This window comes from Lissotriton helveticus, chromosome 3_1, assembly GCF_964261635.1.
Source record: "Lissotriton helveticus chromosome 3_1, aLisHel1.1, whole genome shotgun sequence".
NCBI lineage: Eukaryota > Metazoa > Chordata > Amphibia > Caudata > Salamandridae > Lissotriton > Lissotriton helveticus.
In genome coordinates this window covers 2,072,826,304-2,073,403,019 of record NC_136061.1, presented here as the reverse complement: position 1 = coordinate 2,073,403,019, position 576,716 = coordinate 2,072,826,304, and the positions used below count along the sequence as shown (strand labels likewise).

General features: G+C 43.5%; 1 protein-coding gene across 2 annotated transcripts; it reads right to left on the bottom strand.

The window, feature by feature from the left end:
- Positions 1 to 137,219: 137,219 nt before the first annotated feature.
- Positions 137,220 to 539,017, bottom strand: RHCG (Rh family C glycoprotein). 2 transcript variants are annotated; one of them, XM_078683199.1, is made up of 11 exons: positions 538,709 to 539,017; positions 353,063 to 353,249; positions 326,383 to 326,533; positions 311,580 to 311,727; positions 256,665 to 256,831; positions 221,438 to 221,575; positions 211,699 to 211,838; positions 210,592 to 210,716; positions 185,509 to 185,582; positions 148,379 to 148,460; positions 137,220 to 140,375 (listed from the first exon to the last, which is right to left on the bottom strand). In XM_078683199.1, the coding sequence occupies exons 1-10, from the start codon at positions 538,878 to 538,880 to the stop codon at positions 148,386 to 148,388; spliced, it is 1,377 nt and encodes a 458-aa protein (XP_078539325.1). In that variant the 5' UTR covers positions 538,881 to 539,017; the 3' UTR covers positions 137,220 to 140,375; positions 148,379 to 148,385. The 2 variants fall into 2 exon arrangements, with proteins under 2 accessions (XP_078539325.1, XP_078539324.1); XM_078683198.1 differs by lacking the exon at positions 538,709 to 539,017 and adding an exon at positions 452,812 to 453,131 and having other exon boundaries at positions 140,241 to 140,375.
- Positions 539,018 to 576,716: the final 37,699 nt, after the last annotated feature.

The window sequence follows — 576,716 nt, the reverse complement described above, 5'->3', positions numbered from 1 at the left end:
TTAAATTCATTGGTTTCATCTGATTGTCCCACATGATACGTTTATGGGAATACTATACTCATATAGCAGCATCCATACCAGTTGTTTGGTAACCTATTATAGTCAATTTTCACACAGATATAGTAAATTACAGGGAATACAGGATCAAGACCTCCAAAATACCAACTCCATCCTCCCACACTCTGAAAAGTGTGGCCACATTCACTAGTACTAACTAATTTATTGTTTAGTTCAGCTTTGGGTCGCAATATACACAGCTTCCCTTTCTGTTGCCATTCTAGAGCCTTTGCAGCTTGTGTATCAACCCTTTTGAGCTCAGTTTCCTTGTGTGCCCAAGGTGGAATATTTGAATGGTTTTCATCCCTTTTCTTTATTTCTCCTTGTCTATCTTAATCTTCAACTGAATTAATAAAGTATGTTTCCACATTATGCAAAAGGCAGGTTAAATTATGTAGATGTGCATAAGCAGTATCTGAACTTTGAGTTGGTTGGAAAAATTCACCCATCATTTCCGCTGTTTGTGTGTCAGGTACAATATTCATTTTTTTCCTAACAGGCACTTCTGAGAAAGCTAAATCATAGTTAGAATAATAATACTGAAATTGTCCTTTGCAATAAAACAAGCTAGGGCCAGATGTAGGTAATTCTATTTTACCGATTCATTAATACCGAATTTTACTGATTCGGTATTTATGAATCGGTAAAATAGAAGTACTGAGATGTAGGTAAATTTCTTTTTAAATTTACAGAACCGGTAAGAATCGATATTTACCGAATCGGTAAATACCGATTGGGTAATGCCCATTGATTCCTATGGGCCTTGAAGCCCATAGGAATCAATGGGCAATACCGAATCGGTATTTACCGATTCGGTAAATACCGATTTTTGCAAGGGTGAAGGGTGCAGGGGGTGCACCCTCTAGCACCCTAAATACAGGTATGTGTGCCATGTGGCACACAGACATGCCCTAAGGGCATGTCTGTCTGTCACATGGCATAGGTGTGCATGCACACATGTGCATGCACACCTGGATTCGGTATGTTACCACCCAATTGAATTGGGTGGTAAAATACCGATTCTGTATGCCCTTTGGGACTCAGAAGAGTCCCACCTACATTTAGATTTACCGAATCGGTAAAATTACCGATTCGGTATTTTACAGATTCGGTAAATTTACCGATTCGGTAAATTTACCGAATCTGTAAAATAAATGCCCCTACATGCCGATTCTTAAATACCGGTTGGTAACGGCCGAAATCGGCCGTTACCGACCGGTATTTAGGCTCCTACATCTGGCCCTTGGTTATTACATTACAAGAAATTCCACAGGTAATAGGCAGATGATGGAGGGTCACCCCTTTGGACACAGTAACTGCATGCACACTAAGCCTGGGTGGAGTTGGCGTAGCAGCACTATGCGGAACTCCATGAAGCGGCAAAAAATTCCACCACACTACGCGGACTTTGGCAAGTGGGTGGGGTTGCTTGTCCCGCCCGTTCACATGACATTTCCACCATTAGCAATGCGAATTCCGTGGCTGGATGAAAATATCGTACAAACTGCACCATGCGGTTGTGCATTGGCGCGGCCATCTGGTTTATTTCTCTGTTATGTTGCTGGGGCCTACATTTTGATCCTTGTTTCAACCTTTCAATCCTTGATTTCCAAACTTTTTTTCTGCTCATTTTTATTTATTCATTTTTTCCTATGTCTTCCTAGGTGTGTATTTTGCATTTTTTTTTTACTTTTTTGTGTTTTTAGTGAGTTTTGTACTTTATTTTTTCTCTCTACTTCCTTCCTATTTTTTTTTACTTCCTTCCTTTTTTTTAATACTTTCAAAATTGTATTTTCCGACCACCCCAGCATCATGACAGAGAAGCGTGCCCCAAAAAAGGGCGGCAACCAGGAGCAGCCTTCCTTGTGAAAGGCAGCGTCCGGAAGGGGTGCAGCCCAGGCATTGTTTTTGGAGTTGACAGCACTTGTTTTTTGTGTGCAGCACCACCTCCCAGCCACCCTGGCAGCAGGCAGCAGGCTTGTGTCCAGGCATGGGCTCTGGGAGCACCAGCAGTGCTGAGCGAGGGTGTGCCAGGCAGTGTATCACTGCTCCTGTGTCCAGCACACCTACAATCAACTGATGCACCAGTGGTCCGACATCCTAGACCGAGAGAAGGACCTCCTGGACCTGCTATTAGTTGAGGGTGCGGGGTGGGTGAGTAGCTAATTATTCAAATTATTATTACTTGTGTGTTCTATGTTATTGCTAATATTGTTTTGCCAAATAGCAAGCACGCTGTTCACATGCAGGTAAGTTACATTTGAAAATCTTATATTATGTGATTGTTATTCTAGACTGGTGCTCGGAGTTAAGTGATCATAATTGTTTGCCACTTTGGGCTCACTTAGGCTGATTATGTTAGAAGTTAAGTAATGCAGACTGGAGAAAGACTCCTTTCCTTTGCTCTGTCACTAAGGTAGTGGTAGTTATTATTAGTAATTTAGTGGCACGCATCCTTTCACTTTAGTTCTTTCTTAGAACCTTTTTTGTTGCTCGTATAGTGACAAGCAACCAACCAATTAATCCGTTTATGCATTTAAGGACAAAATGCAGACTTAGTGAATTGGCCTGTCAAAGGGGGTTGAGAATGATTACTAATGAGATTGGAACATAGAAGCAAATAATTTGTTACAATATACTAGTAATTCCAAAGTCTTAGGAAGAGGCGGGGTGGTAGGTTTAGGAAATGTGGAACAAAGATATGATGGTCCACTGAGATACTAATCTACTGCTAGTCAATCTGATTTAGGAAAATTTTTTGATGTTATTGCAATTGCCATATCCTATCAAAAAATATTTTTGGAGAGATTATTAAACATTTTATTTACCACCAATCATTTTTTGTCTCTTTAATTATGTCTTCCATCAGCATCCAGGGGCGAGCAGAGGTTGTCCGAGGCGGGTGTGGAAACTGTAGGTGCCTCTCAACAACGCCTGATGGCTCTACTTTCACCAGTAAGTCCCCCTATTAATATTGATAGATATTTCCCTAACATTTACCACTCCTTATTTTGAACTATTTATTTCAACCCTTTTCCTAATTTTCTCAAATCCTGTTCACTCTACCTCCTTCTAAATTCTTGTTATCCTGCATTATTCTAATTACCGATTTTATATTTCTAGTGTCTGTATTTTACCTCAAACTGTCTCTGTCTGAACTCTGACTGTACCAGTCTGTCTGTTGCTTCCTTTCTTCTGGTTTTTCAGTCAGCTTTCTATTACCCCTAATATATTTAGCAGACTCCTACTGGTGGTACTGTAAGACTCAGAGAACCCATTGGTCATGGTCATTTACTACTATTAGTACTAAACTCTGCCATGCAGAATGCATGCCCAAGTAAGGTTTTCTGTACATTTGTTGAGATGAGAAGGCTTTCTTTTACTTTCTCATGTCATGCTCAATCAGTAAAATGAGTGAGTGGTAATGGTCATGGTGAACACCCCAACGTTGTGTCTTCTTATCTAGGCCTAATACTATTAGCAGCAGTTGATGGTGAACTGATTAACGTGCACCATGGCTGGAAGGAAGTATGAGGAGGAGGATGGCCCCATTGCATTTGTCAACCAAGACCTTATGTCCATCCAGTTGACCACTCTTATTTCTTTTCCAAAATTCAGATTCATCAATAGCTCTAGCCACTCTAATCCCTTACAGGTAGTCTTCTTGAGAGGCTTTTCAAAAATTTCTACCAACAAAATGCCCAACTGGATATTTTTGATATAACATACAGTCTGTATCCAAATTCTAGTGATGTGTGTGGTTTATGTATCTTCCTTTTTGCTACAAAAATAAACAAGTAGGTGAGGGGTGTATCTGGCATCTAAAAAAATGTTTAATATTTTTTCTAGCTGCACTGACCACCAGTGCCGAGGCCACCGGGGATGGCTGCGCAAGCCAGGAAGCAGATGCAGTAGCTGCAGGGAGTGAGCCAGCAGTAGTGGCGGCTGGCGGTAGGTCATATTGTTTGCTTATTGACAATTAATGATATACTCGCTGCAGGGGTGTATACTGTACTGTTGAGACTTGTAAAAACACCCCTCTTTGCTTAGCATATACAGTGGGAGTTGAGTAACTAGTGACCTCTTTTATCTTCACCTCAGCAGAGAAAGTTACATAAAGAGTCAGACATTGATGAGTTGATTGAAAAGGGAAAGAAGGATGGAAAGAGGAAGGACAGGTGAAATGATATATGACTGAAGAGAAGGATGCGTGGGTGAAAGGATGTAAATGTAAATGTACAGGAATTTATATAGCGCAAATCACCAAGCGGTCTCTAAGCGCTTGCTTAGGGAACCCGTCCTGGTATTCCCCTGTGAGATAACCCCGGCAGGGTATCCGCAAGGTGAAAGCCAGGCATCCCGCCGCGAGGGGCCGTTGTGGAGATTAAGCAAGCTATTGCCCAGAGTCGCAGAGTGTGAACCCGTGAATCGAGTAGGCACCGGAGCGAGAATTGTCGAGTCCATGGACATTTTAGGACTCAAGACCCCGCCGAGCCGGGAATTGAACCCTGGTCCCAGGCTGACCTCTGCTTCCAGGTCTGCCTCCTCTAACCAGTGAGCCACACTTCTCCACATACATGCATACATTATAGGCGGCTGATAGGATGCATGGGTGCGTGAAGGATGGATGCAAGGTGAAAGGATGCCTGCATGGGTGGGTGAAAACGTATGAGTGAAAGAAATCCTCCATGGGGTGTGGTGGCCCAAAGTAAGGATGCATGGGTGATTAAATAACAGATGTATGTTGGTGAAAGTTTTGTTGAGAATGAGAGCTATGTTTGAATGGATGGATAAATTGGATACATGGATGAATGGATGGAATTAATAGGTGAAGACTGGAAGGAGAGAATGTAAACTTAAACCGTGACTGAGTAGCAAAGCCAATGGTGAAGAATAAAAAATACTAGAAGAACAATGCAATGAAGAAGGGAAAAATCCCTGGGAAGGAGAGTAAACAAGGAATGCTTTTTTAACCAAGGTTTTTCTTTCAAATAGTTGAGGTGGTATTTCAGCCTACTCCCTTGAGTTAAAAGAAGTTTTCAAGCTCAATATATATTATGTATCTCTTCTAGAATAGTACCCACCCATCATCTTCAATCCCCTCCCTATGAGTCCCTACCCATGGCATTTTGTGACAGACATGGGTTACCTATCGGCTGCATTGTTACATCGGTGGCATTGCATTATTTGTTGTGCAATGTATGTCTGCCTCAGTTAATGTGTAGGTTCCTTCACAAATCTCATGGCAATGCGAAAAATAAATAGTTGTGTTTCATTAACTCCTGGTGGCCACTCATTCACTTCAGAGTCCATAAGTTACTCCAGTCCTTTATTAACATCCTTGTTCTGTCCCAGCCATCCATAAAATGTGATTTTTTTTTTTGCACGCGCCACTTTCCGAGTGATATATTTCATTATTGCTTCCATAACTTACTACGCAAGTTCAAATTTTTCCCTTTCAACAATTGCTGTACAAAGTGACTCACTAGTAGCTACTAGCAAAAGCTTAGGCACTTGATGATGGTGATAATGATCATTGAAACGTCTACCTATCCGGCCTATTATCTCAAATCTACCTACAGTCGACTAAGTTAATAAATATTTTCCTTACTGCCATGCAAATCTATTTTGGTGTAATGTCAAATGTCAGGCCACTGAAAAAAAGTGGGAATAAAGAGTAGGTGACTTTGCATTTTGTGGATGGGAAAGTCTGTAATGAACTTGCCAAATACAATATCATGTTCCTTAATCCTTTTCTTTTTTCTGTAGTGCATTGCTTTTCCCATGGGCACACAGAAGATGTCTGTCCGTATAATTGTCTTCTTTATAAGTAGTTAGTAGTACCTCATGTGACATATCTCATTCATAGTAACTATTCATCTGCCTTGCTGTGGTCAGGGTGAAATTGAGGCATTAACCAGAGCATGGGCATGATAGGAAAAGAGCTAATTGTCTAATACAGCTACCCCACCTGCAGACAATAGCAAAGTAGATCAACACAAGTATTTCTGTAATGGGCACAAGCTGAGCTGGCACGCCAATATTAATTTTGCTCAACAAGAAAGAGAAGAATACTTGTATACTCCATAGTGCTTAGTCAGTGGTGGCTGGTGACATTTTAAAGTGGTGAGGCGTAAACTGGTAATCATACTGCACCGTTGCGAGCGTGCGTATCGAGCGATCCCGAACCCCCTAAGGGGTGGAAATAGTGGAAAATGGTGCATTTTCAAGCAAATTTGAGAAAGCAGGAAGGTTAATAAAGCAATTGTGAAAGTGCAGGTATTACATTATTAAATAGCTGTCATATAACATAGGTAGCTGCTTATTCAGTATAACCACAGAGCTTCATAACAGACTTCAAGATACAATGCTGAGAACCTCACAGATTGTTTTTATTTAAACTGCAAACAACAAAACAAACAACTTTTTTGATTTAGACTGCAAACAACAAAAGAACCAACTAAACAGGTCACAAACTATCACCATTCAACATATTTACTTTTTGTATCTAAATTCTGCACCGTATGCCAGAAAAACCAGGACAGCATTCCTTATCCCACTAAATAGGAATGTACAGAGCATGAATTTATTCTCCAGTCATCAAACCCCCGAACCCTCCCCCGCATCCCCCCCATTGCTCCATGCAGCATTTTGTTTCCCAGTTGCACTCGGTGATAACATGATGACCCCTTCTGCTAGTGTAATGTCCGCGCTCCTGATTTTTAGCTAAATGTGAGAAGCTCGGTGTCACCTTCTACTGTTTCATTCACTCAAGTTTCACACATTACCCACATGTTCTTCCTCTGTGCCCACCAGGCGTGCAACGGCCATTGTGATCAACGCCCCCTCCCCCTGTGTGTGTCAGCCCGGGCTGAGACATCTTCCCGGGCAGAGAGTTTTTGAGCTGCCACTGCCAGCCGCACCCTAACACTACACAGGTCTTTAAAAGACCATTTATGTGTTAACGAGGCCTCTGCCTATGGTCGAAGAATTCGCCCCCCCCGAAATTTTTATCAGCCATGAGTCTCAGCAGTAGGCCCACTGAACTACCTTACCAATGATCGAAGGCAGCAAGCGATTGAAAGGTTTGAGGCAAAGGTTCTTAAACAGTGCAAATACCTGGCCTCGGACCTTCCTTTCCTGCTTATTGACATGCTCTCTCTGACTAGAGCAGGCTAGGGGTTGATCCAAGTCTTAGTGTTTGGTGCTCTCTCTGGCCAGAGCTGCCTAGGGGTTGATCTGAGTATTAATGCCCCAGTACTCTCTCTGACTAGAGCAAGCTGCAGAAGAAACCCCAAAATTGTTTGTAGAAGCAAAATGCCTCAATGTACTCTTCTACAGTTTCCTCTGGGCTTTACCTCCTCTTGAAGAAATTTAAACTTTAAGGTTCTTCAAAAAAGTTCCTTTCAAGTCTGCCAATGCTTTTGGCATACTTGTCCCAATCACCGCATAATCCCCATGGAGCATTCACAATGGGAATGTTGTCAAAGATGTGTTGTCTTTCTTGACCGAGGTGGCAGAAAAGTAATGCTGCCTTGTGTTTGGTTTCAAAATCTTCACCATCTATGCCCAGAAACATTTCAACAGGTACATATCCATGACTTCCACTTGACGTGGTTTTCTAGGATGCTGTGAAAATGGCGAGATTTAAACTAAGTGATGAGTGAAAGCCATCTTGAAGCATAAGCAGCAGAAGCAAAAGATGAAGCAGCTGAAAATGCCGGCAGATAAAAGGCTGTCAAGATACACTAGTGCTTATGGAAATCCAATGAAATTATATTTAAAGTAAACAATACAGCCCAATCCAAAATGGCTGACAAGGAAACAGATTGAGGATATTCTGTGTAATGAAACTTAACACAATCAAGATGGCTGACAGCGAAATAGTGTGAAGATAGTTTACCAAATGGAACTTAGTCCAAATCCAAGATGCCAGATAGTGAAGTGGCATGTAGATAATCCAACAGTAGCATGGGCACAGCCAAAATAGTCGAAAAGTACCCCAAACCGTGATTGACAAGCCCAAATGGTATCACCAAAGGGGAATGGAAGGCACCAGATCAGTACACAGCTGTGTGCATGTGACTAGGAAAATCACTAGGTTGAAAACTTGCCTGGAAACGTGCCACAAACGAAGTACACACCAATGTACCCTCTAATTTAATTTCTCCATGTGCAGTCATGTGCAGTAAGAAACCCTCTATGTGCACACTTCCCATTGCCCTCTGCAAAACACCTCCTGGGTAAGCTAGCTGTAGGGTTGAGAGAAAGCTAGAAGTGGTCCTTTGTTATCCTTCATGCAAAACGGTACATTTATAAAGTACTTATAGCAAAATGTTTGCCAAAACAGATTTTATTGTACACAAATAACATGACATATCATAAAAGAAGCAATCTTCCTTCTAAATGGCAAACTGTTTTTCAGCTTCCTACCAAATAAACACGTACCCACATAGCTCTCTTACCAAAAAGATCAAATTCCAAATATGGCTTGCTCCAAGTTACAGAAATGCAATAAATGCTGAAAATAAAAACAAACACAGCAAAAATACCAAAGCATATTTTATATTTCCCACACAGTAAACTGAATTCTATGCTGCTTTGCTCTGGGGCTCATAATGGTGATGGATTAAAGGAGTTAGCAGCATGCCATCGTGAAGTGGCTAGAAATTAACTCAGCCAATAAGGAGGTTGTGGACCTAGGCTGACCACTTTAGATTAATGGCAATGTTTGCCACAGGCAGCAATCTAAGGACACACAGTTGGCAATGCAGTTCTAGGCATATCTCTTTTACAATAACATGACATAACAGAAGGAAGGATTGCCTTGTGGAAGAAGGATTGGGGGAAATGGGCGCTTAAATCTCAAGTCTCTCTGACAGGGGTTGATCCGATTATTAATGCCCGTGCTCTCCCTGGTCAGGGATGCAGTCTTGTGGTGATGGCTGAAAGGGATACAGTCATTGGGGGCGATAGTGAGCATGGATGCAGTCAGTGGGGCGTGGGAGGGGGGAGAGGGAGCGATGCAGGTATTAGGGTGATGGTGAAGTGATGCAGTCACTGAAGTTTATATGGGCAGGGGTGCAGTCACTATGGTGAGGGGGCCATAGGGATGCTGTCAATGGAGATGATGGGGGTGGTGTGGGGGAGCTGTCACTGGCTGTAGGACCTAGAGCTGTGGGCTTGGGCTGAGACGGGGGTGCTCTTGGAATGAACTGGGACTTGCAAGGCGATGGGGGCAGGGTCAAAGGGCACACTGCAGAGTGCAGAGCATAATTTTGATAGCCTATACTGGTAGCGCATTCGCGCGCGACACAAGAAGAAAGGCAAGGGTGTGAATTTAAGGATACCAAGGTGTGCGGAGAGCAGCTGCGAGCCCTGTACTGGGAGCGAGGATAACCAGTATTAAAGTTCGGTAGCCCCCCGGAAATATATTGAAGCTCTGAAAACGATCAGGTGCTCAATGTTAAGAAGCGCTACTTAGCCCATTCAAAGGAGCAATTAAAGCTCTTTGAAAAAAAAACGTCAAGTTTCCTGCTTTTTTAAAGTTCAAGCAGCAACATTGACGAACGGTACGGTAGAGGATAGGATTAGGAAGCAAGCCTGGCACTGGTTAGGGAGGGGTGGCAAAGGTCAGAGGAGGCCGCCGCCTCGCATAGTAAAAAACCTACGGTGGAGGACGCGGTGTCGCGGTGGTGGTGGTGACGGGGACCGTCCATAGGCCGTGGCACACACACAACAACAACGAGTCTGTGTCACACGACGACGAGTCACTTTAGGACTCTCTCAGACAGACTCTCTAACTCTAGTGACTACTTTTACTTTCACTTAGCCTAGTTGTTGTTGGGCACTGGCAGACAGTGGTGCGCCACGCGCGGTAATGGCCAATCACACCGACATGGCTGGATATAGCCATATGTGATTGACCATGCAGTGCGGCCCTCAGCACAGCAGCCAACACCCACGTGCGGCACCATCCTGCTGCAGCAGCCAATCCTGGTGCAGCGTTAACAGCGCCACTGCGCCAGGATTGGCTACGAGCAGGATGCTATCTGCCCATGATGAGACCAGGGCCCCGGGTCCTTGCCTGTGTCTCTGAGTGGCTAGCGGAGGGGGGGACCACTGTACGCATGCGCGGGACAGTCAAAATATTGAGGACTCCTGAATTTCACATGCGCAGTGTGTACAGTTACTGAGGTACACACTGTGCATGTGAAATCCAGGAGTCCTCAGTATTTTGACTGGCCCGCAGTTACTCCGCTGACACGCTGTTCTGCTAACACTCTCTGTCGCAGTCCCAACCCACACGGCCACTTCCTATGCGCTGCCCGATTCAGTCGGGCTTGTCCCGGGGACGATAGCGCGATGATTTATTTCACAAAATCCTCAGAGTTTAAATCATGCATGCATGTTGCGCGGTCGTCCATGGCTAGTGGGGCAACGCCCCAACGCCCCCCATGGACGCACCGCCACTGTGCTTAGTGCCCGAAACTCTAATCACATCAAAATTGAATGGCCAGAGGAATCGAGGATTCCAGCAAATGTTATGTATTGCTAGTGCTACTGTCCCTCTATATAATTTTATGCATTTTGCTAAGAGTATTGGTCACAATTTGCCATTTTTCTTTCTTGATATAGCTACTCCTGCCAATCCATTACAACAGCCCAAAAGGCAGGAGGTTGAAGCCAGGACCTGGCAAGGAAGCTGGAGACCATCAGGGCCGAATACCAGCGGTCGGTGGCTGAGGAGGAGGCGGCAGCAGCCTCAAATGCCCCGGGCCCCCACCAGGCCCCAGTGCCTCCGGTAGTCCGGAGCTGTAGTCACAAGGCAGCTGCCCGCCGCCATTTCACCACTGCTGCTCCCCTCATAGAGCCTTTCACCACTGCATGCTTGAGAGAATGGTGTGCCTGGAAGCCAGGATAGATGAGCGTTTTGACTAATTGGAGAGGAAGCTCCTACTCCATGCCTGCCGCTAGGCCTCTCTTGCCCTTTTTTAATCTTTTGTTTGGTGGGTGAAACTTGTTGGGGAGAGGGTGGGAATGTGGTAGTTGGGGCATTTTAGGGGTTTTCCTATTTATTTCTTTGTTATGGACAATTACATTTTTGGACTTTATTTGTTTGGACTAAGCTTACTTTGTAGATTGGTTAGGGTTAGAGAGAGGGGTGGGCAAGGGGTCCACCTCCTGACATCCCCAACTTTGAATATAAACACAGAGTGTTAGGGCGATTAAGCAAGGGAAGGATATGAAGGGAACAGCGGTAAAAAGGAACCTGCAAAACAAAGGACAACCCCATGGATAAACGAACAAAGGAAATCTACTCTCCTATGGTATCGCTAGTCACTCCTATAGAGAAGTGTGGCTCAAATGGTTAGAGCGGCAGACCCTGATGCAGAGATCTGGCCCGGGACCAGGGTTCAATACCCGCCTCGCTGGGTCTTGGGCTCAATTTCCTCGGACCTGATAATTCTCGCCTCTGTGCCTATTCTAATCATGGGTCCCACTCTGCGACTCTGGGCAATAGCTTGCTTAATCTCCACAATGGCCCCAAAAGCGCTGGGATGCCTGGTTTCACCCTGGGGGTGCCCAGGAGTGGACACTCACAGGGAAAACCAGGAAGGGTTCCTAAGTGGTATACGGACAGCGCCGGGACACTACCTCAGGGAAGTAGCTGTGTGCTCTATAAATACCGGTACATTTACATTTACATATACCTTGATCATCTGACAGAAATCCCTTTAATCGCCATGCAACTGGGAATCTCTCTCTCGACATGAATAGATATCTACAAGGCATAATGCAACATATTAATTCACGTCGAAAGGCAACATCTCACTAGATAAATTACTGCAGGCAGACCACATATATACTGGTTTCTATAATACCATAGAAAAATATGAATTCGTCCAATAGAAAGCAAAGGAACAAAAATGCTGGGAATTACACAGTGTCTTAATCCACAGAGCAGAAAATAGTTTTTTGATTTTCCTCAATAGTTCTATACCAAGATCCAAGAACTAAACAATCCAAAGAAAAACTGTTGTCTTCTTTTGTTTCTTCCACATAAAAGACCAATCCAGTACCTGCTATTCCCCAAAATAGTTTAGTGTATGATGTCCTGACTTGATGAGCCAAAAACCCAAACGAAGGAAAAGGAAAAACACAAGAAAGCAGAACCTCGTGCAACAATAGAAACGGTAAGGAGGGGTTAACCAATCACCACTGCATTCCGCTCTAAAATGTCATTTAACTCCACATCTGCAGAGTTTATCAATACGAAGATGCCCCAAAGAGAAATGGCATGACAGAGGGAAATCCTTCGCCGCTGCACACCCACCAAAGTCACTGGCCGGAAACAAGTATTTGTGTAAAGAACTGGGTTCCCGATTCTTACTCGCACGGGATGTTTTCTTTAACCCCTTCGGTGCTGATGACAGCTCCCGGCCGTCATGCATCACGGTGGGAGTGTGCTGATGACGGCCGGGAGCTGTCATGACCACGCCTGCAATCGGAATGTCCCGCACAGGCGCGGAATTCCGGCCGCGGCCAGGGGTTAAAGGCAAATTCACATTTGAAGTTCAGGAAAACGCGCTTCACTCAGAGCGGACAAAGAAACAGAGCAGAGCAGCAATCAGCAGCCGCTAGCATCTCGCAGCTGCGAGAGAAACGCCAGAACCAGACACAGAAATTACGCACACCTGCGTGCGTGTGACAGTCCATATATAAATGCCACTCCTCCTTCACTGACCTCATGGGAGATGAAGTCCTATCTCAGCGAAAAGGTAGGTGCTACCCGTCTGAGTTCCTGACAAGCACAGAGCGATACGAGCAAATTCAAAGGAAGAGCGCGCTTGAGAATTCAAAGCATAACCTGTACATCGATTTCCTGCACTTTGTATCCTCCATATGCTTAAGTAAGGAAGCAGCTTGGATACATAGCTCACAGCAAGATCAGAGGGTGCTGGTTTCATTCTCAGGTTGCCCTGCTCTCAGTGTAGGAAGCTTTAGGGCGTTTTTGGGATATATACAAATAGTCATTGACAAAAGTGGCTGAAATGCATTTGTCAGTATTCTCGTGTTTGGAACGATTTAAATAATAAAAAAGTTATCGATAATTTTGGCCAGAGTGCGCAGCAATCTGTGAACTCTGTTGTATATATGTATAGAGGCACGCAACAGCCATTGGAATCAAAGGGCTTCAGTCCCCCCGTCGTGTGTGGCAGCCCGGGCTCAGATGGCTCCCGGGCACACACACAAACGCACCCGAGCACTTCACAGGTCTTTAAATGATCATGTGCATGTTAATGTAATGTAATGTATGTATACTTGTAAAGCGCACTGTTACCTCGTTACGTGGCGTCCTGGCGCTGTATACCGCTGGGGAACCCGTCCTGGCTTTCCCTGTGAGAGGGCACCCCAAGGTGAAGCCAGGCATCCCTGGCGTTGCTGGGGCCGTTGTGGAGATTAAGCAAGCTATTGCCCAGAGTTGCAGAGTGGGACCCATGGTTAGCGTAGGCACCTAAGCGAGAATTATCGAGTCTGCGGACATTGACCCAAGACCCTGCCGCATCGGAAATAGAACCCCGGTCCCAGGCCGACCTCTGCTTCAGGGTCTGCCGCTTCTAACCAGTGAGCCACAGTTCTCCACAGGGCTTTGATGATGTGTCACCCCTTCCAAGATCCCCTGCAGCTTCACTCTGCCTATTGCTTAAAGTTTCAGCCGCCCCCGACATTTTTTCTTACCCCCCCCCCGAAATGTGGCTCTAGTTGCACCTCTGATATATATATATATGTATATATATATATGCAAAAAAGAAGGAGAGAACTCTGGGTAGTTCTCAGTTTAGATGGAAAGCAGCTCCTGTTAGAGCACTCTCAACACCAGCGACACTCTAGATCTTCTCACCTCAAATGTCTGTTTTTCTATCAAAGTTTTCAAGCATAGGATTAGCACAGTGCTATCCACGCCGAGATAGAAAATGACAACGTCTTTTGCCATTTATACAGCAAAGTCTTTAAGCATAGGGCTAGTACAGTGCTGTCCTTGCCGAGCTGTAAAATAATTATTTTAAAATATTGTGCCTGGAGTGAAAAATGGCTTTTGTTATTTTACAGCTCGGCAAGGACAGCACTGTACTAGTCCTATGCTTAAAGACTTTGCTGTATAAATGGCAAAAGACTTTGTCATTTTCTATCTCAGCGTGGATAGCACTGTGCTAATCCTATGCTTAAAAACTCTGATAGAAAAACAGACATTTGAGGTGAGCAGATCTAGAGTGTCGCTGGTGTTGAGAGTGCTCTAACAGGATGCTTTCCACCTAAACTGAGAACTACCTGCAATTGTACCTTGCAATTGTATAAATAAATGAAACTGAAGAAGGACACTTGTAAAACACTGCCGTGATCAGGAACTACTGTTCGAAACGCGTAGGAGTTTTTCTCACGATCTGAAAATAAACCAAACTAAAAAAAATTACCAAGTGGTGTGCCGCGCCAATTTTTGTATTGAATAAACAAGAGACACTGTCCTGGTCTCCACGTGGGCACCGACTGTTTGTGCCCCCCCTGCTGCGGGACAACTCGAGTGAAAATATATATATATATTTTTTTTTATGCTATGGTGCTCGTCAGTTCACCCGCTCCCAACACAGAGGGCGCGAAAGCCACGAGGATGAAACTCTCGTCATCACACAATACACAGTTCAAAGATGCTGTGCACTCTGGCCATAATTCAAGTTAATTTATTTAAACACAATCAACTGACAAACGCATTTCAGCCTCCTGGCCTTCGTCAATGTCAGTTATTCCCTGCATAAACACTCTATTTAACCATCACTATTCTCATTGGTTTACGGCAGGAACTAAAATATGAACATAAAAAAGGGACTTGTAAATTCAATAATTTGTTTTAAAAGGGTGTTGGCCATTTTAACATTCTACAATTCTGCTCTTTGGGGGCTCCGTTCCTTACTTTCTTACATAATCCAAAATTGGATATGTATACCAGTTAATCAAAATCAAGACAGATTCATCAGCATATAATCTTAATGAGACAAAAGTAGGTCTGACAAGATTTTCATTAATACCATTTACCAATAATTAAATGAATCAATGTAAGCCCTCGCAATCACTGCAAAATTCATTAATATTTAACTCATATTTGTGTGGGCTTTCCCTACCCTCGTCTCATTTTTTAATATATATAAAATGAAAACTCAATCATGCTCTGCATGAGCCTCCGCCGCCCATCATGGACTACCCTCTTGCATTCAATCAATGGCCCCTGAATCTACTCTTACTATCTGACTGTTTTCCCAGGGTGGTTCACTCTACATTCTGATCTCATACTATTTTTTTATCCAATTGATAGCGGACCACAGTTCCTCTTCCTTGTTTAACACCCATGGTGTCCTAGTGCGAAGATCAACTATGAGTTTGGCCTTCAGTTGGCTAAGGAGTTTAACTCTATCTTCTCCTCTCTCCACCGCTGGGATTTGATCAATGCAGTAGTACGTTAATCTGTCACTCCTGGTCTCATGCAGTCTTGAAAAGTGCCTTGCCACGGGATACGTTTTATACTTATTGGTAATTGCCCTTTTATGTTCAAGAACACGCTTTTTTGCCAGATGTATTGTACTCCCGATGTACTGTAACCTACAAGGGCAGGTTAAACAGTATACCATGAAGTTGGAGTTACAGTTCAACAGTTTGTCAATAAGCCTCCTCTCCTTCCTCCCCGGCCCTGTGTAATCTTTCACTTTGCTGCAGTTTTTACGCACCTTGCAACTTGTGCAGGGGAAAAACCCTGCAATCAGGGGCTTTACACACGGTTTATCCTGGAAATGACTTTGCACTTGGCAATCCTTTCTAGGAGGCGCTCTTTCTGAAGGTAATATCCGGTCTTTTTGGAATCAATTTCCCAATAACACCATCCGTTTGGAGGATATGACAGTTTTTCGGAATTAGGTTTCTGCAGAGAAGGTCATGATCAACCTTACTTTTGATTGATCGCCCTCTGTTTCTTTGCTTCTTTGCCTACATGTTAGTAGCTCCTGTGTGTTTTTGCTGCTGACCTTTTCCACCGTTATCTGCAATACCTTGCTCGTATAGCCCCGGTTAGCAAATCTCTTCAGGGACTCTTTCGCGGCTTCCTGGTAGTCATCTGGGCGGGAACAATTACGTTTGTGTCTCAGCAACTCCCCATACGGTATGCTGTTATTTACATTCCAGGTATGCTGGCTCTAAGAATGTATAACTGTGTTCCCTGCCGTGGGTTTACGATAGAGCTTCGTGCACAATTTATTGTCTGCAACGAAGACTAGAAGATCTAAAAAAGCAACCTCCCTCTCACTGATGTTGCTTGTGAAGTTAAGGATCCAAACATATTCAGATCATCCCATAATTATAAAACGACAGACCTTTCCATATGCACATTTAACAGTCAATTAAAAAAGAAATTTATAACTTACATCTTTAAAAATATTCATTGTGAACTATCATGGAGCAGCAGGAAGGTAAGAGCCTCAGTAATACTGGGCCCGCCATACCTGCCTGTCATGCTCACCTAGTGTAGATTACACTCCACAGACATTCTTAGGCACATATCAATTGTCAAAAGGGACTGCAAAAATAGATAAGCTGGACGACATTGATGAAAATCTTGATGCTTTAGGTAAATTAATATATAATGCCTCCTCCATTGGTTGTAAATTTTGTACAAAAGAACAACATGCATTGTTGTCTGTGCGAAATATTATCATATGGACACTTGGATAAAGTGGAGGACCAATCGTTTACATCTGGAAACATAACCATGTGGTGAAAAATGTCCATCCTAAAACGTGTTAAAACATATCTATGCTTTTGGTGTGGGACCTGGATAAGGTATAATTGAGTAAATAACTAGTTAGAATTAGCTGGTTTCTTTGAACAGAGTCATTCAATAGTTCTTCCGACTACCTGTTATTGTCCAGATGTACTAAACAGTCAGTTTTTAGGTCTCTCCTGTTTAGTTTTGCTAAGCTTTCAGGATTATTAAAATATTCTGGGTGCCCTAAATCATTGCAAAAACTCTCTACAAATTTTAGCCAGGTAATTTGTGCGTATTGAGTAGAGTTTAGGCAGTCCCTAATGACAAGTTGATTAAAACCAGTATACTCAGATGTCCACAATTTATGCCACAAGAGTATGAGCTCGGTTAAATCTGTAACAAAAGGTAGTCCCAGCTCTGCATGGTAGACAAACGTTGATGTAGATTTAGGAGTAGAAGGCAGGTATCTTAAAAATTAATTTTCCACTACGCCCATTCAATTTTCGCCTACTCTGACTGAGCTCCTTTGCCCTTGCTGCTGCCAGCCGAGGACCTTGATTAGAGGGTCCCTTTCTGCTGCTGCACCCTCGCCGCCTTGTAACCTCTTCTCCTCCTTAAACACGGACCGCGCACTGCCAGACCACAACACCCAGAGGGCAGCGCGGTCTCGCGAGAGAAGAGGAGGAGTCACCAGGGACATAAGAAGTGACGGGGGCTCCCGCGGTACGGACCCATCTGTGCCCGTCCGTGGCCGATTGAGGCAGGGCTGGGCTCACCCTCTTGGCTCTGTCCCCGAGAACATTGTGATCTGGCCAAGAACAGTCAGTAAGATTTCACTATTTTATGCTTTATCGCCCAGCCCTATCAGGAACTGTACATCCTTGGCACTGAGTTTGAATTGGGACTGAGTGTTTTTGCATTTTATTAGCATTACATCTCTTTGTGGATCTGACTGGTAGATCAAGGGCGCGGTAGGACATTAGGACAGTCTTACATTCGGACAGTTTGTTTCAATAATGGGTAAAAGAAAAATGCCAAGCCCCAAGCCCAGTCTAGGGAAAAAACTCCAGCTGATTCACAACAATCTCTACTGAGCTTTCTCACTGGGGCTATGGGGGCTTTAAATAAGCAGATTTCATCTACAGAAGAATCCTTTGAGGCAGGTACCTCAAAGTCAACTACCGAATTAGATCAATTAGATGATGGAGTCTCATCAAGACAACTCACAACTCCAAAAAGTGTTATTAATGGTTGCATTCAGCATATTTCAGAGGAGATTTCAAAAGGCGACTCTGATTCTTTAAAGCAACCACCTCCAAAAAAACATAAGAATCCCCCCCCTCTAGTGGAGAGTCCAAGTACTAATAAAATCATAGGCACCGGGGGGAAAAACCTAGAAGTCACCGTCCCTACAACAAGGAAACAGAGTAATCAAGGAAAGAAAAGGATAGGGTCATGAAAAGGTCTCTGTCGGGGTAAAGAAGAGACCAGCAGTAAATCTGATAGTAATGACATCAAGAATTTAACAACTTTAGTGGAAAGATTAGATCTCTATCTCAGAGTCAATCTGAACCAAATGAGGGCCAGATTGACTCTTATTGAAGATCTCGTCTCTGCTAATAAGAACCAGGGCTGCGATTCTATACCTGTAGTAAACGAGCAAGGGGTGGGGAATCAGGGTAACAACACTAATTTTAGGCATTCAAGAATCCCGTGAAGGGGGACCCTTAAAGCCAAGGACAAAGACCCCTCTGTGGTGCCTGTGTCTACTCCAAGAGTCACTGTACATTACCTAAAAGGGTTCATTCTCCTCAAATTAAGATGAATAATACATCAAATACTCTAATCTTTGGCAACAAGAATAGGGACAGGGACAGGGAGAGGGATAAGGGCCCGACAAGGTCACTAGATGCCACAGGTTAGTCTTCCCTTCCATATACTATCCAGACTTGCCACCATTTAGCGTCCACCTCCATAGGCCCAACCCAGGATAATCCGGGCACAGACCCATTCCTCGGCCTTCCACCAGATACAACACCATACGTAATCGTCCTGGCAAATGCTCCAAAAAATGGCTCCTCAGAGGTTGAATCCTGGGAATTGCTCAGAAATAAGTCACTTCATTGGTTGGACAGGAGGACTGGTCTAATGGACCAATTCTTTAAAGAGTTTAAGATGTTAAGAAGGGTCTAGTGGGTGGGAAACTCTGGGAAATCGTTACCGGGAGATTGTATTGTTCTTACATTTAGATCTCCTATGCTGGTCAAGAAAATTCTATGGGGGAGTGGAAACAACTTTTTAATAGCGGGCTAGATTAACGTATTGCCGCTTTGTTTTTTCTACCCTCGATGTAGCAGGTATCCGACCAGCAACATCGCATCAATGCAACCCCATCTTTATGAAATTCCAACTTTTAAAAGATTTAACCTGCAATCGGGCTAGAAAGGAATTGATTGATTGACTGGCCAACTCCAACCCTAGTCATTTAGGATCAAGGCTAGTTTCATTCAATCTAGGCAAACATCAAAATTAATGCTCATCCACCTCCAACCGGTCCCTGTGTGTAGACAACCCCACTAGCAAACCCAACACACATAATTTGATCAGCCCGTACAAGAGAATACACCTTTGGGCTTATTAGGGGAAGATTAGCTAAATGGAGAAGTGTCTGAAACTATGATTTCATATGAAGGGCCCGCCAACCGAAGCTCTGTGTGTTCTAAATCCACTAGGAACCTAGACTCAAAATGGTCTTTTGGAACATAGCAGGTTTGCATTCCAAAGTGGTCAATGACATCTGGCTTAGTTTTGTAGGAAATTTTAATGCGCTTTGCCTTCAAGATATATGGGCCACATCACCCACATTGAGGGCTATAAAACTTATTTCATGCCAGCAATTCCTTCTATCTCTGGGAGAGCTAAAGAGGGCCTGATAGTATTTTCTAATCTTTTAGAGTTTAAAGAAATTACCACATTCAAACTGGAACCAAATAATAATTCTTGAAATGAACAAATGTGACATCTATGTATTGGTGAATTTTTATAATAATTTACATCAGACTGAGCTAACAGTAACCCTAAAGGAAATTTCGTTTGCTTTACAGCAAATAAAAAATAAATACACTAAAAATGGCTTAATAATATGGAGCGGGCGATTTTAACCTTACTCTATGTAAGCACAATAGTAATTTAAATTGTAGTCTCCAGGATGAGAATAAAAATACCCTAACTCATTTCCCCCATACAACAAGTGGGGATTACTTAAATGAAATAATATTCGTCCAGGAGTTGGGTTTGGCTAATGAATTAGTGGTCCCTCCAGTTCCACTCACCTATACTTTTAATGGTAGGGGAGCATTCTGAATTTTAAAACTCATCAAAATGCCACCAGTGACCATTATCGAAATAGTATTAAACTATCTTTACCGCACAAGTCAGATAAGCAAAGCTTGGAGAGATTATACGGGCAAAGAACGTTAATTTTAGATAGTTTAAATGGGTACTCTCTCAAGTGGGATAAAGTAGATCCCTCTGTGATTACAATAGAGGTAGTGAATAATTCATTAACATCTATTAAAAAGTGCCTAGATCCCGCCACTTCCTATAAAGAGATCTTGGATTGTTTTTTGGCTATAACAAGAGTAGTAAAAGCAGCCCTGTATAGGAAACTAAAGGATAGAAAGGGAAAAACTAAAGGTTGGTTTAACAAAACTTGCACAAAAGCATATTCAAATTTAAAAGCAGCCCTCCATAAAACAGAACGAGATAAGCAAGAAGTTGCCCATTTTAGAAGGGAGTATAATCAGGCTATAAAAGCTAGAAAAGCTGAACTAAAAAATTATTTATGGGTTTAACTACATAAAAGCTGTATTATGAGGGATAACACTACCTTTTGGAAAACCATTAAGTCTCCCTTTCTTATGGAAGCTAGGGATAATTCTAAAATAGATATAGCCATTGATGAAGCAGCATGGGTTAAACATTTTGCACGGATATTTGGTTTGTCGTCACAGGCTTATGTCATTGAAAGCGATAAGGAATTTCTAGGAAATCCGTTTTCCCTATAGCACTTGAAATCATCCATTTGGAAGTGGAGCGTGCTCTGCTAGCTAGTAAAGGGGGAAAGGCACCCGGTCCCGATGGGGTCTCAGTTGACCTATTTAAATACAATCTGGAACTGTGGACCCCAATACTGACCAGAGTCCTCGAAGCCTCTTGTGCTGTGGGGCTCGTAGAATCATGGTCTGATTAAATTTTGGTCCCAATTTTTAAAAAGGGGGATCGCCAGAGCCCATCTTGCTTTCGGCCAATATCCCTGCTAGATTCCTTAGGTAAAGTAGCGGGCTGTATTATTCTCGAGCGCCTTCACAAATGGGCAGAAGTTAACAAGAAACTTTCAGACCTCCAATTTGGGTTCAGGGAAGGACTGGGCAGCACGGAGCAAACTCTTAATTTGACCCTCCATATGGGTATATATGTCAACGCAAAGGATGGGAACCCGTACATGGTTTATGTCCTCGTTTTTTGTGCCTTTCTGCCCTCTGTTCCACTTGTTTTCTGTGCCCTTCTGCCCTCTGTTCCACTCGTTTTTTGTGCCTTTCTGCCCTCTGTGCCACTCGTTTTTCCCTCGTTTTTTGTGCCTTTCTGCCCTCTGTTCCACTCGTTTTTCCCTTGTTTTTTGTGCCCTTCTGTCCTCTGTCCCACTCGTTTTTTGTGCCTTTCTGCCCTCTGTTGCACTTGTTTTTTGTGCATTTCTGCCCTCTGTGCCACTCCTTTTTTGTGCTCTTCTGCCCTCTGTTCCACTAGTTTTTTATGCCATTCTGCCCTCTGTTCCACTCGTTTTTTGTGCATTTTAGCCCTTTGTTCCACTCGATTTTTGTGCCTTTCTGCCCTCTGTTCCATGTCCTTTTCCCCTCATTTTTTGTGCCCTTCTGCCCTCTGTTCCACTCGTTTTTTGTGCCTTTCTGCCCTCTGTTCTACTTTGTTTTCCGTTCGTTTTTTGTGCCCTTCTGCCCTCTGTTCCACTCGTTTTTTGTGCCTTTCTGCCATCTGTTTCACTCATTTTTTGTGCCTTTCTGCCCTCTTTGCCACTCGTTTTTTGTGCCTTTCTGGCCTCAGTTCTACTTCGTTTTACCCTCGTTTTTTGTGCCCTTCTGCCCTCTATTCCACTCATTTTTGTGCCTTTCTGCCCTCTGTTCCACTTGTTTTTTGTGCCTTTTAGCCCTCTAATCCACTCGTTTTTTGTGCCTTTCTGTCCTCTGATGCACTTCCTTTTCCCCTCATTTTTTGTGCCCTTCTGCCCTCAGTTCCACTCGTTTTTTGTGCCTTTCTGCCCTCTGTTCCACTTGTTTTTTGTGCCCTTCTGCCATCTGTTCCACTTCCTTTTTTCCCTCGTTTTTTGTACTCTTCTGCCCTCTGTTCCACTAGTTTTTTATGCCTTTCTGCCCTCTGTTCTACTCGTTTTTTGTGCCTTTTAGCCCTCTGTTCCACTCGTTTTTTGTGCCTTTCTGCCCTCTGTTCCACTTTGTTTTTCCCTCATTTTTTGTGCCCTTCTGCCCTCTGTTCCACTCGTTTTTTGTGCCTTTCTGCCCCCTGTTTCACTCATTTTTTGTGCCTTTCTGCCCTCTGTGCCACTCATTTTATGTGCCCTTCTGCCCTCTGTTCCACTCACTTTTTGTACGCTTCTGCCTTTTGTTCCAGTTGTTTTTGGCATCTTTTTGCCCTCTGTTCCACTCTTTTTTGTGCCTTTCTGCCCTCTGTTCCACTTCGTTTCCCCCTCGTTTTTGTGCCCTTCTGCCCTCTGTTCCACTTGTTTTTTGTGCATTTCTGCCCTCTGTTCCACTCGTCTGTTCCACTCGTTTTTTGTGCCCTTCTGCCCTCAGTCCACTCGTTTTTTGTGCCCTTCTGCCCTCTGTTCCACTCATTTTTTATGCCTTTCTGCCCTCTGTTCCACTCGTTTTTCGTGCCTTTCTGCCCTCTGTTCCACTCGTTTTTTGTGCCTTTCTGCCCTCTGTTCCACTCGTTTTTGTGCCCTTCTGCCCTCTGTTCCACTCGTTTTTTGTGCCCTTCTGCCTTCTGTTCCACTAATTTTTTGTGTCTCATAGCCCTGTGTTCCACTCGTTTTTTGTGCCTTTCTGCCCTCTGTTCCACTTCGTTTTCCCCTCATTTTTTGTGTCCTTCTGCCCTCTGTTCCACTCGTTTTTTTGTTCCTTTCTGCCCTCTGTTCCACTTGTTTTTTGTGCCCATCTGCCCTGGGAGAACTCACGGCGTCATTTGGAATGGAGAGGGGGTAAGGCAAGGCTGTGTCCTGGTGCCCTTTCTGTTCACACTCCATACAAATGGTTTGGAGTGTGCGATGTTGGAAGTGTGCCAGGACCAATGTTCCCTCAAATTTTTTTTCTCTGTGTGCGGCAGTGGAGGGTCTCTGTGCGCTGCAACCATGGCTATGTGCACCAGGAACCAAACCGCGCGTGTCTGCGGCACCAAATGGCACTCAAAACGTTTACTTTAAAAAGAGAAAAGATGGTGCATTTTCACACATACAGCGCCGCAATAAGGGTCTTAAGGGCCTCTATGCCATTCGTTTTTTGTGCCCGTCTGCCATCTGTGCCACTCGTTTTTTGTGCCCCTTTTACCCTCTGTTCCACTCGTTTTTCCCTCGTTTTTTGTGCCTTTCTGCCCTCTGTTCCACTTGTTTTCTGTGCCCTTCTGCCCTCTGTTCCACTCATTTTTTGTGCCTTTCTGCCCTCTGTGCCACTCGTTTTTCCCTCGTTTTTTGTGCCTTTCTTCCCTCTGTTCCACTCGTTTTTCCCTCGTTTTTTGTGCCCTTCTGTCCTCTGTTCCACTCGTTTTTTGTGCCTTTCTGCCCTCTTTTCCACTTGTTTTTTGTGCATTTCTGCCCTCTGTGCCACTCTTTTTTTGTGCTCTTCTGCCCTCTGTTCCACTAGTTTTTTATGCCATTCTGCCCTCTGTTCCACTCGTTTTTTGTGCCTTTTAGCCCTCTGTTCCACTCCTTTTTTGTGCCTTTCTGCCTTTCTGCCCTCTGTTCCACTTCGTTTTCCCCTAATTTTTTGTGCCCTTCTGCCCTCTGTTCCACTCGTTTTTTTGTGCCTTTCTGCCCTCTGTTCTACTTTGTTTTACCCTCGTTTTTTGTGCCCTTCTGCCCTCTGTTCCACTCGTTTTTTGTGCCTTTCTGCCCTCTGTTCCACTTGTTTTGTGTGCCTTTTAGCCCTCTGTTCCACTCGTTTTTTGTGCCTTTCTGCCCTCTGTTCTACTTCGTTTTCCCCTCGTTTTTTGTGCCCTTCTGCCCTCTGTTCCACTCGTTTTTTGTGCCTTTCTTCCCCCTGTTCCACTCATTTTTTGTGCCTTTCTGCCCTCTGTGTCACTTGTTTTTTGTGCCCTTCTGCCCTCTGTTCCACTCACTCTTTGTGCCCTTCTGCCCTTTGTTCCAGTTGTTTTTTGCGTCTTTTAGCCCTCTGTTCCACTCTTTTTTGTGCCTTTCTGCCCTCTATTCCACTTGGTTTCCCCCTCGTTTTTTGTGCCCTTCTGCCCTCTGTTCCCCTAGTTTTTTGTGCATTTCTGCCCTCTGTTCCACTCGTCTGTTCCACTCGTTTTTTGTGCCCTTCTGCCCTCGGTCCACTTGTTTTTTGTGCCCTTCTGCCCTCTGTTCCACTCGTTTTTTGTGCCTTTTAGCCCTCTGTTCCACACGTTTTTTGTGCCTTTCTGCCCTCTGTTCCACTAGTTTTTGTGCCTTTCTGCCATCTGTTCCACCTATTTTTTGTGCATTTCTGCCCTCTGTTCACCTCGTTTTTTGTTCCTTTCTGTCCTGTGTTCCACTCGTTTTTTTGTGCCTTTCTGCCCTCTGTTCCACTCATTTTTTGTGCCTTTCTGCCCTCTGTTCCACTCGTTTTTCGTGCCTTTGTGCCCTCTGTTCCACAAATTTTTTGTGCCTTTTAGCCCTGTGTTCCACTCGTTTTTTGTGCCCTTCTGCCCTCGGTTCCACTTGTTTTTTGTTCCTTTCTGCCCTCTGTTCCACTCGTTTTTCGTGCCTTTCTGCCCTCTGTTCCACAAATTTTTTGTGCCTTTTAGCCCTGTGTTCCACTCGTTTTTTGTGCCCTTCTGCCCTCGGTTCCACTTGTTTTTTGTTCCTTTCTGCCCTCTGTTCCACTTGTTTTTTGTACCCATATGCCCTCTGTTCCACTTGTTTTTTGTGCCCTTCTGCCATCTGTTCCACTCTTTTCTTGTGCCTTTCTGCCCTTTGTTCCATTAATTTTTTGTTCCTTTCTGCCCTCTGTTCCACTTGTTTTTTGTTCCTTTCTGCCCTCTGTGCCACTCGTTTTTTTCCTTGTTTTTGTGCCCCTTTTGCCTTCTGTTCCGCTTGTTTCCCCAGCCGCTGTGCCCCCTGTGGCCCCGCCCCCCTGTCTGCCCACTGTGGCCTTTTGTTTAAGTATTGCTGTTAATCAGAGCCCCTTCACGGGCTCCGATTAACAACAATACTTAAACAAAAGGCACAGTCTGCCCCGTGCTTTACTAACAAAAGCGTACAGACAGTTTCCAAACACAGCGTGTGCTAAAGTACGCGCTGTTTTTGGAAACTGACTACATTTTTATTAGTAAAGCGCGTGGCAGACTGTGGCCTTTTGTTTAAGTATTGGTGTTAATCGTAGCCTGTGAAGGGGCTTCGAATACCAGCAATACTTAAACAAAAGGCCAAAGTCTGCCCCGCGCTCCCACATAGCCACAAGCCCCACCAGCCCCCCGCCTCCTTACCTGCACTCCTTACAACCGCTCTGCCGCCACCGCAAGTAAAAGTGCCTCATGTTCGCGCTGCTCGCTTCTTTAAAGCGGCGGCGGCTCGACTCTCTCTCACGACGTCCTGTGTGCGCGCTCCATGCGAGGCTTTGCGTGCTGATGTCAGGGGAGGTGCGCGCGTGCACCCTAGAGGGAACAGTGGCCAGGACTCACCCCTTATTAAAAAATGCCCAATACCCGCCCTACTCTATGCTGATGATGCTGTGATTCTAGCCCAAACCCCCCTAGAACTCCAGCGTGCTCTGAAGAGGTACCATAACTTCATGGCAAATCTAGATCTTATAATTAACATTCTGCCCCCTGTTCCACTTGTTTTTTGTGCCTTCTGCCCTCTGTTCCACTCGTTTTTTGTGCCCTTCTGACCTTTGTTCCACTCGTTTTCCCCTCGTTTTTTGTGCCCTTCTGCCCTCTGTTCCACTCATTTTTTGTGCCTTTCTGCCCTATGTTCCATTCGTTTTTTGTGCCTTTCTGCACTCTGTATTTACAACAAGGGGTGGTGAGGGACAGAGTCTCTGAATTAAGCAGAATACTCTCACCCAGTCAAAAGATCAGGGCTAGATCCAACACCGTTTTTTAGCTCATTGCACCACCCTTGCTCATTGCACCATCAGGATTCAAGCAAGCCGGGCCGAAGACGGCTGAAATGCCAGAAACCGGTCCCCGGAAGCTTGTTTCCTTCCCAGTGTAAGAATTGGCTTTTGTAGTCTGGTCTGCCCTGTTCCCATGATGCACTGGGCCAGGGACAGACTAATTTGCATACAGCCAGGTTCTGAAACTGGGATGGTGCAATGAGCTAAAAAACGGTGTTGGATCTAGCCCTGATCTCTTGACTGGGTGAGAGTACTCTGCTTAATTCAGAGACTCTGTCCATCACCACCCCTTGTTGTAAATAATTTTGTCCACCCTAAGCGTGGAAGGGTATACTCAGATGTGAGTCCCTTGCTCATTGCACCATCAGGATTCAAGCAAGCCGGGCCGAAGACGGCTGAAATGCCAGAAACCGGTCCCCGGAAGCTTGTTTCCTTCCCAGTGTAAGAATTGGCTTTTGTAGTCTGGTCTGACCTGTTCCCATGATGCACTGGGCCAGGGACAGACTAATTTGCATACAGCCAGGTTCTAAAACTGGGATGGTGCAATGAGCTAAAAAACGGTGTTGGATCTAGCCCTGATCCCTTGACTGGGTGAGAGTACTCTGCTTAATTCAGAGACTCTGTCCATCACCACCCCTTGTTGTAAATAATTTTGTCCACCCTAAGCGTGGAAGGGTATACTCAGATGTGAGTCCCTTGCTCATTGCACCATCAGGATTCAAGCAAGCTGGGCCGAAGACGGCTGAAATGCCAGAAACCGGTCCCCGGAAGCTTGTTTCCTTCCCAGTGTAAGAATTGGCTTTTGTAGTCTGGTCTGCCCTGTTCCCATGATGCACTGGGCCAGGGACAGACTAATTTGCATACAGCCAGGTTCTGAAACTGGGATGGTGCAATGAGCTAAAAAACGGTGTTGGATCTAGCCCTGATCTCTTGACTGGGTGAGAGTACTCTGCTTAATTCAGAGACTCTGTCCATCACCACCCCTTGTTGTAAATAATTTTGTCCACCCTAAGCGTGGAAGGGTATACTCAGATGTGAGTCCCTTGCTCATTGCACCATCAGGATTCAAGCAAGCCGGGCCGAAGACGGCTGAAATGCCAGAAACCGGTCCCCGGAAGCTTGTTTCCTTCCCAGTGTAAGAATTGGCTTTTGTAGTCTGGTCTGCCCTGTTCCCATGATGCACTGGGCCAGGGACAGACTAATTTGCATACAGCCAGGTTCTGAAACTGGGATGGTGCAATGAGCTAAAAAACGGTGTTGGATCTAGCCCTGATCTCTTGACTGGGTGAGAGTACTCTGCTTAATTCAGAGACTCTGTCCATCACCACCCCTTGTTGTAAATAATTTTGTCCACCCTAAGCGTGGAAGGGTATACTCAGATGTGAGTCCCTTGCTCATTGCACCATCAGGATTCAAGCAAGCCGGGCCGAAGACGGCTGAAATGCCAGAAACCTGTCCCCGGAAGCTTGTTTCCTTCCCAGTGTAAGAATTGGCTTTTGTAGTCTGGTCTGCCCTGTTCCCATGATGCACTGGGCCAGGGACAGACTAATTTGCATACAGCCAGGTTCTGAAACTGGGATGGTGCAATGAGCTAAAAAACGGTGTTGGATCTAGCCCTGATCTCTTGACTGGGTGAGAGTACTCTGCTTAATTCAGAGACTCTGTCCATCACCACCCCTTGTTGTAAATAATTTTGTCCACCCTAAGCGTGGAAGGGTATACTCAGATGTGAGTCCCTTGCTCATTGCACCATCAGGATTCAAGCAAGCCGGGCCGAAGACGGCTGAAATGCCAGAAACCGGTCCCCGGAAGCTTGTTTCCTTCCCAGTGTAAGAATTGGCTTTTGTAGTCTGGTCTGCCCTGTTCCCATGATGCACTGGGCCAGGGACAGACTAATTTGCATACAGCCAGGTTCTGAAACTGGGATGGTGCAATGAGCTAAAAAATGGTGTTGGATCTAGCCCTGATCTCTTGACTGGGTGAGAGTACTCTGCTTAATTCAGAGACTCTGTCCATCACCACCCCTTGTTGTAAATAATTTTGTCCACCCTAAGCGTGGAAGGGTATACTCAGATGTGAGTCCCTTGCTCATTGCACCATCAGGATTCAAGCAAGCCGGGCCGAAGACGGCTGAAATGCCAGAAACCGGTCCCCGGAAGCTTGTTTCCTTCCCAGTGTAAGAATTGGCTTTTGTAGTCTGGTCTGCCCTGTTCCCATGATGCACTGGGCCAGGGACAGACTAATTTGCATACAGCCAGGTTCTGAAACTGGGATGGTGCAATGAGCTAAAAAACGGTGTTGGATCTAGCCCTGATCTCTTGACTGGGTGAGAGTACTCTGCTTAATTCAGAGACTCTGTCCATCACCACCCCTTGTTGTAAATAATTTCTGCACTCTGTGCCACTCGTTTTTTGTGCCCTTCTGCCCTCGGTTCCACTCACTTTTTGTGCCCTTCTACTCTCTATTCCACTCGTTTTTTGTTCCTTTTAGCCCTCTGTTCCCCTCATTTTTTGTGCCCTTCTGCCCTCTGTTCCACTTGTTTTTTGTGCCCTTCTGCCCTCTGTTCCACTAATTTTTTGTGCCTTTCCGCCCTCTGTTCCACTCGTTTTTGTTCCTTTCTGTCCTCTGTTTCACATCTCTGTTCCAATCGTTCTTTGTGCCCTTGTGCCCTCTGTTCCACTCGTTTTTTGTGCCCTTCTGCCCTCTGTTCCACTCGTTTTTTGTGCATTTTAGCCCTCTGTTCCACGTGTTTTTTGTGCCTTTCTGCCCTCTGTTCCACTTCGTTTTCCCCTCGTTTTTTGTGTTCTTCTGCCCTCTGCTCCACTTGTTTTTTGTGCCCTTCTGCCCTCTGTTCCACTCATTTTTTGTTCCTTTCTGTCCTGTGTTCCACTGTTTTTTTTGTGCCTTTCTGCCCTCTGTTCCACTCTTTTTTTGTGCCCTTCTGCCCGCTGTTCCACTTGTTTTTTGTGCCTTTCAGCACTCTGTTTCACTCGTTTTCCCCTCATTTTTGGTGACCTTCTGCCCTCTGTTCCACTTGTTTTTTGTGGCTTTCTGCCCTCTGTTCCACTCGTTTTTTATGCCTTTTTGCCCTCTGTTCCAATCGTTTTTTATGCCTTTCTGCCCTCTGTGCCACTCGTTTTTGTGCCCTTCTGCCCTCTGTTCCACTCATTTTTTGTGCCTTTTAGCCCTCTGTTCCACTCTTTTTTGTGCCTTTCTGCCCTCTGTTCACTACATTTTCCCCTCATTTATTGTGCCCTTCTGCCCTCTGTTCGACTCGTTTTATGTGCCTCTCTGCCCTCTGTTCCACTCGTTTTTTGTTCCTTTCTGCCCTCTGTTCCACTCACTTTTTGTGCCCTTCTACCCTCTGTTCCACTCGTTTTTTGTTCCTTTTAGCCCTCTGTTCCCCTCATTTTTTGTGCCCTTCTGCCCTCTGTTCCACTCGTTTTTTGTGCCTTTCTGCCCTCTGTTCCACTCGTTTTTTGTGCCCTTCTGCCCTCTGTTCCACTAATTTTTTGTGCCTTTCCGCCCTCTGTTCCACTCGTTTTTGTTCCTTTCTGTCCTCTGTTTCACTCATCTGTTCCACTCGTTTTTTGTGCCCTTGTGCCCTCTGTTCCACTCGTTTTTTGTGCCCTTCTGCCCTCTGTTCCACTCGTTTTTTGTGCATTTTAGCCCTCTGTTCCACGTGTTTTTTGTGCCTTTCTGCCCTCTGTTCCACTTCATTTTCCCCTCGTTTTTTGTGTTCTTCTGCCCTCTGTTCCACTTGTTTTTTGTGCCCTTCTGCCCTCTGTTCCACTCATTTTTTGTTCCTTTCTGTCCTTTGTTCCACTGTTTTTTTTGTGCCTTTCTGCCCTCTGTTCCACTCTTTTTTTGTGCCCTTCTGCCCGCTGTTCCACTTGTTTTTTGTGCCTTTCAGCACTCTGTTTCACTCGTTTTCCCCTCATTTTTGGTGACCTTCTGCCTTCTGTTCCACTTGTTTTTTGTGGCTTTCTGCCCTCTGTTCCACTCGTTTTTTATGCCTTTTTGCCCTCTGTTCCAATCATTTTTTATGCCTTTCTGCCCTCTGTGCCACTCGTTTTTGTGCCCTTCTGCCCTCTGTTCCACTCATTTTTTGTGCCTTTTAGCCCTCTGTTCCACTCTTTTTTGTGCCTTTCTGCCCTCTGTTCACTACATTTTCCCCTCATTTATTGTGCCCTTCTGCCCTCTGTTCGACTCGTTTTATGTGCCTCTCTGCCCTCTGTTCCACTCGTTTTTTGTTCCTTTCTGCCCTCTGTTCCACTCGTTTTTTGTGCCCTTCTGCCCTCTGTTCCTCTCATTTTTTGTGCCTTTCTGCCCTCTGTTCCACTCGTTTTTTGTTCCTTTCTGCCCTCTGTTCCACTCGTTTTTTGTTCCTTTCTGCCCTCTGTGCCAATCGTTTTTTTCCTTGTTTTTGTGCCCCTTTTGCCTTCTGTTCCGCTCATTTCACCAGCCGCTGTGCCCCCGGCGGCCCCGCCCACCTGTCTGCCCTCTGTGGCCTTTTGTTTAAGTATTGCTGTTAATCAGAGCCCCTTCACGGGCTCCGATTAACAACAATACTTAAACAAAAGGCCACAGTCTGCCCCGCGCTTTACTAACAATAGCGTAGAGACAGTTTCCAAACACAGCGTGTGCTAAAGCACGCGCTGTGTTTGGAAACTGACTACACTTTTGTTAGTAAAGCGCGGGGCAGACTGTGGCCTTTTGTTTAAGTATTGTTGTTAATCGGAGCCCGTGAAGGGGCTCTGATTAACAGCAATACTTAAAAAAAGGCCACAGTCTGCCCAGCGCTCCCACATAGCCACAAGCCCCACCAGCCCCCTGCCTCCTTACCTGCACTCCTCACGACTGCTCGGCCGCCACCGCAAGGAAAAGTGCCTTATGTTCGCGCTGCTCGCTTCTTTAAAGCGACCGGCGGCGTGACTCTCTCGCGCGGCGTCCTGTGTGCGTGCTCCATGTGAGGCGGTGCTCTTTAACGTCAGGGGAGGTGCGCGTGCGCCCTAGAGGGAATGGTGGCCAGGACTCACCCCTTATTAAAAAACGCCCAATACCCGCCCTACTCTATGCTGATGACTCTGTGATTCTAGCCCGAACCCCCCTAGAACTCCAGCGTGCTTTGAAGAGGTACCAAAACTTCATGGCAAATCTAGATCTTAGAATTAACATTTAAAAAAACTTTGTAATGTCCATTGGTCCCAGACACAAGAAAACCATGGATGCCATCATTGAAGACATGAAACTTGAGAACAAAAAGATGTACCCCTATCTAGGAATTTTAATGGATAATAATTGTTCGTGGAGGCAGGCAATTGAGCCGAGAAAATTGCTTTTTATGAGGGCAACAACGGCTCTAGCCAATTTTGCACAAAGGTTAGGAAAAAGATCATCTATGGAACTGATTCAAATTTATCAGGTAAAATGTATAAGCATTGTGATTTATGGTGCAGGGGTGTGGGGTTATGGTAAGGTGGATGCCCTACAAAAAGTAGAGAATCGTTTTTGCAGATTCCTCCTTGCTGTCCCCCGAGGTTCCTCTAGCTATAGTTGCCACCTGTAACTTGGCCTGTTGTATGTTACCGACATAGTCAAGCTCCAGCCAATTCTTTTGTGGCACCGCCTTTGGCCATCCACTAAAACCACCCTAAGCCAAGACCTTATTGAGGATTACCTCTCTCTTGAAAATGGCGATAAAATTGGTTGGCTCAATTACATCAAAAATGTTCTGAATGACCCCGGGACTTGTAAGATATTATTATATTCTCACAACAATCTCAGAATTATCCAGAAAAGGCCTTAAAAAATTATACGTGATCCATCTGGAACAACTGCCATTGGCTAATGGGGCAAGCAAAACTTCAGTTCAACACATGTTAACCATTCAAACTACCTTGTCCATACAGCCATTCCTTACTTTTAATCTGAGTGGCCATGAAAGCTTTTTGCTAACACGATTTAGGCTGGACATATTCCATTGTTTATTCACCTTCCCGAAAGTAAATGACTGGTCAACAAAATGATTACCTTGCCCGTGTGATGAAGCTTCTACCCAATCAACAATTCACGTGGTCTTATTTTGCACATTTTATAAAGAACCGAGGAAGCGTTGGTTGATTCCGATATTAAAAATCATGGGCTTTCGTAGATGTCGTCCAGCCTACCTCATCTTGCAACATTTAGAGGAACCATGTGTTGCTAAAAGCATTGCGCAATTTCTGAACTTTTGCGTAAGGCATAGGCCAAACCTAGGGTAGGTGATGACCTGTATAGATCGAGTAAGAATGAAGCCATCCCCCATCTTTATGCACTCATAGGTAGCCTTAGATTGCCCATGTACAATAAGCTTGCACTTTAGCACTTTATTTCCTGGTCTGATTGCCAATGTTTTTTTAACTCTTGATCTTTTTAAAGGATGGATTTTAATTAATGGTTTTATGTAAATTGCTGAAAGTACTTTTATGTTTTTTCTAAATTCTGAAAACCGAATATAGGACTTTTTGATTTTGATTTGATTTGAATTTTCCACTAACTGGATTGGCTTGCAGTTCACATGTCCCCAGATGCCTGCCCCATAAATTGCTTTCCTGACACACCGGGCTTATAGATGATCAGTATTTCCTTAGGGGGACTTGAGCCCAATCTCAGAGTGAATTTACGTAGTGCCATGCAGGCACTTCTAAAAAGTAGCGACCTTGTTTTAACAGCTTCATTCCAGAAGCCGCCTTTGTCAAACAACACAACGAGATATGAGAAGGTGTTGGTGGATTTAATAATGGAGTCCTTAATTCTCATAGCTCATTTGTTACCAGGTTTCTTGCCACACTTCATTACAAAAGTTTTTGCCTGGTTTACATGGAGGTCAAGATCCTGCATGTATTTAACAAAGTCGTTAAGTACAAGCTGCATTGAGTTTGGGGTACGCGCCATCAGTACAACATCATCAGCATAGGGAAGGACGGGCACAGGGCGGTGTCCAGACTGGGCCAGGTACCTTGATAAAGGGCCAGGGCATTACCCACATTGTTGAAATAAAGTGAGAACAGAAAATGTGCAAGGACACAACCCTGCTTCACACCACTACTTATTCCGAACGACTTAGTACATTCGCCAGGGAGTCCATGTCTAATCCTGGCTACGGCGCCTGCATAAAGTTCCCTAAGGAAGGAAATTATCTGGGAGTCCCATCTCGCCCATTATTGTCCAAAGTTTAGAGTGATTACCACAATCAAAGGTGAATGAAAGGTCAACAAATCCCAAATACAAATTGCAACCTTTAATTTTTGTATACTTTCCTATGAGAATGGACATATACCTCAGTCACAAGTTAAGACTATGTTCAATCTTCCCCACCCAAGTATGAAACACCTATTGTAAATCGGTGAGCACACCTTTACTATCGGCCTAATCTTGTAATATGTTTAAAATTATTCTGCCAACTATTTTAACTCAGGAGTCAAGCAGCGAGATTGGTCTATAGCAGGCAGGATTGTGTCAGTCCCCTTTTTTGTAGATAGGGACTATTATAGACTCCCCCAAAGTCGGAAGTAATGCAGATGAACAACAAGCTTTTAAAACAATAGTTAAGATGGGCCCCCACACTGGTATGTTTGCTTTATACAGATCCACTGGGATGACATCAGGACCGGGTGGTTTTCCACCTTTGCTAGAAGTTATCACCTCGATTGCCTCTTCTAAGGCAAAAGGGGCAATGTTTAATGGCTGATAAGTATCCTGAATACCGTCATTAATAGTAAGTAAATCAAGGACAGGCTATGCAGCGTTTACAGCAGAAAAATGTTTGATCCAGTTGTCCTCCGCATTTGCAACCACGATGCCAGGACCAGTATCTTCACATAATGGAGAAGAATTTACTAACTTCCAAAATGTGTTGTTATCGTTTGCTCTGCTTGCTTCGCACAATGCATCCCGTGCCTTGTCTCTTAACCTTGTTTTTTGATTTTTAAGTGTTCTGTTCATCTTTACTAATTAAGAGAATACTTAAAGACCAAGAGAAAAAAATGGCTGTTGATCAAATTGAGAAAGGCTGTGGGATCAGCCAAAATGCTTCTTTGAAAGCCAGAAAAGTTTAGAAGAATGGAATCTGCTACTGGGTAAGTATGGGCGAATTTTGCAGATTTGTGGTCCGCAAAATCTCACGAAATCGCAAAAAAATCTGCGAGTTCGCTAAATAAATTGCGAACTCGCGGATTTGCACAGATTGGGTAAATGTATAGTGCTTTTTCTACACTACAGCTGCATAAAGGGCCAGAAGAGTTGTCCCCAGTGATGTACCTTTGCCACAGCGCCGATAGGTGCCGAGGTCCCTCGAGTGAGCTGTCCATCACAGTGGGGGAAAGGGCGGGAAGATGTTGCATACCCTATTGTGTGTGGTGCGGGGCCAAACGGGCAGGGCTTCTATGCGAGTTCACATGCCTCTTGTTTATAAAGGGTTAGAGGCCAATCAGAGCAGCAGATGAGGAGAAAGCAGCCTCCTGGTCACAAGAAGAACACAGGGATTGCACGCGAGAAACTCGTGGATGCAAAGCCCACCATCAAGGATTACAGCTAATTGTAGATGGTAGATCTGGGGGGGGAAAGCACATCTGCATAGCCTCGACCGTGCTCACTAGTTTTTTGGGCTGATTATAATGCGTTACTGAATTTGAGCTTCAACTCGGACACCTGCTTTATTTATATCTGTAAGTGCTTCCTGTTGAGGTTTAATTTTTGTGACAGGAGCATCGTGCCAGAATAACCTGCCTGCATATTTATGCCTGAAGATGCCACTGTGTTGTGCCATACCTCTACTCAACTGGAGTACCTTCTACTGGCTAATCAGTAAGTGCTACCTCGTTGGGTAAATAAATGTATGTGAAAAAAAAACGCCCGCGAGCGGATTTGCAGATTTTTCCGCAATTTCGTGAGATTTGCGGATTGCGAAATTGCCAAAAATCCGCTAATTCCGTGAGCGGAACGGATTTTTGGCCCTTACTTACTACTGGGTACAATTAAATACATGATTTATTACCTGTCCAGAATGCCGGTTTTCTTTCAGAAGAGAGAGAAATGTCAGTTTCATATATTCACTGAAAAAAACACAAGTTTCAGGGACGTTATAGTTAGTTGGACATTTCACTCATAGAAAACTAGATAAATTCGGGCATTATATTTAGTTGAGCTAACTATAAATCGCACCCCCGCAATGCACTGCTGATGATGGCACATATTACATCCCTCATTACATCACTCATGACATCTCGAATGACATCACTCATTACATCACTGATGACATCATCCAGAGACAGGGTGATTTTTAAAAGTTTAGGAATGTTAATTATAGATACGCAAAGGTGTATTGAAGAATGAGTAGGTGTATGAGTGTCTGAATGGATGATTTTGTGGGTGCGTGACTGTTTAAGTGAGAGATTAAATGTGTCTTATTGAATGCATGGGTGAATGACTAATCTGTGCGAATGACTGTATCAGTCTGTGAGTTGGTGTGTAAGTGGCTGCATGGGTTGTTGAGTAGCTACATGAGTGTTTATATGGGTTAATGATTGGTTGTCTGACTACCTGCATGGGTGTCTGAGTGTCTGTGTGGGTGGATGGGGTGTGACTCCCTACAGGAATGTGTGAGTGGGTGATTCAGTGGGTGTATGGGTTCATGAGTGCATCTGCAATGGGCTGTATAGGTGAGTGAGTGTGCGTATGGCTGTGTTGGTGAGTGAATGGATATCTCAGTAGTACATGTGAGAGTAACTACATATGTAAAAGGCAGTATATGTGAATGTTGGAGTATATAAGTGACTATATGTGAGAGTAAGTGATTGTGACAGTGGCTGTATGGATGAGTGTGTGCTTGTGTCAGTGATTGTATAAGAGAGTAAGAATGTGTTAGTATCTGTATGAATAAGTCAGGTGGTGTGTGTATAACTGTATTGGTGGGTAAATGGCATTGTGATTGAGTCTTTGGGTGGCTGTGAGTGTATGTATGGGTGTATGAGGGTATATATCAAAGGTTGTATTAATGAGTGACTGTATTGGTGAGTGAGTGGATGTGTGGAGACTTATTAAACAGTGAGTGGGTATGTACTAACTGGTATTGGTGTGTCTATGGTTTTGAGAATGGTACACTGTATTTTAGAGTGGGTGAAGGAAAGGTTATGTTAGGGTATGAGGAGGTGTGTCATATATTAAGTGGGTGATGTCAGTCATCAGTGACGTCATCAGTGTTGTAATTTGAGATATCATCAGTGATGTCACTGACCATGTCATGAGTGATGTAATATGTGACGTCATCAGCAGTGCATTGCGGGGGCGCGAGTTACAGTTAGCTCAACTAACTATAACGGCTGAATTTCTCTGGTTTTGTATGAGTGAAATGTCCAACTAACTATAACATCCCTGAAATCTGTGTTAATTTCTGTTAATTTCTAAGGTTTTTAAATGCTAATTTCTAACTATACCATGCCTGAAACCTATGGTTTATTTTAGTGAATTTCAAAGGTTTTTTAAATGCTAATTACTAACTATGAAATCCCTGAAACCACTGTTTTTTCAGTGAATTTATAGGGTTTTTTAAATGCTAATTTCTAAATATGCCTACATAGTTAGGACATGTGCAGAAAGATGAAGAAAGGCACAGAAAGAAGCAAGAGAAGTACAGAAATAGGCAACAGAAGTCAGGAACGAGTAAGAAAGTTGTAGAAAGATGCAAGAAAAGTGCAGAAAGAACCAACAGAGGTGCAGAAAGAGGCCTACTTTGACTGTCCATTACAACAGACACAAACAAAGTAGCCTAATCACTAATCCTTCTCCCAAGATGTCTTAAACCTAACTTTTCTCTTGAAGGTTCACTATTATTCAACTGCTCAGAATGTTAGGCCTACCTACTAAATATATAACAGGAATCCTAAGCATATCACTTTTGTAAGTCTAAGCAAGTTTGTGAAGGTATGCATGCGTTTCTCTGACATGGTACAAAAGACTAAACATAGAAATACTTGAATACCTGTGTTTCAAACAGCCTATTCTGTAAATATGTGTACAAAAAGGTGCATGTATTTCTTTCTGCTAATAATACAGGGACATGTGTATTCAATACTGTATTTGAGGGGCTCTAAAACACCTATATACATAAGACATATCTGCGTGAGCAACTGAATGACAGAGCAGAACTGAGAACATTTAACAACCTACAGAAGAAGCTACCCACTTTTTAAGTAACCATCTTCAGATGCATAACACATGTGAGAATACATATACAAGTAGACATATACCTCAGTCACAATAGTACGCAGACTTTTAAACATGACAGCTTGCACTTCCCATTTGAGTACAGAAAGGGGCAAAAGAAGTACAGAAAGAAGCAAGAGATGTGCAGAACGAAACAAAAGAAGTGTAGAAAGAAGGAACAGGGGTGCGTAAAGAGGCAAGAGGAGTTCAGAAAGAGGGATGATGGGCACACAAAGAGGGATGAGGGATGTAGAAAAAATCAAGAGAGAGGCAGAACGAAGCAAGAGAAATGCATAAAGAAGAAGCAGAGATGCAGAAAGGGGGAAGTAGGATAGAGAAAGAGGCAAGAAGGATACCGAAAGAAAAAAGAGAGGTCCACAAAGAAACAAAAGAAGTGCAGAAAGAAGAAACAGAGGTGCATAAAGAGGCAAGAGGGATGCAGACAGAGGGAAGAGGGATGTCAAGGAGGCATGAGGGGTACAGAAAGAAGCAAGAGAGTTGCAGAAAGAAACAAAAGAAGTGCAGTAAGAAGGAACAGAGGTGCAGAAAGAGGCAAGAGGGGTGCAGAAAGAGGGAAGAGGGGTGTAGAAAGAGGCACACGAGTTGTAGAAAGAAGGGACAGAGGTGTAGAAAGAGGGGTGCAGAAAGAAGCAAAAGGGGTACAGAAAGAAGCTAGAGGTAAAGAAAGAAAGAAATGAAGTGCAGAAAGAAGGAATAGAAGTGCAGAAAGAGGCAAGAGGGTGCATAAAGCGGGAAGAGGGGTGTGAAAGTGGCAAGAGGAATGCAGAACGAAGCAAGAGGAATGCAGAAAGAAACAACAGAGGTGCAGAAAGAGACAAGAGGGGTGGAAAAAGAGGGAAGATGGGTACAGAGAGAGACAAGAGAAGTGCAGAAAGAAGGAGCAGAGATGCAGAAAGTGGGAAGAGGGGTGGAGAAAGAACCAAGAGGGATGGAGAAAGAAACAACAGAAGAGCAGAAAAAAGAAACAGAGGTGTAGAAAGAGGCAGGAGGGGTGCGGAAAGAGGGAAGAGGGGTACAGAAAGAGGCAAGAGGAGTGCAGAAAGGGGGACGCAGAGTGGGCAAAGAGGCAAGAGGGATACAGAAAGAAACAAGAGAGGTGTAGACGGAAAAAAAAGAAGCACAGAAAGAAGGAACAGTGGTGCAGAAATAGGCACGGTGGGTGCAGAAAGATGGAAAAGGAGAGTGAAAAAGGCACAAGGGGTGCAGAAAGTAGAAAGAGGCATACAGAAAGAAGCAAGAGAGTTGCAGAAAGTGGTAATGGGGTGCAAAAAGAAACAAAAGAAGTGCATTAAGAAGGGACAGAGGTGTAGAAATAGGCAAGAGGGGTGCCCAAAGAGGGAGGAGGGATATGAAAGAGGCACAGGGAGTGCAGAAAGAAGCAAGAGGAGTACAGAAAGAAGCAATGGAGGTGCAGAAACAGACAAGAGAGGTGCAAAAAGAGGGAAAGGGGGTGCAGCAAGAGACAAGTGAGGTGCAGAAAGAAGCAAGAGGTGAAGAAAGAAAGTAAAGAAGTGCAGAAAGAAGGAACAGAGGTGCAGAAAGAGGCAAGAGGGTTGCCCAAAGAGGGAGGAGGGATATGAAAGAGGCACAGGGAGTGCAGAAAGAAGCAAGAGGAGTACAGAAAGAAGCAATGGAGGTGCATAAACAGACAAGAGGGGTGCAAAAAGAGGGAAAAGGGGTGCAGCAAGTGACAAGAGAGGTACAGAAAGAAGCAACAGAGATGCAGAAAGTGGGAAGAGGGTTGGAGAAAGAAGCAAGTGGGGTTCAGAAAGAAGGAACAGAGTAAGGGTGAGCGTATTTTGCGTATTGGCAATCCGCGTATTTGCGTATTTCGGAAATACGCAAAATCCGCGGATCCTAGCGTATTTTTTTTTGTGTTCGCACGGGTTTCTGCAAGTACGCGAGGGTTTTATTGTACAAAACGCTCGCGAACGTGCAGAAACCCGTGCGAACACAATGTGCCTACTCATGGGTATTGCGCTCGTGAAAGTCAAGGATGCAAAGTCTATCCAGCATCACAGCTGATTTTCCACGGTAGATTTGGTAAAGAAGGCACATTGCCCAGGCTCGACAACGCTCTCGATTGTTTCTGGGCTGATGAATGAGTCACTGCATTTGAGCTTCAACTAGTTCCAGCGACCATGTGTGTGTTACTATGCAATCGCGCCGAAGGGCGCAGGGATCTCTTGCTGTAGTATTTTACAATGGCGCCAGCAAGCTGCCAGCGCCGTTGTAAAATAGTTACAAAGTTAGCTTGCACAGGAAGCACTTAGATAAAATAAAGCAGCACCTGCTTCGTTTTATCTAGTGGTTCCTGTGCAAGCTAACTTTGTAACTATTTTACAACGGCGCTGGCAGCTTGCTGGCGCCATTGTAAAATAGTTACATGAGTGGGGGTTCAAATTTTGAACCCGTTACATCCGCGGATTTTTTTTTCGGATTTTGTGGAAAATACGCAAAATACGCGGATTGCGTATTCACTAAAAATCCGAAAAATCCGCGGACGTAACGGATTTTCCGCTTGTGCTTAGAACAGAGGTGCAGAACGAAGTAACAGGGTGAAGAAAGAGGGAATAGAAGTAGAGAAAGAGGCAAGGGGATGCAGTAAGAAGCAAGAAAGCTGCAGAAAGAAGCAATTGAAGTGCGGAAAGAAGGGACAGAGGTGTCGAAAGAGCCAAGAGGGTTGCAAAAAGAGGCAAAAGGGATGCAGAAAGAGGCAAAAGGGGTGCAGAAAGAAAGAAAAGAAGTGCAGAAAGAAGGAATAGATGTGCAGAAAGAGGCAAAAGGGGTGCAGAAACAGGGAAGATGGGTACAGCTAGAGACAAGAGACGTGCAGAAAGAAGCAACAGAGATGCAGTAAGAAACTAAAGAAGTGCAGAAAGAAGGAACAGGGGTGCAGAAAGAGGCAAGAGGGGTGCCCATAGAGGGAAGAGGGATATGAAAGAGGCATGGGGCGTACTGAAAGAAGCAAGAGGGGTACAGAAAGAAGCAACAGAGGTGCAAAAAAAGACAAGAGGGGATCAAAAATAGAGAAAAGGGGTGCAGCAAGAGACAAGAGAAGTGCAGAAAGAAGCAACAGAGATTCAGAATGTAGGAAGAGGGTTGGAGAAAGAAGCAAGAGGGGTACAGAAAGAAGAAACAGAGATGCAGAAAGAGGCAACAGGGGTGAAGAAAGAGGGAATAGGAGTGGAGAAATAGGCAAGGGGTACAGAAAGAAGCAAGAAAGCTGCAGAAAGAAACAAAAGAAGTACGGAAAGAAGGGACAGAGGTGCAGAAAGAGGCAAGAGGGGTGCAGAAACAGGGAAGATGGGTAGAGCTAGAGACCAGAGATGTGGGAAGAAGGGTGGAGAAAGAAGCAAGAGGGGTGCAGAAGCAAGAGAGGTGCAGAAAGAAACTAAAGAAGTGCAGAAAAAAGGAACAGGGGTGAAGAAAGAGTCAAGAGTGGTGCAGAAAGAGGGGCGAGGGTTACAGAAAGAAAGGACAGAGGTGCAGAAAGAAGCTAGAGAAATGCAGAAAGAAGCAACATAGATGCAGAAAGGGGAACAGGAGTGGAGAAAGTAGCAAGAGGGGCGCAGAAAGAAGCAAGAGAGGTGCAGAAAGAATCGCGTTCAGCATTTGTGGGCTGATTTTTGTCGTGGTTATGTTATGTTATGGTATGTTATGAACATTTATTACACGCTCAGCTGCTCCAGCGAAGGAGCGTCCCGGCGCCTGACAAGGTAACAACATAACACAAGCTTAAAAGAGTGGACTGATAAGGACAATAGATCTAGGGAAACAAAAAGGTCTTAACTGCCCTACGAAATGATAGCAAGTCAGCAAGGGTACGTATTTCCAAAGGGAGGGCATTCCACAAGACTGCAGCACGTACACGAAAAGAACGCCCACCGGCCCGACTACGCTTGAACCGTGGAACCACTGCCAATTCGAGGTCCGATGAGTGTAGTGAGCGGCTAGGAACGTAAGGAGACAAAAGATTCAAAAGAATCTGAGCAGAGAAGCCCTTAAGGATCTTGTGGGACATACACAGCATTTTAAATTGGATCCTCTGCTTAATCGGTAACCAATGAAGAGAGCACAGGGTGTTGGTGACAGAACAAAACCTGGGTAGACCTACGACTGCTCTGGCGGCCGCATTTTGCAGCGTTGAAGGCGAGTGGGTTCGGCCTGATTTATCCCTACCAAGAGGGAACTGGCATAGTCAAGCCGAGACATCACCGTTGCCTGTACCACGAGCTGCCTAGTCAGGGCATCAAAAAATTTAAGCACAGGTCTCAGGCTGCGCAGGATGCCGAAGCAGCAGGCAGCAGTACGTTTAGTGTGGCAGACAAAGCTAAGGGTAGGATCTAACCACACCCCTAGATTTTTTATCTCCGACACCGGAGTAGGAGTGGGGCCTAGCTCTGAGGGCCACCACATGTCGCCCCAAAGTTCCGCTTGTTTGCCGAAGACCATTATTTCCGTTTTTTTGCGTTCAACTGGAGACAGTTGGAAGTCATCCAGCTGGCAACCGCCCGTAGTCCATTCTGGAATCTTGGGGCATCAAGCCCTGAGTCCCCGCTGATTGTGACCGCCAGCTGAGTGTCGTCAGCGTATGACACCATGGTTATACCCCATTGCTTGACGACCTCAGCCAGCGGCCTCACGTAAAGATTGAACAACGTGGGGCTCAGCGAGGATCCTTGAGGGACCCCAAGGTCCAGAGGATGAGATTTGGACTGATAGGGCGGAACAGCCACGCAAAAGGATCGGTCAGCAAGAAAAGAGCGGAACCACTGAAGAGCGGAGCCGACAACATCCACTTCCTCCAGGCGCTGCAGAAGAATCCCGTGCGAGACGGTGTCAAAGGCGGCGCTCAGATCTAATAACACAAGCGCCGCCGTTTGACCCGCATCAAGCACAGCACGCAGATGCTCCACCATAAAAAGGAGGGCAGTCTCCGTGCTGTGGCCGGCTCGGAATCCATTCTGCGTGGCATCCAAGATGTTAGTACGCGTGAGATGATCTGTGAGGGCAATATTAACATGCGCCTCCGCGACTTTAGCCGGCCAAGGAAGGAGCGATATCGGGCGGTAGTTCTCGGGTTTGCTGGTGTCCAAAGATGGCTTCTTCAGAATGGGCATAACCACTGCCTGTTTCCACTTAGAAGGCACCAGACCAGATGTAAGCGAGATGTTAATCGGGGAGCAAACCGGCAAAAGGTTGGAAGATGCTGAGTCTCTAAACAACGCCGGTTTTAACGGATCTGCCGGAGACCCCGACTTAACTTGTTGGGCCAGCGTCTTAAAACTTTCCGGGGTAAGGCAGGGAAAAGAGTCTAGAACATCCTGCCTTCGAGGGCAATGAAACCCTACACCAGAAGGCATGGCCGTAGGAAAGGCGCGATAGATGGTTTGGACCTTTTCCAAAAAGAAAGCCGCCAGAGTTTCACAATGTGCATTGGAACAGATTACATTCGCCGAGGCCTTTTTAGCCACAAGGTCCTTGAGGGCTTTAAAAATGGTTTTGATGGATTCGTGCTGTTACGAAATTCGAGAGCATAAAATGCCGCCCGAGCTCTGCAGACAGCTCGATGATAAGATTTGACGGTAGCCAAATACATGGCTTTTTTGCTGATGTCATAAGTTTTCCATCACAACAATTGATATCTGGGGGTCAGAAAGAGAAAGGAAAGTTTTGACAGTAGGATCCACTATATCAGACAGTAACAGTGAGAAATAATAAAAGAGTGGTCGAGTCAAGACTCAAGGGTACCAGGAGGGAAATATTGTTCCCATCAGAAGCCACACTGTACCGCCCTTATTATCATCATATGGGATCTCCTTACCCAGGAGGCAAGACGGCCGGTAAATATTACCGTGACCGAGATGTAATATGAGGTATGAGAGCAGAACAGAGAAGTGTGGTGGTGGCTGCTGAAAAAAGCAGTGTATAGTGATGAAAAAAGTGAAAGGTACTAAAATTAGGTGAATGGGTGGTAAAAAAATTTTAATAATAACCCCCACACCCTATCTATTTATTTTTTGAAAGCAGTAGTGTATTATATACAGGTCCTGAGGAATGCATTAAGAACATCTTACAATATGCTGAAACATGTCGACCACTAAGTGCGGTTATTATTTAAAGCCTGCACCTACACCTGCCTTTTAACCTTAGGGTGTGGGGGTTATTATTAAAAAAAATTTTTACCACCCATTCACCTAATTTTAGTACCTTTCACTTTTTTCATCACTATACACTGCTTTTTTCAGCAGCCACCACCACACTTCTCTGTTCTGCTCTCATACCTCATATTACATCTCGGTCACGGTAATATTTACCGGCCGTCTTGCCTCCTGGGTAAGGAGATCCCATATGATGATAATAAGGGCGGTACAGTGTGGCTTCTGATGGGAACAATATTTCCCTCCTGGTACCCTTGAGTCTTGACTCGACCACTCTTTTATTATTTCTCACTGTTACTGTCTGATATAGTGGATCCTACTGTCAAAACTTTCCTTTCTCTTTCTGACCCCCAGATATCAATTGTTGTGATAGATTGTGTTAGGGGCGTATATCTGGTTGGTCGATAAATTTGCCCTTAGACCCTCCTCACTTGTTGTTGTTGTGTCATAAGTTTTCCGCCATTCTCTCTCAGCGCGTCTACATGAGCTTTTGAACGCACGCAAAGATCCATCATACCAAGGACTAGGGTCCCGCAGTCCACTAATGCTCGAGGTCATCGGAATAAGAGAATCAAGGGCCCTGGTGACCCATTCGCAGAAACGGTCGTTACCAGATTCCGCATTATCCACCGGGCCCAGCGGGTCCGCCGATAAAAGACAATGGAAATCATCCAGTTTTAATTTATTCCAGTGACGTCTAAGGACAGTGCGAGTCATAGATTTGAGAGGAGGCTCGGGCAATGAACACTGGATCGTCACCAAAAAGTGATCCGTCCAGGCCAGAGGAGAAGGGAAAGAGACCCTTACTCTGCTAGATTTGAAAAAAAGGGGTCCAGGATATGTCCACCTACATGAGTGGGATGCGAGACCAATTGGAAGAGTTGAAGAGCCTCAAGATCGGCCACGGTACCACTCACAGCAGGCAGAGTCAAGATGTCAAAATGGAGGTTCAAGTCCCCTAAAATAGAGAAATTAGCATATCCTGCAGCCAACGAGCTAATGGCATCAGGGAGAGCCTCCCTAAATGCCACATCGCTGCCCGGGGGACGGTATATCAGCAAACCCGAGAAGGTAAAATGGGGGGTGATGGAGATCTTAAACAAGGCGCTTTCGCAGCCAGTAATTTTTTGACCTTTCCAATCGCAGGGGTAGCAAGATTTAACAGCAAGCGCTATACCCCCTCCTCTAGAGGAGCGATTAAGCGTGTAAACCGAATACCCCGGAGGGAAGGCCAAATTAAGAATAGCCGTGTCTGTTTCCTGTAGCCAGGTTTCCGTCAGACAAAAAATATCAGGTGGATCCTTTCCAATGAGGTCAGCTATATTAAGGTGATGTTTCACCAATGACCTGACATTCAGGTTCCAGATGATAAGGTCATGCAGGGAACATTTACTACCAGGAACCGAGACAGGGACCTCACCCAAACAGCGCGGAAGGACGGGGGAATCAAGCGACCACCCGCCACAGGCACACTGGTGGGGGCCGCTCATCGGATTCACCCGAGACATATCACATGTTGGGAGACACCGACCAATGGACATAAGAGCGTCCCTTGAATAGCCGAGCATCGTATACCGTGCGAATCCACCGAACAGAGTCCTGCCCTGTCCAACACGTCCATACGCGGACGGGCGCAGACGGGCAGGACTCTGGCACGACTCAGGCTACGCGAAGGAGCGCCCGCTGCGCTAGGCAGGGAGCATTAAGTAGGCGTCCCACAATAGCTTCTGCGCACTAAAGCGCTCGCTAATGATGGCGCCTAAACAACCACCCCACTCCAAGATGGCGGCTAAAAAGTGAGCCCACCCCGAGAACCGGACCCGCTCAAGCAGCGGTGTGCTCCGATTACAGTGCAGGTGAGAGGGCAATTTTAAAACCAAGAACAGATAATAAAAAGAAAAACTAAACAGGTTGTTATTTAAAAGCAATTCGGCAGTATGAGCGCGAAGCGCTAAACAGCGGTGTGATGCCTTGTGGTTGATCAGCTTGAGTGACCCTTAAAGTTTGAATTGTAAGTGTTCGCACTATGAACTGTGTAAGATTTCTGTTTAGCTTTACTCTCTCTTTGTAAAGTGTACGTAATTCTGCTGCTTGCAATGTTTCAATTTCTGGATGCACTGCTTAAGCAGCTAGGACCAGCCATGTCACTCCTTCTCTGCTGAGTGGATCAAGTCTCACTTTTTCTGTGGTGTGGGGGAGGGCGCCTTTAAACCAATTGTATGCTCTTGGTAAGTGAACAGGACTTCTATGTCCTCGTATGGAGAGTATTCTTCAGGTGTCTCATCTGGAATGTAAGCATGAAACAACTGTGTGTGCATCTGCAGTGGGAATTTAACCCAACAATAGAATACCTCTGTCCTGAATGCCTCGTGTGCCTCAATCGCGAAGGTAACTGCCCCACCAATTGATGAGAGATCATAAGCTGCTAATTATAAAGTAAGTGCATGTCTGCAATTTTTTGAAATGTTAAGAGCATCTTCCTGTTCACCTTCCTCTGTAGTAGCACCACTCGTACCAGCGTCTCCGTTATTAGACATTATGGGAGGAAGGATTAAGTAAAAGAGATAATGTTTTGTTCTATGTAGGGAACTATAATCCTTTAATCTTGAACAAACCTACTGCCAATACATAGGATATACCTACTCAGCTGTGGCGTCTTTTTACCTTCCCACTCCAGATGTCTCTGGGTAGATATGATTAGGGCACTCTCAGAAAGCTTGACTAAACTACTCAGGTTTGACCATTAAATAAGGACCAAACCAATGTTGGCAGCGCCATGTATAGCTTCTACAAATACATAGGATCTGCGCATTTTTATTTTTTAGAGTTTTATATAGCACAAACTCGACACAAAGATATACGGTATTAGTGCGCTTTACATGAGCACCAGTTTCGTTACAGATGGACACATTTATTTTTGTTAAACGTGGGGAGATTAAGGCCTAGATGTATCAAGCCTTTTGCGATTCGTTAAGGCCACAATTCGCAGAATTTCGGCCTTAACGAATCGCAAACTGACATTTTGCATCTTTTGGGATGTATGAGAAATTAGCAAAATAAGGAATCGCAAAAAATTGCGATTCCTTATTTTGCTTAAGCATTTAAGGAATCGCAATTTTGCGATTCCTTAAATGCCATGTATGAAACATTAATTTTTGTTAAACGCGGGGAGATTAAGGCCTAGATGTATCAAGCCTTTTGCGATTCGTTAAGGCCACAATTCGCAGAATTTCGGCCTTAACGAATCGCAAACTGACATTTTGCATCTTTTGGGATGTATGAGAAATTAGAAAAATAAGGAATCGCAAAAAATTGCGATTCTTTATTTTGCTTAAGCATTTAAGGAATCGCAATTATTCGATTCCTTAAATGCCATGTATGAAACTTTTTTACATTGCGAATTCAGGTTAAGGAATCGCAAATTAACACCAATTTGAGGTTCGTGTTAATTTGCGATATCCTTTCAAAAAACAAAAAATGACAATTTTTAAGGTGGTCCATGAGACACCCCTGCACCCTTGAAATAATTCTCAAATTGCGATTCGCAAATTGCGAATTCGCAAGTTGAGAATTACTTCACAATCATTCCTATGGGCCTCCTTGCCCATAGGAATGCATGGGAAATTATTCCTTATTTGCGAATTCGCAAAATGCGAATTCGCAAATAAAGATTATTAAGGGATCGCTAAAAAAGCGATTTTTTACATACATTCCATTTTGCGAATTCTAGATAGCGATTCGCTAAAAATCGCTATTTAAGATTCGCAAAATGGAATCTTGATACATCTAGGCCTAAGTGATTTGCCCAGAATCATAGGATGTTGAGCGTCCCTCCCGAGACTCGAACCAGTTTCCTAAGCTTCGAGGTCATCCACTCTAGCCATAGTCTAGTTTATGTTGTCTTCCATTTAGACAACATAAACTAAGAGATCGGTGTCCAGACTGATTCCAGACATCCCCAAAGGATATGTTGGCCTTTAGACCAGGTAGCTCACAATGCCACCATAGACCCCCTAATCTAACCATGGAGAAAATAGTTTCTGGAAACTATCAAAAATAACAACCATTGATCCTTCAGGGATCGTGGAAACAGTGCAGTACTTTTCACTCCGTCAATCGTAGTCACTCAGAGAGATACACAGAATAAACAATGGGGACGTTTCCAATAAGCATTTTTTGAACCAGCGTCATTCTAGTATAAAACATGTTTTCTGTGACAAATATTAGACAGAAACAGATGTATAAGATTAGAAGCAACAACAGAGTAACTGAAAGGTAGAATTCTACCATGGTGCTAAAACAATGAATATATGCAGGCATATAGATACATGACGGTAATCAAGCAGACCCTACCTAAGTGCACCTAGCATGTATGTGGGTGCAAAGCCAAGAATCCCCTAGGAAAGAGCCAACCCCATTACCTGATGGGAGAGAAGAAAGTACCCCAGCTTGGTCTCGAGTTGGACACCCCACAAGGGATGTCAGACCTCTGCGTGCTGGAGCTTCTGCAGGCCGGGACCTCAGTGTCTTGTGTCAGCACGAAGCTTCTCCTCTGCCTATCTAGTCCTGGTATAGTTCCTTTATACCATAAAGATAGCCTCGGGGTGACTTAGATAATTGAAGTGTTGTGAATATGATTATGCAAATGAGCCTAGAACAATACCTGCGATTATGCAAAGTAGTTCTTTCACCCTAGGATGAAGATACCATGACTTTTATGCAAAGTGTGTTCATGCTTTTATGTATGTCATGTGCAGGGACTTTTCTAAGAATCCTCATGCATGATAAATGAGGCTAGTTTCCAATAAACTGACCGACATTTATTCAGCACACAACTGGGTACAAGGTCAGAGCTAGAACTGTTATGCAGAGCAAAGTAAGACAAATGTAGGTAAAAGGTTGTGTAGCTACCTAGGCCTATATTGGGGTACCTTGGGATGCATAATACCCCGTTGACTGTTGATTAACTACATGGGTTCATGACACAGCCCATAAACAAACACCCTTGTATACCCTCATTAAAGGGAAACATTAGAGCTTGAAATTAAGGTGTGAAGAAGCTGTGCTTGGGTTGTAAACGCCCTTTTGGTTGTTCGTACACAAGCTTCCTGATTTGTCTAGGTGTTTGCTTAAAAGCTTTAAGGCATGATTATTGCAATGCACTAGTTAGTCCCAAAGGACCATGTGATATGCATCAGCATCATACAGTGTGGATGTTTCACCACAGGAATCAATTCAAAGATACGAAAAAAACTATTCAACCTCATTTCAAGTATCACTCAACAAGCCCCGTTAAACAAAGATGGCCACACACCCCTCTCAGGATAGTGCAAAAGAATCACTCCAGCAGCCAGTGCTTAGAGGCCACTATAAGATTTATCAATCTGTAACCGGAAACGCCTATCTTCACGTTCAATCCCTATCTCCTGTTTGTCTCTATCAAGCGCTACACTTTCTGAGTCAATGTTTGCATTCTCCCCGTCCGGGCCTCTTTCTCCGCTTTCATTCACCTCTGTTTAACCTCCTTTGCAAAACCTGGCCATGCAATAAAAAATGTGAGTCCCGTGCCTATTCAATCCACAAAGATGTTCAGACAACACATACATGGTGCTACACCATGGCATTCAAAAGTCGCTCCTGCAAGCTCAGCTGTGCCAGTGGCAGACGAAGGTTGGCATAGAAGCTGAGGGATCAGTCATTTGAAGAAGGGTGGACACTGATGGATTCATATAATTATCCGACTGGTCGAAAATGTGTGGATTTGTTTAATAATCAGAGTGCTCCTATACTAACAGCCTATACCTCTATTAATGAAATTAAATGAAATACCAGAATTTGTAAAGCTCACAGATACCTCCAAAGAGGTGTCCCAGAACTGGGGGCCGTCGGGAATATTAAAGCGAGCTATTGCCTAGAGCCACATGATGCTGGGCTAACCTGCCGCCGGCACCGGGGATCGAACTGTGAACCCCATGGTCTGGAGTCAGGCACCAGCGCGGCTGCGCCACACCTCTTACTCCAGTAAGAATTTTTCCAACGATCTCAAAGAGGTGGGTGAACTGCATTCTCCTTGTCAAGATGCAAACCTATAGCTGCCAAGCATTTACAGATCTCTTTATCAAGCACTTATCTCGCTGAGCTACCGCCCCCGGGCTGACATGGACCGAGTTCGAGAGTATTGTTCTGAAGCTCATTCACACATTTGTCGATTTGCATAGTTATTATTAAGGTGCGATGATGGGTCAATCCGTTAAACACAGCCCACAGATGTCTGTATGCGACCTAGAGCTCAAAGGTTGAAATCATCGCAAGACTGACTCAGGCTTTCATTCTAATGTTAGAACAGTGAATTTGTCAACAGAACTCATGTCGTTTACCCCACCACAAAATGGAGACAAAATTATATGAAATCAATAAACATTGAGAAAGAACCTGCATTGGAGCCATACATCATGCTTAGACCCAGGTAACTTGCGGCGCTGACTATCATATTCATTACAAAAGATTTAGTACATACACATTATGTTTGCAGGAAGATTTGGCCAGAAGACATTGAGAAACGGACACCTATCAACTCTGTATATGTCTCATTAATGCTTGTATACCAACAATAAGGATCTGTTGTAGTGGCGGCTGGTAGGGAAGGAAGGTGGAGGGTGGGAGAATTGGAAAAATATTTTTTTAAACCTTTACGTCTTCCGCCGTCTCTCATCATCATTTCTCTGCTTCTGTTCCTAACTCCGAGTCTGGAAGAAGAAGAAATCACACAGGCTCCCCATAGCCAATCACAAAGCTGAAAACAAAGCAGCATTGTGATTGATCTGAGCGCTCAGACCGTGAATGGGAGCCTGGGCATGTTTTCCACCCAGGCTGTGTATTACAGACTGGTGGAGAACATGCAAAGTGCACATGACTGTTTGGTTGGCCCAAGATGGTCGGCCAAACCGTCATGTGCACTTCCTGTACACAAGCCACTCCTCCTCCCTGTGCCACCAGCCCCACCCTTCCACAACCCAACCTCTTAGCTATGAAAAATAAATGATAATAACAGAGTTATTATCATCTTATTGTATTCACTTCCCACAGCTCTGAGAGAAGTAGGGCGAAGCTCTTCCACCTTAGCAGGCGGAGCTGCCCCTAATTTGTTGATCAGAGTTAATTAGTCATTTCACTGTGCCGTCTTTCAACCAGCACATGTTCGACCATTCCCTCTCAACAAGTTTCCAACACTGAAGAGTAAATACATTTCAAAGTAGCCTAGCATTGAAGGAAGGATAAGGAATGTCTCTGTTAGCCCCATAACAGATACATATGAAACCCGTTGCAAATATTTCACATAACATCTCCCAATCACCACCATCCTTCACGTTTTTAACCCTGGCCGGAGGGTCCAGGAATAAAGTCCTAGGCACAGCGCCACTTCCGAGCTAGTTTTAACTCACATAACCCTGCACTGTCACTACCGTAGTTCCCAGCCACTGTGGAATAAATCTATTTCTCTTTGTGTTGTATTGTCTTCCCCCACCCTTTTGCTCCACCCTGTGCGTGGCTACGCCAGGGTGTATTGTAAGCAGCCCTATGATAAAACATGTCACACATTAGTGTGAGTGAGTGCAGTGTTAGCACACACAGCACGTGTCATCACGTAATATAAACGTTTTATTACTCCCTAACCCTTATACTATGTATTGACAGGGGCTTTGGGGTAGGTGAGTCCGTAGCCTCACCCCTTTCTTTTGTGTGTACTAAGCATCAGAAAAGCACACCTCTATGACCACAGTCAAATGATGTGGGCGAGAGATTTAGGAGCACCCTCAAGAAGATTGTATTGAATGCTATGCTGGAAAAGCTTGAACTCAAATCAGTTCTTCAGTCTACGCTTTGTGCATACAGGTCAACTTCTCATTCTATCACAGGTGAAAGCTCTGCTACTTTGATGTTTGGGAAGCCGAAGGAACCAAATTGTCACAACCGACTACTGAAAGATCTATTGACTTTGATAACATTTAAACTACTGATTCGTCTCACAAATGCAAAATCAAGAGATGCAGTTGTGCTTAAAGCACTGTGTTCTAAAGAGGAGACCAAGTTATCGTCAGGCAACCTTTTGATGTTGACCCACTGAGGGTTGTGACTAGTAAAGGAGACATGGTGATTGCTCACCATCCTGGAAAGTCCATTACACAAGATTCTTCGCATTTCAAGTACCTGCTTCGACCTTCTCAAACTCCAGATTTCAGGAATGAGACTTTTCCACCTGCAACTCCAGAGAGCCCTATGACTGTACCAATGTCCCTGTCACCAATGCCAGTCATGGACACTTCTTCAGTATCTCTACAGGCTCACATGGTAGATCTGGCCACTTTGCTTTGGGCACCCAAACAAGTTATTGAAGAGTTGTAATGTATATATGTATTTTTTGTACTTTTCATTTAACAAAAGGGGACATGTAGGGTCTTATGAGTTAGAGATGATGGGAAATGTTGGACTTGGCCCTTTTTGCAGGGTCATTCCTTAACATTTTGCCTTCCTCCTGTATTTTTTCTGACCTGTCGTTGGCTGTTTTATGACTCTGGGCACTTTACCACTGCTGATCATTGCTAAAATGCACATGCTCTCCCTATTGTAAATTGATGTATGGATTAGTAACTCCATGAATGGCTGGTTTGGTTTACTTGTTAGGCCCTAGTACAGTGCACTGCATGCCCCCAGGGCTTGTAAATCAAAGGATGCTGGTGGGCTTGCAGCACTGGTTGTGCCACCCACAGAAGCAGCTTGTAAAGTGTGTCTTAGGTCTGCCATTGCAGAGCCTGTGTGCAGTCTGGTACTGCCATGTTGATTGGGCAGGTGCACCCACTTGCCAGTCCCTAAACCTTCCCTTTTCTGCATATTAGTCACCCCTATGGTAGGCCCAAGGGCAGGGTGCATTGTAGGTAAAAGGTAGGACATGCCCTGATGTGTGTGGCCTGTCCTAATAGTGAATTACAGCCATTTTCATTTTTTCACTATTGCAAGACTACCTTTTCCCCATAGGCCAGAATGGGTTTGATCATAACATCTTATAATCCTAACTGACTCAGGGAACTAGGTAGAAATTTGAGTTTAGTATGCCTAAACTCAGAATGATAAAACACATCTTTTAGTGAAGTTGGTTTTAACATTCTAGGTTTGAAAATACCACTTTTAGAAAGTAGGTATTTTCTAGCCTAACTATCTAAACCTGCCCCTGCTAGGTTGGGTATTCCATGTCCGGAGTTTGAGTGACAAGGGCTGGAGGATTCCAGGAGACAGGGTGAGTCAGCACAGGGCTGAATAGCTATCTGCATAAAGAGTGAGGGGAGGGGTTGCACCTGAGAAGAGTGTCACCATCGCATCAGATGCCATCGCAATATCGGAGAAGCGTGTCGCAGCCGCAGTCGTAGCATCACTGAAGAAGGGTGCCGCCGCTGCTGCTGTCGCATCGCATTACCAAAGCGTCTCGCATCACCAGAAAAGAGTGTCGCATCACCAGAGGATCGTGGCCTGTCGCTGCTCAGAAGAATCGTTGAGTTGCCGTGCGGCCGGCGGGCGTGCACGCATCATGTCGCGTCAAGAAGAAGACACCATTTCTGTGTCATTGCACTAGATCTTCATCACATCACGGCACTGCTGGTCACATCACCACAGAAGCGCTGTAAGAAACCAACAAATCACCCTGCACGCACAGAAGAACCGACGCATCCCCTACGCAGCAGTAGGGACTCAACGCATCACCGTTCTTGCATGTAAGGAACCGACGCATCACCTTCCCTGCAACACTTTCATTGTATAGCGTTACGCATCCAAAGGAACATTGAACTTAAAGTGTCGCATTTACCATCTAAAGAGAACTAAGCTATTTCTACCATTTTTTAAATACAGTATTGTGGATTTTTGTCATTTGTGGTCTTGTGTTAAGTCGTCTATATAAAAATACAAATTTTTATACTAAGACTTGTGTGGTGTCCATCTATAGTGTTGTCACTTGATTACTGTATGTGTTCACAAATGCTTTACACAATGCTTCTGTGATAAGCCTGTCTGCTCATGCCAAGCTACCAAGGGGGCTGTGCAGGGGTTATTTAAGCAGTGTACCCTTTTACCCTGACTAGATGCAAGGGTCCCTATTTGGTCAAAGGTACCTACCTCTGCCAACTGGAGATCCCCAAATCTAACATTGGTGGTCATCGGTGAGGATTCTGGACTTGAATTTGTGACTCATATATAGTGATTGGTGAACACTACTAGTGAGGGCAGACCAAACGCAACCACATACATTTTGGTAGATTGTTTTTCCTGGGATTTTCTATTTTCGCCAAGACTGCCAAGTTTAGTCACCATGAGTAAAACAGCATCCATCGCATCGGTTGATTTTGATTTTGAAGATGAGAAAGTAGAAAGCTACAATGTGAAACAGCTAAAGCACTTCTGCAGGAGATTTAATGTTGCTATGACCGGTCTCTCCAAGAAGGATGAGTTCCAAAAGGCGCTGAGGGCCTGGGTCGAAGCAAGGAGCACCCCTGAGCTAGGGGTGGGCGGACATCTCCGTTCCGCCCACGGAATGTGCGGATATTTGCCTCTTCTGCCTTTCGCAATGAAGGAGGAGAAACGAGGAAAATCTCCGCACACTCGGGCGTAAAGGAAGTTGGCCGCCCGCCTCCCACCCTGCTCCCGCCCGCCTCCCACCCGCAATATTAAATGACTTTAAGCCTAAAATAAGATTTAAATAAGAACTTACCTTATCGCGGGGTCATCTTCCTTGTCCAGCTAGCCGTCTTCTTGGAGCTGCGCATGCGTGGGAGCCTGCGCATGCGCATTCCTCACCAGGAAGAGTGTGGGTTGAGTGACAGAGGCAGTCAGACATTATCTTTCCAATCTCCAGAGAGTGGTGTGGAGTAAGTGTGTGAGGCACTGGATGGTGAGGTGAAGGATAGTTTGGTTAAGCCTTGTAGGTGGCTGTGTGCTCCAATCATGGGAGAGTATATTGTAAGTCCCTTTTTTCCCTGTTGGAGAGTGAGTTCTATGCCCCCAGGGAGCTCACATTGGAGACAGACCTTTTGGTGGCTTCCAGAGGGTCTGGAGAGGCATTGGAGAGTGATCCTAAGAGGAGTGGTTGAGGTATCTTCTAACCTGGAGTGGGGGGGTGCAGAGTAGCCCAGCTAGGTCCAGGTGTAGTGGGAGGGGTGTAGGGACTCACGTTCTGTCTCAGTGGAGAAGGATTGAGTGTGGGGCTGCGTGTCCCAAGGTGCCTGAAACTCAGTCTCAGAGCCTGGATGGTTTGTTAAGGGAACACCAGGTGGCGAGCCTAGTATGTCCTGATGGGCCACCCATTGAGGGGGTTCCACTAGTGTCTAGTGATAAGGGAGTGTCTATAACCAGGCCTCCTTGATTGCCAGCTTACCCCACTGGTAAGCCTCCGTCTGTGCCCCTGGCCATCGTGACTATTTCTTCACAGTTCCTTGCCCTTGCACTTGTTGCACATCCCATCACTCACTGGTCTTCATGCGTTGTTCTCTTGAGACATAGGCAACCTCATATATATTTCATATATATTTCTACCACTTGCCTGTACAAAGTTCTCTTTTCACCACAGTGATACCCCTCACTTTTTATCATCACTGCCAGTCTCTGTCACACTTTCGATGACGCGCCTCCTACTGTACCGACCTCCCCTCCACAACCGCAAGCGCACTGCATGTAACAACCATGCACCACACTCTGCGGTCGTTGACACTTTGGCATGGTATGAGTTGTGTACATTGTATGCAGTTGATATATGGGATCGTCTTACTGACAGGATTTATCCTTCTTTATGTTTCCCCCTCTTTTCCTTTTGTACCCTCCCCGTTTATTTCCCATTGGTATTGTATGTTATATTGATTCCCCCACAGTGGGTTTAAGTGAAACTGTTTTCTCTTTAGGCAATTATTACTGTCCTGAGGATGAACCGATATTATGTATGGTTCGAAACGTCGTCGACCAAAAATGCACTAAATGCATAGTTGACCAAAAATTGTGCATGCATATGTGTATATTGTGGATTATCTGCTTATGACTTATGATATTCAGATGACCCGACCCTGCCTACTATTCCCCTTTTATGTTTGTGTCCCCCCAGTGTGTTAGTCGGACATCGGCTGGTGTCCCACGTCCATCACACTCTGTGACTAACTCCTTGTGTATTATTCTTATCAAGATATTAAACTGTCCGGCTGGACATTTCCAAAAAGAAATATAGTTTTACTCAGTCTATATTTATTCCCTTTACATTTTTTTTCTTGTCTAAGGGCCATTGCCTTTGATAATATATTACCAGGCCTCCATCAGTTCTGGTGTCTGGCAGGGCCACTCCTAAGTGGGGGGGAGGGGGTGCAGAAGGCCAGATTGAGGGGTGAGAGGGGGAAAAGTCATCAGTGGAAGAACCAGTGGGTCAGGGGCCAGCCAGAAGGGCTGAGTCACCAAGGAGTGACCATGGTGACACCACTTCTGTCCTGGGGGATCTTCATGCACTGCCAGATGGACAGGAGTCGGGAGATGTGCAAAAGGCAGACTGTCACACGACACATGAGTTATGTGTCACCCTCGGGGGGCACATGTACTCCCCAGGAAGTCCTGGTTTGCCAATCAAGTGTTCAACCGCAGGGGTTGGTCCCTGGGTTGGGAAGTCAGTTTCAGGTGTTCTCTGACCTGGAGGAAAGGGCAACTGTAATCAGTGTACTGACCGATGTATCTTCTACGGGTACTACTCCACTTGGGAGGGTGCAGTGCTCTGGAAGGGGGTGCAGAGGGAGGGAGTCCTCGCCTCTGACCCCGGTGCAGCCCGCGGGTTTAGACCCTAGGTTGGAGGGCCAGGTTCACTGTGTTCCCCCTGACCTGGAAGCCCAGTTGCAGTAAAGAGCCCCTGAATTGGTGGGCAAGTTGTGCAGGACACCTGCTACAGGCACACTGACAATTCTGGAAGGGGGTACCGCTCCAGGTGGGTGGGTACAGAGCCTCAAGGAGGAGGTGTGGGAGAGCCCACCCCAGTCTCTTGACCAGCCGCTGAGTACAGGCCTGGAGCTGGTGGGTCAGTGTCTGGATGGAGAGTGGACAAAGGGTGCCAAGCAGCTGGGGCTACTGCCCACCACTCTCTGACACCACAGGAGTTTGAGAGCCCTGAGAAGCATGAGGTCTGGGTCTCATCACTGACTACTGTCAGTGGCCGCTGTGGCTTGCTGTCTGTCTGTTGGGACACACCTGTGAGCAAGCTAAGGTTAGGTGCTGCACATATGGTGTCCACAGGGGAGGAGAAGGGTTCCCCATTGGTTAGCATGGTGGGTCCTGAGAGTATGGACAGAGGGATCCAAAAATATTCAGATTGGCGTAGAATTGGAATATGCCCCTGTTGTTCCAGGCAAGGGTCTATGTTCAATCGCCCAAAGCAGAGAAGCCCATCAGAGTAGTGATTGGTCGCCCCTGTGTTTTGGCTGGAAGGGGGTTGTGTTGGATTTGGCCCTATTTGCAGGGTTATCCTAGAACGTTTTGCCTTCCTCCTGTATTTTTTCTGACCGGTTGTTGGCTGTTTTATGACTCTGGGCACTTGCAACTGCTGATCAGTAAAGTGCATATGCTCTCCCTATTGTACATTGATGTAGGGATTAGTGACTCCATGATTGGCTGGTTTGGTTTACTTGTCAGACACTAGAAGAGTGCATTGCGTGTGTCCAGGGCTTGTGAATGAAATGCTGCTTGTGGGATTGCAGCACTGGTTGTGCCACCCACAGTAGCAGCCTATAAAGTGTGTCTCAGGTCTGCCATTGCGGAGCCTGTGTGCAGTCTGGTACTGCCATGTAGACTGGGCAAGTGCACCCACTTGCCAGTCCCTAAACCTTCCCTTTTCTTCATATTAGTCACCCCTATGGTAGGCCCACGGTCGGGGTGCATTGTAGTTAAAAGGTGGGACATGCCTGATGTGTCTGGCCTGTCCTAATAGTGAATAACAGCCATTTTCGTTTTTCACTATTGCAAGGCTACCTGTTTTCCATAGACCAGAATGTGCAGTTTGATTATAACATCTTATAATCCTAACTGACTCATGGAACTAGGTAGAAGTTAGAGTTTAGTATGCCTGAACTCAGAATGATAAAATACATCTTTTAGTGAAGTTGAATTTAACATTCTTGGTTTGAAAATACAACTTGTAGAAAGTAGGTATTTTCTTGCCTAACTATCAAAGCTTGCCTCTGCTAGGTTGTGTATTCCATGTCTGGAGTTTGAGTGACATGGGCTGGGGGATTCCAGGAGAAAGTGTAAGCCAGCACAGGGCTGAATAGAGCTATCTGCATAGAGAGTGAGGGGAGGGGTTGCACCTTGGTCTGAATAGGGCTGTGCCTTCCTTGCACAATGCTGGCTCCACCTCCTGTGGTACGTCTGATGTCCCTGGCCCACACTGTCAAAGGAAAGAAGGAGTCCTGTGAACAAAGTGCTCCAGGACTGACCAGAACCGGTTTGGACTAGGCACATACACTCTCTGCCTTCAGAGAACAAAGAGAACATTAGTATAAATATTGGGGCCCAGACCCCAGGACTTTAGATCGCTTTTGGGGAACAAGAAGGACCTTTGCTGAGGAGAGGAACTGAGGAGGAGAATATCCCTAAGCTAAGTGCTGTTTGGAGTATTGGCCTGCAGGGGTAGCCTGACTGCCAAAGAAAGGAGAAAGGACTTTGTGCTACTTTCATCAACTTGTAAAGGATTTATTATTTATTTATTTATTTTATAAAATTTATAAAGCGCGCAAATACCCAGACGGGTGTCTCGGCGCTAACAGAACTCTCACTGTGACGGAAAAAATAATTTATTCTGAGAACAACCATGTTTTGAGTTTTTTCCTGAAGTTGATGAGCGTGGGAGCGATTTTGATATGGAGGGGTAGAGTATTCCAGAGTTTGGCTGTCGGGATGGTAAAGCATCTATCTCCCCAGTTGGCTTTTTTTGTACGTGGAACCTTTAGCAAATGGGCTGATGAAGAACGTAAAGTTCTTGAATGTTCGAGCGGGCAGAATGCTTTTTTTAGAAATAGTGGGCCTAGGTTGTTGATGGCTTTGTAGGCGATGCATAAAGCCTTAAATTTAGTCCGGCTCCTCACTGGTAGCCAGTGCAGCTGTCGAACATACAGGGAGATGGATGCGAACTTGGGGATGGTTAATAAGGTCCTGGCCGAGGCATTTTGGACCAACTGCAGTCTGTTGAGGACCTTTTCTTGGGCATTCAGTAGAAGGGCATTACAGTAATCTGTTCTAGAGAAGACCAGGGTACTGATTAGAGTTTTGCCCGCAGAAGGAGGTAGGTACGGAATTAGTTTTTTGATCCTCTATAAGATATAAAAAGATGAGGAAACCACAGAGTTGGCATGTTGGTGGAAAGTCATTTTGTTGTCGAATATGACTCCTAGGTTACGTACCTTGGTCACCGGTTGAGGAGGCATTCCCATCTCAGGTGGCCACCATTGGGGGGACCAGATAGGTTCCAGTTTCCCGAATGTCATCACCTCTGTCTTGTCAGAGTTTAATTTAAGACAGTTTGATGACATCCAGGAACTTATTGCCCTCATTCCCTCTTGGAAGTTGGCCGCAACCGTTATACCATCATTGTATATGGATAGCACCAATTGAGTGTCATCCGCATAGGTTGTAAGGGGGATTCCATAGGATTTTATAACCCTCGCTAAGTCCGAAATGTAAATTTTAAAGAGTGTCGGACTTAGCGAGGAGCCCTGTGGTACTCCACAAGGGAGAGAGAAAGTCTGGGAGATGTAGTTGCCCATCTTCACTGTCTGAGGACGGTTAGCCAGAAATGAGGCAAGAAGTTCTTTGGCTTTGTTTTTTATTCCTAAGGCTGAGACACGGTCGATCAAGGTGACATGATCGACCGTGTCAAAGGCTGCGGAGAGGTCCAAAAGTATTAGTACTGCGGCTCCTCCCTTATCCATTGTAATCCTTATCTCATCTGCTGCATTTAATAGCGCTGTCTCCGTTCCATGACCCTGTCTGAACCCGAATTGGGTGTCATCAAGTAGATTGTTTTCGTTTATGAATTTAGATAGTTGTGTATTCATAATGTTTTTGAAAATTTTAGCAGGGAAAGGAAGACAAGCAATGGGTCTATAGCTGGCGGGAAGGAGAGGATCTAAAGTATGCTTTTTTAAAAGTGGTTTAATAATGGCCTCCTTCCAAACAGATGGATATATCCCAGTTGAGAACATTGCATTGCAGATGGTGGTCAGAGCGGGGGAGATGGCTTCAGGGATGAGATTAAGGATGGCGGGGGGGCAAGGGTCAAGTGGTGACCCCGATTTAGTGCGAGCAACAAGAAGTTTGATATGTTCCTGCGTAGTGGCTTCGAAGACAGAAAAATGTGGTGCCTTGTTGGGAGAGGGTGCGATGGGGGTGGGACAGGAGGGGGAGTGGGAAAAGGTTGAGAAAATGGCACTGACTTTGTTTTCGAAGAATGTGGCTAGCGAATCCGAGAGAGACTGTGATCCATCTGAGCGCGGAGCAGGCGGGTTGGACAGGTGAGTGACTGCCTGAAATAGTTCTCTTACAGAGTTTTTCGCCTGGTTAATTTGAGACGTATAATAGCATGTTTTTTCCAATGTAATACGTTTTTTATATTTGGAAAGAGCGTTTTTGTAGGCAGTTCTGTCGGTAGGACTGTAGTGGCGGCGCCAATGCCTTTCCAGGTTCCTGCAATGTTGTTTTTGCAGTCATAGGGATTCCGTGAACCAAGGGGCCGGGGGAAGCTTTCTACTGCGGTAGGAGGTTTTGATCGGAGCTAACTTATTACAAGCTGTGTTTAAGTTGCTCAGATAGTTGATGGACGCTAGTGTAGGATCCTGTTTGTTAGGGATAGTGCTGTTTAGCATCATCTCCGCAAGGTGGTCAGTGTTAATATTTTTCCAATCTCTGAAGCAGACAGGGGAGGAAGAAATAGTGGAAGGAGTGAGGAAATTGGTTTTTATGGAAAAGCAGACGGCTGCATGATCCGTCCAAATAAGTGGGATTACCTTAAAGACAGATATATGTGGATTGCTAGTAAATAGTCCATCTAAGGTATGTCCCGCTTGGTGTGTGGGTTGTTTGACGATTTGCAGGAGACCGGCTGCAGATAGGTCATTGATTAACAGCGAGGTTTCAGGGTCGTCAATTGTTTCGAGATGAAAGTTAAAATCTCCCAGTAAGGTGAAGTCTGGAGATCCTACTGAAGCTTCAATTAGGTTACCAACATTCGTGAGGAATTTCGACCTAGACCCGGGAGGGCGGTAGATTAACATGCCTTTGAATGATTGTTTGTCAGAAAGGCCAATGGTGAAAGAAAAAGCCTCACACTCAGAGAAGTTAGGTTCCGCGATTGTAACTTTGAAGTGGTCTTTATAAATGATGGCTATACCTCCGCCCTTTCTGCGCTCATCGGCTGTGCTTCCGGTTGGTGAGCATGATTTATGATGAGGAATAGTGACGTGGCGAGGGGACGTGGCCAGCGTGAGTGGGCATATCCGCTGGTCGAGGAATGGCGGAGTAGCTCCAGCAACACTCACCCGCTGCAGCGTGCAATCAGCTGGGCGGGGTGTTGGGCAATTAGAGGCAGTGGACGAGGGGTAAGTCCCAGTAAAATACACATTATCACACACAATATTTTAAAAGCAAGATCAAGAAGAAAACTCCCGGCTTTCCGCCTCAGGAGCGAGTTCTGTAAACACTGCGCTAGCAGTCAGCGCGCGTTTAAATGGTGTGGCGAGGGGGCGTGGCTAGCGTGAGTGGGTGTGTCCGCTGGTCGAGGAATGGCGGAGTAGCTCCAGCAACACTCACCCGCTGCAGCGTGCAATCAGCTGGGCGGGGTGTTGGGCAATGAGAGGCAGTGGACGAGGGGTAAGTCCCAGTAAAATACACGTTATCACACACAATATTTTAAAAGCAAGATCAAGAAAAAAACTCCCGGCTTTCCGCCTCAGGAGCGAGTTCTGTAAACACTGCGCTAGCAGTCAGCGCGCGTTTAAATGGTGTGGTGAGGGGGCGTGGCCAGCGTTAGTGGGCGTGTCCGCTGGTCACGGAATGGCGGAGTAGCTCCAGCAACACTCACCCGCTGCAGCGTACAATCAGCTGGGCGGGGTGTTGGGCAATGAGAGGCAGTGGACGAGGGGTAAGTCCCAGTAAAATACACGTTATCACACACAATATTTTAAAAGCAAGATCAAGAAGAAAACTCCCGGCTTTCCGCCTCAGGAGCGAGTTCTGTAAACACTGCGCTAGCAGTCAGCGCGCGTTTAAATGGTGTGGCGAGGGGGCGTGGCCAGCGTGAGTGGGCGTGTCCGCTGGTCGAGGAATGGCGGAGTAGCTCCAGCAACACTCACCCGCTGCAGCGTGCAATCAGCTGGGCGGGGTGTTGGGCAATGAGAGGCAGTGGACGAGGGGTAAGTCCCAGTAAAATACACGTTATCACACACAATATTTTAAAAGCAAGATCAAGAAGAAAACTCCCGGCTTTCCGCCTCAGGAGCGAGTTCTGGCTTGAGATAGAGCTTGACTCCTGCTGAAGTCTTAGGGACAACAGACTTCACCAACCAGCTCTCTTTTGTAGTGCCTGCTGTTCTGTTGGGCCTTCTCAGGGACTGCGTATCGCAAGGAACTGGAAGCGGGATTCACGAAGAAGAAGCATGTCATCGCCGCTGTCATCGCATCACTGAAGAAGGGTGTCGCTGCTGCCGCTTCACCTCGCAGAAGCACCTCGCATTGCTGGAGAAGAGTGTTGCCGTTGCATAAGATACATTCGCATCATTGGAGAAGCGTGTCGCAGCCGCTGTCATTGCATCCCTGTAGAAGGGTATTGCCGCTGTCGCATCGTCGAAGCGTCTCGCATCACCTGAGAAGAGTGTCACCGTCACATCAGATGCCGTCGCATCACCGGAGGAGCATGTCACAGGGCCTGCCGCAGCTCAGAAGAATTGCTGAGTCGCCGCATGGCCGTCAGGCGTGCACGCATCGTTTCGCATCAAGAAGAAGACGTCATTTTTGTTTCATTGCACCGGATCTTCATCGCATCACGGCCCTTCTGGTTGCATCGCCACAGAAGCGCAGTAAGATACCGACGCATCACCTCCCCACACGGAGAAGAACCAATGCATCCTCTACAAAGCAATAGGGACTCGACGCATCACCGTTCTTGTGTGTAAGGAACCGACGTGTCACCTTCCCTGCAACACTTTCGTTGTATAGTATTATGCATCCGAAGGTACATTGAACTTAAAGTGTCGCATTTACCATTTAAAAAGAATCAAGCTATTTCTACCATTTTTAAAATACAGTATTGTGGATTTTTGTCATTTGTGGTCCTGTGGTAAGTCTATAAAAAAATACTTATTTTTATACTACCACTTGTGTGGTGTCCATCTGTGGTGTTGTCACTGGGTTACTGTATGTGTTCACAAATGCTTTACTCACTGCCTCTAAAATAAGCCTGTCTGCTCATGCCAAGCTACCAAGTGGGTGAGCAGGGGTTATTTTAGTTTACCCCCTTACCCTGACTAGATGCAACCCTATTTGGTTAAAGATACCTACCTCTGCGAACTAGAGACTCCCAAATCTAACACTCTGCTCGAGCATCCTGACAGAAGAAACGAGAAAGGAGAGACGGAGAGAAAGAAGAGCTGGAGAGATCGCCGAGGGAGAAGAATCTGTCCATCCAGAAGGGGGAAGAATCGAGGAGAGTAGCACCATAGAGGGGTGTAACGCTGTAGTGTAGTTCCTATATTCCCAATAGGCTCTGCGCATTGGAATAATATATTCAGTAGTGCAGACGTAGGACTGAGGTTAACTAGGTCTCTACTGACTATATTAGACTTAAGGTTTGCCAGCTAGCTCAGAGGTCACTAGAAACTTTCTTGAATGTTCAAGAAGGAATTAAATTTACCTGATTAGACAAGAAGGGATTAGCTTCCGACAACCATATAACATGACAACTTTGCTCCCTCAGAATAAGAGTGTATCTCTAGAGTTGCGTGAAAACAATAGACAGCTATTTCACTCAGTCAAGTGTGCATACTTAGTTTCACCAGAGTGCAGAGAAAAGAGAGACAGGCGTTTTCAATAAAAGGTGTTATTTATTGAGCAGTCTTCTTCCTCATACAAGAGAAATGAATTGCCACAATTGCAATACTCATAGTAAAGTAAAGTGCGTACAGTAAAAGGAGGATTATAAAATAATACTGTAAAAGCATTGATATGGTTTCTTAGCCATATGATACTTTAAAATCGATAAAATATATATACATATATACATTGACCAACGTACTCAACTGGTGCTTCTAAATACGCCTACCCCGGTGTACCTGACCTAAGCCTAATACGTGGGAAGGAGTAAGTAAGTAGCAGTTTAAGTTAAGTTTGTTTTGCCAAGAATCTGACTCAAGAATTCTCTTTAGAGATTTATTCAGCTCAGTACCTGGGTAATTAGAAAGCAGGAGGTCTTGTATCTCTCTCTCAGGACTCGAAATCCCAGTAACCCGCGAAGGTATCTGGAAACACCGGAGCTGGATTTCTCGGCAGGAGAAAAGACAGCGTCTCTCTCAGTGCGTCAAAAGGGAGGGGCAGCGTCCGTGGGCTCTCGCATCAGCTGGGCTCTCGGACAAGTAGATAGCTGCTCCAAAACCACCACTGTGTGTTTGCTTAAGGCAACGTTGGTATATTTATACCTGAAAGGTGCCGGGTTTGACGTAAGGTTGGACATAAGACGTCAATAAAGATGTCACTAAGAACTGGCCGTTCTTACAGTGCTTTACAGGAGTTCTAGTATGAAATCAAAACAAGGGGGATTTCTCAGGTTGCTGGAGGTTTGGTTTGTTTAGAGAACTCATTGTCCTTTCTAGGAGGCCGGGGAAGTAGCCTTGCTTAATGTGACAGCATGTGCTACGACTGAATATGGATATGATTACTATGCCGTTGTAGGGATATTATTGATTATAAGCGAACGAGGGCATAAAATAGAAATATCGATTTAGGTTCCTAGATAAAAACACAATACCCACTCCACGATCTAATGTCCATCATTACTAAAACTAAGCAATAGTAAACATATAAAAGTGCATGTGTATTCCAACCCACCCCAAAATACATTTTTTGCATTTGAAATGGTGCATACGAAATACACGAAAATGATTATAGGTACTGTACTCTATTCAAGCAGTGTAATCATTCAGAAAAAAAGATGCATATATATATCAGCTGAATGATTTGCGAAATTTACACATGAAATGGCTCTTAATACAGAAAAGAAGGTCGAGACCATTTAATCACATATAAATACAGTCGCTGTAAATGTGCTAGAGGCTGAGGTAATATATTGTCTCTAGAGTTCCTAAAAATAGAAGCTCTGTTCTCTAAGAATAGTTCTACTTTAAGCAGAGTACATGTGCCAGAAAAAGGTAAATATTTTGGAAATTGAAAAAAAATTATTTTGCTTTCAGGGGAAGAAGAGAAAAATAGTTCCAAATATTTTCAGTAGCTTTTGTTTATCAAAGCCGAAGGCCGAATTCAGAGTTCAGGGAACGCTGTGTACTAGTTGCTTAAAAGTTATTCTTTTTGTTCAGGGGAGAACATCATTTCAGACAGACTTTCAAAAAAGTGGTTTACCGCTTCAAGTGAAAGTTCGACCAAGTTGGAAAATGCTGCAACTGTGCAGTCGTGAGAATGATTGCTATCATCGATGTCAGGATCAGCAATACTCACAGAAGGTCATACCTGGGTGATGTTGCTCTCATCTCGTACTTCACTACCCCCTAATCGCAGTGGTGAAGTCTCAACGAATGCTGTCATCAGAATGGGTAGCCGCTGGGGACAACACGATGCATGAGCCGTTACAGGACTTAGCAAAGTATCTGTATCCAATGGTACTGCTGATGGTAGTGTAAGCCAGACGTCCAACATGCATTCTTCTCCGCATAGCATACATCGAAGCACAGGTAAGATGCAATTCTGCCAGATGGGTCTGAATGAAAGAAACCAGGTCATTTCAGATCTCTTAGCCGTGCTAATCCAAGGACTTTAGTTATGCGGTCCCGATAGCGTATAGCTAGGATCGTTTCTTCCATCATTGCTGGAGTCTTGTCTGCGACTTGGCTTGCCATATCGAAGCAGAAGTATAAAAAATAAAATGCCTGCTACGAGTCCCAATACAAGTGGTAGGCCGCCAAAGACAGAATGGACAAAATTAGGAAAAATGCCCAGAACTGTTTCGAAGGGTGTTAACAGTCCCGAAAAAATTGTCTTAAATATATGTGGGATACCGCTGGTATCAGACATATTTAGGATTTGGCTTAGCATTTCTGCGAAATGCACGGGGCAATTTGTTGATAAAAGGGTATGTATCTCTGCCGTTGTCCTTGCAACTTGCAGATCATACGTTTCTTTTGATGACGTCAAGGGCACAGTTGTCTGTAAAAGAACAGACTTTATTCTGCTTAAAGTATCAATTCGAATAGAAGAGATATTCAAAAAGGGCCACATTTTTGCCTCCGTGTCTGGAGTGCTGTTTGGATACAATACTTGCATACAGCAAGTGACCATGGAACTAACGCTCACGAGATAAGCTTTTCCTGGCACCATGCCACAACATCTGTGGTCCACTATTAGAATATAGCTCCCGTTAGAAAGCTGTCTAAAGAATGGCTCTATTTGTGTTGCAGGTGTGCCATGCGGGTGACATGAAAGGTTATTTGAAGTCCCCTCACAGGCCCCATGCAAGTTAATACCTTGACACAGAAGTATACCACTTAGTGATCGTTTACAATTGTTACCACTAAGAAAAACATTCTGTTCCTTTTCCCTATAACATGTGTGTGTGTAAGGTAATTTCCATGATGACTTAATGTACCCTTTACCCAACCTTTCATACTGGCCTGCTGGTATATACTCTTGACAGTATTTAAATTGGAAAGTTGTTATCGGAATTGTTATTATTCCGTGTATTATCCATTCAATGACAGGTCTTTCTGACATTGTCAATGGTAATCTCTCAAGTTTTTCAATGCTCAGAATCGTATAGTCTGCTCCTTTTTGTGCCAAACTGATTTGTGTATCAGTAAGGTTAAAGATAGAGAATAATGACGTTGTGTTGATTAAACCCCAGGGTACGTAGCCTGAACGCAGATTTTGCAACGTCCAGCCAAGCTGTACAATAGAACACAATAGGGACTGACCGTGTTGTAACATTAATAAGCCCTGCTCTATTATATCAATAGCAGATGATACGATACTGTCCAGTGAATATATTCTGGAAGACAGAGTCATTAACCCATTGTCCACAACAGAAAGTGATTTTTCCAAATGAATACAGTCAATTTCTCGTATTTTTTCTGCTGTTTCAATTTTCATTACTTTCCAAGCTTCGTTGTACGCAGCGTATACACCGGCCGCTATGAAACATTTTTGACGCTGTTTGCGTGGTCCCATTATGAAATCACGCAAGTCAGCACCGTCTTTAAGTAAAGTCAAGTGTTGCTTAATTTCTGCCAGTGTGGATGTCTATAGCCATTCGAGGCAGAGTTTTCCTACACTGTATGTTGTAACTATCCCTGGATGTTGTCTCTGGGAGTATCTAGGGTCTGGCCTGGTCAATTTGAACCCCTGTATTTTGTTCAGGAATCTATCTTGACAGTTATTTGTGTCTGTGAGCCAGATCAACCATTTTTTCCAATCAGGATGTGTTCTGTTTTGGTTAAAAATATGGGATACGTCTATCTCAAAATCTGTAGTGCTATTACTGTCAGGTGTTGGGTTTGGAATAGACGGTTTGTTTAAATCTTTTATCTTGGCTAGGCCAAGACAGGTTGTCTGTTGAATGGTGTCATTCAAGAATATTATTTGTTCTGGGATCATGCAGGCTCTAAATAATGATTCTATACCTTGGACCTGCCAATCTTTGGTACCCCAGATGGTTTTTGTTTCAATGTTGTTTTTCCAGAAATAAAAACCAAATGTAGTCAAATTTTCATAAAATGCTTCTGAATAGATTAATTTAGTGTTTGTCAGCATTGTTTTCATTCCTGTCTTATTTAACAGTTTGAAATAAAATGTTTCTGCATCACTTGTGTTAAACCCTGAGAAGTATGGGAATTTCTCGTAAAATGTTTTAGAACTACCTTTTGGAGGAGTTGCACAATGTTCCCATTGATTATAATTAAAAACATTTCTAGGCTGAGCAGATTTATGCAAATAATGGTGTGCAAAGTTATTGTAGCAATACATTTCTTCATAGTTAGATGAACCCTGTAAATAATCATGTTCTGTAAATTTTGCTGACATTACTAAATCTGACATCATATCATTAATACTTTCAAAGTCCCAATCATCAGAGAATGTACTCGGTTTTACAAAGTCACTTAATGAAACCTTGAACTGGTGTGGATATTTCAAGAGCTCGACCGGGCCAGAGATTTCGTAATCCGTTTTGTCCCATGCTACCCCACCGGGTATTGGATTGGCTGTGACATTCACTTTTGATATTTCTCTTTTCTCGATGTGAGATGACTTTTGTGGCTTTAGGACCAAGTTGATGTTCTGACTCGCTGTGTCCATTGTACTGTATTTTCCCTCAATGAATTTTCCCAAACAAAGAACCATGATGAGCCAAAGCAGGAGGAAAAGTACACCTAACACAATCCAAAATTCAATCCATGGAGAAATCAGATAGGTTTCTTTGAGTTGATGAAAGAGTTCTGTTGCTTTGTGTTTAAAAGTTTTTGTTGTTGGCTGTTCTTCAGGCTCGCTTGGATCCTCAGAAAAGTCATCGAAATTGATGAAGTAGCCAGATGCAGTTCTGTCAATTGTTGGAATCGATTCCGGATTTTCATTTGCTTTTGGATTTTTCTTTGTTTCATTAGCATAGGCTGAGGCTACATCGTTGTAGACAGGTGTTTCTTGACGAACTGTTGCAATTTGGGTTTCAAGAGGCACAAGTTCCATGGCATCGTTGCATAGTCCTTTTTTATTCAATGCAGGTTTATCAAATGTGATTAGTCTCTCAGTTTGAACCTCTTGTATTGTAGCATGTTTTGGTGCTCTGCTACTTCTTGGGAGTCCACTGGGCCTACTACTTATTATTGGCCACATGATTGTGGTTTTACCAGGTCGATGGATACAACTCGGTTCTCCTTTTTACCAGCAAGGGGCGGTAGTACAACTGATCTTGTTCCGCTGACAGCTAAGACAGGTACTGCTTTTCTGTAAGAAGGCCCAAATTCCTTCTTCACCGCGATTTTCTCTCTGACTAGATCCCCAATCTTTGGAATCCAGACAGGCCTTGCTGGGACAGGTAGTTTATCTTCAGTGATTGTTGGCTGCTGTTTTAACTTTACGTTGCTCAGGTCTTTTCTTGTTTCATTTAAGTCCTGTAAAATAGCCAAACGATCTTTGATATCAAAGCATTTTTCTTCTACCACTGAAGTCTGACTATCTAAGTCCTGAATATGCATTCTAGTACCGAACAATAGTTCGTACGGACTGAAACCTTTTAGAGAATTTCTTGGCAGATTGTTAAGACTACGTTGGACACTTGTTAAATGTTGGACCCACCCATCGCCCGAACCTAATACCCTCGCCGTTATAGATTGCTTTATGTCTCGGTTTTTTCTTTCTACAATCCCATTTCCCTCAGGATGGAAGGGACAAGAGTACCGCAATGCAATGCCCATGCTGGTCATGGCCTCCTTATAAGCTCGAGAGCTAAAAGCAGGACCCTGGTCAGAATGTAGCATGCCAATTGCGTATGTGCCGATATAGACTCGCAAATCTTTTATAACAGTTCTGACGTCAGCCGAGCGCTGGGGCCACATCCAAATGAATCTCGTGCAGGAATCCAGTGCGACCATGATATATTTATAGTTGCCATCCTTTGTAAGGGACCACAGTGGTCCAGGTAAACACACGCTAATGGTTTATCTGAGATTAGAAGGGGCGTCTGCGCTGGTCATTTCACTGTTGATACTTTCATTCTTTGGCATATCTCGCATTCTAGAACATAGTTCCTAGTCTGTTTTCTCATACGTGGCCACCAATATCTCTGTTTTAATAACGATATTGTGGCAGAAACGCCAGCATGTGCAGAAGCCAGCCCTTCGTGTGCCGCTGTAATTAGTCCTAACCTGTGTTCCATGTTTGGAATTGCCCTATCCCCCCGAGCAAATGGAACATTATTCGCATCAGTTATGTATGAGTACTTTACTGGAAAGCCTTTCGGGAGTGATTTTATATCATCTTTTACCGTAGCGCTGACAGCTTGCATTATATCGCTGTCTATTTTTGTTTTTGACCGGGTGATAGCAGCTACGGAAGCCGTTTGCACAGCTGCCTTCGCGACCTCATCAGCCAATGAATTCCGCGCAACGTGAACGCCATCACGTTGATGACTCAGTGTATGTATCACGTGAGTCTTTTGTAGTTCTTTCTGTAAAAGAACTACTTGTTCCCAAAGCGTTTTATGCTTGATTGTGCCACCTTTTGCATCTTTGAAACCGTTTTGAACCCAGTTCTGCAAGTATTCATTATAAGACTGAACGCAGTAATATGAATCGCACACTATTAGTGTGGGGAATTCGCAATCGGTATTTTCAAGCGCCATCTTAAATGCTAGTAGTTCAACTCGCTGAGCTGTACAATCTCCTAGAGATTGGGTTTTAGTGACCAATGGTCTAAATTTTCCTTCGTGCCAACAACCATTAACAATCGCGCACGCATCATTGTAAGCTTGTTTACCCCCAACTGCGGGTTGTGCTGATCCGTCTGTATATATTATACAGCCGTAGTGTTCTAGAGGCAGGATTTCGGTCGGCAGAGGACATTCATATTCGTATTGTAGAAATTCTTGTGTTTTCAAATTAGGATCAAATTCGTATACTACGTCTGTTGCAGCAAGAGAATTAACCCATTGTATCCATCTCGGATGTAGTGCTTTAGCATTTGGAATGCTTGCTTTTGTTACCGCTTCTAGGGCTGGTATTGGTGTAACGATTATTATTCGTTTACCTTGTGCTAGGGCTCTTTCTTTTGCTACAGCAGTCTGAACTGCAGTTAGAATTTTTTCAGTTGAACTGAATTTCATTTCAGCTTTTGTGTACAAATGTGATTTGTAAGCTATTGGTACCGTTTCTCCCTCATTAGAGGTCAGGTACGTGAATCCGCATCTAGCTGGGATGACTCGGATTACAAGGTTGCGTGTGTTATCGCAAGTTTGCAATTTTGTTTTAGCTAACATGTCTGTTTGCAATGATCTCAAAATTCCTGTGTGTTTTTGAGTCCAATTGATTGGTTTAAAATCAGGTTTTATTAATTCATAGAGAGGTTTAAGCCTCTCCGCATAATTTAAAATGTAAGTTCTTCCGAAATTCAGGAAACCTAGTATTGATTGTAAGTTCTTCAGCGTTTTTGGTGCTTGGAGTACAGCACACTTCTCTAAGAAATTGTCTGCTAGGCTTTTGCCTTCACTTGATAATTCATATCCTAAAAACAGGACAGTTAGATGGGCAATTAGTGACTTTTTAAAGTTGAATTTGTAACCCTATGCTGCGAACCCAAGTATTATGGTGTTCACTCTTTTCAAGTGCGTATCCAAGTCATCATCTGTCAGATAGATGTCATCGACGTAAGATAATGCTTCATCATCATATATTTGTAGTAACTCTGTTACTTTTGCTGAGAATAATCCTGGGCTATTCTTGAATCCCTATGGGAGTCGACAGAAATTTTTCTGCGACCCCATTATTGAGAAAGTGGTCAAATACCTGCTTTCAGGTGCAATGTTTTGACAAAAGAATCCATTAGAGATGTCTAATGTTGTTTTGTATTTTTTGCGCACAATGTTATTCATTAGTGCTGCACTGTGTGAGTTTTGTACTGCAAATGTCTTGCAACATGAGTTAAGGTGTCTGTAGTCCAAAACTAGACGATATGAATCATCTGGCTTGGAGACAGGAAACAAAGGATTGTTCATTTGTGAGGTGCATGTTTCAATCCCCCCCTGGTATTCAAGTTGATATAAAATCTCCCTGACTTGCTTTTTAGCTTCTTGCTTAATTGGGTACTGCCTTTGGGCAGTTGGTTGACATTTTGACTGGATTTTGTGAGGAGGAGAGTCCTCATCCCATCCTACATGATTTTTATATAATGCAGGGGCTTGGGCTACTGCCCATTTTCTTGCATATGTATATTTTTTATGAATTGGAATATGATTTGAGAAGGCAGGCATAATCATTTCTTCGCCATGAGGGCACTCTGGTGGCCAGTCTTTCTCAGCTAAAGGATGTCATAGCCTTTGGAAAGGTTATCCCAAAATAGACCCCTTACTTTCCTAGTCTTATCTCCCTCTATACGTAATGTTATCTCGTATATTTTATGAGGTTCGCTAACCCTGGTATCTGCAGTTTCCACCTGAATGTATTCATTCGTGTCCACTGTCTCCAGATGATTCATCAGGATCCTGCGAGCTATGGTCACTTCTGCTGCGCTGTCTAGCATTGTCTGGGCCCACTCTCCGTTTTTCAGTTGTGGCCTCAGTATCCTCGGCATGTTTAACTATTTTAATGCTGGCTACCTTCTTTCTTGGAAATTGTAATTTTTTACTTTGATGAGCAGGTTCCTTGTCTTTGGACTTGACGTGCTCTTCCCTGTGTTCTGACCGTCCTCTTCTTTCCGATTTCTGCGAGGAAGTCTGAAAAGATCAAGAGGGACGTGTATCAATGTCTTGATATCTATCAGGTTTTTTCAGATTATCCCTATTTCTAAGGTTGTATCTTTTCTCAGAGGGCTCCCTCTGGGGAGACTTGTGTCCTTGGTCCGGAGATCTTTCTCTCCGCCGAGGAGACCTTCCTCTGGACTGGAATCTTTTTTCTCTGGGAGTGAATTGTTTATTTCCATCCCATCTCTTTTTTGGAGTGTTTAGATTATTTTTAATACATATCTTTTCAGGATTTTCAGTTAGTTGGGGTTTTACTGGTTTCCCACCTAAACTATCTCTTCCTAGTTCTTCATAGGATTTTTCTATGATTCTGGCAAGTTCAATTGGTTGGTCTGCTATATCTGTTTCTTTCAATTTCTGGAGGTATGTTATGTCCTCCGTCGCCAATTGAACTAATTCTCTATATGCCTTTGTTAATTCTTTTATTTTAACTAAAAGTTCTTCACTTGAAATTTTTTCAATGTCGAGATGTGGTGTGTAGCTGGCTAGAACCGGCCACGTTGCTCCTGGTCTACCTAGTGGACCAAGCCTGGTGATGTGATTATTATGTTTTAGGGCGCCTTTAAACCAGAGCAGGTGCTCTTGGTATTTTAATGGGATTTCAACCTCCTCGAAAGGAGTGTATTCATCCGGAGGTTCCTCTATTTTGTAATAGTGGAAGTCGTGTGTTACAGCGTTTGCTGCTGGAAAGTTTATCCATGAGTAGAATACCTCTGTCTGCCGATATTCATGTGCCTCAATTACGAATACGACTATTCCACCTCTCGGTGTTAGTCCATTTTCTATAAGTTTAAGAGTTATAGTCTTTCTTATGTTGACCGGAATGAGTATAGCATTCGGGTCATTGTCTTGGAGACTTGTGTCATCCGCTAGGAGTTGAGCTGCTATTCTAGCTGCCTCCCTTTCTTCTTCACTCTCCGTCATTTTTACTAACAGAAAGGTTTTTGTTGCAGATCAAGTTTCAAGGAAACAAAGATTAGGTGCACAATAATTTTGGAGCACTGTATCCTTCAACGTTGACTAAACCAAAAACTATACATAGGAATCTCTTCCTACTAAGTTCCGGCGGATTTTAACCTTTTACCCACTCCAGACGTCTTTTGGAGTATTTACGGGAAAAAGGGTCTGTGTGAAAAAGCACGACTGAGTTACTCTAACGTCTTGCGTTAGATTTATCGCTTTACCAAACGTTGGGCGCCATGTAGTGTAGTTCCTATATTCCCAATAGGCTCTGCGCATTGGAATAATATATTCAGTAGTGTAGACGTAGGACTGAGGTTAACTAGGTCTCTACTGACTATATTAGACTTAAGGTTTGCCAGCTACCTCAGAGGTCACTAGAAACTTTCTCGAATGTTCAAGAAGGAATTAACTTTCCTGATTAGACAAGAAGGGATTAGCTTCCGACAACCATATAACATGACAACTTGGCTCCCTCAGAATAAGAGTGTATCTCTATAGTCGTGTGAAAACAATAGACAGCTATTTCGCTAAGTCAAGTGTGCATACTTAGTTTCACCAGAGTGCAGAGAAAAGAGAGACGGGCGTTTTCAATAAAAGGTGTTATTTATTGAGCAGTCTTCTTCCTCATACAAGAGAAATGAATTGCCACAATTGCAATACTCATAGTAAAAAGAAAGTGCGTACAGTAAAAGGAGGATTATAAAATAATACTGTAAAAGCATTGATATGGTTTCTTAGCCATATGATACTTTAAAATAGATAAAATATTTATACATATATACATTGACTAACGTACTCAACTGGTGCTTCTAAATACGCCTACCCCGGTGTACCTGACCTAAGCCTAATACGTGGGAAGGAGTAAGTAAGTAGCCGTTTAAGTTAGGTTTGTTTTGCCAAGAATCTGACTCAAGAATTCTCTTTAAGGGTTTAGTCAGCTCCGTACCTGGGTAATTAGAAAGCAGGAGGTCTTGTATCTCTCTCTCAGGACTCGATATACCAGTAACCCGCGAAGGGAAACACCGGAGCTGGATTTCTCGGCAGGAGAAAAGACAGCGTCTCTCTCAGTGCGTCAAAAGGGAGGGGCAGCGTCCGTGGGCTCTCGCATCAGCTGGGCTCTCGAGCAAGTAGATAGCTGCTCCAAAACCACCACCGTGTGTTTGCTTAAGGCAAGTTTGGTATATTTATACCTGAAAGGTGCCGGGTTTGACGTAAGGTTGGACATAAGACGTCAATAAAGATGTCACTAAGAACTGGCCGTTCTTACAGTGCTTTACAGGAGTTCTAGGACGAAATCAAAACAAAAGCAAGGGGGATTTCCCAGGGTGCTGGAGGTTTGGTTTGTTTAGAGAACTCTTTGTGCTTTCTAGGAGGCCGGGGAAGTAGCCTTGCTTAATGTGACAGCATGTGCTATGACTGAATATGGATATGATTACTATGCCGTTGTAGGGATATTATTGATTATAACCGAACAAGGGCATAAAATAGAAATATCGATTTAGGTTCCTAGATAAAAACACAATAACTCTGGCATTGCACTTAGAAGAGGTTACCTGCCCTGTCCTGAACCTGTCCTGTACTGTTGGCTCCTGACTACTTGGGAGTCCCTTTTCCAGCTCATTGGCCAGGAGTTGGTCCTCATACCATTCTAGGTAAATATAAATCTGTGTGGTATGTCCTTGTACCGTTTTTCTTTTCCACCCATCCCAGGTACCAACATCATGAGATTTTATTAAGTCTGTATGTCTTCACTTAGATCATTATTTCTCCCTAAAGTTGGTGTTTTGACATGTATTGGTATTTGACTCACATAATTATTGCATAGATAACGTTTTTAAACTCTCTCGGGTCTGTGGTCATTCAAAGAAATAAAGGTAAATGCCATTTCTACCTATTATGCTAACAACCTGATCTACCAACCAGAGGAAATTGAGAACTAAGGTGATAAGGTATTGGTAAGAAAGGGTGTACAGGTATAATTCGCTATAAGGTAAATATAAGTCCTGGTCGCCAGCAGTGATTATCAGCTTATTGTATGCGTGTTCATGGACCCTGCTGAGTATGGTGTTTTAGAATAACCCAAGCTGGTAATCTCGCTGCATCAACTGTTCCACCTGCTCAAAAGTGTTGCCTGAGGTATTTCAGCTCCTTCCAAAGAGCTTGTCAATTGATCAATGAATGCATCCTTTCTTTATTCATGTATTCATTTCTTCTTATCCTCTTGTCTTAAAGTCAAGAAATGACTGGGCCTTGACTATGGTTAAGGTACCTGGTAACAGATCACGAGTTAATTGTGTTAATTTACAGCACCACAGAATCTAGTGTGTTGTGTGCTCTTGGGCAGTTTTCGTCATTCACCTGAGCGGAGTAAAATAAATTGTAACAATTGACAGACATACAGATTGCCAAATTCATTCTATCTATAGTACCGTGTGGAACAGGGGCACTTGCTGGAGGGGAAATACATAATGTGTGCAAGTAGACAACCAATAGATAAATACCGCTTTCTCTCGTTTTCAACACGTTTGTATTTTTGAGGGGTTGTTTCTAGTGCGAAACCTCAGTGGGACCAGCTGACTTTTGCCGAATGAGTACTTTTTAGTAAGAGGATGTAGTTCCCGGGACGGGCGGGATTTCGCAGTTGTGAGTCTTTTGAAAACATCTTCCCTCCTTCTAACTAGAAGTTGGAACATGCACATTCTGAAATGTAATAAACAGAGACTAAAGCGCATTAGTACGAGGGTGGTGGGGGGTTGTATAAAGAGCCAGAGGTACTCAGAGGGGCCGGGCAGGAGGAAGTGTGGGAAAAATAAAAGCTGGGGCCAAAGGACTCGGGCACTGTGGGATTAGGGGGTACAAATAGGACAGGAGTGCGTGAAGCAATTGACAGGAGCTCGCGGGAGGATTTTCCCATGGGGGGGAAGTCTGAAACTGCCATGTTCAAGAAGTCGCAGCGCCCAGCTCAGATAATCCCTCTGTGATCTGCGGGCAAGAGGCAGAAAGGAGGCCGGCACGTTCTCATGTAAAAGATGGCCGCTTCCCCAGAGTTTTCTGGGTTGGCCACGAGGAGGTGGGGGGGAGGGGAACCATGATCCTTAATCCCATAGCTAAAAGACAGGCAGGTGGCTTTAGATCATACTCCTTCTACTGAAAGGGCTGCCACTGAGGTACTTAAACTGAGAAGGCCTACTCAGATCACTAGATTCCCTAGTTAAAGCAAGAACTGCGCTGTGCGTGTAAGAGCGCGAGCTTGCGTGCGTCTGTGCGAGTGTGTGAATGCCCTTCAGCCCTCTCTGAACAAGCTCTGTACATTCTAATCAGATTAAGGAAGCCAATCGCTTAGAGCCCTTGAAAAGTGCATAAGGCTCCTAATCAGTACCTGGCATTGAAGTTCACAAAGGGGCTAAATAACTCGGCAGGGGTTGGGAAGAGGCCTGGTGGACAAATTGGACCCCGGGAAGGAGGGGGTAGAGAAGGGCACTCTTTTCTTTCCCCTATGTTCGTTGTAATTATGTCAATTTGCTAGCCAAATTGTTTGCTTGAGTGGACAGTGAGGCTCGTTCAGAGCGGCACAGCTCAGCCCCTATTCATGTGGTAATGTGGGAAGGAACATGGCCCCCCGACTGAGATTCAGCGGACAATCCGGGCCACAACAACAACAAAAACCCACCTACAAAGGCTGCTGAATTAGCACCGAGTACAGAGAGATGAACAGAGCAGACTTCTATCATTAAGCGCATTTCTTGGGATTTTTTTTATATAGGTGTTAGTTTTTTGTCAGAGGATAATCAGTTGGAGATAAAATGATCTTTTTATTTTGTAGACTATACAGAGCCAAACAAAGCTCTCATTCTTTTGATGCACTTTCTTTGATCCTTCTAGAACTTTCAGATTTTGCACACAAGCTAGGCATTTCGCGTAGTCCTTGCTGCCTGCAGCTGCCTCCCCTCCCCACCCAGCCCCAAGGGGGTTATGACTGCAAGAGTACACAGCTGCTGCTGTGAAAGGTCTCCTTTACCAATGGGCTGTTTGTGTGTTTTTAACGTGACCCATCTTTAAATAAAGCCCTCGTGATCTCACGCGCAGCATGGGCGCGCCCATTGCTAATGCCAGCCTCACTCTATCTGACCTGGAAGGTGGTTGCCTGCATTAATCACGGGGCCACTGGAATTATGCGGCAGGAGAGGGTCAAATTATGCGGCAGGGTTGAGTACATTTTGCATCAAGGAAAGGCCAAATATGTGGCATAAGCACATTTTGTAAAAGTATTACTTAATTATTTCGTCATTTTCTAATTTGATAATAATACTATCTGCGTATTAGTTGGACCTCATTAGTACCTGATTAACAACACCCAAATTCAGCAATAAGCAACAGAAAGGTGACCAGTCCAGCTTTGCTAAAGGGCCTTTCACTGTGCAGCACCATGTGCTACTGCAATTTTCGGAACTTTTGAACCGTTTGCGGTAGAAACAAATGTTTTTGTGTGGAACTCGGCAGATTATGCGGCCGGTGATGGATTATGTGGCAACTGCGGCAAATCTATAAATATGTGAAATCAACACTGCCACACAATCGCGTAATTCCAGTGGCCCTGATTATACAGCAGGTAATTCTGACCACGGAGACGATCTGCAATTACGCTAACAAGTATTAGTAAATCCAATAAGTCTGGCTTTAGCAAGGTGGTACAATGGTTAATTATATAGAAATAAATAGTGTAATTTGTTAGTTGAACAGACCAATGGATATAGATAGGGTTGATCAGAAGACCCTAATATATGTGTATTTATTTTATTTATGGACTTATTTTGATTGCATGAGGCTAATGAGACAGCAAAAGCTGCTTCAAGTTCATACATAAAAATGACTGAATTAGCGGATAAGCCGCAGACAGCACAGTTGGGAAACACATAGAAGTAATTGTGACTGTTTATGAGCTGTGCTGTCTAAAGTGCATGCATTAGCTGGTACATTTTTCTGAGTTAAGACATACACTGTAGACAGGGAAATGTTGGGAATAATAAATGCAGAGAGCACATTTGTGTCTAACACTCCACATTGAACACCATCATGATACTACCTTTGTGCACCAATTGTGGACTCAATAGGCGGAGTGCCTCAAGGCTCCATTCCCTGACCTCTTACTCATCAATGTCTATTGTGGGATCTAGGCTTGGTCTTTGCCTGTGGGGGTCCCCAAGATGATACTGTACTGCAAACAGAAAACTTGAAATGTTGCCATACAGTCAGCTGCACTTCTCAAGTAGTCCGATCGTCATGCTTACTTTGCATTAGCTTCATTGGCCGCCAGTGAAGTTTTGCACTCTTACATTTATCTTGAAGATGCAGCATGCTGGTGCAATTGCAAGGCACAATCCTCACTGGTCTCTCAGATGCTTGGATATGTGATGGTCAAAGGTCTGCAGAAAAAAGAAAAGTGTTTTAGAAATGATTGGGCTGCACTTACATATAGTGACTTGTGATTCTCCGACACCAAAGGCCCGGCCCATCCTGTTGGGAATGTTGTCACCATCATCAATTACTGAAGGTCTTGTATTCAACAGACCTCTTCTATCTGGGCTTGTGTCATGCATCATTGTATAACTTTTGCTCTTCTCACTAAGCCAAAAATAGAATCAAAGCCTGATTGTGGTTTGATGAAGTGTGAGCCAGCAGGTAAGAGCATTACAGAGAGCATTTTTACTGCAGCTGGATCATCTTAAACAGTAGGCACAGTACAACAGAACTGTATTGTAAATTTGGTAGCTTGTTGAAACCAGATTATAGAAATCAGGGTATGATAAGAGGAAGGATGGGAACATGTACATAACTGAAAAGTAATGGGTTGATATACACTCATTTAATGTAACACAACTACCTATATGTAGACTGGTGGGTATCCTGAGGTCCAGCCACAGCGAGATCTCGAGTTTTTGCACCAAACCATTGGATTGATCTCTCTCAGCACATTTTTTAGTTAAACTTGGCTTGTGAAATTAAGTTTGCATTGCTTGAGTCCAGGTTCCAGCTTGAAGTGTAAAGCGTGAATAGTTCCTTCACCCATTTCCAAGCCCTCTCAAGCTTTATATGTAGAGCACAGAAGCTTAGAGTTTGCCCTGTGTACAACAGGTCTTTGGAGTCCAGAGATAAATGACATACATTCTATGTATTGAGTCTTCAGCCTGATTTTGTAGGTTCTCTAGTTTTGCAAGTATGTCCATATAAGCTGTTGTACAGACAATGTTGCAATAATCAACTCCAATGCCCTAGTCAGTGCCATGCAATGAAGTACCTGAAGTAGCAGGATGCTGCAGTTGATATTATTAATTGCAGGTGTTATTTTCCGATGAAAGGAAAGGTTCTCTAGAGCTCAACTCCTAGGCTCTTTACTATAGAAGTAGGAGTTGTGTCAGATTGTATTTGATTCAATGATATGAATGAAGGGATGTTATTTGAATGGTTTCCGACTAGCAGGATTTTAGTCCTGTGTTCATGCAGACCCATGAAGTTTTCCTTCAACTAATTATGCACCTATATTCGGTATGTAGAGATGCTTTTGTGCTAGTTTTCTCCGGGTATGTTAGTGGGTGTGAATTTGAATGCCATCTGCATCAATTTGGAACAAAAGGTTGTGTTCTGATCACATCTGGGTGAGAGGTGTCTTGTAAATTTTTAACAGTAAATGTGACAAGTGATATACCGTTTGATCCCCACATTAGATTTGTCTAATTGTTGAGGTAGCTGTACTGATTTGACTTGCCTGCTTCCTTTTGATAATAATACTTTCAACCATTGGAGAGCTCTGATTGTGATTCCAGCTCATTTTTCCTGTCACTCTAGTAGTGTTTTGTATACTACTGATAAATCAAGAAAGATCAGAATTTCAGGGCATTCCCATGCCCAGGAAGAAATCAGGCCTCTTCTAGTGTTAGCAATTGCTTTCCTAATACCTTTAAAATATTTGAAGCCTGATTGCCTGTCACAAAGGATATTAATCATTTTTAAGAATTCTTGCAATGGGCACATTAATTCACTTTCTAATCTTTTGATACTGAAAGGCAGGTTGGGGATTGGGGTTCGAGATTGGTCTTTGTTTTGCTGGGTAGTCTTGCCTCACCAATTCTTCAATGTAGGAGTTATTATTGCATGTTGTAAGGCATTGCTAACCTTAACAGAACCAAGTGTTAGGGTAGAGGGGTAGAAATCTCTTTACAGTTGCAGTTGAGGAATCATCAGCTGTAGTGTTAGAACCTTTAACTTTATCTGTGGCTTTGTGCATGCAACTAAAGTTCATTGTCACAAAAGGATGTAAAAGAAGTTTGAATGGTGGGAGAATTGATGCACTTGTTAGTTGCAGTTTTTAGGCACTTAAAGATATCAGCTCATTACCGTTTCATACGTCTTTATTTCGGTAAAATTCACCATAAAAGACATCACAAAAATACAATTAATACGTTAAAAGAAGAAAACACAATACATAAATTACATAATACAAGATCACATCATAAACCATGTTTTAGATGGAAACTATTTGGTTGTAATTAACCAAAGGATTTGATTAAAAAACTCTAATTAAATGTTATCAAGGAGACGTACGTCATACAGTCATAACACATAAAAGCTAACAGATGAGGAAAACCTTTATCCAACCTGTGGGAAAGAATATCTTAATTAATTATAGTGTACTTTTCACAAGTTAAGGTCAAATCAAACAACAATTAATCGGGGTTCCAAGAATTGGGACTGTAAAACAACAGTTCATGTCAGATATAACTCGGAAGGCTAGGGCCGCTCCATACACAATGTCCTCTACCAGTTTACATATAGCACCCTGCCTTTGGACTAGGTGAGGGGATGTGCGGCGATCTGGGGTAAAAATCATGCAAATCACATACGGGGATTGGGCCATTTTCCACTTGGGGTGCATAGAGACGCAGGTATGGGATGATGCGTCTTTGCCTAAATCTAATGAGTACTAGGTCGCCAGCAATATTTTTGGGGAGGGAACCCAGCCAACCCACCCTTCTAACACTCATTATTGTGCCCTCGAGGTTCGGTGGCAAAGGTCTGTTTTTTGTCAGCCAAAATTTAACTTTATTCAGCAGGTCGTGTTGTCTCTCGGTTTTTCCCGGCGTAAGAACTGGTACTCCCGCTAGGACACACACAAAAGGAGCTGCCTCCGGTGGGAGTTGCATAGGGAGAACTTTGTTACTCTGTGGTCTACGGGCAACACGTTGCGGAAGGACGGGTTTGGGAGAGGTTTTGAGAGCTGTTGGGGCTGGTGCTTTAGGGGCTATTGTTTGTAATGGAACCCTTTTATCTTGCATGACTGGCTTAGGGTCTTTGGGAGGAGGAGATGAATGGGAACTATTTGATGTTACAGAACATTTGTTGGCTAGCAGGTTAAACTTGATAGTTTCCTCCATTTCAGTCAGCCTGTCCCCTAGTGAGTTTATTTTTTCCATTAATGGAGAAATAATAGAACTGGCCAGTTGTTCAATAAGGGATAATAAACACGGTTGTATGGGAGATGTTAAACCGACTAAATTCTCGACGGCCTCAAGAGTCGTGGCAGAGTTACTAGCTGGAACTGTGGGGCTTAAGCACAATTTTTGGTTTTTTGATTGGTTCCCGATGTTATTAACCCCATTACAATTCCTATTAGCGGATGAGAACTGGGTAAATGGAGACCTTTGGATGTTTTCAGTATTGACTTTTATGGGTAGTGGGAGGGGTTGCAAGGGGCTACCAGTTTCAGGCAATGCACAGAAGCTTACAGCAGGAAGCGGTGATTCCACTACAGTATGAGAGGTTTTACACAAGTTGTTTAACTCATCTAACCACGAGAAAGTTGTGCTATCTATATTATCCCCCTTGTCAATCATAGTGTGGTTTGGGTATAACAATATAAGTGTCAACAAATCATACGGATCATTAGTGAAGATGTCCTTGAGGTAGGGCAATGTCAAAGGATAGAAAACAAAAAATAAATCTAGTGTCTGTCGTTACCTCCTCCCAACAGAGAACCAAGAGGATGGCCCCGTCCCGTCCTCCTCGTGCCTCTGAGGGCCACAGAGGGCCCGCCCTTTGCCCGGGCTTAGCCCGGCGTGACCCGCGAGGCGAGGAACCAGGCGTGGTTATATGCGCCTCCTGGCGCGCGGTGAAGGGTCGTCCTGGGAAGAGGGATCCTGGGCGATGTAGTCCCCAGCGGGGCCGGCGGAGCCAAGCCCGGCCGGACACCCGCAGGTAGTCAGAGGTAGGATGCAGGAGGGGGGGCGGAGCAAAGCCCAGCCGCGACGGCGACAGCGAGGGAGTCACCAGCACACTTCTCTCCCCGAGCCCCACCCACAGGTCACGAGGCTCCAAACAGCGGCTCAATTATTCAAGGATTCGCGGATTTCCCCCTCTTTTTCCTCCTTTTCTCTTTCCTTTTTTTCCTCCTTACAGAGTTTTGCAGAGTTATTACGGAGTTCAAGCAGAAACACCCCTTATCACTCAGCAAAAGAGACCCTTGACCCCTGGGCTCCTTCAAAAAAAGAAAGTTTTATACAGGACTTACAATTGCCTGTGTAGACCAGAATAGAGTTGCTCCTCTGCTCCTTCCGTTTTCTCTGGGAATACTCCGATAAGCAGTGATATTCCAAACGTAATTTCCCAGTCCTTGCCTCTCAACAGACAGCTCCCTCCAGAGTATTCAAGGGGGGGGCCATCGACCGCTGACTGCCGGCTCAGGAACAGTGTGTCGTTCTCAACTTGCTCCGCTCCACTTACAGCCCACAGCCAGCCCGGCTGTTCAGCTTACAAGCTGTCCAGTGAGGCACCATTCGCGCCATTCGCGCCTGTCCACCGCACCGCAGCCAGAGTCGTTTAAACGCCGACAAAGCCTCGAAAAGCGCTCCTGCAAAGATGCCCCGTTTTCCTCCGCATAAACGCTGAGCAGTAGCCGTTACGGAGAGCAGATGCCTTCCACCATCTCAGACCTCGTGTGGGGGAGGGGCAGCAGCACGGCACTCAGGTGAGGGAATGACTCGGTGAGGTTGATTTCCCTCTCTTTGGAGAAGCCGGTCGACAACAATATAATACCTTTTTCCTAACACCTACAAGTCCTTGGAGATACTCCAGCCTGTTAGGATGGGAATACCCCTAGGTATCAGCTCATATTTTCATCATTTACCTCTTTAAGAGACACCTTAAGTTCTTACACTATTATCCAATGCAAAACGTTGTTCTTTTAAGGCATCCACCTCAGTAGCTTTATTGCATGTTTTGAACAGTTTGTTGATTATTTTGAATTATGCTGTGTTATTTCTTTGCCTTCTGTATCACTCTCTGGTACTATTTCAGTTTCTAATAGGGTTTTCAAGTTTCCAGCTCCCCTTTTTCATATTGTAGAGCTCTAAATGTCACCACTTTTTTATTTGACCTTTTTATTGGGGTTTTCACATTTTAGGATTATTACAGCTTGTTGTTGACAATTGTTACATGCACAGTAATAAAAAAAACAAATCATAGATACTGAAACATGGTTACAGGTAGTAGTTCTGGAGACTGACATTGTGACTGGATCAAGTGGTGCTATAAAGAAACTAGTTCTACCCCCTGAGGGGGACTGTCCTCCCCCCTATGTAAACTCTGGTGAAAAAATTGGGAGGGAGTGGCTAACTGTAAACTCAGGGACAAACTAGGGAGGGGTGAGGGGGTGGAGGTGTGGATGGGCAGGTGGGTGTGTGTCACATGTATCTATGTTCATAGGGTTTTGGGCAAAGGTGAGGGGTGGTCCTGACGGATCCTGAGGGAAGCTATCTATAGCAAGTGTTCATGTATGTCTTGCATAGGACGTCGAGGGCGGGGTCCTGTATGAGGCCCCGGGAGGGGATGTGCAGCAAGGCGCCTCGGGTGGGATCGGTGGCACAGGGGAGGACTGGGTGTTTACAATGGTTTGTCGGAAGCTCTGAAGGAGTGTGGCCTATTCAGTGGGGATATTACACCATTAGACATTTTCCCCACAGAGGAGAATCACTCTATCTCAAGTTCTCATGATTTTGTTACAGAGGGTTTTGATGAGAACTTCTCAATTCATGGTTATAGAGGTATGAGGGTGGTCCACCGTAGTAATCATTTGTGAAACGTGCTGGTGCATCTTTTCTTCAAAGCCACAGCTGAACTTGGTTGTCCATGTAAGGTAATTTCAGTTTAGTTTGTTTGCTATCAGGCTTTGTATAGACTGTGATCAGGAAGTGATCCATCCAGGATTTGTGTTTGACTTTGGGGTGGTTGCTGATATTTAATATTTATTTGCTTTATTTGCTTCCCTGTTTGCTTCGAACCCTAACCCGCTGCCTGAGAGTCCAAAGCTTTCAACCATTCACCTGACATACGAGACCCTCTGTCCTCCGCCTGTCTCCCGCCGCCCAGCCGCTCTCTTACAACCTAGAGCGGGGCCGCCGAGTGGAGCGTGGCGAGGGGCTGCCTACAACTCCCGGCAGCCCTTGAGGTGTCCAGCATCTAGCGTCATCCCAGCGTCATAATCCAGCGCCAGGAGGAGCTTTAAATCGACGCTAGCCCCGCCTCGCGGGACGCCGGGCTAAGCCCGGGCCAAGGGCGGGCCCGTTTTAGCCCGTTCTAGACTGTTCCAGGCTGGGCTGGGCCATTCCCCTTGGCCCTGGTACCAGGTGAACCACTCCTCGACCATCAAGTAATTCTATCATACATATGCTGCTTTAGCTAGAAGGCTTACTAATCTATTAAATAGAATCTCAGGTCTACATACTATCACTCGGGGGAGCAGAAGCAAGACGGCCATGAGCAATGCTCTGGTTACCGGCCCTAACGACCAATTTATTTCAAGAACTAACGAATTCATCAACCAGAGCATATCCTTGCTTGAGCGAAGGGTGTCACAAGACATTGCAACTGCTAGAAGGTCATCATTGGGCCCCCTAGCCTCAGCCCAATCCCCGCTAAAATCGACCTCCGATATACCATCGTTAATACAACCATTACAACTTCAGCCAAACGTTCTGGCAGAGATTCACTCAATCCCGAAATCAATCGATCTTTCTGTCTCGAATCTCACCCTTGACGCTGAAACTACAGGTGATTTGGAAAATACTCCATACCTGCAGATACTACAATCTCAAGAACCGGACACAGAGACCCAGCACATGGGGGCAAATGAGGGTGCTGTCCCCAAGCATGGTAAAGACAAGAAAACAGATAACTCAAGAGTCCCCAAAGTAGCCATACCTAATAAAGATAGACCAAATGTCCAAACATCGCAGGGCTTTCTAAACGATTCGACCATTCAATCTATCAACCTAACAGACCCATCTGCTAACTTAATTACCCCGGCCACCGTGGGGGAGACTTGCACCCTATGTAGTACAAACACCCAGCTTTTGGCAAGTTTTAGGGAAATCCTTAAGCACCATCTACAACCCCTAGAACGCAGCATAATGACTATTGAAAAACAGCTTGCAAAATTGACCCAAAAACCATCTAGCTTCCACAGCGTGGGTCAATTGACCATAGGGGTTAGCAAGGAAACCTCCCTAAGCTCTGGCATCCAAGGGGGCCAAAAAGCCAGTGAACCCAAATTGTCAAAAGCAACAACATCCCAAATCATTCAATCAAACCCCAAGAAGCCAGAAACCCCGCCCCATTAATTTCTGGAAGTGGGATCAAGGACAAGACTCCGAGTACCACTCTCACCCAGCCAGCACCCCCGCAACCCCAACCAACCCAGTTTTCCCCTGATAAGGGTCCCGCTCAGTTAGTAACCCAGAGACTAATTCCACACTTAGTACCTTGGTACCCTTTGTCAAACGCACCAGGCGACAGGAAAAAGGGGTTTAGGCTAAGACGCCGATCCATCTTCCATGAGAAGCGTCTCCTTACACTGTCATTCTCACGGGGGTCCCGGAGCTACCGGATACTGCAAAGGAACCATCTTGGTCCCTTCAAAACAAGGTCTTACAGTGGCTTAACATTAACAGACCAACCCAATCTGCATATACCAGCAGAATCTTTACTGTACGCAGAGTTCCGTGGATAGGGCCGGAACCCAAAAGCATACAGGGAGATTGTATCATAGTTAATTGTGAAGACCCAGCCACTGTGGATCATATCTGTTCATGGCCAGCCCTAGCCAAGAATGGGGGGATAGACGCTTATCGTCTTTCCCTTTTCTACCCCCGATACATAACAACCAGTATTCGATGGCCCCAAATTGGGAGCAGCCTTTAGAGAGGGTCTGGAACTATGAGGAATCTTGGCTTACCCAGAGAAATAGCAGTAGGGAGTGGGCACCCCGGCCCTGGTATCCAAGCAGAGAACAGGCTCCTATGGCGGGATGGCAAGGAATTCCAACCAGAAACAGATACGACTGCCTGGAAATGGTCGATTGACCGTTGGCCACTCCATACAGTAACAATCAGGTCCAGAGGACCCTCAGCCCACCACCGGCACCAGAGAGAGCTTTGGCGATTACCTTTGCTAATACCAACCCCTTGGTCACACTATCCACCTGTGCCCAAATCCCCTTACCTTCCCCTTCCCCTCACGCCCCTACAGGAATTATCGTGGAAGAATCTGTACTTCCTCCCGATCTGCTGTCTCCTTTGACTGAGGGTCCTAAATTTCCCTTCCCAACTGTATCTCGGACTAGCACTTTGCAAACGACCGTAATCGGTAACGCTAGCATAGCTATTCCACACGGTCAAGCATGCAACTCCACTTCATCAAAAGTGATGACATTATCTGTCATATTCTGGAACATTGCTGGTCTTCGTTCTAAGATTAACTTACAAACATGGGCGGATACAATAAACGAGAACCACATAGTATGCTTCCAGGAGACCTGATCAACTGCCCCTATTCATTTGGTGGGCTACAAAACTTTTTCCATTCCAGCAACGCAGGGCTTGTTCGGAAGACCCAAGGGTGGTCTAGCAGTTTATGTAACAGATAACCTTTTCTCTACAACAATTACCAGCCTAAAAGAATAGGTTTCCTACCAAATTCTAAGAATCTATCTTAACAACAGTTTTGTTTACCTTCTGGTCAACTTATATAACAATCTTCTACCATCAGAGTGTACGCGGATATTAAATGAAATCACCACCTTTCTAATGTCACAGCTAAATAAGTTATCGTCTCCCACTGTTTACATTATCTGGGGAGGCGACTTCAATATCCCAATATGCTCCAACTACAAAAACGGGAACTGCGGACTGTCCGATGAGACTGACAGCCCCTTGGCTCATTTTGCACACATCACCAATGGGAAATCTTTGAATGAGAGCCTTTTTACTTTAGAGTTGGATTATGCAAACCAGCTAGTCCACCCACAAGTCGACTTTTCCCCAACATTCCATGGCAGGGGTCTGTCAAGCACAATCGATTTTATTCTCTGCTCACAGAGCTTGAGGGGCCAACTGAATTTTTTTTCCACAGGATCCGACAGTAGTAGTGACCATTTCCCAAACAGAATTTTAATACAACCAAAACCTGTTTCACTACATACAAACGTTAGAAGCCTGCTAACACAAGAATCATTAAAAATGGACAAAGTGAACGGGTTCTCAGTAAAGTGGGCCAAAATAGATCCTGACGTAGTAACAGAGAAAGTTCTTAAAAAAGCCAACTCTTCTGTAAATGATTGTTTAAACCCCAGGTCATCGCCCCAAACAGTGTTGGATAGTTTCAGCAGGATTCTGGGAATAATAAAAGAGGAATTAACCGGCACAAACCTACGCAAACCATCAGCCGAGGGCTGGTTTAATCCAGGGTGTCGGAAAGCACTTTCAAACCTCAAGGCAGCCCTCCGGATAACCCCGAGGAACCTCTCTGAGATAACCAAACTAAAAAAACTTTACAAGGATGAAAGGGTAAAACGCAGCAAAGAAATCAAGGCGAACTTGTGGCTACAACTCCATGACAGCTGCCGATCAAGAGATAGTGGTCACTTCTGGCGAGTTGTAAAATCTCCCTTCCTGTCAGATTCGTCGTCAGTTCAACATCTTGATGTTGCAGTGACAGCAGAGGAATGGGTCGCCCACTTCTCGAGAATCTTTGGCGGATCCCAAACAAACCCCACAGAGGGGATCTCTACCACAGACCCCACAGTGGTCCCAAAGATCTTCCCATTAAACATCTGTTTTGAGCATGGAGAGGTGGTCAGAGCCCTAAAGGCGTCAAAATCAGGCAAGGCCCCCGGTCCAGATGGGGTGCCGGTGGACATTTTTACCCATAACATCGAGCTCTGGTCTCCACTTCTCACCCAGGTACTGGCCGCGGTAACATCATCAGGTCTTATTGACTCGTGGTCTTCATCTATTCTCCTCCCCATCTTCAAAAAGGGCGACCGGAACGATCCAGTTTGTTACAGACCCATCTCCCTCCTGGATTCCCTTGGCAAGGTAGCGGGACGCCTGCTATTGGAACGTCTTCAGGAGTGGGCAGCATTTAACAACATCATGACCGACCTCCAATATGGGTTCCAGGCGGGTCTTGGAACTGTGGAGCAGGCCCTGAATCTTGCTCTTTTGATCGGGAAGTACGTGAGCGCCAAGAGGGGTCATCTATTTGTTGTATACGTTGACCTCAGTGCAGCGTTCGACTGTGTACAGCACCCTAAACTTTGGGCCCTGCTTGGGGAAATGGGCGTTGATCCCGCTCTTGTTGTATTCCTGCGTGAACTATATTCGGACGCAACGGCAAGAGAAAGGTACGGGATCAATGGAGAACTCTCCCCCCCTTTTAAAATCACAAAAGGGGTTAGGCAGGGTTGTGTACTGGCTCCCTTCCTGTTCAACTTGTACACCAACGGTCTGGAGGCAGCCTTGCTAGAAGGGAGCCAGGACCTCCCACAAATTAAACACCGCCCCATACCAACGCTGTTATACGCGGACGATTCTGTCTTCGCTAGGATGCTGACCCAACTTCAAGTACAGCTCAACAAGTATTGCTTTTATATGGATTCTCTGGGCCTTAAGGTCAACATAAAAAAGACATTTGTAATGCACCTAGGACCAAAAATAAAGAGCCCTAAATCCATTTTTGTTGACAAGACCAAGCTTGAACGAACCAGTGTCTATCCCTACCTGGGCATCTTGGTGGATGATTCTTTGAGCTGGTGGCAGGCTGTGGCAAGCAAAAAGTTGCTTTTCCAAAGAGCTACGTCAGCCCTAGTTTCTTTTTCAAGGAAACTGGGGAAACCGGCTCCTCCAGAACTACTCACAATTTACTACGCTAAATGCCACAGCGTGGCAACGTATGGTGCAGGGGTTTGGGGCTACGGACCAATAAACCCACTACAAACAGTTGAGAATGGGTTTGTCAAATATTTGTTGGCCTTACCAACCAGTGCCCCAACCTATGCCTCGCTAGCTGAACTAGGCATGGATTTTATTACGGACACCATTCGTTGCCAACCCATGCTTCTGTGGCACCGTATATGGTCCAAAGAGGAGTGCCACTTAACGCGCTCATTAATTCTGGATTGCACCGCCCTCGATAACTGGGAAAAAATACCCTGGCTAGTATACATAAGGAATTTCTGTCGGGACATGGACCGTAGTAACTTTTTCCAGGACCCGCCCAGCATGGGTGACATCTCGAGGAAGGAACTTAAAAAGCTGTGTCTGTGCCATCTAAGAATTCTTCGATGCTCGGTAGAACTGGCGAAACCCACAAATTCTCAAATCATTGCCGTCCAGTCTCATTTGGGTATTCAACCATACCTGACCTTTCATTTGAATAACTATGAAAAGTACCTCCTTACAAGGTTTCGTTTTAATCTTTATTTCCGGCTTGTCACCTTTCCAAACGTCCAAGACTGGTCTCCCTCAATCACTCTCTGTCCTTGTGATGACCTTTCACCTCAATCAACAATACACATTTTATTCTTTTGTAAATTTTATTCTTTTCCCAGAAAGGTTTGGATTCTGCCCCTACAGAGACTAATAGGCCTTAGATCCTGTCGCCCTGCATATCTAACCCTGCAATCTCTTGAGTCAAGTTTTATAGCGAAGTTCATAGCCAACTTTTTAAACGCCTCTATTAAATATCGACGCAATTACGAGTAACTCATATTTTAGTTAATGTTTCTTAAGTTAATGTGTTTTCCTTTCTTTCTTTCTATCTCGTTAATAACATGATTGACTTGCTCCGAAAAACGCCTTTTAAAAATGTATAATTTTTAATGCCTTTGTACTTTTTATGGTTGCAATAACAAGTGGCAATCGAATAAAAGTTTATGAAACGTATGTAATAAATAGTTTGTTGATGGTAACAATTAAAACAACAATTATATACAGCATTACACAAATACACCATTTAAATTCACAAAATATAAATTAATTACATTTTGCTAGTGTAGTTTGGTCTTGTAGTACCATTGTTGTAAGGTAGTTTATTGGCAGGGCTAGGTAGGCACCTAACACCAGCAACAAGGCCACCAACACGGTGCCGGGTCCTCAATAGGGTCTCTCTAAATAAGTCCAATGTTCAACCCTTGGTAGCTGACCCCGAGCAATAAGGCTTAACTTAGGAGACAGGAAGGTACAGCATTGAAAAATAATCAATACAGGAAAAAACTAAGACACAACACACAACAAAAATCCCACACCAATGTATAAAAATAGGAAATATTGATATCTTTAAAAAGACACCAAAGCCATGAAAATCCAATGCAGGGAACCGGAGATATAATTTTTTAAAGAATAAACACTAACAGCGGTGGGGCCGCGTTGGGGTTTTTTCGAGGGACGATGCAGAGGAAAAATTAAATAAACAATTAATTTCCCCTCAGCATCGTCCTTCAAAATCCCCCCAACTCCGCCCCACCGCTGTTACCTGCACAGACCGTGGCTGTGCAGAAGGCTCAGTTTTCAAAGAAAAACCAAAGGTGGTGATGGACGGAGCGTTGACAATACAAACACTCACCCCCAGTCAACTGATCTGGGTTTAATCCATCACCGTTCTTTAGCTCACTCCGCCACCCCAGTTCAGACATGGCCATATGCAAATCAGTCTGACCATGTGCCTCATGGGAACAGTCCAGCCCGAACTGCCAAGCCATGTCTTCCCTGGACCGGAATCTAGCTTCCCAGGACCGGTTTCTGGCATTACAGCCGTCTTCAGCCGGGCTTGCTTGACTCCAGTGGCAAAGTGAGCAAGGGACACACGTCTGAGCATACCCTGCCAACTTAGGGCGAACAAAGAAAAACCAAAGGTGGTGATGGACGGAGCGTTGACAATACAAACACTCGCCCCCAGTCAACTGATATGGGTTTAATCCATCACCGTTCTTTAGCTCACTCCGCCACCCCAGTTCAGACATGGCCATATGCAAATCAGTCTGACCCTGTGCCTCATGGGAACAGTCCAGCCCGAACTGCCAAGCCATTTTTTTTTTTTTTTTTGCAGAGTTTTATATAGCACGAACTAGACCCGAACCGAATCGGGTATCAGAGCGCTTTACATAGCACCAGTTACGTTACATGAGGACACACATTCATTTTTTTTTTTTTTGTTAGGCACGGGAGATTAAGTGATTTGCCCAGAATCACAGGAGGTTTTTGGCGTCGTTACCGAGACTCGAACCCAGTTCCTCCAGGTCCGAGGTCGAGCGCCCTAGCCATTAGGCCCACTCCTCTAGCCATGTCTTCCCTGGACCGGAATCAAGCTTCCCAGGACCAGTTTCTAGCATTACAGCCGTCTTCAGCCGGGCTTGCTTGACTCCAGTGGCAAAGTGAGCAAGGGACTCACGTCTGAGCAAACCCTGCCAACTTAGGGCGAACAAAGAAAAATCAAAGGTGGTGATGGACGGAACGTTGACAATACAAACACTCACCCCCAGTCAACTGATCTGGGTTTAATCCATCACCGTTCTTTTGCTCACTCCGCCACCCCTGTTCAGACATGGCCATATGCAAATCAGTCTGACCCTGTGCCTCATGGGAACAGTCCAGCCCGAACTGCCAAGCCATGTCTTCCCTGGACCGGAATCAAGCTTCCCAGGACCGGTTTCTGGCATTACAGCCGTCTTCAGCCGGGCTTGCTTGACTCCAGTGGCAACGTGAGCAAGGGACTCACGTCTGAGCATACCCTGCCAACTTAGGGCGAACAAAGAAAAACCAAAGGTGGTGATGGACGGAGCGTTGACAATACAAACACTCACCCCCAGTCAACTGATCTGGGTTTAATCCCTAACCGTTCTTTAGCTCACTCCGCCACCCCAGTTCAGACATAGCCATATGCAAATCAGTCTGACCCTGTGCCTCATGGGAACAGTCCAGCCCGAACTGCCAAGCCATGTCTCCCCTGGACCGGAATCAAGCTTCCCAGGACCAGTTTCTGGCATTGCAGCCGTCTTCAGCCGGGCTTGCTTGACTCCAGTGGCAAAGTGAGTAAGGGACTCACGTCTGAGCATACCCTGCCAACTTAGGGCGAACAAAGAAAAACCAAAGGTGGTGATGGACGGAGCGTTGACAATACAAACACTCACCCCCAGTCAACTGATCTGGGTTTAATCCATCACCGTTCTTTAGCTCACTCCGTCACCCCAGTTCAGACATGGCCATATGCAAATCAGTCTGACCCTGTGCCTCATGGGAACAGTCCAGCCCGAACAGCCAAGCCATGTCTTCCCTGGACCGGAATCAAGCTTCCCAGGACCGGTTTCTGGCATTACAGCCGTCTTCAGCCTCAGGCTCAGTTTTCACCAGGCAAGCCCTTGAGTGCAGATCAGGATTCCAAAAGGACAATCCTCCTTCTTCGTGTCGGCTCAGGCAGCAAAAGTGAGATAGTCTGCATCTCTCACATTTTTATCCAGAGTACTCTGGTGACAAGCAGGGAAGCACCCCTGTCCAATGAGATACACAACAACACACCAAAGCATGAAACATTTCTCCAAAGTGTGGCATAGTCTTGTCCCAGAAAGCACAATTCTCTCCAAATCCACCTTGTCTAACTAAACCAAACTCCGAGTATGGCCTATTTCCATAAACTCCCCCAACTCACAGCTGTTAATTCCTTCCTTAAGCCTCCCATTTGGCAGAGAAAGTGAGTGACCCTGGCTGACAGGCTTGCTTGAAGTGTTCTTCCTTTGAAGCTGATGCTTTATGACCCAACCCCCTGCTTTGGCATTCCTGTGCCCCACAGAGCTCTCTCCATGAGATAGCCACTGCCAGGCCTGGCATTTATCAAATAATGAAGGCAGATAGTCTAATCCTCTCAGGGCTGACCAATCAGGGAAGAGTGCTAAAGTTTGGATTTTAGCTTACAGAAAAGAAAGTCTTCTAAATTATTTTCTGTACAAGTTATGATAAATTCAACAATGACAAGCTGCTAGATTTATCAATAATATTCTGTTCAGTCTTCAACCAGTTGTTTCCACACTTTCCTATCAATAGTTATGCTCCATAACATATTGCTATATTAGCCTAAGAGGCCAACCATCTTCAAGGGGAAGAATAAAATAAGCAATGTCTTCCACACCTTGATTTATAAAACCTCTTTTATAAAGCCCCGCCCCTAATTGCAGGACCCCCACCCCTGCCACACCTATGGGAGACCAAGGAGGGTAGGTGGCAGTTCCAAACATGCAAAAACAATTTTGGGTATTATTTCACAGTGTCCAAAGCACCAAAGTCGAATTTATAGTGAATATCTACACTGGGTAAAAATAAAATGAGCACCTTTCACTCACCAGTGTTTACAAAAACCCTCTTTAATAGGGACCCTGCTTATAGTTACATGACCCTCCACCCCTGGAACACATAGGGGAGACCTTGGGGATACCCACAATGTAAAAATAAGGTAGACTATCACTTTTAAGCTACCATCGAGTTTGCAGTGAATTTTACTTTGAAAAGCAGTGCTGCAAAACAGGGCTGCTTTTAAAATGACCTCAGGCTCTCAGCAGTGCACACATGCAAGTGAAACAAAGGCTGCCATCCCCTATTATATTCTAGATACTTTTAGGCAGTTTTTATCCCCTTGCCTTATTATCTACTAGGTACGTATAGGTACGCTCATTCCAATTATAAGTGTACCTAATGTACCTAGTGGAAGAGGTGTGGCGTTGCGGCTAGGGCGACTGACTCCGGAATCTGGGGATCACGGTTCAATCCCTGGCACCGGCAGCAGATTAGCCCAGCACCATGTGACTCTGGGAAATAGCTTGCTTAATCTTCCTGACGGCCCCCAGCGCCTAGAGACTCTTATGGGTGATTGTGCGCTTTACAAATGTGGATTGTTATTATTACAAATGTGGATTATTATTACCTCAATGTATGTGTTTGTGTTTAACATAGATCGGGCACTAGGCTTGACTAGCAGAGCCAAGGGCACAGTTAGAGTCAGCTACCGCCAGTTCCATTCAGCACCAACAAATGGGGATGAACATGGCAAAAAGGGCGACCTTTTAACAGCTGCTTGCTGAACCAGGACTAAAAACCAGATCTCCAGATTCCAACTGAGAGTTTGCAGTGAATTTTGCTTTGATATATTGTGCTGCAAAACAGGGCTGCTTTTAAATTGACCTCAGGCTCTCAGCAGTGCCCACATGCAAGTGCCACAAATGAAATGAAATGAAATAAAGGTTTTGTAAAGCATGTGTATTCCGAGGCGTCTTAGCCCTGGAGTTGTCATAACCTGAGCAGAGGAGGTGAGCTGAGGTTAGAAGTTGGGTGCGAACAGCCATATTTTCAGCGCCTTTCTGAACAATTGTCTGTTAGTTTGGCATCTCAAGGGCATCTCAAGGGCAGCGTGCTCCAAAGTTTAGGGGCCAGATGAAAGAAGCTTCTTCTACCCCATTTTACAGTCTTCACCCTGGGGATAACCAACAAAGAGGCAGTCGATGATCTGAGTTTGTGCTGTGGAATGTGCCATTTAATTTGATAATTGAAACACGCAGGTCCTGTCCCGTAAATGGTCTTGTGAACAATGCACAAGGACTTAAATTGAACACTCGCCTGGACCGGCAGCCAGTGCAGCTCTCAGATCCCTTTGGGCACCAAGCTAAATTTCAGTAGTTTGAGTAGTGATCATGCTGCTGTGTTTTGAAGCGATTGAAGCTTATGCATGGTCTTTTAGTTGCACCTAAATAAAGGTCATTACAGTAGTCAATTATTGATAACACTAGGGTCACAATTACTGTTTTCCTTAGGATGATGTAATACAATTGACCTGGTAATAAGGATAATTGATCATTAAGAAAGACACCTAGACTTTTTACCTTCCTTATGGGGGATGGACATGATCCTGCCATTTCTGGCCACCAAGCTGTGTTTCAGGGGGCAGTGTTTTTTCTGAATAGTAGCACCTTGGTTTTATCGGTGTTCAGCTTTAAACAGTTGTCACGCATCCATCTGATTATGCTGACCATACGGCTGTTAAATTTTATTGCCATGTCATCAGGGTTTGATGATAAAGACACCACTATTTTCGTGTTCTGCCCGTAACAAATAGCAGTGAAGCCATGTGAGCGGATGAGTTTGGCCAATGGGGCAACGTAGACATTGAACAGGGTTGAGAATACAAAGGGATCCCTGGGGCCCCCACATGGCAGGGCGTAAGAATGTGATTCATGCCCTCCCATCACAACAGTTTGTTCTCTGTTTGTTAGGAATGATCTTAGCATCTTGGAGGCTCCACCTGTGATCCCCATTTCAGAAAAGCGCAGAATGAGCCCTTGATAGTTTACTGTATCGAATGAGGCTCAGTGGTCTAGGAAGATAAGTATTGCCTTCCCTCCTCCATCTACCTGGATGCCGATCTCCTAGGTGGCTGCAAAGACTGCTGATTCTGTGCTGTGTAAAGGTCGAGCAGAGTCCATTTTGTCATTTGACGCCAGGAAGTACAACAGATCTTCATTAAGTGCTTTTTTTCCAAGATTTTAAAAGGAAATGGCAAACAGGAAATTGGCCGCTAATTTTGATGTCCGTAGGGTCTTTGGAAGCTTTTTTTCAGAATGGACCGTACTCACAATTTTTTCCAGATGTTTGGAAAAGATCCAACGTTCAAAATGTTGTTTAGAGGAGGTGCTAACTGGCCTGCTATGGTACTAGGTATCATGTGGAGAAACATAACTGGACAGGGGTCCAATGGGGAACCAGATTTAGTGGACACAATACGTTTCTCCACTCGCTCAGGAGTGAGGTGATTGAAATGATCAAGATGAGCCTCGGTAGTTACTTCACCCTTCTCTAGGACACCCATTACATCTGGACTGTCTACAGCTTGATGGCTAGAGGACTTGTCAAATACACTTTTTATTTTGCTGAAAAAAAGCCTACTAATTTATTGCAGAAGTCTGCGTTGGGGGGGGTCCTATTTTCTTTTGTCTAGTTTAGATAAGGCCGTAACTGTTTTGAAAAGCTCCTGGCTGAGTTTTTTGCCAATTAATTCTCCCAGTGAAAAAGCGTGATTTTGCTAAAATAATTGTCTCTTTGTAGTTTTCAATAGCTTTTCTATAGTGGTCTTTTTCCATTACTGAGTACTCTTTCCTCCATGTTCGTTCTTGGACCCTACAATTCTTTTAAATTCCAGTAGTTCCAGCGTATACCAGGGTACTGGCAGTTGCTTCCCACGGTTACGTTTCTGTTTATCAGGTGCGAGCTTGGCAACTGTTGTCTCAATCAGGTCATCGAAGTTGCAAGCTGCAGAGTTAGGGTCAGTATTTAGACAGGGTGTAATGAGCATAGGGCCAGGTCTAATTCCAGAGTGTTTATCTTGTGCCATGGGTGACTTGTATTAGGGTTATTGGTTTTGTGTGTTTTAGAAATAACTCCTTGGATAGTTAGCTCAAACAATACAGCTCTGTGGTCTGTCCAGGTCACAGGCAAGGCTTTACAAGAAGATATCAATGCATGGTTGGTGAAGACACCATCAAGTTGGTTGCCTATGTGAGATGGCTCGGTAACAACTTGGTTTTAATCAAAGCTCTTTAGACAGTCAATTAAGTTAATAGTGTCTCTGCATTCCATGGATTCTAAATGGAAGTTAAAGTCCCCCAACAATGTGAAGTTGGAGAACTCCATGCAGGATTCCAGAAAGGTCTGCATGGAAGAGATGAACCTGTTCCTAGGGCCAGGTGGCCGATAAATAAGAGTTCCGTTAAACGCTGTCTTATTGTTGATTTTAAAGGAAACCATAATGGCTTCTTCCTCCAGTTGCGGGAGGCCTACCAATGATGCCATAATATTATTGCGGTGGACAATAGCAATTACCCCTCCCCTTTGCCCTTCTCACTTCTAAATAGCTCATAGCCTTTTGGTATTGCCGGCTTGATATCTGGATCGGAAGAGCTGTTGGTCCAGGTCTCTGTTAGAAAAAGTATATCAGCAGATACAACAAAGGCTGCTGGCCTCCAAACTGACAGGGCCTATTATATGCTAGGTCGTTTTCATCCACTGTCCCTATTATCTACTAGGGACTGATAGGGTAGGTCATTCCAATTATAAGTGTATCTCAATGTATGTGTTTGTGTTTAACGTGAATAGGGCCCTGAGCCTGACTAGCATAGCCCAGGGCACAGTTAGAGTCATCTACCACCAGCTCCATTCAGCACCACAAAATGGGGATGAACATGCTAAAGGGTGACCTTCTAACAACCACTTGCTGAACCAGGACTGAAAAACAGGTTTCCAAATTCCAACGGAGATGCATTGGCCTTTTCACCATATAACGTCCTGAAGAAGGCTTCAGAGTTGTTTGCCGAATTAATAATGTGTGCTCTCGGGTGTTTATTAGCAGTTCCATGAAGTGTTTATAAATGCTTGTGCTTACTCCTTCTCAAGAATAAATCAATATCTTTAAAAATAAACCTTCTGGACATGTCATTAGCTTATACACTGAATAGGTCATATTGCATTGTCTTCCATTTGACAGTCATACAAATAACAGGACTAGTTTGGACATACTATTTAGCTGCCATTCCAATTGTTTTCACCACTCTGCAATCTCAGCCTCTGCACTTGCATAAATGTATATTTTAGATGAACTAACTTTTTGTGTCCTTTTCTAAAGATGAACAATACTGTGTGTCATTTGCATATATACAGGAAATACTACTGTAAACACAAAGCAAGTAGTGTACAATTAATTCATAGTCTTTATCTGAACATTTATGGTATGTGTTAAAAACTATGCTGCTCACCAAACTTCCATTGCCATAGAAGCTGCTTTACAAACTGTCCATTAGTGAATTCTATATGTAGGGAGGAGATTGGAAAATCTTAGTGCTAACGGTACTTCCCCCATGCTCAAGATACTACAAGTTGACTTTCTTTTTTTATCATTCACATTTCAGCATATTGTGCCCATAAGTACAGCTGGCATGAATACAAGTATGCTAAAACATGGGGGCCCCTACATTATCAACAAAGTAATTCTTCCAAAAGAATTACTAGACCTTACCCATATGCCATATCTGCCTCAATAATGTCTTAATCATTCAGAAAGGCAGATCCAATATTTATGCCCAAATATCTTTTTTCAGAGATGTCATGACCCAACCAAATACGAATAATCAAGGACTACAAACCATATATATAAACAAATGTTGCCTTATCAGCGCAAAAAACTGCAGCGCATAACAATGCAATGACAATGAATTGAGGAATGTACATTAATTACAGCGCATAAGACTGAAAAGTTGCAATGACAATAAATTGCTGTTCTTTATAATTTCAAACACTGCATGTCATGTATATTTTAAAACAATGTATATATTATATATATCTAAAAACTACTAGTCCCATGATGCATCCTAATAGCAGAGTGGGATAAATAGTAGATAGAGACAACAGCTCACTTACTGTGAACAAAGCCTGTGTTAGGCTGAAACGCGTTGGGTGAATTTGAAGCTGAAATAAAATCAAAGTAAAAACCAAATCTAGAGTGCTGCATCCCTTGATGTAAAATTGTCGTATTGGGCCAGCATCCTACATGCGGAAAGCTTCCATCCAAAATCGGTGATAAGACGCATTCCATTTGGAGAATTCATAAGAATGAAAAGAAACTGTTCCAAGGAAGAAGAAGCAAATATAGAAATTTCCAAATGTGCATCCAGACTAAAATCGAGAGGATATAAAATGAGAGACCTCAATAAAAACATGAAAAAGATCAAGAAAAAAACAAGATCGGAAATCTTAATGCAATCACCAAAAACAACACAAAATACCCATGAAGCACCTAGACTGATTCTGAATTACAGCAAGGAAGCGCAAAAGATCAGAGGATGTGTACAAAAATATTGGCCTTTACTACACCAGGATTCTGATCTAAAAAGAATGATAGGCAAAGAACCAAACATGACTTTAAGAAAAGTACCCTCACTAAAGGATATGTTAGTGAAAAGTCATTTTGAAACTCCGAGCGAAACATCTACTAACTAGCTAGAAGAACAAAAGATTGGCTTTAATAAATGTGAGAAGTGTAAGGCCTGCAAAATAGGAAAAAACAAGAAATCCTTCAGAGACCCAGAAGGGAGGCTAATTGAGATAAAAACAAAAATAACTTGCACCACTCAATATGTTGTGTATGTCATCCAATGTGATTGCGCTCAGATGTACGTAGGAAGTACAATTTGCACTCTCAAAAAGATAATACTAGAACATATAAGAGCCGTAAAGAACAGAGATATGGCGTATGCCACAGCAAAACATTTACTTGAATGCCAAGGAGGAGATTGGAAGAAAATGTGATTCTTCGGAATTGACAACATCAGAGAAAATGAAAGACTGGGTGATCCTAAATTAAAACTGAGACAACTTGAATCGAAGTACATAATCCGGATGAAAACCAAAATCCCGAGAGGGATGAACCTCGATGAGGAACTTTTTGTACACTTGTGATGAAGATTTTGTAACTTAATTGATGAACAAAAATGTAAGCAAAATTAGAACTCAAATCAAGATGTGAACAAATCTCTTCACACAATGAACTATAATGATGAACTCTGTGTAATGACGAGGTGGGGGGGAGATTCAGCCCGGAAAGGATGATGGCCACAAAAGAGTATATATAAGAGAAGAAATTAGGGGTACTATACCTTAAATACAATATAATATTCTACACGAAGAAATGTGATGAATAGGCAAGCTATCCGATTGCACTCATAGAAACTCACGTATTGACTGTAATTAGGTACTGTACCTTTAATGTATGTGCATATAAAATAAGCAGTGAGTGCAACCGGTGCGAAATAATGTGTAAGAAAATTCAACCTTGAATGTATATATATAACTGTCGCAAAAGGTGTCATTCTGCTTTATGTAAAAATATACTGACTACAAGTCCCAGAAGTCTAAGGGAAGTAGCATGTGATGCAAAGCCTTTTAAGCAGAAATTAAAGTAGTGCCGCCCACCGTGAGAAAAGGCGTGAGCCCGAAACGTGTCAGTGTGACAGACTGGTTTGCTGTGGAGTTTGCAATTACAGTTCCTGAGTGCGGCGTATAGTGTTTGGTTAAAAAAAAAATATATATATATATATGTATATATATATATATATATATATATATATATATATATATATATATATATATACATGCAAATATTTTTTGCATACTCCTTTTATGCATTCCCTAACATAGATACCTAGGGTGTATATATGTGTTCTGCCAGGAATCCGCTATTGGATGATCCAACCCCATTACCTGAAGTGAAAGCATGTAGGTTCCCATCTTGTTCACAGGTTGGACATCCCTCACAGAGGGATCAGCTAGCAGGTGGGCTGAGGTTTAAATGTGTAGTGACCTCATAATGACAGCAAGTGCTCCTCTGCCTAAACCCGGAAATGCTAGTTTATTTATAACAAACCAGTCCTTAGTCAGGGCGACATTGTTCTGATCTATTGATAGCTTTGTCGCCCTATGGATGAAAGCAAATAATGCCATTTGTACAATGTGTGTCGCGGTCATGCACGTGGTGTTCAAGGTGTCCTGATAATGTTCCTACTATTGGAATTTGTAAGCAATGTAGTTTCAGAGAAACTAATCCTGCATTGTCACCCATGCAAATGTGAAAGATAAGACAAGTTAGGAAATGTGTATTTGGTAAAAATGGCAGCCTTTCTCCCTGGGCCTAACTAAGACACATAACACCCACTCCTCAGACAAAAGTCAGCTAATAAGCTATGTAACAATAAGAAAGCTATGATAAATAAGTGTCACACTATATGTATATAAATGGCATTATAAAATATATATAAAAAACAATAAAAAAAGGCAAACATACAGTTTGAAACCCAGAGCACGTAAAAAAGCCATTATCAAAAATCTAATAACATAAAAGTTCATAAAAAACTAATTTAAAATCAATTTAGGATGCTAAGAACAGGCCAACGTGAAAGTTCCCACCAAACGGAATAGACAATTGTTTGTGTTCCAAGTGGTAGACGAAATATCTGTTCCAAGTAACCACAGACAATTTTCCCAGAGGTATATCTTGAAGCAGGTTTATGTAGCAAATTTGTTCCCATCCAGCCCCAACAGCAGCCACTGAGGTAGTGACCACAGCCAGTGGAATATTTGCCAAACAAGTGCCAAGACCCAATTCACTAGAAGCAGAAGCATCACAAGAGGGCATACAGAGGCTTGATACACTGGGCTTGATATACTGGGCATAATTGGGAATGTAAGTGTGACCAAAATTTTTAAAACCCAGCAAAGATTTTGGTTTTTTCAAAGTTGTAGGAGAACGCAAACATGCGCATTTCTCCAGGAAGTGAGGTGCCAGACCTCGACCTTCATTGTTGAGCTCATAGCCCAGGAACAACACTGTGTACTCTGCAATGTGTGACTCTGCAAAGTTAAATTTGTAACCGTAGTCCGCAAACAAAACAATGATGCGGTCCACATGACAGAGATGCAGCCATAATTCATCGTCCATGAGATAAATATCATCAACGTATGAGTGCGCATCAGGGTCTATGCTTTATAGCAAAGAGACAACACTTGCGGCAAACATGCCCGGGTCGTTTTTATAGCCCATGGCTAATCTTCTGAGTTGTTTTTGTTTAGCGCCAGAGGTAAAAGCTGTCCATTGACTACTAATAGAGGACAGGTTATGACTAAAAAAGCCATTAGAAATGTTGAGTGTAGTTTTAAACCTTTTTCTCACACAACTGTCGACGAGGGCAGAACTATGGGTATTTTGTACCATGCAGGTTCGACAATGAGAATTTAAGTGCTGATAATCCAAAACTAGGTGGTAAGACCCATCTGGTTTGGTAGCAGTGAAATGAGGGTTATTCATGGGTGACACACATGTCTCAATCACACCTTGATATACTAATTGTTCAAGGATTTCAGGTACGGGAGCTTTCACCTCACACTGGAGGGGAGATAAGGGTTGTGGCTGTGGCATAGACCGCAATGGTATCTCATGTGGGGGCAAAAGTTTATCCCACCCAACCTGAGTACGGTGCAAGCACCAGTGCCCATTCTTACGCAAAATTTTGTGCTTGTTCCTTGGGGACAATGTGTGAAAAACTAGGGAGGATTACCTCCTCCCTCCTTGGAGCGGCCAAAACAAAAGGTGGGGGCCAATCTGCCTCTGCTACCAAAATGTCATAAGAAGAAGACAGATTTTCCTGAAAAATTATGTCACCTTCAATTAAAAATACTATATCATATAGTCTGTCAGGGGGAGCCACACGGGTGTCAGCAGTTTCTACTGTGATAAAAGTGTCAGGTGCTGTCGCCTTCAGAATTGGACGCAGTGCTTGCCCCACTATTGTAACCTCCACTGCGCTGTCTAGAAGCATTACTGCCCATGTCAGGTTCCGAAGTTGAGTGCTCACCATCTGTGGCATACATCGCAGTTAACACAGAAACTTTCATTTTCTGAAACAAAGAGCATTGACGTGGAAAGTCGTGCTGCTTGCCATTACCATCAGTCGGACGAGGCTGCTCTAGTCCTTGCGGGGCACCTCGACATCTGCCTGTTCTCCGCCACAGGCTTTTGAGTCCGATGTTTCCTGTGAAGATCGAGGAGAATGTTGGTCAGGAACCTGAAATCTATCAGGAGACCTCATTCTCGCACGGTCACACAAATCATAAGTGCGCTCAGTGTTCTGAGAATCGGGGACGCAGGACGCGACCCTTGTTTCTGCTGTTGCTTTCCCTGTTTCTTTCTTTTTCCAATTTGTTTTGGGAAAACTGGACGGTCATCTTTATTAGATGCTGTCGTCAGAGTTTGCGGTTGTGCTGTTGATTTAGCAAAAGGCTTAACACCCAAACTATTGTGGCCAATGGTCTTATAAGCGTCCACAATAATTTTCGGTAACTCAGGGGGTTTATCGGCATTCGGGGCGAGGCGCAAAGCATTAGGCACCTGAAAGTTAACTGCTTCTCCCGTAACATTCTCAAGGATGAGTTTAGCAACTATGTCAAACACTCCAACTAGCCTCATTCCCAACTCATCTACCGCGTCCAGACCATGCTCATCCTGAACATGCTTGATCACGGAGGGCAAGACATTCATAGATGGTGTGCGAAAGCACTTCGCATATACTGCTGGGAATACTTTACCCCAATTCTCACAATCGGTCAACTCTGGTACTAAGTCTTTTTGCAAACTAATTGTCAGAATCCTGTGTTTTTCCATAGGAGTCGTATTAGGAAATACTGTTTCCAGTTGGTCAAATTTCTCAGCTAGCCAATAAGGTAAATCGTCCTTAATTTGTGGGCACTTGCCCATAACTGAATTAACCATGACAGGACTAATTGACATCCCAGCCGGTCCAACTGGTTGTGCAGCAAGTCCAGGTGCCCCCACCTGGAGGTTGCTAGAAACGTATTGTACTAGAGCCCTATGTACCACAATTAAAGAGGTATGTATCAGACGTAAATCGTCTATTGGGGCTGTTAGATAACATGGATGTGGTGGGAACCAGGCCAAAACTGGCCAAGTGGCCCCAGGTATGGACAAAGGGAATTACTGGACAGTAGTCATGGTGTGGGTGCCATTAAACCAAATACGAAGCTGCCATGCCAAAATCGGAACTTCCTGTGTCCTATATGGTACATAATTTGCAGGTGTCGCAGTTTGGGTATATATGTGGAACAAATCGTTCTTCCCATCAACTACACCAAACTTAACCAAAGAGTAGAAAATCTCAAAGGGAAACTCTGCGTTTGCACCGACCAGAAAGATCACTGACATGCCCTTGTCAGGCACTCCAAATTGCGCTAAATGTCGCTTGACCGCAGCGCGACTATGTGGAGCAATGTTAATGTCAGCCGTAAGGACGGAGAATAGGAAAATAACTCATATAAATTGTAGCACAAAAAGGGTTAGTAATTCAACATATGAACCTTTTTTTTACATCTCAAGCTTGAATGAAATTATAACACATCTATATAGGTAGGTTATGTTGTCACAACTGTTTTCCAGAAACAGGAGGGAGGGAATTGTGGACAAATATAAGCACTACTAAAGTGTCTCAAAAATAAGACCAAACATTACGTGCACCATGTTGCAGGGATTCTGCTCATGCACAAAACTATGTGCTGGAAACCAGGACCTCTGTGTATTGTGGTGTACCAAAAACCCACCTCAGTGCTCAGAACCCCAATCCGACTAGCATCAGTGTCTCATTAGTTTTCCGTGCTACAGCAAAGCTACCAATGATTAGACAACCCAGATCAAGTGACTTAGTGAACTCCCAGGAATAGTGGGAATCAAGAACACTCTTTCATTTTTATTCTCATACAAGTCCACAACGTGTGTAACCAGAGACATGTTATAGTTTAAAATGTTTATTTAACTGCGTTCTCTAAGATGCAGTATTCCATACAATACTAGTAAAAAGATGCATAAAAATAACTTAATCAGCATGGTTACAACTCCATAAAAAACAAAGGGAAAAATCATGTTATAATGATAGTGGAACCAGGATTATAGTACTGTGTACCACACTCCCCAGGCTAGTATTATAATAATAGAAGATGTCTAGGTTTCAGAAAGGGGGACCCCATACCTCTAAGATCAGATGAAGTGAATCACATCCCAGGACAAGCACAGCTCTCTGTAGATGGAAAGGTTTTCTCCAAGTGCTCTCTACATACATGCAATGCAATATTTAAAGCACCTGAGTTTCAGTTATTCGCAGCTGCATTCGTGTTTAGTCTAAGTGAGTGGGACTGATAAACATGAATTAACAGCATACATTGTTATTCGACCTTGAACCCTCTGTGCAGACTGAGTTTGCGGTGTAAGCCTGTACTTGTGAAAAACAGACCGTTCTCATGTGAAGAAAAGCAAGCAGTTTTATTTACGAGAAAGGAAGCATGAAATGTCGTGTGCAAAAAGCGGCAAGATGGTGTCTATGCATCTAGTGTACTCATGCTAACGTAGCAATGTCTGCAGGCAAAATCGTATCCTCAGTACAAAGTATCCACATCAACAGCAAAATAGACCTAAGCTGTGACTGCCCATGTTGTAATGCGGACATATCATCTATATATATATAAAAACAAATGTATGTCTGTCTGTTTGTCCTTTATGCATTACTACACCATTCATCCGATCGCCGTGAAACTTTGGGAAGTTGTTGAGTACACTCCCGCGAAGGTTTCTGGCATAACATTTTTCTAAATATCGCCCCCCCCCCAGGGCCCTCATAATCTTTCAAATACTGATGTACGCACAAGACGGAAAAACAAAAAATCGTGTATCCACAAGCACTCGAATAAAGAAATAGAATTAAAACAGAATTCATCCAATCGCCAGGAAACTTTGGGAAGTTGTTGAGTACACTCCCACGGAGGTTTCTGGCATAATTTTTTTTTAAATATCGGCCCCCCCAGGGCCCTCATAATCTTTCGAATACTGATGTACGCACCAGATGGGAAAGCAAAAAATTGTGTATCCACAAGTACTCGAATAAATAAATAGAATTAAAACGACACTTTGAAATATTTTCCATATTAAAATGAATAAGTTTCAGTAAAAATGACACAATGTAAATTGAATGTTATCATACCGAGTTTCCTTGAATTTCCTTTCTTCGGAGATCGCAGCAACGCGCGACGTGTAAGCTAGTTTTGTATAATGTCAAGTGCCGAGAACACCATGTTCCCCAAATAGTCTATTCTAGAGGATAAGGTGCTCATTCCATTTTCAACCATTGCTAAACTTTTTACTAAATTGGCCCTGTTCCTTTCACACAGTCATTCAGCAGCGTCCTGTTGAGAAACTTCCCATGTCTCATTGTATATTGCATACAAGAAACGTTTTTGACGTGTTCTTCAAGGACCTAATAAAAAGTCCCTGAGTTCCAGGTCATTAGATAACAGGGACAAGTGTTGTTTCACCTGAGACAACGTTGAGGTTTTTAGCCAATCAAGGCACAACTTCTCAACACTGTAAGTTGTTACAACCCCGAGTGTTAAGACTGCACATAACGCAGGTCAGGCCTACTGATTTTGAAACACTTGGTGTTACCTAGGAATCGTGCCTGACATTTGTTAGTCTCTAACAGCCAAACTAAGCATCCCATCCGATTGTGTGAACCATTGCGCAGTTTGGTGTCTAAAGGTTTCTTCTTGTAGTTTGTAAACTGTTGCCAGTTCTCAAAACGTGCGAATGTGGGAATATGCAGTGGGTTCAAATCTTAAACATGATGCACAGTTCTTTTTAGGAATATTATTTTTTGTGATATCAGGCATGCTTCAAACAAAGCCACAGAGCCATGACCCTGCCAGTCTTTTGTCCCCCAAATAGATTTTACATCTCTAGTGTCCCTCTGAAAGTCAAAACTCTGTTCGGAGTGCTGGGAAAGAAAAGAAGCTGAATTTATCAGCTCGGTGTCTGCTATCATATTTTTCCTTGCAGGTGATGGTGCAAGCCTATAATAATAAGAGGCTGGATCAGATGTGTTGTAACCAGAAAAATAAGCAAACTTCTGGGCAAGGGTTTTTTAACTTACCCGTGATGGTGTACGGCAATGTTCCCATTGTATGTAATTGAAAGAAGCACATGGAGCAACATATGACCACGATGTTGAAAACAAAACATTTCATCATAATTAGATGTATCATCATACAATTCATCAGATGAAAACACATTAGAATTCTCTAGATCTTTTACCATTTCATGCACTGTATCAATATTCCAATGATCAGAAAACAGTACTAAGGGTAATGACATAATTCAATGTTAATTTAAACAAATAAGAAACTTGTAAACATTCAGTGGGGCCATACACATCATCCGATACCCTATCCAAAACAGGTAAAATGTTCACCAGGGAAAGGCCTTGTTATGCTAGACCCATGAAGTAAAGAGTCTTATTTCTTACATTGTTCTATTTTTCACAATAACATTTCCGCTGCGACCTTTTCCACATATTTGCGTGCATGACAACGTTGGATTAGTTTCTCTGAAACAACTTTGTTTACACATCTAGCTTCGCGCATCATTGTCATGACACCTCGAACATCAAGGACAAGGCCTCTTTACGCACTAGGTACAAATGTTGTTCTATCTTCATCCACAGGGCGACAGAGCTCTCTACATATCCATAACACCACTAATCTATACGTACATCACTGCAAGGCTGCTTTCTATTATAAATAATTAGCATCCTGATAGATTAGCAGAGGAGGCATTTCAGCTGACAGCGTGGGTCTCAACATGCTGTAACTTCACCACGCAGTGGACTGACATCTCCATGAGGGGGTGTCCAGTTCAAGAGCAAGACAGGCTCTTACATTTTGTCTCTATCCAAGTGATGGAGTTGGATTGTCTTGGCTCCACACCTACACACACTCTAGGTACACTAAGGGGTATATTCTCAAGAATGAGTGATAACTACTGCAAGATTATGCGGTGATGCCAACCGCGGGGCAAAAAGTAGCAAACACCAGCCACAGGCCTGCTAATCCCACGCGTCTGGCAGGACAACGCATCATAAAAACCCAGTGGAAAATACACCAGAAACAAGCCAAAGCACGTGGCAACATGGATGCACCCTGGCCCAGCGTAGGGCCTACTTGAACCCCACAGCCACCACAGACCACCAGCAAGGAACAACGGAGTCGGAGAAGGCCAAGGATAAGAGGGGGAGGAAGATGGGGTGCAGACCACAGGAAAACCAGACCAGCGTCACGGAGGTGGCAGAACACTAACTGCAACTGACCCACTAGCAGAGGAATCCACCACCCCCCAAACAGTCACAATGTACACTGCCATACAGTCTGCATTCAAACTAGCACAATGCGCCAACATATATGCCATCACAAAGGCAACACGCACCTCCCCTTCATATCACAGAGGGGCACACAACACCTGCAGCAAAGCCCATAGCACAATGCATCAGTGATGCCGGAAAGGGCAACCACACCGTCGACACCGACGCCCCACAACAGCCCATGGATATCCCACGCACCCCCTCAGGACCTGGACAGCCAAGCTACTCACAGGAGTTCACTGAGCCTGCAACAGACCACACAGCAGGAAGCACACGCAGGCACACCTGCCTCACGACACTTCACCCACCCACACATGGCACCCCAATATATATGTGTCAGCACGTCAAAAGGAGGTGGCCCGACAGGGTGGGTGGCGGCCAAACACATGGAATGCGAACCGGGACACACATGTAGGGGTCTATCACCCTACAGGGCCCACCCACACCCCACTAAGGGGACCTACACTGCCATAGAGACATATGCAGATGCAGATGCACAGCACAGAACCACCCCCAGGGGCGCGCAAATAGCAGTCACACCCATGTTGGCTGTGCGTATGACAGCCCTGGCCACTCCCCTCACGAATTGAGTGAGTGACGCCAAAGCTACATGTCCAAGCCCCAACCTGCTGCCTCTGGTGACATATCTGCATCTGTGGTACACCGCACAATGTAAAGTCGTAGGACCTAGGGACCACATGCATACTACAAGACCACAGGGACACAAGCAGAGTCCATGTTGAACTGGCTACGGGCACATGCGCCCAACCCCTTTATTGGTAGGGCCACGTGTACAGTGTCGCCTGTGCTGGATGTGTGTGGGGTGAGTGTAAGCCAACCCGTACGGAATGTCTGGTGATGGCAACCACTTGGATATTGGACACCAGTGTAATGCAAACAGAAAACACATGTAATACAGAGTCAATTGATGAGCAACATGGGGTGAGCCGGATAAAGTCCAGAGGACAGCCAACATGCAAACAGAAGTGTCCGTAAGTCGCCAGTGCACTGGGCTGTGGACCCTAAAGATGAGCGCGCTCATGTGCAGAAATAGTCTTGGATTGTGTCCCTTCGATATATTCCTGATGCAGATGCAGTGGGGTGTGTCAGACCTACATCATCTTCACCATCATTGTCTCAGGGCCCCCACACTGTTTGAGGTGACATACCTGCGCAACCGCTCCACAACACAAAACACAATCAGCTACAGACAATGACCTGCAGTGCACTGAGTCACTGGCACCTGGAGTACTGAGCAGTGTAAGAGGCCGATGATGCTATCCAAGACAGGCCTGAGCAACCACAAACTCTGCCAGGACCACCACTTCAACTCTGGCAGATGGCGTTTGGAGGTGGTCCTTGCAGTGGTGGCGTGTGACTCCTGCGGTGATGTGTCACCTGAGCCGGTCTGGACTCGCATTGGTGTGTGAGCCCTGGTGGGACGCATTTGCACCCAGAGGCTGCGTACAGCGCAAGGCCACAGAGTCATGGTGTTGATGAGCCCAAGGCCTACGTCTCAGGGGCCAGCCTATGTCTCCGGAGAAGGGGTCCTGGACTTGACCAGCACAGAGTTATAGGTCTCGGATGCACCGGCACAGGCACCCAGGCCCAGAAAAGTAACTTGCGGTGCAGTCAGATGGGCCATGCGACCTGAGCGGGTAACCATCATTGTCCGAGGTGTATGTTTCAGTGTGTTTCGTGGGACAGTGGAAAGTCTGTCCTCCAGGGCAAGAAGCCGAAAGGTATGATTTTATAAGTAAGCTGCAAACGGAGGAGCGGAATGCGACAGCCCAATCACCACCACCAATATTTTATCAGCTACATGGTGGTGAAAACTGCCCCCAAGTCCATAGGCTCATACGCCACCACTGTCCGACCAGAGAATGTCCATAAATGTCAGGGACAGACTTAGTGGCACCGGGGCAGAGTGGGGATGCTGACTGCGATGATGCCGGTACACTGATATGGACTCCACCATTGCTGAATCATGACTCTGTGACCTACTGGACCACAGTGTAAGCCGTAGGCAACGGTCAGCAGTAGCCCACAGCCACGTGTCTTTGGCTCGCGATGCACAGCGCTAGTGACACCAGGGCAGTTGTCAGTAGTGTACGAACACCTCCGTAACGATGATCCTTTCCTCTCCGCCAACTTGCAAAGCAACATCCTCTTAGGCCTCTCTTTGTGTGCAATAATGTGTAATCTGCCTTTGCATACTCGTTCAGTTCCAAATCTGTGGCCTACTCGAGCACAGCCTGGGCCGAGAGCAGTGTAGGCCGGAGGCAGCACACAGCACGGGCCATTCACGGAGTGTCGCCGGCATAGGTTGGTGGCCCCACCGGCCTGCGTAGTTCAGGTTCAGAGGCACCACATGTTCGGTCACCTCCGTGACTGTGACCCGGCTTTTTTCCAGCATCTTCCTCTTACTTCTCTCCATGCGTCCACTGGTGTGGACTCAGCCATTTGTGATTCGCGACTTGGTGCTGGATGTGAGACCTACTGGTTTTGCAAGGTTGTCCTGATTCCTCGTCCACGGTTCGCCGGATGGCGTTGGACAGGGTTTGTGGCAGAATGGCTCACCGGATGGCATTGGACAGGGTTTGTGGCAGCAAGGCTCACCGGATGGCGTTGGACAGGGTTTGTGGCAGCACAGCTCGATGGATGTCGTTGGACAAGGTTTGTGGCAGAATGGGGAACATCCTTTTCGACGCGGATGTTACCCCGCAGTACTTTTAGAATGCGTCCTTTACAACGCAAGTCGTAACCACGACTTGCGCTGGAGGGCGCTAGAGGATAAAGAATAGTAAATTTACTATTCCAACACCTTCCCTAGTATCCACGGGGACTGGTGTTAGAATAGTAAATTATACTATTTACTATCCGCGCCCCCAACGCAAGTCGTGGTTACGACTTGCGTTGTAAAAGACACGTTGTAAAAGCACGTGTTGTGATGGTACGCGTCGTACCGTCATACATCCTGGCAGAATGTATTGCAAGATGCGCATATGGACCTCGGCCTCACTGATTGAAGGAAGTCTGGTGCTATGACCGCTGTCCCGGATTTGGGGTAACTGCCATTCAGGAGCCAGGACACTGTCTCACATATGGGACCCACTGGGCAGCAGCGGTCGCCGGTAGAATATGTAAACGAGAAAGGAGTAATGTGGGCCAGCGTCAGGGGGACAGCGGTGGTCTGAAAGGCTGGCCGGGTCACGGGCCTCGGGCTTGGAGCTTACACTGGCATGTTGTGAGCCCTCCATGACACACGCCGGTGTCGGATGCTGATCACTGTGGCCTGGCTGCATAGGGTCGGCCCCAACGGGGTTGTGGTCCGGCAGTCCAGGGTATGGCAGGCACACAGGATCTCAGGCAACTCCGCTAACAAGGATGGTGTCGGCTTTGTGGTGGGTTTGGAGGCGCCGCCCTGGCAGAGACGTTGGGCTTTCCAGAAGAGGACAACAGCCTGGGCTACGTGCTTTATATTCACACCCCTACACTGGCCAGGCATACGCTAGCCCATCCCACTCTGCTCACTCTTATGGCTGGGGCGTAACAGGCAACATTTCCACAAGGACCCCCACAAGCTGAGGTGACATGCTTGCGTCCGCTGCCTCTCTTGGAATTGTGTACTTTCCCAATCATGGTTCTACTGCATCCTTCACATATGCCTGGTTGCCTCCTCACCCAACATTTGTCTATTGTGTGGCTGAGGTGCCATGCAGTAGATTGGTCATGTTCACGGCTTGCCCAGGTTACCATTGTGAGTTGTTCTATTGTGTCTGGTGCGTGGGCATGTTGTTGTGCATCTTGGTTGTGGACTTGTGATGTGTACATTGGCAGAGTTGTGGATTGCATGGTTGTGGATTTGAGGTGAGTGGGGTGTTAGTTGGGAAGTTGCCAAGGGGCTGTGCATGTCTCTTTGTGCCATCCTGGGACGGCTGGTTGCTGTTGGACTGTCGGAGGGAGAAGGGATCACCCACACTGGCTGTGTATTTGGAGGCGACATTGGTGTTCGGATGTTACCTGCACATTGATGTGTGACATGTGCTTCCTGTTGCACAGATTGTGTGCTGTGTCACCAGGGGGCACAGGTGGGACATGGGTGCAGTGGGTTGCCTCCAACATATGCGTGCATCTGGCTATGGCGTATGGTCCTTGCTTGGTCTCCAGCAGTTCCTGCACATTGTGCTCTTCGTACAGGGACTAGGGTGCCAGGGTGATGGTGTTGTCCTGGACAGGCATGAGGGTCTTGGATGTGGCTGACTGTGAGACTCCGCCGTCTCTGGCGGGTGTTGTTTGGGGTGTGCCAGTGGGCAACAGGTAGTGCACAGCCAGCAGCTTGTAGTGGGGTGGGATGTTGCTTGTCCATTGTATTGGTGCCGTAGGCCTGTTAGGTGATGATGGCCAGGATGGCTGTCCCTTTCAGCCTGTAGTGGACAGTGACATTGTCAGATGTTGGGTCTGTGAGGCAGGCGCGTTTCCTGGGGGGCCGCAGTCTTTGTCAGCGCTGCCTCTGTGGTGGTCCGGGGGTATGCAGGGTGGGTGTTGTGGCCCTCTTGGGTGTCCGTGCTGCATGATGAGTGGCTCCATGACTCTGTTGCCCTTCCGATGATGCCCTGGGCAGGGCTCCCTATTATGGTGCAGGCTGCTGTCAGAATTTACACCAGCTCAGAGCATGAGTAAAATTCCTGCTGCTAACGCGCCTTATCGCATGTTTTGTATTCTTATCGCCGACCTGTCTAGTCATTGTGAATGTTGAGGTGTGGTGTTGACGTGGCTTTGTGCACAGGAACACCTACTTTGCATGTCATTAGTGATAGTTGCGGGGTCCTGTTTTTTGTGGCTGCTATCGTACAAAAAGTCGTGCTGTGGGCTGTTGGCACCTGCTTGTAAAGGGTGGGGTAAATGTATCACAACTTTGGCTGCGTTAAAGTGCAGTTAATTCAGCGATAGCTCCTTGTGAATATGCCCCTTAGTGGAGGGTTTTGCATAGTAAGAGTACACTTGATTACTGCTTTGTATAAATACCTGCATATATACACTGTTTTAGCACCATGGTATAACTGTACCTACTATTTACACTTTTGGTGCTTGTAATCACTTTAATCTGTATCTGTCTACTGATTATAGCAGCACATGTATTCTATACTAGAATAACAGTGGTTCAATAAACATCTTGTGTATTCTGTATATTTCTCTGAGAACAAGAAGCATGAGTGACTGAGCTGTTTCCACAATCCCTGTTGGGTCAGTATTGTCATGTTCAGTGGTTGCCAGAAACCATTCTCTCCCTATTAAGGTTAGGGGGGCTTATGGTGGCACTGTGAGCTACCTGGTCTCTAGGCCAACATATCCTACGGGGGTACCTGGAATAATTCTAGGCACCTCGCCCAAAGTTTATGTTGTTCAACAATCCCGCTGGTCCAATGGATTAGTGGGAACTACACAACAGTCTCTTCAGTCACGGTGTGATGACACGTGGTTTGAGAACCAAGTTCACAAGTTGTACGTCAGAGTGTTCTCAGAGATAGCATCCATTTAGAAGCAAGAAAAAGACTGTCCCTAAACCAATTGTTAGAAGTGGGATTTCTGGTTGGCAAGGGATTGTGCCTAAGCCAGGCAGAAACCAACACTCTAGTCAGGTCAAAGGAGTTACATGCTGAAGATGACCCCTGCTCAACCCCTGGGTAGGTTGGCACGAGTAGTCAGGCTTATCCCAGAGGCAATGTTTAAAGCGTTTGCGCAAAACACACACACAGCAGCGACATACTTGGCACATCACAAAAGAGACTCCACACAAGGTTATATAAAAATAGCCTTTGTATTATCATAAACACATTAGATCCTAATCACACAATATACACTGTGCCAACTGGTACTAGGTAATAGTTTACAGGGGATTATATACATGTCAGGGCCAATTCAGCCACTGTCAGAACCATTAGAAAGCGCAAGTAGTAAATATGGAACAACCAGCAACTACTGGTAAAATACTGTACTCAGCATCAACACATTATGCATCGCATCAGGCATAAACACATTATGTATCACATTAGGGCCTTACACCCTCTGAGCACATTAGGCGCTTCACAGGCCAATGGCCTTTTCTCGGGGGCCCATCTGGGACTTTCCCATCATGCCCTATGCCCACCAAAGTTAGGGCGCTAGGCTGCCACTGCAGCAGGGTGCAAGCCCAACAGGCCATCACCAAAAATTAGGGCAATGGTGTAATCCCCCCTGGTCTCTCTAGAGACCCCAAAACAATGCCCCCCTCAACGTTGCAGCTGCCCGCTGTCTGGCGGTGCAGCTGTGAAATAAGTAGGCACCAACAGAGTGCCTTGTGAGCCCCTCTCACCGGGGCTCTACTCGTAAGGAAAATCGGCACCACAGTGCCTTCTCAGACCAGGGCTTCCATGCGGCCCAAAAAGGAATGGCCCAGTGGTTGCACCTCGATCTCGAGGTGCAGCTGTGGAAATCAGCCCTGGCACTAACCGTGCCTTGAGAGTCCCCTTCACCGGGGCTCTGCCGGTGCCACTCCGAGGCACCAACAATGCCCAATTTCAGCCCCACTCACAGGGGCTGTTCACCTTTGCAATCGGCACTAACAGCGTGCCTCGGGGAGCCCCTCTCACTGGGGCTCTTCGTGGACTACTTCAGTCTCTTTGGGCAGAATTCAGGCCTCTTCTTATTTCGCTTGGTCCCCTCCACCCACACACACAAAGGTGAGGTAAGCTCCTGCTTGGACTCAGGCTCTTCTTCCACGGAGCGAAATCTCCGTTGTAGTTCAGCACCCTCCAGCGCGGAGTAGGCTCCCACCTGGATTTCCTGCTTGGCGACGTCCCACCATCGGGTGCGGGCAACAAGGCCTCCTCCTGCCTGGCTTCTGCTTTGCGTTGGGCCTGACTGCCTTCTCCCGCCGGCCCTGCCTACGATCAGGCACTTGCCTGACTTCCACCCACGTAATTGCTCGGGCAATCCACGACCGGGATTCCCTGCTGCTAGGCTCATTTCTGGGCAACACGGGGGAACGTTGAGCCCACTTCTCGGGCACCAAGAAAAAGAAGGGAAAGTGATTCAGCTCGCACTCCCCACCAATCACTCCCCTTAGGTCTGGGCAGTGCCCTCCTCGCCCAGAGTGCGCTCTCCAGGACACATAGTCCACAGTCAAATGGGGCAGAGCTGGGCACAGGCAGGCCTGCACGTAGGGACCCCCAGGAAGTAGCAGTGGGGTCTGACTGCAGTTCCTCCTCTTGCCCAAAAGTACTTTACCCCAGAACAGGTACAAGCAAGCACACCATCGTGGGGTCACAGCCCCAATATTTATTCCAGGTTGGTCTTTGTTCTGCCCTGGCACAGGGTTTGGGGATCCAGTCCCAAATAGATCTGGGGGGGTACCGGAGTACTTTCTATGCAGTGCTCACACCCTCCTTTGTTAGGATGTGCTCTGACCCCAGACACACCACAGGGGGCGGAGCCAGCCTTGAACAAGGCAGGCACAGACCTATTTAGGGTCAGGGGCTACTCTGTCCACTACTCTAAATGCAAATCCGCCTATTCAGCCTAGCGCTGACTCACCCTGCCCCTCTAGAGTCACACACCTCACCAGCCTCTGTCACTCCAGAGCCAGACATGCAATGCACATCAGGCTGGCAAAGACTCATAGCACACAGAAATGCCAACTTCTAAAAGTGGAATTTCTAAAATAGTGATTATAAATCTACACACACCATTACGCAGCATTTATTATCACTATTCCAAACATACCAAACTTGACCGCGCTGCTCCTCTCATATCAGGAATTACCACTGAAATACTTATCAGGGAATCCCCAATGCATTCCTATGAGAGGGCAGCCTCACAGCAGTGAGAAACCAAAATGGCGTTTGTGACTACCAGGACATGTCACATACTTTCGGTACATGTCCTACCTTTTACCTACAACGCACCCGGCCCAAAGGGCTAGCTAGGGCCTATCTTAGGGGTGCCTGACATGCAGTAAAAAGGGGGTCACAGATGTGACACACACTTTAGGTGCCACGTCACAGTGGCAGTAAACTGTGCACACAGGCCCTGCAATGGCAGAGGCCTGAGACAGGTTTGAAAGGCTACTTTGATGGGTGGCGCAAGCAGCGCTGCAAGCCCACCAGTAGCATTTAATTTACTGGCCCTGGATTTTTTAGATACCACATTACCAAGGACTGACAGGTAAAATAAATACACAAAATAGGTGTAGATCAATCTTACCATGTTTGCCACAGAGAGCATATGCACTTTACACCGGACAGCAGTGCTAAAGAGACCAGAGTCCTTAAACCACCAACACCAGGTCAGAATAAAGAATAGGAAGAAGGCAAAAAGTTCAGGGATGACCCTGCAAAAAAGGCCAAGTTGAAAACCAATCCAGAGGACCAGGAAAAGTAGCCCAATTGCAATCAAAAGATGTAACCATGGATAAACAAAGAATGTTGCTTTCAGCTAAAGATAGAAATCACACACTTTCAGCTTGAATGATAGAGTAAGCGGTAGCGGTGGATCAGATAGATCGGAAGAGAAATCATCAAAGTCGATGAAATTGCCAGAGGCTGTTCAATCTATTTTTGGCAACTCAGCAGGTTTTTTAGGAATGTGAAGATGACTCGATTTGTGGTACATTGACGTAAAAAGTATTCTTGTCAGGATTACCAACTGACATCAGTGTTTCTGGTTAGTTAACTGTACAGTTATGGTAGTTGTAGCAACAGGTAGAAGCATACTTCATTGTTGTTGATTGTTGTTTTTCGTTGGAGAGAGGTTGCTTCATTAGTTATTAAATCTTCCATCTGAACTTCCTGCATGGAGCTAGAGGATGCAGGTACCAACCTAGGAGCACACGTGGTTTACTGTTAAGAATCAGCCACATAGTGTGGTCTGATCAGATCAATGGAGACAAATATTTTGTCTTTGTGGCCGGCAAGTGGCAGAAGGAGTACAATTCTGGTTCCTTCAACAGCCAGGAAAGGTACAGACACTCTAAGATGGCCTGAATTCTTTCTGGTCCACAATCTTTTCCCTGATCAGATACCCAACCTTCGGGATCAAGCCAGGCCTTGCTGGTTCTTCCCTCACTTCCCCAGTGGCAGTATATTTAACTTGGACATAGCTTTCTCCATCCAGTAAGTCATACAGTTCCTGTAAAACTGCTAAATGTTCGGTGAAGTCAAATGGGGTTTCCACCACCTCTGTGCTAGGATGTTCGTGGTATGGCACCCACATCTTTACCCCAAACAGGATTTCATACAGAGTCTGACCACCCAGGGATTTTCAAGGCAGGTGGTTAAGAGACCTCTGGACTCCACATAGATGATGTACCAAACTGTGCCCTGAGCCTAGTACTCTTGTTGTTAAAGACTGCTTTAAGTCATGGTTTTTCCTCTCCACAACTGAATTTCCCCCGGATGGTAATGGAAAAAAGAAATGCAACTTCCAATGACATCTTTGTAAGCCCTAGAACTAAACACCCGACCCTGGCCGGAATATAATGTGCCTACTGCGTATGTCCAGATAAAGACTCGCTCATCCTTTATAACAGTTCGGGCGTCATCCAACAACTGTGGCCATACCCATAGGAATCCACTGCTACTAAGTACTTGTAAGCCCCATCTGATGATAAAGGGCTTATTAGTCCAGGTAAACAGGCTTGTTTAAAATCAGTAGAGGTGTCTGCAGTGGGCGTGCCACAGTGGACTCCTTCATCTGCTGGCAGATGTTGCACATAAGGACAAAGTCCTTGGTCTGTTTGTGAAGACCTGGCCACCAGTAGCATTGTTGCAATAGTGAAATTGTCGGAGCCACCCCTGCGTGTGCAGATGCCAGACCCTTGTGTGCAGCTAGTATCAAACCCATCAAACCCATCCTGTGATCAGTGTTTGGTAGTAATCTATTCCCCACTCCAAGAATGTGAGCATATCTAATTTTTTGTGAATCTAACTTGTAGGAGTACTTGAGTGGAAACCCTTTAAGCAAATGGGGGTCATTGTGACCAGCGTTGGAAGCCACCATGATGTCTTTGTCTATCCAGAGGATATTCTTGTTCGTGCTGCAAAAGGGCTTGTTTGCAGTGTAAAGTCAAACTTGTAGTCTACATCTGTTGTGGTGAGTGAGTTAGCCCATTGTATCCATTGAGAATATAATGCTTTAAGGTTTTGAACACTTGCTCTGGTGACAGCCTCTAAGGTCGTCACTGGGGTACTGACAAGGATGCGTTTTACCTGAGCCAGGGCTCGCTCTCTGACCACAGCAGTTTGCACTGCTGTCAGTATTTGTTCTGTATGTGCAAAGTAGCATAAGTGTATTAAAGTGATTTATATGTAATTGGTACTTTTACCTTCATTGAACATGATGTACATATACCCGGATGATCCTGCAATGACACAGACCACCAGGTTTGTTGTGTTTGCATATATGTGTAAGTGTTTTTAGCTACCATGTCAGCTTGTATGAAACGTAAAATACTTGTGTGTTCCTAAGTTCAATGTGTACTGGAAAAGTCTGGACAGATTAGGTCGTAGAATGGTTTTACCCATTCTGATTAATCTGGAATGTAAATTCTAACAAAATTTAGAAATCCCAATATGAATTATAAACTCTTCAAGGTAGTTGGTGGCTGAAGTAGCACACACTTCTCTAAGAAGTGTGTTGCAAGGCTTTTACTTTCACTTGACAGCTTGGTTTCTAGAAGAAGGACATTGAGATGGACAATTTTTGATTAGTTTAAATAAAATTGTTACCCCATGTGTGCAAACCCCCAAATTATGAGGTCTACTCTTCTGATGTGCTCTTTAAGGTCATCTGTCAAGCAGATGTTATTGACATAGGAGAATGTCTGGGCATCAAAATGTAAATTAGCTCCTCTGTTATTCTTGCTGAAAACCGCCCAGGGCTATTTTATACCCTTGGGGTAATCAACAGAATTCACCATGAGAACCAAACATGCTGAATGCGGTCAGATATCTGCTCCATGTGCATATTTTGGCAGAAAACTTAATTTGAGATATTGAGTGTTGTTTTGTATTTTTACCATACTACGTTGTTCATTAGTGTGGAACTATGGGCCGAATTCGGCCGTTACCGACCGGTAATTGGATTTTGAGATGTAGGGCCAGTCATTTTACAGAATCGGTAAATTTACCGATCGGTAAATTTACCGAATCTGTAAAATACCGAATCGGTATTTTTACCGATTCGGTAAATTTGATATGTAGGTGGGACTCTTCTGAGTCCCACAAGCCTTACCGAATCGGTATTTTACCATCAAATTCAATTTGATGGTAAAATACCGATTCCGATGTGCATGCACATGTGTGCATGCACACCTGTGCCATATGACAGGCAGACCTGCCCTTAGGGCATGTATGCCTGCCACATGGCACCCGAACCTGTTTTGGGGGTGCTAGAGGGTGTCAAAGTGACACCCCCTGCACCCTTGTGAAATTCGGTATTTACCGATTCGGTAAATACCGAATCGGTAATGCCCATTCATTCCTATGGGCTTCAAAGCCCATAGGAATGAATGGGCATTACCGGTCGGTATTTACCGAATCGGTAAATACCGAATATTGCCGATTCGGTAAATACACATCTGGATTTACCTACATCTCAGTACTTCGATTTTACCACTTCTTAAATACCGAATCGGTATGATTCGGTATTTAAGAGGTGGTAAAATAAAATTACCTACATCTGGCCCTATGTGCAGTTTGTACTGCAAATGTGCAAGTAGCTGTGTTTAAGTATCTGTAGTCTAATATTAGACAATATGAATGATCAGGTGTATATACGGTAAACAAGAGATTATTCATTGATGATGTGCAACTTTCTATTATACCTTGGTATTGAAGTTATTGGAGTATTTCCTTCCTTGTATTTTAGCTTCATGCTTAATTGGATATTGTATTTGAGGTTGTGGTTTTGTTCTCAGTGGTATTTCAGTGTAAGGGGAACCATCATTCCATCCCACATGGTAGCGGTATAACGCAGGTGCTAGCACTAGCGCCTACTCCTTGGCATATGAGGGTTTTACTGATTCTGGAACGCTGCCGGTGAAAGCAGAAAAAACTAGTTACCCTTTCCCTGTTTTGGCCTTCTGCTACAAAATCAGGTGGTCAATCCTTTTCAGTCAAAAGAATATCGTAACCTTGTGTCAAGTCCTTTGAAAAGAGAACACTGATGTTTCTAGTTATGTCCCCCTCCAACTAGAGTTGTATTTCGTATAGACGATGTGGTACACATACCCTGCTCACTCAGCACTACTCCCACCAGACAATCCATCAGGATCTGGCAAACTTCAGATCTGCGCTTTGACTGTCCACCTCTCTCATAGTGTTTTTTGGATGAATCCTAAATGAGATGGTACTTGACAGAAGTCTAATCTAAGTGTGGGTTCGCATGTTATATGATTTTTCAGTGGCTTCCTGTTGAGGAGAACCACCCTGTGACTTAGTCTTGTCTTTGTTTTTCTTATTCTTCCACTTGTTCTTTGTAGAAAACTTGTGTGCTTGCTTAGAGTTATCCTAAATTATCTCTAACCAGCATATCATTGGTTTCTTCAATAATTGTAGGTAATTCGTGCTCCTGCTGTGCAGGAGCCAAATCCAATGTGTGTTGGTGTATAGCCAAGGCTGCTGCTTCCCCCTTTATGTTACTCAACATAATGTCAGATACTGCTGCAAAATTGCCCATCAGTTTCATCCCACGTCCAGGGCAGGTGCTGCCCCATACGCATTCCTGATCTGTTTAAGTACTTCTAGTAAGAAAACCAGTGAAGGGGTACCATGTGTTCTGGCATGCTACAGCAAAGACTGTATCCCAAGTTGTGCATTCTTTCATGGGGGGCAATCCCAATTAGCACGAAAACTGTTAGTATGCTGTGTTTTTCCTGCGGGCCTGTATGGGGCAACACTGCCTCAAGCTGACTTGTTTTTTGTGCAGTCCAGAACAGAATCTCCTGCCGCTGATACCAATTGTGGTTGTGCAGCTTGAGCAGTCCACGCAGGGTTAAGTGTTAATGTTCACATAACAAACTGTGTAAGACATCTGTATATCGTTAGTAAGGGGCTCATTGGTTAGAGCAGGCATACCTCGATGCAGAGCTCTGGCCAGGGACCAGGGTTCGATTCCCGCCTCGGCGGGTCTCGGGCTCATTAATTCCCCTGACCGGATATTCTTGCCTCAGTGCCTATTCTGATCATGGGTACCGCGCTGCAACTCTGGGCAATAGCTTGCTTAGTCTCCACAACGGCCCCCACAACGCGAGGGATGCCTGGTCTGCACCATGGGGGTGCCCGGAGTGGACACTTCACAGGGAAAGCTAGAAAGGGTTCTCTTGCGGTATTCGTACAAGCGCCGGGAAACCCACTGCGGGTAGCAGTGCGCTATACAAGTACAAAAAACAAAAACAAAACATTATGATGGCTGGAGGACCGCCACCGCGGGGCCAGCGGTGGCAATCCTCCCGACATCGCAAAGAGATTTACCAACTGCCAAATTACGATGGCGGTGGGTATTGCGGCGGACGCAAAGTCCGTCCGCCGCTTTTCTGCCTGTGGCAATCACACTGATTGCCTGGCGGGTGGAAAATTGCCACTAATATGGTGCTGGCGCCTAGCTGGCACATTCCGCCATATAATGATGTGCCCTGGTAGAGGCCTTTCCATGGCGGCGATTCCCCCATGGAAAGGCTGGCGGGGATTGGGTTTGGGGGCCCATTGTGGGTTCCCTTTCTGTGGGGGGAGGGTGTAGGTGCACTGGGGGTACCCATGATACCCCCCTACATTTCCATGCACAAAGTGGCAGGCACTGCGTGGTGCCTGCCACCTTGTGTATGGAAATGCACATCGTGGCATTTTAACAATGTGAATTGTGCTGCAGCCAGCAGCACCGCCTGCAATGTTAAAAGGCCAGGATGCGCCCACCATACTGGCAGGTGCATCCTAATTGGGCTAGTGGGACTGCCGCATGTCTGGCGGGCAGTCCAAGCACCGCTATGATGACGGGCAGACTATGTCTTTGTATATTGTTTGCACCTGTGCTGCTGATAAATTATCAACATTAGGATGCAGTGTATGGCTGGCTAAGACTGGCCATTTTGCTCCCTGATTGCTGAGAGGACCGAGTCTAACATTTGCTGCTGTGTGTGGTAGGGCGCCACTAAATCAATTTATGTTGTCTTGGCAAGTTAGTGGTATTTTTATTTCTTCATATGATGTATAATTGTCTGGTACTTCATCCTGTAAGTGTGAAAGAACTGTCTGGTGCCATTTGCAGTCAGTAATGTAAACCAGGAATAGAAAACCTCTGTTCTAAAAGCTTCGTAGGCCTCATGAAGACAATGTCGCCGTCCGTAGCTGCAAGACTGTATTGCAATAGTTTTTAAGTAAAAAGAGGGTAACACAATGGGAATAGATCCTTTGAAGAGTTCAAGATTGAACAACCTTCAGCCAATACATAGGAGTCAATTACTCAGTTGAAAAGGATAGTCCCTACTACCACAGACGTTTCCAGTTAATTTGAAGTAGGGAGTCTCTGAGAAACCACAATAGTCTACTCAGACGGTCCATTAAATAAGAACTAATTCTACTAATTTTGCTAGTGCCATGTCATGTAGTTCCCCATTTTCCAGTAGGAACTGTGCATTTCTTGGCAACATATATGTAGGGATGGTGCCAGACCCGCATGATATGTCATCATAGAGACAAGATAGCCCACAGTGCCACCAGATGCACCTCTAAACCTAAACAGGAAGCAAATGGTTTTGACAACCACAGAACATGACAACCCTGAACCCCTCTCAGGAATTGTGGTAACAGATCTAGAACCTTTTTACTCAGTCACTCGTGCTCTCTTTCTCTCAGAGAAATATACAAAGAATACTCAGTTGGGCGTTTTCAATATTTATTGAACCAACATGATTCTTGTATAGAATATATGTGCTGCAGTAATCAATAGACAGAGGCAGAAGAAAGTGATTACCAATATAATGACAGTAAACAGAATGAAAAGTTCCACCATTTTGCTAAGACAATGTATATTATGCAGGCATATTAACCTATATATAAAAGCAGTTTGAGCAAATAATGTTGCCAATATATATATTCCCTTTTAAAAATCTGTTTTTATTATATTTATAAAACTGTAGTTTTATTAGTATATCTTGCATAAGACATAGCAAGGGAACTTTTTTACAAATGTGTACTAGAATACCATGATAATTGCAATGTGAAATTCAGAAAACGATACGTAAGTCTGTTTTCAAGCTCTATTATGCACTTTGCACGGTGTCACTTTAAAAACAGAAAAAAAAGTTGAACACGTCATGTGATCCATGTAGTCCGAAACGCGTCGTGGTGGCCATAAGCACTAAATAAACAGAAAACGGAAGCACATATTTAAGTGGAGTCCATTCCGTTTTCCTTTCAAGCATTAAAGGATGTTTTAAAAAAAAAAAATATATATATATATATATATATATATATATATATATATATATATATATATATATATACCTTGAAAAGTGCGCTCTCAGGAAAAGACCAAACTCTGTAACATTAAGAGTGGGCATTAAATAATTTAGAAGCCTCCATGAATATGGTCTGTATCCTGGTGAAATATGCTGAGATTGATGGAATAGAAATAATGAGCCAGATAGAAGCACTGAATTTGGAACTTAACGCTATGGAACAGCAAGAGGTGATTAACAAGGGTCGAGAGGAAATAAAAAAACACCTGGAAAAATATGAAGACACCATCAAAGCACGCAAAGTTTTTAAATTTGCAAGAGATAAGTCCGATTATGAAAATTTGAAAATCTTCACCTTTTCCAGGAAATTTGAATCGGTAAAGAGACAGGCGTTAACTAACAAAGTACCTCTTGTCCAAACACCACATGTCCAGCCAATCGTAACCTCAGCAACATCTGACACAGATTTAAGCTCAGTATACAGCAGCACAGTTTCAGACGAAGAGAGTAATGATCAACAACCAATTCTGAGTGGCTTTACCCCATCAGAGGAATTGGTGTTTATAATAGAGGACAGACGCAATACCCTAAGACCGAGGGGTCCGCCGCAAGTGAAAGGCGGCGTGAACGCAAAAAATTCCGGAAGCAGAGGAGGAGGCAGAGGCGGCTTCACGAAAAAGAAAAGAGGGAAAGGGAATCTACAGGTGAACTAACAACCAGCACCACTTCCAATACCACCGCTAAAAATGAAAAAGAAAAAGAAAAAAATTAAGAGAAAAATCAGGAAAATAAAAATAACAAAAACACTGTTATCAATATCACAGACTTAGATTTAAATGCTGCAGAAATCCAACTTCTGGCTTTGGGCTTATCTTTCTGCCCTAAAAATGGTTTTAAATACATCCAATCAAGAATCGACGTATTTAAATTTATTCGTAAGCTCAAACTGATGAAATATCATACTTTGAATAAAGAAAGTAATCGGGCTACAAACATCTTGCTGGACTCTCAACCTAGTAAAAACTTTGTGATATCTGATGTGGCAACACTGAAAACCGCCCACTCTCTTGCAGATCTGGAAAGTGAGAGCGTTCATAACACGCAAAGAGTGCTACAATCTATGGGTATTAATAGTGGAAGTGCCACAATGAGTCATTTTTGCCCTCGATCCACTTTCGTTCCTATGATGCTCAGGGACGCTATCGACATTTTTAGCGACCGAATGATTAAGGATCTCAAAAGTTTGAATCTTACAATTGCAAAAAGCCAGAAGCAAAGGAGCTATAAAGACAATCAGTATTCTGCTCTTATTCGTAAAATCAACAACCAAGGAAATATTGTATGAAATAAAGCTAATAAGGGCGGCAATGTTGTTCTATGGCCCCGTAATGTCTACATCAAGGAAATGGAGAGACAATTGAATGAACCATTGTGTTATAGAAAGGCCTCTTTTAATGAACTAAATAAAGTGAAGGATTTAGTCCACAAACATTTGGCCCAGTGGAAAACGGATGGGCTAATAAGCAAAAAGGAATTTGAATTCTTGAAGAAGGATTATCCCATCACTCCTACATTGTATTTACTGCCTAAAATCCACAAAGGTATTTCACGAATACCGGGGCGACCCATCATTTCTGCTCAAAATGGATTGTTAGAACCCATCTCGAAATATGTGGACTTTTTCCTTCACAACTACATGGAGGCTCTTCCAACCTATATCAGGGACACCAGTAATTTCCTGAACAAATTCAAAGAAATATGTTGGAAGCCAGAGTATTATTTCATTGTTATGATATTTGTTCTCTCTATACTTCCATCAATCACACGGATGGCCTTAGAACAATTGAGTACTTTTATCAGATAGGGATATAAGATTCTATGAACATAGTAAAATGTTGATCCAAATTATTGAACTTTGCCTTAACCACAATTTTTTTCTCTTCAATAATGAAGTTTTCCAACAGTTCCGGGATGTGGCTATGGGGGCATGCTTCTCCCCCAGCTACGCGTGTTTACACGTGGGCTGGTGGGAGAGGCATGTTCTTGGTCACCCCCATACTGTTGTTGAGAACACTGAGACAGGCATTGCTCATATGTGTCGCTTTATAGACGATGTCTTCATAACATAGCAGGGATCTAGAGCGTCTGCAGAAGATTTTGTTAGTGGGATTAACATTAATGAACTGAATCTTGAATTTACAGCAACCATTGATAATGTTAAAGTTGACTTCCTTGATGTTGAGATTTATATTGTTGATAATGAAATTAAGACTAAAATGCATAGGAAGGTCACAGCAGGGAATTCCATTTTACATGCCCACAGTAGTCACCCTTGCCACCTGATAAAAAGCATTCCGTATGGGGATCTTTTAAGAGTACAAAGAATATGCAATAACGAGGTAGATCTCAAGGTTTGTTTGGAGGAATCCTTCCAAAGGTTCTTAGCTAGGGGCTATAATAAAACTGATCTTATCGATTCTTTGAACAAAGTAGTCACCAAACAGATGAATTCTCCTGTGGTGACTACTATGAACACTGTCATACCTGAGAAGGGTAACTCCATCACGACAGAGAAAACTAAAATCAGACTCATTACGACTTTCAGTTGTCAAGAGCGAAAAATCAAACAAATCTTGAAATCCAACTGGCCCATTCTTAAGACGGACATCACTTTAGCCCCTTTGATAGACGACCATCCTGCTATCACTTTTCGTCGGGCTCCCTCTATGAGGGATGCCTATGTTAAGACCAGTCCTGATATCATCAAATCTTCAAGTTGGCTCTCTAACAGATCAGGATTTTTTAAATGCAGCTCTGGTAGAGCTTGCAAGTTTGGAGTTAACACCACGGAATATTATGAGGCCTTCTCACGAACTGCTTGCAAGATCAACAGTTTGTTCACCTGTAAGACAGATCATGCTGTATATGTTTTACAATGTACTTGCAATCTGCAGTACATTGGGAGCACTAAGCTCCAGGTGTTCAATCGTGTTTTACAGCACCTTCGGGCGATAGTTAATTCTGACTCCAATAATCCTGTGGCGCGTCACTTCAAGTTAGTTCATAACAACAATCTCAATGATTTGAAATACTGTGTAATTGACGCAGTTCCTTTCTCCAAAAGAGGCGGAGATAGAGAAAGGAAATTAAGTCAATTAGAGAGCCACTACATTGTACTTCTTAATACTAAGATCTCTAATGGTCTTAACATGGGGGAGGACTTACGCAATTTTTTATAAACTACTTTTATAAATCTTTTTAACCCTTTTAGGATATATTTTATTCTAAGGGGTTTTAATTATGATGTAGTTTTTAGGTGACAGGCTTGTGCCCTTCTTTTAGTCTTCGATGTAACTCCGTTTTGTTATTGCATATATCTGAACTCATAACTATTTTAGCCTATTGGGTCTTAGTTGTATCCTTTATTGCCCTGTTCTTAAAGCGCGTTTTTTATATTGGTTTTACTCTTTTTATGGTTTTACCAGTCTCTACACGTGCTGAGGATGACATTTTGTAACTGGTTGGGCTTTAAACTAATTTGTGAGTAATTATTGTATCTAATTCCCAAATTATGGAGCAAACCCTGTATATTATGGTTTTTCTATTCTACTCTATATCTGTGTGATTATCTTCCAGTTATTACATTTAAGAATATATACTCTGTATTATTGCACTGCATTTTTTAGGTCAATGATTTTATGTATTTATACATTGTCATTTGCACTTTATCTGATTATATGCTACTAACTATATGATTTATATAATGAATTTTCCGGTTTTCCACATTTTGCACTTCACAAGCACATTGCACTTTATTCTAATTAAGGGTGTCTGCTACTTATACCTTATAATGCTTAGGTATTTAAGCTCTCTTCATATTATCATGATTTTAACTATTGCACTATTTTGCACTTTTTATTGTAATCATTCCTATTTACTGTGATCATTTCCTTATGTGTCCCCAGAACTAGCCTCAATAGGTATTTACGTTTCTGGTATAACATTAGTTAGGTATATTCATTTGGGCACTTTCCCTATATTTGTTTTTTTTTTATTTTTCTTAATCTAGTTACAATGCCCTTTTTTAGATTCATAAATTGTGGCGTAATTATTATTTTACACTATGTAAATTGATTTTAGGAGCTAGATCATGAGTATTAAACTTGAGACTGTATTCAATTATTACTCTGTCTCTTGTATTGATTACGAATTACCTTGATTATTTCACCAGATTTCAACATTTTGTATTGAAAAAACTGAGTATTTCTTCTATGTTTATGGCATGAAAGAGTTGGGGCATAATGGGATTGTTAATAGTATTTAAACCATGGTCTCTCTGGGCATGGCATGTGATCAAGTCCGGGTTTCCCGGAAGAAACTCGGTATGCTGCTGCCCATTTTGGAATAAAGCATCTACTTTGCACTGTCAACTTTGGTGGTCTGTACCTGATTTCTGCGTGTTTCTTCGTGCCTCAGGATTGTGGAGTATATATATATATATATATATATATATATATATATTACCTACTGGCGGTCGCCAGTAGGTATATATAGTTAGGATTTTTTCTCTATGGGATTTTTGAAAATTCTATGTCTAATAACTTTGGCGTTTGTGGACGGAATTGGCTGAAATTTTCAGGAAAATGGAACATTTTGTTTCTGAGCAGCCCCCGAAAATTTGGGGGGGTTTCGTCAAGGGGGGGCCGAGAAAAAAGGGGGGTCCCAAAACGTGTTTTTAACATTGAGTTTTCCATAGGGCGGTTGGCCTCACTTTTAGCCCGAACGGCTGAATGGATTTCCACGAAACTTGGCAAAATTGTAGATATTGTTTGCCCGATGTGCCTTTGCTAGGTCTCAAGATATGTGGTCCTGTGAATTTTGAGTAAATTAGGTTTAAAAAAAGATATATATCTAGAGCCGCGCCCGGTACGCATACCGGGGAGCGCTTCAGGCGCGCCACGCGACTTGCGCACGGCAAGCTGATTGGTTCTCGGGTGTCCGTAAACATTCGAAACAGTCCGCAGCGGCCGCCATCTTGTGTCTCGGTGGGATTGAGACACAAGAGGTGGCAAGAATCAAAGGGGGGAAATGAGCAAAAGGGGGCAGGGTACACCCCCCTGACCCCCTACTTTTGATGTGGGGGCCATAAAAGGCTCCCGCGGGTGAAAAAAAAAAAAAATCGATTTTCGCGGGGGGGGGGGGAATTGGAGCGCCCGGTACGCGCACCGGGGAGCCTACGGGGGAGCGTACCATGGAGATTAAAAATGACAGACTTTTTTAAAAAAAAAAAAAAGCTTCTTTGTATAAATTGGAGGTAGTTCTGAAAAGAACTTTTTTTTTGATTTTGTTGTTTTATATATTTTTTTTGTTTTTGTTGTTTTATATTTTTTTTAGACTTTTTAAAACAGTTTTATATTTTTTTTGGATTTTTGTCAAGGGAAAAACAAAAACAGGGATTGCAAAACTGCTCAACAGGAGCAAAAAAATTTGAAAATTTAGGGACTGGAAGAGCAGCGGTGTTGCTGCTTCTTTAGGGCAATCAGTTCAACACTCTGCTCCCCATAGCAGAGCAGTTCGTCACACTCCGTGCACAAAAATTTGATGCCTGCAAACACCGGCTGAATGTTAGGGACCATTCTTCCACGGGGTGGTCCCGAAGGTGTTGCTCCACCAGTGGAGGTGCTGCCGCCATCTGTTGGTACATTCCGTGCCAGCTCTCTGACACTCTCCCTGGCAAAGTTGTTAGGGTGTCTTCTTTTCACATGCCTGATCAAATTAGCATTCCCAAAACTATATTTTTTCAGAGGATTGCCTCTGGATAAACTACTCCCACATATTTTGCAGGTTACTTTGGGAGCGTTGACTTTTTTCTGTCCTTCAGGGATGTCGTAAAATTTCCAGATGAAATGGGTTTTTTTCTTTTGCTGAGGAGGGTCCTCATCTAAAAATCCATCTGAATCACTGCTGGATGACTCTCTTGCAGCCATTGCTGGAGATCAGAAAAGTAGGAGATAGAGTAGACAGAACAGCTCTTGCTCTCTCCAAGTACAAAGCAATAGTGAGAGAAATGGGTGGGTTTCACACAATTTGGAAAATAAAAAGTTCTGAACCAATGAAAAGTGTTATTTTAAAGTCACATGGTTTGACGCGCTTACGCTACGCGCCCCGGGGCGCGCCCCGGGCGTGTATCGTAAGCGCATCGGGGCGCTTACGTTGCGCGATCGTATGCGCTTCCGGGTGCTACGCGATACGTGTCTTATGACGCAAGGCGCGGCGGCTACGCGATACGTCACGATGTTGTTTTCGTTCGCGGCAATAGCGCTTCCGGGACGCGTATTAGTACGCGCCCCGGGGCGCGCCGCAAGATTGCGCTTACCCGTGCGTTCACCTGTCCGCGCCCCGGGAGCTTACAAAAAAAAGTATTAAAAAAAAAATTATTAATAAACATATAAAATATATGTTTGGATTTAAAGAAGAATACATTTTACAGCTACAGATATTAGCTTTTAAAAAACCAATGAAATTCACTGAAAAAACCATAGGTTATAGACTATATATAGTTAGGAATTAGCATTTACAAAACCTTGAAAATTCACTGAAAAAACCATAGGTTATAGACCATATATAGTTAGGAATTAGCATTTAAAAAAACTTATTTTACTCACACAAAACCATTGAAATTCCATATATAGTTAGTTGTACTAACTATATATATCGCGCACCCGCAATCCACTGCTGATGATGTCACATATTACATCATTCATGACATGGTCAGTGACATCACTGATGACATCACTGATGACATCTCAAATGACATCACTGATGACATCACTGATGACATCTCATTTGACATTACTCATGACATCATTCATGTGATGATACGATGAACCTCTTCAGACTCTAATATAACCTTAGATACACTCAGTGTAAACAGACACTCACAGTCTTGCAAAGAATCAATCACACCTCCATTTCCTCAACTATATAGTTAAACACACCTTACTTATTGAAACATATAATAACACATATTTACTCTATACAAGTTCACAATAATCCATACAGCCACTCACACATTCACTGGCTCTTATGCACAGTTATTTATATATGTCAACTACCACATGTACTGTGTTTTACATATGTACTTACTTTGACATGTAGCACTGAGATATCCATTCACTCACCAATACACTCATGCACACAGTAAACCGCCCACATGCACTTTTGAAGCCATACATCTAGTGAATCAACTGCTCACACATCTATGCACAGAGTCATTCACCTCCCAGACACCCACACACACACTCAGTCTCCCATACAAATACTTGGCCAACTAATCAATAACCCATATAGTTAGCTAATGATCAACAATTGCATCAGATTACAAAACAACAGACACAATGGTGCACAATTTAAAATAGTTTAGTCACTAACCCATGCACTCAGTGAGACACATTTAATCCCTCACTTATACAGTCAGTCATGCACCTACTAAATACATCATCCAGACACTTATACATCCACTCATTCTTCAATATATAAGACATATTTTAACTTTACAGAAACATACAGTCACTGGATGTTATCATCAGTGATGTCATCAGTGATGTCATCAGTGATGTCATTTGAGATGTCATCAGTGATGTCATCAGTGATGTCACTGACCATGTCATGAATGATGTAATATGTGACATCATCAGCAGTGGATTGCGGGTGCGCGATATATATACTTAGTACAACTAACTATATATGGAATTTCAATGGTTTTGTGTGAGTAAAATAAGGTTTTTAAATGCTAATTCCTAACTATATATGGTCTATAACCTATGGTTTTTTCAGTGAATTTTCAAGGTTTTGTAAATGCTAATTCCTAACTATATATGGTCTATAACCTATAGTTTTTTCAGTGAATATATATATATATATATATACACCTTGAAAAGTGCGCTCTCAGGAAAAGACCAAACTCTGTAAGATTAAGCGTTCACCTCAAGTTTCGTATATGTATGTGTTCTGCCAAGAATCTTCTACTGGATGATCCAACCCCATTAGCTGAATTGAAAGAATGTAGGTCTCCAATTTGGTCACAAGTTGGACAGCCATAACAGAGGGATCAGCAAGCAGTTGGGCTGAAGTTTCTGAATATAGTCACGTGCTCCTTTGCCTAAGCCCGGAAATGCTTGTTTATTTATAACAAACAGCATCCTTGCTCTCGAGCCGAGACCTTAGTCAGGCCAACATTGTTATGATCTATTGATAGCTTCATCAACTTACGGATGAAAACAAATACTGACATTTGCACAATGTGTCTTGAGACCTTGTACCTGGTGTTCATGGAGTCGTGATATCGTTCCTACTAAGTAGAATTTGTAAGCAACGTAATTTCAGAGAAACTAATCCTGCATTATCACGCACACAAACGTGTGTCAAAAGTCATCATGTGAAAGAGAAGGTAACTTAGTAAATGTGTGTATGGTAAAAATGGCAGGGTTTCTACCTCAGCCTAACTAAGACACATGCCAATTTGTTGAATAAAAGGGGGTGGAGTTCCTGTGTATAAAAATGTTTGCAGATTGGTTCAGCATTTCTATCACATCCCAGGTTTCAAACACACGGATCACATGAACATTACCCAAAGATCAACGACTAAGCACACACAGAACCAGGCACGATAATGTACATTGTGTATTTGAGATCATTAATTATGAAAACATGAACTTTGTCCAGAAGCAAAATATGTCCTTAGCCATACTTGTCTTTGCCCTTCTGATACCTGCATTATCCTAGGGTCCTATAGCTGTTCCAGTTTGTTTTTGTAGATTCACAGTTTGTGGAACTTTGAAATCATTTATATATTGCCTTGTCCTTATACAAATACAGTGTTAGCAGTTTGGATTTTGGCAATCAATCCTGATGGCCACTCAAGAACCATGGGAATGCTGGATTTCAACACTAAAATCCTACTTTATGTTGTGTTTGTGCCATGGAATTAGCATATCACACATTAGGGCCAGTAGACTTTTGCTGAATATGGAAAACCAATTGTTGACATGCGATTTGCTCCTGAAACCACATTGCCCCAAGGGAGGAATTCCTTTAAGTTGTGCCATCATCTACTATATTATATAAAGGCACACAATAGCAACACAGAGGAATGATGAATTGAATTTCAGTCTGTATATTGAGGAAAACATCGCTGTTATAGACACTAAAGTGTTCACTGTGTTCTTCTTTTGATACCAGATATAGATATTCTTAGATAGTCCACGATCAGCATCTTGAGTTCACTGCTTAAGTTGGTACAGAATGTCACAGTATTGGATGTTTGTTTGTATCTTTATTGTAATTAATTTGTAATTGCTTTAGTGTATTATTTATGTGTATATACAATGTGTATAATGATTGTCTAATGTATGTATGGTATTTAAATATAATTAGACTTCTGTATTTTTCATGTTTTGAATATATAGTAAAAAACGAAATTTTCTTAATCTAAAGGTATAAATAAAATACAGGTTCAAACAAAAAGCAATGTGTTTGACCAAAACGTGAATTTAAAATACGTTCACAAACAAAGTAAGGTCCAGGCCCTTTCCCCTTGTGTAATACATCATCTACTATATGGCAAACCACATGACAGTTACCATATGGCATAGTTCTCCTGTTCAGTCTAATGGCATGTGTACACTCACACTGAACCCCTAATTATGTATCTTAATTCCATGTACATACACACTAATACTGTTTGCCTCTTGGATTATTGTGTTTTCTTTGATCATTCCAGACACAGGTGACTGCTAATTGATCATTGATGAATGGTAACTACGTGCATCGACAGGTATAGGACATAAACACCTATGGTTTCTGTAACCCCTTTTTCATCATCATTGAATGAACCACTGGTGTATAACAGTAGATGAAGTGCTAAGATTACGCATTTTTGATAGGGAGAGTGAATAAAATATTGAGAGTTAGAAATTGGAATTCACCTATCTTAGATGGTGCTGATGGCCCCTCCACCACCTTAATCCACATACTCTGATGAAAGAGTGGAGGAAAGACTACATGTGCATTTCTTCTTATCATCATGACTTCTTCCTTACTGGCACTGCCTTCTTGCACTTACAATCCTTGGCAACAAGGATTTCGTTTAGTGCAGACAGGATTCTAGTATTTTGTTAGTTTTGGGGTGAGGCTGATGGCCCTAACTGTATATGGGACCAGTAGTGGCTGCTAACGGATGGCGATGGTGAGGTGGGGGATTAATAAACAACAAAAACGCACTTACCCTGAAACGCCCAGCAGGCTGCCGCCCCCCCCCCCCCCCCGCGCATCCTCTTCCTTCTTTCTTTCTGCAGTCCGGCCGGCAGCAGGAAGCACCCGGCACACAGGCTCCCCTGAGCCAATCTCAACACTGCGTGGTGATTGGTCTGAGCGCCGTGGATCGGTGGTCAGACTGTAACAGGAAGCCCGTGCATATTCCTCACCAGGCTGTGTAATGCAGCCTGGTGGGGAACATGCAAAGTGGGAAAGGGTAATTTGTGAGCGCACTACAGAAGGTAATAATAAGTTGGGTTTAGTTGTAAGAAGCTCCAGGGAATCACTCTCTGAAAGGGAGTGATGATATAAATCAAAAGGGAAGCATTCCCTCACACATGGGGATATGTCTCCCGGGCTTCCTTATGGTCCTTCACCCTAAAGGTTTCACTGTTCCTTCACATATGATTAGACGTTTGTTGTGTTTTCAACAATATTTATTTCCAATAAACAATTCTTTTTGTGTTCACAAGATTCATATGTTTTGTTGTTTTCCAACAATTATTGATCCATATTTAAGCTTTCCCAATGCATTTCGGCATTCAAAATGCCTTCATCAAAAATGTTCCCACCGGTTCATGGATGCTACCACGTGTAGAAACAATAGGTCTGCAGGGGGGTGTCTTTGGATTTTTATGTAATTTGGTACCATGAAAAATGTTGGACTTTTGGGATTTGATTGAGACAAATATTTCTTGGTATTTTCGTTTACCGTGCCATTGTCTAGAGCTCTCTTCAGGATGGCCTGTAGAGTCTCCGTGAACTCCTTGGTTGGATTGTCCTGTAATCTCATGTAGGTATCTGAATCCGAGAGGTATAAAGTTGCCTGGGCATTGTAATACGTGGTATTAAGGATGACGAGGGTGCCTCCTTTATCTGCCTTGGTGCAAATGATGTCTTTATTGTTTGCAATGGTTTTAAGAATGCCAAGTTCCTTATTGGTGCAATTTTTTTCTTTCACTCTTATGTCACAATTAAGTTTTGATATGTCATTCTTTACCAAAGTCTCAAACATGTCCAAGCTTTTGTGAGACATAGGTGCCATGTATGTGCTATTGGGTCTTAATCCCTTGAGTTGATCGTCTTCCTTGCTAATGGGTTTCACTAGGACGTTGTCAAAGAAATGTCTCAATCGAAGTTTTCTCATGAGTTTGAAAAAAGAAATGTTTAGTTCCAATTTGTTGGTATGGGCTGTTGGGACGAATGACGTGCCTTTTTGTAAGGTGATTATTTGTATTCCGGTTCACGCACGAAGAGATGTTACTATAGAACTACAGCGGTAAGCGCGGTCTCGGCGTAATCTTTAAACTAATAACGGGGTCATCACCTTTTTATTATTTTTTTACTTTCTCCATAGCGGCATAGTTCACAGGTTGCTTCCCTTCACGGATAATACTCGTGTTTCAAAAAATGTAGCGATTAACACACTCGGCTTCTTTTTAACCCATGAGCACGGTTTAATTTTTGTATTAATCAAATCTAACGGTCACACCCAAACCCTCACATGGTAATCTAGTGCATGAAGCTCTGCACCAATCCACTAACCTCTTCACACGATTTTCAAGGTCTTTTTTCTAAAGTGCTGTCATATTATTATTTTCTAGAAATTTCCCCGGATGAAGGCATCTTGAATGCCGAAATGCATTGGGAAAGCTTAAATATGTATCAATAATTTGGACAAGACCATTGAGATGGATAGGGACGGCACCAGTACCGGCAGCTTAGATGAAGGTGCCCTGGAAAGATTAAGGAATTAAGTCAAGGCACCTGGAGGGCGGAATGCTAGTTTTAACTAGATCAGAGGGCTTGGTGAGCATTCACCCCCATGGGCACATGTGCAGCTATTGGCCTGGGAGGAAGAGGAGGCAACTCTCCATGGGAAACAGGCTTAGCAGGCATATGAGCAACAAGCATGAAATGCAGAAGAGGGTCCCACAATATGTGAAGGATGCCCCAGAAAAGGAGCCTACTAGGAGGCGTTGGAGATGGCTTACACAACTCGCAACAGCACCGTCTATGTGTTTTAAAGCAAGTACTGTTCAATTGTGACTTAATCACACTCTCTGCATAGACGCAAGACGATTGAGTATTAATAACACTCTCTGCATAGACACAAGATGATTATGTATTGATAACTCTCTGCCTAGTTAGATAAGAAGATTGGGAATTAATAACACTATCTGCATAGACACAAGATGATTGTGTATTGATAACTCTCTGCATAGACACGACGATTGAGTAGTAATAACACTCTCTGCATAGACACAATACGATTGTGTATTAATAAAACTCTCTACATAGACACAAGACAATTAAGCATTAATAATTCTATGCATAGACACAAGACAATTGAGTATTAATAACACGCTCTGAATAGACACAAGAAGATTGAGTATTAATAACACTTGTTGCATAGACTCAAGACGATTGAGTATTAAGACTTTCTGCATAGACACAAGACGATTGAGTATCAATAACACTCTCTGCATAGACACAATACATTTGTGTAATAACACTCTCTGCATAGACACAAGACGATTGAGTATTAATACACTCTGCGTAGACACAAGATGATTGTGTATTAATAAAACTTTCTGCATAGAGACAAGACGATTGTGTAATAATGACTTTCTGCATTGACACAAGACGATTGAGTATTAATAGCAATCTGCGTAGACACAAGAGGATTGAGTATTAATGACTCTCTTCATAGACACAAGATATTAAGAACACACTCTGCATGGACACAAGACGATTGAGAATTTTGCGTATGTTTTATAAAATAGTTTGTTTAATATATTCTTTCAACAGAAACAGACAAACAGTTTCCCTTAAAAAATAACACGTTGCATTTTACATAACAGTCTCCTCCACAGTGCACAGCATCTGCCTATAATGTGGACGCTACCATTAGCAATGGCGCTGTTTCTTACAGATGAATGAAAGTCGGATTCGGCCATGAAAGAAATCAAGCCTGTATCTGTCAGGTGTCACTCAAAATCAAACGTTCAGCTCACTGAGTAATATTACAGGCTTGTCTTGTTGAATGAGGTGACTTTAAATTACATATTTAGGGAAAGCCTACAATTATTCAAACTATTTGAAACTCATACTCCAAGACTAGAGGTAGAAGTCCACAGATAAGAAAGACGAGAGGGACTGTAGACAGGGCAGACTGTCATCTCTAAACCACCACAACAAACAGAGGAATCCCGGCTGCACCATTAACATTTATTGAAGAGTTTTCAGGCACTGATCTGACCCATGGAGGAGTAATTAGCAACCCTGTTAAACACGTGGAAGTGATTTAACCTTTTGACCTGCAGTTTTTCGAGCTTGGCAAACCATAACCACTGCTACCATAACGCAGCTATTTCCTCCCAGAGTGCATTTAAGTTAGAAGCTGCCCTGAAAAAAGGGAGCTAAATAAGAAATGGCGGGTATGACTAGAAGGTTCGACACAGGGCTTCAGGCTAGTAGCACACACCGGCTGCTGGGGCAACCCTGCTCCCTTCTGTAGTGATCATAGTGTAATAGCGTCTGAGATTTAATGTGGAGTTAGTTCGACTTCACAATCCAGCTGCCACATAATGGAAGATCACAACACAGCTGACTAGCTTGGGTGGTTTCAGATATTCACCAGGGCCTCCAGGTTGCTTACCTTGTGCATGTGTTATAGAAAGTCCCCATCATTCAGGGTGGGAAGTTTGCACCTATGTGGAAGGAATATAGCTTTCCTTGTCTTCAAGATATACGTTACTTTTTCCAGTGGCCCATCCCAGCGCATGGGGGGGGGGGGGCGAATGCATGATTTATCACTGGTTTTTCTCTTCCTGATACTTTTAAACTATTTAAAATCGCCAATAAATGACTATTCCTGGATTCTGTTTGTAATATCTATGATACAGCATATCCTTGTTCTGGTCCCTCCTTACAGGAGACCCTCATTTGGCACAGTGGGATCAAGATGATACTCAAGAGTACAGTAGGGCTTTATTATACCAGCGCCTTAGCATGGTTTTACACAGTGGTTTAATATGCACTGAAGTTAAAATTTACAGCACTGTTTCTTCTATTTAACTGTATGTTGTGCATAGTGACCCGATAGGCCAGATGCTGATAAAAAGAGCAAACAAAATATATATATATTTTTTAAACATCACACATACCCTAAATGTGGCTCCTGACATAGCATTTAGTTATTTATATTTGTTTACTTTTATAGTGCAGAGAAGTTGCCTCGCACTCACATCAAAGCCCTGCTGGTAATCCGTTTCCGTTTTGTGGACAGAATGACTTTCATTCATCGATTATTGCCACTCTTTTCAATTAGCGGATTGTATGTTTGATTATATGTGGATCAGGAAACGCGTCAATTTCATTATCTTTGCTCGATTTTGGATGAGGGGTTGGGCTAATCGGAGGAGTCAGTTTCTGGTTGATGGCTTTATAGGTTAGGACTTCCAGGTAGTTTACAATATGCTCTGAGTGGTCTGCTAGTTTGGCGACTGCTGGGATTTATTCACTGCAAATCAATCAATCAATCAGGGGTTGATAAAGCGCAACTACTCACCCGTGAGTGTCTCAAGGCGCTGGAGTCTGGGAAAAGTAAGATGAGGTTCAAATAATATGATAGTGTTTGCACATCTAATAAATAGCTTCTACACGTTTCTTTCAGGTGTCGAAGGCCTGGGATACATACAAATGAATACGCTTTAGGATTAAAAGTATCCTCTTAGCTACTGTGCCTCATTATCTGCAGCTGAGTATTAAGTGGAAAGGCAATGCACCCTAGCTGGGAAGGGGGATCATGCCTTGGATATCCTTGAGGATACAGAGGATATTAATGCCTCAGAGCGGCGGCCGGCCTACCTCATTCATACATGTGTAGAGTGGTAAGGGACATAGAGTCACCCTTGTCCAGTGTTCCACTGTGGTGTGGCTTTGATTAACATTAGAGTGCGTAATATATGAAAAAGTTTGGAGCTTTGCAATGACTGCCCCATACTGAAGCTTATTCCAGCGGCTATCTCCTTTCAGGGTATTCTTAGAGTGTGACCTGATTTTAGATTTTTCTTGTCATACTTTGGTGCACAGTTTGAGTAAATACCTACAATGAAAACTATGTAAACCTATTTTTTTCTTGGGTTTAGGCGCTACTACTGTTTGTTGCTGTTCTGAATGAACTCCCTTTTTATGTCTTTAATTCGGGTTGATAAGCGCACAGCCTCGCTTCCAAGTCTGACTTATCAGCCCTTTTGTTTTCGCACCCCAGTTACAAGTGTCAGCAATGTTAATAAGAAATACATTTATTTACAGGTGAAAGGTGAAAAAAATCAGCAATTAAAGAAAAATGGAGTTTTAAAAAAAAGCCACTGCAGCGAGATTTAGTTGAGAATTTTGTGTTGCAAAGCAGTAGTCTTTTGAACAAGTTAAGTGACTGCCGTTCCATACTGAAGACAACTAAAATACCTTCGGTAGCACAAAGGCCTTCAGACATGAATTGCAACAACAGTTTGGACCTCTCAGTTATGCTTTAATTTTACTTCCAAGTTAAATAATGCATTATGCTGTTGAGAAAGGTGTGTGTATTTTTGAAGAAAATGCTTAAGTGCTGGAATGACAGAAACATGATATGATGCTGGTTAATAATACACATTGATTCGTGGAGCAGAAGGAAAGCCATGAATGCTTAAAGTCCATTTCAACCAATATATGTTTTTTCTCTTGGACAGAGCCCTTCACGCTGGTGGAGGAAGGCCAGATGATAGAAGGAATTAGATGTTGGTTAGAAAGATCTGTTGTGCGTGCTAGCTTCAATGACATCAACGTGCGCTTAGTTTTCATTCAAAGTCAAATAAATGTGATTGTTTCTTAGCCGAGCGACTGGGCACACCTCCGTCATTCACTGCTGCCGATAGAGACCTGCAGGATACACAAGAGAATCATTGGTTTCTGTTATTAGGTTATATTTATTCTGTCGGTCCGTGGTGAAGCCCAGTGAATATGGAAGCCCTCACATTAACAGCTTAGCTCTTCATCGGCCGAGTGAGTAAATTAAAATGCATTTCATAATATAATATTTTTTTATTGCTACAATTACCTCTGGTGATTTACTCAGTTGAAAATAAGTCTTCACATGTGAAAGAAAAAGTGAGCATCGGAATATGTGACAAAACCCTCAAGTTCTTAATTTTAATAGTTTGTATTTAGGATAGAATGGAAGCGCGCTAATCTTCTGGTTTCTTTGTTACTCACAGATGTCCCACCTGTCAGTATGTGCCCTAGCCACGGCTAACTTTGGCTTCTAGAAGTAGGCGATGCCTGACAGTATAAAGTTTGATACTGGTGGATAAGTAAATGTCCATCATGTGATCCAGCCAAGTCCTGGACTCCAACAGCTGGCCAAGATCCTAGCTCTCAATCTACATCCTTCATATGTGCATGCAATAGATTCAACCTGTTTCAATTGCATCTCTGTTGCAGGAACTGCCAAAACAGAAGCTGTTTAATATGTCATGTGGTGGATCTTCCCAATAGCAATTTACACAGGTTTGGTTCAAAGGAAATTAAAAAGGACATTGCGAGGAACAAGTCTGCTGTTTGGTATTTAGAAGGGGAAATTGAAGAGAACCGCACTTGAGGTCAAACTGATAACATAAAGTAATATTTAGTAAGCATTGTTAGAAACAGTCAGTCCAGTTATGACTCAATACGCCCTAAATCCCTGGACAAAGACCTTGTCTTCTCCCTGAAGGATTACGTCCATCGGAGCGGAACAGCTTGGCTTATCATCCATGCATAAACAAGGCCATTATGGCAGGCCAGAAAACACAAATGATTTTGGACTAGCAAATATGTCCAATTCGACAAAGTCAGTTAAAGACACAATATACGTGAGCATTGTGCCATGATTAAATACATTTATCCTTGACTTTTAAATTCATTCAGCACAGCACGAAGGACATATCGAAGAAGTAATTTTGAAGCATTACTTCCTCGATGCTTTCAGAAATTTGTGCTGACTATTTGAAGGAAAGCATGCATTCTCATGAAACATGCACTGCAAAATATAAATAAATTAATCATAAAAACATAGTCATAAAATTAATCATTAATCAGAGCGGATTAACACTGATTTTGTTGAATTTTGGAAATCAAAATCCTCTCAATGAAGAACCAGTTTGGAAAGGGGGATAAGTTGAAAGTCAAAAATGTTAAGGAGAATTCCAAAATTCAAAATATGCTAACAAACCTTAAGGTGGAATGTATTAGCATTGTGGCACTGCTTTCAGAAAAATATCAAGCTTCAGGTACTACACGGCTGGGAATGTTTTAGCAGAGGGTAGAAAAACTTTTCACCTGCCTACCCCATATTTGGTCGCAGTGGCCACCCCAGTGATCGCAGGCCATTAATAAAAATGTGGTTCACAAATCTGACACTTAAAGGAACAGTTGGACATGTTGCCTGAAAAAAGAATACACTGACTCACAAATTCAATTGAAAATGCAAACTCAGTGCCACTGTTCATAAAAGTCTCTTGTAATCAAAGGAAAGAGAGAGGAACTAGGGTAGCTAGTTAGTATCCCCTAGGAGTTATGTGTAAACAAAGAGAACTAGCTACAGGTATAGTGTTTTTATACTATTGCTCTGTATGGAAAACCCATTGGTTTTGTATGAAGGCCCTCACCCACCAACCTAGTTGGTGGCATGCTTCATCATCGGGCCCCACCCGAGGCACTGAGTGCGCCTCAGGTGTGCTGCGACGCCAGACTACTGCGGAGCGGGTTTTGCAGAGTCACTTTCACTGGGTTTCCAGACCTACTGGAACACCTATGGTCCGGTCGGACCATAGGTTTTCCAGTAGGTCTTGAGAGCCAGCCAAAGTGCTCAAGAGTCCCGACCTCCGGACGAGACCAGTGGAGTTTTGTCCTTTGCAATAGGAGTACAAACTGAGAGGAAACACCTCTTACAGATACAAACGCACCTTAGGGTGTGCAACACATACAGGGCACTGACAAACATATATGCCACTGTAAACACCTACACACATATTTGGTCCTGAAGAAAGCCAGTTAATAAGAAGGCCTGGCTGAAACTAGTCGACCACACGGGATGTGGGAGACCAGAAGTCTACCCCCACACGTCCAAAGCCTTTGTTTTTAATTACTGCCTGGGGCCCACCAATAAAGTAACCTTTTGGGACCCCAAGGACAGCATTTTAAACCTCACTCAACACATCAGCACAGCACACTCACGCTTCAAAACCCGCTCCGCAGTAGTCTGGCGTTGCAGCACACCTGAGGCGCACTTGGTGCCTCGGGTGGGGCCCGATGATGAAGCATGCCACCAACTAGGTTGGTAGGTGAGGGCCTTCATACAAAACCAATGGGTTTTCCATAGAGACACATAGTATAAAAACACTATCCCTGTAGCTAGTTCTCTTTGTTTACACACACTGTTCATAAAAGCCCATACTAATTAGACAAAAAGGTTATATGTCTGCTACAACAGCTATCATAATACCTTCTAAATCAACGTTTTTGTCTACAAGCCCTTGCTATTCAACTATCAGCCTTCGTGACACGCGCTGATGTTTCTGGACAATAGTCCAGTCTCATTGGAACATTCCATGTGCCCATCAAGAATACTTCATGCAGAGCAGAACCCAATAGGTGTCTTCACTTTACGTTTCTTAGGGATTTATAATGTAATTAAAACTTGATTCTTGTAATCACTCCCATATGGCACATTGTAACACTAGGCCCTTAAATCTTTACACATAAAGATATATTTTAAAACTTCGGATTCCGCTCTACACATGATTGTGGCACATGGTTGTAACACCCCAAGCATATTGTTCTGAAGATGAAGCCACCAGCTGAGTGGTTTGTAAATGTCACCAGAATCCAGCGCTTCATTACCGGGCCATTGTGCAAGCTAGATGAGCTACTCAGAATTAAACAATCACAGGCAACCCACTTTTCATTCTCCGGTTCTCTTTTAGAATCTGCACATGAGAAAATATAGGGGCAGATTTACAAGCCCCTTGCGCCTCTTTTACGCCGCCGTTGCGTCACTTTTGTGACAGCGGTAGCGCAAAAGATGCGCCATGGTGCGGGGTATTTACAACGTGACGCATCTGAGAGATGCGTCACGTTGTGAAGCCCTGCGCCACATGAAACCTGCGTCAGGTTTCATGTGGGCGTTTCCACGAAGGGGGGGGGGGCGTTCCGTCGCAGGAACGCCCCTGGAAAGTGACTCAGTGAAATCTAAAAGATTTCACTGAGTCACTTTACTAACGCTGATGCGTCAAAACCCTGCGCCTGCTTGAAGCAGGCGTAAGGCTTGATGCACCACGTTAACAGATAGGGCAAGTTGGAAAAGTGCTGGAGTTGCGTGCATCATGCAACACAACTTCAGCACTGCGCCAACTTCACTCCCTAGATGCGATACGCATCTGTTTATTCCTGCGCCATGGTGCACCGCATTGTAAATGCGGCGCATCATGGGTGGCGCAAGGATAAACTTGCCTGCCGTATCTTTCCTGGCGCATCTCTGCTGATTTGCAGAGATGCGTCAGGCAACATAAATCTGCCCTATAGTGCATTGAAGGAGAGATGTACAATGAATAATGCTGCGATATTCAAACTTCAGCCGTATTCATGGATTTCGTGCTAATAATGTCATTTTTTATGGTTTGATATATTTTGTTTGATATAGAGGTATTTAGGCATAGCAGGTCCAATCCTAAGCATAACCTGTTGTAAGAAGAATCCGTGTTGTAAGATGTACACAAGCTCGCGGTACAGGATGACATTTACAATGATTATATGCAATTATGAAAAGCCAGAATTGCAATGATTTAAATGAACTCAGAAACTGTATAACATAATCTTGCTTGCATCTAAAGCGTACCTGCCTAATTCTGCCTGATCTCATGATCTCATTCCAAACATTTTTGTCAACATGATGAAGCTGAATGTGAATATTCAATCACATAGATGCTAAAGTTTTATGTAAAAAAGAATATAAAACAAATAAATAGTAGCTATATGTGTAGATCTGAAAATATAGGAGACAACGGCAATTTTATAGTATTTTGTGAGTGGAAACGAACTGCTTTACCATTATTTAAAATCTGTCTCCACATTCTAAATTTATTGATGTGCTTGCAATAGGTGCTGCAATGAAGACATAGCTAAAGATGTTTTAATTAAATGTATGTGATAATATTAGCACTCTTCAAAAAATGTTTGTTTCATGGGGTTTTCAAGCTCCTGTTAAATTTCCTAAAAAAAAACTTTTTCATAGTTCTGAAAAAAGTTTGAACTTTGGTAACGTGCAATGCACAATATTTTCATTATATTTTGTTGACTATGGACATAGGGCCTCAGTTACAAAAAAATGACCCAGTGCAGCGCCGCAAGTCACTTTGCTGTGCTGAGTCATTTTAAAAGCACAGGGAAGCATTGTATTAACAACCATACACCACATCTGTGTGCTTTCCTCTGTGCTGCTGCACATTTATCTTCCACGAGCCAGCGCAGGCACCCTTGTAAGGGTGCCTGCATTGAGCTGATGATTGTTTTTGTGCAGGGAAAGATACCTTGAGGGCATATTCCTCTTACTATGAGTGCTGAAGAATGCAGCTCACATAGAGGAAAAAACAAGGAGAAATAAACGTATTTCTCCTTGTTGCTCCAGTCCCACGCCTCCCCTGGGAGGCTGACGCATATCCATGTTTACAAAACTTTGTAAATCAGGGAGTGTGTCAGGATCCATGGATGCTGTATGGAAACACCCACAGCAACAACTAACGCCCATTTAACACAAAGTAATGTGTGAAAGAGGCCCATATTTACATGGGCATGAACAGTTAAACAGGGTGACTTTACGTGGCCTTGTAAATATGGGCAGGCACACTGCAACGCGAGTGTGTCAAATCAAGTGATGCACCCGCGGCGAATTGGCCTTGGAAATCATGCCCATAATGTGGGGGTCGAGTGAATAAAATGCTGACCTCGGAATCAAAGAGCATAAAGGGTACTCCTACTGCTTCGATTGGACCAAATTCTGTTATTCTGGCCAAATCTTTCCCACACAAAAGAGTGTTTTGAAGTAAGCTACATGCCAGGATAAAATGCTAGAGATAAGCAGGATATTTATGCTAACAACACAGTTAAATCTGTGCATACAATAACGTTTTGAAATCTGCTCAAAAACGTAAAATATTCTGGCAAACATCATAAAAAAGAACTTAAGTTTTGTAGTGTACATCTATTGCACAAAAGAATATCATTAAAATCATGCTAGATGAAAGTTTTCTAGGGAAGAAAACAACCCATTCAATTTCTTTCTCCATATGACGCCAAACCAAGTTCTTGTGTTCTCATTTTTTCTTTGCTGTTAAATATTTCCAAGATTACAGCTACATTTGTTCTGGGGTGGAGAATAGAAATATGGCCAAATATCTTCCATGACGTTGCTTTAAGGTCTTTTGCCTTATTAGCAAATTTGAAATGACAACAGCAAGCAGTAAAGAAGAAATAAAATGTATGTTCATGTGTAAAAACCAGAGGCCCGTTTCTTGTATGTATTTTAACTTTTTTCTTTAATGTTGTATCAAGTTTTGAAAGCCATGTAGATTTTCTGTGTAATACAAATGTTTCAGCTCTGCTACCCAGAAGGTATTGTACTGCTTTGTAGGATTGGTATAGTGCTTACTTCCCCATATAGGGCACTGAGGCACTTATCCAGACAGAGAGCATAGTACATCATATGGTTGTGTGTTTAGAAGTGTGTTGAAATTAGCCTGTGAGGAAAGTGTTTCAATATTGTGCATGATGATCACATAGGTGCGCTAATCATGTTATGGGGCATGGTGTAATGGATGAGGAAGTGTAAGAGATAGACCTGCTTTTTTTGTTTGTGGTGTCCTAGCACTTCTAATTAGCTCTGTGCCCCTTTTTTATTGTGCTGGATTTTTCTTTTGTTCTCAATCCCATTTCCTATGTTAACTGTGACAGGAGGTGGTCCACTCTGTGATCTTATGGACCTGGGCCACTCTGTGATCTTATGGACCTGTACCCCTGTACCGATGTGGAGAAAAAGTGAGGGGAAATTAGAGATCTTCCTTGATAGACTCTATTACAGTCCTCTTTTAAATAATTGCCATTTCGAGACATCAGCTAATGAGATTTGCCATGATGCACCGTGTTATACACATACTTTTGTCATATTAGGATGTTGGTGTGCAATGTATGTGACTATTGGGACCTGCAGGGTGGACTATGTTGGAGTCCTTCATTGGCCAGCAATGTGTGGCAGCTCCCTCTAGTCTTTGCAAACTTGCCTGCTTAGTACTGAGTGGTTAGTTAGGTGGGCGGGAATAGCCTGTACCTGTGTCCTCCAGTTCCCTGGAAGGTTCCACAGGTCCATTCTAGATAAGGAATCAGGTAGTGAAGTAGTATATGGTATCTTACGGTGACACAGATGATATCAGATTGGGGCTGGGAGGACCATCAGCAAGACTGTTCTCCTTTAGTGGTAAAATGTAGTTGAAATCGCAAACAAGATTATCCCCTATCGCCCAGTAACAGAAAATCTCACCCTGTGGTAGTATATGGGGCTTTGTGCCCAGGCGTGCTAATCTCCGGCAGCTCAACAGCAGTTAGCCCCTGTAGTGGCAAGTGGTTGTTTTCTCATTCTTAGCTTAGTTTTGATCAAATAAGGAGGTTTATGAAGGTAAAAGATGACATCAAGCTTTACGCCTACAATTATTGAAAGAGAATCACATACTGGCACTTCCAAAGTAACCTTTGGTTTTTTCCCTCCAACCAAAGTAACGTTTGTCTGCTCAATACTCATAGGGGCATATTATCAAGGAACTGCGTTTAAATTATCGCCGATTTAGCAGCAGAAAACTGCAGCTAAAGCGGTGATAATGGGCTTGATAATATGCCCTTGAGAATTCCAATAGAAGCCCATGTTCTGGTGTTAACATGGGCTTCTATTGGAATTCTCTACGTCATATTATCAAGTTCATTATCGCCGTTTTAGCGGCAGTTTCCTGCGGCGAAAGCGGCGGTAATTTTAACGCTGTTCCTTGATAATATGCCCCGTAGAGACATGCAGTACACCAACTAACTTGTCACTAAGGGGAATATTATCAAGGCAGGCGAGAACATTATCGCCGCTTTAGTGGCAGAAAACTGCTGCTAAAGCGGCGATAATGGGCTTGATAATATGCTCTATGGAATTCCAATTGAAGCCTCATGTTAGATGTGAAGGACATCTAACATGAGTATCAATTGGAATTCCATAGAGCATATTATCAAGCCCATTATCGCCGCTTTAGCTTCAGTTTTCTGCCGCTAAAACGGCAATACTTTTATCGCCTGTCTTGATAATATGACCCTAACTTTTCTAAGCACAATATGTGGATTCTCTTCAACTCACCTTTGCATCACCAATAAATACACCGTCTCAATGTTACACAGAGCACATCATGCTCCTGTACTGAACTGAGGGCCATATTATCAAGAAAGGGCGATACATTATCGCTGCTTTTATCGGCAGGAAATTGCCGCTAAAGCGGCAATAATGGGCTTGATAATATGCCCTTGTGAAATCCCACAGAAGCCCAGGTTATGGTGTTAACATGAGCTTCTATGGGAATTCACAAGGGCATATTATCAAGCCCATTATCGCCGCTTTAGTGGCAGTTTCCTGCCAATAAAAGCGGCGATAATGTATCACCCTTTCTTGATAATATGGCCCTCAGTGTATCTCAGGTGGTTTGTTTATAAAAGGGCAATTTCAGTGAAAGGAAAACTATAGGGGACACCGAGGATCATATATCGCCTTTATTGACTATTTAGAACCATTAATAACCATAGAATGTAAGAAACAATCGACCACTTGCCTCCTTTTTATGGTACTCCTAATTTGTTACTGTTGTGAACCGTGTACGTTTTGAGAGGGTCCTCCGGCTCTTCTTCAGGCAACTGAAAAATAGAAATAAAGAGGAGAAAGGTACATTTAATACAAAGGTTTTCCGTTTCAGGTCATGCGTTTGAAGGAAAGTGAAGAGGGAGTTGATTGGTCGAGATAAAAAAAGGACGGATTGCAGCCTGTAGACCGTCTCCTTAGTTTAAACAAAACTGAAACCTTTATTTTTAAACTCATTGCACCACTTAGTGGCCATATTTAGAATTGCAAATGTTTACGTTTTGTAAAACCATTTTTATTATAGCCAGGCCTGCGTATAACTTTTTCTAGTAGTAAAGTAACATTGCTTGCCCTGCCTGTTGTTGGATTTTACTCATTCATACCATGTTATATTAATGCAATGGTCCTCATGTAGCTATATCATTATGTTCAACAATGTTAAATGTATATGCAGCTGCAGGCCTATAAATAGTAGATTAAAAAAATAAAACGGGTTGAGATAATCGTCAATAACCTCAATAAAATAATAGGGGAGAGGATGTGATCTCACGTCCATACTGCCGACTTTGGAGCTGGGAAACCAAAACGATGAGTTCTGAGAAGGAAATGCTGGGAGAAGGTAGTGAAACTAAACATTTTCAATAGCGAAGAATAAAGATTGGGCAGAATTTAAGACGTCGCGGCTATTCTTCTGGGTTTGTTCTAATTTTTGTCCATTCTATGAACGTCGAGAGTGAACGCAGAAAAATAAAATGTCTGACACCGTTTAACAAACAAGTAAATTTCAGAGGAGCAATTAAAAATCGCGCTTTAGTTTCTTTTGCAAGGCGTTCTTCTGCCATCTAGTGGGCTAGGAAAAAACTGCTACTTGTGAAGAGAATAATGATCGTACCCTTGTTCTTCATTTGGCGCCACGAGACTCTCTTGCTCTCGTTGTAGAGCTCTCTTTTATTGCATCGAATTTATGAACTATGAAAGCTAATTTTATTACTCCTTCAAATGAAGGACATCATTTTAATACAGTTAACTGCTTGAAATGAGTGCCTCCCATTAGTTCAACGCTTTATCAAAAATCTCTTCTTGAAAACAACTTTTTATTTGTAAGTAAAATGGAATACACACCCAATTAGTGGAATAAGAAGAGCGTGGCGTGCTAATAAAGATTAGAAATGTAGGGCCTTATTTATGAAGGTCTTGTGACGTTGGTGCGTCACTTTTAAAATGGGAAAAAGTGACATACCTGTGGCGCAAGGCCTTCAATAAATGAGTCCCGTACAATTTCCCTTAAAAGATATGGTGTGACGGACACTCCCTGCAGATTTTGTAGTGGCAAAGAAACGTGATTAATGAGCCATTTAAAAGTGTCTGCATGCCCCATGGGGTACTTTAGTCAGTCATCCAATACCTATGGGCTTTCGGAACATAGCTTATGTGGCACACCGGGCAAGAAAATGTAAGGGTGTTCTTTCCTGAAATGCTTCCCACAAGCCTTTAAATCCAAATATCGTCACAAGCACTCAGCAGTTTTGGATGTGGTTTGTGGGGTCTGATGAATGTTTACAAACAACCTTACTAGTAACCCCAATGTACACTCCCAGGCTAGAAAGGAGAACCAAGCTAAAGGTCCAGCTTGGGGCAGCTAGGTTAATAATATACTGTTACTTTCAGGGATTTAAGGGTCTCACCACCATTCTTTGCAGGACTGCAACACACAGTTATGATGTAGAGATGTTTCCTTGACCCCGCTGCACAGAATGCCTAGATAGAAGATCACCGGGCTGTAACCTTCCCTACTGGTCAGCTTCTTCTCTTGGAAGAGTGCGCACATACCAGCCCCTTCCACAGAAGGTGGATTCATGCTATCAGTCCAAATGCAGGAAGCACTTGTATCAGAGTTCAGGACCCCAACTACTACAGCTCATAATCTCCAGGAAGCTGGCCTGATAACCCCACAAGGCAGATATTTCCTCTGACGGTCGAGACCAGCAATCCCAAAGATCTATCACCCAGGAGCATATTAGCAAGAACCTCGATAAAATTATCGCCGTTTTAGCAGCTGGACACTGCCGCTAAAACAGCGATTATGGGCTTGCTAATATGTTTTATAGAATTCCAATAGAAGCCCAGGTTAGATGTGCAGGACATCTGACCTGGGCTTCAATTGGAATTCTATATGCATATTAGCAAGCCCATTATCGTCATTTTAGCTGCTGTTTCCTGCTGCTAAAACTGCAATAATTTTAACGAGGTCTTGCTAATATGCCCCCCAGTTCTTTATTCTTCTCGTCAGCTCTCTATCAGGGCCTTATCTCAGGCTTTAATTCCAACCTGGCAGAGGAGTTGACTGTAAAAGACAACAGTCCTGCAAATAAAACATGTTCTCCCACACACTGCTGTGTAGAGCCTGGACAAAAGGTTTTGGGATGCAGTGGAGTTTCACCCACGCTTTCCTAGCCGTTGTGTTTGTCTTGCAAAAGCAGAAGGAAAAGTAGTGAATTTGTTTGTGTGCTCCCATGTGATGGAAAACAATTCACAAAAAAGGCGGAGACATTCTCGCTGTCCAGTGCAAATACCGGTCTGATGTGACACTGTCTGAAAGACAGGAAGTAGAAAAGAGCAGGGCAGCCATCGCACTACAAAGGGAGAAAACCCCCTCCTCCCACCCCCAGGTACAGAGGGGCTCACTTCAAAGGTCATTTACTGTGGAACGTTTCAAGACTTCCCAGTCCACAAAATACCGAAGGAGGATCACCATCAACCTCCATTATTTCATTCGTCCACTCACAGGAGTTCAAAGTAATGCACAACACTCATTTCATGCTCCTACTACCAAATTAATGCTGAACACAAATGTACTTTTCACTCATATCCAATATAGATGGAGCAAACACCGAGGCAGACCTTTTAATAAGACAGGAAGGTGAGAGGGCAGCACTGACTCTCAAATGAGGGTGTACTTTATGTGTTCATCCTGATTGCATAGGGATGCGCTACAGTTTCACGCCATAACATGGGAGGGTCTAAGTTAACATGCATAATTGTTGTGTTCACCGAGAAGGAAATCAGAAATCTGTAGAGGCATACTGTGACTGTGGCATTCCTAACAGTCTCAAGGAGAGAATGGGTGGAAGCTCTCTGGAGACATAAAAGAAACATTTCTGTCCCAGCAAAATGGATGCACTGAACTACCAAAAGTACAGATTTAAAAAAGAAATCATATTTAAACCTAAAGGTTCATTTTTTTTCCTTATCCCAAGACTGTAACAATACACTGCCATGCTTGTAATGTTTATACACCTATAACAGGGCAAAATCATAATAAATCCAGTAAAGGCCACTGTGAGACAACACAAGAGACAATACTAACAAGTGGCATATTTTTCAATCCATGAAGTCGTATGTACGTTGTATTTCTATTGCACAAACCAGGCAAAGGCAGTGGATCAATGTGCTGGGTCAAAAATGCAGTCAATTACAACAACAACAAAGCTTTATTTCGATATGAAATATCTTAAAAAGCACATCACATTTAAAAAATACATGTCCTTCAAGCAGTAAAAGAGTTTAAAACTAACAATCAATTATACAATACAATAGTTAAGAAAATATTAAACCATAAATCAGCTTTGAGTACAGTTTCTGTGCAACAAACATCATTAAAATTCATTGGCTAAAAAAGAATAAAAAATCTAGGACCACTGACAACTTTACTGAGGAATAACAATACAAAGTCATCGTAAGGCTTTTAATCTTATCAGCCAAGCCCAGCTTAAGTATTTGGCCACCCCACAGGCTAACGTAGTGTTTGCCTCCGCTTGAAGAATTCTAAGGGCAGTTGAATGGTTCCCTGTATCTAGCAGTCGACAGATAGGTCTTAACCATTTTTCCCTTGGTTTGGAATAAGCTGTACATACAAAGAACAAGTGTGGAATGGTTTCCACTATCCCAGTACAAACTGGGCAATCGGGAGAAGTTTGATTCGGAGGTTTCCACTTGTGGGTACGTTCGTGGACTAGCAGAGTTCCCATTCTGAACTGGATAAAGAGGGTCCTGTCTCTGGGTTTCTGGATAAAATCCAGGTAGGGCTCAAGGCGAGGCACTGTCTTATGCTGACAAAACTCATCAGTCAACCTGCCCTGGTTGGGATTTCTATGAGCTTGATTATCAACCCATGCCCAGTATAATCTCTTGATTGTCATTTTGGACGTCAGGCCCCTGATTCCCATGCAGGATTAAGGCCAATGGCTAAAAGAAGTCTTTTGATGTTAACTAACCAGGCGATCTTGTAAGATCCCTGAAGATTCATTCCTTCCTTTAGGTCAACGGCGTAGCTGGATAACTCTGGGGTACGCCAAAGGCGACCCCAGTATAAAAGGGGGCGTAAGCCAATCAAGTCCTTAATTGAGTGTCGGCCCAAATCGCTCAGGAGGGGTTTGCTAGGGGTTCCCCTAGGAAGTGAAACAAGCTCTCTGAAAAACTTGTTTTCTGCTGACTCGAGGGCATCTACATTATTGAAGCCCCAGAGCTCGGCTCCATATAATGCACAGCCTATTGCTTTTGCAGCACAGATCTTCAAGGCAGGGGCAATAGGTCTAAAGGGTTGAAGCTCGGTGCTCTCTCCCAATGACACCTGTAACCCGCTTATGGCTTAAAGCCATTTTTTCAATATGCGACTGCCATTTGAGATTATCTGCAATTCTGATCCCCAGATAATCAAAAACTTTAACATGCTCCAGGGGCTCCCCGTCAAGCGTAAGGGTGGATTTGGCAGCCCGGCTTGGATTAAAATAGAGGAGCTTCGTTTTGGTGGTGTTGATGACTAGGCCCCTCAAGTTGCAGAACAGACAGACCGATCAAGCAGCTTCTGTAAGCCTGCTGGAGTTTTTGATACAAGCAGCGTGTCGTCCGCAAACGTGGGGACATTAACACCTGCCAGGGTGGGGGCATCGGCGTTAATTTCAGACAGAAAGGAAACCACCCCATTTACAAACAACGTAAAGAGAGTAGGGGCCAGGACGCATCCCTGGCGGACGCCTCTGTTTACAGGGATCTTATCTGTTTTTTGAGCCTGGGAACCCCACCTGATGCGTGCATCGTTCCCTTCATGCATGCGGGCTAAGAGGCTCAGAATAGGGAGTGGAAGCCCCATATCCCGCAGGACCGACCAAAGACGCTCACGGGGAACCAGGTCAAAGGCGGACTTCAAGTCTTTGATTGCGAGATAGAGGCCGTCCTTGCCAATGGTTACAACCTTCCAGTGCAGTAGCACCAGCCGGAAAGCCTGGTCGATTGTACTCGTACATGGCCTGAACCCCGCCTGGTATTGTGATATGATGTTGTTCTCTTCCGCCCACAAAAGGATTCTCTCCAGTAGAACCCTGCCAACCACCTTCTGACCAGCGTCAATAAGACTTATTGGGCGGTAGTTGGCAGGGCTCTCCCTGGCCCCTTTCTTATAGATAGGGATCACCTCTGCCCCTTTCCAGGATCTTGGTACCGGTGAGCCCTCAAGGAGTGCATTAATCAGAAGTACAAAATAGGTGGCCCATTGATCGGGTTTGGCTCGGAACAGATCGCCTGGTATTCCATCCTGACCTGGAGCCTTAGCGGATACTATTTTGTTTATGGCCGCCACCACCTCATTTTTCCCTACAGGGCCAAAAGAGCCAGATAGGCTCAGCATAGATGCCGTTGGATGGCCACAGTGCCCATTACCCTCTACAGCCTCATCCCCTGCATACAGTATACTAAAATGATCGAACCACTCCCTATCAGTAATATGATTGGGAAATTGGTCCGAGCCACAACCATTTGATTGCCTTACCAAAGCCCAAAAGTGTTCGCTGTTTTTAGACTGGCTGGCTATTTTCAGGCTGGCCCAATGATTATCCTATGTTAAACAACAGAAGAGTGTCAGAATAAATGTAAGCACTAGAATAGAGAATGGAGGAAATCACCTAATTTCATCACACTGGAAATCATTAGGGATTATCTAGAAGCCCTCACTCACCACCCTGGGTGGTGACATGCTTCATCATCGGGCCCACCAAGAGAAGCCGAATGCCTCCCTGGTGTGCTACAAGGCCAGATTACTGCGGAGCTGGTTGTTGTGACAGTGATGTGAAAAAGTTGTGATATAAAAATGCCAAGAGGCTGTACCAGAAGAAAAAGGTATTCGGTGGTCAGCTCGGCATAGATAAAACCATATGTGTTTGCAAATCTACCAAGTATTATATTGGATGTTTCCACTTACAGTGGGGTCGACATGTTTCTGCCCGTATGTGTATGATTTACTGGGCTTTCATCAGGACCATATAGATGTGTACCTCGGCGGTGTGGGCGCGCTAAGGCCCACCCTTACCAGAGGACGTGAAAGTTAAAATTTCAGTGAAAAAATGTGCATTTTTATATCACCACTTTTTCACATCACTGTCACAACAACCAGCTCCGCAGTAATCTGGCGTTGTAGCACACCAGGGAGGCATTCGGCTTCTCCTGGTGGGCCCGATGATGATGATGAAGCATGTCACCACCCAGGGTGGTGAGTGAGGGCTTCTAGATAATCCCTAGTGATTTCCAGTGTGATGAAAGTAGGTGATTTCCTCCATTCTCTATTCTAGTGCTTACATTTATTCTGACACTCTTCTGTTGTTTAACATATATTGACCCCGGGGGACTGAGAGTGTCCCTGTGTTTCCCTCCCTCTCTAATTATTGTTACCCAATGATTATCCTCCCATTCCCTTTTTGCTTCAAATATGGCTTGCCTATACCGATGTCTTGCAAGGCGTACCTCTGAGGGGTTGCGAGTTTTAATGGCAAGCATCAGGATAGACTTTTTCCTCTTACAATTCTTATTATACCAGTGCTCAACTCGTTTCCTGCACGTGGTATACTTTTTTGGGGCCATGGTCTCCGTAAAAATAGATCCTATCAGATCAGTTGTTTCGGTGTAGATTATCTCTGCCTCAGAGGATCCCACCTCATTCGTGCAGGCTACTAAAAGTTTGGAAGTCTGTTTACTTATAATATCATCTAAGGCACTGATTTTCTGGTCATTCAGAGAGAATTTTTGCCATTTAATAAATCTTTTACAGTTGGAGGGGATTATTGCCTTAGTTAACATGTGGGGGCTGGTGCTAGTCCGATGCTCCGTATGGTACAACAGTTCCCGCATGCAAAGAGACAAAGGGTTGTGATCGCTATGGATAGATGGAATAACTGACATGTCGATCAAATGTTTCCATGACCCTTTGTCCACCAAAATATAGTCAATTCTGCTTGGGCAGGAGACCCTAATATATGTGTTAGCTCCCAAGAAATCCGAGGGGCTACGCCCATTAACAGCTGTTAAACCATGCCCAAGCGTTAATGCATTCAATTGTAAAACAATCGGTGACCATTTTTTCACAGGCGGGATCTGCAAGAGCGGTATGCCCCATCTAAGATCATCATCCTCTATTCCTGCATCATCATTTACTGCCAAGGGTTGAAAAGTACAATTAAAATCACCAGCAATCAGAAATGAAGAGTCAGAGGAGCAGGATGTAAGAATTTCTGAGAGAATGGAAATAGTTGGGGATTTTGCCCCCCTTGCAAACCTCTGACATAAATGTTAAAAAGTTCCAAGTTGACACTGTGCTTAGAGTCCTTAATAGTCAGTCTCAAAAGATCCGGGGAGACATTTGGATGTTGGCGAATTTTGCAGTTAAGTGCAGCTTTGACCCAGATTATCAGCCCACCAGAAGGACGGCCGCGCCCAGAAGAGATTGCTGGAACATGAAAGAAACACAAACCTGGCTTATACAATGGCTGCAGGCTCCAAGTTTCCTGGAATATGCACAAATCATAGTCATCAATAAAAATATTCCAGTCTGATAGGGATAAGTTTTTGTGCAGGCCCGCTATATTCCACGAGACAATTTTAAGGTTCATAGGGGAATCACTAGAAGAGGATGACCCATAGCTAGGAGACATGAGGCCTAAATCGTTATCAAGCATGACCCCCTGTCTAATTGGAGCTAAAGTTGGTAATTCCAAGACTGGGGGCTGACAAGGCCTGGGGGGACTGATACAACTAGATCTTAATGGGGCAATTGGAGTAGAGGGAGCCATTGCTTTAGCTTGAAGTCAATCCACAGACTCTAGACCACTGAACCGGTTGTGGCAAAAGGTTAGGTTCGGGGTTGATAAGGGCTCGAGCCGGCCCCCATTAATCAAACTCCTCCCATTCCGCTGAATTAGTGACCAGCCATCCCCCGTAGGTGAGATGTAGCCCGGGGGGTAAAAATAGGCCAACGGTAGGGATACTATGGAAGCACCAGAGATGAATTGTCTCCAACTACAAATGTGCCCCACTGTCCTAGGGTCTTTAAAATTAACTAGGACACAGTCCCCCCTAATGTGCTTGACCGAGTGGCCCACCCAGGAGACCCTTCGCACCATAAGTATTTTGCTAGAGATGGATCCCGGTAAGGGTCTGTATTGGTTTAGCCAGTCGATCACCTTGTTCCTTAGGGACGAGTAAGATTCTTGCTCGTCCTTTCTTAGGGCCGGGACCCCGGCTAAAACTACCATGTATGGACTTACTTCTGGTGGTAGGTCGATGTTGATCCCCCCCACACCAGCAGACCCCTTGGGAGCCCCATCCCCCTCCTTCTATTGTACTAGAGTACTTCGGCTAGGTGATACAATTGAGCCTAGTACTGGTGCCTTCACTAGGGGAGCTGTTGCAACCTGCTTTGCTGGATTCGGAGCTGACGGAGTTGTTGGGACAACTGCATTCCCTCCAGATCGCATAACCTTCGCGGGAGGTGCAGCCCTGGGAGTGGCCACCTTATCCAGGCTATCGGCAATTCCCAATGACATAGACTCGATCTTACTTAGCTTTTGTTCTGTCCTGGATAACCTGTCATCTACTGGGCGAAGAAGGAGATTAAGTAAGTCGCCTATCTTTGCCAGTAAGGAGTCCTCCGTTACCATCCCACTCTCTGGGCTCTCTATGATCTGTGATCGCTATGGATAGATGGAATAACTGACATGTCAATCAAATGTTTCCATGACCTTTTGTCCACCAAAATATAGTTAATTCTGCTTGGGCAGGAGACCCAATTATATGTGTTAGCTCTCAAGAAATCCGAGGGGCTACGCCCATTAACAGCTTTTAAACCATGCCCAAGCGTTAATGCATTCAATTGTAAAACAATCGGTGACCATTTTTTCACAGGAGGGATCTGCAAGAGCGGTATGCCCCATCTAAGATCATCATCTTCTATTCCTGCCTCATCATTTACTGCCAAGGGTTCAAAAGTACAATTAAAATCACCAGCAATCAGAAATAAAGAGTCAGAGGGGCAGGATGTAAGAATTTCTGAGAGAATGGAAATAGTTGGGGATTTTGCCCCCCCTTGCAAACCTCTGACATAAATGTTAAAAAGTTCCAAAGTGACACTGTCCTTAGAGTCCTTAATAGTCAGTCTCAAAAGATCTGGGAAGACATTTGGATGTTGGATAATTTTGCAGTTAAGTCCAGCTTTGACCCAGATTATCAGCCCACCAGAAGGAAGGCAGCGCCCAGAAGAGATAGCTGAAACATGAAAGCAACACAAACCTGGCTTATACAATGGCTCTAGGCTCCAAGTTTCCTGGAATATGCACAAATCATAGTCATCAATAAAAAGATTCCAGTCCGGTAGGGATAAGTTTTTGTGCAGGCCCGCTATATTCCACGAGACAATTTTAAGGTTCCTAGGGGAATCACTAGAAGAGGACGACCCATAGCTAGGGGACATGAGGCCTAAATCGTTATCAAGCATGACCCCCTGTTTAATTGCAGCTAAAGTTGGTAATTCCAAGACTGGGGGCTGACAAGGCCTGGGGGGACTGATACAACTAGATCTTAATGGGGCAATTGGAGTAGAGGGAGCCATTGCTTTAGCTTGAAGTCAATCCACAGACTCTAGACCACTGAACCGGTTGTGGCAAAAGGTTAGGTTTGGGGTTGATAAGGGCGCGAGCCGGCCCCCATTAATCGAACTCCTCCCATTCCGCTGAATTAGTGACCAGCCATCCCCCGTAGGTGAGATGTAGCCCGGGAGGTAAAAATAGGCCAAAGGTAGGGATACTGTGGAAGCACCAGAGATGAATTGTCTCCAACTACAAATGTGCCCCACTGTCCTAGGGTCTTTAAAATTAACTAGGACACAGTCCCCCCTAATGTGCTTGACCGAGTGGCCCACCCAGGAGACCCTTCGCACCATAAGTATTTTGCTAGAGATGGATCCCGGTAAGGGTCTGTATTGGTTTAGCCAGTCGATCACCTTGTTCCTTTGGGACGATTAAGATTCTTGCTCGTCCTTTCTTAGGGCCGGGACCCCGGCTAAAACTACCAGGTATGGACTTACTTCTGGTGGTAGGTCGATGTTGATCCCCCCCACACCAGCAGACCCCTTGGGAGCCCCATCCCCCTCCTTCGATTGTAGTAGAGTACTTTGGCTAGGTGATACAATTGAGCCTAGTACTGGTGCCTTCACTAGGGGAGCTGTTGCAACCTGCTTCGCTGGATTCCGAGCTGGCGGAGTTGTTGGGACAACTGCATTCCCCCCAGATCGCATAACCTTCGGGGGAGGTGCAGCCCTGGGAGTGGCCACCTTATCCAGACTATCGGCAATTCCCAATGACATAGACTCGATCTTACTTAGCTTTTGTTCTATCTTGGATAACCTGTCATCTACTGGGCGAAGAAGGAGATTAAGTAAGTCGCCTATCTTTGCCAGTAAGGTGTCCTCCATTACCATCCCACTCTCTGGGCTACTAGCCCCACCCACAAACTGGGATACCACACCCAGAGGAACCTCATTATATGAATGTACAATTGCCTGAGTGGACACGAACGCCTGCCACTTTTCAGCCATTAGGGTTCCCTTACGTTTGGGCTGCTTCTCTTTTTCCCCTTTTGAGGCAATGGCCAGCCCCTGCTTGTACTTAGGGATAGCCCCTTGCCGTCCATCCCGGAGTTGCCTGGTGCTATGGTCCCTAGGAGGGCTGGCTTCTCCTAAGACCTTGGGAGAAGGTAACAAAAGCAGATCAGAGGCCGTGGACTGATTCCCTATGGAGGAATTGTCCAGGTCACACTCTGCCAAACCGTTAGACAAAGATTCTGGAATCACAGATGCACCATTATTAGACAAAAGGACATGATGGTCTGGTGAGCGTACATTAGCAATATGCCCCATGGAAGATCTCCTAGCGAGTGTCAGATCCTGATAGACGCGCCTCTCCATCAGGGAAATACTCTGATCTATCGCAGTATTAACCTTAGTTATAAAGGATGTATGACGTTACAACGCAGGCTATTACAACGCCTGCCTTTACAACGCGGTTTTTACATCGCAATCCATTACAACGCATAGTGCTTTTGGGTGTTGGATAGTGAATAGTTTAATTTACTATTCCAACTCCAGTCCCCGTGGACACTAGTGAAGGTGTTGGATAGTAAATTAAACGTATTCCCTATCCTAGAGTGCCCCCCAGCGCAATGCGTTGTAATGGTTTGTGTTGTAACGACCGCGTTGTAATGGTAGTGCGTTGTAAAAGTTTAGTTGTAAAGGTTGTTTACCGTTATAAATTTGTCCATGGATCCAATTAAGGTTATGTTTTGCGCCTTGGGCTTGCCATCCTTCTGAGCCATTACGGTGATAGCGAGGAGAAGGTATAGATGTGTAACTTACAGTGGAGCCCTCGGGACTCACGATGAAAGGGGGGTGGCCCATCCCGTCCTTAAACGTTCTTGAATGGGCTTAAACAGGCCCGCCCTTGGCCCGGGCTTTGCCCGGGCTCGTCCCGCGTTCCGCGGGTGGAGCCTGTTGATGTAGGACAGGTGGGCGTGGTGATCCCGGGAAGGAGCACCAGCTGTGAGCCTCAGCACAAAGGGCTCTGCTCTGCCCCGTCAACTACCACAAACGCCGAGTTCGCACCTCTCCTCTGCAGCGAGCTGCTCCCGTGGAGCGGGGGCCGCGAGGAGTTTTGAAGCTGCAAGCAGGTGGGCGTGGTGATCCCGGGAAGAGGCACCAGCTGTGGGCCAACAGGGGATGCTGGTCCTCGCAGTCCCGGTGTCCCGCTCGATAAGGCAACTCTCCTCTCCTCTCCTGTGCACCTCAGCACAAAGGGCTCTGCTCTGCCGCGTCAACTACCAAAAACGCCGAGTTCGCACCTCTCCTCTGCAGCGAGCGGCTCCCGCGGAGCGGGGGCAGCGAGGAGTTTTGAAGCTGCAGGCAGGTGGGCGTGGTGATCCCGGGAAGAGGCACCAGCTGTGAGCCAACAGGGGATGCTGGTCCTCGCAGTCTCGGTGTCCCGCTCGACAAGGCAACTCTCCTCTCCTCTCCTGTGCACCTTAACACAAAGGGCTCTGCTCTGCCCCGTCAACTACCACAAATGCCGAGTTCGCACCTCTCCTCTGCAGGGAGCGGAAAATTCAAGTGTGTGTGTGTGGGAAGCCGCGCGGGCTCCTCTCGGGGTCTTGGAGCGCCGGGCGCTAGGACAGGCTCTCCTTCAGCTTGGAGACGATCTTTTTGTCTTTCACGCGCCTGTTCTGGAACCTGATGGTGACCTGGCGTTCGGACAGGCTGGTGGTGGCCGAGATGCGGCGCTGCTTGTCCTTGTTGATGAACTTGCTGAGCGCGTACTCGCCCTCCAGCTCCTTCAGCTGCAGCTTGGTGTAGGGCACCCGCTTCTTGCGCCCGCGCCGGTACACACAGAGGTCCGGCGGCGGCCCCAGTCGTTTAGTAATTGGTTATAGGTTTATATGGGCTGTTACTGTGATGTGATGTAGTTTTCCTTAAAGATGTGTAATAAAGCACAGGATAATCCCAGAGAAACAAGAATTTGGGGTGCGTATTTGGGGTGCGTATTTGGGGTGCGTATTAAACCAGAAGCAACAAGCGGTTTCACTTAGAAGAATAATACTCAGATTGCTTTGAGAAAGAACACATTAAATTCCTATGATAGACATGTTGCCACTTCATATGTTATGTCATATCTCATACAACATAATGTGAGGAAAAAACATTTGGATAACGGAGAGCTCAGTGCTAATGCAATCCAACACCAGAACACAGTGTAAATACAATTTTAAACAATAATTTGGTCTAGAAGCAATAAATACAAGTGGCAAATGTGTATATCAGGTAAAGAACCAAACAAAGATTGTGAATGCTGTATAACACAAAATCACTTGTGTAGTTGATACTATAGAAAATTACAAATGGCACTTGTAAAGTTGTATAGAGGTTGATGCGGCACGTACATACTTTGGGGCTTATTTGCCATTTGCATCTAGCAGATAGCTTGATTAGAGATCCCATTGCACATTGCACAAATAATATGCAAGTTAAAGAGAAATTGTTGGCATGAGATTCAAACTCAGAAGAGGCAATCCAAATTGCAAGAAGCATGGAGGATGCTGCAATGTGGTTGAAGGGAATGGATACTGTTAGTGAGAAAGTGAGGGAGGTTAGGGTGGACGTTGTGGTTGAAGTAAAAAGATGGAAAAGAAAAAACAATTTGAGAAATATGGAACAAATAGTTGAATTAACTGTAGTGGAGCTAACTTTGTAACAAGTAGCTGAGCGGGAGTGTGGCGAACAAGAGTTCAGTGAATTAGCGGAGATCTATAATTTGTTATAGGTGTGGCAGTCCTGAACATATTAGTTCAAGTACAATGTGTGGAGCCAGTAATGTTATCTGTAAAAGTTGTGATAGAAGAGGCCACCTAGCTAAAGTGTGTAGAACGAAGGGTAAACCACAAGGTGTTACGACTATAGATAACATTTGCAAAGATATACAATTAGTGGTGTTATCAGTGGATCAGGTTGTAGAACCAGTGCAAGAAACGAATATGAGTGGGCATACAAAACAGGAAAGGAAGAGAAGAATGGCGAGTACTTGCATATTAGATAAACCACACTGCGATGTTACCTTAAATGGAGTGAGGATTCAGGTCTTGCTAGATTCAAGTAGTTTGTTTACTCTCATTGAAATGAACATCTATGAAGAACAATTTAAAAGTAATGTAGAAAAGTTAATAGTGCCTGAAATGAAAGTGGTAGGATATGGTGGAAAGAGGATAGAGATCGTTAGGATGAGGTGGATGAATATTGTATCCAAGAACAGTGATATGCGAAGTAGGGTTTATATAACCAAAGAGGGTTTGGATCTTCTAGGGTGGCAGCGCCTGAAAGATTTGAATATTGTCTTGGATCAACATGATGATGAACCTGTCACATTAGAAACAATTGTTGTTCAGGAGAAAGAGGAAGGTGAGAATACTGTGCTTAAATTTCCTCAAATTTCCTGAGAAATATGGACTATTGAAGGGCTTCACCCATAGAATAACCTTGAAAGAAAAAGCTGTGCATGTGGTGCATAAAGTACGATTAGTACTATACCTGATGCGGGAGCCATTGCAAAACGAGTTCGATTAGTTGGTTGGCGCAAGGGCTCACAGAATCAATTGAGTCATCAGAGTGGTTATCTCCAGTGGTGGTGGCGGCTCCAAAGGATGGTGGGAAGATTTGTTTATGTATATATTTGAGGGAAGATGTGCAGGAGTATATGGGTGGGAAGAAAGCCACTGCCAAATATATCTGAAAGGTTAAGCATGATGAGTGGAGGAAAATAGTTTAGTGTTCTTGACATGTCGTCAGCATACCATTAAGTGAATCTACATGAAGAGTCAACACAACAGACTTCTTTTGTCACACCTCTGGGGGCCTTTAATATCATAGAATGCCATTTGGCCTAACATCCACCTCAGCTGTCTTCCATAGGATGACACAGAGTTTTTTCTATGGTATGGAGAAGGTTTTGTGCTTCCAGGACGAAATCTTGGTTGTAGGTGGAATAGAAAAGGGGCAAGATGAGGTGTTAAGGATGTGTTATTAATGATTGAAAAACGGGGAAAAATTGTAGTTGAGGAAGAAAAAGGTGGATTACTTGGTCCTTGAAATTTCAACAATGAAAAATAAGTCTAAGTAGAACATCATCAAGGCTGTGTCTGATGTGTCTTAGCCCTTAGAATAAGGAACAGTTAAAGTCTTTTTTGGGACAGGCAGAGTGCTGTTCTAAGTTGATATCCAATTTCACTGATAATGTTAAACCCATGCAGATGTTGTTAAAGAATAAGTGTGTAGTTGAATGAGGAGTGTGAAAATGCATTTCTTGAACTCTGTCTATCAGTAGGTCACCACTGCTCTGTCCTTTAAATGTGAATAACAAAACTGTGGTACCCACTGATGCCAGGAACATTGGATTGGGATTGGGAGTTATGTTATGTCAGAGGGTGGATGGACATGAAAGGATAATAGGATTCACATTCAGATGATTGTAAGGAGTGGAACAGTCTTATTCCACTATTGAGAAGGAGGCATTTGTGTGTTGTTGGAGGGACAAACCGTTTCAAGTCCCATTAATGGGGTCTACCCTTTACTGTCCCTACAGACCACAAACCTTGGCTACACACATTCTTGTATACATATTTAAATGTGGGAAAGTATTATAGGTTGGTGTAACACCAAGAATAACATAATTGGTTATTATTAGTGATGTATTTCAATTTTGTGGTAGATTCTGTCAAGTGAAAAAAAATGTTGTAGCTGACTGCTTGTCTCTAATACCATTGGATGGCAGTTTCTATGCTGAAGAAGAAAAAGAACAAGATGTTGTGGATATTTGTGTAGTGGGTGAATTTGTATTGACAGAAGATGATTGGCGACAAGCCATAGAGGAGGATGAAGCTTATGGAGAGTTGAAGCACCTTATTAGTGGTTGTTGGAATCAGGATGGTTAGGAAAGTGAAAGAATAAAACCATATAGTGTGAATGAGTTGAGCTTGTGTGGGTTCAAAGTATTTAGATTTTGTTGTCATATTGTTCCACCAGGTAAATTGAGAGCAAGGTTGTTCGACATTGGACAAGAAGGACATCTGGACAGAAGTCTATCTAAAAGAAGCATGAGATCATTTTTCTGGTGGCCGGTAATGGATAAAGCGGTGGAGGAAAAAGTGAGAAACTGCAATGTGTGTGGTAATAGTGACATTAGCAGGAAGACTAGGGAACCCCCTCTAAGCTGTGGGGAGTTGCTTCAGAAACTGTGGGAACATTTTCAATAGATTTTATTGGTCCACTGTAAAAAATTGGGAAAGGAGACCGATTCTTTGCTGTCATTGTAGACTACCACAGTAAGTGGTTTGTTGTAAAGAGTATGGAACACATAAGTACGTAATCAGTTGTTAAGTTTCTAAAAGAAGTCTTCATGGAGGAAGAGATTTCTAGAGTGATGACCTCAGATAATGGAGTGCAACTTCATTAATCATAGTGAATTTCCTGAAGCAATTGGGTATCAGGCATGAGAAAGTGGCACTGTTTAGGCCACAGGCGACTGGTTTAGTTGAGAGAGTAAAGCATATCATAATAGAAAGCATACAGCTTTCTACAGTTAATGGACTGACTTGACAGGATGAGTTGAGCAAAACGATATGGGCCCATATAATTTCTTCACATTCCATTACAGGAGTATTGCTCGCAAAGGAGGAGAACCTGCCACCAAGGATTCACATATGTGGTTACAAGATACGAAACAAGTGTGAGTTGATCGTAGGACCATTAAAAGGGTGAGAGAGAAACAGAAAATAAGTGAACAAGCGAATGCTTACAGAAAAACTGTGACGCAAACATGCTCGCAGTGCGGGTACTGGGTGGCAACAAGGAAGACAGGAATCATGACAAAATTGGAAAGCAAATATTCTCAACCCAGGAGAGTGATTGGAGAAAAGAATAATGTAGTGTGTTGGAGGATGGTAAGGAATGGAGTTTTGAAAGTGGTTGGGCCTGATGAATAAGGGGGGAAAGACATTTTCTAGAATATTTGTGTATTTTATTAAAATTATGCATATATTTTATCTTTTGACATTCTTGAATGTTACAATGTTGTGACTATTTATGCTTTGGGAATTCCGTGTGTTTGTGTTATATCTTTTTCCACATTTTGTAAGGTGGATGTCTTAGAGTGCTTCCTACTTGTGATGCAATGTGGAATGTAAGGGAGTGGGAAATCCAGTGGCTGGCAATTAGATGAGCTCTGAGCTGGCTGGAGGTCACAGTATGTATACTGAATAAAGGGGATTGAATTTACAGTTGTGTATGTGTAAATTACTATTGTATCCCCTACCAACTAACATGGAAAAAACACTTTTCATAACTTTCTTTAAAAGAGAAACCTCTCGAACTTATAGGCTCATAGCAGCTCATATCCTTGGTATTTTGCAGTAGAGTAAATGCATGAAATTAGAGTAAAATTACATGAGAACATGTGAAACTATGCTAGAAGCATAACCCTGCATTTAGAGCTATCGTCTTAACACAAAATAAAATGGTGTGACATGATACAGAACACAAATAGCAGCACTCGCTATGCTTGTTGTTCCTGTGCTCGTGTGGTAGGATTTTTGTGGCAAATTACTCATAGTTAAACGAACAGGAGTAATTGTGTAATTTTTGGTAATTCTGGGTAAAAAGAGGATCATGAAATTACTGCAATAACTCCAATTACCCTGGCATGATTACAGTTTGCACAAGCCTAATTATAAGATCTGTACTCAGATCATTGCAATCAGATCTAATCACAACATCTCTTTCCTGGTTTCTCTATTGCAACATGGTTTTGTTCCGAGTTCAGATACGACCACCCATGACAACCTTGCTTCTTTTCTAATCGATTGGGCAGAAATCACACACTACCCTTTACCCTTTTTTTAGCCTTAGATGTCATTGAAAGGATTCAACAGTGTTGGGTGCCCGTTCCTATGGGCATTTATGCAAAACTTTACCTTTCTCTCAACCTCTGTCAAGGCTCTTGCAGCATTCTATATCCATCCTACTGCGACTGAATAAGTAAATGGGTTGAATTCTAAAACATTTTCCTATAGCTTGTGTTACGTGAAAAGAATGCCCATTCTCACATTCCCTTTATGCATTATGGGGCCTTTTATGATTGTGGATTTTCCGCATCCTCTGGGACGGCGGAAGCCACCGCTGGCCCGGAGGATGCGGAGAAACCGCAGCGGACCCACCAAAGACCCACCGCCACATTAGGATGGCTGGTGGGTCCTGGTTTCCGTCCGCAGCTTTTCCGCCGCGGTTGGCTTACAACCGCGGCGGAAAAGCTCTAATATGGTGGCGGTGTCTCTCAGACACCGTCCGCCATATTAGGATAGTCTTTAAAAAATGCTTTTCCGCGGCGGGTTTCTGCCGTGGAAAAGCATGTGTAACTTCACTGCGGGGGCACGTTGCGGGCCCCCTAGGTGAAGGGGGGTAGGGGGTGCACATGGGGGGTACCTATGGTACCCCCTGCATTTGTATGCAGAAATCAGCAGGCACCGCGCGGTGCCTGCCGCTTTCTGCATACAAATGCAATGTATGCATTTTTACCATTGCGGCGGATGCAGCTTGAAGCCGCACCCGCCGCAATGGTAAAAATAGAGGATGTGACCGCCAGGGTGGCGGTCACATCCTAATTGCACAGGAGGGAACTCCGCAGGCCATGCGGAGGTTCCCTCCTACTCTATGGTGGCGGATGGACTCAGGTCCGTCCGCCATCATAATCGGCCCCCAAATTTGGAATCATTCATTCAAATATTGAGGGAAAATCTGGGTATAGGAACAATTTGATTACCTAATTATGACAACAAATTAATGATTTAGGCTTACGATATGTTATTAGCTACTCATAACTCAAGCAAACCCTAGCAACTTTCTATGTAATAGAGGCAGTAATCTGTAGCCTTTAAGGATATAATATACACTCAGCCTTGAAAAAACAGAGAGCCTCTGTGGGTGAACATCCATTACAACGCAGTCTAAACCTCGCGGTGCCATTACGATGCGTCTTTTACAACGCAAGTCGTTACCACGACTTGCGCTGGAGGGCGCTCTAGATTAAGGAATAGTAGATTTACTATTCCAACACCTTCCCTACTGTACGTAGGCTGGAGTTGGAATAGTAAATCTTACTATTCCTAAGTCCAGCACCCTACAGCGCAAGTCGTGGTAACGACTTGCGTTGTAAAAGATGCGTTGTAATGTACCAAAATCATTTTGATCGCTTTGTAACATCATACAACCCCTCTGTGCGGGTATTTCAGCACCACATTTCAAATATACCATTTGGGCTGGTAGGGATTTCTAAATCCATACATAGAGGAGCATGGTGAGAAACCCAGATAGGGTGTAAATGTACATTTGACCAATATTCAACCCTTTGACTGATCAAGAAATGATAAATTCTGCGATAATGTAGATGCAAGAGGGAGTAAAAGGAGGAATCTTGTTTGTTTTGATTGTGGTATTTCCAGGGACCAGTTAAATCCAGCTTGCCCTTTAGGCGTGTGAAGGGTAGTATCCAGGCTAAAGGACTGTATTCAATTAAAATCCTCTAACTATAGGACCACCAAATTGGTTCATTAAATGTTTGAGTATTTGGAAAATAATAGTGGGAATGTCTATGCTCACTCCAAGCACTGTGCATACATTAAATATGTTTGTTTTCGTTCGAAACATTATAGTATGTACCTTAATATTTTGGAAAAATAAAGTATCTACAAAATGTCTTTGAATCTTAGTGAAACCCTATTTGTGTTCCACATTATAAGTTTTTCGGTTTTTATCATATATACATTTGCCACCAATCATGAGCTTAATATTTTCATCAACCTCTGACAGGAACTACTTGCACACATGACACACATGGTCAGATTAGGTTGTACATCGAATTGTGTGTGTGTGTGTGTGTGTATAAATAGCCCTGAGGTGCTTGCCAATGAGAAGTGTTAGTTAGGATCATATTTCCATTGGAAATGCCTTTTTGTGTTGCTAATACCTTTAGGAGTGTGAAGGGTAGTATCCAGGCTAAAGGACTGTATTCAATTAAAATCCTAACTATAGGACCACCGAATTGGTTCATTAAATGTTCGAGTATTTGGAAAATAATAGTGGGAATGTCTATGCTCACTCCAAGCACTGTGCATACATTGAATATGTTTGTTTTCGTTCTAAACATTATAGTATGTACCTTAAGATTTTGGAAAAAGAAAGTATCTACAAAATGTCTTTAAATCTTAGTGAAACACTATTTTTGTTCCACATTACAAGTTTTTCGTTTTTTATTATATATACATTTGCCATCAATCACGAGCTTAATATTTTCATCAACCTCTGACAGGAACTACTTGCACACATGACACACATGGTCAGATTAGGTTGTACATCGAATTGTGTGTGTGTGTGTGTGTATAAATAGCCCTGAGCTGCTTGCCAATGAGAAGTTATATTTAGGATCATATTTCCATTGGAAATGCCTTTTTGTGTTGCTAATAACTTTGGCACCAATGTTGAATCTTCATGAAACTTTCCAAAGAACTGTGTTTTTGTTACCAGTTTGTTCATGGAAAGTTTCAGGGTGAGTGATCAAGCAGTGGCCGAGAAAGGGGGTGGGGAGGGTTGATCCCAAAACATGTTTTCCCAATTCATTTCTCCATCAGAACTTCAACCGCCTGGATGGATTAACACCAAATTTGGCAGAAAGTTAGAACTTGGTCCAGAAAGCTTGCTTTTTGTGTTTTGGTGTTAATCCGTTTAGAGGTTTTTGAATAATTACGGCTCAACTAATTTGTGTACATAACACTACAGGAGCTCAGCAGATCAGACAGATCTCATGCTGAGATCTCATTAGCCTGCCACCACATTAACAAGTATACCGTGACCCCCTAGGCTTAGTTGGGGTGTCACAGAGGGACCCCGCCTGGAACAAAAAAAGTTTTTTGTAGATTTTCCAGCAGTTTGTGAGTATCCATGAATCTGAAGCTATTTTGTTTTAAGTGAGGGCTCCTGTGCTACTATATGGGTGATGCAAAACATTTTTTAGGGGAGGGGGGTACATGGCTCCCTTCCCCAAGTCCCTGAGAGGCCCAGGGACCCCATTCACCAGGGCCATCATTACTTAAAAGGAGAGGCCGCTTGTGCCTCCCCCCCCACCTCCCCGGGCCTTACTACGCCCCATGGAACCCATCCCCTGGGCCAATCTTAAATTGTAGGGAAGATGGAGTGCGCGTCCCTTCTCCCTGAGCATTCTCAGGTCCTAGGAAACCCATCCCCCGGCGATTGCTCAATTACTGTGCCCCGGGGAACCCACCCCTGATACCTAATTGTTTCCTTGAAAGCAATAGCATTGACAGCAAAACACATTTGCTACCTCCTAGTGGTAGCATTTTTAAAGCTCCCACCACGTGGCAACAGACATACCTGTTCACAGGAATGCGGTTAGAAAGGCATGTCAATCAATCAATCAATCAATCATGCCATTTGTATAGCGCACTACTCACCCGGGAGGGTCTCAAGACGCTTGGGGGGAGGGGTATGCTACTGCTCGAACAGCCAGGTCTTGAGTTGTTTCCTGAAGGCGAGATGGTCCTGGGTCAGCCGAAGGTGGATGGGGAGGGAGTTCCAAGTCTTGGCAGCCAGGTAAGAGAAGGATTTTCCTCCGGCGGTGGCTCTTCGGATGCGTGGTACGGCTGCGAGGGCGAGGCTGGTGGACCGTAGCTGGCGGGTGGGCGTGTAGAAGGTCAGCCGGTCGTTGAGGTACTTGGGGCCCAGGTCGTGGAGAGACTTGTGTGCGTGGGTGAGGAGCCGGAACGTGATCCTCTTGTCGACGGGGAGCCAGTGCAGGTTCCTCAGATGGCTGGAGATGTGGCTGCGTCGGGGGATATCCAGGATGAGTCGGGCGGAGGCGTTCTGGATGCGCTGGAGTCTTTTCTGTAGCTTGGCTGTGGTTCCGGCGTAGAGGGCGTTTCCGTAGTCCAGTCGGCTGGTGACGAGTGCCTGGGTGACAGTCTTCCTGGTCTCGGTCGGGATCCAGCGGAAGATCTTGCGAAGCATACGCAGGGTGTTGAAGCACGATGAGGAGACGGCGTTGACTTGTCTGGTCATCGAGAGGGAGGGGTCCAGGATGAAGCCCAGGTTGCGTGCGTGGTCGGTTGGCTTGAGTGCGGTGCCCAGGGCTGGGGGCCACCAGGAGTCGTCCCAGGCGGAGGGCGAAGATCCCAGGATGAGGACTTCCGTCTTGTCCGAGTTCAGTTTCAGGCAGCTGTCCTTCATCCACTTGGCGACGTCTTTCATCCCTTCGTGTAGGCAGGTTCTGGCGGTGTCGGGGTCTCTGGTGAGGGAGAGGATCAGCTGGGTGTCGTCGGCGTAAGAGATGATGTTGAGGTTGTGCTGGTGTGCGATGTCTGCTTCCACTCAGCGGGAGCTTTAAAAATGCTCCCTCTGGGTGGGAGTAGACATTTGTTTGCCGGCAGAGAAACTCAGATTTTTCCCCCCGGCGCAAGCAAATAAAAACAGCTGCAGAAATTGAGTGATGGATGCATTCAGGGAGCCAGTGGGGACACGGAAACCCTTGAGCTTCCCCACTGCTCCCTATGTATTAATTGGTGGTTTCCCTAGTTGGTCACCAGAGCACTACCCAAAAGCCCCTTAGGACCTAGGAGATAGGGTTCGCCAGCCACTATAAGCACAAGGTTGGGGGGCTCCATGCCCCTCCCCATAAAATCACCAGGGAATAGGGTCACCATGGTCCCTCGTGGCTCGGGTGTCAGGGTGGGTGCTCATACCTCCTTAACAAATATCTTTTGACCTGGGAAATGGAGTCCCCCGGGCCGCTATTGCTTGAGGAGGGGGACCATATGGACCACTCTAATTAAAAAATGCCCTTGATAAAAAATATAAAGGCCCTGGGGATAGGGACCCGGGAGCTAAAAATGGCGTAGGGGAGCACATGCCCCCTCCCCTTAATAAAGAAAAGGCCCTGGAGTTTGGGGGTCCTCGTGCTCTTAGTGGCCCAGGGAGGAGGGGAGGTTGCAAGCCTCCTCCCTTAATATAAAAATAAAGGCCCCACGAGATAGGGCCCCTGAAGCACAAAGTTGCTCAGTAAGGAGGCCGTGAGCTCCTCCTTTATTAAAACAAAGGGTCCACTGGATGGGGTTCTTGGGGCTTGAAGTGTATTGGAGAGGGTGCAGCACCCAGTTAAATGCAGGGCCTGGTTGCAGGACAGTGCCTGCGGCTAACCTCATGATTCAGAAAAGGGGGTGGTGATGAACAGAGTGCCTGAATTAAGCAGACCACTCTTACCCAGTCCAAAGATCAGGGCTTGATCCATCACCGTTTTTTAGCTCACTGCACCATCCCAGCTCAGAACTTGGCTATATGCAAATTAGTCTGTTCCTGTCCCAGTGCATGATGGGAACAGGGCAAACCAAAATACCAAGCCAATTCTTATACTGGGAAGGAAACAAGCTTCCGGGGACCGGTTTCCGCCATTTCAGGCGTCGTCGGCCCGGCTTGCTTGAATCCTGATGGTGCAATGGCAAGGGACTCACATCTGAGTATACCCTTCCACGCTTATGGTGGACAAAATGATTCAGAAAAGGGGGTGGTGATGAACAGAGTGCCTGAATTAAGCAGACCACTCTTACCCAGTCCGAAGATCAGGGCTTGATCCATCACCGTTTTTTAGCTCACTGCACCATCCCAGCTCAGAACTTGGAGGAGGGGAGGTTGCAAGCCTCCTCCCTTAATATAAAAATAAAGGCCCCACGAGATAGGGCCCCTGAAGCACAAAGTTGCTCAGTAAGGAGGCCGTGAGCTCCTCCTTTATTAAAACAAAGGGTCCACTGGATGGGGTTCTTGGGGCTTGAAGTGTATTGGAGAGGGTGCAGCACCCAGTTAAATGCAGGGCCTGGTTGCAGGACAGTGCCTGCGGCTAACCTCATGATTCAGAAAAGGGGGTGGTGATGAACAGAGTGCCTGAATTAAGCAGACCACTCTTACCCAGTCCAAAGATCAGGGCTTGATCCATCACCGTTTTTTAGCTCACTGCACCATCCCAGCTCAGAACTTGGCTATATGCAAATTAGTCTGTTCCTGTCCCAGTGCATGATGGGAACAGGGCAAACCAAAATACCAAGCCAATTCTTATACTGGGAAGGAAACAAGCTTCCGGGGACCGGTTTCCGCCATTTCAGGCGTCGTCGGCCCGGCTTGCTTGAATCCTGATGGTGCAATGGCAAGGGACTCACATCTGAGTATACCCTTCCACGCTTATGGTGGACAAAATGATTCAGAAAAGGGGGTGGTGATGAACAGAGTGCCTGAATTAAGCAGACCACTCTTACCCAGTCCGAAGATCAGGGCTTGATCCATCACCGTTTTTTAGCTCACTGCACCATCCCAGCTCAGAACTTGGAGGAGGGGAGGTTGCAAGCCTCCTCCCTTAATATAAAAATAAAGGCCCCACGAGATAGGGCCCCTGAAGCACAAAGTTGCTCAGTAAGGAGGCCGTGAGCTCCTCCTTTATTAAAACAAAGGGTCCACTGGATGGGGTTCTTGGGGCTTGAAGTGTATTGGAGAGGGTGCAGCACCCAGTTAAATGCAGGGCCTGGTTGCAGGACAGTGCCTGCGGCTAACCTCATGACATTTTCTGTGCGGTTGGCTGCACACTGGGGTTAGATGCGGGCGTGACCACTGGTGGGGGGTTGGCTTTACATATGGCAATGACATATTACTTTATGTTATGAAAAACCTAGAAATTTGATGAAAAGCAAAGGTTAAAGTAGTGAATTTCTCAGTTACAATGTAACATTTTAAACATGAAAAACCACTGAAATTCAACAGTTATAATGATCTCAAGTAACTATAACTCATGCCCTAAAGTAACTTTAACTCACGAGCTCGCCGGGCACATACGACATCTTTTATATTGATCATTTATAGTAATGGTGTAACATTTGCAATAAAATTATTGATGAGATGTGCTTGGCTGGGACACAAGGTTACGGATGAACATTTCCAAGAGCCATGTTGCTGTCGACACTGGATAGCCTGTATACAGAAGGTTCCACCAGTAAAAAGCCCCAAAGTGGAAGACAAAACCCAAAGGCAAAAAACCTCCTGGACGACACTGAAGACCTAGAGTGGAAGGAGGATCAGGGCATGATGATGCAGACATAGCTAGGGATGACATGGGTTGTTCTGAAACTGAAGATTGCCAGGAGAGAACTGGAAAGGAAGTCCCAGAGGAGATTCAGCAAGAAGCAAGAGAATCCAGGACTTCTCCAGTAGCTGCAACGCAAGAACTGAACAAGCTTTCCCCATATATAGAACAAGGAATATGAAATACACAGGAAACCCTCTGGCACTGGGAATGGGCAAAAGGTTCCATTTCGGTTTAGGCCATTTTGGACTGGGCTCAATATACTACTCAGCAAGACCTAGTCAAGGAATCCTTGGAGAAGAAGAAAGAGAAACATGGAGGCACTGATAGCATCCTGCAGCAGAAACACCCAGAGAGAAGAAAGAAAGCCGGGAGAACAGCACAGATGAACTAGCCACCTGAAGGTAAGTTTCATTTTGGAGTGCGGCCGCCAGCCGGGCTCCACGCAAGCACTTCCCGCCTACCCGAAATAGCCTAGGGCTCAGGCATTGGGCTGGACCCTACCTAGCAAGAACACATAAAGGTTCTGGGGACCCCATCTCCTCAGACAGACTTTTGCATTTTGGAGAGGAGGGCTTCAGGCTCCCTCCCTGAACTGTTCACCACATCCAGGGAAGATATACCTTGTAGCACAGTGAGTGGTGCAGTGTTCCAGGGATCCGATCCTCTGGGACACTGCTGTGTTCCCTGCCCAGAATACCACAAGGCCCTCTCCTTTCAGATGTCATTGCACCGAGATGCTAGATGACCAGTATATGCGAGGCACAATTAATGATTAAGTGCTTCAATTATACAGTCAGAGAGGATATGTGAAAGAATAATGGACTGTGACATTCAAATAGGTAGTGAGACAAAATATCGAAATTAAAATATCGATATACATTAATATGGAAGTTTTAATATCGATGGTATAGAATATCGATGTGTAAAATATCGACAGACAGAATATCGTTTTTTAAGGTATGTATGGTATAGAATATCGATGTGTAAAATATCGACAGACAGAATATCGTTTTTTAAGGTATGTATGTTAATATCGAAATTTACTAATATCTAAATTTTGTTTAGTATTATGTATTTTATTATGTTGTTTATTTGTTTGTTAAATATGTTTATTAAATATATTTTGTAATTTATGTTTGAAAATTAGTAATTTTGTTTTCATTTTGCATTTTAGTATCAGAGTGGGTTGTGTGTTTATAGGGAATAGGTTGGGAAGTAATTTAATAATAATTCATTAATTATTATATATTTTTTAAATGTTTTAATTAATAATTAATTGGTGATTAATTAATATTAATTAGTTAATTAAATTAATTAGAGTTAATGTGCTAATATATTTAATTTTGTGTTATTGTTAATTAATAATTATTTGGTAATTAAATAATATTAATTAGTTAATTACATTAATTAGAGTTAATGTGCTAAAATATATACATTTTTGTTATTGTTAATCAATTAATTGGTAATTAAATAATATTAATTAGTAAATTAAATTAATTAGAGTTAATGTGCTAAAATATATACATTTTTGTTATTGTTAATTAATTAATTGGTAATTAAATAATATTAATTAGTAAATTAAATTAATTAGAGTTAATGTGCTAATATATTACATTGTTTTATTATTAATTTGTAATTAATTAATATTAATTAGTTAATTACATTAATTAGAGTTAATGTGTTTATATATTTAATTTTGTGTTATTAGTAATTAATAATTAATTGGTAATTAATAATTAATAAGTGATTAAATGATGTGATTTATTTATGTGTAGTGTGTTGTGTGTTTATAGGGGAATAGGGTGTGATATAATTAAATGTAATTAATTATAGAGATTGTATTTATTTATTGGTATTTATTGTTAATTAATTGGTAATTAATATGTGTTAATTAGTTCATTTATAATTACATCAATTTAATAATATTAATTGTTATTAATTGATTAATTGAAATTAATATTAATTGGGTATTTTTTGTATGTGTAGTGTGTTGTGTGTTAAAGGGGGAGTAGTGTGGGAAGTAATTTTTACCCACATGCTATCCAACGCTTTCCCTACTGTTGCACCCTTTGAAGTGGGAATAGTAATTTTTACCCCTACGCTATCCAACGCTTTCCCTACTGTTGCACCCTCTGGAGTGGGAATAGTCATTTTTACCCCTACGCTATCCAACGCTTTCCCTACTGTTGCACTCTTTGGAGTGGGAATAGTAATTTTTACCCCTACGCTATCCAACGCTTTCCCTACTGTTGCACTCTCTGGAGGGGGAATAGTCATTTTTACCCCTACGCTATCCAACGCTTTCCCTACTGTTGCACCCTTTGGAGTGGGAATAGTAATTGTTACCCCTATGCTAACCAACGCTTTCCCTACTGTTGCATCCTTTGGAGTGGGAATAGTAATTTTTACCCCTACGCTCTCCAACGCTTTCCCTACTATTGCACTCTCTGGAGTGGGAATAGTAATTTGTAACCCTACGCTATCCAACGCTTTCCCTACTGTTGCACCCTTTGGAGTGGGAATAGTAATTTTTACCCCTACGCTATCCAACGCTTTCCCTACTGTTGCACTCTCTGGAGTGGGAATAGTCTTTTTTACCCCTACGCTATCCAATGCTTTCCCTACTGTTGCACCCTCTGGAGTGGGAATAGTAATTTTTACCCCTACGCAATCCAACGCTTTCCCTACTGCTGCACTCTCTGGAGTGGGAATAGTCATTTTTACCCCTATGCAACCCAACGCTTTCCCTACTGTTGCACCCTCTGCAGTGGGAATAGTAATTTTTACCCCTACGCTATCCAACGCTTTCCCTACTGTTGCACCCTCTGGAGTGGGAATAGTAATTTTTACCCCTATGCTATCCAACGTTTTCCCTACTGTTGCACCCTTTGGAGTGGGAATAGTAATTTTTACCCCTACGCTATCCACGCTTTCCCTACTGTTGCACCCTCTGGAGTGGGAATAGTAATTTTTACCCCCACGCTATCCAACGCTTTCCCTACTGTTGCACCCTCAGGAGTGGGAATAGTAATTTTTACCCCTACGCTATCCAACGCTTTCACTACTGTTGCACCCTCTGGAGTAGGAATAGTAATTTAAACCCCTACGCTATCCAACGCTTTCCCTACTGTTGCACCCTCTGGAGTGGGAATAGTAATTTAAACCCCTACGCTATCCAACGCTTTCCCTACTGTTGCACCCTCTGGAGTGGGAATAGTCATTTTTACCCCTACGCTATCCAACGCTTTCCCTACTGTTGCACTCTTTGGAGTGGGAATAGTAATTTTTACCCCTACGCTATCCAACGCTTTCCCTACTGTTGCACTCTCTGGAGGGGGAATAGTAATTTTTACCCCTACGCTATCCAACGCTTTCCCTACTGTTGCACCCTTTGGAGTGGGAATAGTAATTGTTACCCCTATGCTAACCAACGCTTTCCCTACTGTTGCATCCTTTGGAGTGGGAATAGTAATTTTTACCCCTACGCTCTCCAACGCTTTCCCTACTATTGCACTCTCTGGAGTGGGAATAGTAATTTGTAACCCTACGCTATCCAACGCTTTCCCTACTGTTGCACCCTTTGGAGTGGGAATAGTAATTTTTACCCCTACGCTATCCAACGCTTTCCCTACTGTTGCACTCTCTGGAGTGGGAATAGTAATTTTTACCCCTACGCTATCCAATGCTTTCCCTACTGTTGCACCCTCTGGAGTGGGAATAGTAATTTTTACCCCTACGCAATCCAACACTTTCCCTACTGCTGCACTCTCTGGAGTGGGAATAGTCATTTTTACCCCTATGCAATCCAACGCTTTCCCTACTGTTGCACCCTCTGCAGTGGGAATAGTAATTTTTACCCCTACGCTATCCAACGCTTTCCCTACTGTTGCACCCTCTGGAGTGGGAATAGTAATTTTTACCCCTATGCTATCCAACGTTTTCCCTACTGTTGCACCCTCTGGAGTGGGAATAGTAATTTTTACCCCCACGCTATCCAACGCTTTCCCTACTGTTGCACCCTCAGGAGTGGGAATAGTAATTTTTACCCCTACGCTATCCAACGCTTTCACTACTGTTGCACCCTCTGGAGTGGGAATAGTAATTTAAACCCCTACGCTATCCAACGCTTTCCCTACTGTTGCACCCTCTGGAGTGGGAATAGTAATTTAAACCCCTACGCTATCCAACGCTTTCCCTACTGTTGCACCCTTTGGAGTGGGAATAACAAATTTTACCCCTACGCTATCCAATGCTTTCCCTACTGTTGCACCCTCTGGAGTGGGAATAGTAATTTAAACCCCTACGCTATCCAACGCTTTCCCTGCTGTTGCACCCTCTGGAGTGGGAATAGTAATTTTTACCCCTACGCTATCCAACGCTTTTCCTACTGTTGCAATATGTGGAGTAAGTATATATATTAATTTATATGTAGAGTTATTAATTTATTTTAAATTTATATGTATTAGTTATAATTTTTAAAATATGTTTTAATGTTTTTATTTAATATGTGTAAAATTATATGTATTTTTAAATCATTTTTAAATTATTAATAATACATTTAAAAAAACAATATTTTTGATTCCGATATTTTTGTACTACGATATTATATTTTCGATATTTTTGTACTTACCATTATGAAGATATAACTTCGATATTTTTGATGTCGATATTTGTGTGTCGATATTTTTGTATGTCGATTTTCTGTCTGTCGATATTATGTCATAGATTTATTCAAATAGACGTGAATCTTAGATATACCCACTGATTGATTAATCTAAAAACAACACTTACCTCTTACACATCCTATAAAGACTGCAACGCCATAGAGTCACTTGTCTACTGTCAGTCTTGAAAGGGCCTGGAAAGTTAAGGCTGAAACGCATCAACTTGCTGTTTCTTGAAGGAGCTAACAGAAGAAGACCTTACGCCTAAGTATATGAGTGGGATGGCTTGAATCATCCTTTGTCTTGTTTTTAATCCAGAACTTTCCCTTGCTACCTCAGGGTGGATTATGAAGTCTAAAAATACACATATTCATCACTTGTTGGTTACACATTTGAAGTTTGGATAGGCAAGAAATGACCGCAGAATGTGCGTATTTAGTTTGAGTCGAGGTGTATGATTATGTGTCAATATATTTGTATATATGTCTTCATTTTGGTGAATTTTGTGCCTTCAACAATGTCCTTTTCTTTTGCATTTTGTTAATAATGCAATGTTTTTTATAAATTGTGATTCATTGTCCTCCCAAATGCACATTAATAATGAGTAAATACATGCAAGTACTTGAACAAAGGTATGTGGGGTTTTATGTTTCTAAATAAGCTTTACAAATTGGGTGAGGTGCAAACAATTAGTTTTGTCTTGCACATGAAAGCTTGTGGTATAAATTGATGCTTGCTCTCCTTATTTCTTGTTGGTTTGACATTAGCCCAGGAGTAGAGAAGGTTTAAGGGTACTCCCTTCTTATTTGACAGGAGAGTGCGGGCAGGTAATATAAGCTTTAGTCCCTGCCCGCACACTAAGAAGAAAGCATCACAACTTTTACCATATACATATATTTAGAAATGTTGTGGGTGCCCCCGTCCGGCAGTGGAGCATCCTCTTTAAAAGTAACTTACAGGCTTTCACTGGCACCCAGTATGAGTGCTGGCTGGCCAGTTGGCAGGGGCTGTGAGGGCCTTGGTGCTCCACCTTTGGCCACCAACATTTGGGCATGTGGATGCACTGGGTGGGCACTGGAGCACACTATTTAAAAACAATAAAAAAGAATGATAAATAAATGAATAGCAGCACCTGCCCATTTATTATTCACCTCATCGTGCAAGGAGCTCCTTAAAAGGCTGCTGCCCTAGGCCTTTTTTTAAATTATATTTTTTCATCCAGGTCTTGTTTCGAGAAGGAGCAGGGGTACAAACTAGTCATTTTAAAAAAAATGCTTTTAGGGCGTCAGGGAGTGCAGCAGCCCCAGAGAGTCATTAATAAAAGACAGAGTTAAGTCTCCTGTGTAGAGTGGCAAGGGGTTCGGGATTTGCCAGCACAGTCCTGGTTTTTCACCAGCTGTCCTGCAAGAATTCAGCAAATTTCACTCATTTCCCGATTTTCAGTGTGGCTTGGCTGAAAACAGAAGGAAGCAGATTATTTTTTCCAAAGCAGAAGTAGTTAGCATCTTGTCTGAAAGCAATTTAATTTCCAGATTTGATCCTGGGTTTAAAACTTACAATTAATTGTATTCTATTAGTGCCTAGTTTGTCGGTTTCTTTGATGCTGAATTCTGTCATTTTCTGCCCCTTGGCTGGTGTAAGATTGTAGTACTATTTTTCTTTTTGTGAAATGTCATGGTTTTTAGTTACTAAAATGTAGTCACCCTACATCTGTGTCATTAGATTCATGACCCCAGGAGAGCTTACAATATTTGGAAGCCAACTATCCTTTCTGTTTCTGCCAGTAAGTCCCAAACAGCATATTTTCAGAGAGGTTGTCGGAGTCCACGCCATCTTTCTACACCACTGTGCAAATGTGCATCCTGGTGCACTACTGTTGTGACTTCATTGTCACCTCTCCTTTACCTTAGTTACATCTTCCCTACTGCTCAGCCAGGATGAGTGTTGGAATGCTTGGTGGTGTCATGGAATGCATGGATACCTGGTGATGTGTTGAGTGTCAGTTGGTGTGTGCAGCCTGAGCAGCAGGGAGGCTGCTCCTGAGGGGGCTATCTAGCTATCTATCTATCATCATACTTCCCTTCTTCATCATCTGTACTGGACTTAATAAACCACATTGTTGTAACCTACTACTCGGCTACATCTGGACCTCTTTTACCCACAACATTCAGGCGACGATTTGCAAACAAAAACTGCCTGTATTGGAAGATGAACTACTTTTCAATCTACTATGGAAACTTCAAACAAAGATAACTCTAACTTGAAGAAAAAAACACCCTAGTTAGTCCCACCAGTGTCCTTTACCAACTGCACAGCCTGTTTGGGGTGTTTGATCTTTCTTACAGTAGGGGATCTTGTGAGCTACAACATTGTGCTGGATTCCTGTTGTACTACTACACGCTTGAATGTGTAATTGGATTGTACACATTGATGATCTGTCTTCTTTTGGAAAAACTGGCTCTGCATTTGGCAGTCTACTTTTAAAGAAGTGTGCAGTGTATCTTTACACACACTTGGATCTCGAGTTCTGGCGGTGTACATTTCTACCGTCTATGTTTGTGAGATGCTGTTGTGGAGCCAGCAGCAGATTCCACTCTCAACTTTAACAATTCGATTTTTGCATCAGAAGCCGTTTGAGCTATATGGGTGAGTTGTTCTTTAACTTTCATCTTATTTGTGGGTCATTTGGCGTTACCTTAAGCGGCATTTGAATCGGCCGACGTCCGCGTGATATTGGCCAGAGCGTGCCAGGCCCGGACTGGCCGTTGCAAGCACCGGGCAATCCCCCGGTCGGCCGCGAGGGTGGGGGCCGGTTTTGGGCCCCAGGGGGCCGGTTTTGTTACAGGGTCGTTTTTTGCAGCATAGCTGCAAAAACAGCACTGTAACAAAATCGGCCGAAAACCGGCCCTAGCAAAGAGCGCGGTCGCACCCTCCAACCCCCCGGGGGGAGGGGGGAGCCGGCCGAGCACTTTGCCAGGGCCAGTTTCGGTTCCCAGTCCGGCCCTGGTCTGGTGTTACATAAAGCTCCTGTGATGTCTTCGCATCTCACCGTCGATATAGAGCTGACCTGTGACGCTGTTTGGTCCCGCGATGTTGGTAGAGCACACACTCGACGTGAGCCACCCAGTGCTCTCAATCCCTGCGTGCCGCCACCTTGGCTGCCTGAGTTTCCTCTTCACGCTGCTGCGAGTAAGTGCTGCAGCACCTTTTGGAAATACATTCGTCGTGGTTACTGTGTCAGAGTTACTGCATTCCTCATTTTATGTGGCTGGAGTGTGCTATTTCTCACAGTTAGTTTTAACAGAAGCTAAATAAGGACTTTGTTGGTATTTGGACACCCTATTAAGGCGAATACCGTGAGTACAGTTTAAGTGTCTACAGCGCGTGTTTGTCACCATCTACGATCCTACAGTAGACATTAGTGCACTGCAGAGGATTAAAATATTTGGCCATCAGCAATTACTCTAATTCATGTGGATGTTAGAGTCCCGTTGAGGTTTCTATCTACTATCTCTGCAATGGGTTCGGTGAGATAACACTCACCAGAGTTACAACTGTGATAACTCAGAACTATGATATTGACAACTCTTTAGTGTTTTGCTCCTATTAAATTGTCTATACTAGAGGTTTTTTTCTTTCTACAGTGCCATGCTGCTGTTTATTTCATTTGCTTTAAGTCACATGATGCACTTGCTATTCACTTGTTTATTGTTATATTTCCTACTCATTTTCAGGCTTTGTTTTCTAGTGTGCTGGTATTTATGCTTTGGAATTCAGTAAGGCTAATCTGCTTTTTGAAATTTAGTGAGGCTTTCATTGACTTCTAGCTTACTTGTATTGTACTGCGTTGGGTGCTGAATTTCGTTGAGTTGAGGGTTTTGTTCTCTGGTACTGCATGATAATGTTGTGTGCTTGGTACTGAGTTATATGGTTATTTGTCTTTATGCTGTGTGAAGGGTTGTGTACACCGAGTTGTTTTGCCTGACATGTTAAGCCTTGTCAGGTGTACAGCACACCTTTTGCATTATAGGGTTGGTTACCCTAGAGTGTACTGCGTAGTGTGTGATTTGTCTGAGACATTATGTCGTCAGGTGTACAGTGCAGTTTTTGCACTATAGGGTTGGTTGCCCTAGTGTGTACGGTGTAGCGTGTGCATTGCCTGAGATGGGAGGTCATGTCAGGTGCAAAGTATGCATGGTTGCCTGAGACGTTAGGTCTTGTCAGGTGTACAGGAGTGTATATTTGTGTTGCATGAGACATTTAGTCTTGTCAGGTTTACAGTGTAGTGTATATGTTGTAGGGTTGCTCACCTTAGAGTTTACAGTGTAGGGTGTTTTACCTGAGACATTAGATCCTGTCAGGTTTATAGGAGTGTGTATGTGTGTTGCCTGTGATGATAGTTCATGTCATAAGTATATTATAGTGTGCCGTGTGCTTGCATCTTTTCTCTTTTGAGGAAAGGGGATGGGTGAGGGTGATTTCAAGTTAATTATTTTTATGATTTGATGCATTTTCATAATTTAATGCTTTTATGACTTCAGGAATGTTCTATCAATTCTTCTAATTTTTATTGCATTTATTACTTCTTTCATGATTTAATGTGTTTTAATATTTTAATGTCTTATGACTTCAGGAAAATTTGGATTTGTGCTTTGGACAACTTTGAACCCTCAAGAGGAAGAAGTTCCCGAAGTTTGACACAACTTTCGAAAAAGCTCCATAAGTGGACCAACCAGACGTCGAGAGTCAAGCTGAATACATCTAACCACGACCTGGCCTGGATATCAGGTTCGAAGCTCAAAACTTCTAGGAGTTGACCGGGAGTTCCGGGTGAACCAAGCTGGGGAACCCACTGGAAATGTGACCTGATGAAGTGCCTTGCTCACTGTTGAGAGAAAATCCTCCAGAAAAGTTCCTTAAGTTTGACCAGAGCCTTCCTTTTAGTGTTTCCGACCAGGGCTCCATCATGGTTGGCCTCAAACTTTTACTCTGTCCCAGTAAAGTGCAACCCGATGTCCTAAGTTGACACTAGGGGGTTGATTCCGATCCGGTAAAATAATCCGGCGTACGAATCGTATCCGGAGCCGTTTCCGTACGACTCGTACAGACGCCGTACGACCGGACGATTCCGATCCCGATCGGCCGACCCGTACGCGATTCGTACGGTACACGTCGATTCGTACGGAAAAGCGCACGATCACCTACACACCGTACGGCGCGTACCCCCCATGATCGCAGGGGTACGCGGCGTACCCCTGTGGTCATGCGGGGTACGTGCCGTACACCCAGCGTACATGGGGTACGTGCCATACACCCACTGTACATGGGGTACGGTGCGTACCCCATGTACGCTGGGTGTACGGCACGTACCCCGCATGACCAGAGGGGTACGCCGCGTACCCCTGCGATCATGGGGGGTACACGCCGTACCCGGGGGGGGCGTTCCGTACCTGTTTCGGCGCGAACTCTGCGTTTACGACTGTTTTCGGCTCCCGTAGGAAAAGGGTCGTACGGCGCGTACCCGACACGAATCGTACTTGCTGGGAAGTAAAAACGTGCCGCGATGTCGCGTACAGCGGGTTCCGAGTGAGATTCGTATGGAGATTTGAGTCGTACGGAGTCCTGTACGACTCGTACGGAGTTCGGCACCTAGTACGGATCGTACTTCATCGTACGTACGGGACGTCTACGGATACGATTCGTATGGGGAAAAAACTCTCCGTACGACCATTCGGAGCGCATTTTACCGGATCGGAATCGACACCTATCTGTTTTAAAGCATTAGAAAGTGTTTATTCTTTTAAAAAAACATATCTCTAGTTCCCTATTGTTTTGGTGTCATCTTAAAGATAGAAGTATGTCCTATTTGTACAAAGGGGAGTGGGATGTTTATTGTGTGCTGTGTTTTACTTCTTTAATGTATTGGTGCTTTCAAAATGCTTTACATATCTGTCTCCTGAGTAAAGCCTACCCACTCGCAGCCAGCTACTAAGGGTTGCACGAGGGGCTAGTATATTGAGACCCTGATTGGACCTTATAGTGTGGTGGTGGCCTTATTGCTAGTGGTGGGTGCATACATATCCCTACTAATAATCCACCATCCAACACATATCAACCATATTAAAAGGTTTATTGTGAGACAGACTAATCCATACTAGCAAATTACAGTGTTCAGAAAAGCCATGGTATGGTTAGCTATAAAAAAACATGTTATAATTGTAATCATATGTATCCACTAGATTTTCCTTTCTTATTAACCTGTTTTGAAAAAGACTAAATAATATATATGTCATTGTAAGCAAACAAAGATTTTTTTTAACTTCAAAATCAAGAAGACAGAAGATATTAGTATTGATGTATTTAGTGAAGTGCTGTAGGATGTGTGTGAATTGTGGCTTGGCATTATCTTTTAGACAACATGCAACTTAATGTATTATGCAGTAGAAATATCTATTCCCAATAATAATCTAAATTTACCATAACACTCTTACTGTGATCCAGCCTCAGACATTTCACAGTATTCTGCTATTTTGCTTGGTACATTTCTCCAAAGATGTAATTAGTCATTCCTCATTAACAATTTATTTCTGTAGACATGTTTTTCGAAAGGGCAATATTTCTAGTGGTGTGAAAAAATTCAAGTAAATTGATTTTACATAAAATGTCAGCAAAATTCTGTGTAATTATGTGAAATGTAATGCGAAACTGGCAGTTGGCATTGTATTTTATTGTGAAACACATCCACATGTCCATGTTTTAGATGGCTGTTCCGCAAGATTTTTTAGTTTAAAAAAACTAACTCCCAAACCTTTAAAAACACTATACTGATGACCTTTGAAGTTTTTTCCCAGGGCACATGTGTCATTAGTATATTTTTCTGTCAGCGACCACCAACTTTTCACTGGTGTCCTGAACAGAAAAAGAAATCGGACTACCAGCTCTAAATAGGGAAGGTGGTCTGAAGTTCTTACACCAATGGCCCCTACTCTGTCAGACCATTGGTGGTAGGTTTCCAACAGAGGAGCCATCACGGGCACTGCTGTAGGAACCCTGACAGTCTGCTTGACACAAAATGTGTCCAATTTGTAGCAGAGTACTCTGTCCGTCAAACTTTAAATCAGTGCCTAATATACTTCTTATAGTTCAATGTGGATTTTCACTTTTAGTTACATCTGTCCATAGGTCATCTATGTAGCTAGTGAAAAACTTTGAGGTTTGAGGACACAAGTATCATGCAAATGAAAACAAAACAGATAAGCCATGATGAACACTGTTGCTTTTTCTGTATGTGCTTTTAGATCTTTTCCACTTTTTTTGTAGAGGGTGAATTTCCAATTGCATCTTACCTCCCAATATACAGCATCATCAAAGCAGTTTTCATCAGCAGGTTCACCCCAGATGGGCAATTTCAAAATGCAACCTTTAAAAAATAAAAAAATATTGTTTTAGGATACAAGGAACACATCTGTACTACTATGATATAAAAAAAATTAGATATAAGGAATATATCAGAAACAAGTCATGCTATTTGACTAACCAGAATGTTTTAAATACCACAATGTGCATTTGTAGAGTACAATGTTCTCCACAGGGAGATCTTTTTGACATATAGAAAAATAAGAGATGTGTATTGTTACCCAACACAATGAGACTTATTTTATCAACCTAAGAAGGAAAAAAGTCTGGGTTGATCTAAAAATGTTTTGAATCCATGACCATGGGGTCAAACACAGAGCCCTGCAATGGATGCATTTTTGCACTGAGACACCACACCAGGCTTTTAATTGTGACACATTCCAACCCCTGACCACATGTCAATTTAAATCCATAGGCTGTCCTACTATGTTACAGTCCTGATGAAGACCCGCCTTTGATGCTCACAAACAAGCGCATTTTTGTTAGGGTCGAAACGTCAACATTCTGCATATATATCCACCTGCACAGAGTCCAAAGGAACCTAAAAAATAATTTATCCTCCTGAGACTATTGCATTGCACAGTGGATACCCTGAATGTATTGTTCTATATTATTGTATGATTTGGTTTGTTTTTGTTTAACCATTTCCAGCACTCAGTCACCAGTCACGACTCTTGCACTAAATGTATCCTCAGTACATGTTTCTGTACATGTGTTGTGTTTTGGACAGCTTGTTTAAAGATTGCTTTACAATATAATCCGAAAAGATTAAATTCTAAAGACTGACCTTTCCCTTTCATTTTGGTCGGTGTTTTGTGTCCTCCATGATATATCATCCACAAAGTAATTTGTTTCCTGTTTGTATTTAATACATGTTTCAAGTGGGTCCCCAACAGAACCACTTTTTTGTTTATATGTGACGTAGTGTATGGCAAGGATGGCTCCAGCCAGGGCAAGTCTGCTTTTCTATGGGAGTGGGGTGTGCTCGGGTGTACAGGAAGCAATGCACTTGTGAAATATAGTACAGTCCGAATGACTTACCTCATCGGTATTATACAGCACAGAGTGGGTCCTGTTCAGATGGTTCATAGGGGGCTACGACTATGAGCTGCCTTGGGTCCAGACTCTTTTCACCTAACGGGGGAGTCACAAGTCATCTAGTGAGCTGCCTGGAGCTGGTAAGACATGGAAGGCAGAACTCAAAGCAGGTGCCATCTGTGGCATCTTTCTGGGGTGCTTTAAAGGGCCTCTGCAGCATTTTGTAACTGTGTGATGCAGCAGGGTCTGTATGTGGGTGGGAGGGCAGTGGGTGTCAGTGAGTAAGGTGGTGGGGGCACTGAAGCAACACCGACTCAATCCTTGTTGGTTCTGCAAAAAAAAGAAGGAGACTGCGAGCGCACCTCTCTTGTGGGGACCCAGAGAGATGGACTGGTGATGGAGGGCTGCAGCTGCAGTGCTCCACCTCTTGCCAATAACAGCCCCTACCTTCCCATCCCCTTGTCAGATCAGATGCCTGGTCCTCGAGCCCCAGACAGGGAGAAAAGACGTCTCAGCCTTGCCTCCTCCATCGTCCTCTTTTCTTCTTCCCAAGTTCCTCCTGCAGGAGCCGTTATTTTTCCCATTTTTTTCCACTAGGGTTTACATGGTCTGATTGGCCCCGGTGGAGGAGGAAGACATTATGGTTTATTTTGTTTATTTAGCATGAGCGACCAAATCGGTAGGTATAGACCAATTAAGAATATATATTTATAATTTCCACGATCCCCCCTCCCGGCAGACGGAGATGAAGAGAAATGGATTTTACTGGATTATTTATTTCCCTATGTCACTGTGGTGTCGACGACAACCAGCACTGCCCTCTGCGACCAGCATGTCAAGGCAGGGGTGGCCATTGGCCTAGCAATACTTGACCTGCTTTGGTAACTCAGGGGAATTCCACAGAGTGAAACTACGCGAGCTCTGCCCAGGCCTAAAGTAGATGTTGAAGCAAAATTGCACTCACACTAGTGCATTATGAACCACCTTAAAAGTAATAGAGCAACATTTTTATCTGTTGAAAGTTACTACATTCTGCTCTCCAGAGAAGCATCTTTAAACACTTTACCTGCAGCCAGACTTTCAATTTTATCCGTATTTTATCCCCCATACACCTTAATGTTTAATCGGATTTTGTACTGCTTTATTTGTTTTGTTGTTTCTTTAATGTGCGTTTTGGACCATTTAACATATGTCATTTATATAGTCAAATCAAGTATTGACTAAGTTTAATTCTTTGATCCGTGTTTTGCTGATTGTGTAATCTGGGGCTTATGTACTACTGTGCCAAAAGCATTTAAAACTATTTTGAGCAAGATGCCCTATTGTAAAGTCTCGCTCGCAATGAGCAAATTCAGCGCTTCACTAGGAGTTGCCCATTACACAGCTGCCAAATGTGCCCTGGCTGGTCAAACCAGTACTCAGCTGTCACAGTTCATCTTTCAGTTTCGAAATTAGAGATCCTAAATATGTTAAACCTGCACTTGTGAAAGAACAAACGCTCTGGCTTGAAACTAGAGATATTCCTTTATCAAGTAAATCCACTCCAGAAACAAAGTAAAATTAATCGTCTGTGAAACTGTGCTCTTTGTCAACTTCTGTATATGCCTTGATTGCCTTTTTTCTTTATTTACGTCACTAAAACCTAAAGTTAGAACTTAAGGCATTGGCTTATTTTATCTCTTGCATAGGAAATAGTTAAAAATACATTAACAATTGGGTGAATTAACTAATTCCAACAATTAGTGTCAAGGACATAGACAAAGGGCCTTATGTAGATCTGTGGGGCTGGGTTCCTCCCTCTCAAATCAGGCCCAAAATAATAGCAATTGACTGGAGAAGGAATGGGCATAGATACTCTTTTTGTTAGTTATTGTTCACATCAACACATGCCTGGATCAATTCTAGGGAGGAGTGGGAGGGGATTCAGAGTTTAGCAGCAAAGTAGGAAAATGTTTTGCTCAGCATTCAACTGCATGAACTGGAGGTTGAGGATATCTAGCCTGAGGGGAAGTTTTTCAGCCAATTACTACCACTGAACATAGCATCATAAACAAGGCAGGAGGTTTAGGACAACATTCAGTGATTTATCTAAGAGGCTGTGATAGCTGAGTCCCCGCCTCTGCTGACCCAGCTGTTTTCCACCAGAAAAAGTGAGTTTGAAGGATTGTTGTCAGCTTTAAAATATTTTTATAAAGAGTCTAGTGTAAGCAATTGATTTGGAAATGACCCTCATTCAAAATCATTTCACGCAGCTTCACAGTCAAAATCATTGCACGCTAATTTGGGTACATCTAAACTCCTGAAGGGATTCAGCCTTTGAGGACTGTGATCAGAATTAATTATTTGAACTTTTATGCCTTTAATCTGAGTGTCTATTTTGAATCACTGAAACAGAACAGTGGTCATAGCTTAGTCAAAATGGAACACCACTGCATTTCACTTGTGATTGGTTGCTGATGCTTTGTTAATTGAAGAGAAGCACTGAATCTGCTTAAGGCAGTCATCAAGCTGACCCACAGTGCGAGCATTATGTTTCTGGCCCAAGGACATAAGATTCAGAGCAGACATTCATCAGGACAAATTCTCAGTATTGTGGTGCACACACACATGATTTAAGCAAGCTGGAGTGAAGTTGTAATTCCAATGATAACTCAATATCAAAAGTGCAGACACATTAAATCAGGTGTGTAGGGACAACGATAGATATATCTAGGAGACAGGATTATTCATAATACCAACAGCGGTAAAAATCCAGATGGATGACATAATGTTATGCTTTTTCAGAAGCGAAACAAATACAGGTGAGTTAAAAGAAATGCAGTAGTAGGCTTTAAAATATATCTTTGGTCACATCATTTAAATTTCAAGGGCAGAGATAGGGTCACACATATCCATGCTTCAAATTGTACAACTATCTATAGGGTTGATCACTTCTAATACCAGGTTACAAAGATGATTTATTTTGGGTGGTCATTTCCACCACCTCTGAATAATCTTTTCTTATATGGTGTAGATTACAAGTGGTACTGCAGATATGACTGGCAGTAGTGCATAAACAGCTGCAGAAAATCTTACCTAATGTGGTTATCCTGCCTGACCTTTACTTGTAGGTGCTATTTTCTCCTTTTGTGATGGGTCATGTTTTACTAGAAGCAGTTATTACAAATTACCATCAGTGGCACTCCCAATAGCCCTACTGTCACTGGGTTCCACATGTTATTTACTTACCTTGATAACACAAGATGTTGCAGTGTCTATAACATCTAACAGTAAATGTTAGAAATGACTTTTCATGGACATCCAGAGTACCACAGATATGCCATACTATGCCACATAGTAGTGTATCACCTTGCTTACAACTATATTGTCTACCAAACATGTTGCACACTATCCTATACTGGAACAAATTAAGATATAACTCTGAGCTTGCATCCAACATAGTCCAAATATGCAATAAACTGACTATTACCTCACATCTCAAATCGCCAGACAAGACATGGTCTCAGATGGGCAACTTGGAGCCATTTGGAAAGTATATCATCACAGGACTAAAAGTCCTGTGATGATATACCAAAAGTAAATTACTCGTGACTGCTAAATGTAATCTGAAATCTCAAAAATGAATCAGCACCCTCCTCTGGAGCGGAGGTTTAATGCCAGAACTTCCCAGGGGTGTTGGAATTTTCGGAGAGGGGGTGCTGGCCAGTGAAATCAAAATATAGGGTGGGAGGGACTACCTCTAATTCTACAACGCAATTTATAAAGGGGTTTGTTTGTCTAATGTACTTCTGAGTAAAGAACATGTGTTTTTATTGCCTTTGGTACTACTAGAAATCTTTTGTTAAGTGAGGAATTGTATCTCCAGTGTACTTCCAATGCTGCCCACATCATTTCAATTGTTTGTACACTTTAGAAAGAAAAACAGAATATTTATGGGCCTGATTTAGATCACAGTGGACGGGTTACTCCATCACAACTGTGATGGATATCCTATCCACCGAAATATAAATCCCATTATATCCTATGGGATTTATATTTCGGCAGAAGTGATATCCGTCACAGTTGTGATGGAGCAACCTGTCCTCTGAGATCTAAATCAGGCCCTGTGTCTGAAGGATGCCGAAACAGTAGCCTTAACCTCCTCCGTTCTCCCTTTCCAGAATTCAAGTCCCCATATAGTCACTTAATAAAAGGCCCATAAAGAAAGGTAAATATAAACACAAATCTGCATGATGACAAAATAAGCAAACTGTTTGTAGGAACAAGTGCTTCACTCTTCTGTACTTGTGCCCCTAGCATGAAAGCCATACTTTAAAATACCTGATTGTTCGGTTGACCTGCTTTCAGGTCATCCGAGGGTGCCATAACACATGCCGCGCCCCTAGCGGCAATGCCCCTGGAACTGCCCGGAAGCCTCACAGGATGGAAAAGGCATATGAAAGTGCACAAACAGAATGGAATAGATCAGCAAATATAGTATAAAGTGCAGCTAGATGTCCTATCATGTTTCTCCTTTGAATCTGTGCACTTTAGTTACTTAATGGTCAGCATGAAGCGCTCATCAGACGGTTATCATCACAGTTCGCAATGCTTTAAACATTCTATGGAATGTACTGAAAATGCAATATTGCCTATTTCTCTGTGCGCATTGTTCCTTGTATTGTATGAAGAGTCTGATAGCTACAATGGAAAATTGATGATGGGCTTTTTTCAATGATACCTGATATATTTCTGCAGAACTACAGGTAGACAAGTGGTGGCTGCATCTTGAATTCACAGTATTTCTTTTTAGGTCTGACGTTAGGAAAGACCTTTTGATTTGATTACAATTCTATGTATAAAATAATTTTTTCAAAGCGATTTCAGCCAGCGTTGTTCATCAACGGGACGAAAATTGGCATTCACATTTTTCTTCCACCAACTACAGCATGGAGAAATGGGGCAGTGGGTCAGCCCACTTTAGTAAGAGGTTAGCTTCATTGCGAGTTACGGCGTTATGCCCTTACACAAGGAGCACATGAACACACAAAGTAGTTCCATCCAGTGTTAGGGACTGCTATAACAATATGTGCTTTTGAGAACTAAAATATTTTTGCTTTTAGCCAATGTTCTGTTTTTTAGACTGCGGATAGCCTGGAAGTATCTACAACAAGTCTTGCAAAAACAATGAGAAAATAAAAAATGTATTGACAACCCCAAAAGGCTGGCAACCAATGCCGACCGATTGTCTTTGCCACTGTTTGTTATTATTCAACCCAAGATGAAGTGCTATGTCAACCATTTGCCTGCAGGCTGCATTGACTCATTAAACATCAGTAAGGTGTCTGAACAGTGTTGGATGGCACTAAGCAACAGGTTTTCTTTTCAAAACTTGAAACAGCCCACCAGAGTGTGCAGTAACTGCTGTGGTGCTTTAAACGGAAAGGCTGTGGATTCTTCCCACCTTTCCAAGGGATGGTAGTAGACCTTCCTTTCATCCCTGGAATCAGCTCCTCTCACCATGAAGGGGGTGCTGAGGCAGAGTACCCACACTTGGAATATTTCAATTTTAAGGTCTTGGAACTAATCGTCATTCCTACACTAGGGGAAGTATAAAGATGTTTGGAAATATTCATAAGAGACTACGGTGTACGTCCAGACAAAGACTTGTTGCATACTGTTCTAGGATGCCATTTTGCTAAGAGCATAATGCAGGCTTCTGCAGCCCTTGTGGTGCAGTTTGTCCCCCATGACCCTCCTGAGGCCCTATTCCACCTACAATCTATGCATTTCTGTGAGTTATGGGAGTGTTGTGCTCCTCAACACATTATTCAGTGTCCTCCAACATCTTACGTTGTTCCACTATGTTCCTCTAAATCATCACGAAGGAGCAGAACCGGATCCTTAACACAAACCTTGGGTCAACACTTAGAGAGGCCGAGGTCCTTGGTCCCTCTGTCCTATAGGTTGAACATTACAAAGAGACACATGACAGTGACTGCCATGCACAGCTCTTATTCCTGAATCTTACCTAGCACACTGCAAAAGCTAAACATTTTCACAAGCAATCATGCTTTTGGTTTGACATAAGCATCCCTTCTTCAAAATAAGAGAAACGATTTAGCAAATATGGGGCAAATATTACAAGATTACAAGTCTCCGCACAGTACCAACCAACACATCATTACACCTTCTCCTCTGAACTATTGAACAGTGAACATCAAAGTTCTAATGAAGAGATTTGTGGGCATATTAGCAACAACTTGCAATAATTATCGCAAACCGCACTTAGCGCGATTTTTTTTATCGCCACCTATCACTGGATTTTATCGCAGAGATAATGCAGTATTACCAACGTTTATCTCCACGGCAATAAAAAATCCAGTGATAGCGGCGAATCCCATCTTTAACGTGAGATTTCCAGCAATAGAAATCCTATCACTAAGGAAAATCTCACAAATAAGCAGGTGGGGATTTAGCCTTAGAATCCACCTCCCATTGATTATTATGGCTATGTCAGGTTTTTATCAGGTGTAAAATCCTGGCACTAATCGCGGTTAGCGCGCTTTTTTTATCACGTCGCGGGTATTGCTAATAGGCGATAGCTGTGTTAGTGACTGCTTTCAGTTGTAACCAGTTTGGGTACGCCCACTTTGCATGTCATTAGCGATAAATATCGCTGACATGCAAAGCGGGCCCCAAACCGGTCACTATTGCCTGGAAGCTCTTGCTAATGACTGTTAGCGACAGCTTGGTAAATGGGCAATAAAAAATTGCTACTTTATCGGCAAAAAATGCTGATAAAGCGGCGATCTGGCCCTTGCTAATATGCCCCAGAGTGTTCAGCCTATCCCAGCGGTTAGGTAGTAAGAAAAAAAACATTGCTGAAAATGAGGTACAGTGGGCCAAGCACACTCTTGAACACTGGTGCAACTGCACCTGCAGAACTAACGAGAGCTATACTCCTGCTTTCTTCTGTCTCAGCACTCCCCAATACTCCTGTGTCATTTCAGGAATACCTCTCCCTCTCCTTGTTTCTGTATCACGCGTCTTTTGCCTTTTGCTTTCCCCCACTCCACTTATATCACCCATTTCCCTTTCTTTTCCTTCCCTTCCCTATTCTGCACTGATAGGTATATTCGCCATCATCCCCTTCATTTTCCTCCATCATCTCACTTGTCCCATTCACGTTGTTCCTGTACCAATTCTCTTTCCTGAGTCCTGACTCTTCCCTGTTCCTCTCATATTTCTACATTATTCTTTGTATGTCTCCACCCTTCTCACTGCCTCTGTATCGCGCTACTTTCCACCATTCACCCTCCCTTCTACCAGCTGTATCTCACCACATTTTCCTCTCGATTCTCCACCGAGGTTTCCATTCTGCACTATATCTTGCCATTCACCTCTCTTTCATTTCTCCTGCATCACTTTGTTCCCCTTCATTCCATTTCCTTCCCATCAGTCTCTCTTACTCTCGCCTATTCTTCCCTGTATCTCTGTATCCAGATGCTTTACTTCAGCCTCTCTCCTCAATTGTTCCCATTATCTCCAGAGTTGTTTTCTCTTGTTACAATTCTCCATGTATCTCTGCATCCTTTCTGGTATATATAAACTATCGGCTCTTCGCTGTACCTCTGTATCTCACTATTTTTCAACCGTTTTACTCCGCCTCCACACTCCCCTCTCCGTTCCTTTCCATCTTACTATTCTCTCCTCTTGGTTTCTTTACTGTAATTTATCTCTATTCCCATCTCTTCAATTTTGGTCCTACATCTGTTCACTGCCCTTCCAGTCTCCCCTCTATATCTTGCCCCTTTACCTTTCCACTCGCCCTTATATCACTAAACTCATGTCTGTTTTCCTTACTGCCTGTATCTCTCCACCCTTTCATTTGTTGTCTCCTGTATCCCTTGACTCTCACTTATATCTCTTTATGCTCTCCTCTAGCTCATTTTTTCCGGTATCACTCCAAACCCTTTCAATCACTCTTCACTCTCCCACTGTGTTCCTATCTATTCTGTCCTGTGCCACTCAATTATCATCTGAATCCCTAAATTTCCCCCTTATCCCCTGCATACTTCTACCCCTTCATTTTCTGTCCAAACACTCCATATTCGTATATTCTCCTCATTATATCTTTCTTCTATATCTATGTTCAATAACTGTATCTATTCTCTCTGTATTGACCCTTGTGACAGTGTGCTGATCCTCCTCCCCTCCCAACCCTTCTGAATAAACAGAGCCCCAGGGAAGCCATTGTTTTTCATTTTTAAAACATAAATAAAAGGCATTGTCATTTACAATGCCAATAACTTAAACTCTCGAAAATGCTAGACCTACTGCATTGCAAATGCTTGTTTTATATAAGGTCCATGAATTTTACGGCTAGGTGGTGGTGTCCAACATGTCAATGTATCTTCAAATATTGTCTCTCCCCCTAACTACATGTTGTGGCGATAATTGTTATCACACTTTTTCTCTTCGTAGTTATTTCGGAAATAAACATTTGCATTCTTTTCGTGCCGGAAAGGAGAGTGTTCCACACTACAAGATTACCATGCAGAGCTGCTGTTTTACGGCTGTGTGCGCCTACGGGCATGTTGCCTTCCATTTCTATTTTGTATTTTATTGGTTCTGTATCAGCTGTGTCTTGAATCATTCATGATAAACCCGCTTTAATAAACGCGCATCCATTTGCATTTTGCTCGTGTGCAGCGCCTTGGTACTAGGGGGCCGGCAGAGTCTGCCTTTGTGCAATGGCGCATCCATAAAACAGCAGCTCGGCATGGTAATCTTGTAGTGTGGAACGCTCTCCTTTCCGGCATGAAAAGAATGCAAATGTTTATTTCCGAAATACCTACGAAGGGAAAAGGCAGCAGCTTGTTATTGCATAGCGTTTTTACACAGCACTTGCGGGGTTCGCTGGCAGCTATTGTTAAAGTGAAAGCGCAATGCAAAAATAAACACAGTGCCAAAGGCGACTGAAAAAAAAAATAGTTCCTACTAAATAATGAAGGAGACCATGTAAAGCCACAAGTAAAAGGTCCTGTCCTGATGGGCTATCACAAAAGGAGACAGGGCAGTAACAATGAGGGACTAACAAGCCACATTATCAATAGGAAGCCAGCATTTACCATTGACAATGCCACCAGCCAATGAACAATAGGGGCGGAGGCTTCCACACATCTTCAACATCTAACCCTACTACAGAATACGTCGCAGAGCGAGCAGTGCATGCACTGCAACGCTAGGCTTGACCTAAAAATCTGTGTGGCGACCTGCTAAGTAATTTGCTGCTTATGCAGGGCAGAATGGGCCCCTGGTTCACCAAGGTCAGTGAATATGCCTGCGCTTGAGGACAAGGTGCTGCAAAAGAAGATTTAGTATCATTCACATATCCTGTTCTGTGCGGAAGACTGAAAATGTTCATGAAAATGGTTCTCATCTCTGCTGCTGTAATGTAATGAAATATATGATCCCCCAACAATATTCATTTCAGTGTGTTTGTTTTATATATTTAAAGTGTTCCAAGAAATGTTTGTATTCATAGTGCTTTAAAAGAATATATGAAGTTGCAATGCATGTGTTTACAACGCATGCCTTTACGACGCGGTCAGTACAATGACTTGCTGTAGGGGGTGTTCGAGTTTGGAATAGTATAATTCACTATTCCAACTCCAGTCTGTGCAACAGTAGGGAAGGTGTTGGATTGTAAATTCAACAAAGCCCCCTATCAAGTTGTTGTAATGACTTGTGTTGTAATGGTACGCGTGGTAACAATGCGGTTGTTGTACCGCGTTGTATTGGTACCGCGTTGTACCGACATTGTTGTAAATGCTGTTGCCCATTTGAAAATAGTTGCCTTTTCCATCTGAGATGCAATGTACTTATCTTAACATATAAGGAATAAAGAGAGCCATCTGTGTAGAAATACATGCATCTTTTTATCTTTATTTGATAATTTCCTTATATTTAACTAATAATAAATTGATTTTGAAGCCTGTGCATATTCATGCAAGGAGAAGCAAATATTGATAAAAAGCAGTAGGAAAAATAAAAAGAAAAATGAAATGTTCAAACAGAAACTGGTTCAAAGAGACTCACTATGCAAAAAAGCAGACATCTAACCATCAAACCCATACATTTAAACGGAATACCTTACTTTTAGTTTGAGGAAAATGACATAGAAAAAGGATGCTGGACATAGGGATTTTTCTCATTAACTGCTGTAGTCCTTTTAAAACATTTGAATAAATAACCATCAATGACTACAGCCTATTTTAGAATTTGGCCGATGGGATACTCTGTCAAAACCATAACGGCTATACTGTCCACCATATTACAAGTGCCTTGGAATATAATGCACTTGTAATACAGCAGATGAGATGTCTGTCACATTTGTATCCCATCCGTGGTACTCTAAATCAGGCGGTAAAAAAAGAATTCTGCCACTCATATTTTTAAACAGCTACTTCCATATCTGTCTGTGTTTACGCCTCAATGCTCATTTACTTTAATTTGCTTTATAGGAAAGGCTTAAAATTCACCTGCTCCTATTCCAGCTTTCTGATATTCAGAAGTGACTCACATTTGCCACATGAATAGAATGTTAGCACTATAGTTGTTTATTAGAACTCTGTGGTGAAGCTGCAGTTGAACACCGGAGATTCAACTAATAGACTGGTGCTGCTATCTGAAGTAAATGCTTTGCTCAATGTGTGACATTTTCCTCATTGAGTCCCACGCTATTCAATCTGTACGTGCAGCCGCTAGCTGCTATCGCTAAGCAGTGGGACATGGCCATGATATTGTATGCCGACGATACGCAGCTGGCGGTGGCACTCTCCAGGGACTCAGCCTACGAGGCCTCCAGGTTCAGGGAGGGGTTGGCCGCAGTGGCTGGCTGGATGACAGCTAACTGCCTCCAGCTGAATGCCAGTAAAACGGAGGTTCTGATCGTCGGTAAGAATGACGAGCTGTGGGGCGATCAGTGGTGGCCTTCAGTTTTGGGTAAGACACCCATACCGGTGACAGAGGTAAAAAAGCTTTTCTAGCCACACCAAAAAAGTGGCAGCCATGTGCTTTGGCATTTTACGTGCCTTCAGACCTATTCTGAAATTATTCGATGCACCTACCAGGCAACTCATAATTCAGGCTTGCATTGGGTCCCGGCTGGATTATGCCAGCTCCCTCCTAATAGGGGCAAACCAGGCAGAAATCACCCGGATGCAGCGCATACAGAATGCTGCAGCCAGAGCCTTGGTTGGCCTACCTAGGTTCTGCTCAGCGAAGGAAACCATACGGAAGCTTCACTGGCTCCCGATGGCCCAAAGGACAAAGTTCAAGTCATTGTGCTTATCCTTTAAAATCCTTAAACAGTCCACTCCCAAAATCCTGGAGAATTTACTGACCACTTATGTCCCTGTAACAAGGTGATGCGGAGCGCTAACGAGGAGTGGTGGACTCCCGGAAATGACCCTGTTGTGCCTCCTTCTTTGCAGACGGACCCCTGGGTGACAGGACTCGAAGAACAGGATGAGGGACCCGGCGCCTTTAAGTGGGCGTTCTCAGAGGAGGAGGAGACCACTCCCCCTACATACGTAGCAACACCCGGACTGGATAAACCCCCGGAAGCAAGATACCGAGGGTGTGACATCACCCCGGAGGAAGAACAGGCGAGGAGCGGCGTAGGAGAGCGTTTTGAACGGAGCGGAGGAGTAGGAGAGTACCAAGAACAGAGAGAAAACCCCGAAGAACATCCCGGAGGAGAAGACGAGAGATACGGAGTGCCTGGAGGCCAACGACCCCGCGAGCCGCCGTGCCACTCTCCCAGGGGAGGAGCGTGGCTGACCCAGGTACGGCAGCGTATGGCAGTGTGGGCGGGAAGGAAGAGTGTGTAAATATTGTACATAGACCCGCGTTTGTCTCCCGCGTCTTCCCCCTCCTTTTGTGTCCTTTACCCCGCGTTTAACCCCCACCTCGTGTCTGCCCTTCCACCACGTCACTGCAGGAAGTATATTGCACGTTATTTTCACGGGTGCAAACTCCCCGCCTCACCTCACCCGGTCCCACAGGTGCAACCCCTCCCTTGAGGCAATTGAACTAACGGCGTCCTTCTGTTGGCTTCCTTTGCATGGGCTCCGGAGCGGTGTGCTGCTTCCGTGATCATCCCTTCAATCCAAGCGAGGAAGACCCGAAGACCCGGGAGAAGACACCCGCGCTGCAAAGACGGATCCCAGCCAATTCGCCAGGGAGAGACTCACGTTTAGGACACGGAGAACTTTAATGCTGAATGCCAAACGTGTAATCCCAATAAAACCCTCTTTACCTGCAAGGCCTAGTGTCCTTCTCCTGCCTGGTTTGCAACCTGTCGCTTTAGTAGGTCCTGATCCACTTCCTCAAACCAGACCTGAGCAGCCTGCCCAGTCTACAGTCCCTTTACGCTCTGTTCGGTCCAAAGGTCAAGGTCTGGCAACGGTCCCACGCTTTAAAAGCTGCAGAGCCGGAGGGCGTTCCTTCCGCTACTTGGCGGCAAAACTCTGGAACTCTTTACCAGTCCACATCCGTGCTATCGACGACCTTCTTCTGTTCAGAAGGGCGCTAAAGACGCACCTTTTTCCACCCAGGATCTAATATTTGCGTCAATTTCTGCTCTGTACCTGCCACTGCTACCCTCCACTCCATCTGGTAGCTGGCTTATTGGTTGTCTTAAGCGCCGGGACGCCCCTTTGCTGGGGCAGCTGCGCGCGGTATAAATTTTATTAACATAACATAACATGGACATATAAAGATATTTGCTAATTTATAGAAAATGTCTTATTATTTTAGCTGTTGGAACACTAACCATAATTGCCCTGCAAAAATAATTGAAGTTTTATCTCAAAGATGGATAAGCAAATCGAAGCAAAGTTTCAGCATTTTTCACAGGGTGAAAAAACCTCAGCATTTACCACAATTCCTAAACCTAGTTTAACACCACCAAAATTATTAGTAGATTTTGATTAACACCTATTATCACCAGTTATATGTGCAGCTTTTTGGGACTCTCAGAATGAGGCGTTTAAGCTTTATTTCAATAGACCAGAAATTGTGGTGCCTTAGCAAAAAACATGTACACTTCTAAACTTCCATTTAAATACTGACATAAATAACACTCCATAAAACAAACAGTTTAGGAACTTTCTCCTCACATTGTAATAATCTAGTTCACAATAGCAAAATTATATAAAGGAGAGGACACGCCTAGGTAATAAGTGACTATGTGGAAGTAGGGCATCAGATTCACCTTGAGGCCTCCGACCTGAGAGCACCCTCCCACTAGGATACTATTACCTAATAAGCTTGTTACTCATGCTTAAGAAATGTCTTCAGATGTGGTATGCTCATTCACTATTTTGTTCCCAAAATATATTGACTTCAATGAGTTTTAATCATTTGCGGCATGATCATGCTCGCGATGACAAAGCATCATCACTCGCATAATCACTCATGTGCAACACACTCTACATGAGGACATAACATTTTTGTTAAGAGTTACAGCTAAAGAGTATGAATTCCAACAGTATTGCTATTATTTTGTGCCTCAACTATGGTAACTCACGTTCCGTTAGACTCCTTATTTATATGCTTTCAAGACTACAACATTCAGAATATTGCTGCCATTGTATACTTGGCCCTTGCAAATTTTCGTATATTTTAGGAAAGCTGAAGCTTTTACATTGACTCCCAATTAGCGGTTGCCTATTTAACACACTGGTCCTTTGTCACAAAACCATCACCTGGCCAGTAAGTCCACTCCCACTACTTGCAAGGTCTGCTTAATCTCTATGTTGCCTCAAAATCTTTAAAATCCCAATCTGCCAGTTTGTTAGCTGACCTTCGCCTTTTTTCTAAAGTACATCGGGGGGCACAGTTCCTCATATTGCAGTGTTAGGCCCTGGCAACAGCTGACCTTAGAGTCATCCCTGACTTAACCTGTTTTAGAAAACATCTTAAAACCCATTTATTTATATGTGGTTAATTTACTACTTTGTAGATACTTTCTTTGTTCTCTCTTTGATCTAAATTTCTGGAAATTGTTCTTCTGGCTCCAGGGTGCCTTTTTTGTAGCTGCTCATGCTTTCTGAACTATAAAAATAAAGGTAATACATTTGTGATGTAATCATGTTATTGCCCACGTGAATGCTCATGTCCTTATACTAGAATGAAAGTAGTAAGAGAAACTGAGATATGATACCAGATCTAATGTGGCCACATCTCTGTAACATTTTGAAGGTATTCTAAGAACTTAAAGATTAGGTTGCTGAATCACACATCATTGTTTAGAATATGTTGAATATCACAAATAATGCATATATTCCTACAGTAGGATGTGTATGTCCTGTCAGGAAATTGCAAGGAATGTAATACAAGGTTGATATACATATTTTGGACATGTCCAAAATGCTTATATATGAAATTTGGAGGCCATAGAAAGAATTACACTTCTCAAAGTGTAAATAGTAATAACTGGCTAGTGGTTGGTTAACCTGAGCTCTGTCTGAGAAGTAGTCTTGTGCAAGTATAACCATAGTATGGTTGGAGTCAAATCAATAACCCTGCAATGATGAAGGGATCAATGATATTTCTTCATTTGATGGCTTTGAGAAGAATCTTTATTGACTCAGACCAGAAAATAACACCAATATTTGGCGTAGTTGTATGATAACTTCAATATTTTCTGAATGCATGTTCACACTTTTTATCTTTCTTACCCGTGTGTCCTCTGTTTCTCTATTTCCATCATCTCCAATCTTTTCTCCTTTTCTTAGCTATTTAATAATCTATTAAATTACACAAAACAACTATCCTGGTGAGGTAAATCAATATAATTGTTTAATCATATCAAACAATTGCAACAATTATTTATGATATATTAGTAATTACATTTACAATTCCAAAAATACCCACAATAAATCGAGTCTACAGTACATTTAAAATTGAAAGTTTCTATTAGGTTCCTTCAGGATGCTACCGATTCAAGGGAAGCCTTTCTGTGATCAAGCTCTGAGCATTCCTTGAATTCTGGCACTAAGTCTTGTCAATAGATCCATTTAATTTCCAGAATACTATAAGAATTTGTACGGATCTCAACTGCAATACCGTTTGATAAAAGCAAAGTTTGTCTAGTTGATATTGAATTGGAGCTGGAGTTTGAACAATACCTTGAACTATGCAGCATGCATCACAAAGTAAGGTATTTCATGAAACTTCAATAATAGGTGTCATTCCTTGTAACTCCATGAGAGATGTTTATCTGACTTAGAAAGTATAAAAGACCTAGATGACACTATTAGACCCGACCTCCTTGGGTGGAAGTCCCCCAAAAGCTTTCCCTATACTCCCCCAGAATTAGATTTTGTTGGCCTTACGACTGTGGGCATGGTATCACTGCTAACTATTTCTAAAGTGCTTGTGCTCTCTCCTCTAAACATGTGAAAATTGGCTTTCACCAAATTGGCATATTTAATTTGTTTATAAGTCCCTAGCTACGTGGTACTACATGTACCCAGGCCCTGTAAATTAAATGCTACTAGTGGGCCTGTAGCACTTATTGTGCCACCTAGTTAAGTAGCTTTTCTAAACATGTCTAAACATGTCTTGGGTCTATCATTTCTTCTGTATGCAGTTTTAAAGTGGCAATAAGATTTGCCAAAATAAACATTTTGCCAAGCCTAAAACTCCCTTTGTAAAATGTATGTCACCCCTAGGGTAGGCCTTCAACAACCCACAGGGCAGGGACCATTGCATTTAAAATGTTTGACATGTACTTTTAGATTTTACATTTCCTGGGAGTAAAAAAATTACACATTTTTTGTTTCCACTACTGTGAGCCTTACCAATTCAAAGATACTACCTCAGCTCACAAAGAACCTCATACTAGCCTATTGTGCCTGCAGACAGATGGGGCAAAGACAGGGAGGTGGGGAATTTAAGACACTTCTGTAGGGGGAATATACTTCAATGTGGGTACCTGGTATAACAAAGGGCCGCTGGGACCCGCTCTTTGGTACACTCCTGGGCCTGTGGATACTACAGAAGAAGACCTTCCTTGCTTCCAGGGGAATTCTCTGCTGCTTGAGGTGTGCCCTGATGTCTGAGAAGGAAGCTTGGTCCTGCCCCCTTCATACTTGTCTGACTCCAAGGGTCAGCTGACTGACCTCCTGGTCTGAGCTACAGAGACCCAATGAGCTCCAAAGGCCTCCCTGCAACTGCCCAGCTGGCCTGCAGTGGACCTGTCTAAACCTGCAACTGGACCGGCCGGAGCCCTGCTGGCCACCTCTGCAGTGAGTTACTGATCCCCAGGAGGTGTCCCTCAGGTCCTGGACCCTTGGTGTGGCCTTGGGTGTGCTTCTCCTGAAAGAAAAGGCAAAATACTGACGTTTTTGGCTCTTCACGAACACAAATGGGTACGTTTGCACCATGGTCTTGCAGCCCCTGCCAACTGTCAATGCAAAGCTTCAGTAAATCTGACATTTTGTGCTACGGCAACATCCAACACGAGATCTGCACTTTGGGGTACAGCATCAACACCCTGCAGTGACCATCAATGCGAAGTTCTAGCAATGGCCTTTCGTGATGCTCTCCCTGCTTCTTGCGGCTTCCTCCACTGCAAATGGAACTCTTCAAGCTATCAAGCTAGACAAACAACTTTTTCAACAGGACTCCCCTTGTCCCTGTATCCATTCAGTGCTCCATCGAAGTCAGTCTGCACTTGTGGCTTTCACCTGGTCTCACACAACCAGATAACTGCAAGTGTTTGTTTTCTTGTGCTGTGTTTTCACTTTATTGCTGCATTGTGTGCTGCATAAATACTATACACATTGTCTCTAAGTTAAGCCTGGCTGCTTTTGTGCCAAGCTACCTCAGAGTTAAGCAATCGTTAATTTAGTGACTTTAGTGATTCACCCTGACAAGGACTGTGGCTGTAGCTTGGGAAAGGCTCATGCCTCCTCCCCCAACACCACAACAGTACAATTTCTCACAGGCACCATTAGGATATTGGAAGAAATTGGGTTATTAACTGCAAGGATGTAAGTCCTCAAGTTTCTCTTTACTGGAAACCAAGTATCCCATTGTAGCATTTGGCTCTCTCAGAAAAGTGAAGCCGAGCAGTCCAAGGCTTATTCAGGTGCGGCGCATGGGCTGGTAGCCCCAACTTGCTGCCACGTGACAACAATTCTTAGTACATCATTGTCCAGTCAGTTCTTTTTCTTATGGAAGGAAAAGTACATTAATTACACATACACTACCAAATAATATGCATTAATTACAAATTTATACAAGCAGGTACTATAAATACCTTTGAAGGCATCTTCTTATCACCTTACAACCATACTGGGTCCCGAAACCTATAACAATACCCTCCCACCTATACTAAATGCAATATCACTATATTGGGGAGCATCATTATTAATAAGGCAGGCCTACCGGTTTTGCAAAGGCATCAGCATATTAGTAAAAACAGCCACACATTATACTTCACCATTGTAACATCACCGAAATAAATGAGGCAAGAACCAACATTCAATACGATTTATGTTAATGTGACACTTTGCATTGTGGCTCATCAACACTGTTAGTAAGTAAAGCATTAGATACTGAACGGGTGCCATTGAGTCTTTCTACATATCTATTAAACTCAACTGAAGCTCCAGGTTGCCTTTACCACCTTTACAATGGAAATCGTTGTAAATAAATATGCCTGGTTAAGGCAAGGTATGTTCCACTTGCTTTGTGATGGCACGTGTGGTTTAGCCTGCGTTGTTATTGTCATTTCCCTTTTAGCTGCCACCACCCTTATTGCTGGGTTGACTAACTTTCCTAAGGAAAACTCAGCCCACTCAAATCAGAACACCACTCTGACAGAGAGTCACCCATGTTCATTCCCCCCATAGGAATAATACCAGAAACCCTGATCCATCTCTTGTTGTGAGAATAGGATCCATGTCCTCAACTCAGACTCCAAAGCCCCATGGGGTCAACTGAAAGTGCCACCAGGTATTGTGTAGGCCAGGTGTCACCATGTCCCTCATGGGCCCCCTCTCTGCCTCCAAGCGGTCAAGCTGGTGCCCAACTAGCGACTCCACAGTTCTATGAAATGCAACGCATCACTCTGTAGGCTCACAATATTGCCTTCCAGCTCACTCAGCTGAGGAGATGCCTCTACCCATTGAGTCAATGCCTAACGTACCAGAGCTTTCTAAGGGTCTCAGGGCAACACCCCAAGGCTGATACTCCCAAAGTGCACCAGGTAAGAGTCTACTAAGGTCGAGACCTGTGTAACCTGTCCTTCCAAAAGCTCAGAATGACAACACCTTACATAAATGTGTACCACTAACTCAGATTAATGTTCAGGGTTCCCTCCATCTGGAGTATTCACCTTTTGGCCACTGTGGGCTCACCCATCTCCTACGACACCTCCTGCATTATGGCCTCTGCCCCAAAACGGATTCATCTAAAGTGTGCCAAGCAGGAGTCTACCAGTGTAAAGTACTCTGCAGCCTGCCCTTCTTCCAGCTCAGAGCAACAATCCCTAAAAGAAGTGGTTTCCACCCACCAGATTAATTCTCAAGGTCCCCTCCATATGGAGCAGGCACCACCAGGCCAGCTGGTTAGATCACTGTGGGCTCACTTGCCTCCTGCAACTCTTCTGTCTCATGGGCCTTTGCCCCTTGTCCAGAGGGTCTGATCCAACAGGACCTACCTGAGTGGACACCAAGTGGGTAATCGCCACAGCCTCCACCTCATGAGTTGTCCACCACCCTCTCCCATATCTCGACTGGGTCAGTAACTAGCCCACCTGCAAAAATTGGAGTACTATTTACCCATCCTCCTTTCCCTTGGGCGCATCAACTACACCTCCTACCTTAGGACCCATCACTGTAGTGGGCCACCTACCAGCAAGGGCCATCCTTGGGCAGCTCCCTTCCACAACAGATAATCTATGGGGAGCTTGGGAACCATGACTTTTTCAACTGCCCCGACTGTGGAAACATTTCTCAGGACTACCCCACCATGTGTAAGGAACCCGTAGGTGTGCACTAAACGTCCTAGTTTCTTTTATGCCTAACTACATCAGTGTTTGTGAGCCTGCAGCTGTTGTACTTGGCCCTTTCGGCAGGTTCACCCCGAAACCTTTCACATTCTCCTAGCATTTGTCTGTAACCTGGTGTTGGTGATTTTAGGCCTCTGAGCACTTTAGCATTGTGGTCCAGTGTAAAAGGTGTGCACTCTCTGTGTACGTGTGGTGAGATGGACTCTCGTGAGAATAAATGCTGCGCAATGGTGTGCGCAGATTTATGGTGACTGGTGGAGAAATGCCACTTTTAGAAGTTGGCATTTCTGTGTACTGTGTGTTTGCCTGCCTTATGTGAATTGCATGTCTGGCTTGTGATTGAGAGGAGCTGAGGAGTGTGGGTGGCTCCAGGAGACAGGGGGGTCAGCCCAGTGGTGAATAGAGAGATCTGCACGCAGACGGGAGGGAGGAGTTGCACCTTGGACCTGAATAGAGCTGTGCCTTCCCTCCACAATGCCGGCTTCGCCCCCTGTGGTGCATCTGATCCCTGGGCCCCCACCTGACAAAGGAGAGAGGAGCTGAGCAAAACAAAGTGCTCCAAAGCTCCCCCAAACCAGTTCTGACTGGTATCCCCAAGCCCAGTGCTGTGACACAAAGGGAAAAGTGGTATAAATATAGGGGCTGCGACCCCATGAATATGTTCAGTCTTGGAGTGCTGTTCCTGCCAGGGCGTGTTGCCTTTTCATCTTTGGGGACCTTTTGCTGGGACTTATCCTTTTCCAAGAACCCAGAACATTTTGCTGTCCCCTGTGCCCTGAGAGCGCTGAAATCTGGCGCCTAAAGGAGAACTGGAGCTTCACAGCGTCGAGTGGCATGTCGTCCTGAGGGAATCCCCAACATAGGGATTCTCCCAATACTGCTGTGACCTAGCGGGAGCCCACCCCGCTTTATCTTTATTTAAACTGGCGGGTGCCCACCCTGCATTTTAGTGCTTTGGCTGGTACCCACCCGCCATGGCTATTTATTTTCTTGGCGGGTGCCCACTCCGCTTCAAGAAGAGATCGCCGCCGCAGCCGTCCAGGAAGTCAGGCAAGCCTGCCTGAGGCGTGGGCGGTGCTTGTCACTGAGCCGGCATGACGCGGGCTCCCATGCTGGCGGAGGAGCCCCACTGTGGGGCCAAAGTGCAGGAGAGTCCCGGGTCCCAGGAGGGGGCCCGGGTGAAGAGAGAAGGTGGCCAAGGCCGCTGACGGCAGCGCGGGGCTCCCAGGAGTGGAGGGAAGTCCTGCGCCGTGAGAGGAGTGCTGCCAGTCCGCCTGGCCAAAGAGAAGTCTCCCCTGCGAGGAAGAGCCCGGAGAGTGAGGCCGGATCTTGGGCGGGCGGCCACGATTTGTTTTCAAAGTCCTCTGTGTGGGCTTGGGAGCATTCTCGGCACACCACTGGTGCGATTAAGGACATAGTATACGGTGCCCCCTTTCCTGAGTAGACCCGTCATCGCGGGCCGCTCCAACGTTGCCCCATTTGTTTTAGAGTCCCAGAGAGGAGCCTGTGTTCTAGAGGTGGCCATTCCCATGAGCGGGCCCGCCGTCGTGGCCGCTCCAACGTTTGGGGGCATTTCTGGCCATTTTGCTACAGCTGCCCCGTTTAGCCAGAGAGCAGCTGCAACGTATTTGTGGGGCATGTTTGTTGAAGAGCCCCAGTGACGCCCAGAGGGCACAGTGGTGCCAGAACCCTTTTCTGGACTCACAGCCGCACCACACCAACGCGGACAGCTGCAATGTTTGACGTAACTATTTGTCCAGAAGGCACAGTGGTGCCAGGCCTCATTCTAATTGCTTCACAGCTGCCCAGCAAGTAGTGGGTGATGGTGGCTTGTCTCTGTTGAAGATGATATGTACATGGGGTAATCTCTGTGTGGAATTTGCCAGGCCTCTGAGAGATGGGCAGACAATTCAACAAGACACTGTGGCGGGAAGCAGACATTGATTACCTGGAAGAATTCTACACTGACTGCCGGTACATGCCTTTCCAGACATAGTAGACACATATGGCCTTGGCATAGGTCATTTCTTGATGCACCGCGCCGTGCAACACGTGATCAATGCTACATGGAGCCAGGGTGGGGCAGAACCACTGCAATCTCCAACACTGCACATGCTTCTGTCCACCGTCAGTACTCGACGTGCAATCTTGATCTTATGCACAACACAAATGGCTGACATATCTGGTATAGCTAAGAGGGCACACGCGAGATGGGATGCCGCTCTCCTGCAACCAGTGATGGACAAGAACTGATGTTGAGCACTCGAACATATGAAGGAGGTCTCCTGTAATCCTTGTATTCACTTCACGTAGTTCAATTATTTACATCATGCACACCAGATGCCACACCAAATCAAATGTATGTTCCCCATGGTGACTCCCAAGTGCCCTTGATGTAGGGCACTTGAGGCTGGATTATATCACATGGTCTGGGAGTGCACAGTGCTCCAGGGGCCTGCGGGGAGATCACGAATATCATTGACGAAATTGCTGAGCATGTCCTTATACTATCACCTGAGCCATGTCTGCTTTGATTTTGTTCTAAGGCCAAGGGGCCAAACATTTACATAGTTTTATCGACCTCATTTTTTCTCTATTCAAACAACAGAATGCAATGTAATAGAAGGCACCCTCAGTTCCTGACACTCAACACTGGCTGACCTCCTTGCTGAAATGGTCCTGTGTGGAGGCAGATACCCACAAATTGCTAAGGCCAAGAGAGGGGCGGGTCAGCGGGAGACAGATGGTGGGGCTCTTCTATCAGGAACATGAAGGCAAAAAATGATGCCAGAGTCTGTACAGCCCTGGGAAGTCATGGGTTGTCTACAGGGTGCTTGTGGATATGGTACGGCTAAACCCTCACAGCACATATGTACCGGTCGAATGCTGGGCTCTGTGGCCCCTTCCTGGCCCTCTCTCCTCCTAATGGGGGTCGATCCCTGAAATAATTAGTGAGGAAGCCCTAGGGTCCCCCTTGAACACATAATGAATACAGGCCCATGTGGCTTAGTTTGCCCTCACATCAGGATACTGTGACCACTGTTCATACACACCTGCCCTCTCCCACCAGTCCTGCCCGTTGCAGTTGTATCACATATCCGACACATTACCTGAACCATCAACTGCCCAGTGAGACACTACACTCCCCACTGATGTAGGATACACCACTTCCTTACAGACTCCAATGTTAATGTTTTCTTTTTTTCCACTGTTAAATATGTTGGTATATGCATCAGTACTATGTGAGTCACAGAATTATAATAATAGACTGTTGCTACCACTGTTACTGAAAATGTGATTTCTACTTGATTTGTTTTGTGTGGAAACAAAAAAAACATATATATAAAAAAACAATGCTCATGATTCATTAGGCAAAGTGTTATATTACAGTGAATGATAATGATTGTTGATACTATCCCCATTTAATTCAATGGTGGGTAATAACCTCTTTTCTGCTTCTTCTAATGACTAATGTGATGATGCTCTGTCCAAGTGAATAGGTCTACCATATTGATGATAACACACCTTACGATTTTGTCAAGGGATAGGTAGGGGATATTGTAATTATAAGATTCAGAGCTCGCTAGAGGTGTAACGTTTTATGAGGGTTTCACCAAAAGTATTCCATCTACCTGGTATAAATATTTATAAATGAATGAATAGTATTTAGTAGATAGTGCGTAGTAAAGCACTTTTCCCTTTTAAAAGAATAAGCACTGACTAGACAATAATGTATTGAGTGCCTTCATTGTGTACCAGCAAACTGGGGTTACTAGACCACACCACCTCCAGTGAGAAGGCCTTGAACTATTTTGCTTCTCTATACCGAGAGAGTCCAGTGCTAAAATGGGCTACTAAACTAAAGGGAAACTTGCAGATTACTGTAAAGGACTCCTATCTTTCACAACTAATAGCTCTATTTCTTACAGATTCGGAGCCATAAGTGGCAAGCTATACACAAATCTCTCAAGTGAACACTCTATATGGTAATTTCAGTGACGTAGTAAGGAGTAGTCATGGGCCCCAATTCAAGCAAAGAAAATGGGGTCCCATCTCCCTGTTTAGCGTAAACCCCTTGGGCCCCGGTTCCACTACACCTGATGCACTATTAATAGTTATGCTCCTAAATCAAATTAACACCTTACCAAATTCTTGATCAGTCCAAATTTCTTCTCCCAAGGTTTTTTTTTCTGGAATATGGTGCTAGAATATCATTGTATATATAATGTCTGGTCAAAATATTGTGTCCTAAATAATGTTTATACAAATATTGACCCATTGGAGTTCATTTTAGACATTAGATCATTGGAATGTTGGGAACTTCATTGACGACAATGAGGTGCCCCAGGGCTAATTATAGGTGGTATAAGCCTTCTGCTCCAACATACCAAAGATTGTCTTTCACATTCTCTCTTTATTATTTAGAACATTTTACCCTCAGTGGTTGGATTGTTCTAATAGCTTTATAACCCTTCGGACTCAGTCTATACTGGTTGTACTTGCCTGCGGCTATGGCATATAACTTAATCCGAAACATCAAGATTCTTTACAACGCCTTGCCTTCCTCTTGTACTGAATTGCATTGGTAAGCACGAGAGGAATAAACCCCTTTCATTAGTCAACTTCAATTAATAAGTAACTTTGTTCAGATGTCATTGTAGCTTATCCTATCCAGACATTTTTCTTATGTTCTTATTGAAGGGCATTCCTGTATGGTCAGAGCTCTGGAGAATCACTGTACACAATATGTTCACTGACCGCGCCTGGCCAGATTCCTTTACCTGACTGGTGACTTGCAATGCTTATAGTTCGTATAGCATTAAACGACAAGTTCATAGACTCGGAAACTTCAGTGCATTCTTTTTCCTAAAGTGGTAATTTTGACTTGGAAGACACTCACCTACAATTGTTCCCCCAACAAATGCGAAGGCAAGAGAAACAGCAATGCCAGCTGCTTGATAGCCACCTTGTGTGCTGGATGTTCGATTATATCCAAGCTCTTCATATCTAAACATCTTTATTAGTCTAGAAAAGTGGAAAAACAAACCAAACTTATCACAATGAACTGTTTGACATACAGCCAAAAATATGATGACATACATATTTCTGGGGTTGACTTTAAATGGCTATCTTTTGGGGTGTGAAAGGCACTGTTATCATGACTCACTGATTTGTCTGCAGCTCTTTGGCTGACTTCATAGACCCTAATTGTTTCGGAAGTTGTTTCTTTTTAAAATATCCTTTAGGAAATGCCCTCTCACACGATGCAATGGACTCCATCTCAATGCAGGTAACCCTAGAATTCTTGTGCATATGTCCACATGGCTTACAGAAGAGCACTTCAAACTTCAGGCAGCGATCAAACCATGCATTGAATAACAGAGAACAGTGTGTCTGTTCTGAGTGAGCGAGTGAGTAACATGAACCACCTATCAGCTCAAATGAGTGAGTACGTAAGCGAATGAATGAGTGAGTAATGAGCCATTGGTAACATGATGTTACCTCTCTTTACATTTGCACACTGCAGTCAGTACAAAAATGATGCAATGATTAACAGGGAACTGACTGAAAACTCATATTGAGTGAGTGAGCAGGTGACATCTCATTACACGTGTATATGAATTCCCTTTAAATTTGCTACATGTAGATACTGCAGAGTTAGTGAAATAATTGATGGAGGGTAGCCTACTCTACATAGAATGAGTGAATGATCCCAGCAATACCTGCTTTGGCCCTTGTGCTGCACATAGGTGCTAGGGTCTTCAGCTTTACACTTGCTCTCTCTGAACTAAAGTCTATCTGATCAGTATTAACTACTACAGCAGCTGACATTATAAAGAATAGTGTCAATCACTCCATTATCAAACATACGGAAATATTATAACGTTCCTACTAAATGCACTTTTCATTGCTATCAGACTAAGTGAGAGACTGGGAGAAGAGGAATGAGGAAAGGATCATGTCATTCTGTTTGAGATATTTTGTTACGAAGCGAAGGTCTTCTTACCCTTCTTGGCCACCATACACACTCTCCGTTGCTGCAGCTGCTGTCACTGCTCCCACAATTCCACCAATCAAGCCTGGCATGGCATGAAGATTGTGTATTCCACAAGTATCATGAAGTCTCAACTTTGATGACAGGAATGGCTGAAATACAACAAAGAAAGGAAGAGAGCTTGAATGATAGAGACGCATAGATTCTTAACCCCTGTGAACCCCAGCGGCAATTTCACACTGAGTGTTCCAGGGGTACCACAGGCACATGTTCACACTTTCAGCTCCTCCAGGACACTTTGTTACTACAGAGGGGCTGCAGATGCTCTCAAGTCGCCTTCTGTAATCCAGAAGGCACCGATGCTATAAGTGCACGGGAGCACTCTCAAGGGGAAGATACTTCATTTGCATGGGTAATGGTGTCATGCAAATGAGGGAACCCTGAAACGCTACCTCTTTGCATGCACCATACTATAGATGTGGTTGCAGAGGCAAAGAAGCTGTCGGGCACGCTGATATAGTCCCAGACATCCCCATGCAGGCTGGTGCAGTTTCCCCATGTGCCAACTTCCAGGAACATCTTTGTCCTCCTTTGAACGACAGGTCGCATTGTCGTCTCTAGAGGAAAGATGGTCTGGCTGCTTCAAACAGCGGGCTGCGTTTCACTAATGTGTTACTCCCCGAGGGCATAACTGCCATGGGGTTACTGCATTAATTGTGACCTGTCTATGCTTGGCACATCCAATTAAATATGTGCTGTGGCACAGACCAGGGCAATGCCCCCTCAATAAACTATAGATACAGGAGGCTTCCTAATTGTCTAGTATTTGATCAGATGTTGACATTACATTGTGTTTTTTACGGATGAACAGATTCTAGATTTAATTGTGTTCTTCAAAGAAGTATTACCACTGGCAGCAAATTTCATACTTTTTGGTCAGAAGTGTTTTTAAGTTGTGGGACTGCCGGTCGGGTAAACAACTACAACCAATAATATCTAATTCACTGCTTGTATTCTAGTAATGGAAGCTTTCCTGTATGTCAGTGCCTACATTTCTATTCTTCTTCTGTCATGCAGAGAAGAGGCATAGACATATCTCCAAATGCTCTAATTATGATTCTAGAATCTTTGGGGAAAGTGCTTGTGTGCCTTTCGGTACTTTCGGCAAACAGGGAGAAAGGAAATATCAGCATGTCAGAGCACAGCCATGAAATTACTTTGCTTGCACAGCAGAAACTAGGGAAACCAAAGGATATTAGCCTCCATAACACAAGTAGTGTTCTCTAATACAATATGTAGTTTTAGTATCCACCACAAACCTCACAGCCAGAATCCTGGCCACACCAATATCATCAAGATAACTATGGATAGGTAAGAATAGTTGTACTGCTCTCAACTTCACGTATGTTGTACCTTGACAATATTTATCTCAAAGGTAGGCAGGCATGGAGCAAAGGTCAGCAAATCTATTTTCTGTCTCTGTGATGAGTGGTATTTAGCAGAGGTGGCAGTTACCAATTCCCAGCTCTGGTTCTACAAGAAGAGAAACAGCAGCCCACACTAGAAAACAACTGAACCTGCTCCATGACTGTATTCCTGAAATCAAGTTTCTGCTGATGCGTCCCGAGAAGTAGGCAAACAGAACAAAGAAAACAGATTAATAAAATATGCTTATTGAGAGAATAACTCTTCAAGTGTGCCCTATTTGTGTTTGTGTTATTGGATATGTTCATATAAATCGTGTTTTCTTTCCATCAAAGTGTTTTTAATATAAACTGAATAGTAAGACAAGTTGTTTGAAATACAAGACCCAGAGAAACCTAACATTAATAGATAAGAAAAATAAAAGAGAGGGACAGGTTAAGGAAAACAAACTATTTTAAGTATAGGATCAAAGGTAGGAAGGGATTTCCAGGTAGAATATGAAATGGAAAATTATAAAACCAAGGAGAAAAGACGGTCACTGGAGCAGGAAGCGGCAATTGGACAGGCAGGACCCGTTGATGTAGGCAAACTAGGTAGGTGCATAGTGTGGAGGACAAAATTTGGCACAAAGTTTGAAGAAAAAATTATTTGAAAAAATTAAAAGGACAAAGCAATTGGGGTTTTTCTCAGTCACCAACTGTCAACAGCTAGTCAAGGGCTTAGCATGCAGCCATGAGTTTGCGAAAACAGACAATGAGAGACGGCGCTTAGGAATAAGAGCGTAGTAAGGCGTTAAAACAAGGCAGACTACTCGGCGGTGCAGGAAAGACACCCAGATTGCAGGTAGGTCAGATGCATTACTAGAAGACCATGTGCCACAGGAAAAGCGCCACCACAATTCATTGTTGGATGTGCTCATTCTCAGACCAAATCTATCGTCATTGACTGAACGCTTTACACAGACACTCTTACTCCACAAAGTACATCACAGAGTCCAAGCACCAGTTCATGAACGCGAGACCGGTAAAACTTAATTAATGCTTATGAGACGAATAGTACAAAGCAGTGAAGAATACATGACAAGTGTAGCACGATGCTACATCAAAAAGCAGGTAATGGATACATGGATATATTTAATTACTTTTTAGAGCAATCAATTGTAATTGTATGGGAACAGCCTCATGTAAAATCAAACAAACTGTGATACACAGTTACCATTCTTTGAGTTTAAAATAATGAACATAATAGGTATAATAAATAACGTAGTAGAGTCACACTACCACCAATTAATCCTCATTTCAACGACAGACAAAATCAAAGCACCAAATTTACCAGTGGTGCTCTGATCACCTTCTAGTATCACGAATTCTTCAAATTCCTCAATTCAGCCTTAACCAAGGGGATACAACCCAAACGTTCAAGCAAGTTCTATTCAACCCACTCTTGATAAAACGAAAGGCTGATTCTAGTCAATTGCAGACCAAAGTTGATGCTAAAAAACCCTACTGAAATATTTGACATGGAAGACACAATACAATTTTAGGATTATATGGAACAATGCGATTTATTTCACTATAGCCTATCTTGATTCACAACAATGGTAGCTGCTTTCAGGGACCACATCAGTTTAGAAGAGCATGTTTGCTCTGAGTCTTCTGAGTAAATAACAAACTTGATCATGGCATTCTTTTTAATAAACTAATGAGTTTATTCTGAGAGTCCATGCAAAAAAGACACGGAAATGTGCTGGGAACTGACATTGAGGAGTTCTGTATTTTGTTCTCCGATTTTTATGACATCTTTGCGCATTCTGCTGGTAAGAATGGGGGAATATGTCGTTTTTTAGTGTCCTAATCAGGATTATCTTTGCATAGTGAAACATAGATAGGAAGTTCAACAGGATCTAATTCTCCTCAACTGTCAAAATTAAGTAATCAAAATAGAGTATGTCAATTCCAACAATAGCAACGATTCATGTGGTGTTCCACAAAGTTCATCTGTATCAGCATTATTATTTGGCTTATTCATGTAACTATAGGCTCCACTAATTTAATGGCATCCCTTACACTTCAACACGTGCTTGTTTGACATTCTTCTTGGGAAAGAGATACCACTAAACAATCCAACATCAGAAAATGCTTCTATCATTCTATCAAACAATACAAAGGAAGGATTAGCAAAGTCTGTTGCATATGCATTGAGCCCTATAGTTGCAACAAAAAAACTTAAGTATCAGTGTTAGCAGAACACCAGTTTGCAAGAACATGGCTCCGACAACACAGCTAAAAGGGGCCTCTAAATTATAGTTAAGCAATAGATGCATCACTCAAACCAGCACAAAAGGCAAGAGTTTGCGAAGTAGTATTCCTCTAAATGTAATTTAAATGGATACATGTGTAGATTTACACCTACACCTATTGTTTCTCGTGTATGGAGAGTTCTCTGCTGGAAGTACATAACATTTCCAGCATATATTCTTACCTTTTAGATGAAATTGTGGGAGTGGCAACCGTAATCTGCTCAAAAGAGGGAAATATCAAGTGCAAAGTTCCAGGAGAAATTGCATATTAGGGAGCCATATTCAAATACAAAAACACACGTACAAAAGGGTAAAGCCATTTGAAATTCACTAAAGTTACAACCACATTTACTCAAGTTTTACTATTCCTCGACCAGGGCGAAACGGCAGCCCTCATCCTCCTGGACCTCTCGGCATCATGCAACACTGTCTCCCACTGCACCCTAGCCACCAAACTCCATGATACTGGCATCCACGGCAAGGCCCTCAACTGGACATGTTCCTTCCTCGCCGGCAGAACTCAGCGGGTAAGAATCTCTCCCAATTGTGGAGTGCCCCAGAACTTCTCCCTCAGCCCCACCCTCTTCAACGTCTACATGGCCCTCCTCACAGTCATCACCATGAACCACAGGCTCATCATGGTCTCTAACGCCAATGACACCCAGCTGATACTCACCCTTACCAACTAATCCAACATCACCAAACACAACTTCTAAGAAGAGATGAAAGCCGTCGCCACCTGGATGAAGAACAGCTACATGAAACTCAACTCAGAAAAGACAGAAGTCCTCATCCTTGGCTCCACCTCTTCTGCATGGAATGACTCCTAGTGGCCCTCTACCCTCAGAAATTTCTCCACCCCAACGGACCATGCTCAGAATCTCAGCATCATCCTAGTCTCATCACTCACAGATCAATGCCGTATCTTTGACCTGCTTCAACCCTCTCCACATGCCCCAAAAGATTTTCAAATGAATCCCATTGAATCCAGAAAAACTGCCACACACTCACTCATCATCAGCAGACTGGACTACTGCAACGCTCTTCATGCTGGAATCAATAAGAAACTCCTTCGCAAACTTCAGACTGTCCAGAATGCTGCAGCCACACTGATCCTTGACATCCCCTGTCGCAGTCACATACCCAACACCTTCATGATCTCCACTGGCTTCCAGTTGAAAGAAGAATAACCTTCAAACTCTTTACCCACACATACAAGGCTCTTCACAACACCGGACCCGTACAACTGAACAGTGGCCTCTCCTTCCATGCACCCAAAACACACCTGCGATCAGCCCAGCTCTCTTGGCCACCGTCACTTGTATCAACAAGACCAGAATGGGAGGAAGGTCCTTTACCTACCTCGCAGCCACAGCCTGGAACACCCTACCCATCCACCTCCGGCAATCTTCCACATTGCCCCAGTTCAGGAAGGACCTCAAGACCTGACTCTTCAAATGATCTCACCACACTACGGAGCCGCCCTCCCTCCCCCAGTGCTTTGAGACCCTCACAGGAGAGTAGTTATGCTTTACCAACCCTGATGGGTCACCCTGACAAGGATTGTGGCTATTGCTTTAGAAGGACTCCCACCCCCCTCAACCAACAACTCAATTTCTCACACCTCCAAAGTCAGCTTCCTACACCTGGCCCTCAACCTCTGCTTACCATTCTCAATTTGCATGCCCCAGCCCCTGCCGTCTGCCTCTCTGGTGACTTGCAGTGCCCCTGCTGGCCTGCTCATTATGTCAGAATGTGGTTCCACCCCATTTGTCCCTAGCCTGCATTCACCATCTGCGTGGCCCAGGCCCATTCTGCGAGCCCTCTGTGGACAGGTTAATGCCCTTGCTGGCCTGCCAGGCATGGTAAGCTTGCTGCCCCTGCCCTTTCGTCCCTGCCTGTCATTCTCTGTTTGCTTGCCACTTCTGTCCTACCCTCCATCATTTGTTGTGCTGCCCCTAGCCATGCAGGCATTTCCTCCATGGTCATCTTGCCGCCTATACCCACCTATTCCCTGCCTTTAGTTGTCTGAGGTCACAGATTCAACACCTCCCTTCTGCCCTGAATTGCTGAATGTGCTGCCCCAGCTTTAACCACTTGCCCTCCATTGTTAGCTTGTTGTCTCTGCCCCCTCTATATTCCCTCTATTGTTTAAATCAATACTCCTGCTTCCTAACTCCAACCCTTACTGCCCCAGCCTCCCATACTCTCTGTTATCCATGTACATGCCCCTGCTCCCCCCTCTTACCACCCACAGTCCATTGAGTTGCTACTGCCCTTCCTTCCTGCCCAGCACGGTTGTTTGTTGATTCTATTGCCTCCAGATGATGGTCAGCTTGCTGGTACTGTCCCAGCTCCCTCCACCTCCCTTCCATCATCTGAGTCCATGCCCCTATCCCCTCCTTCCTGCCCTCCATGGTCTATTGGGCTGCACCTCCCTCCTGCTGTGTATGGTCCATTGTGCTGCCATTGCAGTTCCAGACTGACTTGCGTGGTCTGTCGTGCTGCCACTTCCCCTTCTGAGTGGTAAGTTTACAGCACCTGCCCCCTTTCCCCTTGCCTTCTGTTGCCTGAGTCAAGCCTCTTCCCTTTAAATTCTGCCTTCCATGATCTCTGTGCATTTCCCTGCCCCCTCCTTCTTGCTTCAGTGTGTGCTGTACTGACACTAATTCTCTCACTTGCAGTACACAGTTTATTGTGCTGCCACTGCCTCCCATATACCCTAGGTGGTCAGATTGCTGCCCATGCTCATGACCCCACCGACCTTTCCTCCATTGTCTGTTTGCATGCCCCTCGTTTCCCCTCCTGACCTTTCTCATGCGTTGCCCTTACACTACCCCTCCAGCCTAACCTGCATGATCAGATTTCTGCTCCTGTACCCTGCATTCTGAGTCTATGCAGGGACCCTGCCACCTCCCTCCGTCCTCCATGGTCCATTGTGATGCCATTGCCCCTCCTGCCTGCCCTGCATGGCCAGCTTACTGCCCCTGTTCCCTCTCCCTGCCCTCCATTGCTCGAGTCTATAGCCCTACCCACTCCCTTCTGCTCTCTATGTTCAGGTGTGATGCCACTGCCCCTCTCTCAAGTCCTCCATTGTCTTCTGTGCTGCTACTTCCCTTGCACTTGTCCTGCATGTTCTGTTGTGCTGCCACTTCCCCTCCTGCCTGCCCTTCGTGGTCAGGTTTTTGCCCCTCTGCCTCCACCCTGCCCTCTGTTGTATTAGTCAAGTAGCTCTATCCCCTCCCTCCTGCCCGCCACGGTCTTTTGTGCTTCAACTGCCACCCCACCTGCCCTGCTTTGTCAGCTTGCTGCCCCCTTCTCCTGCCCTCAGTTGTCCATGTGCATGCCTCTACAGCCTCCCTCTTGCCCACCATGGTCTTTTGTCCTGCCACTGCCCCCCCCCCCCACCTGCCCTGCATGGTCCATTGTGCTGCTACTGATTGTCATGCCTGCCCAGCATGGTCAGTTTGCTGGCTTTATCCCAGCTCTCTCCCCTATGCCTTTCATTTTCTGAGTCCATGACCTGCTCCCTCCTTCCACAGAGTGTTTGAATGAACAAGTAGAGTGCTAACTTCCTGTATTTATTACAAAAGTGTGACACACCTGAAGTAATCTTGATGGAATCAAAACTATAAAACATAAAGCATTTCCTTTAGAACTGAACAAAGAAGGGGGTTCTTTTTATCAAAGAAATGATGGTTAGTGCTCTAGAAAGCTACAATGCGGACACATTTACTGAGTTCTCTAATAATGGCAAAGGGTTTTTATACGAGTTGCTATTTTTATGTATTTTAGCCATTCAGTCGCCTCCAATTTTAGATGCATAAGTTCATAAAACATTTTGCACGTTTGTATCATTGGGCTACATTCTGGGGATATGTGGGCTACACTCATGCCCTTTTTTCTGGGATGCCCATCTTGGGGACTTTTTTACTATCAAGCTAATTTCTTTATTTACTGCAGTATGCTCTGTAGGAAACGCTTTCTTATTTACAGCTTTGAGTCTATCAAGATGGTGTTCAGGTGTGTCACACTTTTGTCATAAATACAGAATGTTAGCTCTCTAGATGCTCAAGACAACACTGTGGTAAAGCTGCATTTGATCACCATAGAGTGGAGTGGCAGGCTACTGTTGCATTGAAAGAACGTTTAAGTCTGCATGCCAGAATGTTTTACTGAAATAAATGAGGAAGGTATTTGAGAACTTATAGAAAATGTGCCCTAATTTTGCTAATCATACATTCTATGACAAAACATTCTTCTTCATTTAGTTAATTTCCAAATAAAATTATTTAAGTTTTACAGCTTTGATTCAATCAAAATGGCTTCAGTAGTTAAACACTTTGGTCATAAATTAGAATGTTAGCTACTTGTTAATTAGAACATCATAGGAGTCTGCAGTCGAACATGGGAGAATCAGAGGTCAGGCTGGTGCTGTTGAAAGTACATGTTTTACTTAATATATCAGACTTTATTATCACAAGACAATATGCTCTCAGTTAAGCTTCACGAGCACTTTCCATAAACTCTATGGGAAAATTATGAGAGATAAAAATATTCTCTTAAACATGGTTCATCAAATCCCAATAGAGTATCAGAATTTTATACTAGGAAACAAATAACCCTAGATTATACCACAATTACTAAAATTAGTATTATGCCACTAAAAAATAATTCATATTGTGATTAAAATCTGCTATCAGCTTTTAAATGCGGTCCTTTTTGTTACCAACCCGAAGCACTCCCTCGGCGTGCCACCACAGATGCTGAGTTGTCGGTGGATTTAGGTGGATTAAGCAGACCAACAAAGGGAGCCCATTCAATTCTCCTCCACCAAGTTAGGTAACTAGTCAAGGCATGTGATCCAGCCTCGTGGTTCATTTTCTACATCCATTATTGGAAACTAGTAAGCTAGACACATTTTTCTTTCACCAAGAGATTCATACTCTTTTTTAACACAGACGAAAAGGATGTCCTGTGAAATAAGAAAATTAGAACATTGTAGGTGAACTTGTTCAAATATAGTGTATCCGAGCTCTGATGGCTCTTAGATCCCCAGATTTACAATGCCATATTGCAGATGCTGCAAAAGCCATCAGGTGCTGCTTAGGGTCAGTTTACAAGATGGGCACAAATGTAGGCATAAATTGGGCACATGTATTAAATGCAGTTATTAACCGGTGTGCAATTTGCTACCCTTTTCTAGGTGCAGACCTGGAAATGGGTGATAGCATGTAAAATGGGTACATTTTCCCCTGTATCGAGTTGCAAAAACCAACACGCTGCACTATTTATCTACCAGATTTATGTTAGGTTTTATCCTCAAGTTGGCACATTTTACATGATTTGTAATCCTGTTATAGGAGTAAATCAAAGTTTCCATCTAAAATTAGATCAGTCACCCAAACTTAATCAGAACCATAATGTCAGAACATTGTCATCTCATAGTGGTTGTCTGATAGTTCTTCCCATTAGAGCTGGAACAACTAAACATCTAAACTGATAATAGGTGACAGTTAGGATACGTTATCTTCGAAGGTGATAGGGTGGTATGAGTTGCATCAATATTACTGATGGATTGCTTTATCATATTTCCAACTTACAATGAAAAAAGTATTATGGTAACATTGGCGCAACGGTAACAGATGTACAGTCCACTGAAATATAAATCCCATTCATTATATTCCATGAGATTTATATATCGGTGGAGGGCATATCCGTCACCATGGTGACGAGTAACCCATGTGCCAAGATCTAAATAAGACCCTTAGTCTTTGTGAGTTACTGCTATCACTCACATACTAGTTTCTAACTCAAAAAATAAAAAATAATTTAGGGATAAAACTATGGTGTAGATTTAGGTAAGTTAGCCTTTGTTATCAAATCTCTTTAAGGTCTGAGATTCCGTCTTAGAAAATCCTAGGAGAAAAGCAGTCAACCAATCCAAATATAATAATTTTTTGCAAGTGTAAAATTTAAAAAGATTTCACGCCGAGTCTTGGCTTGGATGAAAATGGTTTGACTTACGGAAAAGTATGTGAACCCCAAAGTAGACACAATGCCACATATGAATCCAACGATTAAAGAGCCGTATGGCATCAACATCATTTCAGCAGCAGTTCCAACAGCAACACCACCTGCAAGAGTTGCATTCTGGATATGAACCTGAATTGAAAAAACATACATAAATGAGAGAGCATTAGTGCTTTTTCAGAAAATGTAATGTGAAGCAGGAGCTGAATATCAAACATTTGAAATGTCACTGGGTACTGGATGGTGCTTGATATCTGCCAACCTTGAAGGCTTGTACCCAAATCATGATTTTCGCCTTCTTAATGTATTTGTGCATGAGTAACTCTCAGAAGATAGCCATAGGCAGATTAATACGTTGTGCATATCAAGGTCTCTAATCCATGAGGGTACTGATTTCTACATCCACAAAGGTAAAATCTGCGTCTACGTGCAGGTGCTCCATATTCAGACTGTTTTTTCTTTCTGCATCTTTAGATGTTTAGGCTTCTATACTTGTTATGAGCTGCCTGTGATAGAGGAGTGCCGAGTCCTAGTCAGTCCTAGTGTGGAAGGATATGCTCAGATGTGAGTCCCTTGCTCACTGCACCATCAGGATTCAAGCAAGCCGGGCCGAAGACGGCTGTAATGCCAGAAACCGGTCCCCGGAAGCTTGTTTCCTTTCCAGTAAAGAATTGGCTTGGTAGTTTGGTCTGCCCTGTTCCCATGATGCACTGGGCCAGGGTCAGACTAATTTGCATGTAGCCAGGTTCTGAACTGGGATGGTGCAGTGAGCTAAAAAACGGTGACGGATCAAGCCCTGATCTTTTGACTGGGTAGGAGTGTTCTGCTTAATTCAGATACTCTGTCCATCACCACCCCCTTTTGAATCGTTTTGGCCACCACAAGTGTGGAAGGGTATGCTCAGATGTGAGTGCCTTGCTCACTGCACCATCAGGATTCAAGCAAGCCGGGCCGAAGACGGCTGTAATGCCAGAAACCGGTCCCAGGAAGCTTGTTTCCTTTCCAGTAAAGAATTGGCTTGGTAGTTTGGTCTGCCCTGTTCCCATGATGCACTGGGCCAGGGTCAGACTAATTTGCATGTAGCCAGGTTCTGAACTGGGATGGTGCAGTGAGCTAAAAAACGGTGATGGATCAAGCCCTGATCTTTAGACTGGGTAGGAGTGTTCTGCTTAATTCAGATACTCTGTCCATCACCACCCCCTTTTGAATCGTTTTGGCCACCACAAGTGTGGAAGGGTATGCTCAGATGTGAGTCCCTTGCTCACTGCACCATCAGGATTCAAGCAAGCCGGGCCGAAGACGGCTGTAATGCCAGAAACCGGTCCCCGGAAGCTTGTTTCCTTTCCAGTAAAGAATTGGCTTGGTAGTTTGGTCTGCCCTGTTCCCATGATGCACTGGGCCAGGGTCAGACTAATTTGCATGTAGCCAGGTTCTGAACTGGGATGGTGTAGTGAGCTAAAAAACGGTGATGGATCAAGCCCTGATCTTTTGACTGGGTAGGAGTGTTCTGCTTAATTTCAGAAACTCTGTCCATTACCACCCCCTTTTGAATCGTTTTGGCCACCACAAGTGTGGAAGGGTATGCTCAGATGTGAGTCCCTTGCTCACTGCACCATCAGGATTCAAGCAAGCCGGGCCGAAGACGGCTGTAATGCCAGAAACCGTTCCCCGGAAGCTTGTTTCCTTTCCAGTAAAGAATTGGCTTGGTAGTTTGGTCTGCCCTGTTCCCATGATGCACTGGGCCAGGGTCAGACTAATTTGCATGTAGCCAGGTTCTGAACTGGGATGGTGCAGTGAGCTAAAAAACAGTGATGGGTCAAGCCCTGATCTGTTGACTGGGTAGGAGTGTTCTGCTTAATTCAGATACTCTGTCCATCACCACCCCCTTTTGAATCGTTTTGGCCACCACAAGTGTGGAAGGGTATGCTCAGATGTGAGTCCCTTGCTCACTGCACCATCAGGATTCAAGCAAGCCGGGCCGAAGATGGCTGTAATGCCAGAAACCGTTCCCCGGAAGCTTGTTTCCTTTCCAGTAAAGACTTGGCTTGGTAGTTTGGTCTGCCCTGTTCCCATGATGCACTGGGCCAGGGTCAGACTAATTTGCATGTAGCCAGGTTCTGAACTGGGATGGTGCAGTGAGCTAAAAAACGGTGATGGATCAAGCCCTGATCTGTTGACTGGGTAGGAGTGTTCTGCTTAATTCAGATACTCTGTCCATCACCACCCCCTTTTGAATCGTTTTGGCCACCACAAGTGTGGAAGGGTATGCTCAGATGTGAGTCCCTTGCTCACTGCACCATCAGGATTCAAGCAAGCCGGGCCGAAGACGGCTGTAATGCCAGAAACCATTCCCCGGAAGCTTGTTTCCTTTCCAGTAAAGAATTGGCTTGGTATTTTGGTCTGCCCTGTTCTCATGATGCACTGGGCCAGGGTCAGACTAATTTGCATGTAGCCAGGTTCTGAACTGGGATGGTGCAGTGAGCTAAAAACGGTGATGGATCAAGCCCTAATCTTTTGACTGGGTAGGAGTGTTCCGCTTAATTCAGATACTCTGTCCATCACCACCCCCTTTTGAATCGTTTTGGCCACCACAAGTATGGAAGGGTATGCTCAGATGTGAGTCCCTTGCTCACTGCACCATCAGGATTCAAGCAAGCCGGGCCGAAGACGGCTGTAATGCCAGAAACCGGTCCCCGGAAGCTTGTTTCCTTTCCAGTAAAGAATTGGCTTGGTAGTTTGGTCTGCCCTGTTCCCATGATGCACTGGGCCAGGGTCAGACTATTTTGCATGTAGCCAGGTTCTGAACTGGGATGGTGCAGTGAGCTAAAAAACGGTGATGGATCAAGCCCTGATCTTTTGACTGGGTAGGAGTGTTCTGCTTAATTCAGATACTCTGTCCATCACCACCCCCTTTTTAATCGAGTCCTAGTCAGTGGCAGCTGCCGCAAAATGCCATCCAACACAATTGGAGTGGGTGTAAGTGGGACAGGAAATGAGAGAAAGAAATAATAATATTGATAAAAAAACGTACTTGTCGGTGCTTCTCTCCCACAGTTACTGGAAAGCACAGCCTCCCCACCCAATCCAGTCTCTGCTCTAATGCTTTGAGAGAAGCACCAGGATTGGTCTGAGTGGACTGGTCTGCCACTCACACAGTGCCTTGGAGCCTGCGGCTTTTCTCCAACCCGGCTGTGAACAACAACGGGTTGGAGAAATAGAAGTGCGCATGTCTGTTTGGTCAGGCTAAGATGCCGGCCAAACTTACATGCACACTTCTAAGTGCCCACCACTCCTCCCTTTCAATGCCCAGCCTCACCCTGCTCTACACAGGCAAGCCAACCAGAGCCAGTAACAGAAAAATAAAATGTTATTATGGTTTTATTATCATTTAATTTTTCTGTGACTGAGTGACCAGTGGAGCGACGCTCTTCCACCTTTAGGAGAAGCTGCCCCTGGTCCTAGAGGGGGTTGGGGTGGCAGTTAGACAAGAGGGGAGCTTGCTAGAGGTTGGTCGTTCTTGTACTTCAGATCTTCACAATAAATCTACATCTTAAATCAATTGGAGTTGGTTTTTATTGAGAAGGAGTATATCTTAAATTGATGCTTGTCCAAAATGAGGAGGAGGATGCTTCATGAAAACAAGACGGATCATCAAGGTTTGAGGGCCAGCCGCCCATCTGCTGTTAGTCGGTTGCTGCGAGCATGGTGTAAATTTAGATTCCTTGGATATGAGGTTGTAAGACAGAGACCTATAAAATATTATCTGTAATTATTGGAGATATAATAAAGGAATCATAGAACTACTTGCTATCAATGGCCCTGGACAAGCCATGCAGAAAAGCTAGGGTCTATTTGGCATGTTTAGATTGACATTTTCTGTATAGTCCTTATGATGGAAAGCACATTGTTTGTGACAACGTTCACTTAATGTCCCAAAAAGGTGCTGTGCATAAAGAGGTCACTGGATTTATCTGTGACAAAAGCTATTTTTACTAACAGCCCTGGCCCCCAATACTAAGCCTATAAGACTCCGCCATCTTATTTGCTCCCGCACATCCACCCCGAAAAAATAGTTGGGACAACTAATGCAATAAATCTCAAAGAATTATCTGTGCAGGTTAGGCTTCTAAATAAATATGACATATTTCTTATATCTCCACCACCTTCTTTCACAATTGCAAATATATTTTATTCTTCAGAAAATTCGAAATGAAAACAATTTCAACATTCATAATGCATTTTTCACAACCTACTATCAAGGTATACACCTGTAAAGAGTTAAATGATCACACAGATTCTGGACATACGAACTGTACAGGCTGAATGGGAAGTTAAATGATATAGATATGGGAAGGGGCAGTGAGGAGGAATTCATATTAATACAATTAACTGCTCTTTCTGGAAATACTACCTGCAGATCCACTGATTGTTATTAGAAAGCTGGTATATGTCCTATAGTTAGTAAATAATTTGAACTAAATGAATAACACACTAACAGTTTATAAGATATGGGCACTTCATAACATGCAGAAACACTTTAATTTATAAATTGAGCATGGGCATGACTAATTAGAAAGCCTGAACCCTAAATAAAATATCCCGTACAAATGTACCCTGCTGAGAGAGGGAACTACTTTACATATTAGTAAAAGGTGGTGTATACATAATGAATGACAAATCAACACAATATACTTCTACTTCTCAGTAAAATAGACAGTATAAGAAAGCACTAAAATCAATTTACATATATGTCCCTCTTCCTAACTTTCACCAAACCCAGACCCCTGCTTTGTACCTGCCTCCATGAACAAAAACAATGTAACTCACTACCCACATACCTGATCCAGTTTCTCCAAGGGATGGCTGCTACACCCTATCTCTCTGAATTCTCTGAGGCCTTTGCACTGTTATTCTTAGCGCCCAAAGCTTGACCACACCCCACAAACACCACAATTACATCGCACTTTCTCTTTGTGTAGAATACAGCCCTTTCCATATGGGTTCATGTTTTACCTCATTGTGCTAATTTACCTCATTAGTGCTCTCACTTTACCGTAACATCTTAATGGATTATTGGGAAATATGGAGCTTATTCTTAACGCTTAGGAGCTGCTCCAGTTCCTACATTTTTAGATGTCACCTGAGACAGTGCATGTACTTTCGCTTGCAAGACATTGTGTATACTTGCACAGTATTCAGAGCTCACCTATTGCTTACTACAAGTTGACTGTATTGTTACTCTCGTTTCCTTGCTTCACTTTCATCAGCGCATGCTGTCTTCACTTCCTCTTAGTGTGTTTGTTCTTGCAGTAGAGCATGGCACGAGAACTTCTTCCTTGCCCAGTGTATTTCCACTGTTTGCCTTTTCGGACCTACTTTTTTCCTTTTAGCTGCTGCACTCCATGATGGTGCTTAACCTGTTGCTGCTTGCCCAGTCCCTCTCACCCCTTCCTGAGATGTTGCTTGCCCCATTCCTCATGCCTCCCTCTCATGCTGTTGTTTTCCCTGTCCCCTGTGTCTCCTCATGTGTTGTTGCTTGCCCTCTCTCGCATTGTTGCTTGCCCCTACTGTCCCATCAGAAAAAAGTGCTATGATGCAGCCAGCATTGGCCTAGATCTTAGCACAAGTTTCTAACTGTCAGCCATGATGCACAGCAGCAGCGCTACTGTATAACATGACTAAAATACATTGACAAAGTCAATAACTCTTGCTTAGCCAATGCATATAATAGCTAAGTCAATGTTTGTTTCAAAAGTTGATGTAATCTATATTGCAAATACGATAAGATGATGGATTAAGTGCTGCTTTTCAGGCACTCCCTTCAGTCACTTTTAGATCTGGGTTAAATCCATCATGTTTTTTTTAGCTCACTTCTCCACCACTGTTTGGACCCAGCCATGTTCAAATCAGTCTTGACCCTACTCCAAATGGGAAAAGCCCAACCCGAACTACCAAGCCAGATCCTCCTGATTGAGCAAGGATTCGCACGTATAGCGACTTGCTTGTATCAAGAACCTCAAATAATGTTAATAAGAATAATTAACCTGTTCGTGTTACTAATATAGCATATTTTACACTACACGGGGTGTCCCAGTAAAGCTTGCATATGTGTTTACTAACCGTAATACGCTTGCCTCTAAAATGGCCGCTGCTTAGCGGGAATTTCTTCTGCGCATACGTCGGTCACACTCACGTGACGTGACGTACTTGCAGTTCTGGTGGGAAATCTTTGCGCTTGCGCACTAGCTTTGAAATGGCTGCTCTGTGTTCTCACATGTCCGATGCTTGCACCGCAGCTCTTTGCTATATTGTTCGTCTTGCACTAACCTTAATGCTATAGTTTATATAAAGTAAGGGGAGTCATATAGGGATTCCTGGTATACAGTGTGTTCATTTATTTCTGTGCTCTAAATTTTCTTCCTTTACCTTTCATGTGGCGAATCTGTTGGGCCTGGGAGGTGATTGAAACTCCATCTTTGAAGTCCCTACTGCGCATGTCATCCTAGCAGAGGGAAGAAAACCTTGTATCAGTGGAACCCAGTCAGCTGGCAGCCACAGCCAAGATGCTCCTGGGAATCGACCTGTGATCCAGCAGGACGAAGCTGAACTGTACTACATTTGAAACAATTGTATATAAATTTGTATTGAGCATTGTTAGGAGAAGAGCACATATCATGGGAACTCCAAATTCAATAGGCGGTCCCAAAAGATGTAAATTGGGGCTTGTGAAAGTCAAATCCTGGTTGGTGTGTTGACCTGTCCTACTTGTGGACCAATCGAAATTGGGAATTCTTACACTTGCAACATTTGGGGGGTGGTACACTGACCCAAAAACAGTATAACTAGCCTAGGTTTAGCTAGAGATTTTGTCCGACTTGTCCGAATAGCTGACCTGTCACTGACCCAACGCACTCAATAGCTGATCCAGAAACAGAGGTGCTGCGAAGCACTCTGTCCGACTGTCTCACAGACCCATTGGGGGGTTTTGAGAACCTTAAGTGCTGGCGGAGCACTTGGCTGGGGAATTCGATAACCCAATCGGTGTTTTGACTGATAACTGCAGAGAGGGTGTAGCGCAGGCGTTGCAGCTGAACTGCGGGTGCTGGTCTTAACTTGGTGGTCCTGTCCTGATCCTAATCTGGTTTTCCTGTCCTGGGTTTCCATTCTGAACCTGTTGGCCTACTGGCGACCATTTCTTCCTTGGGTTTCTCTTGTCCTAAACTGACCCGTGGCCAGGGTTGGTCTCCACACCGTTCTAGGTAAATATAACGTTGAGGGAACCTATTCTACATCCTTCATTCTTTTTCTTTGCTTTAATAAAGACGTTCTTGAATATTGATTTTTCCCTACTTTCCTTTTTTGCTGACAAATGATAAAGTCCTACATTATAGTTGTTACATTAGCATGTTCCATTCTTCCCTCTCCTATAAGAGAAATTGTGACGTACAGTTCATGAAATATAGATGTTCCTTTTTCTTTACCTGTTCCTTTAGTTGATTTATATTTTGGGTACATCTGAAGTATATAGCGTGTTCCATTTTTCCCTGCCCTATAGCTTCCTGATACCTTCGAATTTCGATAGACTGATTAAGATTTCTTTTGCTTACCCACCTTGAGGGGTATATAATTTGTAACATTCTAGCGTGTTCTTATCTTTCCCGCCCTCTAGAAAACATATTGAGTTTAAAATCTAAAATTTCTTACTAGCATGTTCCCTGCCTTTACTTTCCCTCTAGAGTTCTAAATGGTTGGTCTGATTTATTTCCTATATGGATATGTGCTCTTTATAATCTTAGTTATTGGCAGTCTGCTTGCTGTGAACCTAATGCTTTCTGAATCTGACAAAATCTAGATAAAGGTTTTAAAACTTCCTGAGTCTGTGGTTATTATATGAGTGCAAATAGAATAAATAGTATATGTATTTTGGTATCTGCCTTTCTTTTACAGCTAGCTCCCTGATCCATTGGGATCATAGATACCCATAACGTGGATTGGTAAGTGGGGTACATTGGTAACAAATAGGAAGGAACTGGGTTACTGGTAGTAGAGTGTAAGGTTACCCAATTAATGAATATGGTGATTTGAATTTATGGGCCCAAATGTGCATATGGTAAAATTGTTGGTCGGGTGACCAGCGCGCTCTATCAGTAATTTTCTGGTAGCAGAGGAAATGGTTAGGGACTAGTTAAAGTTAGGTAGGACTAGTTAGGATAGGTTATTTTCTGCTAATTGTGAAAATTTTGCTGCTAAAAGTATCGATCGATCAAAAAAATTGATGTTGATTATGAAATATTTTAAATTGTTTTTCTTGCTGCTATATTGATAAATACTAATACACTCGTTAGTGATTGTTACATGTTTGTCTGGAATTCCTGGGGGCAGAATAGCGGGTGGAGAGGAGAATCCACACCGTAGTGAGGTCACTTACCTGAGGAAAATTGGTGCAGGTTAGGCAGAACTGGAAGCACTAATTAGGGTTTTCTCTATAAATGTATGAATAAATGGTAGCAAAGAGTTCGCTGGCAAAACTTCTATTGTGATATAACCTAGTAAGGATCACACGGAAGGTGTAGCAGGTTCGTCTGAGCTTGACTGATAGCAAAGGGGTTCAGTAGTGAAACTTTTGGCTTAGCATATATCCCGGAGTGGGTGAGTCAAAGGAGTAGCAGGTTCACTAATGCTTGTGTGAAGAGTAGGCAGAAGGGTTCTACTCGCAGTATTTGAAAAGTAAAATAGAAGAAGTTTACTTGCAGTGAAACAAATCTTTTCTTTCTAGACACTCGAGTACAGTGGTGAATGTTTTATGGTGTAAATTAAACAAGGGCACTTGCACTTTAAAGGGTAGAAATCGAAGTGTTTCTAACCTTGTGAAGGAGGGAGTCAGTTGCGGAGCTGCACTGACGTCACTCCGCGCCGCGCTGGTATTGGTTGAAACAGCGGGCGTGTAGCTGAGACAGAATTGTAAAGGAGGGGTGAGCGCTGAAGCGAGGGAAACTTGTCTCACGAAAAGGCCGCGCAATCATTGGTCGAAATTGTTTACAACCACAGAGTTGATTGGTCATCGAAAATTGAAAGACACTTTAGCATTGGAAGAACATAGTAAACAGAAGAACGTATTCACGCATGATCTAGGGTTGTGAAGTATATGTGGTATCCAGAATTTTTACCTGATCCGAAATACTTAGGGTTTGCTAAAGAACAGATGCTAAAAGCAGACCTTATAATATGTACGGAAGTAAGAGAAAATTGACTTTCGTAGACAAAGTAAAAAATTATTTCAAGAAGGATAAACCCATCAAAACTAGAGAAGGTATAGTTATTCCACCACCTAATACTCCCGCGTCATTTATGTTATTTGACAAAGGGTATCATACCTGTGTATGGTTGGAAAATTGGGTGGAATATACTAAAGATGACGGGATTTTAGCATTTCCCTTAGATGGTACATTTAATGGTAGAATCTTGTTCAATTTGAGAACCTGAATGAATGATTTACATCCCAGACCCAGACTACCGCAATATGAGGCTTTAGACGAATGGGAGATTGAGGCTTTCGAGCGAGATAGACCTAGAATTGACAAAGGAATAAGTAAATGGTACCCAAAAATGCACGGAGAAGCAAAAGAGAAAAAAATGAAGCAATGGAGACAGAACATGATGATAGAAGGACTATACCCTGGAATAGCATTAGAAGCGCCAATGGGAGAGAAAAGGACAGAGATTTCAAAACATTTGATGACCAGTGGGGATTCAGATGATGATTATTTGGAGGAATTGTTAATGAAGAATCCACCTCCTTATAATGAAGGATCAAGACCCGCAAGTGCGAGAGACACCAGTCTAAGACCTCCTTATCAGGAGGAGCCAAGACCTTTGAGTACAGGGAATGCATTCATGAAACCTAACTATGGTGAGGGACCAAGTATGACACATCCAACTGCCCCGAATTATATTCCTACCCTAACTCCGCCAATAGTGCATGAAACAAGCATGGAAAGGGTACTGCAGGAGAGAGAACGAGAGGCTCTAGCTAAACAAAGAACAGAATTAATTCAGAAAATCGCCCAACTAAATGCCAGTCCTGAAGCTTTGACAATCCCAGTGACTATTGGACCAGTTGTTCCTTTGTACGGGGATAAGCAGAATAGCACGAAGACTCCTATGATTACCACATCTGTAGTACAGCCGAGAAAATAGCCCTTAATTGTAGATGATCAGGCAAGTGAATGTGAATCTGGGATTTCCTTGATGGATTTACCAATAAGGGAACCAGAAGGGGGTTCACGGAGGAAGAGCACTCCTTTCACTTCAGGAGATGTGCAGATTGAGTCCTCTACGGGTACTAGAAGTGACACGGTAGTGACTCCCGAAGAAATTGAGAGATGGAGTTGAGAATTAGAAAAACAAAATCCTCAGTCGAAACCATTAGATATTTATAAACTAAGAATAGAATTGGAAGAACTGGTGGCTGGAAAAGTGGGTTTGGACAGACTGAACACATTTACTGAAAAAGAATTGTTGTTTATTTGCAAAAGTATCACCCGTAATACCAGAGTGTTCCATGAGAAATTAATTGACACCACGGCTAGTATGGGAATAGATATTGATAAATCTAAAGTGTTGCAAAAACCCTACAGAGCAGAGTTCTCAGACAAAAATTTAGAAAACATGAACGTGTCAGGGAAAAAGGTACAGATCAGAGAATTGTTAAACCTGTTGCAAAAATGGGGAGAATTAGAACAATGGAAAGCCAGGTGGGTAAAGAAAAAGGAAGAAATTAGATCAAAACAAATGACTTCTGAGTATGTCTTAAAAGAAGCAGACAGGGCAGAAAAATTATATCCTATGCGAGAAGTGCCAGGTGGAGGATATGTACATGTTCCATGGTCCAGACAGGATATTGTGTCCTTAACCAATGACTTCACAAAATTACGAGAAAAACCTGTAGACTGGTAACGACAGGTAGAACGATTTGTGAAGGTTCAGAAATGTCTCTGGAAAGATTTAGATGGGTTCTTTGACATTGTAGTTCCCGTAGATTTGTGGACCGAATGTAAAATTGCTATTGATTGGCCTAGTGAGGAATTCCCGAGGGACCCAAAGACAGGGGCTCCTTCTGCAGAGGTAATGAAAAAATACAACCAGGTAATATTGCATCTAAAAGGAAAGGTGCCTGCAAAGGAAACTGATTGGACCCGAATAGATAGAACTACCCAGAATAGAGATGAAACTGTGCATTCCTATTATGAACGACTGTTACAGGTGTTCAAAATGTACAGCGGATTGGACAACATCGAGATGAAGGATATGACCCACTTCATTTATCGATTTGTGCTAGGGTTAAGGCCTGAGATTTCGCAGTGGATCAAAGATAATAAAATCTGTTTCCAGTCTAAACTTATTGATGAGGTCCTGAAGTATGCTAAATATTGCGAGGATGAATTGGCAGATAAACGGAAGGAGTTAAAAGAAAAAGTCATGTGGGCACAGGTAAAATTAGCAGAACACCAGGAATAGCAGCTAAATAAATTGACCAGTAATCAGATTCAGGGCCCCGGGGGTGGGGGAAAGCCCAGAGTAAAAATTAGCCGAGAGGAGGCCAAAAAGAAGTTCCCCTGTCATGGGTGCGGACAGATAGGGCACTGGAGAGACGAGTGTCCAGCTTTAAAAAATGGTAATGTACAAATTAATGATTTAAATCCACAGACGCAGAAAGAGACTCAACAAAAGACTCAGCAACAGGTAAAGCAAAATCAGTTGCCGCGTGCACCTAGACCAAATTATAGGAGCAAAGCACAACAGGGCGAAAACACCGAAGTGTGGGTGGAAGGGAGGATAGAAATGCAGCAACTTCACAATTTCTGTTAAATGACACGTTTCTCTGCGATGACACCTACTGAGGGTGCCTGAGGGGGGAGAACGAGGAGTGCGTGCTTGGCGCCTCCTTGCCGGTGGACCAGACAGGGCCATACATTGAAGGAAAGGTAGAGGGAAATGACGTCACCTTTCTGTTGGACACTGGTGCTACCGGTCTACTGTGAGAACAGCAGACGTTCCAAACCTACCCCTCTCGGGAGAAGCGATCCAAGTAGTGGGTGTTTCTAATCAGCTAACTAGTACCCCAGTTACTAAACCTATGGAAATTAAAATTGGGATTTTTAAAGAAATGCATAGATTTGTTGTGTGTGATTCCAGTACTGTAAACTTGTTGGGACGAGATTTGTTGTGTAAAATGAATTGTACTATCTTTGGCACACCAAATGGCGTCGAAATTCAGACCCCAGATGAAGATGGAATTTACAAATTAATGTTAGCTAGACCAGACTCTGAAATTAAAAGACTGACAATACAAGATTTACCTGAAGAACTCCATGAGACAGTGAAACCAGGAGTGTGGGATTTTACTGGAAAAGATGTAGGATTAATGGCTAATGTTGACCCAATTAAAATAGCCATAAAAGAAGATGCAGTTTACCCAAATACTAAACATTACAAGATGAGTGCAGAAGTTAAAGCAGGAGTAGCTATTGAAATAAAAAGATTGCTATAAGCAGATATCATACAAGAAGTGATGAGCAGTCCATGTAATTCGCCCATAATTGGAATTAAGAAACCTAGTGGTAAGTACAGGGTAGTACAGGACTTGCGCAAGGTTAACAAAATTGTGGTTCCTTGTTGTCCTGTCGTGCCAAACCCTGCAGTGATTCTATACCAAATTCCATGGAATGCAGGATGGTTTACCGTCATTGACCTATGTCATGCATTCTTTTCAGTTCCATTGCATCCAGGCAGCACATTTCTTTTCTCATTTGAGTTCGACAGTCATGTCTATGTCTGGATCGCGTCCCTCAGGGGTACACTGAAAGCCCCTCAATATTTAATCAGATTCTGAAAAAGTGCCTTGAAACCCTAATATTGCCTGAAAAATCTGTTCTGGTGCAATATATAGACGACCTCTTGGTGGCGTCTAAGAGCAGAAATGACTGTGTTATTGACACCATTGCCTTACTGAACCATTTAGGTGAAGGTGGACATAAAGTGTCACCCGAAAAGCTGCAGTTCTGTACCAACTCAGTGAATTATCTGGGGCACCAGATAGAGAGAGGTATCAGGAAAGTCACCTCTGAAAGAATCAGGATAATTCGGAACATGGAACTGCCAAATACCCAGAAGGAAATCAGAATGTTCCTTGGAGTTGTAGGCTACTGTAGGCAATGGATTGTGGGATTTGCAGTCCTAGTGAAACCATTGATAAAAATGACAAAGAAAGGAGCAAAAGATCCTGTAGAGTGGGATGACGAAAGCATAACAGCTTTTACAAAACTACGAGAATGTATGTGTACTGCTCTCGCATTAGGAATGCCGGACTATTCGAAAGATTTTGCACTGTACTGTGACACACGAGACAATTGTGCACTTTCGGTCCTGACCCAAATTCATGGTTTGACTCGACGTCCAGTGGCATACTTTTCTTCCACATTGGACCCAGTAGCAGCTGGATTACCTGGATGTTTGAAAGCTGTAGCTGCAACTTGCACGAGTCTTGAACAAAGTGAGTCCATTGTGATGGGGCATCCAGTAACTGTGTATGTTCCACATTCTGTCGTAATTTTGCTGACGCGAACAAAGACCCAATATCTCACCCCTAGTCGGCTGACTAAGTATGAGAGAAAAGAGAATCCTTGTAGGTGCAGGAAATGTGACCATCGAATGATGTAACATTCTGAACCCAGCTACCTTAATACCTAGCTCATTCGCAGCTGAGGTAAGGGAAGAATTTGCACTTGATTGCATTGATTTAACTGAGTTTAGTACAAAACCACGCCCAGATATAAAAGAAAGCCCTCTGATTAGTGAAGATTATGAATTATTTGTGGACGGCTCATGCATGAGACATGAGGGTGGTGGCCTTAGCGCTGCTTATGCCGTATGCACAGTGAGAGGTCCAGTGGAAGCATCCTATTTATATGGAGTCAAGCCTGCACAAATAGCCGAATTGGTTGCATTGACAAAAGCTTGTAAATTTGGGAGGAATTTGAAAATAACCATATATACTGATAGCCAGTATGGTTATGGGGTTGTGCATTACTTCGGACAACTGGAGTTCCTGACTTCTTCAGGCACCCCTATCAGAAATGGAAAATACGTGCAGGATTTACTGGAATCAATCCAGTTACCAAAAGAATTGGCTGTGGTCAAGTGTGCTGCTCACAAATCTGGCGATGACAAAGTGACAGCAGGTAATCGATATGCTGACCAGTTAGCACAACATTGTGCAAAATACCGAGTTTCAATAAATATAAAGGTTGGGGGAAACGGAAACAGCTGCTAACTTTTGATGCTAGAGGGAGTGAATACATAGGAGGAAGTGAGAAAATTACAGGAAGCAGCAGAGCCACAGGAGAAACAAAGGTGGAGAAACTTTGGGTGTCAAAGGAGAAATGCAGATGGTGTCATTGTTTATCTTGATGATATGCCTGTGTTGCCAGACTGTATGATTGCTCCTATGGCTAGGTTAATACATGGAGACACACATGTAGGCAGAGATGCGATGATTCGCATGTTCCGCCAGACTTCGTTCAATTCGAAATTCAGAAGCTTAGCAGAAGCACTCTGCCAGAGGTGTTTGATCTGTCAACAATTTAACCCTGGAAAGAAAACTATAGTATTGCCAGGGAAAATTGGAAAGGCAGAAGGCCCTTTTATTAGACTACAACTTGACTTCATTCAGTTGCCCCCTTGTAGAGGAATGAAATACCTACTTATCATTGTCTGCCTGTTTTCAAAATGGGTGGAAGCTTTCCCTTCCCGTAGAAATGACAGTATCACAGTAGCAAAATTATTACTTAGGGAACTTATCCCTCGGTACGGTTTCCCAGTCTTAATTGAATCTGACAGAAGAAGTCATTTCCAGAATGAAATAATGAAGCAAATCTGTGAAGCATTCAAAATCACGCAAAAACTGCACTGTGCATATCGCCCAGAGGCTTCTGGAGTGGTATAACAGATAAATGGCACAATCAAATCGAGATTGGGAAAGATGTGTGAATACACTCAATTGGAATGGCCAGATGCTCTGCCTCTTGTGTTGATGGGACTCAGAAATATTCCAAACCGGAACACGGGCTTGAGTCCCCACGAGATCTTGATTGGAAGAGCAATGCGGCAAGCATGGGTACCAGGATACAAAATAATAAGCATATCTGATGATTTGGTACTGGAATACTGTAAAGAGCTGGCTGACCAAGTGCGTTCTATCTCTCGCCAGGTTGGGGGAGAAGACGTCGCCAGGCCAACGACTCCAGCACATGACCTGAATCCAGGTGACTGGGTCGTAATAAAGAAGCACACTCGGAAAAGTTGCCTTGAACCAAGGTGGGGAAAACCAAGACAGGTGATCCTGGTAACCACCACAGCTGTAAAGTATGCAGGAGTACCTCGCTGGATCCATGCCAGCCATACGAGGAAAGTGACTGTACCTGACGAAACTGAGGCTGAAGGTTGTGCAGCTGAAGGATCCCAAGACATCGGTCCTGAAGTAGCTGAAGAAGAACAACCGAGCTCCAGTCAAGAAGATTGGGTCCCAATAATCGATTTGACAATCGACCCTATACGAACTAGAAGTCAGACCCATTTAGATAGACAGTGGGATAGTGAGGACGAGACAGGTGAAGAAGAAGCTACTCAGATCATCGAAATCCACGTTAAATCTGATTCTGAGGAGGACCAGATAGGGAGAGAGCAGGTAATTAACACCTGCGTCAGAGGAGGAACAGATAGAAACTAGGGCGGAAGTTCAAGCGGAAGAAAATCAAGAGCTCGAAGAGCTTGAACAGGAACAGATAGGATTAGACAATTGTGTTCGGGAAGAAGAGATCGAAACAATTCAAAGCCAGACCCAGCATACACCTGAACAAGGCCAGTTTAGGGACCAGGCAGAAGAAACAGATGAAAGACCTGGACCTAGTCAGTTAGGGAATAATACAGAGGACGAACTTGATGCTAATGTGCCACAACTGAACGAAAACAAAAGGGTGTTTGACGAAGGCCAAGACACAGTGCCAGTTAAAAGACTCAGAAAAGGTGACTCAGTACCTAGATTTGTGAAAAGGCTGAGATTGCGTCTAAAGACAGTAAACGAGGAGCCTGAACAGATAAATGAGGTCTCGAGTCAAACTGACCCAGTGGTGACAAAACCAAAGAGAAGAAGTGCTCGCATCAAGAAGCTGAATAACAAGTACGCGAGTCCTGAATGGACTTACTTTGTATTGGAGGAATTTGAGAATCTGGAAATAAGTGACGAAAGTGACGAATGTAATGAAGAATTGATTGCTCAACAGACCAGTGAAGAAGCAAACCCAACCTGAAAAGTTACTCGAGTAAGCAATTGTGCAAAGTTACAAAGAGGGGTAAATGCTTCTTTTGAGCCAATATGTCTGATTCTTCTGAGAATGGGAGACCGAGACAAGGTTGTTTTAAAACATGCTGCCAAGTATGTTTATGTAGTGTAGCAATAGTACTAATACTTTGGATAGGACTAACAATAACTATTCCTTCTATGATGAGTAAAAACCCAAGTCTTTACCCGAATAATAATCTACCTGATGACACTGTAGAATCTCACACTAGAAGTACACCACAAAGAGTAGATGCATTGGACACACCACTTAGCCTGAAACAGACACAATTAGATTTAGAAACACCAGATGAGGAAGGATTACACTTTAACCAAATAAAGAAAAAGACTCATTTAAATGTTTTCGCAAATCTGTTAGTACATTATGTAGAAACTATGGAAATAGACGACTGTTATGTCTGCATGAAGCTACCCACTTCAGTAGCTGAAGGTGTGACTTACCACCACTTGCCCTTAACCTATGGAATTTCCCGTAGTATACTAACTAGTTTATTTTATAAAAGAGGACCTTTACAGTATTATTATTCAAACTCTGACGTGACATTTTCTGAACTTCCTGTTCGAAGAAATCTGAACCCTGTACATACAGCTAGGGATGTAGCTAAATACATGAGGGAATATTTTCTAACTGTAGGAAGAAGAAATGTAGATGACGCACACAAAAATAACTTGACCTGTTCTTTACATAAAGAAGAAAAGGATTTTCTAGATATGGTAGAAAAGAGAAGAGAAGGTTTCCAAAAGAAAGCCAAAGACAAGAACCAGAAAGTTCCCAAATGGGCAGAGAGTATAGGGAGCACCTCAAATGGTGGAGCTAACGCTGCAATGTTGCTGGATTTCGAAAAGAAAGGGAATCTTTGTCTTAAAAGAGAGAAAACTAGTTATTATAACAATATTTTCATTGGTTCCAGTGAATGTGAACATAATTATAAGGTAATTGGAGGTTGGGGTTTCAAAGATGGGTCAGAGCCTGTGTTTCCTGGAATTTATTTTATATGTGGAAATAAGGCTTACTTCAAATTGCCCGACCATTGGTACGGGAGTTGATATTTTGGTATTGTCTTCCCAAAGATATACCATATGGGGAAAATCACTGGAAGCACTGAAAAAACAAATGAATTAGCGCGTACTAAAAGAGAAAGTGATGGTTAAATAGTAGGAGATAATTTTAGTGCACTGATACCTGTAGTGGGAGGGACTCTGAACACACACAGAATTTGCAAATTGTCAACAGTAGTGGATCGGTTATCTACTGACACTGCTGGAGGGTTCTTGATGGTCAATACTGAAGTGGTTGCGATCAGATCAATGGTTCTACAGAATAAACTTGCTCTTGACACCCTGTTGGCAAAGGAGGGCGCAGTCTGCAGAATGTTGAAAGCACAACATTGTTGCACTTACATACCTGACAAAAGTGTGGAAATCAAAGGGTTTGTGAGGAACATTACTAATTTGGAAAAAGAGCTTAAACCACTGGAGGTTGACAGTGCCTGGAAGAGACTTACTGATGGTTTCTCTGCTATAGGTCATTGGTTTTCTAACTTAGGTAAAAGTTTTTTGATAAAAGTACTGATGACAATTGCGGGAATAGGATTAGTAGTATTCATCATATTCATTTGTTGTAAATGTCGAAAGCACCAAAAGGAGTACACTGTGAACAAGAGAGGAGTGAAGAGAAATGTGGATGAACTTGAATTAGAGGAACTGAATAATCAGATCTATGAAAGGGTGAAAAATTCTCACCCTACTAAAAAAACTAAAGAAAAGCTGAACAGAATGTTTGAAGAGATTGAACTTGGGAAAATGTGAAAAGTTGGCATCTGGTTCCATGAATTTGTGATGATATAAAATATCATCAAAGAGGGGATTGATGGAGCAAGGATTCGCACGTATAGCAACTTGCTTGTATCAAGAACCTCAAATAATGTTAATAAGAATAATCAACCTGTTCGTGTTACTAATATTGCATATTTTATACTACACGGGGTGTCCCAGTGAAGCTTGCATATGTGTTTACTAACCGTAATACGCTTGCCTCTAAAATGGCCGCTGCTTAGCGGGAATTTCTTCTGCGCATGCGTCGGTCACACTCACGTGACGTGACGTACTTGCAGTTCTGGTGGGAAATCTTTGCGCACTAGCTTTAAAATGGCTGCTCTGTGTTCTCACATGTCCGATGCTTGCACCGCAGCTCTTTGCTATATTGTTCGTCTTGCACTAACCTTAATGCTATAGTTTATATAAAGTAAGGGGAGTCATATAGGGATTCCTGGTATGCAGTGTATTCATTTATTTCTGTGCTCTAAATGTTCTTCCTTTACCTTTCATGTGGCGAATCTCTTGGGCCTGGGAGGTGATTGATACTCCATCTTTGAAGACCCTACTGCGCATGTCATCCTAGCAGAGGGAAGAAAAACTTGTATCAGTGGAACCCAGCCAGCTGGCAGCCACAGCCAAGATGCTCCTGGGAATCGACCTGTGACCCAGCAGGACAAAGCTGAACTGTACTACATTTGAAACAATTGTATATAAATTTGTATTGAGCATTATTAGGAGAAGAGCACATATCAAGGTTACCCCAAATTCAATAGGCGCTCCTAAAAGATGTAAATTGGGGCTTGTGAAAGTCAAATCCTGGTTGGTGTGTTGACCTGTCCTAATTGTGGACCAATTGAAATTGGGAATTCTTACACTTGCAACATTTGGGGGGTGGTACACTGACCCAAAAACAGTATAACTAGCCTAGGTTTAGCTAGAGATTTTGTCTGACTTGTCCGAATAGCTGACCTGTCACTGACCCTACGCACTCAATAGCTGATCCAGAAACAGAGGTGCTGGGAAGCACTCTGTCCGACTGTCTCACAGACCCATTGGGGGTTTTGAGAACCTTAAATGCTGGCGGAGCACTTGGCTGGGGAATTCGATAACCCAATCGGGGTTTTGACTGATAACTGCAGAGAGGGTGTAGCGCAGCCATTGTGCACCTGTTGGCCTACTGGCGACCGTTTCTTCCTTGGGTTTCTCTTGTCCTGGGCCAGGGTTGGTCTCCACACCGTTCTAGGTAAATATAACGTTGAGGGAACCTATTCTACATCCTTCATTCTTTTTCTTTGCTTTAATAAAGACGTTCTTGCATATTGATTTTTCCCTACTTTCCTTTTTTGCTGACAAATGATAAAGTCCTACATTATAGTTGTTATATTAGCATGTTCCATTCTTCCCTGTCCTATAAGAGAAATTGTGATGTACAGTTCATGAAATATAGATGTTCCTTTTTCTTTACCCATTCCTTTAGTTGATTTATATTTTGGGTACATCTGAAGTATATAGCGTGTTCCATTTTTCCCTGCCCTATAGCTACCTGATACCTTCGAATTTTGATAGACTGATTGAGAGTTCTTTTGCTTTACCCACCTTGAGGGGTATATCATTTGTAACATTCTAGCGTGTTCCTTATCTTTCCCGTCCTTTAGAAAACATATTGATTTTAAAATCTAAAATTTCTTACTAGCATGTTCCCTGCCTATACTTTCCCTCTAGAGTTCTAAATGGTTGGTCTGATTTATTTCCTATATGGATATGTGCTCTTTATAATCTTAGTTATTGACAGTCTGCTTGCTGTGAACCTAATGCTTTCTGAATCTGACGACATCTAGATAAAGGTTTTAAAACTTCCTGTGGTTATTATATGAGTGCAAATAGAATAAATAGTATATGTATTTTGGTATCTGCCTTTCTTTTAGAGCTAGCTCCCTGATCCATTGGGATCATAGGTACCCATAACATGGATTGGTAAGTGGGGTACATTGGTAACAAATAGGAAGGAACTGGGTTACTGGTAGTAGAGTGTAAGGTTACCCGATTAATAAATATGGTGATTCGAATTTATGGGCCCAAATGTGCATATGGTAAAATTGTTGGTCGGGTGACCTGCGCGCTCTATCACTCCCTAGACTGGAAGCAAGCATCCTGGGACTGGTTTCGGGTAACACCGCTCATCAGCCAGGCTACCTTGAATCCAGTGCAAAGTGGGCAAGGGACCCACATGTGGGCATATCCTGCAAACTTAGGCTTAACAAAGCAAACACAATAAGATGATGGACGGAGTGCTAAAACTTTTCAGATGTCTGGTGGGACAAATGCAGTACTGTTCAGCAACAAGACAAGGGATACACATGAATTGTCCTGGCATACTGTTCTCTCCCTTTTGAGAGTGCCAAAGTGTTACATGTGGCTCAACAGGCCTGTCAAGCAGAATTTGACAGTGTTGTGTCAACAGGATGCTCACAGCCCCCACAATGAATATTCCGTGGTGTTCGGAGTAGTCACCTCTGCCAATTCATGTCAGCCTACTGTTTGCTCCTGGGAGGCATGTTACTTCAACATTTACTTTTCCTTAATATTTATTAAAAATCCAACTTCAACATTGAATTGGGTTTTAAATAACTCTTAAAAATAGTGGTTTCATTATTTTTCTTGCTTGTTTTATTCCAGAAAGAGCAGTATTAGCAATTTAATCTGTACTCTGGTTTTCTAAATATGACACCTATGCCTGCCACAGTGAAAATAATCTTTAGGGCCTTGTTACTTTAGGGTCATGGTAACATTATTTTTTACATGTCACATTTTTATATACCATGTTCTCTACCATGTGAGCTACAAGGCTTACATATGGCTGACTTACTAATATTTTAAAAGGTGGTTTTTACCTGTCAAAAGGGGTTATTTTAACATGTTGCACTGCAGGTTTTACAATGCAGTTATCAGGCTATCATGGTAGGCCTGAAGCCAAGTTTTCCTCTGTCACACTGGTGGGAGGCTAATATTAATAAGTCTGTGACATGGGTGCAGTTTCTACACCATATAAGAAGGTCTTGTAGGAGAGTTAAATACACCAAAGTATTTATTTTGTAATGTGCATGAATCACCCCCAAAAGGATATCTCGGAGTAGCAGGAACAAAAACGCTGACAGAAGCCTAGAATTTAAAATAGTTCCATTTTTAATAATTTCCTAAAATCGTAGTGTTTAGTACTTTCTCATAGTTGTAGGGGAAGTTTATTTTAAAGATGGAGGGGCTAGGAATGTAAATTCCCGGCCTCCGGAGCGGGTTTTCTCGATGAGTGGTATGGTAAGTAGAGACTTGTTCATAGACCTTAAGCACCTTATTGGTCGATAGGGAATACGTTTTTCCATCAATTAGCCGGGTCCCTTGCCAATAAGCGCTTTGTGCACTAGGCAGCAGATTTTGAAGGTGATGTGCTTCCTCGCAGGCAGCCAGTGTAGTAAACGTAGTAAAGGGACTGAGGCAGATCTTGCTGGTAGATTGTGAATTAAATAAGCCACTGTATTCTGACCCACCTTGAGTTTAAACTGGAGAGATTTGTTGACCATGGCCAGAAGAGCATTGCCATAGTCCAATCAGGTTGGATGTATTTCCACATGATATACTAAAGCTTTATAGAATAATTAGATAAGCCAACTAAGGATTGGCCAGTAGTTGCATGTTTTAGGGGGTCAGAGCATGTATTCCAGGCACTGGACAGCAGTGCCCCAGTATGCAGAGTCTAAAAACCAGCAATAAAACTCATTTTGGGGATTCCCACACAAAAATGGGAATTTTCTCACAAGTATTTAATAAGGTGTTCCGCATACTTCTAGGAAAACAGAGTGAGAGAGCGAGATAGAGAGAGAGAGAAAGCGTAAGTATGTGTGTGTGTTTGTGCATGTGTGGGTGTGTGGTGGCTTAGTGGACTAAAGTGTCCACTGTAGGAGCCTGTGCTAGACCTCATGGTTACAGGTTCAAATCCCAGTGGGGTCCTCTGCAATATTGTTCAGTTGCTACTCGAATTCACAAGTACCCGTTTCTGCCCAATGATCCTCACCCTCGGCCACCCTATTCCAGGGATGAAGATTGAGTGTCTCACATTATTACCAATCTAAATTTGACTACTGACAGAGGCTTGCATTCTGTTTGGCATCCGCACTATATGCCAACCATCAACCTTATTTTAAGGGACCGTTTCAAGATCTGTTGATTCTGCATCACATGAGTTCTACTTTTTTTACGATATCTGCATCTTTTTGGACCTATTTACTCTCTTGAGGCGGTTAATAGAAATACATGATTCATCCATTCTATGTGGTAATGTTTTTTAATGTGGTTTCCTGAAGAAGGCAGCACACTGTCTGAAACGTGTGTCGACATCTTGAAGAACCAGCGCCACATTTATTGAATTGTTTTTAATTACTTTTAGCCTGTTGTAGTCACTTGTATTTATATCAAGTTTTATATCAGCTTTAGATCACCTCACATTGCATTTCACCTGAGAGCGTTTGGACAACATTCCCAGTTTCCTCTACCTTTTCTGGGCTCTTCGGTCTGCCGTGAGGTTTCCCCCGATTGAGCGGAATGAGCACCAGCCCTGCTCTCTCCTCATTTCCATATTGGCTGCCATCCTAGCAGTTGGCGGTATAGTTCTTTACCCCAGCTCCTGGATCCCGGCTTTGCATTTCCGGTTCCGGCAACAGGGGCATATCTGCCCAATGCATTACCGAGCGCGCAGCGGATGGGCACTGAAGTAAGGCACTCACACAAGAAAGCATATCATTGTGTGGCACTGTTTCACTTTGTTATTTAATGAATTGAATTGTTTTTAATCACTTTTAGCCTATTGTAGTCACTTGTATTGATATCTAGTTTTAGAACAGCTTTAGATCACCTCACATTGCATTTCCCCTGGGAGCTTTCGGACGAGCATTCCCAGCTACCTCCTACCTTTTTTGGGCTCTTCGATCCGCCACGAGGTTTCGCCTCGATTGAGCAGAAAGAGCCACAGCCCTGCTCTCTCCTCATTTCCATATTGGCTGCCATCTTAGCAGTTGGCGGTATAATTCTTTACTGCAGCTCCCTGCTTTGCATCTCTGGCTCCAGCTCCAGGGGCATATCTGTAAATGCATAACAAGCTTCGTGGCCAGTAGCGGCTGGGGCCTGCCCTGTCCCGGTCACAAAAGTGAGAAACCTTGGCTTTTTATGTGATGCCCAGCCCAATGTCTCAGGGCAGATCGATCAGTTGACATCAGCATGCTACTTTCTTTTGAAAACACTTCTGAAAATTCTGCCTTTTCTATCTGAGGATTTGAGAAAAACGGTTGTGGCGGCTCTCATTCTTTTCGCCTCGACTATTGTTATGCCCTATACCTAGGCATTGATAAATGCTAGCTGTTGAAACTCCAGTCCCTACAAAATGTAGTGGCTCGCACCCTGCTAAAAATCCCAAAATTCAGCTCTATCTCGGGTGCAATTAGAGATCTGCACTGGCTTCCAGTCAAGCAGAGAATTCAGTTTAAGGCACTGTGCTTGCTCCATAAAGCCCTTTATGGAGGGAGGGCCATGACTGCCACAAACTATCCAAACAGGCATTCCCCAGCAGAACGTTCAGATTGTCCAACAAAATCTTGGTTCACGTCCCCAGAGTTAAGAGACCAGATGGGGAAGCCTCTGTCTATCTTTCTTGTCATCTAAGCTTTGGAATTAAATTCCACTCAATATGAGGCTGTTACCGTCACGATCACAGTTTAGGAGCCAGGTTATAACATCGCTTTTTCTTCCACTACAGTGATCTAGCCCCTCCTGACTTCGCCGCCGTCCTGCTCTCTACAGCGCAAAGACGCCTCGGCAATCGTGCGCTATACAAAACCTTACTTACTTACTATTCAACACCAAGATATCCTTCTGGATGAGCATGCACTTTACAAATACACGTTATGTGTATGTGTGTAAGAGAGGGAAGTATTATATTGATCTGCTTATGCTTCTGAGTGGTGATTTCACATAATTATTTTTAACTCAACAGGGTGCAGCTGTTATGTTTGCAGGCTAATGGGGGTTGGTTTATGCTTTCTACAGCGAGAATATTAACCCCTTGAGTGCTTGTGACGAGCTCAGCACGTCATGAGGCTTAGTGGAGCTGCACTAATGACGAGCTGAGCTAGTCACGGCCGTTGGGACGTTCGCACACGGGGATAATTTCCCCGCTGTGCTAAACGTTCCAAAAACGGGTGTGGCTGTGACGAGCTCAGCTCGTCATGAGTGCAGCTCCACTGTGCCTCATGACGAGCTGAGCTCGTCACAAGCACAGTGGTGCCGCACGCGGCCCCCCTCCCCCCGCACAGCGGGGGGGAAACACCCCGCATTGAAGGGGTTAAGAAATAAAATATGTTGTCTGTGAAACAAAGATGTGCGCTACCTATTATCTATAACACTTCCTGCCTGAGGCAATGCACGATCTGTGACAGGAACCACTAGGGAAACCCTTAGAGGTCTAGAGGCGTACAGTGAAGATTGAATTAGCTCCCCCACTCATGCTACTTCTGTTTCTTCCATGTCACCTCTCCAACCCACTGCCACTTAAGGATTCAGCTTGTTGCCTATTTGTTCATTGTTTTTCTTCTATTTTCTGCCCTCTCATTAAGTTTTTTTAAACTTTCTTATCTATTTCATGCACCTTCTATTTCACACTTTCGAAGCAGTTGATCAGTGGTAGTGATTTCAATGCACCTGCTGCACCAATCTCTTTGCAATCTCACATATGTTTGTCCTACTAAGGCCTACTAAGCCTTTCATTCTCCCAGGTTCTGTTGAACTTGGGACCTTTTAAGTGAGGGCCAGAATAGTGTACAATCACCTGTTATTACATCACTTAGATATTGGACGGGGATAACACCTCTACTTGAGGCCCTTATTTCGCTATAGAAAAATCTACATTCATTTAAATAAACAAAATATGAAGGCAATGAGTATTTCATTTTTGTGTTTATGGTGTTAGAACTCAGGGTGCTTGGGGAGATACGCTTTATTTGACTGTGAGTCACTCAGCACTATCAATGATCATTATTTTTACATTCTTACTTTTTCCCGAATAAGTAAGAGAAGGACTAAAGACTTAAGAAGAGGGAAACGAGGGGGAGGTAGAAGGAATGAAGGCAACAATTTAAGAGGAAGAGGGATGAATGAGAATAAATATTGAGGAGATAATAGAAGTAAAAAGTGAGGTGAATGAGTGATGAGTGACATTTATGATGAGGATGGAGGAGATGTGAGTTTTCATGAGTCATTGACTCCAAAAAGAGTGCTGGAGTTCCGATGCCTCCAAAATCTTTTTTTACTCCTTACCATTAGAAAGCTAAAGCTGAGTCTGTATTTTCAAGTCATAGTCCTCACTTGACTTCACCTCCAAAGTGCAGTGTAGTGTGCTCATTTTAGGAAATAAAAGTTGTGGCTATCTGCATTATCCATTGCACATTATTTTAAAAAATGACTTCAGGGAAAAGCCCTCTCCCAAATCCCCTTTGTTCAATATGGGGGCTGATAAGATACAATTTGTCAGGGTTGCTTTTGCTTCTCAGCCCAACACAGAACTGAGCCTGGGTGGAGTTTGCAGAGTTCCGCTTTACGGAACTCTGCGAAGTGACCCAAATAATTTGCCACGCTACACGGAGTTCCGCAAGTGGTGGAGTGCATTAGGGTCATGCCGTTTCCCATGATTTTGAGCGTCGGGTGTTTGTCCCGCGCTGTAAAATCATTGTGATTGGCACCATGTGCAGTACAAGAAGGTGTAGCTTCCTTTCTGCTGCTTGAGTAGATTTTGTGCTCGAATGCCAGCTTTCTCAAAATGATGGGAAGGTTACTCAACGCGAGTGGTCACGACCTACTGCGACCACTCTCATTGGGAAATCCAACCACCCACATTGAGGAATCTCACCAGTGGGTTGATTTTCCTATCTCGTGCTCGCCAACTTGACATTGATGAGCACGAGCAAAGAAAAAAACTCTGCGTGCTCCGAGGAGCGCAGAGTCCGGAAAACTCTGCAAACTCAGTGAACGGAGCAGAGTTCACTGCCTAGGGTTACACAAAACCTATCAAGGAGGTAGAAGCCACTAGCAAAACTCCTTTCCACCTACCAGCAGGATAGCTGGTACTGATCTGTAATATCCACAAATATTTTTTTATTTCAAGTCCTCTTTAGAATTGATGTGGAAACCCATACAACTTTCATTAATACTGACCAAATATCCTTTTAAATGCACCATTTACCGGATGTATGACATTACGACGCATGCTTTTACTACGCATGCCTTTACATCGCAGATTTTACAACGCATGCTGTTACAACGCATAGCGTTAAGGGGTGCTGGCTAGTGAATAGTTTAATTTACTATTCCAACTCCAGTCCCCGTGGATAGTAGGGAAGGTGTTGGATAGTAAATTAAATCCATTCCCTATCCTAGAGCGCCCACCAGCGCAATGCGTTGTACTGACATGCGTTGTAATAGTTGCATCGTAAAGGCACTGCGTGGTAAAAGTTGCGTTGAAAAGGATGTTTCCCCCATTTACCACTTGCTTTACATCACACATTTTGAGTGACCCTTCCACCCCACACATGTTTATATATGCTTAAATTCCATCGGTTTTGCATTAAGTTTATTCTATTTTACTTTGAAATTTATAATTTGCCATTAAATAGGCCAAAGCCTAACTGAAAACCTAAAAGTATTTCAGTTTTCCCTATAATTCTACCACTAGTCTAGTGTGGATGTATGACATTACAACGTATGCTTTTACATCGCATGCCTTTACAACGCTGTTTTTACAATGCATGCCTTTACAACGCATAGTGCTTTGGGGCGCTGGATAGTGAATAGTTTAATTTACTATTCCAACTCCAGTCCCCGTGGATAGTAGGGAAGGTGGTGGATAGTAAATTAAACCTATTCCCTATCCGAGAGCGCCTCCCAGCGTTGTAATGGTTTGCGTTGTAAAAGTTGCGTCGTAAAGGCACTGCATGGTAAAAGTTGCGTTGTAAAGGATGTTTCCCGTCTAGTGTAGTTTGTGATGTTTTGTTTGACACATGTTGACCAATCTCCATTGGAAGAGAACTACCAAAAGTTCTTGTAAAGTTATCTTCAGATTTTAACCACTTTTGACCATCATTCGTAGCTCACTGTGAACCACTGGAAAGCAATTTTACCTGGAATGTCTCCCTGCGAATTCCGCCTATAAATTTATCTCAAAATTCTATTCAGATTTGGACAATATAAATATATATATATATATATATATATATTACCTACTGGCGGTCGCCAGTAGGTATATATAGTTAGGATTTTTTCTCTATGGGTTTTTTGAAAATTCTATGTCTAATAACTTTGGCGTTTGTGGACGGAATCGGCTGAAATTTTCAGGAAAATGGCACATTTTGTTTCTGAGCAGCCCTTGAAAATTTGGGGGGGGTTCGTCCAGTGGGGGCCGAGAAAAAAGGGGGGTCCCAAAACGTGTTTTTAACATTGAGTTTTCCATAGGGCGGTTGGCCTCACTTTAGGCCCGAACGGCTGAATGGATTTGCACGAAACTTGGCAAAATTGTAGGGACTGGTAGCCCGATGTGCCTTTTGTAGGTCTCAATATATGTGCTCCAGTGGATTTTGAGAAATTAACGTTTAAAAAAAGATATATATCTGTAACAGCGGACCGGTTAGCGCTCTGGTTCGCGGACTTTTCGCGCAACGGAGCTTTGTGAAGCGAAGCTGATTGGTTCTCCGGCGTCTGTCAACATTCCAAACAGTCCGTAGCGGCCGCCATCTTGTCTCTCGGTAGGATCGAGAGACAAGAGGAGGTCAAAACAAAGGGGGAAATAACTATAAGGGGGCATAGTAGATCCTCGCTGACCCCCTAGGTTTGATGTGGAGGTTTTAAAAGGGCCCCGCGGGGCAAAAAAAAATAATAAAAATAATAATTGAACGGCTGAATGGATTTGCACGAAACTTGGCAAAATATTAGGGACTGGTAGCCCGATGTGCCTTTGCTAGGTCTCAATATATGTGCTCCAGTGGATTTTGAGAAATTAACGTTCAAAAAAAGATATATATCTGTAACAGCGCTCCGCTTCGCGTAACGGAGGTTTGCGAAGCTGATTGGTCATTCTGTCACTGGGCTATAGTTGGGCTACATCTGGCTGATATTTGGGCTACATTTGTTTTTTTGTGTGTCTGGCGGCCATCTTTGGGCTACATTGGGCTACATTGGGCTTCATTGGGCTACATTCGGCTAATTAGCAAATAGCTCATCGCAAACTAGGAATGGTAAAGAATCGCTATTTATTCCTTAAAGTTCGCTATTTAGGAAATGCAAATAACTTTGATGATACATATGGCGGTTCATCTCTAACAAGATAAGAAGCATAGGGATAGATTTATGATGACTGGCGCATCACCAGGGATGTGTTAGTCATTCTGTGCCGCTGTTCCGTCACCTATGGTGTGCTGCATTTACAATGCGGCGCATCATGGGGCAAAAACAGCACAGATGCGTGATGTATCTGTGCCGTAAAGGTGGCGCATTGCTGGAGTTGTATCGCAAGTGTGATGAAGCTCCAGCAAGGGTCGGGGGTGCCCCTGTCGCAGGGTTTCTGTTTTCACACATAACTGTGGACAGAGGATTGGAACCTCGGCGAATTAGGGTGTCCCAAAACTCACGTTAGTAATCAAAAACTATTTAGCAAGCTAGGTACAGTGTCACATTGGATATAACAAACTCTCAATGTTTAGACAATCCAGAATATGAACTTATAGTACCTCAGGATACGTGGAACTCATGAACAGTCGGTCGTTATATATTTCTTAGAAACCAGAACATGGAGTTAAGAAGAACACATGTGTATTTGAAATGTTTATTTACTAATGCCGTCTTCTCAGGCGTAGTACCTTAGATAATAAAAGTACACATATTATCAGTAGCAAAATTACCAGCATAGTTACTAGTACATAAAAAGTGAATGGTGATAGTATGTTAACATGCTGTAAATGAATAAGAGTTAGCAACACTTATAAGCAGCCGCGGGCCGTGGAGGGAGTTACGGTGAGGCAGGGAGGCGGGGAGGGGGAGAAGCAGGGTGGAGAATACAAGTACACATATTATCAGTAGCAAAATTACCAGCATAGTTACTAGTACATAAAAAGCGAATGGTGACAGTATGTTAACATGCTGTAAATGAATAAGAGTTAGCAACACTTATAAGCAGCCGCGGGCCGTGGAGGGAGTTACGGTGGGGCAGGGAGGCGGGGAGGGGGAGGGGCAAGGTAGAGAGGGCTCCACCCTGCTTCTCCCCCTCCCCGCCTCCCTGCCCCATCGTAACTCCCTCCACGGCCCGCGGCTGCTTATATCTCACCCTCCCTAATACACATATTATATTATTTGCTAAGAAGGTCTCTTTGTGTTGGTTTAGGGCGTGTCCATACTTTAGTGTCTTAGATTTGAAGGAATCACATCAGCATACACCAGCTCTCTCTTCATGTGAACCGCATCAACTGTTGTGTATGTGTGTTCGGCAAAGCAATATAAAACCCGCCTCATGCCCAGAATTGGCAGAAGTTGCACTTATGTTATGAGTATGAAGTCGTGGAGATCAGACCTCATAACAATTCTGTATCGTGTTGTTCTTGAAACTTTAGCACTCGCTGTACAGATATAGTTTAACAAGTAAAGCAGATAGTAGACCAATAACATATTATTCTCATGTAAACCACGATGAACTACTAGGTGGAAAGCTAAAGCAACAACTAAGTGTCGTGTGCAGAAGTTGCAAAAAAGGAAAAATGGCGTTTAAACCGGTAATGAGCCCATGCTAACTTAACACGGTGTAAAGATATCCAGGACCTAGATGACACCTCCTCATGATCCGGAAACGAACTGAATAAGATAATAGAAGTGCCATCTCATGAGAGCAGATTGCAAGTTTATATGTGGACGGTCCGCAAGGTAAAGCATTAAAAACTAGGAAAATTCAATGCTAAAGAAAAATAAAACAGCCAAGTACTTTATCGAGTCTTAAGCCAATAGGCAAGGTAAATAATAAAAACTTGACAAATAAGTCAATGAATTGTCAATGAAATGCTAGTACTCAGCATATCAAACATGAAAAAGGTCTATGACATAACTGTGTATGCAAAATAAGCTGCAACAGCCTCCAATAGGAAGTCACCGTCTTCATCCGAAAACAGTTCAGCCATCCAATTTAAAAGCGGAAAAGAACATACGTGCTCTCCCAGCACCGGATCCTCTATCACCATCAGAGGACAGCTCGGTGGGTTTTCAAGAAAGCTGTGTTCCAAGAAAGACTGTGCTGCCGCCAGTAAATTCCAGGGACCAAGTAGTCCATGCATCAATGCCACAGCCATAATCCTTTCGCCAGGACAAATCAACTCGTGAGTAATGATAGGAGTCATCAGCTGATTAAAGTCGACGTCAGGAGAAACCGGTCCGCAGAGACACAAATCAATGGCCCAATCGAAATCACAGGTCAGGCAGTGAAATACAGGCTGGACACAGGTGAAGTAGGAGAACCGAAAAGATAATCCATATGCCGTGCTTAATATCGCCAATGGCATTGTGCCATAATATTCTAGCATGCGATTGCGGAACAGTGTCAGCAGCTGCAGGGTCGGAGGTTGCATAGGAGGGACATCCATATTTAAAAATGTAAAAAAGCACAAGAGCGTCCGCTGGTAATGCAAGTAAAAATGCAATCCACGAACCAGAGTGGAGAAAATGGAATGAAAGGGAGCAGGGATGACTCCAAAGATTTTCTCAAATGAAGTCACGAGACCACTGGTAACAACTTTAAAAAAGTGTGCCAGGGATTTTGTGGAGGATGCGTTAAAGATAGTCGGAAACATGTTGCTGAAATTGAAAGGCAAACCTGTGTACGGGTGTTCGCTATGTGAAGTACGAAAGTTTCACGGGCCGAACTCAAGGCCACCTCTCTCTGAGACAAAAGAGCTCTTATTCTTGTCATGCCGTTGAAACGTGTCCCAAGGTTGGTATTTGTGGCCAGATTGAAAACTCCCTATGTTCATGTGTGGGAGGAAATAGAACATTTCTGCAGCAAATAACCCGTTCACTTACTGTTACGATAAAAGGAATACTTTTTAATTAACTCAGAACAATCTTCATTATTGAGCATCAAATAACTACCATTTTCCAACAACTTGAACGTGGGGATGATAGCAGGAACTGGCGTGCCTTGCAACACGCAAGCCATATTTGGTCGGTGTTTGTTGCATGAATCGTGTAACTGTATGTGCCTACACATTAGTGAATGATCTGGCGTCTCAGTGCATTCCTCTCCATTCAGATAAACTTCTTGATCATTTTTGAAACATCTGTATGTGTATGGAAGCGACCAGACCTCATGAACAAAAGCACTACCTAAAGGTTCATAAAGACCTATTGGTATATATTTCATACAATTTGAAAACTTATATAAAGCAAAAGGCAGCGTTATTAAACCGTGGATAAGGCATGTTGCCAAAAAACCCGCAATCCTCTGCTGATGATGTCACTGAGCATGTCATGAATGATGTAATATGTGACATCATCAGTAGTGGATTATGGGTAATAGTATCTCTAGTTTACTCCCCTATAGCTGTCTTTCTTTTAACATAAGTGTGTGTTTCCTTCCCTTATACTTACTGTTTTTGGTTCGCTTCCAGTTCGCGTACCAGCGAGCGAACTAGGAAGCGAACTAAGAGAAATAGAGGTTGGCACAGTTCCAAATATTGTACCAATTTTTTAATAACGGGGAGGTAGTTCTGAAAAGAACTTTTTTTTTTATTTTTCTGAACATTTTTTTACTGTTTTTGAATTTTTCGGAACAGTTTTATATTTTTTTGGGTTTTTCTTGGAGGGGGCAATGAAAACGATTCATTGTAAAGGGCTCAACAGGAGCAACAAAACAAAAAAAAGAAGTATTTATTATTTTGGGCGTTTCGGACAAACTTGCATATGATAGTCAATAGCTCTGTTGATCAGAGTGATGCTTCTTTCTCCGTAGGAAATGAATCCATCGCAAAATACGCAGGTGTGTTTTACTTCACCAAATCTCATTTGTATATTTGGCACCATCTCCCTGCCCTCTGGTCCCGTTACTTCAGGTACAACAGATCTTCTGGCCATAATAGGGAGATTATCTAGGTCGTTCCGAAACTGTGCAGCACTGTAGTTGTTAGGATGCCACCTAGTCATATGGCGATGCATTGTGTAGTTTCCGAAACTGTATTTTTTGTCGGTCCCTCTGGACAGTCTATCTTGACATATAAGGCAAGTTACGTATCTTGCATTTACTTTTTTCTGACCTTTGGGAATTTTAAAAAATTGCCAAATGAAGTTTTCTTTCCGGTGAGACGTCTTGGGCTGCTCAGGCAAAAACTGCCTCTCTTCGTGCTCGTCCTCCTGTTCCTCTTCTTCTTCTTCTTGTTGAATTACAACTTGAGCAGGTGGTCCACTCTTCCTTGGATGTGGTGGAGGTGGTGGGGAAGCACCAGCTGAAGCTACTAAAGAAGCCATTGCTCAGTGATCACAAAGGGTCTTTCTCTCACAATGATGAAAGTCAGAGTGAGGAAAGAAGGAGGGATTTTCATCATTTGGGAAAAACAAGAGTTCTCAACCAATCAAAAGTGTTCATTTTAGATTATATGACCTAGTCTTACATCATTAGGAAACCAAAAGTGAAATGAACCAATGAAAAGTGTTATTACCAAGTCACATGACTTGCTGTGTTTACGTTAAGCGCTTTGCAGGGCCTCCCGGTTTGCTTCCAGAAACCTGCGCTTTGGCACTCGCTTCGCGTACCAGTTTGCTAACGTAGCACGTCATATGACGTATCAAGCGACAACGTGGAACGTCATGCGGACGGGAGGCGTCACGATGTTGTTTTCTAACGCGGCACTTGCGGTAAAGAAACGTTTACCGGCTCGCGGTCTATTTCGCGGCATCAAGGTCAGCTAACGGGAAGCTTCCCGATTCGCGAAGCGGGAACGAAGAAAAAAAAATATTTTAAAAAAAAATTATTCATAAACATATAAAATATATTTTGGGATTTAAAGAAGAATACATTTTACAGCTACAGATATTAGCTGTTAAAAAACCAATGAAATTCACAGAAAAAACCATAGGTTATAGACCATATATAGTTAGGAATTAGCATTTACAAAACCTTGAAAATTCACTGAAAAAACCATAGGTTATAGACCATATATAGTTAGGAAATAGCATTTAGAAAACCTTATTTTACTCACACAAAACCATTGAAATTCCATATATAGTTAGTTGCACTAACTATATATCGCGCACCTGCAATCCACTGCTGATGATGTCACATATTACATCATTCATGACATGGTCAGTGACATCACTGATGACATCACTGATGACATCTCAAATGACATCACTGATGACATCACTGATGACAACATCCAGTGACTGTATGCTTCTGTAAAGTTAAAATATGTCTTACATATTGAAGAATGAGTGGATGTATAAGTGTCTGGATGAAGGATTTAGTAGGTGCATGACTGACTGTATAAGTGAGTGATTAAATGTGTCTCACTGAGTGCATGGGTTAGTGACTAAACTGTTTTAAATTGTGCATCATTGTGTCTGTTGTTTTGTAATCTGATGCATGTGTTGATCATTAGCTATATGACTAACTATATGGGTTATTGATTAGTTGCCCAAGTATTTGTATGGGAGACTGAGTGTGTGTGTGGGTGTCTGGGAGGTGTATGACTCTGTGCATAGATGTGTGAGCAGTTGATTCACTAGATGTATGGGTTCAAAAGTGCATGTGGAAACATCTGTATGGGCGGTTGACTGTGTGCATGAGTGTATTGGTGAGTGAATGGATATCTCAGTGCTACATGTCAAAGTAAGTACATATGTAAAACACAGTACATGTGATAGTTGACATATATAAATAACTGTGCATAAGAGCCAGTGAATGTGTGAGTGGCTGTATGGATTATTGTGAACTTGTATCAGGGATTGTATAGCAGAGTAAATATGTGTTATTATATGTTCCAATAAGTAAGGTGTGTATAACTATATAGTTGAGGAAATCGAGGTGTGATTGATTCTTTGCAAGACTGACTAGGTGTGTGAGTAACTCCATGGATGAGTGACAGTCTGTGAGTGTCTGTTTACACTGAGTGTATCTAAGGTTATATTAGAGTCTGAAGAGGTTCATTGTATCATCACATGAATGATGTCATCAGTGATGTGATCAGTAATGTCAAATGAGATGTCATCAGTGATGTCATCAGTGATGTCATTTGAGATGTCATCAGTGATGTCATCAGTGATGTCACTGACCATGTCATGAATGATGTAATATGTGACATCATCAGCAGTGGATTGCAGGTGCGCGATATATAGTTAGTGCAACTAACTATATATGGAATTTCAATGGTTTTGTGTGAGTAAAATAAGGTTTTCTAAATGCTATTTCCTAACTATATATGGTCTATAACCTATGGTTTTTTCAGTGAATATATATATATATATATATATATATATATATATATATATATATATATATATATTACGCAAACTCTATTTGTTACACACTTTCCCCACAAAGTTTAAAGAGGAAGTAATATCAAAATAAAAGAATACTGAGGAAAATGGATTATGTGCTTTAAAATCAACATCATTTTTCCAAACAATTCTCAATAGAGCACCTCTCCTCTCCCCAACCTGCAACTCATATTATCATTATTGGGAGACAGGCTTCGGAAAACATATACTCCTAAGTTGAACCATGGACAGGATGTCCCACTTTGTCACCCAGGCTTCACAATAGACGTAGGGAAGCAGCTTTATTAATTTTGCTTATAGATAAGGGTGGAAAAACATATAAGTACTTTGTACGCAAATTGAGTGTAATTTGCTGAGCCAATTAGATTTACTTACCATTAAAAGCTTGCCTTTCTTGTCAACAAGACTGGAAATAGCTACAGTTGTCAGAACACAGGCGGCAAGTGAGCAGTATGTGTTAATGGCGGCTCGGCTCTGTCCATCCCCATGATATGAAATAGCAGAGTTAAAACTAGGCCAGTACATCCACAAGAACAGGGTACCTGGAGGGCAGAGTAAAAGAAATGTGAGGTTAGAAGAGAAAAGAAAGAAAAGGGTGTTACTTGGGTCATGTAGGAAATTGGCTGATTGGTTGAGGGGGTGAAACGCTACTGAATCAGCAACCACAATTATTGTTAGGGTGAAACATGACCAAACCTCAAATATACCTGTGCTTAACCTTCTGGTTGCTTGGCACAAAAGCAGTCAGGCCTAACTTAGATGTAATCTTTAAGGTACCTATGCAACTCTTCAAACAGTAATAAAGTGAAAATACAACATAAGAAAAATCCCACACCAATTTTGAAATATAGAATACAATTTAATAAATTATTCGAGACCAAAAGAACAAAAATCCAATAAGTACAACCGGATATATGCAATTTTAAAGATTTAACAAAATAAGTCCCTAGAAGCACAATGCACCAACTGGGGTTATCTGTTTGCGCCCGGCCAGGATAATGTCATAAGTTCAGGATGACTTTGACGGAGTGCGAACCCGGTACAGGGAGGTCCTGTGCAGGGTCATGTCCAGAGGATGTGTCGTACAGCAGCGGTTCTGATGCGCTGCAGAGCGTTGATGCAAGATCCTGCAATGGGATGTGTAGCGCAGCGTCAGTTCTGAGGGGCTGCGATTTGAGGCTCTGTGACAAGATGCATCACACAGTGGGTGTTACGTTGAGCTGTGGGACTACTATGCGAGATCCTGCATTAAGATTCATTGCATAGTATCGGTTCTGTAGGTGGTTGACGCACTGTGTTAGTTATGAGAGGACATAGCTGGGCTGTGAGAGTGCTTTCACTTCACTTCCAGGGGTACAGCATAGGGAAAGCACCACGTGGGAGGCAAGACTCACAGCAGGCAAAGTCCTGGTGATGGGTTCAAGGTGGTTGAAGCCTTGTCTGTCCCTAAGGTTCTAATCAAGAGGCAAGCCAAGTAGGCATTTGAGTTACTCTGCTGGTCCTGGGCTCAGGATGGAGACCCAGCCCTTCTCCCTCAGGTAGAAAGGCAGCAACCAAGGCATCAAAGAAACAGAATAGCAGTCCTTCATGCAGAGCAGCACAGTAGTCCTTCCATAGGGCCATAGGCGTACTGAAGAGTTGGGTATGAGGGTCCAGTATTTATACCTAGGGCCCACTTTGAAGTAGGATACATTTCTAAAGGCTTTCACCCCCAGAGCTGCTTGGAATGTCCTGCCTCCCTGCCCTGTGTGGGTTCACAAAAGGCTAGTCTAAAACCCTAGGTGAGTGTACTAATGCAGAAGCTTTGTGATGTACAAGTGTGGTAGTTAATGACACAGAATACAGGTTGCAGGCACCAAATAGTTAGGACAAGAAAATGAAAAAAGGATACCAGGATAAAATGTCCTAGAAACAACATGAACAGCAATGCACTAATGCTTCATGGTACACAATATGGTAAAACATGCTTGAGACAAAAAGTCCAGAACTGTTGATAGTCACTCTTGTTCTAGACAAAGTTTATTCAGTTGATTTTAGCAGGTAATATCATTCACTAAGGTTAACATCACACTTGCAGATTTTCTAAGGAAGTTGAGTCTTTGCAACACGTATATCCACAGTAGTTTTTCATATGAACCATAAAATTACGGATATAAAAACCTTCATCGGGGTAACTGCAAATAAAGAAAAACGACTTATTGTAGATCTAAAAATATATATAGGTTCAACCATACATTACAGAAAAGGAATATATTGTCACTGGCGACCAAATGCAACAAAATAGAAGAACAAGCATGTTCTGAGTGGGTTAAGAATATACCAGGAATAATAAACTTCCCCAACTAAACAAATGTACATAGTTCAAATGAGACTCATCTCTATTGCAAAAAACTACAGGACGCAGAATGCATCAAAGAAAACAACCAAGCACTGATCAAGTATTTTGAAAATCAGAAAAAGATAAGAAAAAAAGAAGACAAAAATATGACAGACGTGTCTCAGACCCTCAGCTAGTAGCCCATGTATGAAAAGAGAGCAGTGCGCGGCAGCCAAGTGTAGCAAGTAACACATGTCATGCAAACCTTGTTAATGCTGAATAGCCAATTAAACAAAGCAGTATAACACAGAGGGACAACAATAGTGAGGAGATGTGGAAAAAGTGTATGCAGAGTGTCAACCTTGATGGAACCATGGGTATGAAAAATCTGTGCAGACCAGGTTAAGAAGTAATACAAAATACCTTAACCAATGGATGGGCAGTCGGCTTCTCCGCAAACTAGAGAAAAAAAGCACCATGAGTATTGCATGATTACATATTTAACACAGTGTAAACAAACCAGAAGAAACCCAAACTTACCCGATTGGACGAGAAGAGGACCAAAACACTGGTGTTTTCCCTCATGTGCAAAGATAGAAGAACGCAGTGCGCTACGAAACCAGGTGTATATGCGCCGAGGCACACCATACGTGTGCAGGCATGAAAACAGAAGACCAACTAAAAAGGTGTGTGAAAAGAAAGCAGTGAGGTGCAATGTGCAAGCCTCTTAATTAAGTTCCAAAGGAATTGATTCTCCATTACTTAAAGAAGGAAACCCATTGCTTATTTGTCCATTATGAAGATCCAAAAAGCAATGTCATGCTCAAAATGTGTAACACTGATGCATAAACAGTGATTACACAATATATGTAAATAGACATCTTATGCAGGATGGTAACATGACTCAAACCAGTTTAATACAGCGAAAGTTACAGAAGTATTACTAATTTCTGGTTTCCAGAGACCCCAAGGTTGCTTAGTTTAAATAAAACATAGTAACAAAAATCAGCTGACACTTTAAACATAATCCCCAATGTTAAAATGAAGTTGAACAGTAGATGATACATTGATTAAGGAGTAACGGATTGGAATAACAGTAGAAGGCAATTGAAAACATATTGTGAGTTACCGATTCATTCGAGTCCCATTGGGTGATGCATCTATATAATAAGTGAAAAAATGAACATGAGTCTTCGTTGAAGCTTATGAACAGTGTGATCAATGTGAGTGCTGAAGAGTTATTTAGCTTCTGGCTAGAATTAGCTGAGAGATGTTAATGCTGGTCAACCAAACTGCCAAATAAATATAGAAGCCACATGAGATTTGAGGAAGCAAGCAATTTTCACTTTGTCATTGGGTCCTCTAGGAATCAAAATATCAATGTCCTTAATCCAACATTTGTTGCATTGGGATAAGAGTTTTTGAGTATTGATCCCTGATTATGCCAAGATGGTTTCAACAATTGAGAATCTCAGGTGCACAATGTTGTGGTTACTGTTAAAGACACTACTGATTTTTAAAACATCTAGCACATTACGGACAATAAAAAAGTATGGCTTTGCACAATAGATGTCATCTCTCTTTGCACATCTATACCTCACCAAGAGGGTATTGAAGCTGTGGAATGGGCCCTAGACAATGCATGTGATATAAGAGCAAATAAGATTTGTTTGTGCGAGATACTCCATTTTTGTTTATTTAACAGCTGCTTTTGATGGAAAGACACTTTTCATATACAGAAAAGGCTGTACTTGTGCTCCCAGTTATGCTAATATTTTTATGTTTAAGTTTGAATCTGACTTCATTTATCAATCTTACATAGGGAGGAGTAACCTGGTGTTGCATCGAAGATACATAGATGACATCTTTTTGGTTTGGAGAGGGATAAGCATACATTTCTGCAACAAGTTTTGGACAACCCAAAAAGCCCAAGGATTTAATACCTGGATGTGGAGATTGTTTTAAAGGCCTCAGCTATAAGTACAAGGGTTTTTAGGAAGCATACAAACTGCAACAACATGCTGTTGTAAAGTAGTTTCCATCGCCGCCACTGAAACAACTTCTACCACTTTCTCTGTTTACACAAGTGAAACATATTACATCAGATGAAGACACCTACACACACACTCTTCACCACTACAAAGAACAATTCTTTACCTGGGGATATCCAACTGAAGTGGTGGACACTGCCTTATGCCGTGTGTCGACCATGGATAGGTCCAAGCTTCTACAGAAACATCAGAAGGCACCAGAAGCACAGGAAGTGTTTGTGTCAATATTTTCAACACAGTCCATACTAATCAAAAGTATCATCTTGCATAGATGGGAGTTGTTACAATCAGAATCTGATTTCAAGGTTTTTTTTGGCACCAACCTTTTTTCACCTACACAAGAACTAGGACATTGAGGGAGCTCTGGCCTTCTCCCAAACAAGCTAGGGATGACAAATACAAGGGAATGGAGAGATTTCACAACTGCACCCACTGTAGGAATTTCATCATGGGGAGGACTATCTCTCATCCTCTTTCCAGCAGACAGACGTGTTTAAAACATTCAGCTGATTGTAACTCTCAATGGGCTATGCACATAATAAAGTGTCCATGTGGACTCCTCTCTGTGGGAAAAACTGAGATGAAAGTAAAAGTGAGTATTACAGAGCACAAAAGCATGATCAGACTTAGAAACATAAATTCATCCAGTTATTCGTTATATAATCTAACTCAGTTAATTTCAACAATGTTGCAGAGAAAGTCAATGATAAATTTGCACAAAGTACAAAGAGACCCAGGTAGTCCAAAGATTCAGTTTGTTGATTATGTCTTTGTTTTTTTGGTACTCCCAGCATGGAATCCGCCAATTGCCAACACGTTTTTCATCTACATATGGACTTTTTCAAGGCGATATGCGCAATTTAACGCGATGTGTCAAGAATACTGCTACACACAACATTTATCTTAACCAGTTCAAATGTCCAAACTGTATTTAGAAAAACTCGTCAATGGGCAGAGGCTTTTCCAAAAATGGGCGTGCCTATAAAGTGGAGGGGCTATTTCGGTTCCAATATTATGATCGCCCGGGGTTGCTGGTATGCCACCTTCCATTGCGTGCTCACACAGAGAATCGGTTTTATTCTATGTACGATCAAGGTCCACGTCGACCCAATTTAAGTCAGTGTCGGTCCCAGAAAATGACCCCTCCCAATAAAGTGTAAATTGGACTTATTCCGTGTGATAGCAGAAAAGGTCAGGCCACTTCTTCGAAGACCATGATAAGTTTCCGTCCGAACACGCTGAGTGCACCCGAGTATCAGCGCGTGCTCCCTCTCACCGCATTGGGAAATTAACTGAGTCAGATTATGTAACGTATAATGGTTATAACTATCCAGTACATTTTGGACTATTGGTATTTCCAAGGGCAGTGCTGAACAGAGCTCTAGATTTTCATTATTGTATACATGTTAGTTTCTAATGTGTTAGTAACACCTTTGGTAGTACGTGTACTTGAGCCACAATAGCACCCCAACTAAATTGTGTATAAAAATCAATTGATTCACACTATAATATACTTTGATACTTAGCATTGATTGTGCTGTTTTCCCTCATAGGGACCACTACTACCGACCTCAATTGAATAAATTCATCCCAGGTAATACGTTGGATTAACAGTAACCACAACATTGAGCAAGTGAAAATTTTAGTTTTGGAAACCATCTTGGCAAAACCAGGAGTCAATACTCAAAAACTCTTATCCCAATGCGAAACATTTTCGATTAAGTACCTTGATATTTTGATTACTAGAGGACTTAATGACCAAGTGGAAATGGCATGCTTCCTCTAATGTCATGTAGCTTCTCTATTAATTTGGCAACTGGGATAACCAGCATTAACATCTCTCAGCTTAATCTAGCCAGATGCAAAATCAGTCTACAGCACACTCACATTGATAATATTGTTCACACGCATCAACCAAGACTCATTTTCATTCTTTTGCTTATTATGTAGCTACAACATCGCACAAATTAACTGGAATGATTCTGTGACTCACACTATGTTTTTTTATCACCCTACTACTGGTATTCCAATTTGTTACTTTTTAATCAAGGTATCATTTACTATTCAACTTCATTTTATCATTGGGAACTAGTTTGAAAGTGTTATCTGATTTTTATTACTACGTTTTGTTTAAACTAAGCAACCCTGATGTCCCTGGAAGCCAGAAATGTGTGCTACGTCTGCATCTTTTGCTGTATTCAATTGGTTTGAGTTATGTTACACTCCTGCATAAGATGTCTATTTACATTTATTGTGTGATCACTGTTTATGCATCAGTGTTATACATTTTGAGTACTGAGTCGCTTTTTGGAGCAATTGGTTTCATGCTTAAAGCAATAGAGAATCGATTCCTTTGGAACATAATTAGGAGGCTCACAAGTTGCACTTCACTGCTTTCTTTTCTGTTGCAGTTTCACACACCTTTTCAGTCTGCCTTCTGTTTTCATGACCATGCACGTATTGTGCATCGTAGTGCCTCTGATTATATACATCTTGTTTCGTAACCCACTACGTTCTTCTATCTTTGCACATGAGGGCATACACCAGCGTTTGGGTTAGCATCTCATCCGATCGGGTACGTTTGGGTCGCTCCTGGTTTGTTTTCACTGTGATGAATATGTAATCACGTAATACTCATGGTGCTCATTTTCTTTAGTTTGATGATAAGTCGACCGCCAGTCCATTGGTTCAGGTATTTTGTATTATTTCTTAACGTGGTCAGTACTGATTTTCCATAGCCATGGTTTCATTAAGGTTTACACACTGCATACGTTTTTTTCACAGCTCCTCACTATGGTTGTCCCTCTGTGTCATCCTGATTTGTTTAACAGGTATAGTTAGCATTCAGAAGTTTCCCATGACATGTGTTACTTGTTATAATTGGCTACTGAGCACTGCCCTCTTTTCATACATAGGATACTAGCTGAGGTTCTGAGCTATGTACATTGTATTTTTGTATTCTTTTAAAAAATATATTTTTCAGATTTTTAAGACTTCATCACTTCTTAAATGTTTTCTCTGGTGCATGCTGGGTCCAATAGTTTTGTGAAAGGGTGAGGCGTCTCTATGTACATTTGTCTAGATGGGGGAGTTTGGTATTCCTGGTATGTTCTTAACCCACTCTGAATATGTTAGTGCTTCTGTTTTGTTGCATTCGATCTCAAGTTACATCATTTGCCTTATATGTGAATTATGGTTGAATCTATATATATATTTTTACATATACGAAATGTGCATGTTATTCCTAGGACATCTTGTCCTAGTATCTTTCTTCAGTTTATCTAGGGCGGAGCCCATTTTCAACATTGCACGAGAAGATTGATGAAATATTGTTGAATTTTCTGATACATTGTGTATTTGAGTGCATCACTACCACAGCTGATAGTGGGGGCAATGCATCCCTCATCCTTCCCGGCCTGACTGCGGCCGTTGGCAAGATCAACCATGACCTGATGATTGTCAGGTTAGAAGACCTGGGCATAGATGGTGTAGCCTTGGCTCTTTTCAGATCCTTCCTGACTGAAAGAGTCCAAACAGTATCCCGGTGTGATTTGACATCCAAACCATTTGCTTTATCGTGAGGGGTTCCCCAGAGCTCATAGGAAAGTGTTATATATGGGGGTCTCTAGTTGGCAGAGGTAGGTACCACTGTCCAAATAGGGACCCTTGCTTCTAGTCAGGGCAAGGAGATAACCCTCTGAGATAACCCCTGCTCACCCTCTAGGTAGCTTGGCACGAGCAGTCTAGGCTAACCAGAGGCAATGCGTAAAGTATTTGTACCAACACTCACAGTAACACAGTGAAAACACCACAAACTGACTCCACAATAGTTTAGAAAAATAAAGGTATTTTTAATCTAAACTACACAAGACCAAAACGACAAAAATCCAACATACACAGTTCAAGAATATGGTTTCAAAAAGAGTTCTTAAGGTTGCGTTAGAATTCTCTACGTTGCAATAGAATTCTCTACTGATGCGTGAAAAGTTCACAGTTGCGTCACGTTTACTCACAGTACCTTTTAGTTGCAACAAAGTTCCAAAAGCAGAAGCTGGTGCGGTGGAAAACAAGCGATGCGTTGCTCCTGAGACCCTGGGGAGGCGATGCGACAGCCCCGCTGCAGCAGCGGGCGTGTTGCGACGAATCCGGTCTGTTTGGGGAGGAAGGCCACTTGTATGGATTCCAGTGCGTAGGTTCCGTAGGAAGTCTGTTCTCGCAAAGGTACGATGCGACGATCTCGAAGGGGCTGCGACGATCTCCGGGGCGGCGATGCGCGTTCCAGCGGTGATCCTCTCTCTCGCAGCTCTTCGATGCGATGGTTCTGCGACGATGCTTGCAGCGACGTGATGCGGTCCGCAAGCGAGCGGTGCGGCGTTCTCACCCAGTGACGACAGGCTCTGCGACGATACTCGCAGCGATGTTCGATTCTCCCGCACCGGTCTGGTGCATCCCGCAAACAAAGGATGCGACGTCTCTGGCAGCAGCACCAGGCGCTGCGACGATCTCGACCTCCGTAGCGGCGGGAAACTTCTCGCCCTGTCGGGGATGCGCTCCGCAAGCGAGCGATGCGACACTTTTCAAGTTCAAAAGTCACTCAAGCTTAGTTTCAAGCTTCCCAGCACAGGTACAACTTCCAGAGGCCCCACAACTGGATCAAGCACTCTAGGAAGGACAGAACTCTCTCAGCAGAGTTCAGGGAAGCTGGGTGTGAAGTCCTTTTGTTCCTGGGACTTCAAAACAGGGAGCCAGCTCTTCTCAGGCCCTTGGAGATTCCTTCAAGACAGGGGACACAGCTCAGCAGCAAAGTACTTTCCCTCTCCTTGGCAGCAAAGCAACAGGTCAGTCCAGCAGAGCAACAGCAGGACAATCTTCCTTCTTCAGTTTCAGCTTTCTCCTTGGTAGAGGTTCCTTCTTGATTTCCAGGATGATCTAATTTTCTGTTGTCAGGGGTCCTGTACTTATACCCCTAAAGTCTTTGTTCTCTTGGTGCATGTGGGCCCTGAGCCCGGTCTGAACCAGTTCTGGGTGGATCCTGAGCACTTTGTTTTGCTGGCTGCATCTTTCCTTTCAGAGTGAGGGGCAGGGTCCTCAGCCGCCCAGCAGGGGGGTGGAGGCAGCATTGTGGAAGGCAGGCACAGCCCTATTCAGCCCAGGTGCTAACTCCTCCCACCACTCCAGTTGCAACTGCAGTCATTCAGCCTAGTGCTGACTCATCCATCCTGCTGGGGAATTCCCCAGCCCCTGTCACTCACAAACCAGACAGTCAATACACAAACAGGCCCAGGCACACAGAAGGGTTAGACAAGAGAACAGCAACTTTCTAAAAGTGCTGTTCTCAAACACAGGATTTAAAAACAACCTTTCCTAAAAGATGTGTTATTAAATTCTGAGTTCAGGGATACTAGATACTTATGTCCTATCTTGTTCCTATGGGAAGAAATGCTGTTAACCACTGTAGCCAGCATCCCCCATGTTAACCTTTGGAGCAAGATAGCCTTACAGTAGTGGAAAACGAAAATGGCTGCCATTCACTACCAGAGCATGTCACCTGCACTAGTACATGCTCTACCTTTTACATACACTGCACCCTGCCCAGGGGGGTACCTTGGGCCTTCCATAGGGGTGGCTGATGTGCACAAAAAGGGAAGGGTTAGGCCTGGTAAGTGGGGACACTGGCCAGGAGGACATGGCAGTTCTAAACTGCCCATAGGCACTGCAGTGGCAGGCCTGAGACACCATTTTAGAGCTACTCCTGTGGGTGGCACAATCAGTGCTGCAGGCCCACTAGTAGCATTTGTCATCACCAGCCCTGGCACACCCAGTGCACTTTACTAGGGACTTCATGGTGATACAAATATGCCAAACATGTATATCCAATCAGAATAACAATTTACACAGAGAGCATATGCACTTTAGCACTGATCAGCAGTGGTAAAGTGCGCAGAGTCCTACTGCCAACAGCCACGGGTCAGGAAAAATAAGGGAGGAAGAAGCAAAAAGTTTGGGGATGACACTGCAAGAAGGGCCAGTTCCAACACAACCCCCTTCCAGCCTAAAGCCAGGGTAGACCAAACGATACCTCGATGGGATTCCCTGCTTAAGGCGATAGAACACGGAAACTGGCCCACACAGCAGGGCAGTCCTGTTCTACGCAGGCCCAAACCCAGTTGGATCACTCTATCCATACTCTCAGAGTCCACCATGCCAATCCATGTGGAAACCTTCTCTTCACCTGTGGACACCACCTGTACAGCACCTAACCTTAATTTACTCACAGGTGTGTCCCAACAGACCGACAGAAAGCCACAGTGACCACCAACAGGGATCAGGGGTGAGACCCAGGCCTCATGCCTCTCAGGGCTCTTAAACCTCTGTGGCATCAGAGGGTGGGGGGCAGTAGCCCCAGGTGCTTGGCACCCTTTCTCCACTCCCTCTCTTGTCAGGTCAGGTCTGACACTCTGGCACTGACTCACCTGTCCCGGACCTGTATCCGGCGGCTGGACAGGAGGCTGGGGTGGGCTTCCCCACACCAGGTCCTCCTCTTCCTTGGGGCTCTGTACCCTCCCACCTGGAGCGGTACCCCCTTCTAGAATAGCCAGGGCACCTGTGGCAAGTGTCCCGCACCATTCACCCACCAGTTCAGGGGTGCTATCCTGCAACTGGTATTCCAGGTCAGAGGGGACACCCCAGACCTGGCCCTCAAATCTAGGCTCCAAAGCCTCCGGGTCAGACAATACCTGAACCTGACTTTCCCACCCAGGGACCAACCCCTGCGATGGAACACTTGCCTGGTGCATCAGGACTTCACTCACTGAGGTGCCTATACTGGTAGACAGTAGCCACCTGGCCAACACAACGGTGTGGCCCAGTCCACCCCCAGGGTGAGACTCCTGCCCTCCTTCCAGGGGAAACCCTGTCCACCAAAACAACTAAGAACACAACTTTCCTACCAGTTCAGGACCTCCCTCCCGCAACTGGTCTCCCAACCTAGGGTTTAACCCCTCAGGTTGTACCAGGATCAGGGGCGAGGACTCCCTCCCTCTGCACCCCCTTCCAGAGCGCTGCACCCTCCCTACTGGAGGGGTACCCCTGGGAACCATATTGGTCAGGACACTGGTTACAGATGTCCTTCCTTCCAGGTCAGGCAAATCCTGAACCTGGTCTCCCAACCCAGGGACCAAAACCTGCGGTTGTGCATTTGCCTGGCACGCCAGGACTTCTGGGGACTCACATAGTACCCCCTTGAGGGTGACACACAACTCATGTGTCCTGTGACAGTCTGCCTGGCGCAGATCTCCCGACCCCTGTCCACCTGACAGCGCGGGAAGATCCCCCAGGACAGAAGTGAGGTCACCATGGTCACTCACTGGGGACACAGCCCTCCCGACTGGTCCCTGACCCACTGGTTCTCCCACTGGGGACTCCTTCCCCCTCTCACCCCTCAGTCTGGACTTCTGTACCCTCCCAAATGGAGCAGCACTGCCAGACAACAGAACTGACGGAGGCCTGGTTACAGGCACTCCCCGTTCACCAGACACTGGGAGATCCTCCTCAAATGGCCTACAAGTACAGTCTAGGTCCCCAACCTGGTGTTCCCTTAAGGAACCCTCCAGGCCCAGAGACTGGGTTTCGGGCACCATGAGACACACCGTCCCACACTCATTCCTTCTCCACTGAGTCCGGACATGAGCCCCTACACCCCTCCCACTACACTGGGACCTAACTGGGCTACACTGAACCTCTTCCTCCGCACAGGTCTGGAAGATATCTAAGCCACTCCTTTTGGGATCACTCCCCAATGCCTCCTCAGACTCTCTGGAATTCACCAAGAGGTCTGCCTCCAACGCAAGCTCTCTGGGCTCAGAGAACTCACACTCCACCGGGTGTTGGCATAGCTCTGGAAAACAGGGACTTAAAATATGCTCTCCAACAAATGAATCACACAGCCCCCCACAGTTGTTAACCAAGCTACCCTTTGCCTCACCCTCCAGTGCCTCACACAAGTACCCCACACCACTCTCCTGAGACTGACAAGACAGTATCTGACTGTCTCTGTCACACAACCCACACTCTTCTGGCTGGTCTTCACACACACACACCAAGGTTTCTACCATGGGGGAACCCCTCTCCCTGTACCTCTCCTCTAGAGTCAGTAGAGTGTCCCTCCCACCACTAGGAATATGGTCCCCTGTGCCAGTCCCCCAATCTATTTCAGGGACACTGCACTCCACTGGAACTACATCGTAAACCTGAACCCCCTGGTGTATGTCGACCCCCTCCCTCAAGTCAGGCGCCACATCTCTGGGTGTTTGTACCTTTCTCTCAGCACTAGATATCATAACCATGCTGCCACCATCTGAGCTGGACTCCACCTCCAACTCAGCAAAGCTCCTTCCTTGAGCGTCCCATTTTTCTTTCTGGGCTAAGGCCCACCGGATCATAACTTCCTTGTTTAGCCCATCTAATTCTCTGCACCTTTGCTCAGCAGCAAGGAGCCACTCATCTTTCTCTTCCTCACTATCAGAGAAGTCCTCCTCATCAGAATCATCTGCTAATGTTGCTTCCCAAATTCTGACCTCATGGGAATACAGGCATGCCTCAAGATCCCTCCTTGTGGAACCTTTCTCCACGGGCAGCCCCCTCTTCTTGCAAAAGGCTTTTATCTCCTCTTCTGTGTAGATGCACAGGTGAAAAAAGTTGACTTCCATTTTGGCAGGATTTTACAAGTGCAACATTAGCCAGAGTCTCAATATCCAAAAATACTTCCAGGAGGACACCTGAAAAAACAAACAGTATGTGGTGGCGTAGTGGTCTGCACTCACTAGTGATGTACACCAATTACTGTGGGTCAAGTGCAAATACAAGTTCAAATCCCACCGCTGCCACCAATGTTAGATCTGGGGGTCTCTAGTTGGCAGAGGTAGGTACCACTGTCCAAATAGGGACCCTTGCTTCTAGTCAGGGCAAGGAGATAACCCTCTGAGATAACCCCTGCTCACCCTCTAGGTAGCTTGGTACGAGCAGTCTAGGCTAACCAGAGGCAATGCGTAAAGTATTTGTACCAACACTCACAGTAACACAGTGAAAACACCACAAACTGACTCCACAATAGTTTAGAAAAATAAAGGTATTTTTAATCTAAACTACACAAGACCAAAACGACAAAAATCCAACATACACAGTTCAAGAATATGGTTTCAAAAAGAGTTCTTAAGGTTGCGTTAGAATTCTCTACGTTGCAATAGAATTCTCTACTGATGCGTGAAAAGTTCACAGTTGCGTCACGTTTACTCACAGTACCTTTTAGTTGCAACAAAGTTCCAAAAGCAGAAGCTGGTGCGGTGGAAAACAAGCGATGCGTTGCTCCTGAGACCCTGGGGAGGCGATGCGACAGCCCCGCTGCAGCAGCGGGCGTGTTGCGACGAATCCGGTCTGTATGGGGAGGAAGGCCACTTGTATGGATTCCAGTGCGTAGGTTCCGTAGGAAGTCTGTTCTCGCAAAGGTACGATGCAACGATCTCGAAGGGGCTGCGACAATCTCCGGGGCGACGATGCGCGGTCCAGCGGTGATCCTCTCTCTCGCAGCTCTTCGATGCGATGGTTCTGCGACGATGCTTGCAGCGACGTGATGCGGTCCGCAAGCGAGCGGTGCGGCGTTCTCACCCAGCGACGACAGGCTCTGCGACGATACTCGCAGCGATGTTCGATTCTCCCGCACCGGTCTGGTGCGTCCCGCAAACGAAGGATGCGACGTCTCTGGCAGCGGCGCCAGGCGCTGCAACGATCTCGACCTCCGTAGCGGCAGGAAACTTCTCGCCCTGTCGGGGATGCGCTCCGCAAGCGAGCGATGCGACACTTTTCAAGTTCAAAAGTCACTCAAGCTTAGTTTCAAGCTTCCCAGCACAGGTACAACTTCCAGAGGCCCCACAACTGGATCAAGCACTCTAGGAAGGACAGAACTCTCTCAGCAGAGTTCAGGGAAGCTGGGTGTGAAGTCCTTTTGTTCCTGGGACTTCAAAACAGGGAGCCAGCTCTTCTCAGGCCCTTGGAGATTCCTTCAAGACAGGGGACACAGCTCAGCAGCAAAGTCCTTCCCCTCTCCTTGGCAGCAAAGCAACAGGTCAGTCCAGCAGAGCAACAGCAGGACAATCTTCCTTCTTCAGTTTCAGCTTTCTCCTTGGCAGAGGTTCCTTCTTGATTTCCAGGATGATCTAATTTTCTGTTGTCAGGGGTCCTGTACTTATACCCCTAAAGTCTTTGTTCTCTTGGTGCATGTGGGCCCTGAGCCCGGTCTGAACCAGTTCTGGGTGGATCCTGAGCACTTTGTTTTGCTGGCTGCATCTTTCCTTTCAGAGTGAGGGGCAGGGTCCTCAGCCGCCCAGCAGGGGGGTGGAGCCAGCATTGTGGAAGGCAGGCACAGCCCTATTCAGCCCAGGTGCTAACTCCTCTCCCCACTCCAGTTGCAACTGCAGTCATTCAGCCTAGTGCTGACTCATCCATCCTGCTGGGGAATTCCCCAGCCCCTGTCACTCACAAACCAGACAGTCAATACACAAACAGGCCCAGGCACACAGAAGGGTTAGACAAGAGAACAGCAACTTTCTAAAAGTGCTGTTCTCAAACACAGGATTTAAAAACAACCTTTCCTAAAAGATGTGTTATTAAATTCTGAGTTCAGGGATACTAGATACTTATGTCCTATCTTGTTCCTATGGGAAGAAATGCTGTTAACCACTGTAGCCAGCATCCCCCATGTTAACCTATGGAGCAAGATAGCCTTACAGTAGTGGAAAACGAAAATGGCTGCCATTCACTACCAGAGCATGTCACCTGCACTAGTACATGCTCTACCTTTTACATACACTGCACCCTGCCCAGGGGGGTACCTTGGGCCTTCCATAGGGGTGGCTGATGTGCACAAAAAGGGAAGGGTTAGGCCTGGTCAGTGGGGACACTGGCCATGAGGACATGGCAGTTCTAAAGTGCCCATAGGCACTGCATTGGCAGGCCTGAGACACCATTTTAGAGCTACTCCTGTGGGTGGCACAATCAGTGCTGCAGGCCCACTAGTAGCATTTGTCATCACCAGCCCTGGCACACCCAGTGCACTTTACTAGGGACTTCATGGTGATACAAATATGCCAAACATGTATATCCAATCAGAATAACAATTTACACAGAGAGCATATGCACTTTAGCACTGATCAGCAGTGGTAAAGTGCGCAGAGTCCTATTGCCAACAGCCACGGGTCAGGAAAAATAAGGGAGGAAGAAGCAAAAAGTTTGGGGATGACCCTGCAAGAAGGGCCAGTTCCAACAGAAAGCCTAACTCTTTTCAACATTTATGCATCACTCATGCAACATTTATGCTAGCGGCACTTGTGAAATCCTTCAGATTGTCGCTTAAATCATACGCTGATGACACAGAAATTGTTGTTTCCCTTTCCAGGAAAGGGCCTGACCCAAACGATATGTTCCCTAGCTGCATGCAGGTGGTAGGCACATGGATGGATGATATTTGCCCCAGGCTGAATTCCTCAAAAACGGAGTTCATCCTATTTGGGAATAACACTTCATTTTGGAATCTCCACCCACCCCCCCCCCCCCTCCACCCCTCCACCCCCCGTGTCCAGATGAATTGTGTTCACTTCCGGCACCAGTGAAAAATCTGGTAATATTGATATAAGCTTACCTAGAAAGAGCACGTAAATAAGGTAATCTATACTTCCTTCTTCAAGCTCCATATGAGCAAGAAAACAGCTCAATTTATTCTACAAACTTGCTAATAACATTTGTTCTGGCCCTTCTAATGTCCAGGTTGGACTATTGCAATGGACTTTACATTAATTTGCCTAAAGCTCCCTTGAAAAAGCTTCAGATTGTCCAGAATTCAGCTACTAGGATGCTTATGAAAATCTCGAGATTCCAATCTGCCTCTCAGGCCATGGTGAGTGTACACTGGCTCCCTATGCATTGAAGGATTCTTTTAAAAGTTATTTGTATTACCTATAAAGCACTGCATGGACTAGGTCCATCTTTTCCAGAGAGAAACTTAGAAGGTATGTCCCCTATAATATTCTTGGGTCTAGTACAGCCAGGAATCTGGTGGTACCATCCTACAAACTCTCCTCCTGGGTAGGTAGGAGTTTTCTGGTTTGCACCACTCAGAACTGGAAATCACTTCCCCTGGAAATAAAACCTGCATCTTCCTTTTTGAGTTTTTGCAAGCTCTTTAACAACTGGCTTTTTACTAAATTTTAACAGTGATCTTCATGTTTCTTGTACCTCAGTGCAGAGATGCCTCATGGCATTGGCTTGTGCTTTACAAAACTCAAATCAAATCACAGCACATGTTTCCAGATATTAGGACAAGGAAATGGCATCTTTCTCAAAGTGGCTTTAGGACTGTGACTTAAAATCTGACCTTACCATTAAAGATGGTTTTAAATTGTGATTTCTCAGGCACCAAACATGAATTGCATACCTACTCCCAATCAAAAGGTAGCACTTATTAAATGCAACAAGGTGACCCAATGTTATACTATGTGAGAGATAGGCCTCACAGTAGTAAAAACGAATTTAGAAGTTTTTCACTAGGAGGACATGTACAATTTAAAAGTATATGTCCAACCTTTTAAATACACTAAACCTTGCCCTCTTGTCTGTGTAGGGCCTACCCTAGAGGTGACATGTGTATTAAAAAGGGAGATTTGGGCCATGCAAGAGATTTATCTTGTCAGGTTGAATTGGCAGCTTAAAACTAGACACAAAGGCTCCAATGGCTGACCTGGGACCTGTTTAAAGGGCTACTTAAGTGGGTGGCACAATAAGTGCCTCAGGCTCACTAGTAGCTTTTTTTTACACGCCCATGGTACATGTAGTACCATTTTACTAGGGACTTACAGGTAGATTAAATGTGTTAATAGGTTGTAAGTCAATTTTACCATGTTTCAAGGAGAGAGCACAAACACTTTAGCACTTGCAAGCAATGGTGGTAAGGTGTACAGAGTCCTAAAGTCAGAAAAAATAAAATCAGCAGAAACAAGAGAATTGACGGCAAGAATCTGGGGGGAAACCATGGTAAGAATGACAGGTCCAACAGGTAACAATATATTAAGTGGTTATTAAAAAAAATAGAGGCAATCAGCTTATTAAACAGCACATTAGAAAACAACATCAATATTACTAGAACAAAGTGAAATGATACTGTGACAGACCTCAATGCATTCAAATACTTTAGCAGCGTCTTTTCAAAGTGGACTATAAAAGTTGTAGGCCTGATTTAAAAACTGCATGTTGTTGTAGTTCATAAAGCAATACTACAGCAGTACCAGCGTGAATTTCGGGACAACCTTTTTAGATTAGAAACAGGGGGGGCATATTATCATGAAAGGCGATACAATTATCGCCTCTTTAGTGGCAGGAAACTGCCCCTAAAGCGGCGATAATGGCCTTGATAATATGCCATTGTGAATTCCCATAGCAGCCCAGGTTAACACCAGAACCTGGGCTGCTATGGGAATTTACAAGCACATATTATCAAGGCCATTATCGCCGCTTTAGCGGCAGTTTCCTGCCACTAAAGCGGCGATAATTGTATCGCTTTTCTTGATAATATGCCCCTGGGAGCTTTATTGAGAAGAGACTTGGTAGGGGGGTGCATGCCAGACATCCACTCATTCGAAGAATGAGAATGTTACACCACTTTCTTCATTGATATGTTAGCATTATGCAACACATCTTCTTCCCATAATAATAATAACAGCAATAAAAGGATACACATAGTTATGTTATGTTAAGGAGTTTTATTAAGCGCTTGCTGCCAATGGGTGTCTTGGCGCTGGCTGAAAGGGTAACGATGAGAGTTGACACTTAGGAGAAAATTAGCAGGACCAGAGAAGCCAGGTTGGTAATGCTTTCCTAAAAACCAACTGATTTGCCATTGATTTATTAGAAAGAAGGAGTTTATTCCAAGCTTTGGAGGCGTTCACATCAAAGCCTCTCCGCCACAGGAGGCACACCAGTGTCTGGATACGGAAACCAGCTTTGCCAAGGCAGATCTTAAAGATATGGGAGGTAAGTACCATCTGAAGCTGTTTTTGAAGAATTCGGGACTTTGATTGTGCAAGGCCTTGTAAACAATGCAGAGAGCCTTAAAAAGAACTCTCTGTCTCACTGGAAGCCGGTGTAGCTTCTTGATGGAATCTACTACAGACTGAAATCTAGGAATTGGCCATAGAGTCCGAGCCACCGCATTCTGTAGTGTCTGGAATTTATTTAACACCTCCTGGTGGGTGTTTAGGTACAGACCATTTGCAAAGTCGTTTCACGTTTCAAAAACTTTATTCGATTCAGGCAAGAATCATAAAAGTCAAAACATACATGATTTGAATTTCATTTAAAAAAGAACAATTTAAAAACTATACCACTATTTTAGTGGTAGAAAACATTGATTGATATAATCACAGTTGTAGCCCATAGCTTTTCAATCATATTAGGTTAAGTTAATCATGATTTCCTAATACCTATATTACATAGAAATCTAGAACAGAAAAGTCATGAACAACAATATACATGGGCTACAAACAAATTCATGGGAACAAATTTAACCGTACCGCTTCCTAATCGAAAATGACACACGTATAAAATTTAGCATTGCACAGCAAACATCAGATGTGGACAAAGTTAACAAATGGTCATAACCCTCTTTATAGTGACATGATTGCTTTTCCTTAAGGATCGGCTTGATAAACCTAATTCTCGGATCCTTATATAAGGGACAGAAAAGAACAAGATGCATAGTACTTTGGCTAACTCTGTTGTTACAGGGACAGGGGGGCAGTCTCTCACACCAACTCCCCTGTTTAGGAAACGCAAAAAGAAAATGCAGAATGTGTAACCTAAACCTTGTCAAATAGAATCGCCATTGCACTTGATTTGTAAAGGTTAAATAAAACTGATGCTGTAAAGTAACCTTAAAAGTGTGAGGGCTAGCCAAGGAATGCACAAGTGAGGATTTCCAATAACTTGTTTTGATAACAGATTTAATATCTCCCTGAATATTTTCGGGGTTATCAAAAATGTCACCCAAACCTATTTTATGGAGTGTTACATTAACATAGCGTAGCCACGGGATCTTATTCATATTTGTCAATTTTAAACAATCCCGGAGGATATCTCTAGACAGCTGTAGATCCTCTGATAGCCATATTTTACCCCATAATAATAGGGGGGAAAGATGAATAGTATCACTCACATAACTCAGACCCATCTCCTCGTGGGCACATTTATTTGAGGAACTTGATGGAATAGCCAATACACGCTTTAAAAATTTGTTCTCAGTGGTTTGTATTATGTCAGTGCTTTCAATTCCCCAAACCCCTGCCCCATAGGTAGCTACCGACAAACATTTTGCTTTATACAAAGTTTTTAGATGTTTGACAGGTTTTTGACCCAGCTTCCCACAGAAACGGAACAAACCTTCAATAGAGCGACTAGCACTCTGGACTCGAGTTTTCATTAACGGGGCCCAGCTTAGTTTGTTATTGAAAAGGTTTCCCAAATAGTTAAAGTTTTCCACCTTTTCAATAATGGCATTATTTACTACAAACTTTCTGGTTTTTGTGCCCTTTGGGCCACAGACCATGGCAAAGGATTTGGTGAAATTTACCTTCAGGTCTAGGTCCAACATGAAGTTATGGAAGGCATCAAGACAGTGCTGCATACTGTTTCCTGTAAGTGTCATTAATACCGTATCATCGGCATAAGAGAGCATCGGCACACTCCTACCATTAACCTTGGGAAAATCATGGCAGTGGTCCAACAAATATTTTTCCAGCCCATTAGTGTAAACTAAAAACAAAAAGGGGGCTAAAATACATCCTTGACGGACGCCCTCAGTCGAGGGAATGGATTTAGTTTTCTCTCCCCCTGGCCCGAACCTTATGGCTACGGTGGTTGCTTCATGGAGTCTACGGAGCAAGTGAACCAAGGGTTCCTCGAAACCCATAGCCTCCATCATTTTCCACAGCTTGCTTCGACACACAGTGTCGAATGCACTGGAGAGATCCATGAAGGCAAGATGGATGGAAGAATTCATTGCCTTCATGTATTTCCCTATAATCAGAGCCAGGTTCAGGCACTGTTCAACGGTGCCTTTGCCTTTTCTGAACCCATATTGGGAATCAACAATAAGGCCAACCGAGTCAGCCCATGTTTCTAATCTGGCTAATATGACCCTGCCCAATATTTTACATGATGCATCAATTAGTGAGATTGGGCGATAGCACCGGGGATCAGATCTATTGCCCTTCTTAAAAATCGGCACCACTACTGCCTCCTTCCATGAAGTTGGAATACGGCAAATAACAACTGCTCTAAATACGTTTAGCAAAAGAGGAGCCCAAATCTTAATGTTATGCTTAAAAAAGTCCAAAGGGACTAGATCAGGACCAGGAGCTTTTAGTGATATGCCTTTCAATAGAGCATCTTCCACTTCTTGCAGGGAAAGTGATAGACTTAGGGACAAAGAGGATTCAGGAACCACCAAATCCCTAGGGTCTCCTGTTGGGGGTTCGTTAAGTAAAATTCCATGTGGATTAAAAATATCCCCAAAATGTGATTCCCATGTTTCACAGGCGATCTGCATCACAATATTGTCCTTGCCATTACTTATAAAAAGGGGACGATTAATTACTTCCCAAAAAAGCCTATTGTCCTTCAATTCTGAGGCCTTTTCTAAATCTTCCCAAGCTCTATTTTTTAAATCCAGCTTCCTTATTCTAATGGCTTCTTTATAGGCCAGTCTAGATGCCCTAACCAAATCTATATCTCTTGGTTTTTGTTTTAATGCCACTTTCAGGGATCTGTGTGTTGCCGAGCATGCAGCATCAAACCATCTGGGCCCTAGCCTTTTATTTTTCCCAATTGGTTTTGTAAGCCGTTCGGCTACATGCCCACATAGTAACTCAAAATTCCCTATAACCTTTTCGGGGTTAGCTGTCGATGATAAACATGCATCATATTCTGTGCTATACCCATGTATTATTTCGTCCTCAAGACCTGCTGCGTCTATTTTGCCCCACTTAAGAGTGATACCTTGGTTTCTGTTATACTTTATTGGTTGTTCCCAGACAGAATGTTTGGGTTTAACAGGACACAAGAGGGATAAGATCAAGGGGTTATGGTCACTGGCAGCATTAACAATTACTTCCAGTTTGTCAACATAGTGAGAATACCCACTGGAGATAATTGCAAAATCGATGAAACTCATTGTACCTCTACTTCCCTGGAAAGTTGGTATCGGAGCCAAATCTGGACCGACCCAGGGTTCTACTATGGATAAATCATTTAAAATAATGATATTATTTAAGGCGTCCCCCTGGGGTGTATGTTTAAAGTGAATCAAGGGAAAGTCATAAGAATCTCTCAAACCACACACCTTCGAGTCCCCATGGGTGCATAACGAGCAGTTGAAATCACCCACCCAGATGACAAAGAGTAGGGGATGCTCGTGGCGTGCCCTGGCTATGGCTTCCTCCAACTTCAACATAACAGTTATCTCATTGTTATCAAAAATGTTATAATACCAGTTTATTAGTAACAATGGTTCAGGGAACAAATTCACCAACATCAACACTTGAAACCATGAGGTGTCAACTATCTTAGTGATTACAAGTTTACACAGTTTTAACGAAATTGCTGTCATTAAACCACCCTTGGCCCTACCCGCCTGTGAAGGTACCGCTAGTGTGTTAAGGGCACAAAAGCCCTCAATATTCTGAGTGGAACGGCTCCATGTTTCCTGGAGGCACAAAATGTCACAGACACCCACAAAATCTAACCACGCCTCATCCTCCAGTCTTGAGGCAAGCCCAGCAATGTTCCATGAAATTAGACACATCCTTGATTCGCTTTGGTTCTTTCTGACTGACTCAGGTAATATTTCCGTGTTTTGCACTAGAATAGTTGGGCTTAGTGCACTTTCTATATTAGTACCAGCCTCAGGGGCTTGGGGGTTAGAAGCACGATCGTCACACATGGGAACATTCTCCCATAAGTTATCGTTACGACTATCTCCCTTCTCCCTCTGGCTGGACTCTTCTACTATCAGGGCATTACCAGGGGAATTTTGTGATGGTCAGTCTTGCTCATCCATGCCCACAAGTGGATCAAAGCGGTTTCTCAAAGGAATATTATTTGGAAACCACCCCGCCACCTCCTGTGGGCAACCAAACGTGTTGGTATTGGTTGCCCCTTGCCACCAGTTATGCTGGCTATACCCATCAGGCCTATTTGTTGTCCGTCTGGTGTTATGGACAATAGTCCATGGACTTTCCTTAACATAATGATTTCTTGGGGGGGTAAAAGAAGGTAAGGGGTCTCAGGACTATTGTAGGATTAGCTTCATACGAAGGCCGTGCACATAGGTGCTGTGCTGTCTGAGGATCAGCAAAAGTAACCACTATACAGTCACCTGCCAGGGACTTAGGTGTAGGACCTATCCAAGGCACTCTTCTAACCATTAATACACTGCTTCTTTGTTGGACAGGAAGCTGTGTATTAGAATTAAGCCAATAAATGACTTTATTTCTCAATGAATGGTTGTTCTCCTGGGAGTGCTGGTCCAACTCGGGAACTCCGGCTAGTATGATGACATAAGGCCCAGCTTCTGGTGGAAGGTCAATAAAACCTCCACGAAAGTTGGGACGGTTTAATGGCCGCTGAGAATTATAGTTTTGCCTTGTGGGATTTTGTGTGGCAGCTCGTGGGTTTGGGTTCTGCCTATGGACCGGATTAGGCAAAGGACATAATTTTGGTGCAACCGAACTAGGAGTTGAAACGGTCTGGTTTACAATGGTAGTCGTACGGGGCTTCGGTATGGGTTTAACTATTGGTAAGGGCATGGAAATATTTTGAGGTATTTGTAAGGGTAATGGTAAGGATACTAGTTCCTTTACCTGAGGGGATGATTTAATTTCGCTAGGATTTTTAGCTTCCATATCCTTCAGGCTCAAAGTGGCCAGGGTAACTATCGTCCTGTCCATTTCCAACAGATTGTTCTCTATGCGAGAAAGCCTCAGTTCCAAAGGGGTTAGTAGTTGTTTTAACGTGGCCCAGACCATTTTTAAGAATTCTTCATCTCCCCCTCTATCATTTGATGATCCACACACCTGCCCCACCTGATCATCTGTTCTATTCGACTCTGGGGAGGCAACCAAAATACTAACATCCGCTGAGATGTTTAAATCCGGAGCGGCTGTCCCACCCAGAGTACCTGGATTAGTTTTCATACTGGCATCTTTTAACCCCAAAGATCCTAGTGCCCTTCTACTATTGAAGAATTGAGATCTAGCAATTTTCGTTTTCTTCCGTGCATGTATGGCCCTAGCAATACATTTCTTTTTATAAATTGCTGCTTTCCTGGTCCTACCTAAATTCGTGGGTTGATCAATTTTAGGGGATACAAAGTGCCTGAAGTGCAAGTTAATGTGGCAAAATCCTTAAATGGTTCCAATAGGGTGGGTGAAGGGATCGAAGGGGAAATTGAAAAAGTGGTGGAAGGGGCTGGGTGGATGGCAGCCGTAATCAACAAAGGCTGAGGACCTGCAGTATGCTCGGGGGTACGTGCAGAAGCAATATTCCCCATGGAAGATTTTCTAGTACTAGCTAGATGCTCTGATAGCCTTCGTGCAGCTTCAAGATCTAATGAGACCCTGTGCTGCATTTTGTTAATTTCCTCATCTATGGCTAAGTTGGTTTTGACTAGGAAATCGTCTAATGTTCGATTAGAGTTACTCGCGGCCATAAGGGTTTTACTCCGACTGCCCCGTGAGCACATTATACAGATTAATAAAAACCCAATAAATAATTAAATATTTAAGAAATAACACCAATAAGAACTGTATAATGCACCAACCAGGGGGCGTAGCCCAGCCCAGTCCTCTTAGTCCTCGAACGGCCTCAAACGGCCCAGTCTTTGCCCTGTCTTCGCCCGGGCTGCGTCCCGCGCTGCGGGAGGGCTAGGACATTAAATAGGAAGTCGTAAGGGGCGGGGGGCGTGGCAGCAGGGAGAGCGGACCGGAAGATTGAAAATGGTCTTGCAGGGACTCCTGGGTACTGGAGTCCCCTGCACGCTCGCAGCCCCGCTGACCACACTCACCCGGTACCCTAGATGCAGCCCGTCAACAATGCCCCGCTGTCTGGAGGTTCGAAGCGGCACCCGCGGAGCGGGTGCGGCGAGATGTGGGCTGGTGTCCTGGAAAATGCCACTTCAGGTCAAATTAGCAGATAAAATGCCTCCGTGCTCAGGATAGCGTCCCACAGGTGAGGAGGTGCAGGAAAGTTTAAAAAGCCACAGAGGGGCGGGGGGCGTGGCAGCAGGGAGAGCGGACCGGAAGATCGAAAATGGTCTTGCAGGGACTCCTGGGTACTGGAGTCCCCTGCACGCTCGCAGCCCCGCTGACCACACTCACCCGGTACCCTAGATGCAGCCCGTCAACAATGCCCCGCTGTCTGGAGGTTCGAAGCGGCACCCGCGGAGCGGGTGCGGCGAGATGTGGGCTGGTGTCCTGGAAAATGCCACTTCAGGTCAAATTAGCAGATAAAATGCCTCCGTGCTCAGGATAGCGTCCCACAGGTGAGGAGGTGCAGGAAAGTTTAAAAAGCCACAGAGGGGCGGGGGGCGTGGCAGCAGGGAGAGCGGACCGGAAGATCGAAAATGGTCTTGCAGGGACTCCTGGGTACTGGAGTCCCCTGCACGCTCGCAGCCCCGCTGACCACACTCACCCGGTACCCTAGATGCAGCCCGTCAACAATGCCCCGCTGTCTGGAGGTTCGAAGCGGCAACCGCGGAGCGGGTGCGGCGAGATGTGGGCTGGTGTCCTGGAAAATGCCACTTCAGGTCAAATTAGCAGATAAAATGCCTCCGTGCTCAGGATAGCGTCCCAAAGGTGAGGAGGTGCAGGAAAGTTTAAAAAGCCACAGAGGGGCGGGGGGCGTGGCAGCAGGGAGAGCGGACCGGAAGATCGAAAATGGTCTTGCAGGGACTCCTGGGTACTGGAGTCCCCTGCACGCTCGCAGCCCCGCTGACCACACTCACCCGGTACCCTAGATGCAGCCCGTCAACAATGCCCCGCTGTCTGGAGGTTCGAAGCAGCACCCGCGGAGCGGGTGCGGCGAGATGTGGGCTGGTGTCCTGGAAAATGCCACTTCAGGTCAAATTAGCAGATAAAATGCCTCCGTGCTCAGGATAGCGTCCCACAGGTGAGGAGGTGCAGGAAGGTTTAAAAAGCCACAGAGGGGCGGGGGGCGTGGCAGCAGGGAGAGCGGACCGGAAGATCGAAAATGGTCTTGCAGGGACTCCTGGGTACTGGAGTCCCCTGCACGCTCGCAGCCCCGCTGACCACACTCACCCGGTACCCTAGATGCAGCCCGTCAACAATGCCCCGCTGTCTGGAGGTTCGAAGCGGCACCCGCGGAGCGGGTGCGGCGAGATGTGGGCTGGTGTCCTGGAAAATGCCACTTCAGGTCAAATTAGCAGATAAAATGCCTCCGTGCTCAGGATAGCGTCCCACCATTTGCAAAGTCAATTTTAGACATAATCAAAGAAGCAACAACCGTTTTCTGTAGATAAATGGGTATAAAAGGAAGGATCTTTTTAATTATTCTCAAAGTGTAAAAAGCAGCTGAAGTGACTGATTAGGCCTAATCTAAGAAAGAAAGAGAATTGTTAATGATTAATCCTAAATTTGTTGGTGTTCCTAAATGGCAAAGAAAGAGGGGCTTACTCTACTGGCCACCATTCCAGAAACCAGAAGGATGGTGAAGGAACAAAGAAGAGCACCCCTCTCTTTCCTTACTATAGTTTCAGACAGTTCTTGGCCATCCACAAACTCACCGCTTGCATACAGTTACAAAATCTTGAGCCATCTACTGCAGCTCCACTATCTAATGAAACAACAATCTGAGTGTCGTCGGCATCAGAGGTAAGGGTGAAACTGAAAGTTCTAATGGGGTCTGCTAACAGTGTTACATAGATGTTAAAAAGGGTGGGGCTAATTGCCGATCCCTTGTGTACACCACAGGGTAGCGAGAATTCCTAAGACAAAAAGTCCCTCAGGTGAACTGACTGAAAACTGTCTTTTAAGGAACGAGTCCAGCAGCTTCCATGCCCCCTTTGTCACCCCTATCCTGCTCTACCTCTCCAATAGCAGCCCATGATTTATGAATCAAAGGCCACTGATAGGTCAAGCAGGATCAGAGCAGCTCTGCCCCCGTTGTCAAGCGAGCTCCGCATTTCCTCCATAGCTTTTAAGAGGGCAGATTCAGTGCTGTGCCCAGCCCTGACACCAAATGGGGAGCATCCAGTAAGTTGTTATACTGGATGTAGCTAACCAATTGCTCATTCATGATCCTTTCAATCAGCTTGGCGGAAAGTGGTAGGCAGTAAATCGGGTGATAGTTGTTCAGATCTGAAAGATCTAGAGAGGGTTTTTTGATAAGGGACAAAACATGTGCCTTTTTCCATTCTGATGGAAACTAGCCACAACAACATATGAAATGGAAAATTGCAGAGAGTTTGGGCGCAATGGTATCACCCACTAAGGCTGCAATTTTAGGTTGGCAGGGGTCACAAAGCGACCTAGATTTAGATGAATTGAGTATTTCAGCAACTGTTAGTAGAGGGTGAAACGAAGAGACTAAAGGTATTGTTTAGCTGAGAGCTAGGAAGAGCCTCTGTGTCTGATGAAATAGATAACAGAGATGAGGAAAAGATATTAAAGACCCCCTCAACTTTCTCCCAAAAAGCAGTTGCCAGAGTCTCGCAGAAAACTTGACTGTGGCCATTGCAGTTCATAGCGCTAACCGAGGAAAGTTTCTGGACAGTCGCGAATAGTTCTTTTATCGAATTTGATGCTTCTTCCAGTTTGATGGTATAAAAAATAGACTTTTCCTGGACAATCAGTTTTTTGTACTCAGCTATGCATTTTTTATAAATGATCTTCTCCTCCTTAGAATACCCTGCTCTCCATTTTTCTCCTGTCCTGCGTAGCTACTCTACGTTTGTCAGTTAAGATTATATTAAAGGCATCTCTGAACACAAAACAGTTGCACAGAGCCTATTATTTCATTAAGTACATAGTCTATGAAGTCACAATGTTCTGAATTCCTCAATTAACTTAGGTATCTTGAGTGTCATTGCAGGGACATGTCTCTTAGCATCATTATTTCCTTCTCAATCCTTATCCTCCACTCTGGTGAGCCATTCTGGCAACTTCAATATTTTTTTCTAATCCCACACATTTCTGCCACTCAACACTATGACGGATCAGCTCTTTTTACTTGTAAAGGTTGTGAAAATTTGATAAACCTTTACTTGTCTTCATACAAACCAAATAACCATAACTCAAAACTCCAGGAGTCTTGTAAAGCATTGTGTCTCTTGCTTCCTTGTTTACAGTCCTTCCTCTACATCTTCGGTCAACAAAGTTCTTGGTTTCCTTCCTCTCAAAACTTTGAAGGGGGTCTTACCCCTTCAAAGTCCAATAAGATCACACTAAGGGGCATATTTACAAGAGGATTGCAGCACCGGAACATCACTTTTTTTGATGTTCCAGTGGCACCATACCCTGAACATCTTTACAAAGTGGCGTTAAACCACTGTGTATGGCTTAAATCCGCTTTGTAAATATGATACAGTTTCATGCAGTTTTCTGCATGAAAGGGGCGTGCAATGGTTGTGGATGAAGACGTTCCACCACAACACTCATGGCTTTTTGATGCTGCCCCATATTTACAAGGATGTTTAAATCTGAGGCAGCGCCAAAAACTAACGCTATGCAAACGCAGGCGTTAGATTGGTGCAACAAGGATAAATACTTTTATTTCTCCTTGTTTTTGCTCTTTCTATGTGTCATGCATTTTGCAGCAAACATAGAAAGAGCAAATCACTTTTGCATTCCTTCCTGCACACAAACATAATCATTCCCTGCAACACTTCCACCCTTGCACCGAGGTTCAAGGGTGCCTGCGTTGCAGGATATCTTCCTTGTAATGCAGGCACCTTTGCACTATGACACAAGGGTCTCAGTGTTGGGGCTAGGTATCTATTCTTAGTGCCAGCGCAAGGGAAAACACAGGGGTGAACAGTATTCTTGCGACTTGGCACACCCCTGCATTTTTTAAATGAGGCAGCGTGGTGCTGTAAAATTTGCCACAGCACCGTGTTGCACCATTTCCTTGTGAATATAACCCATAATGTGTTTAACACCTATTGACAACAATAAATGTCTCATGGTGTTCAAAACAAACTGAACACCATTATCTGTCACTATAATTTCCGGTATATCATCCCTCTCCGACAACTCCTCTAGGAATTTAATTACTTCATCTGTAGTAACACGATTACTAATCTTTACTTTTAGCCACCTTGAACAATAATCTATCACTACCATTGCAAATTTGAGACCACTCCCCAGGAACCAGGGGAGTCAAAGCAATCTTCTTCAGAGGGCATCCATCTTATCAGTTTATTTTGTGACTCATCACGCCATACATGAGATAAGCTCTGCTCAATGTTGCAGTCAAGACCAGGCCACCAATATTCTGATCTACTGTGCTGTTTAGTGGAACTCATACCAATGTAACCTTTATGAGCAAGCCTTAGTCTTCTGTCCCTAAACATTCCTAGAAACACTAAGGAATGCCTCCTTAGCGCAACCTCACCAGAACACGAGAACTCTCTGCTTATATTCTGAAATGCTTCCACCTGACCAGATGCACTCTTTTCCTTGGCTACCCTTCAACAATATACTTTTGACTTCTTACAGTAGCATATCTTCTCACAGGGCAACCCCCTAGTCTTAATGTGAAATAAGGCCTTCAATAAGGTCATGTACTCTGGCAATCAACGCATCTTCATCACTTTCTTAATTTCTTCGACGTGACAACCAATCCCCTAATACATTCTTCTTTTCAGGAACATATTCTATAAGGCAATCATATTTCATTAACCTGAACAACCACCCAATTCTGCGAGCTTGGGCAGGGTGTTGCTTAGGGAGCCTACCAGGTTGGCCAGAAAAAGGTTGAGAATGAGTAGGGCCAGAACACATCTCTGCTTCAAATCAGTGCTGGTCTTGATTTTTCTGGAAACTGTGCTCCCATAACTCAACTTTTTGCAGACTCATGTGTTTGTGTGGAGCTCAATTATAACTCTAAAGAGGGTTTGCACGATACCAAGTGCCTCTAATTTGACCTAACGGAGCGATCTGGGAACAGAGTCAAACAAGCCTTGAAATCAATGAAGCAGACGGAGGAGGAGGGTGTGTTAGGATTTAAATGTATTGTTCATGAGGCAGATGGCCATTGTATTTGCCCTGATGCCAATCCCTTTTTTGAATCTTGTCTGTTTTTTGGGCACAATGCGTTTGTTAGATGCCCATAACTTAAGATCTTTTAGGAGGAACCCGCCATAATACTTAGTGCCACTGTCCAAAGGGGAAATTTGGCTATAATTTCCCGCGTTTGCAGGATCTCCTCCCTTGAAAATAGGATGCATGTTGGTGTTGTGCCATGAATCCAGGATCTGGGTTGTGGCTATGGTAAGCTTGTCGAGAGGGGTCAAATATTTGTCCAAGGGGTGTGTTAGCTTTAAATACCATGTGAGGGAGGCCATTGGGACTGGGAGAACCACCTGCCCTAATTCTATCAATAATGTTCTCAGTTTATAGCTCTGTATAGAGGTTAGGAATTACAGTTGACTCTAAAAGTTTTTGTGCCTTGTCCCAGGGTAGTTCACCTCTGAGAGGCTGTGCATTGCACACATGTGCAATCTAGATGTCTTCAGGGATGTTATCATTATTGGCTGCTGAACAACCTTTTTACAGCTTATTTATTACACCCCAGAATTTTCTGGTGTTGTTACTCTTACAGGCATGGAGTAGTGTGGCCCCAAAGGTGTTTGCGTGATTTTACTAGAGTCGACAAAATTCTCTGTTATATTTTTTTTGTAGCAGCCTAGCCTTATTTATGAGACCCTGGTAGGAACAGTTGTAGACCACCTGGTGCAATTTCCTTTTTAGTTTGGTCTTTCAGATTTTAAATATGGAAGGAGACAACAGATTTAGTTTGGCTGTATTTCTTCTGAAGGGCTATAAGCACCACTGGTTTATGTTGACAATGTAAGATTTTTGACAAGTTCTCCCGCAATGTAACTGGCTGTTTAGAGTTGTTCATGGGAGAGGATAAAAAAGTACTATGGCTGGCTCAATACATTTGGCCTGAGAATCCTTCCTAAGGAGTCCTTTCATATCCATTGTATCTGGAGGGGCCCCCGAAACTGTACTCCCTAGCCTAATTTCCTAGTGTTATGAAAAATGTTTCGATATATATCAGTAATTGCCTATTAATGAGGGTATAGTCGATTTTTTAATGTGCAAAAATTGATTACATTTTTGCCCAGATGATCAGTGTTGGTTATGTCTGGTTTTAAAAAATATATATTTATTGAAATTAACAACAAACAACAAGACATAAAGCACAAGGCAAAAGTACAGTGATGGTGATCCTGAGTTCATGTGGGGGCAGCTCCGAACATTACAAAACGCACAGTATAGTTAAAAGCAATGGCGGGGAGGGGGGGGGCAGCGAGGAAACAATGCAATATATGCAGTCGATACAAAACACTGGGAATGCCAATTAGGGGGACAAGAGGACATCAGAGGTAGAGTCATGTGGGGGAGTACATATATTTCCACGATAAGCATTCCACTGTGACCAAATTCTGTTCCACTTTCTGGAGGTTATGTCGGGTTTGACTTGATTTGGCATATTCCAGAAGTGGTCATAAAGGTTTGTTATCTCACCAGACCTAGATATATGGAATAAATTCAGATTAAAGTCACCAGTGATGAGCAAATGGGTGTCTGGATTTTCCAGTATTATGACATTAATGATGGATTGTAGTTTGCTGACTTTTCAACTTTTTTACTTTTGGAGCAGATTTGCATAGACGTTCAGAAGTAGAAGGTCTGGCCCTTGCAGCACGTATTCTAGTTATACCAGCAGTAGCCAGGGTTCTTCCAAAATTAATCTGGTGGATTTTAGTGCTCAGTTGGATGAGACGTGGGTTGAAATGCCTCCCTTGGGTTTACCTTTGTACTATCTCTTCTCTGCTGGGCCCTGAAACTCAATGATTATATGAGGAAAAACAATGGTTCCTGTGGATTGATAAGATATCTTTGTGATAAAGGAGGCAAAAGTGCAATATTTTAGAGGGTACCTCAATGACCGAGGGCTAAATAAACACTAAAACAGGAAAATTCATGTAACATTTTTATACATTTTTGGACCAAAAGCAATATAAACATAATTTGAAAATCCAAAAACATTAGTCCATTGTGTCCCAAGTGAGAACGGGAACCCAATGTTAAAGTGACAGTGTGAATTTCTATATACAAGCTTTCCACAATTTTTTAAGTTGATCATTAACAAGAATAATCTCTATGTAGACAGCAGCAATATGCAATGACATGCACTGTGTAATGGTTTGCTTCTTCTGTGTGTTGACGGCGTTTCGACCCTACAGTCAGTGTAGGGTCTATTCAGGACTAACGATGAAGGGACATCCAATGAAGAAAATACAAGGCATTAGGCCCATATACCGGCACAACTGCGAGAAATATGTGAAAAGGTCATGTAATAAGAAGGTACCTGAGGGTGTAACTGGCCAATCTCGTGAATTGTGTACCACACATGGAAAAATAGAAGAAAAAAAGTTACTCACATGAGAACCCGTCCGGGTTCTGATATGTGAGGAAGGAGACTAATGAGGTTAGAGAACTCACTCAAAATACAGCAAGACTCAATCGGATGTGATGTTTTCAATTAAGAATCTTACCTCAATATGGGGAAAAACTGCCAGTAAAATTATTGGACTGTGGCCAGATTGGCTCAGGGCGTACTTCGCTACGGCCGTAGCGGGGGAAATCTCTTTGGTAAATGTTAACCAGTGACAATGCACTGTAACCTGTGGGGATTGGTAAACATAGTTGGTGGAATTGGACTATATATATTATAAACTAAAATGATTTCATGGGGCCTAATAATGCAGTTTCTTACCAGAATGTAGATAAATATCCTGCAGGACAGCGCACCGCCTTTTCGAGTAGCAAGGCTGCTTCCGTCAGCCTTGTGAGGTACAGTGACAATGAACCCTGCTGGGGGTGGGAGTTAAGTACAGTGATTTTCCCGCCAATAATGTGTCAGGCCTAGGACCGGCAGACTTACCAATGGATAACCGCTGCACTGAGCAATCCGGTGCTCGGTATCTATGTGATAAAGAGTGAAGAAAGACCTTAGATGGGAAGTATAGACCGTGTGGCACATTGGAAGTGTGGCATGCGCATTCGGTGAAAATGTGCATTTAATGGACAGGCATGTATATAGTTATTAGCAACATAGGAACATTTTTTTTTTAAAAATACTATAAAATGCATAGAACAAAGAGGATTACAAGCATGTCGATCACTGTGTTCTACATTTTGCGAAAGGAACTTAAAGATGTGTTCCAGTTTTACTTTCAACATATGGAAAATAAAATTACAATAGGTTGCAAAAAACAAAAGGGATTACATATACATTGATCACTGTGTTCTGCTCATTATGAAAAGGCATAGCAGCGTAATCGCCTTAAATGCGCATGTATTTGTCAGGACAAACACGCTGTAGGTACATTCACCATCAATCGTGCAATCAAGCCGCATCCACACATAGCGCGTGAAGTCCTGATGGAAAACATATATTTTTATTTCCATGCTTATATTAGGTACAGGCTATGTTAATCATAAAGTCACACAGTATAGATGCTTGTCAGTGGACGGCTGGTTCTATTTCCACAACGGTATTAAATTCAGAGAGACACAAGTATATTGGTGACTGTTAGTTGAGGGTAGTGACATAGCCCCTCCATTCCTCCGCTGTGTTAGGACCTTCATGTATGGAGTTAGCCTTATCTATCCAATGTCACTCATTGCTTTGGAGTATCTGCAGGATGTCGCCTCCTCTTGGTGGCAAGGTGACAATCTCAACCACTTGTCACTTGATTTCATCTGCAGTATGATTATTTCATTAAAGTGAGATACAAGTCGGGCATTGATAACATACCTACGTATGCGGCTGTGGTGTTGGCCAATCCGCGCCTTGACTCGTTGCTGTGTTTGTCCAATATAGGGGATGCCACATGAACACCAAATACAATATATAACATTCTTTGTGTTGCAGTTAGAAAATGATTCTAAGTTGTTTTTAATCACTCCATGTTCGAATGTGTTTGTATTAAATGTGAAGTCACAGCTAAGACAGTTTCCACACTTATGGTGCCCTTTCACTTTTGGTAGACCCCAGGCAGTGATCAGTGTGTTACTCCTGTTGGTAGGTATGCCTGTTGCTGATTTGACTAAATGATCTTTTAAATTCTTCCCTCGTTTGTAGGCAAATAGAGGTTTATAAATGGTGGGGCAATACTTTGGAATATGTTCCAATTTTTAATTAACAATTTGTGGACTTGATTGGTATGTGTATCAAAGATAGTAACACATACAATCTTGTTGAGGTTGGGTTTATCTCTGGTTTTAAGAAGTTCTTCTGTGGGACAGTGCCAGGTTAGTTTAAGGGACTTTTTAACAAGCCTATTAGGATACCTTCTTGTGACAAGTTTGGCCCTAAGTACCTCAGCCTCTCACATATATTCTGCCTTGAATGTGCAGTTTCGCCACACCCTAAGGAATTGGCCAAAAGGGAGACCATCTTTTAAAGCACGCGGATGCCGACTCTGATAGGAGAGGAAGTATTTTTTTCCGTAGGGTTTCTATAGAGTGAGGTGTATAACATGCCATTGTCATGATTGATATTAAGATCAAGAAACACAAGATTTGTGTACTGTTTACGTAAATGTAAGATGAGTCTGGATGGAGTTTAGGTATGTGACAAAGCTGTGGAAGTAAATAACATTCCCTGTCCAAATCAGAAGGATGTCATCAATGTACCGCTTCCAACATTAAATCTTGGAGCGGTACATGTTGTCTGTGTTGAGAGCAAACTTTTGCTCGATATAGTCCATATAGATAGTCGCTAGATTGGGAGCGAAAATTGCTCCCTTGCTAGTGCCAGAGCACTACTGGTAATAGTTGCCACCTGATAAAAAGTAGTTACTTCATAGGGCAATGTGTAATAGTGTGATAATGAAAGCTGTGGGTACTTGAACAGGTCTGGGTCTGCTATCTAATAGTTTTTCAGTAACCATTATACTTTCGTTTTGAGGTATGTTGGTGTACAGCGTGCTAATATCTAGGGTCGCTAAAAAGTCTGTTTTTAAATTATAAGGCATTCCCTCTACAAGATTAATCATAAACATGGTGTCTTTGATGTATGTTTCTTGCAGTGGGACAAAATCCTTAATAAAATGGTCTATCTATTATCCTAAGGGTTCTAGAATAGACCCACAGCCCGATAGTATAGGGCGGCCAGGGGGGCTCGTGGTGCTTTTGTGTACTTTGGGGAGGGTGTATAGCACTGGGGTCCTGGGATTCTTAGCATGTAGGAATTCAAACTCTTGTTTAGAGTTATACCCTTCGTCTCTGCCCTTAGTGGTAACTGGCAAAATTTCATTGCGAATATCATTAAGGGGGTTGTTATTCAGAGCCCTATAATGTTTTCTCTCACTGATTTGTTTATTGATTTCCATCTTGTAGTCCTTGTGGTCTTTTATCGCAATTCCACCTCTTTTGTCAGAAGGTTTCAGTAGGATTGAGTCATCATTTTTCAAAGCTTTCAGAGCCTGTCTTTCCAATAATGTGATGTTATAGGGAATAAATGCTTTTGTTGTTTTCAGTTTTTCAATGCTCTGTAATATCAGCCTCTCAAAGGTCAATAATTCAGGTGTCATCATGTCATTTGGGGGGGTAAAAAGTGGACGGTAGTCGTAATCCTATGGGCGAGTCTTGAATTATAGGTTCTTTGTCTTTGAAAAATAGTCTAAGTCTTATCCTTCTGAAGAACTGAAAAATTTCTGCTTTAAGTGTGAAAAAGTTAGTTCTCTCTGTGACAAAAAAGACAACCCCTTACTTAGGAGAGAGATCTCAGTCGAAGACAAAACATGGTGAGATAGATTAAAGATGGGTATAGTATCTAGTTGGTTCATATTGCAATTTAATAGGGTTGGGGTTCCCACTGGTAATGTTTTCTGCGTGTTTGTCTCTCTCCTGGATATCGGTACCAAGGTTTGGTTTTGGCCCTACCTCCCTGATCTAAAAAAGGCTGGCCTGGATGACTGTCTACTCTGCTGGGGCCTGTTTGGGTGTCTGAGTCGTCTGACCCTCCAGAGGATTCTGAAAATGTTATTGGCTGATTCCTCCTGAATCTCCCCCACGTCTTCTGCCTATTTTGATTTTGATTAACCACAGTAGTGTAGTAATCCTCTCTCAGATACGGGTAGGCTCTTTCCTTCGTGAAGTTTTTAATATTTTTAGAGACTTTGTCAGCTTTCTTTTTTAATTCGAAAGAGTTGAAATCTTCAATAGTTTTATTAAATTTCTCTAGTAGGCTTTTTGCTCCACTACTGCGTCATCCCCAAGGAATTCCTTTTCTAGCACTTCTATCTCTTTTAATTCAGCCGTAGCGTGTTCTGTCGCTGTTTCCACGCCTAACACCATCCAATGGCGGGAATAGGTGGTTGAGATACTGCTGAACTTGCCTTTAAACTTGGGGTCATCTCTAAAGATGCCTGGAATGTTCCTAATTTGTAATCCCTGCGGTATGATACCTGCCTTTAAATACTCAGTTAGCATTCGAGCATGGAGCTGACGTGCTTCTTTTTAGCCTTTTCTAATTTCTCAAGCACTTGTTGACTGGGGTTAATGCTTCTATTTGATTGTGTAGTGAAAAAGGAAGGTCCACAAATAATTTTATTAATATACTCATCTGTGTAAAGTGGAGTTTTGTCCTCTGTCATTGTGATCCTCAGGGAGGAAGGGACCCTATCGTTGTAGGGTGTGAAACTCAAGAGCCCAGGTTTTCTATAAGGAAATAATATCATACTTCTCCAGGTGAGGAAAAACTTCACTGTAGTTTAGGGATGTTCACATTCCATGAAAAGATTGCTAACCACTGGTCTCCTCGCACCCTGGACTTCAATTTTCCCTCGTCAATGACAAAATTGATGGTAGCCATAAAGGTCAGAAAATCTTTGATTTTGCTCAAGGGTCACAAAGTGAGATCCGTCTGATAAAGGCAGTTGCTATATTATTATTACTGGCCACCTCACAGCATAGTAATTGGCAGACAAGTAAAGAAAGTTTAATGGAGAATGCACGACCCCAAAAAACACTGATATAGATAGATCTATCGTGAGCAAACCCACCTAAAAAAAACGGTAGGTGACAGAAGGTTAAAGAATTGCTCTAAATCATATATATGGCATGACTCCTGTGTATAGGTCCAGGTAAAAGACAATTTCTGAGGTAGGTGGACCATGTCCAATAAACATTTAAATATCATTAAAGAGGTACTCTGTAGAAATCAGGGTAAAAGTTAAGGCAAACCACAAAATCACTGGAAAAGACAGTGACCGGGAACACCAAAGGAACACTCAGGTCAAGATGTTACATGGTATGTCATCATTTAGATCTCTAATGTTGGTCTTCAACTTAAAGATCTTTTGTATGTAGGAAGGTCTTAACCTCTGGGCCAGTGGCTATCCAGTGGTGTTTATCTACTACACATCAACAGATGTCACAGTCACTATGGCCAGCTTTGAGATCAGATTGATAATATTGAGTTTGCACTGGAGGTTTTTTACGGACTTCTTCCTTTATAGCAGAGGCTTAAACAGAATTGGGGTGTCAATAAAGCAGATTGCCTTTTGCAGACCGCTGCGCCTTGTGTGTGTTTTGATGATTATTGAGAGCTATGCAGTTTGGGTCTTTAAATTTCCCCTTTTGGTCCTCTTTTATTTGAGAATTATAATGAAACCCTATAGGAAGTAATGACAAATGTACTAGATTAGTTTGACAATTAAATGTATACAGAGTGATAATAAGTTCTGCATAATTAGTGATTAGGTTTTCTTTTTTAATTTATTAATAGCCCTAATTTCACAAAATCAAATGAAATTTTTAAATAAAAAAACTAAAATAGTATTTAAATTAATACTTAATGACCTCTTAAAGGCCAGACAGAAGGCTGCCTTAAATAATAACATCTCATAAAGAGAACTGTAGATAGAAGGAAGGCAATATACCACTTGAACTAAACTATCCACGTTGAAGGGGCTCTGGGAAGCCTGCCTCCTGCCCTGAAAATCTTCCCAACCTTCTTTATACGGAACAGATTAACATAATGCTATGCTGCAGCCACCCTGACAATGACATCAAGGATTGTATTGTGCCTCCTTCCACAGGCTGGTGACCTCCTCTCATCCCAAAGGAGTATAAGGTAGCTACCTCATGACTCTAGTTCAAATAACCCATTACTTCTATTCCTTCAAGAAACCTAAGTGAAGTTCTAATGCCCCCTAATAGGTCGGTTTAGTTTTGAGAGTCAAGCTGGCTGAGATGGGCTTTGAGAGTACTATGTTCCATGATTACTGAGATCTTTGGAGAATGGCTTGACTTTTTTTATTTTCTTGGATGAAAATGTCCGAAATCCTGCATCTTAAAACAAGACAAAGCACCCACAGTGTTATTTATTAAAAAAGACATATGTTACTACCTAAATATGATGTTATTCTCCAGGAATATGAGCATCACCTTCTTCAGCAAACTTAAAACCATGTTAAACTTAGCATCCAATAAGCTAATAGAACAAAAAGAGACTCAGATTTGGATCAGAACACCATGTAACAATTGCACAAGTGATCAATTCAGATCTGCAGTACCAGAATTTCAAAAATCTATCATTCCTGATTAACCGTAAATAAAATAATTTTGAGGGCCATGCTTGGGCACACCACTCTGCTCAGAGAAGGGCCTTGAAATTTACACTACATCCAACATCGGTGTACAGACCCATCTCTTAACTCAATATTTTAGGTGCAGGCCAAACTATGCTGCCACTAAAGCTATCCAAGAATGAGAACCATATGGCTAGATCTTATTCAACTTCAGTGGAAAGTCTGGTTCTGTGATGCTTGTCTCTCAAGCCTGACAACATTTGGGCAACTGATCTTGAAAAGGAGCAACCCACTGGGATGATACAGAGGGAAAATTCAGTACCTGCAGTTGGTGCAATGTAGCCTTGCTCACCTCTAGGCAGATTGTGATTGATGCCCTGAATAAAACAACCTTTATTATGCAATATCTATTTCAATACACAGATAGACAGTGGATAAAATAGTAGTCTTCTCCAGTCCTAAATGAACGGCCAACTTTCCAATAATTCAGAAAAAAATTAGATTGTGAACTGAAGAGAGATATCTGGCTGATAAATTTAGGTTCATCCAGATAATATATCACCAACGATGCCTTGGCTAATTTTTTGATGATCTATTCAAGGACACTGCAATTCATGGGTAACAATTATCAAAACAGAATGAACCCTTAAATTGGAAACCTAAGAGGCAAATGGCCTCTGGGTTGACTGGCAAGAGTCTGAAGGGTGACTCAATATTCACTATCACCATTATAGCTTAAGCATGGCTATGGTATGTTCCATGGGTGCATATTTGACAGAGCAAATTGGTGGCATCTTTACTGAATCCCTCCTGGCAGCTCAATCTGAACACAGCTGTCTTTTTCTTAGACAGCTTATAGCTCGCTGGCATGGCTGCCACCCTCTTTGCAGAGCCCCCCAAGCTCCATATTTGAACTGTCAGCATTACCAGTGGCAGCTAACCCACATAACTTGTATTATCTAGTTAGTGCTTGATCCAGAACAAGCACCGGAAATGGGCCTTAGTAGTGGGCAAGGCTAAAATACAAGTACAAATATGGTCTAACATTTTGCAAAATTGCACATAATATTCTATGAATGCTGCAAAAAATGTAATTCCCCCACAACAATTGGGTCCAGCACTTGGGTGACACCACTTGGTGGTGTTAGGACTCACAGCAGGCAGAGTCCAGGTGCAGGGTTCAATCTGGTTGGAGCTTTTTCTCTCCCTGAGGCTCTGATCTGGAGGTCAACCAAATAGTCAATGGAGTCACTCTGGTGGTCCTGGGGTTCAGGTACAGGTCCTGTCCTTCTCACTCAGGCAGCAGAGCATCAGGTCAACAGTGTTGCAGGGCAGCAAGGTAACAGTCCTTCTGGCAGCAGAGTAGCGGAGCAGATCTTCTATTAAGTCTTCCAAGGATCCAGAAGGGTACTGAAGAATATGTGTGAGGGTCATATTTTAATACCTGGTGCCTTCTTTGAAGAAGGAGGAGTTTGTAGAGATTCTCTTTGAAGTCCCTGCCTCACTGGTTCCAGCCTGGCTGTAGGCACAATGGGCTACCATGAAGTCCTTTCTGCAAAGGCAGGGCACAGCCTATTGCCCAGTAAGTGGAGCTGTACCTAGCCCAATGCCCCCACCCTGCCTGTGATGTCCCATCTAGGCTGAAAATGCCTGAACAATCTTGAGAAATGCTGGTGACATTTCAACTACAGATACTTCTTGAACTCATGCATCTTTGATGACCTTCAGACAGGGTATAAGGCAAGGAGGGGTCCAATCACAGCACTGATGGGTGTGCAAGTTTACTTGCTGCACATGTCTGATCAAGCAAAGGCAGCCATTCTCATTCTTTCTAGACTTGTCAGAATTGTCTTTATTATCCTTGACTATTCAGTACCTTTGATTCAGTGGAAGGGGTTGTGGTTGGATTTTCCTGCCTAGCAGACAGAGCTAAATTGAAAGCCATCCAAACATTAGCATTTACTTTGATGCAGCTCAATATTTGAAGGCTCCAGTATCAAAGTTGTTTAGCACCTGCTTAAAAGATTCTATCCTTTGTTGGGTCACAAAAACAGATAAATAGATGCTTGTTGCAAATTCCTCAATTACTGGCTGGACTATGGTAGTTTAGTTGGCCTTGCTCTCCCAACTTGGTAACAGGGCCACAGGTGAATTGCACTGTAGCAACAATATTCATTACTAGTAGTGGGGAAAAAGTAGCATATGACCTCAGTAAAGAATCTTTGCAATAGCTGCCTGTCAAAAAATGTGTCTTGTTTAAATTTCTTTTTACTAGCCTCACCACAAATAACAAACTTGATTTTATAGACCAGAGAACAGTTCTGTCTGCCAACTAATAATTGTTGCAGATCCCAAAGACCAACAGCGTAACTTTCGTTGAATGACTTTTTGTGTGGCCTGAGGAAAGGCCGAAAATAACCTACCATTGAATCTATGTTCTCTTTCTCATCTCATGTTTTTTTTGGTCCTTGCATCTATGATTTGTCTCATTGCTTTTCCACAATCTACAAACTTTGGAATTATATTATTTTTGTGGCCGCCGTATTTCAGCTTAACCTCTCTGAGTCCTTCTATATGGAACCACGTGACATCATGCTATTTCAAGTTGAGATGTATACAACACTCAGCCCAAGATTGTCAATTACCTTGCAGGCTACTATCAAGTTATTCACTTTGCTCCATTTTGCTCTCATTTCAAATCAGTATCTTTTGGGATCTATTGGGGCTCTTCCTTCAGCAAACCATTCAGCATCTATGTCTTTCCTTTGACTCCACATATCCTCAACAGAGACCTACAAAAATAGCACTTAAATCCTGTTGTGAGTTGGTGGCCAATATAAGAACTTCCAAGATCACATTACAACAATTGCCACATAACCGTGTCAAAAATCCCTTAACCTGAGCACTGGGTTTGTGTTGTCTTTCAGTCATTGTTGCATACATTCATAATCTAAGGTTCTTCTTTGATCACTCTTTATTGCTCTCCCCTCATGTTAACAATCTAACTCTTCATCCTATTTCTGTCATTTATGTATCATTAGAAAGCACACCTATTTTTTCCTGCTGACAGCGTAACAGACTGAAGTCATGGCTGTGATATCTTCCCATCTGGACTGCAGTGATTCCCTTTACCTGGGTCCTCCTGTCCCTGCTTTTTCACTTCAATTGTATTCCACACACTATGATGCAATCATTGTTAATTTTTCATGTACACACTTTTTCCCATAGATGTCCACTCTTCCCTGATTCTCAATCCTGCAAGTATATGTTGTTTAAAACTCTATGGGCCTCATTAGGATGGCGGGCGGACTTTGCCCGCTCGCCATCCTTGCGGTAGTAGGGACCGCCCGCCATAAGGGCGGGGGTCCCATCGACAGCATTAGGATGCGCCCGCCACAGTGGCGGGCGCAACCCGCATTACTACCATTGTGGCGGGCGGTGCACTTAACACCGCCCGCCACAATGGCAGGAAAGCATGCTGTGCATGGAACTACTAGGGGGGTACCATAGGTACCCCCCATGTGCACCCCCGACCCCCACCCCGGAGTCCCTGAGGGCCTGCAACGGGCCCCCGCAGGGATTCTACGCATGCCTTTCCGCCACGGAAAGGCATCCACAATTGCCCATCATAATATGGCTGGCGGTGTCTAATAGACACCGCCACCATATTATTCCTTTTTCGCCCCGGCTGCATGGCGACCGGGGCGGAAAAGCGGCGGACGGTCTTTCCGTCCGCCGAGGTCCCCCCCGCCATACTAATATGGCGAGGGGGGGAAACAAATGTGGATGTCGGGCGGATTGCCCCCGCCAGGCTGGCAGTGGCTACCGCCAGTCTGGCGGGGGCAATCCGCCCGACATCATAATGGGCCCCTATGCTTGGTTCATCGAGCCTTCGATAAGGAAGGATTTTGCTCCTCTTAAGTCCAAATGAAGCTCATTTTTAGATTATCAAAAGTATGGGAGCATATTTATGGGTAAACCACATTAGAATTCAGGAGCATTCCCTATCAATAAAGTATTTACCAGTTTCTAGGGGGAGCCATTTTAAATTAGGAATTAGTCTCTCACTAAATTTCACAAGTTCTATGTTTAATTCCATATGAATTTTAAAATATGATGATGAAATGTGGAAGTGATGGGATGTTGGATGTGTTAAACAATTGATAGTCTTTGCTACTTTGAATTAATCATTCAAGGTGACTTTCTTCCCTTAATGAATGTGATCCTGCCAAAGTCCCCCTTTTAAAATAAGATCACAAATGTGTAGCTAGCGTATGAGGATATGGGTTGGTTACACCTGAATATGTGAGCCCGGGTAAGTGCGAGCTGCTCACGTGAGACTTCTGTCTTGTGAGCCGGGAGTCTGTGCAAAGGTAGCCTGTAGTGGAAGGACCCTTAAAGGATTGATACTGACCGTGAAGAGGCCTTATATTGTGAGGGGCCATACATAGTGTAGGTTTGTACTGCTTGATGCGGTACAGTTTTTCCCCACTAAGGCCTACAGGCTCAGTGAGGTATCAATCTTAGAGTAAACATGCATTCCAAATGTAGATTCACAGTCCCTTTCATCATATATATGCTCCTTATGGCACTTTAAGAATTGTTATATTTCCCTGGCTCAGCCATACTCCCTTTGCCAGACAATAGAGCCACTAACAGTGCTTGACCAAGTTCATGGGGAAGGAAGGGGTGGGGAGGAAATCTGCATTGTTAATTAGCTTGTCACATTGCACCTGGCTTTGATAAGCCCAAGTCCATGGAAATAAAGAAGGGAGGCCAGACCTCTAAAGTCAAATACTGGAGGGGCTCCTCTTTGAAGTCTTGGTGGGAAGGGTAAGGCAGTTGTGTCAGTTGGGGGTGGAGGTGAGGTTACCAGAGAATATTTTTTCATAAACCACCCTAGGATTGGCCAGAGGTCCCTGGATTCTAGAACTTTCCACCTCTACCTAAACAAATGCTTGCACAAAAGAGAAGTTCTTGAGATGACACTAGTCAGGGGAGCAAGGATGGCGAACAAATGCCCAGATCGATGGAGAAGCTACTGGGTGTCACTAAAAGGATAGTCTGAAGGACGTTAATCATAGTAGGCCCACAGGACTTGGAGGGTCACTCCAGGGCCAAGGCGCTGGCTCATTATGTCCTTGATGAGCAGTTGGGGGAGTAGACCTGCTGGGGGACCCTGCATGTTTCCCCTGGGACTTCTGTGAACTTGCCTTTGTCTCTGCGGATCACTGACACACTATCGTGGTAAGGAATATCGTTGTCAAAAATATCTGAAACAATATCTTTCACAATAATATTGTGATCCTATACTTATAATGGTAAGTACAAAAAAATTGTTGACACTAAGGGCCTTATTACGATGCCGGTAAGATGAGCGTCCCACCGACATCATTTTGGGGGTGAAAGCGCCCAACAAATACATGCCATTCCACTCCAGATATTAAGATGTGACCACCAGCGCGGCAGTTGGAAAAATGGCCTTTACCATTGTGGCTTGTGCTGCGGCCTGGAAATAAGCCACAGAACAAGCTGCAACAGTAAGGGTATGTTTCTAAACATCTATACACCGTGTTGCAGGCATCATATGGTGCCTGGCACATGGTGCTAAGATTTTTGAGGGGCATCACATGTGCCCACAAGGCCACACAGGGGAACCCTCGGCGGGACAGGTGCCTGCTATGGGCCCCCAAGTCACTTTCAGACAGCCTTTCCATGTTGGAAAGACTGACATGGAAAGGCTGTCAGAAAGGGACATCCTAATCCCAATGGCAGTGCCTCCGCAGGCTCCACCTCCATTGGAGGGATTCGGCATCTGGGCAACACCCTGAGAGGATCCTTGGTCTTGTTGGAGGCAGTGGTCAGTCTCTCCGATGACATTTCTTTGATCTCCGGCATGGTAATCCACCGGTCGGACCGAGCCCTATGATTTCAGATGGACCGCCACCAATGGCCTGTCGGTGGCGGTCCATCTAACATCCTAATATGGACCTCAGATTGTCAAAAAATAGACAAAAATATAAATGTTTTAATATAACTAGAGTTTAAAGTAGTGCATGATAAATATTTGAATATGTAATTTTTATATCATCTAAATTAAATATATTCCACCAATATTTAATACTATAAATGTATCTATCAATCTATCTATCTATCTATCTATCTATCTATCTATCTATCTATCTATCTATATTTTATATACAAATGATGTAACATAATTAAAACCATATTTATTTTACATTATATTAATGTTTTGCTTTTACAAATTATTGATTTAAAAAAATATATATCTATGTAGAGTTGTAGTACTACATAAAACATATTATTACAATTAAAATATGAATATATATATTATATATTACATATATATATTTAAATAATATACATACACAATAAAACCATAACAAATATCAAACACATAATAAGATAACATATATGAATTATTGTACATAAAAAATAAATATTAAAAACATACAAATCTAAAGAAAACGGTTAAAATATGTTCTATAAACAAATAAAATAAAAACAAATAATATTAAATATCAAAAATGAAAACAAATAATACTATAAACTCTAAATAGCATTATTAAAACTATTGGAGTCTAAGAATATTAAATATACTATTCCCACACTAGTTTACACAACAGTAGAGAAAGTGTTGGACATTGGAGGAGTAAAAGTTACTATTCCCTCTCCAGTCTGTGCAACAATAGGGAAAGCGCTGGATTTCAGAAGGGTGACATTTACTATTCCCACTCCAAACAGCACAACAGATGGGAAAGTGTTGATTAGTGGAGGGGTCAAATTTACTATTACCAATTCAGTCTGTTTAACAGTAGCGAAAGCACTGGATTTCGAAGTGGAAAAATATACTATTCCCACTCCAGTCTATGAAACTGTAGGGAAAGCGCTGTATTTCTGAAAGGGGAAATTTACTATTCCCATTCCAGTCTGTGCAAAAATAGGGAATTCATTGGATTTCGGAGGGGTGAAATTTACTATTCCCACTCAAACAGCACAACAGTAGGGAAAGTGTTGAATGGTGGAGGGGTAACATTTACTATTCCCTCTCCAGTCTGTGTAAAAGTAGGGAAAGGTTTGGATTTGAGAGGGGAAAAATATACTATTCCCACTACAGTCTGTGCATCAGTAGGGAAAGCATTGGATTTTTGAGGGGTGACATTTATAATTCCCACTCCAGTCAGCGCATCAGTAGAGAAAATGTTGACCTATTAACTATTACAACTGCAGTCTCTGCAACAGCAGGGACATTGTTGGATTTCAGATGGGTAAAATGTATTACTCCCACTCCAAATATCTCAACAGTAGGGAAAGTAAAGATGGTAATTTTACTATTTTTACTGCAGTCTAAACATAAGTAGGGAAAGTACTTCACTTCAAACACATTACATATATAGGTAACACCATGAATGTACAAAAAAAGTATATAAACATTATTAATTAACCTGAACATAAAGGGTCCCTTTAATCTTTTGCCATTGTGATTTACCTGCTGAAAACGGTCCGAAGGGACCGCAACGCCTGTTTCTTGTGCCTCGCTGCTGCCGCCATATAGCTGTCATCAACGCCGGAGCACAGGACTACACTTCCCGGCCTTCTTCTTGTGGCGCCCGCAAACCACGTCACCTGGAATCGCCAGGAGGCGCTTCTTAAGCGGACAATGACTCCCGCTCCACGCGTCCCTTTAATCTTTTGCCATTGTGATTTACCTGCTGAAAACGGTCCGAGGGGACGGCAACGCCTGTTCCTTGTGTCCCGCTGTTCCCACCATATAGCTGCCACCAATGCCGGAGCACAGGACTACACTTCCCGGCATTCTTCTTGTGGCACCCACAAACCACGTCACCATGAAGGGCCAGGAAGGGCTTCATCAGCGGACAAGGACTTCCGCACCACGGGTCCCTTTAATCTTTTGCCACTGTGATTTACCTGCTAAAAACGAACCGAGGGGACCGCAACGCCTGTTCCTTGTGTCCCGCTGCTCCCGCCACATAGCTGCCATCATGCCGGAGCACAGGACTACACTTCCCGGCATTCTTTCTTGTGGCGCCCGCAAACCACGTCACCAGGAAGAGCCAGGAGACGCTTCATAAGCGGAGAAGGACCCCTGCTCCACGGGTCCCCCCTAATAATTGGACATTGACATTCTGCGTGGTAAGATTAACTATTTGTGTAAAATTCTGTTCTGAGGGTGTGGGACTTATCTATTGCTAACTAGGCCTTCTTCGCATCTGTAACGCTCAGTGCCCTTGGACAAAATCATGAGTAAATGTAAGGGCCCTGCTGCCACGTTGGATGCCTTCATCATTAGAGCAGAATCACTATTAAATCATGAAATACAATTAGCAGAAAGGCATCTATCCGTTGATCCTGTAAACCCTTCTACAAGCAGGCTATTTTGTTCCCCAAAATCCCCAAAGTCCCACAATAACGGTCTTAAATGAGTTGTGGCTATCTAATACTTCCACCATTTCTCCATTAGCAGTGCAAGATGACATAAATAACGCAACTAGTCCTGGTATGACATCCAGGCTACGAAAACAAAGATCGCTCATGGGGAACGAGGGGCAAGAGCAACGGGCAAAAAAGAAAGTCAACCCTGTTGTGAGGAATTCAAAGGTGAAGAAAGCTGGGGGGGTAGCCCGAGTGACAAAACCAGACCGCAATTTAGAATCCCAAATGGTATTAAAAAATTCAGTGAGTACACAGACCGAGGTAGACTATGCGCCACACATCCCGCAAATAGAGGAAATAGTTGGAAGGCTAGAGCAAACAATAAAAATGTCCCTAGAATCTGGGCTCAAGGCAAGGCTGTCAGTTGGAGGATCGTATGAGCACAAACCTAAGCTTGCTATACAATAAGATATAGCAGTTGAATATCATATTAGGGCACTTGAAGAAGAGTCTATCTGTTCAACTGCCCAGGAGGGAGGCCCCCAATTACAAATACAACCTCAACCACAAGTGGAGGGCTGGGCCCCCTCTAGCAAGGATAAAACATGTAGTAGGGGCAATGCGCCCGGAGATGTTGCCTTGTTAAATCCCAACAACTCAGTATACAATAGGGAGGGTCATACTGAGGGTGGGCTACAGAGCATCTACGGAACCCAAAGGAGCTCGACAAGTAGACCGAAAGTACAAATAGCCCCTAATAGATCAGGTACTCATTCTGGTAGAACAGTAACGTATAGCCCAAAAGGCACAGATTTAATACCTAATACTGATGTCTTACAGTTGCCACCCGCATCATGTCCTTATCTACTAGTGCTAGCTGGAGTTCCCGCCTTAAGAAGAGAGCAGAAAGAAACTTGGTCCAATTTACGGAATAAAACAGTGGATTGGCTAACAAAATTTTAATTATTCCATCCACTAAACACTGAAGATATTCTTATGGTCCGTAGAGTAGGGTGGCTGGGTGAATCGTAAAGAACATAAGACGAGATTGTGTAGTGATAAATTTCAGATGCCCCCAGATGGTATACTAAATGTCCGTGAGGAGATTTCGCTTTAAAATACTTGTATTAGTACTCTCCCATCGGGTTACTTCTATAGACCGCCCACTGGAAATAGTTATAATAATGTGGACATATCTGTTTTACTTTCAAACAGATTTGAAGGACTATCGTCCCTAGATGACTTAGATTGACTCCGCAAAGCAAATATCCCCGCAATTCCCCGGGCAAATTTCCCTGTCGCACTCCGACAACCTTTATATGCGCCGAGTGTAGATGTCTTGCAGTGTGTTCCAATGGTCAGGATAAATGAGTTATTTAGACAGGGGGCAGTAGAGTCCGCTTCGATCTCACAAGCTCCTAGTTCGAAGTTATATTTAGCCCACCCTATGGACACCAACAATCTAACTGTGCCGAATGATAACATTCAATTATAGAATTGAGTAAGAACCTGGAGGTGCAGCTCATCTCCTGGAATATAGCAGGGCTAAATAGGAATTTAATTGACATGGTATGGAACGAATATATAGAACAGAGTGACATTACTCTCCTCCAGGAGACATGGTCACTGGAAACCCCCCACAGAGTGGGCTTTAGGATGTTTAATGTGGACGCTAGACCATCAGTAAGGGGTAGGCCATCGGGGGCCTAGTAATAGGGATAAGAATCACCCTCGAAATTGACATTGTTCCATTGCATATACCGTCACATGACTTGGGGGGTTTAAAATGGTCACTCAGGATGGTAAAGATTTATATTTAGTTAACATCTATAATAAGCCAAGTCCTGCCTGCAATGAATCGTTAGTAATAGAGCAACTAGATTCCTTTTTAAATGCACTAGGGCCCAGGCCGAGGATAATTGATGGTGGCAACTTTAATTGCAATTTTGAACCTGTATTGGGCTTTAATAACCTTTTCGATGAACAGGATATGGCAAACAACATTCCGGCTTTAGAAAGCAATAGGGAGGTAAGGTGTACCATAGCAGTGGCCCAAATTCGGATGCTCTCAATGGGTCATGACTTGAGAGCATGCAATGGGCACATTTTGTAGAGGTACCTCGCGGATTAACATAGACTACATACTGGTATCAATAGAGTTTTGGCCATATGTTCTTGACCTTAAAATCAACCCTAGAACTGAGAGTGACCATCATCCTTGGTAGACCTTGGTAAACGCCTCAACTATACCTAAAGAGAGGAACGGAGGAGGTCATTATCAGAAGGATGCGAGAAATCACTGGCACAACAAAGATTGCCGGGTAGCTAAAACAGATTTAATCCAGGCAATCAAAAGTAATAATATATTTGCAATAAGGGAAAAGAGGAATAATTATAAGAGATCACTTGCAGAAGTGAAAAAAGCCTGGGACGAAGTCCAAGGATCAGGCAGGCTTTTGGAGATTAATAGCGAAAGGTAATAAAACAGGACGGTCTAGGAAAGACCTACTCCTAGATGAGAATACATGGGTCGAACATTTTTCCCGCCTCTACTCAGATACAAATTGGGACCAGTTTGTTATAACTAAAGGTTTGTAGCTTATCTGAAAGGCTGCCAACATGCAGTTTAGCCTAAAAGAAACAATAAAGGCAATGGAGGCCGTTAAACTGGGGAAAGCCCCCGGAGGAAAGCCCCCGGGCCCGACAAAATTCCAGGAGATCTAATGAAACTTGATATTGATGTTTGGGGACCATACATACATTTCTTGTGTAATTCAATAGTTGCAGGCACACCGATACCTGAAACATGGAAATGGGGAGAGATTGTGACAATATTTAAAAAGGACTATCGACATGATCCTGCAAATTATTGCCCTATCAGTTTAATTGATATTTTACAAAAAGTTTTTGCCAGGCATATTTTAAATAGATTAACTGAGTGGATAGAAGAGACCAAAGTTCTTTCGAAATATCAGGGTCTAGAATTAAAACTAGCACGATTGATCATGTTTTTAGCTTTACATGTATATGCTGGAAATATATCAACGTACGGAAGGGCAGTCTATACATTGCCTTTGTAGATTTAAAGTCAGCATTCGACCTGGTACCCTGGTACTTATTGTGGAATTTGTTAAAATGCTTAGAGGTGCCGGGTGAACTACAATTAATCAGGTTTCACGAAGGGAACTTTGCTAAAGTAAGATGGGGGCCCAGGGAAGAACTCACTAAGGCAATACCTGTGAGAAGGGGTGTACGCCAGGGGTGTGTACTGGCACCCACGGTCTCCTCACTGTATGTAAATGACATCCCAAAATACTTGGAAAGCTGCAAAAATGACTCTCCCAAGTTAGGGGGTGAAGTGGTACTAGCATTACTATTTGCTGATGACACCATTTTAATTTCACAAACCCCAAAGGGACTGCAATGCCTAGTGGATTCTTTTCATATATATGTACTACAAAAGGCCTTGAAATCAATTCCAGCAAAACCAAATACATGTCAATAAATCAACATAAATCTTTTGAGAAGAACTTGGTATTAAAAAATCAGAAACTAGAACATGTGCAAAGCTTTAATTAGCTAGGGATCACATTGGATACCAAATTGTTCTTGAAGCCGCAATTGGAAAAGAATAGGATCATTCTGCTCCAAAATTAATCGCCTATCCTGAAAAAATATGGGGCTTGTGCTTCAAAAGCAGTCTCCCCTGCTTTGGAGGTAATTAAATATGAAGCTCAATCAGCCTCCCTTTATGGAGCGGAAATATGGGGGCCTCACTGCAAAAAGAATTGGGAGAAAATACCTTCATTCGGAAATTATTAAGTTTCCCTATTAGAACGACTTTAATTCCAATTGTCATGGATCTTAACATTAAACGCACTGATCACCATGCACTATTAAGACCTCTTTTATTCTGGGTGAGGATTTGGTCAACGCCAGATTTCTTAAATTATAGAGAAGGCCTAGAGGAGATCATGAAGACTGACCAAAGTAAGGACATCCCATGGTTCAAACATGTGGCATCGTGGATTACGAAGTAGGGTTTATCCCATTATTGGGAGGAACCACTTCAGTTGACTTCGGCCTGCAAGAAATTATTAAAGTCTTCCTTCTGGGCCTACATTAATTATATTGTGCTACATGGTTCCTCCATGGGGTTCTCTAACATTAAGATTTTTAGCTTTCAAAGATGTAGCGCAGTTCGAACCCTTTTTGGATGAGGTACGTCCCCCGCTAGCGAAATCCCTGTTTATGAAATTTAGATACAGGGTTCAGGCAAATGTTAATAAATCTAGTTGGGGCAAAAAAAATGATGATGATAATAGTTGTGATTGGTGCGTTTTGTGCAGACAAGAGGTTAAGGAAAATGATTTACATATACTATTTTTATGTCCCTCATATGACACTCCTAGGAAAAAATGGATTAGGCCACTTTGTAAAAACTTGAATGTTAGATGTTGTAGTGAGGCTGAACGTATATTGAATACAGATACGTCACAAATGGTTGTCTTCGGTGTAATCAGGTTTTTATTTAATGTATATCTTATCAGGAAAAAAGCTGGATTGAAGCTTTAGCTGTTAAGGGATTATGTGACCCTAACAAATATCGCCTAAAGATCCCCGCACCTGCACTTTAGCAAATTTGCCACTCTATCTGGGAATTGTGTTTCTCTTTTTCTTCAGTAAAATTTTTTTATTAGTCAAAATATAATTGAAACTATTGAAACACTCAGTACCGAATGCATGTTTGGATATAAATCCTATAATTTTGAAAAACAATGTTGCTTTCTTTTCTTTTTTAAATGCCTTGCTTTTATTTAGTTTTCAAAATATTTATTGATGTAGTTAGATTTTACTGACGTATTTGGAATGGATCATGTAAACTGCCACGTATTTAAAATGCCCTACCATGTTGTTTTATAACTATCGGACTTATCCTAAATATATTCCTATTGCAATATGTTTTTAATTGTATCTTTTATGGTTGAAATCAACCGAAATAAAGATTTGAATTGAATTGAACATGAATTTGTATATACATGTAATATCATGTTTACAAATGATCAATTTACATAATTTCCATTCATTAAATATTTAATGATCAAATAATAAATAATTGTTATTCAAATATTAATTAACTTAGCTCCCTATACCTTTACAAATCTAGTAGCCCACACCCAAAATATAACTTAAAAAATAAATATTCAATAATTGACTTGTTTAAAATCAATTAAATATTTAGTTAATAATTCATTAATAATTGTTAATCAATCATTACCTAATTAACTTCCAAGCCTAGACCCGTACTAACCTAGAAACTCACAACTAAAATATGATTACAAAAATTAAAAAGTCCATCATTTCAATATTTCAAAATGCAATTAAATAATGCAGGTACAAATAATGATAAATATTACATGAATTATTAATTAAATAACTTCCCACCCTGTACACCATCAAACCTAGCATCCTGCAACTAAAATATTAGCACAATAAATCAGTGATCCATCTTTTACATAATTAGAACTTTAGCAAATAATTAATCAAACATTCTTATAAATTGTTAATTCATTCTTACTTAACGTACCACCATACACCCCTATAGCCTGTAATCTAAAATATATAAAAAATAAATAGGTATTCCATGAATTACATAATTGAAATCAATTAAATAAATAATTAACAATTAATAATCAATTGTTAATTAATTAATGCTTGATTTAGTTCCCACCCGATCACCCTATAAACCCAACAACCCACAAGGACACTATAAATTAAAATTAAAAAATCTAAATCACATCAAATTACAGGCTTTATTTAAAATAAGGTACTTTTATAGAAACAATAGTAATATGTAAAATTAATATATCAACTAAAACACATTAAATAATTAGAGAATCTATATTTTTTATGACAATATGATTGAATACAATATAAAAAACATCAGTATTATTAAAAACAATATTACTTAACTAACAAAATGATATTTTCGTCAACGATATTCGTGCATCAGGATATTTGTGCATCATGACATGTATTTTCCAATATTTCTGCCTCCCAATATTTTGTAGCTGATATTTTCTCCAAATACCATCTCCGCTCATACACAGGTGCCCTTCAAGAAGCGAGGAGTCCGTGGGACCTGGTAGTGTGGCAAGGAGAATGTTCAACTTGCTGGCTGGGAAGGGGTTTTGCAAGTCACCTCCCAAGCAGGAGAGAGCCCCTTCATCCCTTGTAGAAGACAGGTATGGCACAGGGAGCCAGAAAATCAAGCTCCCAACAAAAAGTGCACCTGAGAGACTAGGAGGTATGCAGCAAAGGCTTCTGGTAACTAGAGCTTACCACCAGAAGCAAAACAACACCAAGAGTGAGCCAATTGGCCTTAAGGTGGCTCAAATACCTGCCTTCAAAGCCTGGCCCTCTGGGGAACGGTGTAGAGAATGAATCATAAGGCGCTTTAACACAAACATGGAAAATTTCCCATGGGGTGGCCCAAAAGGTGTGCATGGTGCCGCCTCCACAAATCCTCTTTTGGCTCCAGGGAATCCATTCCCTTGGGCCCAAAACATTAAAAATTGTCTCAGGCAACCGCATCCCTCAGTACACAGCTGAGAATCTGAGCCAGGTGTGTTGTCGAACCCCCGCACCCATGTCTTGAATGGTCGGGAGTTCCAGCACACTGCCTTCTGCCCGTTACCAGTATGGACAGAAAAAGACAAATTGGGTCTTGCATCCTGAGGAAAGCCAAGGGAGAGGTTTTACTCATGTTGAGGCAGAACCGGAAGAGAGTGTTGTTGGATCCTGTGCTGGAATTGTGAAGGTGTGTAGGGAACTAGCAGGGGATATAGGGGCTCCAGGGCTCCTCCTGCAGCCCCCAACAAAAACCAGAGCTGTGGATGCCCCGAGTGGGACTGTGGCCATCATGAGAAATAAAAGCAGGCACCTGGTCTTGGAAAAATTGTTGTGTGAGGCTGTGACACTAAGGAAACCAAAGCATCAAAGCTGCTTCAAGCATATTCATCCCTCCGGGGCAAAGTAGTGCCTCATAAGCCCATGCGATCATGAAAAGTAGCATGTTTGGCTTTCTGTGCTATCCCAAGGACAGGGGCACCACCAACATTACTGAAAGTGTGTTTGGAGTGCTGCAGGAAGTGCAGCACCCCCCCCCACCCCAGATTGTTTATCAAAAACCACCCTAAGAAGTTTTCCTGTGAGCCATTTGTACTGCAGTTACTGTCTTGCTTTTTTTAGGAACTGTGGCACCGCATCACTTAAAAACACAGACATGTCATTAAAAACTACAAAATATGCTAGTTACTTGGGCCTGTCAGCAAACCCCCAGGCTCCTTTGTGTTATCGGGAAAAGGAAGTAAAGGCCTCGCATGAGTAAAATGACACTCTATCGTGAGCTCTATAGGTCCTATGGGAGTACAGGGGTAGTAATGGGACATAAAAAAAAAAATATTGTTCATGAAGGCCATATGATGGGCCATTGAAGGAAAACTATTTAAAAAATCAAATCATAGCCATCAGATTATAGGCTCAAACGAATTTACTTCACATTGATGTCATCACTGATGACATCAGAGTGATGCTGCTATTCACATGACTTCATAAATCCATATAGCATTTTCAAAGAGAAAGTTGATATTAAAGCGGTTACAGTCATATACAGCTTACAACCACTTTGTGCACATGAAGTCTGACTGTGCATAGCGAAAGTTAACTGATGCATGGTTTGCCTATCAGTAAAGTTTTCGTTGCAGCTGTGGATTTCTGGGAACATGTCAAATAGTTGTCAGACTACGGTATAGACAAATCCAATGTAAAGTATAGGTTTATAAGGTGTGCACATTTATTTGCACAACTTCTCTCAATATCTTGAGTCTTTCCACGTTATTGAAGAATTACATGGTACAGGTGATCACCTTGGTTTAACTCACAGTGTGGCTAAAAGCATATTTATAAAGTTCTGCACTATTATGCTAATTTCAGAAACGTTTGTAGTGTATTTTACCAAACAACGCAGGGCTATGTATAGAGTGTGTGTAAGGGTGCCTTACCAGAGGCTACTACATATGTCAACATCCTGACTAAAATTATGGGTCATGGGAGGTGTTTATGAGGGTGAACCCAGAACGCTGAATAGAGAACGAACACTTATGATGACATACAGCAAATGTGGGCGAGTTCACAAACACAAAAACATAGAAGATTGGGCACAGATGAAACTTGTTGAATTACTTTCAGTCCCCAAATCCTATACCGCACTGTCACAATCATTAGATTGTGTCATCGGTGATGTCATCAGTGATGTCATCAACAATTCCATTGGAGATGTCATACGGTAATCTGTTTTTATGTTGAAGGGAAATGCCAATAAATATAATTATGAAAAAATTTACAAATAAATATTGAAGTAAGGGATGCAATATTTTCCTAGGTGTAGTGTCAAAAGAGCTGCAAACAAAAAGAAATGATTCATATGGAAAACGAATATGAACTTTATAAAGTACTACAAACCAGCAAACCTCCCCTTGCCAGAATGGCGCACTCACCAATCATGGAGAAAATATCCGAGTGGTAGACGGATCCCTCCTTATTGTTGTTCTGTTCAAGGCAGGGGCGGTTCAGAATCCAAGCCACCGTCAATCCAAAGTAAGCACCGAATGTATGAATAGTCATGGACCCTCCAGCGTCTATAGCCTGCAGGCAAAATGAAAAGGATGCCGATCTCATTTATTTTACCGGTGCAGGCAGTGTTGCTGCTTGTCAATGTTTGGGAACCTCAATTGTAAGTCAGTCAAAAACATTCGTCAATGACCTCGCTAATACACTGAAGCAATAGGCGCAAAAAGGCTAAAATCTCGATGAGAAGTAAGATCAGTAGCGGCCCATGGGGGGAGTGCCGCGGGCGGTGAGCCGGGGCGGGGCAGGGTGGGGAGTAGTAAACTCCGGCTCATGGCCGACCGGAGTAATGTAAACAAATAAATAAATAAAACGATTTTCATTGCGCGTGCTGAAACGCATTTGGTGGTTTCAGCGTGTGCAATGAAATTTGTTTTGTTTATTTATTTGTTTACATTACCCCTGCGGCACTCCCTCCACGGGCCGCTACTGAGACATATACACATACACCAAACAAAAAGCAATATTATGACGGCATAACGTCATTAATCCTAAAGGTCTCAAATAGATGTCGCTATGCCACAGACAGTAATTAATATCCAGAGACTAGTAATGAAGGGGCAGATTTATAAGAAGGTGCCGCAGCGTGGCACCGCAAGCCCTTTGGCTGTGCCATGCTGCGGCACTTTCAGAGCACAGGGATGCGGCATATTTACAATGGTATCTTGCATTCCTGTGCTCTACCCTACGCTGGTGCCCAAACAGCTGCCAAGACGCCGGCGCAGGCACCCTTGCACTATGGTGCAAGGATGCCTGCGCCATGGGGGGATTGTTTTTGTACAGTAAGGGGCACCTTCCTGCACAAAACATCACTACAGGTCTTTTCCTCTTCCAATGCCTGCTGTAGAATGCAGCACGCATTGAAAGAGGGAAAAAACAAGGGGAAATCAAAACATTTCCCCTCAATTGCGCCTCGCTATGCCGCACATACTGACGCATTTCCAGGAATCCTTGTAAATCTGGAAATGTGTCTGGTTCCATGGGTATTGCATGGGAACACCCACAGCAACACCCATGGAATGGCCATTTCACACAAAGTGCTGCGTGTAATGGGGCCATATGGCTTTTCCTATCCTTGTAAATATGGGACAGTGTAATGCGCTGCCAGTGCGTCACAATAAGTGACGTACTGGCAGCGCAAGGGGCTTGTAAATCTGCCCCTCAGTTTTACAACCATGTTTAATATCAAATTACATTGTTCTTTTGTCCACAGGCGACCCAAACAATTCATGAAGAAAAACAGCAATTATATTACGTCACAGTAAAAGGCTTAATGGTAAAGGACGGGGGACATTCTCAACAGCTGCCCCATTACACCTCAATAGATATCTCGGGTCCAGTCACATCCTAACCATGTGGGAGGCAAAATTCTGATAAAGTGAACATGGAGAAAAGTGAAAAGTCCCTAAGAGCAGAAATGAATCTGCAAACGTTCAGTTAAAAATAATGGTTGTTTGGTCTTTGCATTTGGCAAGTAAAATGTTTCAAATCAAGGGACATACTCCCACCGAGGAGTACGTGAATGGTATAACCATACAACAAAGTCCTATCTCAAGAAGATATCACCTTTTACAATAATTTTTTTAGCCACCTCCTCTCTGAGAAGACTCACAGATATATCTGCTGATGTATGCTAATGAGCAAAATTAAATGAACATGTGTAACCATCAAAGACAAAGATTCTCTGAGTGCTTGTGAAACATATCACTCCCATGTAATGAAAGACGCATACTCCTGATGTGAGCACTCTTCAGTGGCAAACCAGTTTCAATTAACTTGCTTTTGTCTCACCTTCGGTAGCACAGCCTGAGAGACAAGGCAAATATAATCAAAATATGTTTAGATGTTGTGGGTAACAACCAACCAAACAACAATTACAGCCACTGCTCAGAAAATAAAGGTATCTTATTTTTAAGCAGCATGTCGGAAGCATGGACTTGAGGTTACAATAGAGGCAAAACAATTCTTTGGTCCCAAGTCAAAATAAATAAAAAGAACACAATAGTGTAAAGAAGAACTCCTCCTTAAAATTGTATTAATCTTCTTTATTGGCAACTCTGCTCCCAGATAACATTACAGCTTCACATTGCTTCAACTTCCTCCAACTGTCCCTCCCAGAATCCCCTTTACATTCTTAATTCCCCGAATGATTTTGTTCCATTCCAAACATAGAATGCTCCAACACGACACATCTTCCCCCTTCCAAACAAAAACAAAAGGAACAAACACAAAAAATAAAAATAACAATATAAAAAATAAGATACATACTCTAACATGTAATCACTGAATTTGTGAGGAGTATTAATAACTCTACCAAACCTTCCCAGTCTCTTTGAACCTTCATAAATTTGTGGTTCACACAATTCATTATTTCCCAAATCATCAGCCCGTCCACTTCCTGGACTACTCTCCTCTTCTGTTTCCATTCCTTCCTCTACCTCATCCTCCAACAGCCATTCATCAAACATATCTGCAGCTCCACCCGCAGCTCCATCCATTCCTTCCTCTACTTCATCCTCCCACAGCCATTCATCAAACATATCTGTAGCTCCACCCACAGCTCCAGCTCCATCAACATCCATCTCCTGTATTTTTTTTAATATTGTACACTTGTTGTGCCTTAATGATGTTTTCCTTGTCATTCTTAGGTGACCATTGAATGTATTTTGTACTCTCCATCCATCCAATATTATCTTCAGTGAAAGGCTCTCTACCTCTCATTATCACAAATGGACTCAAACCCGTGAGAGAAAACGTGAGACGATAACCCCACAAAAATGTCCTAAATTCTACCTCCCAGTTCCTCTCATTCTCACACGCAATCTGAATTGTTCCCTTTGTAACACGATTAAATCGCTCAACCGCACTCTTCAAAAATTCCTCAAATTTCACAGCCGTAAAATGTGTTCCATTTCCACTAATCACTCTTTTAGGCAAATCTTTACTCAGAAATACTCCATTTAGAAAGATTACTACTGTTTCCGCATCAGCTTTCTCTACAACTCCTGGGCACTGTACAGATGACAATTGTGGTCTCATTGTCGCTAAACTTTTATCTGAATCAGCACATTCTTCACACTTCCTCACAACTCTCTCCACCTCTATGTCTACACCTGGCCACCAATACGAACTTTTAACCCTTTCCTTTGTCCTCACAATACCAAAATGCCCTTCAAGACAAAGATCTACTATTCTTTTCCTCAAACTCTTAGGTGGTATCATTTTTCCTCCCCTTAACACAAATCCTGATTCTACACTCAACTCACTTCTCATTGAAAATCTTACTATTCTTGCTGAAGCTCTTATCATACCCCCAGCAGTCAATAAATTCACCAAAGGCTTATTTTCAGTTTTCACATCAAACTCACTCTCCCACAAATACGCTCTAAACATCCACACAAACAACTTAATCCTCTCAAATATACCTGATGTTTCCAACCCATTCAACTCTTTTCCCAATTCACTCCTCACTGCACACGGAACATTCCCGACTTTATAGTTCACATGAACTGCATTATCTTTCAACTTAATTTCAAGTTTGAATCCTTTAAGTACACCAATTTTGCTTGAAAATACATCACCATACTCCTCTTTAATCTCATTTTTTAAATCATCACACTCACCAATTACCATAACTTGTTCTCTCGCATTCGGATTTAGTATTATATCTAAACTTGCCTGGTCCTTCCATCCTAATACACTTGGTCCATATTCGGCAACATACATTCTTCCCTTGGCTACTCTCCCTTTGAATTCAAATCTCACATCTCTACACCCCACCATAGGAATGCTTTGCCAAGTGTAACTTCTTGGATTTATATCACATTCCATTAACTCAACTCCAATTTGATTCTCAAAATTCTCCTTCCACATGTCTAAATTCACAATGGTATATGGTGATCCGGAATCAGCTACCAATATCACTTTTACACCTGAAACCTCAATCTCACATTTCGGTTTACTCCTTCCCTTACACTTGACATCCAAAATAAATTCTTTTATCATAAAAACATCATCATCTTCCTCTGAATCTTCTTCTTCATCTCTTCTAATTCCCTCTCTGCTTTCTTCCGTCACGTATTTTATCCTTGTTGTTCTTTCTTTTCTGTAACAAACTCTTGCATAATGTCCAACCAATCCACATACCGTGCACTTCTGATCTCTCGCCCTACAAGCCTTACTGTCAGCTAAATGTGTGTAGCTACCACATCTGTAACATGCCAAATTAGTCTGACTTCCTCTCCTGTAGTCACTCTACTTGGCTGGTAATTCTTCTCCTCCAACCTTCTTTCATCACTCTTGTCTTTTTTTTCTGCATCAAACACTACTTGCCCTTATGGTCTTCCTTACAACGCATACTTCTTCTTTACTTTTCCCGTTTTCCTCGGCTAATGCTTCCTTCGCACACCTGACAGATTCTTCCGCTTTTCTTACTACTGCCAGTACTCTGTTCAATGTTCCATCTCCCATAGTCCATAATCTTTCTTGCACTCTTTTGTTGTTAGTAAGCATGATGACCTGATCTCTTATTAGTTCTTCTTCAATTTGCCCGAATCTACACTTCTCCGCCATTTTCTTTAGTGTACTTAAATAATCATCTATTTTCTCATTCTGTTCTTGTTTCCTCCTGAAGAATTTGTATCTATCAATTGCTACACATACTGTCGGTGCGTAGTATCTTTCCAAATCATCGAATGCGTTTTCATACTCATTTGTTTCATCTTCTCCTCTTTCTTTCTTTTGCATTTGTTCATACTGTCTAATTCCTTCCGGTCCCAAAGAATGTAGCAAAATTCCTTTTTTTATTTCTGGTGTCATATCATCATTCTTTATGGTAAACATATAGTTCTTAAAATACACTTTCCATTCCTGCCATCTAATCTTTGGTTCTCCAGGTTCTGCTAGGAATGGTATTGGTGGTGTTAACGTGAAAGTTTTTGCTGCACACATCTTCTTTTAATTCTTCTTCAAATTCACAATTGATAATAAAAAGAATAATTATTATATATTTTTTTTGTAAATACATTTTTTTATCTTAAAATATCCAAATTTTAGAATATTCCTAAGTAATATGTTGTTTTTTTTCTTTTAAAAACGAACTCCTGCTTCTTTCCACACACTTGCCGTGTTTTTCCTTCTTAACAGTCTTCTCTTCGATCTCAATGCGTTTCTTCAGTCTTGTTTCGCATTGAAATGCATATATAACATCCCAATCTCTTAAAATGGCCGCTGAGCGTGATGACGTCACACGCTACACCTCTCGTGTAGCCCTCTTTTTTACGCGATGTCTTATTATGCTGATCTCGTGCTTGCGCGCGATAATTGCTCCTGCATTCTATCGTCACAGACAGCACACGAGACAGTTTCCTATGGCGCACGAGACAACTTTTAAATTACGCTCCATGCCTCAGCATGCCTCTTCCAGGTAATGGTTTCCTCCTTTTGCCACTCAATTCCGCTTCCATACGTTATACGCTGTATGCGCTCAGTCACTTTCAATTCTCCCGTCCTCCTCACGGTTTTCTCCTTTTGCCACTCAATTCCGCTTCTATACGTTATACGCTGTATGCGCTCAGTCACTTTCAATTCTCCCGTCCTCCTCACCTCACTTTTTCTTCATTTGCTCATTTGGTTAATTGCCTCGTCGCCAATTTGTAAAGAAGACCTCCTCCTTAAAATTGTATTAATCTTCTTTATTGGCAAATCTGCTCCCAGATAACATTACAGCTTCACATTGCTTCAACTTCCTCCAACTGTCCCTCCCAGAATCCCCTTTACATTCTTAATTCCCCGAATGATGTTGTTGCATTCCAAACATAGAATGCTCCAACACGACAAATAGGAAGCTAGATTTCTAGGGTGTTACACTTTCATCAATGTTGGCAACATGAAGGGTCCATACAAAATATTAAAAACATTAGTAAATATAATTCATTTGAAACAAACAGAGGTGTATCACTTTATGGTAAACATTCTCATTGACTAATTAAACAATTTGGGGCCTATTCACAAACTGCATTGTGAAAGGACATTTTGGAAGTGCATTTACTAATAACGTACTTCAAAATGCTATTCACATACCTACGTGCCAATATATCCACCTCTTATACCTCTTAGGTGTGGACATCACCATCCCAACATGAGAGACCTCCGCGCACGCAGCTATACTTTTTAGTCGTAAATATGGGAGGGACAGAGGGAAGTGGGTGGAAAACGGTTAATACTTATTACGAAAGGCATGGGGTTATGGGAGGAGTAAGGGTGAGTTAAGGAAGGGTTTAGGAAGGGCCATGCAACCACCAACAAAAGAGTAAACCTCTTCACATTTGCAAACTGCCCTTATATAGTTATTTCAGCCAAAAGAAGATTCAAAATGATTATAAATATACTTTAGCTCAGGCTGAAGTTAGTCCAGCACCTCCCAATATCACTCACAGATACTGCAACACCCTCCCATAGAAAGTAATGGAGATAGGGAAGTAAAATAAAACCACATAGGAGCAAAGGTTAAAATAGATTACAATATTCTAAAAAGAGAACATAAATATTATTTTATTTTAAAGTATTTTATTAGCTTTTTAAAATATAAAAAAGAATGTAACATAAATATTTATAAAAATTATATCATTACAGTTAATTAATTCAATACATCGCTTTTAATAGTTTTGGATACAGAATAAAAATATATAATTGTTTTACATTAGATGGCTTTTTATTTATTAAACCTCAGATACATCATCTTAATGTACATGTTTAAAATTAAAAATAATTAAATGTTTAATTTAAAATTAAGTTGTTAATACAATAGAATTGTTGTGGGTTATTGTACATTTAAAATAAATATTTAAATTAATTAGCATACATTTTAGCACCTTTTTGTAAACATTTTTGGGAAGTTTAGTAGACTTTTAAAGTTTACCCTATAATTTACAAGAAGTACCGTCACACTCATAGATTAGCTCCAGCCCTTGCATTCAGGGTGTGGGGACATGTAAGTCTACACTTTTGAGCACCTTTACATTAATAGTGAATAGCCATAAGTAGTTAAGTTATTCAAAAATATAAGAGTAAACTTTCACACGTATATTTACTCACAAGTAAGTTTACCTTTGTGAATAGGCCACACACATGTGTAAATTTAGTCTTACAATTTTGTAATTTTACTGCTTTAGGCTAATCACCATTTAGGTGTGTGGCATCCAGCACTGGAAATAGAGTCACTGAAACTATTCAAAAGAGAAACGTTGCTTTTAAAACAGCCGGATTCCTGTTGGAAAATTGAGCTGCTTGAAAAACAAAGTTTACTTTTTTGAAAAGCAATCAAAGGGATAGTGTTCTGCTGATTATTGCAGGCCACCATCGATGTGATCACTTTAATTCCTTATTTTGTGAGCCAAGCTATTAGTGCATTGGTCAGTTCACAAAATAATTTTCTGATCGCAAAAAGTAGAGTTGCACATTGTAACTGCCTTTAGCAACAAGAAATTTGTACATCTTGCCTGTAAGCCAGATACTCTGGTGTCCATTGCAGACACATAGGGGCTGATTATGATGTCGGTGGGTCCGACACGGATGGTACGTCAGTGTCGGACCCACCAACATCTGACATTGCTGTTCGCCCACTGTATTATGATGCAGCGGGCAGAGGTCGCGGGTATAGGGACCATCTGCTGTGCTTCCAACGGGCTCAAGAAGCCTGTGAGTGCTTGGGAAAACACCTTGATACCGTGAATGACGGCGGAGCCAGGCATGGCTCCGCCGTTTAGATTATGATGGCACTTTTCAACATCCTTTTCATGTCGGACTTTATAACATTAAAAAACTCGCGGAATGTATCTTTGGGGGCCCCTAGCAGGGCTCTCTCCCTGGCACTCTGCTATTGGGACTGGGCGGCACCTATGGTGCCCCCTAAATACGCCTACACCATGAGGCAGGCACCATGAGGTGCCTGCCACGTGGTACAGGGATGTTTACAAACATCCATTTGTCAATGGAAGCTTGTGCTGCAGGTCCTTTCCTCCTGCCACACAAGTTTCCATTGACAAATGGATGTTTGGGACCGCCCTATGGGTGCTCCCATCATAATACTGCAGTCTGAACTGCCTACCTCAGGCCATACTTAGACCTATTGTAGTATTTATGACATGCCTGTTTCTTGGCCTCAGCAAAACTAAAATATTGGATCCCTCACATAGAAAATTGTCTCAGGTAAAAAAGCCATTATACAAAGCTTCCACAAGGACTGGTGTGATATCTCCAATGGGTTTAGAAGACATTCAATCAAAGGACTGTTCATCAAATAGTTTTTGGCAGACTAAACTCCTGCTCATTATGCTGCGTTAGAATCCTACAAGGAATAACATCTGGTCTGGGTTGTCTGAAATGGCATATAGCGAACTGCAGAATTAGAGGCAATGCCGAATCTCCTATAGGTGGCTTCCTTTGAAATACCTTTCTGTGGTGCAGCAGCATACATCAAGAGCAGGGGTGTGCCATATTTGAGGGTAGACCTTACTACACCATGGACTCAATGGTACATTTCTACATATACACATACTATCAAAAATGCAGTAGAGATAGAGGAACAGAAAACCTTGCCCTCCTTCAGATAAGTCGGTTACTTGATTAGAAGTAATTTTGAAAGTGGTGACACAAATTGGTCTCTCTACTTTTACTTTTTGAGAGTGGATGCCCAGTAGGGCTTCTCTGTTTTTGTTTTGAGCCTGTTTCATAGCTTGTGCCACTATCCTGTGAGGATATTTCCTGGCCTCAAGGTTTGTAGCCAGTTGTCCTGCCTGCACTTTCGAATCCTGCAGATTCAAGAACTTTTTCTCAGTCAAAGGAACTGTCCAAAAGGGAGGTTTTCTATGAGGTGGAGTAAAGGAGTAGGCAGTTCTTAGCTGTTGGTTTCTCTTGTGTTGTAGTTCTGAGTATGCTCTGGTCAGGTATAATATTGAGATCTAGGAATACCAATTCTTTTTTGCTGATAGTATGAGAGAACTTAAGAAACTTTGTCTGTGTGTTCAGGCAGTGTAGGAAATATGTATTCGTCGCCCTTCAATATAAATAAGCCATCATCAATATATCTTTTCCACAATTTAATGTGATTGTGATAGGGGTTTTGAGGGCTTAAGCTCTTGTGTTTCTCTGAATGACATAGAGGCTAGCAATGCTTGGCGTGAAGGTGATCCTGTGTTTTTGTAGGTAAAATGTCCCTTCAAATTAAAACATAAAATGTAACATAAAATAAATGCAGCATTCCATCACCACATTACTGGGTGTTTGATAGGTCTCATTGTGAGGGAGCCTTGTATAGAGGCTCTCAATGTCAAGTCCCATTAGTAGCTGGATTTCTGGTTCAAGCAAGGAATCCCTTGACCGCTGAGCCTGCTCCAGGCGAGGTCACCCCCACTTCGCTGCTCCTGCCCGCTGACCACCTGTGCTGCCCTGACAAGCTGTCCTGCTGCCTCGCTGCTACCCGCCGCCGCCCCAGCCGCCGCCGAGCCGTCCTCAGTCCCCCTTCCCGCCACTGACCACGCCGACTCCGCCCCCCTACCGCCCATTGGCCGCCCACGCTCCCGCCACCCAGCTGACCCGCCCTACCGGCTCCTTACTTATGACGCCCCCGGAGCGACCGCGCAGCGGACGCGCGCAGCGGGAGCACCGATTGAGCGCCGAAGGTGCGCCAAAGGTAAGCCCGTCTGCGCCCGTCCACGCCTGGACCGCGCCCAGCGCCAGGACCCCTGGCCCCCGCAGACCCCAGCCCACCCGCCGGAAGCCGACCAGACGAACCTACGACTCCACCGAACTCAACGCTCTCAACACCGGCCGAACCCCGGGCTGCTACTGAGCCACACCGAGATGCACCCACGGACCCTTCAGCTGCCACTCCTGCAAGTTCACCTGCGACCGGACCCACGCTACACCAGCACCCACCATGCCGAACTCCAGCAGCACCCACCTGAAGTGCATCCTGCTCAACACCCGCTCCGTCCACAGACACGCCGTCGAGCTCTGGAACCTGCTCGACACCACAGCCCCAGATGTCGCCTTCCTCACGGAAACCTGGATGAACGCCTCCTCAGCGCCCGACATCGCCATCGCCATCCTGGATGGCTACAAGATCATCCGGAGGGACCGCGTCAACCAGACAGGAGGAGGCATCGCCATCATCCACAGGAACACCATCCGCATCACGACCAACACCGACGACAACCTCGCACCCGCCGAACACCTGCACTTCCAGATCCACGTCAACCCCAAGACCACCCTCAGAGGCACCCTCATCTACAGACCCCCGGGACCACGCACAAAATTCAGCGAGGACATCGCCGACTTCGTCAGCCCACACGCCCTCCTCTCCGCTGACTACATCCTCCTCGGGGACCTCAACTTCCACCTGGAGAACAACAACGACCGCAACACCACCACCCTGCTGGACAACCTCGCCAACCTCGGACTCAAGCAACTGGTGACCACCCCCACACACTACGCTGGACACACGCTCGACCCGGTCTTCTCTTCCAGCAAGGACATCGCCTTCAGCCACGCCACGGGACTCCACTGGACGGACCACAGCTGCGTCCACTTCAGATACAGAAAGACCACGCTCCACCATCACCATCAACAGGCCCCCCGCAGAAGCTGGAACAAGATCACTGCAGACCAGCTCACTACTTCCCTGAGCAAGAACCTTCCCACCAGCACAACGAACCCCAGCCAAGCAGCCACCAACCTCACGAAATGGATCAGCGACTGCGCAGACGACCTTGCCCCGCTGAAGACCCCGCCGAGCAGACCCGGCAGCAAGAAAGCCCCATGGTTTAACGACGAACTCAAGAGCTCCAAGAAGAACTGCAGAGCACTCGAGAAAACCTGGCGCAGAGACCCAACACCGGACAACATGACTGCCCTCAAGCTCGCCACCCGAAAACACCACCAGCTGATCCGTGCCACCAAGAAAACCGCATTCAAGGAACGACTGGACAACAACGCACACAACAGCAAGGAACTCTTCAACATCGTCAAAGAGCTCTCCAACCCCAACGCCGGAAACAACGACATCACCCCTTCGCAAGACCTCTGCAACTCCCTCGCCTCCTACTTCCACAACAAGATCGCGGACATACACAACAGCTTCAGCACTCAACCGACGCACGCCACGACCGAACCACCGCCCCCCACCACCACCCTCCGTGCCTGGACCCCGATCAGCACCGAAGACACCATCCGCACGATGAACTCCATCCACTCCGGATCTCCGACAGACCCCTGCCCTCACCACGTCTTCAACAAGGCCGACGCTGTCATCGCACCCCACCTGCGGGACATCATCAACACCTCCTTCGACATCGCCACCTTCCCGGAGAGCTGGAAGCACGCCGAACTCAGCGCTCTACTCAAGAAACCATCAGCAGACCCTACCGACCTCAAGAACTACCGCCCCATCTCGCTGCTCCCGTTCCCGGCCAAAGTCATCGAGAAGACCGTCAACAAGCAACTGGCCGCCTTCCTCGAGACGAACGGCTCCCTCGACCTCTCGCAGTCTGGCTTCCGGGCCAACCACAGCACCGAAACCGCCCTGATCGCAGCTACAGATGACATCCGAGCCCTGCTCGACAACGGAGAAACAGTGGCCCTCATCCTCCTGGACCTCTCCGCGGCCTTCGACACTGTCTGCCACCGTACCCTAGTACAGCGCCTCAGCAACATCGGAATCCAGGAGAAGGCACTGGAGTGGATCACCTCCTTCCTCGCCGGAAGGACACAGAGAGTCCGCCTCCCCCCGTTCAGATCGGAGGCCACCGAAGTCATCTGCGGCGTTCCTCAAGGATCCTCGCTCAGCCCAACTCTCTTCAACGTCTACATGAGCCCCCTCGCAGCCATCGCACGCCAGCACAACCTGAACATCATCTCCTACGCCGACGACACCCAGCTGATCCTCTCCCTCACTAACGACCCCGCCACCGCCAGAGCCAACCTGCACGAAGGGATGACAGACGTAGTCAAATGGATGTCGAACAGCCGCCTGAAACTGAACTCGGACAAGACGGAAGTCCTCATCCTGGGATCCTCACCCTCCGCCTGGGATGACTCCTGGTGGCCCCCCGCCCTGGGCAGCGCACCCAAACCAACAGACCAACCTGGGCTTCATCCTGGACTCCACCCTCTCCATGACCAGACAAGTCAACGCCGTCTCCTCGTCGTGCTTCAACATCCTGCGAATGCTACGCAAGATCTTCCGATGGATCCCCACCGAGACCAGGAAGACGGTCACCCAGGCCCTCGTCACCAGCCGCCTGGACTACGGTAACTCCCTCTACGCCGGAACCACCGCCAAACTCCAGAAGAGACTCCAGCGGATCCAGAACACCTCAGCACAACTCATCCTGGACATCCCCCGCCGCAGCCACATCTCCGGACACCTGAGAGACCTGCACTTGCTCCCGGTCAACAAGAGTATCACCTTCCGGCTCCTCACCCACGCACACAAAGCCCTACACAACCAAGGACCAGGATACCTCAACAGCCGCCTCAACTTCTACGCTCCCACGCGCCAGCTTCGATCGACCAGCCACGCCCTCGCCGCCGTCCCCCGCATCTGAAGAGCCACCACAGGAGGAAGGTCCTTCTCCTACCTGGCCGCCAAGACTTGGAACTCCCTTCCGACCCACCTCCGCCTGACCCAGGACCACCTCGCCTTCAGGAAGCAGCTCAAGACCTGGCTGTTCGAGCAGTAGCGGACCCCCCCCCCCCCAGCGCCTTGAGACCCTCCGGGTGAGTAGTGCGCCATACAAATGCTCTGATTGATTGATTGATTGAATCCCTTAGGAGGTGTAAAACGTTCTTGGTATCTTTTAGGTAAGTATTGATGTTTTGAACTAGCAGCCTCAAAAAGCAACAGCAAATCTGGATAGTGGCTCTAAAATAGAATCTATCCAGGACACTATAGGTCGCCCAGGCAGGTTAACCAAATTCTTGTTTATCATTGGGATCCTGTAGAAATATGGAGTGACCAAGGTTTTATTGGTAAGGAACACTCCCTCTTTTTCTGAAATCTAGTCATGTACCAGGACTTGTCCGTCATGTGGCCTATTTGTGTTCTCAGAAACTCAGTTGGATCTACAAGGAGGACTTCAAAATTTCTCTAATCATTGAGGAGCCTCAGACATTCTTTCTGATATGCCCCAGCTGTTTCTAAGACAATATCTCCCCCTATGTCAACTGGCTTGATCACAGTTTTTTTGTCATCAGACAGATCTTTGATGGGTACATTTTACCTTCTGGCTGTATAGTATAATGTCCTGATAGTGTTTGGGTTAATTTCCCCTATTTCCTTCAGAACTGCTTTCTCAACGTCCAATATCTCAACCGGGACTGACATAACAAGAGGGGTGAATGTGGATTTCCCTCTCAAACCAGAAAACCCTTGGTGTCATTGATCAATGGTTTGCCTTCAAAGAAGGCCCTCAGTTTGAGTTTCCTGATGAACTTGTTGATTTTACAGCGGAGTTGGAATTTGTCCAGTGTGGTCAAAGGGGACAAAACCAAAGCCTTTCTTCAAAATCTGCATCTGTGCAGTAGAGAGGTTTCTGTCAGTTAAGTTGACAACTAGAGTGGTTGGTTGCTTGGGCCTGGTTAGTTGCTCGAGTTTGGGTGTGCTTCCTTTGTCATTCTCTTGGTGGTCACCTTGACCTGTTCTTCTTTTATGTGCAACACGTTGTGTGTTAGAAAGTATACTCATTTTATTAGCAGTGCACACCGTTATTTTGAGCATGTATTAGTTCACTAGATATGACACTAATAGGTGTTGTTCAGAATGTATATAAACTGCACACATAATTTGAGTACTTTCATATAAACATCTTGGTTGAAGATTATATTCCCTGACAAACCTCTTGCAGACTAATTCTCTCATGATTATATATTGCAGATTACAAATCAAAGAATGCCCAGTAGGTATAATCTCTCTATATGTAGAATGCAGAGTATTTGAGTGTGATTAGCGACAACAGCACTACAGGAGTGGTATCAAGGAGGCAGGTCCTTGGTCCTGATGAAAAGCTAAGGGGATGGCTTGAAACATATCGACCTTCTGAAACGCAGGCACATAGCTATCCATCCTTCCCTCTCCCCATTTTCAATCATTCCTACTAGAGATCAGAATAAATAATAGTTTACCTACTAGCAAGGTATTTTTTGTTTTTTTTCCACATTAAATAAAATGTCTCAACTCCTATTATCATCATTCTACACCATATTAATACATCTATAAGTGCTCCCATGTAATTTGTAGGTCACAGCATGCCTTATTCCACAGCAGAACGGAATGGACCAGATGATGTAGCATGCCACCAAGGGGCAACCCTGGTGAGTGAGGAATATATGAGAAGTGTGTTTTCTTCAACTTGTGGAGGGTTATTTCCCAGCAAACGGAGTGGCTCCCTTTATTTTGGTTACCTTTAAACATAGACACCCACTTTAATGATCATTACTGATTCATGGGAAGGTGAAGCCAAGTCATTTTTTTAATTCTACAATATCTTTAGTTCAATAATCTGTAGCTCCTGCACTTGGATTCATTTTAATCAATTGGTCCTGTACTCTGTTTAGTCTTAATGCTGATTTAAAAAAAGAAGATTTATGTAGGAAGTATGAAGTAAATTTTCTTACGTGAAGCTTTGTTATGACGACCCACTCATTCACAGCATAGAGTGTAACTTGAAACAGCGCCATGATCATAAGTTGAACAGGGCTAATCTTGCCAAGCACTCCTCCAAATGCAATTGCCACAGACGCAGCGCAGAAATCAGCATTGATGAGGCTGAAAAGAAAGAAGCCAATGAGAAAATAAATCACGTTATTACCAGCTTGCCGTTGCATACAGTGTTCACTTTCTAAACATGAAGAGTAGCTTCTGCAAAGTTATAACAAAATTAAAAATGCAAAGATGTTTAACAGTCTGAAAATGCATTTTCCATGGCAAGAAACAGGGACAATGTGTATCGTTTGGTATTTTAGTTCATTTATATCAACATCTGCAAACATACTCTACTGTGAAAAAGATTCAGTTATACGTATTCATTTTATAGAAGGCTACACTCTCTTAAATGAGATCAGATCATGCAACCTATATTAAAGAAAATAATGAATGCCTCGTTCCTTCAAGGTTCGATTCTGGATTGCCTTAAATCGGGGCAGGTCACCCCATCCTTTTGAAAACCAATGTTAGGCCAGACTAACCTTCACAATTTCCATCCAATATCCAACATTCCTACTCTGGCTAAGCTCCTGGAGAAATGCGAACACACCCAGCTATGTAGCGACACTGAACAATTCCAACTGCTGGACCAATTCCAATCTGCCTTCTGTCAGGGTCATAGCATGGAATCTGCTCTTACCAACATTGTTGATGATGCTCTATGAATGCTGGACCTAAATGAATCATGCCTTTTGTTCCTCCTTTACCTAACGTCGGCTTTTGATAAGGTGAACATGATACCCTTATCGAGCTACAGGAGCAGAGGATGGAGCTATCAGGGACTGTGCTAAACTGGTTCTCCTGATTCCTACACAATAGAACACAAAGACCCAAGGTGAATCAAGCTCTGTCCAAACCCCCTCCGCTCACTCTGGGTGTACCACATGGGTCCACACTTTCACCCACCCTCTTTAACTTGTTCATGGAGCCACAAACAGAAATCCTGGAATTGTCCAACAACCATTATCACATGTATGCTGATGACACGCACTGTATCTGAAAGTCTCCTCCCTGAGGACATCAGGTACCTCAACTCCATTCTTCAGGAACCGCAAAGTTGGTTGACTCTTAATCACCTGAAATTAAATGCTCTCTCCTTATCGGACCAGCAAAACACTCTACAGACATTGAAGAATGAATGTGTCAACTAACAGCTTTCAACTGCACTCCAAACATCATTGATTCCACGAGCTCTATGGGAATAATGATAGATAAGCATATGAACATGCAAAAGCACATTAGTGCTCTCACCAAAGGAGTGAAATTCCGACTGAGAATCCTAAGGAAAATAAAGCTTTACCTACCCCACAATGACTTTAAGATTGCGGTGCAAGCCCTAGTGATCTCTAAACTGGATTATTGTAGAACAATCCTCTGTGGGCCTCCTAGATGGAAGATGGCACTACTTAAGGCCTCTCTCAACTCTGCTTCAAGGCTCATTACAGGCTCCAAACGCTATCATCACATCACGCCAGAGTTGAAATCACTAAAATGGCTTCTGCATGAAGCAAGGATACATCTTAAAAATGAATGTATCATACACAAAGCTTTATATTTCAACACCCCAGTATATCTTGCGCAAAAACTTGAGCTCTCTGAGAGCTCTAGGTCCTTAGAGGATCTAGCATTTTAGTGCTAAGGGCACCAGAATGCCATAAAAAGAAAACCTACAATTGGGCATTGTCGGGCATTGCACCAAGAATTTGGAACTCCTTGCCACCTGAAATAAGACTTAACAATTCCATGACTTCCTACAAATGGAAAGTTAAAGAGATGCTGATAAAGACATTTCTGGGCTAGGTCCCAATCACCCTAGGATCCTCTAGTTTACACTTGCTCTTATTGGTCTGTTATGTTTGCTAAGCTCTGTTATGTTCGTTTCTTGTTCTGCTGTGATATGGTTTCCACTGCTTGTACCTTCTTAACTGCCAATATGCGAAGCTCTCTGATACCCATATGTGGTATATAAAACTGTTTAATTAAAAAATACAAGCGCAGATACATTCTCCAGTGACGTTCCTCACACGTTAATGAAATGCTTTATAGTAGCAGTGTTTTTGTTCTCTTTTGGCGTGACTACACCTTTGCAAGGAAATATCAAATTATGCAAAGGAAACTCAAAAGGCATTGCCGAGGGGATCAGGTTTAGCAACTATAAAAGCATGGCTACACTTGCACCACACATCTCTGCTTCACAATACCTCGAGAGGAATAAAAATGGCACGCTGATATTCAGGTACAGAAAGCAAGTGAATATTGGCTAGAGAGGAGACAGAGAGTTGTTGGCTGCATGAAGAGATCATCATTCGAATTCCATTAATGCTTTAAAGCTCATAGTGTCCAGCTTCTTCCACGCTGTCATTAAGTGATGGGTTATCAATTTTATAGTCTGGATGAGGATCTTCTCTGACGTACACATATAATTTATTCAACTGCCATCTCTCAAGATTAATTGCTGTAGACTTGTAGGAAAGGGGTTTCTATTGCAATAACCTCCCCCTTTGTGTCAGATGATTTCTGATGCACTTTGACTGAATGTGCCCTGAGTCCCTGCCAATCAGGTTCCCAGGGCCTGTGTTCTTTCCCAAAACTGTACCTTTATTTCCACAATTGGTACACCTTTGACCCACATGTAAGTCCCTTATAAAAGGTACAACCTGTAACAAGGGCCTTGTGACCAGAGAGGATCTCTAAGGGCTGCAGCATGCCATGTGCAACTCTCAGAGACCCCTCACCTAACACATACACACTGGCTCAGCAGACTGTGTGTGTTGGTGCAGACAAAACTGAAGAGTCAACATGGCACATCTCCCTGGGTTCCTTGGCCAAAAAACACTGCCTGTGGCATAGGTACGTCACTCCCATAGCAAGGCTCACAGCCCTAAGGCAGGGTGCACTATACAACAGATGAAGGCATAGCTACATGAGCAATATGCCCCTCCAGTGTCTGTGCCCATTCACAGAAGTTGTAAGTGAAGTAGGGCCATATTGAGTACATGGGCTGGGAGTTTGTCATTACGAATTGCTCAGCTCAATGATGGCTTTACTGAGTGCTAAGAAGTTTGGCATCAAACTTCTAAGCATAATAAACACACTCTGATGCCAGTGCTGGATGTATTACAAAATGCACTCAGAGAGCATCTTAGAGATGCCCCTGAAAAACAATCAACTCTCTTGTGTCCAGCTGACTCGCCTGCACTAGCCTGCCACACACAGACATGTTTCTGACCCCCTGAGATGGGAGCCCTGTGCTCTTGTGGGTCAGGAACAAAGCATGCTTGTGGTGGTGGTGCTTTTCATCTACTGACAAACAGGAACAGCATGCAGGGCAGTGAGCCTCAAAGACTTCCTACCCTTTGTTATGCTGACCGGGGCCTCTCCAACAGTGGAGACAGGGCCGGCTTTAGCGCTGGTGGCGCCTGTGAGACAATGTTTGCTAGCGCCCCCCACAGACTCCCTCACTGCCACCCTTTAACATTGCCCCTTAAAGTATCCATAACCACTCTCTCTCAGATGTATTTAGTTATATAGCGCCACCTACACCAGTGTAGGGTGTCAGAGCACTTTACATCACATACACATTACACAGAGACAATGAATCATATTTGTGTATATCAGTGTATAGGAAATGTTACTTAAGCCAGAAGGCTACAAGGTGAGTCACATGTCATCCATACTGGTAAACAGTATAGTTTAAGAGTGCCTGGTCTGGAGAAGCACAGACTCAAAATTTAAAACATAACCCCATAGTTGGGGATTACATAAAATAATAAGGATTTTTGTTTACCAAAATGAATGCTTTTTGAAACATTAGAATAATTAAAGAGGAAGGAAAAAAATCATAATGCTCTATTCTATTCCTTTTCGCTTCCTTGAAGTTTTTTTATGACAAATATTAACTCACTCTTCCATGTTAGGATGTTAACATCTACACTGATAATAACAAAAGGATCTATCTGACAAAAACACTGACCTATTTAAACTATGTGCACTTTGTGATCTGCATGGAACACATTCTTTGCAGCAGGCATATTAACGCTCTGCCCTAGCATAAAATTAGTTATACTTCCACTGGACAAAACTCCTTCTCTCTCCAGGAAGAACATTAATCACCAGAGTTTTCTTGATATTTTTATTCTATGGAAATTGCTGGAGGCCAGCAATGCAGCAGCAGGTGCTTTTAAAACCATAAAATACTTCCAAACACGGTGTCCCCTTGAAGAGTCAGCACCCGGTGCAGTGGCACCGGTTGTGCCGCCCTAGAGCTGGCCCTGAGTGGAGATGACCACCGCTCTGACCAAGCCCCACCTTTGACAGCAAGGTCAGCTGGATAATTAGTAGTTAGGAGTGATGTGTCCCTTCTCTGTCAGGAATACCCCAAAGGTGCCCTGGACCGAGGTGACCCCCACTCCTTAGGAAATTGTTGTAATGTTGCCCTTGCCTTTAGCAGTGCTTCTTTTTCTTCGGAATCTCCAACAGTGTTCTTTTCCTCTGTGAACTGATTGTGGGTTCCACCAACGACAGTTTGTGCTGTGACTGGCGTTGAAGGGACCACACTTCTTCTGAACTCTATCTTCATTAATTCAAGAAGTGTTTCAGACGAAACTGTCCTCCTGTCATCACCACATTTTTGGCGACGCTTGCCAGCCACAGGTGGTGCTTATCTATGAATGCCTAGAGGAGTCACAGAGTGTGTCCCGTGAGTGAATTCTGGCTGAGACGGAGAAAAACCGAGAGGGGCCGTTTATAGTTTAAGCGATAATCAGCTGTGAGTGACTGAGGAACAGCTGACTTGAGGTGAGGAGACTGCTGCCATCGCGTGTGCCTTCATCTGTTTTCAAACGATCAAGGTGAGGAGCCTGTTGTCAGCGCGTGTGCCTTCATCTGAGTTTGATAAATATACTTTGAGGTGAGTGTAGTGACGGAAGACACGGTCTAGTGTCTCAGTCTATTCTGTAACCGCACACCTAACACCCACCCACCACCAGGCGTCACAGGTCAGATGACCCTGGCCAATAAAGGGGCTGAGCGCATGTGCTCATGGCCCATTACCTATCCCCAAACCACTGTGTCTGCGTAGTTATTCAGTTTATCATAATGAGGGCCTAGCGCCCCTCATCAAACCCTACAGTGAGGAGCCGGCACAGAGTGTTGCACAGCCTTGAATACCCTCAAACTGCTTTTTGTGAGGAGTCTGAATCCAGCGCGCATGCTGCCACAACGCTGTGAAAGGACTCTTGAAGCATTTTTCTTTTGCCCCATGTGAGACAGTGCGGTGGGAGGAAGAGGAGTCGGGTCTGGTGCTCGCACACAAGGTGTGCCCCGCCCTTAACCTTTACACCTCATTTAACTGTTGTGTCTGCTTTGCTGCAGTCTTTTTGGTAACGCGTGACAGGTGATGGGAGCAATCCGTCCTCACGCTGTCAGATCAACGTTAACAATTGTTTTAGCAGCGCGGTTTAAATAGTTTCCCCGCATTTGTTAGTGAACGTTGGGAGCGTCGCGTGCTCACGTTCCTAAGTTAAAGCTTGGTTGATTACAAAACAAGGTACTTCAGCTTACCTTTAAAAGCCAGGTTTGTTCACTGCTGCCTCATTTTCCCATGTCTGTTCTTGCATCACATGACTATTAGATGAAAGGTCTTCTTCCTGTTCTTGTGTTTTCACATTCATCGCCCCCTGCTGGCCTTATGTGAGATTATGTTGGTTGAGGGGGAGCGTAGAGAGAACACTCTGGCACCTTCCTTGAGACCATATGTTAAGGTTTTGGATGAACTGAGCATGAATGAGGTCAATATCCTTATGAGGAATGATTAGTTTTTTGCCTCCCGAGGGTTTATGATCCAGGATTATATGACTGGCACATGAAGGCCACCTTGGTCAAACTTTGACAAAGAAAAGGCTGCATGAAGAATTTTGGTGGGCCGGTATGGACAAACACATCACTTCTTGGGTGATAGGACGTGATGTTTGCAGAGAAAGTGAAATGAGGCTTAAGACTTGTTGTCAGGTTTCCCTGTGTCATATTGAGGATCATGGTGCTCCGTGGAGTTCTGTTTGTTTGGATTTAATTGGGCCTCTGCATGGTTTGCATGGAAGGTTTGAGGAATGCTTTGGTTTTAGTTGATGTTTATTCTAAGTGGCTCATTGTCAAATTCATGCCTGATATCACTATGAAGAGCACCATGGAGCAATTGAGAAAATATTTTCATGAGGAGGGTCTTCCTCAGACTTTGATCACGGATAATGGGGCCCAGTTGGTTTCGCATGAAATGATGCACTTCTTGACTAAGTGTGGTATAGTTCATCATCACACAGCGATTTATAATCCTCAAGCCAACAGCATGGTAGAGCGTGCCAACAGGATGGTAAAGGGTACCATAGCCACGGCTGTCCAGAGTGGTAAGGATGTTGATGTGATGGTCTGTGAGGTGGTTTGGGCTCATCGTTCTACTGGTAATTCTGTCACTTATGCCACACCTTTCGAAAGGATGCGTGGAAGAAAGCGTGGTACCAAACTTCTACCATCTTGGTTGGTATCTCCCAAGCCGCAGATCTCATAGGTAGCGAAAGACAAAATCAACCTTGGTGGTGTACATGTAGGAGATTGGGTCAAAGTGTGACATGGAAGACCTTGCAAGGGGTTATCTAAGTTTTGGGGTCCCTTTAGGGTCAAGCAAGTGTTTGACACCTATGTACTTCTGGACAATGGATCCACTCACACATGAACCTACCTCTGGTAATTCTAATGTTCATCTCAATGATGAGTGATGCTGAACTGTCTTCTTCTGGTTCTCAAATTAGAAGAGAAATGGGTTCAGGTGATGCTTCTTCTTTTTCCTCTGTTCTTCCAGCTGATGGCGGTGTGGGTGTTTTCCGACCTCCTCGGTTCGTGGAGACCTCCTCGTTAATTGGAGGACTTTGTTCAGAACTGATTTATCTTTTCTTTCTTAATCATTCTGCTTCTTTGTATTTTCTCTTGTTTCCTTTCTTTGACTTTTGGGTAGAAGGGAGGGGGTTATGTTGTAATGATGCACTTGTCTTTAGCAGTGCTTCTTTTCCTTTGGAATCTCCAACAGTGTTCTTTTCCTCTGTGAACTGCGGGTGGGTTCCACCAACAACAGTTTGTGCTGTGGCTGGCATTAAAGGGACCACACTTTTGTGAACTTTGTCTTCATTGATTAAAGAAGTGTTTCAGACGAAACTGTCCTCCTGTCATCACCACAGAAATCCTCCATCTTGAATGGAAGGATTCAACCCAATCAGGTTAGGGGATGCCCCATCCTCAAAGGGAGGGAACATACAACGGTTATAGGCACCCTAAAGGCAAGTAGCCCATTTGCTACCAGCTGACAGTACCTGTAATGCCCCTAAATTCAGTATTAAGGGCACCCTTAAACCTTAATCCTCAGATACCTGCGACATAAAAAGCAAAGGACGAAGAAGACAGTGTGCAGCTGGACATGGAAGACAACTACTGATTTGGCCACAGCCCTACTAGCCTGTCTCCTGCTCAAGGACCCTGCAAAGAAGACTATGCCTGTCCGGTGGCCAGTGACTTCCAAGAACCCCAAAAAGACTGCCACCCTTCAACGAAGACCAGATCTCCCAAGGACAGCAGCCCTGTCCAAAAAACTCCAACTTTAAGGACTCCAGATCCAGGTGGATATGCGACCCCTGCCCATTTTGCACCCAATGCCCACAGCCCAAGTCTGAGTGGCTTACCTGTCCAGTGTCATCTCCTTAGCAATCCAGACCTTGACTCCATCAGTGCCTGACCTCTCCTGCACCCCACGAAATCTCCTGCAGCCTCTACATGAAGGGTCCCCCTGACCGCGACCGGCTCTTGTAAAGAAAATCTGACATCAAAGGACACACCGGCATCCTCTGCCACGAACTTGGGAAGGCCAGTCGACAGTGCCCAGCCTTTCTTCGACATCTCAACTTACCTGCCTTGCTGGCGGTCACCTTCAGTCAGCTTCCTAGTTCAAGCCTGCAGCTTCTTTGTGAAACCGAGATTCCCCATTGAGAAGCATTGGAGGCCCAATGCTGAATTGCAACCTGGGCCCGGCCACCCCTGTGCCACTGGTAGTGTATGGTTGGTGCTACCTTGTGGCCCCCCTCTGTTTGGTTTAATCCCCGAGGCATGTGCCCTGACACAGCAGGTACCTACCTGCAATCTGCACCTTGTTCATGTCACCAGTCTCCTTTCACTAACATTGAAATCAGTAACTTCTGCACCCAGCCACCCCAGTGCCACTGGTGGTGCAGTTTCTACCTTAAACTGACCCTTACCCAGTTGGTCAAAACACCCTAAGACTGGAAGAGTCTTAGGGGGTTTGTTGTTAATGCATCTAACTGTTTTCCTTCTATAGCATTCAATTGCATGCCGAGGGAGAGGTGTAGCGCAGTGGCTAGAGTGTCTGACTCCTGAGCACAGAGCTTATGGCGTGGTTCGCATGGCAGCAGCTCAGTTCAGCACCGTTTGACTTAATGTCCCTGGTGGACTCCAGCTCCTTGAAACCTTAAGGGGTTATTTGTTCATGCTTGGATTATTATTATGGTATCATAATGCATTTAAACTGTTTATCTTTTACAACTGCTAAGTTCTACTGTTTCTGGTTGACAACACAAATGCATTTCAATTACTGTAAAGCATAACAAGGAAAACGGGATGCATTATTTTTTTTTTAAACGTACGGGTAGGTAGTGGTCCCTGGGACCACTGCCTGCTCCCCAAAAATATTTCCCCCTTGTTTTTGCGATTGCATTACCATCCTCTTGAAGAGGGCAGTAAAGTGTGAGTGTTTTGTGACCGTAATTGCGGTCGCAAAACATTCGTACATGGCTTTTGAGGTCACTATTAGGAAGCGAGTCACAATACACTAGCTTGCGAGTCGCAAATTATTTGCAAGTTGCAAAATAGTGTTAGTACATGGCCCAGAGGATTTTTGCATGCGGGTCGTGAATCTGTTTTTGCATGCAATTTCCTGTTGTGCATCTGGCCCTTAGTATGTTCTACTTAAGCCTCTGGGGATCCACTGGACTCTTTGCACACTATACCTAAGTTTGGTATAGTATACACAGAGCCAACTTCCTACAGGACTGTGTAGCTTTCAACCGAATTCTCGAAGATTACAAGCTGTGGCCGGCATTATACTGTGCATTCATAAATGATGCCACTGCCTTCAGCGAGAATAACACAGGAGACCATTGCTCAGACCTGAATAAGGAGGCATCTACAGGGTTCTCTCTGCTTTACTGACTGAGCTGTATCTAGAAACCTAGGTAAGAGTGCCTATGGAGAGAAATAGGTGATGACTGAGGGGATATTTACAGACAATGGAGACAATGGGTTGAAAAGCTGTGTCAGCTACTGAAACTCACAGGCTCCAATCGTGTATGTAAGCATTACCCGTTAAAATTATACCCAGAAAGAATTTCTCTCTTTGCTTGATGGATCCCTCCCAAGTGTTAACATTCCCAACCAGCTGCTAGTGAGGCGTAAGGAAAAATGCTGTACGGATGACAATTTGCGCACGTCATCACAACACCTGCTCAGCCATCCTCCTAGTGCTTCTGATAGGCGGTCCTAGCCTCATTAGGAACATCTAGCAACTGTATGACAATTGTTGGTGATGTGTAGGTAGGAGGCAGGACTCTTGCGCTGCAGTTCCACTAAAATATTTATAGGCGGAACCTCAGGCATATGCAACAATCCAGAGAGAGAGGAGGAACATGAATTCAGAGGACTGGAATCATTCCTGATAATACGTATGTTGCAGCCACTTGATCACATATTCCAGTTAGTAAAAGATAATAGTCCACATTTGCCGGTTCATATATTCCTTGTATTAGCTTTCCCCAGAAAAACAGAAACAGACATTGATATTCGTATTTGTATAAATGATACACTCATTAAAGTATGAATGCTTCGTTTTTATTTTTCAAATTGTTAAGCTTTGAATTGTTATTTTGTAGCTTTACTTTCTGCCAAACTGCTCCAGAAAGAGAAAACGTAATTCATGTATTTCCCTCTCCAGAACTTCCAAATTGCTGCATTTGTGGTTAGATTTCAGAATATTGTTGTCAAAAGTATTAGCTGACATAAATAATGTGTCATAAATATCGTTTACAAGAATAGCATGCCATTATACCATTAAACCATTAACTGCTGGGCCTTTACGCCCATCCCTACTGTGCTGGTAGTTAGTGGGTGGATCCCTGCTGACTGATGGTCCCCACTAGGTCTGCGTTTCCAAGGGGCATGTTTTTTTTTAGTTTCCTAATAACTTTGGTGCTGTTTCATCAATTTTCATGAATCTTTCCACAAAAGTTCTCTTTATTGCCTAGTTTCTTCATAAACATTTTCAGGGTGATCCATCAAGAAAGGTGAGAAAAAGGGGGAATCCTGAAGTTCAAAATTCCCATGCATTTTCTACAGACTTATTTTGGTATGCGATAGCACAAAAACTGCGGAATGGAATTACATCAATTTGGCAGGAACCGAGATCTTGGTCCATAACGCATGCTTTTTATGGCTTGCATAAATCCATTCTGTTGTTTTTAAGAAATTAAGTTAAAATATTCGTATATTTAGATGGTTGGGCTTGAGGAACTCTGACGAGAGTCCCTCCAATCCAGCTTAAAAAAAGCGCTCTTTTGTCAGTTGAACCTTCTTGCTCCCAGGTTAGAGTTCTCCTGCAGGAGCGAGCACTCTGATTGGCTGGCTACAATGTGGGAAAAAAAATAGTAGCAGGCATAAAAAGACTTGGGGACTTCGTCTCCTGTCCTGAAAAAAATATATGGGGGCATGGTAGGTATGCTTGCCCCCCAGCCATTGAGTGAAAAAAAGTTTTTGTATGCCACGATCCTGTGGGACTCCTGCAGAATCGTAGCATTAAAAAAATAATAAAACTTCATTAGTTTTATAATTTTTTTTAATTTTATTATTTTGACCCCCAGGTAGGCCAGGAGGTCATTTTAACAAAATATTTGGGAAGGGGGTGTGACTGGGGCCTTCCCTCACCTAGCCGCTATTGGACCATGTGGAATCCATCCCCCAGGGCTGAATGCCAAAAATGGGGGAGAGGGGAATGTGTCCTCCCTCCCTGACCCGTTTTCAGCCCCGGGAATCTCACCTCTTGAGGCCCAGTGCAATTTAAAAAGGAGAATGGCATGCGGTCCCCCGCCTCGAACCTGACAGAGGCCAGGATGACCCCATCTGCCGGGTTCAATTTAAAATCAAAGGGGAGGGTGCAGGAGGCCCAACTCCCCGAGCCTGTAAAGGCCCTAGGCACTTGTGGAGCGAGGATGGCAAAGATTACTTTTGCTTTTTTTGCTCCCTCTTGGCTTCTGAAAAAAATTGGGCATGCAGGATGGCGGCCCCCTCGCTGAGTTCCACCTTCGCAGCCAACACCTACATCTCCTCCTCCCTCAAATGGGGCCGCTGGCCACCACGATTCAGCTTCTGTGCCCTGGGGGAGCACTACAGGTCCACTGGGACAATCCCCCTGGGAACCCAAACTCCTTGGGGAAACGCCCCAGGGCAATATCTTCTATCACTAGAGAACTAAGCTGTGAGGGGAAAGTGGACAGGGCAGCACTTGACTACACGGTGGCAGGGATGGCACCGCTCACTTGCATAGTCGAGATTGAGGGTTCATCCTGATAGTCCTTCCCTGCAGGTCATTCACCCAGGAGGGGCTCCTGAGGAAGCAGAAGATACGTGGAGGCCCTAGATGACACAGACAGCGTCATGACCACAGACCCAGTGGCGGAAAAGCTCTAATTGCCTTCTGAGTTCCTTGGGCCTGGTCAGCATGCTGCAAGATCCACCTTTGGGCACCTGGTGACCCGAAGGAGGCCTGCAAGCCAGGGATGCACCAGAGGTGAGCCTTTGGGGCATGAAGTGACCCACATGACGGACATCAAGCCATGTTGTAAACGGGACCCCACCAGAGGGACCGCAATACTATTCTCTGGTGAGGCCTGGTGCAACCACGTTAGAGCCCAATTGCAATAGACTATCACTGATGGCTCTGACCTGCCGCAAATAGACCCCGGAACTCCTGGGTCCTGCTGGAGTAGGGCAGGGCAGGTGGTGCAGGAATCGCACTGCCCACAATCTCCAAGACTTTCTCTGATATCGATATGGCTGAGTGGGAACCCAGAGTCAATATGGGTTGCAATAAGCTTCCAGCAACCTCGGCCCAAACCAAGATTGATAACTTCGTGGATCCAGCTGGGGTACAGAAAGGGGCCTGTGGTGGGGACTCCTAGGGAGACTATACACAGGGTGGAGGCAGCACTGCAGAGATATTTCAGACAATTCAGGACTCAGACACGGCCCTTACATCTAAGAAGTGTTGTTGGATGTGGCCCTCCTGCACCAGAATGTCCGTAATACCCCAGCAACAGTCTCCGAGGCGGAGGGAAGTATCTCCAAACCATAAGACACAGTCAAAGCGGAGGTGATCCATCTGACCGTGAACTCCATATTCCTTACTGACCAAAGAGAAGACACCAACAACGGAGCTCCTAGTAGCAAACTTCACTTTGTTAGTTTCCCGGAGAGGTGGAATTGTCATCACCAAGCTGTTACTGGAAAAGTGAGTGAAGTCATGGATTAACAGCCACTTATTGTAAGCCTGCTTTACTATCACACAAGTGCATAGATCACTTAATCAATATTGTATCATTAGTCTGTAAATCTAGTCTATATTTGGTTGATTGTCAGAATATTGTTAGGACAAATATTGTCTGACATAATTTTTGTAGCCTTAGTATAGTTTACAAAACTTCACTCCATTTGGTGTAAATGGTCTATTGCTGAGATGGTATTTTGTAAATTATATTTACGGCAAAATATTTTTGTTAGGTGTAATTTAGACAAAGATATTCTGGTGCCATGTGTAATAGGCAAAACATAGGATGAAGGTGTTCTGCAAGTATAAAAAAATAACTACAAACACATTTTGATATATTACTGATGAATAATTATTTCATTCCATGTTCAAGTAGTTCAGTGCAATAGTGCCCAAGTCACAAGCTCCCATTGTTTGCTGTCTATTGGGCTTTCTCATGCTGGGGGTTTCTACACGCAGTTTGACGTTTGGGGTATCTCAATAAAATATAGATGGTTTCCATCTAAAGAAAAGTGATGGAGCTATGAATAATTTTCTGAAAGCTTGCTTAGAGGACATGATGTGGGTGATGCACATGTCTTGCAAACCCATTGAGAGTGAAATCAGAAACGCAGAAAATTATTTTAGATGAGATTCACTTGCCCATCACAGTGAGACTGTACACAAGGTTAAAGCCACTACCTTTATATAGTACACTAACACTGATCCTCCCTGCACAGTCAAACACAGCAAGTCATGAAGTAAAGAAAATTAATGCTGTATTCTTACTGTGTGGCCTGCATACCACTGGACTTAAAATGTACAGTGTGTCCCCTCAGGAATGAAAACTTGGAGTATATTTGTTCGTTTACTCAGCAAACACATACTGTAATAACTCATCATGTATGACAGCAAATTGTTCATTGTGAAGTGCAGGTGCAGGTGTGCAGGTGAGAAGTTTGACTTGTTTAACAGGATGCAGAAAAAGGTGGCAGCTTTTTCTTGAGATTGTATTAGTGACCAAGTTGAATTAAGTCGGCTAGATAACCATTAGACAAAGTTATGACATGCTTGAAAATTATGTGTTCTACTTTAGGAATAATCCTAATTCATTGCCATCATGCAAGACATATATACATTGTAGAGCCTTGTACCAAAATTTTAAATGATGAATAAAGTCCATCAGTGTATGCTTTGGACTGTTTATGTTAAATATTAGTATAAAAACATCTAATAGGTTTATTTTAAATGTAGAACAAGATAGAAGTAAGAACACCATTAACGTAATTTTGAATTAGATATCTAATTATTTTAAATATATTAAATGAAATGATCATTTGTCATAGATGTATTTACAAATATCTGCCTAAAGTACAAATGTATATATTTTTTATTAGGTTAAAATATCAAAACATCATGAGATACTTCACAGAAACACCGGTTTAATTCTCGTACAAACGAAATGCGTTGTTATTTTGCACAGGAATTAAATGGGGGTTTCTTTAAATTTCAACTTTTGAGATGGGGAGCCTGTCCCATGCATCAGTGTGAGGGAGGTGGAGGCATCCGTGGCAAATAACAAGTTAGTTATAGGATTATTTTTCAATGTTTTCATTAATTACATTTATGTTTAAATTAGAAAGTTATTAAAATATATATTTGTTGATTATGTTTAATGTTTGTAATAAATATGTTTTATAAATATTTAAAAAGTCAAAATAAATTAATTTAATTTACATTTAATATCTATCTGGTTCTATTTTAAATTCCTTCCTCCATTATTTTCTGTGGAAGAGTGTTGCAATATCAGTGGTGTTCCATGTGTGGTGCTGGGCTTACTACTGCCCCATTTTAGTAGTTGTACCTTACTCTAATAAATTTGGTTCACCTGCTTTTTCAGGTGGTGGAGGCATGTTAGTATACACATTTCAGTAAACAGCCAAAAACAGTAAAGCTACTCAAAAATGTCACAGTAAACTTTACTTATAACTCACTCACAAGTGTTTAAGTTACCTTTGTGTATATCCCCCAATAAGTTTTAAAGATTTTAATACAACTAACTTCCCTGTCAAACAAGGTCCACAAATATAAATTGAGAGATTATTTGGCAATCCATCTGCTTTCATTATGATCTTCTTTCATTCTGAGTTACTTAGCCCATCGTAACTATGAATTAAGTGGAAACATCACTGCCTATTGGCACTCCACCTGGAGATTTCACCTGCTCCAGTTTATGCATGTTATTCTAAGAAAACTCATACTCTCTGTTATTCACCCCATCAAAAATTATCAGAACCCCAGGCAATGCTAAATCTGAGGAGGGATCTTTACAGGCACTAAGCAAATTCAGCTAAACACACTCTATAGCCTTATAGCCCGCCGTAGAGGGCTATATCGGCTATTAAAGGCCCTCTCCAGCGTTAAAGGCCCCGAGCCGAAGGCGAGGGTCTTTAACAAGGGAGAGGGACTTTAATAGCCGGTATAGCCCAGCTACGAAGGGCTATAAGGCTATTAGAACATTCTGCCACTAGAGGGCAGAATGTTCTAACAAAAAAGAACAAAGCCTTATGGGAGCATGAGGGGATTGGAATCCTTTCAGGTTCCCTGAAGCCGAAGCATTGGAATATTGGACCTCCAGGCTTATACCAGCCATTATAAGCCCGGAGCACTCCATTGTTTTCAATGGAGCTCCCAACATTCCAATGTTCTAATATTTCTTAATGCGTACAGCCCATTGTCTTTGCAATGTCTTTATAAAATCAACCACTATGTACTCTGAATGCTTCTGCACCTAAGTTACATAGTAGGTCTTGCTGGACACAATCAGATCCCAATTATATTATCTACTCTCAGCAAACATCAATATCTTGCTCAATCTTTTTCTGATAATAACAGCAATATTTACCCAGATAACGTTTGCTGTGAAGAAGAGGAAGGAGACTAAATGCTATCATGTGATTGCTTGAGTCAACTGAGATGTTTGACATGTGACAGCATGAGGTGTCAGCCCATTGGGATAGTACTGTCATATCCCATATTTCATAGTCACGTGTGTATGCTGGACAGACAGGGAATGGAGCTATGCTACTATGAACTAGAATGGTGTTAGAGTATTGTGCTGCAGAAGCCAGCAGTACACCCAGAAGTAGAATCCACTTGGAATGAGGCTTCAAGGCTGCTACACCCACATTATACAAAACATACAAGTAGAAGCAAGACAAGCTACATTTTCAAGAGTGCCATGGAACTCCCTAAAGACTTCAAGACCTTCAAAAACCAGCAGAATCAGTCGAGAAATATGGGGATGACCTTGGGAAAGAGGCACTTTCTCACAGTCATTAACATCCAGAGACAGTGGGTTGTACAGAGACTGTCACGCTGTATATCAGATGTCATATTGGAAATAGTGAACTATAATGTAATTGACCAAACACTAAAAGCATTTTCTCTTGTTGAATGTCAATGTCTCCGCAGTTCAGATTTAGACAAGCAGTATGAACAGGTAAGGTGAAGTTATCTAAGGGCAAATTTCCTAAAAAGTCAGTAAATCTCACTGAAGCCCTTGCATTTCCTTGCACAGCCTTGTGTGATAAAATGCTGTGCTGATTAGCATATATATATTCTTTGCATAGTGGTCAGTGAGTTCAGGGAAATGTTCAGCTCTAGCATCACTTTCTGGATAATGGTTACCAGGTTAATGCAGAAGTGATATTTTTTCTCGATAACACTGTTTTATTTAAATGAGTCACATGTTTTTTAGAGTTGTTTTAGAACATTTTATGACTGATATAATCAGACTGAGAATCTACACGTTTTTTCAGTTTCATGATACAAGTATCCTTAAAAACTCGGGGCATCATGTCATTTTAGGCAAAATTAGAGAAATACCATAAAGCAGTAGTCCCATTACCAGGTGGTGGAACCTCTAGGTTATCATTGGTGGCAGTTCAGCTGGCTCCTCCAATGGAAACCCCAATACGGTAGTACTACTGGTTTATACGAGCTGTGGCCATGCCTTATCAAGAGCAGGCAGTCGTCACTAATGTTCCCAAACCATGTCCGCCATGCAGGGAAAAAGGAAAATAGCCCGAATGCGCATGGAGGAAACTCCCTGTGCATCAGAGCTATTGTGCTTCCTCTAAGCAAAATGCTTGCAGACCGGCACTTTCCATAAAGAGCCAGGTTGGCAAACCTACGAGGAGATCCCACCAGGCAGGCAGGGATCTCTAAATAGGGCAGACCGCCCACCCTGATTTAAATGTTCCTCTTAGTCCAAAAATGAACCAGAAGTAAAATAGCTCAGATATTTCCTTCCAGCCAAACATTAGTTGCGCTAATCAGTTACAGATCAGGATCTTCAATGAACCTTAACAGTTTTCCATCAATTGAACGCCGTTAAACATTATCGCCAGTTTAGCGGCAGAAAACAGCCGCTAAAGTGGCGATAATGGGCTTGATAATATGCCCTTGAGAATTCCAATAGAAGTCCATGTTCTGGTGTGGACATGGGCTTTTATAGGAATTCTCCAGGGCATATTATCAAGCCCATTATCGCCGCTTTAGCGGCAGTTTTCTGCCGCTAAATCGGCGATAATTTTAACGCCGTTCTTGATAATATGCTCCCAAGTTTCTTAAACAGCAAAATCAATCTTGAACATAAAGCACATAGAAGGCCATGAGGACATATAAACATAAGGATTCTATCAATGTGTGGAGGTGCAAGATATTTTTAAGGATTTTTTCAAAATTTAATTGTAGTGAAGTGATAGACTCTCTCTTAGAGATGGAAAGATGAGAGCACATGTGCTTGTTTAAAATACCCCTCACACACTAAAAAAATCCGTTAGTGTCATGCTTCATCATAGGGGTCTTCCCGTCCCTATAACGGGGCGGGGCGTGCTACGACCAGACGGACTACGCGGGAGCACTATAAATGTGACAGAGCTATGTGTAGGTGCAGTGATGAGAAGTGAAGTGTAGGGATCTAACTAGTGAATGCAAAAAAATACAAAAATTTAAAAATTCCCTGGCTAGTAGAACAAATACACTTTATTGGAGTCTCTGGCTGGGAATGTTAAAAAGGGGATGTAGGTAGAGCAATTACTGACTACCAAGTCGACATGTTTCATAGGCAGTCCCCTGCTGCCTACTCATCAGGACCAAATCGTGATCCCTACTGTAAATAGCTCAGTTCTAAAGAAGTAGGCCTACTGTCCTACAAATATACCGGCAAAAATAAGCTGGATATTTGTGCCTCAGGGCATGAGCTGGCCTGGGTGAAGCAAGGCATCAAAAATAAGTGCCAAAAAAAGGTGACCCTTGGTCTCTGTAAAGGAAAAGGAGGAAAACGAGGGAGAAAGCACAGACATATTCATGTCGTTACTGCTGGTCATGAAATGTGCATCGTTAATACGCCTTGATATTCACAACCATAGCCAGTTTGGTAGGATTCGTCATGCTAGGTGCAATTACCTTCACCACAAGTTTGAATATATTAATCAAAATGCACCTCTTGTTGTTGGACAGTGTGTCCGACATTTTGTCCAGAACCATCCAAATGGACGTGGTTCATTCATAACCCATCACACATACATTAGTGGCTCAACACATTCATACATCCGATCCCAAAAGCATCAAAAAGGACATATATATTTCGTATTTTCTCAAGATAGATATTCTAGAAACAGTATATCGTATTTTCTCAACATAATTATTCTAGAAGTAGTGCCAGTGAAGATGGTCATTAAATACACTCGTTATATACATACTTTTCGGTAGTTCTCTCAGTGCCCCATGAGCTGGCAGGAGGAGGAAGATTAGCGCGGTCTACTGAAAAATAAATGTAGCCGCCCCCACTGTTAGATGTGGTTCGTTCGTTTTCTGACAGTGAAATGGCCCTGTGACCCATTTATTAAAGACTCGGGGTCCGAGTCTATCACTTACGTTACCGGCTCGAGCAATTCGCCTGGCATTCCTACCGTCCGAGCTCCGAGGATAGGTAGTCGCTCGTCTGCCGGTGGAGTTATATTGTGCCATTGCCTTCCGTCATGCTCATTGCTACGCGGGGAAACGCCCAAAGTGAAGACTAGAATGGGCAAATCCAAGATGGCCGCCGCAGAACGGCTCAATGTGAGGATTGCAACCAATAGTCTTTTTACGCTTTCTGTGGCCAGCGTGAGGGACCCGGATTGCCTTAATACAACTAAATGCAAATTGTATTCTCGTGCTATGCCTCATTATTAAATGCTATGCCTCATTATTAAATGCTTACTCTTTGGTGTTCACAGGTCAAAGAATAAAAACGTAATGTATAATCACATTTACAGGACACCTCATTGTTAATGCTTGCTCATTGGTGTTCCCAGGTCAAGAAATAAAATGTAATGAATAATCACATTTTCAGGAAACGAAATGTTATCACTCTGATTATCATGGGTCAAATTTGTCATTCAGCAGGTGGGTTTTTGCGCAGGGTCCAGTGTTATTGCATTCTTGCTAGGTTGGTGTAGCCCAAGGGTCACAGGAATCAGCTCGCAGATTACCCAAAAAAAGCAGATAGAGTCATTATGTATCTATTACATGAGGATAAATGGATGTGGTTCACACCTATCCCCAAGGTATGGCATTGTTCCAGAGTTCATGCATACTGATTACATCAGGTTGGGATAATGGCTTCAGAAAGACCCGGGGGTCACAGCTGTCCCCAAGGTATGTCATCGTTCAGTCCCTTTTTATGGGATTGGATGCGAAACACCCATCTCTGTTCTTTTTCCAGGAGGAACCTCTCGTTATTCACTAGCTCAACTACAGTCCAAGATATTTCGCCAGGTTTATGGTTCATCTCTAGGTAGTGATTCGTGAGTTTCGTGCTGGTCTTCTTGCATTTAATGGTGCTCTTGTGTTCACCTATCCTGACTTTCACTGCCCTGCTCGTCATACCTATATACTCCAATCCGCAGGGGCATGTGATTAGATAGACCACATTGGTACTATTGCAGTTGCTGAAGCCCCTTTGCTCCCAAGTTGTTCCATCACTAAAGGTCAGATTATTGCTTTTCTTCGTGAGACAACAGACTTTACAGTTTCCGCATGGATGATGACCATGTACAAAGTCGGGATTCTTCTGCACAGAATTGCTGTTTGCTTTTGGTCTAGTGTGGACTAAGGCATCCCTTATGCTCTGTGCTTTTTTATGAGAGAACATCGGTTTCGGTATTTGCAACCCACCACTATTTAGAATCTTCCAATTCCTGTTGATAATCTTGGTCACTTGATTCGAACAGGTATTATAGGTGGTGACACAGATGGGTCTCTTCTCCTCCTCTTTCTGTATTTTTTCTTCCAGAAGGCTCTCCCGGCAGTTGTTTTTTGCCCGTTTGTATGCCTGGTCGATGATCTTATCTGGATACCTTCTGGCTTTCAGCTTTTTCTTCAGATCTTTAGACTGCAGTTTGAAGTCTCCAATTTCTGTGCAGTTCCTGTGGAGACGCAGGAACTGACCATACGGGAGATTATCCCGCAGATGTCTCGGGTGAAAGCTGTTGTACAAGAGTAAACAGTTCTTCGAGGTGTCCTTGAAATGAGTTGTCGTCCTCAGTCTGCCTTCTTTGGGGAAGATATTCAAATCCAAAAATACCAAGTTGCTGTTGGAGGTGGTACTGGTGAACTTCAAGTAGTTGTCTTGCAAGTTCAACCAGCTCAAGAATTGTTTAGAGGTCCTCTCATCTCCATCCCAGATGATCAGGATGTCGTCGATGTATCGTTTCCATACTTTGATGTTGTCTCTGAAAGGGTTGTTTGGATGAAGTATTTTAGTCACTTCTAAGTGGTGCACATATAAACCAGCTATGCTGGGAGCAAATGTGCTTCCCATACTACAGCCGTGTTTTTGTAGATAGAGGGTACCTTTGTGCTCAAAGAAGTTCTCTCTAAGGGCTAGGGAACAGCATTCCATCACCACGTTACGTGGTGTTTGGTATTCCCAGAAATCCTCAAAAAGGACATCTTCCACAATCTCTAGGGTAGCATGATGTGGCAGGCTGGTGTAGAGACTCTCTACGTCACAGCTGATCAGTAATTGGTTGTCGGGATCAAAGGTGATGTTTTCTAATAAGTTCAGGACATCCTTCGTGTCCCTGAGATATGTTGACGTTTTTTGAACAATCGGTCTGAGGAAAGCATCTGCAAACCTCGACAGAGGTTCCAACACTGACCCAATACCAGATACGATGGGTCGTCCTGGAGGGTTCTGTAAGTTCTTGTGTATCTTAGGGAGTGTGTACAGATACGGGGTCCTGGGGTTCTTTTGACATAAGAATTCTCCCTCCTTCTTGGTGATCCAACCGTGTGTCACAGCTTCCTCTACCATTGTGCTGATTTTTGTTGCTATCCTCTTTGTTGGATCCGTGTGGAGAATTTCGTAGTTTCTTTCATCTTCCAACAGTCTCCTGCATTCTGCATCATACTGGCTTGCATTTTGTATGACAGTAGCGCCGCCCTTGTCAGCCGGTTTGATCACTATACGTTTGTTGTTGCTCAACTCCCGTAGTGCCTGTCTTTCTGCATTGGTCGTGTTTTGCCGTATGGGGGTATCAACAACAGGATTATGGCTACTTCGACCAATCGGCGCCTTTTTTTAGGGGGGCGCCAGGGACAGACGAGAGGAAGAAACCGGAGGGGTACCTCCGTACACTGGAATATAGGAGAGGAAGAAACTCCACGGGTAGCCACGAGAAGCATGACAGGCGCCAAAAAGAGCCAGAAGTAAGTCTGGTGGTAAACCTCTCTGACTGTGAACTCACGGAAGCACAGAATGCAGTACTGGAGAAAGGCTTGGGGTATGTACCCACTGCTAACATGGACAAGTTTCATCTATGCAAGGAAGTCCAGGAGTTCATGCGACGTCTTAAATTGCAAGTCTTCTTCAAAGACAAAAAAGATGAGATTGAACCTGGTGATACCAAACTTAGACCAAAATCTACGTTCACACCGATGAATAATACTCTACCAATCGAATTACTAACTTTCGAAAAGTCGGTGATGAGGGAACTCGAAGACATCAACCCACGGGAAAGAAGTACCTTCCAAAACACGACCAATGCAGAAAGACAGGCACTACGGGAGTTGAGCAACAACAAACGTATAGTGATCAAACCGGCTGACAAGGGCGGCGCTACTGTCATACAAAATGCAAGCCAGTATGATGCAGAATGCAGGAGACTGTTGGAAGATGAAAGAAACTACGAAATTCTCCACACGGATCCAACAAAGAGGATAGCAACAAAAATCAGAACAATGGTAGAGGAAGCTGTGACACACGGTTGGATCACCAAGAAGGAGGGAGAATTCTTATGTCAAAAGAACCCCAGGACCCCGTATCTGTACACACTCCCTAAGATACACAAGAACTTACAGAACCCTCCAGGACGACCCATCGTATCTGGTATTGGGTCAGTGTTGAAACCTCTGTCGAGGTTTGCAGATGCTTTCCTCAGACCGATTGTTCAAAAAACGTCAACATATCTCAGGGACACGAAGGATGTCCTGAACTTATTAGAAAACATCACCTTTGATCCCGACAACCAATTACTGATCAGCTGTGACGTAGAGAGTCTCTACACCAGCCTGCCACATCATGCTACCCTAGAGATTGTGGAAGATGTCCTTTTTGAGGATTTCTGGGAATACCAAACACCACGTAACGTGGTGATGGAATGCTGTTCCCTAGCCCTTAGAGAGAACTTCTTTGAGCACAAAGGTACCCTCTATCTACAAAAACACGGCTGTAGTATGGGAAGCACATTTGCTCCCAGCATAGCTGGTTTATATGTGCACCACTTAGAAGTGACTAAAATACTTCATCCAAACAACCCTTTCAGAGACAACATCAAAGTATGGAAACGATACATCGACGACATCCTGATCATCTGGGATGGAGATGAGAGGACCTCTAAACAATTCTTGAGCTGGTTGAACTTGCAAGACAACTACTTGAAGTTCACCAGTACCACCTCCAACAGCAACTTGGTATTTTTGGATTTGAATATCTTCCCCAAAGAAGGCAGACTGAGGACGACAACTCATTTCAAGGACACCTCGAAGAACTGTTTACTCTTGTACAACAGCTTTCACCCGAGACATCTGCGGGATAATCTCCCGTATGGTCAGTTCCTGCGTCTCCGCAGGAACTGCACAGAAATTGGAGACTTCAAACTGCAGTCTAAAGATCTGAAGAAAAAGCTGGAAGCCAGAAGGTATCCAGATAAGATCATCGACCAGGCATACAAACGGGCAAAAAACAACTGCCGGGAGAGCCTTCTGGAAGAAAAAATACAGAAAGAGGAGGAGAAGAGACCCATCTGTGTCACCACCTATAATACCTGTTCGAATCAAGTGACCAAGATTATCAACAGGAATTGGAAGATTCTAAATAGTGGTGGGTTGCAAATACCGAAACCGATGTTCTCTCATAAAAAAGCACAGAGCATAAGGGATGCCTTAGTCCACACTAGACCAAAAGCAAACAGCAATTCTGTGCAGAAGAATCCCGACTTTGTACATGGTCATCATCCATGCGGAAACTGTAAAGTCTGTTGTCTCACGAAGAAAAGCAATAATCTGACCTTTAGTGATGGAACAACTTGGGAGCAAAGGGGCTTCAGCAACTGCAATAGTACCAATGTGGTCTATCTAATCACATGCCCCTGCGGATTGGAGTATATAGGTATGACGAGCAGGGCAGTGAAAGTCAGGATAGGTGAACACAAGAGCACCATTAAATGCAAGAAGACCAGCACGAAACTCACGAATCACTACCTAGAGATGAACCATAAACCTGGCGAAATATCTTGGACTGTAGTTGAGCTAGTGAATAACGAGAGGTTCCTCCTGGAAAAAGAACAGAGATGGGTGTTTCGCATCCAATCCCATAAAAAGGGACTGAACGATGACATACCTTGGGGACAGCTGTGACCCCCGGGTCTTTCTGAAGCCATTATCCCAACCTGATGTAATCAGTATGCATGAACTCTGGAACAATGCCATACCTTGGGGATAGGTGTGAACCACATCCATTTATCCTCATGTAATAGATACATAATGACTCTATCTGCTTTTTTTGGGTAATCTGCGAGCTGATTCCTGTGACCCTTGGGCTACACCAACCTAGCAAGAATGCAATAACACTGGACCCTGCGCAAAAACCCACCTGCTGAATGACAAATTTGACCCATGATAATCAGAGTGATAACATTTCGTTTCCTGAAAATGTGATTATTCATTACATTTTATTTCTTGACCTGGGAACACCAATGAGCAAGCATTAACAATGAGGTGTCCTGTAAATGTGATTATACATTACGTTTTTATTCTTTGACCTGTGAACACCAAAGAGTAAGCATTTAATAATGAGGCATAGCATTTAATAATGAGGCATAGCACGAGAATACAATTTGCATTTAGTTGTATTAAGGCAATCCGGGTCCCTCACGCTGGCCACAGAAAGCGTAAAAAGACTATTGGTTGCAATCCTCACATTGAGCCGTTCTGCGGCGGCCATCTTGGATTTGCCCATTCTAGTCTTCACTTTGGGCGTTTCCCCGCGTAGCAATGAGCATGACGGAAGGCAATGGCACAATATAACTCCACCGGCAGACGAGCGACTACCTATCCTCGGAGCTCGGACGGTAGGAATGCCAGGCGAATTGCTCGAGCCGGTAACGTAAGTGATAGACTCGGACCCCGAGTCTTTAATAAATGGGTCACAGGGCCATTTCACTGTCAGAAAACGAACGAACCACATCTAACAGTGGGGGCGGCTACATTTATTTTTCAGTAGACCGCGCTAATCTTCCTCCTCCTGCCAGCTCATGGGGCACTGAGAGAACTACCGAAAAGTATGTATATAACGAGTGTATTTAATGACCATCTTCACTGGCACTACTTCTAGAATAATTATGTTGAGAAAATACGATATACTGTTTCTAGAATATCTATCTTGAGAAAATACGAAATATATATGTCCTTTTTGATGCTTTTGGGATCGGATGTATGAATGTGTTGAGCCACTAATGTATGTGTGATGGGTTATGAATGAACCACGTCCATTTGGATGGTTCTGGACAAAATGTCGAACACACTGTCCAACAACAAGAGGTGCATTTTGATTAATATATTCAAACTTGTGGTGAAGGTAATTGCACCTAGCATGACGAATCCTACCAAACTGGCTATGGTTGTGAATATCAAGGCGTATTAACGATGCACATTTCATGACCAGCAGTAACGACATGAATATGTCTGTGCTTTCTCCCTCGTTTTCCTCCTTTTCCTTTACAGAGACCAAGGGTCACCTTTTTTTGGCACTTATTTTTGATGCCTTGCTTCACCCGGGCCAGCTCATGCCCTGAGGCACAAATATCCAGCTTATTTTTGCCGGTATATTTGTAGGACAGTAGGCCTACTTCTTTAGAACTGAGCTATTTACAGTAGGGATCACGATTTGGTCCTGATGAGTAGGCAGCAGGGGACTGCCTATGAAACATGTCGACTTGGTAGTCAGTAATTGCTCTACCTACATCCCCTTTTTAACATTCCCAGCCAGAGACTCCAATAAAGTGTATTTGTTCTACTAGCCAGGGAATTTTTAAATTTTTGTATTTTTTTGCATTCACTAGTTAGATCCCTACACTTCACTTCTCATCACTGCACCTACACATAGCTCTGTCACATTTATAGTGCTCCCGCGTAGTCCGTCTGGTCGTAGCACGCCCCGCCCCGTTATAGGGACGGGAAGACCCCTATGATGAAGCATGACACTAACGGATTTTTTTAGTGTGTGAGGGGTATTTTAAACAAGCACATGTGCTCTCATCTTTCCATCTCTAAGAGAGAGTCTATCACTTCACTACAATTAAATTTTGAAAAAATCCTTAAAAATATCTTGCACCTCCACACATTGATAGAATCCTTATGTTTATATGAACCGTTCAGGAGGGTGATTCTATCTCAACCTCTACGCTTCCCTTTTTGATTTTTGTCATGAGGACATATAATCAAGGAACAGCGTTAAAGTTATCACCGCTTTAGCGGCAGGAAACTACCACTAAAACGGCGATAATGGGCTTGATAATATGCCGTAGAGAATTCCAATAGAAGCCCATGTTAACACCAGAACATGGGCTTCTATTGGAATTCTCAAGGGCATATTATCAAGCCCATTATTGCCGCTTTAGTGGCAGTTTCCTGCAGCTGAAGCTGCGATAATTCTAATGTCGTTCCTTGATAATATGCCCCCTAGTTCTTGGAGATGCAGGACACTGGTGTGATTATTTTTCCACACAAAATTACCAACACAATGGAGATTAATAATGCCTGGATGCAAAAGTAATGAGATATTGCAAATGATTCATTATATTACTGGATAGTACGAGGAAATTGGTGTTACCAATAATTTTCCGGTAATTTTCAAATTCCATCAGTTTTACCTGGCAGAAAGTATTAGCGCTAATCTTGCAACACCAGTGTGGACTAGAAAACCTAAATGCAAATTAGAATGAAACTTCGAATGAGGGTTCCATCTTATGATATCAGTAGTGTGGCATGGGTGGCAGGGGCCCTGGTGCTAGCAAAGAAAATGGGCCCCTTGCCATCTGGTTGGTTATTAAAAAAGATCCATAATTGAAGTTCAGAGGTCCCCTTAAACTCCTGTGCCCCGGTACCACTGCACCTGCTGCACTATTTTCCGCTATGTCCCTGTGTGATAGTCTGTACTCCAAACATACAATTACACTCCTTTTGTGCAAATTACCAAAAGTCTGTACATATGTGATAGTAGATTGCATTCCTGATATTAGGTGGGGTTTTAGAATAGAAAATACTAAATTAACAGTATGGCCTCTGACAGAAATTCCACAAAATGTCATATATGGATTGGTTTCCTTTGTACACTTTGTGCGAGTCAGACTTACTTTGACACTCCAATTAAGATCTTCCCATCTTGAAATGAATGGAACCAACCCTGCATCAGAATGGCCCATTGAATTGAAAAGGCAGCCATGAGGAAGTTCAAGCCAACACTTCCAAAGCCGTATAGTTTCAAGAAGGTCATGAGGAAGCCAAAACCCACGAAAATCATCACATGTACATCCTGGAAACCTATCATGGGAAAGTAAACAAGAACCCGTTAGCGTCAAACAGAGTCCAACTAAGGCAAATTAAAATGTTACTTTGCTGGAATACAGTCAAAATATTTTTGTTTTATTCATTTTATTTATCTATTTGCAGCTTTATGTGGTGTAGACCAATTATCGTCAATGTCAGTGAACTTAAATATATCGTGGTATATGCAAATATTGATAGAAAAGCTATTGTGGCACATTTACAATGCAGAGAAAATGTGAATATTATAACTCACTTATGTGAGCATAGAGTCATGAGGCAGTGACTCTGTTTTGTAGGGAGGGATTGAATGTCAAGATTTTATGCACTTTTACCAGGTTTCTCCGTTGTAGCGAAGGCATCTGTTGACTCTGTTGGCCCCAATATAAGATTATATAAATTACAACAAAGATACTTATGCAACTATTATGGCTCAAAATAAAATCTATAAATTATGCATAATTGAGGCTGACTGTTGTTACAGATGCAGCAGAGGGTTATCACACATGTTAATGAAATGCCAGTTAGTTAAGGAATTTTCTGTACTATTTCTTAGATGCCACCTAATTACAAATAGGTGTCTAAACAAAAAAGAAATTGGACATTTGGATAACAAAGCAGACATATCAGGTCTTGAGAAAATATATTTGAGTAATAATGGAAAACCTATATATGTGTGTAGATTAGGATAATTCTTTGAATTCTAAAGAGTTACCTAATTAAAATTGCTAAGCGCCAAAATACGAGTCTGGTGGTGCAAGGACCACCAGAACCATGGTGGCGCAGCGGTGGTGGTCCAGTCACCCCCACACCAGCTGTTTGGCTGCCCTATTAGGACTTGACCGGGCAGACCATAATTGAACCGCAGGCTCTGCCATCTCCTGGCGGTGGCGCGGTGGTCAGGGGCTATGCAATATGCAGGTAGTGCCATTGTGGCACCACCATGCATATTGCACGTTTCAGGACAGCCAGCAGCCTAATTATTACTGATTGCAGGGCAGGTGGCCACTGTTGCAACCCTGCACAACCAAGAGTCCCTGCCACCTGTCCGCCGTATTACAAGTAACATTGTGGTCTGGCGGGCAGGTGGTGTGGCAGTCCCACTGCAGTGCGTCTTTCAAAAGTGGCAGTGCCTTTGAAAGAGGCACGACAATGGGAATGCCACACGGTGTTTCTGCACGGCATGGACTCAAATGTCCATGCCATACAGGAACCTGGCTGAATGCACACAGGGTGGCACATGTTGTGCCCCTCTGCCTGCATACCCAGGCTGAGGGTGAACAGGGATCCTGTAAGGCCTCTTTGTTTTAGCACCACCAACCTTTTCATGGAGGAAACATATCCATGAAACCGCTGGCTGTCCTGAACCTTGTATTATGCATGACAGTGCTGCAGCACCACAATAGCCCCTGACTGCCACACCACTGCAGGGATCGGCAGTTCCCTGGCAGAGCTGGCGATTCAATTACAATCCAGCCACCTAGTCCTCAAAGGTCACTCGGACCACCCGTGTGGCCGTGGCTGGACCACCACTGCTGCGCCACCGTGGGTCTTGTGGTCCTCGGACGGCAAGACTCGTAATTTGGCCCTTGGTGTTAATCTTCTAGGAATTAGAGTTTACATTGCTAGTGCAAAATTTGGTTATGTATTTGTTTACTCATACATAACTATTTCTATTATAACTATCATATTTTATATTAATGTCATATTTTAGTACATTACTGGCTTACAAATGTAAAGATCTCACGGAGGCAGGTGTGGATCCTCAAGTATATTTATTCATATGTCAACAGGACAGAGAAAACACGAACGATAATCTTTTAGGCAGGGATCAACTGTCTCCAGATCCCAGCTCACCAATGTTCTTTCCATTCTCTTGACGTACAAAGATTCTAGGAGTCCAGAGAATGGAAAGACAACCCAACACATCTTTCCCCCTACAAAAAAATGTAAACCAATAACACAAAACAATCACAGGCAGTAAAAAATGAACATTGGAAGTTGAACATAAATGGAAACACTGTAGGAAAAAGTATAAGACTTAATGCAAAATATAATCATGAAGCTTGGAAGGTAATTTGATGGTCCTGGAAGACAGAGAACGGAAAGTGGAATTTGTGTCTCTATTATTTTTTTTATCAGGTTGAATATTCAGACCTGTTTTGGACACTGCTATCTTCCCTTTGCTCCACCATTTACCATCATCCAATTTAACAGCACCTTTATTAACTTTTCTACTTTCTTGATAACAGACAACTTGGATTCTCCCTTGGGTAAAATCCTAGAGCATTTCACCCTCACCATGTCCCCTACACAAACATTCAATTGTTTAGAAACAGTATTGGACTGTGTTTAATCATATTTGTTTTGTGCAAAAAACGTTTCCTGCCAACATCATCAATTTTATCGTTGGACACAACAAACTCCACATCACCCATCCATCTCCTCAAAAGTTTAGAGAAAGGTATGCGACCCCTTAACTAAACAAATGGAGATACATTAGGGTCAGAATTAGGGGTAGTACGAACAGCCCATAGGAGTTTTTCAATTTCAGTCTTACAATTTAATCCACTAGCTTTAGCTAATTGTACGTTCTGTTTAATGACACTATTAAATCGGTCCACAACACCATTGCTTCTTGGGTGATAAATTGACTTTTAAATATGTTTAATACCAACAGAACATAGGAATTCTTCAAATTGAGTTGAAACAAATTGGGGGCCATTATCAGGAAGAAGTTCTTCCGGAACACCTTCCCTAATGAAAAGTGACTTGATAAATGTAATAATAGAAGATGAGTCAGCAGACTTAACCCACTTGATTTCTGGCCAGTGACTGTGAAAATCCATAAGAATAATGCCATATTCAAATGAATTGGCACATAAATTCAAAGGGCTAATAATATCAACAGAAACCTTGAACCAAGGTTTGTCAGGAACTTCTATAGCTTCAATGGAGAAACACATGTAACTTGTGACTTGTCACTAATGGCACATTCCATGCAATCTCTAACAAAATGTTCTTCCTGTCCGCCTAAAGCAGGCCACCAAAAATTCTCTCTTATCCTTCTTTTCATGGCACGCATACCTATGTGGCCTAATGGGCCAATTTAGGAACTTTGTTCTCATGGCTTCAGGTACAACTAATGAAGATAATCTATACAAAAGACCATTAATAGTAGATAATTCATCAAAACATGCTTGTACTTGTGAGCACAATTACTCTTGTCAAAGTTGTGAGGCCATCCTTGACATAACAAATTCAACATTTCAAGCTTCTCTCCTCTCTCTTTCTGAAATAACACTCTCAGCTTGATCAAAGACACAACAAACTAATTCAAAATCCTCATGGGTTTCCTTGATCTCTTCATCTATGTTGTCCGATGGTAACCTAGATAGACAGTCAGCAAGAAGATTATTTTTTACAGGTACATATTCAATGCTAAAATTGTATTCCATAAGTCTGAATTGCCATCTTGCAATTCTGGGGGTTGCTTTCCCTCCCCCTTTAGTGGTGAAAAGATCGATAAGTGGTTTATGATCGACCCGAACTACAAAATTTAAGCCACACAAATAATGCCTAAAATGAGTGATGCTCCACCAACAAGTGAGAGTTTCACGCTCTATCACAGAATAAAAAGATTCATCTCCATGCAAACTCCTTGAAGCAAATACAATGAGTATGTTAAAGAACGGCACCCAAACCTTTTTGGCTGGCATCATTCGTGATAATAGTTTTGTCACAAGGATCAAAAGCTTTAGGAGGAATAGCATGAGCTACCTCATGTTTAACAGAATTGAATTCTTTAGTGCATACATCATTCCAAGAGAAACAAACATTTTTCTTGAGAAGGGATCTTATGTTAAAAGTTTTAGACGCACGATTGGAAATGAAGCAGGAATAAAATTCAATGAGACACATAAAAGATCTCAATTGTTCCGTATCATTAGGAATCTCGAAAACTTCAATGGCTTTGACCAAACTGTGCTTGGGTTACACACCGTCAGCTGATAACTTGTACCCTAAATAGTCCACAGTAGTGCAATTGAGTTTACATTTGTCTAGTCTAAACCAAGAGTGACACCCTTTGATTTTAACAAAGTCAAAACTTTACACAGTCTGTTATTATGCTGATTCTGGTCTTCACCATACACTAAAACGTCATCTTTGAAAGCTAATGCTCCAGGCATACCTTTAAACATACTTTCAACCACCCTCTGAAAGACGGCCGACTCAGAGGCCAACCCAAAAGGCATGTGTTTAAATTGAAAAAGGCCTTAAGAAGTAATGAAAGCAGTAAAGTACCCTGATGCAGAGTGTAGTTCGATCTGATGATACGCAGATGACATATCTAATAAACTAAAGAACTTGGCACCTTTGAGAGTGAATGTCATCTGCGTGATATTGGGAAGTGGATGTTAATATATCCATATATTTTTATTGAAATCGCGTAAATCCACACACATGCGTAAACTGCCATTAGCTTTTTTAGCTAAAACCACAGGAGCAACCTAGTCTGAGGATTGAATAGGTTTGATTACATCGCATGCACACAATCTACTTAATTCTTTCTTTAAGTCAGATTGTAAGGCTAGGGGCACTTTTCGTACTTTGTGTAACACTGGTTGAGCATTACTAGATAATCTGATCATGTGTTTGAAACACTTGAAAAGACCCAAAGCTTTTGTGAATACTTCTGGATATAGTGTCTCCCAAGAACATGGTTGAACGGATTGAACCTGTAAGAAATCTTTTTTCAATATCACTTGTTGGACATTATTTGGATCTAGTATAATACCAAGATTACCTTGATCTCCCCATCCGAGGAGACATGCTTCATCTTTCGCTACATATACAACACCTGTGGATTTACTATCCTTAAACATAAAATCAGCCTTAAATTCACCAATCACATCAATACTTTTTCCACCATAACCAATAGGATCTACACAAGATGAATTGAGAATTTGTTCTGGAAAGTAATTTTTCCGGAGTGATTCACTTATCAAAGTGAATGGAGATCCAGAATTTGCTGATTTGTATATTTATATCATTCACTGTAATAGTACATAGAGGCCCTTTAAGACCCTGGGAATTAATACCCCAAATACCCTTGTCACAGTTCATGTCCACAATAGTGAAAATGTTGTCTTCTTCACTGGACAACCCATTTTATTCAGTTAAAGGTTCTATGTTGTGTACTTTCTTGATTGATGTTTTCTTCTTAGAATGACAAACTTCAGCAAAATGTCCTTTCTTGGAACATTTGACACACATTTTATCAATGTTTGGGCATGATAAGGCATTTGCCAGATGAGTAGTGCTACCACATCTGCAACATATAAGTGTTTTGCTTGATGTAGTGCTGGTACTTTTTTATCAGGTTTAACTTTTAAATTTTTAGACTTTTTATATTTGGATTTAACTGCACACAGCTTTTGGTTACTTATGTCGGTTAAAGACATTTGCTCCATGTACGAAGAAGTACTTTCGATTCTTGAAGTGATCTTTAAGGCATTTTTTAGAGTCAGGTTAAGTTTGGATAGAAGTGCATCTTGAACTTTTCTGTTATTTGTGTTTTCAGCTAATTGGTCCCTAATCATATCCTCTTTGAAAGACTGGTATGCACAAGAAGAAGCAAGAATGCGTAAAGCACCAACAAATGTTGAAGCAGATTCACCTTGTAATTGAACCCTTTTATAGAAATTATGTCTTTCCATTGTAATGTTTTTGCAAGCTTTGAAGCGGTTATCCAAAGCTTTTGATGGCAGTAGCATATTCATCCACTACATTATCACCTTCTCCGTTATTAATGATGATATTCACTTTAGGAATGTGTTATAGTATATCACAGCCTTCATTGCCTAAATAATGTCTTAAAACAGCATATTTATTTTTACACGTAAAGGATTCTCCATCAAGAGCTTCGAGATAAGCTTCAAACCCTTCTTTCCATTTCTCCGAATCAATTGCAGGAGAAGCAGGATTAGGTACAAAAGGTGCTGGTGGAGAAATAGATTGTAACATTGTAAAAGAATATTATACTTTAAAATGGTACATGCAAATTAAAATGAAATGAATGGTGTGCGGATCACCGTGGTCAACACTAATGGTAAAATATAGAAATCGGTTAAGCAAAATAATCAATTATACTGGAAGCAAATAGAATAAATTAAGTGAGCAATAATACATATGGTTGAAATAATATGAATATTGTTGCAGACACATGGTGTGCCGATAACCAAAGACAGCACAATTGATACTAGCTTTAGAAAGAGTTGTGCAGATCACCGAATTAGATATTATAAAAGTTGCTCAAAATTATAAATAATTGCAGGTTATTGAATGATATATTAATAATTGATTGATGTGCAGAACACCGATCACCAAAGACAGCACAATAAATGCTAGCTAAGGAGGTGGTGTGCAGATCACTGAAGTTGGTAGTGCACAAATTGCTCAAAATTAGGAATAATCGCAGGTTACTGAATGGTTTATTAATAATTGATTGGTGTGCAGATCACCAAAGGTGGCACTACAAATGTTGACCAAGTTTATAAAATAATTGATTTAGTAATATTAATTAATTCCGAAATGGGTGTGCAAATCACTGAGATTTGCATCAATGTATAATGCCGGTTTGCGAAATAACGTTGCAGGCAATGGGAAAATGCCTGGTTTCAAGATGGCCACTACCGTAGGCGTCGTGACGTCACACTCGAACATAAGCGCTGTGACGTGTTGTGCGGATCACCTTGAACCGCATCGGGAAGAATGCACAAGGAGGAGAGCGCTCGCGCTAATAACGATGGCGGTTGGAGGGAACGCAATTTCAGCAAAAAAGGCACAAAATGGATGAGTCCCAAGCCGCAAAATGATGCGCCTTACCCGAAAACCAGAACAGTTCAGCAGTAGGAATGATGTTGGAAGTCCCAAGCATAAACGGAGTCCCAGCGCCAACGGGACAACGTGGATGGCCAGGACATCAGCTTCACACATGTGAAGGTCCTGTTGACTGGCAGCCCGTCGCCAGTGTAAATATCTCACAGAGGCAGGTATGGATCTTCAAGTATATTTATTCATGTGTTAACAGGACGCAGAAAACACGACTGATAATCTTTTAGGCAGCGATCAACTGTCTCCAGAATCCCAGCTCACCAATGTTCTTTTCATTCTCTTGACGTACAAAGATTCTAGGTGTCCAGAGAATGGAAAGACAACCCAACATATTACATTGTTTCTTTTATCTTGTGGTTGTTTGTTAAATATTGCATGTTGAAACCTGCAGTAGTAAATCCCACTCAACTGCGTCTTTGACATGTCACTTTGAACTAATTCAATGCACCCCTATATGATCCTATTCCAGGGGGATTTCAGTGCTTCCGGTGGACTCCATAATACTCTGGTAATTAGACATATGCATTTTTTATAGTAGCACTCGTATTGGGTTTTGTCAATACCACATTCCATTTCTATTTTACGTTCTGTAGCACTTGGATGGATTTTATTTAGCGATTACGAGTGCAGAGCACAACAATAAACACTGGCAATATTTAGAATTGCAATGTTTTTGCCTTCAGCTTCAATCGTAGGGCATCCACTATTGTAATTGCACTGACATTTTACCTGGAAAATTTGAAAGCTAATTTGCAATGTTTGGGGATATTTAACTTGCCCTAAAGTATACTTGGAATGAAAGTGCAACCGAAGGCAAGGAACATGTTAAAAAATTAAATTGACCTGATACCAAATCAGTGGCAAATCTGAGTTCGTCCCTTAGCTATTTTCAAATACTTGGCAGAGTCACAGTTTAGAATGTCTGCTCACAGCAAGGGATGAATGGCTAACCCATGTGTTATCTCCCAGGAGACTCTAACCTCCCACTCATTACAGGTTGCAATAAGTGGCAAACTTGAGATTCTTAGGGACCTGGGTAAGAGCAAATCAAAATAATATGGGATACCAATGATTTTTTTAAACATAGGTGCATTTTATCAAGGGGGTTTATCTCCACTTTTTTGGCTTTAAAAGCCAAGAAAGCGGAGATAAAATTATCTCCCTATTACCTAGCTGTCGCTAACACCAGTTAGCGACAGCTAGTAGGAGATAGCGACCATCTTGGGCCCCACTTTGCATGTCAGTGATATTTATCACTAATGACATGCAAAGTGGGCGTACCAAGATGTTAGCGACTGGAAACAGTCGCTAACATCGCTATCTCCTATTACCAACTTTTGGAGATATTCGCGCTAACCGCGAATATCTCCAAAAGCTAACACCTGCCCTGAGCAGTTCTTAGCCATGTTATCCAATGGGAGGTGGATAACATGGCTAAGAGCATTAGCTCGGTAATGCATGAATATCGCTGACTTTTCAGCGATATTCATGCATTGCGGCCGTTTTTTATCGCATGTGCGATAAACCTTGGTAATACCAAGGTTTATCTGCGATAAAAATCGCCGCAGCTCAGCGGTAAAAGTTTGTCTCTATAACCAAGCAATAGCGATAATTATCGCTATTGCTTGGTAATATGCCCCATAGTTCTGAATATATCAAAATCTACGAAGTTACATATGGTATCTGGTCCATGGAATTAATTGTTAGGAATACCTCACAAACAGCTTATCGTCAAAAAAGATTTAATGCAAGAAAAGATTTCAGCAAAAAAAATTATATTCAAACAACTAAAAGATACTTAATTTGAAACAAACACAATATTTGGTTGATTAAGGAAAAGTGAGACTGGAATGAATATATGAATAGGTGATTATTCACCAATAAAAATGTAAAAGAACGGGCAGGAATTTAGATGTCTGTGTTAACCTACTTTTATTTTTTGGGCATCATCCGATATTTCCATTAATGTCCGGAAAGCTGTTCTAGGCACAGCTTTCCAGGGGTACTAATTGGAATGTCATATGAACATTTCAGTGGGCTCATATGCACACCGGGAGGAATTCTTCAGAGCGTGGAAATCCGCATCAAAATAATTGGCCCACTTGGGTAACTGCATTTGTCTTCTTTTTTCTCCACAGCAAAAATATGTTTGCACCTGTAGAAAGCACCTGCCCTCTGCAATCACCATACTGGGGTGATAATTCCTTTTCCCATTCCATCCTGGTGCTAATAATGGTAAAAAGACTGTTGCTCAGTAGAACTGATAATGGCTACAGGAATGACCTATTTTGAAACTGTGGTTTGGGGATGTTAGGGAAATCTTTTTTAAAGGGTACCTAACTGCATGTGGAGTGTCTTTTTTTATTGGGGACAGGGACCTCCACCAGTAGCACTAAGTATTCTATCTCTAAAAACAAGGAGGCTGTCTGTAAAAATGTGAAATGCTTAATTCCCTGGTGATAAGAAATGTAATGTGGCACTGGTGTAACGAAAATTGAGGGGGCCTGCCTGCAAGGTATGTAGAGGGGCCCCCTCCGGGCTCAATTAGGAGCTCTCTGGACAGAGTGCAGTGCCGAGGGGGACCCCTAGAGCATCGGGCCCCCCCGCACCGCGTGGGCTGCGGGGGCCTGTGTTACGCCCCTGTAATGTAGTTAAACAGTAAGTGTTCTCGAGCTGCAGTGGGTATGTTATCGTTAATTTGCATCCATTTGCAGGTTTTCTGTCTGAAAGGGAAGGCAAGCACAGCCCCAGACTGCCTCCCAGAAAAACTCCAGCACTTCTGGTGATTAGTCCACGATCTAGACGATGATGGATGTCATTTATTGGTCGACAGGGGTTGAAGCTGTGACCCCTGGCTTGCTCCTTGCAATCCCTGACTCAGCCTTTGTGTCGCCTGGCCTGAGAAATCACAAAGGCAGTGGCAGATGCTGAAGGAAAACGACACTTACTGGAGGTCACCAGTAGGTAGTTGAAGTCAGGACCTTGTTTCCATAAGAAGGGCATTTATTGTTGTGCCAATACCTTTGGTACAGTTTGAGGAATCTGCTTGTCATCTTCAAAATTGCGATGATGCTGACTTCAGCTGCCGTCCTGAATTTCATGGTGATCCATCACGCGGGGGCTGAGAAAAAGGGGCGGGTCCCAAAACATATATTCCCCATACAAATTCCCATAAGGATTTTAGACACTACTACAGCCCGAACTGCTGAACGGAATTACACCAAATCATCCACGCTTCCTTGATGCACACTGAGGGCGGAGGGTATGAGTTGAAGGCATTCTGTACTTCAACAGGTTAGCAACATCCCTGAGCCTCCTTTGGTGACATACACCTTGGCATGAGTAGAGTGAGATTAATGGGCAATCTTGTTTGTGAATACTTCAGCTAAAGGGAGTGGTGAGGTGGACCCATATGTGAACACTTGCGTTGAGATGGCTCAGAAGATAGGTTACACAGAAAGTGACAGCATCACTGACTAGGCCTTGATGTTAACTAGATGCTCCAATATTGATCAGCGCCTTCACTTGATGACCACTGAGGAGTACATTGCATTTGAGGATGTGCTTTCAGGGGTATCCTTCTGGTTGCTTGGCATGTATGATGTGGACTGCCCGTTGATGTCATTATCATCCATGTCTCCTTCATCCTCTAGGATATCTGGCATGTGCAGGGCATTGCCAGACATTGTCCTTTCACCTTTCCTGGGAAGGACCACCATACAAACAGCATCTCTTGGGTGCAGAATTGGACTTAATGCATGTTTTCATTTTTTTCAGGATTTTCTGTAGCTACTTCATTGACGGCTTCCGTCTTGATTTGGTGTTGCAATGCTGCCTCTATGTTATCTGCTCACACATTGGACAGTTCTTTGGATCTCTACATCATTAGCATGTCCGTCATGGGCATTTCTGGAACGCGAAGAGTGTTTTCTCTCAGTTTTGCCAAGGAACTCCTTTGTATAAATAGCACTTGGATTTCGTCCTTTTTATCTGTGAATGTACAGGTACTAGCTCAGTCTCTCAGGCGGGCAAAAAAGTGTCTGTTGACTCATCAGGTTGTTGTCTGATGGGTAGACAGCGTTCATAGTCAGGGTTTGCTAATGGTTCGAAGTGTGCCATTAGAGATCGTTTCCGCATGCCATATGTGAAAGGCAGTGTGGCTTCTACAAATGATTTTCCCAACTTGTGTAGAGCTGCCCCTCCCAAACGCAGAAACGTAGGATGTTGCCTGTCAGAGTCTAATGCCACAGCTGCAAACTAGGTCTCCAGGCGCTCCATCCATTCTTTCCACTTTGCAGCTTGAGCAGACAGGGGGACCATCAACTAGAAAAAGTTTTACGGGGGTATGGCTGCCATGGTGTCTTCTCCAGGTGGCTATGGTGATTTCATAGATAAGTTGCAACACAAGTTCTCCTCCCCCTTCAACAAGTAACCAGCCGGGACACAGCCACCACCACAAAGAGCAGAACACAGTGGGGCGTGCAGAGTTCACATGTAGCAGACCTCTCCTGTGTAACCAACAGTAAGTGGGTCTGGATGGGGCCATGCAGGCACAGATAACACCAACCTGAGGTTGCTGTACTTTTGTACAGGGAATTAGGCAATAACTAGACTGTAGGCAGGAGGCTTCTTGGCTCCCAGAGGGAAAAAAACTGTGGCTGGAGGGATAGCTGGACATGACTCCCCAGTGCCATCGATGTTGTAGAAACACTGCAGGGCCCCTTCACCAGCAGGACAGAACTGACCAAAGGAGATGTGGTGTGCCTGCACCGGGGGCTGATGAAATGAAGGAGAGAAGCTGCAGCACCTCAACAAGATGCCAGGAGGAGACAGCGCTTTGCACCAGAGGCTGCGCACGTGATTTGCTGGCAGGGTGGGGGCCAAACAGCGAAACTCCTTCTGGTGCGACTTAGGAAGACATGCTGCGCAACACTGAGGTGAAGAGCCGGGACCAGGACAGCCGCACAACAGCCGCGAGAGGCGGGTGATGGATAGGGAGACGAGGTTAGGTGGCGTGTTCAGTCCGCCCTGTCTCCAGTTGTTGTGGTGGGATATAGTCCGGCCTGGTAACATGCAAAATGTCACGCTGTGATGTTGGCAATGAATACTTGGGCACACTAGTGGTAGTTTTTTGCCCGTAGAGGTTACGCCTCAGGGTCCTTTACTGCCTCTTGTCCCCTACGGCATGGCTTAGATGAAAGGGACACACAAAGGTGGGTTAAACACAAAACACCCCTCCTTGCGGTTACTTAGTGGGCTCACCCATCAACTTGACATGCATCACTGAGAGTCAATGGGGCAGTTGAGTGAGCAAAAATAGTGAAAACTTCTATAGGTAAATGGAGTAGGAATTACATTAAAGTGGAGGGGAGGTGTCAAAAGGAACATGGAAAAGAAAATAACTGTTTTACCAGCCATGGCACTGGGGAACATTCATTTCCAAGCACATGTTCAAATGTGATCATGAAAATGTTACCACTTACTGTGCAATAGAGACACCGGCTGAAATGAACTAACCCACTGCTCCTATGCTGACGTGGGTGGAATCAAAATGTGAAAGGGCGCCGGAACAGGCCAGAGGCTGAAAAGGTCTCACCCAAAGTCCTGTTGCCTATTTATATTTATGTATGCATTTTTATTATGAGTTATTTATTTAAAAGAAAGTGGAAGCTGGCTAGTGTTATCAGACAGCACATAAAAAGGTTTACTCTGTGCAGGGGCAACAATTCTTTCAATAGTCATGGCACCTGGTGACAGGCAGACAATCTATGTTATGTTTTGCAATCCATCTTCTTTCCTACACTGGCACATTGATCCCCAGGATGTACCAAGCAATGAAAGTCATTCTTGCCCTGTTACAACTTAATAGAGAGAAGTCAAAAAACCTAATCTATACTGTTAGAAATTGGATTCTGGTTGGCAAGGGTATGCGCCTAAGCCAGGCAGAAACCACCATTCTAGTCAGGGCAAGGAAGTTACACGCTGAAGATAACCCCTGCTCACCCCCTTGGTAGCTTCGCACGAGCAGTCAGGCTTATCCCGGGGGTGATGTGTAAAGCAGCAACACACTAGGCACACTACAAAAGAAACTCCACACAAGGTTATGTCAAAAATAGCCTTTGGATTATCATAAACACATTAGAAACATAATCACACATTTACACTGTACCAACTGGCACTATGCAATATTCACAGGGGAATTATATACAGGATCAGGCCAATCGGGCCACGGTCAGAACCATCAGAACAGGTAAGTAAGTATAAACCACAACCAGTAACTACTGGTACAATAATGACCTAAGCATTATCACATTAGCCTTAGACACCATCCAAAGCATAAACACATTACGCACTAGGCCTCACCAGCATAAACACATTATGCAATAATCTCGTAAGAAGCATAGACATCATTAGAGGCATAAACAATGGTGCATAAATCACATTATATATACATCATTGTAGGCATAACATCACGCAATAATCACATTACGCCTAGACCTCATAGCCATATCTTTAGGCATAAACACATGATTAAAGGGGCATCACATTAGGGCTTTGTGCCCTACCAACAGCAAACCTATCCCCCAGGCCAACTGGCCTAGTCTAGGGCTCCAATGCCCTATGTCCAGCAAAGTCAGGGCTCTACTGTAGGACCTTTCACTGGCCCTCTGGCTGCCAATGTTATATGTTATAAAATGTTTTGTAGCGCGCTCTGCTACTGCAAAGTATCCTGGTGCGATATGTGAGTTTAACCAGAGGCACCAATCCAAGAAAGAAATTAAATACTGAGATTAAATAAATGGGTTTTGAGCCCTTTTTTGAATCCCGCCAGTGTGGGTGCTGTTCTCAAAGAAAGCGGCAGGGAATTCCATGATCGAGCTGTTTGAACAGAAATAGACTGACCGCCCAATCTTGCGTATCTGACTTTGGGGATAGTCATCAGATGCAGATTAGCCGATCGGAGAGGGGCATACAGAGTGAACCTTTTATGCAGGTATTGAGGCCCAGGTTGGTGCAGGGCGCGATAGGCCAGGACCAGGACCAGCGATTTAAACAAAATGCGATGGGCTACTGGGAGCCAGTGAAGCTTACGGAGTTGAGCATGAACACTGGTTTTTCTCGGGAGGTGAAACAGAAGTCGCACAGCCGCATTCTGAATAGTCTGCAATCTTTTTATGAGGTATGCAGGGAGACCACTGAACAATGCATTGGCATAGTCGAGCGTTGACAGGATCAGAGCCCGCAAAACAGTCTCTTTCGCCTCCCTATGGAGAAGCGGAAAGAACCTCTTGAGTGACTTGAGGGTAGCGAAACAGGTCCCAGTAAGTTTTTTTAAATGAACTTCAAACTTAAGGTCCTGTCCGAACCATACCCCCAAGTTTTTTGCCGGGCCTCTGAGAGAGCTAGGGCACCGGAAATCACTTGGCCAGATAAGATCTCTGAAATTGGCTGGGAAGTTACCATAAAATAAAATCTCCGACTTGTCCTCGTTACATTTAAGGTGAGCTGAAGCAAGCCACCGAAAGACGTGAGACAGACAAGTATGGACCAATAAGGCGTCCAGACAATCCTGAGGCCAGGTGAACAGCAGCTGCGTGTCATCAGCGTACGCCATTATTTTCGCTCCCCACTGCTCCACCAGATAGATTAAGGGGGTCATGTAAACATTGAACAGCAGAGGACTCAAAGTCGAGCCCTGCGGCACCCCAGTGGTGAGCTTCTTGGGTAGCGAGGCGTGTGGAGGCAACCATACTTGCTGCATCCGATCCGACAAAAACTACGACAACCAGGCAAGGACCGTGCCCGACAGACCCACCTCTGCCAGCCTCGTCAGCAGCTGAGTATGGGGCACCGTATCGAAGGCGGCAGATAGGTCCAACAAAACCAGGACCGCCCTGCCGCCCTCATCCAGACACTCCCTATTGGCCTCTGATACTTCCACCAGGGCCGTCTCAGTGCTAAAAGCAGCCCTGAACCCCGATTGTGCCGGGTGCAGGACCTGGGAGGACTCAATAAAATTGTTCAGTTGCCTGAATACGACCTTTTCGCATACTTTCGCAAGAGCCGGGAGCATCGATATCGGACGATAGCTGGAGGTGGCTAGGGGATCCAGGCCAGGCTTCTTTAACAGGGGAAGAAGTTTTGCCTGTTTCCAGCAAATGTAGGGAACTCACGGCGTGCAAGGTGCTGGGCCTGGGGTGCACTCTGCCCCTCCTCAGAAACAGAAATGGCCCCTCCGTTGCAGCTGCCCACTCTCAAGCAAGGCAGCTGGGAAATCAGCACGGACACTCACGGTGCCCCAAGCACTACCACAGGGGGCGAGCACTGGCAATGTACCCCAACACACCTCCCGACCATTGCACAACTGAGCCCCACTCACCAGGCTCTCTGGGGGTGACTCCACAGGTTCTGGGCACCAGCAATGTGCTGCAACAGGTCCCTCTTTGCAGACCTCACTGGAGCCTTCTCGTCTTTACCGGTGCGGCGGGGGCAGGCACGGACAATGTGCTTCGGGCCCACTCCACCAGGTCTTCTTCTGGCTGCTCCGGGGTCCAGAGTCCCGCCCCTCTTCTTCCCCAATGCAGATCCTCAGGTTGAAATGGAGCTCGCACAGCTCCGACTTCTGTGGTGCCCGCTGGGCTCTCTCCATCTCATGGGAGTCCCGCTCAGGCATGCGTCACTTCCGGACTTCTCGAGCAGCATGCGGGGCTCTCCTCCGCATACGGGAGTCCCGCTCTTCTCTACTATGCCTTGGCCACATCACCAATGACTTCCTGCCTCTATGAACGTCCCAGCCCGGGGTGGGCTCCTGCCTGGGTCTTCCTGCCGGTGCCTCCCTTTCGGCCCGCTCCTCCTCCAACCAGGCAGGCTGCCTGGCTTCCTGTTTCCCCGGTCCCAGGTAGTGGCGGTGATTCTTTTCCTTGGCAAAACGTGGGGTGGGCACCCGCCTATCACAGCGGCAATGCATGGTGGGCACCCGCCGCATAAATGAGAATGCGCAAGGAATACACCAAAAGGCAGGGTGGGCACCCGCTAGTGCACATAAGCACTGGGTGGGCTCCCGCTCCAGGAAACAGCGCAGGGGAGATCCCACATGCCGTGATTCTCTTGGGGCATGTCACAGCCCCGCGCTGCCACGCCATACGCTCCCCTCTCCTTGGGCCAGTAAATTAAAATAAGAGCACTCACAGGCCTCTTAAAGCCAGAATCCTTCATGTTAGTCCCTAAGGCCCTGGGAAATAAAGGCGCTCACAGCGCACAAGAATCTTCCAGGGGCCAGGGACATAGCTGGGCCCAGGGAGGCCAGCACACAGGGCCCTCCAGCAGGGAGGCAAGCTCCCCTGTCGGTTCCTCCTGGGCCCCAGCAGCAGCAAGCCCCCAGCATAGAACAGCACAAGAAACATGGGGTCACAGCCCCTACATTTATACACCATTTCTCTTGGTCTGCAGCGCAGGGCATGGAGGAACCAGATGCAACTGGTTCTTGGGGGTTTTGGAGCACTCTGCTTACAGTGCTCACACCCTCCTTTCAGAGATGACACACCACAGGGGGGGCGGAGCCAGCATTCACTAGGGCAGGCAGAATCCTATTCAGTGACCAGGGACTTCCTATCCCACTACTCAAAATGTAGATGTCCCATTCAGCCTAGCACTGACTTTCCTGCACCTCCTGGAGCCACACACACCTCACCAGCCCCTGTCACTCAAAAACCAGACATGCAATTCGCATCAGGCAGGCAGACACATAGCCCACAGAAATGCCAACTTCTAAAAGTGGCATTTCTAAAATAGTTATAATAAATCTGTGCACACCATTGCATAGCATTTATTATCACTATTGCAAACATACCAAACTTGACCACACTGCGCCTCTCATATCAGGGATTACCACTGAAACACTTATCAGGGAATCCCCAATGCATTCCCATGGGACGTGAGAAACCAAAATGGCTGTTTGTCCCTACCAGGACATGTTACTCACTTAAGGTACATGTCCTATCTTTTACCTACAATGCACCCTGCCCATAGGGCTACCAAGGGTCTACCATAGGGGTAACTGACATGTAGTAAAAGGGGGGTCATGGACATGGCACACACTTTAGGTGCCACCTCACCGTGGCAGTAACACTGCGCACACATGTCCTGCAATGGCAGAGGCCTGAGATAAGTTTGAAAGGCTACTTTGGTGAGTGGCGCAATCAGCGCTGCAAGCCCACCAGTTGCATTTAATTTGCCAACCCTGGTATATGAGATACCACTCTACATGGGACTGACAGGTAAATTAAATAGGCCAAACAGGTGTAGACCAATCTTACCATATTTATCCCAAAGAGCACGCACACTTTACACTGGATTGCAGTGCTAAAGTGCCCAGACTCCTAAAACCACCGACACCATGTCAGAAAAAAAGGCTAGGAGAAAGGGAAAAAGTTTAGGGAAGACCCTGCAAAAATGGCCAAGTCCAACTCACACATAGACTCAAATCAAAGACAAATTAGTAAAAGGTAAGATCCATGTACAAGGTAGAAAGACTGTGCATCAGTGTAATGGTGAATGCCCCAGTTCTGTACACATTAACCATATTCTGGACACCTCACCCATCGCTTTATGTACTCATCTACCCATCAAAAAGTACGCCTTAGACTTCGTTCACTTTTGCTGCGTGGCTAGTTTTGGAACAGAAAATTGTGGAAGTCTGTTTTGCCCTGTAACAGTGGATGAGAAGCTCATACACTCTCTGGCCAGTTTGATGTACAACTGTAGTGGATTGAAAAGGCGTTGCCACTGCCTATGAATATTTCGGGCAAAATGGTAGGTTATACTATCAGGACGCCAATGACTGACAGTGGGACCTCTGGTAGGACTGGCCTCTTATCAGCAGAAATTGCTCTGTTCGTTCTAGAGTCACTCTTCAGCCCAATAACTGTGTAATGTGAGCTTGATTTTGGGAGGGTCGTTCTGATGTCCCACCTTTTCAGTGAGTTATATCGGAGCTCAATCAGTCTAGCACCAGTAGGAGAAAGGCATGAGGTAAATTAAAAGAACATTTTGGAAAACTTAGCAGACAGTATAGAATGAAAAAGGTAGGGTGCTCAGCCGTAAAGTCTAACTAAAATAAGTTTGGGGCCTGGAAATTACATTCTTCTGGACGGACACTACCAAGACATCGTTCAATCAAACGTGAGGAAGAAACAGGAAAATTAATCCTAGGATGTAGATACAGGTGAAAAGAAACCAACACACAGGAACGTCTATATTTTCATGTGTCTCAAATGTCCATTTACTCGAGTAAAGGCCTTGCCTTTTGTGCTGTAGAGCCGCGAAGGTGTGTCAAATAGTGATTCAGCAAGGTAGAAGTAATATCAAGGTAGGGTGGGTGTTTTGAAGGTATGAACACGCAGCTTGGCACCAGCGTGTAGCAAAACCGGTTTTGTAAAGGTGAAAAATTAAGCATTTAATAGCATATCTGTTTGTGAGACGGAAAATTAAAGAAACAATTTATCTGAGTCAGCAGTTCTTGTCGATTTCTTTCCTTGCACTCATCACTTTCTTACTCTATTATTTTGCCTTATATTCCCTTTCCTTTCGCTGTTTTCTCCTTTTCTCATTCTTTTCTTTTTCCATATTCCGTTTCTTCTTCTCCTACTTTTTTCTTTTTCTCCTCATCTTGTTTTATATGAACATTTTTCTATTCTCCAAATGTTTCTATTTCTAATATTTATTGCATTGTGAAACTGTAACTCTGTTAATGAATTTCTGTAAAAAATTGCAAATAAAAAATATTAACTATAAAAAAAGCTGTCAGCAGTACTGATAAGAAAGTAGTAAATAAAGAACTAGACAGACAGCATGAAAAACAAATCATTAAGCTGGTGGGCGCGAGTGAGTAGATTATTTACACAGTAGTAACGTGGAACATGTCTGGCTAGATCATACTGCCCAGACCTGAGAAAGTTTAACAGGTGTGTCATAGAAAATGGACCCCCCTTGTCTTCAGGTGACCACAACTCTAGCAACCTCTGTAAGGGCCATATTATCAAGAAAGTGTGATACATTATCACCACTTTTATTGGCAGGAAACTGCCGCTAAAGAGGCGATAATGGGCTTGATAATATGCCCTTGTGAATTCCCATAGAAGCCCAGGTTAACACCAGAACCTGGGCTTCTATGGGAATTCACAAGGGCATATTATCAAGCCCATTATCACCGCTTTAGTGGCAGTTTCCAGCCGATAAAAGCAGCGATGATGTATCGCCCTTTCTTGATAATATGGCCTTAAATTCGTACACTTCCATCTAATAGCCTCGCAGACTTCAGATTTAGTTTTTTAACTCTAATAAGTGTTGAATATTAGCTTACTCCTGGTGTTTCCAAGACAGCTTTATTTGTCTCCAATCTCATTCTTTCATGTACATTTCTTTGTTATCCATTCTCTTTTTCCTCATCTCTCCATTCTTTCCCTCATGTTTTTCAATTTCAACATTTCTTACTTGCCCATCCATCCTGGACAGGGTCTAGTATTCGCCTTTCCCATTTCCATCGGCCTTCTACCCCTACTCCGCATTGCATCCATGGAACAGAAAACTATTGCTTCTAAGATAAGAATTATTTGCAGCATTTCTGTTTGAAAATTATTTCGTCACTTCCATCTTTAACATCTTAGTAATAAAGTAAATCGTGTTTTTCCCTCTGAAATTCAAATTTATAGGAAATAAGTAGATCAGATGAGTTGAGCGGAATATTGTCTGTCAAATGTAGGGCCACAGCAAGATATGATTTTATGCAATGCCGTTTGCTTATCAATGGGATCTTCTTTAGAATTGTTTACTAAAGTGCTTAGCAATAACACACACCTTCTTATAAAACTGTTAATCATACTCTGTGCACCCCTGGAATTAGGTGACCGACAAATATGCCCTGTACCACAAGCCAAAACATTGGCAGTGATATCTGACAGTATCATTAGCGTTCTAGTCGTATTATATTGTATGTTTAGCCACTGAACAACAAGCAAGACAATGGTTGGTCTTTCATTAATCCCCCTTGTGATTAGTTTTCAAATTGAGTTTACCCTGTTGAGTGACCATGCACTACAACATACCATTTTTAACCTCGACTAGGAAAGATTGCAACCGTCATACATATTAGAAGGCCATTTAAGTTCTGTCAATTTGAAACGGATAAATTGGTCCAACACAAATGAATATGAGTGGCTCTCTACAATGAAGGACACACTGACTGAGATAGGGAGTTCCTCAACGAACGCTATCCAAGGATGGTCTCTCTTTCTGTCAAAATTGAAACAAAAGATGAAGCTGCCTGTCATGAAATCCAGCACTGACGGATTACAGAAAAAACACACGAAAGAGCTACAAGACCTGCGAAGACTACTTCGAAAATCTCAAAGGAAGTTACAGTCGGCAGACGATGGTACATCCCAATGGGCCAGCTTCCGTGCACAAAGAAAAGAATATAAAAATATGATTTGGGAATTTAAAAGGTCAACAAATGATCGCTTCTGGTCAAAACTAATTTACAGTTCAAAACTACAGAATACTAATATATTTTGGCAAACAATAAATCAGTTAACAAGACCCTGTAACGTCCTAAGTTCTAACGTGCAGGAATCGGAGTGGGCAGCGTTTCTCGCATCAAAATTTACAGATACCTCGACAATAACTCAAAGTAGTGACCCATGCACAAAAAGTCAAAAGAAAACGTGCCCCGTAGAAGAACCTTGGAGTAAAATGTTGACCAGCGTAAATTGCAACATACCGGGTACAGACCCTCAGAATAATCCATATACGGTGGAAGAAATAATTAAAATAATCAAAAAAGGAAAAACCAATGGGGCGCCAGGCCCGAATGGCATCCCACAAGCGGCGTATAAATTTCCTTTCCCAGTCCTGAGGCGAAAAGCCGGGAGCTGGTGGTACGAGTGCTCACTTGGTTACTATTTGATTTTAAAAACTACTTTTTTTATTAGTGTGGTGTCACTTACTTTGTGTCCTGAATCAAAGCGCCACTGCTAAAATCCTTTCCAGCGCACAGCCGATCTGAACGCTGTTCGCGCTTTGCATCTTTGAGCGGCCGCCATCAGCCCAGGCGTGCGCGCTGACCACGCCCCCTTTAGGCCACGCCCCCCAACCTTCCTACATAAGCGGCGAGAACTAGCGCTTGTCAGATTTCCTTTCCCAGTCCTGAGGCGAAAAGCCGGGAGCTGGTGGTACGAGTGCTCACTTGGTTACTATTTGATTTTAAAAACTACTTTTTTTTTTTTTATTAGTGTTGTGTCACTTACTTTGTGTCCTGAATCAAAGCGCCACTACTAAAATCCTTTCCAGCGCACAGCCGATCTGAACGCTGTTCGCGCTTTGCATCTTTGAGCGGCCGCCATCAGCCCAGGCGTGCGCGCTGACCACGCCCCCTTTAGGCCACGCCCCCCAACCTTCCTACATAAGCGCCGAGAAGTAGCGCTTGTCAGATTTCCTTTCCCAGTCCTGAGGCGAAAAGCCGGGAGCTGGTGGTACGAGTGCTCACTTGGTTACTATTTGATTTTAAAAACTACTTTTTTTTTATTAGTGTGGTGTCACTTACTTTGTGTCCTGAATCAAAGCGCCACTGCTAAAATCCTTTCCAGCGCACAGCCGATCTGAACGCTGTTCGCGCTTTGCATCTTTGAGCGGCCGCCATCAGCCCAGGCGTGCGCGCTGACCATGCCCCCTTTAGGCCACGCCCCAAAACCTTCCTACATAAGCGCCGAGAACTAGCGCTTGTCAGATTTCCTTTCCCAGTCCTGAGGCGAAAAGCCGGGAGCTGGTGGTACGAGTGCTCACTTGGTTACTATTTGATTTTAAAAACTACTTTTTTATTTTTTTTATTAGTGTGGTGTCACTTACTTTGTGTCCTGAATCAAAGCGCCACTGCTAAAATCCTTTCCAGCGCACAGCCGATCTGAACGCTGTTCGCGCTTTGCATCTTTGAGCGGCCGCCATCAGCCCAGGCTTGCGCGCTGACCACGCCCCCTTTAGGCCACGCCCCCTCTCTGTTAAAAATGTGCATGCATAGGAAGCGCAGCGGACGAGCGCAGCGGGAGCGCCGTTTGCGCGCCAAAGGCGCGCCTAAGGCAAGCCCGTCTGCGCCCGTCCGCGCCAAGGACGCGACAAGCGCTGGAAACCCTGCCCAAATCCCCACGCGTGTCAGTTATTCTTCATGCAACCTCCACCGACTACGCGGTAAGAACAGCTGCTCCTGCCAACTAGATCTGGCGGACCTCGCTGGCCCGTTCCACTGTAATATCTGCCGCTGGTCTCCCATCACAAACCCAGTCCTATCACCCCCCTCCACTCCCCTCCCCAGGGCAAACATGCCACTCTTTAAAGGTGGACTGATAAATGCACGCTCTATGTGTAAACATAGCCAAGACATAAGAGACCTCATCCTCGACTCAGACCTCGACTGCCTCCTGATAACTGAAACCTGGCTCACAGACAATAGTAATCCGGATTTAGCTATTGCCCTCCCCCAGGGATTTTCCATCTTCAGACACGACAGACCGAAAGGAAGAGGCGGTGAAGTTGCACTAATACTGAAAGACAGTTTTACCTGTCATACCTTTAACCTAGACCCCCTAAAAGACACTGAAGGTCTTGGCTTTTCAATCAAACTTAATGATTCCTCGTCCTTCTCAGGGGGACTTATCTACCGCCCACCCGGCAACCCCTCCAGATTCCTAGATACACTGAGCGATACTTTGGGTCATCTCCTGCTCAGATACCCTCACTTTACCCTGCTCGGGGATTTTAACCTTCACCTCGAATCCAAGTCTGACCAACAGGCCATAAACTTTTTACAGACCCTAGACATTTTTAACCTTCAGCAAAATGTGACCTTGCCCACCCACACCCTAGGACATACACTCGACGGTGTGTGTTCCAACCTTCTCTCTCTCACAACCCTACCCCCCGTCCCTCAAATTTGGACGGATCACTGCCTGATCCCTTTCCATATTAAAACTTCTCGCTCAACTACGTCCAACAAATCCAACCCACACCCTGACAATTCCATCAACTGGAAAAAGATGCAAGAAGCCTTCGAACTCGAACCTATTTCTCAATCTAATGTCCCCATTTTCACCGGAGAAGTCGAATACGACGCCAATCTCTTCCACAGATGGATTGCTCAGGAAGTCAGTGCACGTGCCCCCCCTAAGCGTTCCCGAAGATCAGACAAAAAACCCAAACTTAATGCCCCCTGGTTTACACCTGACGTAGCCACATCACATCTCTCCTGTAGAAAGGCCGAACGTAAGTGGCGTAGAACATATGATAACGCTGACCGACTATCATACATCCAACTAAGGAAAAGTTACCACTCCAACATAAAATCAGCTAAAAAAATTTTTTACACCAAAGCTATCAGTGACTCCAACCAGAAACAAAAAACACTTTTCTCCATAGTGAAATCGTTCACCCAGCCCAAATCCTTACAAATTGAAATACCCCCATCCCAAGACCTATGCAATAAAATAGTTGACTATTTTGAGGAAAAAATTGACGCCATTCAAAAAAACGTTCCCCCTCCTCAAACTAGCCAAATCTCTCGAGATCAGCTGCAAAATACACCCCTTGGGTTTACTCTGAAAAATTTCTCGCCGGTCACCCTAGAACAAACCAGAGAAGTTATCTCGGCATGCAAGTCCGGGTCGCCCTCTGACCCCTGTCCCCCCAAAATTCTCCACCAACTCATCGATGTAGTAAACCCTATAATCAACAACATTGTTAATTCTTCTCTGCGCACGGGTTTCGTCCCTCGCCTGTGGAAACAGGGAATAGTTAAACCCCTGACGAAGAAAGCCAACAAACCCCCGTCAGATCTTACCAACCTCCGGCCAATCTCTCTCCTCCCAGCCTTAGGAAAAATCACAGAACAAATGGTATACAGGGAACTCAAACAATATCTTGAAGCTCACAACATACTACATCCGCAACAATCTGGCTTCCGCCCCAACCACTCTACCGAAACAGCACTGATCGAGCTCACTGACTCGATTAAAATGCTCCAAGACCAGAAAAAGAACGTCGTCCTCATCCTCCTTGACCTTACCGCGGCGTTCAACACCATCTCTCATGCCATCCTGATCAGCAGATTGGTAGACATAGGGATCTCCGATGTGGCCCTAGCCTGGATAAAATCCTTTCTATCCGACAGATCCCAAACCATCGCTCTCGGTCCTTTCCACTCCAAAGAGAAGAGAGTCTCCTCTGGGGTACCCCAGGGCTCTATCTTAAGCCCTCTCCTCTTCAATGTCTACCTCATCCCCCTCATATCCCTTATTGAGTCCTTCGGCATACCTGTAACATCGTATGCCGATGACACCCAACTCATTGACATCCAACAGATTTGAGCTCTCCTGACCCTGCGACACAGTAGGGACCTCCTTACTTTTAGGAAGGCATTTAAAACTTTTCTCTTTTCTCAGGCTTATTGTAAACAGTGATTTGTGTCTTTTATGTACTGTTATGTTTGATTCTCTCTAGCGCCAAGAAGCCTTCGGGCGTATGCGCGCTTAACAAATAATAAATAACATAACATAACATAACATTGTACCCTTGGAAAAAAACTCCACCCATGCAGAGCTGAACCTCAAAAACTGCCTGAAAGCTGTCTTCCAATGGATGGACCTAAACCACCTTAAATGCAACTCCAGCAAAATGGAGATCCTCCCCATGGGAAAAAATACCACCTTCTGCCCAGCCCTCTGGTGGCCAGATAACTCTGCTGCCCCTCCCAACACCGTAACCACTGCAAGGAACCTCGGCGTCCTGTTTGACACCGATCTTTCCTTTGACAATCACGTCAGGACCGTAGCGGGCCGATGTTTCGGAATCATTAAGTCCTTGAAAAAATTCTTCGACTTCCTACCGCTTGACTCCAGGAAAACAGTAGCAGTAGCTCTAATAATCTCACGCTTGGATTATTGTAATGGCCTCCTTGCTGGAGCCAAAAAGGCCACACTCAACAAACTTCAAAGTGTTCTTCACACCGCAGCCCGACTTGTCTTGAAGCTTCCCAGGAAATCGTCCATCTCCGCCGCTTTAAGATCTCTCCACTGGCTTCCCCTCCACAAGAGAATATTTTTCAAAATGCTGCTTGTCGCCTTCCGGGCTTTCAATAGCTCCGGCCCACTATATCTTACCAAACGGTTCCCCCATTACAACCCTTCCAGATCTCTGCGCTCCTCCCATGACAACCTCATCCTCCCTCCCAAGTTCAATCTGAAGACAAAAGGCGGCAAAACCTTACACCACTTGGCCTCCAAAGCCTGGAACCTCTTGCCCAAAAATCTGAGATTCAAAACCCATGAAAAACATTTCAGAAAATCGCTCAAAACCTGGATCTATAGCCTTAAGGATGACTACATCAAAGCCGCCATATAACTCCTCTCCCCCTAGAAACTGATCTGATCCTCTACCGGGAAATGTCAGCGCCATGATGCTCCTTCCGGAGCGACCGTTGCGCTCTACAAATACCCTCACAAATTCACAAAATTCACAAATATGCCCCTGAATTTTGGGGACCTTGCCTGGCGGAACTGTTCTCAGATGTGCAAAATTTGAATCAAGTACCTGAAAGTTGGCAAGGATCAATATTCATTCCAATCTATAAAGGAGGAGAAAGATCATTAGCAAACAACTATCGTCTGATAGCATTGCAGGACGTCAAGGCAAAATATTTTGCATCCTTACTATTAAACGATTTGGTCTCCTGGTCAGGCTAAAAAGCCCTGATCCCCATTAATCAAACGGGGTTCAGGAAGGGGATTGGAACAACAGCAAACATCCTATCCATCACTATGATTGCGGAGAAGTGCATGAGTAGCAAACAGGACCTGAATATGTGTTTTATTGATCTTCAGGCGGCCTTTGACAGTGTAGATCGTAACTTATTGTGGGCGATACTGAGAACGTGGGCAATACCGGAGAATATTCTGAGGGGTCTGCTGCTATTTTATTGGGATACTTGGTCGCAAGTAAAAATAGGCGACGACTGTCGAGAAAAGTTCCCACAACGATTGGCCTCAAACATGGGTGTGTTCTTGCTCCACACTTATTCAACCTCTTCATTTCAGATCTTTCCGGGAAATTGAACCATTACAATGTCCATCCACCGAAATTAGGTGTTTTACAGCTCACCCATCTGGCTTACGCAGATGATATAGTACTTCTGAGCCTAACAAAGGTGGGACTAACCAGATTAGTAACGGAACTCTCGGCTTTCCTGTTGGCAAACAAGCTGTCATTAAACATCTCAAAAACCAAAACCATGTTGATTACTAACCGCTGTGGATCGCATCTTGATATTAGGTTAAAGGGAAAACCGCTAGAGAAAGTCTCAGCATATAAATACCTGGGTTTCTTTATAGACGATAAACTTAACTTTAAAGAACAGAGGAAATATCTGACTCAAAGAGCTGGTGCCCTATTATTTGGACTAAGTACTTTGTCAAAAAAATTGGAAGGGCCATCACTTAAACCCTTATTAACCATGATGGCAAACAAAGTCCTCCCAACCCTGACTTATGCAAGTGTGGCAATGCATGGAAAAGACGCGGACTTACTAAACAGCCTGACAACTAAAATTTACAAAAAGGTATTATGATTACCAAACAGTACATCACCAGCGCAAATGCGACTTGAGTTTGGATTAAAAAACGAAACACCGGGCAGATTATACTCCTACATTAAGGTGTGGTATCAGATCAAGCAAAAAGCATGTAATAAAAATCTTAACACCTACCTATGGCAAGAGCTCGAATCTCAAAAAAAATCCATAGCAAACCAATTCCTCACGCATGCTTTGGAGACAACCTGCTCAAAAACCTTATGGGATAAAAATCTGTCATTTGCTGTACTAAAACAGACCCTTAATAAAGTGGCCAAACTCCATTCATTATTTTAGACAAAGAAATGTTCTCCCATCGCTCGCACTCATGGGCTGTGATAAATGGCTATAAGACATTGACACCAGCACTGTACCTGGAAACAACCTACTCTATTTTTATTATGAGAAAGCTGATGTCTCTGAGATTTGGCGATTTTCCGACACTAGCCGATGATCCTGCCTGGAAACAGCATGCTGCCGTTACATGTCGACTGTGTGGTAGCCATAAAGAAGATCTAATACACATAATCTGTCATTGTAAGATGCTGTCCAAGGAACGGTCATACTTTTTAAAGGAAAGTTTTCGGATCAGGAGACTACGAACATGCAGATCTGCCATTATTGGAAGCCTGGACATAACCGCTCCTCGAATACATTGCAAGCTGGTGAAGTTCCTGCAGGCATTTGAAAAATGCATAAAACAACATGAAGATTTTAAATTGTCAATGATTTGAATTTTTTTTCTGCCTCAATAATTCTTAGAGTGATGTAAATACCAGTAGGAAAATTACTTAGTTTTACCTTCCGTTTTTACCATAAGCCTTTTTATCACTCATTTTTAATGATAATCTTATACATTTTTATATCTGTTGTGCAACATACATCAAATTGTTATGGTTTTAATTAACTAAACAATAAAGTTCAAATTTCAATTTCAAAATTTCAAATTTTACAGAAAATTTTCCATCACATAATATCCAATTCAATGTTAACCTAGTTTGAGTTTCAAGCCATATATATTCCCCTGCCACAGTATTCGCTCAAAAATGCACTGTTGTTAATTACCTCACATGATGGAACAGCAACATCATGCTCCTAACATCTTTTTTAATTCCCAGGGATATCCCTAATTATATACATCCCCGGTTCGCTTACACACCACAGTCAAGAGTTTTATACCACACTCAGAATGATGGGGACCGGCTACTTTTTCCACTTCTAAGCAATATCTCATGTGGTCACAGTGAGTGTCGAACCCACAAATAGCTTCAGATATCTTTCAAGTTCTACTTCATCCCAAATACGCTTAGTTATGAAGCAGCACCAGAGAAGTGTCCACATTGTCATGCAGTGTCCTCAATTTTTTTGCCACCAGAAACATTGCATCGTTGGACACACCCACAGTATATAATAGAACAAACCCTCTTGTTCACATTGTTGCTAGCATAATGATGTTGTAACAACCCAAAGGACCTAAGCGATGTCCTAGGCTATCCTACTCAATTGTACTCCATTGCCTCACTATAATACAACTCACACGTCTCTCACATCTCTTCCTCACCTGTCTTTCAACCTATCTTAGCAAAATACTCCTGACCATGACATTTAGATTCAGCCGTTTCCGTCCACTAAACGAGCTGTAAGATGCCAAACCAGAGATCTGCTCTCCAGTGAATTGGAGTAGCACAGTATCCTCAGCAGAGTGTTACTACTCCAGCAAGCAACCACATCCAACTGCAAGTCACTGAAAAATTATTAACAAGATTACAGAGAAATGAAAACTTAAACCCGCTCTAAACATCTACTGATGATTTATTGTAACTTAACATTTTATCAAATACAACATCACTTCAATACTTGGAGCTATGCTCCTGTACCCGGAACTAACTGACATCAATAAAAAACACAAAGTATGGTTAATCTTCCAAGGACCTCCTCAAATCATTTCAACCCGCACAGGCTGTCAATGCAGTACTTAGACGCTCAGCCAGTGTGTGTGTAATATAAGTCAAATCGATCTCCTTATAAACAATCTGTACCGTACAACTTTGGTTATTTACACTTGGTGGCAGCTTTTGAACACAGATCTACGTTTCTTTACATTTGACAAAATCCTTATTTTAGAATTTTTCAAAATATTTCATATAGAAATTGCATAGTACAGTAAATAGCTAAGGGCAGAAGCCTAAATGTAATGTGTACATAATTGGATGCAATGTTAAGGCTACTGGCTGGTACAAGTCTTCGATAGGTTAGAATGGAAGACAAGATTCTTTTATCCCTGATTAGGTCTTCAGATTGGAGCTTTGCCCTATTGCTATGTACGTTGCGACAAAGCTGAGTGGTGGTGAGTCATGGCCGCAGGCATTCTGCTACCGCAAAGGGCGTAACCTGTTGTCAACTTGCTGAATCTCTCTGCTAATCACGTATCTGCTCCTACACTGTGATGCTATCAGCTTTCATGCTCCATTTCTCACCAAGTACATGGCAGCCAAGCATGAAGTAGTACCAACGCTAGCAGGAATAAGCTTGACACACAACAGTTTCAACTGCATAATTGTGCCCTTGTGAATGTGGATTGTTGATCGCTCACTGTGCTTTTGGATAGTACTTACTTTAAGAACAGAGCATTCCATAAATGAATGCACAACAATTAAATGTAATGAATGCACAACAATTAAAAGTGTGGGGGGGTTTAACTATTCATTGGCATTCATAAGAACATGATTCAAGCACTTTTTATGCTGCCCACAGTCGCACCAATCAGACACTTTCTGTATTGATTCTTGCCATCTTTCAAGCTTTATGGTAGTTGTTTTTAGACAATTCCTTCTTCATTTCTCCATTTTTAATTTTTGACAATTTTATATGAGTTTATCCTTATTTAATTTCGTTTTGTGAATAAATAAATCGGAACCTAATATGTTTTCATTTTTATTTAGCCAATAAAGATACACTCAGAATTGAATGCCTGAGTGTTTCAATAACACATATACCCATAGATGAGAAATCAATACACTAAAAAATGCAAGCTCATGTTGGTATCAAGCTTGCGCTCATATACAGCTGTTTAAGCCTCATTAGTAATGTCCTGTTATGGTATACAGTTTTACAATGTCCCCATATCTCTGATATAATGCAAGCTTCTATATATATTTATACAGGGTGCCTGTACAGTGACAGAGTCTCTCCTCACATCAGATGTATATATGTATATGTATATATATATATATATATATATATATATATATATATATTCATTGAAAAAACCATAGGTTATAGACCATATATAGTTAGGAATTAGCATTTAAAAAACCTTATTTTACTCACACAAAACCAATGAAATTCCATATATAGTTAGTTGTACTAACTATATATCGCGCACCCGCAATCCACTGCTGATCATGTCACATATTACATCATTCATGACATGGTCAGTGACATCACTGATGACATCACTGATGACATCTCAAATGACATCACTGATGACATCACTGATGACATCTCAAATGACATCACTGATGACATCACTGATGACAACATCCAGTGACTGTATTTTTCTGTAAAGTTAAAATATGTCTTACATATTGAAGAATGAGTGGATGTATAAGTGTCTGGATGAAGGATTTAGTAGGTGCATGACTGACTGACTGTATGAGTGAGTGGTTAAATGTGTCTCATTGAGTGCATGGGTTAGTGACTAAACTGTCTTAATTTGTGCATCATTATGTCTGTTGTTCTGTAAACTGCTGCATGTGTTGATCAGTAGCTATATGAGTAACTATATGGGTTATTGATTGGTTGCCCAAGCATTTGTATGGGAAACTGGGAGTGTGTGTGGGTGGCTGGGAAGGTGTATGACTCTGTGCATAATGTATGGGTTCAAAAGTGCATGTGGAAACAGCTGTATGGGTGGTTGACTGTGTGCATGACTGTATTGGTGAGTGAATGGATATCTCAGTGCTACATGTCAAAGTAAGTACATATGTAAAACACAGTACATGTGAGAGTTGACATATATAAATAACTGTGCATAAGAGCCAGTGAATGTGTGAGTGGCTGTATGGATCATTGTGCTCTTGTATCCAGGATTGTATAAGTGAGTAAATATGTTTAGTATATGTTTGAATAAGTAAGGTGTGTTTAACTGTATAGTTAAGGAAATGGAGGTGTGATTGATTGTTTGCATGACTGACTAGGTGTGTGTGTAACTTCATGGATGAGTGACAATCTGCGAGTCTGTGTTTACACTGAGTGTATCTAAGGTTATATTAGAGTCTGAAGAGGTTCATCGTATTATCACATGAATGATGTCATCAGTGATGTGATCAGTAATGTCAAATGAGATGTCATCAGTGATGTCATCAGTGATGTCATTTGAGATGTCATCAGTAATGTCATCAGTGATGTCATTTGAGATGTCATCAGTGATGTCATCAGTGATGTCATTTGAGATGTCATCAGTGATGTCATCAGTGATGTCACTGACCATGTCATGAATGATGTAATATGTGACATGATCAGCAGTGGATTGCGGGTGCGCGATATATAGTTAGTACAACTAACTATATATGGAATTTCATTGGTTTTGTGTGAGTAAAATAAGGTTTTTTAAATGCTAATTCCTAACTATATATGGTCTATAACCTATGGTTTTTTCAATGAATTTCATTGGTTTTATAAAGCTAATATCTATAGCTGTAAAATTTATTCTTCTTTAAATCCAAAAATATATTTTATATGTTTATTAATAATTTTTTTTAAATATTTTTTTTGTTTCGCTCCCGGTCCGCGAACCGGGAAGCTTCCCGTTAGCTCAATTTGATTCCGCGATCCGGTCCGCGAACCAGTAAGAAATCAACATAGTGACGGTATCACGTTGCCGCGTAATGCGTCTTATGACGTACTGCGTTAGCGCACCCGGAAGTGCCCCGGGGCGCGGACCGAGGCGCGAAACGCAGCTCCCCGGAAGCGATCCGCGGCGCGAAAGCGCGACGTATCACGTTGCCGCGAAATGCGTCTTGTGACGTATCGCGTTAGCGCACCCGGAAGTGTCCCGGGGCGCGGACCGGGGCGCGAAGCTTAGCGACCCGGAAGCTAACCGGGGCGCGTTCCGCAGCGCGTAACATCAGCGTGAGAGATCATGTGACTTGTTAATAAAACTTTTCATTGGTTCATTTCACTTTTAGTTTCATAATTATGGAAGGCTAGGTCAGGTGACCTAAAAATAACACTTTTCATTGGTTGAGAAGTATTGTTTTTTCCAAATGATGAAAACCCCTCCTTCTTTCCTCACTCTGACTTTCATCATTGTGAGAGGAAGACCTATTTTGCTTGTTGGAAGACCTATTTTGCTTGTGTGAAAATGGCTTCATTGGTTGCTTCAGCTGGTGGACCCCCACCACCACCTCCACCTCCTCATGGGAAGAGAGGACCACCTCCCCAGGTGATTACCAACACTGAGGAGGAAGATGAAGAAATGGATGAGGAGGGAGAAGAACCACAATTCCTGGAAGAGTTGCCCCGGGTTTCCAGAAAGAAAGCCAGTTTCATCTGGCAGTTTTTTTCGATGCCTCGTGGACAAAAAAAAGTCAACGCGAGGTATGTCACCTGCCTCATATGCAAGGAACAATTGTCCAGAGGGACGGACAAAAAATACAGTTATGGTAATCACACCATGCATAGGCACATGACGAGGAAACATCCCCTAAATTACAGCCGGGCGGAATTAAGGGATATGCTGGACAATCCTAGACCAACTCCTGTGGCCAGACCAACAATACCGGTTTCTTTAACACCAGAGGAGGCACGGGAAACTGTGCCAAATATCCAAGAAAATTTTGGGCATATGATACATTTATGTATGCACTGTCGTGCATTATTAGCTTGTGGCAACATGAGCATCAATGCACTCAACCTTTCATATGAACACCATGATTGCCCTAACCGCCCCCAGTAATTTTTTTTTGCTCCTGTTGAGCCCTTTTCAACGCCTGTTTTTTGTTGTTTCCCCCCCCAAAAAAACCCAAAAAAATATAAAATCGTTCAAAAAATACAAAAAAAACAAAAAATGTTCAAAAAATAAAAAAAAAATATAAAACAACAAAAATATAAAAAAAAAGTTCTTTTCAGAACTACCTTCCCTTTCAAAAAAAATTGCTACAATGTTTAGCACTCTGGCAAGCTCTATTTCTTTTGGTTCGCTCCCGGGTTAGCTTCCCGGTACGCGGACCGGGAGCTAACCAAAAAATTTTTTTTTTTTTTTAAAAAGTGTAAGTATAAGGAAAGTAAACAGAGAGTGATGTTAAAAGAAAGACAGCTATAGGGAGTAAAGAAGAGATACTGTTTAATAGATCTATTTACCGAAGAAAAGACAGGAGAGGGTATAATTGTGAAAAACAAAATAGATAACGAAGTGAAAGAAAAAAAAAGAGAGTATAACATTAACAAAGAAGAGTTTCTTGGAGAATGTGAGTGAATGTTCAAAATAAGATTAAAATATGGGGAATAACAGAGAGAAAAAATAGAAAACAGAAAACAAAAAATAACAGAAAAAGATTAATTGAAACAGCAAAGAAATGTAAGTAACATAGAGCCATATCATCAACATAGGCAATAAAAGTTTTGCAGCTTTTATTGGCAGAAATGTGTCGCTAAAGCCGCTTTTGCGGTAGAAAGCTGCCGCTAAAACCACTTTTTAACCAGTTTTCTGCCAATAAAAAGAGCAATAATTTTATTGGCTGTGTTCATAATATTCCCCTTAGTGTGCTTCAACTACACAGAGAAAGCATTATGAACAAGTAGTGATAGAGTGATCAGTCAAAGACACTAAGAGTAATAGAGACGGAGTGAGTGAACAAGAGTGAGGAACTATGAGAAGAGAGGGACTGAGAAAAAGAGTGGAAGGAGTTGAGTAAGTAGATAATAGAGAAAGGAATGAGGGAAGTAGCAAAGGCAGGAAACTGAGGGTTGAAGAAATGAAGCAGTGGAACTAATAGAAGTTCAATGTGATAGAAATGTAACGAAAAGAGTACAAAATATTTACCTTATAATTGTTGTTAAATTACTCACTTTTTGTTTTTATACTTTCAATCTGTGAAAGAGAGAACAAACATTTGAAAAATATTAAAACATGTATTTAAAAATTGCAAAAGACAAGGGCAAAGATTGAAGGACAAACAGTTTTTCAACAACTTTGACACTTACAGAAGCTTCTGCTTCTCCAGGCCCCCTACACAGTCCTAAAGATATACATTTTAAACTAACAGTATCTTGATGCAGATGAAGTAGGCCTATCTTAAAACATGGTGCATATTTTGCATTGCTGTTGTTTCAGAAAAGTGTCGCAAGACACTAAAATTTTAAATAATTGCTTCAGGATGCCAATAAGATGTCTACTATCCAGAGTTTTGTTTCAGGTGAGGCCTACTCAGGGTTGCAGATGAAATTTCGAGTTGTTGAAGAGAATAGAGGACATAATACATGTGAAGGTCTACCAATGAAGTGAGTCATGTCCACTGTACTCTTCAACAAAGTCCAAACCTCCTATGTTTCCCTGGACAGACCTAAACTTGATCTGCACAATGTGATTCGTAATGATAGGAAACACAGGTGATCTAATTGAAATACATGCAATTTATTTTGCTCATTTCTCAATCACATCACTTGCGTTTCCTTTGCTTAGGTATCTCATTGTGCAGATGTAGTCTAGCATATGAAAGAATACGCAGAAGTGCAGCACTGCATGCAACAACTTTGACACTTACAGAAGCCTCACCTTCTCCATGCCTCCTACACAGTTCTACATATACATCATAAATGCAAACAGTACAGAATTAATTATACATGTTAAATGGTTTATTTTTGCTGTTCTCAGAATGTATCAAAATTCACTAAAAACAGTGACTTGAAGGTATTCATCATGTAACAGCGGGGAAAAAAAAACACAATCAAAATGATTGTGTTTAAAAAACCCATACAACATCAGAAATCAAAATTCAGAACTCCTTAAAGTTAACTTACTTTCCATGACGTCCAAGGATGTCCTATGAACAGCTTACACTCTTTTGTGCTGTTATTACTTTCAGCCCGCCACTTTCTGAAAGAAAATCTCCATCGTTTTTAAAAACACGTTACATGCAATAAATGACTTCTTGCTCTCTACCACAATTTTCCACAAGGCCAAATCTTGTCAGAGCCATTTATAACTCTTGGATTTCTTGTAAGCCAATCCCGTCATTTGGCATTTCCGCAACTTTCAGAATTAAAATGTTGAAGATCATTTTCACAATCCTGGAATAGTAATATCTTCCCCTTCTTGCTCAGTCATGTTCTACTTTTCCTATGACACTGATACAAGCAGACTTACACTACCTCTATGACTACTACAATTATTTAATTCTCTACATCACTTTTAATCACAAAGCAATGTAAAACAGTAGACAGCATTGCAGACTTACATTCCCTCTACTCCATGTTTTGATTGGCTGCTTCAATTAGTTTATAAAAAGATACAGTTTTTCTGAACTCATTCAAAGTGCACGTATTTCTCCATAATGTCCAGTCCTATGGTTAGAAGTTATGTCTCTGAACTACACTTATCCTCAAGGCCAAATTGTGTAGGAGCCATTAGAACTTCTTGAAATTCCACAGAGCACATCCCGAGATTCTTTCCCTAAAATTTTGGTTTTAAAAACACCAGGTAAGAGTTTTTAAGGTCATACGGCAATTTTTTTTTGAAAATTAAAACAGAATCATTGCAGAATGACCAGCCATTTCTAGACTTTAAATAAGCTGTGTAATGTCCTGATGTTATTGAAGGGCCGTCATGATATATAATTGCTGCAGTTACAAAAGTCCTTCCTGATATTGACAACTGCGAAGCTACAAAAATTTTAATTAAAGTTGTCAATTTTGTTCCATCAGGCCTACATCGTTGGAACATTAAAATGACATACTGGCCATATGTTCGTATAAATAATGTGGACATCATTTCAGATTTACATTGGCTACACTCCATGTTGTGATCAGCTGCTTTTACTAGCTTATTAAAGGAGACTGATTTACTGTCTGGCAAAGTTAAATATATAAATCTTTCTGAGTCTACACTAGTAGTACTTGATACCATACAGTTCTCGCAGTCATGCTGCCATTGATAAGAAAGCCCAAACAGCTGATCTACATCTACACCTTCAGCATGTAATACATCAAGCATATACATTAAAAACTCCTGACAATCTTGCTGAATATTTTGAGAGAATTGTGTTTGGCCTGAACATCTGTCTAACAGATTTCGAATTTCAGACACACTTTCTATGTTTCTTCTATCAGTGGTACATTTCTCTAACACAGAATTTAACAAACTGCAAAATGTTTGATCAGAATTGACCACAATCTCTTCTTTTACATTTTTTAGAGAAAATAAAACATTAACTACTACATTAGCATAGCAGTTGACACCAGAACTGTTTTCAAACTGAAAACCAACAACATCTTCAACAGAATCCTTTTTGTTTCTGCTTGTAATTTTAGGTTCATTGACTTTTTGTCTTTTTGCTACAACCTCCCCAGTATTGTTCTCATTTCTTCGTTTCCGGCCTACCACACGTTTCTCAAACAAAGGATACTGAGGCAAATGTGGCGCATACTCTCTTCTTAACCTATTGTATTCCTTAACACAATCTAGATCTGCACAAATGTTTGTGACATCACACTCAATCAAGTACAATCCCGATAAAGTTCTAACTCGTGACAATGCCACATATGCCATACCCTCCTTGAACACAGAACTGCCAATATTCACCAATGCACTGTCTACGCTTAAACCTTGCGATTTATGAATTGTCACCGCATATGCCAAGCAAACAGGAAACTGCTTACGGCGAACATATAAGTCTTTTACAAGCAAAAATCTAGCAGAACAACGACCAATTAGCTGTACTTCCTCAATGCCATCAAATTTAATTTTTAAAAATTCAATTCCATCTCTATTTCTGTATTTCACAAAATCAACAACATTACCCATTGATCCATTTACCAGACCTCTTTCAACATGTAAATTCCTTCTTAAAATTATACGGCAGTTCAAGCACACATTCAGAGTCTTTTCAAAACCTGCAGTTTTAGATATACTCTTCTCTAATGAATCCAATTTTGTTTTCAGATTCTCAGACAAAATAATTGTTGATCCCATATGCTCTACTCTATCAATAGCTTCCAGTTTCACAATCTCTTGCTTTTCTAAATGCAACATTTTGTTGTTAAATTTGGCACATTCTGCAAGAGTTGGCATCAAACATATTCCAGATTTCTTCTCAGTAATTTTCTGAAAAATATTCTCAGGCACAACATCTTGTTCTGGATATAAATTTGACAGTAATCGTGCATGTAAAGCTTCTTTCCCATGCTCGGTCACTTTTCCAATTCTAACATCTTGTAGAATAGTCTTGTAAACTTCATCCTTCGCCTGACGCATATTTTCATGCAGTTCAGCATAATTGAAGTTTAACCATATATTGACGTTGCCAATGCTGCCTAGGCACTTCCTGGTATCTTCATGCGTGAGCATTTTGAACACAGGTTGCCCTTTCACTGGTGTCAGCTGCAAAAGATCTCCGAAAACAATGATGTGTTTGCCACCAAATAACACATCATACTCTGTTTTGAGAACTTCTTGCATCCTCAAATGCACAAAGGCAAGCATGACATTGGAAACCATGCTTACTTCGTCAATGATAAGAAGTTTCATTTTCCTCAAGATTCTTGAAACTTCAAAACAAGCATCTCCAGATAGCTTGTGATATTGTAATTTGTTGTCATGCTCCACTGGCAGCATCAGTAAACGATGTAAAGTAATCCCTTTAATATTATGTGCTGCCAGTCCAGTTGGAGCAGTGACAACACAAGACAGCGATGACTCTGTCCTTTCCTGCAAATAGCATGAAATTGCTTTAATGAGGAAACTTTTTCCAGTTCCCGCTTCTCCACTCACGTACAGTCGGACAGGTTTCAACGACGTACATGAGCACTCTTTCTTGTCATGACTTAATCCATGATCAATTTGCATGGTAACTTCGTCATATATTTTCCTCTGCTCAACGTTGAGTTGTCTTTCCAACTCTTCTAAGTTAACCGCATCCTCCTGAGCATGTGCCATGGCTCTTTCCACTTCATTCATGGCAGTGGCAGCTTCATTTTCGATAACAGGTCCTCCTAGTGGATCCTGACTCAATGAAGCAGAACTCTGACTATCCTGAGAACTGTCTCTGGCAATCTCGGCTGCAATCGTTGCTTCCTGCTCAATTTCCGCATTCAACATTTCTACATATTTGGGAAAAGCAGGACATTCTATGGTCTCCTTGGCGGCATTGAAAGAGTCTTCGTAACAGAGGAAATCTCCAAGCAGTTCCGCCAAGGCTTGAAAAGTTGCAAAAGTGCTAAATAGAAAAACTCCTTTTTTTCAGGAGATTCGCCACTCAATTTTCGATGGTTTACCAAGTGGCATTTTCTTTGCTTGACCAGACATCCCTCACTTCCTATTACAGCATACACTCCTTTCTCAGTATCTTCTTTGATGTTCCTCTTGAATATGTAATTTTGCAGAACCTCATACAGACAAACATTCTCGAGGTGACTGCTTCGATTTGGATAATATGTATCCAACACGTTTGTCTTCAAAATGTCGGTACTGTTTGGCTCCTTTTCCGCCAAATACTCAATTTCCCGCACAGGTTTGAGAACTCGATTACGCGTTGCAGCAAGACCAAGACTCGCCCAAACGATACTCCTGGACTTGGCATAGAGACTTGCTGAAGACAACCGGTCAGAACATTCGTACGCTCCTATTTCTCGATGCGACAACATCTTCAGACTGAAACTGTACAACTTCTTGCTGAGGCTCTTTTCATGGGAAATGTCCTCCCACATATCCTTCAATTCTGTCTTCTCTTTTTTGGTGATGTAAGACGTCACATACCGAGCCACAGCCATACAGTTATCAGCCACAAACTGTATATCCATGTTAGCATTCCACATGGACAAAATCACCGGGTTGTAGTCGTTGATGTACTTGGACTCTTCGTTCCTCTTCAAATTGTAAGTGTTTTTCGGTGATTTCTTCATGACATTGTGTCGCAGCGAAGACATCAAACTGTTTACTCTTCCTTTATAAATCACCGGTCGTGGAAAGCCGAAACGACATTTAGTGTAGAACTTGTCCTTGTTTCGGAATTTACGACGGCAGTACTTTCCACATCGATGGCTTTGGAAACGCAGAACTTTTTCTCTTAGGCTTTTCTTCTCCTTTGCGTTTGGAACAGCACACGTAGAATACTGTTGGATGAAACTCATCACTGAGTCTTCTGGATCCGTTCCAAATTTAGGTGCATCCTTGATCCACAGCAACATATGTATATGAGGAGCACCTCTTGCTTGGTACTCTTTTCTCCAGAAGAAATCCAACACCTCTCCAAGAGGTGGATTCTTCTTATTCATGATGAAAGACATCATAGCTTCAAATCTATGATTGAAGTACCTACATACATTGACTGGATCCAAAGAGCACAGTTCTCCGGGTGTCTTGAATTCGATGTTATCTACGTTAGCATTTGCCTCTCGTAGAAATTCAAGTAAGTCTTCCCAGCCATACTCGGCACAGCTCAGAGTGAGGAACCATGTGGGAGTACCTAAGTTCCTCAGCATACATTTTAAATCACCATGACGACGGTACCAGTACTCATTAGTACAAAGCTGACACGCCATGAGATTAATCAGGTGAGAATCCAAAATACTATCTTGGACATTGACTTTATCCATAAAGTCACTTGCCGAGATGTTTTGCATGTGTATACCACTTTTCAAGATGTGGTTCACTGCATATGACAGTCCAGACAGATCGCTTTCAAACAGGAGATGAAACAAATAAGGAATGCATTGTCGAAACCTAGCATCTCCTGCATACAATCGCAAAGTCCGGTATTCAGAAGCAGGAATTTGATGAGGTCGCTCATCATATCTTCCTCCCTGACCTGTTGGAAAAAGCTGTGGGAAACACCGAGCTTCCAAACTTTCCTCCCAAACACTAATGGGACTCCCTTTGGCTTGTTTCATTTGAAACAACTCAATAGCATTCCCCATGACTTCCTTGGAATGCAAAGGATGAACACTATAATGTTCATATATTTCTTCACTAGTAGAGGGTTCTACTTTCTCAATTTGACCAGCACACAAATCGCTATCCTCTTCCTCACTTACTTCCTCTTCTGCAACATATACATTCTTATAGTATTTATTTTTTTTTTCAAATACAATGTTGCCTTTTTAACTTTCCTAACATCTACTAAATCTTGCCATATTTTCTTATTCTTTGTCGGAACCCCATTAACTAAGATAACCAGAGGTTCCTCTTCCACTTTTTCTACTCCAATTGTGTTAATGTTTTTCTTCAAATCTAGAGGCAAATAAACAACTCTTCCCTTTAATCCTCTCTGTAAATCTGATGGAGGCAATTTCCCTGTCTTTGGCTCCATTCTTACAATAGCCTGAAAGGGATGGATACTTTGAATCAAAATAGATTCATAAGTATTTAAATCCTTCAATTCAGAAGGAATCTCAACCAATTCCAGATTATTATGAACTGCTCTAGCAGGCATCTGGTTTTGATTTAATTTGCAAGAACAATAAGTACACACACGTTGATCCAATCCCAAATCAAAACAATTTTCTACCATCAAGTATGTTGCAAAATCCTTCCATTCACTATTATTTTCCCTTTCACTTTTTGCATATAAATCCACTAACTTAGTCTGATTCTTATAATAAGTGCGTCGACAACACACACAAGTGAAATTCGGCCTCTCACTTGATTTCACCTCAAACGTGGCAATTTCCCTCTGGAAATTATCTGTACTGGAAACCTGTACACTATCTTCCACAAGACCCTCTTCTTCTTGCTCAATTTCAACATTCTCCTCTTTACTTCCAAAGTAACAAAACTCAATTTCTTCACATATATTCTTCACATCTATTTCAGAACCATGCAAAAGAGCAGCGCATAATTGTTTAAGCATAATTGCTGGACTCTTAGCATAATACAACATTCTAACTAATTTCCTCACTTTGTTATGATGCACTGCTAGCATCCTGAAATGATGAAAAACACTCTGGCATACTCTCCTGGAAAGACAAGCCAGTGAATGTCCATGCAAACCTGTCACTTCTCTTACTCTGCAAGGATCTAATTCTTGCAACAACATCATTTTCTGCTTCAAACTTTTCTTATTAAATGACCGTACAAAATCACAAAGCAAATTGATGGAATCCTGTCGCACACTGCAAATACTACTACACTTCCAGGTGTACACAGGACCCTTAGCACGTCTTCCTAAAACCTCATTACCTAACACCTCTTCTGCCTCTGTTGTCACAAGTTTTTCTTTTTCAACTGGACAACCATCTTTCACTTCATAAGCACGACCACTGGTGTCAACTGCATGCACCAAATCATTATCCTGGAAATAACTCTCCTCATTAAAAAATGCCTCACAGCTTGAACTATGCATCCATTCTCCAGAAAAAACTTCACAAAAATTACTACGATTAACTATTCTCTTCCATCTACTATTTCTTTTGAAATCAAAAATTGCCTTGTTTAGCTTCCTAATTCTATTGATTATCAAAATAAATAACTTACGTTTAATTTCAAATGCCTGATCAATAACTTTCTCAACTTTTTTTTATTTTTTATAAAAAACTAGTTTATGTTGACCTTTCTTAATATTTTTTAACAAATTGCCAATTATCCTGTTCCGGAACATTCGTTTACGAATCTCCCTAAACTGTTGTTTCCTTCTACTATCATGCACAGAGTTATCTCTTGCTCTAGCAGTAACATTTTTCATTGGCCTTTCTTTTCCATTTGATTTCCTTCTCGTTTTATGGACTGAAACATTTTCTGTAGTAATATTTTTTTTATTACACATATTTCTTATAAAGTGTTTTGTGCTCTTACCCGGTGCTTTCTTCGTGACTTGACAAATCTTTTTGTTAGAGGACTGCTGCGTATTATTTTTCACCTGCTGTCTTTGACGTTTTGCAGCCTTTCTCTGTCTTTCTATTGTAGGCATGGTGAAATCTTGAAATGATCTGCAGTTGAATCTGTGGAAAAATATAATAAATAATGTTATTAACCATTATTACCAAACAGTAAATCAGTAACAGTGATAAAAAACTTAACACACTACTTGACATTTTAATTAGAAGATTTTTTAGTCGTTGGCAAATTTACAATACAGAAATACCAGAAAAGAAATGACATTTATATTTATGTTACCTATGCTATTTTATATGTGAATCTGATCTAATTTTATGAGCATATTTTAATATTTTATTGAAGACACTACACATAACCTGCTTTTGAATGTGTCTTTATTTTTAAATTAAACGGTTTACCTTTTTACTTTTTATTAATTATAAATTTTAAAAATAAATGTTTATATTTCCAAAGGCTCAAGCAGGTCAGCTTCCCATCCTATATCATATAATTCGGACAAATCTGCATCCTCATCACGCTCTTCTTCATCCTCATGATTTAAATCATCCAATGGATCAACATCTACTGATGTTTCAATTACAAGTTCAATGATGAGGTCAAAATCAACTGATTGCAGATTGTCGCTCATGTTGAGGTTGTCTTTATCTTTAAAGAAAGATAACAACAATGAGATGTTGCAGAGTAAGAGACAAATCTCACAGATTATAATAGTAAAATTGTTTAACAAGAGTAACATTTTGCAGCTATTATTTAGCCATGTCCAGCGATGCTGAGCAGGTGAAGTCTATGTCTAATTTTTCACTGAACAGGACTCATCTGTTCTTAACCTTGGATAAGCCTCACCGACTCTGTGTCCCCTGCACATACTTAAATGTAAAGGGGCAGATTTATGTTAAATGGCACATCCCCAGGCATGCACCAGTTAACGTGCACCACTGCTCTGCCACCCATGGTGTGCCGCATTTACAATCAGATAGGAGAAACCTGTGTCAAAACCCTGCGCCTGCTTGAAGCAGGCATAGGTCTTGACGCAACATTGTGGAGATGGTGCACCCCTGAGCCTTGCTGGAGCTGCATCGCACTTGCGATACAACTCCAGCAATGCGCCACCTTAACGGCACAGATGCGTCAAGCATCTGTGCCGTTTTTGCCCCATGCTGCGCCGCATTGTAAATGCAGCACACCATGGGTGGCGGAACAGCGGCGCAAGATGACTGGCACATCCCTGGTGATGCACCAGTCATCATAAATCTATCCCTAAGCTTCTTATCTTGTTAGAGATGAACTGCCATATGTATCATCAAAATATTTTGCATTTCCTAAATAGCGAATTTTAAGGAATAAATAGCGATTCTTTACCATTCCTAATTTGCGATGAGCAAATTGCTAATTGCAAGTTACCCATTCATTTCCATGGGCTAGGAGGCTCATAGGAATGAAGGTTTAATTTGCGATTAGCAATTTGCTCATCACAAATTAGGAATTTTTCCAAGGGTGCAGGGGTGTCTCAAGAACACCCTGCTGCACCCCTGAAAAAGAAATTTGGGGGCATATGGCACACATACATGCCCTAAGGGCATGTGTTGGCGTCATATGGGACCTTTTGTTTTTTTTAAAAAAAGCTTTTTGAAAAGAATTCACAAATTACCACCAATTTACCACAATAGTTTCCAAATCCTTAATGTCATTGTTTACATATTTTTTGTTTGATACATTGCATTTAAGTAGTCACAAAATTTGCAAATCCTTCAGTGCAATTGCAAAATAAGGAATAGCAAATTTTGCTACTCCTTATTTTGCATCAAACTTGTTTGATACATACCATTTGTCTAATTAACATTCGCAAAGGCCAAAATTCGTAGAATTTTGATCTTTGCGAATGCTAATTAGCTTGATACATATGGCCCCAAGTGAGGCCTGTCTTACGACATGGTGCATCTTTTGCATCACTGCTGCATCGGTTTCATGTGGTACGTTTTTTTTACACCATGACATATCTGCCTAAATGCATCAATTTGTAATGTTGTCGCCTCATAGCAAATCTTTTGCACCACCGCTGCATCATAAAAGTGACGCACAGTGGCACAAAAGAGGCATACACCTATCATAAATCTGTCCCTAGCATTTTAAATGATTAATCCAGGATGACGATAAAGTGTGGCCTATCCAGAGGTTTGTTTAAGGTGAGGCCTACTCAGGATTGCAGATTAAAGTTACGCTTGATGAAGAATACAGAGGAGATAATACATGTAAAGGCCTACCAATGAAGTAAGTAATGTGCACTTTATTGCGCCAGTCATCATAAATGTATCCCTAAGCTTCTTATCTTGTTACAGATCAACCACCATATCTACCATCAAACTATTTTGCATTTCCTAAATAGCAAATTTTAAGGAATAAATAGGAATTCTTTACTATTCCTAATTTGCAATGAGGAAATTGCTAATTGCAAATTACCCATTCATTTCCATGGGCTAGGAGGCTCATAGGAATGAAGGTTGCAATTTGCGATTAGCAATTAGCTCATCACAAAATAGGAATTTTTTCAAGCGTGCAGGGGTGTCTCAAGAACACCCTGCTGCACCCCTGAAAAATAAATTTGGGGGCATATGGCACACCTACATGCCCTAAGGGCATGTATGGGCGTCATATGGGACCTTTTGTTTTTTGGAAAAAAATGCTTTTTGGAAAGAATTCGCAAATTACCACAAACTAGAAGTTGGTGGTAGTTTCCAAATCCTTAATATCATTTTTTACATATTTTTTGTTTGATACATTGCATTTAAGGAATCGCATATTTTGAATTAAGGACATTTTAAGTCATTTCCACATGTGCAGTGTTTTCAAATTATGATTTGAAAATCGTTTTTGGGGAAAAGTAATGGTTTGCAAATGTATGACAAGGACATAATGGTGTATGCTTCTCTATAAGGCATTTCAGTGTCTCTGATGTCATTTTTCCCATATTACATTATAAGACCTTTCCCCATGGAGCACATTCCTTGTAAATATGCTCCCACCTGTGCATGGCGAATTTAGATTTTGACTGTTTGAGTCACATAGCCATGTTAAAAGTGACCCAAAAAAATTGCAAACGTTTTAAAAAAACACATTCATGTGTCTTAAGGACATTTTAAGTCATTTCCCCATGGACAATGTTTTCTAAGTGGCGCAAAAGAGGCATACACCTATCATAAATCTGTCCCTAGCATTTTAAATGATTAAATCAAGATAACAATAAGATGTGGACTATCCAGAGGTTTGTTTAAAGTGAGGCCTACTCAGGATTGCAGATTAAAGTTACGCTTGATGAAGAATACAGAGGAGATAATACATGTAAAGCTCTACCAATGAAGTAAGTGATTTCTACTTCATTGCGCCAGTCATCATAAATGTATGCCTAAGCTTCTTATCTTGTTAGACATCAACCGCCATATGTATCATATAACTATTTTGCATTTCCAAAAAAGCGAATTTTAAGGAATAAATAGCGATTCTTTACCATTCCAAATTTGCGATGAGAAAATTGCTAATTGCAAATTACCCATTCATTTCCATGGGCTAGGAGGCTCATATAAATGAAGGTGCAATTTGCGATTAACAATGTGCTCATCACAAATTAGGAATTTTTCCAAAGCTGCAGGGGTGTCTCAATAACACCCTGCTGCACCCCTGAAAAAGAAATTTGGGGGCATATGGCGCACATAAATTTTAACAACATTCCTTTACCTCAAAAACGATTTTCAAATCATAATTTCAAAACACTACACATGGGAAAATTACTTAAAATGTCCTTAAGACACATAAAAGCGTTTTTTGATTGCCTTTCCTGCATGGTTGGGTCACTTTTAACATGGCTATGTAACACAAACATTCAAAATCTAAATTTTCCATGCACATGTGGGAGCATATTTACAAGCAATTTGCGCCACAGAGAAAGGTCTTACACTAAAATGAGAAAAATAACATCAGGGACAGTCAATTGCCTTATAAAGAAGCATACACCATTATGTCCTTGTCATGAATTTAAAAACAATTCCTTTACCCCAAAAACGATTTTCAAATCATAATTTCAATACACTGCACATGGGAAAATGACTTAAAATGTCATTAAGACACATGAAAGCGTTTTTTGATTGCCTTTCCAGCATGGTTGGGTCACTTTTAACATGGCTATGTAACACAAACATTTAAAATTTAAAATTACCATGCACAGGTGGGAGCATATTTACAAGCAATTTGCGCCACAGAGAAAAGTCTTACATTAAAATGGGAAAAATAACATCAGGGACAGTCAATTGCCTTATAAAGAAGCATACACCATTATGTTCTTGTCATAAATTTAAAAACAATTCCTTTACCTCAAAAACGATTTTCAATTCATAATTTCAAAACACTGCACATGGGAAAATTACTTAAAATGTCCTTAAGACACATAAAAGCGTTTTTTGATTGCCTTTCCTGCATGGTTGGGTCACTTTTAACATGGCTATGTAACACAAACATTCAAAATCTAAATTTTCCATGCACAGGTGGGAGCATATTTACAAGCAATTTGCGCCACATAATTCATAATTTTCTCCTTAAAGCACACTATTCTCTATCTAAGTTAAAGAAATATTTTCTCACCTTAGCAAATACTTTGAGTTTGAAAACAGTCTCAGAAACACACCAATTTGTCTTCAGCAGAGCAAAAGGTATGCACTCCAGAGTCTGCAGCTATCAAAAGCACAGAAATGCTGTAATTCTTCACACATATTTCTCATGTCACCCAATCAAAACTCTTCCCTCACTTTTTTTCAAATGAAAACCCTTCCCCCCTCTGCCCTTTCTGTCTTTTCTGCATGGCAACCACCTCATTGGAAGACTTCTGGTGTTTGCAAGTTCACACAACTTTGTTGCAATTGAACTCTGAACTCTCAGTGCACCTGCATATCCAGTGCATTCTTTCATTTAATGATTTTTTATTGACCATTCAAAATACATCTTTCAAAGAACACATCCGTGCACCCTAACTTTCTGTTTTCAGCAATCAAAATCCACCAATCACTGTTACTGCTTCATGAACACAGAAACTCCACAGTTTTTTTCATTTTAAACTCTCATTTTTTCAACTGCCATTTCATTGCCACACTTCATCTGACTGCAGGAGAACCTTCTCTCACCATGTTTTCTGTCTGGATTGTTGGACATAGTTATATTCACTGGGCTCAAAGGTACGTTGAAAACAGGAAATTACCTAACCTCAATTTACAAGATGTGGAAATTAAGTGGTTTGGCCACAGAGGATTAAAATGTCACCAATTGATACCATTGGTGAAAACCTTTATGCATTTGCCCAAACCTGACCTGTTAATTGTGCACTGTGGAGGTAATGACTTGGGCACTTTGACTGGTGTAGGTCTGGAAATGCTTTTAAAGGACACCTTTGAGCAATTAATGGCACTTTTTCCTCAGACTGCCTTGGTATATTCAAATATATGCCAAAGACAGAAATGGAGGTGGTCAAACCAATTTTGTCCACAAATTGAGAAGTCGAGGAAGCATGTAAACAAATCTGTTTCAGCTTACATAAAAGACCATGGAATGGGCTCCCTGTACAACAATAACTTGCGATACTACATGCAAGATATCTACAGAGGAGATGGAGTTCACTTCTCAGATGAGGGCAACAGAGTTTTCACTCTGAATTTAAGAATGTGCATTGGTACCTACTTATAAGTACCTAAATGTACCATAAACCCAAAAGCTCTTCTCAGAGCTACCCTACATCTAATCACTCACAATTATTATTTTACTCTAACATTTTCACTAATTTTCAACAAAGTACGCTCCCCGGGGCGCTACCCGGTACGCGAACCGGGAGCTAACTTCGCGAAATTTTTTTAAAAAATGTTTTTTTTTCGCACATATGGGCCTCCTCAGCCACCCTCACAAAACCTAGGGGGTCAAGATAAGTCTACCGTGCCCCCTTCTACCCATTCTGAACATTATTTGCCCTCCATCTTGTATCTAAATTCGACCGAAACACAAAATGGTGGACTCCCGGAACGCTTAAGGTTCGCGAACCGGGGCGCTCAACGGTTCGCGTACCGGGTCGCTCCCTGGGAAGCGCACCATCAAAAAAGGTGGGAAAGTAGTTCACAGAAAAGCCACTGGAGACAATTTCACCAAATATAGATTAGCTCATACTACATACCAATCCCTACCATTTTCACAAATTTGATTGGAATTCCATTTAGTCATTTAGCCTGTAGACCTCTCTAAATACCCTGAGGTAAATTACTTCACAAAACACATCTGAAGTGTTGGAATTGACAACCAATGAAAATGTTACTTTCATTTTCTATTTTTTTTACCTGACATTTCATTGGTTATATACCTGAATATATATAAAGGAAGAGAAGAAAACACAGCCATTTTGACTACTACTTCTTGCTGTACATTTCAATAGTATTTTCACTAATTCCTTCAATTTCTTTCTAAAGGTAAGTTTTTATTTTTAAAACTGAAGTATATTGTGCACTATAAGTTAATATGGTAAACTTTTTCTGATAGATATATACTATCCCTCTGTAGTAGTTATAGATTTAGAGAGACTTCTCTGTTATAGTTAAGGATGGAGTTAGGCTTCTCTTGTATAATTATGAATTTACTTACGTTAAATCACATACACATTTTTATATTCCTACTTCCACTCTGATACTATACACTGCCCAAAGATAAATTCACTGATAAAAAATGCCTATCTAAAATTATTCCCAACATTGCCCTATCTCTACTAATATATATTTTTTTAATTCAAATTTCAGGCAAAATGGAAGGCGAAAACCAAGTTTCTTTTGAAATGGACCTGCAAGACAGCAGCCAAGAATTGATTGATACAATTGATCAAATTGACATTGAATTTTTCGATGAAACTTGGGACAATGAACTACTGCAATGTGTACAAGCAGTAGATAACCTCCTTGCAAATGAGGACATTTTACACCCTCAGAGACTACAATGTATATTCCATGATAATTATGAAATTTCTGACAATGAAATGTTAGAAAGTTTAATAAATTATGAAACACAATCACATTAAAAAAAATGCTTAAAAAATAAAGAAAATAAAAAATAATCAACAAAAACAACAATCAATTAACATACAGCATTTGAAAAGTCTATCATTCATTTTTCATTGCAGTACGCTGCCCAGAACGCTTCCCGGTTCGCGGACCGGGCGCTCCCCACGCAAAAAAAAAAATTTTTTTTTTTTGTTTTTTTTGCCCCGCGGGGCCCTTTTAAAACCTCCACATTAAACCTAGGGGGTCAGGGAGGATCTAGTATGCCCCCTTATTGTAATTTTCGCCTTTGTTTTGGCCTCCTCTTGTCTCTCAATCCTACCGAGAGACAAGATGGCGGCCGCTCCGGACTGTTTAGAATGTTGACAGACACCGGAGAGCCAATCAGCTTCGCTACGCAAAGTTCCGGTACGCTTAAGGTCCGCGGACCGGAGCGCTGCCCGGAGCGCGCTTACAGATATATATCTTTTTTTAAACGTTCATTTCTCAAAATCCACTGGAGCACATATATTGAGACCTAGAAAAGGCACATCGGGCTACCAGTCCCTACAATTTTGCCAAGTTTCGTGCAAATCCATTCAGCCGTTCGGGCTAAAAGTGAGGCCAACCGCCCTATGGAAAACTCAATGTTAAAAACACGTTTTGGGACCCCCCTTTTTTCTCGGCCCCCCCTGGACGAACCCCCCCCAAATTTTCAGCCAATTCCGTCCTCAAACGCCAAAGTTATTAGACATAGAATTTTCAAAAATCCCATAGGGAAAAAATCCTAACTATATATACCTACTGGCTTATTTCCAAAGGAGTTCCTGAATCGAATTTATTACAAGACGGCTGGCTCGGTCGGGGAAGTGAGCCCACCGCTGCGGCGGGTCCGAGCTGATGACACTGGATTCAGCCCTAGAAACGAAGGATCTGGCATTCTGCAGGGGAATGTTAGATATGCTCCGATTCAGCATCTACAAAGCGGGAGCAAGCCTCTGCGAGACTGATTCTTCAACCCACTGAGGAAAGATCGATGAACTATTTACAAAAGGCAGCGCACCCACTGGGGGAATACACATGCCAGGACTACAGATCCCAGAAGGCCCACGATGGGGCCACGCCCTTGTGGGGCAGGAACTACTTGAAATATAACCTGTGCAATGTAAGAGCGCTGCCTTATCTGTTCAAACAACGCCACTGAGGAAGAGAGGAAGTATCTCGAAACGCGTCGGGCGTTTTATCATAGAAGTAATCAACTTTGTTTGAAGCTTGCTTGCAAGATGATGAATAAATAAGTGGAGCTGATTCAAAATCGTGTGGCTTATTTCCAAAGGAGTTCCTGAATCGAATTTATTACAAGACGGCTGGCTCGGTCGGGGAAGTGAGCCCACCGCTGCGGCGGGTCCGAGCTGATGACACTGGATTCAGCCCTAGGAACGAAGGATCTGGCATTCTGCAGGGGAATGTTAGATATGCTCCGATTCAGCATCTACAAAGCGGGAGCAAGCCTCTGCGAGACTGATTCTTCAACCCACTGAGGAAAGATCGATGAACTATTTACAAAAGGCAGCGCACCCACTGGGGGAATACACATGCCAGGACTACAGATCCCAGAAGGCCCACGATGGGGCCACGCCCTTGTGGGGCAGGAACTACTTGAAATATAAGCTGTGCAATGTAAGAGTGCTGCCTTATCTGTTCAAACAACGCCACTGAGGAAGAGAGGAAATATCTCGAAACGCGTCGGGCGTTTTATCATAGAAGTAATCAACTTTGATTGAAGCTTGCTTGCAAGATGATGAATAAATAAGTGGAGCTGATTCAAAATCGTGTGGCTTATTTCCAAAGGAGTTCCTGAATCGAATTTATATATATATATATATATATATATATATATACATATATATATATATATATATATGAAAGAGCACTCCTGTTCCGTCAATGAACGGCGGAACCCAACAGGTCTGGACGTCCAAAAGCCCCTCTCAATGCAGCGAATATTGAGCAAAGAAGAATCACTCCTCAAGTGAGTTGCAGGATGACGATTTATTCAATTTAAAGACGACGCGTTTCACTCCACTAGGGAGCTTGTTCACATAACGCACTCAGAAAACTTAGGAATATTTATAGTAGAAATAAAGGTGGGACAATAAAATAAAATGTGTACGCCCTCTCTACATTCATGATAAAAATAGTGAACAGACTAACTTAAATGCGAGTACATATATATATATATATATAAGACCAGTACCTCCTCCTCATCGAAACAGGCACGGCACACTCCGGAGTTCAAGGGCAAGGGTTTTATTAAAATTGTATGCGCGTGGTGCTAGCATTCCCCTTGAAACGCTAAGCCAGACACGTTTCAAGCCTTCCAAATGGCTCTCATCAGTGCCTGTTCCTGGGTCTCTGCGCTCTCTGTGCTCTCTGTGCTGGTTAATGCTGTCATCATGCTCCTCATCCAATGGGCGGTGTCTTGACCACTCGCGCTTTCAGCCTGCCAAGCAATGCATGCTGGTAGATGCAGTCCATAGGGGTTCCTGTACAGTGACAGAGTCCCTCCTCACATCAGATATATATATATGGTGGACATATATATATTACCTACTGGCGGTCGCCAGTAGGTATATATAGTTAGGATTTTTTCTCTATGGGTTTTTTGAAAATTCTATGTCTAATAACTTTGGCGTTTGTGGACGGAATCGGCTGAAATTTTCAGGAAAATGGCACATTTTGTTTCTGAGCAGCCCTTGAAAATTTGGGGGGGGTTCGTCCAGTGGGGGCCGAGAAAAAAGGGGGGTCCCAAAACGTGTTTTTAACATTGAGTTTTCCATAGGGCGGTTGGCCTCACTTTTAGCCCGAACGGCTGAATGGATTTGCACGAAACTTGGCAAAATTGTAGGGACTGGTAGCCCGATGTGCCTTTTGTAGGTCTCAATATATGTGCTCCAGTGGATTTTGAGAAATTAACGTTTAAAAAAAGATATATATCTGTAACAGCGGACCGGTTAGCGCTCTGGTTCGCGGACTTTTCGCGCAACGGAGCTTTGTGAAGCGAAGCTGATTGGTTCTCCGGCGTCTGTCAACATTCCAAACAGTCCGTAGCGGCCGCCATCTTGTCTCTCGGTAGGATCGAGAGACAAGAGGAGGTCAAAACAAAGGGGGAAATAACTATAAGGGGGCATAGTAGATCCTCGCTGACCCCCTAGGTTTGATGTGGAGGTTTTAAAAGGGCCCCGCGGGGCAAAAAAAAAACAAAATAATAATAATCGAACGGCTGAATGGATTTGCACGAAACTTGGCAAAATATTAGGGACTGGTAGCCCGATGTGCCTTTGCTAGGTCTCAATATATGTGCTCCAGTGGATTTTGAGAAATTAACGTTGAAAAAAAGATATATATCTGTAACAGCGCTCCGCTTCGCGTACTTTTCGCGTTACGGAGCTTTGCGAAGCTGATTGGTTCTCCGGCGTCTGTCAACATTCCAAACAGTCCGTAGCGGCCGCCATCTTGTCCCTCGGTAGGATTGAGAGACAAGAGGAGGCCAAAGCGAAGGGGGAAATGACCATAAGGGGGCATAGTAGATCATTCCTGACCTCTTAGGTTTGATGTACCATTTTGCCAAGTTTGGTGTAATTCCGTTCAGCCATTCAGGCTGTAGACGTATGTAAATGTCCTATGGAAAATTGCATGGGGAAAACACATTTGAAAGTGTTGAAATTTAGAACCAATTAAAATGTTACTTTGGTTTTGTATTTGTGTGTGATGAAAGTTAATTGGTTATGTATATATGTCAAATGAGAGGAAACCACAGCCATTTTGTGATACTACTGTCTGAGGTACATTTGTGAGGAATTTTTGGTGGTGAATTTCTGGTGTTTGATTTACACAGTACTAACACTTCTGCTACTTTTAAAAAGGTGAGTTGTTAATTTGTAAGGGGAACTATGTTGTACACTTGAAGATAATTTGAAAAATGTTTTCTGTTATTTATTTGCAGTCCTTCTGTTATACTAAATACTTGATGAAGTTAGTTTTATATTATGTATTACTAAAAACGATAAATGAAAGTGATTATTTTTTTCTGCAATTTACAGCAAGCAATTTCAAAATAAAATGGCTCACAATGAAGAGACCGTGGCAATTTCTTTTGAATTGTCCACTACATTGATTGAAATTGAGAGCACCAATAATGAAATATTGTCACAAGGAGGACATGACTTGTATGATTCCATTAGATTGATTGAAATGGACAGCACCAAGAATGAAATATTGTCACAAGGAGATGACTTGAATGATTCCACTACATTGATTGAAATTGAGAGCACCAATAATGAAATATTGTCACAAGGAGGAGATGGCTTGTATGATTCCATTAGATTGATTGAAATGGACAGCACCAATAATGAAATATTGTCACAAGGAGGAGATGACTTGAATGATTCCACTACATTGATTGAAATTGAGAGCACCAATAATGAAATATTGTCACGAGGAGATGACTTGAATGATTCCACTACATTGATTGAAATGGACAGCACCAATAATGAAATATTGTCAGAAGGAGGAGATGACTTGAATGATTTTTTTGATCAATCTCTTGATGGCGAATTTATCGAGTGTTTGGAGACCATAGAGTTACAAGAATCATCATTGCAGACTTTTAATGAGGAGATTCCAGATGAGATGATTGAAGAGGAAATTACTGATGAGGACATGTTACTAGTTGTTTCAAATTTAGAAAATTCTGAAGAATAAATTTATATTTAGAAATCAAAAATTGTTTGAGACATTATTTATTTTTATTTTTAATTTATGAGGTTGTAGCGAAGTGATTGTAGTATAAAATGAGACTTATAGTATAGAGTGCAACATTTTTATGTTACATGGTAAGTTTACTCATATTTACTTCCCTTCTGCCACTATATTATCTCCAATGTGTATTTGACATGTCTTCTTCATCTCCGGCCTCCTTTCTCTCACTGTGTGTCTCCGATGCATCTTATCGCTGGTATTTTGTGTAATTACAGAAGAGAGTAAAATAAAATAGTTCGGAACGTGAAAAGGGGGCAAAGTAGAGTACTCCTCACCCCCTAGGCCTTTTTAGGCGGTCCCAAAAGGATCAGTTTCTGCTTTCCTGAGAGATTATGGTATGAGTTCCATATACCACAATAACTTGCATTACAACATGCAAGATATCTATCTCCTATTACCAACTTTTGGAGATATTCGCGCTAAGCGCGAATATCTCCAAAAAGTAACACCTGCCCTGAGCAGTTCTTAGCCATGTTATCCAATGGGAGGTGGATAACATGGCTAAGAGTATTAGCTCGGTAATGCATGAATATCGCTGACTTTTTAGCGATATTCATGCATTGCGGCCGTTTATTATCGCATTTGCGATAAACCTTGATAATAGTAAGGTTTATCTTCGATAATTTCTGACGATGCTTAGTGGTAAAAAATTGGTTGGTAAGCATCGTTAGCGATAAATATCGCTTAACTTTGGTAATATGCCCCAACGTCTGTTAACGTTCGATTCGAAGGAAATGAGGAAGTGTTGAAAAACATTGTCTGCGCCATCTTGCCTTTTTTGAAATGCCACACTTTTGTCGTGCACGGCAGCCATTTTAGATGTCTTGACCAGACCCACTCTCTGCACGCTGTCGATTCGTAGCATGGCTCCTCACCCTCGTAAGCATCTCCCCCAGGCACTGGTCACCACCGCTCTCTGTCTTATGCATGGGCAATAAACCTTCCCCCATCTGCGCTGCTCTTCCCTGAGAATCACACTCTGTGCCCGCCCGACACCTCCCTTTCGCCCTATTCACTACCGCACCCTCTGACACTCCTCTTCCTCTGTGTCCGAATGTCCAGGCCGGTCCTAGGCTATCAGCTAGCCCTGCAGATGTAGTTTATGGCCCCAGCTGTAAAGAATCACCCCTCTTCAAAGGAGTTATAGTAGATCAAGGCCCACACCCGATGTGATCCGTCACAGCACACGCGTTCCTACTATCTGAAAACCATCCTGTATTGTGATTGGGGAGGGGACCGAGCCTGAAGCGGAAGATTCCAGGAATGACTCTTTGTACATCAAAGTTTTTACAATTATGTGTCACATTAAAAATATATAGCACTCCAACAAAGTAGTAGGAATATAAAACTTTAATAACATATAAATATATACAACAAAACAAAAACAGTAAAAACATTTAAACAACGAAGAGACCGTGGCAATTTCTTTTTAATTATCCAATAGATTTATTGAAATTGACAGCACCAATAATGAAATATTCTTGTCAGTAGCGGTCTGTTGTGCGAATAGTTCCAAGGCAGCAGAACGCGCTGAAATCTAGATGGCACGAAAGTGATGTCTAGTAAGTTGCCGCCCAGCAAAAAACGGCGTGGGGCGCCGCGGGGGTGAGTGAGTCCAGTAGGCACCACAGCTATTCTTACCGGCATTGCAGAATTACTGCTGGGGACAATGCCTGTGCTGTAGCAGGGTCACAGCAGAAACAAAAAGGATTCTGTTGAAGATGTTGTTGGTTTTCAATTTGAAAACAGTTCTGGTGTCAACTGCTATGCTAATGTAGTGGTTAATGTTTTGTTTTCTCTAGAAAATGTAAAAGAGGGGGAGGCAGTCCAAAGTTCCGTTAAAAGGGCAAAGGAAAGGATCGGTGGTTTGAACTATCAGTCAAAAAGGGGAGGGGGTGCAATAATTTTTCCTACCGGGTCACACTGTGCTTTCACCGGAAGTAAGGTCTGCAGGATTGTAGTAATTCAAAGTGAGGCTGGCGCCAGCATGGGAGCGCCGACGTCCCGCGGATACAGTTTCGTCACTCCACGGGCGATCATGGCAGTCATTCCCCATCGGGGGTCGGAGACTCCCGCGGCTCCTCTAGAATCTTCAAGGTCGTGGAGGACTACGGTGGTGGAGTCAACCAGTGACCGGGCCATTTCTTTATGTTGGGCCCGCTCTTGCCAGGTCGACCGCCATTTTGAGAGTTCGGCAGCTACCGGCGATCGCGGGGTCACATGAGCGGACGGGCTCCACCCTGCCGGGCGAGACGTTGCAGCATGGCCACAGTGGAAGAACCGTTATCTAGGTCGTTCCGAAACTGTGCAGCACTGTAGTTGTTAGGATGCCACCGCCTGGAGCGCTGAGGGTGCAGCTGGGAAGCCTCCACCTGGGGAGGCGGGAGAGGCCTGTTCGCACCGTCTCTCCCTCCCAGTGCACCCCACGGCGTCTCGCTTGAGATTTGTTATGGCCGGACCAGGCGATGAGGACGAGGGGGGGGTCGGAGGCATGTGCAAGACATCCCCCTCCAGTGTTGTCGCAGCCATTATAAAAGAAAGAAGTGTCCCGTCCGTCTTCGGGCCGGGCTTCCGGTGGATGTCGGCCGGACGCCCCTGGCTCTGGCCCCATGAACGGGTTTCTTGGTTTATCGGCTGCAGCCGGATCCCGTCGGCCTCGGCCCCCCGACCGTTGGTGGTCGGACCGGAAGAGCATGTGGCGGGACTACCTGCAACTCTCAAGGGCCACCGCGGCCGGACTGGGAGAGAGAGGGGAGGGTCGAGGAGACATTCCCCCCCCCTGCAACTGTTCAGCGTTGTAAAGGCAATCCCCTGGCCGGGTCCCGCTGGTCTCGGCCTCTCCTCCGGCTACACCCTACGTTAGGATCTCCTGGCCGAGGCGTGGCAGCAGGACCTGCCTTATATGGGCTGCTCCCGGCTGGGCGTAGCCGGAACCCTGCCCCACCTTGGAAGTTTCCAGAGTGGGGGTGGATGTTCTACTGACTTGCATTTTCCCTAGTCTATCGATTTTTTTGGCGTGGCAGGCGGTGGGACAGCGAGGGGTGATTTGGTTTCTCTTACTGTTTTTCTGGTCTCTCACCACTGGCATATTTTAACGTTTTCTTGTTTCTAGGACATTAATAGGTTTTATCATTACGTTATGTTATCGTTTCTTTGTTCGTTGTTTAATAAAAGTTCATGTTCATCAGTGGCCTACTGATTTTCGTTTTCCTATTTTTTTCTTTCCAGGTTGTTTCATGGTAAAGTTTCTGTTAACAGGATACAGTGATCACTTCGTTATTATTGCATATGTCCTTTTCACTAGGGGTGCTCTCTGGTCGGGCCAGATGACGTATCTCTAGTAAATGGTCCGGGTGAAAAAGGTGCATCAATCAGTGGGGAGTAGATAGGCATGACAGATTACAACGGGGGAGAACGGTCCGCATTACGTACCCTTTCACTACTTGCAAAGATTTTCCTACGTTTATTTGCAAACAGGGAATACCTCCAAAAAGAACTAATTCCCAAACAGTCAATGTTCGGACAATCAATCAATCAATGAGGAATGAAATAGGTACGACGTGTTAAAGGCTTGCGTTACCTACCCTTCACTATCTGCAAAGGGAGATAGAATATTCCTATTCTTCCTCGTTTGCAGGTAGAGAAGATCGTTAAGAGAATTAACTTCGAACAATTCAATGCTCGATTGAAACAATCAACAAGGGGTACTGTGAACACAAATGAACGCCGCTTATATACATACGCATTGCTATTTTCAACAGGTTGTTCCTAATGTTTCTATTTTAGCGAGGTCAAAAGAGATCCCATTAGTGGCCTACTGATTTTGCTCGATTCCTTTTGTTTTTTTACACGATTTTTCGCTATCTGCAAAGACTAAACAGAGTATTGCGACTCTGTGCTTGTTTGTAAATAGAGAATGAACCAAAGAGAACAATCAATCAAATGGAGAGAGAAGCAGGCACGACGGATTACAAAGGGGGAAAGGGCTGCGTTAACTACCCTTCACTATCTGCAAAGAGAGAGTACTCCTAATAGAAATGAGGGGTGGTGGGCAGCAATCAAAGCAGATCAGTGTGCATAAACACGAAAAAAAAAATTCTTACCACGTACTTGACATTCGACAGCTTATGATATTTGCTATTAAAAAACCATTGAAATTCACTGAAAAAACCATAGGTTATAGACCATATATAGTTAGGAATTAGCATTTACAAAACCTTGAAAATTCACTGAAAAAACCATAGGTTATAGACCATATATAGTTAGGAATTAGCATTTAAAAAACCTTATTTTACTCACACAAAACCATTGAAATTCCATATATAGTTAGTTGCACTAACTATATATTGCGCACCCGCAATCCACTGCTGATGATGTCACATATTACATCATTCATGACATGGTCAGTGACATCACTGATGACATCACTGATGACATCTCAAATGACATCACTGATGACATCACTGATGACAACATCCAGTGACTATGTTTCTGTAAAGTTAAAATATGTCTTACATATTGAAGAATGAGTGGATGTATAAGTGTCTGGACAAAGGATTTAGTAGGTGCATGACTGAATGTATGAGTGAGTGATTAAATGTGTCTCACTGAGTGCATGGGTTAGTGACTAAACTGTCTTAATTTGTGCATCATTATGTCTGTTGTTCTGTAAACTGCTGCATGTGTTGATCAGTAGCTATATGAGTAACTATATGGGTTATTGATTGATTGCCCAAGTATTTGCATGGGAGACTGAGTGTGTGTGTGGCTGGATGGGAGGTGTGTGACTCTGTACAGATCAATGTGTACTTGTATCAATGATTGTATAAGAGAGTAAGTATGTGTTAGTATATGGTTGAAAACGTAAGGTGCTCTATGTTTAACTGTATAGAGTAGAAAATGGAAGTGTGATTGATTCTTTACAGGACTGACTAGGTGTGTGAGTAACTCCATGGATGAGTGGCAGAGTGTGAGTGTCTGTATAGGTGTATGAGTGCATATGATTGTGTTGTAAACATGAGTGATTGTATGTATGAATGATTGTATGGGTGAATGAGTGAATGTGTGTGTAGACGTAGGAATCAGTGAGTACGTATGTAGTAACTAGTATTGGTGTGTCAATGGTTTCAAAAATTATACTCTGTTTTTAACACTGGGTGAAACAGAGGTTATATTAAAATGTGAGGAGATGCATTGTATTGTCACATGAATGATATCATCAGTGATGTGATCATTGATGTCAAGTGAGATGTCATCAGTGATGTCATTTGAGATGTCATCAGTGATGTCATCAGTGATGTCACTGACCATGTCATGAATGATGTAATATGTGACATCATCAGCAGTGGATTGCGGGTGCGCAATATATAGTTAGTGCAACTAACTATATATGGAATTTCAATGGTTTTGTGTGAGTAAAATAAGGTTTTTTAAATGCTAATTCCTAACTATATATGGTCTATAACCTATGGTTTTTTCAGTGAATATATATATACATATATATATATATATTACCTACTGGCGGTCGCCAGTAGGTATATATAGTTAGGATTTTTTCTCTATGGGATTTTTGAAAATTCTATGTCTAATAACTTTGGCGTTTGTGGACGGAATTGGCTGAAATTTTCAGGAAAATGGCACATTTTGTTTCTGAGCAGCCCCTGAAAATTGAGGGGGGGTTCGTCCAGGGGGGGTCGAGAAAAAAGGGGGGTCCCAAAACGTGTTTTTAACATTGAGTTTTCCATAGGGCGGTTGGCCTCACTTTTAGCCCGAACGGCTGAATGGATTTGCACGAAACTTGGCAAAATTGTAGGGACTGGTAGCCCGATGTGCCTTTTGTAGGTCTCAATATATGTGCTACAGTGGATTTTGAGAAATTAACGTTTAAAAAAAGATATATATCTGTAACAGCGGACCAGGCAGCGCTCCAGTACGCGTACTTTTCGCGCAACGGAGCTTTGTGAAGCGAAGCTGATTGGTTCTCCGGCATCGGTAAACATTCCAAACAGTCCGTAGCGGCCGCCATCTTGTCTCTCGGTAGGATCGAGAGACAAGAGGAGGCCAAAGCGAAGGGGCAAATGACCATAAGGGGGCATAGTAGATCCTCGCTGACCCTCTAGGTTTGATGTAGAGGTTTTAAAAGGGCCCCGCGGGGCAAAAAAAAATAATAATAATAATAATCGAACGGCTGAATGGATTTGCACGAAACTTGGTAAAATATTAGGGACTGGTAGCCCGATGTGCCTTTGCTAGGTCTCAATATATGTGCTCCAGTGGATTTTGAGAAATTAACGTTCAAAAAAAGATATATATCTGTAACAGCGCTCCGCTTCGCGTAACGGAGGTTTGCGAAGCTGATTGGTTCTCCGGCGTCTGTAAACATTGCAAACAGTCCGTAGCGGCCGCCATCTTGTCTCTCGGTAGGATCGAGAGACAAGAGGAGGCCAAAGCGAAGGGGCAAATGACCATAAGGGGGCATAGTAGATCCTCCTTGACCTCTTAGGTTTGATGTGGAGGTTTTAAAAGAGCCCCGCGAGGCAAAAAAAAAAATAATAATAATAATCGAACGGCTGAATGGATTTGCACGAAACTTGGCAAAATTGGAGGGACTGGTAGTCCGATGTGCCTTTGCTAGGTCTCAATATATGTGCTCCAGTGGATTTTGAGAAATTAACGTTCAAAAAAAGATATATATCTGTAACAGCGCTCCGCTTCGCGGAGATAAAATTATATCTGTATTACCTAGCTGTTGCTAACACCAGTTAGCGACGGCTAGTAGGAGATAGCGACCATCTTGGGCCCCACTTTGCATGTGAGTGATATTTATCACTAATGACATGCAAAGTGGGCATGCCAAGATGTTAGCGACTGGAAACAGTCGCTAACATCGCTATCTCCTATTATCAACTTTTGGAAATATTCGCGATAAGCGCGAATATCTCCAAAAGCTAGCACCTGCCCTGAGCAGTTCTAAGGCATGTTATCCAATGGGAGGTGGATAACATGGCTAAGAGCATTAGCTCGGTAATGCATGAATATCGCTGAGTTTTCAGCGATATTAATGCATTGCGGTCGTTTTTTATCGTATTTGCGATAAACCTTGATAATAGCAAGGTTTATCTGCGATAATTTCTGACGATGCTTAGAGGTAAAAAAATCGTTGCTAAGCATCGTTAGGGATAAATATCGCTTAACTTTGGTAATATGCCCCAACATCTGTTAACGTTCGATTCGAAGGAAATCAGGAAGTGTTGAAAAACATTGTCTGCGCCATCTTGCCTTTTTTCAAATGCCACACTTTTGTCGTGCACGGCAGTCATTTTAGATGCCTTGACCAGACCCACTCTGTGCACGCTGTCGATCCTTAGCATGACTCCCCACCCTCGCAAGCATCTCCCCCAGGCAGTGGTCACCCCCGCTCTCTGTCTTATGCATGGGTAATAAACCACCCCCCATCTGCGCTGCTCTTCCCTGAGAATCACACCCTGTGCCCGCCTGACACCTCCCTTTCGCCCTATTCACTACCGCACCCTCTGACACTCCTTTTCCTCTGTGTCCGATTGTCCAGGCCGGTCCTAGGGTATCAGCTAGCCCTGCAGATGTAGTTTATGGCCCCAGCTGTAAAGAATCACCCCTCTTCAAAGGAGTTATAGTAGATCAAGGCCCACACTCGATGAGATCCGTCACAGCAGACGCGTTCCTATTATCTGAAAACCATCCTGTATTGTGATTGGGGAGGGGACCGAGCCTGAAGCGGAAGATTCCAGGGATGACTCTTTGTACATCAAAGTTTTTACAATTATGTGTCACATTAAAAATACATAGCACTCCAACAAAGTAGTAAGATTATAAAACTTTAATAACTTATAAATATATACAAGAAAACAAAAACAGTAATAACATATAAACATTTTTAGGGAAAAACAACGAAGTAGCGGTCGGCTGTGCGAATAGTCCCAACGCAGCACAACGTCCAGATTTCTGGCGTGGGGCGTCGCGGGGGGTGGGTCATCAGTAGCAAACTGTTGTGCGAATAGTTCCAAGGCAGCAGAACGATGGCACCAAGGTGATGTCCAGTAAGTTGCCGCACTGGTTTTGGTATCCTACAATGCTGCTCCGAATAACGGCGTGGGGCGCCCCGGGGGATGCGGCGTGAACGGGCCTCTCCAGGTGGAGTGTCATCTGTTGTACTGGGGCGCCCCTTTACCGTTTCAGTTGCCATTCCGTCCGTTTTTGGTCCACTGTGTCAAAAGCCGCAATTCAGCTGAGTTACGCCCACTCTTGCGGTGCAGCGATAGGCGGCTGTCACAGGACTCTCAAAATGGCGGCAGGCTCTTTCCTTTTTGGGCCTGGTCCACTGAAATGGCCCTGGGACACCTTGGAAATCGGACGCTTGTCTGCTAGGTCTTGGACCCCATTCTCGAAAGCGTCCCCTCCGCCTTGAGGATTTATCAAAAGTTTTGGGGGCCCCCGACTCCTGTAGGCTTCTGGTGGGGAGCGGTTGCCATGATTGCTCGCGGAATGACCACGACGGAGCTACGAGATGGTGGTGCTCTCATGCTGAAGCCAGCTTCAGTCTGAAACATCCAGAAACAAGGTGGGGCTTTCATCGTTTGGGAAAAAAAAAAGTTTTCATCCAATGAAAAGTGTTGTTTTTAGGTCATATGATCAAGCCTTCCATCATTTGGAAACCAAAAGTAAAATGAACCAATGAAAAGTTTTATAAACAAGTCACATGACCTGTTATGCGGCATAGGGTATAAAATGCGGAGAAAATACGTTGGCACGTGAGGCGGCGTCAGTAGCGGACCGATGTGTTCGGTGAAATCCCCCCCCCCAACTCTGAAATCAAAACACTCGGGGTGTGGCTAGAGCCACAACTCACAATGAAGACCCAGGCTACCAAAACCTCGGGCACATGTTTTGGGCTCATGCGTAAGACTCGTAAAATCCTGCCCCTACTCCCTCCCATGTCCAGAAAGCTCCTTATCCAGGGCCTAGTGCTGTCCCGCCTAGACTATAGCAATCTAGTCTATCTGGGTGCCCCTGAGGCTACCATCTCGAAACTCCAGCGGACACAGAACGCGGCAGCACGTATGATCACCAACACCTCCTCCAGAACATCTGCCAAGCCAGCCCTTAAAACCCTGCACTGGCTCCCGGTTCGCCAAAGGGTGCACTTTAAAGCAATGTGTATCACACACAAGCTCTACAACGGTTCCGGCCCGGCGATCCTCAGCAACATGATTACACCCTATACAGCAACCAGAGTGCTACGATCGCAAAATGAGAATCGAGTCCACGTTCCCAGATTCAAAAAAGTCCGCACGGGAGGCCGCCAATTCTCCGTTCAGGCGGCCAAAGGCTGGAACGCACTCCCCCTGGCCCTCAGACTGGAATCCAATTTCCTTGCGTTCCGAAAAAAACTTAAGACCCACTTGTTTCCCAAGTAACACCCTTCGACTACCTTCCGTCTCAATAGGTTCAAGTTACATAGCGCGGGGATACCCTTGGGTCACCAGGCGCTGTAGAAATCGCTAAAATAAATAAATAAAAATAAAATGTGCGAATAGGCCGAAGGCAATACAACGCGCCAAGATCCGGATGGCACCGAGGTGGTGTCCAGCAAGTTGCAGCACTGGTGTGGCCATCCTACAATGCTGAAAGTCGGCGTGGGGCGCCCCGTTGGCCTGTGAGTTTGCGTCAGTAGCGGACCGATGTGCGAATAGGCCGAAGGCAGCACAACGCGCCAAGATCCGGATGGCACCGAGGTGGTGTCTAGTAAGTTGCCGCACTGGTGTGGCCATCCTACAATGTTGAAAGTCGGCGTGGGGCGCCCCGTTGGCCTGTGAGATGGCGGCAGTAGCGGACCGATGTGCGAATGGGGCCAAAGGCAGCGCAACAATATTTTCGGAATAGAAGACACCACAAGGCGCTGAGATGCCAAGATCCGGATAGCACCGAGGTGGTGTCTAGCAAGTTGTGGCATTGGTGTGGCCATCCTACAATGGTTAAAGTCGGCGTGGGGCGCCCTGTTGGCCTGTGAGATGGTGTCAGTAGCGGACTGATGTGCGAATGGGGCCAAAGGCAGCGCAACAATATTTTCTGACTGACACCACAAGGCGCTGAGATGCCAATATCCGGATGGCACCGAGGTGATGTCTAGCAAGTTGCTGTACTGGTGTGGCCATCCTACAATGGTAAAAGTCGGCGTGGGGCGCCCTGTTGGCTTGTGAGATGGTGTCAGTTGCAGACCGATGTGCGAATGGGGCCAAAGGCAGCGCAACAATATTTTCTGTATGGAAGATACCACTAGGCGTTGAGATGCCAAGATCCGGATGGCACCGAGGTGATGTCTAGCAAGTTGCTGTACTGGTGTGGTCATCCTACAATGCTGAAACTCGGCGTGGGGCGCCCTATTAGCCTGTGAGATGGCGTCAGTAGCGGACCGATGTGTGAATGGGGCAAAGGTAGCGCAGGAATATTTTCTGAATAGAAGACACCACAAGGCGCTGAGATGCCAAGATCCGGATGGCACCGAGGTGGTGTCTAGTAAGGTGCACTGGTGTGGTCATCCTACAATGCTGAAACTCGGCGTGGGGCGCCCCATTAGTCTGTGAGATGGCGTCAGTAGCGGACCGATGTGCGAATAGGCCGAAGGCAGCACAACGCGCCAAGATCCGGATGTCACCATGGTGGTTTCATAGTTGAGAGGCACTTCATCTGCAGTGGGGCGCCGAGATCCGGATGGCACCGAGGTGATGTCTAGCAAGTTGCTGTACTGGTGTGGTCATCCTACAATGCTGAAACTCGGCGTGGGGCGCCCCATTAGCCTGTGAGATGGCGTCAGTAGCGGACCGCTGTGCGAATAGGTCGAAGGCAGCACAACGCGCCAAGATCCGGATGTCACCGTGGTGGTTTCATAGTTGAGAGGCACTTCATCTGCAGTGGGGCGCCGAGATCCGGATGGCACCGAGGTGATGTCTAGCAAGTTGCTGTACTGGTGTGGTCATCCTACAATGCTGAAACTCGGCGTGGGGCGCCCCATTAGCCTGTGAGATGGCGTCAGTAGCGGACCGATGTGCGAATAGGCCGAAGGCAGCACAACGCGCCAAGATCCGGATGTCACCGTGGTGGTTTCATAGTTGAGAGGCACTTCATCTGCAGTGGGGCGCCGAGATCCGGATGGCACCGAGGTGATGTCTAGCAAGTTGCTGTACTGGTGTGGTCATCCTACAATGCTGAAACTCGGCGTGGGGCGCCCCATTAGCCTGTGAGATGGCGTCAGTAGCGGACCGATGTGCGAATGGGGCCAAAGGCAGCGCAACAATATTTTCTGAAGAGAAGACACCAAAAGGCGCTGAGATTCCAAGATCCGGATGGCACCGAGGTGGTGTCTAGCAAGCTATGCAGTTGAGTTGTGTGCGCACTTGCGGCGAATAGGTCGAAGGCAGCATAACAATGTTTTCTGAATAGAAGACACCACAAGGCGTTGAGATTCGGTTACCACCGAGGTGATGTCTAGCAAGTTGCCGCACTGGTGTGGCCATCCTACAATACTGCTCCGAATAACGGCGTGGGGTGCCCGAAGGGGGGGGGGGGGAGGCGGCGTGAACGGGCCTTCCTAGGTGGAGGCTCGTCTGCTGTAGTGGGGCGCCCCTTTACCGTTTCAGTTGCCATTCAGCTGAGTTTCGGCTGCTCTTGATGCTACAGCGACAGGCGGCTGCAACAGGACTCTCAAAATGGCGGCCTGTTCTTTGGATTTGGGCCTGGTCCACTAAAATGGCCCTGGGACACCTTAGAACTCGGACGCTCGATTTTTTTTCCTTTCCTGTACATGCAAAAAAAGGTAAATGCCCGGTACGTTACACGCTTCATCTGCCACGATGAACTCTCCAGAGGAACCGAAAAAAAATATAGTTATGGTAACTATACCATGCATCGTCATATGGAGAGGTAGCACCAATTAATTATAGTGCTGCATAAAAGAGAGATTTGGAGGAGAACCCCTGACCTGCTAGTACATTTATCAAAGAAGTGGCACTGACAGCATCAGAGGCAAGGGAAACGGTCCCAAATATTTAGAAGAACTTTGGAAAGATTAAAATGACATGTTTAGATTGTGGCAAATTAATTTCATGTGGACAGATGAGTGTTACTCTAATAAATACAGCATATGAACATCATCATAGTCGATGGTTGGTAGAGACATTTTGACTATATCCTGGACCTGCCCGTCCTCGCCCAAAATGGCGCCGGAATAAATGGGACTCGTAACTCCTTGTTGAGTACTGGTTGCAGAACCTTGAAATCACGAGATACGTATGCAGTTTTGAAGCACATGGCGGGCGGGGACGAGAATTGATTGAATATTTCGACATCCCTATTGATATTAAGTTCTGATGTGTTATTGATTACTGTACTATTGAAAGTTCGAATTAACGTCACCCATGGTACTTGCCCGCAAATGTATATCTAGATAATTTTATTGTAACTGGCCCTGTCGTATTTTAATTATAAAATGTACGTCCACCGATTCCGTAACTGTTAGACACCTTAGTTCTTGCAACCTAATGGCCCGCCCGTTACGTTCCTCTACAGTGTAAATGTCTACTCATCATATACGATTACAGTTTGCTCCGTGGCCGGCCCACGTGGTTATAGGCTCGTATTTGTATAATGAAATTTTCCCAATAAAGGTTTTTAAAAGAAAACATGGTAGTAGTATATACATTGGTAAAGTTTTTAATAATAGTCACTGTTTTAGAATCATTAAAAGGCAAGTGAAATAAAGCAGACCAATTACATGAAGGGTAAAAGGTATAATACGAAGGAACGCAGTAAAGATAAATGGTCAAGGGCTGTTGTGTTTTCTATTCCTGCAACATAAAGTGATCGATAAGAATCTCATATTCAGGCGTATCGGCGACTAAGACAGCAGGTCGACCCTCTTTTGCTCAACGGCTCCGTCATGGGACGAAGAAACGCTCTTTTTCTCGAAAAAAGAATATATTTTACTTGCAGGACAGTTGTAAATTTTCCGGGAAAGTACATTAGCCTGGAACATTATAACATATATTTAAGAAAAAGTAATGTTCGGTGGTAATAAAAAGCGTAATTTTTAGGTCATATGACCAAGCCTTTCATCATTAGAATAAGAAAAGTAAAATGAACCAATGAAAAGTTTTATTAACAAGTCACATGACTTGTTATGCTTACGTTACGCGCTGCGCGCCCCGGATGACTTCCGGATGTGCTAACGCGGCGCGTCATATGACGCATTACGCGACAACGCAGGTCCAGAATATAGTCAAAATGTCTCCACCAACCAGCGGTCGGAACACAACCCCTTTCAGCAGGCTAAATAGTTCTGTTAAATGACAACAGAAGGGACAGGCAACAAGAAACATCAGTCAAAGAGGGGAGGGCTAGTTCTTCTCTACCGGGTTACATTGGGGCGCTACCGGAACTGATCGAATTGGTAGTCTACAGTGTTTCTGGATGTTTCAGACTGAAGCTGGGGTTAGCATGAGAGCAGTACCATTTCGTAGCTCCGTCGTGGCCATTCCGCAACCAATCATGGCAGCCGCTCTTTATCGTTATTTTGGGCGGGGTGGGTGGCGGAGCCGAGCTGTTTTGCAGCCATCATTGTGTGGAGTTCAGTTCATTTCACTAGTTTTGTATTTGTCATGAGGGGTTGTTCCTAATGTTTCTATTTTAGCGAGGTCAAAAAGAGATCCCGTTAGTGGCCTACTGATTTTGCTCGATTCCTTTTCTTTTTTTTTACACGATTTTTCGTTATCTGCAAAGACTAAACAGAGTATTGCGGCTCTGTGTTTGTTTGTAAATAGAGAATGAACCAAAGAGAACCAATTCTAAAACAGTAAATACTTGGATAACAATCAATCAAATGGAGAGAGAAGCAGGCACGACGTATTACAACGGGGGCAAAGGCCTGCGTTAACTACCCTTCACTATGTGCAAAGAGAGAGTACTCCTAATAGAAATGAGGGGGGGGGCACCATTCAAAGCAGATCAGTGTGCATAAACACGAAAATGTTTTCACTTACCACGTACTTGACATTCGACAGCTTATGATATTTGCTATTAAAAAACCATTGAAATTCACTGAAAAAAACATAGGTTATAGACCATATATAGTTAGGAATTAGCATTTACAAAACCTTGAAAATTCACTGAAAAAACCATAGGTTATAGACCATATATAGTTAGGAATTAGCATTTAAAAAACCTTATTTTACTCACACAAAACCATTGAAATTCCATATATAGTTAGTTGCACTAACTATATATCGCGCACCTGTAATCCACTGCTGATGATGTCACATATTACATCATTCATGACATGGTCAGTGACATCATTGATGACATCACTGATGACATCTCAAATGACATCACTGATGACATCACTGATGACATCTCATTTGACATCAATGACCACATCACTGATGATATCATTCATGTGACAATACAATGCATCTCCTCACATTTTAATATAACCTCTGTTTCACCCAGTGTTAAATACAGAGTATAATTTTTGAAACCATTGACACACCAATACTAGTTACTACATATGTACTCACTGATTCCTACGTCTACACACACATTCACTCATTCACCCATACAATCATTCATACATACAATCACTCATCTTTACAACACTATCATATGCACTCATACACCTATACAGACACTCACACTCTGCCACTCATCCATGGAGTTACTCACACACCTAGTCAGTCCTGTAAAGAATCAATCACACTTCCATTTTCTTGTCTATACAGTTAAACATAGAGCACCTTACATTTTCAAACATATACTAACACATACTTACCTTGTTATACAATCATTGATATAAGTACACATTGATCTGCACAGAGTCACACACCTCCCAGCCAGCCACACACACACTCAGTCTCCCATACAAATACTTGGACAATCAATCAGTAACCCATATAGTTAATCATATAGCTACTGATCAACACATGCAGCAGTTTACAGAACAACAGACATAATGATGCACAAATTAAGACACTTTAGTCACTAACCCATGCACTCAGTGAGACACATTTAATCACTCACTCATACATTCAGTCATGCACCTACTAAATCCTTTGTCCAGACACTTATACTTCCACTCATTCTTCAATATGTAAGACACATTTTAACTTTACAGAAACATACAGTCACTGGATGTTGTCATCAGTGATGTCATCAGTGATGTCATTTGAGATGTCATCAGTGATGTCATCAGTGATGTCACTGACCATGTCATGAATGATGTAATATGTGACATCATCAGCAGTGGATTGCAGGTGCGCGATATATAGTTAGTGCAACTAACTATATATGGAATTTCAATGGTTTTGTGTGAGTAAAATAAGGTTTTTTAAATGCTAATTCCTAACTATATATGGTCTATGACCTATGGTTTTTTCAGTGAATATATATATATATATATATATATATATATATATATATATATATAAAATTGTGTTTTTATAACACTGGAAAATATGCATTGATACGCATTGATATCTGCTTGGACAAAAAAATATGCTTTTAAAATATGTATAAAAAACTGATTATAAATTACAATAAAAATATATCAATTTGAAGATATATAGGTCAAGTGGGATTTTTTTCATACTTTCTTCTAGATGGAAAGTAAAAGACAGCAATGGGCTAAAAGTTAACATATTCCATTTCGTTGTTTAAAATGAACCCTAATTACAAGAAAAAAGCATCTTGGCTGTGCATTTGTGGATATTTTTGCAATGTTTCTATGATTTATCCCAGGCGCCATCATGCAGGGATACAGATTATAGAACCACCATGTTCTTATACACATACTTTTTAATATACAGGCTTGTCTTATCCCGAGGTGATAACATAACGTAGGTGTTTGATTACTTGTCATCAGAAGTCATGGAATCTCCCCTTCTGTCCATTCGTTACATTATGATGCACATTATTGACTCAACCCAAAACATCCCGAATCATCTTAAATCAGTGGAACGCCACAACCTAAATGCATGAAGTTTTCCTGGACAGGTCGCATCTCAATCAACTCTTTTTTATTTCCATCATGGTTCATTATTTGCAGCATTAGCTTTGTTGGACTCTTACCAATTGCTTGCAAAACTGAGCGTGATTGCGATTATACAGCAAAATCGCAATCCCTCTGTTTCTGGCAAGGCACCCAAATTGTGATGGTTTTTTGATGCTACAGTTTTCATGGAATGAAGAAATCTAGAGAACTATTTACATGTTTTTTTCTTAAATAATTGATGAAATAACACCTAATGTTTATGTCCTGCTGTAAGTTCATGATCTGATTCACACAAAACATTAGCATCTATGAACATGTAGTGGTATTACTGCAAAAGGGTGAAGACTTACTACTTTTGTTATTGTCAAACATGGACAGTAGCTCTCCTAACGTTCTTATCTCCCCTATGTGTAATTGACATAGGGTAAATTTTCACCTGGAAAAATTTAGCCATGCTGTTTAAATGCGTGTTTCTTTCTTTTTGGTCCACCAGGGAACGTTTTCCCATTAAGATACTACTTTCCATAACCCCCCCCCCCCCCAAAGCTTGTGGGTGTATCATTCCAATGTCCACCCGGAAAGGGGATTGACTTAAGCATTTTGCTGGAGAAAATCTTTGACAATTTCCAAGGTAGGTAAAGATCACCTAAGACTTATTTGTGAATGCCAACAAGCTCACAAGTGTGTGGGTGATCACAAACTCTTAAGAAAAATCACTCTTTCATCCACCCATTTCTCACCCTTTTAGGGGCCGGTTCCGATCTGGGTCAGAAAGCTCTCCAACCGAGTCGGATTCGGAGTGTTTTCTGACCGAGCCGGAGTCCTGCAGTCCGACCGAGTGAGTACGATACAGCCGCATGCTGCCGGACTCGGTTCGGTCAGACTCCCATTGACGTCAATGGGAGCCAGTCATACGACGCGTACATGGGCTCCCATTGACTGAATGGGTACGTCTCGCACAAGGGCACCCCCTACAGTGGGTACACGTCGGTGTCATCCACACCTAACAGGCCTGTGTTGGGGGCCCTTGGGTCTCCCCCTGTGTCCGAGTCATATGGCTGCGGGTGACAAGGGGTCCGACGCAGACCCCCAAAGGCAACTTTCTGGATGTTTTGCAAGCCGTAAACTTTGGCTTGCACCGGCTGTCCGACATGTGCTCGGTCGTAAATCGCATCCATTGCACGGCACGGTTTGCTTACGACGAGACGTACGGAGCTGTTTGGACCCGGAAACGACTCGGTCGGTGAATTTTGCGTTGCTCGCATCGTACTTGCTCGCTCGTACAGCTGTACAAGTCGGGCAGAAAACACGCGTATGGCTCGTACTTTTTTCAGCTGAATCGCGTTCGGTGCCCTTCCGAGCGAGATTGGAATTGGCCCCATAGTGAGTACTATTAGTAAGCAATTGTACATAGTTGAGGTGTACAATTGCACAGAAGTAACTGTATGTATGCCTGCTAAATATTCTTTCCTGGATATACATGTTGTTAGACCTGACAGTTTTAGCGTGGTCTCATCCCCAACTTTTTGCCTACCTCCTCCACTTTTTCTGACCATGTTTTTGCTGGCTCTAGGACTCCGTTCACTTTACCACTGCTAACCAGTGCTAAAGTGCTTGTGCTCCCCCCTCCTACATATGGTAATATTGGCTTATCCCCAATTGACATATTTAATTTACTTACAAGTCCTTAGTAAAGTGCAGTACATGTGCCCAGGGCCTATGAATTAAATTCTACTTGTCGGCCTGCAGCACTCATTGTGCCACCCACTTAAGTAACCCTCTAACCATGACTTAAGCCTGCCATTGTAGAGCCTGTATGTGCAGTGTAAACTGCTATTTCAACCTGGAAAGATAAACCTCTTGCCAGGCCTAAACTGCCCTTTTTTCTCTATATAAGTCACCCCTAATGTTGGCCCTGGATAACCAGAGGGCAAGGTGCAAAGGATTTAAAAGTTAGGACATGCACTTTTAAGTTTTACATGTCCTGCTGGTGGAAAACTCTTAAATTCGTTTTTCACTACTGCAAGGTCCATCTCTTCCATAGGATAATATTGAGATTATCTTATTACTTCTTTTAGGTGTGATTCCTAATTCTGAAGAGATATACTTTTCTCTTTTTGGTTTCCCTGTGATCACAATAAAAAAAAAACAATTCATGGTGAAGTTGGATTTTAAATTGTTATTCTGAAAATGCCACTTTTAGATAGTTGGCATTTTCTTTCTTTAGCCATTTGTTGTTTGCTGCCTGTCTCTGATAAACGTCTTGGAAGGGTGGCAGCTGGGCTTTGTGTATTACCCCTGGACAGCCACACACAACGGGAGCTCAGGTGTGTCTTAATGGGCCATCCTGGGAGGATGGTAGGGAAGAGCTGGGCACAGCCTCAACCTTACACCTGAATAGACTGTGTTCTGCCCACATACAATGGGCTGAATACACCCTTCTAGTTAATCTGGAGACATGGCAGGAAGGGAGGACCTCTGTGCACTTTAAAGACCTGTCTTTGACATCTCCCCCACTTTAAATCTGGCTGAACCAGGCCGGGACAAAGTGAAAAGTTCAGGCAGACCGCCATGGAGCACCAGCCCGATGAACAAAAGTACATTAACTCTGGTTGCATCAACGAAGATGCAGGGTGCAGCCGAGCAATTCATCAGTATCCACATGCAGTAGAGGTGTTACATCAATTTTATCCATGCAACAGCGGTGATGCATCGGTTCCAAAGGTGTTGCGCCGGTTCTGAGATGCAACTATTCTGCAGGCGGGTTGACGGGTTTCTCCACCCAGGAGAGGTGATGCGTCGATCTTCCCCATGCAGTAGCGTCGATGAATTGGTTCTGGAGTGGTGGTTCTAGAGGCGATACACTGCTTCTGAGGGCGATGCGCCAGTCCTGTTCCTGAAACAGTGGCAATGTGTTGATTCTACTCTCACAGCAGAGGATGCGTCACTTTTGCTGAGGCACACACCTTAGGCCAACTTCTACGGGTCAATGACTAGGATGGTCCCACTTGGCAGGACAGACTCACAGATTGCAGAGTCCAGGTGTAGGGGCAGGGTGGTAGAAAGTTATTTATGTCCCTGAGACTTCAGATCAGGAGGCAAGCCAGCAAGCCCTAGGAGTCACTCTGTGCAGGCAGACAGGCTGCAAAGCAGGATTGCAGCAAAGCAGCAGTCCAGCAGAGAGCAGTCCTTCAGCAGCACAGCAGTCCTTCCTCCTGGCAGAGTTCTTCAAAGGCAAATATTGTACTGAATTGATAGAGTCAGAGACACAGTATGTATACCCAATTGTGTATTTGAAGTGGGGGTGACTTCACAAAAGGGCTTTGAAGTACAAAGAGTTCCTCCCTCCCAGTTCTGGCTCCATACTCACTCTAAGAAGATATGTAGACCTTTGTGGGGGGCCAGGGTACAGCCTATTTAGGTGTGTACATGTCAGCTACTCCCTCCCATCCTGCCCAGATGATCCATCAGGATGTGGATGGCCCATCAGTCACACCTAAGCTCCCTTTGTGTGTGGCTGTCTACAGGGAAAGCACAAAGTCAAGCTGTCACCAACCCCAGATGTGTATTGGAGACATGCAGAAGGCCCACGGGGCTAAAATGTAGAACTCAGGAGCGCACAAAACATATGCTAGGCTGGACTATCTTCTTTGTTCTTCCTCACTACATGCGCTTGCGACTAACAGTGAGATTCTGATGGCCTCTTTATCGGACCACTCCCCAGTTGTTGCCACCTTTAAGCTCCCGTCCGACATTGGCACCTGCGCGACACTGTGCTTCACCAAACCTCAGTAGTAGAACAGATTCAGAAAGCTATCACAAACTACCTTACTCTCAATGCCAACTCAGACACCTCTTTAGCGACACAGTGGGCGGCACTCAAGGGGAATTTATAGCCATATCCACGGCCAACAACCTTGAACGCAGTCGTAAATGGGCTGAGCTCTCCCAGTGGGTTGCGGAGCTGGAACAGATACACCAGCGGACTGGCACTTCCCGAGCCTGGCACCAATTGAGCATAGAACGGAAGCAACTAGCAGCACTAGATCAAGATATAGCCAAATTTGCAGCTCTCCGTCTCCGCCACTCATATTACACAGGTGGTGATAGGTGCGGTCACCTCCTGGCCCACAAACTAGGGGAAGCCAGACAAGGGCAGGGTGTTCAGGCCATCCACTCTTCTAGTGGTGAACTCACTACTGAAGATGCTGCAATAGCGGAAATCTTTGGAAACTTCTATGCGGAGCTATATTCGAGTGAACCACTTGACGCCCACCTTAGCGCCGACTATCTAGCAGCAGCACACATACCTTCTCTCACCCCGGCGCAGGCCGAATATTTAGATAGGGATACTGGTACAGCACAAGTAATAGCAGCAATTTCCCGCCTCAAAATTGGCAAATCACCTGGGCCGGATGGCAACTCGGCGGCCTTTTACAAGACGTTCTGAAGCCAGGTGTCCCCCATTCTGACAGGCTTGTTCAACTCCTTTGCGCAAACCAGGGCTATCCCAGGGGAGATGCTTGAGGTATCAATAATAGTCATCCCGAAACCTGGGAAAGATAAAACATCCTGTGGCGTGTACAGACCGATATCTCTACTAAACATAGATATTAAACTTTATACTAGCATACTGGTGACCCAACTGGCGCCATACATGTCCCAACCAGGCAGGATTTATAGCTCAGAGACAAATGAGTGACAACACCAAAAGGGTCCTCCATCTAATCGAAAAGGCGCCTCGCACTCAGGGGGAATATAGGCTAGTGGCCCTCGATGCAGTAAAGGCCTTCAACAGGGTACATTGGCCCTACCTGGAGCAGGTCCTGACACAGGTCGACCTTGGTGAGAAACTGTGCACTCGGATCCTCAACTGCTACCAATCCCCTAAAGCGACGGTTCGGGTCAGTGGCCATACGTCCTCCCACTTCCCCATTAGAAGAGGCACCAGGCAGGGGTGCCCTCTTTCACCCCTTTTATTCGCACTCTACATCGCCAAAGCAGCGATAATGTTAACATTGTTTCTTGATAATATGCCCCTAGGTTCATCACAGAAATATTCCTCTCGAACATCCTGTTTTGTTACAAGCATTTTGAGGCTGCATATTGTTTGACAAACGTGATATTTATTTGCTGACGAAAGTATACAGAGAACTCCCATCACACTGGAAAATTTGCCTTAATGAGGGTTGTAAATGCCACTTTGAAATACAAAGAACTGGTTCGACTGGGACAGAAAATGGCCTAGCACTCAAATAAAAGGGACCCCCTTTAACGAATCAGGTAGCTAGAAAGTGGCCCACATTTGTTAACATTTGTTAAATCGAGGAAACTTTGAACTTGGTAAGACACGCTGTGGTAGTATTTTGCAATATTTGTGGGCAAAAACATGCATTTGTGCTTGCTGCAGGCGATGTTGTAGTAAAATCAGAGGAATCAGCAATAAAACTTTGTCCGTCAGACCATAAAGCAGGCCCGCAAGCAACCAAATAAATGCTAAACACTGATATGTTGGACCACCCTTTTTATTTAATCAATTAAGGATTTATATAGCATTGCTAAGCATCCGGTAGGTTATCCAGACACGTACAGGTCCCGATGGGCTTATTTGAACAGCCAGATCTTCAGGGTCCTTCGTAATTCTGGAATTGAGATGAATAGTCCAGAACAGCAGGGAGAGGTTCTTCCAGGTCTGCAATGTAGGAGAAACAGCGTCCTCTGCTGCTGGATGAGGGGCATGTGGGCAAGTGATAGGGAAGCGGAGTGTAATCTTCTTAAAAGTTGTCAGAAGTTGATGGGTTGGTTCATGTAGGCAGATGCTTGGTTGTGTAGGGCTTTGAGTGCGAGGTTCAGCAGCTTGAATTGGCATCTCTTCTGTACTGGGAGCCAGTGGTGTTGCCTGAGGTGAAGTGTGATGTGGGTTCATTGGGGGAGGTTGAGTATGAGTCTGGCTGCGGCATTCTGTGTGGTTTGAAGTCTTTGTTGAAGGTGTGCGGCGATCCCTACATAGTGACTATTGCCATAATCAATTTGGCTGCGGATAAGAGCCTGTGTCATGGTGCGTCTCGTGTGCAGGGGTAACCATTTGAAGGTTCTCCATAGCATGCGCTGCGTGAGCAATCAGGCAGAGGAAATGGCGTTGATCTGTGATTTCATGGTGAGCTTTTTATCAAGTATGATTCTGAGGTTTCTGACATGGTCGGTGTAGTTTAGCGCGAGTTCTAGGTCTGGGGTCCACCAGGAGCGATTGCAGGGGTTGCTCTTGTTGTATAAGAGGAGTTAGTTAGTTCTGTGTGTGCTCAGCTTCAGGCAATTGTTCTTCTGGTACTGTCAGATTTTCCTGTAGGCCAATCTAACCCTGGGAGCGAAATTACATAAATACATTTAGTAAAGAAAGTCAAACTTGTCTGATTCATGCTCCAGAATGAGATTTGATTTTTGTTGTTGCACCTTTCTTTGGTTTTAAATTCATTTGAGGAAAAGCAGCATGAAATGTGCAAGACAACAAGAGAGCTGTGATTCTGCATCATCTGTGAAATCCTCTGATGCTGAATGTCAGTCATTCTGTATTTAACAACAGAGGGTTGGCCACAACGGCCCTCTCTGCCCATTAAAATACTGTTTTGCACTAGTCGCCACTGGAGTGTGGTAGCACTTCTGCACCTTGATTGTGTTCATCAGTATTTGGGCTCCCTTTCTGGTCACCCTTGAGGCTTGGGGTACTTGCTCTTCACACTATGTAAATATATTCTAATGTTGGCACTCCCTTCCAAGTTCCTGGTGCTTCTGCACAGGAACAAGAAGCCAGTGGAATGTCCAGAGCAGGCACATCCTTCACCAGTAAGATAAATATCTATTGGTAGGTGAAAACCGACAATATGAAATGTGAGGAGAGGACTGTAGAGCAGATACCGGTATGGCACTTAGAGTGGAGGCATGGATAGTGCTGCTGCTGCATACACATATTGTAACTATCCGATTTAGTGAGAAAAAAAAATAAGATATATTTTTCTCTATGATATTTCAAATTATATTGAGTTTCTCTTGTTCTGTCTCCTTTTTTCATTCTTCTAGTCCAATTCCAATTCCAAAAATTCTTTATTTCGGCCACATAGGCCATAAAAGATGCAATAAAAACAATACATACATTTAAAACACAGTGTATACAATAAAAGAGGTCCTGCTAGGCCTGCATAGGGTACACAAGCAAAGTAATATAAATCAGGGGGACATTTTCTTCCTTATTATCCATGCCGCCATTAAAAATTTTGAAACCGCAAACACAATATGGCCCAGAGTGTTGGTCTTCATAACCCTGTAGGCCTGTGGGTACTTCCTAAAGCCCAAATTCCTGCACAAGGGTGCTATCCAGCGCCTCCTCGGGCTCCGGTAAGCATAACACCCAAACATTATGTGCAGATCATCTTCGTCGTGGGCTTTACAGCACGGGCAGAGTTTGTCACCCCCTGTAGACCATTTATAAGTAAAAACTTTGGTAGGGAGTGTACCAAACCTCCATTGCAGGAACAATTTCCTCGCTAAAAGAGGAAAAATAAAATCCATAAAAGGTTCAAATTGATAAGAATTTTTGGATTCTAAAAAACGTCCCGTCAGGGTGCCACTGTCATGAACATTAACCATAGCAGCAAGATGTTTGTTCTTGTACAGCTGGGCAAGGGTTTTTCGCGAGATCCTTTGGCAGCCCTGAGCTGGATCATCCCATAGGTCTTGCAAATTCAAACTAGTCAGTTCCGACTTGATATGTGCCAGCTAGGGAATTTTGCTGTTAGTATTCAGCCTCATAACGTGAATGAGGTCCTGTCTGTAGTGATACAACTCCTCGGTGGTCCAGATCCGATGCCAGAACTTCACAGGCTTTGACAGGAGATCCTCGGCAAAAGACGGAAGGCCCAGGTCAAGTCTTAGGGGGAAGAGTGGCGTACCTTGCGGGAGAGCAAGTAAACGCCTAAGGAAACAATTTTCTACCCCTGCCATGACCTTACCAGCCTTATGTCCCCAGAGCTCACTGCCATAAGAGGCTGCCGCCTTCGCTTGGGACCTGTAAGTTTCCAGGGCCGGACTTACAGGCTTAAAGGAGGACTTGTTGGCCACCTTCAGGAGTGCACCCGATAGCTGGGAGAGTTTAAGCCTAGACCTCGCTACCTGGGAGTCCCACAACAAGTTTTCTTGCAATGATACCCCCAGATATATAAAGGTCGAGACCCTCTCCAAGGTAGTATCCCCCATTGTTGGATTGGGTCTGGTTTTGGTAGGGGGGTTGAAGATCATGAACTTGGTTTTGCCAGTGTTCACCTCCAGCCCATGCTGGCGACAGAAAATGCCAAAACCGTCCACAATCCTCTGGATCCCCATTGGGGATTTGGAAAGCAGGAGGGTATCGTCAGCAAACATTATTGCTGGGACCCTCCTGCCTGCCAAAAGCGGGGCGTCATTGTCTTTAACAGCGTCAAGGTGTTGAATGACGCTGTTGATGTACAGACAAAACAGGGTAGGGGCCAGGACACAACCCTGTCTGACGCCACGACGGACCGGGAATTTGCCCGAGAGCTTGCCATCCCTCCCACACCTTACTTGTGCAAAGTTGTTCTCATGCAACCTGATGATGATACTGAGAAGGTGGGGGGGTACTCCTAGCTTTTCCAGAACCTCCCATAGCTTGCCTCTGGGGACGAGGTCAAAGGCTGACCTCAGGTCCACGAAGACCATGTACAAACGTCCGCCCTCTATCGTGACCGTCTTCCAATATAGGAGAAGGAGGCGGAAAATTTGGTCCATGGTCGACGTGTTCTTCCTGAAGCCAGCCTGAAGGGGGCTCATGATGTCATTGTCCTCGACCCAGTCTATGAGGTGGTTTAGAATGAGGCGCGCAAAAAGCTTTTGGGGGACATCGATTAGGCTTATGGGCCTGTAATTAGCGGGGAGCAGGGTAGATCCCTTCTTATGGATTGGAACAATCTCTGCCCCCAGCCAAGACCCGGGGATTGGCATACCTCCTAAGATGGCATTAAAAAGAATAAGAAGGTAAGGACCCCAGATGTCCGGGTGATGCCTAAAAAGATCCCCGGGTAGCTTGTCTAGGCCTGGCGCCTTCCCCAATGGTAGATGCTCCAGGGCAGATTCCACTTCCCCCAAAGATAGTTCCATGCCAGAACCCTGGGAGCCCCGAGGCACCTGGAGGGCTACATCAGGGCAAGAATCAATGTCCTGATAAAGTACCCCGAAGTAGGCCTCCCAGACTGCGGGTGCAATATTAGGTTCAGTAGCTCTAGTGAGCTCCCCAGTCCCATTATTTACAAGGGCCCAAAATTTCCTGGAATCCCTGGCTTTTAGAGCATCATAGAGATCCTGCCAGTGGATCCAGTCCCACTCGGCCCTGGCAGTCACCATCACTGATTTGTAGTGTTTCCTGAGATCACGTACCTTAGCCTTGTTGGACCCCTCTTTTATCGCGGCAATAAGTTCGGATTTTGCTGCCCTGCAGGAGGAGGTATACCAGGTTGGAGCATGGGTCTTTTTCTTTCGAGTTGGCACCACCGGGTAGAAGACCTCAGCCAGATCCCTCACTAGGTCCTGATGTATATTACCCAGTTCCTCGTTAAATTCTGGGATCCATTCTTCTAGTACTTTCTCTATATCTCAACTACGCATGTTGACTCACTTCCCCAAACCTCTACTTTTGCCCGCTCTGCTATCCTATAGCTCTCTCCCTTCACTTCCTTTCTCCCTGTAACACTGCAGCACTTCTCCCCAACATTCATTCCCTTACTGCAAGCCTAATGTGAGTGTGTTCTCTTCTCACTCGCCCACTAGCTAGTTCTTTATATTCTTTTCACTGTCTCCTCACCTTTCTTTGACTTGTCCTCTTCATCCCTTGCCCCACTCCTGTGCCCCCTTTTCTTGCATCCTGATGCCAATCTGCTCCGTTTAAAAAAAAACAATTGTCCAAGTTCTGTCACCTCTTATTTTTTCTCTCACCATTGATTTCTCTCTTTATTTCGCACTCCATTTGCCTCTTCTCCTCACCATGGGTAGTTCCTACATTTGAGCGAAGGAGAAAGCTTCAGGTCAGAGCTGAAAAATAAAATGGTAATGAAGTTTATTTATTTCCCTTTTATTTTTCGGCAACTAACCGATCCCAAACTGAGCATCAAGATGGGGCAGGGCTATTGCTGCTAATTGGCAGCATGGTGCTGTCTGCTCAAGTTTAAAATGTACATGTCTCTTTGGCCGACTGCCTTTGGATGGCCATCCAGATGTGTATTTTAGACCCCTCTAACCCAGCTGTCTTAAGAGAAAGCAAAAGTCTCCAGTGCCCTTGTGAGCAATGATGGAGGCTGCTCCCTCAAATCCTGGCTCTGTTCTCATAATGCCATGCTTGCAGGTATGTGCCTTTAATTTAATTACAATTTTTTTTATGTCCCACCCACTCCCTCAACCTCAGGACAATTCAGCCGCTACTGCTCCTTACTCTCTTACGCTGCCTGCCCTCATTCCTTTGAAATGTTCCAACAACATCTCACCTGCCTAACCACTCCTATATTTCAATCTCCATAGCCAGCACATCTATTGCTGTGCATGTCACTCTCACTCCCTGACTGTCTCTGTCTGCCCTTCCCACAAACATTGTGTTTTCTCATTCCTTCACTCTTCTTTATTTCTTCATCCTGTATCTTTTCTCCAGTATGTCTCTGCCTTCTCCTTTGATTCTCATCTTTCCATTTGTAGCTCCCCTTTTTCTATTTATACATCTCACTATTTTTCTTCATGTATTGCTCTCCTTTACTATGGCAGTCCCATGTTTTCTCATTCAGCCAATACTTGCTAGCAGAATTTAGCTCACGATTCTGGAATTGCATTTAATATCAAAGATGCCTCTCACTAGAAGTGCAGTTCTAACTTTCATTTAGGATTTCTTGTCTCTCAGCACTGCCCACACGCTTTCTCGTTGAGCACACTCCAATTTAGTGCACTTCTGCTTTATATCCCATCCCCATCATGCACTCACTTCCATAGTGTTTGTACACACTCATTGTGCTCTCCTCTCCTGATCTCTCCGATTATGTGGTGTGCAATACTGAGATCTGCCCAGCACAATTCTCGCTCATCATATGTTCTCTCTCACCATGAGATCTTGCATCTGCTTTAGTCTTCTAAAACCTGTTTGCACCAATTCTCGTTCCATTCTGCCCTTGCCCATGTTGTGTTTCTCCCATTAAGTGCCATCTTTAGTCCCATAATGCCATTTGCCATGCTCTGTCATTCAGAAATCGTATTTCCCATCCTGAGCTCCTCCGTCTTAACCGTTGCTCTCCCATCTAGTGCTATATCCCATCATGTGCCATTCACATTCTGTGCTCTCCATTTGTGTGTTATTCTGTCATGTGTTCTTCCCAGCACTGTGAAATTCAATCATGCATTTTACAATTATATGCTCTGTTTTTACTTTCCTTGCACTCTGACTCTTCTATTCTGCACCCAAATACTGTGTGCTCTCTTTCTGTGCTGTGTGAACTTATTTTTGCCAACATGTGCTATCTCTACCAGCCTAATCCGTTGCCTCACGTGTTCCCTCATTCTATGCTCTCCAATCCTGTGACTTTCCAATGTGTGTTCTTTCTTGATGAACCATTCTTTGTTTTTTCCATCCAGCCCTCTTCTATCCAGTGCTCAATCAACATTTACTCTCTCATTCTCCGCTCACTCATCACATGCATTCAACTCTCCTGCCCTTGATTTAAGTGTTTATCTCCATCCAGCCCACTTTTATTCTGTGGTCTCCCATCACTTGTTCTTTCTGATCCATGTTTTCACTCATCCTCTGAGCTCTCATTCTGTGCACCATTCACCCTATACGCTCTCTTTCTGTGGCTGCATTTTCCCATTTTATGATACCAAAAATGTGCTGTTGCCATATGCTCACATGCATTCCCATTATTCCTTCCTATATCTCACAATTGTTTTTCAAGCTACCTTTAAAGAAGTGCACTGCAGTGCCACCACTGGTGGGCCGATGTTCAATTTTGCCAATACATTTTCTTTTTCTTGTATAATCGATTTTTATCTTAGGTCTCGCCTAGCACCTGCGCTGTCTCTACGAGACATGGTCTCCCCTCAGGAACCCATGCGCTGTCTCTTCGAGACATGCTGTATCAAGAATATGGGCTTGAAGCCCCTCCCATCTTTTCTTTTAGCTCCTCTTACTGTCCTTCGTAAATACTGACTTTTGATTGGTGAAATAGCTTACTAGCCCCTCCTTTTCAAATGTTGTAATCTCCTATACAGACTGTCACTGTATCATGGACTCTTATGCTGCATGTTATTTATTACACTTGTGAGTACTATTTTTAAGCAGTGGTTGAGCAGCGCTCGGGCTCAGCTGATTGCTGCCTTTTCTTTCTTTAGTGCACTCAGCTCCAAGCTTCAAAGTCAACCAGTCCCATTCTCTATTGCTTTTCTCCTCCTGGTTCACATTAAGAGCCCTCCTCCCACCCTCCGGGCACATTTCCCTCCCCCTGCCCTTTCCATGTGCATCAAGGGTGTTTTTTTGCCAATGCTCGCTGAGCACTCATGTCCAGCTAATGGCTGCCTTCGTCACTGGGAGTCACACTGTTCTGCGTATATTTTAAGTACTCCTCCATATCCCTCAGGTCCTTGTAACAGGAATCGCTATCCTTGCTGCTATCCATCACGTATGCAAGTCCATGCAGCTTGTTCAATAGTTTCCGGTGCTTGTGTGGGATTCCATTATTTCTGGCTGTGTCTGAGGCAGGCTTGCTCTGAGCTCCAAATGCTGTCTCTTGTTTACAGTCGCAGCTACTACGTAGTTGCAGTAGTGGGGTGGGTGAGTTAAAAGAGACATGGTGGGGGGTAAATCAGGTAACAAAAATCACTTACCTACTGGCCTGGCCGTCTGGCCGGCCACTGTCGTGTCTCCTGTGTCCTGTCCCATCCTCTTCCAGGCTTCCTGTGGGAAACAGGAAGCAGGAAGCAGGAAGCACCAGTGCTTTCAAACTCCCCGCAGCCAATCACAATGCTGCAATGCACCAACAGACTGCAAGGGATATTTGTGCATGCTCTCTCTGCTGCCTGGCCTTCGGTTCTGTCTGTTTTTGTTCGGAGATTGGGTAAATTACTTTTCAGGCTGCTTTTACTGAACCCTGGTGACTTCAGAGGATCTACATAACATGGTGTGTTTCCAGCTACAAGCAGCAAATGCATCCAGCTGTCTTTTGATCTTCACAACCTTTTGCATTAATCTGCTTCTCAAACACCCTGACAATCCAGCTTTTCCAAGGATCAAAACTGTACAGTGTCTTACTAGACTACAGCAGACATGAGCACAAGTTAGTATTGCTGTCTGTATTTTTTGTTGTTAAAGTGTTTGCTACCCCTCACTGCATATTTTGGTTTTAAGTTGGCCAAAGTACCATATTCCGCACATGTACTGTGAATGTTTCATGCATCCACAATTCGGATGTGTGCAGAAGTTATGGCTAATGTGCTGCATGGCTAAACACCCATAAGGTCCTAAAGGCAAACACATAGGTAAAAGACATTTTCATTTACAATGCCAATAGTTCTACCTCCCCCAGATAGGAGACCTAATGCAGTTTAAATGCTTGTTTGAGTCACTCTTGTGTATGTAAACTGTAGGCTTCATTCACAAAAAGAACTTTAGTAGGGGCAAAGACTTAACTCTTTGCCTAAATGTGCTTTTACTTGTATTCACTTCATGTAAGTACTCTTGGAAAACTGCACTGGTTTCCATGTATACTTCTAAGAATGTCATGTGACACAATTCTTGGGCTCTTCTTTCTGCTGTGTCAAAGAACAGACAATGGTATAGAGCACGCTCTGCAGATGCATACTTATTTTTCCTCCATGCGGAAAACACATTTTCTATTTTGACAGCCCTGTCCCTACACCCCCACCAAATGTGGGGTTGATCTATTTCTGGAGTAACTTTGAAAACATCTCCAGGATGAAAAGAGGTTGCATTTCCTTTTATGAATTTCAACAAATATTCTTGTTTGTGGGCATTTACAAACTTAGGAAACAAACAACATCTTGTAACACCCACTTCCTATCTCTTGCATGACATTTACTACGACAGATTTTGGACATCGGAGGCAGTAAATGCATTCTTTGTGAAATTCTGGTCTTTTTAACTTGTACCTGTAAATTTACATTTGCAGATGAAACAGTGTTTTCGAATAGGGCCCTTTGTCTTTAGGTTACAGTAATTCTAAGCCATTAGTACCTTTTCGTTGCCCAACAAGATTCATATTGTTCTGCAGTATGCACTAAACCTAAAAGGGGCATTTGTTGTAAACACTGCTGCCTTCATGGAAACACTCTTGTTATTCTATTAAAATTATTTGCGATGGTTAATTTAATATTTATTGAAATCAAATGACTTTCATTTAGCAGTACAAAAGAACACAAGACTTTTTGCGTGTTTTATAGATCTTAAATCTGCTTTTGACAGAGTCCCAAGAGAACGGCTCTGGATGAAACTAAAAGAGAGGGGACTTCCGCAACAACTAATCACTGCCATAGTAGCCCTCCACAACGAAATCTGGGCTAGGGTGAAGTTGGGAGATGGTAGTATTGTATCCTCCAAAATAAATATTTAGATTGGCCTCAAAACAGGGTTGCGTTTTGGCCCCAATCCTCTTTAATTTGTACCTAGCAGACTTGCAATCTTATTTGTCTAACGTAAATGGTCTTCGTCCAAAGTTGGCAGAAGACCACATACAGTATCTGCAATACGCAGACGATATTGTGGTCCTAAGCCAAACTTCGATCGGCTTACAAAGAGTCATTAACCACCTGATTACATACTTTGACCAGCAAGGATTAGAGATAAATAAGAAAAAAACAAAAGTCGTGCAATTAGCAGGACCTAATCGAGTAAAATTCACTTGGTTTGCCAAAAACAAACAAATAGAGGAAGTCAGTACATATAAGTATTTGGGGATTCGTTTGGGCCGAGATATGTCCTTCACTGTACAGAAAAGAGCAATAAAAGCAAAGGCCCAAACATTAATCTTTGCTTATAAACAATTGAAACAAAAATTGAGTTGTCCATCATACAGTCATTTCTTGAAAGTAATGGCCTCGCAACTACTTCCCGCACTTGCATATGGTTTGGAAATATGGCATGGCCGGGAATTTGAAGTATTAAATTAACTTCAGGTGAGCGTTTTCAACCTTCCGAAAAGGGCATCACCAGCACAGATTCCACTGGAATTCGGTCTACAAAATCAGGAATTCCAGCGTCAATCAGTTTTTGTAGAACTATGCTGAAAGCTTTGTTTCGTAGATCCTGGTTCACTAAACAATCTCTGCTGGATCGAAATAAAAACACAGTTTGATTTCAGAAAATCTCAGTCATGGGGCGAATACTTATGACTAGCATTGGCTGCACTAGACATACAAGAGGCATGGGATAGTAAGATGGAAAGGGTGGCATTCAATAAAGAGTGTAATAGTGCTGCAAAAAATCTGTCCCTTTTTGAAGACAATATATTATTGGTAAAACGCAAACACTCCTGGTCAGTTATAAACTCTTATGTCAACCCAAAACCGCAAGCCTACTTAGTGACACATTTTCGATTGTTCCTAAAAAGGAGTTTTATGCTGTATCGGTTTGGAGAATATGAAACCAAAGATTCGCGATTATCATGGAAAGGAAAATTCCAAAATTCAACTTTGGTGTTTATGAGGATATCATACCGAATCTTTATGTCACTTGATGTGTGTCTGTCCCATAGTGAAAGAAGCAAGAATGAGACTTTTAAAACCAATTTTAAAAGCACTTAATATACGTACTTGTAGACAAACCGTAACTTGCTGGCTGTGGGGGCAATCAATTATTTTAATCTGTCGAGGAGTTAAGCTACTCACCTGGATTGACAATCTCCTACTAATAGTGGACAATACTTTGAGATAGGCTAAAAAAGAGTTGGAAGTCCACACATGAATTGTTAAAAAATATATTTCTTGAAAATGCTTTTATACGCAATCCAATTTTTTTAATTCTGTAACTATTTTAATCAATTATTTTTATCTTCAGTGTTTTGCTTTATGGTTATGATAACCAAATTAAGTTTTCTTTGACTGAAATGACTTTCGTTTAGAGGGATGCATGTTTTCTTTATTCAACTTTTTTATATTTCTGTGACATATTCTTGCTTACAACAAAACAAAAACATAAATAACCATCACAGTAACTTGCCAAGGCCATACCTAATGAGTTTGCCAATGCGTGCTCAACAGGTTTCTGATACATTTTTCTAATATTGGTAAGGCTGGTGTAGTATATATTTTTTCAAGTTATCTCAGATAAAATTCTGAGGTTTTTTTGTGGTAACCGTTACCAGCGTACCTCTTAAAAAACCCTTACCTACAAATGGCATTTAATTCTGCTTTCTAAAAAGGAAAAGACAGACCCAGTCAAGAAAAGAGAACATTTTCCTGTTGAATTACATTAGGAGTTTACTTTTATCACAACAAGGCACACTTAGGTAAAATGCATTTGTTCAACTAGATTAAGTTTTTGCTACTTAGTGCGGCGATAATGGATCAGAATTAGTGGTTACTGCAAATCTGAGACGTTTTTGCTCGTATAGGGCTTTATTTACAAAAGCAATAGGAACGCAACGTACTATGCTTAAGTTACACTTTCACATAAGAGTCAAGTTACACCTGCTCAGGTGATTATTAAAATGTTGCTACTTAAAAAGGTGTGGCTGACATCTATCAGAAAAAACAGGCTATATGTTCATGAAACATGTAACATTGCACCTGTTTTTGATCCCTACTAGTGCACATTTTAGGGGCTCCATAAAATGCACACTCTTATGGTTGTGACTTTAGAAAATATTTTATTCTAACTGTTGGAATCGTTTTCTTTTTGCTTCAAACTGTCTTCTCCTAATATGTCAGTTGAGTCAAAGAAAACTGACTAGGGTAAATGCACTTTCCTACTCTTTCAACAAAACTCACTCCACGCTCCTTCATCTGTATCTTAAAGGTGCAAAATAGCGCAGTAAATACATTTCCAGTTGTTTGAGAAAACTCACTGAGCTGACGTTGAAAGAGTGCATAGTTTACAATGTATTCGAACATTCCTTTGACATACCCTTAGGAATGCCCACAAGTCTAAAGTACATAAAAAATAAGAGATGGGAATGGTGGCGGGAAGGCGTACGAATTGTTTGGATTACTGGACGCTGGCAAAACAGCTTAAGCTGTCAATAGGCCACCACTAGATATGACCTGAAAATACCAGTGATGGTCAAATTAGACATCGGAAGAGATGTGCTAAGGAAGAGTTGACTGAGTGGCCTTATTATGAGTTTTGGCGGTCCTGGACCTCCATGAAAAAGGTGGCAGTGAGACAACTCAAAATATGTTCGACGGTGCCGCTGAAGCACTGCTCGCATATTTTGGCCTCAAACCGCTGCCAGACCACCGCAGGATCCAGGATCCACGGTGGTAGCAGTGGTTTAGTGGCGGTCTGACCACCACACTTATAATACTGCTGGCGGTCCCTCAATGTGGTGGTGGTAGACCGGCCACCATGACTACAGCTGTTCCAGGGACCACCGTAGTCTTAATAAGGCCCTTAGAGTTAGTTAAGCAGATGAAAAAAATTGGAGAATGTTTGAATGTCTAGTTTAATGGCAGAGAGGGGAGGTCTCCCAAGGTTGCTGTTCTACCGTCAAGAAGGGACCGGTGTTTGGACAGAAACTGTGGTTAGCAATAATGGTTTCAAGGTATTCTGAAAAGAAATCCCTTTTGGAATTCTTCCCATGTTGTTTGCGTGCTGGGCATTGTTGTCTAGTGAGGCCGAGGCAAGCTGCTTCTGGTTTCACTAGATGGCGTATGAGTGTGCAGTTTGGGCGTGCAAGCTGCGGCCTGAGGGTAACACATTTTTATTCTTAGGTCTAAAAGGTTGGGGAGTCTCAGCGTGGGCAGAGGTGGTGAGGATGCTGTGACAAACAATCTATGGCAGTGATAGATGGTAATGAGATTCTTAAACTGGACGGGGCAGGAATGCAAGACGGTTTGCCTGTGTTTGTCCTGTGGTTGTGGGTGGTTGAAGGGTGGGTTGTGCTTCATACAAATGGAGCCAAGACTGCAGAGCTGAGTACACGGTAGGTAAAGAGAGAAGAGAGGGTGAAGAGTACAGCAGATAGCAAACACGCAGGGATTGGGCTGACTGGGGAAGAGAATAGGTGACCAGGCAGGCGCATGGAAGGTCAATTCGTCATCACGTGCCGACCATTGTCATTGTGATATATTTTACACGTGTTGAAAATCCACGATTTCCCACGGAATGTTGCTAATGAGATAATTACCACAGTCGATTATTGTGTGAAAATGCAAGACATCTATCATTGTGTGGTGAAAATTAAATACAATTTAAATTGCATAGCCATTTTAAGCCAAAGAACCACAAGTCACTCTATTATGTGCATTCCTGGAGGTAGATCTATGCGAATCTAATCCCAGCCTGACGCAATGGAGGTGGGTTCACAAGCAGGCCCGGCCTTTGAGGACCAGAGTGTATGTAAGAGAGGAGTTGAAGTTGTTCTTTACCATCATGCAAAGTCTATTTGACCCTTTACCTTTCTTACTCTCAAATGTAGCACGGGTTCCACACCTGCACTGTAAACCCGCAGCCATTTTAAAATTCCTTTATACCAATTCTCTCTTAAGACAGAAAAACTTGTCGCACTATATAGGTCTTACATATTTTACGCGTCGCTGTATTTTCATGGGTAGGTAGGTTGCCTATACACGGATGTATTAGCCCATTACTGGAATCCGCTATGTCTATTATATAATGCTTTCATTTGTTAGTTAACCCCTTAATTGCTGCCGTCGGCCAACGGTCGTCACGGCCACTACCTCCCCAGTGCTGCGTGCGACCGCTGGACGTCCAGTTCAGCACCGGATAATGGACAGCGCAGCACTGGGGAGGAATTTACAACGCTCCTAAGGAGTTAAAATGAGTCTAACCAAATAACTTTTATTTTGTTCCTGTGCATCGTTGTTTCAAAGGTTCACTGTCGCTTGTCAGAGGAGGAATGGCGTGAAATATATCAGCGTTCATGACAAATTAGAATTGAATATATTGCCAACCTCAAAGTAAAAACTCCCAGACTTTGAAGGCGGAACCAGGAGAGGTGAGGCCTCAAGCCTATTACCTCCATAGCCACAGACTGATTTGCATATGACTGTCATGGTGAGCAAACAGAAAAGGGATTTCACCTAGATCTCTTGACTGTGGATGAATGTTTGATTTGTTCTGCATTTTGACCATCATTTGTGTGTCTTTTGGTAATAGTATTACCAGCATGACAGCAGTGTCATAATGCTATTACCTTTTGTTGCCCTAAGTGGGAAGGGTATGCCCAGACTTGGGTCCCATGCTCACTGCGCAACTGGATTCAAGCTAGCCTGGCTGATGAGGGGTGAAACCCCGAAACCGGTCCCAGAATGCTTGTTTCCGGTCCAGGGAAGACCTGGCTTCGCAGTTCTGGCTGGATTATTCCCATGCGGATTAGGGTCAAGACTGATTTACATATGGCTTGGTCCAAAGTGGGGTAGTATGGGGAGCAAAAGAACAATGGATTAAACACAGGTCTGTGTGACTGAAGGTGAATGTATGCTTTGTTCAGCATTCCCTCCATCATTTGTTCCTTTTGCTTTTGTCACCCTAAGTAGGAAGGGTATGCCCAGACGTGGGTCCCGTGCTCACTGTGCCACTGGATTCGAGCTAGTCTGTCTGATAAGGGTTGATTCCCAGAAACCGATCCCAGGATGCTTGTTTCCTTTCAGGGAGGACCTGGCTTGGCAGTTCGGGATGGACTGTTCCCATGTGGAGCAGGGTCAAGGCTGATTTTCATATGACAGGGTCCAAACTGGGATGGTGTGGTGAGCAGAAGGACAATGGATTAAACCCAGATCAATGAGACTGGGGGTGAATGTTTGCATGTTTCAGCATTCCTTCCATCATTTGTTCGTAATGCTATTACCAGCATGATAGCAGCGTTGTGATTGGTCTGAATGGCCTTTTTTGCCGCTCAGTTAGTGTTTGTGAGCCTGGGACCATTCTTCACTGAGCTGTGCAAAATAGCCACGTGGATAAATGCTAAATGTGGCTGACGGTTTCGTCGTCCTAAGACGGCCGGCCAAACCGTCATGCGCAGAAGCGTGGAGAAGCGTGGCTTAGTGGTTAGAGGCGGCAGACCCAGAAACTGAGATTGACAGTGGACCAGGGTTCGATTCCCCGCCTCGGCGGGTCTCGGACCCAAAAATTCCACGGACTCGACAATTCTCGCTCTGGTGCCTACTCAACTCATGGGGTCACACTCTGCGACTCTGGGCAATAGCTTGCTTAATCTCCACTACGGCCCCTCGCGGCGGGATGCCTGGCTTTCACCTTGTGGACACCCTGCCGGGGTTTCTCACAGGGGAATACCAGGACGGGTTCCCTAAACAAGCGCCGGGACGCTTACGGGCAGCTGTGCGCTTTACAAGTCCAACACATTTACATTTACATTTACTTATGGTGCCCATCACTCCTCCTCCCTACTGGCTGCTGCTGTCCGTCGGGAAAACAAAGCCCCACTCCGGCTCAGTACTGAAAAATAAAATGATAATAACATTGTGTTATTATAATTTTATTTTTCCTTCTTGCACTGCTCAGAGAGCAGTGGGGTGATTAAAGCCATGTGACGTTACTTCCTAGGAAGATTAAAGGTCAAAGGTAATATGATGTTACTTCCTGTGACATTGTTAAGGCCAATGGGTATATGTTGTCACTTCCACCACCCCCAGCATTTTGATGAATTGATGTTCATGCTTTGCTTCCTTGTCTCAATAAAGCCCTCCTAACTCCCATCAGCCATTCCCTTTCCTACATATACCTTAACACCATTTCTCACGGCCAAGAATAGCTACAAATGTAGTTCCATTTGCATTTGTGTTTGAAATATTCCCTTGACTATTCACCATGACCCTACCAGGTTTATGCTCTTTAACATCTGAAGAACCTGCTGACTTCTCTCCTTTCAGGTGGCTGATTCCCAGATCAGCACCCTGATAATGAGAATGCAGGACCATTGCAGCAACACAGCCATTCGAACACCAATGTCCATTTTATTCACACACAAGAACATAATCAAATGCACCGTATTTACAGGATACTGTGCACTCATGTCCTTTCAGCCGGCACGAAAATTGCAGCTGTGCACCAAAGCATGCAATCTTGCACCATGGTGCAATGATGTCTGTGTTGTTGGTTTGATTCTTTTTGTCCCGTGCAAAAAAACAATGACGAGAAGGGTTTTCCTCGAACTATGCAGAATGCACCACATGTGGAAAGAGGAAAAAATGAGGAGAAATGTAAACATTTCTCCTCGTTGCACCTGCTCTGGGGAGGCATACGTTGTTGGTGCTGCCCCTCATTCATATTATGCTATAAATCTGGTGTAGTGTCTAAATCCATGGGCGTTGCGTGGGAAAACCCACAGCAACACTCATGGCATGCCTCCCTGAAGCAATGTAAGGTAAACACAGCCTTATCTAAAAGGCCGTGAGAAGCCACTTAGAGTGGCTTTATGTGGCCTTGTAGAAATGGACCTGCAATGTGCGCCACTGGAGCGTCAAAAGATGTGACGTCTGGTGGCGCATCAGGGGGATGGAAATATGCCCCAATGACTGTAAATACCTATGCATGCCTTTTTAATTATGTACTTAATGTGTACCTGAAAGTATCACTCGCCAAACTCCAGATACACACTATCCTCTATGAAATCCATACCAAGTACTAATTTAATGCACAGCAATCACAAAACAAGACCCAGATTGACTAACATTCACGCAATGCATTGCATAAATGGGAAATCATTTGCACAGCACCACATTCAGCAAGTTTAAAAAATATATCTTCTTTCAGTTATTATATACAACTCTACTCGAAACTATTGGAGCACTTTACATTAGCACCGGTTACATTACACAAGGACACTTTCATTTTTTGTAGGCACAGGAAGATTAAGTGATTTGCTTAGAATCACAGGATGTTGAGCGGCGCCCAGACTCGAATCCTGTTCCCTACTTCCAAAGTCGGTAGCTCTGGCCGGTACACCACATCCCCTACTGCCATTGATCTCATCGGCCGCTCTTATAAAGCAATTTTAGGACGATGCAAAGTGTTGTGGAATGCCTCACCGGTGCATGACTTGGGAAAGCACTCAAAGATCCTATCACACCTGCAGTAATTCGTATGCGTGCGTGCTCAACGGAGTACATATTTAAGTCTGCTCTGGAAAAATCTGCTCTGGAAACAGGCTTATTACCTGCGAAGCCAAGGTTGAGCGGCGTGCTTGCAAGCACTGGGCCAACCTAATAAAACGAGCAGGGAATTAACAAGCAGCGTTCACATCCTGATACCATCGCCACTTAGCTGACAAGCGGACCGGCAGCAGCAACCGGCTCCAAATTGTCCGAGACCCACACGAGTGGTTTTAGAAGTTAAAATAGAGTCTGTTCTTCCCTCCACTGCTTGGGCGCGTGACTGTAGCATCCAGGCAGATCGGGCATTTCGTTAGTTATGTTTTATTTTTCGATTGTGCTGTATTTCTTGGCATTAAGAGATTTGCCTGGATTTGCAGTACTAGTCGCTGGCTCGGTTGATGAAAATCCCCACTTTACTAGCTGGCCCATGGGCCAGGCTTCTATTGCTGCTACAGGTGCAGGGGCCCCGGGGCCCAGACGCCTGGGGGGCCACTGCACCCTGACAATTGCTGTATTCTAGGGTTCAAACAACGGCCGGTGTGCCCATGACACACCAGCTACGCCTACGCCAATGCTAGCTGCTGCCCTGCCACACAACGTTGCGGCACACAAGGGCATTCCTGACATTTCAAAGGGCTGAGTTCATATTTTGGACGGAACAGCTTTGACAAATGTGCTTTTTTTCTGAAAGAAGTGGCTGTACCGAAAGAGGCTATTTACGCCCAAAAAATGACATATACCTCGTTACCAGCAGTGCTTCTGAATTTTCTCAGAAAAAAAACCTCCCGCGATTGTGCACTAACGGGTAAATGCATTGACTCCAGGTGTGCGGGTTAGAGGCGCTACCGCTGTACACGAATTTTGTTGAACGATGATTTCGGAGCAGCGGACACTGCCAAGTTGCAAAAGGTACGCATATATCTAATTCGATCTACAAAAAGCTTTAACAACATGAAATCTACCTTACTAACATGCAAAAAAATTTAGAAACTGAGCGCATACTTTTTTTATCCGTATGTTGCAAGATATTATTGCTTTAGCCAAAAAACATACCTGAGTGCCTTATTTAGAGCTTGGAAGCCCCACCTTACTACGAGTGCAATAGAATAGTTAAGCCTTCCTGCAACAAAGATTCACCCTGCCGAATACAGTGCTGTATTGACTGAACTGCCCCGCCAATGGCATTTATTAAGTAGTATGTTGTACAGAACGTCCCTTAAATAAAAGAATGTCAATGGGAGCAGATAATCAGAATAAATAAGGCGGGTGGGGAGGAGTGTGTGTGTGTCTGCGTGTTTGTGTGTCACTGTGTAAGGGGTGAGACTCTGTGGAAACTATTCCAGCATTGTTGTTTCAAGCAGCAGCCGGATTCAGCAATAATAAAGACCGAGGTATTGTGCAATATATGCGCGCAGATATCCCGCGTGACAAAAATCTCAACAAGGTGTGCCTTTCGGACCTCTTCAACCTTGAACGGGTCACCGATTTTGTAAAATACACAAGTACTGGCAACATTTTGGAACTTGAAAAACGTGCTGTTTCATTTATTTGCACTTCAGTTACGAGTATCATTATTTTCCGTTTGACAGCAATTTTCAAAACTAATATTACTGTATATTTAACCGCGCACATTCTTTGGTAAAACTGATGGTTTTGTTATCATTGACATTTTTGACTGCTAATAAAGTTCAAGCAAAATAATCTGTCATTATTTAAAAATGTATACATCATCAGATAGAGGTCCCAATCGACAAATAAAAGTGTGAACCGCTCCTTTTTTGTTGGCTGCCTGACATGGGTGCAGGTTTATGGGCGATTATCAGACTTTCTGTTATTCACAACTCTTTTTCAACTTACACCTGGAAGCCACGCCAGCTTCAGTTCGCCACGCGTGCTTCAGTAAACGTTTTGTAAAGTCCTGGCTATGTCTATGCATTGGCATTTCTGCCAGTGTAAATGTACCAGGGCTTCAAAGACGCATGCAAGATCAGCGCACAACTGCATTTTATTGTTTCGTATTTGAGAAAAAAAATCCATGTGGAGAAACCCTCTCCTTCCACCCCCCAAAAATGGGAGGATATTCGGTTCATCACCTTCCCACCCTTTGACAGGATTGACTTCGTCCTTTGAAATGAGTAAATGTTTGGTAATTTCTGGGATGTGAAATGTTTGTCGGGGAATATAGGGATGCTTACAAAACTCCCATGTTGGTGGGTTTTCACGAACTTCCAAGTTTCACTTAGTGTGTGATTTGGTCCAATGTATTAATGCCCAATTGTGGGGTACCATCACATGGGAGTTGAAGGTGTTACGACTCCAAGCTCATCTATTCTAAATTCCTCGCAGTTATAGAGCCAGCCATGTATGCTTCTAAATGTGATTTAGGTGCACAATAGTTTTGGGACAAGCACTGGCAAAGCTACTAGGTCTCACCTATGCAAGAGAAATTGGTTTTGGAAATGTGTTTTAGCCATGCTGTACACCAGTGTGGCTGCTGTTAGCATGGCTAAAAGTCAGTGGCATGGAGTGGGGTGGGGTAGATTGTAGCGGGGTAGATTGGGGTAGAGTGGAATGGGATAGATTGCAGTAGAGTGGATTGTGGTACATTGGCATAGAGTGGATTAGGGGTAGAGTGGGATAGAATGGAGTGGGGTGGATGGAGGTGGAAATGAGTGGGGTGGATTGAGTGGGGTAGATGTGAGTGATGACGTTGGATAGATTGGCATGGTAGATTGATTGGAGTAGGGTAGATTGAATTAAGGTAGATTGGGGTGGAGTGGGGTAGACGGGAGTGTAGTAAATTGGGGTAGATTAGTGGGTTTATTGAGTGGAGTAGATAGGAGTAGGATCGATCGGGTCGATTGGGGTACAGTGACGTGGGATTTATTGTGGTAGATTGGAGTGCGGAAGATTGTGGAAGAGTGAATGGAAAATATTGGAGGCAGATTTTAGGAGGGTGATTTTAGTGAAGGAGGATAGATTGGAGTGGAGTGTGGTAAATTGATTGAGTGTAGATTGGAATGTAATGGGATAGATTGGGGTTGTTTGGAGTGAAGTAGATTGGGGTAGAGTGGGATGGGGTAGATCAGAGTGGTGTAGGGTAGATCAGAGTGGTGTGGAGTAGATTGGAGTGGGGTGGAGTTGGGTAGAGAGGGGTAGATTTGGGTAGAGTGGGATAGATTGGAGTAGATTAGAGTGTAGTAGATTGAGGTAGATTAGATTGGAGTAGGGTCAATTGGAGTGGGGGTGTGGTTTAGATTGGAGTGGAGTGGACTAAATTTGGATGGAGTGGGCTTCAATGGTGTGGAGTGGGGTAGATAGATGAGGAGTGGGCGTAGATTGGGGTAGATTGGAGTGGAGTAGAGTGGAGCAGGATGGGGTATAGTGGGATGTATTGGGTTGATTGGAGTGGAATGGGGTACATTGGGGAGAGTGGAGTGTGGTGGATTTGGGGTAGATTTGACTAGATCGGGGTAGATTATGGTAGACTGAAGTGGGGTATGTTGGAACGGGGTGGGGTAGATTGGAGTGGAGAGGAGTAGACTGGAGTGAAGTGGGATAGATTAGGGTGGATATGGGTAGACTGGGTGAATTAAAGTAGGATTCATTGGAGTGAAGTGGGGTAAATTGCAGTGTAGTGGTGTAGATTGGTGGGAGACAGATAGAAGAGGGGTAGTTTGGAGTGGGGCAGATTGGGGTAGATTGGAGTGGGGTGTGGTAGTTTGGAGTGGAGTTGGATGAAGTGGTGTGGGGTAGATGGGGTGTGGTACTTTGAAGTGGGATAAAGAGGGATAGATTAGAGTGGTGTAAATTGGGCTAGGGTGGGATATAATGGAGTGAAGTAGATAGGTGTGGAGCAGATTAGGATGGATTGGAGTTGGGAAGATTGGGATTCGGTAGACTGAAGTAGGACAGTTTGGGTGGAGTAGGGTGGGGTAGATTGGAGTGGGTGGAGTGGGTTAGATTGGACTGTAGTGGGGTAAAATTGAGTGGCGTGAGGTTGATTGGAGTGGGGTAGATTGGGTGGGTGGATTTGAGTGGGTAGATTGGAGAGGGGTAGATTGAGGTAGGGTAGAGTGGGGTAGGTTGGAGCGGCATAAATTGGGGTACACTGGAGTGGATATGGATAGATTGGAGTGGAGTAAGAATGATTGGGGAAGAGTGGCGTGGGGCAGATTGGAGTGGAGTAAAGTGAGGTTGATTAGGGTGGACCGGAGCAGGGTAGATTGGAGTGGGGTAGATTGAAGAGGGAGGATTGGCGTGGGGAAGTTTGTAATGTGGTAGATTGGAGTGGAGGGGTAGATTGGAGTGGAGTGGGGTAGGTTAGAGTGTCATAGAGTAGGGTGGGGTAGATTTGGGTGGGGTGGATTGAGGTAGATTGAGGTAGAATGGGCTAAATTGGAGTGGAACAGATAGGAGTAGATTGAGGTGTGGTAGATTGAGGTGAGGTTTTATTGGGTGGGGTAAATTAGGGAAAGGTAGATTGTATTAGGCTAGATTTGGGTGTGGTAGATTAGGGAGGGGTAGATTGGAGTAGGGGAGATTGGGGTGGTGTAGATTAGGGAGGGGTTGAATGGAGTGGAATGGATTGGACTGGAGTGGGTTAGATTGGAGTGGGGTAGATTTGAGTGGAATGTGGTAGATTAGGGTGGGGTAGATTTGGGTAGGGTGGCGTGTGGTAGAGTAGAGTGGAGTAGATTGGAGTGGAGTCAAGTAGATTAGAGTGGAGTAGATAGGGGCAGATGGGAGTGGGTTAGATTGGAGGGTAGTGGGGTAGATTGTGGTAGATTGGAGTGAAGTAGATTAGAGTGGGTTAGATTGTAGAGGGTGTGCTAGATTGGAGCTGAGTGGAGTGTGGTAGATTAGATTGGAAAGGAGTTGGATAGATTGCAGTGGAGTTTGGAGTGGGGTAATTTAGAGTGGAGTGGGGTAATTTGGACTGGAGTAGATTGGAGTGGAGGGGGAGGTTGGGGTGGAGGCGGGAAGTTTTGAATGGAGTCAGGTAGATTGGATTGGAGTAGATTGGCATAGGTTGGAGTGGGGCACAGTGGGTTAGACTGTGGTGGAGTTGGGTAAATTGGAGTGGAGTGGTTTGATTGGGTGTACTTTGGAGGGGTGGATGGGGTGGATTGAGGTAGATTGGAGTGGGCTAGATCATAATAGATTGGAGTGGAGCAGTGAGAACTGGGAGATTGGAGCAGTTTGGGGTAGATTTGAGTGCAGTGCAGTAGATTGGGGTAGAGTTTAGTAGATTGGAGTTGTGTAGGGTTGATTGGGTTAGCTTGAGTAGAGTAGGGCAGATTGGAGTTGAGTGAAGCAGATTGGTGTGGAGTGAGGTAAATTGTAGTGGAGTGGGATGGGGTAGATTTGATCATAGTGGAGTAGATTAGGTAGATTGGAGTGGGGGAAATTGAGGTAGATTAAAGGGAGATATATTGGAGTGAGGTAGGTTGGAGTAAGGTAGATTGCTGCTGGGTGGAGTAAATTGGGGTGGGATAGATTTGAGTGTGACAGCATAGATTGGAGTGGACTGTGGTAGATTGGAGTGGAGTGGGGTAGATTAGGTGAAGTTTGTTTGACTGGAGTGCAGTAGCTTGGGGTAGTTTGTAGTGAAGTGGAGTGGGATAGTTTGGAGTGGGCTAGATTGGAGCAGATTGGAGTGGTTAGAGTGGAGTGGGGTAAGTGGTGTGGAATGGAGAGGCACAGAGCAGAGTGGCGTGTTGTGCTATGGAGTGAGTTGCATAGACTGGAGTGGCGTGGAGTCAAGTGGTATGTTGTAGAGTGTCTTAGAGTGAAGGGGTGTGGAGTAGCATGTTGTGGAGTGGAGTGTCATAGAATGGAGTGGTGTGGCATAGACTGGAAGGGCATAGAGTGGAATGAAGTTGTGTAGTGTGGAGCATGCATGGTGCGGTAGCGCACAGAGCTTGACATTTGACCTCTGCCTTTGAATGCCCAGCAAATGTGACCAGATAAGAACAACATTTAAAGGCCTGATTACAGAAAGTGAGTTTGTGGAATAATATAGTTAACAAGGTTTGGGCAACGGGAGGGACAAACTCAAACTGGACAGCCTAAAACAAATAAAGCCAGCAAATAGAAAGCCAGAAAAAGTGAGTTGCAAACCCAAAATTCAGTGGTCATCAATAGGCCGAATGCGTTCCCAGGGAAGCTTTCAGAGTGCCCAGAAGAAGTTGTGAGCAAACAGACAGCTGCGCTGTCTGGTAGGCTTTGACCTAAAAAGAAAATGTTCTGACTCCACAGATAATAACTTAGCTTCAAGGGGTTCAATTCACAAAGGTATTTGTAAAAGTTGTGAAACTGCAGTCTACAGTAAAAGGTGTGCATCATGTATTAGTTGTTTATTTTTGAGATACAAAAGCCCCATAGCAGTTTTTTGTTCTTAACAGAGGGAAGATAATAATAGCGCGTACGAACCCTTTTCCGAAAGTAGTCGTATGCAAAATTCATGTCATTTGCTTTTGCCTTTTAATGCAACATTTTGGGACAACTTAATCAAAATTGTGTATAATTTCACGAAATGCAACTCCATCATTTAGCACTAGTGTGACCGCAAATGCTTCCTCGAATTAATTTTTGACACAAGGGCATTTTTTACGCTCATAAAATTGCATGGAAAACTCAATTGCTTGAGAACACGAGACGTTCGTTTTCTGGTTGTTCATGTTGTTCTTATGCCTTCGTGCTATAATGTTGCCACATATGGTGGCATGATTACACAACGTGGCCTATTGGCATAATTTAAGGAGGGTTGCATAACAAGCACATCGCGAAATTCTTGAAACGACGTACTTTATGCCGCCATAATTGAAATTTCGCAGGATGCTTAATCTATACTCCAGAGACACATGGGAGTAGTTGATGAGGTTTCACACTCTATTTATACACATACTCAAACCTTTTGCATTAGTTTTGAGTGGGTAAATCAGCAGAGAAAATTCCTTTGAAATATTGGAAGCCTAAGCGAACATAATACCAGATGTATATTGGTCACATTTCACTATAAAAACGGATGCATTCTACATAATATTTTTTTTAAGAATTGTATCTTTGAACATTAGAATGAATTCTATTTTCAAGAAGAGTGGGATGCCTCAGCAATGGGTAGTATGTGTATAAATCACTCCGTGGGGAGTGCAATTCCTCCCGCGGCTGTAGCTCATTACCCTGTACAGTAAAGTAACTAAACGAGTTGTTTCATAAGGACCCTTGCTTACAGACCTCTTCCTATTTCCTTCTACTCATTCCTCCAATACGCTTAAATGGAATCTCCTGCCCTGACACTTCCCTCCAAATAATTTTTAACCTTCATGGACCTCAAAGGGATCACCCTCCAAACCACACACCTCCACCCTTCGTGGAGATTCAAAGGGGCTGAAATGTATGACTTAGGTGATCAAAAACATTTATGATTTGGACACTGGAATTTTTGGGAAGTGGCGGGGGCAAAGAGAAGAAAAACCCAACCCCTTGATATTTCATCAGGAAACTAATACAATTTCCCCAAACAGCACTCCTCTGAATCTTTCAGATATTTCCTATTTTAGATTGTTGCTTGGAAATCAGTACCACTCATGCACTAGAATGCAACGCACGCTAAATGTGCACTCGCGTTCCCACCTCACCTGAGGAGTTTAAAAAACTGCACTTACTTGGGTATGTCTTATAAAATTCGTTGTTGATATCGTCGAGTTTATTTTGTGTTGCATACAACCTCCACGTAGGATCGGTATATAAATCATATCGAACAAAGATCCCGAACAGAATTATCATTGCAATCTGCCAGATGAAGCAGACGAGCGGCAGCCGCAAGCGCATGTTCGTGTTCCACAGCATCGTAGCTATATCTGTTGCTGCAAATACTCTACTGGCAACCTAACAGATCCAGCTGAACTTGTTAAAGATCAAGAACATCAAAGTTCGCTCTTGACAAATGCCTGGATTTTCTTCTTGCAAACAAAGGCAGTTGTGAAAGGATAACGCAGACAGGTGCAGGTCTTTCCATGTACCAGCCTCCTTCACCCTTTATAGGTTGGTACCTTTAGGGGGGTGTGACTTCTGGTGGTGTCATTTACCTTCAAGTCCTACACCTTTCTCTCTTCTGAGGGGTGGAGTTTCTGCATCAAAAGCATGTTACTTTGTTTTCTGGTCATATGATAACAGTTGCTGTTGTTGCAGTGTTCACAGCAGAGTATTTTGCATTGCATACTTCAAATGAACCAAGTAAAAATAAGAGCTTAAATCAGCAACTGTAGGAAGTCGTAGTAGTGGTTGTTTAACAATATTTTTTAAAGACATTAAGTGCGGTTTCTTGACAAGAGATCAGCACTTCCAGCATACATCTTTGAGCTCAGACGTATACATAAAAACGACAGTAAATGTTATGCTATGCTTATGTGATGTTATGCTTATGTGCTACTATGCTTGTGTGATTATGCTCTCTTGCAATTATGCTACGTTATGCTGTCATGTTTTGTTTGTGTTGTCATGTTATTTTGTGCTATGTTGTTATTCAATGCGACGTTAGGTTTTGTTATATGTTGCCATGTTATGTGTTGTGTTTTCATATGTATAATGTTGTGTTGGCATGTTAGGTTGTGTGTTATGTTATGATGTGTCAACCTTGTAGCGAATTAGCTACCACGTGAAACCTTCCACTGGCGAAGCCAGCTAGGACTTTTGAATTTGTGAATATATTTTATTGCATTTCGTATGAGCACAGCATTTGTTCAATGTCCACATCCAGCCTCTAAGTGTGCTAATGGTGAGTATAGTGAGAGACGTTGTTACAGACCAGTGCCATCCCATTCGGTCAACATATAATCAACTGGGCAGCACAGCACTGCATAGAGATAGACATTTAACATGGCAATGGTTATCAAGCAACATTAGATTCATCAACCCAGTCCTAAACGAACCCAGTTCCCTCCCCCCTCCAATCCCTGGTTCCCCGTGGTTTTAAATGCTATATGAAAGGAAGGTAACCAAAGTTTCAAAGTGGGTGCTAAAGCTTCAGGCTAGTTGTTTTCCCCCGGTGTGCATGTTCCTGGTGGCCGACTCATGGCCCGCATCAGTCAATTGGAATGTTTGAAGGCAGGGGTCCATACAAGCGTGGCCGGGATCTCCCGGTTCAGTGGATAGCTAAGTGTTCAGAGGGGGGCGTCAGGCTCACATAAAGTATACTCCTCCCTCTTGCTTCTATCAGATTGCCCCAAGGGACCCTCTGCCCTTTTTAGTATCTCTGAGGAGGGCGCCGTTCTCATATTCCTCCCAGTCAAGGAGATCAGCCCCCCACCGCTCCACTTGGTGGCCCGCAGATGTCTTCTATTGGATCATTATGCAGCGTTTAGCCAAAATCAGTGCCAGATCACTAAACCTAGATGCTGGCTTCTTCTTGGCTGGGCAGGGGTAGAGCCCTAGCACACATGTCATAGGAGATAGGAGATAAATCTATAATGTGGTCAGTGACATAGTTCAAAATTGGAAGCATCTCAGTCCAACAGGGAGTTAGGAGCGATCACCCTACACATGTACATCACCGGAACCTGTAAACTACATCTGGGGCTTGTATGGGAAACATGTGGAAAAAAGGTTTTAAGTCTACCGGGTGTGACTAAAACATGCTTCCCATTCATCTTTGAGAGGGGTAAGCAGGTGGGTCAGGTCAGCTCTTAGTGTTTGATATAGCCCCAATTTGTCTCTTTGTGTGTTCGCAGATGAGCAGAGAAACTGGTAGCCTTAGTGCATCAGGGGTTCTGCACCCACCTCTCTCAGTGCTTCTGGATAGCCACCATCATGGAGCCATGCAGTAAAAGCTGCCCTGCCTGGATGTCGGATTCCTCCCTCAACTCTTCAAAGGGTAGGGATTCGCCATTACAAAACAGAGTACTAACAGTTTCGACCCCCCTTTCCACCTATGCCTGTAGTCCCCTCAAATTGTCCCTGAGCAGGAATGCAGTTAAGAATTCTAAGGAAGTGTTGGGGAATACAGAGCAGTTGTATATGTCTTCTGCTGGGACCTAGCCCAGCAATGTCTGATTGCCTTCAGGTTGCTGCGGCTTCCGATATTGGTTCACTTTTGGTCTAGTAGAAGAGTAATCAGTAGGTCTAAAGCTGGGGTGTTGGTCGAAGCCACCACAGCCACCCCAGCCCACACATCCTGTAGCCACCATTACCAGATACCATTGCAGCTGGGCAGCCAAATAGTATGTTTCAAAGTCCGTAGACCCAATCCTCCATCTGTCACTATGTGCAATCATTAAGTTTGTGCCACCGTCGCCTGCCTTTATCCCAAATCAATTCCTTTTCCTGAAACTTGCTTTGAGAGACAACTACTGGCACCATTACAAAGTACTGAAAAAGGCGGAGTAGGGCTACCATTTTAGCGATCGCAATCTGACCGATAACCTTGATTGGGAGGGTTTTCTAAACAGGCTCTGATGGCTGCACCAATATTCCCCTCTAGAATGTCAAGGCTGTCTCTGTAAATAAGAACCCACAGTATTTTATCAATGTCAACTCCCAGATCATTCAGAGAGTGATAGAGATGACATCAGGGGAGGACCTAATGGGAATTAGGCTAGTTTTGAGCTAATTCATGCACAGACCTTAAACGTCCCTGAAAACACTGAGCAGTTGCGCTGCCTTCCCATGGTCCATTCTCTTGTCTTTAAGGAAAAGCAGAATAGTATTGGCATACAGGGAGATATATTTAGTGACGCCTCTGATATGTATTCTTGCTCTTCACACCGGTGGTTCAGCTGCTAATGCAAACAATAGTGGGGCAGGGTACCACCCTTTCTGGTACCCCGTTCCACCTGATATTATTTAGAGATCGCTTGGCTAATCTGGACTCTCTCAGTGTTTGAGTATTTTAGTCACATCCACTTAATGAATCCCAGTCTCAGTCCCATTTGGAACATTACAGTTTAAGAAAATCTCAATTTACACTATCAAAAACCTTTTCTAAGTCTATTGATACTAACAAGGCCTCACAATGATGGTTGAATTGTCCAATAACATAGTTATTAGTCTCTATATACTAATAGCCATGCTACTGCCTGGGATGAACCCGAACTGATCAGGGTGGATTTGTTTCTGCATATGTGACAGAAGCCTTGTGGCTAGGATGGGCTGAGTAGCTGATAATCTCTGTTCAGCATCAATAATGACCTCTGACCCGTCACATTTGTGGGTGGTGGTTACCTGGTTTAAGTAAGGGGACTATCAGTGTTTCTTTCATCGAGTGTAGGAGGGAATAGCCTTCTCACGCCACTTGGGAGAGAGACACAAGCAGGAGGGTGCATGGGGATTGATATATGTGTATAGTACTCAACCAATAGACCATAAGTTCCTGGATCTTTAACATTTGCATCCTCTTTATCTTCTCTAACTTCCATCTTCCACCATTATATCATATCTAACTCATCTGTTCCATCAGGCATGAGGTGGCGTGGAGGCAGCTCTCTGTTGAAGGTCTCACCCTGTCTCTTCTGCTATGTTACGTTATGTTATGTTACATGGGATTTATAAAGCGCACTGCTACTCCATAGAGTGTCCCGGCGCTAAACCTTCTGGGTGGGGCTAACAGTGAGCTCTGGTTGGCTAATTCACACGATAGCTGGAACAACCAGGTTTTCAATAGCTTCCTAAAAGAGAGAAGATCTTGCATCCGTCTAAGTGCCAGAGGAAGCTTGTTCCAAAGTTGCGCTGCTTGTACCTGGATGGAGAGACCACCAATTCGAGCATATGAGAATTTGGGGATGCAAGCTAACTGAAGTGCAGCAGACCTCAAGGCACAATGCGGGTAATAGAATTACACTCTCTTCCTAAGGTACGGTCCAAGGCCTTAAGTATTATCCTCTTATGGATCTCTAGCCAGTGCATGGCTTTCCGGTGCGTAGACATTCGTGTTCTGGGACCGAGCATCAGTATTGCCCTCGCCGCAGCATTCTGCTTTTACAATACAGTTAATTGTAATACTTCAAAAAGGCTTGATTTATCTCATCTTGTTTATACGTCTGTTTAAATTTTCAGAATTTGTGAGCATGTGCTTGAGTCAGTATGACTTATAATCAAAGCAGCGGAAACATTCAACATGTTCTGCCAATTTCCTTTCGCGCTGAGCAAGTCTTGTAGTTCCAGTTTCCCTTGCCTGTCCCACTCAGTGAGTCTAATGGTCTTCTCCTGTGTGCCAATTTCTGCCAATAGCATCTGGCAGACCCCCACTGAACCCGATAATCACTGGGGGGCATATTACCAAGCAATAGCGATAATTATCGCTATTGCTTGGTTAGAGACAACATTTTACCGCAGAGCTGCGGCGATTTTTACCGCAGATAAACCTTGGTATTACCAAGGTTTATCGCAAATGCGATAAAAAACGGCCGCAATGCATGAATATCGCTGTAAAGTCAGCGATATTCATGCATTACCGAGCTAATGCTCTTAGCCATGTTATCCACCTCCCATTGGATAACATGGCTAAGAACTGCTCAGGGCAGGTGTTAGCTTTTGGAGATATTCGCGCTTAGCGCGAATATCTCCAAAAGTTGGTAATAGGAGATAGCGATGTTAGCGACTGTTTCCAGTCGCTAACATCTTGGCACGCCCACTTTGCATGTCATTAGTGATAAATATCACTGACATGCAAAGTGGGGCCCAAGATGGTTGCTATCTCCTACTAGCTGTCGCTAACTGGTGTTAGCGACAGCTAGGTAATAGGGAGATAATTTTATCTTCGCTTTCTTGGCTTTTAAAGCCAAAAAAGCGGAGATAAACCCCCTTGATAATAAGCCCCAGGGTTCGTATTCCCACCTTGAAAACCTCCAATTGCTATAAAAATTAGGTAGTAGTGCCTATATAGTCAGTACAATAAGGAACCACAGGAGAGAAACTCGTAAACACTATTGAGACCTGAGTGAATTTAGTAACAAACAACGTCTCAACAAGTATTGTTTTTAGAAAAATTGAGAAATCGTAAAATCAATTACGAAAGAACAGAAACAGGGAGCAATGATGTTTTTTAAATGCGTTCTGTATTTAGAATTTTCAAAAACAATCGTATTAGTAAAAACAGCACTAATACACAGTTTACCAGTGTAATCCACAAAATAGTGCACACCAAGTGCATGTGTGAGAAGTGAACGGTGCAAGTGAGACACGTGACATGGTGTAAAAACAGCATGAAATGCGAAAACTTATTTTAAACAATTGGATACATAACATGGGCAATGAAACTGTAATTAATACACATCATGTTAAGAACCAAAGGACGCCATGATGGAGCAAACACTTTGTTTGGTACACATGTTCATATGAGGCATTCCGTTTTTAGCACGTACTTTATAATTTGAGTCAGTGCATGGAGTAGATAGAAGGAAATATCCTCAGAGAACGTCTGCATTATCTCAGCTGACAGACTGTCTCACAGCAAAGAATGCTGGCAATCCTGAAACAGCAGAACCATCTCGAGAAAATTCTCTTCACTATCTTTTCAACCACATGTGTTATTTATGATCTTTTTGCATCATGCACAAATTGAAGCACAAACCCCCAGGCTACCCATGTTCTAAGAACAAACTACACACGCATAACCGATGTCCACACTCATACAACTAAACTCTGTTCTAAGTTGTGAGAGCACCCATTTCATCATATGGAGGCATATGCTTTGATGTTCTAGGCTTTCATGTCCGGGAACATTCCACCCATTAATCTCTGTGCATGACCCACATTTTCATATTACTTATAATGATTGCATCTGTGTTTTATTCTGTGCATAATTTGGTTGTGTGCATCCATGACAAGTAAAACACAAAGCTACATAAAAAGCAACTTTTATGTCTTTAGAGTAAAGATCTGTTTGTATTTTACATATTGCACAACGTTTAGGACAGCAAATTTCAGAAGGCTGGACATAGGCATTAATATCCCCAGCATTAATTTACATATTAATATGTAAGGTATAACATCCGCTGACTTTCATTGCAAATGTATAACTGCACCCCTGAATTACCAGATCGAAACACGTTCATTTTAAAATATCCAAAGATGACAGCAAGAGTGGCACAAGAATTATGTAATAATTCCTGGGGAAAATTGCTTTATTTTATTGCTACAGAAAAACAAAATGGATACCACAAAGCATTAAATAAATACCGTAAGATGGACATCAATGAGACTTTAGTCACCCTTCGCAAATTGTGAAATATGTACCCAGACCTAAAGCATCAAGTCACTGATCCCAACCATGGTAGCTAATGGAAACTATGGACTTCAAGAAATATAACTGTGTGCAACAGGAGCAAAGGCCTGCCTATTCATTTCCTAAAGTCAGCCCCACATGCTTTAAGAAAAGGTGAAAGCGAAATCTGTGAAAATGTATTTTTCCATTACCTTGTTGTATGTTGTGTTGCTATAGATGTCTTTAATGCCATGGATATGCCCATATTCACTGTGCCACCAGAAGCAAGCTATACTTCGTTCCTGGGCGGTCAGTAGTCCAAAATCATCCTGGGTTTGCTTGTATGACTCTCTGGTTGGGAGCAGGTAAGGCAGCTCTTCAGACTGGATTGCTCCTATTGAAGCAGACCACTACTGATTTACAAATCACAGACCTCCTTTTAAAGGGGTATGGCAGGTGGAATATAATGGATTAGAATGTGGCTTTAGTGATCACCAGTGGCCGAGATTAATTCAAGCAGTCCTTCCATCGCCTTACTGGTTGCAGTAGATGTCTTAAGAGTTGCTGGTATGCTCAGACATGGATCCCTCTATTGAGAAGTCCAGCCCGGCGACGCTTGATTAGTCACGGGACCCTATTTTACTGCATTCTGCCTCCATCAATGGCTGACTCCCAACCTCCACTGAGGCTCCTGATTACTACTCACCTAGATCCGGTCACAGCCCTGCATTACCATTCAAAGATTGCGCCCGTCTTTGGGTTCTCAGTGTCCCCTTTCCATCTTTAGTCCCTCGCGCTGTAAGACCAGGTGCGCGGTATTACGCTAGTTAATGGGCTGTATATTAGATCCCTCTTGGCGTAGGAGGACGGCTCCATTGGTTTGCCGCCGACTGTGAAGACTAGACCCCGGACGTATTGCTGGATAGCTTTCAGGTATGAGCTCAGCTTCGTTGAGCCTTGGGCGAAGAAACTACCCTCGGGTGTGGGTTACACTTTATTTCGGAGGGGGCGTGGCTTAGCGCCCGAGGCGGATGGCGGTCCCGGAGTAGAGCTCCGTCCTTACCGGGGATTCGCGGCGGTTCCAGCCTTCGTTCCTCAACATGGTTGGCAGCAATCGCCACCGGAACGCTTTCTGCACCTTTTAAGCTACATGCCGATTGCAGAATCACTCGGCTCTGCCTCGCAGCTCCTGTTTTGCTCCGGTCGCGGCTCTGCTTCAGCCGCGACCGCCATTTTGTTTTCTCAGACTGCGTTCGTCTACGCTATGACCATGCGACGGCGGCAGCCTCCTGACACCGGCAATTAATTGAAAACAACGCAATTCGGCAGAAACCGCTATTAACCTGTTACAGCTTCTACAGGTGATTTCATTCTCATTTTGGAACCGTTTTTTTTCTCCTATCACCTGACCTGCTGTTTTCTCCTCAGCTTTGGCAGCCATTTTAGACTTTCAACAACGTCAGCTCCATTATCAATACTAACCTGATTTTTTCTCATTCTCCATATCTTACTTGCCTTATTTCACCTGTTTTTTTGGATTTTTATCTTTACTCCTCCTCCTATTGACTTTGGTGATTCTTTCTACTACCAGCAGTACTCCTTTGGTTCATATTTTACTGGTGACCCTTTCTACCTGTGACCTCATGGCGGAATGTCCTGGTAAGACTCCCAAACGGAATTTCATCAAGAATTCAAAGTTATTTACTGCATTGGCTCATTTAGAAGCCTCTGCAGACCCTTCCACCTGCGAGGCATCATTCACAATGGATGTTCCTCCTCCATCAGGATCGAAAACTACCCCAAAGAGGTTGAAGCACAATCCTCCGTCACCACCAAAGTCGCCGACAGCCATCTCCTTGGAGCTTCTCCTTGAGGAAATAAGAGCACTGCGTCCCTTCATGGAGGAGACGAACTCCAAATTGCAAACACTGACCGATAACTGGTCCCTCATGGACTCCAGGGTTTCCACGGTAGAAAAATCTGTGTCGTCCCTCCAGGAAACCGCCACCAAGGTGGTCCACATAGATGCATGCGTCTCGACACTCCAGAAGCAAGTGGAGGACCTTGAAAATAGAAATAGGCGCAATAACCTACGCCTCTACGGCCTGAAGGAAGGTTGCGAGGGGACTGACGTCATTGCCTTCCTCAAATCCCTCTTACCCAAGCTTTTGCATCTTCCTGAGGGTACCTCTCTTAATATCCAACGAGCACACAGGCTTGGTCGGGCTCCCTCCACTATCTCCCCTGCGACAAAGCCTAGAGGCGTAATAATGTATTTTCTTGAATACACAGATCTGCTGAAGGTTCTATTAGCGGCTAAGGCGATACCTCACCTTAAGTGGTCAGATTCCACTTTATTCTTTGCCCAGGATTATGCCAAAGCTACTGCTTCCCGCCGTAAGGCATTTCTTGATATGAGACCAGAACTACGTTCCATCGGAGCTAGATATGGACTTTTTCATCCTTGCTTGTTCAAAGTCACTCATAACAACAAGACTATGACTTTTGAGGACCCTCTTCGACTCCGAAGTTTCCTGAATTCTTGCGGATCTGCCGACATGGAGTTTTCTACCTCTTCCTCTTCATTTCCACCTTGATTTTTTGCTTTTCATATTTTTTGGATTACCTTGATACTCATAGTTCCTGGTTTTCGATATACTGTTTTGTTTTTCTTTCCACAGGTTCTTCAGCTGCTGCACGACTTTAGTGTTCTTTGCATGTGCTGGTTCATTACATGTTCTTCGAATGTTTAATCTTGTTTTCTACTTGGAATTGTTGCCGTTTGCATGTTTCTAAACTTCTTGTTTTCATTATTTCCCACAGATCGTTTCTCTGTGTTCCGTCACGTCTCTCCGGTTGGACGTCTTGTTCCTCCGTCACCTGACCTCCGTTGGTTGGCCTTCCCTCCCTCCTCTCATCTCCAAATCTTCCCTTTTGTGTCCTGCCCTTTGAACGTATCCATTCCCCACCATTCCTTGTAAGTACCACCCTCCATTTTCCTTTTCCATTGCTGCCATGATCCCTTTCGTTCTGAATGTTCTCGCCTGGTTTTTTTCTAGGTTACTCCTGGCTCTTTTGGTGCCACTTTCTCTTAGCCTGTTCATGATTTTCTTTTTGATTTTCCTATCTCATTCTCTTATTGTTATTTCGCTGTTTCTCTCTTTTTCCACTTCTTTTCTACAATCTTTTTTTGCATCATTTTTTCTCCCCTTTATCTTGCGTTTTTACGCATTCTCTTACAACATTCTACAATTTCCTCTACCTTTTCTTCTCTCTTCAATTCTTACTGCTTGCTCTTCTTCTTACCTTGTACATGACCTTTTCTTTTTACTTCCGTGCTCTTCGTCTCTACCACCCTTTTATATTGATCTTTTCCTATCGTGTATCTTCATGACTCTTTCACCAACATGGTATTACGTTGTATCTCCTGCTCTTTCTCAGTATTTTCTTACCATTTTACATAGTTTACTTTTTCGACTTGCTCTATCTCCCTTCCCTTACTTTCTCTTCATGATATTTTCTCTTTGTCTCTTATGGTTTCTTTCCTCTTCTGCTTTCTCCCTGTTCCTGATCGCTATTGCCTTCATATCAAGATTTCCTCATTACGTTGCACTGTTCTTTTTCTCCATGCTATTCCTTCTCTTTGTTCCTTTTCTCCTTTTCTCTTTCAAGCACTCTTATTTTTCCCTTTTACATCTTTCCTTTTTTAGATATTATGAGGCTTTCTTATGTTTCCTGCTTACACTCTCCCTTCTTAATTGTTCTTGATGTCAGTGCGCATTGTTTCATGGAACGTGAAAGGTTTAAACTCGCCTATTAAACGGCAAAAGATTCTCTCCCATTTAGCTAAATTAAATGTAGATGTCGCCTTTTTGCAAGAAACCCATTTTTCTGATACCGAGGCTGCTAAGCTCCAAAGAGGTTGGGTGGGAAAGGTTTTTTCTGCTCCTGGTGATGGCAAAAGAAATGGTGTTGTTTTGTTGATTCGAAAGTCCTTTTCTCATTCTGTACTGCAATCCGAATCTGACCCTGATGGTAGATGGGTATTTGTTAAACTTTCCTCTAAAGGTATCCCCTTTTCCTTGCTCAATGTTTATGCTCCCACAGGTGGGAATCCTATTTTCTGGAGCGCGTTTGCCTCTCGTATTACTGAATGTATTGATGACAATTTTATTTTAGCAGGCGATTGCAACCTACCACTCGATCCCTTTTTGGACAGGCATTCCAAATCTTTTTTTGTTCCTAATAAATCCCACAAACTCTTTACGCACGCCATTTCCCACCTTAACCTGATTGATGCCTGGCGAATATGTAACCCAACCAGTAAAGAATTTACGTTTTATTCCCCGGTTCACCACTCCCAATCACGCATTGACTATATTTTCCTCTCTCATCATCTGTCTCAATCCCTCACCCAAGCTGAGATTGGCCCCATAGTATTCTCCGATCACGCCCCAGTTCTAATCAACATCGACATTCTACCCAAATCCAATGGTCCCAAAAGATGGCGTTTCAACAATGCCCTCCTCCTTGACCCCAAATTTACTACCTCCTTCATTGAGTTTACTACCGAATTTTTTGTTATTAATGATACTCCCTCCTTAGCTATCCACACAATTTGGGATGCTTACAAAGCTGCAGCTCGAGACTTTATTCTCGGACATTTTGCTACGAAACGCAAACTTGCCCGTAAACGTACCAGTGATCTTCTATCTCAGATCAAAGCTCTAGAACACGCCTTCTATACCTCTCATTCCCAGGAAAGTTTAACAGCTCTTGTTAACGCGAAAATGAACTATAACAAACAGTCTACAGATGATGCATCCCTGTACTTATTGAAATCCAGCTCGAAATTTTATGGGGGGAAGAATAAGGCGGGGAAAATTCTTGCTAACTATTTGAAAGTTAAACAAAACAAATTGAATATTGAGTTTGTTTTTGATGTAAATTCCATCCTCCAACATAAAGATGTGGATATCTTGGAGGAATTTTCCCGATTCTATTCTACACTATACTCTTCTGGCACTCAACCCTCTGCTCATTCTCTCTCTGCCTTTTTTGCTAGTATTCAACCTCCTCCCAACTTTCCTGTAGACCTTACTTCTCTTGAAACCCCCCTCACTATTCGCGAATTACACAAAGCACTTCATTCCCTTAAGAAAGACAAAGCACCTGGCCCAGATGGTTTTACAGTCGAATTCTATCAACACTTTGCCACTCTTTTGCTGCCCAAATTACTCTCTCTTCTTGATTCCTTCAAGACCAGTGGTGCTTCCTCGGGCACTTTCTCAGACGCTTATATTTGTATCATACCAAAGGAGGGGAAGGATACTCAACATTGTAATAATTATAGACCGATATCACTTGTCAACATTGATTACAAGATCTACGCCAAATCTTTAGCTATTAGGTTGGACTCTTTTCTCCCAGATCTCCTTGGCCCTGAACAATCAGGATTTGTTAAAGGTCGCTTCATTTCCGACAACACCAGACTCCTCTTTAATGTTTTATCCAAATCATCGCGCTTTGGTAATTCCCTAGCCGCAATCGCCCTGGATGCCGAGAAGGCGTTCGACAGAGTTGAATGGCCATTCCTTTTCTCCGCACTAAAATGGTTTGGGTTTGGCCCTAATTTCATTTCTCTCATCTCCTTTCTTTATGCCAATCCTAGAGCAGCGGTTTGTGCTAATGGTCTGATCTCCTCCTTTTTTAGCCTCGGAAGAGGCGTAAGGCAAGGCTGCCCTCTCTCCCCCTTCCTCTTTAATCTTGCTCTAGAACCCTTTTTATCCAAGCTACGTCAAAACCCAAACATTCACGGCTTCTCTCTTTCTCACTCGCAAATCAAGCTCGCTGCCTATGCAGACGACATTCTACTCTTCATTTCGAATCCATCGCTATCTATCCCAACTTTCCTAGCCGAAGTCAACATTTATTCCCATCTTTCTGGCTATAAACTGAATAATGACAAATGCGAAATTCTACCCCTTACCAAATTCACCTTCAAGTCTGATTTTGCGGCGTCTCAATTCAAATGGAGCCCGACCCATATAAAATACCTCGGTTTGCATATTACTCCTTCTATCTCGGATACTATCTCATTATGTCTTACTAAATGCACTCAGAAGATATCTGACCTCACCTCTAGATGGCATCCCCTATATCTCTCTTGGTGGGGTCGCCTTGATACCATTAAAATGATGTTATCCCCAATTGTCCTTTATACCGTCTCTAATATTCCTGTTTCCATCCCTGCCAAATTTTTTGCTAAAATCAATACTACCTTATCCTCCTTTTTATGGTCTGGTAAGAAACCACGCATGTCTCTATTGAGACTACGTCTCCCTAAATCGGAAGGCGGGGTTAACTTCCCAAATTTTCCTGCCTATCATCGAGCCTTCCTCTTGAAACAGGCAGCTATCTGGCTTAAGGATTCTACCGATCCTCTCCCCCTTTGGGCTGAACTCGAACGTCTTTCTCTTTCTCCCTTTTCCTTTGCCGAATATCTTTCCTTTTCTCGCAAACCCCAATTTCTATCCACTCCAATTCATAAATATACAGCGAAACTACTTTTGGCCTTTACTCCACCTCCTCCCTCCTCAATCACTGAACTCCTTAACACCACGATTTGGTATAATAACAGCATTCTTATTAAGCTGAAGCCTTTCTATTGGAAAACTTGGAGGCAACGAGGCTTAATCTGGGTCTCCCAACTCTTCTCTGGATCTGACTTCATACCTTTTCAGGTCCTAAGCCGTCTCTTCTCTCTCCCTTCTTCCTTTATTCACAAATACATCTTACTTAAGACTGCAGTTCTGTCTGTCTATGATTCCCTATCTCACTCTCCTTCACCTCCGATCTCCCCTACTCCGATTTCTTCTCTGCATTTCCAACTCCGTTCCGTTTCTTCAGCGTCTTCCATTTATCACTCCTTCCATAACCCTCCTTCTCCTCGGCCCAAAACAACGGTGGAGGAGCAGTGGGAATCTGACCTTGCCGTCTCGTGGTCCACCTCCTTGTGGGATAAAATTTGGATTAAGATCCGCAAATCGTCCAGAGCTGCCTCTCTTTCACAAACACTTTTCTTCCTTTACAATCGACTCCTCTACACGCCATCTCTCCTTCACAAAAGATTCCCTGCGGTTCCAGACCTCTGTTGGTCTTGCTCCACCCCCGGTGCCACGCTTTTTCACATGCTTTTTCTATGCCCTCTCACACACGCATTTTGGACTAAAGTATGGGATCAACTCAACTCTATCTTCCAGACTTCTATCCCCTTCTCTATCACTGACATTTTCCTTGGTTCACTTTCCCCTTCTTGGACTGCAGTTGAAGCAAATGTCCATATTATTGATCTGTTACTAGCTGTTGCGTTTCAACAGATAACTGTTAACTGGAAAAATTCCGAGAGTATTACTTTCAAAGCCTGGTGGTTTAATGTCTGTTATAATCACAGATTGGACACTGCATTCGTTTATCCCATTACTTTGGCCCCGAAAAGACATGCATTATGGCTTCCTGTTACCCTTTATTTAGATGTCTGTGCCAAACGACCTTCTCACTTACCCCCCTTTCAGCAAGAAGTTTCAAAGCCCCCTTGAATAACCTTTTGTTCCTTCTCTTTCTTTAGCATTTAACTTCCCGCACGTTTTGTATTGTATCCCATATTACATAGCCTCTGTGAGTGTACACTTTAATTGACTAGCCTCATTTGCTTTTTTATTTTTCTTCCTTTTTCTTTTTCCTCCCCTGCATTCTTTATCATATGATATTTATTGTGATAACCTAGTTTATTATCCTTTTTGATGATGATGTATTTCATTTTGCTTTTTGTAATATCAACTTTGTTTCTCCTAATAAAATTCTACTTGAACTTAAAAAAACCACTTTATTTCGGAGGGTTCTGTTCCCTTTGGGGCATTAGGTTGTCACGATGGAGCCCTGCTATTCTTGATTGGGTATCTAGTAACCATGGGTCGGAGTAGATGGATCGAACTTACAGTCCCGACCCATTTGTTCCCTGGGGACTTTTGGCTGTTACGATGGAGCCCCGTTATTCTGGATCGGGTTTTTTGTAACTATGGGTCTGAGTAGATTTATTGAACTTCCAGTCCTGACCCATATGTTTTCTCTACAGTTTTGCCGGAACGAGAGAGTCATTACTCGGCCCTATCTGCCCTCTACATTAGTACTGCATTGAACGGACACACTCTTGCAATAAAGGTATGATGTGACCTATACTGTTATTACCCTAACTGTTAACGGCCCGCTAGCTATAGCCATCGATGGATGGATGCTTACTTAGGGTATCGTATTTTCTATCCACTAGATTCCTAATAGAAACCCTTTTGTGGCAGTGCACCCAGGAGCAACATTGGGAAGGGACTATCGCCGGTATCTTACTGAACTATTGGTCCGTTTAGGTAAGTATACGCTTGCTGGCGTGACTTGGAGCGAGGATTTACATTGGATCTAGTTGTCCTGCTCTATTTGAGTACTTTTAGACCTATCCTTTCCGTCCTGGCCCTTAGAATTGGGTTTGTTCCTTTTTACCATCAGGATTCCGTGTATTGCTATAGATTCGTGTAGTGACAGCCGTGTTCTTTACTGTTTAGTAGGTTCTTTGATCCTGTGACTGGATTCACATTCATTTTATCTCTATTTACAGACATCCCTACCCATTGTTTTTTCGTGGGTCCTATATTACTTTCTGCCTGGAAATATACCAGCCTTCGCCCTTTCATCTGTCTCGTGATATTAACAGAGACCGGGTCCGTTTTGAACTATACCCGGTATGGATATATAGATCTACTCTTCCTCTTTTCATATCATTTACTTTGGGGATGTGGTTCTTGGTTTTTGAATTTGAGCGGATGATTTGGAGATCTATCTAGCTATTCTTTTGCTTTTCTGGTCGTGTATCTCCTCTACAGCACGCATTGGGATGTGGCCCCTTATTCTGTTCCTTGAGCACTTTCTGACACTTGTTCTTGTGATTGCCCGATCTTCTCTTGGTGTTGATTCCCGCAGCATAAGCATGTAGCAATGTATAATGTGATTATGGATATGTAATTTTTGTTTCATTATCCCTTTCAGAGAATATTGTCAGTTATTTATACTGACCCCAGTTTTTGCCCCCGTGCTATTATATTGTTGGATTTGATACTTGGAAACAGTGAAATAATGCGTCCTGACGAAGGAAGTTAGGACCAAGATTCCTTTTCCGAAACGCGCGTCGGCGCCTCACTTTTGTTCTGGTGTGTTGTATATATTGTATTTGTTCCAGTGAAGTCTCCTTATTGTTGTTTATTGTTTATTGGATTCATGTGTTGAACGTTTGTGGGATTGGCAAGACTGTGTCTGGATGATTTGTCTGGTTGTTGTGATTTGGCTTTCATGTGTGATGTTTTCTTTTGTTGGGGGTATTGTATATAGTATAAATATATGTGTATAGAATGTACATATAAAATTGGTACCACGATTATGATGCAATGTTACTGTGATGTTCTTATTTATCAGAAAATTACGTGAATAAAAAAGAAAAATATGTTTTTTCAATGATTTCTGTTTTGGGACAATGTTATTATTTGAATTGATGTAGGATATACTACCTAGATCTAATTGAATACTAGTGAGAGGTTCTGTTCTCGTTTTTGTCTTACTCCCTGCCTTCCTCTCCGAGTATTAGTTTCCAGGGACCCTCTTTTGTAATTTTGAAACACAGCCCTGCATTATCCAGTGGTTCCTGTCCCCATGCTAGTGAGATCATACGATTAGTATTCAGACGTAAACTTCTATAGTCCCCAGAAACGCTGTCCTGAAGAGACCCCGTATTGAGAGTGGGTCGAAACATCGTCGACAATTACAAAGAGAGAGCGAGAAAGATACATCATATTGTTCATTGTACAAAGCTCCTCCTTGTTGTTTTTTAAATTAACCTTTCCCCTGCTTACTTTTCACTTAGTTTTCACCACGTTAGGTTAAGATCACTTCACTGGGGCTCACTTATCACCATGTCATGCGTGTACTGCAATCATTTAAAAAAAAATGTTTTTATTAGAACAGAGCAGCTCCATTAAGACACACAACAAAGCAGCAGTGGAATTGCAATGACAGTTACATATTGCGCAAATATAAATAATACAAACCCCTCAGCTATTTGTACAGTAGTGGTCAATCCCCCTATCCGGTCCCAACTGAAGTAATCAACCATGCCATACACATCCTTACCACCCACCCAAACCCCCCACCCCTACTCAAGCCCCATCCCACCTCTCGCCATACATCAACCCTCTCCCCTGTGCAGTAGACGGTTCTGAGCGTCATAGGCCGGTGACCCTGAAACCAAAGGGGGCTCTCGTGGACATATAAGGCATGCTATGCAATGGGGGGGAGGGGCCCCGCCGGGAACGCCGCCGCCCCGTTGGGGAAGCCTTTGGGGAGTCCATTCCTTCTCCCTTATACCTCCTCCACGCCTGCCAGATCTTTTCCCATTTCTTGGGGCAGCCCGACTACTGTAAATCACCTTCTCTGCCCTCTGGCACCAATCAAGATCACGTAGCCATTCCTCCACAGTCGGTGTTAGATCACTCCCCCAGAGGTGAGCAATATTCCATTTGGCCACCATGCTTGCCAATGCCAACCATGTTTTGTCACCTTTAGGCCACGTGACATCACCGGTCACTCCCAGATCGTGCCAGCGAGCCTCCAGCGGCACTTCCGCCCCTACCATCTCCACCATAATGTCCGTCAGACTAACCCAGAACGCTCTGATTTTAGGGCAGTCCCACAGAATGTGGAAGAAGGTGCCTTTTTCTCCACAGCCTCTCAAGCAGAATTGTGTGGCACAAACCCCATCCTATACTGAACCGTTCGCGGGGTGTAGGACCTGTGGAGGATGCGCAGCCGGACCAAGCGGAATCTAGCCCGAAATGCCACCACCCAAGGACACTGCAGGGCCTCATTCCAGTCGTCATCCTCCAATAAACCAAGGTCCGACACCCACTCCTCCCTCAATGGACCCAGTATGTCCGGGATGTTATTAATAAGCTTTTTGTTAGTGAGTGAGATGGCTCTATCAAACGTAGGATCCAACAGAAGCCTGTCCTCTAGCTGAGCATATTCAGGGGGCTGGTCCCCAGGTGTCATGTGTGTGAGCAGGGCATGTTTAAATTGTTGGTAATGCAAGAATTCGCCATCTCCCATTTGGAAGTCCACCTGCAAGGTCGCAAATTCCACCAATTGCCCCCTCTTCCATACGTCTCCCAATGTATCTATACCTATTAGGCTCCATTGGCGTAGGTCTTGGAGTTTCACAACCTCTCGCAGAAAGTCACCTCTCCAAAGAGGTGTTTGATTTCTTAACTTCACTTCCCAACCAAGCAACTTCATTGCCCGTCTCCACACCCCCACCACCGCCGCTGTCTGCGGAGGCAAGGACCGGCCACACCTGGTCCTCGAGTACAACGCCGCCAGATAGGTGTCCGTACCTAGGGCCATACGATCAACCCGGTAAGCGGGTTCCTCCTGCGGGGCAAACACCCAACCATTCACATTGACCAACTGCGTGGCCCAGTAATATAGGCGAACATCGGGAAGTGCCAGGCCCCCATCGTAAGGGCCGCGCTGCAATTTTCGAAGGATAATCCTCGGACACCCACCACTCCACAGTAGGGAGCGTTGCTCAGACTCCACCATTTTGAAAACAGACTCCGGGATCAGGAAGGGGGAGCTCTGCAGGATATAGAGCAGGCGAGGCAGGGCCATCATTTTAAATAAAACGGCCCGGCCCATTAGAGAGACCGGGAGTGTTCTCCAGTGCAACACATTGCTGTGGAGGCGGTCCAGTTGCGCCTGGACATTGAGTCGAAGGAATTCAGATTCAGAGGGTGTGACCCATATTCCCAGATATCGGAAGGCAGTGTGCCAGGCCAGGCCTTCGCAGCCCTCCACTGCGTGCGGCTGGGGTTCCGCCAGAACATAGCCCAAGGATTTGCTCCAGTTGATGCGGTACACAGAGTAGTCCCCGAACACACGTAACATGACCATCAGTCTGTGTATAGAGTCGGATGGCCACTGGACATCATCAGCATATAAAGATATGCGCTCCTTCCACCCGCCCCCTAAGTCTATGCCCCATACCGCAGGGTCCACCAGCACCCAGTGCGCCAGTGGCTCTCGCGCAAGGGCAATAAGGGTTGGGGAGAGGGGCCAGCCCTGCCTTGTGCAACGCCCCAAGCAGAATTCACGCGAGAGAGCTCCATTGACCCGAACTCTAGCCAAAGGTTCTGTATAGAGCAGTTTCACCCAGGCTCAGAAGTTGTCCCCAAAGCCCAATTTCTCTAAAACTGCTTAAATATATCGCCATTCAATACTATCAAAGGCCATGTGGGTCTAGAGAGAAAGCAACGCCGGTGGCACGTCTTGGCGCTTGGCCATCACCTGCAGAACTCCAAACAGGTGCCGCAATTAAGACGGGTGCTCCTATGGGGCATAAAGCCCGACTGGTCGTGTACAGCAATAATTAAGTGCAAGTGTACTAACATTTACATTTGTGGTGCAAGATGTAACTACAGAATAAATCATATTCACTTCGGCTGAAGTGAATATTCTTTTTGACATATCTTTTGTCTTGGGCTTTTTGTGTGTGGATTATAGATATTATACATTGTGCTAATTTTGCCGTGACCGACTAGAGTTAGGGTCCTATCTTAAATTGTATATATGTTTTTTGACTAAACCTGATGCAAGTATCTATAGCTTGCTAAATCAGCAATGTGGCTTGAAATGAGTTCCTTGTGAACATTGTTCTTTGCTTCTTGGACATGGATCCCAAGCTTAAGGAACCAAGCCATTCCTCACTGATGAGGTCTAAGGCTGAAAATCATCTTAAAAAGCTTTTATTCTTGTCTGGAGGAGACCTGGGCATTCGAGAGGGACTGTTCCTATTGGAGCATGACCAAGACTGATTTGAATATGTCAGTCCTATGTATAGGGTGACATAGTTGGATAAAATGATTGTAGTATGGCCCTTATTGATCACCAGTCACTAAGTTTAATTCAAGCAACCTTTCATCACGTTGTTGTTGGTTTCTGTAGTGCTGTGTTCACTATGTCTGCTTACATTGATAATTAGACCTTGCAAGAGTTTTATCCGATTGTTGTAATCTACAGCATGGATGCATCTCTGGCGAGTAAGATGGATGGTTATGGTAGGCATCTGCTACAAGCACTGATGTGGTGAGTGAGGGCTAGATCTCATTGCTCTTGCGCATATGCATGCTTGTGTCATGCAGATGAGTGAGAAGGATGGAGCAGTTCTTAAATAAAGATATACTGCTGCTTCCTCTGGTCCATTGGTATGATGGAATACATATCAAGATGTTTCAAGTTAATGGTGATGTCACAGTGAATTTCAAACCTGCAGTCAGGTTTTTATTCTTCCAGAATGAAAGGTGGTCTGCCAGTTTATTAATTTGTTCCAGATCATGGAAGTATTCCCAGATAAGGCAGCACAATCTTACTAAAGCTTCCAGAACTTGACTATGTTAAGTCGGAGCGCTGTCTTTGATCTTTCATCTGTGGTTCTTTTTTGGGTAGTAGTTTCTAATCCTAATATCTGTGTTTAATATGGGGGGCCATGAAGGAAGTTTATCTGGCTCCTCGGATCCAGGGTAGCACTTGTAACGTGGGGTGATGTGCTTCAAAGATCAGCAGTAGAGGAATAGTCTTTAATTTGAGCCAGTGGGTTCCGGGGGTCGGTACCGGCACTTAATTGTCGACACCAGCGCTTCTGACAGCCTGACACAAAGTGACACTGTCTCAGATGACCACAACAACAGTCAATTATTAAGTCAATATACATTATTCATTTCTATTTCATGCGGCCCAAGACATTCTTATAACTTAAGGGGCCTAGAATAGTTTAAATTGTTGCACTGGTAGGAGTGTGACGTTTAGTAGTTTTGTTGTTACTATCACTGGAAGCATGGGAGGGGCAATGTGTGGCGCAAGTCTCCTGACTAGAGCCCTGGCACTTATTTATTTACAAATTAAGCACTGTGAAGAACTTGGACACTACGGACCTCATTATGAGCTTAGAGGTGTGGGAGCGGACTGCCATGCTGGTGGCCCGCACCCACACCACCAAACACGTGTATGCACCACCCTCCACATTATGAGTTTACTCGTATCTGGTGGGCTGTTTTGGATGGTCCCACTGTGGTGTTTCTGAAAATGGGCACCACAATGGGAATAGCAAAAACAGTTTCTACACAGCATGTAAAGTTCATGCTATGCAGGGACTAGGGTGCAGGCACACAGGAGGGCACATGTTGGGCTCCCCTGCATGCATCCCAATGGACATGGGCAACAGGGGGCCCTGTAGGGCCACCTTTGTATCAGGACCGCCAGCCTTTTTATAGGAGTAAAGACTTCCATGACACCGCTGGTGGTCTTGAAACTCGTAACATGCATGGCGGTGCCACAGCGGCACCACCAGCATACAGCTGAGCCCTTGACCACCACGCCACCACCAGGGAACATTGGTTCTCTGGTGGTTGCATCGGTGCAATGGTGATCCAATGACAAAAGTTATAATTAGGCAGTCGGAACGCGGGTGCAGCAGTGAATGGACTGCTACCGCCACACCCCTGTGAATTTGGCGGTCCTCAGACCGCCAGACTCATAATTAGGCCATACACTTTAGATCCACTGGAGCTAACAAAGGAAGAGGGAAGAAGGCCAGTGCCACCAGTAAGATGCAGATAACCTAGTGTATCCAAAACATTACTTCTGATGTGGATACCTGTTTTTTTAAGTGGAATATGAGCCAGATAATTATGTGTATGATATGAACATTTCAAAGCTTGGTTGACTCAAGCATGCCGATAAAAAGTTTACCAAATTAAGGGTAGATATAGAACATCTGGAAAGTGAAGCATGCTGAGAACTAATATTAACTTTGGAGCCAAGTAGATGTAGCCTCTAAAATCACATCTTTGTTGAGACAGATAAAAGGTCTTTTTCACAATAATTAATCATTTAAAAACCCATCCTGTATGAATTCAGAAGTTACTGCTTCTTGGGAACAAAATTGAATGATTTCCTTTTTTACATTTAAAACAGCTGACATTCAAAGTCAAATGGCAGACAACAATTATGTGCATCATCTCATGGCTGCTGTATATGAAGCCTAGAGCTTTGACACCACCAGACACAAATGATCTTGTTTGTCATAAATATTTTGTGCCAATCCTGCCTGCCAGTTAACACCCTTCTTGTGCATACAAAAATAAAGAGATGGCTTATGTTGTAAGGTTTGCACATCCAATGGATGGTCACAGTATGGGATTACAATATGATGCAGTAGCAAAGACTGTCCAAAAGGTGAAACTCCCTTGGTAAAGTCACCCTGCCACCACGAGTGAGATATTCCTACTGGGGCAAAACCCAGTACAGTGAGTTTAATAGAAGATGGTTCATAAGAACACACGCCAGTCCCGACAATTTAGATAAAGAACAAAGTCCAATGAAGTTTCCGCAGCAAATTTGAAACAAAGATGATTTTTATTCTTCACATTTTTATCCTCCAAATCTTCGAATTATGTGCAACACATTTAAGAAGCGACAGCCAACTCGGGTTCATGTGAAAGTCTCTTTCAAGCATGTAAAATAATCCGAAATCGACGGTCCGTGTTTAAATAAGAGGCACACAGTATGCGCCAATCCAAATTGTGTGCTTTAGTACCTTTTTTTACTGTCTTTTAGCTCACTCGGGGACACACTTTGTTAATGTATCATTTACCTTACATAATGCTCCTGATGCTCTAAAACATTCAACCCTATTCTGAAAAAGCCCAACCTATGGACTCTACAATCCTCTACGGCCGTTAGACTTTGCTGAGACTATGCCCTAGCTAGCCAAGGTGCTGGAGAAAATGGTAGTGGATCACCTTTAGGAATTTATCAAGACTGAGGCCACATCAGGTAGATATCAGTCCAGCTAATATCCCAGACATGGAGCAGAAATGATCTGGAATGATATTATTGGCAGTGTCCGCCAATATTCTATTTTCTGACGATTCCTCACTCCACAGCCTTCAATACCAAACACCAGGATCCACTTTCGGGCCATCTGCAATCAGTCCGCCTTTGAATGTTGTTGCTCCATTTTAAGAAGCAGGAAACAGCTAGGAAAGGTGGAGGATTTTAATACTTGTCGCCTATATATTCCTCAGCTCTGCCAGCTCTACTTAGGTCAGTATTGACGCAGCCTTTGCAAGAAAAGTTTTGATTAAGTCTTCTGGAGAGAATTAAATATGAGCGTAGATGCACAGTTTGGGACAGTAGTCAATAGGGCCTTTTTAACTTGCACCTAAGCATGCACTTCCATTTATTCCTCTCAACCAGTGTTATATGGCCTAAGGAGCTTTCATCAACTCTAAGGTCGGCTAAGGAAGGTAACTGCATGCCTTCTTCCAGATAACGACTGAGTCACTTTCAGCATGTGTTGATTGGAGGTCTCTGTGTGTTCTTATTTCAGTTGGTCTCTAAATTGGTTGCTTGAATGACAGAGGGCTACTCTCAGCTCTAAAAGCGTGCACCAATGTATCTTGCTCAGAGGATTGTCTGTGACACTCCCACTACCCAGGGCTCCATATTCTGAGTCAGTCTCAGCTTTAAGTTCCGTGGTGACATTCAGATTCAAGTTTGCCTGCTGTAGTCTAAGTTTCCTTGGACTTTATCTTTCTTATCTTGCTTTTAGACAAGCATTAAAAACCATAATGTTCTGCTAAATTCTACTGTTGCTGTTTGAGTGCGCATCAGTTGCAATTCACCTGAATTATGTTTAGATCTGACTGCAGACAACTTTAGTTGTCTGGCAGATCACATGTCCTCATTATACAAAACATAGACACAAAACCCACACAAGACACAAAATAAGTAAGCAAGCTCCATACTCAAATATATATATATATTCACTGAAAAAAACCATAGGTTTCACACACGTTATAGTTAGGAATTAGCATTTAAAAAACCTTGCAAATTCATTGAAACAACCATAGGTTTCACACGTTATAGTTAGCTGGACATTTCACTCATACAAAACCTTTGAAATTCCCCCGTTATAGTTAGTTCAGCTAACTATACCTCACGCGCCCGTAATGCACTGCTGATGATGTCACATATTACATCACTCATGAAATGGTCTGTGACATCACTCATGACATCACTGATGACATCACTGATGACGTCATCTTTGTGACAGAGTGGCAGACCTCCTCTCAGCGTAATATAGCGTTTGATACACACATTCAAAAATAGAAACAAAAATTTTCTCAAAAATGGCAATCCTGTCTAGATTTTAATGTTGGGCCAGGAATTTTAACATTTAACATTGCCACCAGGCATCTATATTGCTGAATTCACACAACACACATTTCTGACTGTCAGGTTGGAATAGTTGTATAAGGGAATGATTTCAGCGGCCAGGGGTTTGGCGAAGCTGCCAGGGGAAGCAAAGAGCCAGCACAAGAGGCTTACTGATGGTAGCAGAGATAAGGATGGAGGTGGGACCAAAGGTATGGAGCGGGAAGGTGCATCTGTAACAGACTTTCTGTATCAGTACATTTTTAAAAGACAAAGACAAATTTCGTAGCGAGCACTGCTTTGCATTTTGCGAAGCAGGGCGCGCTATGAAATTCGTTTTATTAATTAAATCGTTTACTTACCTCCAATTATCCATATTCCGGTTTTTAGCAACCCCCACTCTGCCCCTCCCCCACCCGGCCTTCCGGCCCCACCATAACTCCCTCCACGTGCCGCGGCTGGCCAGGACCCCACTCTTCAGCAACCCGCCATCATGTAGCCCTGCTTCAGATCCAGTTTTCAACCTGGCATGCCGATTACTCGTTGACGACTTTTTCTCCATAAATTTTCCAAAGACTGAAGGTAAACATTTCACTGAAATGAATCTCTTCCCTGTATTCAACCTGTGCTCTGTCAAAGTCAGACTTACCTTTTGACTTTGACTCGGTCTAGCAGGACTAGGTAACTGCAGTTGGTGCTTTCTGCTTTTCGGTGGTATTTTTAACTCAAAATGTAAAATTTCATATCTACGGCTATACTTAATGGATGTTTTTCATTTTAGTGACATTTTACGAATTAAATATCCTCTATTTTTTAAATCGTGTTGTGTTTCCACTTTATTACTGTTTAAGTGCTGCATAAATACTTTAAACATTGCCTCTAAGTTAAGCCTGACTGGTCTTTGCCAAGCTACCAGAGGGTTAAGCACTTACTTATTTAGTCACTTTTCTGGTTTAACTGGGCAGGGATTGGAATTATTATTTAAGGTAGGTTCTCACCCTCCTCAACTAAAACTCTAATTTCTTACAGTGGAGTGCCGTCCACCTCAATTAATCCACTTTCTCACATAGAGTCAGTAAGCTTAAAAAGAAAAAACAGTATGTGGCTAACTTTATTTATTGTATCAATAAACCATTCCTGATTAAACTGCTAAACACCATTGTTTTAATGAAATTTCTGATTATAATGAGGGGGATATTTTTCATGTGTTCTGAGGAAGACCTTCGGAAATTTTAGTCACACCTAGGTGGTTGAAACATAATGTGTCAACACAATCTAATGAGGAGCATGTATAAGTGAACACAGGCTTGACGGCACATAGAGGAATCATTACATGAATGGATCATTACATGAATGGGAATATAAACCTCTTTAAAAAGGGTGATTAGTGTGGTTCTCTACCCTCATAGGGACAGTATTCATTATCATGTCTAATTACATTTACATGAATGACATGATAATGTGCACTCTTGATAGCAGAAATCAACGCTAAGGTCTCTAGTTCAGTTTTTTAATGAAGCTCGTATTAATATTTCAATATAATGGTTGAGAACTTCACCTATGATTATGTTTTAGAGAGCACATTGATAATTGCGGGTAGTGAAACCAGCATTAGAGTGAAACTTCAACTTTTGGTTAATTTATAGGGTGGTATTGTGACAGAGTTACGACATGTAAGCATACAAATGCAAATAAATTCTGTGTGCTTTTTCGCTAACTAATTATACACTTGATGGCTGCCTGGAGGCAAATGCATCCATTTGTTTGGGATCCACCTTCAGTGGTTCCTCAAGGGGCACACCCCTAACTTGGGCACTGCTCTCCCTTTGCTACAGCGGCAGTGACAGTGCCGTGGAGACTCTTGGCACCTATCAAGCCACACCCACTCTCTGCTTGGCCTCCACCACAACACTTCAGTGCAAAATCAAAGCCCATTGCTCAACGGAGCAGGGCATGGGTAGATGCTGCGGCAGGAACAGGCGGAGTAGGCCGAGAGAGGAGGGTTTGCTGATTGAAGATGAGGGCAGGGCATCAGGTAATAAGAATCACACACCTTCTCCCTCATCTGCAACGCAGCAAGCCACCTTGGTGTGCTGCACTTTATGTAAGGGAAAAGGAAGGAAGTTAACATCATATGCTGAATTCCTATCCTTTCCTTGAGCTGGTGATCCTGTGAGGCATTTTCTTCTTTCTATGTGTGCTGCAGAATAGAATGAAGAAAGAACATGGAGACACAAAGGCATTTCTCCTTGTTATGCCTCCCCTTGTGATTTGTAGCATTATGATGCATTCCCAGGTCTACCACTAATTGTAAATCTCGGAATGTGCCAAAATCCATGGATAGACATGTGGGAACACCCACTCTCCAACCCCAAAAGGCCTCCCTCCATATTTATGCGTGGTTTGAGGAATCTGACTTTAGTGCCTGTAGCAAGGGCGACGCAACACGCTGCTAAATGTAGGCCTCGGGACTTAGATACCTCTGTTTTGCGTACTTTAGGAGAAAAGTTGACCACACAATGTACTGACTTCTTGTGTTAGCCATGAGGCATCATCACATATTCGGGGGGGTGTGATTGGTCCCTGAAGAACAATGCGTGAAATGCTTGCTTTAGACCTGCATGTCTTTTTCAGACTTTTGATAGTTTGCATTACTGATGTAAGTATAGCGTTTTTGCCTTGTAATGACTCACTTACTCACCATATGTTTGCCTTGTGTTCACTTTCTTTTGGTCAGACACATTAAGATCATAATCCATAGATTTCATAATTCCTCGCATATAGGCGCTTGAACAAGCAATAATTTGGGTACTTAACGAGTTTCATGCTGAGGGTTGGAGGGCACGAGTAAGCTCAAATGCTTTTCCTGATTTCCTGTTATATTGAATGTAATGCTTCTTGAAGCTCTCATGCCATTTTTTACATATAAAAATACAGGTATCTTATATACTATGAGGTATTGCAGGATTTGCTATTTGACCTATCAAAGAGAAATGAAAGTTTCAGACCTGGTCTTTGGAGTAAGCATTTGCACCGTGGTAATGTCGCATTTCAAGTTAGCAGCACTGTTTAAAAATAATTTGATCTATAGCATAGGTGTATATTCCTGCTTGTCCAACTGAGAGGAGCAATCCGTTTAACAGCACTTTGGCCTCGAAAGAGCTATATAAATATTACACAACTATAAGGCAAAGAGTACCGGGTTCAAATCCTCATGACCACATTGTGACATTGAGCATATCACTTTATTTGTATGGGTTTCAAATACCATCGGGCTTAAATTATATATACATGTGTAATGCAAACCTTGATGCTTTCACCCACAAGTCTCAATGCCTTATGCCCACCATGCACAATTCCCCTTAGGACTTAAATGATATGTTCATGTGTAATAAATACCTTGATGCTTTCACCCATACATCACAATGCCATATGCCCAGCATGTACAAACATAGACAACATCATCTGAATACTTGCAATTGCAAAATACTGGGGCCCATATATATCATGAGTTTGCATTGGTCTTGTGCCACACAACGGGGTGCAAGGGTGAGCCAAGTTCTTGAATGATATTTACCAAGCCACGCAAGGCCACCTTGCATGGCTTGGTAAATGTGGAGTAATGCAGTGTGTTGCTCTGCCCCTGGGAGGTGTCACGTTGGTGGAGCATTGGTGTTCCAAGGCATCCACCCATGTATTTTGGGAACATTCCCAGATTTACCATTAGTGGTAGATCTGTGAATGCATCTAACTCATACACATCCCTAGGGGAGGAGTAATGAGGAGGAATAGTTTATTTTTTCTCCTTTTTTCCTCTTGCTATGTGTGCTGCATTCTACAGCACATGTAGAATGAGGAAAATGCCTTTGAGGATTGTGTCTGTGCAGAGAGGTGTCCCTTCCTGCACACAAACAATTCTGTTTACTGTCAACTGTCAAATTTGCTTTATTCGAGGTAAAACTCATAAAAGCACAATAAAGCCTTTTAAAACATTTTAAAACATTTTGGTTTCGTACTAAAACAGGTTTACAAACTCCAGTAAAATTCCGTATTCAAAGCATTTTGACAAACGAATTAAAAACTTCAAAAGAATCTATAAAATCACATATCATTAAAATCACAATTCATGGTAAAAATTTCCTTCTAATCGCCCAAGCCCACCCAAGAAATGTTGCAGCCGCAACTGAGATGACCGGCAAGGTGCTAGTACAAATGAATCTTAGTGCAACCTTGTTATCCCTTGTGCCTAGCCTTTTGCACATTGCTTTTAGCCAAACACAACGGGGGGTTAAATAAGCCCTACAGACAAAGAGAAGGTGAGCAATGGTTTCTACACCATTTTTACAGGCCGGGCAAACACAGGAATTGGCTTCAGCCCATCTGCCCGATAATGATCTTACTGGGAGTGACCCTACTCTAAGCTGGAAATAGAGTTTCCGGTCCCCAGGCTTTGTGATCTCGTCCCAATAGGGCTCCAACCTGGGAAGGACTTTCACTTCCAGATATCTACCCTCCATAGATGAAGGGGCGGCGTTGTTCCATTTCTGGTAAGCAACCATTTCCCAGTACCTAGCTTTTAGATCTTCTTTAGAGGGGAACTGGCCTAGCTGGGGATTCTCCCATAGTCCCTTCAAGCCCATTTTAGATAAAACTTTAGACAGTTCTTTTAGCCAGTTTATCTTACGAAATGTATCTGTTTTAATTACATCTAAAAAACCCTGGGCGTATTGCGCTAGCTCCGGCGTGGCCCAGATGCAACGCCAGTATAATATTGGTCTCAATCTGGCCATGTCCGAAACTGCTTTCCTGCCCAGTTCATAGCACAGTGGTGTCGTTGGAGTGCTCTTAGGGACGCCAATAAGATTACGCAAGAATTTATTTTCAACAAGTGTAAGTGACCCTAAGTTGTCATAGCCCCATATTTCGGCACCGTAGAGAGCCAAACTGATTGCTTTTGCCTCATACACTTGGAGTACTGGCTGGATCGGCTTTGTCAGGGATTTTCTGCGCTCCACAGCTATGGCTCCTGTGTTTTGGCGGAATTTGAGAGCCGCCATTTCTATATGTTTTCTCCAGTTAGCTCCCTTTGCTATGTGGATGCCCAAATAGACAAAATCCGATACCTTTTCCACTTTTTCATCCTCCATAAAAAAATTCCCTTTAAAGCTATGGTGCGGGTTAAAAGCCATTAACTTTGTCTTGGTAACGTTGACTTCTAGCCCACGGTCAATGCAAAATCCCTCAAAAATCTTTAGGGCTCGCTGCAGTCCACTAGCGGTTTTAGAGACGATGAGCGTGTCGTCCGCAAATAATAAGATTGGGATCTTCACTCCAGCTAGTGATGGGGCATCTACATCTCCTGTCAGTATACGTTCAACCACCCCATTGAAGTACAAAGAGAAGAGCGTGGGTGCCATAGCGCACCCTTGGCGCACACCACGCTCGACAGGAAAATCGTTGGTAACTTGCCCATGTCCCCCCCACTGGATTTTGGCATGGTTTCCCTCGTGCAATCTCATTACAAGGGATAAAATTTCCAGCGGCATACCCATCTGACTTAAGACTTCCCACAGCTTTGACCGAGGTACCAGGTCAAATGCAGCTCGCAGATCTATGAAGGCAGCATAAAGGCTGCCTTTTCCGAGCAGGACGGTCTTCCAATGAAGTAAAGTAAAACGGAATGTCTGGTCTATGGTACTGGGTAACCTGCGGAAGCCTGCTTGGAACGGGGACAGGATTTTCTCTTCTTCTGCCCAGACCATTATTTTCTCTAAGGTCAATTTCCCTATCACCTTTTGAACTGTGTCTATTAGGCTAATAGGCCTATAATTCCCGGGCAGGGCTTTATCGCCGTTCTTGTAAACGGGAATTATAACAGCCCCTTGCCAGGACTTCGGGACCGGAGCCCCTAGCGCCACTGCGTTGGCCATCTTCATTATGTAACTCCCCCATCGGGCTTTGTCATGGAGGAAGACGTCAGCAGGGACCCCGTCGGGTCCGGGTGCCTTCCCCCGTGAAATAGAGTTGAGGGCCACCTCTACGTCTCTCACATTAAAGGGAGGGGCTGTATGAAAGATAATGGCTGGGGCATCTCCAGACTTGTCCTCAGGCCGGCATGAATATTGTGGGCCAAAGTATTCTATCCAGCTACTCTGGGTTACATAGTTAGTTGGTGGTTCCGGATAACCTCCAGACCCCCACTTAACTATGTTCCAGAAAAGTCTGGAATCCTTCACCACACTGGCACTTTTTATGTCTTGCCAGTGTTGCTCATCCCATTGCTTTTTAGCCCTCAAAATACAGATCTTATACTCCAGCCTTGCTTCCCTGACAGCAGACAGATCTCTTTTTTTAATAGCGAGACCTATAAGAGATCTTGCTGGCCTACAGGCCTCGTTGTACAAACCCTTCCTTTTGGGCCTCTTATTGTTGTCTACTGGGTTGGGTGCTACCCTGTAGAAATGTCCCTTTATGTATTCAAAGAAGTTGTCATGCAGCTTTGTAACTTCTTTCAAATGATTAGCAATCTCGAATCCAGCCCCCAGCCTAACATCCACTGCCTTAGTAGTTTTATCTAATTCCTCACTGATGGCCTCGAGCACTTCCCTTTTAATCATAACTTGTGCCCATCTTACCCGTCTCATATTATTTGAGGGGACGATCTCCCCGAGGGCCTCCTCACAGTCGTTAAGCCCCTGTGAATCTCCTCCCCACAAAAAATGTGTAATACGTAAGGGATTATGGTCACTCTCCTGCCTATCCCCAACCTTCATATCCTTGATCAGGTGCCAGATAGCCATACTACAGACAGCATAGTCAATCCTGCTCTGTGCGCGACCGTTATCAAAAGTGATTGCTCCATGAGCGTCACTCACCGTTCTTCCATTGAGTGCTCTGAGCCCTCTTTAGCAACACAAAGCATTGAACTGTAGTATGCTGTCTGACCATTTCTTTACTGGTTCAAGGTCCAGCTTAGGAATCCCCCACTGGGATTCCTCCTACTCCCCTACATGCCATTCGTCTACTTTGAGGGGCTCAAAGGTCATATTTAGGTCCCCTGCCACTAGTATATTATTCTCGACTGGCTGGGTGTCAATCAACTGATCTAGAGCAACCAGTACCTTGGACTTCCTGCCTCCTGTCCCTCTAGCATACAAATTGTAGATATCCAAGGAACTCCCTTCTTTGGTCATGAACCTTATCAGCTGAATGTCGGTACTGCCGCACCCTAACAAAGAGAGCCTGTCGCACCCAAATGGTTAAACCCCCCTTTGGGCGACCCTTAGGACCCTTGACCGCCGGTACAGAGAAATTAAAAAATCCCAGAAGAAACTGGGGCTCACAGGCCCACGTCTCTTGGAATATACAGACGTCAAAGTTACTCATAAAAGAAACCCACTCTGGTGATTGTAATCTAGTGCCTAGTCCAGCTATATTCCATGATACTACACTTCCTCCTTGCCTGCACATACTTATACCCCTTTCATTTGAGGATTCCATACCAATATTAAGTGATTGGCCAAAGTCGCAAGATACCACCCCGTCATTGTCCTGTTGTACCCCGTCGCTTGGTTGGCAACTCCCTATCGACTCTGTATAAACCGGCACATTAACCAAACTACAATTGGGGCCATGGTCGCCATCGGTAACCCTCACTAGGTCAGTGTCGGCCCCTCTTCCACTACTAAGTAGTCAATCAATGGAATCCAACCTGGAGTTCTGGATCCTAGGTCCAATTTCCCCCGAGTCATAGCTGGCACCAGTGAGAACGGGAGCAGGGGCATCTTCCTCAACTGGATGCCAGAGTAGACCAGAGGGCTGGATCTAAATTCCATCTGAAATAAGTTCTCAGCTAGTTCGTTGGAGGACAGGGTTAGTTCGATAACATCATGAGTAGCCCCAGGGTGGCTTATTCTCCCTGCTCTAAGAATGTCATCCCTTATGACCGATCTACACCCTCTGACGTGCCGTAGCCAATGGATCGCCTTGTTCGTCAGCGAGTCAGCCTCTTCTCTTGGGCCCCCAGCCCTCCTAATTAACTTAGGGACGCTGGTCATAAATATTTTGTTTGTTGGTAAGTCAACCATGTTATATATCTGACCCCTACTTTGCACTAAACTAGAGTTTGGGGCCACTTGGTTCTGTGTTAAGGGGGTACTGAAGTGGGTTGCCTCTACGTTCCATCTTGTTACATTTGGACGGGGGACCCCTTCTAAACCATTGGCCCCTCTAGAGCCCTTCTGCTTGCTTAAATCTCTCTGTATTGCTGCCTTTTTTCCCCCCTCAGGGCAAGTCCTCTTTATGCCATTATATCTAGGGAGACTAGCAAAGCTAATCTCTCGCCCAGATCTTGCCTGAGGTGCCTTGCTACTATTGGAATCGCTTTTCGCAATAGGCTTGTGAACACTTTGATTTGGTTTGGTTGGATAGGCAGCTACTACCTTTGCAGGGCCCCCAACCAGGGGGCAAGAATTGTCATGATGTGATGGAGTGACTACAGTTAAATTAATAATAAATTTTTTCATTGCGACAATCTCGTGCCTGAGTAAAGAAACAAGTTTAACAAGGTCCCCAATAGTTTCTGGGCATTCGTTGGTGTTAGTTACAAGGTCAACATTGACTACATCAACACGTAGGGGAGCATTATCTACACAAACCACATTAGTATTAGACTCCCCAAGCATGACCTCTCCTAAAACTGAATATCTGTTAGAACATGGAATTGAATCAATGTCAATGTCAATGTCTTTGGCAGCTATGTGAGGGATTTTACCAGACTCCACTTCTCCCTCTAGAATACCCTGTTGGCCTTGGGGTGGGGATCTAGCAATTGAAGTAAGCGTCCTGGCCTTATCAGGTTTAGCCGATGGTCGAAACATTTCTGGGATGGTAATGGTAGGTGGGTCTTTTACCTCGAGTGTGACAGACTTCTGTGCCCTCTCCCCGGCAGATGGGACAGACACCTCCACTGACCGCAAGTCCACAGACAAGATTTCATGGCAGTCGTTCACAATGGCGTCGATGGCATCTATATGGTTCATAACACAGTTCATAGCGGCATGTTTTTCACTCCATTTGTTTTAATATTCTTGGACTGTTTAGGGCGCTTGGCTGCCTCGAAGGGCCCCCTCCCTCCTTCGATAGTTTTACGTTTTCCCATACCTTCAGATAATTATTCTGGACAAAAACGTTCAATTAATGTATTTATATGTGTAAACAGGCCACAAGCTGTTTAAAACACACTAACTCTCAGTTGGGAACGTACTAACCGGGAAATGGATCCAGATATAAGTGGAGTTGCCCGTACCCTGATGTCCACGGAGGGCCACAGAGGGCCCGCCCTTTGTCCGGGCTTCGTCCGGCATGTCCCGCGCGCGTCCCATGCTGCGAAAACCGGATGCTGATTTTGGAAGCCGGTAGGCCGGTGGGCGTGCCTCCACACAGGTGAAATCACGCACGGGCTCCTGGACAATGGAGTCCCGTGCGGCGTGCAGAGTGAGCCCTCCCCAGTTGATCGCCAGGCAGGCAGGGGGTGTCAAGCTCCTCCGGGAGCGTCAGCAGCCAGGTTTGGTGGTGAAACAATGCTCACGAAGCGGGACCCGTGCCAGCTGGTCCAGCGAGGTTTCTTAAAGCGCCGGTGGGCGTGCCTCCACACAGGTGAAATCACGCACGGGCTCCTGGACAATGGAGTCCCATGCGGCGTGCAGAGTGAGCCCTCCCCAGTTGATCGTCAGTCAGGCAGGGGGTGTCAAGCTCCTCCGGGAGCGTCAGCAGCCAGGTGTGGTGGTGAAACAATGCTCACGAAGCGGGACCCGTGCCAGCGGGTCCGGCGAGGTTTCTTAAAGCGCCGGTGGGCCGGTGGGCGTGCCTCCACACAGGTGAAATCATGCACGGGCTCCTGGACAATGGAGTCCCGTGCGGCGTGCAGAGTGAGCCCTCCCCAGTTGATCGCCAGGCAGGCAGGGGGTATCAAGCTCCTCCGGGTGCGTCAGCAGCCAGGTTTGGTGGTGAGACAATGCTCAAGAAGCGGGACCCGCGCCAGCGGGTCCGGCGAGGTTTCTTAAAGCGCCGGTGGGCCGGTGGGTGTTTACAAAAAAGGCACCTTTTCACCATGATGCAAGGGTGCCAGTGCTGGCACGAGGCAGCCAAAAGGGCCCCAGTGCTAGGAAAGGACGAACATGCGCTGTACAATGTTGAATTCTACAGATTCCAGCCTTTTCCCTTTACTGCAGGGCAGCAAGGTGGCTTGTTGTGTTGTGTTGCATACATTTGTGATAAATATGGCCCTGGGTCTCACAAGTGCATGAATGCTCAGAGTCTTACTCCAGTGCCTCAGTCTCAAGATACCCCCTAAAAAATTACAACTTTTCTGGTTTTCTAGATATAAACCTGTGAGCCCTCCCTAACCTATGCCTGCAGAATTTCCAACGAACAGAACGTCTGCAGGCACAATTTTAGAGGAAGCATAGGATTAGGAGAGCAGTCAATTAATGAATGTAGGGGGCGTGGCCTGGCGCAGATGTGAATGGCCGCCTAGCTCGGAGCTCCGCCGAGCCGATCCCCTTCTTTCTCAAAATCTGGTAAAATCCGTCTCCATTCCAGCCCTGCTGGCAGCGGAGGTGTACTGAAGGATCCCCCCCCTTGGCATCGTTTGGGGCACTCTGCTTGGTCCTACGCCCGCGTTGCAGGCCATCTGCTGTCCTCCGGCATTGGGAGGGAGACGTCGGAGCCTGCATCACGGCCTGAGCTTTTGGGAAGGGTCCCGGATGTGAGGCCTACTCCGCTTGTGTACTGTCGGAGCTCTGGCGACTCCCGGCGAGCCTCCGGCGACTGGAGCCGTTGGTGTGGCTGTGGTTCTTGGGCCCCCCCATCTGTTGGTCCGGGAGCGGCGAGTGCTGGCTGGGGGCTGCCCATCGATGGTCAGTCGCTAGCCGAGGGTAGCATGGGCGGCCCTGAGAGAAGACTTGGTGGAGTGTGGGGCTTTGCACTCGGGGGGCCTCCCCATTGACGCACGCCCAGGAGTTCCTGCTACCCCTGTGTACCCCCCCGTGTGGACGACTGCAGGGCCGCGCTGAGGCCGGCCGAGGGGGCAAATTCACTGCGGGCCTCCAGCGCTGCAACTGTCTGCCGGCTAGTGACGGCTCCTACCGCGGGCGGGCCGGGTCTCAGGCGAGACCCCGGCTTTGCGGCCTTGGCCGGCCCGCCGCGGGGAAAGACCAGCCTGCCCACATTGGTTGGTGAAGAGGAGGGGGGTGCAAACGTCTGTTGCCCCACGCAAAGAGGCTCTCGGGACCCTGGAGATAGCCGCTCCGCCCCTCCCCCCCCCGGTCACCGGGGGCCGGCTCCTTGAGGTGTCGAGAAGCACGGCTGGGCTGGGATTGCCCCACAGGGTACAGTCAGACACGCCTAAGGTGGGGAGTCACTGAGACATTGCGGAGGCCCCCCCCCCTCTATGCTGCCTGTTTTTCGTGAGTGTTGGAACTCGGGGGCTCTGACCTACTGCGGCACGGACTTTCGCCGCACACTCTGAACTTTCCTGCTGGCTACTCACACCGGGCACTGAATCCTTTCTGGGCATCCGAGCTTAGGAAATGTCCCACGCCTGAGTAAACGCCCTACTGCGGAAGGCGGCGGTGGATCTTGAGAGGTGACGACAGGTGTGGCCTGGAGCGGGTCGGTGCGGAGGGTTCCTGGGCCGTTCTGGACCCCGACACTGCCAACCAACAACTATCCCTACAGGCTGTGAGACACGAGGGGGCACCCCCTGCTGGAGAGATCGACGGGAGGGCGTTGATGGGGCGTGCTGTCCCTGGTTTGAGGTCTTGAACGATTGTGGCTGGTCTCTCCGGACGGACCCCGGGTCGGGACTAGTGACGCACTGCGTCTGAGTCTCGCGGAGTGTCGCTCAGCTGGCCGAGGTGCTGGGGCCTTCCTTCGCTGATCCCCTGTTCTGGCTGCGAGGGGTCTGTGCCTCCTACGGGCCATCATGAGGCCCAAGCCTAATGTCCCCACGCAATCCAACAAATTGGATAAATATGCCGTCCAGAAGGGGACCCCCCCTAAAGGATGTGCTGCGGATGAGGCGGCTCCCCCTAAAGAGCCATCGCTTGCCTCTATCATGGCGGCTATACAGTCCCTGGGCACTAATCTCGAGACTAAAATAGACAGGGTATCCATTGAGGTCAACCTTCTCCGAGCGGACCTCAACAAGACATCTGACAGAGCCCGTGCCAATGAAGACGGACTCAGGGAGCTTCAGACTGCCACTAAATCATTAGAGACGCGGGTCAATGAGCTGGTCCACCAACACCGACAGACGGTCCTCAGGCTTGAGGACCAGGAAGGGCGGGCCCGGAGGAGCAATATACACGTGGTGGGTGTTCCGGAGGAAATGGAGGGGCCAAGCGTGGAGCTTTTCCTTGAGGACCTTATACTCAACCACCTGAAACCTAAGCGCCTCTCTCGAATCTTCACCATTGAGCGTGCACATCAGGCGCCCATCCCCCAGCCGAAACCAGGCACACCACCGAGAACTATCATAGCGAAGGTCCTGAACTATCGCGCTAGGGATGCCATCATACAGGCGGCTAGGCTATCGGGTGACCTTCTATATGAAAATGTCACTATCCGTTTCTTCCCGGATTTCACGCTACAGGTACAGAGGGAGCGCCGTACCTTTATAGGTGTCAAGGCAGCACTGCGTGAAAAAGGGATAAAGTATATGATGTTCTTCCCAGCCAAACTTAAAGTTATCGCCGGTGGCAAATCCCTATTTTTTACAAATCCCTCTGATGTACAGAGTTGGCTGGACAAGGGGGCATCCAGGAATCCAGATAGCCAGGATGGGGGCAGCTGGAGAGACACGCAGGCTGCTTCACCTGGTTCGACTACGGGACAGTCGGATGCAGGGGGTCGGAGTCAGCGCTCCTGGAGGTCAAGGTCGGCCAGTCCTCGTTGGGACGTTCTCCATGAGACAGAATAGCGGTTACGGACCAAAAGGAGTGAACATCTACGAACTGTAACGTATTAAACAGCCTGCGCATAGTGGTCATGCCCTTTTCTTTTGGGGAGCAATCGGGCGGCATGTAGTTGCTGTACTGGGCTGCCGTTCTGTGATTAGTCGGGGAGTATATATGTGCTGCTCCCCTTGGGCAACTGACTGCGTGGGGTATATTTGTTGAGAACATGTTGAGACACTGTTTAACTCTGTTAGTGCCAGCCCCTGCCTAGAGGCTAACTGTTACGTGGCTAGAGAGCTGGATTAGTATGCACCAATATTCCAAGTTGGGGGTCGGTGGAGGCTGGAGCTTGGGCCGGCGCACGTTCCCCTTAGCATCAAGCTTCTAGAGGAGAGGAGCCTATCTCCACTCTACGTTGGGGTTTTTGGGCTAAAGGCGCTCTGCTAATTGGGGATGTGGGTAGTTGTACACCTATGGTGCAGGGATGCAGGGAGGGGGGCCTGTTTGGGCAGAAAGTGGGGGTGGGATCTGGTGGGGTGTTTGGACGGGATGGGTGGACGGGGACGGGTGGAGTTGGGGGGCGGGGGTTGGGCTTCTTTGGTGTTGTCACTCATGATGAAAATGACTGTTTTACACTGTGGTACCGGTGGTAGCGGGGCTCTGAAGACATTTCACCAGATCTTCTGACATGGGGTGGGATAAAAGCCTTAAAATTCTGAGTTGGAACGTTAACGGGCTGGGGACAAGCTGAAGAGAACAATAGTCTTGCAATTTCTTAAAAGGCGCACACCTGATGTGGTTCTGCTGCAAGAGACCCACCTTCTGGGAAACACATGTCACGCGCTTAACAGATTTGGCTACTCCCTGGTTCTTCATGCCGGCTTCACCTCTGGCTCCCGAGGGGTTGGCATTATGATACGCCTAGGCCTGCCCCTATCCATTGACCACACTGAGACAGACTCACTGGGTAGATATGCAGCTCTTTCAGGCCAGTGGGAGGGAGGCACACTTAACCTGGTTAGTTGCTATGTCCCACCGGGATTGCAAACCCGGTCCTTTCAGGCTTTAGGGAAGCTCCTCCTCTCCCTTCCAGATGGTCGACTTTTTGTTGGGGGCGACTTCAACGCAGTAGTTTCAGGTCACTGTGATAGACATCCCCCTAGAGATCTTCCCCATGGTCAGTTGTGGCTTGCTGATTGCGGATACTTTTGGTCTCATGGACCTCTGGCGCTTTAAACATCCTGCCAACAGGCAATACACCTTTCTGTCTGGTCCCCATCGTTCCTTCTCCCGTTTGGATTATATCTTTGCTCCTCTACAGTGCGGTTGTCCACGAGGCCACCCATCTGGCACGCGGCATATCAGACCATTCCTCTCTGCTGATCCACATCACGGTAGGGAACGAGCGAGAGGGAATGGTAGCTCCAATCAGTGCCTGGCATCTCCGAAATCCGGAAACCCGTAAGGTCCTAGCTAAGGTGATTGACCGTTACTTTGAGAAAAACGATGGCACGGTAGAGTCCTCAGCCATACTACGGGTGGCCTTAAAGACGGTGTTGAGGGGGGAGGCCCTGTCGGCGATTGCCAGCCTCCGGAGAGAGCGGGAGGCACAGATGCTTAAGGTGGAGGGGGACTTGCATGCCCTTGAGGCAGCGGTACTCGCCAGTGATGACCCGTAAGAGGCGCACCGACTGTGCCTCAAATGTGAGGAATACAAGGTGCTAGCCACGGATGCTGCGCGCACCACCCTTAGAGATAGGGAGGGGAGGATTTACGACCAAGGAGACAAAGCCGGAAAACTTATTGCATGGCTGGACAAGAAACAGCAGTCATGCAAGGTGGTAGCAGAAATTTTGACGGACTCCGGCACGGTGGTAACTTAACCCAGAGAGGTGGTACAGGAGTTTGAGAAACACTACCGGCGGGTGTACAGTAGAGGGTCTGACCGGCCGGAGGAGGACTCTGTCGACTTGTTGGCTGACATCCGAATGCCTACCCTTACAGAGGTGGAAAGGGAGCTTTTGGAGGCCCCTCTCTCGGTAGAGGAGCTGAGCAGGGCCATATGCGATCTGCGGTCTGGGAAGGCTATGGGACCTAACGGACTCCCTATCGAGCTATATAAGATCAAGGCTGACGGCCTCAGTCCATACCTTAAGAGGATGTTCGAGGACAGTAAAGAGCAGGGCATACTACCCAGGGATCAACGGATAGCTACCATAGTAGCCATTCCAAAGGAAGGCAAACCTAGAAACCTTTGTGCCTCCTGTAGGCCTATCTCCCTACTCAATTCTGAACCCAAGATGCTCACTAAAGTCCTAGCCAATAGACTCCGAACGGTCTTGTCGACACTGGTCCACCCGGACCAGTCGGGGTTTATGCCATGCCGGAACACTGCGCTTAACCTCCACCGGGTGCAGGGAGTGGTGGGGCGCTGTCATACTCTCCAAGAGGACGCTGTCCTAGTGTCCCTGGATGCGATAATGGCTTTCGACACTCTGGAATGGCCATACATGATAGCGGTCCTCCGGAAGTTGGGTTTCGGACCCGAATTCATTGGATGGGTCTGCCTCCTTTACTCGGAGCCACTCGCCCGAGTTACTGTCAACAATAAACTATCTGAGGTGTTCGCCCTGGAGAGGGGAACGCGACAGGGGTGCCCACTCTCGCCGCTGCTTTTTACCTTGTCCCTTGAGCCCTTGGCGGCCTGGATCCGACAGGACCTCTCCATAAAGGGAATCCGTTGGGCAGACAGCTGGGAGGACAGGATCTTGCTTTATGCGGACGACATCCTTCTCTACCTGACTAGTCCCCGTAAATCTCTAATTGTTGCATTGGACATTTTTAGTAGCTTTGGGCGTAACTCTGGCTACAGTATAAATTGGAGTAAATCGATCCTGTATGCCCTCCATGGGGGCCCACCAGTGGTACCCCGTGGTTGCCCGATTTCTATAGCTGAAGACGGGTTCAAGTACTTGGGGGTCTATATTTCCAAGATTGCGAGCACACAGTATACGATGAATCTCCTCCCCCCCTGCAGAGGTTTCGGAGGGACTCGGCCACGTGGCGCAAGCTCCCATAGTCCCTTTTGGGTAGGGCGTCGCTGTTTAAGATGATGGCCCTACCCAGATTCTTGTATGCACTACAGAATCACCCGGATCTAGTGCCTCAGTCCTACTTTGCTACACTCGAAGCCTCACTCCGTGAGCTGCTGTGGGCAGGAGCGCCCAGCATATCCCTTCAAAAGCTAACGCTTGGCTGGTTTGATGGGGGTATTGCCTTACCTGATATCCGCAAGTACTACTGGGAAGCACACCTCTCCGCCATCAACCAAGGCAGGTACTGTGCTGGAGGTGAACCCGGGTACGGGATGGACCATTGGCTGCTGCCAGGGGGGAACTATGAAAGAGCGCTTTACTCTAAACCGGGTAGGTTCCCACTCACCGGGCCCACCAAACGCTCTGTGCAACTCTGGCACGTGGTGCAGAAGAAGCTGGGTTGGGCAAATACCATTACTATGTCCACTCCACTATGGGCCTCTGAGAGTTTGGGCGGCCTGCACTGCACGAAAGGGTTCCGTAGCTGGGACCTAATCAGGATTTCTCACGTCCAAGACTTGTGGGGCCCCAAAGGGGTTGTGTCGTTCGAACACCTCCAGCAGACTTATGAGCTGTCCCCTAGGGAATTTTATTGTTACTTGCAGGTTCGCCACTCCCTTCAATCGAACATTGAAGGGAGTGGCGAACCTCCAGCGTCCTCCCCCCTTGAGGACAGATTACTAGACGGCCACATCCCCGACCACGCCTTCTCCCTCACGTATAAGAAGATCGTTAATAACTCCCCTGAGCTGCTGCACACTCTTAAAGGGAAATGGGAGGCGGACAGGTTGGAAATCGATGAAGAGGAATGGAATGGAGCGTTGGCATCTCCTAGGGAGGAGGCTATATCGGCCAGACTCCGTCTTATTCAACTTAAAATGCTGCAACTTATGGGCCGTGGCTCTGACGGGCTTTGCTGGCGGGGATGCGGGGAGGCGGGGTCTTTTTTCCATATTTTGTGGGAATGCCCTCTCATACAGCGATACTGGCGTAAAATACATCAATGCATGCATGAGGTTTGGGGGGTGCAATTGCGAGTGGAGGCTAAAAGTTGCCTGCTGAATATATGGGAACCCACCAAAAAAAAATTAATGAATGTATGCAGTCGCACATTTATTCCTTCCCCATGTTTTTACTGACATGGAAGACCCTTTTCCATGTGAATAAACCACATTTCATTAACCACTCTTTCTTGCTTAAAGTAGGTATAAATTTGCAACCGTAATCCACGTAAACAGAATCATTACAATGTTTGTGAATACCTACAAAGTTACAAATCGAATAGATCTGGCTTATAACTGAAAATACAAGTCAAACCTTTGGACTTTGCCATTGCTTGTTTTCCATGTCCGCATGGGCAGTTGATTTTGTGGGCAATCGCTATATTTGCTTATAAGACAAATAACCAAATAAATCAATTTAAATAGAATTAAACTTTTCTGATCACTCCATTTAATGCTTGAAGTGATACATTTTGTGTATAGCTTGTCTTCATATAAGCTTTAACGTCAATGCTCAGAAATCTAACATGTGAATTGGCCCACCGTTCTAGCTCTACAGCTTCACAGACATGAGAATCAAGGGGCCGCTCTACTAAGTGACATTTTGGAAAAGTGACCACAAATTGTGCACTGACTTTTTGCAACCTGTGTTTGATTTTGCGAATTGACCTGTTATACCTGGCATCCTGATGTCGAGACCTCGCTCCGAATCCAATGCAGGCACTGCTCTGCGACTAAGGGAATTGATGCATCACTGGCCTGTGGCTGGAAGAATCGACACAGCACCAGTTTCACCGCCACTTCATCGAGCCCAGTACATCTGGATTTCCACACATCAAACCTGTGCACCATGTTTCCAGCGCATCTCCCCACTGAAAGGGCCTTCTTTTGGATTTCGTCGCATCATTCTCCCCCGCTGTAAGTAATCAACGCAACACTTATCCTGTGTTCAGCAGATCTGATGCCTCCATTCCTCTGTCACAGATGTATCGATGCGTCGCTATGTTTCCCAATGTTTCTCTCCTTTGGGGCTGTTTTTTGTCTTAGATTTTAACGCATCAACTGTACTTTATGCTAAAATCACTGCATGCATAGAGTTCTAAGGACAGAATTGCTTAAACCTTTAAAAAGTGATATCTTGCGGTATGTATGTTGGATTTTTGTGATTTGGTTTTGTTTAGTTGAGATATAAAATTAGTTAATTTTCTAAATGTGTTTGGTGGCCTTTTGTAGTGTTTTCACTGTGCTACTGTGTGTGTTATGAACAAATGTTTTACACATTGCCTCAAAGATAGGCCTGACTTCTCGTACCAAGGTACCAAGGGGGTGAGCAGGGGATATCTTGGGTGTGTAACTCCCTTACACTGACTAGACAGAGTGCATTCCCCTGCCAACTAGAGACCCCCATTTCTAGCACGACCTATAGGTCAATAGGCCGAATGTAAAATCTCCAGTTGACGGGACTCATATAACGACCTGCCTAATGCGTATTAATTAGAAAGGTCATAAATTGAGAACCCTTGTGATTGGCTTAAAACACAGGGATAGTGGTTTGCAAGGAATAGCAGACCACCACGCCAGTGTTTAAATTCCCTGTCAGGAAACTTGTTTTTAAAGCTGCCCCTGTTTCTTAAAGAAAATGGTGCAGCTTCTTCTTTTAAAAGTCTCCCATTTGGGAGAACCTGGGGGGAAGGAGGTCCCTTGGATCACTTACTAAACCCAATCCCAAACCCCCAAAACTGCTGACATTCCCTTTGCAAATCAGATGAAAGAAACATCTCTTATATGCTTGCACCTAACACCGATTCAGAATGGAGTGCAAAACCCATTTTGCTGGTCAAAAAGCTTTCTCTAGCTTTCAGAATGGGTTTAATACATAAAACGCTTAGGGTTGCAAAACCTATGATTTTGTAAATCAATAGGTTTGCGACCACAGAAGTGCTTTGTACATCTGGCACCAAGTTATTTTCAACCTCGCACTCATTGTTTCAAACCTGTCAGAAACAATTGTGTATGGTGAATCAGAATAAGCGGATATTCTAACAGTCATTCGTAAGATTGATTCCTCTAACACCACCCAACACTTGGCTTAGTGCCAATGGCCTCTATGTTACTTTTAAAAGAGGATTAACCTGATCGCGTTATAGTATGTAGAATGAACTCATTGACATATATAAATTCAGCAGTTGTGTGTTCCATTGGGGTCAGAATTTGCAGACACGTATGAAATGATGTTCACTGTACCTTCTCTAAGCACTGCTAACAAAAACTATTCTTAATTGAACTGTTTGGCTTTTAAACAATAGTTTTCCTGACAGCACTGATCCTGGAAGAGCCTGCTGAACAAGAACGATGACCAGCCAGTCTGACAGAAATGGAAGGTCCCATGGGAGCTCTGAGGGAAACCGGATGCTTGAGTACCAGGCACAGAACAAGCTCGAATGGTACCAGGACCTGGAATGATGTGCTGAAATAATGAGGAAATGAACTATGAGATGAAGAAGCCTCTATATCTTTGGGAAAGTACAGAGGCAGGATATCATGATCGGAAGATTTGAAACAGTGCTGTAACATGTTAACATTTAGAGAGAGCCCTTGTCCTGTCAGGAACTTAAAGGTCTTAAGGTACAACCTAGACTGTGGTCTTTCAACAAGATTGTCTGAGTAGGGATCTACATTTTTTTAGGCATTTTAGACATATTGGCCCAGCGCCAGGTCACCTGTTACTGGGGTATAAGTCCACTTTATAAATTCTTCAATTATTTTAAATGAATAAACATTGCTAACTTTGAGATGGTTGAATGGTTTTGAGGTTGGGGTTTAAACTGTATGAGATGGCTGGTTAAATTGTATGTTCTGTTTATTTTCATGGTGATGCCTTGTTTGAGAGTTTCCATCACTGTTCCATAAATAAAGAACTCGTTTGTGAAATATGCAATGAATGGAACTGAGAAGTGGGCTCTTTACAGCTTTTAGAGAATATAATGTTGATAGGAAAGCTGAGGTCAAAGTGACTGGTGATACTGTATTTCAGAAACTTTTCTCATGTCTCGGTGTGATTGAAAAAAAAGGGATCAAAGTTTGTGTGTAGAGGGAGTTCCCATTTAGGTAAAGCAGTGAACTGGTGTGAGAAAGTTAGGGTGGATGGTAGTCTACCACAAGTAATTCTGTTACTTTTATTGTAAGATCCAAAAAGGGTTTCAGTAGTTTAGACCTGAGCTCAACCCCTGGTAATTATGGCACAGAACAGACAGGGTACATTTAAGAAAATGTATAAACAGACTCTGTGATTTTGATGAACATTCTTGTACAAGTTGGTGATTCACTCTATTGGAATAATTGATATTTCATTATGCAAGTCACATCTATATTGTTAGCGCAGCCAAGGGACTTTATACATGTCTGCAATTTAACTGAAAACATACACTGACAGGTTATGCCCTTGAGTGCTCACTCGGATTACTCTTAATGATGCAGAGGTCTCAAAACATAAATTTCAGCCTGCAGGTAATGCTTCTTGCATGGGAAATTCCAAGGTCACGCAAGCTTTGAATATTACTTAAATATTAAGTACGTGTGCTGTACACACCAATAATAAAGAGACGTTTTAAGAGATAAGTGGAGGGAATCACTAAGAGCAGATTAACAAAAGGCTTAACTGCACAACAAAGTTCTCACATCTTTTTTACATTGTAAGCACCTGTTTAAGAAAGTTAGCACTTCTTAAAATCTAAGTGATACCTCCAAATCTGCTTTGAATTCTTAGAATATTTAGCTCTAAACTTGGTAACTGCAATGCACTGCTTCAGTACTTGCATCTCTAAAGCTAAGCACTGTAAGTGTTCAGAGAAATAAACTGAGGTTTGAAAATATCAACCTCACACTGATCATTTGGCACTAGTCATTGGTTAAAGAAAGGAAAACGTTAAACTTAAATTCTCTAAATAACCATGGAAGTGACAGTCAGACTTGGAATTGCACAACTGTATTTTACATGATTAAATGATCGTGATGTAGATAAGGTACAACACCTAGACTTCATATCTCAGTACCACATTTACCTTCTTAGGGCCTTTTTACCAGTCAGGCCAAGCCGTATCCTCAGTTGAGATTCTGCTAGGCCTGATCATGACTAACTCAGTGTACCTGCTCTCAAGGTTCGGGAACAGTAGACCCAGTTTTATCAGCTGCTAATTCTAGAATGTAAAATTGCATGAAGTTTTGACTGCAACAATAGCCAAGCATCATCCGTAGGTACCTGCTGCCTTTTTATTCTGGCGAGAAAGGAGCATTCTCTTCCATATTCTCCCCCCTCTCCTCCCTCCACCCCTGTTCCACACATAACCCCCTGCTCAGAGAAGGTGGTAAATATGTGCATTAAACTCATTGGAATACGGAATACCATGTTGAGTGACACGCTCTAATTTAATTCTCTCATAGTTATTCCTCATTATTCCTCATTAAAGGGAGCTTAACTCATAATGGGCCAGATTTACAATGCTTTTTTCAGCTCGCAAACAGCCCGATTTGCAGAATGAGCCGTTTGCGAGCAAAAAAAGCATTTTTAAATGTTCAAAGCCCTATTTGCGATTTGGTAAGCTATTACCGAATCACAAATTGGGTTTGCGAGTGGCTATTAGGAAGGGGCATGCCAAGTGCATCACTTACTAATAACAAGTCACAGGGGTATGTATGAATATTTTGCGACTGGAATGCGGTCACAAAACATGAATACTTTGCTGACTCCATGATGGAGGTGGCAACCCATTCACAAATGTAAAGGGGTCTCCAAGAGACCCCTTCCCCTTTGTGAATGTGGGCTCCAACATTTTTTTACAGCAGGCAGTGGTCCCACGGACTACTGCCTACTCCTAAAAAATGAAAAAAAAACTTTTCATTTTTCGTTTTTTAAATGCATCACCTTTTTCTTGATGAAGAACAGGTTGCATTTCGAAATAAAAAACTGCTTTACTTAAAAAGCAGTCCCATAAATGGTTGTCTGCTGCCCAAGCAGGCCACCATCCCAGTGAGTGCTAGCCATTCCCAATGGGTCGCAAATTGCGACCTGCCTCGTGATTATTTATGAAGCAGGTCCCTTGCAAACCATTGGGATTCATAAACAGTCTAAAACACATTGTTCTACAAGCTGTTTGTGATTTCTCATAGTGATTTGCCACATTTTTTATTAGGAAATTGCAAACTGAAGACTATGTATATATGGACCTAGATTTATAATTCCATGTGGAGATACTTTCTGCAAAGATAATTCCAGCCATCTGAAAACTCTGCATGAAATTCCGCCTAACTCCAGTTTCAATTTCAGATGTTGTCAACCTACACCAGCTTTATGTAGCCTAAGATGCTATGCAATGCACATAGTTTCTGACTAATTCCCACATGTGAAAAATAAGAATCTCCCAAATGCAAGGTTTATGCTGGCAGTCCTTTTTGACATTACCCTTTGCACTGAATCAATAATGATACAGGCAATTTGAGCATAATAGTTATTGTGAAGGTGACATGACAAGCAGAAAAAAAAGTCTTGGGGCCTCATTTATACTTTACTGACTCAACCGCATATCTGCTGCTATGGTGAAAGCTGCCTAGTCTCCATGCTGGTGGCATATATGCTACCAAATTTAAAGTTGTCACCTGTCAGTATGGACAGTTTCCCCCAGAAGCAGCTACTGTGTAAAAGGGGTGAGACTCAAGAATAGGAAAAACATGGCAGCAGGAGCGCCAGGTATTGTTGTTAAGGAAAACGTGTCTTCTCCTATGTTATTTATGAAGATAGACCTCCACAGTGGGGATCCATGTTAAAAAATAACTTAAGTAGTGGGGGCGTGGCCAGCAAGATGAAGGAATGGAAGTGCGCCTCGCGCTTTGTCTGGCCGTATCAAAATCTGTAATAAATCTTGATCACCTAGGGAGTAGTGGGCCCATAAACAGTGTCATGCAGACCTGGATACCGGGAAGCAGATACCGGGAAGCAGAAGATACTCCAGTGAGCAGTGGTGAGAAATGTACTGGGGAACAGGCAACAAAGAAAGAGGCAAGAGAGAACCAGGCCTGGAGAGGTGAAAAAGAGGTAGACGTAAGGGGAGAAGCCGGCCCGAGGTATACCAAGTTGAAATGGGAAGGAGTGACAACCGGTGGTGCGGACGTGCCTGACAGGAAATAAGAGGTCAGGGGCACAGGAAGAACAGTGGGTCAAGGCAGCAGGCTATGGCAGAGAAGTGCTCCACTAGGCCAGATAGCTGACAAATGTAGTCCTGGCAAAGCCCTTGACTGTTGGCGGGAAAGCTATAATCGGGAGAAATTCCGTATATGCACCTAAGAAAGGCCCCTCTCTAGATAGATACTATTTATGGCTTTGCCTGGTCAAAAGCTATCTGTTTTGAGCATTTTTTTTGGAGCTCGGATTTTTTTAGTGGGGCACAGCTTCAGGATGTAGCCAAAGAGGTCTTCACAAGTCGGAATATCCTCTCTGTAATGTCCTGTTGAAGCATATTTGCTGGTGAGGAAAAGCTATAAGCAGGAGCAATCTGACTCTTTTGCCGAGCGACTGCACCTTCATAGGATTGACTTGGCAAGTTTGTCCCAGACCTTTGAAGGTCTTTGAAGCCAAAAAATGTCCAAATCCCTGGTTTTTCAAAATGTTAGGAGGAGCACACTTTGACACAACCAAGGGTCCCATGATCTAAGGAACAGCACTTGGTGGTCAAGACTCGCTCCAGCAGAGGCCATCAGCATAGTCGAAGGTAGGTCCAGTTGAAACTGGTGAGATGGGGTCTTCAGGAAGACCCTCTAGTTTAGCAGGAGGTCATACAGCTGACCCTTGGAGTAGACTGCTTTCTCCTGCGTATAAGTGGGAGATCTCCTCTCATGTCTCAACAGAAGGTGCAGTCCTTCTTCTGTCTTCCACTGATCAAGCAGAGATCTGGAGAGGGTTTCCAGAGGTACCACATTTATATCTGGCACTAACCTGAGGTTTGTGGTGACCTGTAGCCCCTTTCTAACCAATAGGGAAAAAGCTCTTTTGGGAAAACCCTATCTACTTTTCATCTGTTACTGTGTGCCCTACTGCATACAATTTCACAGTTTCCCTCTCTTCCTCAATAGAACATGGCAGAAGTATTTTCTCCTGTTGAAAGCTCTACTACCCACCCTAGAGGTGTGCCTAGGGAACCCCTCGTCTGTGGTCAATCAAACTCTTTTTGGGGGCAGCTCCTCTCCCACTGGGATTGGTGCCTAGCCTACTAAAGACACAAAGGAGGGGCCATGATAAAGTGTTTGCAACATCTGCATGTGAAAGGGTAGGGTCCTTTGTAGTTAATTACGTTTCTGGGCACTGCTCAGACAATAATCCTGTCAGAGGAACAGAGTACTTCCCATCACCCAAGCCTTTTGCCTCAGCCCTAGGAGCATGTTTAAACCTCATCAAAGGGCCAATCAGCTCCTGGGCTACAGTCGGAAGCTCATGCAAATGGCTTCTAGAGACCTTAGCCGAGTAAAGGTCACTTTAAAAAAAATATGTTGTACACATTAGCCTTTACCAGTAAATTGGGCTTGTAATAAATATTTTTAAAAGTCTAAGAATTAACTTCATACTAGTTTCCCATAGTACAACTAATCCTGCTAGAGGGAACTTAGTTTTTATGGCCCTATCACTGTGAAGACATGTTTAGCATTAAACTTGTACATCCCCTACTTTTAAATATTATGAACCCTTAAAAGGGGGGTTAGGCATGTCTAAAGGAATTATTTTAGCAAGTCACATTTCCAGTGTTAAAACAACATAGACAGAATACAGTGGTAGTCATAAGGTCATGCAGTGTACTGCCACTCTAGTGGCACAATGCTTGCTGCTGCACACTCATGACAATTATCTTACAGTTCCTGGGTACACTTAGTACATAAACTGGTGAACTATAAGTAAGTTTAACAAGGCAATATTTGTTTTATGGGTCAAAGCACATGCACCAGGGGCTGCTTAGCAGAGTCCCAGTGTAGAAAAACAAAAAAACAACAGCATCAGTTTTAAAAAAATTAGGTGATCATGAAAAAGAGGCATTTCCCTATAAACGTTGTGATTTTGATGAACATTCTTGTGCAATTTGGTGATTCATTCTGTGGAAATGAATATTTCATTATGCAAGTCACATCTATATTGCTATCGCAGCCAAGAGACTTGTTTTGCTTGGGTGCCTTGATCCTGGCTGTTTTGGGCTCCCGCATACACTTCTCCACAGTTTAACTGAAAACATACACTGACAGGTTATGCCCTTGAGTGCTCCCTCGGATTAATCTGAATGTTGCAGTGGTTTCAAAACATGAGTTTCAGCCTGCAGGTAATGCTTCTTGCATGGGAAACTCCAAGGTTACGTAAGCTTTGAATATTACTTAAATATAAGTACGTGTGCTGTACACACCAATAATAAAGAGACATTTTAAGAGATAAATGTAGGGAATCACAAAGAGGACATTAACAAAAAACTCAACTGCACCAAAAGGTTTTAACATCTTTTTAACATTTTAAGCATTCTGTTTACGAAAGTTAGCACTTCTGAATCTAAATCATGCCTCCAAATCTGCTATGATATTTACCTCTGAACTTGGTATCTGTAATGTACTGCTTCAGTACTTGCATCTCTACTTACAGTTGAGAACTGTTAGTGTTCAGAGAAAAAAATGAGGTTTTAAAAAATCAACCTCACACCGATTGTTTTGCACCAGTCATTGGTTAAAGAAAAGTAAAGGTTACAATTAAATTCTCTAAATGACCATGAAAGTGATGGTGAGGCGTGGAATTGCACAACTGTATTTTATATAATTAAATGATCTTGATGTAGATTAGATACACACCCCTAGACTTCAAATCTCAGTACCACATTTAGCTTCTTAGGGCCTGATTACCACTCACGCCAAGTGGTATCCTCAGTTGGGATTCTGCTAGGCCTTATCATGACTAACTCAGTGTTCCTGCTGCCGGTTTTCTGGGTTAAAGAACAGCAGACCCCGTTTTACCAGCTGGTAATTCTAGCATGTAAATTTGCATGAGGTTTTGACTGCAACAATTGCCAGGCATCATCCCTTGGTCCCTGATGACTTTTTTCTTTGACATGGAAGAAGCATTCCCTTCCATATTCTCCCTACTCTCCTCCCTCCACCCCTGTTCCACACAGAACCCCCTGCTTTGAGAAGGTGGCAAATATCTGCATTAAACCCATTGGAATAGGGAATACCATGTTAAAGGACACTCTGTAATGTCTTTCTCTCACAGTTATTCCTCATTCCAGGGAAATTAACTCATTATGTGCCAGATGTACGATGTTCTTTTCAGCTTGCAAACATCCCAATTTGCAGATTGAGCCGTTTGTGAGCTGAAATAAGCATTTTGAAATGTAAAAAGCCTTATTTGTGATTCGTTAAGCTATTACCGAATCACAAATTGGGTTTGCGAGTTGCTATTAAGAAAGGGCGTGCCAAGGGTGTACTTTACTAAGAACGAGTTGCAGGGGCATGTATGACTGTTTTGTGACTGGAATAGGGTCACAAAACATTTATACTTTGCCAATTCCTTGAGGGAGGTGGTAACACATTCACAAAAGGAAAAGGGTCCCCAAAGCACCCCTTCCCTTTTGTGAATGTGGGAGCCAACATTTTTTTAAGAACAGGCAGTGGTCCCACGACTACTGCCTTCTCCTAAAAACTTTTCATTTTTCTTTTTTAAATGCATCCTGTTTTTCTTGAAGGAGAATGGGCTGCATTTCAAAATAAAAAACTGCTTTATTTGAAAAGCAGTCTCAGACATGGTGATCTGCTGCCCACACAGTACACGATCCCTGTGAGTGCTAGCCATTCCCAATGGGTTCCAAATTGCGACCTGCCTCATGATTATTTATGAGACAGGTCCCTTGCAAAACATGGGGATTTGCAAACAGTGTAACACACATTGTTGTATATAGCTGTTTGCGATTGCCTAATAGTGAATAGCAAAGAATTTCTATTAGGAAATCGCAAATGAAAGTCTATGTCTATCTGGCTCTATATGTAAAATTCCAGCCATCTGGAAACTCTGCATGGAATTCCACATAACTAGTAATCACAGCCTAAGTACATCAGTGTAAAAATAAAAAATGGTCTACCATACTGAAACATATCCATATTTAGAAATATATCATGTTTCAATTTTTAAATGTTATCAACCTACACCAGCTTTAGATGATCTAGGACACTGAGCAGTTCACATAGTTTCTGAGCTGTACCCACATGTGAAATACAAGACTATCTCAAATGCAAGGTCTATGATGGCACTCCTTTTTTAACATTACCCTTTGTATGGAATCAATAATGATACAGGTATTTTGAGCCTAATAGTTAATGTAAAGGTGAGAGGACAAGCAGAAAAATAAAGTAATGGGGCCTCATTTATACTTTACCAACCCAACCACATATCTGCTTCTGTGGTGAAGGCTGCATCTCCTCCATACTGGTGGCATCCAGGCAACCAAATTTAAAGTTGTCACCTGTCAATATAGACATTTTCCCCAGAAGCAGCTACTGTGTAGAAGAATAGAAAAACATGGCAACAGGTGCGCCAAGTATTGCGGTTATGGAAATCTTGTTCTCCCTTATGTCATTTATGAAGGTAGACCTCTACAGTGGGGATCCATGTTCAAGAATAACTTAACTAGAGGGGGCGTGGCCAGCAAGATGAAGGAATAGAAGTGCACCTCACACTTTGTCCAGCCGCATCAAAATCTGTAATAAATCCTGATCACCCAGGGGCAAGTGGGCCAATGAAATAGCGTCATGCAGACCTAGATACTGGGAAGCAGAAAATACGCCTGTGATTGAAAAATGTACAGAGGGATAGGCAACAAAGAAAGAGGCAAGAGAGAATTTGGCCTGAAGACCAAAGGGGGGATGTAGAGGTGTATCAGAGGTGGGCGTAAGAAAAGAAGCCGCCCTGATGTAGACCGAGTTGAAGTGGGAGGGAGTGGTGAACAGTGGTGCGGACCTGCCTGACAGGAAATAAGAGGTCACGGGCACAGGAAGAACAGCAGATCAGTGGGGGGAAAGAGATTGACGTACCAAACGTGGCATGTGGCAGTAAGGATAAAAGGTGTGGGCTCCCTTGGGGCTTGACACTCCCCTCTGTTGGTCAGGTAATGGGTGGGAGTGGATTGAGACCCATAGAAGAGTAAGGAAATTTAAAGGAAGGGAAAGTGGAACCAAATGGGGCCAGCAAGAGATGTTGTAACCAAAGCACTGACTGAAGGCAGAATAGGCAAGGAGTGAACAAGGCCATCAGCGGGGGAATCCTGAGTGAAGGGAAAGGAAGCAGCCTAGCCTGGTGTGGTAGTAAGAAGCCGGGGGCCCTGATTTAGGTGACTGATCATTAAGAGACCAGCCTGCAGTGAGAAAAGGTGGCTGATTAAGCACAGTGCGGGGTCTGGGAGGTTAACTGATAGGACAAGGCTGGTGGCAGGAGATGCTAGAAGGGGGTTGCCTGCTAGCTACAGGGCAGCTCAGTGCACCAAGGTCGGCTGTCAAACTTTGCAGGTCCCTCCCCCAAGCAAAGGAAATAGAATGCATGCCCAGTGCAAAGCAGGGGCTTCAAGAGTGGTATAAGTCACCTGAGGTCAAACCCAGAGAACATTTGGAGAGAAAAAAACAGACAGACATCTGTGTAGGCCCAAAGCAAGGGAACAAGACAATGTAAGTACAGATACCAGACACTAGACAAGAGAAGAAAGAGGTGGGCAAAGATGGGCATTGATATGGCAGACAGTGGCAACAAATAAAGAAACACAGCGAGACCAACCGGGCCTGAGTAGCAATGCTGGTTAGGGCTAACAGTGGAGAACTGAACAAGTGCATAAGAGGGGGAATTGAGCCCCCAAGGGAAACCATTGAGAGACTGGATAGGAGCAGTCCTGGCCTGATTGCAGGCTATCGAATGGCCAGGAACCAGTGAGAGGCTAAAATAAACAGAGGACAATAAGAAGTGTTTGAATTCACAAAAAATGGAGCTGGAGAAACTGAAGCGACAGACAACAGAGACCGGGCTGCTTATGCTATTTAAAGGACATAATCCCCTTTAAAAAAGTGGCCCAGTTGAATGGAATCAGTGAGACAGCAACATGCAAAAGAGAATAGGTGGCTGTTGAAGGAAGAAGGACAGAAGATGAACCTGAGACAAGAAAAGATACACCCCTATACAAAAGTAGTGATGGAAGCCCCAGATGCAATAGGTTGACCTCCGGCAAGGCCAGACAATGCAGTACTTCTGTAGACAATCCAGAGAAACCCAAGAACATAAAATAGGGGAAGTGAGTTCTAAAGTAGCACTGTTAAGACACCTGGCAGAACCTGTCAGAGAGAGTGAATTCAGTGGAAACGAGGATCTCATAACTAGAGGATACAGTCCAGATGATCCAACAGGGAGTCAATGATGCCATTTAATCCCCAAAGACATAGCATAGAGAGTAGAAGATGCAGAAAATCTAGCACAGACAAACATCCTGAGATTTGTTGAGCTTCTGGAAGGAGCAGAGAGCAAAACATAGACAGATTCTTAGAAAAACGGTCGAGGGCAATACTCCCGGAAGACAAGTTCACCACCTGCTTTGTGATAGAGCACACATATAGAGCACTTAGTGAGAAACCCCCACTGGAGCTACCAGGGACACCACCAAGACCAATTATTACTAGATTCCTAAACTTTCAGGATCAAGACACAATTCAGAGAGTGGCCAGATTGAAGGGAGAAGTACACTATGACACCTCAAATATACTAATTTTTTCAGACTATACTAAGGAGGCAAAGCAACAGATAATTTTGGCTGCAGTAAAAGCCAAGCTGTAAGCTCTTAAATTGTGGTACGTGTTACTATTCTCAGCAAAGGTGAAGGGGATATTTAATAAGAAAACTCTTTTTTTCTCTACCCAGCAGAGGTTTGGCATTGGCTTGTGGAGAGACGCCAACACCAGATGGATCGGGGGCTCTAGAGTAAAGATACTCAAGGGCAAGATCCTGGTACAGGACTTAATGAGTGGCAAACACCGGTGAGAAGAAGACAAGCTAGAGACCGGAACAGGCAAAGGTCAAAACTGAGTACCAAGCACAGGCACAGAAGAGGAGCCACCAACTTAGAAACCCACAACTCTAGTGAGTGGGATTTGGGGGTACCTTTCTACCCCCAAATTCTGTTTCTCTCGCACTATACCTTTCCACCCCCTGAATACTGTTTCTCTGGCACTATACCTTTCCACCCCCAAATACTGTTTTTCTAGCACTATTTTCATGTAACTCTCTGTTTTAAATGCACCAGATGAACACAGATGAACACAGATGATGGTCAGAAACTGAGCCCAGAAAATAATCCAGACAACCAGGAACAACAAAATATGCCAATCCTGAATCCATCTCCATTACAGAAGTGCCAAAGCTGACTCACTAGAGAAAGTGAGTGAAATTTTGCTGGGAATGATCACATGGTAAAAGCGACCCTGAAAGAGGCAGAGGCGTGCCTCCACGAACGATAAATGAGTGACTTTATACAATCTGAATGGTTCACACTGTGTGTTTATTCTAGTTGGATTATGTTCGACCTGGCATACTTGGAGTTGTTTCCCCTGTCTTTTTGCCTCTGCCTCCTGTATTTTTGACGCTGTGCTGGATTTCGTTTTTGCTGGTTTAGATGCTTTGGGCACTTTGCCACTGCTGATCAGTGTCAAAGTGCAAACGCTCCCTGTGTAAATTGTGATTGTAATTGGTTATCCATGATTGGAATATTTGTATCCACTAGAAGTCCATAGTAAAGTGCACTGAGAGTGCCAGTGTTAAATATTAGAATACGATGTGAACATTACCGGCGCCATCTTGTCCCACTTAGGCCTCTGCGAGCGCGTAAGCGGCAGCCATTTTAGACACTGTGGCCATTTCATAACATTGCCGATCACCTGCATGTCTCCCCGACCTCGAAATCATCCCCCACGTGCTGGCAGCCCCCAAGCACACATGCTAGAGTCATAAAGCATCCTCAGCGCGACCCTGCCCCGGAGCCACTTCCCGTGCCGAGCCCACATGCCCTTTCATCCCTTGCGCACGAACAGGCCCTTCGATAGTCTCCTCCCCTGCACCTGGCTGTTCGATCCGATCCCAGGTCATAACCAACCCCTGCGGATACAGTTTATTGCCCCCGTACAGTAGGATTTCACCTCCCATCAAATGAGCCGGAATTAATCAATACCACAACCCCATGAGATTCGACCGATTGTGCGTATTTCAGCTCCTGCCGGAATGCCCAGCTGCGTGATAGCAATCACCTATTGAAACCGGGGTGGGGTACAGTACTGTTGATATGTTTGGGAACGTGCCTGAAGTGGGGATTCCAAAGATGGTTTACAATGCATCAAAGTAATGTCAGGAATGTGTTACACTGCAATAAAGAGATAAAACTGTGTATAAAAGACCAGGCCATAGAAATGCAGTTAGAGCACCTCGAAACGACGCCCTGTTCGTCCGACCCGACGTGTTTTCCTCCGAAGAAATAAATCAGTTTCCTGCTTTTCAATTGCCAGCGCCCGGCTCATTATTTGATAACTACCGATTGAATTAGAGGTGACTAACGCCAAGCAGTGCTTGAGGATATCTGGGGAAAATCTGCTTTTTCATCACCAGGCTGGTGATACAAATGCTACTAGTGGGCCTGCAGCACTGATTGTGCCACCCACCTGAGTAGCCCTAAAATGGTGTCTCAGGCCTGCCACCGCAGTGCCTATATGCAGTCTGTGTACTGCCATGTCCCCCTGGTCAGTGTCCCCACTGACCAGGCCTAACCCTTCCCTTTCTGTGCACATTGCTCACTCCTATGGAAGGCCCAAGGTACCCCCTTGGGCAGGGTGCAGTGTATGTGAAAGGTAGAGCATGTACTAGTGCAGGTGACACGCTCTGGTAATGAATGACAGCCATTTTCGTTTTTCACTATTGTAAGGCTACCTTGCCCATAGGCTATCATGGGGAATGCTGGCTACAATGGCTACCAGCATATCTTCCCATAGGAGCAAGGTAGGACATAAAAGTCTGGTGTCCCTGAACTCAGAATTTAATAACACATCTTTTAGGAAAGGTGGTTTTTAAATCTTGTGTTTGAGAACAGCACTTTTAGAAAGTTACTGTTCTCTTGTCTGACTTTTCTGTGTGCCTTGGCCTGTTTGTGAATTGACTGTCTGGTTTGCGAGTGGCAGGGGCTGGGTGGCTCCCGGAGTCTGAGTGGGCCATCCCTGGGCTGAATAGCTCCATCTGCATCTAAAGTGGTGGGATGGGGTAGCACCTGGGCCTTTATTGGGCTGTGCCTGCCTTCCACAATGCTGGCTCCACCTCCTGCTGGGCGGCTGACGAACCTGCCCCCCTCTCTGAAAAGAAAGGAGAGGCCAGGAAAACAAAGTGCTCCAGGAACACCCAGAACTGGTTCAGCCCGGGCTCAGAGCCCTCCTGCACAAAGGGAACAAAGACTTTTTGGGGTGTAAGTACAGGACCCCTGACTACAGAAAATTAGATCATCCTGAAATCAAGAAGGAAGCTCTGCCAAGGAGAAAGCTGGAAGACTTAAGAAGGAAGACTGTCCTGCTGTTGCTTTACTGGACTGACCTGCAGTTGCTTTGCTGCCAAGTAGAGGGGAAGGACTTTGCTTTGTGCTGTGTCCCCTTGCATAAATGAATCTCCAAGGGCCTGAGAAGTGCAGGCTCCCTGTTAAGAAGTCCCAGGAAAAAAAGGACTTCACCCCAGCCACCCTAAACTTTACTGAGAGAGTTCTGTATTTCCTAGAGTGCTTGGGCCAGTTAAGGTGCCTCTGGAAGTTGTACCTGTGTTGGGAATCTGGAAACCAAGATTTGAAAGACTTTCTGAAAGTTTTCACACATCGCTCGCTTGCGGAGCGCATCCCCGTAAGTGCGAGGAAATTCCCGCCGCTACGAAGGCCGAGATCGCCGCAGCACCTGTTGCCGCTGCCAGAGTCGTCACATCCTTCGTTTGCGTGACGCACCAGTCCGGTGCGAGAAGATACCATTGCTGCGAGTATCGTCGCAGAGCCTGTCGCCACTGGGTGAGATCGTCGCACCGCTTGCTTGCGGACCGCATTACACCGCTGCGAGAATCGTCGCAGAGCCATCACATTGTGGGGCCGCGAGAGGAGAAGATCGCCGCTGAGCGACACATCGTTGTCGCACCAGAGATCGTCGCTTCGTACCTTTTGCGAGCCGCTTACACCAAAACCTGTGCACCGGAATCCACGCAAGGTATCACATCCCTCCCCATACAGACCAGAGTCACCGCAACACGCCCGCTACATCGAGCGGAGTTGTCGCATCACCATCCCAGGGTCTCTGGAGTGACGCATCGCTTGCTTTTCAACGCTACATCTTTCATTTGGAACTTTTGTCGCATCTAAAGGTGCTGTTGGCTAAAACGTAACGCAACTGTGGATTATTGTAACACAACCTTACGAACTCTTTTGAAACCATATTCTTGAACTGTGTATGTTGGATTTTTGTTGTTTTGGTCTTGTGTTGTTTGGATTAAATACCTTTATTTTTCTAAACTGTTGTGAAGTCAGTTTGTGGTGTTTTCACTATGTTACTGTGAGTGTGGGTACAAATACTTTACACATTGCCTTCGATAAGCCTTGACTGCTCGTGCCAAGCCTCCCAGGGGGTGAGCAGAGGTTATCTAAGAGTGTTTCCTCCTTACCCTGACTAGAAGCAAGGGTCCCCATTTGGACAGTGGTACCTACCTCTGCCAACTAGAGACCCCCAGTTCTAACAGAGTAGATATAAGTAAAGGGCATGATGGGCTACAGACCTCTTCTAATACCACATGGGAACAGTTATGTTTTGTTTGTTATCTACATGTGTCTGTGATGGGGTAGGGTAGGGGGACTTGGGGGAGGGGAAACAAGGTCAAATGTTACAAGGGGATTGTGTGGTAAATGCCACTTGCTAGAGTAGAGGGTGTAATTAATGATTCAGGGTGCCCATTGGAAGAAATACAAACATGCAAGAATGGTGCAAATGAGAAGGGAGGATAAGGGAGAGGAGAAGGCTCTAACAAGGAGTTTAAACGGTCTAAGGAATGAGGTCAAAATTGGTCTAATACTACAATATACCCATAGACTCAAGCCAGACAAAGTCCTTCTCAAGGTACAGAGTGTAAGTTCTTGAGGAGAGGCTAATACAACACACTTGCATATGTGGAATCCGCCTCGTTACCTGATCAAGAAGAACATACCCATTTAAATAAACCGTAAATGGGCTGACAGCAGTTATGTAGATGTTAGGGGAGGTTGTGGCACCTAGACAGCATTGATGAGTGTGTATGCTCTTTTGAGGTTGCTAAAGAATGCTTTAGACAAAATAGCTACAATATGTTTGGAAGTAGATTCCCCCACTACATTTATTCGTGGAGGCCTTCAACGATGTTATTACAGCAGAGATGGATAGATCTGGGACATCTAGCACTCCTACGCGGGGCACACATTTGGCAATGCCTACCCAGGCAATGGGACTAACAGACATTTGGAGCACACAACAACACAGGGAGATACAATATACATGCCCCCACAGGGGAAATTAGGAACATAATTTGAGCTGAATAACTGTTGACATGCCTATAAGATCACTTTCCTCCTGTGGTGTCATGGTGGCAAGCAAACATAAGAAAAAAGGGACTCAAATGGAGGTTACATTTATGGGAGTTGAAAGACCCTGAGACAGGGACAGAATTAAAAATATACACTGAATTGTTTCTAAAAACAAACAAAAAAGCACAGTGGAAGCTGTGGAGACATCATGGGAGGCATATCAGAAGGTTTCCAGGGATAATGTATAAAATGTAATTGCAATTAAAAAAAAGGGGAATAGCAGAAATAGAGGGCCTGGAACAACAAAAAACACTGATGGAAAGACCAATGGGAGTGATGCTAGAAGAGCACATAGACAAGTAACAGTATTGAAAACACAGTATAGAAATCTGGCGGAAGTTGAGGCAAAGAAACAGATGCCAGTAAAGCAGAGAAGGTTGTACGAAATGGGAACTAAAGCAGGTAGGCTACTGGCATGGCTTAGTAAGAAGGAGGAAGAGCCCAGGTGGATTAGACAAACCATTGACTCAAAGGACAGGACAGGACAGGACAGGTACAAAGCACAGAAATACGTATTTGTTAAGTACAAAGACACGTAGGCAAGAAGTGTATGTACTAGTTTATTGTCTGGAGCTCGTAGTGGTCCTTCCAGCTTCTCTGCACCGACCGCTTCAAGTGACCAGTACATTCCTATTACCATCATAACAATTCTAACAAAGCACTCCCCCCAGTTTCTAAGCAATGCTTTAAGTAGCAACACAACACATCCCCATTCGTATAATAAAATAATAAGGAACATAAATCAAAAGTAGAATAAAGAAGAAACTACATTCATTACATGACAATTTTAAAGTTCAAGAATAATTACATTACATTACATGCTCATTCAGGTTTCGGAGCCTTGACTCACTCAAGTACATAATCCTCTAACCACACAACAGTATTGCAGCAGAATTTGCCATATAATATACAATATTACATGAGCCACACCCCCAAAAGAGTGATCAGCAATCCAGTAATATCTGGACCTCCGTACTGTGTAGGAGGAAGATAAGGAAGACCTGGATAAGGAAATAACACTAGAGTAAGTACTGGGAGCCATAACTAGGGTTAAATCGGAAAGACTCCATGGCCTAAAAGGTTCCTGTTGGGGGCGTGGTCTGGCCGCGCAGGGAGATGGCCGCCTGCTAAGACAGCTCCGCCGAGGGATAGACCCCTGAAGAGCTTTCTTCACTTACCTGCTTGTGTGGGTCATTTCCGGAACGACTGCAGCACTCGGCATGGCATGAGGATTGCTCCGGTGGTTTACTTTTCCAGCTGACGGCTCCCGTTCCCGAGATGGTGGAGAGACGGTGAGGAGGCTGGTCACAACGACGCGCACTGCGGTCTTCGCGCGCTACTGACGCCGCGCCTCTCCTCATCGAGGGCGGCGTCCTCATTACTACAGGACCGCGCCTCCTTGGATTGTAGGCCGCTCCCCCCTCAGACGATGAGGGCGTGCTTTACCGCAAACTGCTTTGCTTAATGCTCCTGCTTCTCTTTTTAAGCACACAGCGCCCTCCTCAGGATTTTGTCATAATGGCTTTCTTCAAGTTACCAGCGATTCATAATGAAAAAGACACCATAAACAGGGAAAAGAATGGTTGTCTATAGAACTGGCATACTCGTCATTTAATGAAGTGCTTTCTCATAGTTACCTGTGTTCTACTGTCCAAGTGCAATTGTAGGCTTGCAGGTCTCTAATAACATGACTTTTTATTATATAATAATTGTTATCACCTGCAGAATCAGGCTATGACTGTCCCTTAAACAGCTAACGTTGCCGGTACGGGCAGAATTACTTGCAGCAGTACCGTTTCATCTTCTTTCTTGACTGTCACCACTTAGCTTTGGCGTTTTTCTTCAGTTGTATTAAGGGACATACATGCTATTTGTGTCAGAATGACTTGACGCTAACAGCTTTATCACTACTCTTTAATGTGTCCTCTTGTTTTCCTACTGTGACACTGTGCCAGTTCCGCTTATAACGGAGGAAGCAGGCATTTGCTGTATGCTGCTGTACGCATACACCTTCTTACCTCCCTGTAATTTGATGCACCTCTGGCCTCATCATTGCTTCATATTCCAAATATTCCAATTTTTCTTCCATTTGCTATTGTAGACCACCGTTACAACGATACAAAGACATGTCTAACAGTAGGAATGGTAGTCGCGGGCCTAAACAACCACTTTTCAATGAAGTGGTAAAACAATCCTCTTCCTTGACAGCTAAAGGTAATGGTTCAACGTCACCTCCTTCGTCGCAAGCTGCATTACCTCCGAGTGATAAGTCTCTTTCTGACACGATGCAACACATTTTTTCAAGAACTTTCTGGGGTCAATCGCTGGTTAGAGGGCCTAGATATTGCTATGACTTCATTAACTGCAGAAACTAAGTCAATCAGGGCAGAACTTACTACTTTTCACACCAGGATTGACGTCATTGACTCTAAAATATTGGACATAGAGGGTCGACTGGATTCTGTTCAGGGTTCAGATCAAGACCTACTCTTCCTCCACAGTAAGATCATCGATTTGGAAGATCGCAGTCGTAGAGACAATATCCGTTTTTTTGGTTTTCCAGAAAATATTAAAAAGCAAGACATGAAGACCTTTCTTTGTGATGCCCTTCCCACTCTGACTGGAATTTCTTTTACTCCTCCTCTTGAGCTCCAACGCACTCATAGACTGGGCCCACCACGTTCTGGATCTTCTGCAAGGCCTAGACCAATCATTGCCTGTTTCCTTCGGCATGCGCAAACTAGACAGATTCTATCAATGGCCCGTACACGTGGCTCCTTTCTGGTTCAAGGTCATACCATTCATATGGCTGCAGACTTCTCTAAAGAAACAAATGACCGGAGGAAGGCGTTTCTTTCCATGGGACCCCAGTTACGTCAAATGGACATCAAATACAGATTATTTGAACCTGCACGTTTTCGTATTACTAGGAATGGTGAGTCCAAAGACTTTTATGACCCTGTGCTTCTACAGCAGTTTCTGGATAGTATCAGGTCCGATGATATGGAAACTCAGTCTTCTTCCAATGCCCAATCTTCTCAATCCAAGCCCTCATGTATGAATCCATCAACGTCCCATTTATATACATCTCCTGACTCTAGACAACGTGACAGAGATCTTACTCGCCTGCCTCGCTCTCAAGATGACAGGGACTCGGCTCTACGCTCTGTCTCTTCTCACACTAACACGCAGCTAAGAGACAAGTCTAGATCGCCTCTTAAGACACCATCCGATGCTGACTGAATTCTTTTAATGCTTTATTGCTTTATCACTTTTCTCCTTATATAAGAGTTTACTGTCCACAATGCTTTTGTTGCTCGCTTAATACATTGAGATTTTATTGCATGGTATAATAAGGTTTATTTTTCATTAATGTTTTATATAGTGTTCTAAGACCTGTTGCTCTTCTATATATTTACTGCTACTATGTGATTTTCAGTTTTGTGATAATTTAATCATTTTCCGGCTTTGCTTATTATACGTTATAAGGCTGTTCCCATTTCACAGGAGACCTTTATTTTTCGCAAGTTCATTCCCCTAGCTATGTTATTGTTATTGCGCTTATTGCTTAATGTTTCATTTTTTACTTACTCTGGTTTTATATGATGTCACTTTGTTTCATTGTTTTCTATGTTTAAATTGTCTTTGATCAGTTTCTTTTGTTTCTCTTCTGTTGTATGATTTTGTGGCTTTTCCTCCCTTCTTTCCCTCTTTTTCTATGACATTGTTGGTCTGTTCCCTTTCCGTGTTTTGTTCCTTTCATTAACTATGTCTTCTCTTCTTCTCATCCTATTGTTCTCGCCCAGGTTTTATATTAACGTTGTTTTCCTTATTTATTTTTTTGTAGTATGGTCACTTTTGTTCACTGTTTTCGTATTGTGGCTTATGCCTTTTTGCTCTTATATATTTTTGCGTTAGCCATTTAACCTCCTTAGAGTCTTTACCTGATCACAGGTTTCCTTCACAGTTGTTATCTTATACATGGCAATCCTTTTCCGATGCATTCCTTTCCCTTTGACGCTATGCTTGTTGTTTAATTTGACATTATTTATTTCCTCCATCCTGCTTTGAACGGTTCTAATACGTTCTGCTGTTCTTCATGCTTCTAATCATATGCATTTGTACCCCTCCTTATCATGGCACCAGACCTCTTTCTTCATCTTATTTAACTTTCATATTTCTTTAACTTCACTTCCCACACTTCTTATATTTCTTATTTCACTTTCCTTGTTTTTATTTCTTTCTCCTCATATTCTTCTCTTATTATATGATTCTCTTAGCATGTTCTAATAATTTTTATACAATATTCACTATGTTCCATGAAAGCATTGTATGTTTTCCAACTTTAGTTGTTGCAAATTTGTTCTAAATACATTTTATAATATTTCGTATTAACAGTTACTCCCCCAGACCCCTATTCTTCTTTGCTTGAAGGGGGTCTGACCTCCCTTGGCGTTGCTGTAGGTGCACCCAGACCCGTAGTTAACAGTTTAGGTTTCTTTTCTTTCTTTCTCTTTTTCTCTCCTCTCTAGCTTTAATACTTTTTCTTTCTATTTCTATTCGCTTTGTTTGTTCCAGTTTTCACTCAGCCTTTTTAATCCTTTTTTCCTTTCCCTTCCTTTTCCTTTTCTTTTTCTATTTCTCTTCTCCTTTCCTCTTTCATCCAGAGTAACAACTTTATTCTATTCCTTTTCTTTCTTTCTTTTCTTTTCTTCCTTTTCTTATTATCTTATTGTTCAATCTGATTGTCTTGTCTTTCATTCATCCACTGTCGGTGATTTCCTGGAATGTCATGGGCTCACCCACTATATCAAGCGCAAGAAAGTTCTTTCTTACTTGCAGTCTAAACATGTAGATATCGCCTTACTACAGGAAACCCATTTGGACAATGTTGAATCTAGTAAGCTTAGCAGGGATTGGGTTGGTAAAGTCATTCATAGCAGTGTTTCCAAGCCTGATTCCACCAATCCTAACCCTGTTCGTAAGTGTGGGGTGACCATCCTGTTTCGGAAATCACTTCCGTTTACAATTATTAGGACAAGGACTGATCCAGATGGCCGATATGTATTTGTCAAATTGAAAATTGGGAACTCTTTTATTTGTCTTGGTTCTGTTTACGCTCCACTGGGTCCCAAAAAACAATTCTTCCTTCGTCTTAATCGTCTTCTTACGGAAATAAATGCTTCTCAATTTCTCATTGCGGCAGGACGTGGCTAGGGGCTGGTGGCTATGACGGGCTCCATCACCCTCTCGGAGCCTCTCCATCAACCTGTATACACGTATTCTAGCCAGACATTGCGGGACGTGGGCAGGTATGTTACCACTCTGTGTCCCCGTAGGGCGGAGATATGTGTGGAGGGACCTTTTTCTTGCAATATATGTCACACACAATTTAGTCGCAACGCTGTTATATCCCCTTTGCACCCTACCTCCGTCCCTATACAACATCCATGCCCTGCTAATGATTCTTCTCTGATTTGTAAGAACCTTCTCTGTAATGTTCGCTCACTAGTGTCTCATGCAACTCAGATCTGGGATCTCATCACCTCTGAGGGCCCACATCTTTGTTTCTTGACTGAAACGTGGCTAAAACCACACACTGTTCCAGCCATCACTATGGGGGTGCCGCTGGGATACAAAATAGTGAGGATGGACCGCCCCATTAAAACTGGTGGTGGGCTGGCCATCATTTTCAAACAAGAAATAGAGGTGGTGGTCATTGAAACGGTGTGTAACCCGCAAATGGAGCTCCTGATTTTTACCATCAACCCAAATACTAAGTACACCAGGAAAGGTGCACTGGTCTATCGACCTCCAGGCCCCCTTGGGAATTTTTCCACTCAACTGGTGGAAGTGTTGGCCCCCCACATACGATGTAATTCCGATTTTACTGTGGTAGGGGACTTCAATGTCCATAGCGAAATAGCCACATGTGTTGAAGCACAGACACTCTTGACCGATCTAGCCTCGCTTGGCCTCAACCAAATGAATCAGGGACCCACACACACTGCCGGACACACCCTAGATCTTGTGCTATGCAACTACACCTCTATTAAATGTCTGCCTCCCACTTTAGTGGACTGGACTGATCACGCCATCATTGAATTTTACACCCGCCTTAACTATAAGGTAAAGGGCATCCAGAGGACGATGGCAGAAGTCAGAAGACCCTGGAACAAACTAACTGCTGAGGGTTTCAGGAGTAAATACTCAGAGCCCAACTGGGATGAATGTGGAGATGATGTTTCCTCCGCATTAGTCAAATTCAATGAAGCCTTAACACTGACTATTAACCAGGTTGCTCCCTTGAGAAAATTTAAACCACGGCCTATTTCTATACAAGAGGTCTGGTTCACTGACGATCTTAGACAGTTAAAGCTAACTGCTAGGAAGTCAGAAAAACGTTGGAGGGCCACTCATAAGGCAGAGGACAAAGAATCACACAGGACCTCATTAAAAGCTTACCATAAAGCTATTCGGGCTGCACGGAAACATCATATTGCAACCCAATTGTCAGCAGCCGGAAAAAATCCTAAAGTACTCTACCAGATCTTGCAAACCTTTATAAAACCCCCGGCTTGCGAAACGGATGGGATTGAGTCTCAGGAATTGTGCAATAATATCTCTCAGTTTTTTGTTAAAAAAATAGATGGCATTTATACGAAGATCTTAGCCACCAAATCCACCTCGAATTCTATGAGCAATGCTGATAGTTTGGTCCAGCCCCATATTAGCCCAATAGGAAATACGACCTGTAAGCTTGAAGCCTTTCCACCTATATCATTGGAGGAGATAACCACTCTTATCATCCAAACTAAGAGCGGGTGCCCCTCGGATATTATACCAGCACGGGTTATGTCTCTTCTCACTGAGGAGCTGGGTGTAGGTATTCAGCAGGTACTTAACCTTTCTCTGAGCACGGGGGAAGTCCCCCTAGGCTGGAAGCAAGCTTTGGTCAGACCCCTACGCAAAAATAATTCCATTCCCTGGACCGACCTCACAAACCTGAGACCTATCTCACTCCTCCCTTTTTTAGGGAAGCTCGCCGAAAAGTTTGTAAATCGGCACTTATCCAAATATATAGAAAGTGCAGGAGGACTTGACCCTTCACAATCGGGGTTCAGACCCAGGCATAGTACTGAGACCGCCTTGCTGTCCGTCGCTGACGATCTCCATATGCTACAGGATAAGGGTTATTCCGTTATCCTGGTGCTTTTAGATCTGTCAGCGGCGTTTGACACTGTGTCACATGATATCATGACCTCCAGACTCATTAACATCGGGCTGGGTGGCAAGGCGTTGGCCTGGCTAAAGAGCTTTTTCATCAAGCGTACTCAGAGAGTCACACTGGGTCCGTACCAGTCAGAGGAGGTGGAGATCTCTAAGGGGGTGCCACAGGGCTCCTGCTTGAGCCCTACACTTTTTAACATCTACGTGGCACCCCTGGCTAACATCATGAGATCCCACGGATTTATTCCTGTATCGTATGCAGACGATACTCAACTCCTCTTCCCCTTTAAAATCATGACTCCTGAGGTACGCAGCTCCTTTGCCCAGGGGATGAAAGAGGTGGCCCAATGGATGGCAGCAAATTTCCTTCAGTGTAACGTCTCAAAGACTGAGGTAATGCTCTTTGGAGAGGCCAAAAGATTGTGGACTCCCGACTGGTGGCCTCAAGACCTTGGCCCAGTCCCCGTACCCAAAGAGGTGGTAAAAGATCTCGGGGTCAAACTGGATCAGGAGCTCGCTTTTAAACATCATACCAATCAAGTGGTAGGCTCCTGTTTCCATGTGATTGGTCTTCTCCGAAGGGTTTTCCCCCTGTTACCTGATTCCACCAGGAAAACGCTAGTTCAGTCGCTTGTGTTGAGCAGACTGGACTACTGTAACGGGCTGCTGTTAGCCGCCAATGAGGGCATCATTAACAAACTCCAAGTTGTGCAGAACACGGCAGCACGCTTGGTTTTGAATGCCCCAGCACGTACACCCTCGAAACCATTACTGAATCAACTACATTGGCTCACTGTGAAACAGAGAGTCTTGTTTAAAACGTGCTGCATCATCCATAAATGTCTCATTGGTAAAGGTCCTGACTATCTAACAAAAAAATTTGTCCCTTACATCCCTGCTAGAACTCTGAGATCTGGTAATCAAGAGCTGTTATGTGTCCCCAGGTTTTGTAAGACCAGACAAGGTGGAAGGGCTCTGTCTGTAGCTGGACCAAAGTGTTGGAACGATCTTCCTTATGACATTAGAACCTGTAAGGAACACTTTCCTTTTAGGAAAAAATTAAAAACTTTCTTGTTCAACTATTAATCCCACTAAGTCTTCACTTAATATTGTTAGAGCAGGCCTTGGTCTCAGATGCTGCCAAAAAGGCGCGGAGATACTCCTCAGGGAGTCGATTCCCAGCGCGTTATAAGTATGCAAAATAAATAAATAAATAAATTGGTGGTGATTGGAATTTGGCACCGGATCCTGCTCTTGACAGAACAGGTTGCATTGACACTATCAACGCTTCGGATAGAGCCATCCTCTGTGACATTCTTGCTGACACTGGTCTTCTTGACCACTGGAGACTAAGTCACCCGCAGGATAAAGAATACACATTTTTTCTTCTACCCACGGTACGTTTTCGCGCCTTGACTACTTTCTTCTTTCGCAACATTCAGTTCGATTGGTTACTGATTCCAAGATTTTAGAAGCAGCTATATCTGATCACTCCCCTGTTCTTCTATCTCTAGATTTGGGTCTTATGAGTCCGGGGCGCAAATCGTGGCGTTTGAATGTTAACAAATATAAAACGGCAACGGGTAAACTTCTTTTGCAGTCCCACTTACGTGATTATCTTCTCAATAATGAAGATTCTGTTTCCTCTAAAAGAATGGTCTGGGCAGCTGCTAAGGCAACCATCAGGGGTCAACTTATGCGGGACGCTGCTCTTTATAATAAAAAGAACGCTGCCAAGCAACTTGATCTGGAAAAGGATATTCGCCGACTCTCTCAATTATATATTTCAAAACCAACTCTCCAAAACCGAAAGTTTTTGGAACAGGCGCGCATGTCCCTCAATACCCTTTTTACTTCTAAGGTGGAATATGCCTTACAAAAGATGAAAGGTCGTCACTACGTCCTATATCTCTTTTAAATTCTGATGTTAAGATTCTTGCTAGCATTCTCGCATCACGACTTCGCAAGGTTTTACCTTCTTTAATCCATAACTCCCAAGTAGGTTTTGTTCCTGGTCGTTCCTCTCGAAACCACTTACGCACTCTCTCCCATGCCCTATGGTCAGCTAAGCATCTTGCTGGTGATGCCCTACTTCTTTCTTTGGATGCTGAAAAAGCATTTGACCGCATAGAATGGGAATACCTTTTTACCATAATGCAAAGATTTGGATTAGGAGATCAGTTCATCGCTAAAGTGCGACTACTTTATGATGGCCCATCTGCTCAAGTTAACTGTGGAGGTTTTTTCGCTACTCCATTTCCTATCCGGAGGGGCACCCGTCAAGGCTGTCCACTCTCCCCTCTTCTTTTCCTTTTGGCTATGGAGCCTCTGGCTACTGCAATTCATCAATCGGTTGCTGTGGTGGGCATTCCTCTTCCAATTGGTCACTCAAAAATGTATTTATATGCAGATGATATTCTTCTCACCCTCACTGATCTTCCACGTTCTCTCCCTGCTCTCCTCCGTGTCATTGATGATTTTTCTTCTTTCTCTGGCTATAAGATAAACTGGGATAAGAGCGAAGCCTTACCTATGTCCATTGGTACTACAAAGGATGTTTCCCTTTCCATTTTATTGGCAACCTTCTCGGCTTAAATACTTAGGGATACTCCTCAATAGGGGATTGGATAACGTTGTCACGGACAATTTAACTCCTTTAATTGCGCAAATGCAAAGAGATTTCGATAAATGGAAGGCCCTGGGTTTATCCCTTTGGGGACGGGTTCAGGCGATTAAGATGGTCATCCTGCCACGTTTTCTTTATGTTCTGGGTATGCTCCCTTTGACTATTCCTTTGGCTACTCTTCGATCCATTGATTCAAAAATAATTTTTTTTATATGGGATACAGCTAAACCACGTCTCACCTTAGCCAAATTAAAATCCCACCTATTGCAGGGAGGTTTGGGTCTTCCCTCTATCGAGCATTATTCCCTTGCCCTTCATCTTTCCCATCTTTCTTTCTTTTTACCCAAGTCTAAAGACATCCCTCAATGGGTTCCACTTGAACGCCATTTATTGGCTTCTGGCCCTGATTTGTCCCTTCTTTATGGCGAGGGTTCCAGTTCTCTTGACCCCAAAAATCCTATATTATCTGCTATGTATAAGTCTTGGCACAGAAGTCATCGTATCCTTAAATCTAACTCGCGGCTTCATTTTAACGCCCCTATATGGTCTAACTCGGCTATTCGGGTTCGAGGTCGCACTGTGTCCTGGCCTCTGTGGCAGGAGGCAGGTATTCACTCCTTAGAACAACTGTTTCATGGTGACAATTTTAAATCCTTTCCCCAATTCAGTGAGGAATTCCATCTACCACCCACATAATCCTATAACTATTCACATCTTCAACAAGCTATCACAAAACATCTAGGTTCCCCACCTGAGCTGTTGTCCGCTTGTCCTATTTTATCCTATCTGAATTTATGGGGGAATTTTAGGGGTGTCACTTCTGGTCTTTACAAGACTTTCTTACATCCTTTTTTTTCGCAACCCCTTTCAAAAGCTCTTCAACTAAAATGGCAATCACGCCTATCTGTGCTATACTCAGACACTCAGTGGGATCTCATTTTGAAAGGTTTACATAAGGGTGTTTGAGAAGCTCGCCTTAAATTCTGTATTTTTAAAATTCTCCATGAATGGCACTGGTCCCCGGTCAAATTACATCATGCTAAACTACTTTCGCATTCTTTGTGTTGGAGATGTTCTGCTTCCGGTTGTGATATCACGCATATTATCGGTGAGTGTCCTCGTACTCGATCATTTTGGCTTTTTGTACGAACGACTTTGGCTCATTCTATGTCATTGCCCTTGCCCTTTACCTCGGCAAATATAATTTTACATGACTTTCGTGGCCTTCCAAAGTTTACTAAACCACAGACTCGTTTCCTCCATACTGCTCTAGCCACGGCAAAAATTTGTATATTGCGTCATTGGAAGTCTTCATTATCTCCTTTTCAGGAGGAGTGGTTGGTAGCAATGGTCCAAACAGCTTCTTACGAACGTATAATTTATAATTTGCAGGATAAAGCTTCCATTTTTCCCCAAGTTTGGTCCCCATTCCTAGAAAACACAGTGGATGATGACTCTGTCTCTACTCCTTCTTCTTCTACGGCTGCTCTTCCTTCTTAAGTCCACCTTCTTCGCACCATGTTCACTCTTATTCTTCTCTCCTACGTATATTCTCATTTTTCTTACTTACATTTCACTTCACAATTAGTTTTGTTACTCTGGGGCTTCTTTTCTTTTTTCTCTCTCTTTCTCCTAAACTTTCTTTTTCTTTAGTTCCTTTTTCTTTTTTCTTTTCTTTCTTTCTATCCTTTTCTTTTATCCTTACTCTTGCCCTATGAATTCTAGAGGATTTGTTGTTTTATACCTCCTTTGTTATATTTTATAACTTATTTCCTCAATTATGCTATGTTTCACTTTATCCTCTGCATACGTATCTGCATTTGTGCTTTATCTAAAATGTTCTTAATAAAAAATTTCAACACAAAAGGTTCCTGTAGGAATTCATAAAAGTTTTCCGGGTCGGGTGGCTAAGGCTTTTTACAGAAGTGAAAGAGAGGAGAAAATTGCCAGTGGACCTCCAGCACACAATCATAAACCTGCTATGCAATACACAAGGATGAATTGGGTTTTATGCCAAGACAATTAGGGTTGGCATAACCTTAGACAAACACATAATTGGCTAGCTAAAGTAGTAGATTGGTTAGAGTCTCAAGTCTTCATTTCCCTTGATGCAGTACATTGGTCTTTTCTTATGTTGAATGAATGGAAAATGTTTATGAATATGTATATGGAGGCAGAGAGGGTTACCTACAAGAGTAGGGGGAGCCCATGTAAATTCCAAAAAGTATGGGGCAGTTGAATAAGATATTGTAGTCTGGAACTGGTGGAGGACAAAGACGAGACTTAAGGGCTTGCGGATCCGGGCTGACATGTTCACTGTACTGTGGCTGTATTTTCATAATACTGGTCGGAGGCTACATGACTGTTGAATTGACTAAATGCTACTAAAGTAGTAATTTGCCCCATGTTGGGGATGTGTGTGTACACTGTCAGAAAACAGAAAATGGATAAATATACTTTTATACAAAAAGAATAATTTAGGTTCCTTAGATGCTGATTAATTTCTCCAAGCATATGAGGGCCATTAAATTAATTTTTCTGAGACCCCCATGGCTGACTCGTACAAAACAAGGCAGCAGGGTTCTTGGTGTTGGAGGCGCTTTCATAAGTATGGCATTCACTCTGATGCTATCTCTCCTGGAGTCCATTCTATCACTTTAGGGGTTCTTGATGGCAGTTACAGCGACTCTACAAAAACGTGTCAAAAGGAACAGGTGCAAGGGTATGAAAAGGAAAGAGGGTCGCTTTTACGCAGATGTCATGAAACTGCTCTCCTCTAAATAAGTCCTGTGATGCTGTTTGCAGTCCTGTGTTCTGATCTTTCTGCATACAAACAGAAATGGATAGGCGGCAATGCGAGTGTTTGAAGTGTAGTCAGAGAGTACTCGCTGAGTGCAGCTTCAACAATTTCAATGACCACCCCACATTCTCTAGATGTTCCAAACTCACTTTTACTTTCTGGACCCAGCTACCTGGCTGTTAAAATGGCTTTATATTATCCTGAAAGGAAATCTCAACGTAATGAGTGTGTCCTCGTGTAACGTAACTGGTGCTATGTAAAGCGCTCTGATAACTTATTCGGTTCGGTTCTAGTTCGCGCTATATAAAACTCTGCAAGAAGAAAAGAACGCACCATGAGAACCAGTTCGGGAGCCCATGTAAGGACACCGCAACCAGACTTCACGTCCTCATAAGTCTCAAGCAGCAACTATTTGAAACTGTTTTACTGGGCTTTCAGAATACGGTTTAGAAATTCTAACTGTTAATTAATAATTTATTGGCTTGTGACCCACACTGTGACGTGATATGTGCTCAGTCCCCAAATGATGAAGTGCCCAGAAAAACTCCAAAGCCTTAATTTTGAGTGGCGGCATTCCACCTGGTGCATTTACACCATTTGGAAGCCATCACTCGCTCTCATGAGTAGCACAGTTTTTCTGGTCCTGGTTTCTCTATGTACAGAATTGCAGGGTTCACAAATTCTGGACCCTGTAATTCTGGGTCAGCAAATTCCAGAGCCAGTAATTTTAGGCCCAGAGACACCCTAGTACCCAGTTTCATCAGGTGTGGATGTGTACTGCGTGAAACAGCTGGGACAGGAACAGAGGCTGAGGGAAGGGGCATTAACTACTCCTGCCTGACCCCTGCAGCTCCCTGGGACTGTGCACGACACTCCTCCCACATGACTTTACCCTGCCTAACCTATCATACCCTCAGGCCTTACACCAACTGCCAAACAGAAAACTGTGAGCAGATTTGTCCCACAGCATCCGGAATAAATGCACAGAAAATGTTCTGTAATTCTGAGGTGCGTGGTTATTCCCCATTCGAGAGACACAACTTGTAGCTTCCATATTTTATTGCGGGGATGCTGACTGGAATTCGAGATTTGTGCTAACTCAGTATCCCCAAAACAAAATCCAAGTTAGCTCTTGATCTAGCAGTGATTAGGGTATTTGTGTTAATTGAGATTTAGGTATGACTTCGAAGATTTGCAAAGTGGGGGGAGGGGATTAAAGTGGAGGCTTTTTCCCAGGCTGCACAGGGATATCTACAGATTTGAGAGTCCGCAGGTCAGTGTGTGGAGTGTGAATTGTGTAATTGAGAGAATGGTTTTACATTCTGTAAACATATATTGTATCAACTTTCAGAGCAAACCATGTTAATATGTCTAACATTCCTATTAGGGCTAAATAGCTGAGAGGACGGAGGAAACAAAGATCAGATTGTGCAAAGGATGACATTAAAATGTAGTACCCGAGGCACAGATGACACATAGAATGGTGGAAGAGCAAGAGGCAAGAAATATAACATGGCATGTTTTCAGAAATTCTATTGCATCAGGGCTGTGGAAATTAAAATCTAAATATACATTGAGAAATTTCTGAGACGTGAGCCACTCTTCATCTGCCCAACCTGTACATACTTTTTTCACTTAACTCCAAATTCATTCAATTTAGGGACTATAAAACTCCATTATAAATGCTCGACTTGATAATGTCAAAAAGTATGTATTGGGCAGGGAAACACTATTTTATTAAAGACAAAAAGGCTAATATTATGCGACATTTCTATAAGTAACAAGGTACATGACAATTAAATGATGTTACAATGCTGTTATTATCACAAACAATATAGTAATTAAAACAGCAGTTAAGTATCTAGGTAACATCAATGTCATATGTCTATTTATTCCATGGAACATCAAAAAAAGTGGATGCCCAGAGGCCAGTGAGGTCATGTAACATCTAGGCTGGCCATGGAGGTTAAAGGTTGAGGGTGTGGGAGGACCAGTATGAGTAGGACAACATTAGCCTTCTTGTTGTTCATAAAATCAAAATTTGTACCCCTAACGAGAGGCATGTTGACATTTTATGGCCATTCATGGAAGCTAACGTTATACAAGATCGCTGCCTTTAAATGGCACCCACATTCACTCTTTTAAATGATGTTAGGCAGAAATGACTAAAGTTGGCAGACATCAATAAATCCTGTATACCTCCTCCTTCATAAAGACTTCAGGCTTCACAATGCAGCCACTATAGGCAGAGTGGGCTCTGCAAATTTCCTCAGCTCGGTACATGAACTTATGAACATAGTATGCAAATGTTGTCACAGAAACAACTGTGCAGTATGTGTGCTAACAGGCCAAATGTTGCTACAAGCTATAATAATACATAATGGATATAAAACTTAAGATGCTCTGAATCACATGGTGATACGAGGCGCATATTCTCCATTTCACAACATATACAAAAGAAACGAGAACTGATTTGTTCCTCAGAAAAAGGGATGAACACGGAGAAAATGATCTGGCATTCCCAGGTGTATGAGTGTGGTTACTCCCCATTCCGTGTTCATAACTTTTAATGTCCATTTTTTGGTGCAGGAACACCAGCCGTTATCTGAGATTTCTGCCAAACCAGTATCCCCAAACAAGACACTCACCATGAAGGCTTGAAAGTCAAATCTGCAGATTGTACAGGGTTCTCTTCAGATCTGAGGGTGACTAAGTTAGTCTGGTTAAGGATACAGAATCAGGTGAGGGGACAGTGACATCTGAGACTATATTGAGCAAAGCAGGGAATTAATAACAAATGACATGGTAAAAGAGCTAGAGACAAGAAATTCAACATAACATTTACAAAAACAACTTCTGTTTCATCAGGATGATGGCTGCTGGAATAAAATTCAAACATGGGTTGATCTATAATGTAAAGCACTCACATAGCTGTAGGCCTGGACAAAATGTGCATACTTTGTTTTGCTGAAATTAGGTAAATCGGATTTTGCGTGCATTTTTGGAGCAGGGATGCATTTTGTGCTAAAAAGAGCGCAACATGGCATGTGAGGTGTGCAGCAGCCTTTCGTGTTCAGTACATTCATTTTCTTCCTGTGCTCCTGTAGTAGGAATGGTAAATGGTCTAAATATCGATTCCAAAATATCGAGTAACCTAAATATCGAGTCCAAAATATAGAATGGACAAAATATCGACTGGACAGAATATAGACATTCAAAATATCGTTTTGAAGGTAAGTACTGTAATATCGAATTTAAAAATATAGACAGTCAAAATATCGCAGTACATAATATAGGTGATTAAAAATATCGACTTTTTAATAATATCGAAATTTTTTTTAAGTGTTTTATTTGTTAGTTTATGTGTGAAAAGTGTATATTTATTTGTAATTTATTGTAAGTAATTAATTTTATGTTATTTAATTTTTGCGTAATTTAATTCTGTAGCAGGGTGTGGGTTTATAGGGGAATAGGGTGGGAAGTAATTTAATTATAATTAATTGAATATGTTAATTAATTAATTGGTATTTATTTTGAATTAATTGTTAAATTGATAATTAATTAATTGTTAATTGATAATTAATTTTTATTAATTGTTTAAATGACAATTATGTGAAAAATAATATTTTATTTTCTGTAGCGGGTTGTGTGTTTATAGGGGAATAGGGTGGGAAGTAATTTAATTATAATTAATTAAATATGTTAATTAATTAATTGGTATTTATTTTGAATATATTGTCAATTAATTTTTAATTGGTAATTAATTAATTGTTAATTGATAATTATTTTTTTTAATTTAATATTTGATAATTATGTGATTAATATCATTTTATTTTTAGTAGTGGGTAGTGGGTTTATAGGGGAATAGGGTGGGAAGTAATTTACTTATAAATATTAAACATGTTAATTAATGAATTGGTATTTTTTTTTTAATTGTCAATTAATTTTTAATTGGTAATTAATTAATTCTTAATTGGTAATTACAATTTATTAATTGATTAATTTATAATTATGTGATTTATATTGAATTATTTTCACTAGAGTGGGGATATTAAAATTTACCCCTATGCTATCCAACGCTTTCCCTACTGTTGCACTCTCGGGAGTGGGAATAGTAATTTTTACCCCTACGCTATCCAACGCTTTTCCTACTGTTGCACTCACTGGAGTGGGAATAGTAATTTTTACCCTTACGCTATCCAACGCTTTCCCTACTGTTGCACTCACTGGAGAGGGAATAGTAATTTTTACCCCTACGGTATCCAATGCTTTCCCTACTGTTGTACTCTCTGGAGTGGGAATAGTAATTTTTACCCCTACGCTATCCAACGCTTTCCCTACTGTTGAACTTACTGGAGTGGGAATAGTAATTTTTAACCCTACGCTATCCAACGCCTTCTCTACTGTTGCACTCTCTGGAGTGGGAATAGTAATTGTTACCTCTACGCTATCCAATGCTTTCCCTACTGTTGCACTCGCTTGAGTGGGAATAGTAATTTTTACCCCTACGCTATCCAACGCTTTCCCTACTGTTGCACTCACTGTAGTTGGAATAGTAATTTTTACCCCTACGCTATCCAACGCTTTCCCTACTGTTGCACTCGCTGGAGTGGGAATAGTAATTTTTACCCCTACGCTATCCAACGCTTTCCCTACTGTTGCACTCACGGGAGTTGGAATACTAATTTTTACGCCTATGCTATCCAACGCTTTCCCTACTGTTGCACTCTCTGGAGTGGGAATAGTAATTTTTACCCCTACGCTATCCAACGCTTTCCCTACTGTTGCACTCGCTGGAGTGGGAATAGTCATTTTTACCCCTACGCTATCCAACGCCTTCCCTACTGTTGCACTCTCTGGAGTTGGAATAGTAATTTTTACCCCTACGCTATCCAACGCTTTCCCTACTGTTGCACTCGCTGGAGTGGGAATAGTAATTTTTACCCTACGCTATCCAACGCTTTCTCTACTGTTGCACTCTCTGGAGTGGGAATAGTAATTATTACCCCTACGCTATCCACCGCCTTCCCTACTGTTGCATTCTCTGGAGTGTGAATAGTAATTTTTACCACTACGCTATCCTACGGTAATAATATTGTGTATTTTTTATCAATATTATGTTCATATATATATATATATATATATATATATATATATATGTTTTAACAGATATGATTGTATTTTTTTATATAAGTTACATTAATTATTTAATAATGTTTAGGTAATTTAAGTATTTTTAAGTATATTTTATCTATTTATTGTTAATATTTTTTTATTTTACATTATTTTTAACAAATTTGATATTTTTACAATGTATATATATATAAACGATATTTTGTACTCAATATTTTGGTACTTACCTGTTTGTAGATATGAATTCGATATTTTGTCCGTCGATATTTTGGCGTTGATATTTTGGGTAGTCTATATTGTGTCCGTCGATATTTAGTCAGTGATCCAGGAGGAATTTAACCCAGACAAAATATCTATTACACAACATGGCTTGACAATATAATTTTATGTATTTCCCAAAACAATTTCTAATATAAAAGGCTGGAAATTATGCAATATTAATCCAGCGTAAGTTAAATTTCCCCTGGCCTAATAATTTGTTTTTTTTATTTTACATTTGCCTAACATGTGTGCCATTTTTTTCAAATGTACATTATTGTTCACTTTATTCAAAATGAATTCAATTTCGTGACAATAAATTGTCACTAAAACAATCAAAGTAATTCTTTACATATCGATATATGAGGGTCACCCATAGCATATTTTGAACAACAAATGTGTCAACTCATGAGGAGTGTGAGGCTGCATTGGCTTGGCATACTAGGAAAGTGTGTCAATATTGAATGAGAGCTTATTCAGAGCTCATGGCCTTTTAGCAAATTTATGTGAAAATTGTGCTTTAAAATCCACTATGTTGCCCCTTTGCTTTCAAAATGTTCTCAGGGGAGAACCCTCTTAGAAGAAGTTGGGCTCCCTTGCTACATGTGCTCACAGGAATTTGGGGCCTGTATTACGTCCCACCACTTTCAAAGATCACCAGCCACTACAGAATTTGCACGTTCTTTTATTGATCCTCGTTGTCATGTAACATATGAGCCATCCAAATGTCTCAAGAAATGTGTTTCATCATAGTCACATTCTTAATGTTATTTAATAGCTGACTTGCTTGCCTGGTTCCATAGGCCTGCAAAAAGTATTTCAGGTGGATGGTACCCACAAGTAATAAGATGTCTAGGAGGGCTCAAAAATGCAAAAGATCTCCTCAAAGTCCCCTGAATTAAATCCCCATTTTTTTGGGATGATCTACTTCTGGAGTTTCAAATTCGATATCTTTAGTAGGAGATCAAATCAAGGTGTCCACTGAGTAGACATCAACAGGAGCGGATGATTTCACCAAAAGGTGCCATCCCAGTATGTCAACTAAAGACAAGCAACACTTATTTGGAAGTGTTACAAGAAACATTTCTTTATATACATAAAAAAGAAATCGGGAATTAAAACAGTAAAATCTTCTAGTGCACATATTGATGCACCTCATGAATTAATTCATGTATCAGAATGGTATGTATTAAAATCGCTCTTACAACGCACTGACACAAGTTCAGCCTCAATTGATGACAAGATGACCTCTGCTGGTTACCGTCATAGGGGACTTTTGAGCGGCTCTATTGTTACGCCGCAAACAGTGGAAAAATTTCTATTATACTCCAAATCCCAATATTCACAAGCCTACAGAATATACCCTGTTGAGTTTATTGTACTATATTAACTTATACACATGTAACATGATATAATGTGCAGATCTGGGTGCCACATCTAACTCTTCAAGTTTCATCACTAAACTTTGAGTTGTCACTTTTATCTATTTTGAGTGTGTGCTTTCAGTATACATGTTTGGGCATGCCGTTTTTGATGGCAGGCTCTGGTTTTTGTTAGATTGTTATTGTTTATACCCCATTGTTATTCCCTGTCTGCACGAGCATTACACAATTTCACATAGGAACATATACAGGCGGCGGATGGGATGGAGGGTGGGGTGTTAGTCTGTTTACCCTACTGGCAAAGACAACAAGGATTGTCACAGTAGCAGTAGATTCTTGACCCCGAATGTGCAGGGACTGCACTCTGCGCAATGTCGATATTCCACATACAAAGGCATCAAACAACAGCAGGCGTATATCCGTTTCTTGCAAGAGATTCATCTCATTGATGTAGAATGCAGCAGCTCAGTAAGCTCTGGCAGGGCCATTGTATGGTACAATATACTCCTCTTATGCACGGGAAGCCTTACTATGGATCCATCCAGGCACACCCTTTCAATGTCTCTAAACTGAGACTGATAGGGAAGGTAGATATGCATTTGCATAAGGTCAACTAGATGGTCAATCAGTTCATTTAGATTGTATATCTACACCAAACTCTGAGAAGGGGGCTTTTGGGCTACATTATCCGGGTTCCTAGGGCAATGGGAGGGTATCCTATGGATATTGAGCGATACTTTAATAGCGTCCCAGATCTCACCCTGGATTGTTCTCACCCTCTACTTCATGATGTCACAGCCCATCAGCATTCACAAACTGTTGCACTGTGGACCCAGCAGTGGCCCGTCCTAGATGCACGGAGAACTCATAACTGTGACCTGCATCTCATTTCTCATTTCTCAGCCCCACATTACCTCTAGGTCTGACTCGACTGCTTTTTCTGCTCCCCAGAGCTTATCTCTTGGGTGGTGTTTTCTGATTATCTAGGATGAGTGATCTCTGACCACATGGCCCATTTTGTAGACATCAAATGGGGTGCACCACATACTCAGTTCTTACATGGGGACTCTCGATAGGTACATTAGATGATGCTGCCTTCCGTGAGGCTCAGCGAGTGCATATTACCAACTACTTTACAAGTCATCATGCTACTGCAATTGCACAGGCTGTAGAATGGACCTCCTTTAAGGTGTATACAGAATATAGCTGGGGTTCGCAGAGAGCTAAGTTGGTACTAAAAAGCCACAGAGGAGAAGGTAGTGAGGATGGACAATCGCTGTCCCCCAGATGAGGCAATCCATCTCACTTTGACTGCTGCTAAAGCATGTTACACAAAAAAACAACAACCAAAATGCCAAAACTGATCAATCTTTCCACAATGTTTTCTTGGGGCACACGTGAATGACTCAATGTGACCCAGAAACCTCTGTTTTAATGTACTTTATTATATTTTAGAATAAGGTTGTTTTCTTTTTTTCAACAGCTGTACGATTTTTAATATAAATCATTACAAAAACCACAAACACAACTTAATGACACACTTATAATACAACATCTCCAATTTATAATAGAAATTCCAAAAATGCCCAAAACATTTGAAACATACAAAATTTAATGGCACCTTTTTCACATACTCGAAGACAAAGACAATACGCTCAAAACATAACATTCACATGACAAACAAGCCCAGACAGGAATAACATTATTTGCAGTTTTTTCAACCTTGTATTTCGGGCAAGACTGAAACAGTGTACTGTTTAGAAAAACTTCTTAAACTGTTTGAAAATTGATTGAACGCAATTCAAATCAATATTCCTGCATTTGTAAACAGTTAGGGATAATCACTTTCCATAAAACAGTTTGGAAAAACCACAGTCGACGCGTTTCAAACCCCGCTTTCCAATCTTGGGATTCTCTTCAGGACCAAAAGCTATTATTCAAGATCAGCCGATCTCATCTGTTACACAACAAATCATATACCATCTTTGATGTTTTATATCCGATGGGATGTCCATTGCTTCAATCATTCTTTTATGATTTTGGTTCTTGGACTGGTAACTTATAATTTCTTTGTTGGCATATCATAGGAACACATGGCTGCAGCTACGATTGTCGGGCTTAAAGTAAAGGACGCCGCCACTGTTTGAACTGCGTTTACTGAGATTCGCATGTCCAACACACATGAGAGCGTCCATCTGGCCAACAAAGAAATTATAAGTTTCCAGTCCAAGAACGGGAATAAAAGCTTTTGAGAAAGTGATTATTCCTGTTTTCAAATGCAGATATATTGATGTGAATTGAGTTTAATCCATTTTCAAACTGTTTAAGGAGTTTTAGTAAACAGTACACTGTTTGAGTCTTGCCTGAAATACAAAGGTTGAAAAAACTGCAAATAATGTTATACCTGTCTGGGCTTGTTTGTCATGTGAATTTTATGTTTTGAGTGCATTGTCTTTGTCTTCGATAACGTGTAAAATGTGTCATTTAATGTTGCATGTTTCAAACGTTTTGGGCATTTTTGGGATTTCTATTGTATATTGGTGATGTTGTTTTATAAGTGTCTCTTTAAGTTGTGGTCGTGGTGTTTGTAATGATTTATATTTAAAATCACACAGTTGTTGAAAAAAAGAAAATAACGTTTTTTTTAAATATAATAAAGTACATTTCTGGGTCACATTGAGTCATTCACTTGTGCCCCAACAAATAATTGAGGAAAGATTGATCAATATTGGCATTTTGGTTGTTGTTTTTTGATCATTGGGCTCAGCCTTACTGATAAGAGTCAGAAAGAACCCTTTGATGTTAGGTAGGTAAAGCATGTTACACAGCATCGATAGAATGGGTCTGCTGCTATATTTATATGGAATACACCGTTTTGATTCATGCAACGGGTTATAAACCTGGGCTCGTGCTTGCTTGCTTGCTTGGTTCGCCAAGAGGTACGACAAACGGGATACATGATATTTTAGGATGTCTGAATAAGAAGTTTTGAGTGAGAGAGGTCAAAATAATTTTTGACTAAATATTTTCTAATTCGACTAAAGATCTGTATGTGACAGAAATGTTGTAAACTGCTAGTGTATGATTGATTGGTGTGTGTTTTACCGCAGCTTTGAATGACAATTTGGGAACCATAGTATGTCCAACTTGAACGAAAAATTGATTAGCCAATAGAGAATGCCCACCCATATCACAAACTAAGGCATGGGGCAGTCTTGTTTTTGCATGATGTAATTTGAATATTTGCTAGTATGCGTGTGTACGTGCGCAGGCACACTATCCAGTGTTAGAGTGTAAAGTCTGACGTTTTTATTTTTAAATATTTTTGTATTTTTGTATACATTGGTAATATGTGATATAAAACTTGATGAGAATTATTAACATTTATCCTTAATCATATGAAGAGCTGGGATGCATGGCTGGCATGCATTCCAGCTCTTCATATAATTAAGGATTAAGGGAGGCAGACTGGAAGAAGGTGGCAGTATGCCATTTACTTGATTGACATCAGAGAACTATGTGAGCTTATGCACAAATCTCCAGGCGGTGCATGGGCCTCTGCAGATCTGAGGGTGCTCAAGTCACTAAGCAATTACCATTAGTGTAAGGTGAATTTCAGTAATCATGAAATGGGTTCTAATTGTGCAGCAAGAAAAGGATGGAAACTTGTACTGGTCACGTTTCACACTGAAAGCAGACTGTACCAAAAGCGTGAAGTGGGAATCTAAGATCTGACGCACCAGTGAGACATGCAAAGGCTAAAAGAGCCAGAGGCAAAACATACACAATTGCAACATAACATATTTTAGCAACCCTTCCATTGTTTCTGGGTGGAGCCAGATAAATTAAATGCTAAATAGGTATTGAGAAAGACATCGCTTGCTGAAACTTAAGAACTTAAGTCGCACAGATATTTAAGTATATTTGCCTTTCATTGTTGTCTGCCTAAGGGTATTACTGCAACAATTTCCTAAGTGAGATAATAAGGTAAGATTCTTAATGCACTGTTGGGCATATTATCAAGAACGGCATTAAAAATTATCGCCGGTTTAGCTGCAGAAAACTGCTGCTAAAGCAGCTATAATGGGCTTGATAATATGCCCTTATGACTTCCAATAGAAGTCCATCTTCTGGTGTGAACAAGGACTTCTATTGGAATTCTCCAATAGTTTTCTGCCGGCGATATTTTTAACACCGTTCTTGATAATATGCCCCCCAACGCGTTTTTCCTGCACATAACGCTCAGATTTGGACACATGGTGCGAAGATCCCAGAATGCTTCACCGGAGCATCCCCGGGCGCCATTAAGGCATCACAATGACAACAGAGCATCACTCTCGGGAGTATGTAAGAGCAGGGCATGCTCCAGACACTTGTTTGATTTTTTTTAGCTCCCAACGTTCATTTGAAGAAAAGGGTACAAGCAGCCTGCAATTTCCTTTATGTCACGCCGATTTTCAGAGTACAGGCCGTAGAAGAAGGCCCATCCTCTAGAACACACCTACAATGGGAAAAATCTTGAAAAGAGGAAAACACATTTTGTCTACCAGCCTTCATGCGCTGCAATGGGGCAGCAAGGTACTAGAGGTCAGAATTGACCCCTTAGGTCTTGTACATATATCTACATTACATCCAACCTGGCGCAGGTGAAGGTACGCAGAACAAAGGCGGGGCATACCTACTTAAAGTAGGGATGCACAGCCTTTAGAAAGCCGTATTACCTGTTCAGGCATTATTCTGAACAGGTTCCCAGGAGCATAATGTGTGCATCTCTGGGTGCCCATCTGTACATACAGACCTATGGGGCGCCTTTGTGTATTTGCTTTACACGTATTTTAGACACGATTTTGAGTACTAAATATGTTTGCAACTAGGCTTATCTACTATATTTTTCTTTCTGATCTTTGACTTTTATGGTCTATGACCCAAATAAAGTTGTAAACGGGAGTACTCATGTGTAAATATGGATGCTCAAACATGTTTTTGTGAAATTGTTCCTAAGTATTTTCAAAACAATTCCTACATATTGGATTGTCTGTGCTACCAATATAATAATGCAACCATATAATTATAGCCTGCACTCGAGTATCCTGTAAAACTAATTATAATAGATAGTTGATAGTGATGGTTTTACGACTTATCTTTGCAATTTTTTCCCCTAGGAAAACTACTCGCAGCGAGAATGCTACATATTCTGTGCATTTACGTTCTGTGCGAATCGTTCTGTGAAAACATGAAAAAAGTTGTCTTGCCACAAGGACCCCATGAACCCTAGCCCACTTAAGAGTCGGATGTGGCATAGATCCCTATATAGCACCTTATTGTAACTCAAACATTTTCTATGGTTCCCATATTTATTTCTTGATGATTTCAGTTAGCTGTTTTCCCTTTCTACACTTTACAAGATTACATTAATTATAATCTTTCTGTTTTTTTCGGTATTTTGTTTTACTTATTCTCGTAGAAGTCCCTAAAACTGAAATAGGTGTTGTCAGAAAATTGCAAAAAGGCCCATCCTTACATGCTGCCAAATGCAAGTGAGAAAAACTAAAAATTCTGAGCTCTAATACAAGGCAGACCCATTGACTTTGCACAAGTGGAACATTATACTCTTACACTGTTACTGTACTAATTACAATTCCTCTACAGTAGTAGACGATAGCACAGGTTGGCAGTCGAAATATAAAACTCTACAGGTCAACCTTGTCACCAAAAATAAAATAAGAAACGTTTACTTCTCGTTGCATAAATATGTGCAGTGCAAACATGCTCTCTGAAGATAGGACCAAGAATGAATAGTCCTGGATACACTAATAACCACATTCTCATCCACCAATACGAAGAAGCTAGGCATGCACCCTTGAGTATTATGAGGTACAAAGATCTGCCATGGAGAGCAGGGCTCTGGTTTCGGTCGGTATAGCCCCATCACCCCATCGCAAGATGTCCTCAGATTACCTTTTTAGGGCTACTGCAGTGAAATGCATTATTATACATATGGGAAGCCAGTATATTCACCTTCGTGGTGGGCAACAATCGGGTGCAGGTTCTGACGGGCAGAAGTGTCAGAAATCAGGGTTTACTAAAACGTGTGCACTGCTGACTTGCAATGCAAGCAGAGGCCCACAATGGCTCCTTGTGAATGGGGATGCTCTGCGATTGACTGACTCCACGACATGCTATGCTTCCCCTAAACACAAATGTCCATGATCAGTGAATGCCGCACATCACTCTGCAACAGTAAAAGTGCCCATGTTGCACACTGATGTTCATTGAGATTGTGCTGGTGTAAATCAGAGTTTATTTATAAACCCACCAGGGTATGTAAAATGGTATTGTCCGTTCCAGCGTTTGGGGGGTAGCCCCCTCGGCAACTACGAATTTGTCGGTGAACAGAGATGAGTTTAGTTTTGCACTCAAAGTCAGATGTGTAGAATCCAAGAGGCGAACAAAAGCACAGCCAAGGCTGACGCCTACTTTAGAGATCTGGTTACTATTGATTCGGATATCTGACTAGGTATGAAGAGAATGGTTTCAAGAAATTGATTCCGCATGGGACATCAATCTCTCGTCTCCTTTCAGCCCTCACTCCTCATTCTTCACTCTACAAAGCTATAGCCTATTCTGCTCTCATTCACTGACTCTTTTACATACACCTGTCAAAAACGACCCTCATACTTTTGGCACGGTCTATCACCCCACTATAGAGTACTCTCTTTTCTCTGGGATATCACTGCTACTCCTTTCCAGTAGCGATATTTCGACCTCACAAAGTGCACCCGTGCACTGGCCCAGCCTGGGAATATGTCTGTCTCCAAGCTCCTCTGTCACGGTGTTAGCAGGCCAGCGTCCTGGGCTTGCTTCTTTCTCCAGCTGCACCTCCCATCAAGCTTCACTTGTTTCATCCGCCAGACTTTCCTGTCATTTATATACTCACAAACGTCATATAGTGCATTATTCTGCCAAATTTGACCGTGTTCTTAATAAGCCATCTCACTCATTCTCATAATTCCACTAAACAGAGACGTTTTCTTTCCTGCTCCCCTCCCTTATTTGTCCTTATTCATCTTCCATCGTTTTTTCTCTTACTACATTTTGTTCACTCTCTTGGTGGTGTATTTGACCCCTCCCTTCCCTTCTCCGGAGAGATTCCTGCTGCAGCCTCCCTCGCAAGAACTAACTTCACAATCTTCGAGAAACTCCCCTATTTCTCACCTTTAAAAGCTCTAACTTTCATTTCTACTCTCTTCCTGTCACACCTCGACTTTTCCCTCCATGCTCCAGCCTGTCATTTCATTTCTTGTGGGTTATTTGCCACGGGTTTTATATGGTTTCGTGCGTTGGCCCATCTTTATTTGTGATCTGCCATTTCTCTCTGCACTACCCGATGAATCCACCTTTCTCTCTGAATTTCTCCATGTCCCAAAAATCATTTTGCGGCAGTTTATATAGCTTGAGACGTTTTTTTTACCATGTTTACCATGTTATATTGGAAACATTTGAGCAGTAGACATATAGATACACTGAAAAACTGGCCACGGAAACTACTTTTATGTACTGGACTGTTGTGTTGATCAATGTGCAACATATGCAAGCACGCCACTGTGAGCTAGCAGAAATGATGCACGAAGAAACGAAAGGAAGGGGCTGGGGTAAAATCACAACGTCACTGTCATTTAGGTGTGGACATGCAGAGAGGTTTCTGAATACACACAGACCTGCTTGCAAATATTTGGGTACCCAACCAGGGTATCACAATCCCCCCCCCCCCCACACAGTATATAAAGAGCTAAACGTGGACTTACTTGGATATCGGAAGTAAAAGTCATTTTCATAGTCAGGGGTGTTTGTCCTTGCCCAGTTTGGACTGGATGTGATGTCATAGCGCACAAAGACCCCGAAGAGCACGATCATGGCAATCTGCCAGATGAAGCAGACGAGCGGCAGCCGCCAGCGCATGTTCGTGTTTCTTGACATGGCTTCGGAGTTGCTGTCGGCCCTCTTCTGCCGACAATTAAAGAGAAGTCGCTGTAATTGTCCCAGGGAGTGTGCGCCTGCCGCGGAGCACTGCCCTGTGTTCTTTCTACCGTGCAGTGGCCAGGGTTGGAGCCGCGGAGTTCATCTATATAGTTTAATCTCAGGGTGTGACTGGATTAGCCTGGCAGTCGCATCGACAAACCACACCTTGGGCCTTCGTAAGGGAGGAGATGCACAGTATGAATATGTTTAAATCCATTTCTTTTAATTGTGTACGCTTTGCTTTCGGACTCGCGTGAAATGTTCCGACAATTCAGTGGAGGGTTCAAAAAATGAGAGCAGAATCCAGAAATGATGTAACTCTTACGACCAGCATTATAACTTCTAATCCTTTTGGAGCCAGCACGTGTCATCTTTGATGCTTTCCACATTTCCTTCAGCTGATCAGTTTTCGAGTACAGCAATCTACTCAGAGATCAAAGGCCAGTGGCGTGTTCTGGGATTGGCTGCATTCCATCCAAATACCATAGGCCAGTGACATGTTTCTGGATTAGTTGTAGCACACACACATATCATAGATGGTCCAGTAGAATGTTACGGGATTAATTGCAGCCCACCTAGATATCAAAGGATTCATCACTGAGCCCCACGCTGTTCAACGTCTACATGAGCCCCCTCGCGGCCATCGCACGCCAACACAACCTCAACATCCTCTCCTACGCCGACGACACCCAGCTGATCCTCTCCCTCACCAACGACCCCGCAACCGCCAGAACCAACCTACACGAAGGGATGAAAGACGTAGCCGAGTGGATGATGAACAGCCGCCTGAAACTGAACTCAGACAAGACGGAAGTCCTCATCCTGGGATCATCACCCTCCGCCTGGGACGACTCCTGGTGGCCCACCGCCCTGGGCAGCACACCCAAACCAACGGACCACGCACGCAACCTGGGCTTCATCCTGGACTCCTTCCTCTCGATGACCAGACAAGTCAACGCCGTGTCCTCATCATGCTTCAACATCCTTCGCCTGCTACGCAAGATCTTCCGGTGGATCCCCACCGAGACCAGGAAGACGGTCACCCAGGCCCTCGTCACCAGCCGTCTGGACTACGGCAACTCCCTCTACGCCGGAACCGCAGCCAAACTCCAGAACAGGGCTCCAGCGCATCCAGAACCCCTCAGCACGACTCATCATGGACATCCCCCGACGCAGCCACATCACCGGACACCTGAGAGACCTGCACTGGCTCCCCGTTAGCAAGAGAATCACGTTCCGACTCCTCACCCACGCACACAAAGCTCTCCACAACCAAGGACCCAGATACCTCAACGACCGCCTGACCTCCTACACCCCCACCCGACAACTACGATCGACCAGCCACGCCCTTGCCGTCGTTCCCCGCATCCGAAGAGCCTCAACGGGAGGAAGATCCTTCTCCTACCTGGCTGCCAAGACATGGAACTCCCTCCCCATCCACCTCCGCCTGACCCAAGACCACCTCTCCTTCAGGAAGCAACTCAAGACCTGGCTGTTCGAACAGTAGAGGACCCCCCCCCCCCCAAGCGCCTTGAGACCCTCCGGGTGAGTAGCGCGCTATACAAATGTCTGATTGATTGATTGAAAGGCGGTGACATGTTCTGGAATTGGTTGCAGTACACACAGATTTCAAAGGCCCATGGCATGGTTTGGGATTTGTTGCAGCAAACCTCCATGTCATAAGTGCATGATATCAGATCAGAAACACTTTATTCGGTTTTGCTTTCAAACCATAAAAGTTACATAGACATAAAAGCAATTTCAGTAAAGGTGCATAAGTTCAAATGACAGCCAATACCACAGTTAGAATTATACGAGTTAGATAAAAAAAACCTGAGGAAACAATCATTAGACATCCATACAACCTCTGGATTTAACAGTGGCTTTTAAAAATTCTACTATAAAAATATACAGTACTCTTTCAATAATTGCAGGAACACAAGTGCCGGGTGAACCTGTCTAAAATTCATTATTTTTAAAATAGGAACTGAAAAGCGCGTACAAGGAATTTCATATAATTTACATAAAAACAGGAAGTGCATTGTGTCCTGCAGAGACTGTCTGTCACAGTCGCAGGGAGCTGACACTTGACCTCTATTAAAACCCTTGGGTCTGGCGAGCAAAAGGTGAAAAAGGTTCAGCCGCAACCTAGTTAACAACAATTTCTCATGATGTGGACAGAGACCCCATGAGATAAGGTTCAGTTATTGGGGTTGTTTTAAGCATTATATACGTTCGCACGCTAGGCTTCAACACCTCCTTGGCTTCCCTTTCCATATTCCTTAGTGACAGAAAGGCTAGCCTGGTCGATTCCACATCCTTCTTTATAATAACATTGGGGTTGGAAAATAACTCCCTCCGCCCTAACCCATCAAAGGTTTTATTTAATATATCTCAGCCACGGAATACGACCCGAGTTGTCAAGGGACATGCATTCTCTTAGGATCTGGTGGGTGAAAAACAGATCATTGTTCAACCAACATTTTAGCCAGAAGATCAGGGGTCGCAAAGCAAGGGCATCACTTAAATAGGGAACCCCCAGTTCCTCGTGGACCGCTAAATTAGATGTGCCACGGGGAACACATAAAATGCATTTCAAAAAGTTATTTTCAGCTATCTGGAGGGTTTCTGCAGCAGTGTATCCCCACATTTCACTGCCATATTAAGCTATGGCCAGGTTTTTGGCCTGATACACTTGCAGCATAGCTCCTGTTGTTTTCTTCCCTATTTTGGATGAAAAATAAAAAATTGCTGAGTTCACCCTGGCCAGATCCTTTTTTTTTGGGTAATAGGGGGCGTCATTTGAGCTGGTCATCCAAAAGGATCCCTAAGAATGGGAATACATTCGTACGAGGGATCTTGGTGTCACCTACACTAAATTGAAAACTCCTTTTCACCGATTGCCCCACTTGCATGATATGTTCTCAGGATTCGTTGCAGCTCACTCTGATGTCATAGGCCAGTAACACATTCTGGAATTGGTTCGAGCCCACCCAGAAATCACAGGACAATGGAATGTACTGAGATTGGTAGCAGCCAACCCAGATATCAAGGCCAATGCATTCCACACAGATAACATAGGCCAGTGGCAACGTCTGGGATTTGTAGATGCCCGCTGTTAGAAATGGGTTTTCTGGTTGACTAGGGTACGCACCTAAGCCAGGCAGAGTCCACCACTCTAGTCAGGATAAGGGGATTACACGTCTAAAATAACCCCTGCTCACCCTGTTAGAAATTGGGATCTCTAGTTGGCAGAGGTAGGTACCTTTGTCCAAATAGGGACCCTTCTTCCTAGTCGGGATAAGGGAGTTACACTCCTAAAGTAACCCCTGCTCACTCCCCTGGTAGCTTGGCATGAGCAGTCAGGCTTATCTTAGAGGCAGTGTTTAAAGCATTTGCACATAACCAACAGTAATACAGTGTAAGCACTAAAAAAGGACACCCCACCAGTTTAGAAAAAAATCCAATATTTTTATATACTTAAGACAAGACCAAAAACGATAAAAGTCCACAATACAGTACTTGGGGTATCACGGCGTCGTGAACACACAAATCGAAACAGTTCTGGCTGACCGCGGCGTCGCGGACCGGCTATGGTGTCGGGAAGACCCGCTAAACAGTACCTTTAGAAATACAGGGTGTCAGTGACCTCTCGTTGAGCTTCCAAAAGCACGGCGTCCGAAAGCGTTGTGTCTGGAGGTCGGTGCAGGAGTTTTCAGGCCCTTGCAGATCCATGCGTTACAGATCGAACTATTCATGGTTGAAGTCAGGAGCACTGGCGTCAGCAGGCATCGGGTGCTACGGTGCGAAGTGTAGAGGGGTGGCATGCGATGCCCCCAGGTCGTGGTTCGAACAGCGGCTCAGTGGCGGCGTCAGATGGCGTCATCTGTGAGACCAGGGTCACGGCGAGAAGTGATGTGGTGCTCGTTGCGGTGCTGGCAGGTCACGGTGTAAGCAGCGTCGTCGTCATTGCTGTAATGCTGTAGTCGGCTGACCTACTGCAGTGCAGGATGGGGGTGGTGCGTCGTGTAACTTTACGAGCGGTGCCCTCGAACCATATTGCAAGCAGCGGCAACGATTTCGGTGGGGAGCGGTGGTGCCAAGGATACCAAGGCAGCGTCGTGAAGTGAGGCGATGCGGAGTGTGGTGCCCACAGGTTCAGTACGAGCAGTGGCTCAGTGGCAGCATCAGCAGGCATTGTCGTGAGACCAGGGTTGCAGTGCGGTGTTGCGGCAGTGCCCTCTGGGGTGCCTTTCGGACACAGACTCAGCAGCAGTGTCATTGACAATGCCAGGTTGCTTTCGCTTCCGTTGCAGCACAAAACACACAGTCCACAGTGCTGAGGGCATAAGAACTTGAAGTCTTTGCTGTTCCCGTGACTTCTGGAACAGCGGGAAAGCTCTACCTCAAGCCCTTGGAGAAACTCACAAAAATAGATTGCAGAGAGTTCAGTCCAGTCCTTTCTCTGGCCAAAACAAAAGCAGCCACTGCAGGCCATCCCAGACACTCAGCAAAGTAGTAGTTCCTTCTCACAGCTTCTCCAGCTCCTCTTCTTGGCAGTCTTCTTGGTCCAAAAGAGTTCTAAAGATCTGGGGTCTGGGCCCCAATATTTATACTCCAAATTCCTTTGTCCTCTCAGGCAGACAGTGTCTGTGCTTAGTCCAAACCTGTTTGGTCCTCTCTAGCCCAGCTTCCCAGCAGGAGGCAGATACAGCATTGTTCTGGGCAGACAGGGCCTATTCAGGTGCAAAGGAAATCTCCTCCCACCACTCTAAATGCCGACCGGGCCTATTCAGGTGCTAGTGACTACTCCTACCACTACTCTGAAAGCAGCCCAGGTCTATTCAGCCCATCCCTGACCCATCTAGTCTCTTGGGAGCCACTGCGCATGCCCCTGTCATCAAAAACCCAGAAAGTCAATCCACAAACCCAGCAGAGGCCCACTGGATGACTTAGCAAGAAAATACCAACTTTCTAAAAGGGGTATTTTCAAACACAGAACGTAAAAATCACCTTCACTAAAAGATGCATCTTTAGATCTGAGTTCAGGCATACTAAACTTTATTTCTCAACCTTGCTCCCAGGGCCACTTATGTTTATAAGATGTTATAAAAAAAACTCCCCATTTTGTCCTACGGGAACAGGTAGCCTTGCAATAGTGAAAAATGAAATTGGCAGTAATTCACTATCAGGACATGCCCCACACACCAGGGCATGTCCTACCTTTCACATACAATGCACCCTGCCCACAGGGGTACCATGGGCCTACCTTAGGAATGACTGACAATTAAGAAAAGGGAAGGTCAGGGCCCGGGAAGGGTGTGCACTTACCAAGTCAACATGGCGGTTACAAACTGGGCGCAGACTCTGCAGTGGCAGGTCTGAGTTACCTTTTTAGGGCTACTCATGTGGGTGGCACAATCAGTGCTGCAGGCCCACTAGTTAAATTTATTAAAAAACAACAAGAGCACGCAAGCAAGGTTGACCAGGGACCTTGGGAATCAATTATTTTAAACAACAGCAGTCCATAGAAAAGTATGAAATAGGAAAGCAAAAAATGAATTTTATATCTTTAAAAAGAGCATTCTGAATAAAATCATGAAATTATATTTTGCAGCATGTTTTGATTCATATAGGAATAGATGCCCATCCGAGCTGTCTTAAGCCCAAGTTAAAGTATTATATGTCGAGTGGGAGATTACTTTTGCATTGTTTGTGGCCTTTCCCCCTTCTCCCAGACCTCAAAAGTAGTAACAGGGGGTACCTTTCTATAATAGAATAGTAAATCAAATATGCCAATCATGGAAATACAAATCCATAACACAATTTACGCAGATAGCATATGTACTTTAGCACAGATCAGCAGTGATAAAGTGCCCAGAGTCCTAAAACCAACAACCACAGGTCAGGAAAAAATGGGAGGGAGAAGCAAAAGGTTTAGGGATAACCCGGCAAACAGGGCCATCTCCAACAACCCCCTTGGTAGCTTTTGGCATGGACAATCAGGCTTATCTCATAGCCAATGTGTAAAGCATGTGCACATTACAATCAGTAATACAGTGAAAGCCCTACAAAATGACACCACACCAGTTTTAGAAAAATAACCAATATTTTTCTTTGTAAAATAAGACCAAAATGATATAAATACAACATAGTCAAAGTATGACTAAATCTAAAATAGACTTTACATACAGTTCATTGAAGTCAAAAGCTCCTTCCGTCCAGTTGTGGCATTGTGAGCCAACTACAGTGCCGGGGAAACCCGTACAACAGTGCCTTTGGAGATGTAAGGCATCTGACCTTGCTGTGAGATCCTGAGGAGTGGTATTGGCAGGCGTCAGTTCTTGAAGTCGTCACAGGGGTTCTTGGGCCCTTGAAGTCACATGTGTTGCAGGTCAAACTCTGTGAGTTGGATGTTAGGAGTGCCGGCATCGGCAGGCATTGGAGCAGCGGCATCAGTGAGATCAAAGCTGAAGTGCGATGCCGGACGGTGCCCTGTGTTCTCCCCAGGTCACGGTGCAGGCAGCGGCGTCTGTGACGGTGTTGTGGCATCATCAGGGGTACCAAGGCAGCGGTGTGAAGTGAGGTGGTATGTGGTGCCCACAGGTCACGGTGCAAGCAGCAGCTCAGTGGCAGCGTCAAAGGGCATTGTCGGTGAGACCAGGGTTGCAGAGCGAAGTGTGGCAGTGCCTTCAGGTCACGGTGCCGCCAGCGGCAGTGTTGAGTGCATCAGGTTACCTTTTTCCTCTGTGGCAGCGGAAACATTTAGTTCCAGAAGCCTGTACCAAGAAGGAGTTGAGGTCTTTGATTTCCCTGAGAGGCAAGCTCTACACAAAGCCCTTGGAGATACATAGAACACAGAAAGAATAGTCCAGTGTTTTTCTAGCCCAAGACATAAGCAGCAACTCCAAGCCAACCAAGCAAAGCACACAGCAAAGTTGTAGTCTCTTCTCACAGCTCTTCCAGCTTTTCTTCCTGGCAGGTTCCTCAGTCCATCAGTAATCTAAAGTTCTGGAGTCATGGCTCAAATATTTATAGTACATTTTGCTTTGAAGTTGGTACAAACAAAGTTCCTTTGGCACACACAATCTAGTTCATCCTGGCTCTGGCCAGGTTCACCACAGGAGGTGGAGACAACTTTGTGAGAGGCAGCCACAGTCCATACAGATGCAAGCAACAACTCCTACCACTACTCTAAATGCAGCCAGGTCTATTCAGCCCATCTACGAGCCACCCAGGAAAGGCAGGACAAACCTCATCCCACCCCACCCCCGGTGTCAGTCTATTGTGAATGCACAAACTAGCCCCAGCCAGTTTAAAACCCAGATAGCAAATATACAAAAGGCAAAGGCATATAGGTAGTTAGGCAAGGAAATACCCACTTTCTAAAAGTGGTATTTCCAAACACACCATATAAATATCATTCTTACTAAACAATGCATTTTTACATCGTGATTTCAGGTATACCAAATTCCAATTTTCTATCAGCTCCCATTGGCCATCTACATTTGTAAAAGTGTTTACAAAGCAGCCCCATATTAACCTATGGGAGAAATAGCCTTTCAACAGTGAAAACGAAATGCACAGTATTTCACTATCAGAACATGTACAACACATCAGTACATTACCCACCTTTCACATACATTGCACCCGTTCCACAGGGGTACTTTGGTTCTACCTGAGGGGTGTCTTACATGTCTAAAAAGGAAAGGTTCAGGCCTGGCAAGGGAGTGCAACAAGACACTGCAGTGGCTGGTCTGAGACACCTTGGAAAGGTTGCCTGTCTGGGTGGTACAAGCTGGGTGCTGCAGGCCCACTAGCAGCATTTGATTTACAGGTTCTAGGCACACAAAGTGCACTGTACTAGGGACTTAGTAGTAAATCAAATAAGCCAATCATGGAAATACCAATCCGTAAACACTATTTACATGGAGAGCAGTGGTAAAGTGCCCAGAGCCCTACAACCAAGAAAAACAAGGTTAAAAACAGGAAGCCAAAAAGCAAAAAGTCTGAGGGTGAACCAGTTGAAAAAGCAAATTCTAACACCCACCCAGCTATCAAAGGGCAGTGACATGTTCTGGGATTGGTTGCAGTCCATGGAACACGAAAAGATGATGGACTGAATGTTGAACATTGTCAAACATTCACCCCCAGTCACAGATCTGGGTTTAATCCATCGTTATTTTGCTCGCCATGCCACCTGAGTTCAGATATAGCCATATGCAAATCAGTCTTGACCCTGTGCCTCATGGGAACAGTCAAGATGAACTGTCAGGCCATGTCTTCCCTGGACCAGAATCAAGAATCCTAGGAACTGTTTCGAGCTTTCAGCCCTCATCAGCCAGGATAGCTTGACTCCAGTGGCGTAGTGAGCACGGGACCCACATCTGGGCATACCCTTCCAACTGAGGGTGAAAATGCAACACAAAAAGATGATGGACGGAATGTTGAACATTGTCAAACATTCTCCCCCAGTCACAGATCTGGGTTTAATCCATCGTTATTTTGCTCACCACGTCACCCCAGTTCAGACATGGCCATATGCAAATCAGTCTTGATCCTGTGCCTCATGGGAACAGTCCAGACCGAACTGCCAGGCCATGTCTTCCCTGGACCGAAATCAAGCATCCTTGGACCGGGTTCGGGCTTTCAGCCCTCATCAGCCAGGATAGCTTGACTCCAGTGGTGTAGTGGGCACGGGTTCAACGTCTGGGCATACCAATCACACTTAGTGTGAAAATGCAACACAAAAAGATGATGAACGTAATGTTGAACATTGTCAAACATTCACCCCCAGCCCCACCCCCATCTGTTTTTAATCCATTGGTATTTGGCTCACCAAGCCACCCCAGTTCAGACAAAGCCATATGCAAATCAGTCTTGACCCTGTGCCTCATGGGAACAGTCCAGACCGAACTGCCAGGCCATGTCTTCCCTGGACTGGAATCAAGCATCCGAGGGCTGGTGTTGGGCTTTCAGCCCTTATCAGTCAGGATAGCTTGACTCCAGCCTCGTCGCGAGCACGGGACCCATGTCTGGGCATACCCTTCCCACTTAGGGAGCAAATGCAACATAAAAAGATGATGGATGGAATTTGAACATTGTCAAACATTCACCCCCAGTCACAGATCTGGGTTTAATCCATTGTTATTTTGCTCACCACACCACTCCAGTTCAGACAGCCATTTGCAAATCAGTCTTGACCCTGTGCCTCATGGGAACAGTTCAGACTGAACTGCCAGGCCATGTCTTCCCTGGATCGGATTCAAGCATCCTAGGAATGGTGTCGAGCTTTCAGCCCTCATCAGCCAGGATAGCTTGACTCCAGTGGCGTAGTGAGCACGGGACCCATGTCTGGGCATACCCTTCCCACTTAGGGTGAAAATGCAACATAAAAAAATGATAGATGGAACGTTGAACATTGTCAAACATTCACCTCCAGTCACAGATCTGTGTTTAATCCATCGTTAGTTTGCTCACCACGCCACCCCAGTTCAAACATAACCATATGCAAATCAATCTTGACTCTTTGCCTCATAAACACAGTCCAGACCGAACTGCCAGGCCATGTCTTCCCTGGACCGGAATCAAACATCCTATGACCGGTTTCGGGCTTTCAGACCTCATCATTCAGGATAGCTTGACTCCAGTGGCATAGTGAGCGCGGGACCCACGTCTGGGCATACCATTCCCACTTAGGGTGAAAGCACAACATAAAAAGATGATGGACAGAATGTTGAACATTGTCAAACATTCACCCCCGGTCACAGATCTGGATTTAATCCATCGTTATTTTGCTCACCACGCCACCCCAGTTCAGACAAAGCCGTATGCAAATCAATCTTGACCCTGTGCCTCAGGGGAACAGTCCAGACCGAACTGCCAGACCATGTCTTCCCTGGACCGGAATCAAGCATCCTAGGACCGGTTTGGGGCTTTCAGCCCTCATCAGCCAGGATAGCTTGACTCCAGTGGCGTAGTGAGCATGGGACCCACGTGTGGGCATACCCTTCCCACGTAGGGTGAAAATGCAACACAAAAAGATGATGGATGGAATGTTGAACATTGTCAAACATTCACCCCAGTCGCAGATCTGGGTTTAATCCATCATTATTTTGCTCACCATGCCACCCCAGTTCAGACACAGCCATATGCAAATCAGTCTTGACTCTGTGCCTCAGGAGAACAGTCCAGACCGAACTGCCAGGCCATGTCTTCCCTGGACCGGAATCAAGCATCCTAGGACCATTTTCAGGCTTTCAGCCCTCATCAGCCAGGATAGCTTGACTCCAGTGGCGTAGTGAGGACTGGACCAACGTCTGGGCATACCCTTCCCACTTAGGGTGAAAATGCAACACAAAAAGATGATGGACGAAATGTTGAACATTGTCAAACATTCACCACAGTCACAGATCTGGGTTTAATCCATCATTATTTTGTGATGTATTTACTATGGGTACTGTATCGATCCCCCTATTTCTGACCCTTGTCTGGTTAATAATTAACTAGCAGCCATTCAACTGCACAGAAACCCGTTATCTGATTAGCCACACAACGGCACAGAAGCCCGTTATCTGATTAGGTCATAGCGCATGCCATCTCATTAGGCAAGCACTATTTCTCCAGCCCCCTAATAGGCATACGGTGTTCTCAAAACAAATCAAACCTACCACGACCTGGGAAATCCCCACAGCCATTGTTTTGATTTAGCCGAGAACTTCAGTGAAGAATGTGCGAACGACCAGTTCGTATGACATCCTTATTGACGTATTTATGTCCATCCTTACGTCAATCTCGGCACCTTTCAGGTATAAATAATACCGACATTGCCTTAAGCAAACACATGAGGTGGTGACAAGATTGGAGCAGCGAGACTTGCCGAGGAGCCCAGCTGACAGCGAAGCCCACAGACGGTGCCCCTCCTTTCTGACGCGCTGAGAGAGAGACGCTGCCTTTTCTCTGCCGAGAAATCCAGCTCCGGCGCTTCCAGCCGCCCTTGCAGGCAGCTGGGATATCAAGACCTGAGATAGAGATACCAGCCCTCCAGCCTTCTAAATCCCAGGTACTGAACTGAATAACCCCTTGCAGAGAATTCTTGAAGCAGACCCTTGGCAAAGCAAACTTAACTTAAACTGCTACTTATCTACTCCCGCCCACGTATTAGGCTTAGGTCAGGTACATTGGGGTAGGCGTAGTTAGAAGCACCAGTTGAGTACGATTAGTCAATGTATATATGTATGTATCTATTTTATCCATTTTAAGTATCATATGGCTAAGAAACCATATCAATGCTTTTACAGTATTATTTTATAATTCTGTTATTACTGTATGCACTTTACTTAACAATAAGTATTGCAATAATAGCGATTCATTTCTCTTGTATGAGAAAAGAGAGTGATCAATAAATAACATCTTTTTATTGAACACGCCCGTCTCTTCCTTTTCTCTACAATCTGGTGAAACTAAGAATGCACTGAACTGACTGAGTAAAATAAGTTGTCTTTTGTTTTCACACGACTCTAGAGATACACTCTTGATTAGGGGAGAGCAAAGTTGTCATGTTCTATGGTTGTCAGAAACTAAATCCCTTCTTGTCTATCCAGGGAGGTTAAACTCCTCCTTGTCTATTCGAGAAAGTTTCTAGTGAACTCTGAGCTAGCTGGCAAACACTAAACTTTAAGTCTAATATCATCAGTAGAAGACCTAGTTAACCTCTGTCCTACGTCTATACTATTGAAGATATTATTCCAATGCGCAGAGCCTATTGGGATAATAGGAACTACACTACATGGCGCCCAACTGTTTGGATAGGCGATAAATCTAACGTAAGACATTAGAGTAACGCAGTCGTGCTTTTTCACACAGACCCCTTTTCCCCATAATACTCCAAAGACGTCTGGAGTGGGTGAAAGGTTAAATCCGCCAAACTTAGTAGGAGGAGACTCCTATGTATGGTTCTTGGTTTATTCAACGTTGAAGGATACACTGTTCCAAAATATTGTGCATCTAATCTTTGTTTCCATAGAAACCTGATCTGCAAATAAATAAAATAACTTTCTTGACATTAGAATGTCACAAGCTGAAGAAGAAAGGGAGACAGCTAGAATAGCAGCTCAACTCCTAGCGGCTGACAATAGTCTCCTACAGCAATACCAGGATGCAATACTCATCCCGGTCAACATAAGGAAATCTATAACTTTAAAACTTATAGAAAATGGGCTGACACCGAGAGGTGGTACAGTCATATTCGTAATTGAGGCACACGAATATCGGCAGACAGAGGTATTCTATTCATGGATAAACTTTCCAGCAGCAAACGCTGTAACAAAGGACTTCCACTATTACAAAATAGAGGAACCTCCTAATGAGTACACTCCTTTCGAGGAGGTGGAAATACCACTCAAATACCAAGAGCACCTGCTCTGGTTTAATGGCGCCCTAAAACATAATAATCACATCACCAGGCTCGGTCCAGTAGGTAGACCAGGAGCAACGTGGCCGGTCCTAGCCGGATACACACCACATCCAGACATTGAAGAAATGTCTGCACCAGAACTTTTAGCACAGCTAAAACAATTAATTAAAATACATAGACAATTAGGCCAATATGTAATGCGGACTTCAACAGTCCAACCAGCTTTTAAAATTCCACAGCTGATCCCTCACCAGGGGAACACAAATAAAATTACACCACAGAACATACAGTCCTGTCTAGGTAAAGTACCTGCAAAACGGGAACAAATTCCATTCTGGTTAGCACAAAAAAATCACTCAAATAGAGGCGGTATTTCCAGATACCACCCCGGTTGAAAAACACAGGATTCTGACTATCTGTCTTCCAATGGGAATCGCACCACATGTGGAGGACTGTGACATTTGGGGAACAGTCTTTGCTTCCATTTACACAAAAACACATGGTGTTCCATCCATGTCAGTAATACCAGATGTGCTAAAACAAATTCAAGATGAATACGGTCCAGAACCTGCTTTAACTCTTGGTATGAAACTAATAAAAGACTTCAAACAGGTCTCGGCAATATTATTAGCCAATATAAAGGGAGAAGCAGCAAATGTGGCGATCCGCCAGAGGTTGAAAGAGACAGATATAGCAGACCAACCATTTGAAATTGCCAGAATCATAGAAAAATCCTATGAAGAACTAGGAAGAAATAGTTTGGTGGAAAACCGGTGAAACCCCAACTTATTGAAAAACCTGAAAAGGTATTTATTAAAAATAATCTAAACACTCAAAAAAAGAGCTGGGATGGAAATAAACAATCCACTCCTAAAGAAAAAAGATTCCAGTCCAGAGGAAGGTCTCCTCGGCGGAGAGAAAGATCTCCGGACCAAGGACACAAGTCTCCCCAGAGGGAGCCCTCTGAGAAAAAATACAACCTTAGAAATAGGGATAATCTGAAAAAACCTGATAGATATCAAGATATTGATACACGTCCCTCTCAATCTTTTCAGACTTCCTTGAATAAATCGGAAAGAAGAGGACAATCAGAACACAGGGAAGAGCACGTCAAGTCCAAAGACAAGGAACCTGCTCATCAAAATAAAAAATTACAGTTTCCAAAAAAGAAGGTAGCCAGTATTAAAGTCATCAACCATGCCGAGAATACTGAGGACACAGCTGAAAAACGGAGAATGGGCTCAGACAATGCTAGACAGCGCAGCAGAAGTGAGCATAGCTCGCAAGATCCTTATGAATCTTCTGGAGACAGTGGACACGAATGAATACATTCAGATGGAAACTGCAGATACCAGAGTTAGCAAACCTCATAAAATATATGAAATAACATTGCGTATAGAGGGGGATAAGACTAGGAAAATAAGGGGTCTCTTTTGGGATAATCTCTCCAAGGGCTATGATATCCTTCTAGCTGAAAGAGACTGGCCACCAGAGTTTGTCAGGGAGTGCCCTCATGGCGAAGAAATAATTATGCCTGCCTTCTCAAATCATATTCCAATACATAAAAAATATACACTTGCAAGAAAGTGGGCAGTAGCCCAAGCTCCTGCATTATATAAAAACCATGTGGGATGGGATGAGGACTCTCCTCCTCACAAAATCCAGTTAAAATCACAACCTACTGCTCAGAGGCAGTACCCAATTAAGCAAGAAGCTAAAAAACGGGTAAAAGAGATCCTAGATCAACTTGAATACCAGGGGGTGATTGAAACTTGCACCTCACAAATGAATAATCCTTTGTTTCCTGTCTCCAAACCAGACAATTCATATTGTCTTGTTTTGGACTACAGACACCTTAACTCATGTTGCAAAACCTTTGCAGTACAAAACTCGCATAGTGCTGCACTAATGAATAACATAGTGCGCAAAAAATACAAAACAACATTAGACATCTCTAATGGATTCTTCTGTCAAAATATAGCACCAGAGAGCAGATATCTGACCGCGTTCTCAAAAAATGGCGTACAAAAAAAAATTCTGTCGTTTGCCCCAGGGGTTCAAGAATAGCCCAGGATTATTCTCAGCAAGAGTAACAGAGTTACTACAAATATATGATGATGAGGCATTATCTTATGTCGATGACATCTATCTAACAGATGATGACTTGGTTACTCACTTGAAGAGAGTGAACACCATAATACTTGGGTTCGCAGCAGAGGGTTACAAATTCAACTTTAAAAAGTCAAGAATTGCCCATCTAACTGTCCTGTTTTTAGGATATGAACTATCAAGTGAAGGCAAAAGCCTGGCTGACAATTTCCTAGAGAAATGTGCTGTAATCCAAGCACCTAGAACACAAAAAAACTTACAATCAATTTTAGGTTTCCTAAATTTCGGAAGAACTTACCTTATAAATTATGCAGAGAGAGTTAAACCTCTCTATGATCTTATGAAACCAGATTTTAAAAGAATCAATTGGACTCAAAAACACACAGAAATTTTGAGATCTTTACAAACAGATATGTTAGTTAAAACAAAATTACAAACACGTGACAACACACGCAACCTTGTGATTCGAGTCATCCCAGGAAGATACGGATTCACATACCTGACCTCTAATGAAGGAGAGAAGGTACCAATAGCATACAAATCACATTTGTACACAGAAGCTGAAAAAAGGTTCAGCATTAAGGAAAACATTGTTCATGCGGTTCAAACAGATGTAGCAAAGGAAAAATACCAAGCCGACGGTAGACAGGTTACAGTCAGAACAGCAGAATCAGCTTTTGAGGCATTAACAACACCATGTAATTTGCCGACAACTGCACTGAATCCAGAATGGATACAATGGGTAAATTCTGTTGCTACAGACAAAGTAAAATACTATTTTGACCCGGAAATGAAAGAATTAAAATATCTAGAATATGAGAAAGAATACCCTCTGCCAATCGACATTCTGCCTTTACGACAGTACGCCTGTGTAATATATACAGACGGTCATGCTCAACCCTCAGTTTGGGGAGAGCTGGCTTACAACGCCACATGCGAAATTGTAAAAGAAGTGTGGCGCGGAGGTAAATTAAGACCTCTACTTACAAAAACACACTCAGTGGAAAATAATTCAGAACAACAAACTGAAATAATAGCGTTAAAAATGGCGCTAGATAATGCCGATCGCGAATTCCCGACACATATAGTGTGCGATTCGTATTACTGCGTCAAATCATACAATAACGATTTACAGAAATGGATTCAAAATGGTTACAAAGATGACACAGGTGCAACAATAAAGCAAAAAGTGCTTTGGGAACAAGTAGTTCTTTTACAGAAAGAACTACCAAAAACTCACGTGATACATTCACTGAGTCATCAGCGTGATGGCGTTCACGTTGCAGGGAATTCATTGGCTGAGACAGCCACAGCGGTAGCAACTAAATCGGCTTCCGTAGCTACAAAAAAGCGTGCACTAAAATACATTGACGGAGAAACTGTGCTGGCAGTAAAAACGTCATCAAAAGGCGACTGCTCAGCGCTACCGATCAATTACCCACTCAATTATACATACATAATCGATGCAAACTCAGTCCCTTTTGCTCGAATCCCTGGAGTGGGGGATAGAGTAATTCCAAACATGGACAGGAGAGGCTTGGTAATAGCAGACGCACATATGGGTGAGGGTCTCAGACACCTCAAGCTAAAAGATTCTCTGGAAGAATTCCAATCAGTGTACTGGTGGCCAGGCATGAGCCTGCATCATCACATTTTTGTAAAAAACTGCCCAGACTGCAATAGAGATCGCAGTGGCGAGAGAAACGGTTTAATACCATGGCGTTTCACTCCAGAATGTATCAAATCAACAAAAAGAATAAAAACTCAGTATGAATAATGCGTCACATTAACATGTAAAGACTATTTTCACTTATATAGTAGACCCCAACTTTCGGCTGACGTCGGAACTGTTATACAAAGATTTGCGAGTCTAGAATGGCATATACGCTAGAAGCATGTTACGTTCTGACCAAAATCTTTCCTTTAGCTCTAAAACAGCTTATGGGGGTGCCTGGCCAGAATGAACATTGCATTGCGGGACTCTTCTCACTTCCTTCCTGAGGGAAACGGGATGATGTAAAGAAAAAACCAAGACATAGAGCAATCTATAACAGCAAAGATATTAGGTTCAGGAGTTGGGTGGGTCAAACATTTAATAAGTGTCCAACGTAGTCTAAATAACCTGCCAAGAAATTCTCTGAAAGGACTCAGTCCGTACGAACTATTGTTTGGGACTAGAATGTTAATCCAGGACTTAGATAGTCAGACTTCAGTGGTTAAAGAAAAATGCTTTGATATCAAAGATCGCTTGGCTATTTTACAGGACTTAAATGAAACAAGAAAAGACCTGAGCAACATAAAGTTGAAACAGCAGCCAACAACCACTGAAGAAAAACCACCTGTCCCAGCAAGGCCTGTCTGGATTCCAAAAGTCGGGGATCTGGTCAGAGAGAAGATCGCGGTAAAGAAGGAATTTGGGCCTTCTTACAGAAAAGCATGTCCTGTCTTGTCTATCAACGGGACAAGATCAGTAGTACTACCGCCCCTTGCTGGTAAAAAGGAGAACCGAGGCATATCCATTGACCTGGTTAAACCACAATCATGTGGCCGATAACAAATAGTAGGCCAAGTGGACTCCCAAGAAGTAGCAGAACACCAAAGTTTGCTACTTCGACAGAGGTTCAAACTGAAAGACTGATCACATTTAGACAATCTACAGTGAAATAACAAGGACTATGCAACAAAGCAATGGAACTTGAACCTCTCAAAACCCAAATCAAAGCTTTTCATCAAGAAACAACAACCTACGATGATGTAACTACAGACTTTGCTAATGAAACAAAGCAAAATCCAAAAGCAAAAAGTCATCCAGAAGCAATTGGAACAATTGACAGAACGGCATCCGGCTACTTCATCAACTTCGATGATTTTTCTGAAGATCCAAGTGAAACAGAAGTACAGCCATCAACAAAAACTTTTAAAGACAAAGCAAAGGAACTTTTTCATCAACTAAAGGGAACCTATCTGACTTCTCCATGGATTGAAATTTGGGTGACATTAGGTGCATTTGTCCTCATACTTTGGCTCATCATGGTACTATGCTTGGGACATTTCATTGAGGGAAAATATGCTAAAATGGACACAGCAAGCCAGAAAATCAACTTGGTCCTTAAACCACACACATCTTCACACGTCAAGAAAAGAGAACTTTCGTCAGTGAACTTCACAGCCAATCCTATACCAGGCGGTGTAGCATGGGACAATACTGATTATGAAATCTATGGCCCGGGTGAAATCCTGAAGTATCCACATCAATTTAAGATCTCGTTAAGTGACTTTGTAAAACCAAGCACATTTGCTGATGATTGGGACTTTGAAAGTATAAATGATATGATGTCTGACCTAGTAATGTCTGCTAAATTTACAGAACATGATTATTTGCAGGGTTCGTCTAATTATGATCAAATGTTCTGCTACAACCACTATGGTAACCATTATCTCCATAAATCGGCACAACCAAGAAATGTTTCAAATTATAACCAATGGGAACATTGTGCTACTCCTCCAAAGGGTAGTTCTAAAACATTTTATGATAAATATTCATATTTTTCAGGGTTTAACACAAGTAATGCAGAAACATTTTATTTCAAATTGTCGAATAAGACAGGTATGAAGACCATGCTTACAAACACGAAATTGATATATTCAGATTCATTTTTTGAGCAAATGAATACATTTGGTTTTGATTTCTGGAACAATAACATTGAAGCAAAAACTGTTTGGGGTACAAAAGATTGGCAAGTACAAGGTATAGAATCATTGTTCAGAGCCTGCATGATCCCAGAACAAATTATATTTTTGAATGACACTATTCAACAAACTACCTGTCTTGGCTTAGCCAAAATCAAAGACTTAAACAAACCGTCTATTCCAAAGCCAACAACGAACAGTAATAGCTCTATAGATGTTGAGATAGACGTGAACCATATTTTAAACCAAAACAGAACACATCCTGATTGGAAACAATGGTTGATCTGGCCCACAGACACAAATAACTGTCAAGACAGATTCCTGAACAAAATACAGGGGTTCAAATTGACCAGGCCAGACCCTAGATATTCCCAAAGACAACATCCAGGGATAGTAACTACTTACAGTGTGGGCAAGCTCTGCCTTCAATGGCTACAAACATCCACACCGGCAGAAATTAAGCAACACCTAACTTTACTTCAAGAGGGTGCTGACTTGCGTGATTTCATTATGGGACCACGCAAACAGCGTCAAAAACGTTTCATAGCGGCCTCTATATATGCAGCTTACAATGAAGCTTGGAAAGTATCTCAAATTGAGACAGCAGAAAAAATACGGGAAATTGACCGTATTAATTTGGAAAAATCACTTTCTGTTGTGGACAATGGGTTAATGACTCTGTCCTCCAGAATATATTCACTGGACAGTATTGTGTCTTCAGCAATCGATATAATAGAGCAAGACTTACTGATGTTACAACACGGTCAGTCCCAATTGCGTTCTATTGTACAACTTGGCTGGACGTTACAAAATCTACGTTCAGGCTATGTGCCTTGGCGTTTAATCAACACAACGTCACTATTTAATATCTTTAACCTTACTGATAAACAAATCAGTTTGGCACAGAAGGGTGCTGACTATACAATTCTGAGCATTGAAAAACTTGAGAGATTACCATTGACAATGTCAGAACGACCTGTCATTGAATGGATAATACATGGGATAATAAATATTCCGATAACAAATTTCCAGTTTCAATACTGCCAAAAATATATCCAGGCAGGCCAGTATGAAAGGTTGGGTAAAGGGTACATTAAGTCAACATGGAACCTGCCCTATACACACACATGTGTTAGTAATAAAGGCCAGAATGTGTTTCTTAGTGGCAATAATTGTGCAAGATCACTAAGCAGTACACTTCAGGGTATTAGTTTGCATGGAGCCTGTGAAGGGACTACAAATAACCTTTCATGTCACCAGCTAGGCACACCTGCAACACAAATAGAACCATTCTTTAGGAGACTCTCGAACGGGAGTTACATTCTAATTGTAGATCGCAGATGTTGCAGTCTGCTGCCCGGAAAACCTTATCTCATAACCGTGACTACGAAGGTCATGTGCTGTGAACGGGTATTGTTCCCAAACGATGCTCGAGACAGGGAGGCAAGGTTATGGCCCAGTTTGAAAATTTCTTCTATTCGAATTGATACTTTAAGCAGAATGAAGACTGTGCTCCTACAGACGCCAACCCGGTTAACGTCATCAAAAGAAACGTATGATCTCCAAGTTGCAAGGACAACTGCAGAAATTCATTCACTGTTATCAACCAATTCCCCCATACATTTCGCAGAAATACTGAGCGAAATCTTAAATATTTCTGATACAAGTGGAATCTCGAGTGTATTTAAGACAATGTTTTCGGGAGCTTTAACCCCATTCAAAGACATCCTGGGTATTTTTCCTGATTTTGTCCATTCCATCTTTGGCGGACTTCCTCTCCTTTTGGGTCTAGTGGCAGGCATCCTATTTTTGATCCTGTTACTTCGCTATGGCAAACCACGTCACAGACAAGACACCAGCGACAATGGAAGAAACGATCCTAGCCATACGCTACAGGGACCGCATAACTAAAGTCCTTGGAATAGCCCGGCTTAGAGACCTGAACATGACTTGGTTTCTTTCATTTAGACCGATGTGGCAAAGTTGTGTTATGCCTGTATTAAGGTGCTTGCTATGCGGCGAAGATTTCGTGTTGGACACCTGTCTGACACTACAATCGGATGTGCCAATGGACGCAGAGACTTTGTTGGGTCCGGTAACAGCTCATGCATTGTACTGTCCCCAGCGGCTACCAATCCTGATGACGGCATTCGTGGAGACTTCACCACTACGATTGAAGAGTAGTGAAGTACAAGATGAAAGCAGCATCGATCAGGTACGACCTTCTGTCAGCTATGCTGATCGAAACATCAATGAAGGCAATCATGCTCATGAATGCATGTTACAAAATTTTTCCGAGTTAGTGGAACTTTCGCAAGAAGCAGTTGACAGTTTTTTCGAAAGTCTCAACAATATGATGTTTTCACCAGAGCAGAAAGAATGACTTTGAACAAACTAGCACACGGCGTTCCCTACACCCTGAATTTGGCCTTTAACTTTGAAAATAAAGCAATAAGAAATTTTCTCACCAGTTTTTACAGAGGGCGAGACATTTTTTCCCCATTCATTTCCAAAAACATTTACGATTTTTTGGGACACTTATCTTCTGCTTAAAGTAAAACTATTCTTAGAGAACAAAATTTCTATTTTTAGCTACTCTAGAGACATTAGCTACCCTCTAGCATGTTCACAAGTATTTATGATTTTTGTGATGAGATGGTCTCGGCTTTTTTCTTCTGTATTAAGAGCCATTTCATGTGTAATTTCCGCATTTCGTTCATGCTGATTTCAAGATATGCGTTTAGATTTAGCATTATTATACTGCTTGAAGTGCATATAGTAACTATACTCATCTTTTCGTGTATTTCACATTTCCAATTTTCAAAATGCATTTGATTGTATTTTGGGGTGGTTCGGTATACACATGCACTACTAGTTTTGTTTACTATGCCTAGATTTGTAAATATGGACATAGATTACGTGGAGTGGGTGTGATGTTTTTACTATGGGTACTGTATCGATCCCCCTATTTCTGACCCTTGTCTGGTTAATAATTAACTAGCAGCCATTCAACTGCACAGAAACCCGTTATCTGATTAGCCACACAACGGCACAGAAGCCCGTTATCTGATTAGGTCATAGCGCATGCCATCTCATTAGGCAAGCACTATTTCTCCAGCCCCCTAATAGGCATACGGTGTTCTCAAAACAAATCAAACCTACCACGACCTGGGAAATCCCCACAGCCATTGTTTTGATTTAGCCGAGAACTTCAGTAAAGAATGTGCGAACGACCAGTTCGTATGACATCCTTATTGACGTATTTATGTCCATCCTTACGTCAATCTCGGCACCTTTCAGGTATAAATAATACCGACATTGCCTTAAGCAAACACACGAGGTGGTGACAAGATTGGAGCAGCGAGACTTGCCGAGGAGCCCAGCTGACAGCGAAGCCCACAGACGCTGCCCCTCCTTTCTGACGCGCTGAGAGAGAGACGCTGCCTTTTCTCCTGCCGAGAAATCCAGCTCCGGCGCTTCCAGCCGCCCTTGCAGGCAGCTGGGATATCAAGACCTGAGATAGAGATACCAGCCCTCCAGCCTTCTAAATCCCAGGTACTGAACTGAATAACCCCTTGCAGAGAATTCTTGAAGCAGACCCTTGGCAAAGCAAACTTAACTTAAACTGCTACTTATCTACTCCCGCCCACTTATTAGGCTTAGGTCAGGTACATTGGGGTAGGCGTAGTTAGAAGCACCAGTTGAGTACGATTAGTCAATGTATATATGTATGTATCTATTTTATCCATTTTAAGTATCATATGGCTAAGAAACCATATCAATGCTTTTACAGTATTATTTTATAATTCTGTTATTACTGTATGCACTTTACTTAACAATAAGTATTGCAATAATAGCGATTCATTTCTCTTGTATGAGAAAAGATACTGATCAATAAATAACATCTTTTTATTGAACACACCCGTCTCTTCCTTTTCTCTACAATCTGGTGAAACTAAGAATGCACTGAACTGACTGAGTAAAATAAGTTGTCTTTTGTTTTCACACGACTCTAGAGATACACTCTTGATTAGGGAAGAGCAAAGTTGTCATGTTCTATGGTTGTCAGAAACTAAATCCCTTCTTGTCTATCCAGGGAGGTTAAACTCCTCCTTGTCTATTCGAGAAAGTTTCTAGTGAACTCTGAGCTAGCTGGCAAACACTAAACTTTAAGTCTAATATCATCAGTAGAAGACCTAGTTAACCTCTGTCCTACGTCTATACTATTGAAGATATTATTCAAATGCGCAGAGCCTATTGGGATAATAGGAACTACACTACAATTTTGCTCACCATGCAACCCCAGTTCAGACATAGCCATATCCAAATCAGTCTTGACTCTGTGCCGCATGAACACAGTCCAGACCGAACTGCCAGGCCATGTCTTCCCTGGACCGGAATCAAGCATCCTAGGACCGGTTTCAGGCTTTCAGCCCTCATCAGCCAGGATAGCTTGACTCCAGTGGCGTAGTGAGCACGGGACCCATGTCTGGGAATACCCTTTCAACTTAGGGTGAAAATGCAACACAAAAAGATGATGGACGGAATGTTAAACATTGTCAAACATTCACCACAGTCACAGATCTTGGTTTAATCCATCATCATTTTGCTCACCATGCAACCCCAGTTCAGACATAGCAATATGCAAATCTGTCCTGACCCTGTGCCTCATGGGAACAGTCCAGACCGAACTGCCAGGCCATGTCTTTCCTGGACGGAATCAAGCATCCTAGGACCAATTTCGGGCTTTCAGACCTCATCATTCAGGATAGCTTGACTCCAGTGGCATAGTGAGCACGGGACCCACGTCTGGGCATACCATTCCCACTTAGGGTGAAAGTGCAACATAAAAAGATGATGGACGGAATGTTGAACATTGTCAAACATTCACCCCCAGTCACAGATCTGGATTTAATCCATCGTTATTTTGCTCACCACGCCACCCCAGTTCAGACAAAGCCGTATGCAAACCAGTCTTGACCCTGTGCCTCAGGGGAACAGTCCAGACCGAACTGCCAGACCATGTCTTCCCTGGACCGGAATCAAGCATCCTAGGACCGGTTTGGGGCTTTCAGTTCTCATCAGCCAGGATAGCTTGACTCCAGTGGCGTAGTGAGCATGGGAACCACGTCTGGGCATACCCTTCCCTTGTAGGGTGAAAATGCAACACAAAAAGATGATGGATGGAATGTTGAACATTGTCAAACATTCACCCCAGTCACAGATCTGGGTTTAATCCATCATTATTTTGCTCACCATGTCACCCCAGTTCAGACATAGCCATATGCAAATCAGTCTTGACTCTGTGCCTCAGGAGAACAGTCCAGACCGAACTGCCAGGCCATGTCTTCCCTGGACCGGAATCAAGCATCCTAGGACGGGTTTCAGGCTTTCAGCCCTCATCAGCCAGGATAGCTTGACTCCAGTGGCGTAGTGAGCACGGGACCCAAGTCTGGGCATACCCTTCCAACTTAGGGTGAAAATGCAACACAAAAAGATGATGGATGGAATGTTGAACATTGTCAAACATTCACCCCAGTCACAGATCTGGGTTTAATCCATCATTATTTTGCTCACCATGCCACCCCACTTCAGACATAGCAATATTCAAATCAGTCCTGACCCTGTGCCTCATGGGAACAGTCCAGACCGAACTGCCAGGCCATGTCTTCCCTCGACTGGAAGCAAGCATCCTAGGACCAGTTTCGGGCTTTCAGCCCCATCAGCCAGGATAGCTTGACTCCAGTGGGACAGTCCAACCATATATCAAAGGGCATTGACATGCTCTGGAAGTGGTTGCTGTCCAATCAGATAATAAAGACCATTAATATGCTCTGGGATTTATTGTAGTCAACCCAGATATCAAGGGGCCAGTGACATGTTCTGAGATAGGGTGCCAGGCGACGACCCACAAAGTGATATAGTGCATGGGTACTCGCAAACATTTTCCAAGGGGTCACAAAGTTTGGTCTCTGAAGGGACACTTGGCCGCATTTGATGCGGGGGGGGTTGGTAAGGTGAGTATAGGGCAAGTGAAGCATCTACATCTAGTGGGTGAATTGTACAATGTAAAACCAGAAAACCCGAGATTAATTGTTGCCTCTGCATTTGACCATTTTGTGTGATTCTAGCTAATTATTTTATTTTATCACTTTCCTTCTTTTTTCTTCATTATCACAGTTAAGAAGACCTCAAAATACATGACTTCAGGATGTGCGCTTTAGAAAACCTTCTCCTGCATTTAATATAATAAACTATAAAGTTGTTCATGTATAATAGGAACCAAAGTATGCTAAGAGTGCACAAACAACTATTGGTATTGTTGTCAGTGTGAGGGGAAAATGAATGTTTTTAAATTTATATTTAAAAACTATCACTTTAGAAAAATTCTTCTTAATGCACTGATATATTCTGATGTATTAAGGTGAAATGGTTCCGAATGTTAATGAAATACTCCATTTGAATTTTGAAGCAACCGTTTCAAAGATTCAAGATTCAAAATAAGCTTTATTCGATATTCCAAAAGAAGTATCATATAAGCATACATTACAATAATTATAAAAACCAAGAAATGTCAGTGATTTTTTTTTTTTTTTTTTAAATAATAAAAGAAATTTTTCACACAATCACAAACAAAGAAAGAAAAACAGATAAAACTTTGGTGTCGCCTAAATCATTAAAGCAATTTTCTGAGTTTAAGCAGCAGTTTTAAAAAATGGTCCATGATGCATATCACATCTCTGTCTTCTAGCTCTAGTAAGCATTCAAAAGCGTCTTTACAGCCCCTTACACCCCATCTCTTAAGTAAGGGTCTCAATAGAGATTTCCTAGGAGACTCATAGTATCTACAGAATAAAATAATATGTATATTAGATTGTGCTGAAATTTCATTACATGGGCAAGGAGACAAGTTCCGGGACCAGTCATTACAATTGGGAAATGTAACTAATCGGAAGAAGGAGCCCAATCTAAGTTTGGTGAGCATCATTCTAGTATAACAGGAGAAATCTGTTGAAAGGTATAGTTGAAGACCTTTATGGGGTGTCACCCTTTGGTATGCCTGGATTGTTTTATTTGGTTTTTGTTTATTCCATCTTTTAAGTTCCAGGTGATCCATTAGGAGCTTTCTCAGATTTTTCCTCGGGATGTGTTCCAGTAGCGATGGATCTGTGAACAGCTCCGGACGACCGATGTCGTCTAAGAAGTTTTTGACATAGGTCATCCATTTTGAATTTTTCAGAGGTTTTAACCCCTCCTTATTTAAAATATCTGATAATACTTCCCTGTTTAAACCAGTCTCGGGGGTGGTCCAAAGTTTATGCCAGAGAAGTGGAGGCTCCACTTTGATCAGATCTGATATGAACGGTAGATCTAATTCAATATGCATCATATATACCGAGGTTGCTTTAGATGTAGCCAGTAGGTACCTTAGGAAGCTGTTTTCCACTTTTTGTATCAAAGAGATATTATTATCGATACCCCGTTTCATATTTTGACACTTTTGCTGGAAGACGGCTTTGAAAAGGAGGGTGTTCATAAAGTTAAGTGATGCAGGACAGTCTATTTACTTCCTCTCTTTAACTTCAATCAACATTTAAATAATTATTTTACATCTTTTTAATGTTAGTGCTGAGTGGAGTGAACCGCAGCCCAGACCAGCTGTTGATCAGGGGGCCACATGTAAAGGTCAGGAGGACAGCATCAAGCCCCCTGGCCATACTTTGAGTGTCGCTGATTTGTAGTAGATCTCTGACTGAATCCCTACAGTTTTAGGGCTCTGAGCAACATGTTTAATCCTCTATAGCTCCAGACAAAATATGGAATGAGAAGCAGCTACTCTCTTCTACCAGATATTATAGGTCAATAACATGCTGTAGGATTGATTTCAGTACACCTATATATCTAAACCTGTGACATGTTCTGGGATTGGTTGTAATCTAATCAGATATCAAAGGCCAATGAAATGAGCTGGGACTATTTGTAGTCCGCCCAAATATCATAGGTCAGTGGCATGTTCTGGGATTGGGTGTAGTACACACAGATTCATAGGCCAGTGAAATGTTCTTGATTGGTCCCGGTACACACAGATATCAGAGGCCTGAGGCATGTTCTAGGATTTGTTGCTGCTCACCAAGATATCATCAGCCAGTGACATGTTTTAGGATTTGTTGTAGCCCACTGAGATGTCATAGACCCAGGACATACTCTGGGTTTAATTGCAGTCCAACCGGATATCACATGCTAGTGGCATCTTCTGTGATAGTTTGCAGTCTACCTAGATATCATAGGACAGTGACAGGTTCTGCAATTGGCTAAACACCACCCAGATAACAAAGACCAGTTGCATGGTCCGAGATAGGTTGCAGCCCATACTGATATCATAGGCCAGTGGCCTGGTCTGAGATTAGTTGCAGCCCACCCAGGTATCATAGGCTAGTGACATGTTCTGGAATTAGTTGAAGTCCACTTAGATATCATAGGCTATTGATATGATCCAGGATTGCTTGCAATCCAAACCACACAAAAAAGATTAGCTAGGGACAGAGGTCGAAGTTTAAAGACCAACTGGAATATGTAGCCCCAAACTGACATGTAAATACAAAATATATTCCAGCGTCTAAAATGATAAGAGAACAAAGGAAGAAAGTTCTAACAAGAATCAATATTGTGAAATGGCAAATGAGCATAAAAATGTATGTGTATGGATTCCCATCATTCACCAAGCCTGGTGATCAGCTTCATCATTTGGGTATCCTTAACCACTTGGCTGCTAAGGCACATGATGCTCTTCCATTGACTTTCCATTGAAATCAATGGAAACTCCATGACGAGTTACCCTTGTCATTAGCACTGAAGGGGTTAAATGAAGAAGGTGACAAACTAGCTCCATGAATATCAGAGCTTTCGAATGTCAGAAAGGTATCATTACCAAGATGAGCAAGATAGAATATGTGGGAACAGATTTTTAAGTGCAGTGCAAAAATAGTGAAGTGTAAAAATATAAAATTGATGCGTGAACAGACTATAAATTTTATTCGTGTCAGTCACGATCAAGGATTAAAAACGTGAAATCAAGGACCAGTTTTAACAAATAGCTGTCCTAAACAGAAGTGGTCAACATGTTTCAGCACTTAAAGGCAAGAGATTAAGCCATGTGCTTTCGTCAGGACCTCTAAAGACAACAATACAGCTACTGCTATTTACAATTCATCAAAAAGGATATAATGTGAGTATGGCGTCTCACAATCCTGAATTCCTCATGGTATCTTCAGTTTTCTTTGTAGTATGGAGGACAAAACCTCACCCCACTTGGCAACGGCTCAGGATTTAGGAGGCACCGCTCTTTCCGTCAGTACCTCAGACGGTCTTCAGAGCCGTCGGGGAGGTGTTGCTTGCAATCCATCCAGATATCATAGGGACAGTGGCATGTTACGGGATTAGTTGCAGACCACCCAGGTATCATAGGCCAGAGACCTGTTCTGGAATTAGTTGCAGTATACTCAGATATCATAAGCCATGGATATGTTTCAGGATTGGTCTCAATTCACCCAGATATAATAGGGCAGTGATACGTTCTGGGATGATTTACAGCTCACCCAGCTGTCATATGCCAGTGGTATGTTCTGGGATTGGTTGCAGCCCAGCCAGATACCATAGGTCAGTGGCATGTTCCCGGGTTAGTTGCAGCACACCCTGATATCATAGACCTGTGAAATATTCTAGGATTAGTTGCATCTCACCCAGATACCATGGAACAGTCAGTGTCATGTTTCTGTGATTAGTCGCAGCACACCCTGATATCATAGGCCTGTGACATATTATGGGATTAGTTGTAGCCCCCCTCAATATCACAGATCTGTGACATGTTCTGGGATTGGTTGCAGTCAACCCAGATATCATAAGCCCGTAGCATGCTCTGGGATTAGTTGCAGCCACTCACAGGCCAGTAACATGTTCTGGGATTGGTTGCAGCCAACTCAGATGTCACAGGGCAGTGGCATGTGCTGCGATTGGAAGCAGCCAACCCAGATTTCATAGGCCAGTGACATGCTCTCAGATTGATTTCAGTCGAGTCAGTAATCATAAACCAGTGGCATGTTCTGGGATTATTTGGAGTCCACCCAGGAATCATAGGCTAGTGACATGTTCTGAAATTAGCCGCAGTCTACTCAGATATCATAGGTCATTGATATGTTTCCGGATTGATCACAATCCTCACAGATATCATAGGAAAGTGGCAAGTTCTGGGATTAGTTGCAGCCCATCCAGCTGTCATACACCAGTGGTATGTTCTGGGATTGGTTGCAGCTCACCCAGATACCATCAGTCAGTGGCATGTTTCTTGGATTAGTTGCAAAACACCCTGATATCATATGCCTGTGACATATTCTGAGATTAGTTGCAACCCCCCCTCAATATCACAGATCTGTGACATGTTCTCAGATTGGTTTCTGCCCACCCAGATTTCGTAGGCCAGTGACATGACCTGTTATCTTATGTTAAGTGACGTTTGTATAGCACATAATCACTAACGGTGTCTTAGCACTTATGAAAAGAATTACAAACAGTACCCACAGTTATCTGCCACAGTGCCTACATGGTCAGAATTTATCTAGTCCAAAAGCCTGTGTGAACAAAAAAGGACATTGATATATTTTTGGAAGGAGAGATGCTTCTGGTGCAAGCTCTCCGGCAACTTGATCCACAGCTGGGGAATCAGAACTGAGGAAGCTCGTCCACCTGTGGTGACTTTGTCAAACCATGGACAGAACAATAGGCTTGCTTCAGTCGAGCAGGGGCAACATCCCGGCACGTTTCTGATTAGGTGGTCCTTGATGTATTCTAGTGCCAACCCAAACAGAGCTTTGTATGCAATACATAGGCCCTTAAACCTGGCGCTCTGCTTAATTAGGAGCAAATGTTGTTGTTGCAACAGAGGTGTAGCATGTGAACATCTTGGAAGCTTGAAAACCCATCTCACTGCCTCATTCATTACTACTTGAAGTTTACCTAACAGCTTGTCCGGTAGATCCAAGTATACTGGGTTGCTGTAGTCCAATCACAATACAGTCAGTGCTGTCACCACAGTGCGCATAGTTGAAAATGAAAGGAGTGGTACCGATTTCTGAAGTTGCTTTAGAAGGCCCACACAAGTCCCTATCACACTAGTCACCTGATTTGACAGTGTTAGCTTAGCACCCAACTTAATGCCTAAACTCTTCACAGCAGGCACTGGTGAAGGTGTGGTGCCTAGCTCTATTGGCCAAAAGAGGTTAGACCAGGGGCTACCCCCGTGGTGATAGCTAGCACCTCTGTCTGTTCCGGGTTTACTTTAAGAGAGTTAGCGGTCATCCAAATCATTGTGAACCTGAGGAAGTTCTGTACGCACGACTGTGCTTGAGGAGAGTTAATGATCCAAAGGATCAATTGAGTGTCATCTGCGTAATCAAACACTCAACAGTCCATTTGTGCTAGTGCCAACACCAATGACTGGAGATAGATGTTGAAGAGCAATGGGGACAGCACGGATCCCTGTGGGACCCCACAAGACAGTGCACCTTTACTGGACACATAGCTCCCCTGCTGAACCTTTTGTGTACGATCCTCCAGAATGGAGGAAATTTATAGATATGCCACACCAGAGATTCCCAACTTCTGAATACGGAACAACAGTTGAGCATGGTTCACAGTGTCAAACGCAGCTTTTACATACAGCGAGATCAGCGCTGAAGGCATCTGCTTATCAGCCGCAAGCATCACTAGGTCTGTACTGTGGTGGACCCTGGAGCCTGCCTGCCGCACATGAAGCAGTTGATGTTCCTCTAAGACAGGGACAGTGTTCTGAGAACATGTTGTTCCCCGACTTTGGCCATGAAGGGGGGCCTAGAGATAGGTTGATAATTCTTTAGGTTATGGACGTCTGCCGGCTTTGTTCAGTAACAGGGTTACCATGGCTTCCTTGAAATTGAGTGGAACCTTCCCGGATGTCAGGGATTGGTTTAACAAGGAGAGCAGTGCCACCCCGACCACTGGCAGAGTCATTTTGAACACCTCAAGTGGGCTGGAATCCTCTGGTGACCCAGATTTAACTCTGGCCATAATTTGAGACAAAGATGGCCTGATGTGGGCATTACTTGACCTGGGATTGGTTGCAGTCCAACCATATATCATAAGCCAGTAGCATGCTCTAGGATTGGTTGCAGCCACTCATAGACATATTCTGGGATTGGTTGAGGCCAACTCAGATGTCATTGGACAGTGGCACATGCTGTGACTAGTAGCGGTCAAACCGGATTTCATAGGCCAGTGAAATGCTCTCAGATTGGTTACAGTTCACTCAGTTATCATAAGCCATTTGCTTGTTGTGGGATTGGTAGCTGCACACCAAGATATCAGTAGACATTGACATGCTCTAGGTTGTAATCCACTCTGATGTCATAGGCCAGTGGAAAGACCTGGGATTCATAGCAGCACACCCATATATCAAAGCACAGTGACATGTCCTGGGATTGGTTTCCACACATCCAGATATCATAGGCCAGTGACATATTCTAGGATTGGTTGAAGTCCACCAGATATCAAAAGCCAATAACATGCTCTGGCACTTGTTGCCTATCGAGATATTTTAGGCCGGTGGCATGTTCTGAGATTGGTTGCAGGCCATGCAAACATCGTAGGCCAATGTCATGTTCTGGAATTAGTTGCAGTCCTCTTAGATACCGTAGGTCATTGACAAGTTCCAGAATTGGTTGCAATCCATCCAGTTATCATAGTACAGTGGGATGTGCAGTCCAAACAGATATCATAGGCAAGTGACATGTTCTGGAATTAGTTGCAGTATACTGAGATATCATAGGTCATTGATATGTTCCAGGATTGGTTGTCCCGCTGAAAAAATACCTGGGATGGAGCAACCTTCGACATCGAAGGCTAAATGCTTTGGTTACGATCCATGCAGGCAATGAAGGATTTGTCGACGAACCCCTTTATGATGCTGTAGCTGCGTCATCGTCAAGCCATGCTGTCTGTTGAGCTGCGTAGTCCATTGAAGCGGTGTCAATTGGCTCCTGCGTCAAACAGCAATGCATCAGTTCCAATCAGCTAACAACAAAGGGTTCTGGCTCTTAATCAGTAAGGCTGAGCCCAATCAACTAAATAAACCACCAAACTGCCAATACTGATATAGATTTCTCTGTGTTACTTCATTTGATGCATAAAATGATTTAATGCTACCAGGGGATGTTTATTCCCACTCTTTCTTATTAATTTTCTCAGTCAACTTTTTTCGTCTGTTAGTTCCTATTTTTCAAACGTAATACAACGTACATTATAAATTACTGGAAAACACCACATCCAATACTTAGTACAAACCTTTTTCAAATACATTTCTTCAAAATCTGACAGACATGTAACATTCAATGACAACATTCAAAGACATAGACAAAAAGACAACATTAATAAAGCAACACACATTTTTGCCCTGTACGGTTTTTGTAACCTTGCTTAAATTTCTTCATAACCTCATATTTAGGGCAGTATTCCAAACAGCGATTTTGATGTTTTTCTTATATCTCCCTGTTGTGAACATCAATGGACTTCTTATAATGAATATCTTTTTGTATGTGTTAGTCAAAAACGCAACCACGGGTATTTTAAATTTTTGCCTATGCACTTGTTTGGGTTAATAAAGTTTCAATCAGGGCAAAGTCACTACTGCATCGATTTTGATGGTTCTGGATAGCACAAGTCAACTTTCAAGGGCATACAACTGGATTGGCACTACTCCATAGGGCAGAAATCACAGATGGCAGAGTCCATGTGCTGTTGCAGGGTTGAAGGAAGACTTCAGGAGAGGGGGCAAAGCAACAAGCCCTTGGAGTCACTCTGGGTTCAAGTGAGATGGGTCCAGTCCTTGTCCACAGCAGGGCCGAGATCAGCAGGCAGCAGAGTAGCACAGCAAAGCGGAAAAGCAGTTCTTCCAAGGCAGCAGTCAAGCAGAGTGGCAATCCTTGTAGCACAGCAATCCTCACTCCTGGCAGAGTCTTTCAGAGGTCCATTAGTGTATTGTCTTGTAATGTAATGTAATGTAAACTGGTACTTATACCGTGCAACTGTCACTCCAGGGAGCATCTAGGCGCCTAAGCTGACCAGAGAGATCTAAAACACTGGTCAGACTGGAAAAGGTAAGAGGCCAAGTAGTTATACCCAGTTGTATCTTTAAAGTGGGTGTGACTTCAAAGTAGGCCCTTGAAGTGTATAGGCCCTCCTTTCTTCTCAGACATGGCTCCAGATCATCAGTAGGGGTTAATCAGCCCTGTGTGTAGGAAACAGGACACTGCCTATTCAGGTGTGTCAGCTCCACCTCCCTCCCTCTTCCTGCCCAAGAAGAGCTATCAGAATGCAGATGAGATCTCTGTCACACTCACCTTTCCTGTGTTTGGTGCTGTTTAGAGGGAATGCACAAAGTATAGCTGTCACCCACCCCAAATGTGTATTGGAGACAGGCTGCAAGGCACACAGAGCAATAGGAGCAGGGAAATGCCTACTTTCTAGAAATGGCATTTCTTAAAATACTCATGTTTAATTTAACTTTACCATTTAAGAGGATTTATCATTACTATTCCAAAGGTATACAACATGATGCAGCTATTCCTTTCTGATCACAAATGACAGCTTAAAAGTGTATTAAGGTATTTACAATGCTAGCCCATGAGATGACTAGGTATTATAGTAGTGAAAAATGAATGTAGCTGTTTGTCGCTACCAGAACATGTAACATTTAAAAGTACATGTATTGCCTTTTACTCACACAGCACCCCGCCCTTTAGGCTACCTTGGGCCTGCATTAGGGGTGACATATGTGTAATAAAAGGGGAATTTAAGGCTTGGCAAGTGTTTTCAATGCCTATTCGAAGTAGCAGTGAACTGCACACACAGGTCATGAGACAGGTTTGAAAGGCCACTTGTGTGTATGTGGTGCATTCCGTGCTGCTGGTCAAGACTGATTTGCATATAGCTAGGTCTGAACTGAGGCGGCAAAGTGAGATAAAGGATGATGGATTCAACCCAGATCTGTGACTGGGGGTGAGTGTCTAGAAAGTTTCAGTGCTCCGTCCATCATTTCTTTGTGTTTGCTTTGTTTTCCATAAGTTGGCAGGGTATGCCCAGACATGGGTTCCTTGCTCACTTTGCCACTGGATTCAAGCTAGCCTGGCTGATGAAGGGTGTTACCCAGGAACCTGTCCCACAGTGCTTGTTCCCTGTTCAGGGAAGACATGGATTTGCAGTTCGGGCTGGACTGTTCCCATGAGGCACAGGGTCAAGACTGATTTTCAAATACCTAGGTCGGAACTGAGGTGGTAAAGTGAGCTAAAGAATGATAATGAGTCAACCCAGATCTTCGACTGGGGGTGAGTGTCTGAAAAGTTTCAGCGCTCCGTCCATCACATCCATATGTTTGCTTTGTTTGCCCTAAGTTGGCAGGGTATGCCCAGATGTGGGCCCCTTGCTCACTTTGCAACTGGATTCAAGCTAGCCTGGCTGATGAAGGGTGTAACCCAGAAACCGGTCCCAGGATGCTTGTTTCCTGTTCAGGGAAGACCTGGCTTGGCAGTTCGAGATGGACTGTTCCTATGAGGCACAGGGTCAAGAAAGATTTGCATATAGCTAGGTCTGAACTGAGGTGACAAAGTGAGCTAAAGAATGATGATGATGGATTCAATCCAGATCTGTGCCTGGGGATGAGTGTCTGAAAAGTTTCAGTGCTCCGTCCATCATTTCCTTGTGTTTGGTTTGTTTGGCTGATTAGCAGCATTTTGTTTGCAGGCCCTGGAGATATGGTATACCACTTTACAAAGCTTACAAGTAAACTAAATATGTCAATTGGGTAAGCACCAATGTCACCATGTTTAGGGGAGAAGCAGATGCACATTAGCACCGGTCAAAAGTGGTAAAGTACTCAGAGTGCAAGGCCAACAAAAAGATACAGAAAAAATAGGAGGTAAGCAGGAAAAACATTTGGGAAAGGCCACTCTAATGATGGCAGGTCTAGTACACAGCCACTCAAGTAGTTTCCTACAGTCCAAACAGAATCCAGCCAAGTCTTGCGGTAAGTAGCACACCACACATCGCCACTCGCAGATAATGAAAGGAAATTGCATAGAAATTGGAGGCAAAATATAACACAACCAGAACAAACTTTTATATAAAAATTAAAAGAAACACAATCGTAATATAACCTTATACATTGCTAGTACTATCCAAAATACAATACATAAAATAAAATGAATAAACAAAGGAAAAATAGCCACACAACTATATACATTGCAGACACAATTTATTGTTTGTGTTTATGACAAAAAAATTAAAAATCTAGTAGTGGAACTTTCCAGAAACAATTTGTAGTAATTTAGGACAGATCCAGTTCAAATTAATTTGTAGTTTATTTAGGGTAGGTAGGTAAATATTTATTTGTTGATTAATCAAAACCATTACAAAAAAAAAAGGAAAAACAAGTACAGGTCAAACACGGTTAGTAATTGAACATATAAGGATACAGTGCATAAGTAGAAATTGTCACCATTGATCAACATTTTCCAGTCAGGGATTATCGTACTGCTAAAATTTTCATACATTTTGTGAGTCTACTTCTAAAAATTAAGATACGATTTGCTCACAAGGCAAAAGCTAAAGTGCAAAATGCTAGCAGCGATATTCGATGTCAATTAATCATAAAAATTCTATAACAATCGTATTGCATAATCCATGCTAAAGTGACTTGTGCTATCATCATCAAAATGACCAATGCTCAAGTGCAATTAAGCTAGCAACAAATATTCAAAGGCAATGAACAGCCTAGTTAAAGAAAAATGTCAGTGAAAAAAATATATTTACAATGCAAAAACTAAAGTGCAATGTGCTAGCGGCAAATGTTCAATAACATATGACGATTGCAGAAAGACACGATAAAACTGTTTACATACTGCCTTTAACTATTGTATTAGAAGGTCCTACAATGTTTCATACTAATTACAACAACAATAACCAAAGTGCAAGATGCTAGCAACAAATAATCAATTACGCAATACAAAGGCAAAAAAACACAATAAAACTATTTACATACTATCAACAACTATCGTAAAAAAAAATCTTTAAAAAATTCAATGGCAATAAGCGACCGAGAAAAGTACCGTTTAACATTTTGTCAAAGCAAAAACTAAAGTGCAATGTGCTTGCAGCTTATTTAATTTTTTAAACCCATCTATAGTAGGTGACAATTATTCTGAGATAAAAAGCACCTACACCATTCGTTAAAAATAATAAGCATAATAAGCGGGACATTATTAAAAACAACATAGATAAAAGTTAAAAAGTGCCCTTAGATTAATTCAACAACTCCCCTAATACCTCATCATCACCCAGCCATATCAATATTAACGTTTGCTTTGCGTGTCAACCTTACATTATTTATTTTCCACTCTAAAAATGAATTGGACAAATTGATGTATAACATGAACGTTGACACCGCCTAAACAAAGTATTAGTGTAATCTACAGGTTCTAACTCCCATTTCTTTAAAAATAGGTTTTAAAATTGTTTTCTGCTCCTGCAACATATTTGGGCATAATGTTACAATATGCAAAAGGGTTTCATCACAACGGCCGCACAGCCTACAATTATTTTTTGCCCATTTTGACTCCCATTTGGGAGTTCCTTCTTTGGTTGGATATATTCCAAACCTTAATAACATAAATTTCTTTTAATTAGAGGTTTCTGATGAAAGAGTAAGTATGGTTGGGCCATTAATTTATCAAAAGTATTGGCAATAGTCCAGAAGTGAGTTTTCTTCCTCATCTCATCCTTATACCAAACTTCCGATAACAAAGACACAGATTAATGAAATTTTTTTACTCATTGTTTCATCTTCCAATTTTGGGCATTCAAAAGTTAGGCGACACTCAACTGAATATTCCTGCCAACTTCTGGAGTATTCGCCTTTCGAAATCTCACGCCAGCACATATTGGCCAATGAGCCCTCATCGGCTTGGGAAAATGGCAATAATGTTTTTAAAAATGTTGCTCGGCGAACAAGTATCTGATTCCTTAGGCCAAATTCCAATCTTAAATTGGCACGTGAACTTTGTCTAGGAATCCTGCAAACTGATTTATATGTCCTTCCAACTATGTCCTCCAACACTTTCACATCTCTACCCTTAAAAACTTATGGACCCATAGTCCAGGGAGGGAATAAGTTTAGCTTTCATAACTTTAAGCAGGTGGTCATAATTGGGACATAGTAACTTATCTCTCATTTTTCGTAAAGCGAAAGCAAGTGAGGTACCTTTTGCCTCTAAATTATCAAAATGCTGTCTAAATGACAATTTCTCATCAAATGTAATTCCCAAATATTTATAGAGTTTTACACTGTCAATAGACAACCCATTGATATTCAAATACTTTACCCGTAATTTGCCTTTCCCTAATCATATTATTTTTGGGTTTTTTGTAATAATTGTTAGGCCATTTTGAGTCACATATAAGTTAAATTAATTTATTAATCTTTTTAATCCTATCAGGATTTGGCTAAGTAAAATAGTATCGTCAGCATACTGTAAATATCTGATTTCTTTACCCATTACTGCAGGGGAATGTGAGTTTACATCCTTAAAAAGGGCAGGGAGATCAGACATAAATAAGTTAAAAAGACAGGAGCGAGCACCAAACTACCAAGCCAATTCTTATACTGGGAAGGAAACAAGCTTCCGGGGAAGCTTGTTTCCTTTCTGGTAAAGAATTGGCGTGGTAGTTTGGTCTGCCCTGTTCCCATGATGCACTGGGCCAGGGACAGACTAATTTGCATATAGCCAGGTTCTGAACTGGGATGGTGCAGTGAGCTAAAAAACGGTGATGGATCAAGCCCTGATCTGTTGACTGGGTAGGAGTGTTCTGCTTAATTCAGATACTCTGTCCATCACCACCCCCTTTTCTGAATCATTTTGTCCACCATAAGCGTGGAAGGGTATACTCAGACATGAGTCCCTTGCTCACTCCTCCATCAGGATTCAAGCAAGCCGGGCCGACGACGCCTGAAATGGCAGAAACCGGTCCCCGGAAGCTTGTCTCCTTTCTGGTGAAGAATTGGCTTGGTAGTTTGGTCTGCCCTGTTCCCATGATGCACTGGGCCAGGGATGGACTAATTTGCATATAGCCAGGTTCTGAGCTGGGATGGGGCAGTGAGCTAAATAACGGTGATGGATCAAGCCCTGATCTTTGGACTGGGTAAGAGTGGTCTGCTTATTTCAGACACTCTGTTCATCACCACCCCCTTTTCTGAATCATGAATTTATATGCTTGCATATATTCATTGTTTAGCACTATGGTAGAAATCTACCATCCATTTACTCGGTTGGTGCTTATAATCATTTATATCAGTTTCTGTCTTATGGTTGTTTCAGTACACCTATTTCACACTAGAATGATGCCTGTTCAATAAATGTTTATTGAAAACGTCCCCACTGTTTCTCTGTCTAACTCTCTGAGACAAAGTGAGCATGAGTGACTGAGTGAAAAGTACTGTACTG

What these genes read in the sequence shown, in the direction of transcription:
- RHCG (XM_078683198.1), bottom strand. Translation starts at nt 452,995, where the DNA reads ATGCTGTGGAACACGAACATGCGCTTGCGGCTGCCGCTCGTCTGCTTC. An exon ending in ATTTTATAAGACATACCCAA is followed by an intron (nt 353,250 to 452,811) that starts GTAAGTGCAGTT and finishes TTCCCATGATAG; the next exon opens with GTTTCCAGGATGTACATGTG. An exon ending in TCGTCATAACAAAGCTTCAC is followed by an intron (nt 311,728 to 326,382) that starts GTAAGAAAATTT and finishes TTTTGCCTGCAG; the next exon opens with GCTATAGACGCTGGAGGGTC.